We start from the raw sequence: 549,358 nt of genomic DNA, 5'->3' as shown, positions 1-549,358 counted from the left end.
TCGTGGAGCGTCTTGGAGTGCTTTTCCTTTTTGATGATCTCGATTGTTGTATCGAGCAGCATGCGTACCACCATGGAATGGCTTTCCAGCTTCATATACAGGAGGACGAGCTCCCGTAGGACAGTCAACGTCTCAATATGAGAGCAGCCAAAGGTTGCTTTCAGGGAATTAAAGCGTTCGAGAACCACTTTGATGGCCCGTTCAACGGTGGGTTTTGATACAGAACTGTGGTTGCAAACCTTCACGTACGCCCTTGTCAACAAAACCTTAACAGTCGTGATGGTCGTTTCAGATATCTGGGTCGTGGTTGTTTTCGTCGTGGTCAACACCTGACATAGTTAGCATAAGTAGAGATGAGGGCCACAAATACTACTTGCCTCTTCATATATCGACAAAGCTTCATGGACATGCTTCTCACTCTTCATGTAGATCTGAGCGAGTTCTATGGAGGCCTTGAGAGTGACCGTAGCGGAAGCGCCAAAGATCTTGATGCAAGCATTACGATATTCAACGGTCAAATCCCGGAGAACGGAAAATTCGCAGTGACTATGATGCTCCAGGACGTAGCGATAATGCAGATAAAGGACCTCGACGAATTCGACACTGAACTTTTTGTATCCTTGATGTAGGTCTTTCCAAGTCAGCCAGAGAGTCTTGCAGATCGCCTGTAGCTTGTGCCAATGACCACCCTCGTTATGGTATTTGAACATGAAGAACATGGCATCCAAAGCATCGTGGTGGCAGACCGCCGATCCATGGTTCAGCGTTGTGATGATCTCTTCGTAGTACTCGTGAGCGTGGTCATGTCCATGGTCAGCGCATAGGGAGCCCAGAATGTAGAGAATCTTGATAGTCAGGGTATGGGAAGTGCCTAGGAGCTTGCGGTACTCGACAAGAAGTTCATGATAAATTTCGATCATATTGTGCCAGTGACGGTGTCCTTCGTAGAACTTGATAAGCACAGTGTAGGATCTGGTCAAGCGCTCATCGTGAATGTGGCAGGAGTTGCGGCACGCGCGATAAATGCGAATATAGATCTCCTCGGCTTCATGAAAACGATGCGAGCGGTCATAGCAAACGGCAAGGCTTGTTGCAATGTCGATGGCCTCGGACCCGAAATCTTTAGGTAAAGCAATGGTCCCTCGCCCGGATATGATCGTCTTCCAGACAAGCAGTAGCGATCGTTTCGTCACTTCGATGCACTGGGACCATTGTTCCATCCTCATGTAGTAGGAGACGAGGCTCTTGCAGATTGCAAAGGTCTCGGATGTCACCGTACTGCGGGACATGGTCGATTCGAAAAGCTCTTTGATGACCGTCTCTGTAGTTGTCGGCGTTGTGCTAGTAATGGAGGCGGTCGTCGTAGATGTCGTCGAGATGATCTCTGTCATAGTCTCGGAAATCAAGACTTCGCAGGATTCGGTGTGCTCATGCTTGCCATGAGACTCGAACCATGCCGAGCATTTTTTGAACACGGAAATGGCTACGGACAGAAGGTTGATAGCACGCATGAGTTCTCCAACGACTTTGAGTCGCAGGAAAATCGTCTCAGATTCGAAATCGTACTCTTCGTACTCGGTCCAAACGCAAATGAGTACGTTGGAGGCTTCTTCATGCCGATGACGGCGTCTTAGAAACCGCACGTACTCTAAGACTACATCGATGGTGTGAATGTGGATTTCCACCCCATGATGATGGTGAGGATGATGACACTGCTCAGTAAGGCGTCTCCAGAGTGTTATGTAGAGTTCTTCGGCAAGGAAGTATTCACCGCGCGCTTCATAGGATACTGCCAACTCTATGGTCATTTGGATGCGGCGAATGTCCCAAACTTCCAAATCCATGGCGACATCGAAAATACCTTTCTCATACTCGACAACGTCTATCTTCTTGTCGCCTTTTTTGAGTATAATAGTAAGCTGTTCAGATATGCCTATTTCTTCCTACATGGTAGTATTAGCACGTGATCTGCAAGATTAGACAATTGACCAGGCAATGCGATGGACAAATGTACTCGAGGGTTTGCGTTGACTTACCTCTGAGCCCTTACCATACCGTGTAATCATGATCTCGCGAAGCTCGCGCCAAGTATTTTCAGCATGGTGCTCTTCGCGAATTTCAATGTACAGCTGCGCGAGCATCTTGTAATAGCAAATTACCAGGTCGTGCGTCTTTCCATGTTGATGCTTGTAGGCGTTGATGATATACTTCAGCATCCCCTCCTTGCATGTTGCCAGCTCCGTGCGTGTTGTTGTTTTGATAGTCTCGGTGATCGTCAGGAATGTCGTGGTGCATCCAATGGTAATTGTATGGTTTTCGCGCAGTATTTCTTGGCCAATGTGCGACGCACGGTAGAAGCACATGCTAGCCTCTGTCGTCTTCGACCATTTCTGGTACAGGCCTCCACAGATGATCAAGCTTTGGAGTACCGACTCATGCTTTTCAGTAAATACATCTGTACGTATGCGACGGGCAAGCTCATGTGTCTTGATAGAATCGACCAAGGGATCCCAGCAGGCCCACTCGAGCATTACAAGCTGTGTTGAGCTGGGAAAGATGGCCTTGAGATCAGCCGAGAGCTGGAATTTATCGGCGCTTGTGTACATCGAAGAAGCATGGAAGTGCAGAGTCCAGTATCGCACTGCGTATTCCAACAGTCGATGACTCTCAAAAAGCTGGTTGACCTCTGTCTCAGCCACCACTTCCAAGGCTGGATCTCGAGAGTTTGTAAGGTTGAACCGGCAATAAGCTAGGAGTCTCATGGCAAGATCGGTCTGCGCAGATTGATAGCTCAGAACTTTCTTGCCTTCTCTCTGGAGATTGAACACCTGAGCTCTAATTGCAGGATGTCGAACCCGGACAAATCCGTTGTCGATGATGACTAGAGCTCCCAACGAGGCCTTGATGTCCTCCCTGATGTCCGTCTTCTGGTCTACGGAATGCTTCTTTGGAGGTCAATCTGCAACAAATCTTTGACTTCGGTGATGATGAATGGCCGCTCAGCTACGAGCATCCAGGACAGCAAGTGATTGGTATTTGATGTAGAGAAGTCCAACGTATCTACTAGCTTTTTGATCAGCTCGTCAAGAGAGTTTGGTGTATCCCTGGCAGCTTTGACTGCTTTCATAAACCCTTCGTGGGATTTCTCCTGCCTCAGGAACTTGACAGTCAAGAGAAGGCCAAGAAAGCTGCCTTTTGCGGCATGACTTAGCTGTTCAACAACCGCTTCGCGAGCATGTTCGCTTTGTCCTTGGTAATGCACGTAGCCATGGAGTGCATGCCCAGCCACATGCCTAAGATCTTCGCGCGTATGATCATGGGTAATCTTGAATGTCTGAACCTTGCCCTCAGTTGGCATTGGGGCAGGGTCTCGGGATAGAATAATGATCTGAACGTTGGTATGCTTCGCGGCGAGCGCCCCCAACTGATGGGTGATTTGCTTTCTGCTTTGCTCGCCACCCTTCACTTCGTCAAGGCCATCAATGATGACAAAGAGAGAGTGTTGGGTGGCGAATCGACCCATCGCCTTCTCCAAAGATTTCCACAAAGAGTCCTCGAGATTGCTGGTATCTTTCGAAAATGACATGTCGTACGCCTGAGCCAAATCTTGGAACAGAAGCTCATCGCCTATGTTTTTTTCAAGGAGTTGTAGTAACAAATGCTTGGCTATCGCAACCGATGAAGTCTCGCTAGGAACGTCTGCTTCTGTTGGACACGTTAGTGAACGGGTGCCGAAGGTTCGGAATGACGGCTATAGCAGCGTAGATGTGAGTAAAAACTCAGCGGTGAAAAAGCAACAATTCCAATTCAATTGATGATGCTAGGAATGAGATGTAGGCTTGCTGTTGATAATGGGTGTTCGTGTCTGTGACTGGAATAGAGTGAGCCGCGCGGACGCGGATGACCTACCAACTGTGAAAAATAAAATGTCATAGGTTCTCTTGCCGAGCGGCCTCTGCAGCCTCTCAATGATCCAACGAGACAAGACACTCTTGCCGCAGCCTGCAGGTCCGACAATCGACAACGCATCATCCTTACTTCGTGAGAAGTCGAGGAGATGTCTTTGGAACCATTCGCAGGTGTACTCGTCTCGATGGCCTGGAGCGTGAAGACGACTCTTGGTCAAGGTCTCCAGGTTACGGTCGCGAGGACGGAGCCAGGGAAGAATAATCTCGAAATCCACAGACGCATCATCGCCGAGCTCAAATTGCCACATAGCGTCCGTAATTCGACCTATGCGTTTGTGAAAAGCCTCGATGTGACCACCAAATGTGCTGTTGAAATCAAGACTAACTTTTCCGGCAGAGACGGCGTTCACCTGAGCGTAGTAATAGATGCTTACGTCTCGAATTAGTGTCAATAAGTCATTGAAGGCCTGGCCTACTTCCACTCTAATGTGTTCATCGGCGTGGAGGAGGTTGTCGTGGCGCAGGAGAATCGAAAGGGAAAGTCCCGACCAGGAGACTTGCCTCGAGCAAGGCGCAAGCTGCAGCCCAAATCAACTGCGCCGCTTGACCACTGTCACGGACGAAGCCTTTAACAGCCTTGGAATATTCCGATATCTGGAGAGCGAAGAATTCCGCCCTGAATCGAGATTGTGAAGTCAGCGTTGCCTACTCCAGTGGGGATGTCCACCTTCGAAACATATCTGAACAGCATTCACCCCCAAGAAATGTCTCAGGACTCAAGCTGGGTTGACAAGAGGATATCTGAACTCGGAAGAAGCGTACCACTTGAGGACTTTGTCCCATCTCGAGCCTCGATGCGGCATGTGTGTGAGCCTCTGGCGCTCGATGAATTGGAGGAAGCCTTCAATGGTCAAGCTATGAATGTCGGTATCATCAGCCTGATCGAAATCTGCGACAAACTTTCGTCGGGTTTTGATGACCGTCTCTTGAAGGATTGTGACCTGCTGGTCTTTTGAGAACATGACACTGGAATCGCCCCAGCCTTTGGAGGTACGCGTATGGTTTTGAGAGCCTGTGAAGTAAAATCTTGGTCAGCGATAAGGATGAAGAGTTTTAAGAAGTGGACTGTCTTACGTTGGGTCATACTTTGGCTTGCATGGTTTGTAGTGCCGTTGCTCAAGCCATCCGGTTCCTTGCTTGGGCTGGACTCATAGACCATAGGCTTGGAGACCTTTGGCTCCTTGGCAATCACGGCTGGCTTGTCAACGTTGAGATTGTCGTGGCTCTGGCTGCCATTGACGGCGGGAGTGTCATCAGCCATGGCTTTTGAGCGTTTGCCCTCTTCAGTATCTTTGTTCAGAGGTATCGTTGTATTACTTGAGTTCGACGGTTTCCTAGCTGCGGTGATGGTCAGGTAAGCAATAGCAATGCACCGGGCCAAGGATGACCTACAGAGAGGATTACGATGAAGACCAAGCATGCTCGAACATATGACGAAAGGGTTACAACAGCAGCATCGGTTGAATCTGCATTGACGGGTAGAACGTAGACTTGGCATCAGGTATTTCAAAAAGAGAGAGAGTCTTAAGATATAGATTCTGACAGCCTGTGAGCTACGCACGGGGCATGCCTCGAACTTCCCTCAAGTTGCCCAAATAGGACGTAGTACCTGGCTGACCCGCGAGCGGTGACGCGCGGAGAGGGGTAAATGTCAGTCTAATGTTGACGTGTGGCACAACGATTAGCCATACTCGTTTCCACCCCCATTTGCACGTTACCCCCATTTGCACGCTCTTAAATCCGATAAATCCGACATAGATAGCTACCACTACCATGGCTACCACTACCACTCATTCAAATGGCCTACCACCATAGTCTATCATGATAGCCAATGCTACGGTACCATAGTCGCCATCTATAGGCCTGGCATAGTAGGTGTCACCTCGGACCAGCTATTTTTGAAGACACGAAGAGAGGTAGAAGTCCTATCAAGAAAAAGGCTACTATACCTCCCACACCAGGCCCACTAATGCCACTAAATCTCGCTCCACCACAGCAATAACAGCGAGATAGATAAGGAGCTGCTCCGCCATAGTAACGGGCTCCACCGACTTCACCGAAGACTTCATCAGAGGCTTTACCGCAGCAAGGTGGAAAAGATAGAAGAGGTAAAAGAGATAGAAAAGGTGGAAGAGGTGGAAGAGATAGAAAAGATGAAAGCGATAGAAGAGGTGGAAGAGGTAAGAAGGTAGTAGAAGAGGAGGTAGTAGAGAAGAAGTAGAAGAGGTAGAAGAAGAGATAGTGACGGTTTTTTTCAAGACATGGTAGGCCGATAAGGCCCAAAAAACGGTGATTTAGGTTCTCCGATCTTAAGTCTGGATAGAAATAAAAGACCATCATTATTATGCTAGTTTGCCATACAAATTTGATGAAAGGTAGGCATTTTGGTGTTACGTCGGATTTATCGGTTTTAAGAGCGTGCAAATGGGGGTGGAAACGAGTACGGGGAAGTTCCACATTCCAGAGCCACCCAAACCAGTCAAGAAGCCGATCAGGGGCGGCCTTCTGCATGTGGAAGAAGTCAACAGCAGACACTCAAACGGGGTCCATATGCAGTTTGCTGCACGCAGCATCGCCATGTCCGCACATGTTGTCAGCGAGCCTCAATTCTCTACAGGGGAGGAATGGGACAGAGTATATTTCTGAGGGGGGAGCAGGTTGATTACTCGGATCATTGACTTGATGAGGACTTGGATGAAGGACATTGGTAAAGTGAGTTTGGATTGAAGCGAGAGTCGGACGATCGTCAATGGAAATGCAGCTAAAAAGGTAGTATCAAGATCTGACATGCCTCAAATTCGGCCTTCTGCAGACGGGACTCTCCTCTGGGGTTCGACAAGCTTGGTCCTCGTGTCCGCTGCAATCCCGATGTCTTTGAAGGGATGATGGCGGCCGCGTGGCTGGCTGAAGTGGAGGTTCAGGCTGGCTAGGCCCCCTATCAATGTTGGCAACAGCATCTCGTGGCCTACGGGATGGTTATTCTAGGCTGATAATAAGAACAGGGGTTTGTGTATGGTAGTGTGTACTATGCCATGGGTAAAGAGAAGGGCCGAAAAGATGTATGCCCCCTGCGTCAGGATATCGTCTCTCATGGCGGGAGATGAGCGCAAGGGTGGTTTAGCTGAAAGCTAAAGTAAGATCTGTGGCTTGCAGAAGACATGATCGAATGCCTTAATCAGACTCATCCACTCGATGCGCCGCGTCATTTAGGGGCTAGAACAGCTGTCAGATTCTGAAAAAAGGGAGAACGTGGCTTATTGATCTGCGCCTAGTGGCCTAGTGGAAGAGAGGAAAGCTCGGCTCGCGTAGATTTAGCGCATTCAAAAACATCTGGAATGCTTGATACCGGAGATCTTTTATATCACACACCCAAATTCGTATTATAATATAGAAATCTCTTCGTAAAATTATTTAAATTAAGTAGCTATATCGTAAATAGTCGTATTTAATTAATTTTAAAGCTATATAAATCTTAGCTATATCTTCTAAACGTATTAATAATATAGTAACTATCGAATATTAGAAAGATAGATATATTCGTATATTAATTTAATAGTAAAACTAATTCTTAAAAAAGTAAAGAAAATTTAAAAGAAATTATTTATTTAAGTTTATTCGCTAAGACTTCGCTAAGCGTATATTAAATATATATAAATTAAGTAATTGAGAATTCTCTTATTTAAAATCTATAAGCTTCTTTTCTAATAATTATCTTCTCTCTTTAAAGATTTATTCTTAAATCTAAGTATAGAAAGAATATTTTATTATTATTAAAAACTTATTAAAACTCTTTAAACTTTATAAAAAAAAAAAAAAAAAAATTCTTATAATAATATAGTATAAATATAATATATTATAAATATATAATAAAAGTATATAACGTTAATAGATAATATTAGATATACTTTTATAAATTAAATATAATTATAATAATATATAAAGTAATTACTAATATTATAATTTAGATATATAATATATATAATTAATATATAACTATAATAATATTTACTTTTTCTTTAAAAAGGTTTTTATCTTATTAATACTTCTTTATTATTCTTAATAATTTACGCTATTTATAATAAATATATAATAAATATATATTTAATTAATATATTTTATAGATATTATAACTACTATAATAAGTTTTTTAAAGATTCTATAATTATATATATATTTCTTATATATTAATAGTTATAATTTATTATACTTACTCTCTATAATACTAGATATTTATTAATATTAAATAAGAATATCTATTATCGCTATACTCGATAAATCTTCAAATATACTTTCTATTTATATAATATTATATTTAATAATAATAATAATAATATAGATATTAAATGCTATTATTATACTTATTTTCGCGATAATTATATTATAATAAATTTTTATATAAATAACGCGTAATAGATATATTTATAATATCTACTAATTTACTTAAAAGATTTTAACGAATAAATATATTATTATTAACGTTAATATTATAATTTATATTTATTTCTAATATATTTACTTTATTCGTTATCTTCGTATTTTTAATATTTCTAATTTTATATCTATTATATAATTTAAAATCATTTATAAATACTTTAATATAATTTTAATAATAATCTAATATATTATAAATCGATTGAAAATAAAGAAGAAATTAAATAAAGCGAAGATTCTTTAAAAAATTCTAGATATTCTTATAAATATCTATAACGTTATACGCTTTATTATATATATCTATAATTTTTATATCTATTTCTTATCCCTTTTATTTATATTAAATATATTTTAAACTAATCTTTTATTAATAAATATATCTTTTTTATATTTTAAATTTAATTTAAATTTTAAAAATAATAATAATAAAAATAAGATAAATAATAGTAAAGATAAAGAGAAAGAGAAGAATAAAGAAGAAGAGAAGAATAAAGAGAAGAATAAAGAGAAAGAGATAGAGAATAATAAGATAGAGTTCGCTTATAAGAGCGATTTAAGAAATAATTTTAATAATAATAATATTAATAAAGATATCTTCGATAAAGACTTTAAGGGACTTAATTAATCTACTATTTTATATATATATATCTTATATTATAATATCTATTATTTCTAATAATATTATCTTTTTATTATCACCTTTAAATATTAATACTTTTCGTTAATTTTTTTAATATTATTTTTTATTATAATATTCGAGATTTAACTTTCTATAATTAAATTTTTTATCTTTAAATATTTTTTAAAATTATTAATCTTCGAGCTCTTTTTTAATATTTATATCTTACGCTTTTTATATTTATAAGCCTTACTTACTAAACTCGTTAATTAGATCTTATATATTCCTTATAACTTCTTTATTAAATTATTTATTATATATTTTATTATAATCTTTCTATCGAATAAAATATTTTATCTTATTTTTTCTTATATACTTTTTATATATAAATTCTATCGAATACTTTTTATTATCTTTTATTAGTTTAGAAATAAAATATTTAAAAATATTTAAATCTTCTAATCTTCGTTTATATAATTTTAATAATAATATATAAAAAATAGAATAAACTTAATAGATAAATAATAGTTATAGCTAGTATACTTATATTTTAATATACTTCTAAATATGAAATAAATAAATTAATTTATTAGAAAGCTTTTTACTTAATCTTTTTTATTTCAAATTCTTTATAAAAAGTATAATAAAATTATTATAATTAAATCTTTATAATTTATAATTCTTATTATAAGACTTTAACTATATTTTTTATATACTTTACTAATATCTTATAAGCTCTTATCGAATTATATTAATTTTTTGATAATATTCTTTCACTATAAATACTTCTCTCTTAATAATATTTTTCTAAATAATTAATTTAAATTTTAATTAATATTTATATATAGTAAAAAATAGATTATAATTAATTATTTTATACTCGCTTTAATAATATATAAATTCCGCGATTAATAGAAGCTTTATTTAATTATCTTATCGCTTTAAATAATATACTCTTAGATAATATTTTAAAATCTAATTTTATCGCTTTATTTATTTATTAATTTATAAATAAAAAATAATACTTAATTTATATTTTATCTATAATTAATAATAGATTTTTAATTAAAATATATTTATAAAGATAAATTCTCGATTTATAATAATATCTTCTAATACTTTATATTAAAAAATAATTTTCTTTATAAATAACTCTTCTAATTATATAATATTAATTATTTTATTAATAAATATATATCTTAATATTTTAATATATTAATTAATTATTATAAGAATTAAGTTATAAACGCGATCTTTATATTTATTAGAAAAAAGATTTATAATAAAGTTTATTATAATTTTCTTTTATAATTTTATTAATAAAGAAAGTATATTTAGTTTATTATAGAGATAATAGTATTTTATCTTTATACGCTAATAAATATTATATATATTAATATACTTCTTAATATTTACGCGAATACTATTTTAATAATATTAAAATATCTAATTATAAAATTATTATAATAGCGTTTTAATAGCTCTTCTCAAATTAAGTCTTCTTTAAAAATATATAATTTATTATTATATTTTAATAGTCTCTAGTTATTCTAAATTTAATTATTAATACTTTATATTTATTTATCTAATATCTTATTAACTTTATACTATTTAATAAGAGTATTCTCTTATTAAAATACCTTTATAAATTTATAAATAGACTTATTATATATATTATATATCGTTTTATTAATTATTAATACTTCGATAATTAAATATAAAATAAGTTATTTATAATTAATAGTTTTAATAATAGAGTTAAATCGCTTATTAACTACGTTATAAGTATATTAAATAAATATCTTATTTAAACTTTCTCTTATTAAAGATTAAAATTTTTTAAATCTTAAAAAATATATTATATTTAAGTAAGTTTCTTATATTACGATAGTTATTAAATTCTTAAATATTATCTTTTTTATAAATACTTCTTCTCGAGAATTAATATCTAAGAGATTCTTATTTATATTTAAGCTATTTAAATATAGACTATTTAAATATAGACTATTTAAATATAGACTATTTAATATAATAAAGTATTTATTATTAAAATTATATTTCTTATATATATAATCTACGCTATTTTTATAAGCTATCTTAATAATAATTAAAATAAAATTTAAAAAACTTTTAACTCTATTTAATTTCTATTATAATATAGAGAGAAATCTATTAATTAATTATTTTTCGCCTTTATAATTAAAGCGTTTTAAAAATATATTAATAACGTTTATCTTATTTAATTTATATAAAATTAAGAAATTATAGAAAGAGTATTTTATTATCTTATAAGCTTATTTACTATTTACTATTAATTATTCTATAAAATATTTTAAATTATTATAATTAATAAAAATTTTAATAAAGTAAATTTCTCTTTAAATAGTAGCGCTAATATTTAGATATTATAATAATTATAAAAAGTTCTTAATTATATATTATATAATTATACTCTATATTAATTATCTTTTTTAAATAAAAAGCGATTAGATATTATTATTTATTTATATATAGCTAAGTTAATATACTCGCTATAATAAATAATAAGATATTAATTTTAATTTAAATTAAAAGTTAAGGATTAAAATATTTAAAAAAAAGCGCGATTATAAAAGCGTGCTTTAACTTTTTAAATATATACTCTATAATATTAAGTTATAGAAATAATTCTAATTTAATATCTTTTTCGCTTCTCTTAAAAAGTTCTATTAAAGAACTTATAATTTAAGAATAATAATAAATAAATCTTTAATAGAAATTTATAAATTTTAAAAAGATTTATATATTATAATAATCTTTTAATTTTAATTACTTTTAAATTATAATTATTCTATATTTATCTATAATAATATTAATAATAGATATTATAAAATCGAGAAATTTTACTTTAATAATAAAAAATTTATATTTTTTTAGATTTATATAAAGACTATATTATTTAAATCGATTAAATACTTATTTTATATAATCTAGATACTTCTTTTTTATTTTAAAATATATAAAAATATTATTTAAATATATTATATAAAACTAGTTAATTAGTTTAATTAAAATCTTATTAATATAAATTTAAAAGGTTATTAAGACGTTAGTTAAATTAAATAATATTATTAAATACTTAAAGTATTTATAATATATATAAAACGCTATCTTTTATTTATTATCTTTATAAATTTATATATAATAATAAATATTCTTTAAATTAAATTTAATATATTACTTAAAACTATTTAAGTAATTAAGCGTCTCGCTAATTAAGAATAATAAATATTAGTTTTTAATAATTATTTTATTTAATCTACGATAATTAATATATAAATATAAATCTTTATTCTTTTTTAAAATAAATAGAATTAAAGCTTTTATTAAACTTATAAAGTATTTAATCTAATTTTTCGCTAGAGCTTTATTAAGATAAATTCTTAATATTATTAACTTTATATTAAATAAATTATATAGTAAATTAAATAATAATTTTATTATAGTTTTAATAATATAATTATAATTCTTATATAATAATAATTAACTTACTTCTTTTAATAAGAATATATTTTTATATTCTTTTAACTTATTAGAAAGTTTAGAAATAACCTCTACGCTATCTATATAAATACTCTATATTTTAATTATCTTAATTTTATATTTCTTATTTATAGTTATTATTTCGACTATAATTAATATATAAATAATCTTATATCTTTTTAAGATATTCGCGAATTATTATAACGCTAGAATCTCGAGTAATTACTTTTCAACGTCGAAATACTAGATTTAATCTTTTATATTTATCTTAATTCGTTTATTAATTAAAATCGAAAGACTTAAAATTATTAAGAGATCTTTTTTATTAATAATATAGAAAATATATTTATAGCGTTTAATATATTTTTAATTATTTTATAAGCGATAAATAGCTAAGTAAGTATTATAATAATAAGTTAGTTTTCTATTTATTTATATAGATTTTAGTAAAAAATTATTAATCTTTATTAAATTCTACTTAATCGTAAAATATTAAATTATTATATTTATCTCTATATTATTATTAAAATAAATTTCGATAGAAGTCTATAATTCGCTTTAATTATTTAAAAGTATTCTATTATAAAATAGAAAGTTCTCTTTTAATAAAACTGCGTAGTAGCTATATAATTATAAGATTTAGATATATAATTAATAGATAAATAAATTAGTAACTAGATAAATTAATAACTAAAAAAAGAAAAAGAAGAAAGAAGACTTATAAGTATTTAAGACTTTATTATATATATTAAATACTCGCTTTAACTACGTAATTTATAGTCTAATAAATAACGTAAGTAAGTTTATTAATTCGCTTTAAGTATTTTTATCTTTATAATTATATCTCTTCTTAGAAGATATAATCTCTAAATCTTATTATTATTACGTCTTATAATTAAATACTATAAACTTACTAATCTTTTATATATTATCTATTATTAGTTTAAATATAATTTAAATTAATATATATAAAAGAATAAGATAGAGCTAAGCTTGAAAATCTTAAATTTATATATATAATTAATTATATATTTTAAATTTATTACGCTCTTTAATTAGATCGACTAAGTTATCGCGGATAAGTAAATTAGCGTTTATAATTATTAAAATCTCGCCCTTCCGCGCCTCCCTTATTAAAAAAATAAATATATATTATTTATAATAGTAATAACTTTTTTATTTTCTATTAAAATTTAAAATTTTTTTATTCTAAATTTTAAAGCGCTATTTACGCTTTTCGAATCTTTAAGAATTTTAAAAATCTATCTTATAATCATTAAAGCGCAAGAAATTCAAATATCGCTTATCAAAGTTCGCTTATCAAAGTTCGCTCGATAGCCCTAATTAAAAAATAGATATACATTATTTGATTTTAAAATAACTTTTTTATTTTCTATTAAAATTTTAAGATTTTTCTTTTAAATTATAGAATATAATATAGGCTTTTAGATAAAAAAAGAATTACTAAATTTAGTCTTATAGATATTTAAATATAAGAAATTCAAATATCGCTCATTAAAGATCGCTTATCAAAGATCGCTTATTAAATTTACTCGATAGCCCTAATTAAAAAAAACGGTTATGAATTTAATTTATAGATCTTTACTCGTTAATATATATTATAATAGCGTATTTAAATTACTTATTTTAAGATCTTTTTAAATATATTAAATCGCGATAATATCGCTATACGTATTATTATCTTAATTAATAGAATATAGATATATTATTACTTTATTATAATATACTATTATTATTATTATTATTATTATTATATACTATTACTATTATTATTACTTTTATAATTATAGTAATTCTATTATTATAATTATAAAAGTCGCGCTAGTAGATATAAAAGCTTTATTTTTAATTTAACTTTTATTCTTCTTAGTAACAATATTAATATTTATATAAGTAAATACTTAATTCTTCTTTATATCTATTATCTTACTTTTATTTATTCTTATTATAATATCGCGATAGCGAATTATATATTATTATAATAGTATAATATACGAGTAAAGGCTTATGAATTAAATTTATAATCATTTTTTTAATTAGAGCTATCGAGTTCTTAGATAAGCGATCTTTAATAAGCGATATTTGAATTCCTTGCGCTTTAATAATTATAAGACTAAATTTAGAAATTTTTTTTCTTTAAAGGCCCACATTTTATTCTATAATTTAATAAAAAAAATCTTAAAATTATAATAGAAAACAAAAAAGTTATTCTAAAATCAAATAATTTATACCTATTTTTTAATCAGGGCTGTCCGGCTCGGCTGTCGAGCGAACTTTAGTGAGCGATATTTGAATTCCTTACGCTTTAATAATTATAAGACTAAATTTAGAGATTATTATTTTATCTGAAAGCCCACATTTTATTCTATAATTTAAAAAAAAAATCTTAAAAAGTTAGTAGAAAATAAAAAAGTTATCTTATATGTTAATAACGTATATCTAATTTTTTAATAGTTACGGACGCTAATTTATTTATTCGCGGTGTCTAACTAAAAAGCGTAGATCTATTAAATTTATAATTAATTATATATATAAACTCAAGGTTTTCTAACTTAGTTCTATCTTATTCTTTTATATATACTAATATATTAATTAAAATAATAATTAAGTAAGATTAAAATTATTTAAATTAACTTTATATATAATAAATATCTTAAAAAATACTTTATAATACTTTCTAGATAATATAAGAAGTATATTAATATATTAATAATAGTAAGTAATCTTTACTCTTATAGCTTTATAAATTATTAAGTTCTTATAATTATTATAGTTTTTATTACGCTTACTATAATTAATAGATATTTATATCTATTCTAAATATATACTTAATTAAAAAAACTTAATAGCTTCTCTTATTATTATTTTTATCTCTATTTATAAATAAAAGAGATATTAGATAATTAAGAGACTACGCTAATATATACTAAGACTTCTTTTACTTCTATTATATATATATACTTATATATAATTTTTATATAAATCATATCACATTTTTTATTAACTTATATTAATATAAATATAAGCGATACTTTTATAAGAGTTATATATATCGTCTAAATTCGATTTCCCTCTATTTTTAAACTACTATCTTTATTATAACTTACTTTAATAAAAATATTTATCTTATTCTTCGAGTATAAAATAATATAAATTTTAATTAATATATATTAGAGTATATAGCTAATAAAGATAATAATTTATTATATTAAAAAACTTCGATATAATATTATTAATTTCGCTCCCCCTTTAACTATTTCTTTTATTATCTTTTATATTAAATCTTCTTATTATTTAATAAGTCTTTTAAATAAAAAGTTATTTCTTAATATAAGAGAATAGATAAGCTAATATTAAATAGTAGTAGTTATATATATAATCTTAATAATTACTTTTCTTATTATATATAGCGCTTTAGCGCTTTAGAATAAATTTATAAATCTTTTAATTATATTCGCTAGATCTTTTAATTATAATTTTAATTATTTATTTAAACTCTTTATTTCTACTATTTTCTTAATCTATTCTACTTCTTAATTTCTCTTAATAATTATATCTTTAACTTTATCTTAAATACTAATTTATATAATTTCTTTATTTACTTAAAATCTTTAATTATACTTTTAATATTTTTAAGATACTCTATTAAAGTTTAATATAGCTTTATAAGATAAAAAGTCTTTTTAATTAATAAGATATTTAGTCTTATTTTTATAAACTCTTTTATCTAATATCTTACTAATTATATACTCTTCTTCTTTATTAATTAAAATTATTTCTAATCTTAAATTATTATTATATAAATATTATAATTCTAATAGCGATATATAAAATATAAGATAAGTTTTTTTATATTTATTTTCTCTAATACTTTAAAAGATTTAAATTATCTATAATTTAAATTCTTCTTTAATTATAAGATATATATATTTAAGCTTTATAATAATATATTATTCTTTTTTTTATAAATTATAGTCTTATAGTTACTATTATAATATTTTACTTATTACTTTAACGCTTACTCTTATAATTCTTTTAGATATAATCTTACTTTTTATAATTAATCTACTTACTCTATAGTAAATAATATTTTTTCTTTTAAGATTCTATTTTTAAAAGTATTTTCTAACTCTACTATATATTTTTTTAATAGCTTTTATAAGATCTTATTAATATTTATATATATACTATTATTATATATAAATATAGCTATTAATAAAATCTTAGACTAATTATTCTATTTATAATTATAATATAATTATAAATAATATTTAAAAAATTAGATTTATCTCTTAATCTAATTATTAATCTAAAAATAAAATATAATATTAAATTTACGCTTCGCACCTAAATATTAATATAATATTATTTAAAATTTACTTATAAATAGAAAGTTTTAATTTAAAATTAAGTTATATATTATATTATATAATAATATAATTTTCTTTTATAAGATATTAATAAAGCTATTAAGTTTTAAATTCTTTATAATTATAATATATATTATATACTTAATTAACTTATCTATTAAAATTAAAATAATATTATAAATTTTATTAATATATAAATTTCTTATAGATAATAAGTTTATAATAAAATCTATTATTATAATATAAAATAAATTTATACTATCTAGTAAGATTAATATTAAGTTACTATATAACTTATAATAATAAATTTATACTTTTTAATAATCGAGATAAATACGAATATACTCTATTATATTACTTATTATATTTATTTAATAATACTTAAATCTAATACTCTCTTTAATATATTTATAAATAAAGTATCTAATATTAAAGTTATTATAATTTATATAAAAAAAAAATTTCTTTATAGTAAAGTTATTAGATATATAGACTACGAGACTATAATATAGTAATTTATTCTTATTAACTCTTTATTTCGAAAATCTATTCTATTTAATAATATATTTTTAACGTTACTTCTTATTTATAATAAAAGTATTTTTATATTATAATTTAAATAGCTATACTATTATTAGTTTTTATAATTTTAAATAAAATCTCTTTAATTTTAAAATTTAATAAATTAAAAATTAAGATGATATTATAATATTTAGAATATATATTTATCTATTAAATACTCTTTTATTTAAATTAATAATTTAAATATCTATAATAGTAGTATTATTTAATTATTTTATTAACGCTATAAGTTTAATTATAATAAATATATTATTACGTTTTTATAGATTAAATTAATATTTTTAATTATAAAGCTTATTTCGTAAAGTAAAGAGAAAATTATTATTATTATTCTCGCTATTATTTAATTTAATAATATTAGATCTTCTTAATAATATATTTATAAAGTTAAATTTTCTCTTATAATATTTAATTATAGAATTAAACGTAGTTAATTTCTTAATCTAGCGAATTTACTTTATATTAAATTTTTTTATTATTATAAAATAACGTAAATTATTATAATCTAAAATTATATAAATAAGATATTTATTTACTCTATAAGTAATTTTTAAATTTTAAAGTTTAATATAATTATATAAAGCTTTTTATTATATATATTTTAATAAAACTTAATATCTTTAAATTTATAGCTAGAAAATATAATAAAATATTATTATCTATTCTCGCTTAATTAATTAAATATATTATTTATATTTATATTAAAAATATTAATCTTTATAATAAGCGATATTTTCTAATTATAATTTTCTTATATAAATATAATAATAAATACTCGCTTAAGTATTTTATTAAATAAAATAGGAGAGAATTATTATATAATAATAAAAAATAAAAAGAATAGAAGTATATTTAATATCTTCTTCTTTAGAATATTATTTATAAAGATTTTTATTTTTAATCTAAATATCTTAGTAATTAGATTAAGTCGATTAATAATTTATTTATTAAATAAAAGATTTTTAGTAATTTCGATTTATTTTAATTTATAAATAAAAGTCGTAAAGAGATTTAATTAATTAAATTTAATAAATAGAGTAATAATATTCTAATAGAATTATTTTATAAATTATAAATTTTCTTAATAAAAGAAAAAAAGAATAATATATTATTTATTAGCTTAATTATCTATAGTAGCTTTATTAATATAAATATTAATAATTATCTAATAGATATTAGCTCGAATAATTTTTTAATTTATCTTTAATTAATAGAGTTTATTATTTTCGATAGTTATATAGATATTATAGATAAAATATTATAGTAATCTATTATAATAAAGAAGATAATTAAATTTATTAAAATAATTCTATATTATATATCTATAAAAAGTTAATAATTAATAAAATAGAAGAAATAGATAATATAGATCTATAATATAAGATAAGCGTTACTCGTATAAAGTTATCTCGATTAATAATACTTTTAATTTATAAAATAATTTTATTATTTCTACTTTACTAGATAAAAAAACTTTTACTTAATATATTATTTATATAAAGTATATTATTATATTATAATTATTTATTAAATAAAAAGATAAGAGAATAGTATAGAGATATATAGATTAAATATTAATATAAAATACTAAATCTCTTATTACTTTAAGTCTCTATTAATATATCTCTAATTTTAAATATATTTAATAAATTATTAATATTACTCTTTTAGACGATAATAATTTCATTTAAAATAAAATAATTATAAATATATAAATTATAATATTATAGATTCTTATAGAATAACTTATAATCTTTTAGATATTAATTTAAAAATATTAATATAGAAATTAATACTTTTAAGAATTATAGCTATTTTATAATAAAGTATCTAATTAATATAGTTATAATAGCTATATCTAATAAAGTTAATATAGAAGATATAATTAAGAGAAAGTTATATTATATTATAGATTAATTTTAAATATTATTTATAATATAGATTTAGTTAAAGATCGATTTTTCGCTTTTTAGAGATATTAAGATAGATATATAAGTAGTAATTATTTTCTAGATTTTATATATATAGAGGGTGATTAAATAATTAATAGTAATTTATTATAAGATTATAGAGATTATATTATTATATTAAACGCTATAATAATAAATTTTTTTATAATTATTAATAAAATTTAAGATTTCTAATATTAAAGAATAGAGGATTTAATTAATAATATACTCGCTAAGATTAATTAAATTATTTATACTTATTTTAATATTTTTATAATTTTATTCTATATTATCTACTTTTTAATCGATATCTTTTTTAAATATATTAATTTTAATTTTTTCGCTATCGCAATATTATCTAATTATTTTATTTTTTTATAATATTATATTATAGCTATTATAAATCTAATTTATAGAATTTAAATTATATTATATAGATTTTATAATATATAGATAACGCGTAATATAATTAGCGAGCTTTATTAGAGATTAAGTAGAATTTAAATAAAGATTAAAAGATAAGTTAAAAGAATATAAATTAGAAGAATATAGATTATTAAAAGAGTTATTATTAAAGAAATTTATTAATAAATCTTATAATAGAGAATTTTTAATAGCGTCTTTCTCTTATTTAAAAGCTTCTTTTTAATAATATTTAGAATTTAATACGCGTTAAGAGATTTTAAAATAGAGTAATAAAGAATAAATAGAGAAGAAAGATATATTTTAAAAGATAGTATTATTAGATTAAAAGATATTATTATTAATTTAAAAGAAGTATATAAAGAAGAATATATTTATTTAAACTCTTTTTAAAAAAATTCTAGCGCGTTTATAAATAGTAATAGATAATTATTAAGCTCGCTTATAATCTCGATTATTAATAATAACGAATTTATTAAGAAATAATCTAAAGATATTAATAAGAGCTTTAAAAGATAGATAAAAGAGATATATATCTTAGATATTTAATAATATTTAAATAAGAGATATTAAAGACGAATTTATTTATAATTAATAAATTAATAAAATTATAAAAGAAGAATAATTATATAAATAGATAGAAGAATTATTATTCGATTCTAAACGCGTTTAATATAACTATTATAACTATTATATTTAAATATCTATTTAATCTATTAATAATAAACTAAATTTTATTATTTTTATAATATTAAAAAGTATATATTAAACTTTATAATTTATTAAAATATAAAGAAATAGTATTTATAGAAAGCTAATTATTTTAGAGTATAAAATTTCTATATATAAATTTTTAATTAGAAAGCTTAAAAGAACTAGCGAGCTAATTTAGTTAGTTTAGTTAAAAGATATAATAACCTTAAATTAATAATTAGCTATATATATAAATTTAAGATTCTCTAATTTAGCTCTATCTTATTCTTTTATATATACTAATTAAAATTTTAAGATTTTTTTTTTCAATTATAGCTCGAAACTTACGCTTTTTAATAATGAAAAAATTTTAAAATTTAGTCTTATAATTATTAAAGCGTAAGGAATTTAAATATCGCTTATTAAAGTTCGCTCGACAGCTCTAATTAAAAAATAGATATATATTATTTAATTTTAGAATAACTTTTTTATTTTCTATTAAAATCTTAGAATTTTTTATTTAAATTATAGAACGTAATGTGGGCTTTTAGATAAAAAAAGAATTACTAAATTTAGTCTTATAGATATTTATAGATAAGGAATTCAGATATCGCTCATCAAAGATCGCTCACCAAAATTTACTCGACAGCCCTGATTAAAAAAAATGGTTATGAATTTAATTTATAGGTCTTTACTCGTATATAATAATAAAATAGATAACTAATAAAATAAAGTAACTAAGAAATTTAAGAGTTAAAATTCTAATACGTCTCTATAGCTAAGTATATTAATTTATTAAAAAATATATAATTATATAGAAATCTTATTATTTCTAAAGCGTTATAGATTCTTTAGATCTTATATTATCTAGTATTTATAAGCTCTTTAAACTTTATATTATCTAATATTTATAAATTCTTTAAGCTCTATATTATCTAATATTTATAAACTCTTTAAATCTTATATTATTTAATATTTTAAATACTCTATTCTAAAGTAATACTTATTTCAAATAATACTTATTTTAAATAATATTTATTTTAGATAATATATATCTTAAGTTACTGGCCGGAAAGGTATGGTATATTCCATGGGATATTCCATATCAAGTGATACTATATCGTACCCGGGTATGGTATGGATAGGGTCGGATACCATACCATTTTTCTGGTATGGGTTCGGGATCTTGGCGGTATATCCCACGGTATGGTATATCTGTGGTATTATACCATGGAATGGTATATGTATGAGATATCCCCACTGAGATTTCTATATTTAGAAGTATAAGTAGCTATTCTGATCATCATTCTGGCCAACCATGGCTACCACTATCATCTACCATGACTGCCACTATTATGGCTGCCACTACCATGGCTACCACTACCATGGCTGCCCCTACCATGGCTACCACTACCAATGCCTGCCACTACCATGACTGCCCCTACCATGACTGCCCCTACCATGGCCACCCCTATCATGGCCACCCCTACCATGGGCTGCCACTGCCATAGCTACCACTACCATAACTACTACTACCATGGCTACCATATGATAGTAGGCTATTTCAATAATAAATAGTGGTAGCCATGATAGTGGTAGCCATGGTAGTGGTAGCTGTTAGAATGTCAGGTATGTGATGTGTAGAACGGACGGATCAATTCTCCAGAACCTCTCCGGGGCCAGGTTTTAAATATAGTACAAAATTAGGTAGCTGGAAAACATGGTGGCTGGGATGCGCGGGGGCCACATTTCGATGGTAGGCATGGTAGTGGCAGGCATGGTAGTGGCAGGCATGGTAGTGGCAGGCATGGTAGTGGCAGGCATGGTAGTGGCAGGCATGGTAGTGGCAGGCATGGTAGTGGCAGGCATGGTAGTGGCAGGCATTGGTAGTGGTAGCCATGGTAGGGGCAGCCATGGTAGGTAGCCATGGTAGTGGCAGCCATGGTAGTAGTAGCTATTATGTCGGATTTATCGAATAAATGTATCTAAATATAGAAATTCCAGTCGGGATATCCCATACATATACCATTCCATGGTATGATACCACAGATATCCGCCAAGATCCCATACCATACCAGAGTATGGTATGGCAGGTCAATATCCCATACCATACCATACCTTTCCGGCCAGTACTGAAGTTAAGTAATATCTTATTTTAAAATAATATCTTATTCTAAAATAATATTCTTTCTAAATAATATTTTATTTTAAGATAATAAATCTTTATATATAGAAATTATACGCTAATTATTACGAGCGTATTCTTAATATACCCCTTAGCCCTATGGCTAGCGGGCCTTAACGAAGATATTCTCTATTATATTATATCTTCTTTTCACCTATATAGTTTAATATCTTAGTTATCTTATTTAATATATCTATATTAATATTATATCTATATTAGTTTTAATACTATAATTAAGATTAATTTACTTATTTTATTTATATTAGAGAACGAATTTAAAGAAATACGCTAATAAAGGCTTTAGTAAGAAATTAAGTTAAGTTATTATATTTCTAAATAAATCTATTAGATAGATAAATTGATTTTAAAGAGCTTAAAAGAAATAGCGAAACGATCTTAATAAATAGTAATTAAGAGATAAAGAAGATATTAAACTATTTATATAGCTAGCGAATCGAAAGAAATAGTTAATATTATCTTATATTTTTATATTTAAAATATATATTAATAATATTAGTTATAACTTTATATATTATAATATTTAAAATTTTAATAAGATTTTAATTAAATAAGAAATAGCTAAATTATAGTCAATTAAAGATATTATTCTTCGAAACTTTCTTATATATAACTTTTTTATAAGATAAGAAATCCTCTAAGCGGAGTAAATATACTCGAAAAACTACTATTTAAAGTACTTATAATTTTCTTAACGTTTTAAACGATTAAAAAATAAATATATTAAATCTTTATAAAGAAATAATCTTATTTTAAACTTTATAGTAAAATTTTTTATTCTTAATATCAAATAATTTTTACGCGTTTTAAAGAGACTTTATTATTCTCTAGTATATCTAATATTCTTAATATCTATTCTTTCGAAGTATTTAAACTTCTCTTTACTTTATTTTAAATCTTTCTTTCTTCTTTCTTATAATAAAGTTTAATATTAAAAAAATAGATTAAATTAAAACCTTATTAGAGTAAACTAAGTTTTAACGAGTATTAATTCTATTAGATAATATCTCTAACGAGATAGATTTAATAAATATATCTTAAAATATCGCTAATAGTTTATAATTATAATATTAAATTAAGTATTAATCTAATAAATTTATAATTATATTAAATAAAATTTATTAAAAGCGAGATAATTTTCCAGAGATTATTACTCGATATTATATCGCTATAATAAAAAAGAATCTAATTATAAATAATTTATATTAGATTTATAGAATAATCGAGAAAATAAATTAACTAGCTTAAGATTTTTAGAAGAATATAACTTCTTTATAGCGAAAAGTTAATAGTCTTAATATATAATTAATAAAAGATTTATAGCTATTATCGATTAAGGAAAAATATATACCTAGATATTTAAAAGAGAAATTAATTAAAATCTTAAATTTATCTCTATTTATTAATAGTAATAACTCTATCTAAAATAATTAATTCTTTAAAATAAAATAAAAATTTAAGATTAATAGCGATTATTATTTTATTAAGAATTTTAAAATAGTTTGTATAATTTTATAATTTAATAATAAGATTATATAATATATAATATATAGAAAACTTTAAAACTTTATTAATTTATATTAATCTTTTACTAAAATTATAAATAAGTTAATTAATATTTATAAGAATTTAAATTAATATAATAATATATTACGTAATATATATACTCTATAATAAGAGATTTAAATCTTTATTAACTTCTATTTAGACTTTATTTAATTAGATACTATTTTTAATTATAATAAAATTCTTATATTAAAAAATTATCTTTTTAAAAAATTAAGAAAGAAATTAAAGAAGATATAATAGATTATAAGAGGTTTTACTATCTTAAAAGCTATAAAAGAATATCTTCGAAAGCTAAATAACTTATAACGTACTAATTATAAGAATTTTAAGTTTATAAAAACTATTATTAAGTTAATTATAATATAAATATTAATAATAATATCTACGATTAATATACGTCTTATATCTATTATTAAATCTAATTTAAGTATAATTATTACACCTCTAAACGTTATAATTAATTCGAAATCGAGGAAACTAATATACTATAATTATAATAAAAAAGATTACTATCGAAAGAATTATATAATAACTATTTAAATCGAGGTTAGTAAAAAGATTTTTAAGAAAATATAACTCTACGCGATAGAAATAAATAAAGAATTTAAAATTAATAACGTCGATACTATAAATAGCAACGGTTTTTCTTCAAATTTGAGAAATGAATAGCCTCTTTTAAAGTTATAATAAGAGGTACTTATAAAGTATATCTAATAGATACCCCTAATAACGCTCTAGTACGTTATTCTTTTCGTATATAAATTACGCTATCTTTATAAGAAAAGAAGTACTTATTTTAGAACTCTCTTATAAATAGTAAATATATTAATACTTATATAGTTATAAATAAATTCTTAATCTTAATAATATATAAGATCTTATATTTAAAATTACTCTTATTATTATAATTTAAACTATTAAGAGATTATAATAGTTAGATTATAAAACGATTAATTATATATTATTTACTCTTTATAATAATAGTAAAAGATTATTAAAAAGAAATATATCTAATATTAATTATATTATTAAAATATAATATAATAGTTAAAAAAATTTAGATAAATAAATATAAGATAATTCTTAATATATTATAGAATAAGATATTCTTTTTATTTAATTAATATAATTATAATAGTAATTAAATATTAATAATAAATAATCTCTTTTTTCTATTAACTTCGAATCTTTAATTATTTATATTACTTATCTTCTTATCTATTATATTAAAATAATAAAGCTCTTCTCTACTTATTTATAATAATAAAATTAATTTAAATATTTTTTTATTAAATAAAAATAAGAATAATAAGAAGTCTAAGTTTATTAATATCGCTAAGATTAATATAGTAATTTATTATTAACTAACTCGTAAAAAAGATAATAAATTATTTATATTAATAATAAATAAGATTTATAATATATCGTTTATATTATATATATCTCTTATTATACGAATATCTCGCGAAACTTATATATCGATTAATAAACTGTGTCTCTGCGACTTAGAAAAGAAATATAAGAAATATTATAATTCTAACTATCTTATTTAGATTAATAGTATTAATAAGATTAATTCTAAGAAGATAAAATATAAGCTATCTACGAAGTATTATAACTATCTTAATATTTTTAATAAAACTAAGACGAATATACTTTCTCTATATTATTCTTATAATTATAAGCTTAAATTTAATAATAGTTTTAATAAAATAAAATTTTCGAAAAGTAGAATTTATCTAATATTAGAATATAAATTAGAATAAATAAAGAAGTATCTAAACGAATATCTAAAGAAGAGATTTATAATATTAAGTCATATACTATTCGTCTTACTCATTTTATTCGCGGAAAAGTTGAATAGAGGATTACGTTTTTATATAGACTATTAAAAGCTAAACGCTATTATTAAAAGAAACTAATACTTAATTCTATTAATAGATAAGATTTTAATAAAAATTTAGAGATATAAATATCTTACTCGATTAGATATTATAGCCGCCTTTAATAAACTATATATATATTTCGATAGCGAGGATTTTACTACTTTTATTATCTCTCTTAAAGTATATAAGTATTAGATTCTCCCCTTCGATCTAATTAACGGCTCGACTATATATTAATAATATATAAATAATATTCTATCTAAATATCTAAATAACTTCTATTAAGTTTATCTCGATAATATATTTATTATAAAAGTGTAATTTACTAACGATTAGCTAGCGAATATAGACTATAAAAGATATAGAGTCGTTATAAAGTTTAATAGTATATTTAATAATAGAATTAATCTCTAAGAAATATTAAAACTTTAGAGTATATAAAGTAAATCTATATTCGCTAAGCCTCTAAGTATATAAGATATATTATTAAAATTAAATTCTAAAAGAAATTTTAATATAATATATATAATATTAATATTTTAGTATAAGTAGCGTTAAAGTCTATAATAGTATTAAGTTTAATAATTATCTCTTCTTTTAAACTTTAATTTTTAGATACCTAAGTAAAAATAGAATATTTATTAAAAAATCTTTAAACTCTAATAGAAAAATAAGGGAAAAGAGTTAATTTATTATAATATTATTTCGATAAAGTAATAAAACTAATTATTACGCGCTGTAAGCGTATTATTAATATATTATATAATAATATTAATACTATCTTCGAGAATAATATTACTTTTATAATATTAATTAATAATAATCTATAATAAGTCGACGCGCTTAATATAGGCGTTTTTATAGCGCTAATTAATAGTCTCTATAGCGAATAATATTAGATTTAAAAATTTATAATAAAATCTTAAAAATCTAATAAATAAAAGAAGGGAGAAGAGTTTCTCGATAAATAACGTTATTTCTATAATATATTATATTTATAGCGAAATAACGTAATAATAATCTTTATTATAGAAATTTAAAAGTAGTAATCGATAGAGCGACGCGTTCGCGATAATATTTTTAATTATTAATTAATAATAATAGTAGAAATAATAATAATAGTTAGGCGACGCGGCTTTATAAATAATAGCGAAATATTATTATATCGCTATTATCTATATTACTAAGTATTACTTATTAATAATAGCGCTATAATAAAGAATATAAAAATCTCTTTTAAATTATTTATTTTTATTCTTTATAACTTCTAATATTTTTCTTATAAGTATTTATTTTAGCGTTATAATATTAATATTAATATTAATATAAATATAGTATATCTTATTATATTAATAATCTACTTCTCTTTATTATAAGTATTTTATTATTATTAATTATATCGATATATAAACTAATAATTTTATAATATTCTTTTTTAATAATAATAATAATTTTAATAGTAAGTATATAGTTATTTTATAAACGCGATTATTAATTCTTAACTATTTCTATTATTATCGCTTTATATATATATCTACTAATAAATTTTAATATCTAATTTATTATATAAAACTTATTTTTATTAAAATAATAATTTATATATTTAAGATAAGTCTTCTTTTTATAATAATTATAAGATTAAAAGATATAATATTAATCGCTATATTAAAATCTCTTTATATCTTTAAATATAAATAAAAAAATTAATATAACGCTATTACCGCGTTAGATAATTTTAAAAATTATCTTATTAATAAGTTAAGCTTAATAAGAAGATTATTTAATAATATAAATTATAGAGATATATAATAATAATAATTTTAATCGTCTTTATTATAATTATAAATTTTTAAGATTAATTTATAATAATAAATAAGCGCGTAGCGAAGTTAAAGAAAATAAATAAATTATTAAAGAAGAAGCTTAAGAGTCTTTATTAATATATAGCGAATATTAATAGATATTAACTCGGCGATTATATTTTAATTACTTTTTTATTAAAATAATAAGTTAATAAACTCGATTTAGAATCTAATAATAAGATAATAAAGAATATTTAAATAATGATCTTTTTTTAATAGTAGCGCTAATATAGAGCTTCTAGATAATTCTTTAATAACTATTCTAGATAAAAATATATCTATATTAATAGTATATATTTTAATATAATATATTTTCTTTATAATAGAGTTTAATAGATAACTAAATAATATAATTATTTAATTAATTTATATTTTAATAATAGTAAGTATAGAGGAATACGCGCGTAGTATAAGTATTATCTAGAAATATATCTAATCTAATCGATATTTATATCTTATTTTATTATATTTATTTATTTATTATTAATTTATATAATTAAATAAACTCTTTAATAATAAAAGACTTATTATTATTTATTATTTAATATTTATACTTATTATTTATCTATTTATAAATTTAAATTAACTTATTAATATTAATAAGTTTATTATTTAATAATTATTAATTATACTCTTTATTCTAATTAGTCTATTTAATTTTATATTAAATATCTTTCTTATACTTAATCTTATTAATAATTTCTTTAATTTTCTAAAATTTATTATTATTAATAAGCTTAAGAATCTATATAAAGATATTCGCTATATTATTATAATCGCGATTATAATAAAATTTAAATAATAATATATAAAAGATATTATAAATTTTATATATTAAGAGTAAAAGTAGATAATATATCTACGCTTCTATCTTATTTATAATTTAAAATAATTTTATAAATTTATAAGATAACTTCTTATTTAGATATTTCTACTTTAAATTTTTAATTATTAATATTATTAAATTATTTATTTTATAATTTTAAGATTAATATATTTTATTATAGTACTTAAATTAAGTCGTAATAGCGCTATAAAGACGCTTTACTATCTTATTTCTTAATATTTATAATTTCTTTATTCTATTATTTATAGTAAATATCTTCTTCTTAATAAAGTTATTCTTAATCTCTTAATAAATTTTAGAATAATATTTATATATTAGAAAGAATAATATTATTTTAATAAAGAAATATTAATTATTTATATAAGCGAACTCTATTATTAATAATTATTTTATTTAAATATTTTACTTATCGTTAGTAAATATATATAAGAAGTATTTTAGTATCTAATTTTAACGTTTAATTTATTTATTAATTTATAAATAAAAGGCGATATTTAGATATCGCTTAATTTTAAAATAAAAGTAAATAACGAATTAGAAGCTATTAATAAATATAGAGTCTTTATTATTAATAATTAGTATATATAAAAGAATAAGATAGAGCTAAACTAGAAAAGCTTAAATTTATATATATAGCTAATTATAAATTTATTAGATCTACGCTTTTTAATTAGATATCGCGAGTAAATAAATTAGTATTCGTAATTATTAAAAATCTATATATAGAAGTCTTATACTCTAAAATAACTAGCTCTCTAAGAATATTATTACTTTATAATTTCGTAAATTATAGAGCTTAGTTTACGCTTTCTAACGCTATAAAAATTATAAAGTTTAATCTACTATTAATAGATTAAACTAATATTCAAATATCGTAGTTATATTAAATGCGTCCGGGATAAGATCGAATAATAATCCTTCCACCTATTTATATAATTATTATTCCTCTATTACTCTATTAATTCTATTAATTCCACTAATATAAATATATTCACCCTCTCTACCCCTCGCTCTCATATTATTAAATCTATAAAATACGTAAACTCCTTTTATTCGCCTTTTAAAGCCCTTATTAACGCCCTTAGACTATCTCTTAACGAATTCGTTATTACGAATAATCGAGGCCGTAAGCGAGCCTAATAATTATCTACTACTATTTATAAACGCGTTAAAAGACTAAAAAGAGCTCGAATAAATACGTTTTTCTCTATATACTCCTTTTAAGCTAGCGATAATATCTTTTAATCTAATAATACTATCTTCTAAGACGTATCTTCCTCTTCTACTCGTTCTTTATTATTCTATTTTAAAGTCTTTTAACGCGTATTAGATTTTAAATATTATTAAAAAGAAGCTTCTAAACGAGAGAAAGACGCTATTAAAAACTCTCTATTATGAGATCTACTATTAAACTTCTTTAATAATAATTTCGATAATCTATATTCTTTTAGTCTATCTTCTAGCCCTTATTTAAATTCTATTTAATCTTTAATAAGGCTTATTAGCTATACCGCGCGTTATTTATATATTATAAAGTCTATATAATATAATTTAAATCTTATAAATTAGATTTATAATAGCTGCGATATGACGTTATAGAAAGATAAGATAGTCGAATAATATTATAATAGCGGAAAGACTAAAGTCGATATATCTAAAATAAATATCGATTAAGAAGTAAATAATATAGAATAAGACTATAAAGGCGTTAAAACGAGTATAAATAATTCGATTAACTCTAGCGAGTATATTATTAATTAAATCCTTTATTCTTTAACGCTAGAAATCTTAAATTTTATTAATAATTATAAAGAATTTCGCCGCTATAGCGTTTAGTATAATAATATAATCTCTATAGTCTTATAGTAGATTACTATTAATTATTTAATTGTCTTCTATACATATAAAATTTAGAGAGTAATTACTACTTATATATTTATTCTAGCGTCTTTAAAGAGTAAAAAATCGGTCTTTAGCTAAATCTATATTATAAATAATACTTAAAATTAATCTATAACACGGTATAACTTTCTTCTAATCGCGTTTTTTATATTAACTTTACTAGATATAGCTATTATAATTATATTAATTAAACGCTTTATCGCAAAATAGCTATAATTCTTAAAAATATTAATCTCTATATTAATACTCTTAAATCGATATTTAAAAGATTAAAGATTAATTTAAATATAAGAGACTATAAGCTACTTTATAAGAATTTATAATATTATAATCTACGTATTTATAATTATTCTACTTTAGATAAAATCGCTATCGTCTAAGAGGGTGATATTAATAATTTACTAGATATATCTAAAACTAGAGATATATTAATAGAGGCCCGAAGTAATAAGAGATTTAGTATTTTATATTAATATTTAGTCTATATACCTTTACGCTATTCTCTTATCTTTTTATTTAACGAATAGTTATAATATAATAATATATTTTATATAGATAATATATTAAGTAGAAGTCTTCTTATTTAGCGAAGTAGAAATAACGAAGTTATCTTATAAATTAGAGAAACTATTAATCGAGGTAGCTCTATATAAGTAACGCTTATCTTATATTATAAATCTATATTATCTATTTCTTCTATTCTATTAATCGCTAATTTCTTATAAATATATAATATAAAATCGTTTTAATAAGTTTAATCGCCTTCTTTACTATAATAGACTATTATAATATTTTATCTACGATATCTATATAATTATTAAAAGTAATAAACTCTATTAATTAAAGGTAAATTAGAAGATTATTTAAGCTAATATCTACTAAGTAGTTATTAATACTTATATCGATAAAGTTATTATAAGCGATTAGACTAATAAATAACATATTATTCTCTCTTTCTTCTATTAAGAAAGCTTATAATTTATAAAATAACTCTACTAGAATATTATTACCCTATTTACTAAGTTCGATTAATTAAACCTCTTTATAACTTTCACCTATAACTTAAAATAAATTAAGATTATTAAAAATCTTCTATCTAATAAATAGACTACTAATTAACTTAATCTAATTACTAGGATATTTAGATTAAAGCTAAAGATTCTTATAAATAATATTCTAAAGAAGAAGATACTAGATATACTTTTATTCTTTTTACCCTCTATTATAATATAGTAGCTCTTCCCCTTTTTATTTAATAGAATAGTCTCTTAGACGATATATTAGTTAAGCGATTAATATAGATTATAGTTTCTAGAGATACTTCTAATATAGTTTAATTTATTATATATTATAATTTCTATTAATTAACTTTATAATATTATTTTTTTTTTTTTTACCTCTATAAGAGCGAAGTATAGTTAATTAAAATATTAATTAATCTTAACTCTAACTAACTTTACGAGTAATAAATCGAGTTCTCGCCTATATCTATATTATAGAATTTTAAAAATAAGGCCTATTATATATCTATATTCTTATTATATTATACTCTAAAGATTAATTCTTTAACGTCGCTAAGATAAATATCGCTATTAATACTAAGATCTCTAATTAAAATCTATTTTCTAATCTCTATACGATTATTATTAGATATATACTTTATAAAAACTATAGTTAATATACTATTAGTAGAATAGATACTATTTCGCCTTATTAAGACTTAGATAAAAACGTATATAATAAGCGATTTTCGAAGGACTTTAGCGACTATATCGTCTTTAAACTAGACTTCGAATATCTTATATATTATCGATATAAATCTACTAAAGTATTAGATAATAAATCTAAGTAGAATTACTAGATAATACTCTATAATCTTTATTTATTAGCTAAGTATAACGCTTATATTAATATAGAGATTTATATTAATATTAAAGTCTATAAATATATCTTTAAATATATTTATAAGAGTAGTAATTGAGTTAGTCTTTAGATAGAGTATAAAAATAATATAAATTAGAACGATATAGGCCTAGACTAGGTGAATAAGATTTAAGAGTATTAAGACGTATAATAGATAGGCTCTACGGAAGCCTATTAAAGGATTTTTAGCTTTAAATTATATAATCATAATTCTTCTATCAAACGATTATTTATTTATCTCTCGAATTAATATAACGTAATATTTAATAACGATAATAATTTAAATTAAATAATCGATATAATATATAAACGCTAGATTAAGCTAATAATCTTCTTTTAGCTAAATTAATAATATTAATAGCGAAAACGAATAAAAGATCTTTTCTATACTAATCTATCGAAGTAATATATCTAAAAAAAGAATAAACGAGATATATTCGAATAGAGTCTATATTAGAGGCGTAGGGGTATTATTATAAAAATATATTATATTAATCCGAACGCTAGAAAGCTCTTCTATCTATAATATCTCCTTTTAAATATATTAAATTCTATATTCTTCGAAGACTTACGCACGGTAAATAGTAATATTCTTCTTTTTTATTATAGTATCTATATAGTAAGAGGCTTACTTTATAATAACGTTAAATAAAATTAAATATTAAATAAAGTAGTAGTCTAATAGAGAGAACACGTTTTATAAGATCTCTTTATAATAATTCTATTATAATATAAGTCCGATAACCCTCTAAATCTATGAAATAATTATAAATTAAGATATGTAAGTAATTTCTTCTTTATTAGATAGAAATACTTTAAGTATAGTATAAATAGCTTACCGCGTTAACGGCGATATTGAAATATTACGACATTTTTTAATATAATATTTCTTTTTTTATATACTAAAACTTTTTGCGCTAGGTATATTTTTTTTTAATAATTTCTTTAATAAGTTAAAGTACTTTAAGTTATAGAAAGAGAAGATTACCGCGCTAATAATAATTTTAAAATATCGCGATATTTTTTAATATAATATTCTTTTTTTAGCTATTAAAACTTTTCGCGCTAGATATATTTTTTCTTTTTTTACTCGCAAATAATTTAATTCTTCTCTTACACTTTACGTATATTTCTTAATTAATATATATTATTCTTTATTTAAATTATCTAATAATCTTATTTATATCCTTTAAACTTAATATTATATTCTTTCTCTATTAAATAATATATAATATAAATAAATCGTTATTAAAGACTTCTATCTTTATTTAATTTAAATTCGCTTAAAGAAAAGTAATATTAGCTCTATAAAGAATATTAACCTTACTATTAATTTTAATCTACTCGCGATTTAGTAAAACTATAAATAGTATTATATTAATAATTAAAATTAATTCCTACGCGAAGAACGTAGTTATTAAATTAATATTTAAAAGTAGATATAGACGAGTTTTAATAATAATTAAATTGCTATAGCTAACGCTATTTAAAATATAATCTCTTATTCTAATAATTAACTCTACTTTTTTAATAACTATAAAGATATTAATAAGACTATACTTTAGAATATTATATTATAAAGAGTATAATATAACTCTAAGATAGCTATTACTATAGCTTTATCTAGTATTATCTTTATTCTTCTTTAAAATAATATTATTACTTATTCTTACTTTAAGATTTCTCTTAATATTATTACTTAATTTAATTATAATATATTAATAAGATCTAATTTAGCTTAGTTATTAAAGATAACCAAGCTTATTTTCTAAAATAAGATCTCTATATAAAATCGCTACGATATCGAGATCGTTAATTATATACTTTAAGATATTCGAAAGAATCTCGCTTCTTTTAATAACATAATTATATACTTTTATAATAACTTTTATTAAATTCTTCTAGTTATTAAAGATATTAAGTTAGATTATATCGCTTAAATTATATTAAAAACGTTTTATCTTTAAAACGATATTTAAATCTTTAGACTTATAGAAAATATAAGACTTCGAAACTCTAATTTAACTAATTAAGGTTAAACTAATATAAAGAAATTTACTCGGAGATTATTATATATAAATAATAATATCTTAATAAGCTTTAAAGAATAAGAGGCTATTAATTAATCTATCGAATAGCTATTAAACGACTTTATTATTAAACTAATTAATACTATTTATAATAATCTTAGCTTATATTAAATAGCTGATTTCTATATATCTAAGATAATCCTTTATACTCTTAATAAGAATATCGCTTAATTTAATAATTAAATTCTTAATAAATTCTTTAAAATTAAAATCGTTTATAATAATAGAGATTAAGTTATTAATAAGAAAGATAGCTTTCTTCTATCTACTAAAATAATAAATATTTTTAAATTAATCTCGCTTTCACTCTATTATTTAGAGTTAAAATAGAATTATATAATAATACTACTAAGGAATTTAGAGTAGCGTATAAATTTATATAATAAGATATATTTATAAATTAAGCATATTAAATCTAAAATACTCGATTATTATATTCTTAAGAGCGAATATAATAATAAATAATACTATATATTACACATCTCTCTAACTCCGCCTAATTTAAACGATCTATATACTCCCTTTCGATATATCTAATTTCTAATTTAACTAACCTTTAATATAACGATTAATAAATTCTAAAGCTAGTTATTATAGTAGATTAATCTATATCTATACCTCGAGATCTTTACTTATAATTAATTATATATAACTCTAAATCGAGTTACTAGTAAGACTAATCTATTAATTATAATCTTAGATAATCTATTAAAAAGATAATCTACTCGATCGACAAGATATATTAAGAATAAGATTATCAAGTAGATATTTCTTTCTCAGATAAAAATATAATTAATTAGCGATCTATAGTAATAGAAGTAAATTATTTATCATATAGAAAGTAAGTAAAATTTAATTTAACTTAGAGTTAAGGCTTTTATTTTCTTTATTAATTTCGTAGTAATAAAAATAAATTAAAAACGTATAGTAAGCAATTAGAGTTCGATTTAATTTAGAACTAAGACTAAATTTCTATTTAACTTAGAAAAATCCAACTTCATTTAACTTAGAAAAATCCAACTTCATAAATTTAATTTATGGGCCTTTCCTTATATTATTTAATATATTATAATAATATACTATTTTAAAATAAAATACTTTTATTAGTTAAATAATATTAATTATAATAGATTTAAGAATATATCTTATTATTTTTATAAATTAATTTATTATAATTAAAATAATATTATAAATAATACTCTTATATTTATTCGCTAATAAGTTAATAATAAAGTTTATAGAAATTTTCTTTTATAGTTTAATAGTAATAAAAAGTAAATTTAATTCGTTATAGAGGCGATATTATAAAGTCTTAATTCGCTAATAAATATTATATATCTTAATATAGTCGATAACTTATTTTAAGCTCTTATCTTAATAATATTTATAATTAAATAATTTATATATCTTTATAGTATTAAAGTATTCGAATAATAAATTATTATAGTATTTATTAATAAGCTTTTCTTTTAAAGTCTTATCTTTAGAGATATAAAAATAATTATTATATCTTAATAATTTCTCGAAATTTAAGATCTATATTTAATTACGCGCGTAACGCTTAATTATTAATTTATTAATATTAATTTAAAAAGAGTTTATCTAATTATTATAAGCTTATAAATTTTAAATTAATATTTTTATTAATCTTTAAAATATATTATAAGTAATCTCTTATACAACTTTAAGCTTTTTTTTAGAAATAATTATTTAAATATTAATAATATAAAATATAAGCGCTATCGTCGCTATAATCTTCTTATTTTTTTATAATTATTTATTATTAATTTAAAGTATAAATTTATTCTATAGTATTAATAATAGTTTAATATTTAATAGCGAAGTTCTTTTATAATTAGAGCGTTATAATAATAAATTAATAGAATTTAATTTATCTATTTAATAAAAAATCTTAAAGTTATAAATAGCTAACTTTAGCGTTTAATAAGCTTATTTAAAATTTAATTTCTTCTACTTTATAAAGTCTTTAAAATTATTATAATTTATTAGAATTTTAATATAAAATATATTATCTTCTAAATAGTAATATTATTATTTTATAAATATTATAATAGCGAGTAGCTCTTAATTATAGATCTTATAATTTTACTTTATAGAAATTATTTTTTTAAATTAAAATATTATTAATTATTAATAGCTATTTTTATTTAATTATAAAAGTATAATTTTTATATCGAAGTTAAAAGCGTTAATTTTAAGATATAATTTTAAATTTAAATTATAGTAATATAGAAATAGCGTAATTATAAAAGTATTTTAAAGCTATTAGAACGCTAGCTTAGTATTATCTATTTACTCTAGTAATTTAAATTTTTTATTATTCTTACTTTTTTTAAATAAGTTAATAAATAATATTATTATATTAAAATAGTTATAGATAAATTATTAATAAAAATTAATAAAGTTTAAAAAAATTTATATATCTCGATAATTTTTTAATTTTAATTACTTCTTAATAATAGTAATATATTTTTAATTTATTTAATATAGAATTAATATTTTTTAAAGTTAGTATATAATTAAAACTAGTATAAACGCTTAAGTACTTATTTAATATATTATTAATACTTCGCTAAATTAATATTATAAATTAGAATATTATCTAAATATATTATATATATTATATTTATTAAATCTATAAAAGCTTTATTAATATATATTTAAAAAGTTATTAATATATTAGCGAGTTTAAAAGATATAATTAAATATTTAAAATAATCGTAATAACTACGAAACGCTATTTTTCACTTATTACTTTTTTTAATTCGAATTTAATAATAGATATTCTTAAGATTTAGCTTTATAAAGACTTTAAATTTATATAAACGATTTAGAGTCTTAATAATTAGAGATAATAAGTATCGATTTTTAATAATTATTATATTTAGATCTTAATAATTAATATAAAGATAAAGCTTTTTATTTTTTTTAGAAATAAAAAGAATTAATATTTCGACTAAGAAAGTTAAATAATAAATTTAATCTTTTTAAAGAAAATTCTTTAAATAGCGTTATAGCTTCGCTAACTTTATTTAAAATAAATTATATAAAGAGCTATATAGCGATTTCTTATCGCTTTTAATCTTAATAATATAATTTCTCTATTTAAACGTAAGTAAGATCTCTACTTTTTTATTAAAAAAAATATTATTAAACTCTAATAACTTCTAAGAAAGCTTTAGACTATATTTATTTTTTAATTTATTTTATATTATTATAATATATATAATCGTAAATATATTTAGCTTCTATTTAATAATTCGAGTAAATTTAATTAATTCTTTAATTTATAATTTATTAGTGTTAATTTTAAATTACTATTACTTTATTATTAAATTTAATAATACTTATAATTAACTTAGCTTAAGTATATTTAATACGATATTAAAGTCTTTTTAATTAATAATATAGAAGAATATATTATACTTTTTACTCTAATTTTAATTATTTATTAATTAATAATTTAGCTAATATATATTATAATAATATATATTTTAATCGCTTAACGCTTTTAATTATAATAAAATAATATTATAAAATTTTAAGTTTTATTAAATTACGAACTTTTATAAAATTAAATTAATATATATTTTAATATCGAATAGAGTAATAAATTATCTCTATTCGCCTTAGAGCTTTATTTATTTCTTTATAAGAATAAAAGAAATTATCTCTATTAATTATTATTCTTATCTTACTTTTAAAATAATTATAAGAATTAATTTTTTTTTATTAATACTATATTAATATTAATAATAAATAATTTATTAAGATCTAGATATTTAGATATTTAATAACTCTATTTATTATAATAAAAATAATTATTTTTCTTATAATTAGAATTAAAGAATTTAACTTTATATTTTATATTATTCTCTTAAATATACGCTACTTTAGCGTTATTATTTAAAGTTAATTTAGACTTCGAAATTCGCTTCTTTAAGAGTTTATTCTTAATAAATTTTCTTAAAGACTTCGAATAGAAATTATTATTAAAATATATATATTTTAAAATCTTTTTCTATATAATAGTCTAAATAAGAATTTCTTTTTATTATCTCGATATATTATTAATATTTAAAATCTTATTTTTAAGCTCTAATCTAAATTTAGTTAAAAAAAATTAATTTAATATTTTTTTAGAAAATAAGAGTAAATAAACTTTTAGCTTCTTTAGATAGATGTTAAAAATAGATATCTTTTAATTAAAGCGATATTTAATCTCCTCTTATTTTTTATAAACGAGAAAACGATAATTTATTAAATTTATAACTAAATTAAATAAAAATTACTTAAAGAATTTAAAGATTATATTTCTTAAATCATAGATTTAATAGTATCTATATTATTAAATATTAAAATTATCTTCTAAAAATTATATATAATAAATAATCTTAACTTAATCGATAGTAAAATATTTAGAATTTATAAGAAATTTAATTTTAACTTCGCGGAATTAGCGTAGATACTCCCTCTTATTAATATTTTTATAAAAATATATTCTTTTAGAGCGAAATATTTTTATCTTAATTAATATATTTATTAAAAATATAATAGTAATTAATATAGATAGATTTTTGCTAGTTATAAATAATAAGCTAATATTATAAAGTTTATAATTATAAGCCTTTAATATAGCTAATTCTTATTCTTATTTTAAATAATAATTTTTAATTTTAATAATTATAAGATATTATTTTATAATAAAATTTTCTATTAATAAGAAATTTTTAAATTAATTATTAGTACTATAGCGATTATTAATATTATCTTCGTTATTTATTATATAATTTAAAAATAAATTTAATATTATAATAATAATAGATCTTTTTCTTTAAAAGATAGAGAGATTAAAATTATAAAAGTATAATTTATTAGCGATTAGCTAGCGAATATAGATTATAAAAAATATAAAATTATTATAAAATTTAATAATATATTTAATAGTAGAATTAATCTCTAAGAAATATTAAAACTTCGAGATATATAAAGTAGATCTATATTCGCTAAGTCTCTAAGTATATAAAATATATTATTAAAACTAAATCTTAAAAGGAATTCTAACGTAATATATGCGATATCGACGCCTTAACGTAAATAGCGTTAAGGCCTATAATAGTATTAGATCTAATACTTATTTATAATAAGATAAAAAAGGAATATATTTAATATATTAAATAAATTCTTTAGAAATTAAGAAATATTAGTCTTTAGATAAATATTCTTAAATACGAATTCTATGTCTAGGAAATTAAGTTTCTAAGCTTACTAATATCTATAGATGAGTTATAAATAAATCTTATTAAGATCTAAATTATTATTAAGTAAATTATATCTATTAATCTTAAAAAGATATAGGCCTTTATTAAATTTTATAATTTTTATCGATAATTTATTAGAGACTTTTTTTAAAATAGTTAAATTTATAATAAAATTTATAATAAAGAAGACTATATTTAATTAGTCCCCAGTATATTAAGAGATCTTTTACTTTCTTAAAGTTATCGTTATTAAAGCTTTAATTCTATATTATTTCGATAAAATAAAAAAGATCGTTTTAGAGACTAACTCTTTCGACTATATTAATAAAGATATTTTTTCTTAATATAATAATAAGAGAGTACTTTACTCGATAGCCTTCTATAGTAAAAATCTAATCTTAATTAAATATAATTATTAAATCTATAATAAGAAACTATTAATAATTATTCGCTATCTAGAATATTAGCGCCTTAAGCTAGAATATATAAATATCTTTATTAAGATCTTTATTAATTATAAAGAATTAATATATTTTATTAAAAAAAAGAATCTTAATTAACGCTAGATTTAATATTTAAATATATTATTAAAATTTAATATAAAAATTATTTATTAATTTAATTTTTAGAATATTAAGATAAATATATTTATATAAATAGCTAAATATAAACTAATCGATTTCGAAGATAAATAATTATACTAATAATATTAGATAATTCTTATCTCTAATCGATTAAAATTAAATAGCGAATATATCGATATATATATAATTAATAATCTTATCTACTATAAAGTAGTAGAGATTAATAAGAAAGATAAATATTATATAAAAATCTATAAGGCTATCGTCGAAAATAAGAATAAGTTTTAAGAAATTACTTTTAATAAATACTTTATATAAGATAGAGTGCTTTATTATAAGAATCGTTTATAAGTATTTAATAATATATATATCGATATTATTCGAGAGATATACGATTAATTATTCTATAATTATTCCGAAGTAGTATGTATCTATAAACTACTTAAAAGAGAATATTATTAGCGAGATATAAGAATTATTATAATTATCTATATTAAGAATTACTATATCTATTAAAAAACTAAAATATCTTATAATCGAGAGTATAATTTATTATAATCTCTATTAATCTTATAGAAATAATAATAAGATATATTAATCAACTTCGTTATAGGCTTATTTATATTTAATAACTATAACGCTATTTAAGTAGCGATCGATTGATTTATTAAGAAACGTTACTATGTAACCTATTCTAATATTAATAAAAACACTATCGCTAAGAAGATAATTAATTTATTACTTAAGAAAGTATTTTATTTATATAATCTATCGACTTTAATAATATTAAATTAAGATTCTTAATTTATAATTATTATATAAAAGTCTTTTTATAAGAGATTAGATATTATAGCTAAGCTATTAATAGTCTTTTATTCTAAAATCGATAAATAAATTAAATAAGCGAATTAGAATATAAAGCGTTATTTTTAAATATATTATAATTATATATAGAACGACTAAATAAAATAATTATTTATTATTAAGTTTATCGATAATAATACTATCTTATTAACTATTAATATTCTATCTTTCCTTATAAATAAGAGATTTTATTCTTAAATAACTTTTAGCTTAAATATTATCGACTATAAGATTATATATAAATATTTTAATACTATTTAAATAAAGAATATTATAAATTATATAAAATAAGTTTTTAAGTATATCTAAAGTAATATAAATCGCGTTTAGAAGATTATAATTATATAAATTAATAAGTATTAATAAAAGATTACTTTTTAAATAGATAATAAGGTCTTTCTAAATAATAAGAATATTACCTTTAATCGCCTTTCTTATAAATTAAATTATAAGAGACTTAATTTATTTAAGATTATAGATTTTATAAAAATTTTATATTATTTAAAAATTTTACTAATTATAAGAATTTACGACGTCTTCTATCTTAATCTCTTAAATTTTATAATAAATAACCTCTTATTAGAGTAGATAAATTCTTCGCCGAAATATATTATTATTAATAATCGAATTAAATAAATTATTAAAGAAATACTTAATTTTAAATTAATCTATAGTCGTTTTAAGTATAAAGTTAAGTAAAAAGATCTCGATAATAATTTTATTTAATATAATACGAATAACGATAAATTCGAAAATTGCTAGAATCTAATAGATAACTTCTATAAGCGATATTTTAAAAAGTCTTATCTATAAAGAAATTAGAGCGAGAGATCTTTAATAGCGATAGCGTTCTCGAACTAGAACTATCTCGAATATCTTATTTTTAATCGAATTAAAACCGTTCGATATTTTTATAATAATCTTATTTTTTTTAGGATTAAAAATTAATCTCTTAGATCTATATTAATTAGAGATTATTTTATATATAATCTTTCGTATAGACTCTTATTATTAATATAACTCTAAAGATCTTTTAAAGCTATATTAATATATATATAGATTATATTATTACTATTACGAAATATAATTAATATTAACTAAATAATATATTATAGAGAAGACTATATTAAAGTTATTTAATATTAAATTAGAGTTTTTAGTATTTATAGCTCGATTCGATTTAAGAGCTCTTAATTAATCATATCGTATTATTCTATTAATATTCTATTCGCTTAAATATAAATTCGAAAATTATTATTATTTACATCTACGTCTATAAATATAATTTTTATTATATTATATTAATTTTCTTTTAATTAGATTTTCTATATACGTTTATATCTTAGCTAATAATATCGCTATAGCGTAAATATAAAAAGCTACTATTATTCTTAATATCTCTTACGAAGAAAAATACGATACTAAGGTTTCCGAATATAATTATTTCTTTACTACTTTTACTATTTTTTAAACGTTAAGCGTATATATATACTTATTTTTCTATCTTTCTACTTATTAATTATAGAATATAATTTATTAAAGAAGGGAGATAGTATTATAAGCGTATTCTTAATATACTCCTTAGCTCTATAGCTAGCGAGCCTTAGCGAAGATATCCTCTATTATATTATACCTCCTTTTTATCTATATAGTTCGATATCTTAGTTATCTTATTTAATATATCTATATTAATATTACATCTATATCGATTCTAATATTAATCTCTTTTTATCTATAATTCTTTATAATATCTCGCTTAATCTCGCTAATCTTATTAAACTACTAAAAAACTCTATAGAAAAAATAAGAAGAGTATTAATAACATGTTATTCTTAATCTTTATTTATAATAATAATTTAATTTTACGACGATATACTTCGAAGCTATTTTATAATATTCTTTATATTTAAATTAATTATATATTAAAAACTAGATATCTTTAAAAAGTTTAATCTATAGAATACTTTATAAGTTAAGCTTATAATCTATTAAAATATTTAAATATAATATAAAATAGATAAACTAATTACTAAAACTCTCTTAGAGATTAAGATTTATATATAATAATAAAATAGATAGCTAATAAATAAGATAACTAAGAAGCTTAAGAATTAAAATTTTAATAGATTCTCTAATTATATCGATCTCTATTTTAAAATTTTAAAATTTATATATAAGATATCTTAAGAAGATAATATTTTTAAATAAGTATTATTATCTAAAATTATAATATAATCCTTATACTTAAAATATAAACGAGTTAAAATATTAATTCATATTTTTAATCTATCTATAATTAGATTATTTTAGAAAAATAGAGTATTATAATAATCGCGCGAATTAGTAATCGCGAAATTTATTAAATTAATAGAGATATTTTATTAGCGATATTAGATTATTAATAAGAAAATTCTATTTAGAATAAGTAATTTAAATAAATAATAATAACTCGAATTAAAGTCTATTATACGTTTCTATCGAGAAATATAATCTATTAAGATATATAATATTTAATAAATTCGAGATCTTATTAAAATATTTATAGGGTATTTAAAAATATATATAAATTAAATATTATAAAAAGATATAAAACTATTCTTAATTATTTATAAAACTTTTATATATAAAAAATATTATTTAAGATTTTAATAATCTCGATTTTTAACGATAAATATTTATAGCGTATTTTAAAATATATATAACTTCGATATCGCTTATAATCTAAATTCTTATTATATTATATTACGATATATTTCGAATAAAATATTTTTATAATTTAATCGCAATCTATTTTTTTTTAGTTTTAATAAGAGAAGAATTAATATAAAATAATTTATTAATTTATTAACGATATAATATATAAAATATCGCTTATATAATAATATATAATATAATAAAATAAAAGTATTAATATAGATATTCTTAAAACTTTTAAATTTAAAAATTTATTTATAAGATTCGAGATTTAGATTATAATCTATTAAAATATATTATATAAAAATTAAATTTTAAAAAAATTAATCGACTTTATATTTAAACTTTTTAATATAAATTTTATTAATATCGCGAAACTTTAAGAATTTTAATAAAGACTTTATTAAAGACTTTAAAATAAAATAAAAAATAAAGTAAGAGATAAAAATAAAGCGAAAAATAAAGATAAAATAAGAGAAAAAATAAAATAATTCGATTATATATAAAGAGTTAAAAAGATTATTAAATAGTTAAAAAAATATATAAAAAAGTTATTATAAAGAAATTATAAAAAAATTTATAAAAGAACTTATAAAAGAAGTTATAAAAGAAGTAAGAAAAGATAAATAAATAAAAAACGAATAAGAGAAGATTATTTATTTATCTAAATAATAAAATTATATATATAATTATTATAAACATTTATTTTTATTATAAAAGATAATCTTTTAATTTAATAAATATATTCTATAATTATTTAATTTATTATAAAGATCTTATAAGAAAAGCGCTATTATATACTCTTATAATAAAAACATTTATTTTTATTTTAAGAAATACTCTTTTATTATATTAAATTAAATTTATAATTATTTTATTTAATCTATTATATACTTTTATAATAAAAACGCTTATTTTCATTTTAAAAGATACTTTTTTATCTTATTAATTTTATTCTTTAATTAATTAATTTATTATAGAGATTTTATAAAAAAATTAACTTTTATATATTTTTATATTTTTATATTATTATAATTTTCATTTTAATAAAACGTCTTATTAAGCTTTTTAATTAATTAATATTTTAATATTTAAATTTAAACTTTATATAATATTAAAACGCTATAATGAATAATCTACGTTAAATATATAATATTATATTATTAAAAGACTTTAATTTTAAAAAGATTTAATAAGAATTTAAAAAAAAAACTTTAAACGTATTTTATCTTATTATAACTATTTGATATTATATACTTTAAATAAAAAAGAGATTATAAAATAAAGCGATTTAATTAATTCGAATACTCTCATTTTATAAGCGTTAAGTTTTAAATTAATATTAAAAATCTTTAATAATAATAATAAATATTTCTCTTTATATTTTATTATATATTTATTATTACTTTAAATTTTTAATAACGATAATAAGATTTATAAATAAAGCGTTATAATTTTAAAAAATATTTATAAATATATTAATAAAAAAATATACTTAATAAACGCTAAATAAGATAAATATTAAAAAATTATAATTTTAAAAATCGTTTTATTTATAATAAAAAAACGATCTTAACGTACTTATTTAGAAGATTTTAAATAAAATTATTTCGAATATTCTATAAATATATACTTTACTATAAATTAAAAATCTTTTATTATATATATTAATCGGTATATTATATAAAATATATAATAGTTATTATATATCTTATTTATCTAATTAATAATTAAAGTAATTAATATATAAATTATTAGATTAAAATTTCTCTCTTCTTTCTTATTTTAAATTTCTTATTAAATATTAAGTCGTAATATAGCGATATAATAAGTATAAAATACGTTTCTTTCTTATAATTATCGATATTTAATTCGAGAAGAATATAATAAGTAATAGATCTTAATATTATTTTTTTATTATAATTTTTTAAAGACTTTAACTTAGATTAGTGACCGGAAAGGTATAGTATTTGATATGGGATTTAGGTAATTTTCGAGATACCATTCTCGGTATTTTATACATAAATTACCGTATTTTAAAATCGTACCGTATAAAACAGACTAGCCTCATTATAGGGCTGAAAGAATTATAAGATTCTATAAATAGATTATAAAGATATAAATTTTCAAAAAAAGAGGTAAAAGTTAAAAAATTCTAAGTTCAAAAAATCTCATATCTTTCCGGCCAGTAACTTAGATAACGAAATTAACTTAATCTATAACTATTTATATATTAATAAAATTAATATCTTATTTATAATCAAGTTAGCTTCGAAGTAATCGATATCTATTAATATATTTTTAAAAATATAAATTTATTTCGCGGTGAATAAAGTAGTTAATATTTTAAATAAACGATATATAAATAAATTATTTAACGTGTTTACTAAGTATACTTTATCGTCTTCTTTTATATCTTTAAAAGAGATTATTTATTTCTTAAATCGAATTTATTCTCGATTTTAATATTATTAATATTAACGTTATCTTTATTATTAATAGTCTAAATCTTCGCTTTTAAAACGATATTCTTTTCTATAAAGATTTAAATTAAGTACTTATAATTACGTTAAATATATTTCTCTTTATCGTAATCGAAATAAATAAGAGTTTTATTAGAAAACTTCTTCTTTATATTCGCTATAATAATAATCTTATAATCGATATAACTCGCTTAGCGAGAATAATATAAAAAGAAAATCTTATTATAATCGCTATAATTATTAATTTAATTATTATCTTTTATAACGTTTACTTTATTTTCTTTATATAAAAAGTATTATTAAGAAGTATTAAATAATTCTTAATTTTTTTAAGATTATTATACGCTTAGTAATAAGATTCTTAAACTTTATTAGCGTATTTAAAAGTTACTTTCTTAATTAATAACTCTTATAAATCGTAATTTAACTTATTAAGTTCGTTATTAAGTCTTATAAGTTCGTTAAAGAATTTATAAAAAGTATTATTATCTATAATTAAAGTATCTAATTAAATATTTATTATTTAAGCGATATTTATCTTTTTAAATATACTATACAAATATTTTAAGATATTCTTTTAAGCGATATATAAATTTAAATTATCGAATAATTATCGAATCTTAATATATATACTAATCTTATCTTTTAGTTAATTAATAATATAATTAATTTTATTTTATTTTATTAAATAATAATTAATATTTACTTAAAGAGTAAAGTATTAAGAAAGATTTAATAGAGGCTTTAATATAATATATAGCTTATAAAAGTCTTAATAGCGTTAACGTATTATATCTAATATACTTATTTAAAAAAAAAAATTTTTAAGTTTTATATTTTAAGCTATAATATATCGCTATAGAGTTATTTATATATTTAAACTTTTTATAGAATATTATAACTTTAAAACTTTATTCTTATTTTTATAATCGTATATAAAAGTAATATATTAATTTTAAAGCTAGTTATAATTTAATATCGTTATAGCGAGAATCTTACTAAGATTTAAAGAGAGATTTTTAAAATTAAGTTATTATAATCGAATTAGTAATTAGAGTTATTATCTTTATTTTTAATTATAGAAATTTATAAATAGTCGAATAGCTTTAATATAGACTTTAAGAATAAAGAAAGAGAAGAAAGTTATTCGCTTTTTTAGTATATATAAGCTTTATAATATAAATATTAACGTTTAAATTAAACTCCTTAGAAAAATAATTTTTTATCTTATTATAAGACGAGAGTTTTTTTTAGCTAGTAAAGATATTAATAGAGAAGTATTATATAATTACTAAAATATTTAACTTATATAATAGAATATCTTTAGAGAATACTCGAGTTAATTTAAGAGAATTTTTAAGAGATTTATCTAAAGATAATTTTAAGAAGTAATTTATCGAAGAGAAATTAAGATTTAATAAGATAATTAAGTATTTAAAGTTTTAATTAAAATAATTAAGATTTAATAGCTAGAAGAAAAAGATATTAGATTTTTAATTAAATATATTCTTAAAGATTATAATAGAATAGATTAAGATATAAGGGCGAGGAATTAGAAATAGTAAGTATATGTTATAAGATAAAGAGTTAAGTAAGAGTAAGTAGAATTAAAAAAGTATTATTAAGAAAAGTAGAAATTTGAGATAAAAGAAGAAGAGAGAGAGCGAGTATAAAGAAGGAGTTAAGAATATATTATAAGATATAAAATAAAAGAAAACTATTTATAAAACTCTTAAAAGTCGTTATTACTTTTCTTTATAATCTTATTTTATAAATCTATTATAAAATCTTATATAATTTATATTTATTTATAAAATAAATAAGTTTAATATTAAATTTAAATTATTCTACTTTTTTTATTTAGTATTAAAATATTAGTAATATTAGTAATAAATTAATAAATAATATTACTAGATTAATTAAGAACTATACTTTAATATATATTATATATTTTATACTATAATAAATATATGAGATTTAAAGTTATATAATTTAAATAGATAACTTTTAATTATATAAATTATTAATTCTTTTTAATTACTAATCGCTTATAAACTCTTTATAATAGAATTTATTAGATATTACGAAGTAAGTAAAGATATTACTAATCGTAAGATTAAAAGAGCGTTAAGCATCTATCGAAGTAGAAGTTTATATCTAAATTACTATATATTCGTAATATTAGAGAATCGAATATAAATTAATAATAGTAATAGTATTTAAATTATAAAACTAAATAATAGCTATATAGAAAAAAGAGTATAAATATACTATAAGAAGTTATAGTAAAGTTCGCTAAGTCGCTAAGTTAAATAAGACTTAGCGCTTCTCTAAACTCGAAGTTCGAAGAAGAGCTATAGATTAAAACTATTAAAAATTATAATAAATAGCTCGATAATACTAGAACTTCATAAACGTATAAATATATATTCTACTTTCTTTTCTATAGTTAATTCTCAGTTCACTTAATAATAGATATATTATTTTATATTCTTAACTAAAACTATAATACTAGAAAAGAATAAATAATAGTAAATTTAATACTTTAATAGAGTAGTATAGATAAGAACTATTATTCGCTATATATATAATATATATAATACTAATATTTATCTACTTTAGCGTCTAGAATTTATAAGAAGACTTTTTTCTTCTACTTTAAGACTATTATAATTTTACATTATAACTACTACTTTTTTTTCTTTCTTTCTTATTTTCTACTGAAATACGATAGATCTTTTCTATTTTCTTTAAGAGCTTCGTATTAGTACTACTCTTAATTTCGCTAACTTCGATAAATCGCCTTAGCACGTATATTATCATTGTAATTACTTCTATATAGTTAAATTCTAGTTATATTTAAATTATTATTATTTTAATCTATTTAAGTTTCTAATAAAGACTTACTATAGATAATAAGATCTAATTCTCTTATTAATCTCTATCGTCTATACTATTAATAGTCTCTCTCTTCTTCTTCTCTTAAATATTCTTTTTATATTATTTATACTTATATACTTACGCTAGTTCTCTTACTTTCTATAGAATATTATTACGCTCTAGATATTAGATCTTAAATAGAGGTTTTCTAGATATAAAGTATAGAAATTTCTCGAAATCGAGCTTTTTAGTCTAGTAGTTAAGGCGCTTTAGAAGTCTAATAATATTAGAATTATAATTAAACTAAGTTAATAGTAGTATATAACGAAGATTTAATTAATAGAGAGTAAATCTATATATAGTAATAAAAGCTATTTATAAATCGTAGTAACTTTATTAAGATACGTTAAACTTAAATAGATCGCTAAGCGTATATTTACGATTATAGAAGTTATTATACTCGTAATAAATAGATATAGTTACTACTATTTATTATTTACTAACTATTAATTATACTCTATCTTATCTAAAACTTAAACTCTTTTTAAAATATAGCGATCGATAGAATAAAGATAGCGTCTACTAGTCGCTATAGAAATATTTTTCTAATTTTCTAATCTAGCGATAATCTTAGAGACTTAGTATTAAACTTGAACTCTACGTAATTATAGTTAATATTCTTATTCTATTATTAATTTAAGTAGTATCGTAATCGAGATCGAAGCTAATTTAAATTCTATCGATCTCGATTATTATAAAAGAAGTATAACACATTAATACTACTCGATTATTCAGGGAAATACATCATTCAGAGAAATGTACCACTCTCAAAATTCGATAAATTCGGGGGCAAGTTCTAGGGGTAATTACCTCGAAAATCACCTTAGATTCTATCTCGCAATTTCGATAAGTTCCTCTTTACGAATATACGCGGTGTTGGTCTATAAACTCGCTATTATAGAAATTAAACATTACATATAATATTCTTTTCAATTCTTTTCAATTCTTTCTAAAATAGTGTTGTCAAATAATGTGTGAAACTTTCGCGTTTGAGCAAGTTTAGGGACAATTTTTCGGGGTGATAGCCCCTAGAGGCACCCCCGGATCTAACGGATTTTAGGGTGGTGCATTTCCCTGAATAACCGAGTAATACGTTTCTCAGCCTTTGCTACAACCCTTACGCCGACGTCCCGAATGTTACGACATTACGCAATCTTGTGTCAGTCATAGATATATGTAGAATCCCTGTGTGATAGATATCATCCATGTTTCTTTTTTCATGGATAAGCATCATCTATACATAGAATGCAACCGTCATTGATCGACGCACCGTTTAATTTAAGTGAGTATAACAAGTGAGAGGATTCCGTCATCATCGCTGGGACAGACACATCGCGAGCCTCTGGGCTATGCCGAGACACGCTCTTGAGCAGACTTCGCGGAATAGTGAAAGATCTCAACCAAGGCATTGGACATGACAGCGCGAAGGCGGATTCATTCCCGATGACCCGTTTCATCTTAACCGAGATATGATATGGAAATCGCCAAGTATTGTGCAGGTCTCCAGAACTGAATTAATTCTGATCGTTGTTGCCAAGCCCTTGTACGATACACACATAGCCTGAGCGAAGACAAGTTTGAGATGTCCAGGCGACCAGGCAATAGACTCACGCCCTCATACTACTGAGACACAGTCTTGCAGATACCTCAAGTGTCTGCATGACGGTCTCCCTAAGACGGACTAAATCTGCTCCATTTCCGAATCTTCGCACCATATATGTAGAAGAGGAACGGGACGGGCACCATTGCGGTGCAAAGAAAGCCGAGTAACGACATAGCCCATGGCACCCCAAGATTGTCGAACTAGAATGTCAGCCTAGTAGTCCATAGAGCGATACCTTGGGTTTGATACCATGTAAGGAGCAAACATGGGGAAGCCAGCAGCCAGAACGCCGCGGAACATAGCGTTGATGGAAATGGCCGAATTGGCGTTCATCTTGTAAACGTCGATCAAGTAATTCAGTCCCTTTCAGGACAAAATGAGGTCAGCCTCTAGTGAGCAGTCTTTCGTGCGAGTAGTGTCTTTCAAGGAATCTCAAACGAGCGAAGAAGCATGTTGTGGATGAGCTGGGCAGGCGACCTACCTGCAAGAAGACTAGTATAATTCCACAACCGAGGAAGATGCCCGAAATCACTTGCGGTACCCAGGTGATGTCTGGATCAGATGTCCCTGAAGATAGCATCAACGTATGCTATAAGCTGAGAGACTAGATGCTTAAGCGTTGAGGACTCACATCCAAACCAAAACATTCCTATTGCTAGGAAGAGGCTACCGAGCATCATAGGTATCAAACGCTCCTCAGGTACTTCACCATGGATCTGCAGCCTCCGCTGCATGCGGGTCTTCGTATGGAAGATGATAATTGCAACACCCACGAGTACACCTGCGGTAACGGCAAGGAACGGAAGAGCGCCCACTCCGATGTTCCAGCCACGGTGCTGCTCAAATGCAATAGGATAAGCCTCAAAACACAGGTATAAAAAGGCAAAGACAAATCCCATGTGGAGGGTAATGAGGGCGAGTATAGGTTCTTGCGCAATCATAATCCACGGCTTTAGTATGTATTTTCGAGAAAGATCTCTCAAATTGATCGGCTTCCTGTTCGCCTCTGCCTGAATAGCCACATTCCGATTTTCAAGAAGGGTCTGCTTCGTACGTCGAGATAAGAGGACGGGGCTGTAGGTCTCAGGGACAGTGAAGAAGTATAGCAGCACAGAGGATATGCCCAATATCAGAAGAAGCCATTGTGTCCAACGCCAGCCCAGATGCGACATGGTGACAAAGCCGCCAACTGCATCACAGTCAGCTGCGCTGTGGCATTAGCTACCCCCTTCTTTATTGCGAATAGCTTACCAATAGGTCCGAGCACAGGACCCAGAAAAGTCGCGCTCGCGAATCCAGCGACCGCGATTCCTCGAGGGAGAGTATCATAAAGATCAGCGAGGCCGCCTCCTGCCTTGGATTTCTGGTCAACAAGCTCCACATTGACGCCTACTGTACAGCACTCACAATTGCTAGCGGTGCAGACGCAAAGACTCCGCTAATGAAGCGACAAGTGAAGATCGTTGCCGGGTTCTGTGCTCTAGCGACTGGAATCGTGAAGATAGCAAACATAAACATGCCAACACTGAGAGGATTTCTGCGACCGAGAACCTCAGACGCAGGTCCGAAGACCGTTGGGCCAAACGCAAAGCCTAGCACGTATAAAGCGGTCGCAAGAATAGAGACTTCGCTTGATATTCCAAACTCTGTGGACAAAACCTGGTTTGCAGGGCTGAGGATCGATGATGCAAATGTGGCGAGGAAGGTCAGCATCGCCAGGTTGCCGGTAATATACACCTTTCTCGTCGTAGAGAATTTTCTTGGGTTTCGCTGATGCAGTCAAAGGTTAGCACGCCGACGTGCAACATCGTAGGAGGAGTACAGAAACTTACCGAATCGTCAGGGCCATCCCATTCCATCGCATTCACATTCTTCTTCTTTTCCTTGTCCTCGCCTGGACCACATTTATCGTTTCCTGAATTAGATGACTGGCGTACTTGTTCTTCATTCACGAATATTTGGTCGTGGTTGCTGGTGTCTCCATCCTGGTTAGTGCTAGACATAGTATTTTCGCAGCTAGAGTGCTCAGAGGATGATTTGAGAGCTTGCTCAATTGATGGGATGCTCTTAACGCAGAGCGGATCGCATAAGAGTAGATTATGTTGATGGCGAAGGTACCAGGCCAATTCCCATGCGTGCAGCGAAGGAAGGACTTGGGAAGGGTACTGTTGTATTTGTACGGCTGCTCGGGCATGGATTTCTGTAGTATTTGTATTAGGTAGGTTTTGCAAAGATTCTGAAGACAAATTTGAAGGATTATTAAAGATTATTGAGATTAAGGCTAGCCGAAAAAGGCTAGCTTTCGCTTGAAGCGAGTCGAATAAGACTAACTTTCGCAATCACGTGACTCCGCATTTGCGCGCGAACGTCTACATATATACATTACTTTATTATATTAAAATATTATTTATTATTAATTATCTTATAGCTATTTTTCTAGAAGTACGCTGTAAAGAATAACGATAAGAATTTCTTCTTATACTCTATTACTATATATATTATAGCTCTATAGCGTCTACGTTAGATATATTAAATAGAGTTATTATAATTATATATTTTATCTTTATAATATTAAGCGTTTAACTAAGATCTAGATATTAAGAATAATCTATAATTTAAGAGAAATATTCGTCTTATAAAAGAGAAAGTTCGTCGTCTTACGTTACTTCTTAATATCGAATTAGTTTACTATCGCTATTATTTTTAATATCTTTTAGAAGTTACTCTTTATATCGTCTACTATAAACTCTTATAGTCTAATCGCTACTTTAATATAATATATAAATTCGATAGATTTATAATATAAATTAATATTATCTATAACGATATAATTATTTATTTTTCTTAACGATATCGATTTATACTTCGTTAATATCCCCTCTATATTAAAAAAAAAATAAAGTATTTTACGAAGATTTTAAATAAATATAGAGGCTATAAAGTTATATAAATATTTATAGATAAAATATTTCGAGACTTTTATTATTTAAAGTATATATAGTAGATAAATTATTCTAATTATAAAGAATTTAATCTTATTAACAGAGCGTAGTAAGTTTAGACGATATACTTTTTAGTCTTATTAATCTATATCTTAATTTTAATAATAATAATAAGTTACTTACTAAGTTAGATATTCTATAAAAGATTTAAAAGTTCTAATCTATAGAGAATAAAGAGTTATTTCTTTTTAATAATTAGATACATCTACAAATCTAAAAAATTAATTTTCGTACGATTTTCGCCGGGTCCGTATAATTAGCATGATTTAGCCTATTTAGTAGACTTTATCTATATCTAAATCCTTTTTACTAGTTCTATTAATTTAATAACTTTAAAAATTTTTAGTAACTTTAAAATTTTTACGTAATATACTTTAATATACTCTAAGTATTATTCTATATATATATAATATTAATATATATTATTATTAATATACGTATTATTATACGCTATATTAGAGTATTACTTACGCGATTAATTTTATTAAATCGTTTAATTTCGTAGTTAAATTTAAGTTAACGTTGATACTTATTATCGTAGAATCTTACCGTCGTAACGTCGATTATTAAAACTTTTCTTTTTTTATACGTATTATTATTAAATTAATAGAATTAACGAAAAAGATTAAAACAGTTACTGAATCGGTGAAATTTAGACGAATTCTAATCAGATTTACTAATTGGACGGATTTTATAATTTCCGCGATACACGCGCGATCAGCAATTTCAAATTTTATAGGAACTTTTCAGATTTGCAGATGTATATAAAGTTATAAAGAAAATTATAAATTTATTTAAAGATAATAAATAAACGATATTAGAGTCGAAAGTCTTCTTTAATAACGCTATTTCTAGTATTTAAATTAGTATCGAAATAATCTTTAAAAACGTATAGTAAATATAAATAATAAATATATTTAAGATATAGTTAAGAGTCGAAGCTTCGTTAATAACGATATACTATTTAATATCTATATTACTCGCTAATTATCTTATATATATTAAGGGAAATACTATAAGTAGTCGATTTCTAACGAGATTATTGACGCTAAAAGAGTATTTAAAAGTAATATTATAATTATAGATTTTAATTAAGTTAATAGTTATTTATTTACGCGATTAATTTATATAATATTCTTCTTCTATTCGCTTAAGATCTTCTATAAATAAATAGTATAATAAGTATAAAATTAGTAGTAATGAGAGAGTAATACTATTACGATTAAGTATTTATATAATATTTATATTTAAAGAAGATAAAGAAGCTAAAAAAGTTACGATTAGATAAACTTACTTAAAGCTACTATATTATCTAGATATATATATTCTATATATAAAAATATCTTTTAAAGCCTTAAAATATATATATATAATAACGCGTAAAGTTATTTTTAAATACTTAATATTTAATAATCTTTATATTAAATTACTTAATTAATAATCTTTTATATTACTCTTTTCTTTTTAATTAATCTTCTTAGTAACTATCTTCTTAGTAACTATCTTTTTAGTAATAACTATCTTTTTAGTAGTAACTATCTTCTCAGCAGCTAACTTCTTAGCAGCTATCTTCTTAGTAACTATCTTCTTAGTATTTATCTTCTTAATAATTATCTTCTTAAAAACTATCTTCTTAATCTTCTTATTATTAATTACTCTTAGAAATATAATTTTAAGTCTATTAAAGCGAGTATTAATAGTATTAAATAAGCTACTTTAAGATTAATTTATTATTAATATTTTAAAACGTTTCTTCTTAAGTCTCTTTTCTTTCGCTTTTTTACGAGCTTTCTTCTTTTTATTTAAAGCGAGTCTTTATTTAACTATATTCTTCGTATTCTTATTATAATATATTATTTAAATAGATATCGTAGCTATATTATTCTTACTATTCTTCGTTTATATAGCTCTATTATATCTAAACGTCTTATAATCGAGTTCTTTTTTCTCTTTTTTTAATCTTATTAAATATAATCTTATACTTCTTTATCTTCTCTTTTTTTTTACTTATTCTCTTAATTATTAAAATAACTTCTTTATTAAGCTTTATATTAATTATTAAAATTATTAATATAGATATAATAGACGTAAGATCTTAAGAGATAACTGTGAATTTAAAATAGACTAGCGTAGCGACTTACTAAGTACTTATTTCTTCTTCTTTATTAAATACTTATATAAAGAATATTAATTCTTATCTATAACTAAGTATAATTATTATATCATTTTTCTTCTTTTTCTATATCGCTTATTAATTATTATCTATTCTTAACTCTTATTAATAATTCTTATTCTTTAAATTATATATTATAATCTCTCTTATCTATTTATCTATAATAATAGTTTAATTATTCTCTTACTTAATATCTTCTATTATATCTTAATCTTCTATCTCTTTATCTCTCTTCTTAATAAGATTATATATCTTTTAATTTATATTCTTATATAAATATTCTCTTCTTACTTTTATCTAAAAATCGAGTTTAATCGTATTTTAAAAATTAATCGCTTTATTCTTAATATTATAACTATTCTTTTAATTAATATATTTATTAACTAATATTATATATTCCTTCTCTATAAGATTTAACCTTCGCGATATTATTTTCCTCTATTTTAATTAATTCTCTTAATCTTTTATCGAGTCTTATACTTTCGAGAGTATACGTAAGAGAGAATTACGTCGTTTTCGTTCTTTCTACTATAATAAAGATATATTACGCTCGCTTATAGTAATATTAAAAGAATATTTAATTAAAAGATAATATATCGATTTATCTTCTATACGTATAGAGAGTTCTTTATATTCTAACGAGAATATATTATTATAATTTTAGTTATTAGTAGAAAAGTTCTATAACTCTAAAGCGTATTGACTATCTCTTAATATAGATATAGATATTTAAAATTACTTAAGTAAAGTATTATTACGTAGATTAAGATTTAATTACTAACTCTTATAATAGTAAAGCGATTAAGACTACTATTAACTCTAAGATAGATTAATATAATAAATTTATCTTCGAGTTATTTAATAGACTTCTTAAGAGGCGATAAGAGAATATAAGAAGAAGACTATATAGCCGCGTAAGTAATATATACATCGCGATTATTTTAATGTTTTTTTCTAACTTTTTTTATATATATTTATTTTCGATATATTAACTACGCTAGTTTTTCTATAGAAACTACTATTAATTAATTAACTTCTTTAAAGTCTTTATATATATTTTAAAGACTTTAGAATATTTATAAAGCTATAGTTAAGTAAATAGTATAAGATATAATAATTACTTGATAGGGCTAGACTATATTCGAAATCTAGCCGTATATAGGCAAAATGTGATCTTTAGAATCTTTACAGACCCTATCTATTGCTAACTCGACTGCGCACCGCACTCAATCTTATGGTTTCGTGGGCAGTCTGTTGGAAAATGTGGCAAACAGCCCGGTGATACTAGTGGCTTGGCAAGCGCACAAACATGTATTCTACTTTCTCCTTCATAGTTGCTCTTTAGTCCACTTGATGATAGGTACATCATCCCATAATTCCAACACAGTCTATAGGAGATTTCTGTGAGGACAACAAAGGTTATATATAATAAGCAGAGATAAGATTTTGCTCAAACTATTGGATACTTATATAATTTGGTGGGGTAAAGGGGAAAAGGAAAGCCAGGATTCTGATGGCAGCAGACAAAGAGACCGCCTGCGGAGGGCGGCACCATAAGTGCTAGACAGCGTTTAAAAGTTCCAAACCTACCTAATCGCCACGTGTTACAGGCGGATCCGAGTAGATGATCCAGTAATACTGCCAATATAAGAGACTCTATGCTACATAGTGGTTTCGAACATTTAAAGGCTGTGCCTACTTTTACAGAAGATACTATCCCTTACTATGGAAGGTAGTATTAAATAATTCAAGCCCCGAAAAGTAAGCGGAGAGGGTGACTTTTTATTCACCAAGGTAGGTAGGGCTAGGGCTATATGTCGCCGAAAATTAAAGGGAGCGTGGCTACGCGCGGTTGCGGAAGTTTACGTAGATTATTCTCGATCATCATTTCGCAAAGCTAAAAGCCGCCCAAAACTTTGCGATGCTGATTTTTCAATCGAAACTCGTCATAGAGATAATGCATTGTCAATGTTTGCAGACGTGCAGTCTTGTTTCGGACGTTATGCCCCGGCCCCGCGCTTGGGAGTAGTAGACCGACTAATCAATACCGCTTTCCACCTCTCCGCGAAGGACAGACCTCACGTATAAATTAGAGATCGCGGACCCTTTTATTTCCCGGTCAAAATACCCCAGTCGCCCTCGGCCCAGACGAGATGAAGCTTCCAGTGCTTAATCTTCCACAGCCCGTCCTTGTCGTCCTCAAGCAGGTCGAGGGAGTACAAGCTCCCAGTCAGGAGACGCGGTGCGCCCGGCTCGGTACCTTGCTTGCTGCGGTAGTGCTGCGCCAGCGCGGAGGCGGTCATCGAGGCCGTGGGGGTGCCCGCCCCGACGTCGACGCGGACGTTGGACATGAAATGGGTGGTGTCGAGCTTGGAGATGGAGTCGTAGCAGCCGGTGGTGATGGCGTCGAGGCCGGACATGACGGTGCCGTTGAGGTCGAAGCTCGCGTCGTGGGTGAAGGCGGAATCGAAGAGGTGCTTGTTGGCGGTGTCGAGGCCGAGGACGCAGCGGTATAGGGCGTCGCTGATGGCCTCGCGGACTTGAAGGGAGGCGAGAGAGCTTGGGTATGCCATTTCTGATCGATGTAAGGCTGTTGGGGGGGTTTTTTTCCCCCTCTTAGTTGAATGATAGCCCGTGTTAAGAATGGTTGGATCCTTTTTATCTCCGTGTCTCTTGCAGATCTTTTTTGATTTCTCAGCGACGGAAGCACGGAAGTGATATCCGTTGCATAAAGGGATGTTGTGGCACTTACCGTAAAGGAGGGAATCCCGCACGGCCCCCTGGCTTTTCTTACGCCGGCTGTCAGAAAGCGGTGACGTTTAGAAGCTTCGCGATCGTTAAGATGAACTATTCTAGCGTCATAAATATAGCGTCGGAGAACACGATACCTGCGGCTTCTAGTATTCGGAGATTAGGAGAAAAGAAAAGGAAAATGAAACAGCGGTCAAGTCGCTTTGACGTGTCGTCACTCCTTCCTAAAAGAGTAATCGGAGCCAGAGACTGCAGATTGGACCCCACTTGTCCATTCTGCCTGGTTTCGCCTCCTTTGGCCGGACCCCCACTTGTCTTTCCCTTGCCCGATTCTCCGATGACTAGCTCTACGGATGATGATGATGATGATGATGATGATGATGGCTAAGAGTCTTACGTCATTCAAAGAATCACGGCCGAGAAAATATCATTGACAGGACAAGCAAGTAATAGACAGGGTCTCACGTAGACGTTTCTGGTGGCTGGTGTAAGATAGTGCTACTCTTCCATACCCCTCTTCTTGCAGCCTTTCTGCGTCGTCCTCGATTCTATTCATACACATCATCTTCGTCTCTCATCGTCCGCTCTGTCTTGTTTCAACATCAATCGGACCCATCCAACTGCTATTAGACGTGTTGCAGGGGCGCAGCAATGGCGGAGGCGGACATCAAGTGGGTGAAGCCGGTGGCGCTCGTAGGGGGATTCGCTGGTCTGGTGAGTCTGTCCGACTCCTTGCTGGGATATGCCATTGAGTGCAGGGCAAGTGGGTCGTCTACCTCGTGTCCAAGGCCATCGACGCCATTTATTTCAACGCTTTGCGTCACGTCCCGGGCCCCAAGCTGAATGCTCTCTCAATGATCCCGTATGCGAGACATCTGCTGGCCGGAACGACGGTCGAAAATACCGTGAAACTTCATGAGAAGTACGGCGAAATGGTTAGAATCTCGCCGAACGAGGTGTCTTTCATTTCTGCGGAGACAGCGTTTCCAGACATCTACGGTATGTTATCTGAAGCGAAAAAAGGGGGGAGGCGGCGGGAATGGAGTTTGGCCAGGACCGTACATGACCTTTGCAGGATTCCGCACTGGCAAGCTCAAGGGTCATTTGAATATGGCAAAGGTGAGCGCGGGATGTCATTACGGTTAAGCCATGATTGACGAGAATTGTTAGGACCCTGTGTGGTACGTCAAACCGGAGAATGGAGCTCCTGCCATCTTGCAAGCAAATGACGAAGATCACTCGAGAGGTGTGTTCTTGTGCAAGTATGTAGAGACAACAAGACGTTCCGTTTGACTTTTTCCGCCATTGGGAACAGGTCGTCGCGTACTTGCCCATGCGTTTAGTGAGAGAGCACTTATGGCACAAGAACCGCTTCTCCAACGCTATGTTGGTCAACTTGTCGACGGGTTGAAGGAGGTCACATCGGCAAGCAATGACGCGGTCGACATGGTCAGATGGTACAACTGGTAGGTTGTCTTATCCGCAATCTATGTGCCCGATCTGACAAATGAAAGGACAACCTTTGATGTGATAGCTGATTTGATGTTCGGTATATTTTAAACCTTCTGACGCTCTAAAATTGGGGGCTACTGGCTGATGGTAACCACTTCCCTAGGTGAATCTTTTGGATGCTTGCAGGATCTTTCAACACACAAATACGTCGCACTTCTTTTCGAGTCTCTCACGTCGTTGAGAATGATATATGTCCTCACATACTATCCTTGGCTGAAGTACTTTGGCAACTTTGTTATCGACAACAAAATCCTTCAGAAACGGAAGGATTATCTGGTACTTGTCGTTGGTCCCTGATGCATCCACGGCTAGATTTTTAACGAGCGCAGGCTTGGATTTCTAGCCAGGTGAAAAAACGAACCGAGCGCGACACCGTACGACCCGATTTCATGACTCATATCCTGGCGAACAACGGGAGTAAAGGGACCGCGCTGTCCCAGAAGGAGATTGACTCAAATGCGGGTCTAATGATTACTGCTGGTTCCGAAACGACCGCAACGGTACTCAGCGGCGCAACATGGTTACTGCTAACCAACCCAAACGTGATGCAGAAAGTCAAAGACGAGATTCGAAGCAAGTTCGAAAGCTATGATGATATCACGCTTAGTCGCGTCAACGAGATTCCATATACGATCGCCTTTCTGTCTGAAGCACTTAGACTCTTCCCTCCCATCCCGGTCGGATTCGCACGGAGGGTGGCCAAAGGCGACGCGTTTGTCAGTGGCTACTTCGTACCGGAGGGGACCCTGGTGTCTGTCAGTCACTTCGCCGCCTACCATTCCGCGCAGAACTTCAAGGACCCTGGAGCTGTCGTGCCAGAGAGATGGTGGGTCTGCCAAGTCCTCGCGTTCTCCGTGTGAAAGGCTGATGATAACTTAGGCTGGGTGATGAAATGTACGCCGCCGACAAGAAGAGCGCCTTCCAGCCTTTCAGCTTCGGTCCGCGCAGTTGCTTGGGCCGGAACCTGGCCTTGGCCGAAATGCGCCTCATCCTGGCCAAGATCGTCTGGTCCTTCGACCTCGAGCTGCAGCCCGGGAGCAGAGACTGGCTGCGGCGGTGCAGGGTGATGCGGCTCTGGCAGAAGCCCGAGTTGGCCGTGAGGGTCAAGGAGGTCGAGCGGAGTTAAGATGTCAGATGGCCATCACTTGACTATGGGTTCAGCGTGGGCGATTCCTGGATTCCTACGGAAGGGGAGAAACGGATATGGAGTCGTAGCTCCAGACAATTAGACATTAAAACCTGTCCCGTACACCCACAAAGATCTTGCAAGCTTTGTTATATCCACGGCATTCATCCTTCTCACTAGAATTAGACACGATAACTCATGGAATCTTCAAAAAGGGGGCATCTTCTTCTCGCGTGGACGATTGATCCCTAGATTCTCCCACGGGTCTTCAATTTCCAAAAAGAAAACCCCCCCTGGGGTGCACGAAAGCCAAGTTCAATTCTACATTTGCAGGTCACAGTAAACACCCCCCCCCACCCGGCTCGCACACCCTTTTTTCTTTCTTTTTTTTTTGGGACGCCGCTCGGCCGGTTATTTTTTCTCACTCTTCTGAGTCAGTCTCCAGCAAAATCGAGATCTGTTCGTTCTCAAGGCTATCGGTCAATGCCATTTGAAAAAAAAACCCCCCTTTGGCCCGCGGAGAAGACAGCGGGCCTAAAGGTCAAAGGGGGCACGTCGAAAAAGGGTATTTTATAGGTACGAAAAAATAATAATTTTTTTTTGGCCCCAAATAAGACGCCAGAGTTTTTTAGTCTTTTGGGTGGGGGGTGGGGGTTTTCTCTTTCTAGCAAAGAAGCCATACGTTTTGAATCGTTTGCTACTGAGTACACTACGAAGGCTCGTAAAACGTATCGCTCAGCTTCCCAGGCCGCGGCCCCCCTTCCTTCGATCTCCCACCCGCCCCGCGTTCTTCCCACCCAAGAAAAAAAGCCCGCAAGGTCCGCGAACCCGACTTATATCAACTTGGCTGGCTTTCCCGTTCCGTATCCGCCGGCAGCGAGTAGTCCCGATAGAACTTTTTGTAGATGTGCTGTGAGACGGTCTCGCCGCTGCGGTCGTGCGGATCCAGCGGGTTCGTGGCCTCGAGATCGCCGTGCCAGAACGCCGGCACTGCGAAGCGCTCACCGCCGGCCTTGTTGATGACCCGGTGAACCGTGCTCTTGTACTCGCCGCCGGTCCACTTCTGCACCATATCCCCCAGGTTGATGACGAACTTGTCCTCGACGGCGGGGATCAGGAGCCATTGCTTCGTCGCCGCGTGCCAGACCTCGAGGCCGTCTTTGCCGGGGTCTTGAAGGAGGACGGTGATGCCGCCGTAGTCGGTGTGTTGGCCGGAGCCGAACTGCCGTGGGTCGGTGAAAGTATGCTCCGGGTAGCGGAGGAGCTTGAGGAACCTGCCGCAGGGGGGTTCAGTCAGTCTATACTAAGGCGACGTCGGAGTGGTGCTCGTTACATGGCGACGTCGTTGGTGAACCTGTTCAGGATGGAGGCTTGGTGGCCTAGACTGACGACGAGCACCTCCCAGACCTTGCGCCCGAGATTCAAGATGTTGTCATAGTACTCCAGTACGGGTTCGCGGAACTCGCTGTCCGCGAGGTCTTTGGGCCAGACGTTGGGACCCTTGAGGAAGCCAACTTGATCCATGGGCAAATGTTTCCCCACGAAAAATCCCTTCATGGTGTCAGCGGGATTCACAAGAGGGTCGCCACGACAGTACTTCTTTCTGGTCCGGCAAGACATCCTCCCTTGGCCTCTGGGAGCCCGGCCCCTCATACCCACGGCGCCATGAGTTCTTGTAGAGTGAAAGCTCGGTTTTTGATTCGTTTGGCAGCTCGAAGAAGGTCCTGCAGGCGGCGAGCACGCGCCGTTGACTCGTCACTGGTACGCCATGCCCGACGATCTGGAGGAATCCATGCTCCAGACAAGCTGTCCTTACTTTCGCAACCAATTCATCTTTGCTGGTTGGAGTGGTGGGTTCAAAGTACTCGCGAAGATCGACGGTCGGGATGTAGGCTTCCGGGTTGGCCATGGTGGTTTTCACAGCAGATAGCTGGCTCTGAAGTTGGTCGACGAAGATGCGTCAATAGCTCAAGTATGAGTGAGCTGTTCGCAGTCAAAATACTCTTTACTTTATGAAAGTATATAATAGTAATGTTTAAATATTATCTCTTGAGACCTACCCGAAAGTTTAGTTATTCTATCAAGAATTGATTCCCGTTTTTTTTTTTCAGTCAAAATATCATAATCTTTTGCGGAGGATCTGCGCGAAAATTGGTTAGGCTAAGACTTTCGTATATTCTACGTATAGGTATATTCTTCTAGTAACTAAAGTCTTAGTATATTTAAGTATGTAGAAGTTGAAATATGGGGGGTGCGATTCAGTAAAAAGATTCTGCCGTACTCGTAATCCTTCCGTGTCTGTGGATCTCTATCGCACCAATCGTGGAGCGCGGATAGGTTGAGCGGCTCAAGCGGACCTGGTGGTGGTTTCTAGATCAATGCCCCCACGTATGCTCGAAGACAGAAGAGAAACCGTCCTCCTCACTTGACGTGTAGAAAGAAGATCGACAGCATGGAGAAGAAGGAAGCTACCATCCGGCCGATAGCGGAGTGAGCGATTCACAACCGAGTTGCGCCATTGGTGGTGAAGATATCGCGCTGGGTACAGACCGTGAGGTTGATTGCGCAGATTGCGCAGTGTAGGAGTCGTTGCTACACTCCCACGTTCAGCCTCGCCGGACTTGGTTATGTACTTTAGTCATGCCGATCGGGAATATGCAATGCAACCTCCGCGTCAGATTTCAACAGCCACCATAGCGAATGACCGTCGGCACATTGGACACATGCACATGGTAATGTTGAACAATCCGGCGAGTGCCGCATTGATGTGTTGGGCCAATTCGAGATCATGGATCAGAAGCCAACGGATACGCCATTCCATTGTTGACCGTTACACCCGAAGGATTGAGACTTGATGTCGGAGAATTCTAGTGCTAGGACAACTATGTAAGAAACTAGCTACATGAACGATCTGCATTGAGACAAAGATACGCAGTTGAAATGAAAAGTGGACCGTCGCCATATACGCAATTTTCGTTGCTGTGCATCGGATAGCACAGAATCTGAGAGCTAGGATGCTATCGCTGAGTAAGAGGCTCTTCGCACTCCGGCAAGCCATAGATACGGGACGCCTGGATCTCCGCCATCCCCGCGACTTTTGGCGTTCTATCCAGGCTCCAGCCGGCTCTCCGGACGCTGAACGCTTGGGTTTCTGCCGTCTCAGCTTATCTTTACGTCCTTGTCAATGCCACACCGAAATTTGCCCCCTGTCCTGTCTCTGTAGGGGGCGGTCAGGCAAAATGAGGTGGGTGGCACAATGGTCTTTCGCGGTCGGAAGCTTCCACCTAGACAATTGAAGGTCTCTTGCAAACCGATCTGGCAGGTAGATGCCGTTGGATAACGCATTTCATTGCCTTGCAAGATTGTTCATTGTTCGACCAGCAACTTTGAGCTCGGACGCCAGGAACCTCGTACTCCAGACTACTGTAGCCTAAGAATTACGGAACATTTATAATACATACTTTACTAGAAGCATTGTAACTCCTCAATGGCGAAGTCATTACCATTCACTTAATATACCATATACTTGACTCTAAAGTTAGAATCAGTACGTTGTATATCCAAACAAGAAGACAATATGCGCTATTCAAGTTCTATTGCTCTTCAAACGGGATAGACTAGCTTCCGCCCGGACGGCGCTTGCTCGCGGATGATGTTCACTCCATCTATCATCCCATTCCAGCCTCCCGTCATCACTTGAATAGGATGTGTATCAATCTTGCCCTGATCTAGAAGTGCCTGCACGTCGGCAGTCAATTTTGCTCCAAACTTCCGGTCCTCTGGATTTGCATCTCGCCCATACTCGCCGTCCAGGTTGACTTTGCGCCCGAAGACCGTCAGCGCTAACAGCCATGATGGTTCGACTGTCAATGGTCGCGCTGATGTGATGGCCTCGTGAAACGGTTCGACAGTGACATAGCGTCCGCCCGCCCGCCCAATGGCGCTGTAGCACAGCTGGGTGGTATCAGCAGCCGCTACGCAGTCCAACGCGTACGCCAAGGTGTTGCGCGTATAAGCACGGATGTCTGCAGAGCATTCTGGGCTGCTGTAATCGAAGACCTCTTCGGCGCCAAAGCGGCGGCAGAGCCCGAAGTTGGACCGCGAGCAGGTGGCGATGGGGCGAAGACCAGCGCTGAAGGGAGGGATGCTAATTAGTAACACGATACGAGGCCAGTGTTGAAAGGGCATACAGTTTGAGTAATTGAATGGCACGAGTGCCAGTAGCTGTGCTACCACCCGCAATAAGCACAAACTCAGATATGAAGGGATCTAATGTGCCAGGCGGATCCAGCGATGCCGGTACTTGAAGTTCTCGAAAGATCCCCAGTCCCGCGGTGAACAGGCCCAGGCCTATTGTCGACGCCTCTTCAAAGCTCAACCCGTCTGGGACCTTGAGCAGTAGGTCGGCAGAAGCAGCGACGTATTCGGCGAACGCGCCCACGTCAGGTAGCAATGGGTTCATGCCGTGGACGAAGCCTGCCACATGGTCTTCAACTTTCAGATGCGCAGGCGTATCTTTTCCCAGCGCTACGATAGTTCCGGCGAAGTCATAGCCGTGGATCGCTCCAGGCGCCGGACTGTAGTCGAGCATTTTGGCGTCGACCGGGTTGATGGCGACGGCGGCAGTCCTGATCATGGCTACGTCCGGGCCTAGGATTGGCACGGAGGCATCGCGGCGTACACTGAGCTTCCCGGCACCGTCAGCTACAACGGCCGTCTGCTTGGCAGGTAGGGAAAATTGGGCAGAAGGCATAACTATGTGAGTAAAAGAAAGGCCCAAAAAGAAGATGTCTCGGGCTTTGAGCGGCTTAGCATGCCTTGTATACTCATAGACAAGGCTAAAAGTAAATGACTTAGAGATAATGTATACTGCAGATCTTTCGCACACCGGTGTCAATGTTACATATACTTTTCCATCAACTTGTCGAGTGGTTCAAGCGCACATCTCGCTCGGCTCGACCGGGTGGGGGTGGCTTTGTCGTTCTGGAGGGCTCTTCGGACATCCAATTAGCGACTTTGCATGGGGCTTTTTGATGGTGTAAATATGGTTATTTTACAACATGCGTGGTTTTTTTTTCCAACGTTTCGACTCACCTTGTTTCGTAATACCTTCGTCGAGTCTTCATTATAACGTATCGCTGCGTTCGTAAAGGCTGCTCGAGAGAGTATCTTGCCGTAGCCCAGCGGAGTTCCGATATCGCTGTCTCATCTCAAGTGGATCTTGTCGCTATCTTGGCGGGTCGGCGAGGCTGTCGGATCCGAATACCATATCAGAATGAGCGGTGTGGCAATCGATAAATGCCATGCATGAGACGGCCGCAAAAAGCGACTAATCGGAATCATGACGCAGACACCCCCCTCATAGCCCGCCGACAACCATGGCAAGGTCGAGGTAGACTCTGGGGACCACGATGTCAGACTTTGCGTACTCCACCGCAATCTCACATACGCCGCCATATCGTGATACATGGTAAGGCCTTATCATTATGATTATTGCAAGCCTCAACCTCGATAAGAATCTACAAAAGCAGAAACTTTGGGTTACGTCGTAGAGCTAATTGAAGTGGGCAATAGCCGTTTACGCACCTCATTTTCTTCGAGCTACGCCATGCATGAACCCTACTTTTGATGTCGATGTAAGGCGCAAATTGAGTCCGCAGCCAAAATGATTGACGTAAACTTGACGGATGAAGAAGGGATGGGCTTTCGGCGATTCCCACGAATTCATGATACCGGTGGCGTTTTATTAAGGCGAAAATGTAAAGACGCAAGATAGAACATCTGGACTCATTTAATCAGACTCAAGTGATAGATTGCTTTTCTGATGTGCACCTTATACTGTTCCGCATTCACGACGTTCAGCAAATCGCTTCGATTAATTTTAAACCAAATTGAGTTTGAATTATGATATCCCAACAGCCTGAACCAACAGCTGTCGTGGGAAGCGGTTGCCGCTTCCCAGGCAGCTCAAGCTCCCCCTCATCGTTATGGGCGCTCTTGAAGAACCCCAGGGATGTATCGCGAGAGATACCCGATGACAGATTTGAATTGCAAGGCTACTACCATCCAGATGGCTCACACCATGGAACGACTAACGTACAGCGCTCATATACATTGGATGAGGACGTGCGTGTGTTTGACGCAACTTTCTTCAACATCAGCCCTAACGAAGCGGACTCGATCGATCCACAGCAGCGTTTGCTGATGGAAGTGGTGTATGAAGCTCTCGAAGCCGGCGGACATTCTATGGAAGGTCTCCGCGGCTCTGATACAGCCGTGTACGTCGGTACCATGTCCGTCGACTACAACGATATCCTCATCAGGGACATCGAAAGCATGCCTACTTACTTTTCTACGGGCACTTCACGCGCTATCCTCTCGAATCGAATCTCCTACTTCTTCGATTGGCATGGACCTTCCATGACAATCGACACAGCCTGCTCCTCGAGTATAGTTGCCTTGCATCAAGGCATTCGGTCATTGCGTACGGGCGAGTCGCGCGTAGCGATCGTCGGCGGCACAGAACTACTCTTAGGGCCAGGTTCGTTTCCAAGAGCTGATCACGCTCAATGGATACGTAACGATGTCCTAGCTAACTGGTGCAGAACAATTCGTGGGCGAAAGTAAGATGAATTTGCTCTCGCCCACTGGCCGTTCACGAATGTGGGATGCCGGAGCAGACGGATATGCGCGAGGCGACGGCATTGCAGCGCTTGTCTTGAAGAACTTGAGGGATGCCATTGCTGATGGTGACCACATCGAGTGCCTTATTCGTGAGACAGGAGTCAATCAAGACGGAAGATCCGCCGGCTTGACAGTCCCCAGCTCCGAAGCTCAGGCAAAACTTATAAGAGGAACTTACGCCAGAGCAGGTTTGGATATCTCCAGCCCCCAGGACTGGCCACAGTTCTTCGAGGCCCATGGTACAGGCACCAAGGTCGGTGATCCCCGTGAGGCTGCAGCTATCAACGAGTGCTTTGGTAGTCAGTCCGTAAACGGGAATCCTCTTTACGTTGGATCAATAAAGACTATTATCGGTCATACCGAGGGTACTGCCGGGCTAGCTGGCGTACTTAAGGCTTCACTGGCTATACAACACGGCATAATACCCCCAAACATGCTTCTTAATCGCCTAAACCCCGACATCGAGCAGTACTATGGCAATTTGCACGTTCCAACTGCCGCGACACAATGGCCCACATTACCAGAAGGAGTCCCACGACGAGTGAGTGTGAATAGCTTTGGTCCGTAAAGTTGCCCGACATCCGACGCGACCTGAGTCTGTGCTAACATATTGCTCTTATCAACAGGGTTCGGGGGCACCAATGGACACGCAATCCTCGAGAGTTACCAGCCTTCAACAATCACGCCCGAATGCAAGGTTACGCCATTTACTCCTTACGTTTTCTCCGCGGCCACAGGTGAGTCTCTGGTGGAGCTCTTGCAAATTTATCGGGACTTCTTGAAACTGAATAATGTCATCAACCTTGGTGACCTTGCCTGGACGCTCCAGTCGCGCAGATCCGCGCTCCCTTTTAAGACCGCCTTTTCAGCGTCCGATCCTGAAGAACTTGTCTCCAAGATTGAGGAAAAGCTTGAAAAAAACAAAGAATCTCCCGGAGATAGCATCGGCATTCGATCAGCTCCTGCTCAGCCTCGGTTACTGGGTATTTTTACCGGACAAGGTGCACAGTGGGTAACGATGGGCGCGCACCTGGTCCGGTCATCAGCCACTGTTCGTGAGAAACTTGAGCGACTCGATCACTCTTTAGCCACTCTACCTGAGCCAGACCGTCCATTATGGCGGATTGCAGACGAGCTTTCGGCAAGTACAAGTGTTAGTCGTCTCGGCGAGGCCGCAATATCGCAGCCACTTTGTACGGCCATTCAACTTCTTCTAGTCGATTTGTTGCGGAGTGCGGGTATAACGTTTGAGGCAGTTGTAGGGCATTCCTCCGGAGAGATTGCAGCGGCGTACGCTGCCGGTTTCATCTCTGCCCATGATGCCATTCGCATTGCTTATTACAGAGGTGTACGTGCTAAACTTGCCAAAGGCTCGAGGGGACAAAAGGGGGCCATGCTGGCCGTCGGGACCTCGTGGGAAGACGCCAACGATCTGATTAAGCTTCCAGCTTTCAAGGGTCGCGTGAAGATTGCTGCCCACAACTCTGCTGCTAGCTTAACGCTTTCTGGTGATGCTGACAGCCTTACTCACGCGAAAAGGATCTTCGACGAAGAAAAGAAGTTCGCCAGGATGCTTCAAGTAGACACTGCATATCACTCTCACCATATGACTCCTTGTAGTAAACCATACATCGAATCTCTACGAAATTGCAAGATCCAAGTCAAACGCGATGGCGACAGGTCTTGCTCCTGGTACTCAAGTGTCAAGCCTGGTATATTGATGGAGCCCGCCGATGAGCTTCGTGACGTGTACTGGAGAGACAATATGGTCAATACAGTTTTTTTCACCGACGCTGTGAAGAGCGCTGTAAGCGAGAAGCTTAACCTCGCCATGGAACTTGGTCCTCATCCAGCCCTCAAGGGTCCGGCATCGCAGATCATCTCGGATAGTCGATCCCCGCTTCCTTACACTGGTGTTTTGAACCGCGGCTGCAACGATGTTGAAGCATTCTCGGATGCACTTGGTTTTGTATGGACTCAGCTTGGCCCGAGTGCAGTTGACTTCCGATCATACAACAAATTAATGTCGCCTAGTCAGTCTCCTCAGCTAGCGGTTGGTCTTCCATCCTACCAATGGAGCCATAAAGGTGCCCAATGGCATGAATCGCGCCTCACAAAGAACATACGACTGAGGGGCACCGCGTTCCATGAGCTTTTAGGTGTACCGACTCCGAATAACACGGACCATAACCTTCGCTTCAGAAATTTTCTGAAAGTGAACGAGATCCCGTGGCTCGATGGACACCAGCTGCAAGGCCAAGTCGTCTTTCCCGCGGCAGGATACGTAGCTATGGCTTTGGCAGCGGGGAAGGAGGTCGCTGGTAGCAGAGACATCGAGATTCTTGAAGTACACGATCTGACCATCGATAAGGCCATTGCTTTTGACGGAGGTGCCAACTTCGCGGTCGAAACACTCACCACCTTGACGGGGATTACGCCAAGCCATCTAAACATGAAGACTCAAAGTGCCGACTTTGCTGTGTTTTCGTGTTGGAATAGTAGGTCTACAACTTTGGAACTAGTGTCGAAGGGAAAAATCACTATCGTTTACGGCACTCCGTCAGTCTCGGTACTATCATCCACGCCAGTCGACGATTTGGACATAATGGACATCGACAGTGATCGCTTCTACTCCTCACTTGACGAACTTGGATACGGGTATAGTGGCCCATTTAGGACTTTGTCTTCTACTAGGAGAAGACTGGACCAGGCATCGGCAATGGTGTCGACTTACGAATACCATGACGACGAAGAAATCTTAATTGTCCACCCAACGATGCTGGACGTTGCCTTCCAGGCTTCCCTCCTCGCGCGGTCGAGTCCTGGCGACGACCAGCTCTGGTCGCTGCATGTCCCCACTTCCATCAAACGCATCCGAGTTAACCCCGAGCTCTGTTCCTCTTTGTCAACATCACCGACCAGATTGCCCGTATCTGCTGTTCTACAGGAGCCGGCTTCTATCTCTATGAACAGTAACGTTGACGTATTCAGCGCAGATGGCCAAGAGACCGTCATCCAAGTCGAAGGCTTGGTCATGAAGCCACTGGCCCCTGCTCTCGCCACCGATGATCGCCCCATGTTCTCCACCACCCAATACGGTGTGACGTCGCCAGTAGGCAATACTGTCGTGGGTAACGACTACCCCTCCGCGGAACAAGCTGAGATCGCTATTCTTTGCGAGAGGTTGGCATGCTGCTATCTCAGACATTGGAGATCGAGGATCACGGAGGAGCATCGGGAGAATAGCAAGAGTCATCACCAGTCTCTGAGAGACTCCACCGACCGCCTACTAGCTGGCATCGATAGCGGGCACCATCCTTATGTACGAAGAGAGTGGGCTGGCGACGATCTTGACCAGATCAAAACCTTGATACGGAAGTATGCTTTAATTGACGTTCATTTTGGGGGCCATATTACTTATTAATTGCCAGATACCCTGAGAATATTGATCTCAAAGTCATCTCAGTCATTGGAGAGAATATTTCTGCCCTAGTACGAGGCCAATCCACTGTCTTGGAGCACATGCTGCAAGAAAACATGCTCGAGGATCTGTTCCATGACGGTCTTGGGTTCGCCCAATGTAATACTTTTTTGGGGCGAATGATGCAGCAAATTCAGCACCGCTACCCACATGCAAGAATCTTAGAAATAGGTAAGACCTGTCGCACAATTGTGGGCATCTCAATGGCGCTGATATACCATGACAAGGCGCTCGAACGGGCCATACTACGAAGGCAGTCTTGGAAGCCATAGGTACTACCTTCTCCTCGTACACTTACACAGACGTATCGGCGGATGTCTTCGAACAGGCCGCACAGCGATTCGAGGCACACAGTCAGAGGATGAATTACAAGATTTTCGACGTCGACCAGGCGCCATCATTCCAAGGTTTCGAAGAACATTCGTACGAGGTAGTCATTATATCTCCCACTTTGCATACGTCCTCATGGCTCCAGAAGACTCTAGGAAACGTTCGTCGCCTCCTGAAGCCAGGTGGCTATCTCTTAGTATCTGAAATCACTACCAAGAGGCCGGTCAGAATTCAAATAATGATGGGAGGACTGTCAGGACCGTGGACTGACGTCGACAACGGCCAGAACTATAGTCGCACAGAGCCACTTAAAACCTGGCACAATGTTCTGCGTAAAACGGGATTCTCGGGTGTGGACACAACTACATCGGAAGTCGACGGACTAGCATGGCCATTTTCTGTCATTGTCAGCCAAGCCGTCGACGAACGAATAGACTTCTTGCGAAAGCCACTCTCGTCTTCCTCATCTGTACGTTTGGACGAGTTGGTCATCCTTGGAAGCTGTTCACTAAAGACTTCTCGCCTTGCGGAAGAGATATGTGAGCTTGCCGGGAGATTTTGCGGCCGCGTCACTGTTCTCGAAGGTCTACCGACTGATGATGATGAGATTTCTCCAATGGCGACGTTCATCAACTTGGTTGACATTGACGAGCCCATCTTTAAAAACGTTACGGAGGAGAAGATGGAGGGCCTGAAGTGTCTTTTCGAGCTCTCAAAGAATATTCTTTGGGTCACTGAAGGCGCTAGGGGGTATCAGCCGTACCACAACGCTAGCATTGGCTTTGGTCGTTCCATTGCCTATGAAATTCCACACGTATCACTACAATTCCTCGACTTGACAGACGTTGGTCCTGATGCCTCTCGTCTCATAGCTGAGAGTGTCTTGCGTGTTCTTGCAATGGATGGATGGGACAACCAAAATACTGCGCTGGGTGGAATGATGTGGTCAAAAGAGCCAGAGCTCTATCTAGAAGATGGGCAACTCTTGGTGCCTCGAATAATTCCCAATGATGAACAGAATGCTAGAATCAACTCTTTGAGACGTTCAGTCACGCAAAATGTGAGCGCCCGAGGCACTACGGTTTTGATCTCCGAGGCTACGGAAACAACACCTGTCTTGCATGAAGAACCAGTACCACGGCGTCTTGGAGATAAGAGGAACTCGGTACAAGTCAACTACTCGATTCTATCCGCATTGAATGTCGCTCCGCTGACCTTTTTGTTCTTTGGTATTGGCACCGATGAGAAAACTGGCGATACTGTTGTCACTCTTTCCGACACCAATTCCTCAAAAGTTATCAGTTCAATATGTGTGTCCACAAATGTCCCCTCATGCCACGAATCTGCATTTCTCGCTGCAACTGCGAGTGAGTTCTTCGCGGGATCATTGATCTCTAAAATGCCGAAAAATTGCCATGTGCTTGTACACGAACCTGGTCAGGACGGGTTTCTCGCCTCGGCATTGACGAGGCTAGGCACTGCCAGGAATATACGCATCAAGTTCAGCACGTCAAAATCCGATACGGAGGACCCGGCGTGGATAAAGTTGAATCCTTGGGCTTCCGAGACAATTGTGAAAAACTCGATCCCACTGAATTTGACGCATTTTTTCGATCTCGCAGCCGATGATGAAGGGAAAGTTGCGAGTCTCAGAGTTCGAGAATGTCTGCCTTCCGGGTGTAGACTGATCGACGCCTCCGATCTGTACCGTTCCCAATCCTTGCCACCAATAAGCGACGACTGCGCTATCCTCAAAGCTCTCGAGTACGCTGTGAGTCATGCGACATCGGCTCCTTTCAACAAGAAGACAAGCGCTACAATCTGGGCCGGCCAGATCGCTGACGCACCTTTGAGAATGTACCCAACAAGTGTCATTGACTGGACATTGGATAAAACCCTCACGGTCCAGGTACATTCCATCAACCCCAATCGTCTGTTTTCCAAGGACAGGACTTATCTTCTGGTTGGTCTCTCTGGGCAGCTCGGCCGGTCCATTAGCGAATGGATGTCACGAAATGGAGCAGGATACATATGCTTGACAAGTCGAAATCCTGGATCGTACGAGAAATGGCAGACCTCGATGGAAAAAGCTGGCACGACGGTCAAGTTCTTTGCAATGTGAGAGACTGAGCGTGGTCCAGAGGACGTAAAATGCAACACTAACGGGATGCAGGGATATCACGAAGAACGATGAGCTGAGAAAAGTCGTAGACGAGATCAAGAACACAGGTCCGCCCATCGCCGGTGTCGCAAACGGCGCTGCGTTATTTGACGATTCACTCTTCTCGGAAATGTCGCTAGAAAAGATGGAGAAGGTCATAAAGCCCAAGATCGACGGAACGAATTATCTCAACGAGATCTTCAGCGACAATAAGCTGGATTTCTTCATCGTTTTCTCATCCCTTACGTCCGTCATAGGCAACAGTGGGCAGTCCAATTATACCGCAGCGAATGCCTACATGACCAGCCTTATGAAACAGCGAAGGAAACGTGGCTTGGCCGGCACGTCCCTTGAAATTGGCCGTATTGCCGGTATCGGATACATGGAGCGGGCAGGTGACTTGGCCAGGGAGCAATTGATCAGGTTTGGATTTATGACGATCTCTGAGACTGACTTCCATCACTTGATTGCTGAAGCGATTCGAGCTGGTTCCCCTGACTTGGGAGCTGTGCCGATCGTTACCGCCGGCTGCCGCAATACACAAGATAATGAAGAGTCCAAGGTCGCCTGGTTCGACGATCCTCGTTTCTCTCACAAAGTTCTTCAAGCACAGATGAATGAGTCCAAGAGCGATGGCATGAAGAACGTTCTGCCTGTTTGTGACCAGCTTGCTGATTCCACTACCATAGAGAAAGCTCTAGAGGTACTGAGAGGTACGATGATAGATGCACAAGTATCGAGAGGGAAGATGCTAATTGAGACTCAGATTGCTTCGCTGCCAAAGTGGCAGCGATTTTGCAACTTGTCAAAGAGCAAGTGGGCCACGAAATCCCACTTGTCGAGCTTGGCATCGATTCCTTGGCTGCCATCGAAGTCCGTAGCTGGTTTCTAAAAGAAATCAAAACGGATATACCAGTCCTTAAAATTCTCAGAGGTGGCACCGTGGCGGAGCTGTGTGAAGAAGCAATGGAGAAGTTGCCGGAAAGCCTGCTCCCAAACATAGGATCCCAAAAGTCTTCGAATCCAAAGACAGCGGTGCCACCACCAAAGCCGGCTCGCATGGCAGCCGCCCCGAGTGAAAGCTGCACTGTCCCACTTAGCATCACGTCGTCGGGGAGTCAATCCCTTGAGGATGCCCCTACAGCGGTACGCTCAACATCATCCTCGACAGTCAACCTTAAAGGAGCTGCTGAAAAGGCGTCAAAATGGACAGAGATTGATTACAAAACCCAGTCGGACTATGTCAAGAGCGAGCTCGTCTCTTTTGCCCAATCTCGCTTCTGGTTCTTGAGGCTTCTAGTTGAAGATCAAACAACATTTAATGTCTCATTCTATTACCGTATTACCGGCAACCTGCGCATTGCAGACTTGGAAAGAGCAGTTCGTCTCGTCACTACCAGGCACGAGTCGCTCCGGACTTGCTTTGTGGCCGACGAGAAGGAACCAGATTTAGCTCATCAGAAGATCTTGCCTAGCTCTCTCATACGACTGGAGCGAAAGAGCATCAGCAGCATTGAGGAACTTCACATAGAATATACGGCCATGAAAGCAATTCCGTTCGATATCGCAAGTGGCAAATTGATGCGCTTGAATCTGCTCACGCGTTCCCTATCTGAGCATTATCTCCTCTTCAACTATCACCATATTTTGATGGATGGTGTTAGCCTTCAGGTTTTTTTGACTGATCTAAGGAATGCTTATCAGCGACAGTCTCTCGGCGTTCCACCCTGCCAGCTCTCCGACGTTTCGAGGGACCAACGCGCAGCCGTCGAGAGTGGTAGTATGGACGATCAGATTGCATACTGGCGAAACGAATTCCCGGAAGGCCCTCCCGTATTACCGCTGCTTCCCATGGCAAAGGTCAGCTCTCGCATGCCAATGAAGGCCTTCAACGTCAACCAGGTTGAATGCAGAATTGACGCTGAACTGGCGGGACGAGTCAAGGCAATGTCCAATACCCATCGATCCACGACTTTCCATTTCTACCTGGCGGCTTTCAAAGCAATGCTTTTCCGCTTTACGGATGCCCAGGAATTGACGATCGGTATTGCTGATGCCAATAGAAACGACGGAGATGTCACGAGAACTGTCGGGCTTCTGCTCAACCTTCTCACATTGCGCTTCAAGTATAAAACGAGTCAACGATTTAGCGACTGTGTCGCTGAGGCTCGAACGAAAGTTTATGAAGCGCTCGACAACTCAAGGGTGCCTTTCGACGTCCTCCTCAAAGAACTTAATGTGCCTCGATCTTCTTCGTACAGTCCCTTTTTCCAGGCTTTCTTCGACTATCGTCAAGGCCAGCAGGAGAAGCTTCCGTTTGGCAACACTACATTTGAGTTTCTGGAACTTTATCCGGGGCGCACTGCGTACGATTTGACGCTCGATATAACAGACAGCCCCGATAGCGCTCTCATATTGTTCAGAACCCAGGCGAGTCTTTATGATATGGCAGCTACGCGATTGCTGCTTAATACATACGTTCATCTGCTCGAAGTCTTCACTAATGATACCTCTTTACTATTGCGGGAACCTCCGTTGTTCAGCCAAAAGCAACTCGAATGCTCTCTCGATATTGGCCGTGGTAAGACAAACGCGAGAGTACCGATGTTCTTCAGATAAACTGATTGATGGTGACTTCCAGGACCAGATCTTCAATCTTCCTGGCCTGAAACACTTCCTCATCGGATTGACATGATTGCTCAGGGGAACAAGGACAAAGTCGCTCTAAACGATGGCCATGGCAGATCCTTCACTTACGCGAGCATGACTGACCGGATCGAGGCTATCGCGGAGATAATGCAGAAGGCTGACATTTGTGAAGGTTCTCGAGTTCTTGTCTTCCAAGATGCAAGCGTAGACTGGCCTTGTTCGATGCTTGCAATTATGCGTCTCGGGGGAGTTTATATCCCACTAGACCTTCGAAATCCGTTGCCACGTCTAGCCGATATCGCTGCAAGCTGTCAGCCGGCGGTAATCCTAGTAGACAATAGCACTATCGATAATGCGCCCCAGGTAAACATCTCAGGCGCCGAAGTTATCAACGTATCCAGCGTTAGTTTCAAACCTTCCGCTCGTGTGCCCAATTCTGCGCGTGCAGGCTCCGTAGGTGCGATTTTATACACCAGTGGCTCGACGGGCAACCCCAAGGGCATCATTATCAGACATTCGGGACTCCGCAACGAAATTGAAGGCTACACGAAACAATGGGGGCTCAAAGCTGAGCGAGTGCTCCAGCAAAGCGCTTTCACTTTCAATCACTATTCTGATCAAATATATACTGGGTTAGTAAACGGCGGCTCTGTTTATATCGTTCCATGGAGTAAGCGCGGAGATCCCATTGAGGTCAGCAAAATCATACGGGAAGAAGGTATTACGTACACGAAAGCCACGCCGACAGAATACTCTCTATGGCTAGACTACGGACGCTCCAACCTTCAGAAGGCCTCCAAATGGCGCTTTGCCTTCGGAGGGGGCGAGCCACTCACAAGCACGCTAACGAAGAACCTCGCTACGCTAGATTTGCCGCTACTCCGCTTCTTCAACTCATACGGTCCAACCGAAATCTCCATTTCTTCGACCAAGATGGAAATTCCATACCGTGAAGAGCCTCAGGGTCGTATCCCCTGTGGATATTCCTTGCCCAATTATGTAGCGTATATCTTGGACGAGCAGCGAAAGCCAGTGCCTGTCGGAATGCCTGGCGAACTCTGGATCGGTGGCGCCGGCGTTTCTCTAGGCTACCTAGACAACAAGGAACTCACCGATTATCACTTTGTTCACAATCCGTATGCGACGCCTGAGTACACTGCGCAGGGATGGACTACCATGTACCGTACAAGCGATATAGCGCACCTGCAAGACGATGGAGCGATGGTGTTCCATAGCCGTGTAGAAGGTGACACCCAAGTCAAGATCCGAGGTTTACGAATCGAACTTGGCGATATTGAGAGTAGTATTATTAAAGCCTCTGATGGCGTTGTCAAACAGGCGGCGGTCACCCTACGCGACGGCGATCCCCAATTCCTGGTGGCGCACGTCGTACTTGCGCTGGAGCAGAGTATGACCAACGCCGACAATTTCCTAAGAAATCTTTTAAATCGTCTTCAGCTCCCACAGTATATGGTTCCTGTCTTAGCGATCTCGCTTGACCGTATGCCACTCAACAACCATTCCAAGGTGGATCGGAAAGCGCTCAAGGCTCTGCCTCTTCCACAGCTCACCGAGTCCGATGAGGAGAGCGGAGAGCTCTCGGAGACTATGCTACGCCTCATACAAACATGGGAAAGTGTTTTGAGCACCAAGGAATTAGGTCTCAGAATTACTCCCTCAACTGGCTTCTTCGCCATCGGCGGTAACTCTTTACTTGTCGTACGGCTGCAGTCTCGTATTCGCGAGATCTTCAATGTGACTGTGCGACTGGTCGACCTCCTCGAAGCCAAATCACTTGGCGAGATGGCTCGGCAGATCGAGGAGAGCACGAGTGTCAACCCAATCGATTGGGAGGAGGAAACTACCCTGCCCGATTTGAGCTTTTTAGGATCTATTCTTCGTCAACCGCTTAAGGTCACCGGGAAAATCGTCCTTGTCACCGGCGCGGGCGGGTTCCTAGGAAAGACCATCCTGGCGCAGCTTATCGAAAGTTCAGACATCGACAGAATCCACTGCGTCGGTCTACGAGACAAATCCGCAGAACCGCCTCGCAAGCTGGCTGTGTCATCGTCACCAAAGATCATTGTGCATAAGGGCGATCTCTCCGAACCCTGGCTTGGTCTTTCGGAGTCTGACTTCTGGGCGATTTCCAGCGAGGTGGATTCGATCCTACATATGGGCGCCATCCGTTCGTTCTGGGATAACTACCACCTTCTTCGCCCGAACAACGTCACACCGACCAAACAGCTAGTCAGGATGGCGGCTGCCCGTCGTATCCCAATCCATTACACGTCTACTGCCGGCGTAGTGCCGGGAGACAGCGCTGGCAGTGTGGCGGCTTCGGTTGCAGAGCATCGGCCTCCGACGGACGGCTTGAATGGGTACGTCGCGACTCGATGGGCTTCTGAGCAGGTGCTCGAGCGCGCTGCTTCGACGTTGGGAGTGCCTGTTTCGATTCATCGGTTCGTGTCGGCCAAGGAGCCGTTGGCAGGAGCGACGATACCGGCACTGGAGCATTTTGTAGGTTTCGTGGATCAGATGTCCACGATGCCCGAGTTCGACGGAACGAAGGGCCAATTCGAAATGATTCCCGTAGACGAGGCTGCCGGTAGGCTCGCCGAGGCGCTGATTGACGGACCGGCTGGCGAGAGTAAAGCGGCGCGTTTCTACCACCATCAGTGCGAAGTCCGCATCGACATCTCGGAAATGATGGCGTTTATAGAGAATAGGAGGGGGAATAAGGGCCTGGAGACGATGCCGGGGTTGAAGTTCATTGGCCGGATGAAGGCGCTCGGGCTGAGGTACTTCGTGACGTCGCAGGTGCTGGTGATGGAGAGCACGACGAACGAGGGTAAGACTGAGGTGTTGGAATCAAGGAGATGAAGGCTTGGGGATAGATCAAATAGGCGATATGCCATCCACGGCCATGAAACAAAGTAGTAAAGATAGTAGATTCACCGGTTTATTCGTGACGCTTATGCTCCCCCCCAGCCATACTACTATCGTCACTACCACCACTTATCCCGCCTTCCGAAAATTGGGATGTGCAAATTAAATAAGAATACTTGGCAAAAACCATCGAGCAACACCTCCGATTTTTTGTTAGCGCCTTTCATACAAATTTTGTAGAGAACGTACTTATCGGTTATTATAATATTATATCTCTTAAAGACCGTCTACTATTCTAATTAGACATTCATAATACTCAGACTAGTAGATATATACGCTTTTTCTAATATTTTATTACTAATTATAACGTGTAGTAGTTACTTCGCTATTCCTTACTCGCGACGTAATATTATTATTTAAAAAGAATTCCTCTATACGTGAGCGTATTTAACTTCTACTCGAATCTTATTAATAATCTAACGTAGTAGCTACGAATACTCGTTTTAGTATAATAATAGCGTATTAATAAGAGCGAAATCTTACTATTTATAACGATATTATAATCTCTTATTAGTTATATATTTATATATAAGAACGAAGTTATAGTCTCTTATCTACTATTAAAGAGATCTTACTTAAATAAAAAAGTTATTCTATATATCGATAATATATACCTATTATTTTTTAATTAGGACTATTCGACTATCGAGCGAACTTTAATAAGCGATATTTGAATTTCTTACGCTTTAATAATTATAGAACTAAATTTAGAAATTCTTTTTTTTATCTAAAAGCCTATATTTCGTTCTATAATTTAAAAAAAAAATCTTCAAAATTTAATAGAAAATAAAAAAGTTATTCTATATATTAATAATATATACCTATTTTTTTAATAAGAGAGCTTAAGAGAGCTGAAGATTTCGATGATTGCGGACGCTAATTTATTTACTCGCGGTGACTTAGCCGATCTAGCCAAAAGGCGTAATAACCTCGAATTTATAATTAACTACATATACAAATTCAAGATTTTCTAATTCAGCCCTACTTTATTCTTTTATATATACTGATATTAGCGTTAGAAATTATAACTTTATTAAGATAAGCTCGCTCGTTTTCTATAGAAAGTATAGAGAAAATAAACTATATATAGTTATAAATAATATATGTGTAATATAATATAAATTAATAAAAATCTATATAAAAAGAAATAATATATATAGAGCCCGCGTCGACTATAGGATTAATATTAAGTAAGAGTTTATGCTAAGATAAGAAGTTATAGTAGAAATCGTAATAGAAAGAATAAGATATTTAAATTTATCGATCGATTATATTAAGAATCTTAAAAATCGTTATAATTAGTTAAAAGAGTAATTAAAGAATAGACTTATAAAGTAAGAAACTCCGCGTTATATAATAGACGTTTACGAATTAAATTAAAACGAAGTAGTTAATCTTTATTAACGAGTTATTATTTAAGTTATAAACGATATAGCGATTTATAATATATACTCTTATCGATAATTTTACTCGATATTATAATAATATAAGAAGAGATAATACTTATAATATTTTATTCATATATATTATCGCTAACTATCTATTCTATATTTAAATTAAGAAGAATTATTATAGTAAGAAAGATATTCTTAATTAACTAATCGATTAACTATTATTACTTTATAACGAGTATTTCGAGAAGCGTAGTATTATTATTCTAAATAACGTTAGTATTTATATCGACTTACGTATTATTAAGACTATTTATATTAAAGATTATCTTATTAAATATTTATCTTCTTACTTATTTAATTATAATTTAATTAAACTAACGTTTAGTATTCTAAAGACGTAGATACGACGTTATTTCGAGATCTTTTAATATATCTTTTAAAACGATTTTAAAGGCTTTTTATAATATATAATCGAGATTAGCGACTATAATAGATTTATCGTAGAGTATTTTAGATATAATACTATAGACTATATATTTAAAGATAAAATAGAGATCTTTAAACGAGATTTAAAGCGATAAACTATAAAGATAATAAAGTAGATATTACGAAATATTATAAAATATTTATCAAAATTCTTTATCTTCTCTATAATCTCTCTAACGTTTCTTATTTAATTATTTTAAAATATAAATTAATTTATAGATATTTCTTTAAAGAACTTTAAACTTCTAAAGATTTACTTTTAAATCTCGAATAATATTATTAAATAGACTTAGCGAAGTAATAAGATATTCTTATTATCTTAATAAAAAAATATTATCTCGACTTTATTTTACTTCGTTAAAATCTTAACTTAAAGCGAGATAGTATTAGATATCTAAAACTTCACTTTATTTCGCTTCATTACGCAGCGTAATAATAATTTAACTTATATTTTTATATTACTTTTTTTATTAATTAATTTATAATTTATTTAACTTTAAAATAAATTGTTACGGATTTAGTGTGCTTTAGGGGATTCTTGCCGTTCAGGTAGGGGTCCACGCTCTTTTGGCGCTACGGTTAGCGATAAGGCACGTTTTCCGTGACAAATGGTAGCAACACCGGTTCGATTCCGGGTGTGACCCGGACAGTCTGAATAGGTCACTTGGCACTCGGGTTCGGTGAGGATTTGGTGGGGACTCATAATCCTCGTGCCTTTCCTTCCCTATAGTAATTACACCAGGCCTTCAAGTGGCTTACGGGGTCATACCCGGGGGGTTCCTAAATACGATATGCGTGTAGGCCAGCGCATGGGGACATGCGCCATTTTTCGAAGTGTGCAATTGTTACGGATTTAGTGTGCTTTAGGGGATTCTTACCGTTCAGATAGGGGTCCACGCTCTTTTGGCGCTACGGTTAGCGATAAGATACGTTTTCCGTAACATAAATAGTATATAAGTAAAATCTATATCTAGATTCTTAATTCTAAATCTTTAATAATTAAATACTAAACGCGTTTAAAATCTATATTACGTTTATATAATATTATTAAATTTAAACGAAGATCTATAGAATTATTTTAATCGTTAGATAATTCTTCTTAATCTTTTAATAGTTCTCTCTAATTATTCGATAATATTATCTAGCTATTTAATAATTCGCTTAGACTATTTAATAGTCTTATCTAGTTATTTAACGATTCGCTCTAACTATTCGATAATCTTATCTAGCTATTTAATAATTTACTTTAACTATTTAATAATCTTATCTAATTATTTAACGATTCGCTTTAACTATTTAATAATTTTATCTAATTATTAAATAATTTATATTTATTAAAATACTTCGATAGTTAACTTATATCTTTATACTCTTAAGTTTATATTAAAAATAAATCTTATTTTTTATAAAATTTCTTTATTATTTTAGAGAAAAACTTAAAAAGAGTAATTAAATTAGCTTTAAGATTAAGATCGATTATCTCTTTATAGTTTTTTAATATCTTATTTATCTCTCGATAATAATACTAAAGATAACGCTAAAGAAATTTATTATAATCGCTAGAATAGTTATTTTTACTATTTATCTTTTCGATATCGTTATTAAATCGTTTAAATAATATAAATACTTAAACGTTATTAAGCTCGATTTAAAATTAATAAATAATTCTCTAAATAAATAATATATTTATATATCTTTTATATATTACTTCTAATTTTCTTTCTATTATTAAATCTAGTATATCTTTAAAAATAATAAACTTCTCTTAAGCTTTATTTAATATTATAAGATTATTAATTTCTTAGCGTATAAATAGACTTTTAGAATTAATTTTACTACGCTCGATTTACTTTTTATCTTTATTTATTATTAATCTATTTATTTAAATAACTTATCTAAATATAGAGTTTATAGATTTATAGTATTTCGATATAAATAATTATATAATATTTCGAGAACGTCTTCTTAAATATCTCTTTTAAGCTATTAATAAGAATTCGAGTAATTTAACTTCGTTATTCTTCTAAAGTTATATTATTCTTAATAAACGAATTAAGAGAGATTTATAATATTAGCTTAAAAGATCTTAGCTTTTATCTTATAGAGATTTCTCTATTAAAACTATTATTAAAAGTATAATTAACTTCTTTATTTATCTATTAACTTCTTTTATTATTATTATTTAAATTTTCGTTAAGAGTTAAAGCGAAGATAGAGAGTAAATTTAAATATATAATAATTTAATTATTAAATAATATAGAGGAGCTTATAATCTTATAAGTCGACGTATATAATAGAATAATATAATATAATTATTATTATTTAATAATACTCTAATCTTATCTATATTTATATAATTTAATAAATTATTTTAAATATTTATAGAATATTTAGAAACTATTAAGATCGCTTTATTAAAAATATTTATATAATTAACTATTATTATTATAGATATCTTATATCTTAAAACTAGCTTTTTAATATAAATATTTATTTTTAACTATTTAATATTTAGTTATAAATTAATCTCTAAATTCTCTAAATAATAAATTCGCGAGGTTTATTAATATTGGCTTACGAGATTTATTAATATTAGCTTAAGATTAAAAATAGCGCTTTATCTCTAAAAAGTTTATTAAAACTATTTTAATATTAAGTTTTATTAATTAATTATACTTTCTCTTTTAAAAGAGAAATATTTAATATTAAATAAATAGAATATTAAAAAATTATAAATAATTTATAGAAGCGAAGTATTATTTTTATAATATTTATAAATATCGAAGATAATATAAAATTTATAATATTTATAAATATCGAAGATAATATAAAATTTAATATAATTTTAAGATTAATATCTTATTCTATCTTAATTCTCTAATATAAGATTCTAAATCTAATTCTAAGATTTTATATATCTCTCTATAATAGATTAATCGAAGATTAAAAAGAAAGAGATATAAGTTTAAAATAATATTAAAAAAAGAAATAATTAAAACGTTAACTTCGCTAAAGCGCTATAATCTTTTTAACTTATATTATAATATCTAATCTAAAAATATAATAAAGATATATAAATCTCTTTTAAATTAGATAGATTAATCGAAAATAATATTAAATATAATAAAAAGAGAGAGATCTATAATTTATCGAGCTACGTTTTAAAATATATTATAAATCTAGATTAAGCGAATATTAATAGAAGTTTATAATAAGATTTAATTTAAAAAATTAAATAACGTAAATAATTAGAAAATTAAAATAATTAATAATATTAATATAGATATAAAAAGTAATAAAAATAATAGTAATAAGAAAAGCTATAAATATAGCTTTATAGATAATAATAAAAATAAGTATGAAAGTATTAAATATTAGAATAGCGATAATAATATTAATATTAAAAAAAATAAAAATAATATTAGAATTCGAAGTAATCTCTATACTATTTATTATAATATAATAAAAATTATAAAATATTTATAATATTAAAGTATTTCTCTAATTTACTATTAAATATAAATTTTATAATAAATTATAATTATTTTATTTTATATTATTATATTTAAATATTTTAAAATATTATATTAATTATAATTATAAATTTTCTTTTATAAATTAAAAATAATTTAATAATAATAAAGTCTAATAATTAGAATAAGTTTTAATTTATTTTAAAAATTTATATGATATTAATAATATCTTTAAAAATTCTTTATTTTAATTTAATTATTTATAAATTTCTAATAATATGTAATTTTAAAAAATAAAAGAAAATTTTAATTATTTTATTAAGATTTAATAATAAATTTCTCTATTTTATTTATAATATATTAAAATTATAAATAATAATAATATTATTATAAGATATAAAGAGAAATTATATCTCGAAGTCTATTACGCTTTTTATATATATAATTATATTTATATTTATAAACTCTATCTTTAAATTTATAAATTAAAAAATCTAATTATAATTTATAAACTATTAGGTCTAATACTATTATAGGCCTTAACGCTACTTACGCTAAGGCGCCGATATCGTATATATTATATTAGGGTTTCTTTTAGAATCTAGTTTTAATAATATATCTTATATACTTAGAGACTTAGCGAATATAGATTTACTTTATATATCTTAAAGTTTTAATATTTTTTAGAGATTAATTCTATTATTAAATATATTATTAAACTTTATAATAACTCTATATCTTTTATAATCTATATTTACTAACTAATTACTAATAAATTATATCTTTATAATTCTAATCTCTCTATCTTTTAAAGAAATAGATTTATTATTATTATAATATTAAGTTTATCTCTAAATTATATAATAAATAATAAAGATAATATTAATAATCGCTATAGCGTTAATAACTAATTCGAAAATTTCTTATTAATAAAAAATCTTATTATAAAATAATATTTTATAATTATTAAAATTAAAAACTATTATTTAGAATAAGAATAAAAGTTAATTATATTAAAGGCTTATAATTATAAGCTTTATAATATTAGCTTATCGTTTATAATTAATAAGAGTTTATCTATATTAATTATTATCGCGTTTTTAATAAATATATTAATTAAGATAAAAATACTTCGCTTTAAAAGAATATATTTTTATAAAAATATTAATAAGAGAAAGTATCTACGCTAATTTCGCGAAGTCGAAATTAAGTTTCTTATAAATTCTAAATATTTTATTATTAATTAAATTAGAATTATTTATTATATATAGTTTTTAAAAGATAATCTTAATACTTAATAATATAAATATTATTAAATCTATAATCTAGAAAATATAATCTTTAAATTCTTTAAATAATTTCTATTTAATTTAATTATAAATTTAATAAATCGTTATCTTCTCGCTTATAAAAAATAAGAGAAGATTAAATATCGCTTTAATTAAAAGATATCTATTTTTAAAATCTATTTAAAAAAGCTAAAAGTTTATTTACTTTTATTTTCTAAAAAATATTAAATTAATTTCTTCTTAATTAAGCTTAAATTAAAGTTTAAAAATAAGATTTTAAATATTAATAATATATCGAGATAATAAAAAAAAATCTTATTTAGACTATTATATAGAAAAAGATTTTAGAATATATACGCTTTAATAACGATTTTTATTTAAAATTTTTAAAAAGATTTATTAAGAATAAGTCTTTAAAGAAGTAAATTTTAAAGTCTAAATTAATTTCGAATAATAATATTAAAGTAATATATATTTAAGAGAATAATATAAAATATAAAGTTAAATTCTTTAATTCTAATTATAAGAAGAATAATTATTTTTATTATAATAAATAAGGTTATTAAATATTTAAATATCTAGATCTTAATAAATCGTCTATTACTAATATTAATATTATATTAATAAAAAAAAATTAAATCTTATAATTATTTTAGAAGTAAGATAAGAATAATAATTAATAGAAATAATTTCTTCTATTCTTATAAAGAGATAAATAAAGCTCTAAAATAAATAGAGATAATTTATTACTTTACTTAACACTAGAATATATATTAATTTAATTTTATAAAAGTTTATAATTTAATAAAATTTGAAATTTTATAATATTATTTTATTATAATCGAAAGCGCTAAGTAATTAAAGTATATATTATTATAATATATATTAGCTAAATTATTAATTAGTAAATAATTAAAATTAAAATAAAAAGTATAATATACTCTTCTATATTATTAATTAAAAATTTTTTAATATTATATTAAATATATTTAAGTTAAATTAATTATAAATATTATTAAATTTAATAATAAAGTAATAATAATTTAAAATTAACGCTAATAAATTATAGATTAAAGAATTAATTAAATTTATTTAAACTATTAAATAAGAGTTAAATATATTTATAATTATATATATCGCGATAATATAAAGCGAATTAAAAAATAAATATAATCTAAAACTCTCTTAAAAGTTATTAAAATTTAATAATATTTTTTTTAATAAAAAAATAAAAATCTTATTTATATTTAAATAGAAGAATTATATTATTAAGATTAAAAGCGATAAGAAATCGCTATATAGTTTTTTATATAATTTATTTTAAATAAAGTTAATAAAGCTATAGCGTTATTTAAAGAATTTTCTTTAGAAAGATTAAATTCGCTATTTAACTTTTTTAATTAAAATATTAATTCTTTTTATTTCTAAAAAGAATAGAAAGCTTTATTTTTATATTAATTATTAAAATCTAAATATAATAATTATTAAAAATCGATACTTATTATTTTTAATTATTAAGATTTTAAATTACTTATATAAGTCTAAAATCTTTATAAAGCTAGATCTTAAAAATATCTATTATTAAATTTAAATTAAAAAAGATAATAAATAAAAAATAGTATTTCGTAATCGCTATAATTACTTTAAATATTTAATTATATCTTTTAAACTTGCTAATATATTAATAACTTTATATATTAATAGAGTCTTTATAAGTCTAATAAATATAATATATATAATATATTTAAATAATATTTTAATTTATAATATTAATTTAATAAAGTATTAATAATATATTAAGTAAATATTTAAGCATTTATACTAATTTTAATTATATATTAATCTTAAAAAGTATTAATTCTATATTAAACGAGTTAAGTTTTTAAAATTTATTATATTTATTAAAAATATTATATAAAATTAGAAATATATCGCTATTATTAAGAAATAGTTAAAATTAAAAAATTATTAAAATATATAAATCTTTTTAGACTTTATTAATTTCTATTAATAATTTATTTATAATTATTTTAATATAATAGCGCTATTTACTAACTTATTTAAAGAGAGTAAAAATAATAAAAAATTTAGATTATTAGAGTGAATAGATAGCGCTAAGCTAACGTTCTAGTAAGTTTAAAATACTTTTATAATTACGCTATTTCTATATTATTATAATTTAAATTTAAAATTATATTTTAAAATTAATACTTTTAACTTTAATATAAAGATTATACTTTTATAATTAAATAAAAATAATTACTAGCGATTAATAATATTTTAATTTAAAAAAATAAAATTTATAAAATAAAATTATAAGATTTATAATTAAAAGCTACTCGCTATTATAGTATTTATAAAATAATAATATTATTATTTAGAAGATAGTATATTTTATATTAAAATTCTAACGAATTATAATAATTTTAAAAACTTTATAAAATAGAAGAAATTAAATTTTAAATAAGCTCGTTAAACGTTAAAGTTAATTATTTATAACTTTAAAATTTTTTATTAAATAGATAAATTAAACTCTATTAACTTATTATCGCGACGCTTTAATTATAAAAAAACTTTATTATTAAATATTAAATTATTATTAATATTATAAAATAAATTTATACTTTAAATTAATAATAAGTAATTATAAAAAGATAAAAAGATTATAGTAGCGATAGCGTTTATATTTCGTATTATTAATATTTAAATAATTATTTCTAGAAGAAAGTCTAAAATTATATAAGAGATTACTTATAACGTATTTTAAAGATTAATAAAAATATTAATTTAAGATCTATAAGTCTATAATAATTAAATAAGCTTTTTTTAAATTAATATTAATAAACTAGCGATTAAGCGTTACGCGCGTAATTAAATATAGATTTTAAATTTTAAAAAATTATTAAAATATAATAATTATCTTTATATTTCTAAAAATAAGATTTTAAAAAAAAAGCTTATTAATAAATATTATAATAATTTATTATTTAAATACTTTAGCGCTATAAAGATATATAAACTATTTATTTATAAATATTATTAAAATAAAAGCTTAAAGTAAATTATTAATTATATTAAGATATATAACGTTTATTAGCGAATTAAGGCTTTATAATATCGCCTCTATAGCGAATTAAATTCGCTTTCTATTATTATTAAATTATAAAAAAAAATTTATAGATTTTATTATTAACTTACTAGCGAGTAAATATAAGAATATTATTTATAATACTATTCTAATTATAGTAAATCGATTTATAAAAATAATAAGATATATTTCTATATCTATTACAATTAATATCGCTTAATTAATAAAAGTATTTTATTCTAAAATAATATATTACTATAGTATATTAAATAATATTATTAGCGATAAAGATTCTATATTTATTAATAGTTTCTAATTCGCTATTTACTTTTATTTTAAAATTAAATAATATTTAAATATCGCTTTTTATTTATAAATTAATAAATAGATTAAGCGTTAAAATTAAGTGCTAGAATATTTTTTATATATATTTATTAATAATAAATAAAATATTTAAATAAAATAATTATTAATAATAGAGTTCGCTTATATAAATAATTAATATTTCTTTATTAAAACGATATTATTCTTTTTAATATATAAATATTATTCTAAAATTCGTTAAGAGATTAAAAATAACTTTATTAAAGAAGAGATATTTACTATAAATAATAGAATAAAGAAGTTATAAATATTAAGAAATAAGATTATAAAGCGCTTTTATAACGTTATTATAATTTAATTTAAATATTATAATAAAATATATTAATCTTAAAATTATAAGATAGATAATTTAATAATATTAGTAATTAAGAATCTAAAATAAAAATATTTAAATAAGAAGTTATCTTATAAATTTATAAAATTATTTTAAATTATAAATAAGATAGAAGTATAGATATATCGCTTACTTTTATCTTTAACTTATAAAATCTATAATATCTTTTATATATCGTTATTTAAATTTTATTATAATCGCGATTACGATAATATAGTAAATATCTTTATATAAATTTTTAAGCTTATTAATAATAATAAGCTTTAAAAGATTAAAGAAATCGTTAATAAAATAAATATAAAAAAGATATTTAATATAAAGTTAAATAAATTAATTAAAATAAAGAGTATAATTAATAACTATTAAATAATAAACTTATTAATATTAGCGAGTTAATTTAAATCTATAAATAGATAAATAATAAATATAAATATTAAATAATAAATAATAATAAGTCTCTTATTATTAAAGAGTTTATTTAATTATATAGATTAATAATAAGTAAGCAAATATAATAAAATAAGATATAAATATTAATTAGATTAAATATATTTCTAGATAATACTTATATTACGCGTATATTTCTCTATACTTATTACTATTAAAATATAAATTAATTAAATAATTATATTATTTAGTTATTTATTAAACTCTATTATAAAGAAAATATATTATATTAAAATATATACTATTAATATAAATATATTTTTATCTAAAGTAGTTATTAAAGAATTATCTAAAGATCTTATACTAGCGCTATTATTAAAAAAAAATCGCTATTTAAATATTCTTCGCTATCTTATTATTAAATTCTAAATTAAATTTATTAATCTATTACTTTAATAAGAAGATAATTAAAATATAATTATCGAGTTAATACTTATTAATATTTATTATATATTAACGAAGACTCTTAAGCTTCTTTTTTAATAATTTATTTATTTCTTTTAATTTCGCTATACGCTTATTTATCGCTATAAATTAATCTTAGAGATTTATAATTATAATAAAAACGATCGAAGTTATCGCTATTATATATCTCTATAATTTATATTATTAAATAATCTTTTTATTAAGCTTAATCTATTAATAAAATAGTTTTTAAGATTATTTAACGCGATAATAATATTATATTAATTTTCTTATTTATATTTAAAAATATAAAGAGATTTTAATATAACGATTAATATTATATCTTTTAATCTTATAATTATTATAAAAAGAAGATTTATTTTAAATATATAAATCGTTATTTTAATAAAAGTAAGTTCTATATAATAAATTAGATATTAGAATTTATTAATAAATATATATATAAAGCGATAATAGTAGAAATAGTTAAGAGTTAATAGTCGCGTCTATAAAGCGACTATATATTTACTATTAAAATTATTATTATTATTAAAAAAGAATATTATAAAATTATTAATCTACGTATTAACGCGATTAATAATAATAAGATATTTATAATAAAAAGAAGTAGATTATTAATATAATAAGATATATTATATTTATATTAATATTAATATTAATATTATAACGCTAGAGTAAATACTTATAAAAGAGATATTAAAAGTTATAAAGAATAAAAATAAATAATTTAAAAGAGATTTTTATATTCTTTATTATAGCGCTATTATTAATAAATAATAGCGACGTAATAATATTTCGCTATTATCTATAAAACCGCGTCGCCTAACTATTATTATTATTTTTATTATTATTATTAATTAATAATTAAAAATATTATTATAAATGCGTTACTTTATCGATTATTATTTTCGAATTCTTATAATAAAGATTATTATTATATTACTTCGCTATAAATATAATATATTATAAAAATAACGTTATTTATTAAGAAACTCTTCTTTCTTCTTTTATTTATTAAGTTTTTAAGATTTTATTATAAATTTCTAAATTTAATATTATTTATTATAAAGATTATTAATTAGCGCTATAGAAACGTCTATATTAAATGCGTTAGCTTATTATAAATTATTATTAATTAATATTATAAAAGTGATATTATTCTTAAAGATAGTATTAATATTATTATATAATATATTAATAACGCGCTTATAGCGCGTAATAATTAATTCTATTATTTTATTAAAACGATATTATAATAAATTAACTCTTTTCCCTTATTTCTCTATTAGAGTTTAAAGATTTTTTAATAAATATTCTATTTTTATTTAGATATCTAGAGATTAGAGTTTAGAAGAAAAGATAATTATTAGATCTAATATTATTATAGACCTTAACGCTATTTACGTTAAAATATTAATATTATATATATTATATTAGAGTTTCTTTTAAAATCTAATTTTAGTAATATGTTCTATATATTTAAAGGCTTAGCGAATATAGATTTACTTTATATATCTTAAAGTTTTAATATTTTTTAAAGATTAGTTCTATTATTAAATATACTATTAAATTCTATAACGACTCTATATCTTTTATAGTCTATGTTCGCTAGCTAATTATTAGTAAACTACGCCCTTATATAAACTTTATATTATAATTAAATATATTTTATAAATATATTTTAAATTTCTAAAAGAAAAAATTAAGAAAATTTAGAAAAATATTTATAAAAAAAAAATTTAATATTATAAAATTTATAATATAAATTAAATATTTTTTTAATTTAAAAAAATATATAATTTAATTTATTTAATTTTTAAAAATTTTTTAATTTTATTTAAGTTTAATTTTTTATTTAATTAATAATAAAAAATATATTTAGATAATTTAAAGAAATTATATTAAATATATTAATAGAGTTTATTAAATTATATATTTAAAAATTAATAATAAAATAATTTTTTATTTTTATTTTAAAAAGAATATATATAATATTATTAAATGCTAAAAACGATATATTAAATATTATATAAATTATATATATTAATAATTTATATCTAAAAATTAAGAGAAATTAATAAATTTTAAATTTTAAATAAATTAATAAATTAAAATTAATTTTTATAAATAAGAGATATAATTAATTTAAGCTAGTAAATTATATTACTATATTTATTTTATAATAAAAATTTATTATATTATTCTTATACTTAAATTTTTTATATATAATTTTTTTTTATAATATTAAAATAAAGAATAAATCTTTTAAATTTAAAAGTTTTTTAGAAATAATATTATTTAAAAATAATTAATTTTTTTTTTTTAAATAATATTTAATAGATAATTAATCTTTTTTTTAATAATAAAATATTTTAATATATTTATCTAATTACTCTAATAATCTATTAAATATAAATTTTATATTTATTATAAATCTTTATAAAGAGTATTTAAATTCTAAAGTATATTTAAATAAAAAAATCTTTTTTTATATTTAACTTTATTATTAAAAAAAAAGATTTTTTTAAAAATAAAATAATAAATATATTTAATAAGAAATAAGATAAAAAATATAAAAAGAATATTAATAATTAAAAAACTTCGCGAAGATTCTAAAAATTTACTTAATATTATAAATTTATAAAATAAATTTTATATTAATATTATATAATAATATCTAATTTTAAAATATTATAAAATAATTAAAGATTTTTTAAAGATTTTATTTTACGCTAATAAAAAGTAAGAATTATTAATATATTTATATTAAATTTATTATATATAATTAAAAACTATTAATTTAAATAATTAAATTATAAATTTAATAAATATAATAATAATAAAATATTTAAAATTAAGAATTTTAATAATATTAGAATAAAATATAAACTTTATAAGAATTTATATAAAACTTAAAAAAAATTTTATATAAATTTTAGATTTAATTTTAAAAAAAAATTATTAATAATAATATTTATATTATTAAGCGAGTTATATTATCTTTATAAAACTTTTTTAAAAAATATTAAAAAATATTAAATATTTTAAATCTTATATAAAAATTATTATAATACTTTTTAAGTTATATAATAGAAGTATATTATATAAAACTCTTTATTTATTCTTTATTAAATTTAATTATAATTAATAATTTCTTATAAAATAAAATATAGAAAATTATTATATTTAAATTAAAATATAGAATAAAAATTATTTTAAATCTAATTATAAATAATTATAAATTTATATTATATATTATTTATTAAATCTTATTAATATTAATATTAAAAAAATATTTATAAAAAATATTTTAAATATTAAAAAATTTAATTTAAAAATTTAATATTAATTTATATAATTAATATTTAGATTAAACTTTTAATTTTTTAAAATTAAAAAAAAAAAATTATTAATACTTTAGATAAGATAATATTAAAATATATTTTATAAATAATTAATATTATTAATAAAAAAAGATTACTTAATTAATAAATAATTAAAATTTAAAATAAATTATAAATTAAGATAAATATATTTTTAAAAAATATATCTTTATTAATTATAAAGAATAATAATTTTAATCTTTAATATTAATATATAAATATTTTTAAAAACTCTCGATAAATAATAAAGCTAAGACTTTTTATTTATTAATTAAATAATATTAAAAAATTAAAAAATAGATATATTATCTTATTTTTTATTTAGAGAATTATATTTGAAATCTTTTTTAATAATAATATTAGATTTAAAAATAGAGTAATTATTAAATATTATTAAATTAATAAATATTATTTTAAAATATAAATCTAAAAAAATTAAAATAAAAAAAGATTTTTTATTAAAAGATTTTATAAAATATATATATATAGAAGTTAAAAATACTCTAAAATTAAAAAATTATAATAATATAAAGTATTAATTATTTTTTAAATAAAATTTAAATATTTTAATTTATATAAATCTCGCTAATATTAATTTATTATTAAATTTATTAAATATTTTAAATTTTAAAAATAGAGAGAGAGAGTTTTAATTAAGCTTAATAGAGATAATTATAATATTATAAAAATTAATATTATTTAATTTTTATAATTTTTAAAAATATAATAATATTTTAATATTAAATATAGAGAAATTAAAGAGAGTCTTTACTTTATTTATAATAGATTAATTTAATAAGAGATTATTAATAATAAAAAGCTTAATATCGCTAAATTTCTTAATTGAAAATTATCTATTTATATTATTTAAAATATTTATATTAATTATAAATTTATATTAAAATATAAATTTTAAATTATTAATTTTATTATTAATACTCTTTTAACTATTTAATTATATATTATTTATATTAAATTTTTTTTTAATAATATTTTAAAACTTAATATTAAATAAGATTTTTATTTAAAATTATTATTTATATTTAATATAATATTAATATCTATAAATATTTATTATTTAAAGACTTTAATTATTATTAATAATCTCTTTAAATCTTTAAATACTTTTAAAAATTTAAATTATTTAACTTTATATCTTAATTTAATAAATTATTTAAAAGATAAATATAAAATTATAAATAATATAAATATTATATATTTAGAATTTAATATTAAATCTCTAATTATATTTAATTCTAAATCGCTAAATAAATTATTTAAATAATTTATAATAAAATCAAATATAAAATTAATAAATTCTATTTATAAATATATTTTTTTAATTTTAAAATTAAAGATTTTAGATATCTATATTTACTCTATTATAAAACTTTTTATAAAATATATTTATAAAATAATTATAAAGAGTTAGATATATATTTATATTTTTATTTTTTATTTTTTAAATCTAATTAAATATAAGATTATTAAAAAAAAATTAAAAAAAATATAATATAAATTTAGAAAGAGTTAATACTTGAAAAGTTTATATTAATATATATAAAAAAGATAATAAAAAAAAATTTAGAAATTTAATTAAAATATATATTTAATTACTCTACTCTAATTTTAAATTAAAATTTTATATTTTATATAATAAATAAAAAAATAATAAAAATCTTTTTAATAAGATATTAAGTAAAATTTTAATATTTTTAATTAATATTTTTATTAATAAAATTATATAATTATAATAAATAATTATTATATATAAACTTTACTATATACTTTTACTTTTTTATATTAATATATTAAAAAATTAATTTAATTTTTAATCTTTATTTAAATTTTTTATATAATTTATAAATTAAATAAATAAATAATAATTAATATATTATATTATATTATAATATTAATAATTAAATTTTAAAATTAAATTATAATTAGTTTAATAATCTAATTAAAAGTCTTATTTATTAATTCTTTTACTTAAATATAAATAATTTTTATTATTTAATTTTAATCTTTATAACGTTAATAATATAAAATCTTTATTATTAAATTTTAAAAAAGTATTAAAATATATTAATATTTATTTTCTTATATTAATTTTTATTTTTACGCTTTCTATTAAGCTTAAATCTCTTTATTCTCTTTATCTACTTCTCGATAATTATACTCTTATTTTATATATATTTATTTATATAAAATTTAATTTTAGATTATCTTATCTTCTCTAACTTTATATTTATTATATATATTTAAATATATTTAATTTTTTTACAGAGCTAAGATATTAGTAGTTTAAGTATTATCTTTCTATATTACTTTTATAAAGAAATCTTCTTAAGATGTCTCTTTTAATAAAGTTAATTTTTTTTAACTCTATTATTATAATTTCTTATAAATTCATTTCTCTTACTTCTAACTTATAAATAGCTTATCTTATTTTCTTTTTATTATATATTCTTTTATAAACTTATTTTTCTACTTAATCTTTTCTCTCTTTAATCTTCTTTTTTATTTATTTTATTATTAAACTCGATTTTTTAACTAATCGATATCTTTAATAAACTTTCTTCGTTATCTCTTAGATTTATCATAAATACTTATTATTCTTATTTATACATTTATTTAATATTTATTAACTCGCTTATCTTATATATTATAAAATTACTCTAAATAGATTTATTCTTCTATCTTTATTAATTTAACGCGTTAATATTTAAATTAAATCGCTATCTATATAGCTCTAATTTTTATATTTATATCTTAAGCGTATTCTCTTTCTATTTAAGCTATCGACGAATTTATTATTATTAATACTCTTACTCTTATAACGCGCTTATACTTAAAATAAATATATTTTATAATTACTCTTATTAATACTCTTACTCTTATAATACACTTATATTTAAGATAAGTTTATTTCATAATTACTCTTATTAATACTTTTATTCTTATAATATACTTATACTTAAAATAAATATAATTCGTAATTACTACTAGTCTTATATTATCTTCTAAAATAAACTAGATCTATAAATAAAATATTTTATAATCTACTTTATTTAATACTCTTATTCTTCTAAGAATAAGTCTAGCTATTATTTAAGTAATATTATTTCTTTAACTTTAATCTTATTTAAGTTCTCATTAGAAATAATAGTCTCTAAATTATATATTTAATAATTCTCTAATAAATCGAGTTTATTAACATTAGAAGCTAAAGATCTTAATAATTTTTTTACTATATTACTAAGTCGTTAATAATCGACATTAGCGATATTTCTATTACTAGTTAATTCTAAATATCATATATCGAAGAACTTTATATATATTAATCTAAATCGAAAGAAGAAAGTAATTCGCTTATCTTATTAATACGTATTATTATATAAGTAATATATAAATATATATTATCTATTAGCTTCGTAATCTTCGATACGTAATATATTATATCTATATCTTTCTTCTCTAAAATTATTTATAATAAGAAAACATCTATAATTCTCGATTATTACTATTAAATTATTAGATCTTAAATACTCTTTTAAAGTATTAATCTTTAAGAACTTAAAGCTTAATCGATTAATAAGATTAAATATCTATTCTAATTTAATTAAATTAACTCTTAATATTAATTTAGCTAATAAATCTTTATTAATAAATTTCTTTAGAATATTATAATAATAGCGTATAGCGAAGAAGTATAACTATCGATATTCTAGATTTAATTAATCTTACTAAGTTACTAATATAGTCTAAAAAATAATCTTACTTTTCTATACTAAAGTAAAATTAATACTTTAATCTCTATTTATATAAATTCTTTTTATAGCTATAAATATAATCTTGCTAGAATTTAAGATAAATAGCTATTTTAAATAATCTATTTAAATTTTAAGATACTTAAGATTCTTAAAGAATTCGAAGAGAGAAGAAATTACCTCTTTGAAATTTTATAATCTTATCTATATCTATTCGCGCTCTTATTAACTAAATAAATAAATAAATTTCTCTCTTAATATTTTATCGCGTAGAATCTTAAATATTTATTATTAATATTTATAATTTTTTAAGCTATAATTTTTTTACTATAACTTAATTTATTCGAGCTATTATCGTTTTATCTTATTAAAATAATTTAAATTAAAAATTCTTAATATAATAAAAATAATAAAGAATCTTCTAGCGATTTATAAGCGATTATTATATTTATAGAAAGAGAGATTATCTTATTATATCTTATTATAAATATCTTATATAAAATACTAATTTATATATCTATTAAAAGAGTTAATAGCTCTAGAAAAAATTCGAAGATAAAAGTATAATTATTATATGAAAGAAGTTATTTTAAATTTAATACTTTATATAACGATAATCGAGTTTATTATTATACTTTTAGACTCGTCTTCTTTTTATATTAATATCGATATATCTTTTAATATATCTTATTATTTAAAGACTTTTCTTTATTAATATATTCTTTAGTTAAAATTATTTCTAAATTACTACCTATATCTAAAGAGATTAAAATACCTTTTAGAATAAAGTAATAAGAGATAAAGTATCTATTATCTACTAAATAGAGATTTATTATTTATTACTTATTTAATAATACTAAAATTAACTTTACTATTTAAACTCTATATTATTTATATAGATATTTAAATTAATAATCTATTTAAAAGTCTAACTTTAAAAATTAATACTACGAACTTTAGAATAACTAAGTCTATAAAATCTTAAAAAGTTATAATATTAAATTAAGATTTTATTAATCGATAATAATATAAATATAATTATATATATTAAATTAACGATAATCTTCTTTAAAACTTAATTTTAATATCTAAATATATTTTATATCTAGTATATTATTCTAGAAAAATAATTAATAGAGCTATATATAAGCTATTCTCAAATACTTAATAACCTTCTTACTTTCGAATTATAAATCTCTTTTTATATTCGATATTATTTTAAATATTATTTTATATATACTATTAATAATAATAAATAGATATTTATTCTCTTAAGATTTATTTTATAGTCACTCTTAAGAATTTTATCTATATATATTAAAAGACTTTTAATCTTTTAGAAGTTATTTCTTCGTTAATTTAATTTAAATATTCTAAAACTATTTTAATTTATAAAATCTAAAAATAAATATAAAAAAAAGAGCTCTCTAAATTTCAAAAATTCGAAATTATTTTATTTTCGAATTTATAAGTCTCTATTATATAGTTTAAGATATAAATAAAATTATTATTTCTAGAAAAATCGAAAAGTAAGAATAATTCTATCTAGTCTTTTAATTAATTTTTTCTATCTAGGTATTTCGATAGTATTATTAAAATATATCTTATATTCTATATTTATATTTAAAAAGTAAAATCTATTAAAAAAAATTATATTCGTAGAATATATTCTTAATTATAATATTATTTTATTAATAATAACAATTATAATAATAAAAATTAAGAGAAATTTTCTTTATATATAAATATAGATAGAAAGATAGATAGAAAAACTATAAACTTAAATATAAAAGATATATAAATTATCGAGATTAATAATTAAATTAATAATTTCTATATATATATAATTATATACTTAAATATAAACTTCTTTTAACTCTTAATATAAGATTAATATCTTATCGCTAAAAAATAATATATTAATTTTAATAAAGTATATTTCTAAAAAATATAAAATATAAAATAAGTCGTTATAAATTATTATTAAAAATTCTAGATATAGAATATAAGAAAAATATTTTAATTATTCTATTAAGATAAGAAGTTTAGATAACTTACTTTTTAAATAGCTCGCCTTTTTAAATAGCTTATAATTTTATCTCTATTAAAATAAAATAACTTAAAAAAACTAAATTTCTTTAGACTATTCGAGCTCTTAGAAATATATATCTAATTTCAAATATTTTAGAAAAGTATATCTTTACTTTTTAATTTAATATAATTAATATAACGTAGAATAGAGAGAATATTAATATTCTAGAAGAGATTTTTTAAAAAATATATAAATTTTAATAATTCTTCTCTAAAGTTAAAGTTTATTTTTAAATATTAAATATTTTAGAAGAGTATATTAGAAAAGCTTTTAGAAGTATATTTCTACGAGAATATAAATCTATAAAGAAAAATAGCTATAAATTAAAAATAAAGTTAAAAAAATATTTTCTAGAATATATGATATCTAAAAATAAGCTAGATAAGTTTATATTTAAATCTTATTTAAAGATAACTTATTATATCTATTTTTTAAATCTAAGCTATAAGACTAATATTAATTAATTATATAAGCTAAGATAGTATTTAGCGCTTAAATAATTCTTATATTAAGTATATAGTCGAAGTAGCTATTCTCTTTACGACTAAGCTACTCTAAAAGATAAAAGTTATTATAATTATATTCAATATAAGATCTAGATAAAAATTTAATTTTATACTTTTAAAGATAATTTAGAAAATAATAAAATAATAGTAAATCTTATATACGAAGTTAAATTAGCTATATTAAATATATACTAACTAAAATATTAAAATAAGATTACGTTATAATTTATAAATTTTTATATAAAATTAATTACTTATAAGTATAGCGAAGCTAATATAAGATTAATTAAGATATTTATTAAAATTATAATATAATATCTAACGATTTTATTATATACTATTTTAGCTATCTAAAAGATTATTCTTAATTCTTATATTTACTTAATATTCGATCTTATATTTATTTAATATTTAATATTAAAGTATATTTAATAGTTAATATCTATAAGAAGATTTATATAATCTTAATCTTATTTTAATTTAAAGCCTCTCTTTTTTCTAAATATCTATCTTATAAAGTTTTAACGATTTTTAAATCTTTTAAATATAACGAAGTTTCTTAATAAATAGTTGACTCTCTATTTATTATATTAAATATCTCTTTATATATTTAATATATAGTTCTTAACCTCGAGTAATACTTCTTTATAATATTTTCTTTACTTTTTATAATCTATTTAAAGATTTTATCGTAAATAACTTTAAAATAAATATATATTTAGAAATAGATTATATAGATAGCGCTATATAATTTATATTAATAGATTAAATAATATATTCTTCTACTCGCGAGATAAAAAGAATTAATAAAGCTCTTAAATTAATAGAGATAAAGTAATTACTATTAGAAAATATTATAAAGCTTTAAAATAATAAGTAAGATTTTTAAAATATATAGATTAGTAATTTAATAGAGACGATATATATAATAATTTATTATATTAATCTAACTCTTTAAATAGATAAATTATATTTTTACTTATATTAAAAACTACTTCTTCTTTTATAAACTTAAATTATTACTTTAATATTCTAAAAGTAGAACTTTATAATATACTAAAAATAATACTAAAAAGCGAAAACTCTTTTCTAAATTCTTTTTAACGAATATACTATATAAATTATTCTTATTCTTATTTTTTAACTACGTTTAATTTAATATTCTAATATATAATTAAATAATACTTATAGAAGTACGCTATAATAAAATTATTAGAGTAAGAGATTAATATAATAAAAGATAAATCTAATATAATAGAAGATAGAAAAATAAAATATAGATAGATATTTTATATAATCCTTAATTTTAATAAATAATATATTTCGTTAATTTATTTATTCTCGATTAAGCTATTAACTACGAAAGAATTTAATTATTAACTTAATATTTAAAACTTATATAAGATATATAAATAATATCTCTATAGATCGAGATTTCGTAATTATATTTCAATTATTATAATTATAAATTTATTTTTAAATTTCTTACTTTTAAAGTAAATAAGCTTATCGATAGCGATATAGTATAGTATTTATCTTAGCTTTATTCTTTTAATTAATAGAAGATAACGCTTATAATAATCTTACTTTTCTATTCAATATAGAGCTTAAAATATTCTTATACTTTTTAGAATATAATTATTATATTAGATTTTTTAAAGAGCACCTTAAGCTTAATATAATTATTTTTAAACTTTTTTTATTTCAACTTTTTTTTAATTAGCGAGCGAGTTATTTCGATTTAAATATTTAAGAATATTATCTTTTCGAATATATAGATATAATTATATTATTAAATTATTACTTAATAAATAAACTCGCTTCGAAAAAATAAAAGTAAGAATCTACTTTTTTATTATTTAATTATTATTTTAAAATATTAATAATTTAGATATATTAGCTTATAATAATAACGCGTAAAAAAGAAAGATTTAAATCGAATTAATAAGATAGCTAATAGTAAAGAATAAGAATCTTACTTATTATAAATATAATTATTTTAAAATAATAATTTTAAGCGTATTATATAATATAGTAATCGATAGAGATATAATATAGTAAATCGATATCGCTATTTATTTAAATTAAGAATAAAATTATAATTATTATAAATAAAGCTATTTTTAATAAATATTTTTAAATTATAAATTAGCTAATAGATAAAGATTATATTATTTAATAACGTTATCGCTTTAAATTAATTTTCTAATAAAGATATAATATAGTAGCTTAATAATATCGCTAATTATAAAAATCGTAAATATTAAAAACTTCAATTTTAAGTTTAAATCTCGATCGAGAAGAAAAGTATATAGAAAATAAGATATATAGCGTAAAATCGAAGAAGAAAAAGAATAAGTAATATCTTACTATAGCACGAATATAAAGATAAAAAATAGCGAGAGATATCGAGGGGTTTAAATAAATTTCTTGATATTCCGTTAAATAACGCTTTATCCGATCGAGCGTTAGCGTTACCGCCCTACCAGATTCGATAGCTTACGAAGGTCGATCATTATTAAGCATTTCAGATGTTTTTGAATACGCTAAATCCGTACCTACTAGACTACAAGTAGGCCACTGCCAACTTGCCAAGTGGATGAGAACGTGTTCTTCACATCTTTGATCCTCACTCTATAGCTATCTGGTACATCTCTTTCATTCTCAAGTGTATAGCTCCGTTAGTGCGCAGTAGATCTTCAGTGATTCGATGATGGCTTCGAGAAGACTGAAGCCTTCAAGCCTAAGGTGTAGAGCCTTCTGGGACTCGCCTCCGAACTGCCTCAAGCTATCCCAAGCTATCTCTTTTGTTTTCCTCGACATCTCTCAATGCTTCGTCCCTGCTACGCTCTCATCTTCCCTTTTTGTTTCCTTGTTCGTGCCTCCTTAAAATGCATGTAAGGTCTCTTCACTTCGCATGCCTTCCGGGATCTATCTGGCCATAACGAGGGCGTTGGCGCAGTGAAGACTGTTTTAAGGATCTCTTTGCGGGTAAAAGATGAATCGGACCAGCGTCTTGTTTTCCTAAGCAGATTTTCTGTAGCTACGTCGCCGACGCACGATACGATGCTGAGCTGTTAGCTGATCTGCTGACTCTACGTAGACTGACTGAAACTGTGACGAGAGACGAGTGAAGATGTATGCAGGTACTGACGCAAGGTGTAAAGTGTTTATCGAAGCCAGCCTCTATATGCTGAGACTTACGTTGTGTCTCCAAATCGATTTCGCGTTGGGGGATGTCTAGTATCTTCCGCAAAGATGCAGTGAGGTAGCCTGGGAACAATCAAACTTTCGAAACGGTGTGGCTTTGTTCCTACGCAGTGGCTCCTTAACTCTGTGTGAAATAAAATCTAGAGCTCACAAGTAAGGTATCGTATCACAGTCGGTTGCTGTTCAGAGGACCCACTTGGAGCAATTTACCCGTCAGAAGAAAGTCCGAAACATCGCAAGATTCACTCTGACTAATAGTATAGAAGAAGAAAACTCCAACTGTCGGTTTTAGCATGGGTTGCTCACACTCTCGCCCTTCTCTCAAGAATGAGACAAGAAAGCCCCTACCAAGCAGGCCGAAACCTACTAACAGCCTTTACTATAAGTACCACCCACGTCCTCCATTGTCCCCAAGGCACCAATCCGCGTACGACAGCCTTACCGGGTCGAGCCGGAAGAACAAGGTGTCACGCAACAACGGGTGGAATAGCATCGAAAATTATCCGAAGACCTCGCAGAAGGTCCAGATGCGAGAGCGTCCTTGTCCGGCTCGGCTGCGCGTGATTAACGCTGGCTTTAAGGAGGACGGACCGGGTAGAACGGAGGAGGAGTGGAGTCTCGAGGAGCTCAGCGCCCTGTATAGAGGGTGGATGAGTATTGACTGGACGACTTAGGGTAATTGGTGGTTTTCGTTTGACAATTGAAGTTTTCAGAAAACAGCATCAAACGAAATACGAGCGAGACTGTGAAGCTACTAGCTCTTCCGTATGGTGCAGACCGGGATTCGGCCAAGGTCGTGTCTTGTTGCGGTCGTTCTGACTGTAAGATACCCGGCATATTTGCGTTATGGTCAGCAAAGGGATGCCCTTCCATGGCATTTGCCGAAGCATTTTCGTCGCCGACCCAACGCTTGTAACGGCGTTTTTGGAGTTAGTGTTCGGGGAGTCAGCGTTGACATGTGGCATGTTCACGAGCGCGGCCCGACCAGTCGCTGATGGTGCTCTGTGGGCTGTGGTGTGTTTTTTATGGTAAGTGATGGTAGAGAAAATTGGGTCTGGGCTGTGAGGGTAAATTTGAGTTGGAAGAGAAAGCAAGACGAGAGCGCAGAGGCCTTGCTTGTATGCTGTTCGGTTTTCAACTGTCGCTGCGCGATGTAGAAGACTGTTTTGCTGTTGTCTTCAGCCTTGTCAAGCAATCGGAGACGCATGCTGCTGGGACATTGGACGCTTGGGCAGGCGACGCCTCGCTTTAAAAGTGCATCAGTATTGAATTAGCATGTGCGAGGAGTTTTTGAATGTTGAATTCTCAAAATTCCCGATTTGAGTGGTCATCAAATTTCCGTTTCATATCTGTTGCAAAGGACGGGCGTCGTTTCAACTTCGCCCCCCAACCCTTGAATAGAAACACTGCCGGGAAAGGGGACAACTCGCCTCTCAACATATCATGGATCTCCACACTACCACTGTGCCAAGGTAATTTTGGTTGAGGCAGACTGTATGCAGTTGATTGGTCTCTAGTATCCGTGGGTGTGGCATGCATTGCTGGCCCGAACAAGCCATTGTTCGCCCAAACCCTGGGTCGAACTCGCCTCAGAATGTCTTGGTTTGTCGGGCTGCATCCGTCTCAAGATAGTTCCGCTTGGGCCCATCGTACGGGACTGATTGGTCCATGACTGCGGCATGCATTGCTGCCTTTTGAGGCGGCTTTCGGAGTCGGGATTGATCGGTCTCTATTGTCCCAGGCTGTGGAGCATTGCCGGCTTTTGTGAACGTCCCTGTGCCCTTCTCATCTCCCACGGTCAGGAGCTTCGCGCAATCTGACCCTTCACCACCTCTATCCTCAACCCACCTCCTACGGATACACCATACAAGAGAGAACACATGTATTAGTGATCATTCAACTCCCTCTTTTCCATCGTTGCAACTCTCAGAGCCATAACCTCAGCGGATTCGAGCAAATCCGATGACTCGGAGCGATCATGGAAATCGCCCGTGTTCAGAAAACGTCGCTTAGAAAGCTGGCTTGGCTGGGAGTACCATCCTCCCCAAACCCTCGTCTATGAGCAGGGAAACCGTCACCTAGCGGTCGAAGAGATCAGTTGGAATCAGCCAATAGGAGGCCAGCATTTCTACACACTACTAAGTTCAAAATAGGTGTTGTGACTACGCCTTATGGTGGCAAATAGTGTTGGTTTTGACGGCTTATGGCCATTAGCCACAATGTGGCTGGGGGTTATAGCCATATAGTCATAGGCAATATAATCATAGATAATATAGTCATTAGTAGCAGTTATATAGCTATAGATAATAGTTATATAGTTATAGCTATAGTGTATTAGAGTAATTAGTTTACTTAACGTATATATAAAACTAATACGTCTGAAAAGCTAAGATATAATCTCTAAAGTAATTTAATTTACTATAGACTATAAGTCGAAATTAAATAACTCGAAGAGATAAATCTCTAGTAATTTAGTAAGCGACTTTTTATATTTATATTAGATCTATATCTACTTATATAAAGTTCTTTTCTTATATTCTATCTATCTATATATATAATTTATTTATATAATATTTATATATAGCTCTAGCTCTAATTATATTAGATATAGCTTATTATATTACTAATAGATTATAAGCTTAATTAGTTATTAATTAAGATTTTAATCTTTTATTATATCTATTTATTATTGCTATAATCTCTCTAAATACTAAAGAATATAATTATTTTAAAAATCTTATTAAAGAATACTCGAGAATAAGACTATAGTAAGCTAGAGAATAAGATTATTTATTCGCTAAATAAATAGCGTTATTAACTAGAGGCCTTTTTTATTTAAAGAGAAAGAAGAAAGAAGAGAAAAAAGAGAATCTTTTATTCGATTTAAATAATTTACTAATAATTAATTTATTAAAAAAACTAAATAAGAGACTTATTAGTAAATTATATATTAAAATAAAAGTTTTAAAGAACTTAAACTACTATCTATAGATCTAGAACTATTAATAATTCCTCGAGAGATAAGATATCTTTAAAATAGTATTAGAGAAATTATTAATATTTATATAATTCGATAGAGAGCTAGTTAAATAATAAACTATTTTAAATAAATAAATCGCTATATTAATTAGAGATAACGTTAATCGAAATTAGAAGAGTTATATCGCTTATCTTATTACTTTTAAATCTATATAAAATAAGCTTTATCGAATTTATAAAATAAGTAATAAAGAACATCTTTCTATTATACTATAGAAGTTTCTCGAATATATTAAATTAATAGATTAAACGATCGATTAAATAATAGTAGATTTACGAAATTTATAAAACGAAGTTATAAATCTAAATCTAGTTTATATACTATACGATCTTATTATAGCGATAATAATTATAAACGCTTATTAGAGAAGTAAGTTCGATATAGTTAAATATAATTTAAGAATTAATAATAATCTTATTATTAAAATAGTTATAAAATATCTATAAACTATAAAGTAAGATAGATAGATTAAGAATAAAGATTTATTTATATATAATAAACGAAAGAACTAACTAAGTTAAAAGCTTTCTAAAGATATAAATAAGATAAAATACTATAGCTATAAGAAAATCGGGTATTATAAGAAAGAGTATTTAAATAAAAAAATGAAAAGAATAAGAACTATAAAGCGAAGGATTCGAATAAATAAAATTATGAATTAAAGAATTAACTAAAGGGTTTAAAGATATTTAAAGATAGTAGATAAGAATACTTAGATTATACTATTATAGTAGCGAATAAATTAAATAATAATAGTAATATTAGCGATATAAGCGATATATATAATCGAAAGAAAGACTTATAAATAATTAGAGAAAAGCTAGAGTCTATAAATAGTGTATTATTAATAAAGAATTTCTTTATAATAATAGATTTTTTAAAAGATAGTAGCTAACTAATAAACTTTAAAGCGATTCGCTATATAATATTAAATAAGAAACTATTTATCGACTTATAGCCTTATTAGAAAAAGATAAAATTCGATAATTAAAGTAAGTTAATAATAAGAGATAGAGGAATTATTTAAATTTATATAGATAGTTATATATAGATTATAAAGAATATTCTATATATTTTAAAAATAGATAATAATCTACTATCTATTATAGCACTAAATCGAAAGAGTTTTAAGATATAATTCGAAAGTCTATATATTAGAATTATTAATATATTTATAGATAAGATAATAATAAGAGGCTATATAAGAAATGGTTTATATTAATTAATTAAATCGATATCTAATAGAGTATTCGCTTTTAGAGAGTCTAGATCTCTTATTAAAAGTATATCTATATCTATAAAATAAGAATAAGTTAATTATTTTCGACTAATATATTAACGATTAAGTTATATTAAAGCGTATTATTTAAAGAATTTATATCTCTATATAAGAGGTATAGAGGAAATAAAACTATTAAAAGAATTTTAATATAATATATATAATTTTATAAAAATAATTTAATAGATTAATAAGAATTCTAGACTAAAGAAAATAGTATTAGAAGCTTAAATATATATTAACTTCTAGAAACTATATTCTATAGTTAATATTATAGAGAGTAGTAAGTAGTTTATATCTCTTATCGATAAGACTATTAATTAATTAAATCTCGAGTTTATTATATTAAAAAAATAGATCTATATCTTTATTTTTAGAAATATAATTATAATTAATAAAACGACTAGAGTAAGAGAAGTAATATTAATTAGAATTAATAATATAGAGAAGTATAAATTAGTTAAGAATATATTTAAAAAATAAGATATTACTATAAAATTTATAATTATCTATATCTTATATTAGAATAATATTATAGAACGATTTAATAGAATATTAATTAGATTTATAAGATTTATATTTAATTAGTTAAATCTATCTATAAGCTTCTAATTAGAGATCGCAGTTTATATAAATTATTTAAAAAATAGATTATTATATAATAGTAGAGAAAGTAAATTATTCTATAAACTATAATTTAATAAGAAATCGAATTTAAGTTATAAAAAAGTCTTTGATTATTTATATTTAATTTATCTATTAAAAGAGAAATAAGAAAGTAAGCTATATATTATAGTCTATTAGAGTATATATATTAATTATTATTTATCTACTTAATATCGAATTTATAACTCTCAAAATAATCAATTTAAATAATTTATAAATATTTATTTTTATAAGAATTATAAGAGAGTTTAATTAATAACTCTAACTTCGTTTCTAATAGCCTATAACTCTATATAAATAGATATTATCTTTACTCGCTAAAATGATAATAATTTTAATAATATCTTTATCTAGAGTAGTATTAAGATTATATCTAATAGTAATAATAATAAAAAGAATTATAAAAGGCTTATATTAGATATTACACTATCGCTATAAATTAAAGAAATTAAAGATATATAAAATTCTTAAATAGAGGGAGAAGTTTCTATTAACTTTCTAGAGAATATAAATAATAGTAAAGATTCGAGATTAAGTAATTTAAATATATATTAAATTAAATTAAAGTCTTCGCTAGGCCTTTACGAAGTTAAAGAGACTTTTAATATTTTAAGTAATAAGAAAATAATAAATTAAGAGATAGTATCTAAGATTAATATTTAATAATCTACTATATTTATACTTATCTCTAATCTTTCTAATTATATTAAGCGATATCTTATATCTTAAACTATTATTTTTATATAATAATCTTATATTAAAAAGCTAGATTATAATTTTTATAAATTCTATAATAACTTTAATATAAAGAATAAGACTAAGCTTATAAATATTATAATTAAATTTTTTATTTATTAGAAAGTTATTTATAAATTAAATATTCGCGAATAAAAATAAGCTACTATTAAGGAAATTATCGTTTTAATTATTAAAGGAATTTAAAAGCTTATTATTTTATCGACTAATAGACGCTTAGTTATTTATAAATAAGTTTTTAAGATTAAATATAATAGCGATAAAACTATTAATAAATTTAAGACTAAACTCGTTATTAGAGAGTTTACATAAATAGAAAATATCGACTTTTATAAGATCTTTATTCTCACTCTATAATTTAACTTTTTATATCTATTTTTATTATATATAATAATAATAATAAATCTTCTAATAGAATAAATAAATATTAATAATATTTATTTTAATAGCGATCTCTATAAGAAAATCTATATAACTTTATTATTAGATTACTTATTAGTAATTAATATTAAAAGTAAAATATTACTTCTTTAGAAAGAGTTATATAACTTTAAGTAATTAGCTTATATCTAAAATGAGAAATTTAAGTATATTATTAAGAAAATAAGATTTACAATTACTATAGTTAATAGTTATATCTTTATTTAAGTATTATTAAGAGAAATAGTTATTATAATACTTTATATAAACGATATTCTTATTAAAATTAAGCTATAAAGTACTATAGATTATATTAAATATTAAATCTATAAAGAATTTAAAGCTATCGAAGTAGGCTTAATTAATTATATTCTCGATATTTAAGTTTATTATAATTAAAAATCTTATATCTTAATTATTAAATAAGTATAATACGTTAAAAAGATATTTAAAGAATATTTAATAAATTAAATAATTTTTATTTATATCTCTATTAATAGATATAAATTAATCTAATTAGATCGATTAGAAAAAGAATATACGAATTAGTTATAATATTAAAAGCGAATAGAAAGCCTTATATTTCTTATAACTAATATATAAATTAATATAGCCTTCGTTATAGAAAAGCTTAATTAATTTAGCTATAATTCTATTATCCGCTATATAAATATCGTAAATCGAGTATTTAAGTATATACGAAGTATTATATCTCTAGATCTACGCTATTAAAAGATAAAAATATTAAAAGAATTCGCGAATTTCGTATATGATAATAATTAGAAAAACCGTAAGTTTATCTATAAATTCGCCTTATTATATAAATAAGTAGTATATATATAATATAGTCGAAAATAGTAAGAAGTAGTTATATCTACTATAGAAGCTAAATATATAATCTTAATAGAAAGAAATAAGATTATTATATAAATTATATAATAATTATAAAGAGTTCATTTTCGAGTATTAGATAAAGATTCTATAATATTACTTAATAATAATAAGAAGACTATTAGTCTTATAAAGAATCTCGAGTATTATTAAAGAATTAAATATATTAATATCTAGTATTATTATATTCGCTAATTAGTTAAGAATAAGATAATTATAATAGATTATATATTTATAATCTAAATAATAGTAAATATTCTTATTAAATCGCTTAATAAGAAGCTATTTAAATAATATAAAGAGCTATTTAGAATATATAGCTATTTAATTAATTAAAAGATCGCTATCGAGAAAATTCGATATTATATAAAACTCAAATTTACTTTCTCGAAATAATCTTATTATATATAAGAGTTATTATATATTCTAGAAGAATAAACTAAAGAGCCGTATTAAAAGTTTACGTTATTTTTCTACTTTCTCTACTTTCTTTATAAAGATCTTTTCGAAAAATAATATTAACTATTTACTCTACTATCTCTATCTTTCCAATAGCTAAATAAAAAAAGAGTATTAATTTTAACGGCTTATAATTATTAGTTATAATATAACTAAGAATTATAGCTATATAGCTATAGATAATATAATTATAAATAATATAATTATAAATAATATAATTATTAATAATAATTATATAGCTATAGATAATAATTATATAGCTATAACTATAATATATTAGAGTAATTAATTTACTTAGCGTATATATAGAATTAATATATTTAAAAGATTAAGATATAACTCTTAAAGTAATTCGATTTACTATAGATTATAAGCCGAAATCGAATAACTCGAAAAAACGAATCTCTAGTAATTTAATAAGCGACTTTTTATATTTATATTAAGCCTATATCTATCTATATAAAGTTCTTTCCTTATATTCTATCTATCTATATATGCGATTTATTTATATAGCATTCATATATAGCCCTAGCCCTAATTGTATTGGGCATAGCCTATCACATTGCCAACAAATAGTCTTAGTGTGGCTTCACACCATAGATAGGTAGTCACCTCCATCCTTCCTATATACTTCTTTATAGAATATGATAATGAACAACCATTCTACATGATATGAGACCATTGAGTGCACACCATTTCCAATGAGATCAATGAACTCAATAGTAACCTGTTTAAATATCCTCTCTCCACCTTCATCATGATCTTGTTGCACCACTAATTCTTCTCGACAGAAGAGTCCAACAGCTTTGAAATCCAGCGTCCGCGGTGGAGTAACCGGGTGCACGTGGACGCAGACATGGAAGAGCAGCGAGGCTACGCGGGTGACTCTGAGGCTGGATCGTCTCGGGTTGAAAAAGAATTGGCAACGACGCTTGGGCATGAACTACAAGGCGCTTCGTGTCAAAGGAATGGAGGCCGTGTGGCCTTACTAGAAGCCACCGCAACTGACCCACACACTTCCCCCGAATGGTATCTATCAAAGGGAGAGAGTGATACCTTATATACAAGTTTTCGTGTTCTTGAGACTTTGAGAGTTGGAGTTGCATCCGTTTCGAGATTCGCTGCGACATCATTGGAACATTATACGGATTCCAACCTTACCTTTTACGACATGTTTCTGCTTTTCGACTTTCCCTTGAGTGATGCCCGAAGTGCCATTACTTCTCTATGACTATCAACCTATGCTGCCTTCTTTCCGGCTCCAAGAACCCCCAACATCGCCTGGATTCCCCTTACCATGGCTTGGCGACTCTGCATGTAATTGTCGCAGAAGCGATGTTGCGTAGGTGCATTTGTAGAATAGACACTTACTTTAGCCTTTCTCCGCCACAAACTCTGAGTGTGGCGGGTGTGGCGGAAGTAGCCGTGAAGAGCTTTAAGTAAAAAACGATGACATGCGTTTAGGTCTTTGGATTTGTACAACCACTGCCATGCAATGTCATTCAACAATACTAATACCGACATCTTAATTGTAAGTTCCTTCTTCCAAACTTCTACAACTGAAATGCTCATTCACTTGAAAGGCTGGTGCATTTGCAGCATTTGCAGTCGACCTCTTGGTGTACCCTCTTGACACCATCAAGACTCGACTACAATCACCGAACTATAAGCGATTATACACCAACCCCTCGACCAGCGCTGTCAATCGCTCGCTCTTCCGTGGCTTGTACCAAGGCATAGGCAGCGTCATCTTGGCCACAATACCATCTTGTTAGTCTCTCCATTCAACCCAGTACTTACCAGGCACTGATCTCTCCAAGCAGGAGCCTTCTTCACCACCTACGAAGGCACGAAATCCATTCTAGGCCACACTTCCCTCCCAACCCCCATAACTCACTCGGTCGCTTCCTCAGCGGGAGAGCTAGTATCATGCTTCATCCTTACGCCCGCCGAAGTCCTCAAGCAAAATGCTCAGATGGTCTCCCATTCCCCACGCTCGCCATCATCCAACAAGATCTTCGACGGCAACGCCACTATACGTGCCTTGAGAAAATTCAATAGCCCGACTCAGCTATGGAGAGGTTACACAGCGCTCGCAGGCCGCAATCTACCCTTCACAGCTATGCAATTTCCCATGTTCGAACATCTTCGCACTTCTATACATGCCTACCGGAAGCGAAGAGGCGTAGCGACGGGTTCGATGTGGGAGACGGCCCTTGTGACAGCTATCTCGGCGGGCTCAGCAGGCTCGGTAGCTGCAGTAATAACCACGCCGATTGACGTTGTCAAAACGAGGATTATGCTCAGCGCTGCTGACAGCGACCAGCCAAGAGGTGAAGCGCAGCAAAAAATTGTGAAGGAGATTGAAGCGCAGGGAAGAGATGCAAAGGCGGAGATTGAAAAGGCACAGCAGGCTGCAAGAGGTGGGAGAGCGGGTGGACTGGCTGTGGGAAGGGAGATATTGAGGACGGAAGGCGTGAAGGGGCTGTTTAGAGGAGGTGCTCTGAGAGGTCTATGGACGGCCTTGGGATCTGGACTCTACCTGGGTGTATATGAGAGTGGCAGAAGATATCTCGAGGGACGAAGAGTTGAAGCCAGCTGAGCAGATGCGGAAAGGTGTATAAAATCTACGCTTGAGACCCATGGGATACTCGAACGAAATTCTTTAAAGACAGGGGCTGACGCGAAGTCTAGGCTTGAGACCTAGAAGAAGCTACAGTGAATACAAAACGCACGGTAAGATCTACGCTTGAGACCTATGGGATACTCGAAAATATCTAAACGATGCTGAGTAGATGCGGAAAGCGACATAAATCTTAGGCTTGAGACACGTATGATCCTCGAACGGTGTTTTAATCAAGACAGGAACTGACGCAAAATCTAGCCTCGAGACCCAGAAGAAGTTGCAGTCAAAACAAAATCCGCCGTCATTTCTAGGCTTGAACCCTACCAGGTACCAAAGACCCGAGTACCATGTTTCTCTCTTCAGTGACCTAGTCAGGTCGCACCAGCTTCTCTCCCTTGACGTGGAGCACTTTGTAACTATAGCCCAACCTGCGCTTGCAAATCTTGACGAACCCAAGCCGATCAGGTCGTAAGGTAAAGATGTATCCCATCTTCGCTTAGTCTTCGTAGATGTGAACCTGATTGCGCCATCTTGATAGCTGAATCTCAAGGCTATTTGTTGCCTCTATGGAAGACCATCACCAGTTTTGCATGCGTGCGGGAACTAATTACTATTATACTCGTTGACTTCTTCATCAGTCACTTCCTCGGGCTTCCAAGGGTCAAACACGAGTGCTTTGGGGGACTCAGGTTCCCAGCTGTTTGTGTTGCGCCTGATGATGGATCTTTTCTCTGAGAATCGGGTGTCGCGGGACTCGTCCATCGTCGTTGTCTTCAATTGCCGGGTTTGATGAACCATATGTCTGGTTCATTGAGATAGTGGAGATGTATATGTCTTTGCAGTTCATCGGACGAAACCAAGAGAAACAGATTGCCTAGTGATACGGAAGGCTTGTGGGGGAATGAGTACGCACAAAATCTGTCAGGAGCAAAGCCTTAGGTCAAGAGGAACCCGTGGATAGGCGCTCTCGTGTGAACGGGCGTGACGGGGCACTAGACCTGTCACGAACCGCTCCGTTCCATGACAATGCATTGTTAAGCGAGGCTGCGTGCGAAATATATGAACTTGGGATCGTTGTTCTTCCAATGTCACGGAATGGTATTGTGGAATGCCACGGAGTGGAAGTAACACGGGGTTGCTGACGTTGCGCTAGTAATCCACAAATCTCACCACAATCCGAGTCAAAGGAACTTAGCTGCGTCGTTCTCGCGCATCACCCACAGACATGGAGCACACATAGGATACGGATAAGTGGTTGGGCCGCCTCAACGCTGGGGCGAGCAGGGCTGAACAGCCACATATCGTACTTCGGCGTGACGAAAACTCCCATGCCTGTGCGGTATAGACCTGGAGTGAGATTACAGCTATGTACAGGCGTGGGCGGCCTGGGAAGAATGCAATGGCTCTGAACGTCGGGGCCGTGCTAGAGCTCGATAAGCGTTATGATGACGAAGAGATTGATACTAAGCTGAAATCTGTACAGGTAGCAGGTAAAGTAGGGGTATATATCCCGTAGTGGAAACGTGTCTGCCGCAGTAGAAACGGTGTGTGAGACAAGCTTCTTTGTCACGAGACCCACTGACTCCTAGTCCCACTGTGGCGAGTTCTCCGCGATCACACATGAAACGAAGATCTGCTCTCCACATGAAGCACAACACGGTCCGAACCTTCCTAGCATTTGCTGAATCGATACCCACGCACTGTTGAAACAAGGCAGCATCTGCCCAAGTGCTTGAGAAAGATTCGCAAGAAAGTTAATAAGGACTGTCATTTTTTTCTCGGCGCCGCGCAGGACTTGTACAGTTTCATTAAGAGTTTCTGCCCTCTATGCGTGACTTTTGCTACATTCTCTAATTATGACCACGCGAAATCTCCTTTTCTGTGGAGAGAAACTATTCTCCCAACATCAAACAGCTGGTGTTCTGAGCCCCTTGAGATCAACTGTCAACCCGATCTGGCCGTTATCAACAAACCTGTGCTGAAATGGAAAGGAGGAAGGCTTTAGGGTAGTTTATTCTCCCTACAACCACCCATTGGACTGAACAGCTATGAACTCTTCGGTTTCCACCGTAGTAGATCTTGGAATTTCTCGCATAATGCCCTCATCTGTGCATGACTTTTGCCCGGTCCTCTTACTGCCTGACTGTGGTTGCCGGCTGCGTGCCTAACGGATCTACAGGTTTCTTCCGCTGGGTCGTTCGTACCAAGCCCACTCCCAATCCCATTATCGATGTACTCTGACTGATATTTGATCAAGTCCGATATCACGGCTTTGAAGTATGTTGACTATCAAATAATCTCAAGAGCAAACAGTTCACAACGACCTGCGCTACTATCGTGTTAGGGTCAAAGTGCAAGCTCTCGTGGATACCTATGCATGTCCCAGGAACTTTTGCGGCCTAGCTTTTGATTCTTCGTGCGTTGGAGGAAAAGAGTGAAAGAGAGGGAAAGCAAGAGTTGCGTAAGTGACATCCGAGACTGAGGCCATGTTGCACTAGGTAGGTGGAACAGTGAGGCGTGAAACCCCATGGCACAGCGGCACCATCGTAGCCAGCTTCGTCGTTGCTGGCGTATCTTGGGTCGTGTTCGTTAGTTGGGAGGCGGTCTTGACCAGTGGTTTCGCGAAGATAACAACGCCGCCAATTTTGTCCACCAGACTTTTGACTCGTCGGGTCGTTGCGGGTGCACTCTGGCAGTACCTAGATTCTAACGCTGAGCGACCAATTTCAGATCCGGCTTCCTAACAGGCTTCCCTTCATGGTCACGATCATCAACCTTGACCAATGATCTCAAATAGTCAACGGCTTGTCGCCTGTAGATGCCGGCATTCGCATGCTCCCGCTACTCCTTGTCCCAGCTTGCGGTGCCGGTATTGCTGGTGCCGCCGCCAGTAAGAAGAATGTCTCTGGCATATCCTTGTATTGTCAAGCGCACTGCAAGTTCTGGGCCTTGGGTTAATGTCTTCACTGTCGAGCACAGAGGCAGTTCCTAGGGATCAGTATGGGGTTTGAGGCTAAGGCTGAGTAGTCTGATTATAAGGACGAGATTCGAAGTGGAAGATGGTACGTCTGTGAACAACCCTAGGACGACCGGTGCCGGCTACCCGCACTACTGCAATTAGAGTTCCTGTAAAGAAACATACGCACTCCTACATCGCTCAGCGTCTTGCTCAAGATACTTTACGTATAGCAACCCCTTTTCCCCCAAAATACCTCACGCGGCATTGCAAAAGGCGGTGTGGGCTGGGCGATGATGAGCTTGACTAGAAATTACAATGTCAAAAGAACGCCTACGCCTTCGGCTTGCTAGTCATCGTTAGCATCGTATCACCCTAGCTGATTTGCCACCACCTGTGGTAATGGTTGTAAAGGCGGGCCCTGGAATTGGGTGAGTGAATTTGAAGAGTCTCTCGTCACAAATAGCCACTTTTGGGGAAGAAGATCTTCGGGAACGCCGATTAAAGCCGATAGAGTTTTGGGAAACGCTGCCCATCGCGACAGGAACAACGTAGTTTCTAGGAGAAGATGTTTTGGATACTATGGAAGGTGAGAGGCTGTGCGTAGAGCTGCCTGCGGCATACATTGCACTTGAAAAAAGATCGCTCTCAGAACGCATTTTTATGCGGTAGGGGATCTCGTATAATACAAAGTCTCGGGTGATGGGGGATCTTATCTCTATACTCATTGTAGGGGAGGTTATGCCGCCCGGCACGGCGGAGGGGGTGGTAGGGGGTTCAGTAAAGTAGGGAATCTTATGCTGTGGATACCTTAGCGTGCGTCCAATTGGATGTTTGAAGAAGGATCTCGATTTTTGATGATGATGAGGACCACGGGTACATGCTTTGGGTAAATACGTGTCTACCGAGGCTAATTCCGACCCCGCCAAGGCTGTCAACATTCCGCCACAAACCGAGACGGTAGACCATTCAAATTCCTACGGTCTGAAATGTGATCGAAACGACGAGGATGAGAGGATGGTAACATTAACACAGTCACCAGTACTTACTGAAACTCAACGGTGGCGTATGAAGCGCAAGGGTTAACCAACCAAGCGCGAGGAGTTTCGTCAAGCGCCTGGAACGTCCGCTAGCTGCCAGGGTTTTGCTACAGTAAACCCTGCCAAGCTGAAGTGACGTACACTCCCAACCATCTTTGTCTTCCTGTCAACATCAACGGAGGCGCCAGGAGTTCCCCGCCGGACAGTGCGTTGTACAACTGTTTGCCTTCCCGCGCATAATTACATCCAGGGACTTCCTATCTTCGAATAGGAAACCAGGAAACCACTCAAGCGCCACTGCACCGACGATCACTCTATCTTTTTTCCCGTCTCTAAGCACTGTGCAGTTGAGGGACCCACATCACCATTCTTCTTCTTCTTCTTACTCTTCTTCTTACTTTTTCACATCGTCTCATCAATCCTTCACACCTCTACATCCCCTCGACTCATCCATTCAGCATTCACCCCTCTTTCGAGCCCCCTGACAAGGTTCAGGCTACGGAGCGCAACAAGCGAAATTATCCGGATCACGAAAACTATTAAGGACCTCACTCTACAATCTCATAAGATCTCTTCAAGATGTCCTCATATTACGATGATAGAGACGACAGGAGGTCTGACCGCCGTCGTGATAAAGACAGAGGAGGCGGAAGAGATCGGCGCGATCGCGATGACGGGTCTGTCTATGAAGAGGAAGAGATCATCGAAGCTCGCAGAAGACCAGCAAAAGGTGATCGAAGTGACGACAGAGGTGATCCTAGAGGTGCTCCCAGAGGTGGGGAGTTAGTCCGTCGACGTCGTGATGATTCTTCTTCCGCTGAAGAAGTTGAACGGGATTTTCCACCCGGAGGTGGAGCCTATGTTCGACGACGCAAAGAAAAGGATCGTGGCCCACCGCGGCGTGCCAAGTCACACGGCGGAGGTAGATATGACAATGATTCTTATGATGATCGTCCTCGAAAGCAGGATAAGAGACGTGGGTCGTCCTTCAAGATACATTTGGCCATTATTGACATGTAGCAGGAGATCGACGTAGGGACTATTCATCGTCCAGTTTCTCAAGCTCGCCTGAACCCCGACGAAAACCAGAACGCCGAAAATCTTTGGGAGAACAAGCGCTCGCAGCCCTCGGTATAGGCGCTGCCGCAGGCGCTGCCTCAGAAAAACATGGTCGAGATCGGGACCGAGACCGGAGTCGAAGTCGAGGTGGCCGTCGTCGCCGTGATGATTCCTATAGTTCAGACTCTCGCTCGCGTTCCCGCGGTGGTCGTAGCCGTGGCGGCGGAGATCAGAAAGAACAGCTGATGAAAGCCGCAAGAGCTGCATTGACCGCTGGTGCTGTAGAGGCTTTCCGCAGTCGCAAAGAGCCAGGAGGTTGGGCAGGGCCAAAGGGAAGACGTGTGTTGACTGCTGCTGTTGGTGCTGGAGGTATCGATGGACTGCTCAATAGCGGCAAGAAGGACGGACAAGGAGGTGGCGCTCTGGACGGTCTCCAGGCTGTCATAGGCGGTCTGGCCGGTAATAGGCTGATCAACGGTTCTCGTGACAAGGACGGGTCCCGATCTCGTTCTCGATCGCGCGGTGGGCGAGGTGATGACAGGGGAGGAGGAAGCGGCGGTCTTGCTGCGCTAGGTGCTGGAGGATTAGCTGCCGCAGCTGGGAAGATGTTCATGGACAGAAACAAATCGACTGATAGAGGAGGAGGAGGAGGTCGTCGATACAGCTCTGATGACGGTGATCGTCGTGGAGGTCGAGGAAAGCGTAGCAAAAGTGTAAGCGACTATGCGAGGCAAGGTATGGCAGCAATTGGGATAGGTGACAAAGGCGGAGATAGTCGTGGCTCTCGTCGTGGCTATGATGACGATTCCCCACCTCGGGGTTACCAATCACGACCTCGTGGCGGCGGTGGCGAGGGCGGTGACGGTATCAAGTCATCGCCAGAGAGCGAAAGCAGCTCCGAGGACGATTCATCGTCCTCAGAAGATGAGAAAGAACGAAAGAAGATGGGTCACAAGCAACTCATTACCGCCGGTCTAGCTTCTGTCGCTACCATTCATGCTGCCCAGAGCGTCTACAAGAGCATCGAAGGTCGCCAGGAGCGTCGGAAGGAAGTTGCTAAGGGAGAGATGTCGCCTCAAGAGGCTCGCAGGAGAAAGAACAAAGGGAGACTGCAGGATGCTGCAGCCATTGGCGTTGCAGCACTCGGTATTAAGGGCGCCTACAGTGAGTGGAAGGAAATGAAAGAGCAGAGAGATGAAGCGCATGAATTCGATTTGAAGAGGGCAGAGCGACATGCAAGGAGGGAGCAAAGGGCGTTGGATGACAAGAAATATGGAGTGACGCATGTGCACGGTCATCACGATGAATACAATACGTCGACGCCGAACCTACACTCGCAGGCGACTCCTGCCTATCCGCAGAGTCCATATTCACCTGGACCTGCGTCTGACTACGCCGCTGGAGCCGGGTATTACGGGGAGCCTAATGGACCGCATTATTCAGACGGGAATCCGTATGCGAGTGGGGCGCTACCTCCGCCACCTATGGGGCCGCAGCCGGGAGGCCGTTAGGTTATCGAGGGGTGGGTCTGGGATGAGATATGATGATGATTGATGTACCATGATGGAGTATGGCACGACGCATTCGACTTGGTATTCGTGGGTTGTAATGAACTCTTTCGGTCATTGAGCATGGAAGGTCGAGCATTCATTACTTATTTAGTGAACCTGCTTTCTCCTCCGATCGTCATCTATGAGTACAGTTGGCCGTCTACGACTTGACGATTTTCAATAGATATCATACTGAACTCAATTATGCCCTGTGCAGTCTTTCCCACTGCTCGGAGAATTGTTCCCCAGCCTTGTGAGGAACTCACAATCCAGGCCTAGTGTCAGATCTGCCGAGGAACACCCGCTATCAGGTCGCCAGGAATACATTACATGTAAAGTATGCTTGCTTTTCAACTGCTTCGAGCGTCTCGGTATCCTTCTTGTCTCCATGACCTCCATCATCAGCCCCTGATTACCCTGCAACTATAAATCAACATGGCGAACGAAATCCTAACCTCATTCCTGGGCGCCCTCCAAGCCTCTCTCAGTGTACTTCTAGTCATCTTATACGGAGTTCTCGCCGCCCAATTCGACATCCTCAAAGGAGACAGCACCAAGCAAATTAGCACCTTATGTGTGCGAATGTTCCTGCCCGCCCTCCTGATTACTAAGGTCGGAAGTCAATTGCACGCAGACACTGCCATTCGCTATGTGCCCATCCTGAGTAAATTTGAACCCTGCGCCTTCATTGCGTAGAACTAAGTGGGCTAATTCACGGTCTATAGTTTGGGGACTCTTCTACGCCCTCTCCTCCATGCTCCTCGGCTGGTTCGTGACCCGCTTCTTCAAACTTCCCTCCTGGGTCACACCCGCCATATCCTTCAACAATACCACCGCCCTGCCCCTCCTCCTCATCGAGTCTCTAGCCTCAACCGGCATCCTTGACGAATTACTGGCGTCAGACACCGACACTGTAGACGCTGCATTGATGCGTGCTCAATCTTACTTCCTCGTAAACGCCATTATTGGAGATGCGTTGACCTTTGCGATCGGACCAAAGTTATTGGACGGAGAACACGCCCCAGAAAAGAAGAAAGACGATGGTGATGAGGAGCAACGAAACCTTGTTGATAATGGTGCGCCTGAGGGTCCACTCTTTCCTCTCGCGCCGGAGCCGAGCAATGGCAATGGCACCTACGGAGCACGCCCTGGTGGCCAAGACAGCCGCCAAGGAAATAACGAAGAACCCCATGAGCAAACCTCCCTCTTGCCCAGCTTCGTCCGAAGTGGCGAGCTCGCAGCTGAACGCTACGGCTATGATAAAGGCGAGATAGCATGGGAGAAATTCCCTCCATGGATACGATCATTCCTCCACTTCTCGTACGCCTTTTTGCATGCACCTTTGATTGGTGCAATTACCGGCGCGATTCTCGGACTCGTTCCTCCATTCCACAAGGCTTTCTTCGGAAATCCGGAAAACGGAGGGATCTTTACAGCATGGCTGACTGATAGTGTCAAAAATATCGGCGGCCTCTTTGCTTCGCTACAGGTCGTTGTCGTGGGCGCGAAGTTGAGTAGTAGTATGAGGAAAATGAAGAGAGGGGAGGATAGTGGTACGGTACCATGGATCCCGCTAGTATTTGTGACGACCATGCGCTTTATTGTCTGGCCAGCCGTTTCGATCGCCTTCATATATCTCATCGCCTCTCACACCAACCTCCTGAATGAAGATCCTATGTTATGGTTTACAATGATGCTCATGCCTACGGGTCCGCCGGCAATGAAGCTTACTGCGCTGGCGGATGTGTCTGGCAGTAGTGAGGAGGAGAAGATGAGTATCGCTAAATTCCTGAGTGTGCGTGATTTCCTCCCAAAAATTCCTTATGTGATAAGAGCGCTTGGACCAAGACTGACTAGAATTGGAACAATAGATCATGTATGCCATTACTCCGTTGATATGCTTCACGGTCGTGGGGGCATTAAAAGCTTGCAAGGCAGTCATGGCTAGCGCATAATCAAATCACGGACTACTATTGTAATAATGCTCGCAACCTGGCAATTCCGGTCCTATAGCAATGCTCTCCCAGACAACATAGGGCCGTGAGAAATAACGTGCGTCTATCTGTGTCCATAATGCACTGCGAATCTTGATTTTCTAAACTCAAGGCAGCGGTTCAAGAGCAAGTTAAGGCCTGCGCTTATGGCTGTCAAATGTTCATAACCCGAATCAACCATCCTTGCGGTAGTCCTCCGAGGGTCTCTTATCAAATTCGTCGGACCTCTTCCTGTGAGTGGTTCCATACCCAACAGAGTTAGCAACACTCAATGTGCCTATTCCTTCACCTCTTGAGTATCCGTTCGCCCTTTGATCAAACATGTAGGTTCTTCCATCGGGGCTCAGGAACCTACGAAAGGCTTCCTCCCTCCCGTCATCCCGGACATCGACTCTCTGTCTCAAAAGCATCTACCCCACAGCTCGGCCAAGCTTGCCTGCCTTGCCCGCTGTCTGGCATCACTCTGCCTGACCTTCCTGCTCTGCAAACAGCGCATCCCGACGGATCTCACGAAGCTCAAGCTCGTCGTACTCCTGAAGCTCGAAAATCCCGAGGCGCTGTGTGTGTTCTCCCGGTGTTGGATGTTTGCACGATGGTCGCGCTCGAGCTGCAGTATGCGGCCGCGGTGGTGGTATTGGCCATTTTGGACGGCGGCCTCTTGGCCTCGCTCATCCGTCAACGTGCGGTGGCGGTGTTGTACTCGCCATATTGCAGGGCGGGCTAGTGGGCCTAGTTTCCAGTGAAAAAGCTCTCCTTCTCCGAGATAAGGGTTTCTTTCGTTCCGACATTTCAGATCGGAGACTTCGGGATGGCTATCTATGCGGTCAGCAAGAGACATACAGAGCTGCCAGGCTGTTATGGCCCAGTTGACTTATGTTAGTGGATGATGATAGATGACGGGCGATGGAAGCCTAGTACATGCTCCGGAGAACAAAAAAGACAGTCTTCGTCTCTAGCAACGCATGATTTCAGGGAAGCATGATACAGTCCCCAACATTTGACTTGCATTTTCTTTGCCATCCAAGACAAATACTTCAACATACCCCGATTTTGAATATTTGCTTGTTCTAAACTTTCCCAATATGCCTTTCCGACCATCGAGGCCAGGAATGTCATCACTGATCTAACGTAATGTTTCTTGCCCAACACCCACTATTTCCCAAGTTTGCTAAGCCACCTAATCACATCTCACAACGGCCCGGGCGCATGATCCCCAATCAATCTATCTATCTACCTATCTGTTCGGACGGCCCGGCCCAGCCCAGCCGTAGGTATCTTATCTAGCCTCGACGATGTTCTTCTGTATTCCAATTCCCCTCCTCTTCCTCCTCCTCCTCCTCCTCCGAGCGGCCCCTGAAAGCCGGTCTTTTTTGCTCCGCATCCATGTTTCTTTCTTTCTTTCATTTTTCCTCCACGTTTCTGCGAAAATAGCTGCGGCGCCTTTTTTGCTTGCGTCTTTCTCTCTCTCTGTCTGCCCAAGATCTCCAGCTTGTAGGAACGTTCGAGCGGTTGCATGAGGCTGCGGCGATTGTGTTTGCGGTTCTGGGATGAGTGGGGTCTAAGTGTCGGAGATGCGCTGGGGTTTGAAACCAAGCGAGGGAAAAGGGGGGGGATGATGGGGGAGAAGTCCATTGTCGAAGTAGGTAGCCTTGAGAGGAGGGCGGGGGCTTGGGGCATCCGGAGGCGCGAGTCGGTGTTGGGGAGGTTTGGGGGCCGTGCCGTGGGGTTGTTGGCTATGGAATGGGATGGCGGCATTGTGTTTCTAGCCGTGGATCTTGGTGCCGGGCGTCTGGGTTGGCCACTGGTGAAGTCGTTGGGATGGTCTGCTCTTGCGGATGCCATGGTGATTGAGGTGGTTGGAGGCTTGGTCTGTTGCGCCAGCAGATTATCTCACTAGCTTCCATCACCAAACGCTGCTTGGTCGTTACGTGGCCCCCAGGGACGCCTCGTACGGCTTGAAAGTGGTGGATGATACATTCTGAAGCCGAACCAAGCGGTAAGCGTACCCACTGCGGATCCGGCCAGTACGTCAAAGCCATGGTTCCTGAAGTCGAAATACCTGGTCCCGGCAACGAAAATGGCAAGACCAAGTGGGATATACGGCAATGGAAGCAGGAAAGCTGGTGAAGCCGCCGTATCCTTTGCGGACGAGTGGCGGTCCGCAGGTTGGGCAGATCTCTGAATTAATTGCTCGCCTGCCTCGTCGTTTTCCGGCGACCCGTTACGCGATGGGTGGTTCGCTATAGATAGGGGTACCACGCCAAATCGGGCGCTCAGGTATAGGGTAAGATACCATAGACCCGCAAACGCAACTACATATCAAAGTCAGTAGCTTGCGAGGTCCAGCTGCTCAACAGTCTCACTTGTTGCATAGCCACTAGGAAAGCTCCTGAATCCATCGTTCAACCACATTCTATCTGCTTCCTGGCAGATGCCTCCATCTACCATCACCCACGATTCAGAGACCGCCTGCCCATAGCCACCCACTCTGTGAGCGGCCACGTTTCCCACATCTGGCTTACAGCGTGCAAGGAAGTCTGGGCGAGGCTTTCCGGAGAGGTTTTTGACCCCCGTGAAGATGACCGTAGCTGTACCAAGACTTACGCCCAGTCCGAGCAAGCTGGCGTTCAATTCCCAGAGCTTCCGATGCCGGCGCTCACGGGTATTCGAGCTTGACAACGCGGATTTTGGGACGAAAAGGGAGACAGCTACGATGACTGCAACTGGCAGGATGACCGATAGAAGTGTGAATACTCCGAGGCTGAGTTTGGCTTTCTCCCGGTAAGGATACGAGATGCTCAAGTCGAGCAAGCTGAAATGGTGATAGTCTGGGTTTACTGTCGACAATGCGAGCGCCATGACTATCGCGATACTGTTGCTTCTTGAGCACCATGTAGTACGGATGATCACACCCTTACTTACACTATGATAAGCCACTCGCAGAAACATGAGACTACAGGACGCTTGAAAGCCATTGATGGATCGGGTGCCAGAGGAATGTGTGATATGGCTGCCAGTTCATCCCCAGAAGTACATTTGCGGCGGCCTCGGAGGCCTTCTTCACGATCTGTCTCTGATGCGCGTTCTTCGCTTTTTTGTTGTTTGGTAGTGGTTGAAGAAGGAGGTATAATGTGATCGATATTAACGACTGACGTGTAAAACTTGGTTTGTCAGACGTCCACTCAAGCAGTAAGTACTCTACCTTAGGGCTAGGGTTTCTTTATTTGTCTTTACCACCAACGCGGATTACTTAGTCAATCTCCAGAATCCGAGCAACCACTATCAAACTCACAAAGCCGGTAATCATTGCTAATCATTGCTAAGCATTTCGTCCGAAAATCACGTTCTTCTTATCATTTATGCGAACTGCGTGTGCTTTGTCGCTCGACTGCGTATCTCCTTACTCGCCATGCTTACTGCAGTCCCCAAATCCACAGCAGTACCATTCTACAAGCCAGCGAGATTGCGCGCGAACCAAGTGATTTGTTTTTGGATTGGACCAACGGCAGGAGCCCTCGAAAGTGGGATGATCAGATACTTCAGGATCACCTCAACAGGTCAGGCCTTAGGGACACTGCTGCGCAATGGCTTCTTTTGGCCGATGAGGTATATACATAATCAAGTCAAACAGGCCCAGCATGAGCGTAGGCAGAGATAACTCAACAAAACCTAACCCGTCACTTTAATTGGAGAAGAGTGAACAGAGTAAGATAGGGCTAGGAGCCGCTCTGCCTTTCAATTATATACTCGAGGGTGTGGTACTCTCCCTTCAAAGTTTTGCAAGTCTGTATGCAGGCGCATGTGTGACCAAAGATAAAGTCATCGCCGATCGTGTAGCATGATCGTTGACATTTTTACTCGTGCAAGCCGTCGAAACAGAAACGCCAAGGAATGCCGCATGCAAAACGCTTCAGTAGGGTATCGTACATAAAGTAGGGCCAATTGCCGCCCAAAAGTAATGCAGCAAAGACCGGTCGCTATCGTCCACAATGGGAAGATGAGGTCGGCGTCTATGCAACGCCATCCAACTCGTCCTCAATGCATGCAATATCATCTTGAATGGAAAATTTGGTCGTTGCCCGCGGAAAGTCTACTCTTCGGCTAATTATACCTTCTTTCACGATGTTGTCTCCTCTGGAAATCGCTTGCCGTCGTTCAGCCAAAACTCGAGCCTATTGCACTCGGAAGCATGGGATTCCTGGACGTGGCGTCGAAGTGCCTGCCGGTCTTCGTACCTCTTATCTCTGCCGTCAAGACAAGTAGGCACACAACAGGCGTATTCAACACCGTGACAGAACCTTTCCCATCGGTCTATATACTCCGGGCTGCTTCGAGCCTTTCGGACGTTGACCAGCTGCCTCGCAGAATGAGATATCTGCTGTTGGCCGTCTGGGGAATCAAGGTATTCCTGGGTCTTAGTCCGGATCAGCTCCAGAGTCTCGCACCCTTTTTTACCTTTCCATGCGTCGAGCTTCATTTTGCCGATGCCGTGTTCCACATTGAGACGGAAATACTCGGCAAAGGTCCTTGTGGCATCTAAGATTGTATGATGAGTTGCTTCAGACTGGGTGGCCCATTTGGCTGCTGTGTTAGCGTAGGCCATATAGAGCCTGTAACCAGCCGAAGGATTCGGGTCCGCCTCAAGATTCTTGCCCGTACCGATGCTGACCAGGATCTGTACCGTTCGCGGATTGTTGTTGCTCAATTGTTTCACCGACCTGTAGGCTTCTTCTGTAGGATTATTTGCCCCAAAACCACCTAGCAATCTGTGAGCCTGCGTCTCTGCCTCGACGCAACACTGGGAAACTTCATATTTTTGTAATAGGGGACAAATGTAACAACAACCTACCATCGACGTACTCAGATTTTTCGTCCTCCTCTTCCAACCTTACGGTCTTGAAGTAAAAAGGAGCAGCTGATGTTGCGCGGCCGACTTGCCAGATTTGATAGTTGTCTGGTCTTCCAGGATTCCGTTCTAATATATCGTCCGGGGTACTCTTCGGGTGGTGATATGAACGGAACAGGTGTGGTATGCGGGTACCAGTAACGTTCAGCTTCTGCCAGGCTATGACGATCCTAATCGAATATCATTACATTGAACTGAAGGAACCCGATGGCAAAGCAAAGATGATAGGTACACAATTTGGAAGCTCGGAACCAGAAAAAGCACGAAAGCTTCGTAAATAGGCATGGAACATTAGTGCAGAATTAAAAATAGGTTACTCACGTACGGCACATGTCCTCGTTAGGTTGGCGGAATTCGGTACTGTTATGGCCTTTTGGGCTGCGCTGTTTGACAATATCTTTGATGACCTTCTCAAGACGCAGGTGGTCGTACTTATCCTGGGGAATCCATGGAGGCTTCCGAATATGAAATTGTCGTGGATGGCCAAAAACGTGGTCTGCCAGGTTTTCATATGCATCGAGACACTCATCCACAGTCATGTGGAGACGACCGAGCATAATCGCAATGAGCCTTGGTTTTGTCAGCGGCGTAAGGGCTGGCAACCGACCAACTGGCTTACCCTCCGGTTGAAGTGCCTGCTATATAGTCAAAATAATGGGCTGGAAGGAAAAGAGACGAGGTATTTGCGGGTCCGAATACGGGGCCTTGCTTCTGCTCCGGGCTTTCGTCTTTTCTCAGTGTATCTGTCCGATTCTGCTGCATGCGAACAGGTCTGCGCAGTCGAGGCTGCAACGGATGTACGCTGTTGTGAGCTTGCGACTCGGCTTGTTCCAGAGTGGCTATTTCCATCATGAGGGCCCTCAGTATTAACAAGCTGGAAAAGCCTCTGACTCCCCCTCCATCTAATAATCCACTCAGTGAGTCATAAGTCCCCTCAATAGCCACAGTTCACGTACCAAGAGTCAGTAAGGTTTTCCTTAACCAGGGGCTCTCCCCACCAGATCCACTAGAGCTATGCGTAGCTGCCGTATGCTCTGAGTCCTGCCCTGCCTCACTTGTCACTACTGACGAGTTCGAGTTCGTGACAGAAGCAGGCCCTTGCGTTGTTGCCTTGCCTGCTTCGCGAGAAGGGCGTGGAGATTCGTTGCGGTGCTGAGGTTGCCGTCCACGAGAAGTGTGCCATCGCGTAGGTGTCAGTAGTCCAGGCGATTGCACGTTGTCAGATTCACTGGCAGGCCGTCTGTCTCCTGATGGTGCAGAACGTGACCGCTGAGAGGACGACATCTGGTACTAGGGCGACATGATCGATCAACATGGGTCGCGCAAACCAGGTGAGCTGTTTTCATTGGGAATTCCATCCCACACTGCATCCTAGACATGCCTAAAAATCCGAAGGAACGTCAGGCTATCAAAGCGTGGGCTTGTATCGTGAGTTCTTTGAGGTTCGCAGTGTGCATGCGTGCGGCTCAGCGGAAGGCCGCAGGCCCGGAACCTTGCAAAAAGATAAGGTCAACTCGTCGCACGGCATAGCAAAGGCGCAACAGGATCTGCCATTTTCCTTAATACTTCCATATGTGTTCTAGGATCAGACGATGGCTGGTGCCAAGCTCTTGAAGACATCTGTGCGACGACGGAATGAGTACTGATTCGTCTAAAGTGGCGCGCTGAGAGGATTGCAGCACGCCTGCGTACATGTGTGGTGGCACACGCGCAACATCAGTATCTCAGTCAGCCTTCCTAAAGGATCTGCGAGATTTTCGTAAAGAGTAGATGTTAGCGAAGTAAGGAAAGATGGTGTATTGGTATCAGCAGTTATTGGCACACCTTAAGCGAGTGGCTTACGAGAGGCGGAACTTGCGACTGTCACATGCGAAAAAGAAGCGGCTCCGCCCCCAGCTAGTGATGGCCGTCAATCCGTAACGAAGTACAATCAATGACAAGGACGACAATTCTTTGCCTCAGTCGGATGTTGGAGGCTCATGTTGCTTGATGTTGCACTAGGGGGAGGGTGTGAACCATCCTCCTCATTAGTAGGCGACCAATTGGCATGACCCTTAGACGCCCCAATCAGTTGCCTCGTGGGACTTCCCACACAACGAGTGAACCGAAATGGCACACATGGCTACTACATAGCACGTTATTTACGGCACGCTCAAGGCTGTGCTGATATTGGTCCTGTCCGCTGCATCATTTGTCTGCCCCTGATTCCGCTCCTTACGATTGCTCACATATATACAGTCATCGTGCCATTCCAGCCTCACTAGCAACCTCGGCCATCTGAAAGCCCTCAACATCAAATATCGTGCTGCAGGACTTGGGCTCCCTCGTTGCAAGGTCCAATGGGCTCGCCGAACCAAGAACATTTAGGACAGCGACTGTCAGCAGAGCACCGCACAAGTAACTGGGACCACAAGCCGCAGGCCATTGTGTATGACCCATCGCTGGACAAGTTCGAGACTGTCGAGCGTCAAAATCTAAACAGTGAGTGGTATACCCCAGCCTCAGGAAAGCTGCTAACTTTCTAGCCGATTGTAACAGTTTTCCAGTCCATCTTCCTTGGTGGCGCAACAAAGTTGATATATATCTGGACCCGGAGAACAGATCAGGATTCGTAGCGACGGTAAAACTGGATCGTCTTGGGGCTGCAAAAAATTGGCAGCGTCGGTTGCGCCATAACTATAAGGTCCTTCATGTCAAAGGCTTGAAGCCTGGAACAGCATCACGAGCATCCTCGAGCTCATCCACCTCAATACCTGTCGTGAAGCATGGTGACCACAGTGTCTGAAGTCGTTATACGCGTGGAACATCATGGGGGCCTCATAATCCGGAATATCTTCTCTGGGATCGCGTCGTTCCATAACCCTTTCTCTTCACATATGCCACAGACCGGTGGATTTGGTTGGACCGTTCGTATAGCATCCCTTTCGTGGCCTTGGATACACCCTCTTGACGGGGCCCGTTCTTGGACTTTCCTCCTGCTGCGGTCATTGTTTGTATGACACTCTGCGCTTATTTCATGCTACAACCCCTGTGGTTTCCCTGGTTCTCCTTGGGCACAAGATCAGGAATCCGGGATCCTGAAGACATGACTGTCACAAGTAGGGTGTTGTACATAAATGATAATACAAACACTGGCAGGCGTTACTACACCATCTGACCATCCATGACTAGAAACCCTTGATTGCTGTCAACTCTCAAGTGTCGCATTTGCAAGCGCATTAGACACAATCGCAGTATTCCATCCAGTGAAGCAAGTATGAATGACATAGAAAGGATAGAAAGTCATCACGCTCTAAGGTCAAATTTTGGAAGTTGAGATAGCAGACGCACAGCTAGATGGTTCCCAGTATGAGCGACGTGCCTTTGGACATGCTGCTCGTGAAAAGGCAGCTTAGGTGGGGGTCAGCGCGAAGTCTCATTTCTCGTTGCGTAACGGCAGAGTAAGCGGGCTCCCACGGAGCATGCTGCCTAGCTTCCACTCATAAGGCTGAGTGGAGGTGCACAAGGACGCAGGCTGACATTTGCAGAAAGACGGCTACGCATAGACGAACGATTTCGCAGCGGACACCTAAAGCCATGCATAGATGGGGATACTTTTTGAATTGCGATATTGGAAGAGAAGGGTTTGGACGAGCAGAGGTTGAAGAAGGGTTTTTACCAGAGGACGCTAGCAGCAGGCACCAGTTCGGGTGTGGAAATACCAAAGGTGTCCTGTCCTTGACCGAGTGTTTGGCGGAGATGTTTAGTTCGTGTTAGGTTCGATTCCTAATGGCGCTGGTACAATGCTGTTGCGGTGCTTTTTATTTTCTCCGAGGAGAAATAAGAGGAACCGTTGATGTAATGACTTGGCTATCTATGATTGGTGCAGAGCCTGATATCTACCATGGTTAAGCCCCACTAGTCTTGTTGGCTGGCAACCCCTATCAACTCGAGGTTGCGAGCAAAGATAGGTTGTATCTCCCTACAATTTGCGTCCGTCCGGAAATGGCTCTGGTAAACATACGCAGCGATTGTACAAACTTCATACGTCATAATGAATCCAACTCCACCTCTAGAATTGCGTCTTGAACGTGAGCGCGGCAGCCCGATGCAGACCTGGCCTCGGCGACTCGGATATGCACGCCCAATCTCGTTCAGCTCAGCCTCAGTCACGGATGATCTTGGCACAATGGGGATAGGCCCCAATGTAATTGGAGAGCGCAAGTATTCATCGAATGAGAAGGAGGTCCCTTCACTCGTAACAAAACAAGAAGTCTCTAAATACGAAACACCTATCCACCATAACTCCTAAACATCACATCAAGAGCCTATAAGGTCTACCACTGCCGACTCAGCCTCATTGGCTGAAGCTGCCTCCAGCCGCGCCTGCGTCAAACCATACTCGAGGCTGGGACTTCCTTTACAGTCATGTCAGACATCAAAGCGAAATCTGATGCATAAGTGGACGCCACCAAATCGGATTGGGTAGAATATAAGTACAGACCCTGATCCAAACTATTCGAGATCCGAATTATGGAAACTCATCCTATGAAGACTGAGGATGGCACATATGGCCCAGTAATCATCGAGTTCATACATACAACCCCCAAGGAAGCTCCGCCTTTGATAGGTATCTCGTGTACTTGGAAGAGTTCGATGCGGAACTACACGGTGTCGACTACCAATAAAGAGGTCCTTTATATAGTTAGAAGTGTCCGGGATATACTGCAACGTCTTGATCCCAAGGGATCGGATCAATCTACCTATATCTGGACCGATCAACTGTGCATTAATCAGGCTGACGAGGGAATAAGTGGCAGCAATTCCGGATCATGAGGAGTATCCGCGAGCATACCATGAGTACATTCGTCGTCCTTTGCATGGTGGGCGATGCTATTGACGAGCTTTTGTTCATGACTGGGCAACTTGGGATCACGCCGTTGCGCTCCATCATTGGGCCTTGGTCTGGAAATCGCCTGGTCTTTTCAGGGGCATCCTTACTCTCTTCATTAATCCGGATTTGCGGAAGTCGCTGGTGAGAGTAGTGAAGAACATGGTCTTCAGTAGAATTTGGGTATACCAAGGGATTTAGAATTCCAAGAGAGCAGCCTTGCTCGGCACTAAATATCTCATCAGCTGGGATAACTTCGCCACAGTCTTCATGCAATGCCTTCTATTAGAAGCACAAACGCCCGGGGATTCGTCCTCTGGGTTCAAGCAGCGTGGCAGGTCTGAATCTCATCACCAATGACGGAATAAGTCTCTAGGATGGAGAACATAAATACTGGGTGCTCTTACACACCGAAGCGCAGGGCCTTTTCCATTGTTCTGATTTTCGAGATATGGGTGTTGCGTTCAAGACTTTGGAGCTCCCAGAAATTTTTCATCTTGGCAGCGATATACGGGCATTGGTACCTTTCGAGATGGTTGATGGAACGCATACCATCATGGGTACCTGATTGGTCAAGGGCACGAGACAGCATCCCGTTGTACTGGCCAATGAGCGCACCAGCTCTTAATGCTGCCAAGGGCTACAATCATGAGCCTATGGAGGATGAGGAAAATTGGGGGCTCCGTGTCAGGGGTAAGCAAGTGGACATCGTGAGAACACTTGTTGACGACAGGTTCGAGGAATTGAGAGAGGCGACAACGCGCCCAAGCTATGATTGCAGCAATGACTGCGACGTACTCTTTATATTCCTCCTATACTACCGATATTATTGTCGGACCCCCACCAGACGCAATCTTCTACGATTCATTGATTTTCATGTTAACCCACTATAAGGAAATAATGGAAGACACTGAGCCCCTCTACCACCGTGGACTTCCTCACGCGTTGTTTTTCATGCCTCGCACATATGGCGGTTCGCAGGGTGCTATGTCAAAACTTCGGCAAGGGAGCAGCATCTGTGACGAAGGCACAGAGTTTTTGCCAAAGGTCAGGGTTTCGGACTTGCTCCTAAGCCAGCGAAGTGCGATGATGCGGTTTGTAAACTTTATGATTCCAAAGTTCCTGTTGTCACTCGGAGGCTCGGCCGCTGCTACCGCGTGGTGGGGCAGTGCTACTGGCATGTTTGGATGTATGGAGACAATGTAAGCTGGTTAGAAGGCGAAGGCAATGTATTCAAGCTTGTGTGAGGACACCCAATCGCTGGAGGAGGAATGCCACCATACGGGTTTTGCAAAACTCTTCCACACACCAAGCAGGTATTCAGATTGGCGAAGTCCATCAGTAGACATTGGTTCCACACATCTATTTCCTTGTATCAATTGGCATCTACGCCCTTTTATCAGAAGCTAAGTGTGATGAAAAGAACGTATTGGTACAGCCAGCCAAAGGAGGGAGACCACCATGTAAGAGGATGGATCAAGAGTCATGGCGCTGAACTTCATACCCTTAACGGTCGAGTGTGGGCTTCACCCTCAACCAAACAGGCTCTTGTTCACCAATAGAAACCACCACATTTGAAGCACTGGGTAGCAAAAACATATTCTGGTCGATGTGAGCTGTTCCACGTCTTACGGATTGATCCCGCTTCGACAGTCACTTTTTTCGGACATCTTGTCTGGCGGCAAGTTTTTCTCCGTGGGACTGGATTTTTAATGTTCGCTCTACCCATGACTTTTGACTCGTTCCTTTACGCTGATTCTCGGTATTGTTCAGGATAGGATTTTCTTACATGTCGGGAATTTTTTTGAGGTTTATCGTCCAACAGCGTGGTAGCACTCGTTAGTGCCTTTTGTGTTGATATCTTTAGGGACTCATACCGCTTCGACTGCCAAATTTTGGGCACCTAGGCTGGCCCGACAATGAATCGACCTTGCATCAGAAGCAACTGGCAAACCTATTTTGCAAAGTATGTTTAATGTTTGGTGTAGAGTGGTATCTGAGCGCAGTCGCTGAACTAAAGATGCAAAGCAATTATGCTACAGCCAGAGCAGGGAGATCATCACGCAAGAGCATAAGCAAGCGCTACGAAGCCTTCTCCTTCTCTCATCACCTTCCCTGCATCACTGCCCTCACACTCCCATGCACCTCCACATGGCCTGCGACCCCAAAGTCCGCAATGCCTGTCTGGCTTCCACTCTCCATCCATCGCTGCAGTAGTTCGTTACTCTCTTTCGGCTTGATGTCCTGATGTGCTGTCCCAACCGTAATATGTGCTATCGAGTTCGCGGTCTCCCAGCCCTCGTCCAGAAGCCTAACAACGATGCACATAACCCTTTCATCCCAGATGACACGTTCGAGGCGTACACGACATTTGCCGAGCAGCGGATCAGGAGTTTGAGCGGAAGGATTGTGGGATGCTTCAGATAATGCTTTGGCGTGTATATCAGAGAGGTGAGACCAAATCTCTGGATGGGATTTGACAGAAGCGCGATGTATAAGGGTGACGTGGAAGGCAGGCTGGAGACGGCGAGATTGCTGGAGTTGGCGGTACATCCTCGCAGTTTCAGGGGATTCTCGGCTGAAGAGTTTGTCGAGGGTAGACAGCACATCATTTGTAGGTAATTTGATGCAGAAGTACTCCAACTTAGAGGCCTTGGGTTGAGAGGGTTCGACTCCAATTCCATTGGTATTGCTGCCTCGGTCTCTTTTATTACTCTTGAAGCTGAGGTCGTGCTTAATATCAGGTTTGTAATCGCTGAGAGCCGCCTCTATTGCTTTGTCGAAATCCTCATCGGTCGGCATCTTCGGAACAAGCTTGGGATACATCTTATGTAGGGATGATACGACCGTCTCGAGGTTTTCGCGAGACGAGGCCGCAACATCCAAATCAATGATTTGGTCAAAGCCATCGTCAGGAGCTGCATAAGGGTTGACCGGCTCAAATCGACCAAGGAAGCCTTCCATGATACCAAGGATGTCCGATCGAGATTTCGTACCAGCTTGAATAGTCTGATGGTTGTCACCACGCGCGAATATTCTTTCTTGGGTGACTTGACGTATTTTGGGGAGCATCTGAGGCTTCGGGTCATGAATATAATGCAACGCAACAAATCGGGCTCCAGGGACAATTTGGAGCACATCGTCCATGACCTGCTTTCTTTCCCTCCGTTGATGATTGTTTCTGTCTGCAATCATAACAGGATGGTCAGCTAGTGTATTGGTTATGAGCGTGCAGAACTGTTTTGGTCTATTTTGTTTCCCGGTGATATTGTCGTTCTGGACATGGCCCCAGCCAAAGAGCTTTGTTAGAGCAATTGCGACAGTCGTCTTCCCACATCCTATGCTGGCAATGGGGAGGAGTATCAAATCTCTCGTAACCGCATCCGGCGAGCTATCCCCACCTGCTTCTTGATCCTCTTGTCGAGTTATGTCTGAACCCTTGAGACCCATTTGGTTGAGAAAGCCATTTCGCAACGCGATTATTCCGTGATTTTGTTTGTAAGCCTCGCCAATGGATGAATCTTTTGCGAGCTGGCGGCGGGCGTATTGTAAATACTGTTCCGTGATTTTTTGGTGCTTCTTGAACTTAGGAGGCTTGCCACTAATCACAGCCTTCGTCGCTTCGCGCCATTGCCGGTACATCAAGTATGGCTCCTCGAACTTGTACTTGAAGAACCAGTCTTGGTAGTTACCTCCTTCTCCGGAATGTCTCCTTCGACATCGTATCACAAAGCCTTCTGTGTCTCTGCCAGCGTACGAGCCGGTCTCAGCACAATCCGAAAGGAACTTCTTCATTGAGTCGATGTCGTCTTTGATAAGGTACTGTGCTTTCTTGAATCCCCATTCGTCAGCGAATTCGTGTACTAGCTCGCCAGGGTATGTTGCGAAATCTGGGAGATTCAGATTGATGCCATGTATGTAAAGACCCGCGTCTTTCGGCTCGTACGCTAGAACATGCTCTTCGAAAGAGTCATCACAGAGTTCCGCAACAGCAGTGACGTTCCGTTCTCTCAGCTCTCTTGCCAGATCCGCACTTTTCTTTCCGACAGTTTTCAAATGCTTGTCCACCCAGCGCTCTCCAGCAGCGGCATGGCTCAGATCGACGTTGTCTCGAGCTCCTGTTGAGTGCTTACTGCAAACCAGGAGTTTGTCACCTTCCAGACCCGATATGAAGATGATGCATCCATTCTCCTTGACACTAAGCTCGTAAGGTCCTTTAGTCATTGATACGACATTTTCCCAATTTGTCTCATGTACTTCGCCAACGTTGAAGAACTTGTCATATCCTCTCGTGGCAATCTCAGGAGTACCATCTTTCCGACGGTAGGTAAACAGACCCCGAGCATAGGTTGGAAGGTCACGACGCTTGTAATCCCAATCTCTAAACTGCCATGAGTCCACGGTGACACCACCGGTACCGGCAACGTCGAATGTATGTTTCTTGCATGTCAGGGAGTTCTTCCCGCCTCCATGCTTTTTTGTGCTGGCTTCAAGGCCTTTGACCAGGGCAGCAACCTCTTGGGCATCCTGAGCAGCATATGGAACACTGCTTTGAGGAGCCATGCTTTTAGTGTGTAGCTTGGAGGTAAGGCTGTTGACTGTGGTACTTAGCAAGAAAAGGTGTCGTATGGTCAGCTGAGGTCTGAGGATGGCAGGACATATAATATAGCCGCTCGTAAGCATCTCATTTCAGGTGTTGACGTTTCTGATTCAATCAAGTGACTCCCCAATGCGCCTCCCTGACTCGTACTTTTGAGTCACTCCAGAGTCAACAATGGCCGTTTCCACAAGGCTGAAATTTAGTGGCCGCAGATGATCGTCATCCCGCAGCTTTGCCGAGCTCTGACCTGAGAGGCTGAGACACTTTCGAAGAACTCTCTTGCAAACGAATAGCCAAAGTAAATGGATTGATCCGCATGGCGCCCAACACCTTCACCCTTGCTGCCGACAATAGCCCGCACCTCCTCCCTATCCTACGCGCAAATCCCTCCCTCGCGTCAGCACAGGACGACCATGGCTACTCTCTCGTTCACGCAGCTGCAAGCTACAATCACCTAGACCTACTACAGACTTTAGTACACGAGTTCCACGTTGACCCGAATATTAGAGATGAAGATGGCGAGACGGCTTTATTCGTGGTCGAGAGCGTAGAGCCTGCGCAGTGCCTCCTTGAGGAGTTAGGAGCGGATCTAACACTCAAGAATGAAGAGGGTATGACTGCCGAGGAGAAGATACGGGCTGAAGGAGAATATCCGACGATAGCGGACTTTCTGAGGGAGTCCAGAGTCATAGGAACTCCGGCCGTCGGGGATACTCAATCTACTCAGAACGGATCACATCCACCTCCTCTTCCGCCCAATGTAAAGGTACATTTGGGGACTATGGAAGACCCGCAAGCAATAGGAGAAGGCACAGAAGCGGACCCAGAGTTCAGACGGAGGATTGAAGAGCTTGCAGCTAGGGATGATTTCCAAGGAGAGGAAGGGCAGAAGCAGTTGAGAGATTTGATCAAGGATGCTATCAGGGGAGCTGGCAGGGAAGACGAACGACAGGTCAGGCCGAGGCTTGAGTAGGAGCACAGGAGTTATAAATTTAAGAATCTATGTATCCGATTCTGGATGCGAAAATGCCACCAATATGCAGACAGTATCCAGAAAGCCCCGAGGGTATTATGCATCGCCTCTCATTTTCTTGAAGAAATCCATCACCCCAGTGAAGACCACCAATAAGATGCCTCCGCCAGGACCTAATCGCAAAACTTTGGGCAAGAAACCCTTATACAATGCTGCAAAGCCCTCCTCCTTCATGACGGTCCCAAGTGCAGGCCAGGCCCAATTGTACTTGGGCACGGAGCCTTTGATCTTCGGCGAATTTTGTATCCTGGATTTGACGACATCCATCGGGGTGTTCAGGACGGTACCAATTGTCCCTCCAGCGGCACCAGCGACCAGATCGTTCCGTATCTGCTGGCCTTTGCCTTCGGCCTTGGGCAGCCATCCCTTGACTTGGAAGATGACGCCGAAGTATCCGGAGTTCCACAACATGTGTCGCCAAAGTGTGCTCTCAAGACCGTTGTACATAGCTAAGGGGCCTTCTTCTTTTACGATCTTGGCCACACAGTCAATCATGCCATTGTATTTCCCTGCTGAAGCCCGATCTTGCAGCCTTATCTTGACGAGTTCGAAAGGGACGACGACGAACGCCTCTGTAGCACCAGCTGAGGCACCGGTGAGGATGGAGAGTTGCTGGTTCATTTTGGACATGCCAAAAATGCCGCGATAGTATTTACCCCAGGCGTCGTTCGCTGCGAATTTAGTGGCTCTTCATGTAATTTCAGCTCATGCAGAGGATTCCTAGGGGAAGAAAGCTTCTACCTCTTCGGAGCTTCCATCAGTATGGGCGCTGTAATTCCTCGATACAGTCGCGAAAAGCCCTCGTTTCTTATAATCTTTTGAAAGCAATCAATCATTCCATTGTAGCCTTCCCCTCCAACACCTTTTCCTTGTTGCAATTGCCTGTGGTCGCGAATCAGCCCAGCCCATTGACTGTGAAGCTCGAAGGTACTGACACTCGGGTCTTGACGACATCCAGTGGGTACCTAGAGCCTTGTCAAATCACTGCTCCCGTTAGACGTAGTTGGTATAGTGTAGTACATCACTAGAATCTATGATTGTCAGCTTGATCGCCGTTGCTATCTGAAACCACACACCTCTGATACACCAGCTACTGCACCTGCAGCGAACTGGTAGATAAACGGCAATGGCTTATCTTGCGACATGATGGAGAGATTCAGCTAGCTAGGCCTTATAGATATCATGTATGGTTCCAAATCAAGGCAAGCGTAGGCCCTCAACACAGAGTAGGTGAGACTTGTGAAGTTGCTGGCGAAGGAGAGCTGGATTGCTTTTTTGGTCCTTTGATAGGGACTCGGAGAATAGAATTCCCGAGATCACGTGCGGCCCTCTCCTCGTGTCTCTGCGAGATATCATTCTGTCATAGTGGACGACCTCGGGGACGCTGCGCTCAACGAAGTCAAATAAAATCATTGCCATCGATCATCTAGTTGGATCTATCCAGTCCAGGCCCAGTCAATTTCCTGAACGAGCATAGAAGAATACACGGTTTCTGGCCCCCTTCAATGCTCATTTTCTTCCTGCCTTCCTTAGCTTGTTAGCCTCACATGAGCATTTTCTTGCGCGAACGTTTTGCGACATTTTCCTCCACGCAACGTGGGCCTGATAACCTTCTCCTCTCGTGCCGTCTTTGTTAGTGGTGTGGTCACGCCCTCTGGGCGCAGTTCTTGCACCAACCCAACTGCTATTGGTATTCATGGACGACCGGCTTACGCGGCTGCAGTACTAGACCAAGGAGACGGCCACCTTAGGCCTGTCAAAAAGCTCGGCGGCATAACACTAAGCTTGATTCAAAACCTTTTCCGCCGTCTCTTGTCTTTTCAGTATACCTAGGTAGAAGGCTGAAGTGGTCCGTTGTTTGCAAAATCACAGCCGACAAAAGAAGCTACTTGGAATGACTTCTTTGATGAATCTCCATGCAGTCGATGGGAAATTTATGAAGGAAAAGATGAACGATCATGTGCGGGAGCCTTCTGATGCAGACATTCCGAATCGAATTTGTATGCTATTTGTTCTTGCCGCACTGTTCCTGCATACAGTTTTGCCCTACATAGGCTGCATTCATGACCCTGCATTTCCACTTTGCATTGTATTGTTTGTGGACACTGACCCAGTAACACTATTAGCACAACCCATGTGCTGGGCAAGTAAGACCTGGGTATAGCCTAGTAGAAAATAGGCTGTGATCCCCATTGACAATCCCCGCAAGCTGTCTACAGCCTCCGTGCTAAGAGCAAGGTGGTGTAGCTTCAACACCTAGGCGTCTGGGTATTTTGGGCGGCTCAGATCCTCTGACCTCAAGTACAGTACTAATCTTAATCTCTTGCGTCGACTATCCTTGCTGCTTGCTCTATGCAAGTTTTGTTTCGGTGCACCTATGTTTTCAATCAAGCAAAGCATCTACCTTGGACTCTAGATCTCGGGCCATTTGTTGAGTGATGGCCCTCTATGTTATTTTATTGCTTCTAATTATCCAATGGAGTTTCTACGCTGCAGCTCAAGGTACGATCTTACTCTCTTCTCATCTTTGTATCAGGCTCCGTCTGTCTGTAGCCAAGGCGATGATTCACGGTTATTACTACGGTTGGCCTTGAGTGGAGAAGCTAGATGTGGTTTTATTCCCTTTCTCTCTCACCTTAGACCTTAATCCAATTTTGAGGCACTATATGAGTCACCGTGTTGACATGATCGTTATTGTTGCCTGGTTTTCACAAATAAAGGTCATGCTGAAAGCGAGATAGCCACCACCTACCTCAACCGGACGACGGCGAAATTGGGCATTAGCGACACGCCTATGTATAGCTTTCCTCTCGCAGAAGTGACAGCATTGGATGATCTTTATGGCGGAGTGTCGGATTCAAGTCTTCGCCTCTATTGCGAGTCCGCCCTTCTGGAAGCTGCAGCTCAATTCCAAGTTCCGGTCGCTACGTTCACGGCTACATCAACCATTGCTGGCTCTCATATAACATACACGTCCGTGTCTACGGACTATGTGGTCAGCGTAACAGCTAAGCCGCCCTGTTGTGCAGACCGTCCCATCGCTGGGAATCCTGCTCAACTGCGGTACTTTCCAAGTACTGAGTCTACGATATCGGGCGCGAGCGTAACAGTGTCAGATAACTTTACTTAGTGAGAGACCGTCTTCCCAACATTTTTTAAAACCAGCTAATGACTCTACACAGTACATCTCCATCCGTATACCTAGTTCTGTCGTCTGTGAGAGCGACCAACCTTTGCGGTACCGTCGGCACTGAATCTACGCAAATAGTCACATTGTCGTTTCCACCGAATTACCTGTACACTTACGTTGGGGAGGTGGGAAACTTAGGCATTCCAGGAAATCGGGTCTCTTCCGACTTTTTTAATCCCACTGACTTGGCAAATTGTACGACTTCGACCGTCTTCACCAATTTCGGAGCACATTTCGCCGACCCTTACAGTCTATTCATTGTTGCACCTACACAGCTATTGGACATTGACCCAGCGTTTAGTACATGCACGGTAGGCCCCCATCCATGTTCTGCCCTGAAATAAACTACGCCGTTGCAATCGACTGATTGGTGTACTTGTAGCTTGCAGCCCTCGGATTTCACGATCCACCCACAGCGCTCACTCCTGCCAAGTATCTCGCACCTCCTCCCACTCCTCCACCAGCGCCTGGTCCGACTCCAACTGCCAACGAACCCAAGGCTACGATTGGCGCCGGTCAACAAGCTTCGAATCTGCAGCCTAATCCGCCGGTCGGCAGTCCATCCGACCCTGCATCGGACAAACTTGCGCCGAACGATCCTTCGCCAGGTATCCCTTCACCAACTAGCTTCGCACTAAATCCTCTTTTGATCAACCCATCGCCAATTGAGAACCCTCAACAGGCACCAGGCAGCACTCCAGGAATTGTTGGCTCAAAGACTCAACCTCAGCAACTGCCACCCGCCGTTGATTCGAGCGATTCAGGCTCCAACGATCAGTCACAGCCGGCCGTGCCTGGCGCGGTCTCAATACCCATCCCAGAACCTTCCTTCAGTACAGGACAAGGCCAACACAAACCGTCGGTTATATCAGTGTTGGGCCAGGCATTTACTGCCAGCTCTGACTCTGTTTTCGTAGTTCCATCCGCAACACTTATACCCCGTGGTCCGCCCATCACAATCTCAAACACCCCTGTATCTCTTGCTCCGTCTGCAAACTCCGTCCTCGTCGGCCTTAACACGTATGTTGGAGGTACTGCGCCAACGTCGGCAGTAGCAGTATTTCCACTTGGAGACAAGTCTATAACTGCAAATACCGCCTCCCAATTTATCATAGGGTCTCAGACTCTGAACCCTGGCGGCGTCGTCATGGTTTGGGTACCCCCGCTCACTGCATTCTGGATCCTCATACGCCCTAGTGGGCTCATCCACAGTCTCATTAATCATTTCGCCCCCAACAGCCAATTCACCTGCCGCATTGGCGTTTGCGGGCCAAATCTACAAGGCAAACCCAACAGACGGGGCTTTCGTCGTTGGTAGTCGGACCGTTACCCCTGGCGGTGCCATCACTGTAGCTGGTACTCGAATTCCCCTGCGTTCTGGGTCCTCATTTGCCCTGGTGGGTCCGTCAACAATCTCGCTAATTCGTTATCCAAGTAGGACCAATTTCCAAGACGTCTTGACGTTCGTAGGTCAGACGTACACTGCAGACTCGCGGAATGGCGCCTTTGTCATTGGCGGCCAGACTGTCACACCTGGCGGCGCTATTACAGTTGCCGGAACGCGAATTGCTTTAGTTCCTACCGCTGCCTATGCAGTGGGAGGCACATCCACGATCCCACTGCAAGGCAACTTGCAAACTCTCATTACATTCGCTGGCTCAACGTACACAGCGACTCCAGGGAGCTTCATGATTGGCAGCCAAACATTGACACCCGGGGGTGCTATCACCGTCTCCGGGACTCGCATATCTTTATCTCCTGTTCCAGCCACTCCATACGCGGTGATCCGCTCATCAACGCTTCCGCTTGTGCCTGCCACCGTTGGGCCAGATTTTTCGACTTATGGTGGGCAGGTCTACATGGCAAACTTGCCAACCGACTTTGTCATTGCTTGGCAGACGTTGACGCCTGGTAGATTAATTACGGCGGATGGAACTCCGATATCACTCGCGCCAGCCGCAACGGATGCTGTGGTGGGAATGAGCACTATAGGTATTAGAGGTTATATCAAGAACGGGTTCAATGGCCGCGGAGAAAGTGGTGCTAGGGGCAATGAGAGTGTGGCGCAATTCTGAGAGGGGCAGGGAGGAAGCAATATGTTAAAACGAGCGCTGAGGCGAGTTTGGCTGTCGTTCGCGATGGGGTTGGGAGCGTTTGCAGTAATGGTATGGTGAAAACTTTGTGCCCTCTCTCTGGTGCGCGAGGCTTCTAATCGGATTCGGCGTCCCTAGATGTATTTTGGGCAAGGTGTTGTGGGGATAATGGCGCACTACCTAGGTAGCTCGATTAAAGCACCGTAACGCCTGCGCCCTTTCGTACTCAGGATGTTCGTCTGAAACATGAGTAAATCGACAGCGAGATTGTTGATATATTTGAACCACAGGAGTCGTAGCATGGCATCCGACCAAAGGACCACTGGCAGTGGACTTCGGAGAAAGGTGGAGCCGGAAAGTCACGTGCTGGCGTGGTCGCGTTTTCCAACGCGTCCTTCATTTTGAACAACAACAGATTAAAATGGTGGGGTCACGGGCCTCGGAAGCGTACCAATCAGAGCGTAACTTACGATAAACTGAAAGTTTTTCCGCCAACCATGGCGAGTCGCCAGAAGTCTTTCTTCGATCGGGATAAAAAGGTGTGTGTTTCGTGACAACTTCGGCAAGCCACAGGACTGACTACATGTACTTCAGCAGGCTCGCCCTTTCTTGCAGAAAGACTGGAAGCGTGAAAACGAGTCTCATGGCCCTCAACCTTCCTTGAAGCCATCCGCCCTCATGGCTCCCATAGCTGCCTCCTCACAATCCAAGTCGAAGCTAAAAGCCTTCCAATACGATGAGAGGAATGACTACACTGTCCCCAAGGCTGCGGTCACTGAGAAAGAGAATCACGATCCCGAGCTGGACGCGACGACCCTGAAGATGGACCCCCCTCCACAGCATCTCTCGCAAAGATCTGCAAAGGACGTACGAGATTGCCCCCAGACACCAGTCGGCAGACTGCCATTGACGGAGCTCCTCGCAAGTGGTGATGATACGTCTCGTCAGCATCTGAACTTGACACCCATTGAGCGAGTCTTATGGGACAACTCGCCTGTCAGCTCAGAGCCTGCAAAATCAAGGCAGAGGGGTAGAAAGAGAGCACATAGCTCATCTCCGGCGTCATCTTCCCAAAATGACACCTCTCGTCCCTTTGGGAGTACCAAGCCACAGGCAGACCTCCCGGCTTTGCAGAAAGCTTTGAAAACACCAAAGGCTGATCCCGCTGACGATCTGTGGAGTCGTTACTCACTCAACACAGGCACTACCGAAAGACAGTCCCCCACCGCGCCCGCTGGCTTGGCTTTCACCCAACTCATACATTCATCATCGCCTCAAACACCCGCTAGTCATGACAAAGAGGGGAGTGGCTTAAGAAGGGTCTTAAGTTGCATCGAATGGCCGACGTCAGCAGCGAAGAGGAGAAAGCTACAACAGAGCGGCACGTACAAGGACTCCAATGGTGGGCATGCTAGAATTGATGGAGGCCCCGATGATACGAACGAGAAGTCGAAGATGTCAAGGGTCAGCTTCCTGGTTGAGAAGATACATGACGGTCTCACCAAGCCGCGCGCCATTCAGGAGTACTCTTCGTCTGAGCCTGCCAGATCCTCACCTGTGGCGCGGAAGGTCAACGAATCACCCAAAGGACTCGACCTACCATCGCAAGAAGGCCAGACAGCAATCGACGACGTCGTCACTGTTCTGAGTCAAACCGCTGTAGCACCCAAAGAGCGCCCACTCCTGCCTCTGGTACTTTCTGCGGAGGAAATTGCGGATCTTGAGAAAGCTGATGGCTCCTCTGACTTTGGAGACGATGATCTCGATCTAGAGATGCTCGAGACGGTGGATGCGACTCTTCAGGCTTTCTCGACAACAAGAATGAAGGCCGCGAGCCCAAGACGCGGTAATAACAATCGACCCATTACCACAGTCGATCCAGAAGAGCACATACGAGGACCTACCCAAGCTGACTCTGCGGAGGCGACCTCTGGGGATACCGAGAGGCTGTCCCAAGTATCCTTCCCCTCTGAAATATCCTCTTCACCAGCACAGGTGGCGCCCTTGAATCACGATGAGTTTGGTGAAGATGAGGATGAGGTCTCTGCAGCCGACCTGGAGAATGTCTTCGCTCAGTACGATACCCAACCACAGCAACATGTTGCTAGAAAAGATCATCTTGCGAAGCATGCAGATTCAATGCGTCCAGAATCAGCAACTGACGTCCGGAAAGAATCCATATTCAGACCTAAATCCGCGATTCCTAGACCTGTGATTACCACTCACATCGAAGTGCTGTCTGATGACGAGGACTTCGGCGATGATTCGGATTTTGAGCAGATTGCTGCTGAGTGCGTCGAGGCAACCAGAAATCAGCAGGTATCACAGCCTCAGTCATCTGTACGTACTGTGAACTTTCGCTCATCTATATTTTAGTTAGCTAAATAACGAAAGCATGACAGAAAGATGCCGACCATACAGCGTTATATAATCAAGGCCGTAGTCGAAAGTGAATACCAAACAACTAGTGGACATATGCGACCAGAGAAGGTGCCCCATACTCATATCTCATGTGTGTCATTCCTATGGCTGACTTTGACAGGTACTCTCTGTGCAAAGTGAAGGGACAAAGTTCAGCAAAGCAATCATTCTACGACAAGCCTGGGTAGACACCCCCTGTCTCCCCGAGTCTTATGTCCATCTCATCGGAGATTTTGATCGTCTTGGTCAATGCGTCGTCGACAACACCCAGAACCTGCTTATCCTTCATCCTGATCATCTGATTTCATCTACTGTGGTTGGAGATTCGTTCACATGTACTCGCAAAGCTGTCCTAGAAGCTCGAGTCAAAGCCACCAGTGATGCCAACCAGGCCACTCTTTACGGGCATTTGCTGCATGAGATATTCCAGGAGGCGCTGAAAGCTAATAAATGGGATGATGGTTTCATGATTTCGCTCATTGAAACCATAGCGACGCGGAGCCTGGAGTCGCTCTTCGAGCTTCAGATTGAGGTTCCGATCGCCATCGAGCAGCTCAGAGCCAGGGCGGTCGATTTGCAGGCTTGGGCTGAGATTTATGTTGCCGCAAAACCGAAGGTCAGGCTCTTCTCGGTATAATTGAGCAGAAGCTGATTACTTGTTAAGTCGAACGCCGTTGTCAAAGATCGGAATGGAGCCCAATCCCTCATGTGTGTCAACAAGCTTCTCGAGATCGAAGAAAAGGTGTGGTCACCAATGTATGGGTTGAAGGGCAACATCGATGCCACAGTACAGGTGACGTTAAAGGACGGTGAGGATGAAAAAACATTAACAGTACCGTTCGAGTTGAAGACGGGTAAAAATGCCAACGCATCGCATAAAGCCCAAACATCGCTTTACACCCTTTTGCTTTCCAATCGATATGGCGAGTCACTCAGTGCACTAAGTGTTTGGTTACATTACTAACCCCTTACCGCGCGGCAGATGTCGAAATTGCTTGTGGTATGCTTTACTATATGCAGAGCTCCGAAATCTCTAATGTCCAAACTATACGCCACGAATTGGTACCCATGATCATGCAACGGAACGAGTTAGCAAGCTATGTTCGTCATCGTGCGGAACTACCCCCAATGATCAAGCGGCCATATACTTGTGGCAAATGCTTTGCCCAAACACCATGCTTTCTCTATCACAAATTGGTAGATGACGGTAATGGCGAGACAAGTGGCCTTGGAGAGAGGTTCGACGACTTCGTTAAGCACCTGAATCCTAACCACCAACTCTTCTTCAGCAAGTGGGACGCTTTGCTGACGAAAGAAGAGAAAGACTTTGTCAAATTTCGCAAAGAGTTGTGGACAATGCAAAGTTTCGAGCGCGAGAGGGTCGGACGATGCTTCGGCAACGTCATCATTGACCCAGGTTCCTTCCATAAAATCGAAGGCGCTCTAAAGATCAACCGCTATGGCTATACTTTTGTCAAGCAGAAGCCAACACCTAGCTTCTCTTTCATAGAATCCCAGATCACTCTTGGTGAACCTATTGTGATCTCGGACGAGAAGGGACACTTTGCTCTTGCGAATGGTTACGTGACCAGCGTACGGAAGCACAAAATCCAGGTCGCCATTGACCGCCGTCTGCATAATGCTCGAGCAAAAGGCAATGATTTTGACACTCTGCGAAACCAAACCTTTGCAGGTATCATGGAGGTGGTTGACAATGGTTTTGGACAATCAACCATGATACCCACGCAACCTGATGAAACTATAACGTACCGTCTCGACAAGGATGAGTTCAGCAACGGCATGGCAATGATTCGTACCAATCTCGTTCGCTTGATGGAGAAAGACGTTTTTGGTGTTCAAGCCCTTCGGAGATTGATCGTTGAGAATGTGGCTCCTACCTTCAAGCCCACAGCGTCAGCGTATACTCTTGCAGATACGGCGAGCCAAGCTAGCCTGAATGTTGACCAAAAGGCTGCAATTGAGAAGGTGATGATCGCCAAAGACTACGCCCTCGTCCTTGGGATGCCGGGAACTGGGAAGACGACTACCATTGCACATATTATTCGAGCTCTTGTAGCCCAAGGAAAGAGCGTTCTACTTACCTCATATACGCACACTGCTGTCGACAATATATTGCTCAAGCTACGCAACGACGGAGTTGGCATCTTTCGCCTCGGTGCCGTCGCAAAGATCCATCCAGAAATTCAAGAATTTGCAGATCTTGCGGGCAAACCGATCAAGACGATGGAAGATCTCAAGAGATGCTACACACAACCAATTGTCGCAACAACGTGCCTAGGGATTAACCACCCCATCTTCAATCAGCGTGTCTTTGACTACTGCATCGTCGACGAAGCGTCTCAAATCACACTTCCCGTGTGCATAGGTCCCATCCGAATGGCTAGGACATTTATCCTTGTCGGCGACCACTATCAATTGCCTCCTCTGGTCCAGAATAAAGAGGCTCAAGAAGGTGGCCTAGACATCAGTTTGTTCAAAACACTCTCCGACAACCATCCTTCTTCAGTCGTGAACCTCGAGCACCAATATCGTATGTGCGAAGAGATCATGACACTCAGCAATACCTTGATCTATGACGGCCGTCTCAAATGCGGCACACCAGCAGTCGCCACTCGCTCAATCGTTATTCCTAGCATAGACGCCCTCAGGCAACATCACCATAACCCTCGCAGTATCCTCTCTGCCGACCCAAAGAAAGTCTGCCCTGGCCCTACCCGAGGATCTTGCTGGCTCCGCGATCTCCTCGATCCTTCCGTCAAAGCCTGCTTCGTTAATACAGACCCTCTCTTGTCTCTTTCTCGTGAAGCCCTGGAAAGCGGGTTACGGATCACAAACCCCTGCGAAGCAAAATTGGCCACCCAAATCGTCGAATCTCTTATCACCACAGGAATTGCTCCTACAGACATTGGTGTCATTACTCTTTACCGTTCCCAGCTGGCACTGATCAAGCAATCTCTCCGCCACCGCTCGGGCGTCGAAATGCACACCGCGGATAAGTTCCAAGGCCGTGACAAAGAAGTGGTGGTACTCAGCCTCGTTCGTAGCAATGAAGACCAAAATGTCGGAGAGCTGCTGAAGGATTGGCGGAGAGTCAATGTTGCACTGACAAGAGCGCGAACCAAATTGCTTGTGTTGGGGAGTAAGAGTACGCTCGTGGGAAACGACTTGTTGAAGGACTTTATCGTATTGATGGAAAGAAAGGGGTGGTGGTTTGATCTACCGGCAGGAGCATGTGAAGGACATGTCTTCGAAGACGTACAGACGCAAATCTCTGGTAGGGGAAGCGCTGACACCAAGGCTGAAGTGGACTTTGGGAAGGCGAAGGTAAACATTGAGAGGCAAGCACTTGGAGAAGGCAAGGAGAACAAAAGGAGTAGGAGGGTCCCCGCGAAGCAGGGGAAGTTGGATGTCAGCGTCTTAATGGGCAAGAGGCCTGTTTTGAGAGACATCATTAACGATGCTTCTTGAGTAGAAATTGGTGGATGGCGAATGGCTATGAACTATTCAGGATAGCATGAGAATAGAGCAGACAATGATAGTGATTATGAGATAGAATCAACTGTTGCATGGAATCTATGTAATGGCAACGTCCATTCCAACCCCAGACCAGACAGCAATCTAATGCCATCGCTAATGCCAAACAACAATACCAATCCCTTCAGGCGTAAAAACAATCGACTAAAATGATCCACCCTCCAGCGAAGCTAGGAAGGCATCCATGTCGTCCAGGTTTCCAATGTCCAAATTGAACATGTCCTCATCGAATTCCTACAAAAAAAATGTCAATCGCGGTAATCTCTCTCCACCCTCTTCGCTCCCACGACGGAAGCTATCTTACCATCATTTCCGCTTCCTGTACTGGCTCCGCCGCCCTCTCACCAGCCGGCTCTTCCGCACTCACATCTTCCTGCAACGGACGTCAGTAAGCGCAAGGTACCAAATCCGCAACTCAGGAATCTTACATTCACCTCCCCTTCGTCCGACCCTTGGCCTTCCCTAGCCGCCCGCCCTTCCAAAGACAGCTGCTCCGTCGGCTTCCCGATCACCTGAAGCGTTCGTCTGTCAGTAACAATAACAATAACAATAACAATACCATCAGTAGTAGAAGGCCGATAACCATGCCTCATCACTTACAACTCCCTCCTTCTCACCCGACCGGCTTTCTCCTCCTCCTTCTTCTTCCTCTCCTTTAGCCCTGCCCTTGCACTTGACCGAAGGCCGGTTCCACGGCTCCGCCAACCGCGCTTCGGACCCGACGCCGCGGAGGCTGTTGCGGCCGTACATGGTGGTGTTGAAATGCTCCTCCGGCGCCACGGTCGCGTTGACCCAGCCGGTCGAGGGGGCTTCTTTGGGTGGGCGGCCGCGGGGTTTGGACGCGGTTTTGGCGGGGCGTTTGGTGATGCCGGTGGACGGTTTGCTGCCTTTGATGGGTGGCTTGGTGGCGGTGGGGGGAGTGGGGGGAGTGGGGATGGGAGATGGCGCTTGTTGCTGGGTGGAGAGGGTGGGGGGGTCTTGCTGTCGTTCCGGCGTGGGTGGGAAGGTGTGGTTGGCGGTTTGCTGGTGCGGTTGGATTGGTGGAGGGGCAGGAGGAGTTTTGGGGGGGGACTCCTTTGAAGGGCCGGCTGGGAGGCGCTGGCGGCTTTGAAGGAGGGGAGTTGGCCGTTGGAGGAGATGGTTGGGTCGGAGCTTTTGGGGCTCGACGTTTAGGGGGAAAGGAGCATGCTGGTGTTGGGTGATTGGGGAGGAAGAAGCCGAAGGTCGCTGGTGGGTGTATGGGCGAGGTTTCAAGTTAGGGTCCATGGAAGAGGGACCAAAGTCTTGTTGGTACATCCTGGTATGCAATATGCAACGAGCTGGAGGTTGCTCGTAGGTGTTGCGGATAGGTTCCATGCTTTGGCTCGCGGGAGCGGAAGCAGGCTCTTGTTGCTGGACGTTTGGTTGAGGTCTAGCCTCATGCTGCTGTTGCTGTTGCGGGTAGTGCAAGATCGGTTGGTTCGGAGGCGTAGATTCTCCACAAGTGAAGAGGCCAGTGTCCGTGTACTGGCTCCTAGGAGAGAGAGCAGGCCACTGTTGCTGCATCTCTGGACTGAGAAGAGGGGCTAAAGTTGGGCTTGAATCAGGGATCGCCGCTCTTTGACCTACCTGCTGGGTGGGTTGAAAGCTCATGGCGCTGCGCGGCTGTGGACGTTGATCATGCAAGTCTGTAGGGTATCTGAAGAAGCTGCAAGGAGCTTTGGGCTTTTCGACCCCAACCTCGTTTGCCAGGTCATTGTCAGTGGCCGCGTCGAAGTCGAAAAAAGAATCGGCGGCGGTGAATTCGGTCATGGTGGGTAAGGGATTGGATGGCTGTGAAGTGAGGGATGTATGTGATGGTACAGTAGAATCTGAGAAAAAAGAGGGTTTGTAAAGTGTTCAGGGTAATCAAATTCTGGGAGATATTTTGATGTGTGCTGAAAAAAGACAGGAGATGCAGAGCCTTCTGCGGTATATATTTATAAAGGGATATTGGAAAAGGGAATAAAATCTCTGCACGAAGAAAAAATCTTTTACTTTTTTTCCCCAAAGGAGTCGCGACAATGAGCTCAATTGAGAGAGGTGCTGCCTCTGCGAAAGAAAAGTCGACGCGGACTTCAGCTCAAGTATTAACCACAACTTTGTTCCCAGAGTACATACTTCCTTCCGCGCCTTTCGTAAACTCTGGAGTGCCCAGACTCTTTCGTCTTGCCCGCCACAGCGACGGCGCTTTGGCTATTCACAATCTCATCCGATACACACAAAATCGTATAGGCATCCTTCTGATCAGTCACAGCAGTCTTAAAGCTATAGGCACTCAAAGCAAAGAAGTCTTCGCTCGAAGCTCCTTCTCGAATTGTAGTCTTGGCACTATGAAATGTCAGAGACGCGTCTGCCAAGATGCCAAGAAATCGAGAACCGGGTGAAAAATGCTCACCTTGACAAACATATAAATAGATGCCTAGCCCATAAGGCCGGGATGAAGCCGGTCCATGTCAACGTGATCATATTGAGAACTTTTGCTGAGTCACCGTCTGGAATTTGGTAGCGACTGAGATAGGGATCAATAGTATCTTCTGAAAGGATGCGAGGACTTTCCATGGCGACGAGGCTGAGCCACTCATAGGTTTCGAGGGCCCAATCTTCGAAGTCGTCGTTGGAATCTGAATGAGGGGGAGGAATGAAGTTCGGTGCACTGACTCTCTCAGTGGTCTTCTGATGAGGTGAACAGTCTTTGGTCACCGGGTGGTGCTCGATAATCGGCGCGTCTGTCGCTGCTATACTGCACTCAGTGACACAATTGTCGTCGGGTTTTGCACTCGCAATAGCCTTACTGGGTTCAGAATTTGAATTGAGATCATGGAAAAGCCAAGTCACTGAATGGTTGAGAACATTCTTCAATGCCCATACGATCCTCTCGAAGCCTTTTTTCCCGTGCAGCATCGATGGTAATCGGAGATTTATATCGACTGCTATTGGTCCGAGATTATTAAGCCAAGACTTTACTTCACAGAGAGACGGTACCCACCATATCGAGTCTTGAGATGCTTTCGTCCCGCGTCTCGGACAGGCTGGCCAACTAGGCCGCATCGTTCGTACTTATCTTTTGCGAGCTCGAGACGAAGTACGCCTGATATGAGGATCAGCCAGCACTCAATGGCACAGCTCGGAGAACAGCTACGCTCGGGGACTAACTTGCCGTCTTTGAGGGAATAGCGATCATCTACACCAGGACGGCCTTCGGAGAGCATCAAGATATTGCCTGCAATGAAATGAGCGATTAGCAGGATGACAAAAACATGAGGCGCAATATATGTATGAGAGCACAGAAAATTGTCGCAAGTACCAATCTTGATGTATCTGTTGAAGAAGTCACCCTCGAGTAATCCAGACAGAGGCATGATAACCCGAGAATATTGAATGTTGCTGATCTTCGCTTCGACCTCTTTCCAGACAACATCATACAGCTCTTGAGGGAGAATTAATTGAACCTACAATCTCCATTCAGTCGCCTACCAGGCAAACGTCATCATAGCTTTCATACCGTGTGAGTGAATGGCTGGCCTAAGATGGTTGAAAATGGTTTCTTCGTGGATGGTGGTTGCTCAGGATCTACGAATGGAGGCAGGTTGCCGTGCGACACATACGCCTTTGAGGCTGAGGTTTTGGATTCAAGGAAGCTGAACATGGTGGGTGAGAGGTAGATATAAGGATACTTGGGGGTTTCTATTTTCGAAGTTCTTCTCGTGGTGCTGTTCTGCCAAAGGAGGACTAGTCCAGGAACAGGAATTTAGCGCCCGAGCTGCATGAACAAAGACAAGGATTGTGTGCATGTCAAGTCGACTATTATCGACGACCCGACGAGTCCCTCGCACCTCATAAATTCGCAAATCTGCTTCTATGTTGTGTAGTTATTGTTCTTTTCAGCCTTCCTAAAGGGAAATTTTTGAAGCTATCCAAACCCTTGGCATCCACCCATTGTCTCTCTTCGCCCTCACAATGGCCCCACCCCACCCTCGTCGCCCCATAGCCAAAGACCGTTTCGCCGCCCTCTTCCCAACCCTCAAAGTCCAAACATACCAAGACCCTACCTCTCGAGGCCCAGGCTCCCACACGTACGTACGTCCACCGCCCTCCCCCCTCGCCAACCCTCCTGACGCCCCGCCAGAATCCGCACCATCGCCTGGAACCCCACGGGCCACCTGATAGCTACCGGCTCCGCAGATCGCACGCTGCGGATATGGAATCCCGAGAAGCCGCAGGTGAAGAATAGTACGGAGTTGAGAGGGCACACGGGGGGGGTAGAGCGGGTTGCTTGGAATCCCACGAAGGAGGCGGAGTTGGCGTCCGTGAGCAGTGATGGCACGTGCAGGTTCTGGGATGTGAGGAGTAAGACGTGCACAGCGACTGTGCAGCTAGGAGGGGAAGGATTGACGATCGCATGGGCGGCGGATGGGAGCGTGGTTATGGTTGGGCGAAAGGTATGCTCCCCCTCTCCCTGTCCCTTTGTACGATCTACCCATCGTGTCCTCCAGCTAACGTGCAACCTACCCACCAGGACGATACCCTCATCCCCATCACCATCCACCCGGCCCCAACCGCCCAACCCTCTCACGCCCCAGCGCTCCAAACAAACCAATGCACCTTCAACCACACCTCCCCGCCAACCCACCTCCTCCTCACCCGCGGCGACGGCTCCGTAACCATATCCTCCTACCCCACCCTCCAAACCCTCCACACGTTGCACGCCCACACCTCCTCCTGCCTCTCCCTCGCCCTCTCCCCCACCTCCCGCTACTTGGCAATCGGCGGCTCGGACGCGCTGATATCCCTCTACGATACGACAGACTGGGTCTGCAAGCGCACGCTGACGAATCTGACCGGAGCGGTCAAGAGCGTGGGGTTTAGTTTCGATGGGAGTTTTGTGGTGGGAGGGAGTGATGAGGGGAATGTGCTCGAGGTGGCGCATACCGAGTCGGGCGAGTATGTGGGGAAGGTGGACATTGGGGCGAGCGGTGGGTGTGGGGTTGTGGCGTGGCATCCCGGGAGGTATTGGATCGCTTGGGCAGGGGAAGGGGGTGGGTTGAAGATTTTGGGGGCTGCTGGGGGACAGCTGTGATGAGTGGGGATTTTGCAGGTTTCCTGTTCCGTGTGGAGTGTGAAATGTTTGAGATAGCGAGCGGTCTTGATGCGATAGCGTTTAATTGAAGGCCGTTAAGCGAAAAGATGCAGAACCCTAGACAGCGTGAGGCATTTTCGAAGTTCAGCATGGAAAGCATTGATATGCTAATGAGCGGTAGAAGCTATTTTATTTGCAAGCAACTATGCACATTCAGTCCATGTCCAAGCGGGACCATCATCTATGGAAACGCAGCGCTCAGAGTAGCAAAGCCCCCGTGTTGCTAGAACCATCTGCATAAAGCCAAGCTGCATACCTAAGCTAGTTCTTTCTTTCTCTTCCCAGCTGTCAGTCCATGCCGTCAATTGCACCTGTTTTTCATCATTATCGCCATTGAAAGGAAAAAATTGTTCCATACGCCGACCTCTAGCGCCAGCTGAGCGTAGAATCCACTCATAATTGATGCCAGGACGCCTGCTGTTCAGTAGAGATGCTGGGAAAGGCGCAAAGAGACGATGGCATCGTGTGCTGGAGGCACCATTATCGCGTCTAATGTCATGTACAGGGGACTTCATCCAAATGTTAATCTCGCTGAAAGGAATGGTATTGGAGGTTTGGAGAGATGAAATGTTGGTGGCGATGGGGGCTTCGTGGCCTTGCGTTGCCAGCGGTCATGATTTGTATTGGAGGTTGCTAGTGCCGTTAGACAGTTAAATTGCTGCCAAAGTAGATTGGGTGGTACTTTTTAGCCCACTGCCTTGTCAAGATCGAAGCTGAGGTTCGTGTCAGTGACAGCCCGGAAGACCGAGTACGAAGACCTACCTTTCAAGAACTTCTTGCTTGCATATTTCTTGAAGAAGGCTTCATGCTGGACGGGTTTGTGAAGATAGTCAACCATGAGCCGGAAGACCGGCTTGATCTCATCCTCGGTGTATCCCGAGTAGTGAGCAAGAGTTGCATCCTAAGTTGGTCAATATTGTCACATCTTCACCAAGAGAGCTCATCGGATTAGCATACCCATTCGCCTCGTTCGAGGATCAGACGCGAAAGAAACATCGACGCAGCAGCGATGTGACTCGGGTGGAAGGCCATAAACCTATGATCAACCAAGCTAACCTCGAGCAGGTATTTCCCAAGAGTACGCGTCTGAATGTCATAGTTGTCGGCCTTTGAAATTCTTCGGAGGAAGTTCATCGGGTTGGGATAGCTCAGGTCATAATTGAGCGCGGCCAACACGAATCGCTCTGCCTTCAAGATTTCTTCTTCCGTGAAACCATCATCGGCGACATGCTTGAAGTTTTGCACATGGGGTGAGAGAACCTCCTCATACTTGGAAGCGATGAACATGGCCGTAATACCTACGAGTTGCAGCTTCTCCAATTCCACAACTCTAGCGGACAAGAATCGATCGATGATGTTGATGGCGAGGAACATTGTTTCAGGTAGCAGGTGGAAGCGAGTGTGAACTTCTATCAGCCAGTCGACAAGAACGCCGCGCAGGTGCCACTCCAGGTTGTCTTGGAAGTCCATATAGTCTGGGTTGGGCATTGTGGCTTCCTCGAGGACCTTGAGATACTCGAAGATCTCGCCAACATATTCTGCCACCATGAGAGGGTCATCATAATCTTCCGCGTCCAGATCTACGACGCCTTGTTCAAAGGCTGTCTTGACTTCTGCCTCTTCTTGTTTCAATTCATCTTCAAAGATCTGTTTCTTGGTCTCCACGACCCGCTCCACCTCAGTCACAACTATTTTCTTCCTTGGTGGCTCATTTTCGGAGTCTGCTTTCTCTTCTTTGATCGACTGTTGGCTGCCAGTTGAGCCTGTGTGCCTCTTCTTTGCGGCGGCACCCATCACACCAGATCCACTTGCAGGACGCTTCAGCTCAGTTGATGCCGCTCTCTTGTTGTTGTCCTTGGCTCCAAGTATAGAGCGATTTGAATTCGTACGCGAGATCTTCTGTACTCCAGCACTGGCTGCAGCCTTCGACACAAGTCCGGCCTTCCCACCCAGAGCCTTCTTCCCTTCCTTCGAATCAACCACCTCGTTCTTTGTAACGTTACTTACATCACCCAGTGCTGCTCGTTTCCGTTGCCCTGGTGCAGCGCTCGCGTTTGATATGTTTGTGGTGGACCTCTTGGTTCCCAAGGCTTTCTTGACCATTGCTGCACCATCTTCCGGCACGGTCAAAGCAGCGGCTTTAGCTCTGGTTAGACGTGTCGAACCACCGTTCTCATCGTTCTCGTTGGTGACAGCACGCCGTATCGATCGAGCCTGTTGCCGAGTCAGCCTTCAGGTTGATCCTGTCAACATCCAATACTGATCGAGCCCCAGCTGGAAGCAAACTGGGTTCGCGTCTGTTAGGCATGCAATGACTTACTGGAGGCATGTTGATCTTCTGCAACCACTGAGTATCGCGATTGACTTGGTAGGTCTGTAAAGTTGGCTGAAGAACTCCAACGTTGGCTACGGTTTCGCGGATCTTGTTCTGTGTGACAGCCTACGGGATCGAGGACATGTCAGCCTGAAGGGCATTCCAAAGCAACGATGTGTTCACTTAGTATATGCGGAGCGAGACAATATGGGGGACCGGATTGCTGCAGTTGGGGAAGACAGGGTAGTATTTCTCCGAATTTTGGCGCCTGGTACCATATGGCGGCAGCGGTTGCGATATCGAAGTATGGTCACGACAAAATTGAAGAAAGCTGACAGCTCAAGTCAAGAGGCCCGAAGTCTGCAACAACCTTCGAATGGAAGTGGTGTTGGAGACCACGGGTGTGGAAGGGTTGGTGGAGAGGGTGGGTGGTGATTTTGGAGACGGAGCGTAGAGGTAAACAGCACGTCGCCCTCTCTGCGCTAGCGGGCGATTGGCGTTTAGCAACAAACACCGAATGTAACCGAAGATGCAGAGTAAGTACAGGTCAATGCTGCGAGATTATGTTGTAGGAGGTGCCCACTGAGATGTAGAGTAGGATGTTGAGGGTCATGTACTTTGGAGAAAATATTTGCATTTCTCAAGCTTCTCCGTTGCTCTAAAGGTCTTGCATAGCAACCTCGCAGCAACGCGAGAATTCTTGCGCTATGCCATATCTAGATCATGACTAATCATGACAGGGATCTTGAGTATCCCACGCCGATTGTGGGCATTCAGAGCCTTCAGAATGCGCATTTCATCGTCGGATAGCCGAAGCTATTCCAAGTAGAGCTTAACTATCACGATGTTGCTGCTTCGGCTGCTTCGACAGCCAGTTCAACGCTGCCAAAGCCTCCACACATTCTCTCGCCGGCTGTACCCTACAGAGATTCTTCCACCTCCAGACCCATTGATTGCCAGAAATGAAACCCTAGGCGTCCAATCTCGGCCACAGTATACACCAGAAGAAAGGGGTGTCCCAATACTACGAACCTACAAGCCTCGCACGCCAGGTCTACGACATTTGAAGCGGCCCATCAATGACCATCTCTACAAAGGACGCCCCTACCTTCCATTGACCCATCCAAGAAGAGGTCAGCATATTGGAGGAAGAAACAGTCATACGGGCCAAATCACTGTTAGACATCGTGGCGGAGGTCACAAGAGGAGGATACGGACCGTTGACTTTCAACGACTAGAGCCGGGAAAACATCTAGTGGAGCGGATCGAGCATGACCCAGGGCGCAGTGCTCATATTGCGTTACTTACTCGGACTGTGGGTCAGACGAAAAGTTATTCATACATTGTTGCGCCACAAGGTATGAGGGCTGGGGAGGAAGTGGAAAGCTTCAGGCAGGGAATCCCTGAGAGGCTGATACGGGAGCTGGGGGGTGTTCACGATGCTGGCATGATAGCGGCAAAGACTGCATTCAGAGGGAACTGTATGCCACTCCATATGGTACCGCCTGGCAGCATTGTCTACAATGTCGGTCTCAGAAAAGGCGGGAAAGCACAGCTGTGTCGGAGTGCTGGGACTTATGCGCAAGTGATCAGTAAGAACGAGGGCGATCCAAAAAAAGCGTTATATGTGGATGTAAAATTGCAGAGTGGGGAGATCCGGAAAATTCATCGAGATTGCTGCGCGACCATCGGGACTGCCAGTAACGTCAACTTTCACCGGAGACAGCTTGGGAAAGCAGGTCGAAAACGATGGCTAGGTATTCGGCCCACAGTCCGGGGTGTCGCCATGAATGCGGCAGACCATCCTCACGGTGGAGGTCGAGGGAAGTCGAAGGGCAATGTGCACCCAGTCAGTATCTGGAATCAATTGGTACGTATAGCTGCAATCCAAGTTCGAGAGAGAAGCTAACAGTCTTGCAGACCAAGAGTGGCTACAAGACCAGGACGAAGTCGAATGTGAACAGGTTCGTCGTTTTACCTCGCCCGCGGTCGCAGGGAAAGAAAGCCAAGGCAAAGAAGAAGAAGAAGGCATCATGAGCATTTGGTACCTTAATGCAATGGGTCTCTGTGATCAGCAAAGTCACCTACGTCCATACTTTGACACTATTGGCTGGAGATCAAGGTGTAGATCATTGGCGGGATCCTATCACGACATACAGCTTCAGCAGACAGCTTGTGGAGTGGAGACAGACAGCTTGGGTGTCCATGCACCCTTTCTTCCGGGTTGCAGGAAGATGGCAAATGATTGAACCGGCAGACAAGGATGCTTGTTCTGTCCAGGCTCACGCAATGCGCTTCCGTCTTGCCAATGAGTCCCATTCGAGGTTGTCCCTCCCTCATCACAAATGGAACCGACGATGTGACATATCGAGGCAACCATGTACATAGTCAATACAGAGGACATGTCAAGCAGGCAAACTCCCTATCAGCGCATTATCGTTTAACAACCGGGTCAAGCAACTTGATACAGCACAAAGCACTCCCTCATCTTTTCCACATCTCGAAAAGTTGCTTAGTCTGGATTCACAGCCTAAGATCCCGAAAGATGCTCATCCTTTGATGTGCAATATGCAGCCTTTGGTCGTTTCTTCAGTACCGTTATCCCTGAAAATGATATTGATACTTGATAAGCCTGTCCCACCAGCATTGCAATGGTGCTAGATATGACACAGCCTCACCGAGACGCTACCTCATTGCAATAGATTGCTTCGGGCGCTACTCCATTCTTAGACCTCGTTCGCTGCGGGCCTCATGAGTCTTCGTTCCATCTGCCATCCCACCATATTCCTAGTATGAGGAGTCTGACCTCAAGTGCTTCATTGAGCCAAATCCTACACATGAGCATCGCAAAGCCATGTATATGAATCGAATACCACGACAACAAAGAGACCGAGCCCAGTCCTCGAGGTTTCTTCCTCTGAGAAATCTGCAATGACCGAGGATATTCATCTTGAGCGTGACGATGGATTCACCCGAATCCATTATCCAGATACTTCATGCATCAGTGAGGCAGATTGCAGAATGAGGAAAATGAAACAGTCCTCCGGCACCATGGGGGTGAAGCCTTGGAGTGTTGATAAACGCCAGTCTAGATTGGGCACGCAAGTCTTAGCTGATGCAGACTTCAAATCCTTCGACAACATGAAAACAACTTACTTCCCACCCCGAATCTTAAGCTTTCCTTCTCTTTCTTTTTCTCACTTGTCTTGTGTTGCGTTTTGGAAATTTAGCCAAAGGGGCGGCTACTGTTTATGGAATTATGGCGTCGCACATATTGAGCCTCCCTGTCTTTTTATCGCTACTGCAGCATGGAGCTGTCGCCCGAAACTCATTATGTACGCACTTGCAGCCCAACTGTTGCTTGTCATTAACAAAAGCAATGAAAGCCTCAGCAACGAGCGGTAACCTTTCGATTATCACTCCTACGATATCTACAGGCACATCACCAACCGTTACTGCCTCCCCCTCCCTGACTCGGGCTAGCAATCGATCGTCGAATTGTAATCCATGCCAAATCATCATCGCTTTTGACGGACACAATCGCAATTACTGGTTTACTTCTACTCTGGGCTTGACTTTAGATACGGCTTGGGAGATCATCACCAAATACAACAACACTGCAATCACCAACGCTACCACTAGCTATGGTATTATCAGTTCTGTGAAATTAAGCACAGTAACAGAAGCATCGGCAACAGTATTAAGGTAACTAGCACCAGACGTACGAACCCATCCATGCTTCGTGGGGACTTCCCTACCACAGAAGAACCATCTTTGACTCTCAGCACCGTAGCTACGTGTTCCATCGCCAGCGGAACCCCTTTTTGGCTAGCTAACAGCCTGGCGGTCTTGACAGTGTTCTTAATCTCTCTTCCATTCATGTCTATCTTGGCCAGAGCTTTCAGATCCTTCTCCTCAATGATGCTTGCGTATTGCGAAGCTTCACTTTGAGGCCGGACAAAAGTCCGCCACACAAGCATCTTGGCTCGAAAATCCAACTTCGGGTAATCGATCGTCAGATGGATTCGGGACTGGAAGGCTGTGTCGAAGGTGGATACCCGATTGGTTGTCAGAAACATGACGCCCTTGTAGTATTCAAGCAGACGAAGAAATACTGGACTCGAGCAATTAGCTCACTGGGCGGACCAAATTTCGTAAAGCCAATTGAATCCATCTCACCGGAGACGAGCTTGTTTCGCTCGAGGTCGGAAGTCGTGCGCCGTTCTAGGAAAACGTCGCATTCATCAATAAGTAGGATGGCTCCCCATTTGGTTGACAGTTCGAGCACCTTATGAAGCTGCTCCTCGACTTCATTAGCACTATGGCCAAGCTCTCCGGCGCTCATCGAGTATAAAGGTTTCCTCATTTCCTCGGCCACTGTCATTAATGAGCTAAAGTTTCTGAAGACCAAAACGGTAATGTGGCCTACCCGACTCCGCAGTGAGTGTCTTTCCAACTCCCGGCTCTCCGCTTAAGAGCATAATGATCCCCTGACCTTGTTTTCTACTGATGAAAATACCACAGCAGTCAAGAGTATTGAAACATACCTTTCCCTTCAACTACATCATCGAAACTATTTTCGTGAGATAATTGGCTCTCTACAAACGCCCAGATGATTTCCTTGTAGTCGTGTGGAAGGACGAGTCGCTGGAAGGCTTCCAGATTCCACCGAATCTCACGAACGCTGTCAACATAGAATTGCGCTTTGAAAGTGGATCAGTCATAAGCGGCAGTACTGCGGTGTGTTCAGCGACTTACCCCATTGTTTAGACGTCAAGCAATAACCTCTGACCATTGGCGTACACAGGACTGCTTGATCATCCGTAAGGCTAGTCGGGTCTTGGAATGAATCAGCATTTGGAAAGGTTCAACCAGGATGCTGACATACTTTTTGCTTGCACATCTTTAGGTCTACGCTTACCATTCATATATCTTTGTTCGTCGCGGCCCGTGGCTTCAACCGCGCGAACCGCAGGTGCATGAGGATGATTCTCATCAAACCCGAACTCACTGGAAGAGGAAGGCGGAAAATCATCCTCATTAGATTGCACACCAGAAGGTGGAGTGTCGACCGGCTCGAGGGTAAGAGTCTGTTGGGGGTTGTACGTGGACCACAACTTAGTGTCAATTATTATCCTGCCATCGTCGATCTGCGCACAGTCAGTCACTGATCGATGCAAACTTGAATTGATGTACATTTCGCTTGCCAGAACTGCCAAAGTGCCTTTCATTCATGGTACATAGTCCCGAATATGATCTATAGTGGAATCCATTCAGTTGTACGAAGGATTTTCCCCTCTTCTGTAATGCATCCCAGATTTCGCCAATCCGGGAATGCAGATGAATTGGCATGATGGAAAGCTCAGAAATGGGCTTAATGCCGTCGAAATTGCCAAGAGTAAGAGATGTTGTGACGTATCCAAATGCAGCCCCATCGCAGTCTATGTATCTGCATGTTAAGATGAGGAACACATCGTCCCCAAATCTACGGTAGCTGGAGTCGACAAGCTTATACAAGCGATCCTGACCATCAGATTGCCTGTAGATCACAGCATCGGGCTCGAACAGCGCCCAAAGGTAATCAAATGTGACCAAGCCATTATCGAGCAGCTCCTGTCTTTTCTCGAGGTGGGGTTGTATCTCGCCACTGATCACATTCTGCAGCAACATGATATGCTCCAAGACCAGATCGTCCGTCTCCTCTCTTATCTGCTGCTGAAAGCAATCCCAGCGATAGAAGAATTCATGAAATGGGGCATTGAACGTCAGATCTTTGAGCTTGGTGGTCATTCCTTTGTAACCATCAAAGACAACTCCTAACACCTTCCTGATCAATGGGCTTTGGACCGAAACCGAGTGTAAGACCAGACTCGAATTCTGTGCAACGCTCTTTTCACGACGCACGATGAGTGCGTATTTCTTTGCTTCCGGTGTTTCTTCGGGGTCCAAGTCAATGTCATCAGGACTCCAGTCATCCCATGGATATCTTTCGTCCTCTCTGTAGAGCTCCTTCGAACCAAGTGTCATTCCTGTGGGAACAGGCTGGTCTGCAGCGCCAGGTTTTCTGTCGACGAGGACCTCATCCCTCACATCTTGCGGCGGAGTTGGCATCTCCAAGTCAATCGACTGCATCTTTTCAATTAACGCTGAGTGCGACAAGGGAATTTGTTTGCTGGGAAGTGATGTCACATACCGATGGTTGACTGGCGATATCATCCGCAAGACTGATTTCAATGTCCATGGTGGAGATGGGTATTGTAGCTGCAAATTGATGATTTGGAAATCAAGTGGGTGCTCTTGGAAAGAAGAATAGAAATCCAGCCTTCTCTGCGGTTCATTTGCGAACTGTTTCAGCCGCCTTCTTTGGCCTCCTTTTGCCTCGTTGCCCTAATGTGCATTGTGCATGCATAAAGTATGCGGTAATTAATTTAGCATATTTAGCGTATCCAAAACCCTCTGGAATGCTTGGCACCGGAAATCTTTCACCCAAATTCGTACTGTAGCATAGAAATCTCTCCGCAAAATCATTCAATAACACTGCTATCGTTAGTATAGGTCCCAAAATGGAAAAATGAAGCTATACTGAAGTCTTGGCATGTTCCTCAGCCCCCCAATTGCCATGCCTCTTCCCCTTGGTACTTCTGCTCAGGCGAAGGCCGAGCATCTTCTTAATTGGTATTGAAGGCCTTCGCAAGTAGCCAAAGAGATCCGCTATTCTCTTAGTATTGTTTATAGCTAGGATCAGCGCCTGCAGATGTATCGCACTATAGGCCCTCTACCTCACGCCCTACCTGATGACCGCCCCCATCAAGGGGCGGCGACGGCGGCGGTTCGGTGGCTGCTGCGTTATTGGTGCGTTTGTAAGACATGGCTGAGGTTTGTATAGCTTCAAAATTGTCCAATGCGACTATTTGCGATATGGCTATTTGATTTGAATGATGAGATTTCTATGCTACAGTACGAATTTGGGTGTGTGGTGTGAAAGATCTCCGGTGCCAAGCATTCCAGACGGTTTTGAATACGCTACAGGGGAGGCGTGGACGTGAACTCCATGTGGTGTTCGCTATTAAGGAGTCTAACCCTCTCAAACGCAGGTTGGTCTGTTTTTAGAAACCCTGACGCACACTCATCCTACAGGAGCTCCTGCCAAGATCAGTGAGAGGCATTATCTATTTGAGCCTGGGAGGAGCCTTCGACATTGAAAGCCATCAACTCGACCGTGATCATCTCCTTGCGAGACAGGAGATTTGCTACCTGTTGAGATTTGATCCATTCTAAAGAACTTCATGCCACGGAAGGTGGGTCAATTCTGGGCACCGTCGCTCAGCCTTGTCTGCGCATTAAATGTCCTGACCTCTCGGCGCTGGCGAAGTAAGTCAACCAAATCTAAACAGCATTCTTCACGTATGCAATTCTACCACAATTCTACCTTCCATATCGTGCATGCCATATCCATGGTCCGCTAAATATCGCATTGGAATTGTCCGTTGCAGCCTCGCTATGAGAGACGATACCAGAGGCGATGAAGCCGGCTCCGGCGGCTTTGACTTCTCCTCGAACGTAGATGCAATTCTCCAACACCGGGTTCAAAGGAAGTCGGCTGCTCGATGGGCGAGAAATCTGAGATTCCTCACATTTGCTGGTGATGAGATTCACACAGACGCCAAAGTTTCAGAGGGATCCGACTCAACGAGAGAAGTGCACTGGGGCCGATGTACTCGCTGTGAACTGCGAACTCCGCCTGCGGCAGGACACATATGTGCTACCCATGCTCAATCCAATAACACCGACATAAAGACATACGAGAAGCGGGCCAAAGAGTATACTGATCCTTGCATACACGTGGAAGATGCGTCTTGTGAAGAGTGTATGCAGATACCCCTCTTTCCAAATCATGGTAAGGCGACGAATTTCCGCATCAGAAGGCTCAAACCAAAGGGCACGAGGCCGTCTGAATTAGGGATCTGCACTCACTTTGTGGCTGTCTCCTACTGTTGGTCCAGCGCAAGCGCTCGAAAGTCAAGTGAGCCTAGCACGGAGGGCAAACAGTATCAGGTCCTTGAGGAAAACATGAAAACAGTGCGTCCCATACGCGCTCCAAAAGATACCATTGATCGAGCAGTGAGCTTCGCCGCCCAGAATGGATATCGAATGATTTGGATCGACCAGGTAATTTACTCTTCTGGTTTATCATCCTAAACTTCACCAGCCCTAACTCAATGCAAAGGAATGCATCGAGCAGGACAACGAGAATGAGAAAGAGCTGGGTATCCAAGCGATGGACTTTGTGTATGTCAATGCGCAGATCTCCATTGGTTTGTTCCAAGCAACACTCGAACAACGCCATCTTGACGCTCTGCTACTATTTTTCGAATGGAAGATTGGGTCGGATATGCGACGTCGTGGACCTCGCCCACTCAAGCAGTGTCGAAGTCTCCGAATAAAGAACCTTGCTGAAGCTTTGAGCATGATTGCAATGGACAGATGGAATACGCGCGCATGGATTCTCCAAGAAGCCTTCGCGTCAGGTGGTAACATGATTCTTTTATTCCCTCGAGCAAAGGAGATGGCTGTCAGAGGCTGGAGTCTGATCTGCCACGATCTGTCTCTTACCGAAATTGGCATCAAGCTTGACATACTACAGAGGTGTATTAAGCAATCCGTTGGCCTCTTCACCCCAAAGCCTGACAGCAGTATCCCCATCAAGCTTCCGGAATGGATAGAGGCCTTGAAACGTCTCACGTGGTTCCAGCCCGAGACAAGCACTCGGCACATGTTCAATTTCTGGATCAATGATGCCAAACCTAGACGCACATGCAATGCCGCTGTGGCGATGTCCTTTTTGAAGCACCGAGACAATGATCGTGTAGCCGACAGACTGGCCATACTTGCAAACCTATGCGATTATAGTCTGCGGCTGAATACTGTGGAACTAGAGAAGTCTCAGGGTCGTCTAAGCGTCTGTGTTCTTGCACTGGCTATAGCAAACGGAGACTTTTCATTGCTCTCACCAGAGTCATACCATATTCCTCGTGGATTGGACGTCAGTATGCTTTTCCAAACAGTCCACACGACCAGAAACAAACATTTACTAACAGCGAATAGCCCGGAACAAAGGCGACAAGGAATTTACCTGGGTTCCTCCCAACGTGACGCAACTCCAGTATATCAGATCGAGGACTGCCGATCCTGGAGGGGCGACTCCCGGCCGAGTCTCCCCCGTCTCTTACCGGGTAACAAACGAAGGGCTCTCACTCCGGGGTTTCATGTGGAAGATCGATCGTTTTGTTGAACTGCCGTCTATTAAACACAAGTACAAAGAGTCCTGGGCCAGGCTGTGGCGCCCGAGTACAAGGCTCGAGGAGCAGTCCTTGGAGGTGATGGAAAAGCCCTACATCTTCCAGCAAGTGTCTAGGGCACACTGGCTGGCAGTCACGCATATTTTCTTTGAAGTGATTGAACTGCTTCGCGAGAAAAACCAGATAAGTGTAGCAGACGCCGTATGGCATTCTGTGACGAATGCCGATTGGAGAAAAGGGAGATTTCTGGAATCCGTCGCCGAGTTCCCGGAGCAACTGACAGTTGAGAAGCGTAAGGGTATGTTCCGTTTAGAACAAAGCACGGATGGATCTCTTGAGCACAAGTGGTTGATTGATAGGATCATGCTCCAAGGAGGCCTATGGATTCGCCGACGGGTGCGACTTTCTACCGATCATGAATTCAGTGATGGAACACCCTCTGGATATGGCGAGAGTGACGCCGTGTCTGGCGAGGATCAAGTCGGCTGTGCTACCCAGGATCAACGGCTGGAAGCCAAGTTCCGCTCTCCTGCTCGGGAGCATACAGCACCGAACATAGAGACGCCTAGAGCTGTATCAGCTTTTCAAGCTGATGACGTCGCCAGAGAATCAGGTCAGCCATCTCCTCTGGCGTCCGTTGATGGGTCTATGGTCCCAGCAACCCCGCACTCCGGAACCAAATTGTCTGACTCTCTTCGCAAACCAGAGAAAGCCCCTAAAACCCATTCTGACTATCAATCCACGCTTTCCATGATGATGAAAATGCACGATCATAAGGCAATTACGAAGGATGACAGTGAGGGAGAGGTCGATGACCCTACCGATCCCGATAAGGCCTTCAGGTTCTTACCGGAGAATATAGGAGATTTCGTTGCATTTATAAACAATATGGATGGTAGGAATTCTCAGACGTCTCTTCGGCAACAGCGCGCAGTCTTCGACATCGAGGGCGACACTTCAGGACAGGTTTTGGTACTGACCCCTTTCCAAAAGCGGTTGGAGACGCTACCTCGGCCTGAGACTCGGAGTATGAGCGTATCTTGGGTGGTGCAACCTGTTTCAAATCTTGCCGGATCCAAAGACAGTCGAAGATCAGAATTCTTTGGAAAGGTCGAAACGCTGAAAACCTCAGGGATGGTTCGTGGAATGTGGAAATATATGGTGCAACCTGAGGACAGATACAATCTAGTATAGGCTCGCAAGCTACACAAAGTAATCAAAGAAAAGCTTTACATGTTTAGGATAAGGCATTACCATGAGTAATGTTGTGACGCTTGAGAAGAGTCCGTCTTGTTGGCGTTACCTAGGAAACTGATTGAGATGCCATCCGCCAAGGCGTGCTTTGTAGGCGTACTACCAGATAGAGCACTATTTGCGTTTAGGTGTCTGATCGATATCTAATGACAGGGGTTGATAGGGCTCACAGCTCGGCAGGGGTGAAAAAAAGTTCGGCAGGGGTGAGTAGATGCTAAGTATATGCACCTCGTCCGGGGTGAAAGGGATACACTCAGCATATGCCAGCACCTCATCGGGGGTAAAGAAAATTAAATTCAGTCCAGCGACATTAGCTCGCGCGGGGTAACTCACCCATAAATTTGAAATTATCTCTTTTATCTATCGCAAATTTTTACTCTCACCACGCCGTGACATCTAATATGTCCACCTAACAAGTTCATCACGCTGCCGCGGCGGAAATCACTCAATAGTTTGACAAGGTTGAAGTACTTATACACAACACATGCATTACACATGCACCGCATATGTTAACGAGTGAAGTCTACAGCGAAAAGTAGATTATGGGTGAGGCATATGCATAGTATATGCCTGTATCCCCCTCTAAAGTGCCAACATTATTTTGGACCCGGCCCGAGTTCATCCGGGGTGAAACGGATACGTTCAGCATATGCTATGAGTTCATCCGGGGTGAAGCGAGCATATGCCGAAGCTTCACCCCTGCCGAACTTTTTTTCACCCCTGCCGAGCTGTAACCCGGGGTTGATACAGTCAGGTTTCGCTTAAGGAAGACAGCTCATTGAATCGCCGATGATTTGATTATTGACGTAAATCTCATACCTGCAGAATTTCTCCTCCAGTTCCTCCGCCCAAAATTCAGGGATATATCCCGGCCATACCCCCACCGCCCCCGACTGGGCGCCGCCCTACTAATATTCGAACTGGGTTGTTGCCGCCCCGATCAAGGGTGAGCTTGTGCGTATTCTACCGCTTATACGTTTTTCCGCTGCCGAACACCTGTTTGCAAATTTCCCTAGCGAAGTCAACGCCCTTTTGTGACTAGATCAGGATCCGAATCCTTACAATGGTGTTGGCAGCGGTGCAGATCGTTAAGCTGTCACCCTACAAATACGGAACATCGCGGCAATGATGTCAATCCTTCAATCTTCCATTCATTCAGCTGTACAAGAATAGACCAACGTTGTGCCATGGTCGCCTTTGGCGTTCCGCTGCGATAAAAGCTCGGGGATTTCTTTATATACTGATTCCTGACATGACTTGGTCTTGACCAGTTTTCTTTTCTTTCCTTGCTGTGTCTGCCTCTCAACTTCGCCCGCGGACCCTCCTCAACCCATGGCGGATGTTCAAGTCCGCACATCAGTCGAATTGTCCGAAATAGAGTCTCTCGCTACCACTGCTGCATCCATCGGAAGACCGCCGAGTCGACATCAACCAGCAAAATCTGCCGTCGACCGAGCCAGTCACTCGCTTGGGAAGCTAAGTCGAAAGAAGAATCTCAAGGTATTGGACCTTCTGGTCGTGCTGGTAACTTGGATATGCCTTGCCATCGCAGTCATCGCTATCACGCCTCGTTTGGATGTTGCTTGGACCCTTCGACTCCAGCATCAACTTCAAGTTATAGGCCTCATGCTCAGCATCATGAGTCAGTGCCTTCAAATTCTCGCTCCAAATTTATGGATCATGGTAGAGGCTTGGTGTAGCAAGCCCAAATTACAGAATTTTGATGCTATTTTTCGGAATTCGATCATGGTATCGAATGCTCACTTGATTTGGCGAGCTCTGTTGCTGGCATTCATCGTTTTGCCAATAGGCCTCAGTCTGGCGTATAAGGTCTTCGTGGGAGGACAGAGTACGCATGATTTCGGCAACCATACAAGTTGGTACGGTATGACAGGAGCCCCTGGGCTGACAAGAAACACTGTATTAAGATTTGGTCCTTCGTACATGACCAACGCAACACTACCTTTCATTGCGGCTTCGGCAGACTTCGAGACTCTGCCATCGTTTCCGCAGCCTTACGGATTCAACAATCTCGTCATCTCTAACACATCCTCCGCGTTTCTGGACGCCCCACTACCAAGTCAGGTTCCGCTACTTCAGCAGAGCTTGCACGAGGACACTACCAGTACCTTCACGCTCACCGCAGATGTGCACGCAACGGTCACAACATACAACCACTCCATCGAAACTAGTCGAGATGATGACGCTTTCTGGGACTTCTACCTCAACCAGATGGGCTTGAATAGCGCACCAGATTCTTTCTCACTCGGTATATCCTGGATCGACCTAAGCAGCGGCAAGACTCTGGGCATACTCACCGGCAACCAGACAGAAGATGCGTCCTGGATCATTTTATCATTTTTTCAACAAAGCGATCATTTGAATTCTTCAGATATCTGGATCCCTGCATTCCGAGCCAACGCATTCCTATTTAACACTCGTCGCGAAATCTGCAACGCCACATGGCATATCACGTACAACTCTATGCAGCTCACGGAAGGCAATTGCTCCGTATCATCGCCACTACCAAACCAAAACCCTCTCTTCACTACCAACCTCGCTTTCAGCACTTACTACATGCCCAGTCTGGCCGAATACCTAGCACCGCTCTCGACGCCAAGCAGTGCCGCCGCGACCGAGCAGAACGTATACGAATGGGGCAACCAATGGTTGATGTCAACATTCACAACTACCGTTGCAGGGATGTATTGGTCGCGGTTGACCGCCCTTCTTGGACCCGACAGCTACGTCAACGGCACGATTCCGGCGTACAATGACGAAGTCAACTACACAATTCCCGACACGCTGCTGTCGAACAGACAAACAATGAATCCTTCCTGGGCCCTTTACGTCGTGCTTGGCGTCCAGCCTGTCCTCATCAGTCTCATATTCATCGCTAGCTTCGTCCTCAGCTACTTCTCCGCCGTCGACGGCGCCAACTTCGGTATCATCGCCATCCTTGCCGGAGCGCGAACGGAGACTTTGAAGCTCTTCGATGGGGCATCGTTCTCAGGTACGCTCAAGAAGCCCGTGGGCGTACAGATCGACACCATCACGACGAGACACGAGAACGGACCACAGATAGAGTACGCTTTCTACGACGATGGCATCCCCCCGGAGCCGTCCGCCACAGCAACCTGGCGACACCACTTTATGCCGTCCCGCTTCGACACGAGGAAGAACACCGGGTACCACAAAGTTGATGTGTAGCCTAACGTCTTGAGTTTCTGGCTATATGTGGGTGATCTTGGCGTGGGGAAAAAACCCACCGCTTGGGTTACGTGTGCGATGTATCTACGGCATTCCACGGCTTTGTGGTAGCATTCTACGTTCTTCCTGATCGAAATGTTAGATAACTCGGTTTTCGCTCCAAGACATATTATTTTCTAATTGCCCTCATCATTTCTCCAGTACGCTAATCAAAAACCATCCTCCTTCATCGCGTTCTCTCGCCCTCAAGCCAACCGAATGAGAAATTTCATTTATTCTCAGGGAAAGGATTCTGCATCAATCATCTTCGTTTCCCCTGATCAGATGTTATACTACACAACACAAGATCACGTTGGCCACCGAATTGATGCCCCCGTCCCTTGCCCTAGCCTCCAGCCTATCCATTCGAACGATCAACAGGGGCGGATCAATTCGAGATCGGTGTTGCCGAACGAGTGATCCGTGGCTGCGGAAACGGAATCCTTCTGCGAAGACCGCGTTGTCAATGCTGCGCTACTGTAAGGCAAATGCAAGGGTATACCAGAAACTCCCATGAGCCCCCACAGAGTGGCCCGTCCACGTCACATACCTTGGCGAATCGATGCGGCCTTTTTTCAAACGGTAGATTTACGGTTCCTGTACGCTTTCTCAAAATCAACGTACTTCTAAGGGTCCTCCGCCTTTAGGCGATGAGGGTTTTCATACGTGTCTAGGAAATTACGGTTAAATCTCTAGAAACGTTTTTTTGAATCTAAACAAATCTTCCCCATTCGGACTCGCTTGCGAGCTGCAGCATACTCGACTTATCAACAACGCATTTGGAACTTTGGACCACATATTTACGGCGCTGACAGTAGAGTACGAAAGGCCTCAATCTCTCAACGACGAGCGTGAGAGGACGACTCCTTGGGCCTGGGACCGCTGGTATGCATAGAAGGGCCGGGGGGTGAAACAGGGTCATGTCCGGGTGGCTCGGCTTTGTGGGTATTCTTTAGCATGAGATCGGGAATCTTATTGCTGCGTAGACAAGAAAAGTGTTAAAGTTGACAGTTATTTAATGACAAATAAAGTGTAGCAGCTACAAGTACGGAAGACACGAAGGTCCCTAATGGCCCCCACCCGAGTCACCCGAAGCTGCCGCTTTTCGAATGAGTAAGGTACCTTACGGTAGCTTAGGGCTTGCAGCACTGGTACGATAGCCCACACTGGTGATGCATCCGGGTGATGCACTTCTTGGGGACTTCTTCTCATTCAGTGTCTGGGCTTAAGGAGATACCCTGCAAGTTTGCGACACGTATCAACCATACGCAACGGTAAGATGGGACTCCTGCATATTACGATCCGACCTTGCAGAAACAGAATCCTTCCGCCCTATGATTCAAGGGTGTGAGGCAGATTCCTTGCTGCACGTCAATAACACCATGTGCCCAAAGCCATTCTGCAACACTCGGATCCGACTGCCTAAAAGTGGTTTGGTGCAGGAACCGGATCCACCAGTCTGGGTACCTAAAGGTGGGAACAGTTTCCTTCAATCAATCGCCTCGGATGCATGTCAGACGTTCCGTTGCAAATCACGAGCACGAGCGAGTTATTATACCCTCACTTATGCCCTGAGTAGCCAACAGAGAGGGCAGAACGTTCGCATCGAACAGAATCATCGGTACTCTCCAAGAATCACACGATTGTATCCTCGGCATCCGTTTGGTCGCATAATCTGGGCTTGTTTATGAGTGCCTGTGCACTGATCGAGCTACTGCCCTCAAGGCAAATAGTCTTCGCTCATCTTTCCACTCATTGAAGTAGAGGTCTGCAGAGCGAGAAGACACTGGCGATCAACGCCTTATCGAGCACATCCACGGCACAGACTGGTCAAAGCATGCATGGTCAGCCAACTCTCAGTCCACTCTGCTAGTGCAGCCGAGAAGTGAATCTTCTTGGGGGTCCAGCACGAATATACCCACCGACTGGACTGTTCTAACTGTACATTGATGATACCATAACCGGCATCGATTGGTGGCTACTTCCGAGCCAAGAGGATGAATTTTCCGGCGGTAAGAGTACCTTGCAGAGGATCGCTCCGTGGTCTTCTACACCGCAACCATGAATCGAGTCTGGAACAGGGCAAGAGATGTGGTAGGGTTCTACGAGACTGTGGTCATGTGCATGATTAGCATTTCGCAGCCCTTTGATATCTGACATTTGGTAGCCGTGTTGCGGTATCAATGGTGCGGGGTATCGGAGTCTACTTGTGGTTGGAGGAATGACTTCCATCATACCAAACTTTCCGGTTTCTGGTACAGAAATGTTTTGGCGGAGGGGGAGGCTCATTGCTGAATCCCTGCCGATGGGAGCGTACCCAAACGTCTCCAAAGTCCTGGGTGGAAACGAAGACTATTCATTCCATCCCTCCTAGCAGCAGTGGTGGCAGTATCGAGATGATAAGAGAGATACAATACCACTGGAGCATGTCTTCATGTACGGAATACGCGCTCCAACCAAGACGGATTTGTAAAGAGTGCGGACAGTTGCAGCCGTTCCTCTCGCCTATTTATATCTGCTGAAAGAAGAAAGAGCAAAACGACAAGGCTGCTTCTTGAACTTCCATTCTATCGGTGTCCGACCTCTTTTTTCTTTAACCCCCCCTCCACTCCCCTCACACTTCCAAGCAGTCCACGAAGCCATAGGTACCGTCAAAGTCAGCAAAATGGAAGAAGATCGGGGCTCGATTCTGACTTCCAACGTGCTTGCGTTTGGCATCGCCACTTTCTGTTTTGTCACCCTCCGAATCAGCTTTCGTCTCTACACTAGGAAAACATCCACTTCAGACTGGGTTCTTGCAGTCGCACTAGTAAGTCGTGCTCTGCCACCTACCTCGCATGGCGGAAGATAATGCATGGATCCGTAGCCTCGGAATGTTGGCCGTCGAGGCTGATGATGTCGTGACAGGTTTCATCGCTCGCCCAGGATGCTTTCAATGCAGCCTGTGAGTTGTATCGCCTTTGCGACTATCTCCTTCAATGTGATCAATGCTGATGTTCATCTTCAGGCGTCACGCAATGGGGCTATGGCCATCACAACCGAGATCTCTCGGTGCGCATTCGCTCTTCGCCAGAGCCACTGAAAGTGAGCCGCTCGTTACGTGCAAAGCTTGTGCAAAGCTCTGAATTACTTCCAGCTTCTTTGGCTGAACCAGGTGTTCTTCAAATTGACCACAATGTCGACGAAACTCTCCATCTGCCTCATTTATTTCCACATTTTCAAGAAGGCCAACTCCCGCCTGATCCGAGCCACGCGCATGGTGACATATGGCACGACTCTCCTCATCGTCGGTTATTACGTACCGGCTTTCTTCGTCAGCATCTTCCAGTGCACTCCCGTATCCAAATCATGGCATCCCAAGCAGCCGGGAACCTGTATCGACCTCGACAACTTCCGTTTCTACACCGCGGCCGCCAACATCGTCACCAGCGTCCTGGTGATCGCGACCCCTCTGCCCGCGCTCGGCAAGATGCGGCGCACCCGGCCCGAAGTCACGGAACTCATGGGACTGATCCTTCTGGGCATGGTGTAAGTGGCGGTGTGCCCCCGAGACAACCGACCGGACAGCCCGCTGATCCCACCGCAGTCACACGGGTTGCACGATCGCCAGGCTGGTCCTCATGGTATACCCGGATCCCGCGACCGGGACCGACCCGCAGTGCAAGTTTCGCTCCCTTCCGCCGCATTCCCGCCCGGTGATTTTTTAACAATCTCCCAGGGGCCAATGTCAACCCGTTGACCATCGCCATCGTCGAGATGGACGTCGGCATCATCGCCGCGTGTCTCATCGTCATGCGTCCCTGCTTCGAGGCCATCCACAACGCCGTCCGGACGTCCTGTCGCTTCCCCGGCCTGTCCTCCGCGAGGAGCGATTCCGACACGATATCCTCCCGGGTCGCGAGCGCACCGCGGGATAAAGGCATCGTCCGGACCGTCGATTTGGAGCTGGAAAGTCATCCCGGCTCGACCCGTGTGGTCACGCCTAAAGACCTGCTGTGATGGACTCCCTTAACCCGGTCATCTGGCCTTGGGCTACCTTCTGTGAGTGCTGCAAACGGTCCGCGATCTTACATCGATAAAGGTGCCTATTGTCTATACGATGTCGGACTGGTCAAGCCTGTGTGGCTGCCATGGGCAGAAGTCCCTGAATGTGGGCTTGGGGCATTTCTCAACCGGGGGAAAAAAAGACGTATGACAGATGCTGGGATAGGTTATAGGAAACAGAGTGGCTTCCTGTAATAGGAGTCGAATTTAGATACTCGCTCTGTTTCCCCCTTGACGCAACACTGTCCCGCACCGGACGCAGAAGCCAATCCTAGTCGTACATCCTCTCTCCATTCATTAGCAACCCTCGTGACTACAGACATTGCCAGCTCGACAGCGATTTAGAATCCCCCCCTACGTAGGTGCTCCGTGACGGATACCTAGACCGTCATCAGCATCTCCCGTCGTACTAGTACATGTAATCCCAACAGCCTCACCTGCAATGCCGATGCCGAAAGTCCACCCCCAGTTCCACGCTGTCATTCACAAACTTAGTCCCCACGATATCGTCCACCGCGGTGCCATTCTCCACCCAGTGCACCAACGCCGCCAGCACGTTGTTGGCCCTCGCAAACGGCACGCCCGCCGCCGACGCCCCGCCGCCCTGGCCCATGACCCAGCCCCCCGGGCCCGAGTTGCAGTGGTACATGCCCGGGACGCGGAAGAAGCGGAAGAAGGCATCCAGCGCGTCGGAAGGTGCCGGCGTCCCGCGCGAGAGGCGGTCGTAGAAGCGCTCGGTGTCGAAGCTGGTGATCTGGTTGTCCTGACCGCCGTGGTAGAGGAGCATCTTGCCGCCCCGGTTGCGGAACCCGCAGAGGCGGTCGGGCCAGGTTCGGATGTCGGAGGGATTGAGGGTCTCGGCTTTGGCGGCGTCGTGGATGTCGAAGGTGGCCGCGTTCCAGGAGGGGTCGTAAACGACGTATTTGAACCAGCTCTGAAGGGGGGGAAGTGTTAGCGAGGGTGCCGGAGAACCTCTTTTGGGATGTTCGTTACCTCGGAGTAGCTGAATGGCTTTCCGGCGTACAAGTTCTCGGCGGCCAGGATTTCACTGCCAGGCTGCATCGCGGGGTAGATAAGGTTCCCATCCTCCCCGTAAAAGGGGCTGAATATCTTCCGGACCGTTTCCACCTGGGTTGACGTTAAACAGTTTGTAGAAGCGTTCTTTGCACACAGCAGTGCTTCGGGACGGAAGCTGCACAGGTTGGGATCCTCGATGATACCGTCCATGACGCCATCAAGGCCATCACACTGCTTTAGGACTTCGTCATGTATCAGAGTCGTCCAGGATGCCGTCGAAATAAAACCGGAAGAATTGGCGGAACCGGTGATGGGAAAGAAACTCGCTCTCCAGGATTGCAGATTGTTGAAGTCCAGGGCAGGAGAGCCTGCTACAATGCCATCGAAATCACCCGGAAACATGTCAGCGGCTTTTATACCTTGACGTCCTCCAAGGGAGCATCCGAGGTAATAGGACTTCTTATAAGCCTTGTCATAGAAGAGGTTGGTTAGTTTCTTGCCAGCGACAGTAATCGTGTGAAGGCTTCAAGATGGACAAGGTTAGCGACCCTCGGTGACGTGTACAAGGGAAGCGTAAGGCAACAAACGAGGACAACGCACGATCTCCAAGCAAAATCGGTAACAACATCCGGGTTATGGTACATTGTAATAGCAGTGGTGCCATTATGACCGTTATTCGAGCCAACAGAGGCAAAGTTGTTTTGCGTAGTGTACGCGAGATCCTCATATTTGATACCTATATTGACTCATCAGTGCTCTCACTCAAACAATAACATCATTACCGCACCACGCCCTGCAGTACGAAGAAAAGGAAAGGAAAAACTCACACCCGTCTATGCCTCCATTACCCGTGACTAGGAATCGGTGGCTCCAGTCTTCCGGAAGCCATAGTTCGAATGATATACTGGATCTGTTCGATGTTGGTATGGACAGTCCCACACGACAGATATCCACTGCAACTATTTGACTTGGTCGAGCACACGTAGGATCGTTATCCGGGAGAGTGAGATTCGTGCCCGCGGCAACATATGTAAGCAGGTGACGGGTACTGTTGTATATGTATGCTTCTGGCGTAAAAGATATACATCTGTCCTGGAAACTGAGTACCGCATGAACTGCCAAGGGAAGGCATAGCGTCAGAAACGCTACGAGGCTTATGCTGCGAGCCATGCTCTGCAAAACTGTCCCTGCGGCTTCAGTTACAGGATAGAAGAGCACCGTGTCCCACAGTGAATCAAGATCCGGCCCCTAAGCGCTCGCACTCGCTTAGTACTCTAATCCTTCACCCCCGACTGAGACGCACGAGTCTCCCTGGGGAACATGCAGACTGCTGACTAAGACTTGGCCAATTGAATTTCATCAGTGCAGGCACCATTAGCATCAATAGGTCGCCAAATGATTCTCGGCTCAGCTACTTAAGTACTCATATGCTACCAGAGGACTGCAAAAAGGTCGACGCAAGCTTCATGGCTGGCGCATGGGCATCGCCGCCTGCGCTCTCTTGGCTGCAGTGGTCCTGACTGCAAATACTGCCCTAACGGTTCGGGCCTCCATGAGGTACGGAATTCACGGAGGCGCTGGAACAAACCAGCATGGAAAGCGCAGAGGGACCAAGAATGTAAGTCCGTGGCTCCATCTGGTCATCAATGTCCAATCAACACACTTCTTCTGAGCGCCAGCAACTATGCAATCGAATGCCTCTCATCTCGGAAAGAAGTCGACAAAGCTCACAAGCGCGCTACATTTGGCTTGACATCGGCATTACAAGCGTAAGGGACCTAAGAAGTACCTTAGCGGAGGGCTATGAGTTCCGGTAAGCGTATCTAAACGGTATTGATGTGCGGGACCGCTTACTGGCGGTAAATAAGTATTAGCACCATACTACCGAAAGATTTATATTACGTTATATTCTTCGAACGATTGTATTTGGATTTCTATATTCAAACGTATCCATGTAGAATACGTTACTAAGAAAAAATCGAGTTATTAAAGAAATTTTATAAAGCTATTATAGTATCACTAAGCTAAGTACCCGAAAATACTATCCAGAGAAAATGATTAGCGCCCTTTAGAAATTTAACTTTGGAAATGATTGATTGAGGTGATTTTCTCGAGGTGACTTCGACGATACCTACCTAGCCCGCAGGGTATAAGGGCAATAAGGTCTATCGGGCCTAGGGACTAAAGGCTGGGGGCGTCAAATATGTTATTAGACCCTTATCGGATCTCGAACTTCACGCTAGTCGAAAATTTACAGGTAATATATCAAGGATGGGCGAAACATCTTGTAACTTTGCTACGACTCTCATACATGTCCATCAGAGATGCGCCACTGTTTCCGACCTCTAACCGCAGGCCCTTCGCCAAGCGTCACTGAGTAGAAGAATGTAGTAAAAATTCGTGCATAGAGGGCGCAAGCTCTTATGAATAATGGAATCGTAGAAATCCTACAGTTGCCCGAAGATAGTACCGATCTTCAAGAAGTTTTCCCAATAATCGTCGTTTGTTTGCGAGGGAGAAATTCAGGCGCAGTGCCAGCAAAAAGTGATAGTTTTCATACACATTCCTTTAAAGATCATGTCTATTTGAGATCCTTTGACAGAAGAGTCGATTTTTCTGATCGAAATCCGCAAAAATATGCGCAATTAATGACATTCTCTCATGCTCCTCTGTTCCTACAATCTCTTACATTCCTATAGACCTCTACCTCTTCTTCTACACGGCAGCGTGGTCGGTGGTCCTTCATCTGTCCGTGTATATCTTGGCTGACGAATGCTATCGTGTTGGCCAAAACGAAGGGCGTGTCTTGTAGGCGTGCTGCCAGAAAGAGTCTGTAGCGGCGGTAAGAGTCCTAAGCATTGTCTGAGTCGGGTCTGTATATCTAATGACAGTGGAGACTTTCGGCTCAATACCCATAGTATGTGGCGAGACCTAGACACTACAACAGTCGTAAGCGCTCGAGTCTGCCGCTTTTGCTGGCAGCTTGCGTTGTGGTTGCCCGTGATAGGGGACGATGGGGCCGTAAGGGGAAGGAGTTGGCAGAATGCCCACTTTCTAATCATGCCGTGGATCAAGAAAGCTTATGAGCGAAAGGGTGTTGACTCTTTGGCTAGATACGTAGACGCAGCGAAAATTATTTCAAGAAAGGAAAAATCTTCTTATAAACGACATTAGCTTCGCTTCATGCATATCAAACCGAATCATTCCAACCACCCTAAAAAATCACATTCACATCGCCCAATACCCCGTACCCCTCCCATCTCCCCACCAACAAGCCCCAACATCCACCACCAACCCTTCCCCCATCCAATGCCCCCACCATCCACCCCCCCCAACCCCAACCCAACCTGCCCCTTCTGCGCCATCGCCCTCGCCAACCCCCCCTCCCCCACCCGCCTCCTCCCCCCCACCTCGGCCGCCCCACCCCCCGCGACGCCCAACCCCACGACCGCGTCCCCCGACCCCACACCCCCGGCCGCCCACCTCATCCTCTCCACGCCCCACCTGATCGCGTTCCTGGACCACGCGCCGATATCGAGGGGGCACGTGCTGGTCGTCGTGCGGGCGCACCGGGAGAAACTGGGCGATGTGAGGGTGGAGGAGGGGGAGGCGGTGGGGCGGTGGTTGGGGGTCGTGAGCCGGGCGGTTGTGGGGGCTGTGAGGGAAGGTGAGGCTGGGGAGGGGGAAGATGCGGATCTGGACGTGGGGGATTGGAACGTCGTGCAGAATAATGGTGGGTGCCCAGAGGGTCAGAATGGGCACATGGGACTACGAGGGCTGACATTCATATTTTATAGGAGCACGCGCGGCCCGTACGTACATTTCGGAGCTGTGTTTTCCTGTTTGGTAATGAAGTTGTGTCGCCAGACATGTTTCGGGAGCAGGAAGACCTTTTCACTGCTCAGGCCTGTCTTGCAACTCCTTTTCCTAGCTCGAGTAATCAGTGCTGACTCCGAAATCTGCGTAGAGGTCGTGCCCCATGTCCATTTTCATATCATACCGCGCGTCGGCGATGTACCGGAGGTGAAGGCGAGGAGCTGGACGGTGTTTGGGAAGGGGCAGAGGGAGGAGTTGGATGAGGACGATGCGGTTGTTTTGGTCGGGAGGATGAGGGAGAGGGTACGGAAAGAGGTGGAGAGGGTTAGGTGGCGGGAGGGAGAGGAGGGGGTTAGGAGGTTACTTGGGGATGGGCAGGCAGTTGGTGGTGCGGGTGGGAGGGGGGATGAGGGTGGGTTGTGGAGGGGGACGGGAAGGAGGAGTAAGCTGTAAGAGTGTACAAGTAAGAGATTCCGTGGGTCATGGCAGGCTGTGAGAGTGTACGAGTTAAGAGCATGCATGGCCCGGGCAAAGTGTCTGACTATTTTTTCAAGCCTGTCTAGCTTTCGGAGCTCTGGTGGTATGACACCAGACCCTCTCGAATGGTCCCCAATACTTTCCTCTTGCTGGTGCTTTGTATTGTGGAGAACGAGGGGTGTAGTGGCTAACAAGGCAGGAGTCTCTGCTTTGGACCTTGGGCCGAAGGATGCCAGTTTTGAACAGCGGAGAGAAAATCGGGTCCAGCACCGTGTGCCCGTGGCGGGTCCAAGTCTTGCGAATCATGGACGAAGAACACTACGTGACTGAATCTACCCTTCAGAGAACCGTGCGCTGACCCGACGGGTGGCCCGTTCTGGTATGCCAACATCGTTTTCAGTGCTTTTCGGCTGTCATCCATGACTGTCGACCCGTCCCCAGCTCTTTCCTGAGCTCTTCGATTTCTGCATTCCGTTGTTTTTCTTTCTGGGCAAGGGCGGTCTCAAGATCACGCAACTCCTGATTCTTTTCCAGTGCGCGGTTCTTCAACTTTTCAAGTTCCTTCTTCTTAGCTAAGAGGCCATCTGGAACGAAAGTTCTTGCTGACTCTGGCGGACCTTCCACCTCACTGGCGGGCACCTCTTGAGGATTCTCACTTGCCCCTGAAGCTTTGAATCCTTCGAAATACTGACCAGATCAATCAGCACGTCACGGCCATTATATCTGAAGGAGGAGTACTTACTCGTTTCCTAAAAGAGTTCAAGTCATTAGCACTGCTTCCTTTTGCAGCTTCTCTTTGCCTCATGTTCAAGTCTCCTTTGATCTCAGAGTCTGGCAATCTTCTGTACGTCAAAAGCCTTCTAGACCCTATGTTCGAATTGTCAGAAGAGCCTGCAAGCTCTGAGATGGGGCACTCTACATACATTTGTTGAATGTCTGAACGCAAACGCTGACCAAGTCTAAGTATGGATGTGATGGTATCCCTAAGATTCCATCTTCATCGTTCGCGGTCGGCATCCAGAGAGAAAGCCTCCCATCGTCTACCAACGATAGTGCGGCGAAATCAAGCAGGTCGTCTAGCATAGCTTCGAAGCTGTACGGCTTCTTTGGCGGGATATATTTGTCTTGTCTGCCTGGATTAGCAATTGTATCTGTCGAGATGAAACAGCCTTACAAATGTGATGCCTCCCCGTTGATAAACACAGCTTCCTTTCCACGCCCATCCTTTGTCCCCAGAACTTTCAGACCCTCTCTAACACCATACGGTGGGTCACCAACGATACCGTCCAGCCATCTCCCTCTCCTAAGCGGGCTGTGCGTCAAGTCCGAGATAAAGCCATCAAGATACCTATCAAGCAATCCATACTGTCGAAAATTAGTCCTAATGTCTTTCCCGTTCTTTCCTCTCACCATTCGCCCGTCTATGTCAGATCCCATGGTCCTGGCACCGAAATGAGAGCAAGCGATCGGAAAGCTACCTGTGCCAACAAATGGGTCGTAGAATATCTTTCCTGGAGCGGCGAGTGTGAGATTCGCGGTTAATAGCGCGAGCTCCGAGTCCATAGATGTAGTGTTGATGTAGTCCCTGGTCTTCAAACTGTAGTCAACGATTGCGTGCCGTGAACTACTGCCTATAAAGCTTCCCAGATAGAGCCGTTTGGGTTTTTTCACACCATACTCGTACTCCTCGAAGATGGTGAAACTAAGCTCTGCACCTCGCATACGAATAGGGCCATTGAAACCCATATATTTGAAAGATTCGATGATAGCTTTTTGCTCCGGTAGCGTTCGGGAGCCGCAGAAGGTGTCGAATTCAAACCTGAAAGAGCAAGATTGATACTGCGGCCATTGACCTCTTGTGCGCATAATAATGTCTGCATGGAGCTCATCGTAGTCTGTTCCGCTTCCCCATAGCTCGTAGATCCCTTTGCTTGAGATGCTGCGGCTTAGGAGAGATTTTGCGGTTGCTTCATCCTTTAGGCGGACTACTGAGTATGGAGACTACACAGATCAGACATTGACTGTTCTCATCGTCTGATTTTATAGAGATGCGACAAAAGATTTCAGCCGGAAAAGTCAAAACATACACTTTCACTGTAGGATAGGAACTCGACATTGACATTTGCAAGCACGGCCAACGCCTCGATCTCAGGCTTACGAAAGGTCTCATGGATTTGTACGAAACGAATGAGGAAGTCCATTATTACAGACGATTGATGGGTTATCAGCCATGGACCTTTGTAGATCAGGGGGTTGCAATTGCTGAGTCACACATTTTTCCACAATTTGTGATTTGTGGAGTGGAAAGGATGAGAATATTCGATGGTCAACATCTTTAACAAGTTCACGGCATTCTGCCCTCTATTGTCAACATATTTTGGTTTTAAATGTGCCTACGTGGCAATAGTATTAGGTGGTCTGTGATGCATTGACTCCGATTGATCGCAGAAGAGCTGGCCTCTAACAAGTGCTGCCTTGCTAACGCATAACATATGATCAAGAGCTACCACGGCACTCGGCTTGCCTCCTTCTCATCGCCCTCCAGTTGTTAAGAGCCATTCTCGTACTTCCCCTCCTCGGCCAATACCAGCTCCACGACCACTCGCGCCCCGTCCAATGGATCCTTCGTACCCCTGAAACCGTTGAATGCAGTCTTGCAGTGGCCTGGAATAGCGGCGTAAAAGGCAATAGTAGGCTCTGCCTTCGCGTACTCGACCGTCAAAGCATTGAGAGCCGTCTTGCTGACCGAGTAGGAGATCACCGTAGATGGTGGGAGATTCCGGGTTGATGATAGATGAAGAGAGGCGCGAGCAGAAGAGATGTTGATGATTTGAGCGTCTGGAGAGCTCTCCTTCATGAGAGGTAGGAAGGTGGTCATCATGAGAGCAACGCCAGTAATGTTGGTGCTGAAGGTCTGAGCGTAGCTTTCTTGGATGTTCGAGCGTCTGGCCTTCCGAGGATCGCGATCCCAGCGTTGTTGACCAGAACATCTAGTCGTCCGTACCGCTTCCGAATCTTTCGCTCTGCCGCCTTGATGCTTGCCTCGTTTGCAACATCCAATTCCACGACGTCGATCTCAGCTTGCACGCCCGACTTTCGCAATTCCTGAATGGCCAATTCCCCGTTCGGCGTGCTGCGAGCGGCAAGAAGATAGTGATGGGATGGAGAGCGTGTGGCCAAGGCCTGAAGAATTGAGAAGCCTATGCCTCTGTTCGCTCTCGTGATGAGTATTATTCTTGGCGACATGGTGGGCCTTCATCGAGGTGACCTGTTGGGCTTGGAAGGCGTCAAATGTTTGGAGGATGATATCTGAGTACATGATGAATGTTTTATGGTATGAGGATAATAAATGCTGGTTATTAAGGTCAGCAATTAGGGAATACATGGCTTCTTTATAGATAAGTATTGGAGTAGGGTTCGGACTTTGAGATGGTCCATAAACTCCTCAGATCCGGCCATCGGGGCGGCTTTATCCCCAACATTTACCTTAGCAGCGATATTCGCGATAACCCAAACGCCGATTTTCGGGGAATAGCACCCGAGGTACCTTAAGTCCGCAATGATTCCGTTTGCAGCTAAAGCCATAGAATGATCAAGTTTGCTTGCAGGCTCCATTGTCCTTGTGGCTTCCAAACATTGGGCGCGTCGTAAGTAGTCTACGTAAGACGGTTCCTCCCACCTCAATGTCGAACGGAGAGAGCGTGGATTTGTGGCCTATGGTGAACGCCAGTGCTTCAAGGGTCCACATTTCTTGGCATATTAAACGCTAGTCTTAGCTCGGACTCATCGGCAATGGAATATCAATATCACCGCACAGAAAATACGCGCGACTCTTACTCCAAAGTTGAATTCCCACAGCCTTTGTGAGCACTTCTAACGGACAAGTGACCAATTCTCTCGTCAAACATGGCGGACACAATGTAGGAGCGAACCTGTCCCGTTTTGTCCATATAAATACTAACCTGTGGTAGAAAAGATGCTCCGCTGAAGGCGGTTCAATTGGAGGCATTGGTAGGGGTCTATCAAGTGCGCATGCAGCACCGTTAGCTGATTTTGTAATAGGTGGTCATGAAGATAATAAAACACTGCTCGCAGACTTTCCCTACAACCGCGACCGGTTTTCTGGTCGGCATGGACAAAGCAGCAAATCTCGAAATCACCAACTCTTTCCCCTTCCCAACCGTCGAAGTACCCCCAACAGATGGCCACCACGATAACAATGCGGCCTCAAATCTTGCTGCAGCCGCCCCTAGAGCCAAAGCAAATGCCTCATACCAGAACGAAATGATCAAGAAGCTAAGAGAAGTCAACGTGGATGCCAACAATACCGGCTGGTACACCAGCGCAAATCTGGGCAACTTCGTGAATCTTAACATGATCGAGAACCAACATTTTTATCAGAAGGAGTTGAATGAGCGGACAGTGGCCTTGATCCATGATGTCAGCAGAAGCTCTCAAGGAAGCCTTAGCCTACGAGCGTTTAGGTTATCGCCCTCGTTCATGATCGCCTATAAAGAAGCCAAATTCACCACCGAGAGGTATTGCCAGTTCTTTGTTCTCTATCATCGAGTACGTACTAACGTGTCCGCAACCCCAGCCTCCAAAAATCGAACCTCCGCTATCAAGATATCCTACTCGAACTTCCAGTCCAAATCCACAACTCTCACCTCCTAACCTCTTTCCTACACTCTATGCCTTCCCCGGTTCCCTCTGCAGAAGCGCAAGAGTCTCAGCCGCCCACAATCGCCTCACTCGCGAAAACACCAGATCCTCTTTCACCGAATTTTTCTTCGCTGAATCTTTCCATCGACCCATTCCTCACCCAGACGACCGACCTCCTCCTTGAAAGTATAGAGACGCACCACACCGAACTCAACAATTACCAATACTATCAACGTCAACTTGCACGTGAACAGACCAAAATTACCGCGTGGCAGGCGAAGCGAAAGTCGGAAAATGCGAGCAGGGCGTTGGCAAAGCAGACTCCATTACCGGAGGATGAATGGCAGAGATTGTTCAAGTTACCCCAGGAGCCAGGGAGACTAGATACTTTGTTGAACAGCAGGCAAGTCGAGCAGTATGCGAGGCAGGTAGACGGGTTCGCCGCAGGGGTTACAGGGAAGATGTTTGCTGTTAGGGGCAACCTTCTGCCCGGAGCTGGAGAACCATGAGGCACCAACGAGCTGGGTGAAGTTCTGGAACTACCGGATTCCAAATAGATGCATTCGTAGTACTGTAGCGTTAGAGACAGCGAACCCGGGCTACTAAATTACGTCTGAATGCTGGGAAAGATGGTATCGAGAAGCCTGAAGGGCAGTAAATGATTAACGCTGCGACAAGCCTGACCACATAATGAAATGAGAAGGCTTCACAATATCTCCATCAATGGACTAGAAGCATCAAACCCTGCAAGATGCAAGATGCAGATCGACGCTAAGCTGGAAAAAATCGAGCTCAGAACGAGTAAGCCCGCCGCAAGCCACCGGTCGATTTCAGCTCTCACCACACCACCAACACCCAGCCTCGCTCTCGAATTTCCTTCTATTCCTTCAATCCACTGAAGCTACCTACCTTCGATTTCCCCTCCAAGACATTCTACACACAGAACCTTCCACAATACCGCAAACATGAGTGGACCACCAGCATCTAAGTACAAGGTCGCCGACATTGTACGTATGACTTGCAAGGCCAATTGGAGCCTTCGTAAGGCATAGCACCTATGCTTATCTCATTCTAGTCACTGTCAGCCTTTGGCCGTCGCGAGATTGAGCTCGCCGAAAATGAGATGCCAGGTCTCATGGCCACGCGGATAAAGTACGCAGAAGATCAGCCACTGAAGGGCGCCCGTATCGCAGGATGTCTACACATGAGTAAGCGATACAAGGGAGGAAACATCTGGCAGTGCTGATTGATTGCAGCTATTCAGACCGCTGTTCTCATTGAAACCCTCACATCTCTCGGAGCCGAAGTCACTTGGTCGTACGTTTTCACTTCTTTACTTTGGTGAGTCAAAAAGGCTAAAGTTTGTGGGCTAGATCATGCAACATCTTCTCCACACAAGACCATGCTGCAGCTGCCATCGCTGCTGCAGGTACTCCAGTGTTCGCCTGGAAGGGTGAGACCGAGGAAGAATACAACTGGTGTTTGGAGCAACAGCTCGTAGCCTTCAACGATGGAAAGACCCTCAACTTGATCCTCGATGACGGTGGAGACCTGACAGCGCTGGTACACAACAAGCACCCTGAGATGCTCAAGGACTGCTACGGTGTTTCAGAAGAGACGACCACTGGTGTCCACCACCTGTACCGAATGCTCAAGGGGAAAGGTCTTCTGGTACCCGCTGTCAACGTGAACGACTCCGTTACGAAGTCCAAGTTCGATAACTTGTACGGTTGCAGAGAGTCTCTCATCGATGGTATCAAGCGTGCCACAGATGTCATGGTTGCTGGCAAAGTCGCCGTTGTCGCTGGATTCGGTGACGTCGGCAAAGGATGCGCTCAGGCTTTACACAGCATGGGTGCCCGTGTCATTGTCACCGAGATTGATCCTATCAACGCTCTGCAGGCGGCCGTTTCAGGCTACCAGGTCACTACCATGGAAGACGCTGCACCGGAAGGTCAGATCTTCGTCACTACGACTGGATGCAGAGATATCCTCCTCGGCAAGCACTTCGAGGTCATGAAGAATGATGCCATTGTGTGCAGTGAGTATTGAGCATTCCAAGCTGCAGATTAGGATTGGTGCTAAATTCATACCCAGACATCGGACATTTTGACATCGAGATCGACGTTGCCTGGTTGAAGAAGAATGCCAAATCTGTCCAAAACATCAAGCCCCAAGTCGACCGCTACCTCATGGAAAACGGCCATCACATCATACTCCTCGCCGAGGGCCGCCTTGTGAACCTTGGATGTGCTACCGGTCACTCTTCGTTCGTCATGTCATGCTCCTTCACCAACCAAGTGCTCGCGCAGATTATGTTGTTCAAGGCCGAGGATGAGGCGTTCGGTAAGCGCTACATCGAGTTTGGGAAGACTGGAAAGAAGGAAATCGGGGTCTATGTCCTGCCCAAGATTCTAGATGAGCAAGTCGCTCTGCTGCATCTGGATCACGTCAACGTCAAGCTGTCGAAGCTGTCGGAGACACAAGCTGAATACTTGGGTCTGCCTGCCGAGGGACCCTTCAAGAACGACATGTACGTTCAATTCATCCTTCGAAGGATTCCGATATTTCGTTCGATACATTTACTGACGTCCGTTTTACAGCTACCGCTACTAGATTTGCCCTCAACAGCCATCTACTAATCATTCAACACGATTTACGACGAGATGAACAAACAAAAGCATATGCCCTTCAACGGCTATATCCCCTTTGACTTTAGCGAGCGAGCCATCTCAACAAATGGTTTGAGTCTACCATAAATGGCGTTCGTGATTTGGCATTGTCAACCATTGTCACATAGAGTGCCTGTCAGCATTGACATCCGAGATCAAACTTGATAGATGAAACTGGTGGTCCAAGAATTCCTTTTCAACTGGATGTGATCTGCCATATCCTAATTTCCCCGTTCCTCGTCCCCTCGCTTCAACGAGTCGCAAATTCAAGGATTCTGTAGAGTATTGAGGTTTGCCCCCATCGGTTGCTGTTATTGCTTCCTACTGTTGCGAACCGATTGCCATATCGAGTAGCCCAAGTGACGAAGCCTAGCCATAACTGTATCTTCTGCACCTTCTCCTTCTCCTGGCTTGAGTTTTCGTGTGCCGAATGAAAGATCCTAATCAGACCTGAAAAGAAAGGTCCAATAGACGATCCTGCCCCTCTGACAGCCAACCAACAGCAGAACGTGACCTTTGCAGCTTTGATTTATGAAACGTTCATGGTACCAGTGAAACACTCTCGGATCTAGAACCAACGCCAACAAATCAGCAATCGTCATTGCAATTGCGAGGCAGGCAGTGAAGTGCAACCACGATTTATGATATCAGATCGAGTGTAATGTTCAATTTGTCGACATGCGATCCCCCATAAAAAGGGCCAATCCGAATTGCAGAATTCTTGAGTGCGTTCATCATATGGAATGGAGGAAGGAAGGAAGAAATGAAATGAATCGAAGCTACTTACGGAGCTAGGGTCAAGGAGTCCACTCCGCTTATTTGCGAGCTGATGGCGATAGGCTCGACCGATGTCCGTGTGATCAGAAGGACAGCCGAGAGCGTTGTGGTACCAGGTTCTGAATACTCTCCAACATTTCCGGTCTAATGCCTCTGGCTTTGGCTACCTCCCTACATGCTGTGATTTTGCGGCTTGATTGCCGATCCTTGTCGACGACCTGCCTCTCACGAGAGCTTCCACAGTATGCAGCAGCCCATGCCAGCTATGATCACGACTGTTTTTCACTCCGCCTCCGTTCGAATATGCTCTTGCTGTCATTACGCCCATCATTTCTTTTCCGCAGAAGCCTTCCCCGTAGACTTATCTCCCTGCGCATACTCGATCTTGGTAGCCTCCAGCCTTTTCAAAACGTCCCTCATCTCTTCGTTTGGTATCCTGGGGGAAGTTGAGAACGGCGACTCTTGCTGAGATTGGACCATGTCAATGGCTTCAGCGGTAGATGTGTCGGTTTTGGGGGAGGAGTGTTTAGTAGATAGGCTGGCATGAGCTTCTCGCAGCATCTGAGTGTAGGGTTTTCTGGCCTCGTAGTATTCGTTGACGAGCTCGACGAGGTTGGAGGCCATGACAGGCTGAGATTGCGTTGAATCAAACGTGAGTAGAGTTTGTTGTAGAGCAGTTCGTGAAAGGCCTTTGATAAGGAGACCCTAAATGTGGTTTTAATGGCTGTGTGGACATAGCGCCAACGACAAATGTTCAACCTGCCCCTCGTCCCTAGAATTGCGAATCATCTTTTGGCACCAATCCTCGCAATGGCAGACTCACCAGACATGTCGCCTCTCTCATCCCACGGCTCTAGTGAATTCGGCGACGAGGTCAAAGTCGAGGACCGAGAGCAGAGCACCGATACTCTTCCTTCCCATGATACACACCTCGTTCCACCAGCCAAGAGACGCCGTACTGGCCAGTACTCACATCAGTCAACCCCAGCTCCTCTCCATGAGATCCCAGAAGATCTAGGGGACATCTCATCCGACACCTCAGGAAGCGTACCCGTATCCCCAATGGGCGACAAAGTCATGGGCTTTCCGGAAGATGAGCCATACGCTTCGGTACCCTCGGAGCAGGTCACGACGTGCAAATGGCAGGATTGTCAGGCGGGTGATTTAGGCAATATGGACAACTTGGTGCAGCACTTACATGATGATCATATTGGCAAGAACAAGAAAAAGTATGCGTGTGAGTGGGATGGTTGCAATCGAAACAGTGCTCAGGCCAGTGGGTATGCCCTCAAAGCTCATATGCGGAGTCATACCAAGGAGAAGCCGTTTTACTGCCAATTGCCAGGTATGCTCTACAGGATCACCAAATAGTGCTCTGCTTACCCGGACTAGAATGCGACAAAGCCTTTACACGCTCTGATGCTCTAGCTAAGCATATGAGGACTGTACATGAGACCGAAGCACTACGGCCATCCGATCCAGTACCTAAGAACTACTCGTCAATACCGCCTAAGCCGCAAAGACTAAAACTCATCGTAAACTCAAAACCACGCGACGAAGGTAACGGAGATACTGAGATTGACGACGACGCAACCATCTACAGCAATACAGATGCAGAAAATGAAGGTCTATCTGCAGCACCCTTTGAATACCCAGCAGATGTTCAATTCACTGAAGAAGAATTGGAAATGCCTTCAGAGCGGCTGTTCAAACTCCTACGGCGGCAGATTCATTGGTCCGAGGAGGATGGGTCTGATTTGCAAGACGAAATACGATCACTGGAAGCCAAAAGGAAGCAGGAGTGGATAGCTAAAGAGTTGGTGCTTGCGAACGTTATGGAGGCTGAGATTGCGACGGCACATGACAAAGGGGAGCATCCTGAGACTGTTCAGAAGCTGGCAGAGGATCTGCCGTTGCCTATGCTGCCCATTTTGGGACCTTTGCCGTGGTATCGATATGCTGCAGGTCCACCGGAAATGCCACCAGAGATGAGATCGGCTTGAAGAGCTTCTGTGAGCCTGTTATGCAAGAGGTTGATACCCCAAATTCTCCTCTCCTCGATTATACAGAGCCATGGAAATCAGTCGGTCTTCGAGAGAATTCCACAAGTTCACAGTGAATATCGGAATTTAACCATGCTTCCATGCTCCTATCGTGGCACTTTCTCGGATCTATTTCTTCGCCTAATTCTGATGCCACGTGTAAATTGGGTCAGCAGCGAGGATCCCTCTCACGACTTCTGTGCCATCCTTGGGCTTTCTACCCAGCAGATGCTCCATCAAAGGGTCCACTGTCTTTCCGTCGCCCTTTGCAACCTTGTCATACCACGATAGTCTCTTCTCGAACCACCATTCCGACTTGCCACCTTCGTCATTTTCCGCGCTTTCCCTTGTGTACTTGTCAAACGGCACTTTTTCGACAGCAATCCCTCTGCCGGTGACATAGTTGATTATCTCCACCAAATCTGCCAAAGTGACGGCTTTCGCCCCTGTCAGCAAGACAATCTCTTTTTTGTGGCCACCTCTCATCATCAGATTTGCGGTAGCTTCTGCAAGTTCAGCGCAGGATGCATAACAACGGCACCATCGGCTGGCAGACGCAGGATCTGGGATGAAGGATAGTAATTCAAGAAAAGGGGGAAAGCTTCAGCATATATGCCCTCTCGAACAGACGTGTATGTGATCCCAGATCTAACAACTTTTAGCGGATCATGCTAACAGAAACAATCTCTCAGAGCTCACACACTCTTTCAGCATTGCTTCGCAGACGTAATGCGCTTGTTGCACGTCGATTTTCGAGTCGGAAGAATGGCCTCCCCAAGCGAGCGATGTGTAGAATACCTGTCATCGTCAGCCTAGCTTACAACTACCGCATTAGAGGATCACGAACATGACCAACGCCGGCGGACTTAGCCGCTTCAATCACGTTCCTGTGTTGCTGGTTCCTCGCCTCATTGTCATAGGTGTTTGCAGACACAAACAGCAGCTTCTCAACTCCAGCAAACCCCTTTTCCAGCGAAGCCCGGTCCTGGTAGTCGGCGTGGCGGAACTGGATGCCTGATCTCTCGAACTGCTCTGCAACCTCTGGGCGAGATGAGCTGGCTGCATAGTCTGATTTGGGCGCATGCTTCGCGATCTGTTGGAGGACGCCGCCACCGAGACCGCCGGTTGCGCCTGTGATTAAGTATTTGAGGGTCATTATGACTGGATTATCGGTCTATGAGGGGGCTGTTCGTAATGCAGATGTTTGATTGTCCTTTTTATGCCTCTCCCTTGGGAGGTTCGGCCTCTGAGCCGTTCAGCTTAGAAATCCATCGGAGCGTTGATCATGTAATTACGAGAATACTAGAGGATGCAAGTATAGTCCCGCAGATCAAATGCCAACAAAATGTAAAATTATAGCATCTCTTCAAAATGCTTTCTCTCCAGTTTTATCTCAGCTGCCAAGGCTTAGCGTTCGCTTCACTTGTACGCAACTCCACGCAAGATCAACACCTCCACTACAGCACCATGTAACCATCTCGACCATCGACAAGGATGCTGACACCTTACGAAGTACCACGATGACCAATACCGAGGCGGACTCAGACCCGCAAGACCGAAAGCCGAAGCTTTACCAGAGCAAGCTCACCTCGTCTTTCTTCAGGCCCAAACATGGCTCCGCAGAAGACACTACCACCTCTCCGTATCTCTCCAAACCGGTCCCTGAGGCCTCCAATTCTCAAGCAGACGCAGCAATTCCCGCCCAGCACGAACGCGACTCAGGGAAAATTCCGATTAATCTCCATCCTGAACGACGCTCCAACCTCGCCCGCCCACCGCCTAATCTCAAACCTACTCGCAGCGTTATGCTCGCCCATACAGCAGCTGAGACCAGGGCTCTCCTCCCGAACGTTCTGAAGACAACACCACGGGCTCCTGCAGAAGGCGTCCTCTGCCACCCGGGCAACCTTTTCCGCTTGGACTCTCGCTCTTGCCCGAGACTACCTCAGACCGCTATACGCGTTCTCAATGCCGATAGTATAGATGCTGCGATCGATCTCTCCACACCAACAGTCTCCCAGCTTCCGAAAAAGCCAGTCCTGGTCCTCAATATGGCGAACGCGTATCACAGTGGAGGAGGCTGGCTACGTGGTTCTCTGGCGCAGGAAGAAGCAATGTGCTACCGCTCCAGCCTCTTTTTCACTCTGAAGTACAAGTTCTATCCTATGCCTGAAGCAGGCGGTATCTACAGTCCAACAGTTGTGGTTATCCGCGCGAATAGGAGCTCGGGACATGGATTGATGGATCTGAGCAAGCCAGATGACTTGCCCGTTTTCAGCTGTGTAAGCGTCGCTGCTATCCAGGGGCCTGCGATCGAGAAAGATGCAGGTGGGAACGAGAGGTACAGGCGCGCAGGTGATAGGGAAATTATGAAAGAGAAGATGAGAGTGGTGTTGCGGATTGCGGCAGTCAAAGGGCATAGAGTGTTAGTGCTTGGGGCACTGGGATGTGGTGCTTTTGCGAATCCGAGGGGAGAGGTTGTGGAGTGTTGGAAAGAGGTCTTTTCGGAAAGTGAATTTCAAGGAGGATGGTGGGAGCAGATCGTCTTTGCGGTCATGGAGTCGGGCGGTACTAAAGAAGGAGATGATAATTTTGGCGTCTTTTATAAGGGGCTTGATGGCGTGATGGTCTAATGATTTATGAAGATTTGACGAGCGGATAGCGGGCCTTTTGGTAGGCTTACTGGTCGAGATACCCCGGACAGTTTTGATACAAATACTCTTCACAGTGTTGATGAAGACACCTCAAAGAGTGTTGAAAAAGATATTCTCAAACGTGTTGCCGAAGCTACTCGTAAAAGCATTGATGAAGATTCGTTGACAATTATTGATAAAAATGCAGTGTCAATAATGGCACCCTTTAAAGTGTTGATGATAGTATTCTCAAATGTGTTGAGAGGATAGTGTTGAAAGAGATGGAAGTATCGTTTTAGCTTGGTCATACAAATTCATTTTCACATTCACAAACCCCGTCTCTTCATCATCTTCTCCTTCTTCCTTCTCCGTTCCTCATCATTCCTAAACGGCCACCCTGACACCTTTCCTCTCCCATCACCTCCCCCAAACATCAAACACCACAGTCCGAAACAGCTCAGAATCCCACTCCCTGTCATCCCCAGCGCAAAACAAGCTGATCCAGTAGCCATATAATTCGTATACATGTATATGGTACTCGAGACGTGGAAGGTTGTTGTCAGGAAGATTGTAGGACCGGAGTACGGAGAGGGAGCGTGGGAGTTTTCGGATTCGGCGACAGGGGTGGAAAGGGGAAGGAGGCCGGCGAGCAGGATGGTGAGGAGACCTAGACACAGGAGGGTCATGGAGAGGGTGCGGGAGAGGTATATTTCGAGATCTGAGAGGGGGTTTAGTGGGGGTAATATGGTAGAGGGAGCAGGGGGTGAACCTGTGGGCCTCCTGGCATCGGGCGAAAGCATTGTGACTATCAATTTGGGAGATATGAGGAGAGGAATAGCTTGGAGGGAGAGCCATGCGGCTGTACTGGTGGCGTATGTACCGACGCTGTCCATGATTGCGAGAACTTTGGGAATGAGATGGTGAGGAAGAACGGCGTAAAGCGTGGAACGAGCACCACAGGAGACTTTGATAGAGAGGATGAGGTTTAGCTTTAGGGCTACGCTAAGCAAAGAACCGATCGTTATCTTTACAATCTACGACCTTCGACTTGGAGTCTTAGCGATACTTGACGACTATCTCCAGAGCGATGCTACATTGACGTCGAGCATCTGTACCCAAGAAAGCACCCCAGCTTGCATTCTGGGAATCCCTTCCTTTCGTAGAGTGACTGCCCTGGCTGCTAGAAATACTCTCCATCATTTTGCACTTGGGGGTCTGTGCGCTGAGGGTCTTCCCTACAAAGCCATGGATCCAGCCGCTCCATCTACTTGTTTTCCATTGCTTGATTTGCCGCGAGAAATTCGCGATTAGATCTTGGGGGAATTGTTCTTCCCAGGAGACAGACATCCAGAGAGCATTAGCCAAGATGGCTTGGGTCGTGCGCCAACTGCAGTATGACAGATCTGCCCGTACAAGAAGAAAAAAGACTCTAGTAATTTTTTTGTGATGTCTCTGTCATCCGTGCTTGCAAACAGCTTCAGGTGGGCTTCTAATACTGAGGTATTATGTCCACTCTCAACGGCTTAAAAATTATTAGCATGAAGCCGAGGAAGTCCTCTACGGTACATCCTCTTGGCAATTAATGTACGCTGACTGGGGGGACATGGGCAGCAAGAACCACTAGTTCTTTCAAATGTTGCCAAAGCGATTGCGAAGATTGATCCAAGGGGGGAACGGAAGTGCTACTCACTTGATTACTGGGCCAATATCTCTTTGTTTGGCTGGACCGTTTTCATGACTTTTCTGGCTCGTGAATGTCCTGGCTTGCAAAGTCTCAGATTCTGGGGACCAGGAGACCCAGAGGAAGCACCTGGATTTGTGAGAAGTTGCCTGAAAGACGCTCGATGGATTTAAGCAATCTTGCAGACTAAGACCTTGACGCTTTTTGAGATTCCGGTAATACGAGGAGGAACCCTTTATGAAAACTCCGAATCCAGTGAGGACTTCCTACCTTGGCTCAGAGATACCTTGACCGGACTCTCTAGGTCTACTCCTATAGGTGGCCATATACCAGCGAACAGCGTTCAAGGAACGGAAATAAAATGTATGCAGGGACCGATTACAGTCATACCCTCGGATGAGCCATTCCCATTCTTGACTCTAGATACAGATGTTCGAGAGATGATGCTCCGCGAGATACTCCTCCCAGCGGACAAACAACTTCATCCTTACATCATTTTGACGAGACGACCCAGAACGTGATTCCTCTGTTTCTGACATGCAAGCAAATCTATCATGAAGCAGAGCCTGTCTTGTACAACATCGGCCTATTCTCACTGACTATAGAAAATACAACTCCGCGCTGCTACGCTTCCTTATAGATCGCCTTTCCGAGCCCAAGTTTTCGAAGCCACAGTATCAAAATTTCTCGGAAAGAGCTCGAGCTACTATGTCCGACTCAAGTCTACTTGATTGATACCACCGATTGTTTGCGAACCTTGGCCTTGACTTTGTACAACAATACCAAAGCCTGTCATGCGTTGACTGGTTTCAATCCGGCATGCTTTCCATGGGATAGACTAGACGAGGGTTCCAATTCTCATACACCACCTTACGCGACCTGTTGTCTAGGTATTCTCGACGCGCCCCGCTAGCTCTGGATTCTTGGCGGAGCAACTGCGCTATGTGCGATTCATAGCCTCACACGGAAGAAGCAGCATTTTGCCTTTGTGACAAGACTCAGGGTGTGGGTGCGCATAAAAAGTTTCGCGGCTATCGTCCAAACATCGTCCAAACACGCACTTGTGCTTGCCGAAACACTGACAAATTTCAATCCTCCGAGGTAACGGTCTAGCTACCGCTCCATCAAAATATAAAAGTCGATCGAAGAACCATGCGTTCCGTGGGGTCTCAAGTCTCCAGTCTTGGTGGAGCTGTATTTCAATTGTATCTCCTTGATAGAACCCAAAGTCCGCCCATTTCCCACGATCATTCCTTGCCAAATATTTTGTTCGTTTCTTTTGCGACTTCTATAAACTTTGTTGCCTATCTGTTCATGGTAGAGGCATATTCGAGGGGTCCATCATGTTTTCCCGTGTAGCGTCAACAGCGATCTTTTTACTTCTGCCTTGCTCTATGGCACTACCGTCTATTTCTAGCTTGTCCAAAACACCAAAAACCAATCTTGGGAAGCGTTTGATACCCGTAAGACCAACTTCTGTTCGTTCGCCGTCTATGCGCTGACGTTTTTTTTAGGTGCTCGAATGCAATCCACGAGCTCAGATTCCCAATTATCCTGACCCCACCCCACCGGCTGAAGGCGATCCAGCGAAAGCCTTTCTCGCGCAGGTTGCTACGTTCAGATCAATGACCTCGCTATGCGGCCAATACCCAGGAGGAATGGGGTATTACTGCCCTCCCGCGGGTGGTGCATTGCTCGTCCAAAGGCCTGCGTCACAACTTTACGAGTTTTTGGGCCCACCTGACTCGCAATACCTCAAAGATGCATGTCTGGCCCACTGCTATTGTACACAGATCGCTCCAGGCGACCCCGATCCTTCTTCGTCAAACCCGGCGTCGGCACAATGTCTTGCTGATGTAGGTGAATCTGATTCCGATGACGAAGTCGACGCAGGGGGTTGTATGGACACGTATCACGACCCTGAAGCTGATGATGGCATTGACTGCGACGAAACCGGATACTTCTATGGACATCCTCTTAGCGCGGACTGTGAACTTGCTCAAGATGGCATTGGGGATGGTTTCGAGAGCATGACAGATAGCTGCGAATTTTTAGGAATTGGCGCTCAATCAGTGTACAACGGTTATGAAATTGCGCAGACACCTTACAACTGGACGAGTGGTAAGTAAGGCCGCTCGGGCCGTGCGTTTTAGCCAGCTGACACGCGTAGGAACATGTTACATTCAAGTCAGCATGCTGGACGGAGGAAATTACTATGCTTCCTCCAATATCGAGAATTGGGATTACATCTGGGGCCGGGCAGATGCCATCCGCCAAAAGTGCGTAGCTCGACTCGGCGTTGGCGGCTCAGCAAAGGCTGGTAAGAGAATGCATCATTCCAATAAACTTCGGCGACAGCCTGCTCACTCATCATAGGCGATGTGTCCGAAGGGATGGGCATACCCCAGAGCATCGGCATCTTCGTCTCCGGCGTCAATTCGAAAACGAAACAGATGCTCGACATGAAATTCGCCTGCATTACAGACGCCGACGGCAACTACTCTTGCGACGACGACTCAGCTCCTGCAGCCAAAAAGCAGAAGACTTCACCGCCGTCCTCCCCCGACAGCGCTGTTGCGCCTCCAGCCGGTAACAGACTCGGCAGTGGCGCGCAATCGGGATCCTGCGTCTCTCACACGGATTGCGATTACAACAACGGCTACACATGCGCCGCAACCAAAACGGCGGCGGACGACTTCCCAGTCGATTCCACTTGGGGCACATATACTTGCAAATTGGCTTCCAACGTGGCTTCCAACGCCATCGCGGCGGCCGCCGCATACGTGGCGCTTGGCAGCACCTGTCGCGGCCGCTGTGTCCTGGACACGAACGGCACGCTCGACGTCCTCGCCAACACCACGTCCGCCGGGCCTGAACCGGACTCCGTGATGCCTCCCATGCTGGTGGGTCCGTGTAATTGCACGTACGTCTCGGCGGCCTGCGTACTGTCTACGACGGGTATGGTGTATGAGGATCCGAGTGCGAAGATCGATACGGTCGTTGGAGCGCCGAATGGGACGGTGTGCTGTGATGCGACGACGGGGTTGTGGAGGAGTAGTACGGTGGTGAGAGATACCCCGGCCGCGAACCCGCTTTGTCCTGCGGCTGCGGCTGCGGCTGCGGCGGCGGGCGCTGGGGCAGTGCAGGTGGGGGCTAGTAATAGTGGGAGGGGGAGTGGGAGTGGGAGTGGAAGCGTTCCTGGCAGTAGTGGTGTCCGGGGCGGGAGTGTTGTTGTGTGAGGGGAAGAGATGACGGGAAAGTGTGTGTAATTGAGGATCTAAGGGAGGCTGAATGAGTATAAGCTGGGCTTCATACCATTATTCGATGCATTTAGCGGATACTCAGTGGCGCTTTTCATGAGAAGATGTATATTCGAATTCATTTATCGAACGCTTTGAGCATCACTGGCAGCTTCAGCTTGTTGCACGTTGGTGTCGTTAGATGTAGATAATCGAAAACAAACGCAAGATGCGGAAGCACTACGCCACCCCATTCTCCCCCTGCGTCTGCTTCCATTGGTGCGCCATCTGCAGCAGCTTCGACATCTTCGCCGCCGACTCGTCGTCTGCAGGGAAAACATAATCCATATACTCTTCGAAGCTGTCGTCGTCGAGCTTTCTCCTCTTCTTGACTTTGCGCGGCATTTGCTTGTCGACTTTTTCGATGTCTGAGGGTGCGCCGTGTGTGCCTTCGAAGGATTTCCAGGCGGTTAAGAGGGCGACGCGCTGGAGGATGTTAGCGGAAGTTTTCGGATCAAGGAATGCTATTGAGGGAGGGGAAGATGCGTTAGAAAGAGACATACCTCTTCTTTGAGCTCCTTTTCTCTCATGCTCTTGTACGCTCGCTCAAAGACCTCGCGAGCGCGTTGCTTAGCTTCTTCGCTGATTGGCCGGTCCTCCTGTTCTTCATCTTCCTCCTCGCCTTCTTCAGGTACGTTGATTTCGAAATGCGCGTAGCTAATCCAGACTTTGACGTGGTCTGTCTTGTCCAATAGTCGCTCATACAGCCTTCTCGTCCTGCCATACTCCCCTTCTTCCTCTTCAAAGTCAATATACGCTTTCCAAAGCAGCTCCGGCATGTCCAAGACAGGCTGGTCGACTGCAAGCTCGAAGAGACCACGCGTGCGGTCCAAGTCGTCCAGACCCCTTTCTAGCTCAGCAAATTTGATCCAGGCTTGACAATTGGCAGGGTTCCACGCAATGTACTTTTCATAAAGAGTCCGGCACCTGACGAACTCAAAGAGCTTCAGTTCAAGCTCGACGTATCCCTTGAACAGTTTGTCCTTGGGACACTGGCCTATAGCGTTGCCCATAGTCTTCCTTGCGGCTTGTAACTGCATTTGTCTGACCTCGAATTGCGCTTTCATGATCCAGATCTTGGCGAATGTGAATTTCTTGTGTGGTATTAGCTTTAGACACTCTGAGTATATTTGGCGAGCTCGCTCGATATCTCCATTGTCCATTTCCTCGTACAAAGCGTAGAACACCCACAAGTATATGTACCTTCGCCAATGTCGCTTCTCTTGCGTTGGTGGGATTTGTGCAATCGCTCTTTCGTAGACCTCTCGCACTCGCTCTGGGTCCTGTGACATCTCCTCTAACCTGGCGAAGTCGAACCAGACGTCGTAATTCTTGGGGTTCTCTTTGATCTGCTCCTCATATTGGACCCGTCGTTTGGAGAGTATGACATCTTCTACGCCTTCTCGATCACCAAATTGCTTCTCGAAGGTTGTATATGACTTGTGCAACGTCATGGCCTTTGACCTTGGCAGCCGGTCCAGGGCATATTTGTAGATTGCTCTGGCGCGCTCATATTCCTTAAGCTTTGCCTCGTAGCGAGCGTAGGCAATGAACAGCCGTTCATCCATGAAATGGTCTCCTAGCGTCTCGATAGCCATGCCGAACACTTCGCGGACGAGATCGCTCGTTCCATTCTCCTCCTCAAACCTTGCCCATTTGATCCAATTCCGGGGCTCTGGATGGACCACGGTAAAGCGCTCGAAAATAGCTCGTGCCCTAGAAAACTCATTGTATCTCTTCTCGAGCTTGATATACGCTGACCATGCGGCCTCATCTGGTTCCCATGACATCCACCGCTCGAAGACTTGTCGAGTGCCCGCCACGTTTCCCAGAGTCTCCTCCATGTACACATATTTGTACCACAGCTTATCCACTCGCGGCAGGATTGTCACAGCTCGGTCTAGTATGTTCCGCGCATGGTTGATGTTCCTTGTCTTCATCTCCGCCTCGACATAGCGGATCCATAGTATGACCGAGGTGGAATCCACATCCAAAGCCCGCTCAAAAATCGACCTTGCTCTGCGGAACTCCTTCTGCTCAAGTTCCCACTGTGCGTATCGCATCCAGTTGTTCATGTTTATCCTATTCCTTCGCACATAATCCTCGAACTCCTTCCGTTTCCTACCTTGGAATTCATGAAGCTCTTCGAGATCTGCGAATCGCTGCGTAGGCGCCTGTAGTCCTGGCTCTTGTCTGTCGACGGCCTCACGGAGCAGCTGTTCTGCGCTAATTTGCTGAGGAGCTTGGAAGATGTCAGCACGTACGCCTTCAACACTCTCAGGCGGGACGTACCTGGGGCCTTGTTCTTGACCCTGGGAGGGCCGCGTGAAGCCTCCATTTTCGTGGATCGAGCTCTATTCTCTGAATTACACACTGCCTATGAGCAAAGGCACTTGGTCGTAAACCTAACTTCTGCGGCACTAGACTCGAAGCCGCGTGACGGTATACACATGTATATCGTGGAGTCAGTCAGGCTATAGAGTTTGACACGGGCTGTATGTAATTTAAATCACTAGCGCGCTACCAATAACGACGTGCCGATGCTCTTCACCAAGCAAGTCTTCAACACCCAATGAATTTGATGGAGGCCACATTTAGGAGTGTGATAACATATAACATCTGGTGACCTCATCTCTGCTGAACCCATCCTCAGGTCCGATAGCATGGGTTCCATTTGTATTGAGCTCCGCCTGCGGCCATTTGACGCATGAAACCCAGAAACTTCTCGCCTTTCAGCACTGATCGATCTAAAGCTCGGAGTCTTCCTTCGCCGCCTTCCATCCTCTTCTAAATACCACTCGGCTTACAGAACTACCAAATAGCTTGTTCCAGTGAAAATAGCGACGATCTTCTAGCGCCAGTTGTCGAAAACCAGGACAAGGAGTCAGCACAAAGGTCTTCCATCATGCTCCCACTGGAGCTTTTAAGCTTAGTGTGTGGATTCCTACCCAAGCCAATCCTCAAACAAGTGCGCCAGGTCTCGAAGATATGGGAACGAGCTGCGGTCCCCTGGCTCTTCGACGAAATCTTCATTTCCCAGAACATGGCTGATCTCCGCATCGCTAAGCTTGTCATCTTCCATTTCAAGCAATACATCCGCACTTTGGTGTTTTCTACCGTCTACTACACAAAAACCTACCGGGAAAACTTTGACGAGGAGTTTCATCAGGAAATTGATTGGGAGTTCGTTGGGAAGTCCGACATCGACAGTGACAGTAACAATAGTCATTCCGACCATGCTTTCGCAATTTACTGCATTGCTCGCAAGAACCAGCAAGCAAATCTCATAGATGGTTCAGCTTCGGCATACCTGTCATTTGCCCTTACCAGCTCGGCGAATATTCGGAAGATAGTCCTCACAGACACCTCCAGCTCGCGGGTCATGTCCCGCCAGTCGTTGCAGGTCTACGAGCCGCGGAGCTCGAAAGCTTGCCCAATCAAGCAATGTGACCTTAATGACACCGATCACATCCCTCACGCAGTGCGCCAGTTCGGATTTTCCCAAAAAGGCTTTACCAATCCTTGGCGCTTAGTGCTACTCGCGTTATCCGCCACGAGTGCAAATGTCAAAGAGTTGACTATGGAGCCTCGCGACATGGAGTTGAGCACAAACACAGCTGCATTTTCGATGTCGCCCGAGAAGCTCAGTCAGGCTCAGCTCTGTTTTAACACCTTGACCAAGATTCGTTTCTCTCTCAACGTAGATACTGAGCGATTTTCTACGAAGGTCGAGACACGCCACGTCCATCGTAATGTCGCCAAGCTTTTAAGGAGTGCCATCAACCTTGAGAGTTTGTCGCTTAATTTGACAATCGAATCAGAGGTGGGAATGTCCGAATACTCTACGTTACAGAGTATACTAGGACGGTGCAGATTTCCCAAACTCCGATCGTTAACCTTGGTCTTACTTGCTTCCTCGGAGGCAGAATTGCTTCGGCTACTCAAACACTCCAGAAATCTTGAACAACTCACCATCCTCGGCCACGATTTGACTGAAGGTTTGTGGCTGCGGGTTGCGGCCTGGATTCGAGCTTCTTTGCCGCTGCTGAAGCACGCAGAGTTCAATTCGCTATTTGGTGGCTTCGAAGAGCCCTGGGCGGATACCGAATACGCGGACCACTACGGGCACGTTGGCGACTTTCTCTTCGGTCAAGGGGAAAATCCATTCACGACGAAAGCGCTAGACAAGTGCGATGCCGATATCAAAGCAAAACGGCAGATGGTCAACCCCGCTGGAGATGTTGACTTCGTAGCAGCCTGAAACAAATACCATTGAGGATGGCTCAAAGCCCCCAACATCGTCGAGCAGCTACTCGTTCGATACAACGGAGTTCAGCAGACAGCATTGGTTTTCTCGATCATCCTTGGGCATATTGTTTCCGCGTGAAATCTGCCTCCCGTACAATATCATTAGCAATCACCGCGGGATTGTCTCAAATGGGGCCAAGGTGTGTATTTGTCTGAGAACCCTCATAGCTTCAAGGGTTGTACCAAAATTATATCCCACAAAAATTTGATCGCCACATCTGCAAAGGATATCGAGCCATCGCTTCCATGGCCTCAATGCAATGAGATTATCAGTGATATTTCGCCAAGGAAACCTCTTTTGAAAATTTTGCACATTCGCATACTCCTAAAGCACTCGCCTACGCAACGACGTAGAAGTGTCTGTCATTTAGTTTGTATATCATGGAGGCCATTGTACACGCTAGCACTAACACTGCACTGTAACTCATTCAGTCACCTCACCCATGCCCTCCAGCCTTTGTCCCATACAACGTCCAGACTTCATCATACCCGCACCAAGACTGTCATTACTCAAGACCTAATTATACAAAGACCGCCAGGGGCTAGGCCTAGGTCGTGTACTCAGGTCCCAGATGCTAGCACTTTCTTGGCTTTCTCCTGATGATCATCATCCCTCGTTTCGCCATTCGGTGAGAAGTTCGTAGTACCAAGCCAAGATCGCGAGATAGGATCAGAAAAGAAAGCTTTGATTGCCTTATCATGCAACTTCCGCCAGAGTTCCTGGGATTCGTCTTAGGGTCTCTAGAAAGAATTGCTCTCTTCAATGTCCGGCTGGTCTGCAAGTCTTTTGAGCAGGCAGCTAACCCTCTCCTTTTCGACCAAGTGTACGTCTCTGATACCAGGGCCGACCTCAAAATCGCGAACCTGGCTGTCCTTTGCTTTGGTCGCTACATTCGCACTCTGGTATTCAGATCTCAGATCAACCTACATGGAGTACGCTTTGGACAACTTCCGAACTTCGGTACTTTCGAGATTTATCTTCGGAGTATTGAGCCCCCCGAATGCTTCAATCAGCACCTGGAACATACTTGGACCAGATACATCGCACAGCGCGTTGATTGGCAAGGTTTAAACGAAAACGGAGAATTAGTCGGACATCTCTGTTTCATTCTTGGCAACATTTCTAAGCTTCAAACGATCAAGATCACTGGTTGCCCAACCTTTCGATACACGTCTGGAGAGTCACTCACATTTGCCGAACCCGAATTTGCTTGTTCGGGACCTGTGTGCAAATTTGAGGAGTTCTTTGACATGGAACCGAGTTTTGGCTGCCTCACAGATGTTTGAGAGCATGGTGTTCTTTAATGCTTCCTCTTTCAATCACGAAGACTTGCGTTTAAAATATCATCTCGGACAATTCCCGCCATCAGCGCTGGCAATAGTCGATGTCTTGCAGTGCATTTGACATGTCGCAAGCACGAGCTCTTAATTTCGGAGAGAGCTTTAGGTTTTTGATCAGCCCACGAGTAATCTAACCAAGTAAGAGCACAAAACCAAGACCTCGGCACATGATGCGGATACCCAAGGACATGTGGCCAAGGCCCTGGTTGGTGCCATCAACCTTGAGCAGCTTCAGCTCTCTTTCGCAGAGAGGGAGTTGCCCCAATTTGAACAATTTGAGGCCATCTAAGGGGGCTGCAGGTTTTCAAAGCTCAAATCCCTTGGACTGTTATGCCTCCAGTCGACAGAAGATCAGCTGGTGGGCTTTCTCGGGTCCTCGCCAGGCCTCGAAACTCGGAAGCTGTGTAACCATGATCTGACGCTAGGATTATGGGAGCATGTGGCACACCGGAACAAACAATTCTTACAGCTACAGAGTGCCAGTCTACATATCTTCTTGGAGTGGGTTAGCCGAATCTTTTGGATGACCGAGATGTGGACGATTTCTTCGTGCGTAATGGCGGAAATTCCTTTACAAATTGGGCGTTTGAACGGAAGAAGGCAGAGTAACGACAGGCTCTTGCTGTGAGTATCCGACCCTTTAGTCTATCCTCAGAAACGTGTTACTCACAGTCTAAGCAGGCGCTCTAATAGATACCAAGCGTGTTCTCCGGTGTTCCTTCGACGCGTGATACATGTGGTTCTTAAAGGTGAGCTTGAGAAGCTTCTGCTATCGCAATGGGCCCAATCTTTGTACTGCGAGGGTTTTCAAGAGGCCTACTGGTTGGGATGATTTCTCATGGTACGGTGCGCTAGGGGATGCTTGGGATCATCTTAGAAGCCATGGAAAGGAGACACATAAAAATCTGCAAACAGACCTCGGACTAAGATGGGATTTTGAGTCCAAGGACAACCGGGTGTAAAAGCTAGGAAAAGGGTTTCCGCGGTATTGAATTAGCATATTGGTCTTGTGAGGAGCAGCTACACAGCAGACGCTAAGCATTCCCAACAACAACAATCGGATATTAAGTTTCTGCCTCTGGCTCTTTCTCGACACAGGACATCAAGAATCTTGGCCGAGATTTACATCTTCCCTAAAGGCGGACCATCAGACAATGTGCAGCAAGGTTGATAGCGTTTACTCCAAAACAAAGTAGCTTAGTCGTTGTTTGGTTGTCCGGACGAAGACATCTCACGTTTTTCTTGTGCACTCCTGTCACAACTCAAGAAGAACTGAACATGCTCCACCTTATACCAAATGGTCTTGACACATACACTATGTCCAGATAAACCCATCAGTTCCACTGGTATCTTCCGCTACGTCTTCCTACCGCTCGCTCTTCAACCTATCCCCTACTCCTCTCACTCAGGGCCTCTCTTTCGCACTCCTTGACCTGACACAATCTTTGCTATCACTACAGTTGATCTAATAGCCAGCAGTCCACAAGCCACATAATCTTCCAGCTGCACCCGACTTCGCTATCGCTTGCGGCTACATCAAAACAACACAACTTCAACCATCTGCCGCCGGACGCCTATCTAACGACATTCATTTCGACGCATACCAGGACCAACTAGTTGAGCTTCAGATCTCGCCGTTGGACAATCGATCAGCCTCGCTTCCTATCACACCACGATCACAAAACCTCTGACGGCGGACATCCAAGTCGTTTAGAATGGACTCCCCACCGGAGATACTGGGCCTTTTGCCCAAAAGCGATCTGAAGCAAGCTCGACTTGTTTCCAAGGCATTCGAACAAGCCGCGGTGCCACACCTCTCTTCAACGAAGTCTCCATCTCGACCAACGACGCAGACTTCCCGGTCGCGGTTCGTACCATAGAGCACTTTCCACGCTCCATCAAGACTCTGGTATTCTCACCCGTGCACTACGGGTCCGTGAGCTGGAGCACGTACAAGAAAGATTCAAGAGCCCAGCGCCGGGCGGGGGCGCGCCCATCTACCGGGACTGCCACGGCCGCGTGCGGGACTTCTTCGCCGCCGGCGACGACGACGACGACGACGGCGCCAACCCGTCCGCGCGATCGCCACGTCGGGGACCGCGCCGCCGGCGTCGGGGCGACGTGGGGTTGGGCCCGGACAGGCGCGCTATCGGCTCCACCGCGCCCTGTCGCTCGGCGATGGCGTCCGCCTAGGCCTTTTGTTCGCCGGATGGCCCTCGCAACGCGGTAGTCCTGCAAGGGCCATCCAGCTCGCCCGATCCCTTCCCGCACGCATTCGCGTCGTCCACGCCGGCGTGGCACCATCTCGAGGGCCGACGCCCTTTCGTCTCCCCTTTTTTGCAGACGGGTGCAGGGACGGCATGGCACACACTGCGGTCCTGTCCTCTGACCTACACATCCTGCAAGTTTCCGCGAAGTACGGTACGGTCGTGAGCGAGCACGGACGCGGCAAAAGCAGCAGCGGTGGGATCTTCCTTCCTTCCCTTTTTTCCCCTTCCCTTTTTTCCCTTCCCTTTTCCCCTTTTCTTTCCATCGGCTCTCATCTCGACCCAGGACGCGCTTCGGAAACCGCGTCGGCTGACTGACGATGGTCTCCTTTTGAATCCTGGCGTTGGCTCTCCAGCGGACGAAACCTCGATGGTAGCGGGTTTGATGCCGGGACTCTTTTCACAAACGGACGGTTGCATGGTGGTGTGGGAATGGCGAGGAAGCCTACTGGAAAAGGGATTCGGCAAGATGTTTGGTTTGGGGAGGGCCAATCGGATGCGTGCATAGAGCGGCGGGATGGTAGAATGGAAGGAGCACATTGATCGAATTAATGCGGCAGCTTTCAATATTCGAACCCCTAGTACTGACTATGTACATCATGAAGTGAAACGAGAGCCGACATCGACAGACTCGATGGAGAAAATCCATTGCTGGTGACGACAATGTAGCGTCTGTCTATAGCCTGTGTAAGGTAATCATTCATCGCCAACCTCCGTGATGCATCCGGCATTGATGAGCCCGCGGCAAGTAGCGCACCAAGAAATGAGCCGGAGATAACGGCCTCGTGATACATGAATGATAAGCTCGGAAAAGGTAGGATATGCAGATCATGGGTATTTCGTTTGCCTCCCATCCGTTTCCAGCCTGGGCGTCCCGTCCAACTCCATACATTGCGTTTCCCCTAGTCGAGGACGAAGGGGCTTTCCACCAAGCGACAGTGGCTCGGCCTACATCAAGCCAACTCACTGGCCGCGGTAGCCAGCGCATCCAAGCCGGGGCTCTCGCCCTCCCCGTCCGCATCCGCATCCTCATCCTTGTGCATCCCGTTCTCGCGATCCAACCCCTCCATAATTTCGCTCAGCTCGCTCCTCTGCATCTTCGGCCGAGCCACCCTCCCCGCCCGCGGCGGCTCCATGCCCATTCCACTGCCATCGGAGTCCACATCCATCGCATCGGCCCCCGCGCTCGAGCTCGCGCGACGGCTCCCTTTGGCGCTGCCGATGACAGGGGAGCCTGCAACGGAATCGTTCTTGCTGTTGGAGTGCCTGTGCGTGCGCTCGTGTTGTTTCATGTTGTCCTTCCTTGTAAATGCCTTTTTGCACGTAGGACACAGGATGTTTTTCTCGCCCGTGTGTTTTTTCCCGTGCCTAGCTGCGTGGCCTGATGTCGTGAATGTGTCGGTGCAGTTGTGGCGGACGGCGTGAGGGCAGGGGTATTTTTTCTTCGGGGGAGGGTTTTTGGTGGCGGAGGCGTTCTGACCGTTGGCGGTGGCGGTGGTGGAGGCGGTGAGGGAGGTTGTGATGGGGGTGTTGGGACCGGTTTTTATTGTTGCGGAGATCGGTGGTAGGGAGTGGGAGGGTGTGTTGGTTGAGGTTGCTGATGAGGGTGTCGGGAGGATTGGGGAGGTGTTCGTACTGTAAGGGTGTTGGAGCTGGGTTTGCAAAGGCTGCAGGGTACCGCGGTGGTGGAAGAGTCCGTCTGGGTAGCCGTTCAGGCTTGGGAGAGGCTGCTGGGAATCGAGATTGTAGTAGGGTTGTTGAGATGCTTCGTGTAGGGTCGGATAGCCATTGGGGTTGGAGCGCCCGAAGGCGGGGTTGGTGTAGTAGGGCAGGCTATTGCCATTGCCGTTGAGTAGATCGTTGTAATTTTTGTTTTTCGGATGCTGGCCATCCATGAGATCGAAGCCGTTGCTGGGTGTCATTGGCGATGGAGTTGACTGGGAGAGGGAGGATTGCGAGTCGAAGCGCACGAGCTGAGGTGTTGGCGGGGAGCGAGTGTGCCGCGGTGAACCGGAACTACTGGTCGAGGGTGAAGAGTTGTAGCCGTCGCGCGATGTGCAGGATGATACAGATGATATTGAGATGCGTGAACGGTTGGGGATTTTGGGTTGTGAGAAAGTGTTTTGGGTGGTGGTAGTAGTGTTGGAGGAAGAGTGATTGAGAAGCGACACTCGCCTCCCGCTGGAGTCCTCGCCGTACATGGCGGGAATTTATTTTAGACAGTGGACTGGCAGGTGGGGTTTTTGTCAACACCGTCGCCAGCGATCTGATTCCTATGCTTCCCAATATATTCGAATTGACATTTATGAGGGGTTTAGGTGCACTGTGAGCTATTCATTTCCCATGTTGCAGGTATCCGTTGGTCGGCGCACAGCTGGGATCGACTGAGGAGCAAATGAGCAGCAGGAAGACTTGAACGAGGAAGAGACCGACCAGCAGCAAATGAAGAAGAAGAAAAAGAAGAAGCCAGGCGGGGGGATGTTTGGACGGCGAGGACGGAAGTGGGACCCTGCGCCTTTTGATTGATTACAGCAGCAGCAGCTGGTGGGATGGAGAAAGGGTCCTCTGTGCAAAGAAGGGTCTTTTTTCATTCAGTCACCTTGTCCTTTTGGCATCTTTTTCTTTCCCCCTCTGCTTCTAGCTAGGGACTACTATGACAAGTAACTGGACTGGTACTACAGAGCGCCAAAAAAGCAACTCTTGACGGCTCATTGCTCCGGGTTACGTTTTACGGAATAGAGGCAGACAGCTTTTTTTTTTGATGGTAATCGGCCAATGGGCCAATGGACCAATCGCCGGGGTATGCAGGTGAATTTGTATGCAGGTGAGTCTGATGTGCACGGGCACGCCTCCGAGAGTCAGGGTTCATATGCAGATGGGGGCACCAGGGGGGCCATGCTTCCCGTCCACTTAATAGGACTCGAAGTCCTTTTGCCGGTACTCAGAATCAGATTGCCTGGAATGAATAAAAGGGTTTCGGGGCTAAAAACTAAAAAATCCAAAATCTCCAAAATCCAAAATCCAAGGTACATGTACTTTAACTTAAAAAACAAATGTCTGCTGCGGACCATTGTCTCCGCCGCCTATAGCCACAAATTAATTCATGCACTTCTTCCACCCGAGATCGAATTTCACCCGTCGCCAAGGAAGGGAAATGCGATAGACTCTAGCCCATCTTTTGCACGCTAATTATACTTTACCTCGTGACAGGGACTGATAAAGGACCCCGCCTACAAAATAATACCCTCGGAATTCCGAGCCGGAGAACCTATCGATGATGCAGCTGTCAGTGGGTTTTTTTATTCTCCTCCATACTCAAGCGGTCAATGTCTCATATTCAGCATGGCCCATATAGGTCCTCTTGACGACCATGTCCTTCTGCACATCTATCAGCCCCACCTGGAACAAGCTCCGTGTCTCAAGAATGTGGTGCATCTAATTCGAGAATAAGGAGAATCCTTCAATCTCATCGACGGTTTATGTGTGTGGAGAGACGGGGGAGTGGAGAGCCAAAGATCGTTGTACCAGGGTCCAAACGAGGGTTGCATCTGAGACCCGGGCTTCCTTAGAAAAGGACCCTGAAAGCTGCTTGATCGCTTTGTCGAACCACTCATCATGGAGAAGCGGAGCAGGGTCCGACGCCCAGCAAAACCCAAAATCAAGCCAAACGTTGTGAGAAACGGATCTGCCGGCCCAGCCAATCAGAAGCAAGCAAAATCCGCGAATCCCCTCAGCTTGTGCAACCAAGGCATGTCGATCTTCAGAGTCTAGACCTGACAAATGTAACAAATCAGTAACATCAACGCCACACCTAGAGGCTCAGATGAAGCTGTCATCAAAGCTTCTACTGGGGAGTGGAGGTGCGGACTGCACTCCGCGGAACCTTGAACCCCCAGCATATAAGGTCACAGCGGAAGGCTACCGCAGTGAGGTTGTTAGCCACTGGCGGCGCCCTTGTCCCTAACCAATCATAATTCCAGGATACGAGAATGAAAAAGACCCTTGACGCAGGGCTTTATCATTTACAAGGCTTGCCGAGGGAAAGTCACCGCATCCCTCAGGAGGTATTGCCGAGATGACAAACATGCCATTCACGCTTTGCCATGTTGGCAAAAGCGCATCCCTCGGGTGCTCGAGACAATTTGTAGTACACCTAGCGAACTACAACAAGATGCAACTCACCATCTCACCACAACGACACGAGCTACGAGAACTTATACTACGACGAAGTTGTAGCACTGGTGAAGCGCTACAAGCCTTGCACTGAAAGTATCATTGTAAACATGACGATTGGGATATTGAAGCAGCATACTTGTAAACTCTTTCGCATGAGCTTCGCTTATCCAGATACTAAGACCCGGCTTGAGTACCATATACGGTAGTAGATAAGATAATAATATAACCCCATCGTGCTTTGGGATTCCATAGAAAATAGCCCTGCCACTCCCTTTGCAGACCCTGCCTCCTACTGTCTCGTTGTCTGGACTATCCAAAGGCTGCTGATGCGCAAATTTGGGGTAGAGGCTTCGACAGCGGCTTCCAAGGCCTCCAGATGGCCGAAATGAGGTCGTGAGGTGCGTGCGCGTCGTGTGCTGATCCAATCTCTCGCGCTAGAAAAATCATGTATATCTAGGTCGGCCTGAATCGATAAATGGCATGCCATGCGCACGCATGTGCCATGTGAAGCCCGCAGCCCACTAAGCGCTCCAGGCATCTGCACTCGTTGCGGAAACGTGCTGTAGGAGGCAGTTAACTCATCTGTCCTATTGAGCTCCCAGACGAGTTACTGGTGACCACGTGAATGGGTTGCATCGGATAGAGCCCCAATTGTCAGCATCTTTCGATGGCAAGGCGGGATAAGAGATTGATGGCAGTAGAAGCGAAGACACAGCTGGTGTTGCCATGAGGGAAAGCTGGAGAGTTGCTTCCATTATATCTACGAGTATTCCCAGAGACGGTCTTCAGGGCAATCTTCTGGAGAAGTGGCCTAGAGACGGCCCAAGATCGAAGGACACGCTAACGAGCAGTGACTCCAATGACCTGACGCTTTCTCGTAAGTGGAGTAAACAGCTATGTTGGATTCAGGAGAGTGCCGAATATGAAAATGATGTCTTTGACGCAAGTATGCCATCACATCTGTACAGTCGACCACGCACCCTGCAATCCACACCGTATAACACGATCCTTCCAAACCTCTACGATCGATCACTCCTGTCGACTTCCATCCTCAGAAGATCTCAGAACACTTGGATGCCATCAAAGACGTTTTCTGTCCACGTTCCCGCCGCTGGCCTCGGCCACAGTGCGCTTTCTCCAGCTCCGCATACGATCTTCGAGTCGGCTCACAGCCATTCACATCGAGATGATCAATAACTGATGCCCTGTATCTTGTACAATGCTGAGCGTGCTCTTCGCGGGTATCGACTGGACCCGACCAAGCCCGTGTGAACAATTATCCACTCTTGGCTCGGAATGGTCGAATTTCAAGAGGTAGGTTCGTAGCTTCTCTTTGTAGGGAGGAGCGTTTCCAACACATTGGCGATAACTTTGCATTCCATTGTCAGCTGATCATGAAGGGCTGGGCCTGCAGTTGGTACTAGTACGTCTTGACCTGCTGATGAGCCTATTAGTGAAGGCTGGCTTCAAGGTCCGTTCCGTTTTTTGAGACTTTGATGTCAAGTGTTTTTTCAGGTCGAGCACCATCCTGCTCCTATTTTGCTTCGACTCGAGAATTGATAGGCAAAGGTGTTCATAGCTCTTGCATCGTTGTCCTTGGGAGAAAACTCTTTGATATCCTGTCACTGACCACAGTATACGACTGCTCATGCCTCAAAGATCTGCACACGCATATCATAAGGGTGAATGTGTTAGAAGAGACATGCTCGCGTCTTGGCCAACATTAGCACACTACAACACACAAGTTGTTTTCCATAAAAATATATAAAAGAGCCGCTGAGATCCCAAGGGTATTCCGAAAGCCTCGAACCATTTCTCCTTGCTGGCCTCGAGCGTTGGTTAGGGAGGGATTTGTCTTGCAGTGTAAGCAATAACAGCTTTCCTCTCAGATGAAATGCAGTCACAGACGTAGCTTTGCGTGATGTCTTTGGTGAATACTTCCTGGAGGACAAGGCATTGGCACATATTATAGTTGCAATTACGATGCAGCATGATCCAGAACTGTGATTAAGAACACTAAGCTGATGGTATACATCTCACAGTGACCGACTCGAAATGTCTTACCCGTCGTTACCGTCAATCTTTCCAATCTTGGACCATCTTCAGCAACAGCAAGAGAATTTCCGGCTCGAAAACAGACACGACATCATGACTCAAGTAATACCAACTTCTCCTCTACTAAAAAAGCCTCCTTTCCTTTCCAACTCTTGCAGTCCCCGTCTCCACTCCGCAAACCCTCCCTCTTCTTGCCACAAGTCTGTAGAGATTCTAGGATACACCTCCAGGCATTGCTCGCCATCTTCATCCCGACAATCCCAGATCCACCCCTCACTATGGAGCAAGATCAGTCGTTCAAATCCAACGATCATGGCTAATAAATCAATAACAAACAGACAAGCCTGGGTCTCGAGACCTTGTCGACCGAAATTTAGCTTATCATCGTGTGACATCCCTTCTTCGACCACGATGCTGTCGAGTTCGGCCCCGTCCAAAAGCACGACGGCGGTATGCACAGGAGGTCTTTGGGCACCACGAGAGTCTCGAAGCATTTCTCCACGCTGGCCTCGAGCGTTCTTTTCGGAGAAAATCTTTTTGCGATGTCCGAGTGTTCCGTACTCTAGCACCGTTATAGTTTATGGGTCTTCTTACTCTCACTGTGGTAATTTCATCTCAGAGATCCTCTTCGCGTGACTTCCTTTTAACAAATCGGTATCATAGTCCAACCCCCATGATGATTCCAAGACTACACGACCAGTTCTTTTCAAGCGCAATACCGGAGAAGACTGCTTCAAGATGATGCATCCCACAGGGTCTATCATTCGCCTGAACACGCTTTCCTTCCACATTCGCCTGAACACGCTTTCCTTCCCACACCAGCCCACATCATGTTCAAGCGCCTTTCCATCACCGCAAGCCGAGACTTTATGCAAAATTCCCACGACTACTCTTCCCTCCTCATACTCATCAGGATGCGCGGTCTACGATTGCTCCGCTCCATTTTGAAGGCAGAGGAACCCGGGCACGGATTGCGCTATTCCGACAATGAACGAGAAGGACCTGAGAGCAATGGCCGCCGGTTCATGGAACTTGTGCACGGCGAGTTCACTCACGTGAAGGAGGTCACGGTCGAAGGTTCTACGGCCGTCGATTACACTACGGGCGACGGTGTAGCTCTTCCGCGGGTGATGTCCGCACTGGGGGAGAGGATCAAGGGCTGGGAAGTGCCGAAATTGATGGTGCAGATATTTTGGGGGGGGGGGTTCACGGGGCGATACGGAAGGTTTTGAGACACTGGTGGGTTTTACTGGGCTTGCAGAGACTCCGTGGTGGGTCGCCGTGGAGGTGGTCGAGGAGTTAGCGATTGCAAGGTGCCGTGAATACAGAGGCGTTGGAGTTGCGTGGTGGGGCTGTGAAATCCAGGTATTGCCTTTTTTCGAAGATGTCTCTGCACTCTCTGACACGTGGACGTGGATTGATCATTGCTTCTTGATATGGCCCGCTGGCTGCTGCGTAGACGATACTGGCGTCCACCGGTGGTCGGCAGAGGTCGCCATTGATAAGTTACATAATTTCATACGCGGACTCTATGTACTCAAATCAGATTTCAATGAAGATTCCTGTGACTGTGATGACGGTGAGATTAGTTTCTCTGGGTCGAATCGACCCCGAAAAAGTCTCAAGCTCACTCGACCTGCAGTACCTGATGCTAAGGGACATAAAAACTCCCCGTGGCGCAACTTGAGGAATCACACGAACGAAGAATTGCAGTCGGTATCGTCAGTAGAATGTCTGGACCTGATTTCGCAAACGACACCGGGTAAAACCAATGTTGCGCAGGTTGATGATAACTCTCGGCTCAATCGTCACGATGCGGACTTTGATAGGGGCCTTCAAGGATCGCGCGAGATTCGGACAAGGTTTTCTGCGACTTGTCCAAAGGGAACTTGGCCACGTCCAGACCATCATCATCAACGACAGTCAAACAGTTGGTAACAATGCCGATTTCAGCTCCCGGATGACGTTCGAGTTAAGGAAGAGGAATAAGGCTTGGGTGCCACCGTCCTCGACCTGTGACAGCTTCCGCACGACTTCGAGCCCATTTCAGTACTTCGGCAGAGGGATCATGGCGAACGTGCTCGTAAAGGAGGACTGTCTTAGATGCTCGAGTTTTTGATGCCCGAGGCGGGTTGGAAGACAAATATCGTGTCTTCTAGGAACGGGCTTCTTGCGGACGAGTGCCCACGCTCGGGATCGACTTGACTTCCCCAGGTTGCGGAGATGGGGAAGCTTTGTCTACAAAGATAGTAGGGGTAGAATACTCGAACCACCGAGGCTTTCCTCTATGTGGAGGCCAAATATGGACTAGCGTCAGAGTTATGTATCTAAACACTCAGAGTGTTGTTGTTAAAGGTATTTAGTTCGTATTAGGTTCGATTCCTAATGGCGCTGGTACAATGGTGTTGCGGTGCTTCTTATTTTCTAGTGTAGTAGTCGCAACCCAGGAATCCTTCAACCATCAACTCTTTACGGTACACGACCAAGCCCCAATTTCTGTAGACGGATTCCTCAAATCGCGTATATGGGCTTAAAGATGACCACTGGCAGTAAATCAGTCTTTCGTGACGTTTAGCACTCACATTTGTGATCAAACTGACCTAACACAGCCAGCCAAGCTAGCTTTCGATGAAACCTACCTCACTTCAGTCTATCCTACCTTGATATCCATCAGATTGATACTTGCGACCTAGTGAGAGAGAACATTTGATCTACTAGCTCTACACTTTCATCTTCGCCTTTCCGACAGTTCAGGACGGAATTCACTTACGCCTCCAACCTCAAATCCTTAACACTCGGAACTTTCACTTTGACCCGACCACTTACATCACACACGCTCACCGAAACAGACTGAAGCAACGTTCAAAGCGAAACGTTAAAAGAGCTAGACAATATTCGAGCTGCAGCATTGGAGATACACAAGCGAACATTCATCATGGACCGAGGTAAGCCACTCAAGACTTCAATTGCATCGATGAACGGGCTTGAACTCACGCCTTTGCAGGAAAGCCTACGCTTGAGGGCATGCCTGTGGAGATCCAGATGGAGATAATGCGCCCCTTCTTGAGAGGCCCCTATGCTAACATGATTGTCTTATACCCGCTAGACTGCTACCGCTGGGACTTTGGCTTTGGCTCTTTGGGCATCTTGAGCGTCTCAAAGCATTTCTCTGCAATAGCACTGAGTGTGCTTTATGGGGAGAACGATTTCTATATCTGGGGTCTTGAACGAGAGCTGGAGGAATCTGACGAGTCGAAGGAGTGTGGCGATGAGGAAGGACTCGTCGGTTCTCCCGTTATACGTTTCAGCCACATCTGGAAAGGCTGACATGTTTCATCAGCTCACACACGAACGTCTCAAGTCTGTCCGTTGGAGCAACTTGAGAAACCTGCCAAAGGACCAGCTGACCACAATATCTGCTGTTGACTGCCTTGACTTGATCTCGCAAACCCAGCCCGGTCAGGAGCGACTCAAGAAACTCGGCATCAAATTAACTCACTACGTCTTGATGGTTTTTCTGGAAGGCTCATTGCTCCGAATCCTCAGGAGACTGCGTGGGCTACAATCCCTTCAACTTCAGTTTGACGAGGCATGGGGCGAGTTCATTCCTAACAAGTCCTTACGAATACCAGACTGGCCTGAGCGCTTTGGCCGCAGCTTCCTGCTTCTTATAAAGAACGAGCTCGGCCACATAAAGGCGATCACGCTACCCGCAAACCCCTGGCCTGCTGACGCAGCTCATATTTCTGGCTGGATCTCGCACGAGCTGGAAAAGAGGAATGAGGCGTGGGTGCCACCTGCGCCGGCGTATATGAATCTTCATAGGACACCCTCTAGTATTTTCGTCTTAGACCCGCAGATCATCAGGTTGCTTGCCAATGCAGAAATGTTTTACAGACGAAATAGAGACAAAAGCCGCATCCCGTGCCTCGAGGACGCCTATGGGGTATTTCCCTGACTTGCCTTCCTGTAGCTTGACCGGTACTTTTGGCCCTTTACAGAAGTCCAGTCTTCTACTCTCATTGACATGCCAAATAGTACGACATTGCTTGGTTTCCACTATGCGGGGCTCCTGCGACAGGGCAAGGACAACGACATGCTAGCAACGAGGCTTGGTCGCTCACGGGTCGTCTGACGGGGAGAAAGTTTGGCACTTGCAGAAGCTGAAGCTGCATTCGAGTTTCCCCGGCATTCATATTTCACAGCTTGCTCGACCACTGCTAGTCTTCGATAAGATATGTCCGATCGGGGCGCTCAGCAAGGTCTCTACATAGAAGGTCAAAAAACAAGCACGATCGCTGCAACACTCAAGCCTGCCCATTTGACATTCACCCCACAGTCACTACTGCTGCACCCCATAAGGTGTACCAGTCCGCACTGGCATTGTTCCCACTGATTTGGACTGTGAATGCGCATCGGAATTCTGCTGCAGATGCCTTCATCCTTACGATCCACATATGCTATCCCAAGGTAAGTCCCCATCTTCGATGACCGTTCCTTCTCGATAATCCTATCATTATATCCCCATCTGATGGAGAGATTGCAGTGGGCGCTGTGTCCACTCAATTTCACAAAATGATAGTGGACCACATCTAAAGTCACGGATCTCAATCAATCAATCAACCGAGGCCGAAACTTTGGGTCGCCGCAACTTGATAACTGTTGACATCTGTGACAGCGCAAGCATCTTCTCAACCAGCCTTCATAGCCACCATGACGATCGGGTTCCGTATCAGCAGAGCTTTCGGACCACCCCGGATACGAGTTGCACGGGAGGCAGGCTGAACTGACGTACTGGGGCAGGCAAAGAAAGACATCTTCTCGGCGCAATGCCCCCCCAAAAAGAAACAAGAGGCAATGCGGAACAGGGATTCAAGGGTGGTGGACACACGCATGGCCTGCGGGTCCTCGGCCTCGTCAGATATGCAAAGATGGTTGGTTGGTAAAGACGGAATACTCGATCTCTGCTCCGCTCTCCGGGCATCATGCTACCAGCATCGGCGCAACTGGAGATCCGCCCGAGCCGGACCTGGAAGCCGGGTGATGATGACCCATGGGATATATCCGGAGCAAGTGATCGGAGACCTGCCGACTCGTCCGCTTCGCCCAGCTGATCAACCCCACGGTCCCAAATTGCTCAGCGGAAGGACGAACCCCCACACGAGCAGTGTCTATCTAGCCGACTCCACCACACCGAAAGGAGGACCTGGGTAGATCCTCTCTGGTGGGATCGAATCCCGACACCAAAGACACTGTTCTTCAATTTTGTTACTACTGGGAGGATGTCGAATCGCTTCATGCGTTCGCGCTGGCCGGGTGGAACCGTGCCGTGAAGCGGTGTCCACACCTGGGTATCTTGCTCCTCCTCTCCTCCCTCAACCTACCCGTGCGATGAATGAGATCTCTACCCAAAGAGCATTCCCCCACAACCTTCTCATGCCATTGTCAAAGCGCGAACCCGTGTCCTCGTGCTGATACAAGATCGGTATACTCACAATGCAGTCAAACATTTTACGACGATACCGAGGTGTAGAAATGGACCAGCATACCTGTATGTTGCGCTCTGCTCGTTCAGTGAAAGTATCGTTGTTCATAGGTTTACGTGAAAGCTATTGTGTACACGGAGTATTTTGCTGTCAAACAATGACTGTTTCTCATTCATTCTTCTTTAAAAAAGATACGAACAGCCATACGCGTGGCCACAAGAGCCCCTGTTCCATAGCCTCAAAAAGTGTGCTTCGTTCACGGTATTTGCGAGTTGAATATGTATACACATTACCAACGCAACCAATTAATGACGTTCGCTCACGGCAGCCCTCTTCCCTCGTTGACTGCATTGGCGACCTGGCTGGTGTTTGGGCGATTTTCTACCGCCAATCATCAGCTTCGATGTCTTATCGGTGCAAGCCACAAAGACACTCACCGGCATATCGCTCATAGCTATCCATGTATAACTCATTGGTGCTGGTCGTTGCCTTGACACCCTCATTCTCCTCAATGGCTTTTACCCAGCTTGCCCATCGACTACCCGCTTCCGGTTCAGGCCAGCCGCGGTAAGGTGTTAGTACCTTTTTCAACCTCACGATCCAAGGCGCGAATTGGATGTCAACAAAGGAAATGTGAGGGCCGAAAAAGAAGGGACCGGACGGATCCGCAGCTTCGACGATCTTCTGGATTCCGTCCGTGAGCTGCCGTGCTTGTTCGACTTGCTGGCCACTGTCTTGAGATTGCAGTAAGCCGTAGAAGTGTGGCAAGATGTTGCGATTGATGTGGTCAGACCAAAGGCGGCAATGCGCTCGATCTTTTGCATTGGGTGGTAGTAGTGGAGCTCCTTCATTGAGGTCTTCCAGGTACTCCATTAATACTGAGCTTTCATAGCAGCCCCAGTTGTTGCCGTGTTGAAGGGCCGGAATGAGTCCGCGGGGATTGATCCGCATCAGCTCTTCGGGCTTCTCGTATGGATCGACCTCAATGTATTGATAATTGAGACTTTTGACCTCCAGTGAAATCCACACTCGTTGTACGAACGGACTGAAACGAGAGGTCAGTCGCAGCTAATAAATTGTACGCAAAAGCATCGAGGATTTACCAGAAGCAGCTGCCATATAGCTTCATATCATGGTCCTTGGAGTGCTTCTTCACTGTGGTTAGAGCAAGTCCAGTAGCTTTCTTGTGGTATGTTTTCTTGTCAGAGTTAGCATTGTCAGACATCATTCGGAAGGTGATTGATAAGTAGACAGGATGAAGGGCACGATTGAGAGTAGAGAGTCTGGATATCAAAGAAGCACTGGCAAGCATTGAAGAAGCTTGTGGTGGAAACGAAAGCAATTCGCATGGTTCGACTCCTATGACGTGTAGCCGACTTCGGATCGCCCCTATGCGGAAGCTCGACGCGGTGTCATGCCGCCTTGAGGTCTCGCTTTCCTGTGGTAAAAAGCCCCGGGAATTAAAAAAAATTGTTTGCTTACCATGGATTTCCTTCTTTCCTTTTCTTCTTTTAGAAAATGTCGATGAAGGCTACTTTTCTTGACTTTATCACTCTCCTCGATGGTGTGTTTATGCGCTCCAGCCGTTCCATCACCTTTACCATTGGCTCCGTTCCCATTGACTCGCTGTATTGTATAGAATCTTGCCCCATCATTGCCAGCTTCGGTAAGGGTCGGGAGCCCGTTGTTTGAACTTTGTGTAGTGGAAAGTGCTTGTCCAGGAGCGAAAGAGTTGTCATTGGCAGGGGTTTCAACCGGAAAATCCGTACCCATTAAGGCTCTTGCTCCCGGAAAGTACTCCGTGATCTTGATTTTGACGTCGCATAGATCGCGTTCCCTGGCTTGCCGCTTTCTCTTCTTCTTATTGGGGTCGTCTGACTTTGCCGTCCCGGGTGGTCGCCCTTTGAGTCTGCAATCCCAGTAGTGAGAGACGAAAGGCTTGCGCTTGTAGCGTTGAGTAGAGCGATGGGAGTAGATGTTGTCTACGTGTGGGAAGTACGTTTGGAATCTAGCCCAGAGAATTAGTCACATTGACGGCAATTGGCCCCTTCAATCCACCTACTGCTCCTCAGTCAAAGTGATAGCCTCGTCAACGTCAAACAGCCTTCTCCGCCATTGCTCCAAATTGGGAGGGTTCGGTACCATCTTCATGTTACTGAAATGCCCCTCGGTCGTTCCCCCACCCGTAACCGGGACTGGCCGTAGATCCAATTCATGTTGTAGACGCCCCAGCTGCTCATCATGAGTCAGGTGCGCAGCCAGTAGCTGGGATTGAGGATGCATAGTCGGTGCCAAGATGCCGAACTGGCCTCGACTGCCGTCGGTAGTCTGCTGGGGACGCGTTCGGGAGAGAAGACCAAATCCGCCTGCATTGGATGGGTCAAAGACATCATTTGGCTGGGAAGAGGATACAGGTGGGTTTGAGCGAATCTCCTGAAAGCGAGGTTGATTGGGTCTCGGACCATCAAATGAGCTTGATTCAAAGGCGTTCCCTCTTTGCGGGTGCTGTAATTGAGGCTCGTTTGCCAATTGAGGGTCGAATTGGAAGTCATCTAGCCCAATGTCTTGCTGTGAGGCGAGGTTAGTGTGAGGAGGGTACGGCGACGAATGGAATATGGTCCCGTCATGAAGTTGTCGAGCCGGGAAGTGATGAGGAAGAGATGCCTCCATTGCGACAACAAAGGTTCCCGGCACTCTGAATATGTAAAGGCGGCGACATGTTAGCTCTTCCCTGCATGCGTATCGGCCGAGGTCGAATGACATAAGCTAAACCTGAAGAGTTTTAGTTCAATATGAGCACCGATGTTCACCCGATGGTGAGGGTGGTCAGACTTCTGTCATTTTGATGTCTCGTTCTATTCCATCAACACCCCTTTTGATGATTCATTGAGGAGGGTAAGTGTGTCCTTACTCTAACAGTCATCATCAAAGCTACGAATGCTCCGCCGTCAAAATGGTAGCATCATCTTCTCACAACATTGAGAGAGGCCCTATTATCCGTACAGCCATGTCCAAAGGCGCTGGCATCCTGCGCTCGTATTTCGTCGTGATTGCTGATATATTTCCATTGCATCAGTCGCTATCAGTCATGAAGCTATTCACATCTGTCCGATAGTATTCATCGTTCATGCCACTTACTATTGCGTGCTTTGAGCTGATTCTCGCATTATTTCTATCGCGCCTTATCAGGGCCATATGGCGTAGGTACCCAGTTACCCATTGCACAATAAGCTCATTCCAAATTGGCAAATATTTCCTTGGGATTCTACGATTCTTTATGCACCTCGTTCCTCGTACTTCTCTGTCCCCCCGTCTTTACTTATCTCTTGCTCCTCAACCAGAACAACTCTGTTCTGGTGATTTGTCGTACCTTTACAAGATGTTGCAAGTAGCGTTACACTCCCCTTCAGAGCCATGGGCCATTGGGAATGATTCTCTCCCAAGAGCCCATTCAGATCGCCAAGACCCTGCATTGCCAACAGATGATCGTCAACAGGCCGATCTCGGAAGCCATCTTGTCGTCTCCCCATACACTACTTTACAGCATCTTCTTGACTTGAGAACACTCGAAGAGTCACAGAGACTTCTAGCCAGGGCACTGACAGTCCTCCAATCCGTCCGAGGAGACTACGCTACGGCCCCCTACCACCAATCATTCAATTGGGAGGCGGTGATTGACCGACTAAAGTCGTTACTCGAGCTCTCACAATACCAATGGAAGCGCCAACATTTCTACATAGTGGTCTTCAGATCCCAGGTTCCTCCAACTACTGACCGCACGCACCTCGGTGCGCTCGACCAGAAATCCCACATGGAAGCTACCAAAAGCGGTGGATTATTGAAGTATTGGTTCGGACTGCCCGACGAAAACGGGAGGAACCTGGCAACATGTACTCATTCTGCCGTTCCCAAGGGCCAGATCTCCAGACATTGACACTCTAGGCAGGCATATGGCGCAACTTCGCAGACGCGCGCCCGGCCAGTGTTGGTCCGGGACACAAAGAGGCCATGAGAGCAACCGTAAACATGTACACGGAGTGGAAACTGGAGCGGTTGAGGTTCGAGGTTGGCGATGGCGCTGGGGTATGGAGTATCACACCGTGGGAAGATTGACCTGCACCAACGCCCGGGTCTACGTACGCAGAGATGGGCATAGAAGAGCGTTGCATAGCGTGCGAATTTCCTTTCCATTGATGCTAATGACATAGATGAAATGGACGTAATCTCGGGGGTAAAACATGCTACCATTCCAGGCACCGGAGGCTACGCTGGTATTGCGCATTTCGCTAAAATCACATCTGAAGCAGTGCCTCCTACAAAATGAACCCATTAGAACCTTGATCTCCTCTTTCCTAGTCCACTAGCGCAAGGTCTTGGCCCACAAGATGTCCTCTCAGCGTGGTGTCTGCACCAGCAAGGACCCCCCGTCACCGGGGTCGCTTCTCTCAATCTTGGAATGATTACTCGTAACTTGTATTGTTAGGCAGTTCCAGATTTGATATGTAGGTAGAGTGGGAAGTTCCGGTGATAATTCCTCAATATGAAGCTATCCTGCTACCATGTATAGTACAGCTCTAAGTGAAGTATGTGCAGGCCTTTGATAAATGTTCATTAGCAGCGTGTAAGGACGATTCGAACAACGAACCAGCACCAGGTGATTAGCACGAGCCTTCCGACATCGATAATCAGCAGCCGTCTCCTTTCTAATGATATCTTCTCCCACTCTCCTTCACCCAGTCCTCCCCGTCTCCCACCCCATACTATCCATAAGCTTCTCCCAACCACCGTCCGACGTCATGCCCGTCAAACTTCCAGGAGTCATTCCCGAGCCGGGCGTCATTCCGGTCCCCATGTCCCAGCCCGCTGGAATCTTAAAAGGATCTTCTTGCTGTTGTGCTGGCGGGCTCATTGCGTGTTTGACACCCTCTCCGGTAAAGATGGTACTATGAGTGGGAGGTGCGAATCCCATCATGTAATTACCTCCTCCGCCAGTACTGGACGTAGTTTGGTCATCCTCATGTCCCTGCGATGGGGAGTATGATGTATTTGATGACGAGTGATTATAACTGCTGTTCGACTGCGGCGTTGGACCCCGGGAATTGGCGGACTGGTCGGCCATTTCGGTATCCAAGTGCCGATTGTTCGCATTAATGGCGTTGATCTTGTCGTTATCCGTAAATGAGTTACGGCCCGCCACCGTAGCGATGTTGCCTTGATTCCAGTCGTCGCTCGGAAAGATTTTCTCATATCGTTGAGAGTGGGCGTCGGGCTTGTTTTGAACTTCACCTGGAGGCCGATAGGAATGGGATTGCACATTTTCCGGAAAGAAGGGTCGAGGTGTGCCATGCATTCGGGAAATGACGTCGACGTTGCGGTAGGCATATGTTCGCTGGCGAGAATCTTCTGTCCGGACTGTTGGGCTTTCTTTCTTGGCGTCGTCTTTTGGCAATCGTGTGTCTTCAGAGGATCGATTATCGCCGGGAGACGGGCCATCTTCAGATTTTTCTGAGATGTGGAAGACAGGGGAGCAGTGAGTCTTGCTGCCAGCGTAATCGGCCGGCAGATTGCTCGAGTCCTGGCATTGAGTCAATACGTGTTGATTTGGCTAAAGCTTAATGCGATGAGTGTCAGTGAACAAGATAAGGCTGCTTACCATTCCTTCCACATATCGTGACGTGTAGTCCGGATTGTGCAAAAAGATGTCTAGACCGCTCCCCTCGATATCCATGTTCAATTGGACCAAGAATGATTCTGAAAGGGGGTTCTTCCTCTGTATCGCTCGCATGGCGGCTAGGAGGAATTCCAGGGACTGTCGAACTTCCTGGTCATTTGGCATCTTCTTGAGATACTGAACAAAGACACGAGCGGCAACATAGAGGCAGAAAGCCATGAAAGGGTTCATCTAGCTGTCGTGAGCAATGATGGCTTCATGTAGTTGGAGGGGGTTTAACTCACGCCTGCAACATCTATATGACTGGTCAAACGCATCACACCGGCTATTTCCGCTGCTGCCAAAATGCACCGAGTTCTGCTCTGCTCAGTTATGTTGTCTGGTAGTTGGTTCTTCTCTGCTTTGAATATCGCTGCTTGGTGGAGGCATATTGTGGAAGTGTGGAGGGCGAAGTTCAGGAATACAATGTTGGGATTTCTTATACCCGAGGGCAGCCGGAGATACGAAGGAAGCTGGAGAGCCGTTTTCAGCAGATCGTTATCCATAGTGCGATGCCGCTTCCAGAATGGTCCATTCATGTCGTGTTCTTGTTGGTTGGGTTCCGGGCGGTGAAGATGGGTGAGATTGAGTCCAAAAAAGTGGGTGACGAGCACGAGTCCGGCTAAAGATGAAAGCTGGGATGCTTGCTGAGGTCTCATGGCTTCCTCTAATGTTGGCGCTTTCTGGGCTGTACTGCTTTCATAGGCCTCCTCGCTGACTGGGAGGCAGGTCATGATCTGAAGTGATGTTAATGCCAGGTCTACTTTGGTACAATCCTCTCAAAGCGAAGACTTACATCTCTTTCATCAATCGCCATTGGCCAGCCTGTGCCGATACTAGCGTACCGATCTACACAGTAAGCCATCCAAAACGTCCTTCTCCGCTCCTCACGTTCTGTCCAATCTCTTGGCGGCGGGAGACATTGCTTCACGTCCAAGCCGACACCGTCTACTCGATTCAAGCCCATCATGAGAGCCATTCGTGCCGCGCGACCGACACTCATCCAAGCTCTTGGGAAGTACATCATCTTGAATTCGTACGCGCAAATGAGGGTCCAGGTCTGTGCGTGTGCAAGGGATACGAACGCTTCGCCTTGGCCTTTCATCTCATCAAGCTCGATGTACTTTCGTGCCCGTCTGTAGAATATATCCTGGTGGTGCATGTATTTGTCTGTAATGGAGGCTGCGTGACACCACATTATGTATCGTAGGCAGATTGGTGGGCGCCTGTCAGGAGCTAGATTCATGGAAGTATAATACCGGTATTTGTGAATCATTGGTAAAGAGGTATGTATCTTATCGAAAAAGACCTGTGTTCTGTGGTCTTGTCAGCATGCCCCGATATAGGGGCCAGAGATCATACAATTCATCGACTGCTTCCTGCGTGGGCATTGGTTCTTCCAGACCAAGACCTATCATCTCCCAAGAAAAGTTCTGATCGAGGTTGAGATCTATCTGTGGCACAAAGTCTGAGTCTGGCATCATCTCTGAAGCCAAATTCGTCATAGGTAGCATGATGGGGTCGTTGGTGGGCATGGAATCGTAAGATACACTGGGCATCGATTGCTGCAGTCCTGTTTGCATACCCATAGACTCCCCGATCTCGAAGACAGTTTCCGGGACTCCATGTTGCTCAGGTTCACTCGTGTTCTTAGATTTTTTATTATCTTGATTCTTCAGCTTTCCCTCGACTTGCGCTACGCATGATAGACAGCATCAGCCCAAAGATCCCAAGTTAAAGGCAGATAGTGTACCGACCTAAACGTGCTTCCAAATCTTTGACATACCCTCTCTTCGGTCCACTCTTTCGCCGTACTTCATCATATGCACAACTATGTCCAAGTCTGGCGCATGTCGCGCATTTTGGCTTGTTCCCATCGCACTTCAGCTTCCTCTTTCTGCATATCACGCACGCAATACGCTTTAGCTTCGCCGTTCCGTTTTCTTCTCCAGTAGCATCGATGCCATTCTGGTCGTGAGGACTGAACGAATCTTGCGATTCCAATTGCGGCTGCCTGGAGAGATCGTTAAAGTAGCCGTCGTCGTCGTTAACCGCGTTGAAGGTCATGGTCGGATATGAATGGAAGGGATGAGTAGCCTAGAAAACGAGACAGTGGCTCTTGACAATTGAGTAGGGAGAAGTGCAGGCAAAGGGAAGTATTAAATGTTTGTACTCGCTGGTTGTACATGATCAACCCCCGCCAAGCCAAGCCAAATCAGCCCTACTGGAATCGGCATGCCCGCCGCCGCATCAGGAAATGTAACCGAGCTGCAAGATTACAGATAATGCGAATACGAAAGTCACTCTACGATTGAAGACAATTGGTCGAGCTCGAGGCTGCCAATCCGTCAAAGTTCTTAACAGGTGAATTCGATGTTACTCTATCATTGCTAGATCTGTATCCATGACCTAGACGTTCCCGTCCACCTTTGCGAGTACGAGGCTGCAGCAGGAAACGGCAGGATTGCGCAGGGTTTCGTGATTAGCTGAACCCTCTGTGTTTCATCGGTCAACAGATGATATCTGTTGCTCAAACAGGCTTAGGCAATTCTGGTGAGGTAGATTTGTCCTCCATAGCTGCAGGTGTCCATCTTTTGATCTGTCACGAGCGTGGATGCTATGACTTGGTGCTTGTTGATTTTGCAAGCCGCTAGGTCAAGCTTCTCCATAGCAATCAAGGCTTGGAAAGGCCAGTGACCAAGTTCTCCTCGTGTTTCCGCTGCTCCTCTTCCACCTTATCATCAGGCTTCACCTGGTCCCTAATAACACCAGGGAACCTATCCCCTAATTTCTTCTCCTTTTTCGGCTTCTTTTTCACTTCTGGCGGAGGGTAAGCTTTCTGTTCTACCTCTTGCCATTCCTTGGACGCCTTAAATTCTGCTTGTATGGGTTCAAGGAGCGCATTGAGTGCGTCGGTCACGCCCGACTTCAGTAGCTGTGGTGTGAGCTATCAGATGGTCAGCTGAATTGTATCGGCGACACACAGGTACAGTTTCTAGTATTATTCACATGAAATTCTGGACTAAGGGGCCCAAAATCAGTGACTTACTGTATCAGCTGTGTAGTCATCCTTTAGCGTCTCGATGCTGTCATAGACCAGGGGTTCTCCTTCTCTCCGCTCCACCACGAATTTGCCTTTACCTTCGGTCTTCAAAGCGCTGACTGGCAACAAGACATACTCCACGAAACTGATCAGACCATTGTCCGTCACTTCTTTTGGCACAGCGTATGCTTTCTTTAGCTTTTTCTTGACAGCATCAGGTGTGTCCAGTATATCGATCTTTGATTCTGGATCAGATGCAGACATCTTCCCTCCCGCAAGACCAGGTACCTATTCTTATATGAGTCATCGCATACAGTCCAGAGGCTTGCATCGTACCATTGAATTCATGAGATGAGCTCGCTCTTTATAGTTGATCCGGGGAAGCTGCTCTGCGGCCAATGTGAAAATCTTCCGTTGATCCACTCCGCCAAATTGTGCATCCACGTCAAGGTACTGCTCATCCAGCGCCTGCATTAGAGGGTAAATGAGACCGCTCAGCGGAGCATTATCCATCTGCTTCACTACCTCGGCGCCTGCCTTTTTTGCGTCGTGTTCCGTGACTACCGAGCTTAATTTGAATAAGTCCATGGTGTAATTGCTCGAGGTTTGGTAGTCGCTGCCCATAACGAATTCCAGTTGATCTATGGGAACATTGATAGCCTTGAGGAGGGAGGTTATAACGAATCTGTAGTACTTCGCGCGTTCCTTGACCAGTTCAATTGGGGCTTTGAGAGCGTCAAGGAAGGCATGAATATCGGCGAGAAGTATCTTGACTTTGCAGCCGGCACGAAGGAAGTGAGCGAGTTTGACCTATTATCCATCATCAGTCAGAGACCTGTAGATTCTTTCTTGTGTGATGCTTACCATGGGCACAAAGTAGGCGCAGTGAGGTCTGTCATGTCAGAGATCGGAGTCTCGTGGGGTAATCCTGGTGTACCTACCGACCAGTGGTCGCAGTACCTATAAGAGTCAACGATTGCAGCAAATCCAATGGTCGAGCCTCGCCATACCCCAGTAGATCTTCAGAGGTCTATCTTCCTTGAGAACGACTTGTTCGATAATTTCAGGTTTCAGGACCTCTTGCAGATTCTGATAGATCAGCTTGAGCTTCTCCTCCCGACTCAACTGTTCCGCCATTTTAGAGGAAATCGACAGCTCGTTGGATGTGTTTCTGAGAAGGGCGCATCTGCAATGGACTTTGTGACTGTTTTGTCTGATCTCAGCTTCCGCCGAAGTTTGCCCGTTGAAGCTCGGGCATTCCCGTTAGTGGCCGTGCCAAGGCTTGTATCACACGGGAGTTTGAACGACGTCAAACTTGAAAAATTGTAGAGTAGAATCGAATCTTTTTCACCCACAAGAGTCATCTACCATGTCTACACTAGCTGACGAGCTGCTCAATGATTTTGAGGACTCAGGTTCTGAAGGTGAGGGTGAGCAGCAGAACGGATTCCTTCGAGATGACGCGACACCGCCCGCAACCAACGGCCGAGCTCAAGCTCCTGAAGGGTCTATGGTCTTAGATGGAGACGAAGAAGATGTGAGCGAGGACGAAGAAACAGCTCTCGGAGGTGTAAGAGCGACTGGCGCCGCTGCAAACGTCGAAGATGAGGAAGAAGCCAAGGCCAAGGTTGAGAAGATGCAACTTGGGGGAGTGAATGATGTGCGAAGTGTTGCAGGTCTGATGGAGACGCTGGAACCAGTATTACAGGTATGTGCTTGTCTCTTGCTCCTTCTTTTGCTCTACAATAAGACCAAAGTTTACATTTTCTGTGGACGTAGCCCTGACGTTTCCCGTCGCCTTCAGAAAATCTCCCATTACCAAAATCGTCCACCTGGGCAGCAGACCACTTTTGTTGGTTCGATCGAAGACAATCCGGAGTATCATCTTCTCACACAGTCCAATACGCTTTCCACGTCAATTGACAATGAGATAATCCTGGTGCACAAGTACATCCGCGACCACTACTCAATCCGCTTCCCGGAGCTGGAGACACTCGTTACAAACCCTCTCGACTACGCCAAGTCTGTCGCAATCATTGGCAATGGGCCCATGGATAACATCAAAGAACTTGCGCAGAAGACCGATAACATTGTCAGCGCATCGCTGAAGTCGATCTTAGACGGACCTTCGCTCATGGTTGTTACTGTCGAGGCTACCACGTCGAGAGGACGAGAAATGACAGAGGCAGAGCTGCAAAGAGTTTTGAGAGCTTGCGAGATGACCTTATCCTTAGATCGAGCGAAGAGAGTACTCACCGAATACGTTCAATCAAGGATGAATCTATTCGCACCGAATCTCACAGCGCTGATCGGGTCCCTCACTGCAGCGCAGCTGCTTAATTTTGCTGGAGGTTTGACCGGCCTTGCGAAGACCCCGGCGTGCAATCTACCTCCACTTGGATCGAAGAAGCAATCACAGACCGGCTTTGCCACTAATGTTGGTGTACGGCAGCAAGGCTTCCTCTATCATTCTCCCATAATCAAAGGCATACCCAATGACCTCAAGCGTCAAGCCATGCGTATAGTTGCTGCAAAAGTCGTCCTCGCAGCTCGCGTTGATCGTGTTCACAATAGCCCTGACGGCTCCAGCGGCGAACAGCTCAAATCGGACTGTTTAGACCGCCTCGAAAAACTCACAGAACCTCCCCCTAATAAAGGACCTCGAGCTTTGCCTGCTCCAGATGATAAGCCATCTAGAAAACGTGGTGGCCGACGTGCCCGCAAAGCCAAAGAAGCGACGGCAATGACTGACCTTCGCAAAGCGCAGAACAGGATGGCATTTGGTAAGGAGGAGAAAGAAGTCGGTTATGCAGAGACCACGAAAGGTCTCGGTATGATCGGCCAGGCGAATGAGGGCCGCATCCGCTCTCAGCAAATCGATCAGCGAACGAAAGCCAAGCTCAGCAAAAACAACAAGGGATGGGGCACTGCAACGCCTCTCGGTTCAGGTACCGCAACCTCCCTTCGCGGATTTGGACAGTCTGGTGGCAACACCTTCGCTCAGCATGGCTTACGAACAGCTGGCGTTGGGGCTGGCACGAGCGGGACTGCGAGTAGCATTGCTTTCACGCCCGTGCAAGGACTGGAGCTTGTGGATCCTAAGATGCAGGCTGAACGGAAAAGGAAGCTAGCTGAGGAGGATGATCGGTGGTTCAAGGGTGGTACTTTCACGCAGGTTGGGGGTGCTGCTGCGTCTAATGCAAATGGAGTTGTAACAGACAGTGGAGGGTTCAAAGTACCCGGGCTGCCAGTCAAAAAGATGGCGAAAAGGGAAGGTTGAAATCCCTTCTTCCTTGACGAAATCGTAGCATCTGGCGCTGGGAATGGTAGCATGGCGCAAGGAGAATCTGCTCTTCTGGCGAATGCAGTTCATTTTTACGGGTAATCGCCCATCGATTGTGTATCATTGGCTTCTTTGCTATCAAATCTTCCTACTTTCTCCAGCCTACAACCCCCTTCCCGCCGCCATGAAGTACACCGGAGTCCGGAGAACCTTTGAGAGTCGGTACCTTTAGTAGGGGAAGAAGCCCGAAAACATGCCAATGCAAAATCCTGGCCCAATCTAATCCCACAAGTCCTAGCGCGCGGTAACTCCGACCCCAGGAGGTTGAGTGGAGAGCTTGGGGGTGAAGTCTTTGAGGATTCCGCTGGGATTCCGCCGTTTGCGGTGACCGTTTGAGGGGCATCCGCTGGAGGGGTCGGTCGGGGTTTTTGCCCCCGTCAGTGGCATGTTCTACTGCCATCCCAGACCCGATTCTGTGGCCCCCGGAAGACTCTTTAGGAAGTCGTGGAGAATTTTTGAGATCTCTTGGGGGGTTTGAGCCGGTGTCGACTCTCCCAAGGAGGGAGATTGGGGACGAGCTTTTGAGGAGATCGCCCACTTTTTGCTACTTTTGGCGACATCTCGAGGGGGTTTAGTCGGAGGGGGAAAGGTTCCTGCCCCGTCGGTGGGGTATTCCACTGGCATCCGAGGAAACTTCGGCTGAAGGTAAGGGAGCTGTGGGTTAGAGGGTATGCTTCTCTGAGGGCGGGTTGTTGGAGTTTGAGATTCGAATGGTGGGATGCGGAGGGACTGAGATTTTTTTATACTGACTGGCGTAGAAGAAGCCAGAAACGCCCAGCATTTCCCCGCAAAAGAGCTTGGCAGATAAGGCGGAGCTGCTCGGGCCAAAGATCAACGCTCTCTGACGTCCTGGTACAAATCCTCAGCGAACGGGACGGTTGAGGAAGGTGTTAGCAATTGAAGCCGACGGAGAAGGCACGATAGCAATCCGAATCACACCGTAGGGACCGTGCGCCCGGAGATGGTGATCAAATCAAAGTGTTCTGATTCCCTCGGTGCGCGAATCCGAGCGAGACTGGCGGAGAAGGAAGGATGCAGCAGCTAATTTCTGTGTTGTATCTGAGCGGACCCGATCAACAACCGCATACATGAAATCAGGCATGTAACCCTAGGCGGAAGCAAGCATATATGATTTGCTAGAAATGCTCGCGGAAAGGAATGCAGGAGATGCAAGGACGCGTGTGCTTCCAGGGTTAGCAGGCAGCGGGATTGGAGGGCGAATGGGATTGGAGAACGCCTGATCACGAGGACGTCAATCACGGGTCGAGGACTTTGAGAAATACAAGTCACGCTGCGCCAATTGGCGGCGAGAGATTATGATTTGGGAGTGTCATACCTCTTTTGTGTTATTATGTATGTTGACTCCGCTAAACAATCTTGCTCAAACTAACAGTAAGGACAGTATTGCGTCCGATGGCTTTGCAGCACCAGCATTCTGTGCCCAACAGTAAGGACAGTGTTATATGTGATACCTTGCTAAACATGCATGCTTGACCCAACAGTAAGGACGGTATTACGAATGATGACTGCGCAAAACAAACGTGCTTCCCAAACAGTAAATACAGTATAGGGCGTCCACTACTCCCAGCTCTCCACCGTTGCGGATACCTCCCATCGTCGCGTGAAGTACTCTTTCATTGCTTCCTCGAAAACAGCCGCCACCTCGGCATCGACTCGCAAAATCTCCCTCAATGTAGTACCAGGATCGATGTCCTCGTAGAACCGTCGCCCATCTGGACCCTCAGTATTGGGAAACTTCAGAATAAACATGTCGCCCGAGAATATGTTCCCAGACCATGGGTTGGGAAGCAGTGTCTCTCCTTTTTGAAGGGTACAGAAGACGTGATACTTGGATAGACATATCACAGTACGTTTCGCCCAGGCATTCTCGCTCCAGTAATGTAGGCGAGTGTCGGGTAGAGGACCAACGTCTGAGTAATCGGCGTGCTCGGTACCGTGATAGAGATGAGAGGTGATTGTCGGGATCTGGGATTTGAGAAGTGCTCGAAGTTTAGGATCCAGATCAGTGGACGGGATCCGCTGTCTGTTAGGCGTGTCCACACTCTTGATGTATTCTGGATACTGGAGTCCTTTTTGAGTAAGAACGAGGACTTTGACGTGCGTGGGAGCCGTCATTTTGTGTCTAGTTCGAGGGTCTCTGAGGCGCCAAAGTTCAACAGTGAGTAAAATGTGCATCTGAGAGATCCACTACTTACATTAACTGGCTGAGATGTCTTTTAATGATGTGTTTGGTATCTTCTTGATGGTGTCTCCCACCATATGGTACTGTGGTGATGTGATCGCGAATGGGATGGGAATTGGGCCGTGAGGATGTACAAGGAGTTGTATGTTTTCAGAAACAAGAACGAGGGAGCACGACTGATCTTAAATAGAGAAAGAGAGGACTGCCCGAAAGGCAAGCAGAAAAACCGAGTCACAGTCTGAAACCTGGGCAAACATTCTCTAACCTATGCATTGGCGATACGTCTTGTCTTGGTCAAGTTTTGAGTTCGCAGGCAGTGGATCCGAGGCAGAAGTTGAAGAGAAGGGACTGCCCGGAAGACATTCGGTGAGGCTTCAGCGCTGCCTGAAACGACTTTCCAAACATATGTTTTAGCTCATTGTTTCGTTGATGGGTTGTCATGTCATAGGCAAAAGGTCTACAGGGGCCCAAGAGGGTAGAATGGTCAAGCAGTACAGCACGTGTCGGAGAGAGTCACTTTTGTGACAAGGGATACTGGACATGGTTGTAGTAAGAATCATACTGGGACGCCGTCTTGCTTATTGCTTTTCTTGAGCAAGAAAGCTCGTCTAACCCATCAGGAAGGACAGTGCTATTGTGACGATCTCGCAAGTTATGCATGCTTTACCCAACAGTAAGGACAGTATTGCTACGACAACTCCGTGAAGCGGACACGCCTAACAAACAGTAGAGACAGTATATGTAAGATGATTCCGAAAAAAAGGCATGCTAAACCCAGCAGTAAGGACAGTGTAGTAGCGCATCCAACATATCTAAGTCGCCAACATCGCCTAAGCTCCTCAATGCCGCTCAATCCTCCAAGTCTGCTGTGCCGATCTCGCAAGCAAGATCCTGAGCCACTCAAACCTGAAAGGAGGCAGTGACAAGCTGCAAAAGGGCCGACTCTAGCTCTGGCGTGGCCTCGGCCTTGGGGAAAATGTCCTTAAGTACCGGTGAACCCGTGGTGCCGAAAAAAACCAGGACAAAGACATCGCCGAAGAATATCCCCTTCGTCCACGGATTGGGATGCAACCCTTCCTCCAGAAGCGTGACTAAGAAGTGGAAGAAACCTCCTCCGAATACGCCTCGTTTTTCCCAGGCGTCCGCGGGCCAGTGTCCGTGACAAGGGTCAGGTAGCGTGAGTTGGGAGCTGGTCACCACGTGGTCATTCGCATTTGCTTGAGTTGTGTCGTCGCGTCCAGCGGGGCCCGAGGACGTTTCGCTAGACGGGTTGATGACAGGCCGGAACTCTGTAGGGGGGAACGAGTACACATTTGTAATCGTATCGATGGTTGGAAGGAACTCTGTACGGGGGGAGGTTCCATCGGCAGGGAGAACGAACACTTGGACACGGGAGGAAGCCGTTTCTTCAGGCTCTGTCTTTGGGTCATCGGAGCGCTGAAGTACAGTCATTAGTGTAGGATGCGAATGAGAGCTTGATAACTTACTGTCTTCAGCGTAGGACCGACATCACGATTTGGTTTTGGGGCGTCCATGACGATGTTGACGATGAGTTGGTTGACGCTGTGATGCGGCTGTCTGACAGGGAGCGATTTGAGACCGGAGAGAGGATGAAGGAAGAGTCTATGTGATGTCTGATGTCAAAAGCAATGGTGTGTTGCGGTTGTTCGGTGTGGAGCGAGATGAGAAGTGGAAAGAGGATAGAGGAAGATTTTGTGTGATGCGTGAAGCCAAAAGCAACGGGGAAAAAGCGGGCTTTTGTAGTGGAAGAGTACTGCCCGACAAAAGGCGAAGCGAAACTCATGCACTGCCTGGAACGTCTAGGCAGATGTCATGGCTTGTGCGTTTCGTATCAGATGGCACGAAGCACGTTAAAGGTTTGAAGATCGAAAGAGGCACGATGACTGGGCGTCCACGGATACCCTGAAGAGAGTCTTCAAACAAGGCATAATGCAACATCTCAGCGGTGGCAGATGATTGCATATGAGTTTCATGCTTCGGACATGTACCTTTAGAAGATGCCTTTCTTGTGAAACAGGCATGCCTACCCAACCAATATCAAAGATATACAATATGTTTCAGCTCTCCGAGACTTGACCGCCTTGCTGTGCTGCCCAATCCACTCTCACAACTCTCTGCGGGGACAAATACTGCCAAGCAAATCGAGCCATGTCTCCAGGAATATTAAATCCGCCATGATCTCGGGATACGATGACTGGGTGCTAGAGGAGCCGCCGAATAGAGTCATGATTGAAACGAGGGATACTACGACGTCTCAGCGCTGAAATATGACCATGGAGAGAACAGGTTGTAGGCTATTGTCGTAGAATTGCTTTGTAAAACCGGCATGCTTAATCCGACAGTAAGGACAGAGTAGTAGTGCGTCCATGATCCCCCAAGCTACTCAATGCTCCTCATCTGTATTCAAAACCGACCAATGCGAGGGTTTTCAGTATATGTCTTCCCCCCCTGGCTCGAAAACCCAATTCCGGAACTGATGTCCACATAGAACCGCCGCCAACCGCTATCGATGTCATCCGAAGCTTGTAGCAGGAACATATCGCCGGACACTTTACCAGCAACGTATGGATTCGGAGTCAGAGGCTCTCCTTTTGGAAGTGTAAGAACAACCCATCGATTTCGTCTCTCCTGTCGATGTAACTCAGGATATCTCCAGTTGCTGAATCGACCTCATTGGAGCGAGTGAGCGTTAAGATAGGCCCTTCGGTGGTTGAATTTCTTCCAAGTACGGGCGACTTCCGTCAGCAGGAATGATGTAAGCTTTAATAGATGTGGGGATCGTCACTGGATCCTTTGAGTCCTGAAGTTCGATTGTCAGTGTAAGATGCACCTGTGAAGTAAATGACTTACATCAGCCCGCATATGATGTCTCTGACGATGTTTCTTGATCTGCTTTGTGAACCAGGAATCATGATGCTCTTGATCATGTATGGTGATGCTGTGTTGTGATTACTCCACGAACAGCGGGGTGAGAAGAGAAGTGACGACGAGGGAAGAGATTTGTCTGTTGTATAAAGTCAATATTAATCAGGAAGTACCAGCTTCGTATAATGGAAAGGGTAGCCCGCCAGCGCTTCTAACACGCTTGAAACACTAAGCCTCCAAACATAACCCCTCAGTCTGTGAAACAGTCAGAGACTCATGTAACATAGACTCCGGTGACCATACCTCTCAGCCCTGTACCAGGCGAGATCACCCCAGGTGGCCCACCGCCTCTCTCACCCACCATAAACTTCCAAGCAATCGGTCTCACACTCCTCAGCGTCTCCAAACACTGATTTCCCAACGAGCAGTGCAGAATTTTCTGTGGCATGTTCTCATAATACCAATCGCCCTCGTCATTCTTCCCACTCGCCATCTTCAACACGAAAGCGTCACCAAATACACGATCTCTTGCCCATTTGTTAGGATGTAAGCCCATTCCTAGTGTTTGAGTGTACACGATGTGGTATTCGCCGGTCATCATCTCCAGGTCGGCATACTCGCGGGGGACGGCGTACAGTCGTTGGAAGGCACGGTGATTCCAGGCTTCTCCAGATCCCCAGAATGGATCGACGACATTTGGCTGAAGGCGTAGACTGGCGTGTGTGAAGGTCAAATGAGGTTCTTCTGTTTTCTCGGCGAGTGGGACGTCAAGAAACTTGTCAGTGCCTTTGACATATGAGTGGGCATGTAGACCGGGATGATTTTCAAGTTCTTCCAGGCTCCAGGTCGCTTTCTCGTACAAACTGTCTCTCGAGTCGTACAATTTATCGAGGTCGATCTGGGCATCATCGACCATTGGATTGAAAAACTTACAGGAGTGACGATTGATGTCCCGCATGTCATCGGCATTTGAGTGGCGCAACAGGTTGGAGTCGTAGAGACTATAGTGGTAGTTTGAGGTTGCCTTGACAAGTTGGAGGGTGATCAAGCAGGGTAGGGTGCCGTCGGCTGGGATGCGAATGGCGGTGATGGTAGGGAGTGCGGGTTCATCTGCCTCAGGGAGTGCAGCTTGCTCTTCCTTGGGGGGGAAAACGTCGTTGCTCGACCCTTCCGACCCGTAACTCGGCAGAGATGGCACACTTTTGGAGGAAGAGGCCATTTAGGTCTGTTCTGTTAGGGTGTTTGAATTCATGGTCAGCGATAATGAGGATCCAATAGGGTGAGTGTATTGTGACGTTAATACTCACTTCATTCTCTTCGGACCTCCTTGAAGTGTCAACACTTTGATTCCCTGCCTTAAAAGTGGGGGAAACAAGTAGAAGTGAAGGAGACGTTTCGTGTGTGTGTGGGAAAAGACGAAGGCGAAACGGAAGGAAATCATGGGACATGAGAGGCGGTGTAAGATTGCCTTCACAGTCACGAGGACCGAAGTTGAGCGGTCCGGGGACCGAAGGGCGTCTATGGACGGAGATTGCAACCCAATGGAATCGAACGGTGAATGCAGATGAGGGGGACAGTTCTCGTACCACACGAAACATTAGCAACCCTCGCGCAAGTCTCCCTTGGCGAATTTCTCCGCGATCAAGACACCATAGTGCGCATGCGGTAAGAAAACAAGTACTATGCTTCATTATTTGAAATGGTAGAAAAGGGGTATCAAAAAGCTCAAAGTGGGAAAAGCCACTTGCAGCAGTCACTAATACTTCAGAAAGAGCCAGATAGTGGATGATACCTCTCGTTGATCTGCCCTATGGTTGAGACCCTTCCACCACCGCTTGCACTACTACAAAACGCTTTCAAACCCTACACAAAGTCAGTCCGAGTCCCTGCAGGATCTTGGTCTCATTTCTCAAGCTGAGATCAGGAGATCAACGTCGAGGGCTTGGGTTCTTTCCTAGGACCAACGATAGGCAAAGCCTTCGATCCTGAATTTATACATTAGACTTGCCATAGAGATAGATGTTGATGACCTTACCGCCCTTCGCTTCATATCTCAGTGTTGGAAATACTTCATGTCTGCAAACGGTATTCCTTGCTCTTGCAGGGTCGCAGCTTCTACTGATGATGAGACAACTGAGGCTTGTGACCGTTTGGAGTAGAAGAAAGATAGAATAAATAAAAGCGGCGCTACATTTCCCTTTATCTCCTGGACAGCATAAGATGCATCATCTGAAGCTCCGTTACCAAACAGCTCGGTTAATCTGCTTCAGACTCACCCGAAAATAGACGCTGCCATCCCCCTCTTCCAAGCTCAGTGCCACCCCGTCATACCCTACTCCAAGCTTCCTATCTCCATCCATATGCTCTGCAACGCGCTTCACCAGAGTACTTACTGCCGAGGCATAGCCAGATCCACAGCCCAATGCCGCCCTAGAGCGGCAACATCACAAGCATAGCGGACGCCGCGAAGACGATGGCTAGTGCCACGCATCGTGTTCGATGATTAGTCAAGAATTCTTGAAGGAGATGAACAGAGACTTCAACGGAATCCACGCTTCAGGGACCGTTCTATAACAGCGGAGCATGGCGTCAAGGAGTTGCAGCCTTGAGCCTCTGTACACCCAGCTGGAGACGAGACAGTGAGGAGGTATTTGGGAGGAAGTGGACGCGTGGAGGATTTTCTTAAATCTCAACGAGGCAGCAGTCACGTCGAACACCTCCCCCCACAATCTGATCGAAACCGACCACCCAGAAAACCAAGAGCAGACGCCTATGCATCTGATCCATCCAGGACAACATTCCCACACGACTTCTCGCGCCGACGCCCTTGAATGTCAACGGGAAAGCTCGAAGACGAACCTCCTTCGCACCGACGGAACAGACCCGCAAGAGCGTACCGGCAGATAGACGGCACCGACGCGATGGCGTTATCACATCTAGAATCCCACCGGATGGTACATCAAGAAGCGCGTCCAGCGTTTGGAGATCTCGCCGGTCAGAGAAAAAGAAGAGTCTCCAGAGCGTGAGGTTGATAGGGCTGAGGCTTGCTGTAAGCGGTTAGCGCAGGATACCTTGGCCATGAGGGAAATTCAACGCAAACATTGCCAACAAAGTGTACAGTACCTTGCTATGCAATCACCTGCGACTGCTAGCAAGCACTCTTGAGCTTACTGCTTGCAGCTGATGCTGGATTTGGGATCGTCATGGGCAAGCGACGTAGATGTCAAGACTTTGATTCCTTCTTCATACGCATGCATGCAGCTAGGATACATCTCCTTTCCTTCCCTCTCATCTCCATCATCAGCCATGCATCATCCATCCCATCCAACAGCCTCAGCTAGTCCAACCCCTTTCATCCTCCCACTTTTCCGCATGCCTCCCAGAAGACAAAACCCTCATGGATAATAGTAGACCAGCATGCTGATTAAGCGTTACCTGCGTCGTCGGTATTGGTGTTGGTACATTGTACAGTGTGATTAATGATCGTAAGAATTGAATGCTCTAAAATCCTTCCCCTTTTCTTGTGTTGATTTGGTATTCGCCGATGGTGCTCCGATAACGCCTTGGTCCCATGCCCCCACTGTCATCCCCTTCAAATGCGTGCTGTTGATGCTCATTAACTCGCAAAACGAAGGTGATTGTTGCTCTGCTCGGCACTCGTGCCCAAGTTCAGCCAGCTCATGTCCTCTGTCTCCCTGCCTCCTCGTCCTCTGGGCCCCAGTTCCTCCTTCTTTCGGGGAAACGTCCGCACTTGAGCTGCGCCATACTCCGGCTGCCTGCTGGTACTTTCTTCAGGCACTGCACGCTCCCTCACCTGAGTCGCACTGTAACTAGCCACGGCGGCATTATGAGGAATCCGTCTCCCACTTGCTGTCCGAGCAAAGTCGCGAGACGCAACGTTTCTCAGACCTCTATTCGGATCATCAACGGGTGATGTGGGAGTGTTCACCCCTGACGGTCCCTGGCTATTGGGCACGGTCGGGAAGTTTGGTATTCGCACCCGCTCGCCAGGATGTGGATAAATCCTGCTGTTGACCCTGCTATCGACGGGGACTCTACTATCCGCGTTCATCCTGCTGTCGGCATAGTCGCTGATCGGTCGATCTTCTGTCCAGGAACTTCCTCGCTCGCCTGCGGAAGCTACTGGATCCCAAGATTCCTGTCCATCACTGTGAGAGTGACTTGCGTATTCATCTTCTTCGTCGATGTCAGAGACGAGGGTCGAAGGCGGGGATGGTTCATCTCTTGGGTCCGGTCTGGTACCGTGCGTGATAGGGACCCCTTGAACTGGGTGAGGGAAACCGGTGGGAGACAGGACGCGAGAGTCCGGCGGGTAAAGCGAAGGATTTTGAGAAGCGCGAATATTAAGAGGTTGGACTTCAGCCGACTCGTGGGGGTTGGATGAATCGTATTCCGATTCACCCTCACCCGAGAAATAGGTTTGCGGCCTTGTTTCTTGGTCATGCCCCAGCGGCATAGAATTGAGATCCTTGGAGTTATTGTTGATGAAATACCTGCTCCAGCCCGTGTCTGTTCGAGGGTCGGTCCTCGGATCCGGAGATGTCCTCAGAGTTTCCTCAATTGGAGGGCCCATGATGGGTGCAGATATCGTAGGCGGCGACTTTTCTGGAGATCTACGACTCCAAAACGAATGCGCACTCCCAGCACTGTCACCTTGGTGATGAAGTAGTGCACGTTTCGATTGGGAAGAAGCAGCGCCTCCTCGCTCTTGAGCTTTGACATTGGTGTTGGCGCTAGCCCCCAATTTGTCAGACTTATTCCTCCTGTGATCGGGTTCAACAAAGCTGCCTCCGGCCTCTTTCATAAAGGGTGCTCCGACATCACGAAAGTCCATCTCTGCTTTATCCTCGAGTGCGTAGCTGTTTGCTTGTTGCTCACGCTTCTTGCCTCTTCTCCTCCGACAGTACCGTAAGAGAAGTAGAAGGATTACTAGAAGAGCGGCAAGCCCAAACACGCCGCCTAGAACGGCCCCAAGAATAGTCAGGGACTTGTTCCGTACATTCGTGTTGGCTGCTTGTTGGCTTGGTGAAGCTGTACCGCTTGCACTAGTGCCTGTCGCAGCTGTGGTAGGAGTAGATGACGTTGAACTCGGGGCTGGTTCATCACCAAAGAACTGGTTGGGATCAACCCATTGGTTTCCTGTTTGATTAAATATCGCCAATGGATCTTGGCTGTTTCCACCTGATGCAACGATCAGGCCAGACTTTGGATCCTCCGCAAGTGAGTACCCTGTTCGAGTCTGCTGGGGTGCAAGAGTATTATTGTAGGCTGGTCTATCGGCTAATGTCGTATCCCGTTTCCGTCGTTTCGCAGGGTGGTGTGCGGATCTTGAGTATGACCTCTTAGTAGATGGTGGCGTGTTCGTCGCGTTTTGTAGAAGAAGCGTTGAGATCTGATTTGGCGATGTGCTAAAATCGAAGATTTCCAGTACTTTGCTCCCATCGCTTCCGTCTAATATCGTAGCCTGTACCATGGATGAATCCCTCAAAGGATTCTGCAAGCTGACATCCAGCTGCTGCCACCCTTCGACAGGGCCAAACGTGAAGAGTTTCGTGTTCGTCGGATCCCCTCCCAGCATCAATGCATGTGTAGTATTAAACGGTAGCACTAGCGGTGAGATGACTGGTGGCGCAATAGAGTTGAAGGCTTGAACGTTGTAAGGTGATGTTGTTTGGATGAGGAAAGTTTGTGATGAAGGCCCATAGTCATTGTTCTGAGTACCAGCGTACATGAGGATCGATGAGGATTGTTGTAGGTATGCAGTGCCATGGTCCACTCGATTCGCAGCGACGGCGTCCAGAGGGGACTGGGATGTCCATGTCTTGGTAGAGAATGAAAAGGATTGTATGCCTTGATAGTTTGAAGTCGAAGTGGAACCGCCTACAACAATAAGCGAGTTGTCATTGTTGTAAGTGCCTTCAACGCAGGTGGAGCCATTCGTGGGTACGCCCATGGGTAATTGTGTCCAGGTTGCGCCATCTTGGAGAGCCAGCGATTGGAAAGCGTTTGCTTGGTATGTGTAGAGAACGCCATTGTATATTATGGAGCAATGGTCGTTCAATGGTACCGGTGGCGCTGGAACGACCATTGTTGTGGGTTATTCCCGCCCAGGTTGCACAGGACCAAAGAATGGGTTAAGGCGATGGCGAGAGCAACCAGGCGCTTGCCAGTGGCGAATTGAGTATGTTCACGATGGAAAACAACTATCGTATCATGTCGATTATTGAATGGCGTAATGTTTGTCCCTGGGTCGCCTGTACAGTCTCGCAAGCCCCTTCCTTTCCTCGCTCCTCCAACCTTTTTGCCCTTGCCAGCCTTTCTCCCCGATGCGCATCAGCCTCCGTATATCATGGGATTCTGTGATGTCATGTATGTGTCTTAGAACAGGAGAGTGTCGAAAGGGAGGTGTTGTGGGAGGAGATGGTGATGTGGAGATGTTGAGGTTCCGCAAGGCAAGGCGGAAAGAGCGACCAAAGATGAAACACCTCGGTAGCGACCAATGCAAGGATGCCAAGCGCAGAAACTCGTGCCGATTCCTCCACAGTAGGGCTCAGCAAGGCTCAGTATGGCGTATGCTGAATCAACTGGTTGCATTATGAGGGATTGTCATACTGGCAGGTTGCATTCTGTGCATGTAAGAAAAATCCATCATTCAGGTAATGTTCCAAATGGCTGCCGGCCCGTAGCGATGCAGTGCGGATGCCCTGAGAGAGAGGAGCAAGCGAGAGGCGGATGATGGATTCGAGGGTTTGATGGCGTGCTGACTACATTATGATTGGGATAGAAACACTACGAAAACACATCATTATTGGACAATATTGTGGCCCCTAATTGCGTGGTTAAAAGGGGAGACCTTTCAAAGGCGGGAAGGATCAACAGCCACGAGGGATCAACCATTCCAAGTCCCAACCCTTGGTACGCCAAAATGCAAGTCAAACATTGAAACATGCGACCGTTATGACCAACTGACGATCTCTAATGATCGTGTGCAAGCAATAATACCTAGATTTTGAAATTATCATGCATCATCGCTGGCATTTCGCGGAATATGCTCTGCTATTTATGGCCTTGCTTGACCTCTGCGCCACGTGTGACAAGTTGGGAGGCATGGGCGTAGTCTGGGCAAGAACTTATCGCCATGACTTGCCAAATGCTATATATACATAAGTACAATAAGGATAGTAATCACTAATCAACATGCAACCATATCATCGGTCCTTTTTCGTCTCTCGCGACGATTTTGCTCCTTTTTACTCGGAAGGAGTCAGGCTCTCAGCGTTCATGTTGGACATCGCCGACAGTCAAAATACGGCCAACAAGAGAGACTTTCTCGGGCGAAGACGATCTCGAAAGTATCATCTCCATAGATAGCTCATGGCGCCCGCAAGCGCAGATTCTCATTTTGACCGTTGGACCATTACTACAGGCGCTGTTCGTGCCTGGCATGTGTTGAGTACTATCCGCAGTCTCATAAGTGTTTATTGAAACACTATTGGACGGGATTTCGAATATGGAAACCGTCTAGAAGGACCAGTAATGTTTCTACGGCCTGCTGGGAGCAAGATCCCATCTGGCGGAAGAACGATGTCGACTTGCGATTTGAGCGCCTCGGGTGGCGCCATCTTTTCTTCAGGGGTTGTCCTTGCAATGGCGTGGCACCTGCATACTTAGCCTGTCTCAAGTCGACAGGACCCGATGTCGGGATTTTCGGAAACATGACGCTGCTTTGAAGCTTTGGGGTCGCGATTCAAGCGCTTACAGCTTTACAACCTGGTCGTTGCCAAGCTCTGGGGTAATATGCGCCTGAGGCCACATGGTTTGTTCTCCAAAGCCTTCAGCATGTCGGACATTTTGACACGCACTTTTGACATCAGAAGACAAACGAAATCAGCTCTGTTCAAACGGACCTCGGATGTCAATTATGATGATGGCATCGTTCGGCGGCACAGTATCTGAAAATGCTACCCTCCATTATATAGATATAAACGTTTGCATGCAATCTGGGCCGTAAGAGGAAGTCGCCACCGCTTTTGACCAGCTAGTCCATCAAAGGATGAAGCACGTGGACTCTTCAAGCTTTCGGCGAAGCGTAAGCATGCCATCCTTGGTGTCTTTGCCACCCATTTCTGGACACCTCCAACATTTTGATGTAGGTAAGTTGGTCATCATTGGCATGACGGTGATTGGGTAAGACCCGATGCGCGTGGTCTTCAGCCTCGGATTTTCATGCATATGAAACAAACGATGGATGGAGTCTGTGCGTATAAATCATTCCGGATGACCACCATGATAAGTGGTGCTAGTGAACCCAACAGCACTAAGTCTCAAAGTAGAGACGACGCAACTTGGGCAGCAGAGTCTCAAGCTTTTAGACGACGTAAGATAGCATGCCATAAAGTAGAGAATGGTACTGGCCAAGGCGGTCTACGCCCTATTGCCTTGCTTGAATACTGGGGTTGAGCATGAAACGGACAAGAACGAGGAATCGCTTGGTAGCTGACGGATCGAGCACGGACACTCTTACAAAGTGGATCCAATACAACACAAGCGATCTTCGTGACAACTCACCCTGATGCAGAGCCTGCAAAGAAAACATGGAATGCAACGGTGCCACAGCAAATCTCCCTATCAACGGCACTAGTGTAATTTAAAGATACCTCGTAATTTATCGATAAGGCAACCAGATCAGAGCTCACCCACCCGTATACCCATTGAAGTCCAACCATGGCATCCTCAGCCCTGACCCCCCTCTCCAGCTACACCAACCCATCCTCCGCCCCACCCCCCCCGCCCAAACCCCCTCAATCCATACCCCCGACGCCCTCATACACACCATCCTACACCCCCACAACGACCGGTCCACCCCGTCCCCCCCAAACACCCTCCCACACCACCACCACCCCAGCACCCCCCCCGCAATCCTCCCAACCAACCAACCCTCCCCCGCCGAATCCATCCGAGCACTGGCTGCCAGACATCCTCCTCGACAAACCGTACGCCACCCCATCCCCATCCCCATCCCCAAAAACCGTCTCCTAACCCTGCCTGAACCGATCCAGATCCCAAACCCTCCACGCAGCCCTGCAAAACGAACCCCTCCTCCGCTCCCTCTCCCTCCTGCACCCATCCCTCACCCCGTCCCCCCTGCCCCCGCACCTGCAGCAGACGCAAAACCTCGCCCGACACCTCACGGCGCAGCGCGCGCACCTGCTCGCCCTGCGCCAGCGGACGCAGTCGCAGTTGCTGCGTCTGCACGCGCTGGAGCGGCAGTGGCGGGAGAAGCAGGCGCTTATGGATCGGGAGTTGGCGCCGTGGAGTGCCAAGGTGCTGTATCAGCGGCTGAGGGAGGGGGAGAGGGAGGGGGAGGAGTGGTGTGAGGGGTTGGAGGGGAGCTGGTTGGATGGGGAGGGGGAGGTGGGGGAGAGGGAGGTGGGGGAGTTTTTGAGGGGGTATAGGGAGGGGAGGGTGAAGGTTTGGAGGAGGAAGGAGGCGAGGGAGCGGTGGGATGAGGGGAGGGTTGGGGGCTGGCGGTAGCAAGATTTGTGTGTTATATCTCAATAGACGCATGCATCAAGCGCTGAAGCATGTGGGAGAAGCATGGTCATGATTCGCTAGCTATGGCTATAGAGACGCCGAAATGGACACGATTGACTGATTTTGCTCCTGCACAATCTCTAACGCACACCGCCACAATATGGAAAGGCTTTTTGCTTCTCGGCAGCTGCAAGAACGTCTGTTTCTCGCAATTAACAACCTGCAATCCATCAGCTTCTGCACAGAGGGAGAATCATGCGTAAGCGATTATGTTTTGGGATGTAGGTATCAGTTCTCCAAGGTGAAATATATGTTTCTTCAATGACGTGTCTCGGAAAGAACACAGCGAATATTTGGATTCATCAGGTAGTATGTAATGGAAGAGAAGGAAGGCCACTGATCTGAGTACGTACGAGGTGGTCAGCTGAATCTTGTTATCTGCGCCTACACTTCGTAGCCAACCAAGAGTCAGCCAAAGATCTATCAAATGAAGAGAATAGCAATTCAGTGGGATCGCAATCATCATCTGTGAATCAGGCTTAGCACCTTGTCAGCCATACTTCTGAAGACGAGTGGATGGGTCTCGTAACATACCTCATTAAATCAGAATTTTCAGTGTTTGTACGTTCATCACCGAAAGGTGCCCTCGTTACAAGGCGTTTCCCGGCTCAAACAGTGTGAATAGTGTTCATCATTTCAAGAGACAAATTGCATGCTTGGAAAGAGATAGCAGGCCAATCACCTACTTAAGAAGCTGTCAGTATGGTCTCCAAGCAAAGCGGTCGACCGGAAAGATAACGGGATGTGTAATGGCTCAGCTGACGAGTTCTCAACAAGTACATCATCTTCCTGACACCGGCTGAAGTTTGTACGCTCCAGCACAGATTGGTGCCAGCAGACGAGTACGCAATCTGTCCGCCCGTTCGTTCAAAGTTCTTCATGTAAAGGAATGGTATGTAGCCGCAAACGGAGGACAGCAAAGCGGATCATACCTGACGCAATGACACCACATTAGCCTTGATCACCCAAAAAATTGAGCATGTAACAAGTGGGTGAAAGATTGGGGGTCAGACAAGGCTGAAACTTTGTAGAGACAGAATCGACATTAATTGTTCGGATTGAGGAATGCCTTTCCGTGTCATATGGTCATCATCTAGAGGAGATTGATCAATGCAGGAGTAAAGGTCCTGTACCTTTGATAATGTCCGACGCGCGCAGGGAAACCGTCTAACACCTAGACAGCATCGAAGGAGTACTGCTGGTGGACTTGAAGCCCGATCAGGTCCGCCATCCCATCACAATCAGGCTCGGTCTGCTTGATATTCGGGTGCATGGATATTGTTCGCCTGCATGAAAGATCGAAAATGTCTTCACTGATGGTCTTGGCTGTTGGGAATCTCGAACTCGATATCGAGTTGGAGCATATCACTATTCTGTGAAGGGTCAGCAAGGTGTCTTCTAGATCGCAACTAGACACCAAGACGCAGTATAAAGTAAGGGTCAGAGTAATTCTAGAGTATAGTACTCCTGCATGATGCTATAGGATTTGGATTGTTCGTAAAAAGCTCATCATTTTGGGGGCACTGGGGGCAGGATTGCATTTGCTGGGAGGTGACTAACAATAAACGATCAGCCCGAGACGTGGGATGAGCCTCTGCAGATGCCACGCATCCTAAGTCCAAGCTGTACCGCGAACAGCGAGGTCGTTAGGGTGAGTGACATGGATGTAGAGGTTTGCCGAGCTTGCAGAGACTTGGAGACTTGTGCGGTGGTTTTACATACCGCACTAAGATATATTTCAGTAGGGCTGAGACGGCTTGGCACACTGTGAGCTCTTTTGCTGGCTAATCTTTTCTCAAGATGTGCGAGCCAATCATGTACCCTTAAATTCGCTGGTATCTACCGTCCTACGCCATAAGCCATGCATCAAAACCATATCTAAAGGCCTCGAATCCTGCCTCTACTCAGCAAGCACGTCATCAGCTCCATCCAAGCCCGCAACCTCCTCCTCGTCTTCTTCCATATCATCCTCGAGCTCCACATCTTCCTTGAAGCATTTCTCCATCCCGACATCCTTCAGCCTTTCTTGCATCTCTTCCCTCTTTCCTGACTGCCATCTCTCCAGCGCAGCAGCTGCATGCACTTTGAAACCAAAGATCCTAGGCTGGTACCTCTCAATGGTCTTCTCTGGGATTAGAGCAGGGTAGACCTGGAATAGGATATTCTGGAATGATGTACCAAAGTAAGCACCGTCTATATTGGCATGGCGAGATGATTTGGGGTTGTATAGGTCTTCGCATTTGCCGCAATAAAGCTTGACGGACTGGACATGAGCGAGATCTGCCATGCCGGTAGGGAGAAGAGGGTGTGCGTTGCACATGACTCGGGGGCATTTGCCAAAGTCGCCTTTCTTGTACTTCTCGAGCTATAGAGGTCAGCATGAATGATGGGTCCCGGACGAGCGTTCTGGCCTACCATCTTCGCAAGCCCCCTCGTAGTCGTGATGTATCGTGCATGGACTAAGCCGTACAGGTGCCTTGCAGATTTCTCGATCTGCTCTCTCATATCGTCGTCACAATCCAGGTCAAAGACGTCAGTGACGAGGTCCAGAGCGTATTGATAATACTGCACATCCGTGTTGAGCCCAGTAAGGTTGAAGCGGTCTGTGAGATAATCTTCGTCGATCTCGCAGAAGTATTCATTGCCTCGAGATGAGATGAACTGCACATAGACCTGTCAGCAAGTGTACGCCTCTGTTGGTGTTTGAATCAATAACACTGGAGCAAAAACATGGAGCTCGACATGAGAAAAAAGCCAGGAGCTATGATACGGCCAAGTCCAATCGAGACCTACGACACCAGCCCATGTAAGGTCCTCAGATATCGAATCTCGCCCAGAGAAGTATTCCATCAGCCGGACGAAACCTTTCTTTTCCACGTAGTCGCTCCAGTCAACCTTCCGAGTCATATCCGCCAGGAGCTCCGCTTCATCAGCATCCACCTTCTTCTCTGACAACCAAGCATGAATGTGGATAAAACTATCACGCACAAAATCCAATGGACCGTCGCCCTCATCAATCCTCTCGAGGTAACCCATGAATGCAACGCTGAGGAAATGTTGTGCAAATGATTGTCAAGAAGATCATTCGTCCATTCTGCTACTTGGCTTTCCAACAAGGCAAGGAAGGAGCGCCCCTGAAGACATGGGGCTAGCCCGTAATGTATCTGCCCTCTTGAAGCTTTGCTCCAGAAATCCCCAAATCGCTTTCGGTATCCACGATCGCGATGTGGAGAGCAGTCCAGCAGGAGCCACAGAGGCCTAGTAAGGCCTTTTACGTAGATCAAAGACAGAGCATGGCATCAAAAACGGGAATGGATCTCTAAAAAAGCCGAAAGAAACTTGTCAACTCACCCAATCTCTCCAGTAACTCGTATAATCACTATCCGTCTCACTGTTGAAATCCTCCATGCTGCCCGGAACCAAATTCGCTGCGCTCTTATCCCAAAGCTTCAGCCTCTTCCTCGGATGCTCTTCATCAGCATAGTAAACCATTAAAGGGGCTCATTCCGTCTGTTTGCATGAAGTGGTGGTGACAGGTCAAGTTGTTGATGCGGCGAGCCTAGAACCTGCTTAAAGTACCGGGAGCGAGCCGAGTGGGCGCAAGGAAGCCTTGGCGAGCAGGATATCGATAAGGCTGAGTTTTACTACGACGAAAGGCCTATCGGCCGAGCAGTGTCGGATATCACTACTCCCACGGCGGCACATGTCGCTTCGATTGGCCGTCCTTTCTCCCTGGCTTCAGGTGTGCAGCAGCCAACAGCGAATCTGGAACGCACCCCACTTCGACGAAAATGGCGTTTCCATCTCCTCGTTGTGGAGGCTCCACCTCGTACGCTACTGCGGGCGAGCATGTACAACAACAGCATACTTGTCCAAAGCTACAGTCTTTTACCCAAGCCTCCTCGATTTGACTTTTACGGCTGAACAGCATCAAATATTATTTACGACACAGGTAGTACAGCCTGCGGGAACCAGAGTTTCATAAGACGGGCCACACTGTTGGTTTCAGCCGCTCTTCATTTAACATCGCATCCTGCCTCAAGAATCGACCACGTTCGATCACTCCCAAGTGGCTTAATCGCTGTCCTCCACAACCCGTCGTCTCCCAAATCCCCACACGCCTGCCCACTCGACCGCCTCGACAGCAAGCCCACCATCTCCGCCGAAGTACCCTCGACCAAATCAATCCAACCCATCGCAGCAAGCAACCAAGCAACCAACCATGCACCTCTCCCACCTTCCCCAAACCCTCCTCATCCTCCTCCTCGCCCTCGCACCCACCGCCCTCACCCTCCCAGACCCTCTCCGCCCACAACGCCAAATCGTCCTCGACCCCCGCTCCCCCGAAGCCCGCCAACAGCGCCTCGAGGCATGGAAGGCGCAAAAACCGATGCACACCACCGCACTGCTCGCCGGCGCCGCCGCCACCGCCGTCCCGGAAGCGCAGGTCCGAAACGGGAGGAGGAGGGATCTGAGCGGTATCACGGGGGAGAAGGGGATGTGGATACCGGTTGGGATTTGGGACGGTGGGGATGAGGTGGATGGGGGACGGGGGCGCGAGATTGGCGACGTGAGGGGGGGGGAGGGGTTGGTGTTGGGGCTGGAGGATGGGGTTGAGGGTGTGGAGGGTGATGGGGGGGTGTTTGGGGTTGAGGGTGTGGAGGGTGATGGGGGGGTGTTTGGGGTGAGGGATGTGGTTGAGAGGGTTTGGAAGAGGTTGGAGAAGATTGGCTTGGTTGTGCAGAGGGGAAGGCATCGAGTGGACAAAGTCAAAGAGCTGGATGGTGGGCACGATGGAGATTTATAATCGACGGGTCATTTTATGAGGTTATGAGGATGAATTAATGGGTGGAGTTTATCAAGGCATTTGTCGTCGTGCACAAGCTTTGCTAAGCATTGCCAAGCGTTGGCGGTAGGGTTGTGAGGGATAATGGTAGCAGAAGGGGCCGAGAGACACCTATAATTGCCGAATCACTAAGCAAATGCCCACGCTATGCTCTCCGTGGTGAAAAGTAATCCTCACTATCTCCATCTTGCCCTGTCTCAATTCCCAGGCCCAAGCCCGCTGAGCTTTTGTCCCCATTACTCACAGGACTCGGCCTACCATTGGTCTGCCTCTGCGTCGAATACCGCTTCATGGCCGTATTTGGCCGAGGCGTCTTCAATTTCACGCTGTCATTCTCAGTGGCCGTTGGATTTAGATCCATCCGCTCTAATGCTGCTCTCAGAGTATCCCCACTCTCATCCAACGCCATTAAGAACCTGGCGAGTTCCTTGCACAAGTCCCAGTCTCCAGCTTCTTTGGCTTGCTGTAAGAGTCGGACGCACGACCCAGAGCTAGTTTCCATCTCTTCGAAAGTATGCAGCACGAGCAGATATCCACCTGCCGTTTTGAGCATGCCTTTCTGCAACGATGCTTCGAAAAGCTCCTGTGGGGGTGGCAGGTGCGAGAAGAGGGTTCGCCATGATCGAACCTCTGTTTTGCGGGTGCATTGAACGAGTATATCGAGGTAGTCAGGAAAAGAAGATAAGAATGAGAGAACAGCAGGTAGCTGAGCATGTTCAGGATCTGGTGGTTTATCGACTTCGTCGTCCAGAACAGTATGAAGAAGAATCTCGAGGGCATGTGAAAAGTAAGGGAGCGCCTGATATCGGTGGGCGAGATTTGAGGCAGCTGACGTGTCGAAGTGGGCGATGTGGCGCTGGATAATTTGTGGGAGGAACAATTGCGTCCGGATGGAGAAGCGGAAGAAGGCGAATTGCACGTCGCGCCGTTGCACTAGGTCGGCATCTATGCCTAGTAGGATGCCTTTTTTGAGGACGATGGAAGTAGGGTAGAAATCTGCAGATATGGAGACGCTAGGTGGTAACTCCCTGTCGTTGGATGTAGATGCTGCTTCGATGAGATCCTCGACGTCCATCCAGCACTGTATGTCGTTACCGTCAAAGTACCAGAGCGAGTCCCTAAGCCCGCGATCTGTGTAAAATGCGTCAAGTGCTCCCTCAGCAGCTGGCGATGGTGGCAGCGAGCGACTGGGCGATTCCAGCAACGGTGTTTGGTCTCTCATGAGGTCGAAGTATTCCACGTTATTAGCAATGACACGCATGTCGTACTTCAAGTCGCCGCCAACATTCGTGGAGGACTGCAGTAGCACAAGCTTAGCATCAACGAGGAAGATCACGGACGCGTGAGCAACATCTTGCGATGGGTCACCCTCCCCTAGGATTGATCAGTTCCACACCATGGAACCAAAGATATACGAGACTTACGCAATTGGTGGTCGGGAAGTATCCAGCTGACAGCCCTGACTCGCGCAGGTGCTCGTACGATGCCATTCAAGGCAATCTGCCCTACCTGAACAAGGGTCACAGCCTCGGAAGAGGCGTTGATTACGAAGTGGTAGAGTATGTTTTGATAAGTATACACGAGAAGCGAGTCTGACCCTGTAAGTGCGATGCAAACGACCGGTGAAGGAAGCTGTTCGAAGTAGAGAAGAGAGGAGTCGTCTAAACCACGTTCTCGTGAGTATAGACGTAGCTATCGCGTTATTAGCTCTAGTCAGGCGTAAAGCATTCTCGACTAACCTCGTGATGCTCATCGGTCTCCACAGCAGCAACCAGGATATGTTGATACCAGCACATACCGCCTCGAACCACAAAGGTGTTTTCAGCCTGCATATCATCGAAAGTTTTCCATCGCCCGCTAGTGACACTGTAATGTGCGAGTCCGCGTCTACCAGCAACCGCCACGTATCTGCCATCGGAAGAGATCACAGCGGACCGTATCGGGCGTTGGTTCGCTAGATATGTTGAGGGGATCTGCACATGATGCCACAAAGATGCATCGGCTGAGATTGTTGTGAGCACGGGTAGATCGTATCCTCGGTATACCATGAGCCCTGAGCTGGTCAATAACACTGTGCGAGACACATTGGCTGCACAGAAGCATCCAGTCACGGCACTCTTTGCCATCTCAAGGAGGAACAATCGGTCATCGTTCTGGCCTGTAAGCAATATTTCTGAGCCAGCGCTGAGCCAGGCTGCTTCATGTACGCCCTGCAGCCAACCTTCTCCATTGTTTTCTGATATCTTGCGGTCAGCCATGAAGCTGCTTCCTTGGAGTTTGCCATAAACACTCCAGATCGCCCAGCCTTTCTCGTACCCAGCAAATAGACAGTAGCCATCCGGGGAGTAGCTTAGCGTACTGATCTGTCCGGTAGAGACTATAGACGCCGGCTGTTCCAGCTTGTGCGATAGTGGAATGCTGCCAACATAGTCTCTTGCCGTATAAACGTGTATTTCAGCGTTGCCACAGCCTACAGCTAACAAAGAGAACCTCGCATTTATTGCCGCTCTGGTTGCCATGTCCTCCTCTCGTTCTGGCGTATGAAAGCCGTAGCCACGGAAGAGCCTTTTCGGCCCCTCCGACTCTTTTGGCTGCGGAGGCAGTCTTTGTACAGCGTAGGCATGACCTTCGCTTGTAATCCAGACTGCAAGGCTCATAGCCCTATCATAGACCATATCAGTCACGCACGACTTTTTCTGAATCCAGCTCATCCGGCTCAGCAGCTCTGTGCTCGTCTGTTTCCCCGCATCATCTGGCGCCCATCGAATACACTGCACAGCCGGCGGTCTCTCCGTAGCCACCACCAACTCATCATCAAGCGCAAGAACCTTCTTGAGCCCAGCGTCAACCTTGATGACCATGCGAAACCGAATGTTCACCTCCGGAAAACCTCTTCTCTCCTCTTCCACGGCCAAGCGGTCCGCGTTGCTCTGTCTTCGGCCGTGTCCATTATCGCGGATTTGTTGGTATACTCGAGCGGTCGGATCGGGGATGATTGAGTAAGTAACGAGAAAGCTGTTGGATGTCTGTACGACAGCTACTGAAGAGTCCGGTCGGAGAAGAACGCCCACGTTGTGGCCGTAATTGCTGAGGGATTGGATGGAGCGTGTTACGGAGGCTAGCACTACTACTGGCTATTGATCAGTCAGAATCAGTCAATACTCCGGCGGGGTCTACGTACCGATGTCTGCCAGACGGTCAAGGTGGTCTCTGTAATCGTGACCAAGACATGCCCATTACGGGCCACTCGCAGACCCAGGATGTTAGTAGCCTTCTCTCTGACAACTTCGCTGTCCTCTTCTTCGTGCTCTGGGGCTGGAAGTTTCTTTTTCCGTCTAGTCGCTGCATATACTCTGGGTGCACCTAATGGCCAATACATCGCTTGAGTCAAGGAAAGTTGAGGAGCTCGAGTCGGGAAACATCGAGTGCTATCCCTGTCGGCCGTAACCCTAACTTTGCAGACGCTAAATGTTACAATGTGTTCAAGGCATAGATCTCTGATATCTTTTCTTTGTACTTCTAAGATCGGTATTTACAGTACTTGGAAGTTCTCCAATTGCACTTCTTCACTCTGACAGCCCCTCCCCAGGCCAAGCCTTAAGCACCTCAAGAGCGGCCTCAGAACTCATGGACATTCCCACGAGATGACCATTATCTCTCCCACTCAGGGCTCATCGTGCACCATAACAGCATGCCTAGCCATGATTTCGTCAATCAATGCTAATCTTCCACAACCCATCCCCCAAAAAGTGTCCGGTATCCATGACAACCCCCTTCTTCTTGTCCCTTATCTCCTCCGTCCCCATTCTCAACTGCCCCACTAAACACGCCTCCTCTTTCCCCTCTGCCTCTATGACTGCCACATCCCCGTCCTTCAACTCCCCCTCCTTATCAGGTAATTTCCCTCCAGTACTCGTCAGTCCGGGCGCCATGAGTGTTGCGCCTGATAATACGAAACGAATTGCTCCTCTGTCGATGCCTATGCGGTTAAAACATTGAGGAAATTGGTGCACGACTCGAAGGTGGGGGATCAAGGGGTCGTCCATGTGTTGCCAGAAGAGGGGGGTGGAGTCGAGGGCGTAAAGGGAGACTCTATCAGGCCTGCAATGAAAACCCCATGGTCAGCAGTCGCAACGCATGAAAAGGTCTTGTCGTACGGACTTGGGGGATTTTACAGCTTTAGTAGATCTAGCTGTGACTTTTTGGGTATTATCTCGTCGATATGAGGCGCGAGAAGAGGGTATGTTTCGCAGACTTTGGTTCTGATGGCACGCTGGACGGAGGATTTGACTTTGGACTTTGCGCCTGCGGAGATGCTGGTATGTAATGTTAGCTAAGATATGCTCATCCTTTGAAGGAATCTTGGACTTGCTCTTTCTTGAACATGCTGAAATGAGTTTGTGTGATGGTAGTTAACAGACGACTTTTGGCAGTCCTATGCGGTTTTGGTGGGATGCCTTTGGTGGGGGGGCAACATACCCGGAGATTGCCCATAAGCTCCGTGGTTGGCTCAGCCAAGCCTAGAGGTTCTGTCTTGCCCAATAGACCGGAAAATATCAACGATTTGTGGACTAAGTTGTACTATAGCGTTCTCGGCACACGATAGAGGTAACGGAGTCACATATAATGGACGAAGGTGATCAGCTATGTCTTTTCCATGTTCATGGGCTCGAGTGAATATGCCACAGAGGGTAGCTATTGTACAGTGTAAAAATCACGCCAGGCAGGGGTATATCCTCATGAAAATGCTAGACATCAATTCATCGCAATCGTGATCGAGCCTCATTGTGATGCATCAAGTCCATCAAGTGCTTCGGTCCTAAACAACCTCACCGTGTACGCGCTTACGTCCTGCAGTTGCCTTCTCGTGTAAACGCATGTGACGATCCCTCGAGTCGGCTCGGCAGAACTGCTTCCCGCAGGTTGGGCAAGAATATAGAGGAGGCTCGTGGGCTGCATCGCCTGTCAATATGGCGGCTGCGGTGAGAAAAAGGACGGCACTTACATTTGCGGTGCTTCGTCATGTTGGACGAGTCCGAGCAGGTGTAAGAACACTTTCCACACTCCAGAGGTTTCTCCCCGGTGTGAATACGATTATGAGTTGCTGCAGGCATTGATCAGTAGGGTAGCAGTTCAAAGGCATACTTGAGCTTACCCAGTCCATCTCGGCTAGCAAAGGCCATCTCACACACATCGCACTTGTGAGGTTTCTCCTTCGTATGGGTGCGTTCGTGATCAGCAAGTTTGGTGTTATCCCGGAATCTCTTCCCACAGTGCCGGCAAGAGAACGAATAGTCTGTGAAGTATGAGCTATTTCGAAGATTCTCAAATGATGGAAGTCGACTTACACCCTGTGTGAGTGTAGATGTGCTTCTTCAGCTTATCTCTAGTTCCGCGTGTTTCGCCCTTCCGTGCGCACCCCATCCATTTACAAACCCAATGAGAGGCGGGCCTGCGCCTGCGATCGTCAGACAAAGGATAGTGGAATGATTCGACGTGAGCTTGTAGTTCATTCGGATTTTCGAAACGAGCTCCACAGAGTGATTCGGTTGCATCATCTGTGATCCACATACACTCATGATTTCCTTGGGTTGGAGGATGGTCCAAAACCAGCTGGGTGGAATGTTTCGAAAGAAGAGCCGTAGACGTCTGCATCAAGGGAGGATCGACCAAAGGATGGTGAGGCTCGTACGGACTGGTGGCGTATGAAGAAGGTGGCAGGGGTGAATAGGACAACAACGGAGTGGACTGCTCCGTGGACTGCGGAACGGATTGCTGTTGCCGATTCCATAGTACCGCATAGTGTACTTGGCAGGCCTGGGCGGACTTGTCTGGGAAATACTGCGAAGCTATTTGCTTGAAAGTAAGGTTTTGAGCACGTACGCGCATAAGCAGATCGTCGTTCTCTTGTGACCAGTAGAGGGGGTGCTTGGATGGTAGGGAAGTACGACGGTCCGATGGGCCCATTTCCAGGTTCGACGAAGAGAAAGCCGGTTGGATGTGGAGATGGAGATGCTCCCTGTTAACATGACTCTGCAGTTCAGCAGAGTTTGTGGTGATTGTGCCGCATCCTCCCCAACGGCAATCAATGCTCTCCATTTGGGTATGCGCGACTTCCATGTGCGTCTCCAGTTGCTCAGCATCCGAGAACATCTCCATACAGCCATCCCATAGGCAAACGTAGGAATCAGGGACGTGCTGTTCGGGATGGTGGCTGTTCCACAGATGGGTTGTAAGCTGTTGCGCGTCTATTTGCTCGTCACAGTCAGACCACCCGCACGCGAGGCTCGTCTCAGGCTGGATGTGGTCGTGGAAGACATGTTGGCTGAGAGCATCCTTGGTTGGCGCTGTGATGTCGCACTCTTGATCGGGAAGCAGCCAATGGCACTGCATTGGGTCGTGATTGGTATTGTCGAAGCCCGGTAGATTGTCATAGGCTGGGAATACCGCGCTACTGCTGGCAAACTGATGCTGAGACGAAGAAGCATATTGATCCTCTGCGCTAAAGTCGATGGACTCACGTCGAGTTGTCGGTACGGATTCATGGTCCAAGCACGCTGGTTCTCTGCAACACTCTTCGCTTGTGCATTGATCTGAATTGTTACACTGCGACAACGAACACGTCCCAGAGCCAACTACCGAGGGATTGCATCCAGATTCACAATTGGTAACGGAGCAAGTACCCTCACAGGGGGTCTGAAAATCGCTCAGCAAGCCCGGGGTTGGTGGAGGAGGCATGTCTCTAGCAGGTGCCTTCCCTTTGGTGAAGTCGACAACATTTGGCACTGTAGGATGAGAGAATCCGCTTGCCTCGGCAGGAAAATCCATGATGGTGGGGGCAGGCTGTGGATCGTAGGTTTGCAGGATTGACTGAATCGACCGCGCGTAGCTCAAGGGAGGGCCATGTAGCCGCTCGAAGTGTGGGTCTGGTGCGGGTCGCTTGGGACGCTGATTGGGATCCATGATGATCGCGCCAGAGCGAAAATGCGTGCCTTGCGAGTAGAAGTGCTGTTGCTGTCAGTGAGACTCAAAGGTTGACATCGTGAAAAATTTGTTGTGGGAGCTAAATACCTTAGCTCCATTGCCATCGAGCCGAGGCTAGCGCCCTCCATGACAGCAAAACTCCAATGCGAACCACTTCTTGCAGCTCCAGAAGACACCACTTTTATGTATATATTTTTTGAAGAAGAAGAAAAAGCAGTAGTCAGGATGGTGATATTTCGTTCATGGAGCTACGCGGCCCGTGCCGAGTAGCGCAATTCGGGAAACCTTCCATTCAAAGAACAGAGGGGAGATCGAGGGAGTTGTCTGTTGCCGGCCGGTGGACTCTCGAAACATCTACATTGCTTCACACTAACGGACATATACTGCTAATCCAACACAAGTTCTATGGCTATATGCCCCTCCAAATGCAAACTATCCACAACAAAGCCCAAGCCCGAGCATGATCCTTTTGCCGGCACATACATCTAGAATCCAGTCGTCCTTTGCCTCGGAAAACAATGGGCAACCTATGTGGTAAAGCCTCCAAAGAAAACGACCCCTTCTCCCAACCAGGCCGTACAGTCGGTTCCGCCCCTCCTCCACAATCAAACCCTCGGGCCTCGGTGCCCAAGATAGGTAGCCAGGGTCAGAAATTAGGCGGCTCATCTGGTGGAGAGAGCGGCGATGCTAAAAGCGCGGCAGCGAGGGCAGCAGAAGTACGTACACTCTTCTCTTTGGAATCCATTAAGATGCAAAAAAGGGACACTGGATGTCATGCTGACTAGGATCAAACCATAGGAGCGTGCGAAGGCGAATCAGCCGAAGGGCAAGCTAGGCAGGGATTTAGCGAAGGAGAGGGCGCAGACAAGGACTGGGACACTGGAGAATGTTAGCCAGGATGAGAGGAGGAGGAGAGAGGCGGACCAGAACAGTCAGGCCATCAATTACAATTGATGGGTGCGAGTGTGGGTCTACGATATGAGGAAATGACTACGATGCCTGACGATACAATTTTACATACGGTTTGGATGAGATTTGCATGGAGCATCGACGTTAGCAAATGATTTGTGGAGGCTGTGATATTAAGGAGTATGCAGAGTATGATTGTTTGAATATCGTCAGATATATTAGCAGCTTGTGTTCAGAACATCATGCATATAACAACTATAGCATTGTCTAAACAACGTTATAACGACCACTAGCAGGAGCCCTTGCATCGCTGTCAGCAGCAGCAATAGTACCCTCCTTGAGTAGCCGCATGAGCTCTCTCATAGCATTGGTGACCACCACTTCCGTATCTCCCTCCACCAGAATATACAGCTTTGGATTTTCGCCCGCTTGAGGTTCTTTACCTGCGGCATAGAAGCTTCCCTTTGTGGTGATAGATGTACCTGTGGCTTCCAGAATCTTGGCGACGTTCGTGCGGTTGGTGACGGCCCAACGAGCTTTTTCTTTTCCAGTGTCAGAAAGGACCATACGAAAAAAGCAGGAGAGTAAGACTTACGGGGAAAATCATTAATCTCCAACGTTGCATGAAACGCGCCAGCATCAGGGCCCTTGTTGTCAATAGGCACCCCAGTACGCATCTCGCGGTTCTTGCTGAGACGATCATGTATACCAGCGACCGCACGACTGACTTTGTCAAGAGGGTTCTTCGAGCCATCCGCCGGTGCTTCCGTCCTATGGACCGTGATCTTGCCGTCGAGATCGATGCCTTTGGGAACACCAAGAAGGGTAGGGGGTGGAGCGGTAGCCGACTGGACGCTTGAAGCAGCTTTGGCGATAATATCGTCGCCCTTATCGTCCTTGTCTTTGTCCTCCTTTTCGTCTTCGTCAGGTTCGTCGCCAGTCTTGTGTGTCTTTCGCTCTCGAGCACGAGCCGCGTCACGTTCTTGGTCCAGACGCTCGAGGCCTTTACCACCAAAGCCTGAGCCATTGACTTTTTCTTTGCCAGACTTGACTTTGTCAATGAATGCATCCACAAGCTTTTGGAGCTCTTCAGGCACTTCTTGGCCACTCTGTCTCAAGGCTTTGGCAATATCTAGCGAATACCGCTCCTGGTCCGGCGTGACAAAGGTCACAGCGGTGCCAGTGTTACCAGCACGACCAGTTCTCCCAGCACGATGAACGTAGTCCTCGAGATGGTTAGGTGCATCGTAGTTGACCACGAGTTTCAGCTGTTTGACATCTAAGCCACGAGCAGCAACAGAGGTAGCAGTCATGACGGGGATGACTCCAGATTTGAAGTCCTCGATTGTAGAGTCACGATCAATTTGGTCTTTGCCGCCGTGGATTGACATACAAGGGTAGCCTTTGCGCATCAGATCTTTCAATAAACCATCGGCCGATTCTTGTCTGTCCACAAAGATCAAGGCTCGGTCATCCTCATTCTTCTCTTCTTCATACAATTTGCCAAGGAGCTCCAGAAGACGGACAAATTTCGTCTCCTCGGTTCGCACCTCGACGATCTGGGTGATCTCTGGAGCAACGACGCTTCTCCCTCCCACGACGATCTCCACGGGCTTCGATAGCGTCTTGCGGGCCAAGGACTCCATCTGGCGGGGGAACGTGGCTGAGAATAGTACCGTCTGGCGATCCGGTCGAATATTGGCCAAGATCTTCATGACTTGCGGTTCAAAGCCCATGTCGAACATCCTGTCAGCTTCGTCCAGCACAACGTACGTGACTCGGCGAAGGTTCGTCACTCTACCCGAATTGGCAGCCAATAGATCAATCATGCGTCCAGGAGTGCATACAATGATCTCCGCGCCACGCTTCAGATCTGCAATCTGGTCTTTGATCGGAGCGCCCCCGTACGCACAAACCGCTCTGAGGTTTAAAGCCTTGAGGAAAGGCTTACACTCTTTGTGGATTTGAGTCGCCAACTCCCGGGTGGGCGTCATGACCAGGCCGACAGGACCGTCCAGGCTATCGAGAGGTCGCTGATCTTTGATATGTCGAAACATTGGCAACAAAAAGGCTATGGTTTTACCAGACCCAGTCTTGGCAACCCCAATAACGTCTCTCCCAGACATGATTGAGGGAATCGCTTGCGTTTGGATGGACGATGGCTTTTCGTATCCGAGCCTTTGGATTACCTCGAGTGACTGCACACCAAGACCGCATTGAGACCACTTTTGCACGGGCTTCGGAGCATCTATACCCCTGATCTTTATCCCATCAAGTTCTAGTCTCAGATCAGCGACTTCCTCCTCCGTCATCTCCGCCAGCTCCGATGGTTCATGGTAGAAGCTCTTTCGGAAAGGTTGATACGTCACCTTGGCGTGATTAACGGTCGGTAGATCCTTCTTCTTCTTCTTGGTCGCCATGGCTAGAATGTCATCTGTGTCTGCGGTTACCGTGTTCAGATCGACGTCGTCATCTCCAAACATGGCCTCGGGCCGCTGGACCTTGCTCTTTGTGATTTTGAAACCGTTGCTGATTTTTGGTGCTTTCATTGGGTCTCCCAAACCGGTCATGAAAGCATCCAGAGGATCGGCTTCCTCCTCTTCCTCTATTGCCTCGTCCGGCGTTGTATCGTTTGGAGCTTCTGTCATTAGCGCATCGCCATTGGTCTCTGCTTGTTCTGGAACAGCTGCAGCAGGATCTTCACCAGCTTGATAAGCTAAATTTTGGACTTGGAGGCGCTCTTCCCGCTTCTCCGCCGCAGCTCTTGCAGCAGCGGCTGCTTCTTCTTCCGTACCAGCGTCTTGCATGCCTTGGTCATCGTCAGAATCGTCTTCTTTATCACCGTTAGCCATAGCAGTATCGTCGTCCATAGCAATGTCCTCGGGTGGAGGGGTCGGCAGCTTCTCTAGTTTCTTCCGCCCTCCTTCCTCCTCACCAAAATTAAGACCGGGTTTGGCTGCTGGTTTCTCAGGTTCGGTCGTTGCTTTACTCGCAAGCCCGAAGCCACTGACGTTGCCACGAGCCTTTAACATAGCTGCAGGAGCGGCTGCATATACATTAGAAGAGGTTCGAGGCGGTGATTTAAACTTGCGAGGGACGTACCTGATGAGCCATTTGCTAGTGCTACTGTTTTGTCAGCCTTCAAACCAATTGCGGTGGGTTTTATGGTGGCGGACGCTTTGGCAATTTCCGGCAAGGCAATGTCCGTTCCGAGCTTGCTCGCGCTGGATGATGCAGATGCCTTCTTCTTGGACAGAGCTTTTGGATCGAACTTGCCGGCGTAAGGGACAGGGGAAGCATCTCCGTTGGTGGCGGCAGGCGTCGAAGGAGAGACAGGCGAAGCTGCGGCTGGCGACACTTGTGCTCTCTTGTCAATCTCGGCAAGGAGGTTTCTAGTTCCGCCCGAGGATTCTAATTCTTTCTGTTTGCGATCCTTTTCAGCGGCTTGTTTTTGCTTCCAAGCTTCCAATTTTGCAAGGCGCTCGGCTTTCTTCTCCTCGTCGGTCTGTGTAGGAGTCGGTGCTATCTGTGCGTCATGTTCAGCAATGCGCCTGCATGGAAAAACTGGAGGGCGAGTTCACCTCTTTCCCACCTGCCGACTTCTGATTTCTATCTCTGCTGTCGTCTCTTCTCCCTTTGCGCCTAGAGTCAGCAGATCCTTCTCTCCGCCTTCGAGCTCGGTCGCGGGAATCATCCCTGTACGCCCGAGGATCCCTCTCACGACTCCTCCTTCTGTAGTCCTTTACGGTATCTCGATCCCGAGATTTCCGTCGGTCTCGAGATTTATCCCTACGGCTCGAGCGGTACCCATCGTCGTCCCTATGCCTGTCCCTCGATCGATCTCTGTGATGACGAGAGTCCCGATCCCGATACCGCTTCTGTAACAAGCAGAGGTTAGACCTGGTATAGGAGTATGTCGTGTAACCTACCTCAGGGCTCCTTGTTCGACTTCTATGTCGATGACCCCGCCCATCCTCCCGTCGACTTCTCTCATAACGATCTCCATCTCGGTGATGCCTCTTTGACGCAGACGCAGAGTAGGAGCTGCCTACAGGCGATGGTGAGCGAGTATCCCCGTGGCGAGCCATAAGATCCCGCCTTTGACCTGTGAACTGTACTTCGGAGAGTGAGTTGCGTGAAAGGGGAAAGCTTCCAACCAAATTATATCGCTCCCACAACACTCCTTGTATCGCCAGGGGAGTGTTGGTGAGGAATGCTCGCAGAAGTGATCTTAAGCTACCTTGAAATTCTCCTTCGCGTGTCCAGCAGCCGAGCTCTTCTCTGGCTTGAAGATGGTATAGACGTCTATGAGTAGCAACCAGCTGGCTCGCACAGAAGATCTTTGCTTCTTGCAAATGGATAGCGAAAGTGTTACTCTCTCATCTCTGTGTCACTGGAGCCGTCCAGCGGGGGGAGAATATAGTCATTGTAAGGCTGAATTTAGCTCAGCCTTAGCGTTCCCTGGAACACCGCTAGCGTACCAGCCACCTCACGCGACGCAGATTTCTTGAACGAGACCTCCTTCTCGACCTTCATTCCTCGTTTGTTCTACCAATCGCAGCAACCCCACTCAGATACATATCAAGGAATCGCCATGATCTTTCAGGCCGGTCGGTCCGTCATACGACTGCCCCATTTAACGCTGCAACGTCTGGGCAATGGTCGCACGGGGCTCAGCTCCTCCTGGGTTGAACGCGTGCCCGCTCTCTACAATGTTGCCCAATCGCAACACTATCCCGATCTCATCCTCAAATCCAGGTTGAATGCACCGATAATTCGCCGAACTTACGCGCAAAGAGCTGTGTCACGGCCCAAAGCCCACACCGGCAGGACAACCACCGCAGCAAGAAAGGCCCCAACCACCTCGAAAACGAAAGCCGCCAAGAAGCCCGCACCCGAAAAGACAACACCGAAAGCGGTACCAAAGGCCAAGTCGAAGTCAAAGCCAAGAATCACACCCAAGCCAAAGCCCGCAAAGAAGAAGAAGGCGAAGGCGAAGGCGAAGCCCAAGCCCAAGCCCAAGCCCAAGCCCAAGCCCAAGCCCAAGCCCAAGCCTGAGAAGCCCAAGAAGGTGTTGACGGAGGCACAAGAATCTGCTTTGACTACAAAGCAGCTCAAGGCGACTACAAAGCAGCTCAAGGCGACAGCTCTCAAACGCCCCCATGAAACTCCTTCTAGTGCATGGAATGTGTATTTAGCAGAAAAGATGAGGGCAGGTCGCGGTGTAACAGGAAACAGCTTTGCAGCGTTGTCGAAAGAAGCGAGTTCGGAGTACAGACAGCTGACTCCAGAGAAAGTTGAGGTATGTTTTGACTTTCAAGAATTGACCCGTCTATCCAAACTAAAACCTGAAAGCACTACAATCACCTAGCAAATCAGAACAGAGCCGCGAATGCTGCGGCTCATCGTCAATGGATCGAATCCCACACTCCAATTATCATCTACGACGCCAATCTTGCGAGGCAGCAACTCAGAAGACTGGGGGTCACTGCAACCCCACTGCAAGACCACAGGCAGGTCACAGGCCTGCGTAAGCCATACAATTATTTCTACCAGGGTCGTTTGCAATCGGGTGACTTCAAGGGCCTGGGCGTGGTTGAGGCTGCAAAGCTGATAGGCAGAGAATGGAAGGGTCTTCCAGTTGGGGAGAAGAAGGTATGTCGCTGTAGATTCCAGGCTGGTTCGGGCGCTAATCTTCTCTACTAGCCTTTCGAAGATTTGGCCGCCCAAGACTTGGCAAGGTATGTGCAGGAGCGGAAGACCGTTCTGAACAAGGATGTCAAACAAATGGCAAGCTGGAAGCTTTAGATTCTACTCCGACTGTCTATATGACATCTCTCGTCGTGGGCGTCCTACAGATTGCGTGAGTGAGAAAAAGGCTGTTCCGCTGTATTCTCTTACGATGTATAACCACCTTGTAGTTTTTGATGGTTGCGTTGCAGATGGAAATACTCTAGAGGCTGTTTGTCAGTGGGAGATGTCAGAGCACGGGTTTTCACTCCACGCTATTCAAACAGATATATTGGATCAATCCTTCAATTTTGATAAGTCAACGAAGGCATCAAATTTGATTAGCTCTGTAATCACGAAGCCGTTATAGCTGATCAACCTCTTCACTATGCTACCCTCGTTTCCCTGCCCACATGTTTTGCTTTCAGATCCGAGTGACGAAATCCCCCCAACATACGACGTCCCTCCCACTTTTTCCCCAGAGGCGGATCTTGTCCCACTTGTAGCAGACATAGCGTTGCCCCCAACGTAATACCGCGAGCCGTTCGGATTGTCGTGATAATAACTCCCTTTTGACCCTCATCAGTTCGTACCAAAGATCATAAGACAGAACCTACATCAACTGTTCTCAAGAAACTCACCGTCCTCGTCAGAGGATTGGTAAGGATCTGGATTGACTTACCCTTTCTACCGGGAAGAGGAGGGGAGTCCACACTTTGGTAGTGATTGCCGTGAGAACGTTTGAGGACATCTACCTAAGGAGGGGCTGGGGCTGAGCTACCGTGCTGTTTCATGTCGCAGAAGCGCTACGCTTATTCCGTATAACGAAACCATGTCGGCTTTCAATCAAACATCTTGCCACATATTAGGGGACACCGAGCAGCAGTTCCTTTTGGATTGCATCTCTACGGAATCTACCTGACAGCAAGCATCTCTTCGGAGCTCATCTTTGGCAAATATCACGGAACAACCACCGCCTCTAACCCGGAAGATGACCATCTTTGTTCAGGCCAGGCCCATGTCTTGTCCATCGGGTCACTTCTTCCCTCCAGGAGCGGTATATTTCGACCCGCCATTGCCGTCGTTGTGGTAAGTGGATCCGTTCGAGTTGCTGTAATAGTAGCTTCCTGTCCTCTGTCTCAGACTCTCGCTACTTTTGGAATCTCTACATCACCACGCCGCACGGTTATGGAAAACTCCGACTTACCGTCGTTGTTGGAGTAATGATAGGTGTTATCGTTGGCTTGACTGCCTCCGGTGGAAGGGGTGTAGTCTCGGCTGTCGTAGCGGTTGCCCTGCCAAATAGGTTGGCAAGTGTCTCAGGGCAGGCTGGATGGGGAACATACCTGGCTGTTGGTGCCGGAGCTGGTCACGTCGTACCCCTTTCCGCCGGATCCGGATGATTGGGACATCTTGATTGAGATGAATCGACTTGAACGAGGTTGTTTTGTCACTTGGGGAGTTTGAAAAGTTGATGTTTCTGCTGTGTAGTTGACTTGAAAAGCACTTTGGTGAGAGGATGTCTTACGGCAGGGAGAAGGCCAGATTTATAACCCGGTAAGTTACATTTTACTAAGCCAAATATGGCTTAGCACGATCACATAGCTAGCATTCTCGTAGCAAGAAAATACGAACATCTTACACACCACGAATTCTATCATTTCAGTGTTCACACTGGACACATGCTGTTCCCCACCTGACCCCACACTTTGAGGGGTAATTGTTAGGTGATCCATGCAGGGCCGGTAGCGATCTGACCTCTTCTTCTTGGCATTCAAACCAAGTAAAATTCATGTCAATTGGGCGGAGTGTTCTAAATTTGCACGCCGTTCGCCATGTGATCTGGATTTCAATCAATGTCACATCTGGTTACAGTGTCTTGGAAACGTCTTATGGTGTTTGGCTGAAGTATCCCAATGAGGACCGATGCTCGTAAAAGGGGAAAAGCGACGGCCAGAAGCTTGACTATGCTTGCAGATTTGTATTGCTTGCGAGAGTACATGTACAGCCGCCCCCCTCCGAGTTTAATGGCACTCACTCGCTCAATTCCTCTACGAAGAAACATCCCGTCGTTCTCTGCAACCTAAGTTCAGTCTCCTACCACTCGTGTATCATCATGCTTCTCTCCTCTTTGCAAGTTGTGTTTCTCTTTGCAGGTCTTGTCCACTGTCAAGGACCATCCGAGCTTTCGGCGTTCGTACCCCTTCCCAAGATTGAGAAGAATTCTATGCTAATACCACGGTCTCCAGAGCCAGCCTCAGCTCCACGAACTATGCAGATCTATCACCGAGTGTTTCAGTGCCGAGCTCCGTCTCCAACGCAATTAGCTCCCTTGCCAGTAATCCCAGTGCTGTTGTAGCCACAGTCGCTTCTGGTCTGAGTGGTACGGCCCCATCACCCTTACTTCACAGTTGTCCAGCCTCGTACCTGTCTAAAACCGACTCGGCCGCGTATTCATCGAGCATGACGAGGGCGACTAGAATTAGCACAGCCTCGATTGCACGAGCTGATAATGACACGCTCGCAGACAGTACTAGCGGAGGACCATCCATGGGCTCACCAACGCCCGCCACTTCTGTCCCGTCGTCCTCGGTCATGGCGGGAGCATCAAGCTCATCAGCGTCATCAGCAACAGCCGGAATGGTCACTTCAACCAACATTGGTACAATGGGAACATCCGGATCCTTCTCCGGAACCGCTGCTTCAAGTACTGCCAATGTAAGAGAAGCAGCATTTCTCATGTCAGAAAGAGTATCCCACTAAACCCACCCTACCCAGCCTACTAATATTACGGCTGCCTCGGCTTCGCTTACCTCCGCCTCACCTACGAGCTCCAACAAGAACATCGCCGGTCAACCTCGTGGCTTCGCTGGTACTGCCGGGATCCTTTTCCTCATCGGGATGATCACTGAGCTGTACAACTGAAACAGCCCAATCTCAACCCTGTATTGCGGAGTGCGTTAGTCAGGTTTCTTTCCTACCTTTGTCGGCGAGCCAGATACCTTTGTTGTAATGAGTTTTTTTCGATACGCACTCCGAATTCTTTCATCCTTTTGCTTCGCTTGTAGCAAGCATAGTGTCAAATCTCACCACATGCTGTTCCCCACATGACCACAATCTTTCAGGCAACATAATCAGGTGACTCTTGCAGAGGCGGTGGCGGCAGCAAATATAAATGCAATCTTGAACTTTTCTCCTGGGATCTTGGCTTTCAAACGAAATGAAACGCATATCTTTTGCGTGAAGCATTCGAAATCCGCAAGCAAATCACAATGTGAAACAACGTTCAAGCTTCCTATTAATAGTCACGGTGTCACGGCAAGGTCTTGTGATGTGGGCGAAGCATCCCAAAGAGGAAAGGCGACGGCTAGGTGCTTGAGCTGTGAGTGATGGGAAATTAGTTTTATTTCGAAATTCGTTGTCTTGCATTTTGCATCATCACTCCTTCGAAGAAGCACACTTCTATCCTTCTAAAACCTAATTTGAAACACTCCAACCCTCGAGCGTCATCATGCATCTCTTCTCTGTGCCTACAGTTATCCTGTTCGCGAGTCTGGTGTTCGGTCAAGGGAACGTTGTCCCTACAGCGTTGGTGGACCTCTCCTTAACACAAAATCGATCAAGCTGACATGATGCCAAATTCAGAGTTGATACCAACACTCTCGGCGCTGCAGATGTCGCAGCTTCCATATTCAGCCTTTACCTCAGCGGAACACACCCTTCAGCCAGCCCCACTACGGGCTCGACCGCTGTCCCTGTCACCTTCCAGACTGGTACGGCTTTTCCTGATCAATCTACCGCTACTCCAGCGCAAAACCAATTCGCACTCGACTCCATCGGCCTTGGTTGAGCATGATGAGCGCGACTGCGAGCAGCGCAATCATAGCAGCAAGAGCTGACAATGGCACCTTTACAGGCAGCCCTACCCTCGTAATGGCAACCACCCCATCTGTGACGACGAGCCTTGAAGCAACGACATCTACGGCGGCCACCCCAGTGGCCGTTGTCAGTTCTGGCTCGTCGATGTCCGCCATGGCGAAATCATCTAGCCCAGCAGGGACATCAAGCAAGACAGCAAGTGGACTCGCCACCGGAACAGCTATTTCAAGTCCTACAAACGTGAGACGAGGAACATATGGATTGGCAGATAGCACGGCTTGCTGACTTAATCCAGGCCACAAAGACCACGGCTGCCTCCGCTTCGCCTACCAAGTCCAAGAAAAATAGCGCCGGTCAACTCCGTGGCTTCGCCGGTAGCGTTGGGATCCTCCTATTGGTCGGGGTATTTGCAGGGCTTTAGGAGTTCCGAAGTCTGGCATTGCCAGTGCTGAGTTGCAGGATGTGTCAGACAGGTTCCTTGCTTCTTTTGTCGGCATGCCAAATGCCTTTACTGTAATAAAAGTTTCTGCATGCACGGTCGTTGGTTTTTGGTCCTTCTAGAAGCCTAATTAGACAACCTTTGCCGATAGTTGGCTCTAGATGCTCACTTGATGCCTTTGGTATTGCTTCTCAAAGCGCATCTCAGACTACGCTGCCAATTATTCTGACATCCCTCATCTCATCATCCACCCAGCAGCTATGGACTCCTCCCGCTCCCTCCAGCCTCCTCTCTACTCCTCTAACTCCAAGCCGGTTCCTGAACTCGACCCCAGCGACCTCGCTCCTATCCATCGTACCTACATTGATAACATTTTGCGCAACCAATACCCGATCAGTCTTTTTCACACCCAGAAAGCACGAATATAAACACCGCGCCGGCCTCCTCCAAGTTGAACACAATATGCTGAGCTGATGTCATATTTACTGGATCGTTTCCAGGAATCGGTGTCCCGTCTTCCCCCTGTAATCTGCGCCTCGCCGATTTTTTTGCCATCCGACTCCCAAATCTGCTGCTTCGGGACAATATTACGGGAACGTGTGCATGAGATCTGTACCCTCCCGGTAATCTAGTGTAAAATTTGGACGATTCACGCTCCACTGGACCTCAGACTTTTAGGCTGGATCCTACAAAGGCGGCAAACAGCCGAGAATGAATAGGTTTAGGTCCCTCTGCTTGATCTCAAACAAACCTCCATCGCGACTTTTAGGTAGGTCAACATGTGTCGGAACGGGGGCTTGCTTGTTGGACAAATCTATCGCGATGTCTTGGTAATATCTCCGCCTGTTTGATCTCGAAAATGCATGGTGATTGAAGCCGAGCGACAAGCAATCCGGCTACTTGCATAAACACATCGGAGAAAGTCTCGGGTCGTGGTCTTTGTAGGAGTGCATCTACGGGTGGACTTTCTTGTGGTTTTTCATTGCCATATTATTCCCGTCGTTGGAAGATATATTCAGGACTTCCCTGCAACACATCCTTGGATCGTCATGCGCTGAAAACCAAAAAGAGAAAATGCATTCGTCCTGCCTGCAGATCGTTGCCCTGTCCGTGAGCCTCGTCCACGCCCAAGCCGGGGCTCAGCTGTTCGTAATCTTTTCTCTGTTAAGAACTTTCCCCAACTGATATCCACACTTTCAGGAACAATTCAAGCTCTCCCACCACATCCTCACTATTTCCAATGACCACGCAATCAGTCCATCCTATAACGCTTCCAGCGTCAGGTTCCATAGGAACTCCCATCTTTCATGTCGTCTCGTCCTCTCCAACGTCCTCGACCGCCACCCCAGCGACACTTGCGGCGGTGACAAGCATGGGTGTGGCGACAGGTTCGAAGAAGAGTCTCGCTGGTCATTCACATGTGCCGTTGGCGGCTGCTGTTGGTCTGGGGGCGGTTGCGGGCTTGGTCGCTGTGTTGTGACACGCGGTGTGCAAGGAGTAGGGCGGTTGAATGATTTTGGTGGAGATATGATAATGGGTTATGAGATGTGTGTGCTTTAGCTGTTCACTTTGTTCAAAAAGCCGAAAGTTGATGTGAATAGTACAATGTGCGCATCTATTGCAAGCTCATAGTGTATTGGAATACTGTGCACCTGATATGCAGCGGAACGAGCTTTTGCCATTGGTTTTGGAACCTACGGACTGATCTGTATCATTTCACAACATGGAGATATGGGCATACGGAAACGCCTTGCGCAGTCGCGTCACTGTCAAATCACCACCACAATCATTTGAATAACAATCATGGCTCGTATCCGCAGTGAGTCAACGTGCACTTGAGGAAAGGCCAGGTTTGGAAGGGCCGTCCCACCAGTTAGTGACCGGCTCCCCATACTCCGTCCGGCCCACAGCCGCCCAAAGATAGTCTTCACGGCGCTCGAGCTCCGCCTCCGCAGGACTGCCGGCTGGTGCTGCTCGTCCAGCTCTGTGAAGACTTTGGGCTAGAGCGTCTCCAACGTCGGGATCGCTGTTCCCAGGGTTCCAGTCTATGTCGCTAGGTGTGTGATTCCATACGTGGAGACTGTAGAAGGTGCTGCTTGGGGCTTTGACTAACGTCAGCAACACAGCGGAAGGTTTGGGGATATCATCTTACGGAGTGCGGGATCAGGGAAGATCTTGCTGTCGCTGTTGGTAATGGAGTCTATTGTGTTCTCCAACCCCTTCGTGACCATTCCTCCTTTGCCGCCGGCAACACAACGCGCAAGTACCCATGCTGCCATGGCTTTGATATCGTTTGGCACGATCCAGACGTGATCCAGACTTTGGGCGGACTGGCCAGATGTGTGAAATATGATATCGCACGTGCCTGACAAATTTCCGAATTAGGCGTTTCTATCATCTCGCTGGAAGGACCGGCTTCTTACCATGATGCACCTCGAGTGGGAGCACGTTTCTTTCCTCTCCAGCGGCAGGTTGAGTGTACCATGCAGTGGGCGCAGTACCACTCGGTAGATTTTTGAAAGCGATCTGGCAATCGGAGAGGAGAGGCGGAGAAGGGTTGCTGGAAACTCGAGTCAGCCTTCGTCCTTGTAAAATTAAACTAGACTGTTTTATGGAGTACAAATACAGCCAACAGTTATAGAACGGCTCATGAGTCCCACAGCATGCTTTATGACTCGGATTTTGACACAAGCATAAATGTAGGATTCCGATCTGTATACTTACGCGTAGTAGTCTTTACAATTGGAAACATCTGGAAGAGATAGCGGAGGATAAGCTACCTGGACCGCAGAGGCGTTCACAGCCAATTGAAAAAGAGACAGACTCATATTTTTGATAGGAATCCTAAGGTTGTATGTGCTGAAAATGTCTCGAGGCTAATCAGCAGCTCAAGAGCTGTACTTATTCCAGAAAACCCTGTGCGCCTCTATCGGCTATGACATGTCTTGCTTGGGCGGAAAACAGGGGGCTAATTACCGAATCATACCCCGAAACTATGAATCCTTACCGAATCATACCCCTAATTACTGAATCATACCCCTACACCAAAATTTGGGGTATGATTCGGTAAGGATTAATTGCTTGGGGTATGATTCGGTAATTTATCAAACTTGCTGTGTAGACTATTGGGAGTGAAGACTGTGTGTGAGAGTCACAGACTGGGTGTAGACAGGCTGGGGGGCTAAATTTAGCCCACTGTTAGCAGCAGCCCCCACGGGGGCCCTGCGACGGCCCTACGGGGGCCCTATTTAGGTCCAAATAGGGGTGTCTGGCTGTCAAGCGCAAAAAAAGCCTGGTCTCGGGGGTGTCTGCGCTTGACAGCCAGACACCCCTATTTGAACCTAAATATCCCGGGGGTGTTTGCGCTTGATAGCCAGACACCCCTATTTGGACCTAAATAGGGCCCCCGTAGGGCCGTCGTAGGGTGCCCGTGGGGGCTGCTGCTAACACCCACTCGGCTTTCGTCTGATGTATTTAAGCTGGTAGGTCACCCATTGAATACGGTCGGAGATATTTCCTCTTTTCTATGGTCGGATGGCCCAGGTCGCGAATTTTCTCCTTTGCGATTTTTATCATGAATGGCAAATTACCGAATCATACCCCAAGTAATGGCAAATTACTGAATCATACCCCTAGGGGTATGATTCAGTAATTAGGGGTATGATTCGGTAAGGATTCATAGTTTCGGGGTATGAATTAGTAATTAGCCCGGAAAACAGGAATACCCGTCGCAAGTTGAGATGGCGCGTGTATACCACTACTCATAGCCTCCTGTAGATATTGACATAGCCTGAGAAGTCATTGCGAAAAAGTTGCCGACGTTTCGCATCATTGAGGCAGTGGAGAAAGTCTCCCTTTGTTTCGAAATTGACCATAAGGTTTATACCAGGCTGAGTACAACAATTCTTAACATGTATCATGTGGTTTATCTCCCAATATTAAAAACGATCTGGCGCAATCAAAGCTCCTAAGTGAAGGAAGCAAGAGTGGCGACCCATCTCGAGGCTGTATGGTTCTTTGCTCGATACGAAACGTCGGAAGGTCAAGGAAAGAGATGACACGTCTCCCAAGTCTGCATCACAACCACTTACGCCAATGGCGCTTACAAGGTACAATATAATTATACGCGTTACCGCAGAAGCATAACGGAACCGGCGAACATAGCCCCGTAAGCGAGGCGATAATTCATTCGGGCGCAAGTGAGCCCATCCGCTGCATCCCGCGTGCATCTCGCCCGCTTAGAACAACCGTGCCCCAGTCGCTCGCCGTCACTGTCATCTTCAATTGGGAGAATTGATACGAAGAACAAAGTGTGTGTATAGAGATAGGAACTCAAATTTGACTAGTGCAGTGTACACTTAAGAGTACCACAAACGCTGGCCACTTCCTTCTGTCTTTTCAGTCTGGCTTTAATGCCACCTGCCCAGCAGTGGCCAAACTCCCCTACATCCATGGAAGATATATCAAAGTGTTTGAAGTGTGAACAAGAGATAGACTGCCCGTTTGACCCTCGTTAGCTCGATGTATGCGGGAATAGCGTTGCTTGCTGCATAGTCGCACAAGAAACGGTCTTTGTTGAGTGCGAAAACATTCCATGTGAACCAGCCTAGTACTTCGTGTGTTTTCGGAATGCGCCTTTTTTGTTGCGTGAAGAATGGTGGCGTTCATTTCCCGTGCTATCTTGAACTTAGAGACCCAAGAGTGTTATTGGTTGCAAGTCAGGTGTATCCTCGCGGATCAATTTTTTGCGTTTGTCACAAACACCGTGAAGGCTGCCAAAATAGACGAGGATCAAAATTGCTCTATAAAATAAGCAAGCAGATAGGCTGATGGGGAATAACCCCACCGAATGGCGACTCGAAATGTCGACTCGAAATGGCGATGAGGACCCTAGATATTTTCTTTCTTTTCCAGCATACACGGGATGGGTATCAGAGAAGTTGCGTATGAAATCTCCGGCAAATGACAATTTATAGTGGGGATGTGACGTAGGTTTTCTTCCATTGGATACCTCGAACACTCAATCAAATGACGGGAATTAAAGAACTTTCCTTCAGATAATAGCACCCTGCAAAGCTCGATGCTTTTATATTATGATGGGATACGTGGGGAAAATCCGGCAGAATGACGGTGATTTGTATGTAATTCTTGAGCTGCTTTATACTCGGAACTGATCGAATTTATGGGATCTTACCCCCAGATAATGACGAGTTCACGGTTGCTAACTTTCATAATGTCCGAAAAAATAGGATTCACGGGGATTCGGCCTTTACATCGCGGTAACTTTTTATTTCTCGAGCTCACTTAGTCGTCGTCAAGAATGTTCACCCATTTCCCGATTTCTTGAACTCAGGCTTTTGCCAGAAACGTTACACATATGAGACTTTTCTTGCAAAAGAGCCCCGATCTTCTGGCCCTCGAAGCTCGAGAATTTGGAAAAAGGGTAGATATATGAGACGATTCGGAAAGCAAGATTCCTCGAATCGACAGACTTGGTTTCTGGCTAGCATAGTAGCGTTCATTAATGGTTCGATTAGCTATTCGAAGCCCAATAGGACATGAGGCACTCTTACTCCGATCGTGTCGAAGTTGTAAAAAGCTCTATCCGCAGAGAGATGGTTGCAGAACTGCGAGGTACCATTAAAATAAATGCTATATAGAAAGGGAGCATCCTAGACCCTTATGCGATGACTTCTGATACCATCAACCATGACGGTAGTTGCAAGAGTTTTCGCCGGCCTTTAAAAACGCAGGCAGGTCTAGAGTCCTAGATGATGATAACCGTGTTGAAGAGCTACAAGCGAAGATCAAGCATCTTAGATCAGATCAAGGACTCAAACAGAAAGATTGGGTAAGCCACAAAGGGTGATTAGAAAAACATCCTACCATACGTTGGCCAACCAGTGTCTCAGAAAGACCAGTGCCACTTTAAGTTCCAAACGAAGGTGTGCCGAAGAGAAATCTCTAGTACCAATACAGAGGCAGTCTTGTCTTAGGCATAGCTCAGCTGATACTCTAAGTAAACAGAGATATAGGCTCAGAAAAGAAACAAGAGTAAGAGAAAAGAGAGGAATTGATAGAAGAAAGTGGAGAGATTGAGAGATTAGAGCTTAGTAAACCCGAGAGCTTAGTATCTTCAAAGCTAAGGTTATCGAAGCACTGAAAACAAATTGATATTTTCTCAGAGGTGTGAATAGCAGTATCAGATCTTATATCATATTCATCAGAAGGAAAATTATACTTCCGGGTTGATGAGGAGAGGGAGAGATCAAGTAATATCACCCAGCTTTTGAAAAGAGGTGAGATATAGTAATTATATATATGAGGTGAGGATTAAGAGAAAAGGAGATAAGAATACGTCAGGTTTATTCACGCATGACATTCATTGCCAATATATATTCATTTACAGATGAACGTGCTTTCATTCACGGAGTCGTGGAGAATCTGTGATGAATGAAAGCATTTACCGCTGTATACTATTCCCTTTCTTCAATTATTCTTTAACAGTGATTCCTTTTTTCCAATGATTCCCTTTTCCCGATCATTCCCTATCTCTATTCATTCCTTTATTCCAATCATTCATTTTTCCAATCAATCCATCTTTTCCAGTCATTCCCTTTTTCCAGTCATTCCTTTCTTCAGTCATTCCCTTTTTCCAGTTATTCCCTTTCATCAGTCATTCCCCTTCTCTAATCATTCCCTTATTCCGGTCATTCCTTTACTCCAGTCATTCCCTTTTTCCAGTCATTCCTTTCTTCAGTCATTCCCTTTTTCCAGTTATTCCCTTTTTCCGGTCATTCCCTTTCTTTCAGTCATTCCTATTTTCTAGTCATTCCCTTTCTCCATTCATCCTGGACAGAAAATATTCACCAGAGGCATTGCGTACTATTTAAACCCCCTCCCCTCCCAAAGGAACCATCTCTCCTACATTATCTTCCAATCTCTATATAGAAATACATACGCTTGACTCACGTGTCGGCTATATATATTCCACATCGCTTCTAGTCTTCGGTAAGTCATCATGCCCGATCATCTCCTCGCCAGGTTGCGAAGTGTGACTGATACTTTACAGCTTCTCCGCATCAAAGCCTCTTGCTGTTGCTTCTTTTCCCTTTCTTTCCTCAGGTGACTGGTTCTTGCTAGAGCGCACAGCTTACCGTATCTATCACGATCCAACTCTGCAGCCGGTATGACACTCGACTACCGCATCTGGGAGATCACCGACAGAGATAGGCGGATGGCCGAAGCGGACTACAGAGATACTCGAGAACGCTTGTCACCGGATGAGTTCCACGGGCAACTTGCCACCGGTGCAATCTCCATCGCCAGTTTCGACAACTCCAAAAAATACAGGGAGTGCATGGCAAACTACCAAGCCAAGCGCGGAAGGATCACTAGGGTAGAGAGAACGGCATTCGAGGACGAGAGCGACTCTATGGTCGAGCGAGTGCTGGCAGAGACTCATATCTTGTTCAGCATCGCAAGTAATTGCGGAGGGTCTCTGCTCGAAGGCTCCCGCTCCTTTGTGCCGACGGCCATCTTCTGCGATGAGACTGGCCACATATCCATTCCCAGTCTCTGCGTACCACTCACGACGTTCGAGAAGTGGGAGGGTCTCTTCTTGTTTGGTGACATCCAACAGCTCGAGCCCACGGCGCTGTCTGGGCAGTCCAATGAATTCTTCGCGAATGCCAAAGTGTCACCACTGGCTTTACTTGCTATGAAGGATTTCCCCAGCTACCTTCTGGACATGCAGTATCGTATGTGTCCAGCATGCTCCGCGTTTCCGCGGTGGCAGTTCTACGACAACCAAGGTCTAAAGGATTCCGCCGTGATGAAAGAGGACAACGATGTACGGAAAGCCATGCGCGAGATCACTCTTGGTATGGGGGTCAAAGGAGACAATGGCCAAGGGTCAGAGTACGTCGTTACCAACGTGGCAAATGGTTGTTCGCGGGTCGAGCTCAACGGGACGTCCCTTGTCAATTACGCCAATGCCGATGTTATAGTCGGGATGATTGACCGCTTCCTTATGAGCGGAACCATCAAGGCTAGCATGATCAAGATCCTCACCTACTACCAAGGACAGCGTCGCCTTCTTAGAAAAAAGATCAGCGACATGCGGTGGCCTAAGGCGATCAAGGACGCCATCGAGATCTCTACCGTCGATGCCTTCCAGGGTAGGGAGGCTCGCGTTGTTATCGTCGACGTCGTCGCTGCAAAGGACAAGTACAAAGATCCGACGACGAAGGAAGAGAGTGCAGCCGAGGATGAGGAAGACAGAGGAGGCGAAGACTACATCAAAGTGGGCACAGTCACTAGCCACGTGAGGAGTCCCAACCGTCTCAACGTCGCCCTCACTCGCGGTAAGGATGCTACCTTCGTCTTCTGCCAAGCGGCACTGCTTGTGTCGACCAATCGGAAGAATCGCGGTATACCGCACCCGCGGAGGACACACCACGCGGCCTATCGGTAATCCCGAGCTCACGGCAATTGCTGACGCTCACGATGCGGAGCAAGCGCGAATTGATCTTGCCACGGAAGTGTATGCGGCCTTACCTCGGTCCTAGCAAAACGATACCTTGGTATTTGGACTACTGGGATAACGGATACTACACTCAGCGCAGGCTGCGAACCCTCCGCAAATAATACAAGCCACTTGGATACCCTCTCTCCGTCTGATGAGGAAGCCTCCTTGGCTACCGAAGCGGTCGAAGCGAAGAACCAGCGAAACCTTAAACTAGCGGTCAATGCATCTTTGAACTCCTCGAAGTTCCTTTTCCTCCCTCCCGCCAAAACCGCGGACACCTCGGCGCAACCTTCCGCAACGGACACCAAGGCCGACGATAACGACCAGGATGATGCGCCCTCAGAAGGGAGCCGTGAGGTTCATACAGACCCAGAGGACGAAGAAGACGAAGAGGCTGGGAGTGTTGGGGTTGGGGAAGAGAATGAGATGACGGACGCAGGCACCGGAGATGATTACCTTAGTTTAGCTGAGAATTAGCGGGCGAGCATTGGCGGGAGAAGAGGTAACATATAGCGTGATATAGCAATTACATATACGTTATGTCTTCAGCAAATGTCTACTGTATTTCATTTTCGCAGTGTGTAGCAGAAAGTTAGTAGTAGGCGCTTGGCAAGCTGAAGTACGCTGAGGGGCTTAGTCTGGCAAGGCGCTAAATTGGTGTGTCTCCACTAGGGTCTTTGCTTCTAACCCTCTAGTCGCCACAGCTTGACTGGGGGCTAGTGAGGGAGAGGTACAGCACACACTTATGGCAGGATAGCCGAGATTGCCATGTTGGAAGAGCCTTGAATAGGCGATATCCCCCCCGTTTCTTACTCTTTATTCTTATTCCTCTCATCGCAAAAAGAGGTTTTTAGACTTTTCCCATTTCCTAATATTAAACGAAAGCAATTTTTCATTTAAAAAACACATTATTCTTCTACTTATATTATTGCTATTTAGTTACTATTAATAGTTCTTAAGCGTTCTCGCAAGCTTATCGTAAAGGCTATAGCTATATATTAGACTATCGTTACTAAATTACTACCTCTATAAAAATCGTCTATTAAATCTATAAGAGGGCTCTCTAATAAACTCTTACCCTCTTCTATTCTCGCTATATCTTCTATTTATTAGCTAGATTCTTTAATAAAACTATCTATCTTATTAAAGCTAATCTTTAATCTCTATATTATTTAGTTATAATTCGCTTATTAGAAACTCGAATAAGAATAGATTAATAAAAATAATATACTCTAAAATCGCGAAAAACTCGCCTATATATAAAGCGAGGTTAATAAGATCCGTACTCGTCGCTAATTAACTATCTCTATTATATATTAGCCTATATTCTATATCTCTATATTATCGACTTACTAGTTATTTCTATTCGCTCTATCTTTCTAGTTATTATTTATATCTCTTTAAATTTTATAATTAACTTTAATCTTATCGTAATAGAGAACGCTAATACTATCTAAAACGAAAGTAATACTATATTACTTCTTTTTATATTAAGATAATAACTTTATAATAGTCTCTCTTCTTTTTCGTTTTAAAGCGGTGAATCTAAAATATATTAAATAAATCTATTATAGAATATTCGATATTAAATATTTTAATAAACTATTTAATAGCTTTATTAACCGCCTCGCTGATAGTAATAAGAAAATTAAGAGACTTAAAGAGCTTCTTCGATACTTTGAGGTCTATAGCTAAATTATATATTTCTTTATCTATAAAATAATTACTTTATCCCTTTAAGAAGCTCTATTAAATTATTACTACTATATTTCTAATCTATTAATTATCTATACCTTTTAATTAATACGCTATTTTTATAAGATCTTTATTTATAATAGAATTTAGCTTTATTAAGACGATATCTATATATAGCGAATATTTAATAATTATTTAGAAAATTAAATTCTAAGATAGTAATCTTTATAGACTTAATTAAGAGTTTATCTATTATATAATTTACGCTTAAATTAGACTTTATCTTAGATATATCGTAGTATTACTTTTATATCTTTTTATTAGAATATCTAAAATTCTTAATTATTCTATTATAATTAATTTAATTATAATAAATTCTATAACGCTTAAGATTATCGCTATCTATATATATATAATATATATAATCTATTATATTTTATTATTAACTATAAGTAAAGGCCCATGAATTAAATTCATGGAGTTGGATTTTTCTAAGTCAAATCGAATTTTAGCCCTAGCCCTAAGTCAAATCGAACTCTGATCGCTTGATGTGCGTTTTTGACCTACTTCCACCACTATAAAATTGATTTACGCTATCTATGTGGTATATAGGCACATATGTGCGGAGAGAGGCGCGCTAAGGCCTAATTAGGAAGGTATATCGAGTGTGGAGGATTGATCCGTAATAATTGCCCACAAAAAACAGAGAAAGGCCATGTCCTTATGGCAAGAAGTATCGAAATATCGGAAAGAAATGGAGACAACGTGCCAATTAGTGGTGTGAATCCCACAATATCTCCTGCCGCAGTGAAATCTTTCGAATAATGAGATAGCTGTAGACATCGGACGGTTTCAATTCGTCCAAATATGTATCGTCCGATGTCCCTCCTGCAGAGGCCCAATTGACTGTGATCGTCGCAGTAGATCCTCCTCTTGTGACGTCATTGCAGTGATGTATCATATCAATGCAGTGGGGATGACAGGCCAAGTTGCAGTGGTGTTCTCCGCTTGCTGAGTGATGATTTGACGTGGGATCTTGGAGAGCTGAGCCGTGTTCTTGACGATGGTGGCCTTATTGCCGCTTGGTTTCTCCGTAGTATTCTCCGTAGTGTTCTCCGCAGTGTTCTCCGCATTAGCCTGTTGTAGTTCCTCCTCTTACTCCTTCTCTTGTAGAGTATCAGACTGAGTGGCTAGCTGAGTGGCTGACTGAGTGGATAACTAAGTGACTGGCTGACGACGCTTGCTGAGTGATAATTTGATGTGGAACCGTGGAGAGTATATAATGTGGGATCTTGGAGAGCTGAGCCGTGTTCTTGACGATGGTGGCCTTATTGCCGCTTGGTTTCTCCGCAGTGTTCTCCGCATTTACCTATTATAGTTCCTCCTCTTACTCCTCCTCTTGTAGAGTATCAGACTGAGTGGCTAGCTGAGTGGCTGACTAAGTGGATGACTGATATGACGTGGGATCTTGGAGAGCTAAGCCGTGTTCTTGACGATGGTGGCCTTGTTGCCGCTTGGTTTCTCCGCAGTGTTCTCCGCATTCGCCTGTTGTAGATCCTCCTCTTGTTTAACTGAGTGCGAGGGTACCGAGGGTAAACGTGTTCATATTGGTGGAATTGGTAGAATTGATAGAATGGTGGAAGAAGAATGGTTACACAAATATCCGATCCCGGACGCGTCTGGTGTGATTATCATATTTTCAGGAGCTTCTTCTTGACGATGTTCAGGATCTAACACGCGTTAAGAGGCTTTAAAATAGGGTGATGAAGAACGGGTAGGGGAGGAAGACGCGTCTTGGGAGGTAGCATCGCTGGGTTGGAAGGCATTATCGCTGGCTTGGGAGGAGTATGTAGGGGAGGACGATGGCTGTGAATCCGTTCGGGCTCTTTTCAAGGGCCTTCCAACGCGTTTATGAGTAGTAGTAGATAGTTGTTAGGCTGCGGCCTCGATTGCCAGTAGTAGCGGATTCGCGGAGGGGTGGCCTGGGGGCGTCAGTAGGGGCTCTAAGAGGCGGGCAAAAGGGGTGTACGTGCCTGAAACGTTGAGTAACCTTTGGGCGAGGGGTACCGAAGACGATTGTGTTCATATTGATGGAATTGGTAGAATTGGTAGAATGGTGGAAGAAGAATAGTTACACAAACAGGTGGAAGGATTATTATCCGATCCCGGACGCGTCTGGTGTGACTACGATATTTGAATATCCATTTAATCCACCAATAGTAGGCCAAACTTCATAATTTTTACAGCGTTAGAAAACGCAAAGCGAGCTCTACAATTTGAGGAATTATGAAGTAACTGTATGTATCGCAAGCTGAGTACTTCAAAGTGTAAAACTTCTACATACAAATTTTTGATGAGGGAGGCGCGGGAGGGCTACCGGGCTGACTCAGCCGGTCTAACCAAAAAGCGTACAGGACCCGAATTTATGATTGGCTGCACATACAAATTCAAGGTTTCCAAGCTCAGCCCTACCTTATTCTTTTATATATACTGATATTAACGAAGTCTTTACTAATACTACCTCGCTAGATATAAGATTTTTTTTTATCTCTTAATTATAATTAATATTAAGAGATCTTAAATCGATAGCTAAGTTATTTTTATATATACTTATCTCGCTAAGTAAGTCTCTACTAAAGAGATATAATTTATTAAAGAAAAACAACTAAAAGAAATAACTTAAAGATTATCTCGATTAGATATTCGCTAATATCTTACTTATAATTATCACCCGCGGTATTAAAATAGATTATTAAGATCTTAATTAGTTATTATTAAGTAAATTTCATCTTAATATCGCTATAGTACTCGAAATACTATTTAAAGACTTTTAAAAGTAGAAGAATAATAATTATCTAATAAGATTAGACGTAAAATCCTTAAAATACTTTATTTTATTTTTATTAGATTTTATTTCGAAGTATAACGATAGCTAAAGAAGAATTTATAATTTTTTCTTTTTATAACTATACTTCGTTAATTACTATATTTATAAGGCCTACGAAGTACTCGAGTATATTATATTAGATAATATTATTAATATCTTACTTACTTAGGGCTAGAATGCAATTATAATTAAATAAAATCTTATTAATATATTTAGATATATTTCTATAGTCGAGTTAGACTTTTAACTACTAGATTTCTTTTAAAACGACTTCTATTATATTAATAGATTCTTATTATTTAATCTACGTATTACATCTTTCATTTTCAATTTATTCGCTAAGGCCCTTTATTAGATATTTATTATTATCCTCTTCTAAAGTATTATATTTTATTATTTAAATAATTTCTTCGCTATTCTTTTATCTAATAACGATATAACTTAATTTAGCGAGAACTTTAATATCGTCTATAATAACTATAGTTTAAAGATAAATTATATTAAGAATAAGAAAGATATTTTTATCGAATTTTTAAAAATCTAATTCGATAGCGAGAAGATAGAGATTAGATTTTCTTTCGATAAGCTAAAATAAGTAAGAAAGTTAATAAAAGCCCTTCTAAATAAATAAAGTATCCCCTATAACGAGCTTAAGTCAGCGATAGATTTGCTATTCTTCTCCACCAAAGTAGTAATCCCTAATAAGGCTTTTCTAAGAAAACTCTACTTCGCACTATTTAAAAAATAAGAATATTATTATATTACCGCTATAATCGCAGCGGATCTACGCTAATAAAATATCTTTCTATTTAGATAAAATAAGATATATCTACTTCGTCGTATAGTTATATATTATTACTATTTTATATAAATAGACACTTCTAATAAGTACGAAATAGAAGGGTATATTCTCGAGGATATCGCTATTTATTCTAAATTAGACAATATATTTAATATATACTTCGCTACTCGCTATTATAAGAAGAATATTTAATTTAAAGAGATATTTATTATTCTTATAATTATTCGTAGATAGCTATCTCGCTTATATTAATTATATCTTACACTCTATTATAATAATAATGTTATTATTAAAAATATTTATAATAGTTCTATATATAGATTAACTATAGCACCGCTTAGGTAAATAATTATATTATTTACTTAATACGATATCGTTTATAATATAATTTAAATCTCTATTAAGTAAAATACTTTAGTCGACTTACTCTCTCGCTTTAAATTTAATAAAATTACTAATTTATATTTATAGCTAAGCGCTCTTAGCCTATATAGAAATTATTAAATCGCGATTTATCTAAGTTATAATATAAGAAAACTTCTCTAAATTATAATATTGCGAGATATCTCTAATAAGATCTAATTAATAAAATAAAAAGTAGCTATTAAACGACGAAGATCTTCTATATCGAATTTTATATTCTATTAAAAATTATTATATTTCTTATTACTATTTAATTATTTATCGACTAAATAGTATATCTAATCGACTATTATATTTAGATTAAATTTATTAAGATCTATTTTATAAATATTTAATTAGCTTATATAAATATAAGATTTAAAAATCTTAAGATCTTTTATTATCTACTATTATAGCGAATAATTATTAATATTCGTAGACTATATAGCGAGGTCGATATTAAAGAATATCGTCTAATTATACGAGATTTACTACTTTATATTCTTATCTAATTTAATAAGACTTTCTTAGAGAGAGTTATCTTATATACTTCCTTTTATCTTATATTTACTATATTTCTTTATATAAATAAATTTATATAATCTTAAGCTAAATTTAAGAATAGTAACTTCGAATAATAATATATTATAAGATATTTAATTACGCTCTATAGCTATTATATAAAGCTATCTCTATTAATCTTAAAAACGAATTTATTTAAAAGAGAAATTATCTTATTTATTATCGCTATAAATAATAACGCTTACTCTATTTATTCGCTATAAAACTTATTTACTCGCTTTTCTATTAGTAAATTATTATCGCTATTTAATTCGAATAAGGCCTTTATAAGATAATATATTATCGCTATACTACGTAGTATTCTATATATACTTAATTACCCGAGTTATTATTTAAAATACTCTTTTTATAAAGAAGTTATTATCTTCGCGAGAGATATCGATTTAATTAATAATAAGATTTAACTACTTAGTCGTTAGAAGTCTAATTTATATTATCTATATATTAAAATATATTTAATCTATATTCTTATTATATTATATCGCTTCTAATATTTTTATTTAATTTAAAGCTAATAATTCTTATTAGATATAAATCTATTTTAAAAGTTTTTCTAGAATTAAGCTATATAGTAGATCGCTATCTATATATAATTAAGCCTTAAAACTTAATTAATTATTATTTAAAACTTATTTATATATATAGTTTTTATAAGATATTATATAAGATAATATTAGTTATTATAGCTTAATTAAGAACTAGTAAGAAAGAGATATAATATATACTTATAATAGAATAGCTAAGATTATTATATTAAAAGAGCCTTAAATAGACGATATCCCTCTTATTTCTTACTCTTTATTTTTATTTCTCTTATCGCAAAAAGAGGTTTTTTAAACTTTTCCTATTTATCCGCGTCTTATTTTTTAGTATTTTCTTATATTTAGATTTTAGATCTTTTATTTTATATAGAGAGAGTTTTTCTAGAATTAAGCTATATAGTAAATCGCTGTTTATATGCGGCTGGGCCTTAGAACCCAGCCAATTATTATTTAGAACTCATTTATGCGTGTAGTTTTCATGGGACGTTACGCGAGACAGCACTAGGTACATTTTACGCGATATAAGCATCTTGACACCTGTGCACGAACACGATCTTTCTATGCCACATTTCCCGTGGAAAGGCCGACTGACTACCACTCTTCTCCTGCCCAAGGAGCAAGCAAACGCTTGAAGCTCCTAAGACTGCCGGCAGCCCTCCAAATGCCTCGAGCCCTCCATTACTCCCGATTCCCGAGTGTGGTTCCGGGCCCGTCGTACTTTCCTTGTGGTGTGAAAGATCGTACCCTTTTTGAACGATGCGTAGTGACGATGGTGGCAGCTCTGTAGAACACCCGCTTTGCACTTTTCGAAGAACCTTGCGCCCTTCCCTCAGCCAGCTTTTCTACCCCTCAAGAGAGATCTTTGTGCACCGGAAGCATTTGGAGCTTGCTGATCTTGTTGTTGAAGAGACTTGGATTTAGGGTTGTAAGGGATGGATGGCGACAATGGATCTCGAATCTGTCGGATACTTGCTGGTCAGCGTAAGGATTCTTTGATAGGCTCCATGCGAGAAGACTTACCTTGCGGACGGGAATCACAAGAATCAAAGCAGAAAAGCCCTTTCCACCTCAGAGAGGCGCGAGATCATCTAAGGTTCTTCTATCTTTCATCCTGAGCAATTCCTTTTTCAGCAGAAAACCGAAAGTTTCTCTCAGGAAGTTCCTGCGCTGCTTCGATTGTAGGTGCGCTGCACAATGGTGGACGATTCTCTAGATTAGTAAATAGCTTTTGTTCTGCTTCTACATTTCTAGCCGATTCTAATCATATTGGAACAGTGGCTCTAAGGCCTTTTCTCTGTTGCTTCAGCAGGTTAATCCACGAGCTCAACTAGTGCTTTGAGGTTTATGAATTGAGATATTGGAATAATATTGCCTAGTTTCATGGAGTGAAACTGTTAACTATGATGATCGGGAAGTTGTTGACTTGCCTCAAGAACTCATTTGCTCCTTTCTCATACCCGATTTTTCTCATATTCGAGGAGCACCTGAATGATCGCAGTCCTGATCTCGAAACTATGCTTGGTGGTTTTTACGCCTTTAAACTGCAACTGGCAGGTCAAGACACCCATCCTCGACGTGCTCGTATAAGATGTGGGCTATGATGGCTTGCAGTTTCAGAAAATCACCCCCAATGCCAACACATTTGATCCTGTCCTCGCTCATTTTCGGTGATTAAATATCACCACTGCAGATCGATCGTGATTGTAATGTGCATCAACATCTGTACTGTAGGAGGATATGCTAACGATGTCGGCTTCGGCGATGATTGGGAGGTTGAACCTTTGTATATGCGGAGGAGCCGTTGATATTCGTCTTCAGAAAGATCACTTTGACTCAGGGGCAGTAAGTCTCATAAGGTCTGCGGTTCTACTGCGTAGAGGAAGGCTGGTAATGTTGGCTGTCTTTGCACAATGCTTGCTTGTGCATGAAGTCGAATATACGGATACCCCCGTAAGCCCCAGACATCAGAGCTTAATTGTGTTGTAGTAAGACGCGTCGAGAAAGTCCGTCATCACGTGATGACGCTAGTGAGCCGCACAAACATCAGCACCTGCGTTCCAACTTTCTTTCCTCTTCAAGAAACTGATTGTTACTAGAGCAGCACCAACACTGTTGTTCATTACGCGATCACGATCTTCCTCTGCTTAGCAGAGGACCGGGTATTGAGGGAACGAGGCTCCGGCCTCTCTTTGGATCCTGCGTCCACACACCTCCGGGTGTGAGTGTGTGTGTGTGTGTTTGTGTGTTTCCACTGGGCGGTCCTGCCTCCAGCTGGAAAAAGAAGAAAAAATGTCCTCCTCGACGCAAACCCCTCAACAGCTCTATGAAGCTGAAAAGGCTCGAAGCAAGGTACTCGACAAGAAGATCGCTAGGTTGGAAGCCGACATCGAGAGAATCGATAGCTTAGAAGTGGAGCTTGAGCTCAAGGACGAGGAACTTCAAGCCAAGGATGCTACCATTCAAGAGCTTCAGACAGCCTTCGACGACGCTGACCGACCTAGAACCCATGGTGACGACAAGAATGTCGAAGAACTACAAGCGAGGATCAGGTCTCTTGAAGGTCAGATCATGGACCTGGACCAGAAGATCAAAGACGCGGTACGGGGTGACTGGGACAAGGTCAAGCCATACCTCGACGAGGCTCTCCAAAGCGGCATGGACGCTGCGGATGAACGAAGAAAGGCATGCCAGACAGAGCTCGCGAGCTCCAAAGAGGAACTCGGGGAGCTTCGAGAGTTCAACCAGGTGCTATTGAGAGAACTCGATTGTCTGTTAGCTGAAGCTGACAACCAGGCGGACATTCAGGCGTCGAGGAGTCGGAAATTCATTTCGTTGGGACAGCAAGTGCAAGAAACGAATCATGCGCTCATTTCGCTGGCAGAACGAGAGAAAACTGAGACCGACTCTCCTTCCAAGTTTACAAATGCCTCTCGTCTGATACGGAAAAGACTCGGCGCTGCCATAGACAAGGCGAAACCCTTCACCCAAGGCCTCAAACAAGGAGTCCACAAAGGACTTGCAGCCTCAAGCAATCCTTTCGCCGCGCTGGCTGACGATGAGGAGCGGACCCCTAAGTCCGCTGCCCAGGCAAAGAACTCTACGGACAATCGACAACCTTCTCCAAGCCGGCCGATCGCCAACGAAAATGCTGAGAAGCGGGACCAGAAAGCTGGCAGCGCAAGGCCAGTCCGAAAAGAGTTTAAATACTCAAGGGCAGTCAAGCCCCCAGCAGGTCGGACACAAAGACCTTCATCAAAGTCCGCGCCGCCTACAAAAAAAGAAGTCTTCCCGAACTTCCCGCTCAACCCAGCAGCCCCCTCCTTCGCACCAAAGTCCTCGAGAACGATGGCGCAAGTGGCAATCGACCCGCCGATGCTCGAGAAACCGGCGGCCACGAACCTTATAGAAGATTTCCTGAACGGGACGTTTTCGGATTCGGACGAGTCGTCGGATTCGGACGAGCCAAGACAAAAGTCGAGGATATCGGACAGGAAGAAGATGCAGGACGCTGCGGCAGGGAACGTCGTCGAACCTGGGAAGCGGAAACCCCGGGTTCCGGAGCCGAAGCCGGCCCCGCAAGTCATTGAGACTGGGAGGCCGAAAGCCATGGGTCCAAAGACGGAGTCGAGGCCGGCCCCGCAAATCGTTGAGACTGGGAGGCCGAAGCCCATGGGTCCAAAGACGGAGTCGAGGCCGGCCCCGCAAATCATTGAGACTGGGAGGCCGAAAGCCATGGGTACAAGACAGGCAGACCTTGGCTCCTGCTTGAGGACTGGAGCACCAATAGACTAGTTCTCTTTCCCAAATCCTGGACCATGTACTCACCTTATCATTCAGCACCTTGGTCCACGCCAATAGCCAGCTTCGATAAATATCACTTCAGATTCCAGGACTTGGCTGGCTGTCAACAACACTCAGGTGGGTTGCCAGGAACAAATACAGCGCCATCAAAAAATTCATGGATGTGGCTTCTGGTTGCAAGCAGCAAACGCTAAGTCTCTTCAGAACTCATTTCTACGATTATTAACGGCCGACTGACTGCTCTCTGACAGAATGAAGGGTTGAAAAGGGACTTTGAAAGCCTACGCTACGCTTAGCAACGGGTCAAAAGAGGGGGAGGTTGAAAATTTTCCCACGGCTTACGAAGCATTTTGAGCTCGGCGAACACCAGGAGCTCGGACAGACGAGTATGACACGGAACATGCTCAAGTCCATTGTTTCGGGCAGTTTTTGAGGGCATGACTACAGAGCTTCCACGTTTCACCTGAGCATCCACCCAGCCCTGAAGCAGAGATCAGCATGGAGGTATTCTTCAGGGCCCAAGTGACCTTTGAAAACAAGGACCTCACGTCTTCAAGGAGGGACGTAGGAGCTCGGAAAGGGGTTCTTTGGTAGCGACAGGGTTTCTACATAGGACCGGTACTGTGGGTAGCAGATGACTGGGGTAGTATCAAAGCCTTTCTATGGTTTTTATTTGCAAGCTTAGAGTAGGCATGGTGATGCAAATGAGCACGTTCGCCTATTGGTGGAATGAAAACAAATTCTCCCACTCGGGTGTGAATAGATGCGGTTGTATTTCTCTGAATGGTCTGTGTTCGGTTCAGCGACTGGGCCAAATGTAAGACGCTTTAGGGAGTGGGTGGTGGGAATTGGCGGAAAAGGTCTTCCGTGAGGACGTACGCTATTCAGCGTCACGCTTTTGAGCAAATCTCGTACCATAAATTAATATTTTACTCAAAAGTACTTGACATTTTTTTGTTTCGTGTTGGCCTGCCTTTCCTTCAAGTTTGTATCCCTGGGTCTTTGCATTCTTCGACCTCGACCTCAGTCAGGAACCGTAATATTTGGAATGCTCGCCTGCCTAATTCCCCCCTCTATGCATGACTTTTGCTCAATCCTCTTAAATTCCTCCGAACGCACGAGAGGCTTCTCTTTGACTCAACATGAGCCACGCCATTACTGCTACCGTCCGACGACTCCCCTTGCCCTCCAACTGCCTTCCGACTCAGATCCCTGCAGGTACAGAGCAAGAAGCGACGATCTCTCCTTTCTAAGACCCGGAACATCAAGTAGCAATGGCGATATCGTCGGGATCGGGCTGTGGGTCATGCCATTGTAGTTCTTCATTCTGCCGAAACGGAGTTAGTCCTCTACCAAGGCTTTGATGATTGTCACTCTAGGGGTACTTAGCTACTTGTCTCAGCGCCCCTGACTTGACCGCTTCATTTTGTAGTCTTCAAGCGTATCTGCCGCTCTGTGCCGCCGAGCGAGTAATCGGGCCACGACCTAAGTACATCATTCCGAGCGGCTCTGATGGCAGGGGTTCTGGGAGGTGGAAGAGGAGTCTTCAAACTACTTCAAGATCTTAGAGATTCCGTTCAAAGCTTTTTGTATCTGCCTCGGCTTCAGTTCTCGCTGATGCTTCATCTTCTCCGCCACCTGGATGATCTCGTCGCGCTCTTTGCATGCCTGGCGAAGATCACCGGCAAGCTCTCGGATCTTCTTGTTTTGATCGCGCATCAGGGCCTGTAGCGAGCAGATCTGGGTTTCGAGTTTCAGGTTTTCTGCTCGTAGCGCGTCTGCTTCTTCACGGGTAGGAGTTGGCTCTGTTTCCGTGGCTTCATGAGCCTGCTCAAGATCGGGCTTCCGCATTTGCTCCTCATTCAGAGGCTTGAAGACTTCTCCGCCGGTGAACATACGGCTGAAAGCCTTTTCATCCTCTCGAGAAGGTTGAGATGTCCCTGATGAAGACATTCTAAATTATAACAGCTGGGGGTCAATGCCCCAGTGGAGACGCACTCACACCCGGAGGTGTGTTCGGACACGAGTTCCGTAGGAGCCGGAGCTCCTTTCCCACAGTACCGCTGTCCTCTGCTTTGCAGAGGGGAGATCGTGATTAAAACGGCAAGCGTACGCTCTAGCAGTAATCGGTCACTTGAAGAAGAAAAGGGAAAAGAAGAAGCAGCAAGCAACTTTGTTCTGGTTCCTCGCTTAATTCCACGCTAGCACGAAAACGGGTGATGATCGGGACTCCATACTTCTTCCGCCAAGTACTAAAGTGTCCTAAAACTTTCCTACAATACTACGCGTGCAGTGGCATTGCTAAGTGGTGAGGAGATATATAGGAAAGTCGTGGTATGTTCCTACTGCTAAGAAGACCGAACTTAGTTGCTCAGACGCAGACATTGCAGTTTCAGGAATACCAGCATACGTTTAACAGCATGAAACCGCAAGCCCAGCAAGTATAACTTTGCCTCCCAGTACCTCACTCAAATCGCAGCTGTACTCTCTACAATAGTTTTCAAGCTCTCTGCTTCCTCCACCTATGCCTAATACGCAATCATACCTCCCCAGATCGCACCAGACCCACGTCTTTGGTAGATTCGAATTCTGTTCTGGATTTTTCGATGGCAAAAGTCTCAGGTGGGCCAGAAAGGAATGTGAGCAAGGAGGGATGTGTCCACGTTCTTTGTTGATTAGTAAGTTGTAAAGTGAGATAATGAGTTGATGAAGGGATTTGTTATCAGCAAGCCAACTCTGCTGCTGGAACAGATCGAGACAGGCTCCAAGTGGGAGAGAGCTGCGCCGCTGGAGTCTGGTCATGTCCAGCAATTAGGTTGCGAAGTTGCTGAAAGTTCTATTCGCTCAGGGAGGGATAGGGTACGGAAAAGCGAGCAACGCCGGGGTCGGTCCTACTTCTCTAAGGGACAAAGCCATTTTATTGAACAGATTGAAGGCTGATCGTTGACTGTGGTCACTTAGCTGGTTCAATGTGACGTTTCTACGCATGGTTTCCCTTGCTGCTTTCAGGGTTTGGACAAAGCTGATGAATGTGAATTCCTGGCCTACCTAGCCTCCAGTAAAATGGAAAAGATTAAACCGAAAATTATACATGAACGGATCGAACCCTCCTCGCCCTCCTGATGCAGAGAGCTCGGACAGATTCCACGGGATACCGACCTATCGACGGCTTAGGACCCATCCCACCACGGTCGATATCCTACGAAAACTCCAATGGAAAGGGGTTTAAACCACATCCCCAAGGGGCGAAGGACAACTTTCTATTTGATGTTTCGTATCTCAGTTTGATGTAACAGCTGCGACTTGAAAGCTCGCTGGATCATAGTTATAGATAAACACTTGGACACGTTGCATATGCTTAGTGATCATAAATCGATTTGCGTTCTCAGATTTTTCAAGCTCGCTAAAGCTCTTCAAATCACTGTTATGGACAAGGCTAATGAGATCCCCAAACAACTAATCTGATATCAAGCTTTACTCACTATGATGTCTTGATTCGAACACTGGAGCAGAACCGCCCATTATCCAACAGGTTCTTTTGAGATCCTACGAGCGCCAGTTTATACATACCCTATTACGACCCATGAGCCTTTCCAAGTTCTTCCACCCCCTTTTTCATCTTTTCACTGGTATGCCTTTCCTTCCCCGACTCGAGTTTGGACAAGACTGTTAGAATTTCAGGTATGTGGTGTGTAGAACGGACGGATTGATTTCTCCAAAACCTCTCCGGGGCCAGGTCCTAAATACAGTACAAAATCAGGTGGCTGGAAAACATGGTGGCTGGGATGCGCGGGGGCCACATTTCGACAAAGACGTTTGTCGAGGGGTGGTCGTGTCAAGATGCAGCTTTTGTGATGCGCAGGTTGCATAAATTGTCCTATCTCAGGAATCCCATGGGCCACATTTCATGCCCAGTACAGATCAGGTGGTGTTCCAAAACGTGGCTACTAGGAGGGTGTGAATAATGTTACGACAGGTCAAGTTCGAGACGGGAGGATATCAGGATGATGTTGATGCTCTGGTACTCTTGCAACACGTCAGTCAGCAAATATAAATTAGGGGATTGAGAATACTTAGCGTAAAGTTCGCAACATCAATTGATGCAGCACACGAATCTCCTCCATCTGTTCGACCTCTAGATTCACAGAGTTCACCCGAGAGTGACCATAATACGCTTCAGTCTCCTGATTCCAGCGCCTCAACCATCTTTTGACAGGCTGCATACGCCTTCCGAACCTTGTTCGTGAGCCAACCTTCCTGCTGAACCTTCGGCGCCCATCGTAGGAACTCAGCATACAACTTGCCCCGTTTTCGCTCCTGCTCGGCGTTGGCCATGTTCTTGTCTTCAATGACTCGTACTTGGAGCCGAAGCATCTCGACTTCTGCTTTGAGCTTCTCGACATCGTCGAGATTTCCCTCCTCTCCATTTCGACCCTGACTCAAGTCACTATCGACGTGAGCGCTCTCAAGCTCTTCGTCAGACAACCAGCCCTGACTTGGAATGTGGCTGAGTTCCGATCCATGATGGTCAGGTGAGCAGGGACCGAATTGAAGAGACTCGGGAGACTGTGGCTCTGGCGATGGTTGCTTGGAAGCTTCTTTATGAGACTTACTATACTAAAACTGCGAGCGTGAGCTCAAATCTTCTGATGGACGTGACGCCTCTAACGCGATGCCATACTAGTCTTGTGGAGTATTGTGAGTAAGCCAGTATGGGGTCGGGTCGTCGTTCGATTTTGGCTCTTTGGTGTCCTTGGTTGCTGCTGACTGCGGGCCATCATCTTCTGCAAAGGCGCACAACCTCCTCATGCCGTTGATCTCTTGGTCCTTGTTACTGATAATATGATAAGGATCTCGCTCATTTATCAATCGGTACATCTGTTCCCTCATGTATTTGTCCTTGAGATTACTGATAAGATTCTGAAGTCGCCGCTCCTCGTATTGCTTCGACTTCTCCAGGTCACTAAGTCTCTGGCGCCAGTAGTACAAACGCTCCAGGAGGAAGTCTTCCTGTCGACTTTGTTCTTGAACCTGCTCGTCTAATTCTTCAACGCGTGCTCCAAGGAGCTCGCACGCAGCTTCTGACTGCCGGACAAGAGCCAAGCTCTCTCGTTCCAATTTCTCGAGAAGGTGCTCGAGGACTTCGACGCGCGACCGATCATTTTTCCGTATGTTGCCGGAGTTGCTGGGCGCTGTTTGGTACCGAAGACGACGTTTCTCTTTATTAGCAGCTGGGGATAAATCCGCCCAGTGGAGACTCAGCAAGCACGAGAGCCCGAAGACCCTTTTTCCCTCAGAAGACCACTGTTCCTCTGGTTGGCCAGAGGCCAGAGGAGAAGATACTCATCAGAGATGTGACCAGTGTGACTGCTTTGGCAATGATCAGCGTTTTAAAGAAGGAAGGCGAGGGCCAAAAATTTATTGACCATCTAAGACGCGCTAAGTCTCCGTTCATTGCAAAATCACCAGCCAGCAATTTCTCGAAAGCACTCTTTGCTTTCGCAACGGCGTTTGCATCCTTTCCGTGCCATCGAAGCGCAATGAGATTCTGCGTGGGGTACACCACAGATATACTTTGACACTTTCTCTTGGTGGGCCATCAGGATTGTGGTCAGAGCTGTGGCTGTGTGGCTGCTTTCGAAATAAGCTTTCTAGTTGTCTTTGTGTTCTGCTCTCTTCTGGCCTTCTGCTATCATAGGCAATGTCGGATTTGTGTACTGAGGCTGCGACGCTGGCTCCAGGCTATTCAATGCCGTGGGAGGTGCGTGACATAGCAGAGCCAAGCGGGCGAAAGTCGCATCGTCAATCAGTGGCAACGGCGTCGACGTCGCCAGTAGAGCGGCATCATCCTCCACAGCCTTAGCCATGTTGAGGGCAAGGCGTCGACTCGCCTCGACATTAACGACATTGCGAGAGTGCCGTGGAATCCTCCTCGAGACGCTTACCCGCGGTCCCTGCCCTCAAGGGGATGCAGTGAGTCTTCTCCGTGAAGATGTCCACCTTCTGAATCATGGAGAGGGAAAGTAGTGCGGTGGTGAAGCAGACGGATGAAACTAGCCGAGAGGTTAGATCTCGGCAAAAAGATCTGGCATGGTACTTTAGACGAAAGCAGGTTGGTGATCAAGGGTCGGAGTTGGACTCTGTGTATGAGAGAAAGGGAGGGAGGTCAAGCGCTTGGCGTGGGGGGATGACAGGTGGGATGTACAAGGCCTTGCTGCGGCGTTGACGCGGCAGAAACCACTATCAAATGATCTTCGCAAGGGTTCTGCTTGGACTGCTGGTCGTCTTGGGAATTGATCCTCGTTCCGTGTAGCAGAGCAGCAATGATCATACTCGCGGAAGAGGTTCTCTAATCCACGTTGGATTTATCCGATGAAGAAGGTGGCAAACCAGATTGATTGTGTCACCCGGTCAGTTCTGCGACGTTAGACACAAGTCGTCTACAAGTCGTCTGTCCACGTATTCCAACCATCTTTAGCGCCCATTCCCCATTCTGGCTCACTTGGTCCTCTTGTAACTTCATCCTCTTTTCGTTGGCACTCGACGACGTTGGGGACCGACGTAATTAGAGAAATGATGTGATTGACTCAGAACCTGAGAGAGGAGTAGAGCTTTCGAACCAGCCTGCAAGTGGTAAGCGTATGTGAAACGATCGAATCTCGTGACGTAGCATAATTACCTTGCTGCCCATTGCTTTCACTCCGCTTGGCCAACAGAAGAGGCTTGTTTGGATGTTTCGCGACCGTATTTGTTTGGCGCTATCATGTCAACGACGGCTACACTGATTCAAATGCCTTGCGATCCCTCGTTCGCGTTCTTCTCCAAATCGGAGAAAGCTTTCCTGATCTTGTGTAGAGCCGTGCCATTACGTAGGACTTCTGGCGCTCTTTGCAAGAATGTTTCAAGGAGCTTGTGCTACTTTCGCTCGCGTTCTTCAGTGCGGCGATTCATTGCCATGAGATCCGGGTTCTGCTACCGAGGAGTGTTGCTCTACTGTCTCAGAGTCGTGTTCCCAAGCTGAGGTTTCCAAGTCCGGGTGATGCTGCTCCTCATTTTGGTTCTGCACAATGTTGGAGTTTGCTTGTGAGTGGGTGATTAAGCTTCGAGCTGCGGAGCAAGGAAAGACTTGTCGAGCCACGTCCTCTTCGAGAACCCAGATCTGTTGTCCGTTAGTTATATTTGGGAGACTTCTTCGTCAAATATTCCGGGAATAGACAGGAACTTCTCTTCTGTATGCTTGAGATCATCTTCGGGCTTTTTTATTCGCCCTGGTAGAGCTTCTCTTTTTTCTTCCTCTTGTCCTGACAGGTGCTATTGCGATTCCGACAGCCCGAACTCGAAAATGCATCACCAAAAACTCTCTTCAAGCCAACTCAGACGTCCTGCAGTTCCCCCACTTTGACGATCTATTGCAGATCAATGAATCCTTTCTTGCTCTGATTTTTGGAGGCATCCTTGCGTTGCACATCTGCTGCCCGCTGCATGAATTCCTCGAAAAGTTTGCACCATTTCTTGTCTTGTTCTTAGACTAGAAGTTCGTTTCTTCTTTGCTCAGCGTTCTCTGTTCTGAGATCGCCGAGCTGGCTTTCCAACGTGGCTTCTTTTCCACGCATCTGGTCCTTAGCCGAGTATTGCGCTTCGAGCTCGTCGATGTCCTCTCCTGGTACTTCCAGCTGATCCCCGAATGTTGAAGATGTCCAATCCTCTTGAACAGGGCCATCTACTAAAGAAGGCTGTGCTGCAGGATCTCCGACGTGCTCGTTTGCAAGCGCCATCTGAGTGTCATGCAACGGTGACTCTGAACCTCCCCAGAAACAAGCTTCTTATTGGAACTTACGGTACTCATCAGCAGCTGCTCCAGCTCTTCAATAGTCTGAAATTGCTCTTCAACAGCTTGAGGTAGTCGAGCTACTTCGGTAAGAGCATTCTCAAGCTCCTGTGCTTGGTCCTCGGCTTGGCTTTTTGGCTTGTGAATAGAGTACCCTGCTTTAATGGCCGAACGAGACCGCTCAAGGTCGACGAACTTTTGCCTGAGCTTGTTCACAGTTTGCTGCGATTCGGCAACCCGCAAGTTCGCGATGCGGTCTTGTTCTTCGAATTTCTTGCGAAACTCACTGCTCGAATCTTCAACATACAGTTTGTGCAAGGTGTCATATGCCGATGCGTTCTTAGCCGATTTCTTTGCTTTGTGCTGGTGGCTTGCTTTTGGGAGCCGTGATATGATTTTCCGGATCTTCAAAACGTTGTTGGATCTCAGTGTTCTACGCTCGAAGAGCAGATGTCGCAAAAATGCGGCGGAATCGTCCATGTAGCGCTTTTTTAGGTTGTAGTGAGTCATTTCCATGAGGCTGTCCAGAACCTCGACTAGCGCGCTGCGAATGGACTCTTTGCTATCAGCGGGCCTATAAGCGTGAGTCAATGCTTCCTCATATCTCGGGAAACGTACCCTTTGTTTGGATCTCGGTCAACTTGTCGAGAACGCAAAGCTTCCAGCGCTGCGTCTTCTTCCAAGGCCAACATCTTCGCTTGCAACTGCACAGTCTTCATCTTCGTCTTATCAATCTTGACGATTGGCAAGCCCACAGTCGGTTTCGCATTCTCGTCCGAGAATTTTACTTCCAGTACAAGATTCAGGGCCTCGTTGTCTGAACCTTGTATCACGTACCAAGTCCTCTTGATGAGAACCTGACTCACTCCGGTGACCTGTTGAGGTTGCCTTAGAATAGGGGTAGTTGGGCTCCAACGAACTTTTCCGAAGCGGTTTTCTTCCGACGGAACTGATCCAGTTCGACCCTGGCTTTTTTCGCTTCTCGTCATATGAGTTTGATGACGATACCTCGAGGCCTTCGATCTGTGTCAAGCACTTGACAGATGTGTGGCGGAACTCTAGGGTCTCCTGCCATCCGATAGGTAATGTATCGATGATTGGCGTCTTGAGGATGATGATAAGCGCGATCCAGTCAAGAAACCGTAGCAGAGTCTCCCGCGTCACATTTGTCAGGCTTTTAAAATTCGCAGCATTCATGGTCTTCGAACGTAGGTGAAGTATGTTCGAGAACTCCGCGCACATGGTGCTCTTCAGATTCTTCGTCTTGGCCGAGATTATCTGATCGGCCAAATAGTCAGATACCTCTTCTGAAAGTCGGCCTAGACTAGCCATATTGTTCTCGCAAACCGATAGGTTGGTGTGGCAAGAGGACACGGTGGCAGGAGAAAATGATCTCAGTGATCACGGTGGGATAGTTGTGTGGCATTTCTTGCTGAGAATGGAGACGAGTACTGAGTTGAGCTTACTAACGAAAGTTAGCTTGGGAGTTGCTCTAGTAGTGGTCAACAAGGTCTTCTACAAGCCGTTCAGTGGAGGCATGTAGAAGACCTTGTTTTTGTTTCTCGAGGTCGCAGAAGTAGACAGCGAAGGTGGGACTACAAAGACGCCAGCCATTAGCATGTAAAGGATGAGACCGAAATGGAAGACTTGGCCCAGACAGCGTAGTCGAACTATCTTTGAACCCTTGGGTTTTGTTCAGCTGAGCACTCGCATTTCCATTTTCACTCCAAAAGTTCCTCGTTCACGATTTCTGCTAATGCTGCAAGTAGCTGCTGCTCCTTGTGGGTAGAGTAGGTGAGACGCTTGATCTCGTCCCAGCGGTGCACAAAAGCCTCGCGTGTCCGTCGAGCTCTCTGTACTACCGCTTGTAGCTTCGCGATCTTAGGTTTCATGTCGTTACATGTAAGCTCGAGAGCTTTAGCCTTGGCTCGGAGCTTGTCGTTTCCAGGCTCGAACTTTAATTCCCTTCCCCGGTTCTCCGCCCTTCGGACGTGTTCGAGTCGCTTCCTCTGGATATCAGCCTGCTCGGCTGCTTTTCCCAATGCCGACACCCTCACTCGGAGCTGAACAAGCTCTTGCTGCTCCTTTTCCAGTTTTGCAACATTAGATGACTCTGAGTCTTCTTGCTTTTCCATGAGACCCTGTGTCAGCTTTTGTAGATCATCGTTCTTTCTATGGGCTTGGTCCAGATCCTTCATAAGCACGTCTCGCTGCTGGACCAGAACAACATTGGTCTCCCTTAGAACGTTATCCAGGTGCGGCTGCACAGCTGTCCAGTCCCTATTCACCGCGGCTGTGATTTGTGCGTCCCGGTCTCTGATTCTTCCTTCTAATGTGGGGGGGGGGGGGGGGGGGGTTTTTAAACTTTTTCCCCCTCTTCCTAAATTTTTTTTTTCCCCCCCCCTTTTTTTAATTTTTTTTTCCCCCCCCTTTTTTTTTTTTTTTCAACGGGTAACCTTTTTTGTCCGAGTGCTTCATTCTCCGCTTTGAGCTTTAGGTTGTCCTCATCTCGCTCTCGAGCGCGCGTCTTGAGCTCGGCATGACCTTGGGAGAACTGCTGCAATCCTCAGCCAGCGTACCAACAGATTGTGCTGTCATTGAAGACATCAGGGGAATGGTACCAGCCTGAGCCAAAGTGAGCTGCAGCGGTGAACCAGCGAGTCCAAAGGACCCTGATACCACGAGAGAGGAAAGTTTGATTTTCAACAGCTGGGGGTCAATCCGCCCAGTGGATACACACCCGAACCCGGAGGTCCGACTACCACAGATGTGGAAGATTTGTAAATTTTTAGCAACTGGGGCCAAAACCGCCCAGTGGAGACACACCCGGACCCGGAGGTCCGACTACCACAGATGTGGAAGATTTGTAGATATTTACCAGATGGGGGCAAAACCGCCCAGTGGAGACACACCCGAACCCAGAGGTCCGACTACCACAGATGTGGAAGATTTGTAAATTTTTGACAGCTGGGGGTCAATCCCCCAGTGTAGACACACCCGAACCCGGAGGTCCGACTTCCACAGATGTGGAAGATTTGTAAATTTTCAACAACTGGGGGCAAAACCGCCCAGTGAAGACGCACCGACGCACCAGAGCCCGGAGGCTCTTTTTCCCCTCGTAGACCGCAGTTCCCCTGGTGAGCCAAGGAAGAAGATTTAATCAAAGCTGAAAGCAGTGTGGCTGCTTTGGCCGTGGTCAGTGTCTTGAGGAAAGAAGGAAGAGAAGTGAGTGAGTGCGAAGGTCATTCGCATTAGCGGCGCGCTAGTGGATGGTCACGTGACCGCGAGGAGCGAATTTGCTTTTCAAGTAGCAGTTTTACTTGCTAAGGTCCTAGCTACGTTTCTAGATTATTTGATCATGAAGCGAAGTGAACACATGTGTCAAGCAAATCATGCTCCTCCACACAATGGATTGAACTGCCTGAAAGTAATTCCCAACCCCCCCGTACCTCTCTCTCCAAGCCCCTGCATGGGTCAGTCATGCTGGAGACTGACTCACCATAAAGCTTTATCTAAAGCCCCAAAGGCTTGCCTTCTTTTTTTGCCAGTCCTGTCCTGATATTCCATCTGCTGACTGTGGGGTATGCCAAGGTCCGATTCATCTTCCTCCTCAGCACACGTACTTCTTCTCTCAGTCCTTCACCGTGGGATACTAGCCATGTATGCTCCAACTCGAGAGTCAGAGACCCGGAGGAAACGGGAATAGAAATGGATGCTAGAACCAGCAAGGGAGATGCTCGCGCCTTCCCCAAGTCCCAGAAGCCCAAACTCCAAATCTACACACTCTCACGGTGATCAGCAGCCAGTGCAGTCACATAGGTCATGAAGTCAACAAATCATATATAAGTCACGATAGTACAATGTTCTTACCGGCAAATCTGAATCTCAACGTTTTTCAACCCAATAGCTTCATGTCCTACGGACGCGGACAATCCAGTCATCATGCTAGGGGATACAGAAACCCCCCTTCTTCCCCTGAAGATCGACAGCGAATCAAACACGAGGAGCGGACTTGTCAATAAAGCTGAGGAGCTGTATTTCCTACCAACGTTACAGAACCCGACATGACTTCTTTGAGTCATAGGCCTCTAGTGGATGCCGCAAACCAAGCTGAACCAGCAAACGATGGCGAATCTTACTGGGGGATTGCTACAGAAGAATCAAACCTAGGCGACGAGGATACGCACGTGCTTGAGAGGCTCTTACGCGTGTGTACCTTGCTACCAAGATACTAAGAAGTGGGAGGTGGAAGGGGACGAATATGTGGCCTCTAAGAGAACGAGCGTGGAGATGAAGCCGCATGATAGAGAGAATGCTGGGACTCAGCAGAGACTTACCAAGAACAGCAAAGGATGAATTGATGATCCCAAAGCGATACCTAGGAAGGATTGCAAGAGGGTTGTTGGCTGGAGCAATTGCCCGCTGCACAGGACTGCAGACCAAAAGAAGGAGGTATGTATGAGATTTGTATGAGAGATTTCAGTAGGAGGCTTTAGTGGGAGACTCATGTGAAAATTTTCAATCTATGGAAGAATGTGTACTTGATAAGTTTTTGTCTTCACCTCATTTGCTGGTATAGCTATGCACCGTCTCTCCTAGTTGCGCACTTGGGAATATCCGCACATCCTGAAGATCACTAAGAAGAAGCGTCGACGCGAAAGTGCGAGAACTTGAACGGCCCGCTAGTGCCGTCACAGCACGGTGATGACGAGGGCGTGTTGTCGCGATGGCGCCCTCCGAAGGAGCCCCTATGATCTACTTTGCAAACAAGATCGCATCTTTCCATGTCACATTCCATGCAGTCCATTTCTACTCGTTCTCTGAAACAATAACAGTCCCGTTTTCTGCACAGGCGGCTGAGCAATCACTCGATACAAACATCCAAAGGCACGTTTTCTTCTAATTCCGTGTGATGGCCTCCAGATCATTTTGGGAAGTATCTGATGCGCACACGGCTCTAAGAACACCCCATTTCCGAAGCCAATACTGAAAAATATGCTATTTTGGATAGAGCGGGTCATTAGGACAAGCGCAGAGGAAGTCAAAAGGTTCATCGATGCCGCCCAGACTGATCACGTTTTCCCTTGATGCCAGCCGAAATCCATGGGGTGAACCTATACGCTGCCTGCAGAACAAAAGGCGCTTGTCCCCGAAGCGGCCATCATAGGAAAAGTCTCCAAACGCCAAGATCCGGAGCTTCGATAAACCTCTGGAACCGAAAGCCCACCGGACGAAGTCGAACAGCTCAAAATTCGCGATGGCTTGCGCCGAGTGATTCTCCGGCCCCACGGGCTCAACAACCCCCTTCACGGTCCATTGAATCATGTCGTCTCGGAGCAATGGTTCAAAACCATACTTCGAACGTCTGATATGGAGAAGTTTCAAGCTCTGCGTAGAGGTGCAAGACTCCAGTATTTGTCGTAGCTGAGAGAGCGAGTCGCAGCATCCCAAGCTCTCAAGACCTGACTGTTGCATAAAACGGTGCATCGCCCCTGTCGAACCGTAGCCCAAATCTAGGGTTGCGAGAGTCAGATTTTTATCTTGAGTCGGGTATTCAGACTCCGGGTGATAGAAGGCCATTTCGTGGTACACTAGTCTCTTCATGGTCGACGCATGGCATAGTATCGACTCGAAATATTGTTCTGTCGTTATCTCCCCTGATGGCGTAATCGAGAGGTACAGTTGCTGGAGGCTGTTGAACGACTGTAGAAATGCTGTCAAGCCTGAACCTCCCCAATCCTGTTTGGTAGCGAAGTCCTCCATCATAAGGTCTAGGGATTCGAGCTTGAGGGACTGGGCAGCATGGACGATAGCTCGTAGTAGAAGGTGTGTGTCTTTGCACCTGTGGATTTTCAAAGCGCGTAGTCGGCCGAAGTCGAATGCCAAAACGGTCGCATCAAGGTTCAACGGCAGACAGACGGCCGAGAGCGAGAGAGTGGTAAGCGCGGGAAAGGAGTTGATGGATGGATCTGGCGAAAGAGGTAAGACGTGTGTAGTAAACACGCGGGGGTCGTCACTCGCCAGCCGTGTTTGACAGGCATGGTTCACTGAATTCCGATCAATGAAGTCCAATTCCAGCGTTTCGAGGATACTTCTGTTTGCCGCAAGAAAGACACGCAAGGACTCTAACTCTGATGCCAGTCTAGCACCTGTCCAGGAGAAGCTTCGAAGACGTCGAAAGCCATCAAGCATCAGAGGCGCTGGTGGTGGAATGGTGTAGTCTCCATCTTTAAACACAAAGTTTCTGTCGGTCGGAGCTCCTGTATTGAGGGATAGTGACTCGATCTCCGGCTGCTCTCGTTGTAGATGGCCATCAACTCCAAGTATTTCTTTGGGCATACAACACCCTAGATCCCAACTATTTGTGGTCAGCAAGAACTTGAATGTCCTCGAGGAGAAGCGTACCGAAAGCTACGGAGAGCCCTAGGTTTGAGCTGCGCTAGTAAGGGCAACATCTCGATTCTCAACGCGTCAACACCATCTTCTTCCCACTCATATTTGCCTCCTGGAAAAACGCCGTGAGGGCAACGATCTTCGAGTCTGCTATGGAAGACTGCATGTATCTTGAAATGCCTGACCAAATGGAGGCACTCGAACGTCGTTTCTTTCAAAGAGTCGTAAGGCCTCCAGTCTAGTTTTCCCATACGCCATTCATTTGTTTCGATGACCAAGGTCTCGAATAGAACGGGAGAAGTGACATCTCTCCAGTGTTTTGAGACGCCGCGTAGAGACGCAAGATCATTGCGCGATGTGACCTTTTTCGTCAGTACAAATCAATCACCCGGTTGACTGACTTACTTGTTTGGCAACGAGCGTGTGTACTTCCACAGGTAGCTTTTCCATGATGCTGAGTTCCGGAAGAAACGGTTAGGGTTTCAGTCGTGATCCAAATGTTCAACTGAGGTGCAAAGTGAGGTTTGGAATTTGAGGAAGCTCAGAAGTTGAAAGCTCCAAAGGTGCTGAGGGTAAGCGCGCTACGCGTCTAGGACGGCTACCTACTCTCCAAGCCATGGCCAATCACTTAGGTACTGTGTTTTTATGGTGATGTGCCCTACTTTAGACTTGCGCCGTTTAAGATATCAGCGAATCTTCTGAAATTACTTGAAGACAGAAGCTCATTCACGCGTTCTCTGTCCTACCGATACCCTGCCCATCTTAAATGGTCTTTATGACATGAGGCAGAAAGTAATACCCCAGTGTCTGCGATTACTGTCGCCGATTTGGCATAATCCCAAACGATGCACCACCCAGGCATCAGTGACAGTATTGGCATGTAAGGATTTTCATGTGCCGAAAACACTCTCTACGTCTGCAAGAAGCCTCGGGTATAGGGGTAACAAGGGTATCCTAGTCATTTTTATTGCCATTCACATGTTCACAAGAACAGAGGTTTAGAGTACTGTAGTGGCAGGAAGCCAGCAATGATGTATACGCATGGCTCCTTGTGTAGTCCGTTCTGTCTTCTCGAGACAAAGGTAGCGCAAACAGCAAGATAAATATCGCGGGCATCTTTCCAAGAAGCGTCCGATCTACCTGCTCGCCTTCTTCATTGCATCTGAGTTCTCGATCTCTGCTTCAAATATAAGCCTCACCACCCTGAGCTTGATCGGCTAGGAACAGCGACACTTGTTGGATGATTCATAACGACGTTCTCATGCATTGCACAAGTTCAACCTCTCAGCGATACTCCAAGCCAATCTTCGTCCCTCTTCATCCTCCAGACCGATATCGCTCGACATCTTCAAGCAATCTTTCACGACACCGCCGTAAATCGATCCACACTGGCCCCATAGATCAGGAACCAGCTTAGTGAGCACAAAGTGTCGAAAAGCATAGGCATCGTCCCACTGGCCATTCTCAAACGTCTGAAGACTCTGCCACAGTCCAATTTCCAAGAGCACCAGACCTAGTGAGTATATGTCGTAGCTGTGTCGGAAGCGACGGGCGGGGTTTGCCATTTTGTCCGGGTGTTGATAGATATTTAATTGAGGCTTTTCATCGGCGTCGGAGCCCCATTCATGAGACCTAGATGGGCGAACCAGAAGTTTATCATGATCGGCTGTTTTTCCTACCTCAACCCGTCTACTAATAAAGCCACCTGACCTTTGGACCTCAGGGCTCCTTGAGTAGTGCTGCGGCCCACGATCATCGTGTTCATTTGATTGGACAACGTCATCAGGCCTCGACAACCCATAGCCCATGATATAGGGACGGCCAAGGTCCTTTCGGCGGTTCTCAAAGCTCTTGTTGTCAGCTGGTCGAGCTGGGAAGAAAAAGATGTTGTTGGAGCGGATATTCTTATGCAACCAGCCGCAGGTGTGCAGCACAACGATACTGTACACGAGCTTCTTTGCTAGATCGAAGCGAAAGCCGAGGTCAAGTATAGCATCAACATTGTCCAGGAGATGGGTCAATGAACTTGGTTTGCAGACGTGCCCGAGGTTTTCAGGGCGAGTGCGGCGCGCGAGATCGCGCATATACGAGGGCAGGTGATACACCACACCGTATCGAGAATTTGGTTCATCCTTAAACAGTCCGATGCAGTCTAGTATACGGAAGTCATGTGGACGATCGGGGACACTGAGGAAGTCTCCAAGTTGCTGGATTTGTTCCTCGGCGAGCTTATTAGGTCGACCTGCATGACCAATATAGGATTGCCACTCAACAAACACTATTTGCTGATCCTGCCGAGAGATTGCAAGCGTCCGAGGACCAGATGTTTTCACAACATAGTCCCTTTTATCAAGAAGACGCCAACGGGCTCGGAACCGCTTAGAAACTTGAGCAGGTGTAACCACTTTCGCTTTGAACCTGGCCATTTCCGCAATCCTTTCACGACCATCGGCCATTGGTGAGGACTTGTCTTTAGCAGCATCCTGGGCGGAGTCGGCCATGAAATGCAGATCGAGGAAGTTTTTGCACTGTGGTAAGGCAAAGGTAGGTAAACCCCGATTTATTTGTGCTTGCGCCTCCCACGTGCAAAGACGAACAAGATCATCATTGTACTTTCTGAGATCCTTGAGGAGTGTTTCAACATGACCTTTGCCTTTCAAACTCCATCGACATTTCTGAAGAAGCGACATCTTGTTGTTGTAGTCATGGACTTTCCGATCCATTTCTCCGTTCTTTTCGTTTCGCTCTGCTGGTGATGGACTCCGTGACGGATCACGCCCCTCCAGTAGAGCTCGAACATTTCGAGGTATATGCGGACTCTATAATTCATGAGCCCTGCTGCTGTAATGCTACAGACTGCCCACTTACTCTATCACCTTTCGTATGATAATTGAAACAGATGCCGTATTTCTTGTCCAACCCCTTGATGTCCGTAAAGATCTCGGATATGGCGCAAAGGGCCTCAAAGCAACCATACAACATGGGTCCCCTCAGCAGATGGATTTTGAGCTTCTCGCTTCGCTGCTCTTTCGCTTGATGGATTTCAAAGTGCTCGCCCCAAACCTCTAGAGTACACCCTTCAATCAGCACATCTCGAGCTGCTTTCTGGGCATCCGCTGGTGCCTTGTAAGCGTCTGAAAAGATCTTATAGCCTTTTGCGCATGTGAAAAACATGCCGACTACTGCGAAGGAAAATGAGGCAGGATCCATGGTGGGATGGATTGATCAAGCCGTTGTTAGGTTTGAGATTGGCAAATGCAGCGCTTGAAGGTTGGACAGGGAGAGATGGATACCTGGTGGATAAAGAAAGCGAGCGAGTCATAGTCAGATGTCAATCCTTGCTCAGCCTCATGTTGGCAGCCGCCAATGTTCCTATGATATCATCCTGCATATTCAGAATGGCCGAGTCCGTCCGATACACCAGGCGTTACTTGACCGTTGCCAAAAGAATACGACTAACAGAGGCCGTTTTCTCATTCTCCACCTTCCCTCGACCCTCCCGACCCTCTTAGCCATACAACTCAATAGGGTGCAGTACGAGTACAGGCGGGCGCCGCTTCGAAGAAAGCTCTGTGAATACTGTAAGATTAACGAATCGACATTACAGTGTACGTGTGACAGCGTTATCTGTAGTTACTCTCATCAGATCTCTGAACAGATAATCGTCGTTACAATTAATAGGTCTCAGAAGAGGAATGCGATGCACGTGACCGCGCGTGATGCGCTTAGCAAACGCGAGTATTGCTCCACCGAGTCCAACCTTTCTACGCGTCAACCTTTACCTTGGCCGAATCCTCAGCTCAAAGCGTGCGCAATTGTCAACTATACGCCCTCGCATCCGCCTCCCTCCCTCCCTCACTCGCCCCATCCTCTAATCAAAGGCCACAGCATCCTCTATGCTGCCCCCTGGCCCGCTGCAGCGTCTCCCGCTCCGTCCAGACCCCCTCAAACTACGACTTTAATCTCATACGCCGCCTCGTCCGATGCGGAACATACATTGAGCCGATTGGACACCCGCCCCCACCGCTTTGAGCTCCTCAAAGGCTGCGTGTTCTACGAGATGCCAAGGGAGAAAAACATGGTGAAAGAATGGGGGAGGACCGTGCTCGCGTTGATCAGCATGACTCTACATGCGGGGCAAGAGCTGTGATGAATTGGGGCAACGGGAGATGTCGAGGAGAGTGCTGTTTCCGCAGGAGAAGTGTGGATCTGCAAGGGAGGTCGTGAACCAGATCAGGGCACCGTGCTCCATTATCTCTTACCCCTTTTGGCGACTTTGGGGTGGTCGAGAAAGCATGGACGGCTTACAAAAGCTTCAAGTTGTCTTCAAACATGCCTGAAAACCTTGAAAGGGAGGGGTGGGCTGCCCGAAGAACATGTAGAGAGAGCTTTAGTGAAGACTTTGGAGATGCGGACAGGAAGGAATTTGACCTGGGTTCAACGCTCGTTGGGAAGAACATTCCCAAAAAGATGTGTGGACCCGAGCGTGAGACTACGACGTGGCTATGTTTCGCGAAGATGGGTTGGATAAAGAGTCTGCGGATGACGAAGAAGGGGATGAAGATGAGGAGTGAGAGACGTAGGAGAGCTAGTGAGTATATTTAGGAATCGTACATATGACGTTGCGAACAATATGGTTCTGAATCTAGCATTTAGAATAGTCAAAGACACGCTTGACTATCATCTGACTGCCCCACTATGCAGGAACAGCCTCTGACACTCGCTCTTCACTCCGGTTCCTGCTCAACTCCGCAGCCAGCCCGTCCGTTGCCGAGCGAGTCACAATGGGCAACTCAACTTCCGACCCAATCGCGTACACATGATTCTTCTCCCGCTTTCTCTTGTAGCACGCTCGACAGGCGAATACATAAAGCACAAGATGCAGCAATCTAGATCAAGATTTGGCGTCCATCAGCCACTTATCACATCATGTGAAGGAGACCCTACTTACGCCATCAAGTACACAAAGACCAGGGCCAAAAACTTCAATCCTCGCAACGCCTTCATATGGGGTTCACACTGCACGGGTCCATCTTGATCTTCGCCAGGGATCGGGGGCCCGATTGTGATGCACTGTTCATTGAAAGTGACAGAATGTCTCAAACTGATCATGTCGTTCCACCAGAATGCTACTATACCGCATAAAAGGAGGAGGGTCGAGCAGAGGAGTTCCAGAACGATATGGTACCCATTACGAACCTGAGAGGCCGTGATTAGAGGCCGAAGAAAAACAACGAGGGTCCAGAAGAAGCAGGCAATGACCTGGGTGTGATACTTTGTCAGAACAGTGGTATTGGATAATTGGCGTACATCAGGGACCTACCAATGCGAGCATGACAGTGATGCTGATGTCGAAGCCTGAGGGTGGCTCCCACTCCCCATTTAAAAAATATGTACCCAAGCCCCGGGTGTTGGGTATCCATTTGCGGTAAAGTGCGAACAAAACGGCCCAAAGGATGATGCTGATGAGCTCCAGTAAGAGAAGTGGGATGCGGATGCCAAGGAGATTGCTTTGGCCATCGCTTCGGGAATTGAGGCGACGGGCGAGTGTCTTGATGAAAGTAGGTATCCATTGAGATATCCTTCTTCTCGCAGCCTCCGAGTAGCCACTGGTTCGCAAGGCAATCACAAAGAGGATGAAATGCAGGATTCTACTCGAGCATTAGCCAACGGTGTTAGGTCTCCCTGCCTAAAATAGATAGAGAGCTTACACTACCACGAAAGCAAACGCACAAGCTACATATCTCAGACTCTGTATCTTAGTGTATGCGCTCGTGCAGTCTGGTTGAGCAAAACCTTGTCCTTCGCACTTGAAGCCTGTGACATCCCATAAAGCATTCATATTGTCTAACGAGCTCGTGGTAGCACAGGCGAAGAGCGCAACCCAACATAGGAGTTCGCAGCAGACGTGATAGACGGGGTGGAGGCTCGAGGTAGTGAATGATGGCCGCAGGAGAACGTATAGCGTCCAGGGGAGTGAGAGCATGAGCTATACATAGAAGCATGTAAGCAGAGCATAGATCTAGGAGGGTGGGAAGTCTGGAAGACGGACAATAGCGATCAAAGCCGCAGTCGTTAAGTTGTCATGATATTGTACTTCGCCGTAAGTAGACACCCATCTTTGGACCAATTCAAAACGAACGCTGAAGCAGATGACGCTGACAAGGTCGAAGAGAAAAAGGAGAAGACGGATTGGTTGAGTGCTAGGGTAGCCGATGGCACACTTTTGAAGACATCTGATGAAAGACATCGTGTCTTCGAATCGCTGCAGTGGTTGAAATTGATGAATGAGGAAGGAAGGCCGCTGACGTACACATATACTTGTTCATACATCGATGTTCCATGCGACCCTCCGTACTCAAGTTGGTCATTCGCGTAGGTCGGCTGAGAGTTGTCGTTGAACATGAGATGCGGGGGGATTTCTGAATACGAACTCGATCGGCATTGTTGATGTGACGAAAATAGCTCCCAAGCGTCCCGCGATCGCGCACTAAAAGCGGTGAGTCACGCTGACGATTTTGGTACCCGTCGAGCTTTTACTTCGATAAGAAGGGTATAGGTTTCGAAGATTTGTTGGATAAACAGGATACTAGCTGATACTCTGGGATTAATTCTGCTGTTTGTCTATCTGGACTGCCAGACATGCTGCGAGAAAAGTTTGCAACTGCAACTTTGCAGTTGTTGCGGTACGGATCCCAAATACGTGGAAAATTTGGCACAACGCTCTGTCTAAGTTCATCTCTGTCATGACGGCGAAGACTTTCGGCTTCATGACCATAATTTGGGCGCTTGAGACTGCCACTTCTTCTGGTAACTCGCCTGCTGATTTTGGCGCTCATCGAGTGCATCACTACCCTTTCTCGTGTCAAAGCATTCGTGTGCGTCGTAGCTACCACAATATACGTAAGAAAGGGACAGCAGATGCTGGCAGTGAGACACGAGGCCTCGCCTAGCGCGGCTACGAGAGAAGCTTGGCAGAAGGGCGGCTACGGGCACTCTAATTCGCGTGCTTTCTCCAACGACTGTCCATCATTGCTACCATCGTCAATGTGAAGACTATATTATTGCCTTTTGTGTGCAAGACTCCCAAGAAAGAGATCGTTTCGTCGAGCGTTGTCATATCCAATAGAATTCCCATATCTTTGATTGTCGGCGCTCGGGATGTGTTTACGCCCTCTTAGCGTTTGCCCTGACCGTAGTTGCCACTACTGCCAGAGTTTTGGCATCCCTTAGCTCTGAACATGAGGCATTGATTTGTGATATTTGCGACGATGTTTGATTTGACTGTCGTGATGATGTTGGCCAGCACCATTGATGATATTCAGGTACTGGAGCATGGAAAGCGAGATTCGAGCCTCGGAAGTCATGCACGACACTGTGGCATTGAGAATTAAGAAACAACAATGCAGTATGGCCAGTATATGAATGTAACTGTAAGAAAGAGCTTGAAGCAGTGACCTGAACTGCCTGCCAGGAAAACATGCCGGGGTATCATTTGTTCGACTCGAACTGGCTTTGATGGCATAAGGGCTGTCAGAGCACAGACTCCACAAGTAAACTAAATACAGTTCGCCCAGGTAAGGTATCTGAATGCATGGGTGGAAAAGGGATAAGCAGCCGCAAATGCATATCAGACCTCGTGTGGTGTGGACGTCACGACGACTAAGCGAAGCAGGAAGATTGAATGGAAAGAAAAAGAAAATAAAACCAGCAGCATCATTCACACATCCTGCCTTCGAACCGATCAACTACCAACTATGAAAGAAGGCAAAACGAAAAACCAAACCTCTCTCAACTGACACATCACCTCACCATGTTCACGCCCAAGAACATGGGAACCTCCGTCAGATGGGAATCTAATGAAGTGCTTGGCTAGGGCAATCCATCCGGGCCAACAGATAAGCCGGCCTTCCCGCTTGTCCGCCCGAAGCGTACATCCTGTGACCCGGTCGAGGTGTAGAACCATCGAAATAGTGAGATGGAATCGAACCAACTCAGGAGCGCCCAACTCCACACAATGGTGTTGGGCTTGGACCAACTGCATCATCCTGGCAGGTGACAAGGCGATTCACTATTTCGAAATGTAGCATCGTTGCGCTAGCTCTGACAGCGATCTTCATCCGCCCGCACTTCTGTCCTGCTTAGTCTAGGCGCCTGATATCTATGAAGTACCCCCCTTTAATTTACCTACATCATATCCACTACCTCTGAACCACAACAACTATAATGAAGTGAAAACCCCCGGAACCTGCATGCACTCTCTCATCGACCTCCGCAATCACGACAATCCATCTACCACTTAAAATCGCCCCTTCAACCCCTGAGCTCCTCAAGCAAACATGTCTATCTTACGAACCTTACACAGCGCTTCCACAATTCTTGCTCCCAAGCCTCTGTGTCCTTCTCCCACCAGGCGATCTCCCCCGCCCATTCCACCCTCTACATCTGGAGATCTCCGACTCATCACCCATTCTTCCACGGCTTTACAAACTCATACCCCCCATCTTACAGTCGAAATGATCACGACAACCGGACCCATCATCGAACACCCGAGGGAAATTTACCAGAAAATCAAGACAGGTTTAGGGGAAGAGGCCGGAAGCGTGTATCCTACTGGCAGGAATGGGAAGGAATCGGTCGAGATGTGCACTTGCATGAAGCCGCCAAGTCATCCAAGTTGGTTTTGCCAAGGGCTATAGATGAGACCAGCCGCAAGACTGTGATGGTATATTGCATGCTACTTCTCCTTGGGCCAGCGTTCTTTTTGGCGTAGGAGACATGCCAGCCGGACGCGATTGGTATGCACATGATCTGTGTTGGTTCCGGGAACCAGATGGTATTTGTTGGAGAAAAGGGTTCTTTCCCTTCTGGGTGGTAGGTTCCTGTCGCATTCGAAGACTTGTCATTGAAGATGCTAAAGTAATGGTGCCAAGCTGCCAATTCTAAGTAAACGTTCGCAGTAGTATCCATGCCAAATGACGTTACTATGCAATACCTTAGAACCTCTAGTATCCTGTCAGCCACGTATGACAGCTGCTTCTGAAGCCTGGAACCAGCTAACCCAATCCTCCGGCGACATATCCCTGATATCCATCTCCACCAAAAGCTCTCTCAACTTCCTGAGACCAGGCATCTTTCTTGTCGAGCCAATGTCCGCCCAGGAACTGGCGAATGCAGGTATCATCTGGCTTTTTCTGTGGGGATTCAAGAGGGACGAGGCGGTAGAAATTCTCGTCGACTGGGGTTGGATCGCAGGAGCAGCGGTGGGAGGATTGTGGCGGGCAGTGCCTAGGGTGCATCACTGTCAGCTAGAGACATGGGCGGAAATGCAGAAGGCTTTGGCATGCAGAGGCTGACCTGTTGATGTCATGCTGGTACCCAATATCCCTAAAGAACCATATCTCGCTCTTCGGCACGAACATAGCCACACTCAAAGTATGTATAGGCGCATCTCCAAACCGCTCATAGTAGAAGCCTCCTCCTCTATCCAACCAGTCAAAGTATCTTTCATTCGCTTCGCCGCGGAAGAAGTTAAGGTCCCCAATCTCGAAATTGGAGAAGAATTGGCAATTGTTGTAGTCTCCGCTATTGTGGGAGTCAAGCAGCCAGTCCAAGTCGGCATCAGGGTGTATCAGCTCTGGATGGGCGTTGATGAACGAACGGGTGCGAGACCAGAGGGAAGGAAAGGATCGAGCGTCATCGAGGATGTTCATGTTGAAACCGTACTTCATGTTGTTATCGCGCATAAAGCGGAAGACGTCGTAGTCAATGTCGCAGAAGAAGTGGACCTAGCGGAGAGCATGTCAGTATGAACGGTCTTGATGGAAAGATTCTAGCATACATCCGGCTCAACCCGCCAATACCAGTCGAAATCCTTGAGCCGTGGATGCTTGTAGAAGAATCCACTATTCCAACGGCACATGTGTCTGTAGCTGATCATCCATCCTTTGCCCACACCGATAGCGCCCAGGTACTCCAAGCTGTTCATGAATCTTCCCTCGTCGATCCAGTCGGGCAGGGACCAGTGCTCTTTTGGCACAACTTCGTAGTAGCATTTGGCAGAAGTGAGGTTTTGCGTAGCGGCCTGTCTTCACATCAGCTTTGTTCTTTCGGAGGCGAATGCATTGACATACCTTGAACTCATCACTGAACGCCTCATCGTTGAAGAAGATCCACGGATAATTGTACTTCCGATTCCATTGAAATTCCAGCTGTCGCATACTCTGCATCAAACCAGGCAGCTCAGAGTTGCGCACCAAGCTGATGAGAGCAGCTCTCGGTTTGGCAGAGTGATGACCGAACGACGGCACCGACTTCAGCAAACCCAGTCCAGTGTTCTCCGCGTGCTTGTTATTCGAGTTCTGCTCTAGCCAGTGCATTGGATCAGGAGCATGTTTCCTCTTCGTAGGAATCGCCTCTGAGATGGGGCGTAAAACTTGGTATGGGTTCGCGACCTGTTGCTGTACCGTGATGTGGATCACTCGACGCCGCCATGTATGCGGTTGTGGTATGACCCAGATGAGGAGAGCCAGCAGCAAACAGACCACGACAGCAATTTGTCTCTTGGAGACCGTGTTGCGAACGCTCGAGGGTAAGTATCTTGGCCATCGCGATGGCGCTGGTGACGTCCAAAACGACGAGGATGAAGAGAATGAGCTGGCAGAAGACGATCGGGAAGGCTCATTGGAGGGCAAAGAGAACTTGGAGATCAAGGTCATGGAGGGTGTGGCGAGTAGCTTGGGCGATTTGTCCACGAACGGGTCTCTTCCTGGTGTGTTGAAGAGCTTCCATGCTGTGCGCTCCAGGAACCCCATCTCAGCAGGGTGGCACAGAGTCTGATTGATGATGCCAGCTCAAACGACTGAGATGGTGTACAAGTAGAGATCTCGCGTGGCGAGCTGTAAACACTTGGCTTGGCATTCGCAGCTGCAGGTGTTGAGGTAGTAGAACACGGCAACCGAGGCAGAATATGAGAGCTTCCAACTCACTCTTCCCAACGCAACGGCATGAATTCCATACTTCCTTCTTTAGCGCAGTCTCGAGGCAAGGAAGTAACACACAGTCATAGACGATGCTTTATTTGGCAGTTACGCAACGAGTAATTAGATTGATCACAAACCTCACAAGTACGAATTTGGCAGGAGCGACTCAGTTTGTCCTTAACCACTGTCCTCCATTGCCGACCTTTTCAAAATCGAGCCGTGGTGTGTTAGTATACAAGAAGACAAAATGCTCTATGCTCCTTCCTCGGTTCCCTGGATATCTCATAGCACCCGAACGCCCTGCTATGATGGTATCAATCTTCCAATCAAGAGATCATCGTGTCCCCTCCTTCCTCTTGTTCCTCCATAACTCCGAGAACCTTCGCATATGGTACAGTGATCCGTTGCAGATCGCGATTCTTGCCTGTGATGTGTTAGTACGGAGTGATAATCGTGAGGAAAGAGGCCCTACCTAAGATCAATATCACTCCCTTCAAGAGCTCTTGCCGCGGCCATCCACAGAGCATGTCAGTCTCATTGCCCCAGTGTCGATCCTCCGGATTCTTCGCTCGTGTTTTTGCTTTTCTGTCTCCTTCAACGTTCTCGTAGATCCCTCCAAGCAGGCCCCGTAGTAGCTCCTCAACTTTCATCTTCAGTCCTTCCACCCCGAGTCTCTTGGCATACATGTAGAGATACACCTGGAACTCATCCTTGGCACCCAGCATCATGGCAGCGGCAATTCTGTTTTCGAGATGTGCAATCGACACGCCTGACTCGAAACCTTCGAAGCCCTCCCGTGAGAGAAGCTGTTTCACAAGCCTATTGAGAAACTGCGCTCGTCCTCGAGCTAGCGTCTCGTTGGTGGTAGTTCGCTCGAGGAAGGGTATGACACCCGCCGAGACATTGGAGCTGGACATGTCGTTGCCGAGGGCAGAGGTGGATCGCAAGTTCCCGACAGAAGAGTCCGTCGAGTTCCAGTACTGACTGCCCACCATCCACCATAGCTCTGAAAGGCGCTGCCAAGCGAACATTGACGGCGAGTAAGCGTAACCTTCGCCGTTGGTGAGAGTGACGACGATGCGACCCTCTGAGTTTAGGCGTGCGCCAGTAATGGCCGGAGCCTTGGTCGGATGTTCTTGTAAGCTATGAGTTGCAATGTCGAGGATTGGAGCAAGCGACACAGGTGGGTGAGGGGACGAGAGATGAATCATGTCCCACACGTAACAGAGGCCACCAGCTGTGATGCACAATAACCACTGATTCTGGCACTCTAGAACGACCGGCTGGCTTTCCATGACCATAGCGTTGATCAGCCGCCTTCCTACAGGCGTCCAAGCGTAGACACTTCCGTCTTCGCAAGCGATCGACCAGAAGTCCTTGTTTCCTGTCACCAGTATAGCGCTTCTGGGTAGGTAGTCCTGAAATACTGGCTGGCCTCTTTTTGTGACGGTGACACGGCAAGGCTCTTGATCGTGTGCCTTTCCGGTAACGGAGAGCTGCGTCGGGTTTCGAGCTTCGATCATGACTTCTGTCTGTGTAGATTGGTCGGAACCATTCGCATTCCCTCCACTGGCTGCGACGCCAGATCCTCCTAAAGATTGCACGATGTGTGAACGAATCTTTGGGACTGCCAGTCTTACTTGGCTGACTGTCAAGCTAGGGTTAGTCACAGCGGGTCGTATGAAGTTCGGTGTGGGCTGCTGCCCTGCCGGTGCCACGGTGTTCTTTGCAGGTAAAAGTCCGTTGGTGGTATTCGACAATATGGGTACCGCCCCGTCCTGGCTTGCAATGGCGATTCTCTTCTCCACATGATCGTCTTCGACCCCTTCGACTGCTGCAAGTCGTCGCTTGTTGCCCAACAGAAGGCTTGCAAGGCCCCCTTTGGGTAAGCCATCGAACGGCTTGGACAAATCCAGTATGACTTGCGGTTGGTCATTCTGTGCACCCTGGTTGCTCGAAGAGGCCATAAGCTGCGTTCGAGGAAGTGAAGATTCATTCCCGGCGGATGACACGAGCAGTGGGGCTATGCGCTTCTTACCATCTTTCGTAATGGTAACGCGTGATTTGAGTCTCTCGAGCTTGGCTGCATTTGGGTCTTCCTTTGCCTTCAATGCTTGTCCATCAGGTTTGGCTGCATCTTGATCATGAGCTTGGCCATTGGTGAGAGCCGGAGTCGCGCTGGCTCCATTCGTGAGAAGTCCTTGAGATTGTACGGGCACGCCGTTGCCATTTGTAATGACCGCCGGACTCGGTCCAGCATCTCCCATCAAAGCGCCCATTCGACCTTCGACACCACGCATCTCGCCTTCCTTACTCTTCTCTTCAAGCAGCAACCCATCAGTTCCCTCAACGATACCAGCACCTCGTCGTCCAGCTCCGAATTTGGCTAGTGCCTTTTCGTTCTCGTCCAAGCTGACTTCATATCCGATTTCGGTTGTTTCAAATACCAGCGCAACTACGGTACCATCCAAACTGGTAACGATGAGCGTCTTGCCATCAGGGGTCCAAGCAAGGTCTGATATGGACTTGACAGCCAGCTCTTGCGTTATACATAATGGCCTTGGGTTGGTCGTGATCCAAACACTGAGAGCTTTGTCTTGACCGGCGCAGGCGATGACGGTGTGCACGGGGCTCGTTTTTGGATCGAAAGCTTTCTTGGCTGGATCATGTATTGTGAAGAGCCGGGGTGAGAACGCGCAAACCTCCACGGGCTGTTCGTGGCCGATCAAATTGATGTCTCCGTCCCATGCACCTCGATTGATAATGGCCACAGAGCTGACTGGTCCATTGACAGCATTCGCGGCTGCTATATGATTTCCATCTGGCGACCAAGAGCACCTCCGAAAGTATGTAGTAAGCGGAGAAGCGATGAAAGGCGCAGATATGGTCTTTTCGAGCTGAAAGTTATTCATCTGATCATGCGGGCCAGAATTTGGTCCAGGAGGTGTGAATCGCCAGATCTTGATCGTCCTGTCATCGCTTGCCGTTGCGAAGTACTTGTTGGCAGGGTCAAAAGTAAGGCCTTTGACATGGCTCTGATGGCTGACCAGCGTTTTGAGCTTCTCAAAAGTATAGCCCGACCAAACCACTACTTTGGAATCCAACCCAACAGTGACCAGTATCGAAGAGTCATACGACCAGCCCAGATCTTGAACATCATTGTCATGGCCGATCAACCTCCTACTTATCTTCCAATTCTCCACTGGCGGAGCTTCATTGCTTCCTGTTCCCATTGTCAGCCTTTCCCCCTCCCGCTCCAGCTAGACCAATCCAACGTACCGAATGTCGCAAACTCAGATGGCGGACTTGGGTCGATGTAGTAGATGCATACGATCCTATCATCTGACCCAGATGCCAAGTACTTCCCAGTCCCCGAGAACCGTACAGAGTGTATGGTGCCGGAGTGATTGCTCATCGAGCACAGCTGTTTGGGTTTGCTGTAGGAAGGGTCGGGGGCATTGAAGATGGCGTCCGTAGACCAGATGCGAACGAATCCATCTGGAGGGAGGAGTCAGCTGGATTGTTCCTGGTGATACTGACGGGGTTCCAGTCACCTCCGGCCGCTGTGACGAGCCTCTTTCCATCGGGCGAGACATGGCAGCTGTAGACCTCAAAGTCCTTCTTCTCCCCGCTATGCGTGAGCCATACGGGACGGATGTATTTCATGGCAATAGTCTAGGAGCTTCAGCTTGTGGCGCATGTCTCACGGAACGAGTATAGTATATGATTATGGAGGTTGACTATGAGATCAAAGTAGTTTGCGGAGATGTTGGACCAAAATCCGGTTGGGCTTGGCATTGCTTCCTCGCGCGGCGCGTGCTGATGTGCAAGGGAACTACTAAAGTATGCGTTAAAACGAACGAGCTAAGTGCTTCCCGGCCATAAAGCATTAGCAAGTACGTGGCACCTTTATTACTCGTAAAGCGTGTCGTGGCCCGTATCAAGTCGTGTCCAACAAGCCATGACTCGCCGCGGGCCCCTTATATTCAACTACTTTACCGTTATAGTAATAAGTCTGAGATACTCTCCTTATTAGTAGGTACCTATGCGCTGTGTCCTACTTTCTTAAAAATTACACCTACCAACCAGGCCATAACTTATCAAGTCGAACCCTCACAGAGCCACACACATACACATCTCCACCTGTGTCTATAGAATATATCCCGAGCTCGAGATCACCGGATTGCCGTTCCCATTCGTGAAAGGGAGCAAGGTCGCTTTGAGAGAGAGCATAAGTAAGCATCGAGCAAGCAGTAGAGAAGCACAAAGGAGCAACAGGGCAGCAATTATGAACCAATGAATCCGAATCTTCCATGTTCAGCTATTTGTGTGTACGGCTAGCGCTATCTCACTTCCATACAAGCTAGCATTACCGCTCGGATTCAACTGAAGCAAAGCTGCACGCTCGAGACACCTAAGACAGTACTCTTGTATCCTCATGCTGACTCTCCCGGTCAATCGCATCCGTTGGAGCCTAAGCCGACTGAGAGTATTTGGTTCTCTCAGACACGCTTCCACGTCATGCCCAGCCTCTGGAAGTAGGAAAACAATGACTTTTTGGGTACCACGCCCCTGTAAGTAGACTGCCACACAGCTGCCCAAGAACCTGTGTCAAGTATCAGTGTACCTTCGCCCATCGCAACCGACCGCAGGAAGCGCGACTTACCCTCAATCGGTCCCAATTCACCAAACCCTGCACAGAACCCTAACCACTCCACCACGTAAGGCACCAACACTACCAAGACGCCCAGAGCAATGACCGTACAGAAGACCTCCGTTGCCATAGGGTGATCGGCCGCAAATCCTTCCACCGTCTTGACAACTTCGCTAGCCTTATCAACCGCCTCTTGCATTGCCGCCTTCATCGGCTTTCCGGCCACGATGACTGCTTTCAACGCCGTGATGATCTTCTTAGCAAGAGTGTCGGACCATCCGCCAGCCTTGTGAACGAGGGACTGAATGGTGGCATCTAGAGAGGGACCACTTTTGTCGGCGTCCAACATGGCCGACACGATGGACGAGGCAGCCTCGTCGTTGCATAGTCTCGACTTTTGACCGTCACGTGGGGAAATTTGAAGAGCGGCCTTTTCGGAAAGGTCCTGGTATCTGGCTGTTCCCGCGGGAAGTTGGATGCCGCCCTCGACGATGCCGATTGGGAGGCATGGAAAGATCGCCTTGAGGAGGTTGGTGAGGCTGTCCATGTTGGAGGATTGCGGGGAGTTGTTGGAAAGAAGCACAAGTCTAATTGTTTGAGCTTGAGCTAGGGGGTGTTTGGACTCTGGTGGTGAAAGACTTGAAAGTGCTGTGTTCAGATGTTGTTGGTTTTAGAATGTGCAGAAATGTAGGAAGGTAGTAGTGATTAGCCAAGCTAAGCCCACTTAGGCCACTCAGCTGGTCAGAATGTTACCCCTCGTATCAGCACCCGGTATGTGTTTCCAAGAAATCACGACTGTCTTGAAATATAACAGACGGGAGTTTCTAGAGTTGTACATTTTCGGCTGCAGTCTACTCAGCAATACCTAGAGACTCTTACATCGTTGAAGACTACATTGAGTCAAAAACATCTCACGTTGGGCGTTTCCTCAATTGCACACAGTAGCCGTGTTTCGAAGCTCTCAACCCCGCCGCCCTTCGTTCTGGCTTCTGAAGTTCTTACTATTGATTCATGGCTTCGTCAATGCACAATCTTTGAAGAAGAACCTCGCAAGGGATCGAATTATTTTTGTCGGTAATCTAATTGATATTATACGGAGACACGCCCTCAGTATCTGCAAGCCTGAAGACATACTTTACAGCACTCGCTTTTCCATCCTTCAGGTTCTGCAGAGCCCCCTGAATACCTGCCAATCCTCCCGGCACCACTTCATACGGATGTCCCTTGAAGAAGCCCTTCTGCAAGCCCCTTGCGAAGTACCGGAAAAAGGCCATGGCAAACTCCTCATTGCCCGTCTGCATCCCCGTCTTCTTTTGCCAGGGATCCGAGTCCGTCCCGATCTGTGCGGCACCCACGGTTGTTGTTGACTTCTCAACCGTCTCAGGAATCTCCTTGTAATCTTTGCCGGGTAGCACTAAAGTGATCTTGCCACTCTTGTGGTCCAACACCTTGCAGATATTCTCATAGCTACCGTGGTCACTCACGGCGTCGAAAGCGTATTCAACTTGACCGCCAGCATTCTTCACGGCCGCCTTGAGGTTCTGAACAAGCTGTTCATCGCCATCTCGGTAGTCAAGAACGACATCTCCTTTGCTTGGGTCAATCAATCCCTCCACGTGTGGTATGCCCCTTCCGGCAACGCAGATCAGTGGGTGGACGTTGGACTGTCGGGCAAGCTGGATGGCGAAGGAACCGACCGCTGCCGCTGCACCGTAGATGATCACAGGGATTGGAGTGGTGGTAGGGCGCCACGGTGGAGGAAGGCCGAGGCGCTGGTAGAGACCAAATGCTGCCGTCATTGCAGCTAATGGGATTGTGGCGGCCTCTGAATGTACGAGTCAGCAAAGCAACGTAACGATCGTGACGGAGACAAGCTGACCCTCAAAGCCCGTCTTCTTTGGAATATGAAACGTTGCGTGATCCCAGCTAACAGCATATTCGGCATAGCTACCACCAGGCGCCATCATCTGGTGAAAAGCTGCCACGCGATCTCCTCGCTTGAATTCAACCACGTTCGAGCCAACACTGTGAACCACTCCCGCAATGTCGTCCCCTTGGTTCGAGCTTGTCCCTGTCCATTGCGGCCGTTTCCAGTCCTTGGGGTTGGAGCCAGAAACCACGACTTTCGTCACCACCTGATCGGGTTCCGGGATTGGTATGGGAGAGTCAACGATCTCGACCTTTGGGCCTGCAGAGACAATTGCTTCTTTCATCTTGTGTGAATAAGTTGGTGAGAAGAGTCTGGCTGTCGTTGTAGAGAGGGAGCGGCGTGTGAAAGCTTGCAGCAAGGACATTGGCAAAGAGTATCGAATTCGTAGTGTAAAGTCAACATTCTTCGCGGGGTTGCATCATCGACGGCTAATTGCCGTAATGTCCGGCGTTAGTGTTGGTGATGGAGAAGGGGTGCATTTAAAGAACGACAGCTACTCCAATCGAAGCTCTTGGAAAAAGAAATGGCTCCTGAGGTACATGGTGGTAGTGCTTCGAGTCTCGTCATTTCTGCCGTATTGGTTTCGCCTTGCGCTTTTTGAAAACTACCCCAGAATCTGGAGAGTTCTCTTCTTGCTTGAGGGACTCCGGAGGTGCATCAACAACAGCTGTCTGGGTCAGAATCGTATCTAGTACCTTACCGGGACCTGCAGATTCCTCTTTCTTGATTGCTGGTGAGTCCAGATCAGCCTGATCTTCCTTTGTTGCATCATGACTGTCTGCCTGCTGCGACCGGGACGATCGCCCAGATCCGAGGGGTTGCAAGCCTTCACCTTCGCTTATTACCCTTTTCGTACTTTTCAACAGCGTAGCCAGGTCATCCTCGTCAGCTCCCGCTCCAGGATACGTTCGTATTGTTGAACCCCACCCTCTCCTAATCACTGTTTCACCAGCCTCTTCCTCCTCTTCCTGCCCCTCAAACTTCCTCTTCCGTATCCCCACATTCAGCCCACCGAGTTTCACATCTTCACTCTCCTCTTCTTTCTTCAAAAAGTCATTGTCGTAGACCACCTTTTCAGAAGTAATCTGCCAATCTCCCGCCATCGCCATCTCTCTCCTGAAACCTTCCGGAACAGCGACACCCATCTCTGCTAGCTGTGTTAGCTGCCTTTTTCTGTCTGCCGGTGTTGCTTGCTGATTCCCGGCCACGGATGGAGGCAGGATAGCTGATCTTCTCTCCCATGGTGCGCCTCCACTTTGGGAGCCAGATGCTGAGACTACGCCATTCAGTCTGTCGACCTCATCTTTGGCTCTCTGCTTGTCTCGCTCATCCCGCTCGTGCCCTTTGTGAAGGTCCCGCAGGAATCGTTTGAGATTTCCCTGGTGCTTGGGTGTTGCTTCGTGATTGGTCTTTTCGAGCTTGGTATCGCGGACAAAGGTTTTGCAATGTTTACACCAGTATTTTGGCTATACAGAGACTGTCAGTAAAGGCACTTGTTTGGCGGGGTCCGTTTGTGCATACCGTTGACTTCCAGTACTCCGACATTGCGGGCGATTACAGGCGGCCCACACTCCACAGGACTAGGACAATAGAGCAGGTTCTACTTGAACTGTCCCCTGCAGAAAGTCTTGATATTGCCTTGTTGATCAGATCGTAAAGGAGTAGAAGATATTCAAGGCAGAAGAAAGGAACGTACGAAGCGTGGAGGCCTGAGTGAATCTCCACACTAGCGTCATAGGGCTGAGTCGAGCCAATGACTTTCGCCTTCAGCTTCAAAAAATCTACAAACGGTTTCGATCTTCTGTACGGATTACCGAATCCTCCTTGACTGGGGGCCCTAGCAACCCATCCACCTAAGCAATATGGCACTAAGGGAAGCATCTACGAGCAGCTTGACCAGAACAGCAACTGCTCTACTGCAGCCATCTCGACCACACTTCTACTCTAGGCTACCAACCACTGGATCAACATGCCTCAATAGTACCGTGTTCCCAAGCAGGCAAATCCTACAGCCGCTTTCAAGAAGGAGCGCCTCTACATCTCCCTTCTCCTACGCCTCCACCTCGGCTGCCCCGTCCTCCTACTTCCAACGGCCCTCCCTCCCTGCCAACACCATAATCCGCTTCGTGCCCCAACAAACTGCGTTCATAGTCGAGCGTATGGGGAAGTTCAAACGGATTCTTAACCCCGGCGTCGCCTTCCTCCTACCTATAGTCGACCGCATCGCCTACGTGAAATCTCTAAAAGAGTCTGCTATGGAAATACCGCAACAAAGTGCAATTACGGCGGACAATGTGACGCTAGAACTGGACGGGGTGCTGTACACGAGGGTAGTTGACGCATATAAGGCTAGTTACGGGGTGGAGGACGCTGATTATGCTATCAGCCAGTTGGCGCAGACTACGATGCGTAGCGAAATCGGTCGCCTCACCCTGGACCATGTCCTCCGCGAACGAGCTGCCCTGAACACCAATATCACGGAAGCAATCAATGAAGCGGCAAGGGATTGGGGCGTCGTCTGCCTGCGGTACGAAATTAGAGACATCCACGCCCCAGATCCAGTCGTGAAGGCCATGCACAGACAAGTCACTGCCGAACGAAGCAAGAGGGCGGAGATTCTGGAGAGTGAAGGACAGAGACAAAGCGCCATCAACATCGCCGAAGGAAGGAAACAGAGCGTCATTCTTGCCTCCGAGGCATTGAAGAGCGAACAGATCAACATGGCGACCGGAGAGGCAGAGGCCATACTAGTCAGAGCGAACGCTACAGCAAGAGGCATCGACGCCGTAGCCGGCAGTTTGAATCAAGGCCAAGAAGCCGCTCGCGGAGCAGTAAGTCTGAGCGTAGCGGAGAAATACGTCGAGGCTTTCGGGCGCCTAGCGAAAGAGGGCACGGCGGTCGTGGTGCCGGGCAATGTAGGGGACATGGGCGGCATGATAGCGAGTGCGATGGCTGTGTATGGGAAGATTAGCGAAGGGCAGGCGAAGAGTATGGCCAAGGGGATGATTCAGGCGCCTGAAAGTCCAGAATCTACAGCCAAAAGTGCAGCGGATGCGAGTGTGGATGCAGCGATGGGGAAGACGGATGAGGTGGCGAAGAGTGTGCTGCAGGGGTTTGAGGATACGAGGTGGAAGCGATAGGGAGTCAGTTTCACAGTGAGAGGCTTGCTCGGTCTTGTATGAATAGGGACAAAAACTTCTACTTAATCTTCGAAACAGGCGGGTATCAGAGCATCTCTTTGAAACAGTCGGGTATCAGAGCATCTCTCGAGTACAGCAAGATAACAAAAGTACAGCAAACCAAACAAACATGACGATTCCCAACAACTCCAGCAGACCGACCAACCTCACATGAGCCTATTCTTTCTCCTCTGCCTCTCCCTAGCCTCAACCTCCACTTTGTTAGCCAAAGCCTGCTGCCTCTCCGCATCAGCGATTTCTTTTACAGTCTTCGATTCATCCTTCGCTGCAGCCAGCTGTTCCCCCGGCTCCGTTTCTCGCATCAGGCTCTGTTGTGACTCCAAAGTCTTCTTATCAGCCAAGTCTCCTTTCTTCTTCGCTTCGGCTTCTTTCTTGGCGAGTCCGATTCTTCTCCTCTGTCTGAAGGCCGCCATAAGACCCCTCGGCTGGCTTCGGAGCCTCTTCACTGTTTCCGACGTCGGTCCTTTCGGGACCTTGTCGGTCAAAGACTCTGTGTGTTTAGGGTAGATTTCCGTGCTTTCGTCGACCGTCTTTGGCTGGTCTGACGTTAGCGGCGCCTGGGATGTGTTTTGAAGAAGCTTTGGCTCCTTCGGCGGACGTTCTGGGACGATGGCAAGCCCTGGAGTTGGTCGGCGAGTATGGGGAGCGAGGATCAATCGTTGGGCAGGCAGTGCACCTGGCGAGGAGGCCCGGCGTTTACCATTGAATGTGGGATCCTGTCGCTTTGGGCTTTCTGGCAGCTGCTCCCGTTCAATCACAGCTTCCTCGATAACTTTTTCGTCCTTTGGCCGCTGTTCTTCCATGCTACCGGCCGCCTTTATCCGCTTCTTTTTTGCGGGTTGTGCGTGTGCTAGAGCAACGGCCTCTGCCAGCTCTTCTCTGGCGACCCTCTGCTCTTCGCTTTGCGACATGGTAGTGAACGAGTTGATGTACATGGAGGTAGCTCCGTCTCTTGGGACTTTAAAGATGCGCCAATCCTGTAAGTTGAAGGAACGTTGCCATGTACTCATTTGGAAAAGCTTCTCGATGTAGCGCATGGATATCGTATTCCATATCCTCCTTTCCGGATCATTTTCTGTCCCTCGAAGAGGCCAGTCAGAGACACCGATGCCATGCGAACCGTCAACTCTGTTGTTTATAGGGGCAATGTGACAACCAAACATGGTCTCTTCCCAAGCTCTGCCGCATTCAGATTCTTGCCAGTCGAGCCAATAGACTTCTTTGTAGTAACGCGAGGTGTGCCAGTCCAACCACTGTTCTGCGCGATTCTTCATGTACATACCTTCGATGGAGTGAGCCTGCACAATGTTAGCATGTTCTCAGAAGAGAGGTCTCAAGATATGAGACAGGATGAAGACTTACCAATTCATGGATTATCAAGACCGCGAACAGGAAGTTAAACCGCAGCTTCTGCGAAACCTCTTGATACTTTAACTGGCTCAGCTTCTTCGCAATAATGTAATAATCAGCATGTATTCTGATGACTGAGCGCACGAGATCGCCTTTTAATCCGTGATAGTCTCTTTCAATCCCTTTATAGTCGCAAATTGGAATTGACGTCCCCCAGGCACCAAACTCCTCGTATGCGAATCCCTCCACCTTATGTTTGAATGTAAAATGAATCAGATTCGACTTTCCAATAGCGTTGATATGTTCGATGACGGTTCTGGCTCTTTCTTCAGTCAGTTCGACATGGTTATCAATCCGTTGGGAGAGCTTGCCATTTCTGGACGTCATTTCAGGATCGTCTCTTCGATTGCCCATTGCTAGAGTCACCCAGAACTGCATGCAGATCTTTTGCGTCAGAAACATGGTTGCCAACTGTAAGCCAGGTATGAGCTGGTCATATATAGCGTCTGGGGTATCATCGAAGTTTGATCTGTCAAAGATAGGATGAATGTCATTGGTGAGAGTTGACTGCTTGCATCCCTCAAGATGCACAGCGCCGTTCTGATTCACTTCTTGAGCCCGGAAGCCGTGTCGTTCTTTTCGCCACTGCTTCCTGGATTGTTTCGGCAAAACACCTTCTCTTTTCCGCTTCTTGACATGGTCCCTGACTTCGCCTCGCGTTTCATAGAACCTCGAGGGCTTGATTTCATTCTCGACAAGATAGCCTCTTGGCACCAATACTGATTGTGGGCTTTTCGTTGCCATATCTTTGATCACGACGCTTTCATTGATCCTCATCATCAAAGCTTCAACCTCTGGATCAAGTTGAGTAACGAACGAAGACTGTGGTAATCCATTTCCAGTCTCGTGCAACGCCTGATTCCGGTGTTCTTGGGCAAAACCTCGAGTAGCGGGAATGTCGTCCTCAGAATCACTAGACTCGGAGAACAAAGTCTGGGACTTCCCGCTCACCGAGGAGGCTGTCGATGTTGTAGATCGATACGCGCCAGCTTCGACCTGGAGCTTCAAGCTCATATCTATTCGCGTTTCTGTTCCTCTTTTTGGAGGGAGGCGAATCTCACGTGGTCGTAGACGGTCGAAAATGGTAATACGAGGGAAGGATAGAGTGTTGTTGTGAAGCGTGGGGATTGCAGGACTGCAAGAAATGCAAAGGCTCGCCATCCTTTATGTTTTGAGGACCTCTGTCCAAGGAACAAAGTATTGTGCTCGAGTCAGAGCCTTTGTGTCGTCGCTTTTGTGTTGTCGCGCTTTGACACAGGACATAATGCGACAACCGAAAAGGTAAAATCTCGCTGAGATGAGGAAAGTAGTATCAGGTGGCGAGAATCGTCACTTCACCACTCAATGGTGACTGAGGTAGCAAGGCGCTGTGATCCTGAAGGAGCGGCAATTTTACACCAAGAACGACCAGCCTCTACACATGAGATCCTTCAACACATGTCAAATAGCACGGCCTCGGCTGTTCAAAACTCAGAAGCTGCCAGAAGGGTTCAACACTTCGATAGCTCTCAAGTGGAGGTTTTGACAGGATTCTTGGAAGTGTAGGCCGCGATACTCAATCGTCTTCGTCGGAGCTATAGCCTGCCAGACCTAGACCTAGAGTACCTGGTGGCTTAGGACTCACGCTATTCTCTTGCTTAGGAGAAACCTTTGTAGTGATGGTTTCTGGTGGAGGAGGAGGTGGAGGTGATGCGGAGACTCCAAAACTGGCTTTCTCCGTCGACGCGGTCTCAGGAGCAGTACCCTGGGGCTCTACAGGTTCTCTATAGCCCGCTTCCGTCCTCGAAACGGCCAGAGTTTCGCCTGTGGATGAGGCTTTCCTCAGCCCAACAGGTGTCTCGCCCGTAGATGAGCTCTTCCGTAGCTTCAAGCCCTTCAACCCTGCCCTATCGTTCTCCTTTGTCCTCTTTCGTTTCCTCGCATTCACAGCCCACGCTGACTGTGATTCCCCGGCCGTAGGACTGCCAGCCTTTCCATCAACCTCCTCTCCGCCCTCTAGTAGTTCTCTATCTTTTTCCTCCTGCTGTCTCCTGAATAGGTCTAGCTGCTCGCTGGTCTCCTTCTTGACCTCCTCCTCTCTCTTCCTTGTAGACTCGAGCACTGAATCCAGAAACTCGACTTCGTCTTCATCCAAGTTGCGGAACTGGTTTCTGAGCTTGATGGACTCTTGGAAGGCTTCTTCTTTGGCGGCTAGAATGGACAAACAACACCTGACATGTCAGTCTAATCGTTCCACAAGGATGTGTATGGTTTGGGCTAGGATCAGTGATAGTCACCCTTATTCCCCTGCAACACGTCGTACAGAGTCTTCCCACCCTCGTGCCTGCTTTCTTCCTCTTTGCGACGACGGTTAGCTTCGATCTCTTGTTGAGCTTTTAGCCATTCATCGTCACGCTCTATGGGGGCGTCGGTGGTTCCGCTGGAAACGAAACCTGAGGACATTATAGGTGGAAGGTGAAGGGGGAATGAAGGGAAGAAGGAGTAAGGATTTAGTGCCTTGGTGATGCCTGGGTTCAGGCAATGTTTTGAAGGGAACTATTGCAATATTCTGTGGGTCAGAGAGATTGAACAAGCTTTTATTTAGTCTTGGCGCGGGACTGGGGGCTGCCCAAGGCTGCCGTCTATTGGGTACACTTCCACTCAAACTTGCCAAATCTTTGGGGACTTGTGCCCTAAACCCCACCTACGGTTTACCCTGGAATTCGGTTAATCAGCTTACGCCACAAGAATTGGTCTGACTGCGTGCAGTCTTTGCGCGCATAGGAAAAACAGCTTCATCAATCCAGCCAATACCCAGTGATAAAATCCACATCCTCCTTCAACCACTACTCCTCCATCGTTGCATCTCCATCGAACCCATAACCCAGGTCTCACATCCAACCTAATTCCACTCCCCGCAAGCTTCTTCTTCAGCGCTTCCACAAATCGCACACTCCCGATAACCGGCGTCACTGAATCCTCGCTCTCATGCACTATCATTACCGGCGGAAATGTCTTCACCAGTGCCACCATCTCTACAGGAAACAGTTCCTTACTCTCCCGGGGGAGCTCTACCATCCGCCCGTTCTGCACCATGGAACACGCAATGTCCAGTCCTGAAGGTAGATATGCACTCGTCACTATTCTACCGCCCCGGGAGCAACAGCCGCAACGTGCGCATCCACAATCTCAGTCGGCAGCATTGGCATCCCGAGCGATAATTTCACAAACTTGGCGTTGAAGTAACGATCGCGCATGTCCAGTTATTAGTAGAGTCCTACGACAGCTTTAATGCTGCCTGGGGGCTGCGTGAGGGCGGATTACATGGCTAGCCAGCCGCCGGAGCCATCGCCCACGACGAGAACGTGGGCGAGGTCAATTTGCGGTGCCGTCGGTGCCGTATGGGAGAGGACGGATTGTAGATCGCTGTGCAACCATCTCCACAAATCAAATATGTCGTTTAGGACGTCAATGCCAGTAGCTTCGGGGATGAAACGGTAATCTGCGGAGACGATGATAGCGTCGTTGAGGAGGGCGAGGTCGAGGATCTAGTTTGCGAAGAAAAGGAGGAGGAGTGAGGCGCCGGTTACCTGTTTTGGAAATGTAGGTGAAGCGACTAAGGGTTTTGTACTTGAAATGAGAATGATGAGATGGTTAGTTTGCTGCAGAGATTGCTGACCAAAAACCCGCCATGGAAGAGGACTACCAAGGAATGGTTTTTCGTTCCTGCCTTCAGGTCTTTGGGTACCAGGATGTCGAAGCCGATGGGGTACTCATTGACGGCTTTGTTATGTATTGTGCTGATGCAAGTCCATATCTAGTTTTGTGGAACATATTTGGTTATCTACGCCATGCATAAATTTGCCATGCAAGATCTTGAGACTTGCAGAACGTTTTGGAAGGTCAAGGCAAGGCGAATTGCGCGATTTCTGCCGACACGACCGTTCAAGCGCTAGCAGATCTCACGCTAGTCGAAGGCAGGATAGCTGGGGAAGCGTAGTATATATACCCCAAAGGGAAGCAGATGATCATTGTTGGATTGACTATGCACCACCAATAAGGTGAGTTCGTGCAGGCAACCCTCGGGTGAGATTCCCCCTGGGACCCTGCTGCCCTCCCCATCAGCCGCAGCCCATTTTCTTCATTCATGCCCCCCTTTTGATCCACTACTGTTGCTTTCCATCAGGTACTTATGTGCTGATGCAACAATCAGAGAATCCAAGCGGTAATCGATCAAGCAAAGTTGACCAAACGCCATTCTCAAGCCGTAACCATGGCACAGTTCCATGTGATCATCCTTGTACCTTTACTCATCTTCGCCACCGTACGTATCTATGAAACGTTGCGCGCTTACAAAGCCCGCTCATCGCTAGCTCAAAAGAATAACTGCAAGCCTCCCAAGAAGTATCCACACAAGGAACCCATACTAGGCCTGGATCTCTTTTACTTCATGGTCCAATCCGCGAAGAAGGGGCACTCTCTGAAATCTCTCGTACAGCTCCACGAAACATATGGACGAACTTTTCAAGCTACCTCTTTTGGAGAGACTATCATCAACACCACCGAGCCCAAGATCTTGACAACGGTGCTGGCAACGAAGAGCGAGAATTTTGGCGTTTGGTCTATCAGAGCCCCTCCGGCGACTCCTTTAGTTGCTGGAGGCGTCTTCACGACTGATGGTGCTGACTGGGCCCATTCACGGGGACTGATAAAGCCTTGCTTTGCTAGAGCTCAAGTCGCTGATCTGGTTTCGTTGAAGGTGCATGTCGACCGGCTGGTCGAGTTGATTCCCAAAGATGGATCAACGTTTGACTTGCAGACATTGTTCTCCCGCCTTGTGAGTTTTTGAATTCCTCTTTCAAACGGGACGGTTAAAGCGGATGGCCTAATCTACGGTAGTCTCTCGACAGTTCCACGGGATTCCTATTCGGCGAGTCACTAGACTCGCTGCTCGAGACAAATTCGATCGAAACAGAAAAATTCCTCACTTCTTTCAATACTGCTCAATACGGCGTAGGCGAAAGGGTCCGTTTAGGCAAACTACGTTTCCTGTACCGAGACAAAAGGTACACAGAAGCTTGCAAGTCTGTGCACAGTTTCATCGACAACTATGTTGTGAAGGCTGTGAATAATAAATCTGAAGAGGAAGAAAACAATTCGGAACCCACAAACCCCCAAAGGAAGCGTTATATCCTGCTAGACGAGATGGCCAAGGTCACGAAGGACACAACGGATCTGCGGTACCAAATCTTGAGCGTCTTTCTCGCAGGCCACGAAGCAACTGCGGTCGCTCTTGGTAGTATCTTTTTCCATTTAGCTCGCAACCGTGCGATCTGGGATAGGCTGCGATCTGAAGTAAAGGCTGTTGGTAATGCACCATTGACATTCGAGCTCTTAAAGAGTATGCAGTACCTACGCTACGTGATATCGGAGAGTAAACAGACAGCCTTCTCAATAGCCGGAAAGCCAACCAGCTGACCGCGCCCAGATCTCCGTCTAAACCCGGTCGCACCGTTGATGAGCCGCATGTGCTTGCGCGACACGGTCCTTCCCGCCGGCGGTGGCCCAGATGGTGGTGACCCACTCCTTGTCACCAGAGGTCAGACCATCGCTTGGAGTACGTACGCTTTGCACCGCGACTCCTCATTTTGGGGTGCTGATGTCGAATCCTTCCGGCCGGAGAGATGGGAAGATGTCCGTCCGAGGTGGGAGTACATACCGTTCGGTGGCGGAACGAGAATCTGTCCCGCTCAACAGCTCGCCTTGACGGAGATCGGTTACGTCGTCGTCCGGCTTGTGCAAACGTTCAAGACTCTGGAGAACAGGGATCCCGAACCATGGGAGGAGCTGCTGAAGATGACGCTCGTCAGCAAGAATGGGGTTCAAGTGGGGATGTTCCCGGAGTGAGTGGGCCTTGGAAGGCGTATCCCCTGCTTTTTATGCTTCGGGTCAAAGTGTATCTCTGTCTCTTTGGCTCTAGCCATACGAAAGTTTGCCTTGATGAGCCGATATAGAAAATAAGTATGTGAGATATTTCTACATCTGGATTACGAAGTTAGAGTTAGTCACTGAGATATATCCATCATTACTACTTGTGCTACAACCTATAAGTCAACCAAAAGCACTCTTTTGCAGCTCAGCCAAACAATATTCGTTCCCAAGCGAGTAGGTAGCGATTTTTGATGATTTGACCTGCTTGAAATAGTTCTCAAGACCCATGTTTTTCCTGTCAAGCTTCCATGAGCTCCAATCCCTTGGACGCTTTGGTCAGGTGGGATCTTCAGCCATGTAACAACGCTGCAGAGGCTCATCTAATACTATAGTCGAATTAAATAGTTACGTCCTATTGCAGAATTCTCCCTTAAACTCGTCTTAGATCTTTTGACAACAAGATTCCATAGAAACAATCTAGCATGAGCTTGGTGCTCTAGCCTTACCCTTTTCCTGGGCACCGACCGGCATCGGTAGAGCCATCTCGAATCGGCATCCCTGGCTGCCCTTCTGACGCTCTTCAGCCTTGCCTTTTCGAAATGGCGTGCCAACGTGGGTCACGCGGGTGCATAATGTAACGGGCTGCTGACCAAGACAAGGACCTGGCAGCGAATGAAGTAGTGGCGCTTACCATGCAGGAATCCTACGGAGGCAGCGCCGAAAGGCTGCCATCCCCACACTTCTGCACCTGCGGTTGAGGGATTTAACACACACCAATTGAATTTGAACAATTCTGGAGGTACCTCTGGCAAGACTTACAGTAGGTAGGTTTTCTTGGCTAAGCTTGACTTCACTGAGGGTGGCTGGGTATTCTACCGAGAGCGCGAATGATGAGCTGGACTCAAGGACTAGGTAGAACTGCTTGTCAGTCTAAAACGCATGTGAGCGATCTGAATGATTGAGTCGCCTCATATATGCGCCGTCATTCGATTGGACCAGTGTTTTGTAGGCAAAAACGTAATCCTTTCTTTATGCACCAATCGATTGAGTGACCCTGAGGCATCTCATGACGGGGTCAATCCAAATGTCTTAACCTCCATGTCGGCGGTGTGCATAATCATAGTCTACAACGACATTGACATTTCACAACTCGAGTCTAAAGCGTGCTTGAGCGCAGTCACCTGCAGAGCATCAAGGAAACTTTCGATCCCACGGTAATCTCCGAAAAGTGCCTACACACCTACCGGTAGTACGACGGACTGCATCGAGGCATATTAGGTAAACCTGAATAAACATCTGCCTAATACTATGCGAATCCTGGTCCAAGAATGTTTATCCATACGTGGGTCCCGATGTGAGATAGACCTTCTCTTGCCGCCTTAACGACGTGTTTGCGGTAGAGCTTGTCCCAGCAGAACTTTTGAATCGGTGCGAAAGGTGGGACGTTGATGAGATCCTTTCTTCCGGTGATCGTTGCAAGTTTGTGGTCTTCAATGCAAAAGCTCTTTCATGCGCCTGTGTGTCCAGTCATGTCAGAAGCAGACAAGAGAGAAAGTGCGAGCCCGCTACTGGGCGACGTAGAGTCCACGCCGAAGTGTAGTTTAGGACCGCTGCCTCAGTCGCCATCCGCGCAATCTTGGAGACACAACGTCTGCTCGCACAGCACGTTTCTCGCTTTCGCCTATGCGGTGCTCTGCTTCTTGTACCTTGGCCTCTTTTATGGCTGGATGCCGTCGAGCCACCACGCAAATAATGCCTGCGCAAATAGTCACGACCTCTTTCCATGTAAGCGTTGAATCACATCCAGCTTCAAGCTCAGGCGCCGAGCAAGCTAATTGTAGAGCGAAACAGCGATTGCGGATAGTGACGCCGTGCACTATGAGCGCAGGCCCTTCCCTGTTCGGATTCACGGCAACGCATTTGCAGGGGAGCCGCGTCCTGAGCTCGATGCTGCTTGGCATGAGCTGTTCGAAGGTATATATCACCCCAACCCCGTCGCTGTTTGCTCCCCATTTGGTCAGGAATACGGCTTGCTTGAAATGAACTAATACTGTATTCAGATATCAGGATCCGCGTGTCAGCTGCAGATCTTATGTATTTCAATTTGAGCTCGATACCATTAGCAAACGGGTCCGGGTTTGCAGCAGAGTTAGGCGTGCATCATGAACTTCACTGCTTGGTCCGTCATTCTCCACTGCCCCGTTTCCAGAGGTGGACCCGACATTGATCCAAGTGAACAGAAAAAAATCCGCCATTGGATCTACAGAGACTATTACCTTGCCGACGAGCCCGAGTCAGAGCTGGTGGAGTGGAGGGCCCACATACGTGCGTACCCAGATCCGATGCTCTGTCTTGCTCCGTGACTCCATAGACGGAGGAAGGAAGATGGAGCTGCCGCATCAGAAGCACACGTCTGACCTACAACCCTAGATCACTGCCTGGAAATGCTCCGCGAGTCCATCATGTGCCGCGGCGACACCTCGCTCACCACGTTCGAACACCTACCGACCACGCCACCGCGGCTGACGGCCGTCGCTCTCGGGCATCACCAGTGCGTAGACTGGGACCGCTTGATGCAGTGGGTGCGGGCGCGCGCGGTACCTATATTCGAGCCCGGGGTCCTGGCGGAGTGAGGAAGTGGTCGGACTGCTCGTTCAAGGACTCGAGGTGGTCATGTCTTTCGATTTCTTTATCCTGGCAGGGTTCGCGTTTCGGGGATCGGAGTTGCGGGGACCGTTCACGCGTCTGGAGTCCGAGTTCCGGGGTCGAGTCCCTGAACCCTAGGTGGGGTTTAGGGCATTAGTCCCCAAAGAAGGGCCTCAAATTCCCCGTTCATCAACTTGTTATAAGTCTATAGCGAATGAAATTACAAGAAACATTCAAACGGTACTTTTGTTATCTATCAAAGTATCCAGAAACTAAGAGGCAAGATTTGTGCGGTATATCTCGTTTTTAGAAACCTATCGCATTGCAAAGACAACCCAGCGCGCCAAAACATGGGATCATTTGGTATAAAACTCTCAAGCATCAGCTTCAGAACGCAACCCCTCATCCCAACTCCCCCACTCTTCCGCCCACTCCTTCACCGCGTCAAAGTCCCTACACGTGCGCCGAAAACTCCACCCCGTCACACCCCCCAACTCCATATCCACGGGCTCGAGATTCGTGTCCGCGGCGCACATGAGGGACTGACGCAGGTAATCGAAGCAGTGCCGCAGGTGGTGCGGATCCGGGCGCTTGTTGTGATCTTGCACGTGCTGCATCTCCGCAATGGTCCCGTCCAACGCCGCGTAATACCCGACGCGTAGCATATTCTGACGCCCCCGAGGATTCAGCCGAGCGGGCAGGCGGGCATCGGAGACGGGGCGGAGAGGGGACGTTCTTTAAAAGTGTGGGGGGGGATTAAACGTACCACGCAATGGAGCTCGTGGAAGACGGCGAGGCCGGAGAGGGCGGGCGCGATCGTGGGGTGTTTGACGAAACCGACGTCGCCTGCTCCACGGCGATCAGCGATTCTTTTCGTACCGAGAGCCTTTCAGGGGCGAAAGATGTCTGCGGGGGGGCACGGGCGCGTACTGGGGAACATGGAGTCCCAGGCGGCGTTGCTCTCTGCCGAGGGTGCCTGCGAGAAGGTCCGGTTGTAGACCATGGGGTAGTCCGTATGGCCGGATGGAACTACGAGGACTGGTTATCGGCGGTCGGACGGACAAGCTGGTCTGGAGACGTACCGAGCGGTCCGGAGTATCGGGGCTGGTGAGCGAGGTAGCCCACGGCAAGTCCAAGGGTTATGGAAAGCGCGCTCGAAAGGAGGAGGAGGAGGCGCACTTGGAAGGTGGACCAGGGAGTCGCGGGTTGAGATTCTGGCGAAGGACCGTTGGGTTCCTCTTTGCTGCCGTCGTCTGAGGTCTTGAGGAGAGCATACCGGCTTGTTCGAAAATGGTGCGAAAATGGTGCCATGGTCTCTGCGTGAGGACTGTTTGATGGTTTGTTTGAACAGCCCGAAGAAGGACGTGTACTGTTCTCAAGACTCGATATTGAGGATTTATCCCTAGCCAGCGAGCCTTGGAACGCATATGGCCAAGGAAGACTCGGAAGGTTGTAAAAGCGGCGGCGGGTTGACGTTTGCTATCGACAGATGTCAACCGACAAACTTCGAGGAGGGTTTCTGCAGCCTGGCTGACTACAGGAACCAGGAGGCCACGTCATTGGGGGGGGTTAAGAGGACCCCGCCAGCGTACATGAGCTTACCATGCATACTAATCGAGCTAGCTATTGGCCTCGACGATGTCACTCCCCACGGACCATACACGAAACATGTTTCGAGCATGCTTTGATCGACAAGCCACTCGCACTGGTTTCCGTTTACAGACCCGAGGGCCGTATGTATACTTTTCTCTTGGCGTGGGGCGGGGCCCCTCACTAGTGATGGCATCCTGAAAATGGTGGTGAGCAGCTGATCAACAGGACCATCGCCCTGGCGCCAGCACTTCGCTGAATCCTACACTAGCGGTTACTGCAGTAGGCCGGAGGGGAAGCAATGAGCGGTGGGGCTCCCTTCCACATGTCAGGTCTGGTTAGACGTCGTGGGCCTCTAATGAACTCACTCAGGCTCAGCCTTGCCTTGCATCAATAAGACATCCGACCGTCGTCTGAACATAAAGCTTTACGGTCACAATAATTCTCATCTTCCAGATCCAATTCCTACACCTACTCCCGATTCCGGACTCAACCATAAGACGACTTATTTCGCCATGAGATTCAACACGCTTGTTTGCGGCCTCGTTCTGGCTGCCGTCTCTGCCACTGCTCTTCCCGTGGAGAAAGGTGAGACACTTATGGTATATTCCGAGGATGATGGGGACTAATTAATCATTTCTCTTAGCAAAATCAATCCGTACAATGACCGAGATGGATGGAGATGATGCGGTAGTATACACATGGTCCCGCCCAGAGGAAAAGGCAAAGCGATCAGAGAAGGTGACGGATGGGGATGACCAAGTCGTGTACACATGGTCTCGCCCAGAGGAAAAGGCAAAGCGATCGGAGAAGGTGACGGATGGGGATGATCAAGTTGTTTACACGTGGTCGCGTCCCGAGTGAAATGCATCATGGTTGCAGGCGGAGGTAGGGGAGGATGATCAAAGAATTTGTTCATGGTTTGGAGTGTTGGGGAATATTGAATCTAGCTCTGTCGTGTTGGAGAGGGTTTGACAAGACCTTGACGTCCTGTCCAACTGCAGCATAGAGAAGAACTTCTCCAGTGTAGCACGCTCATCGTCTCTGCCGTTTTCTATCAAGCCTCTAGAGACAAGACCCACTGAAGAAAGTTACTCTGTGTGCAGGATTCAATTGATGTTGAGGCCTAGCTGTAGCCAGTTGTGGAAGGTCTTGGCTTTGCGCCGTAGCTCGACTAAGGCTTGTGCGAGGGGTACAAAAACAGTCGGGCAATGTTCATTCAAAGACACCAATTTTTCCGCCACGAGAGAAAGATAAAGGGGGATTTCTTTAGGATTGACCGTTAGCTGCGTTCCATTGTGGTGGACTGTTTTTTACTATCTGTAATCAGACGTGAAGCCCCGGTCATGATAGTTTCCAACGCAACATCTTAGATTATACGCTTAGGATTGGAAGAAGTTGCAATGATTACAGAAGCTCGTGGAAGTTATTTCCGCACCGGACCTCGACTTTGGAGTGCGTAGACCAAGATTCGGCTCGAGCTCAGGCAGAGACCTCGTGCTTATATTTAGTAAAAACTTACCAGGCCCAGTCCTCGCCTTCAATAGATGGGAAATGGCCAGAAGTCTTGTCTCTAGTGGCACCGTCAATCTGCAATTCACATCCATTAGCAATGCGGTTCCCAAGGCTGAGATATCAGACGAGATCCTGACCGTAGCGACCAGGAATTCAACACTCTTCTTCACTGGTACGGGCGCCTCTCCCATGCCGAAAGCACGAGCCGCTTCGTTGCCTGAGGCGGTCTGTACGAACCTAAAGCCAGACAACGTTAGATCTCCCCCCCCCATCATCTTTACAACACGGACTGTCAGGGATCTCACCCGGGATCAACAGCGAAAGCAATCAGTCCCTCATTCTCGAAATGGATCTTCCTCACGAGATAGTGAGCCGCGGTCTTGGAGACGCCATACGCACCCATCGGCACAGGTCGCTTCTCCATGCCACCGATGCTCCCAATAGGCGACCCCAACACGACAAACTTCGGCTGCGATGCTTTCTGGAGCAGCGGTAAAACGGCTTGGAAAAGCAGTAGCGACCCGATGGCGTTGATGGAGAGGTGCTCCTGCACCTGCGCCGGGTCGACATCGGCCAATGTGGCAAAGACTAGATTCTGCACCGCGGCGTTGGCGATGACCGTGTCGAGTTTCGAGATTTTGTGCTCGGACTGCAGGAAAGCGACCGCGGTTTTGGCGTCGGTGGCGGAGGTGTTGTCGATCTTGACAATGATGAGGGTGCTGCTAGGGTCTCTGTGGACGCCGGAGAGAGCTTTTGACGAAGGGGTTGAAGGGTCGCGGACTCCTGCGATGACGGTGGTATTGGGTCGTGAGAGATAGGTGGTGGTTAGACTTAGACCGATGCCTGAGACTCGAATTAATCGAATTAAGCATGGATGAGATACGACAGGAAGGATCTCTTGCCTCGATTGGCGCCCGTCACCAGGTAGGTGTGGCTGTTGGGTGAGGCCATTGGGGCTGATTGAACTTTGGTCAACAAGAGAATAGGCTCGAAATCAACTTGGCTACGATGAACTCTATGTAAGATGGTTTGGTGTGGAGTTGGGGTCAGGTGTTGTTGTGACTGGTAGAGAGAAGGCGCCGCGGTTGGGTGGGGTAAGAATGATGGAGGTCAAGTGGTTGATGCCTACTCTAAAAGGGAGACTGATCAGGCTGAACCAGTCCTCCGTGCTCCATTTCTATTTCCTGATACTAAATGCTGACATACATATTTGAAGCACTGCAATGGCAACAGTCCAAGTCTATTGTACTACTTTCTGTAAGCCCAATTTCGCTGCAACCTGAAATCTGCGACATGCGACATGCAAGGCAGTGCAATGCAATGCACATGTGAGTCTCAGCCAACCGAGTCCCCCTTTTGTTTGCCTCCCACCTTCACTCGAAAATTACGTCTCTACACTCTCATCCCTTCAAGATTATCTCTGCTGCCTGTTCCGCTACTGCATATAGTGTCGCCTGTGGATGCCCGCCAATTGCTACTGGAAACACGCTCGCGTCCGCAACCCTTAACCCCTCGACTCCATAGACTTTTAGATCAGGTCCCACGACCTTTCCCATCGCCGCTGTACCCGAGGCATGAGCATGCGTCACGCCAGCAGCCCTGATACGTTCGTCAATTTCCTTATCCCCGGACTGCAGATTTAATTCTGGCATCCCTGGTGGCGTCACTTCGCACGCGATGAACTCTTTGCCCCCTGCTGTGTCCAGCATTGCCTTCATGACTCGTCGGGCGCCGTATATAAGCGCCGCGTGATCAGCAGAGGTGGCGTAATAGTTTGGGTTGATGACAGGCGGGTCGAGAGCGGAGGTGGAGGCGAGAGAGATCGTCCCGCGTGAAGTAGGTAGGAGGAGCATCACGGAGCTTGCGACGTGAGTGCCATCCATCGGTAGGCTTAATCCAACATGATCAGCGCCAGCAGGAGCGTAGATGATCTGGGTCTCGAGATGGCAGCGTGTGGGGTGCAAGAGGGCCGCAGCGTCGACATCGGAGACGGAGTCAGCGCGTAAAGCAGTCGAGAGGAGGTCTGTGGGTACGGCTTCTTTCACCGCCCAGTCGCAGGGCATGCCTTTGTAGTAGGCAGGAGAGGTCCAATGTGGAGTACCCATTGCGAGGCCTCTTGAGGGATCAAGTAATTTCCAGAACTGAAAAAGGGCGAAGTGGTCGAACATATTTCGGCCGACTTGTGATGCGTCTGTCAGGAGAGGAATATTGTGTTTCAACAGCTCGTCTGCGGGCCCAATGCCGGATAGCATTAGCAGCTGTGGTGTTCGGTGTGCACCAGCCGATAGAATGACTTCCTTGCGTGCAGATATCCGACTACCATCCGCAAGCTCAACTCCCGATATTACGTGCTTGCCTTCGCTGTTGGTGGAAAATAGAACGCGATGGACCATTGTATCTGTGAGGACCTGCACCCCTTTGAGCCCGTACGCCTGATGAGACGGCTGCCGAAGCCCACTGCGCCAACTTTCTTCGATTTCTGAGATACCGGCCAAGCGGCCGCTGTTGGCGTCAGGGTTATGCTTTACTCCCAACTCCGTCCATGCAGCATGTACTGGCTTACGGAGAAGGTACTGTCGCTCTGGATCGCTGCCGGATACCGAGACGTAATGTATAGGCCCTTCGAAGCCATGCTGTTGCGGATCTGAGTTGGCATCAAAGTGATGCTCTGACTTCTTGAAATAAGGAAGCAAGCCTTTGTAGCTCCAGCGAGGGTCTTTCACAACGTTAGCCCATTCGTCATAATCACTAGCATCACCGCGAGTCCAGCCGCCGTAGTTCAGGGTGCTACCTCCTCCGAGGGTCTTGCCGGCAGCGTTGTAGTGAGCACGGTTCTTGGTATTTGACTGAGGGATAGTTTGATAGGCCCAGTCAAGTTCGGAGTGAGAGAGCGCGAAGCAACCCATGGGAGCCGTGGTGCGAGGATCGCCAGTGGCATCAACACCAGCTTCGATGAGGAGTATGTTGAGCGATGCATCGCCCTGTTTGAGACGAGATGCAAGTGCGCATCCAGTCAGGCCGCCACCGACGATGATGTAATCGGCCTCTGTTGGCGCCATGTTTTGCATGAACTTTTTTATATAGTACCAGGAAGGAGTGTGGTGAGAGGGCGGAGTGAAAAGGGGGGATGGTAAATATACAAACAGTCGAAGCTAAGGCAGCTCTTTCGCACATTCCCCCACCATCACTCGGATCGGAACTCGGAGCTTTTCACTGCCGAATGTACCTTACTTCACTACCAAGTTTGCATAGCCGTATGCAGCTCGCAGAATCCTAGTGGCCACCCTGGAGCTATCGCCAGTCACGTTGTTTTGTGCCAGTCACGCAGATACATCATGACACATCTATTATACAGGTGGCTACAAGAGAGACACAGCGTGCGGATTCGTACAAAGACTTAACGCCGTTACACCCGCGCTATGAGCAAGTATCCACCAAACGCTTTGTCCAGAACTCGATCTTTGATCCGATTGCAGCTTCGGAGACCCCGTCATGGACCGGTGTCCGACTGAATCCTGAAAGGTTGTGTTTCGTACCAAACCTCGTTCTGCATCTTGCCCTGCAACGTTGAACACTCCGTTCCCTTCGCGTCCGCAAGCCATGATTTGAAGGCGGCAGCATGGCGCGGGTCCCATTGAAAGGTACCTGTATAACGTGTCGAATGGAGAAAACATCTTTCAAAAGGCCATCATCAATATATTAGACATGCTCAATGTTCTGATGAACCATTATGACTCCCACTTCTGGCAATTCCGGATTTTCGGCATCAGGTCCCTTGATGTGGGTGTGCACAGCAGGCTCCAAAGCTTTGAGCACTGGAATCTCGTAGTCGTCACTTCTCGAAGCCGAGCGTCCGTAAGGATGTCTACCGTAGCGGAAGGAGCCAAAGGACTTGTATGCCGACACTCCACTTTCTTGCGAATTGGGTTTGGTCTTGTATCGCAGAAAGATAGGGCGAAGAGTTGGTAGACACGCACTGATGACGCCAAGAGCAAGTTCAATTACGCTCCAGATGAAGACCGGAGAGGTGTAATCTGAAAGACTTAGTGAGCGCTGATTTCGAACGACAAAGAGACTTACACGTTTCATCGTTGAAATGGACAGCTAGAATATTGCCCACTTGGACGTACACCACCAAGCGCGCAACGCTCGAAGCAGTGGCTCTGATGATGATCAGTAAGGCCATCCTCTGTGCACGACGAATGACTACAATATACTTACAATGCACCCAAAAGAAGCATACATATGACACCTATCTTCTGCTTTTGGGGAAGTTGTAATTTCAGGACCATCGGTATGGGCAAGGCGAGAATCAGGCAATCCAAAAGGATGTCCGTTGAGCTGCCAACATACCACAGCGGAATCGCGTTCACACATTTCTTACCGTAGAACGGCTCGATCAAGGGTGTTATTGGATAACATTGAAACAAACTTGCAAAAAAGAAGGAGATGGTCCATGCGGTGACAACCACCAAGAGAATTTTCGCTCGTATACGAAATGCTCGAACGTCAAAGATGCGCATATAGAGGACGAGAATCGAAGCTTTGGCGAGACCATAGCCGGAGTACGTGAGCATCTGTAACGCAAATTTGCACTGGTGATGGATCATGTTACTACATGAGCCTGAGCAGGGCAGTGTCCTCCTTACCGTCTCATAGCGCAAAAAGCGAGGGTCGTTCAGGATTGGCATGCCATTTGGCGCGTCCGTCTGATGCTGCCCGAGCTGTCCATCAATCGCAGCTATTCACCACGTGTTAGGAAACAGAGTCGACGTTTAGGCATAGAGTGTACACACCTATGAGTTGAACTACACAAGAACCTATCGTAGTCGCCTAGGGAGTCTTAGCAACTTGATCGCAAACGTAGAGTCGAAGCCTTACCAGAGCCAATATGATCAGGTAATCATCCCATCCAAAGCCTCGACGGCTCATGGTCTTTGCCCATATACGCAGACCCACAACAGACGTAGGTAATACCATAAATATGACGGCGATGGCGATGGTCTGCCCACGGGAGTAGCCCATGTCGAGTCGCAAATACCTCTCGTCGCTCTCTTCTTCACGGCTTCTCTTTGTACGCCTTTGGGAGGAGGATTAAGATTAGGGCTGACAAAGATGATTTGTGTGTGCAGGGGTGAGAGAAGACCTCTGGATTATTTGTAGTTTAAGGTAGCGAATTATGTAGAAACAGGGACTGTTCACGTATCAAATGGAGGTAGATTCAACAATGAAGGAATTATAACATCAAGGTAACTGAAAGAGAGTCTCAACCCATGTTACTCTGCGTGAGGCAAAGCCATTGACGCAGGACTATACCTTAATCTGAAATGACCGTGGAAGGATTTAGGAAGGTAGTAGGTAGAGACAACGTGCCGAGAATGATCCTCGGCATCTACCCATCTACCCATCTACCCATCTACCCCACACACACCTCCACACCTCCAAACCACTTTATCCGCTCCGGAATGCGCAAAAACAGATGGACAAGATAGATTGGTCAGAATGCTGCTTTCACGTCCGGGAAGCACCGGACCGCCGGCACATGGGCAGTGGGTGGCAGTGTTCTAGGTAACCTCTCAGAAGGCGAGCCTCGTGGTCCCCACACCGCCCATATACTTCTGCAGCTACACGGCCCCAACTTCCAATTTGCGAAGTGAAGCAGAGCCGACTGGTGTAGAGGTGGAGGGTGTGCGGATGGTTTGGCCAAGCCTTGCGGCTGAATTGCTTTTGCTCCACCAATCGCAAAATGATATGCATATGAAAAAGTGGAGAGGGGAGCGGATTCGCAAATCCTTACCTGATAACGCACACGCCTGCATATGAAGTTATGGCTACTGGCGCAGGGAAGTCTCCGAGTGGTCCTGCTGTCAGCAGTATTCTAATTTAATTCCAACGATACGCCCGATCATACTCTGCGGCGAACCGAATTGAATTGATTGCGTAGGACTTGTTTTGGCCGTTCTGACGCAAAGCTACGCTGCTCTCTTCTCTGATTCGCCATCGAGCTATAATAAACGTACAGTAGGTAGTAATGGGACACCCGCTGACAGGACCTTGCAGCGCAAATGGTGCTACATACTTTAGTTCCGGCATTTTCCATTTCTTCGCTTGCAGTTGCCATGTGGCATCCCGCTCTGACAGCCTTCGGGGTCCTACACTTCGCATCCTTTATTAATCTTTTCACTTCCAATGCATTGCGCGTTGCAAAAACAGTATTGATGCGGCACACTGTCGGCTTACGCAGTAAGCCTGAATGCCCACTGTCATTAGATTGTTCTCGCTGCTTTTACACAGCGGCTGTCAAGCGTGTCTTAATTTAATGCAAATATGTACGACTTGTTGTGCGAAAGGGGGACCCCAACTGACGCTCCAATTGATATTTTCCACACGCGTGGCAGACCTTTTCACCGCCTTGTCAGTGTTTCATTCCAAAAGAGCACCCCAGCTAGCTTCTGCCATGTCTCCAATGTTTTCTAACCGCGCGGTTTTTGTAGACGAAGAAAATTACCCAGACGTTCAGCCTCTTCTCGGAAAGCAGGAGGAAAAGGATACAAGCTCCAGCTGCGATTCAAATGCCATCTTGCAGGAAAGCGTGGGCCAAAAGAAAAGAGCCACAACCTTTACCAATGGCTTTACCATATCCTCACATTCGCCTACGTTCCCCTCCTTATCCTCTACCTTCTCCTGTATCTCAAAGCACCAGTGCGTAGCCAGTGTGTGAACAGCCGACTTGACAACCATCTTCCCCCGTAAGTAGCTTGCCACCCTCGCATCCTAGCTCTTCCACATCGGACCGTACCTGCTCGCTCACCACAAAAGCCCTCGCCCAAAGTAACGCTATCCAATACGAGCGCCGCAACCCAGCAGTCAAAGTGCACACCGGCCCCACGCGACCCACAGCTCGAGGCCGCCGGGCACACGCTTTTCGAAAGTGCGCCGGACAATCACGCTCGACTTGCTGATCTAGAACCACAGACACCGGGAATCCGAGTCCCGCGCGAAGGTCTCGAATACTACAACCTTACCTCTGTACCTGTGGCAGATGTGTTCGGGCCACGCGACAGAGCTGGGCGCGCACCATGGGTTGCACCGCATGGTGAGTCCCACTCAAGGATGATTCGAATAGCAATACGGTGCTGATGATGGCGGGTTAGAAATCGATCGGGCGATGAAATACAAAGACGACTATCTACTACACATCAGGGATTGGCGGAGATAATCAAAACAGTGCCGCAGGTGGTGCGGGTCCGGCCGTTTGTTGTGGTCGTGGACGTGTTGCATGTCCGCGAGGTTGCCGTTCAGGGCTGCGTAATAGCCCACCCGCAACATATTCTAAGGGGGGGGATAGCACGGTCAGTCTTTGGCCGCGGCGAGTTGCGATTGGGGTAGGGGTTGTATCGTTGTTGGTTGAAAGGCGGGGTTCGGGATCGCTTACCACGCAGTGGAGTTCGTGGAAGACTGCGAGACCGGAGAGGTTCGGCGACACCTCTGGGTGTTTTACAAAACCGACGCCCTCTGCTTCGAAGTCAGTATGGCTCACGGCCTGGGATCCGTCTCCGCTTACTCGGGAACATGGAGTCCCAGGCTGCGTCCGTCTCGGGGGAGGGTTCCTCCGTGTAGGTCGGGTTGTACACCATTGGATATCTGACGTTTCCCGGCGGTATCAAAAAGTCTGCCCCGGTCAGTATCCTTCACGCTGACTTTGTCGCCACGGATCGTAAAACCATCAACGTTGCCCTTTGAGGCGCTCCATCTGCGGTTTCCCAAGGCGAAACCAATGCCCCCGGAACCAATCATAGAGGTTGTAACGAGAAGGGTAACACATATGATATACCATTTAGACTTCTTCCCAGGCCTCAAGTCGGCTCCTACCTCTTCTTTATCTTTCTCAGATGTGCGTAGAGGTACATAGTCCTTCCCTCCGGACTTTGAAAGAAACGCTCCGAGAAAGCCCCGCTGCCAATCCACAGACAATTCGCAGAGTCCTGTATGCTGTGGACGAGGGTTCGGAGAGACAGGAATGGTATAGGTCTACGGTCGTATGGATGAGATGTGCGAGGGAAAAGGTGGGGGTTAGAGTTACTCTGATTCGACGTCTTTGGAACGATGTCAGATGACGAGCTTCAGAAGGGGCAACTAGTCCTGAACTTGCGAAATGGCCCGGATGGTCAACGACCAACGCGCGTTGGGCAATGCAAGGATGAGAAATCGATGGGAAGGGACTAAGGAAGCAAGAGAAAGACAAGCAATGCAAGTACCTATGAGCAATCGATGGAGAAGGGACTAAGAAAGCAAGAGAAAGACAACACAGGCTGCATGCAACGATGCACCTAAATCTAGAAGGTGACCCGCTCACAAACTCAGTTATAACAGGTGCCTTTCCACAATTCTAGCCATTCGAACCCGTCTCCAAACTCGTTCAACTTCCCAACACCAATAAGGGGGTCGAAAAGATTCATCTTTGCGAATTTCGAGACGATGAAAGCGACTATCTACATGTGGGGATGTCTCGCCCTCAGCCTTGCCTGCAACGCTCTTCCTGTTAGCCGCCGCGAAGGTATGGTAAACATCTGGCCACGCGGATCCAACCGTACGCTGACCACCGACAGGCCTGCTCCCACGAGCAGAGTCAGTAGACGGCGATGATCGAGTCGTCTACACGTGGTCTCTGCCGGACGAGAAGAGCAAGCGTGCCGAATCGGCGGACGGCGATGATCGAGTGGTCTACACCTGGTCTCTGCCGGACGAGAAATCGAAAGTCAAGGGTTAGAAACGAGGGGCAATTGTGGGAAGGAATGGAAAGTTGCGGTGACGGCAGTCGGGAGAGTGGGGCTGAGAGCGAGAGCGTAAGCATGTATCAGCTGAGGCTCGGAAGGACGACTTCATAGGGCCGTAAGATGATGATTCACGATCCATTTGCCTTGTTTTTGCCTCGTTCGATCCGTTATTCTCAACGGAGTAAGTAGTGCCGCGCCACTGATTACTGACCCCAAACCCCACCGCCACAACGTACATGTACTTTAGACAGAAGAAGCAACAAAAAGCGAAGATGTTTTGACCACGTTAGTAATCCGCAGATGGGATTGGATTTCCCTTGCTAGATATTGAGATTGTAAAATTATAATTATACGAGAATGATTTGGTCTGTGAATGGGAGCCCACCTACCTTAGTCTCACAGCTTTCCCGCTCCTGGGCCCTGCTTTCGGCGTCCCGGGCGTCTGTGTCTGGTGCAGCCGGGGAACACCACCCCCATTCCATTCTCCCGAGAGTAGCGTAAATAATACGTCAGGTCGGGTACAAAGCACCAAACATGCTGCCGACGAAAAAGGTCAAAGCTTCCTTCCACTGGCGTACCTACAATAATAAAGAAAGACCCGCGCAGATATTCGGCCGTGTTTAATACCAGTAGACGGTGGAGCTCATGCTACCATCACACATGAAGCTTTCCTACCTCACACTGGTGAGGCTAATTCCAAGAATGGCTGTGCCCTGGGATCGGCATCGCATCGGCAAGAGTTGTAAGACGCTCCTTCCTAAAGGGTGAGAATGGCGCACCAAGCGGGAGTTGGAGTTACATTCACCACGCGACCAGGCTGGCTTGAGACAACGACCTCCATCATCTTTCGCCTTTTAAACCTCATCACATCCTTTTCCTACTTCTTATCAGCTTCCAAGTTCCGGCATTGCGAGCAGACATGTGGCCGTTATCACCGTTATCATTGTACATCCTACCCTTCCTTCTGTCTCTTGTGTCTGCCGTCGTTCTACCCACAAGTCCCGCCAACTCCACTTGCAACCAGCAGTGCCAAATCGACAAGAATCTTGGCCCGGAGTTGTCGAGACACGCGTCGATCGTGCATACTACCTCCGCGATTCCAAGATGGAGCGATTTTGACGCGCCAAATCCCGGTACGGTTGTGAATGTGGCATCGGAACATGATGTGTTATTGACAGTGCGTTTCTCTTTTCCTTCTTCGTCGTTGACCCGACTTTCATGTTCATGAGAAGGCAGGTCAAATATTGTATTGCACACAATCTGCGCTTTCTGGCCCAGAATGGCGGAAATGCCTGGGGTACCACCTTCACCATAGGACAGAATGACGTGCTCATCAACCTGAGAGGCATTCGAAAAATCCGATTCAATGCCAATAAGACTCAGGTCACGTTCCAAGGAGGAGCTATTGTATCAGAGGTCGTGGATGCCGCCTACGGAAACGGAACGCAAGTATTGACAGGCAATTGCAACTGCATTGGGACACTTGGCGCAGCTCTTGGCGGCGGATATAGCCGTCTGATGGGTTTGTATGGATTCGGGGTTGACAATATCCTCTCCATGAATCTTGTGACACCGTCCGGTACCGCTATCGAGGTGGGGCCCAAGGATACAGACCTCTGGTGGGCTCTTCGAGGCGCCGGTCCCAATTTCGGCATTGTCACCTCCGCAACGATGAAGTCCTATCCTGTCCCAACTGCGCAGAACGGTGCCTGGCTTGGCCCACTCATCTTCACGGAAGACAAGATCGAAGCGCTTGTCCAAGCCATCAACGATCTGGACCTTTTACCTCCCATGGCCATTTTTCTGTACTTTGCAACCTTGCCACCGAACAATACGGCTACCGTCATCGCAATTCCATTCTACCTTGGCAATGAGACCCAGGGTAAAGCTGCCTTTGCTTCCATTTCCGCCGTTGGTCCAGTTGCGGATGAGACTGCCTGGATACCTTACAACCTTATCAATGCAGGAAGCGACACTTTCTGCGCGAAGGGTGGCCGAAAACCTTCATACGGTGCTGGCTTTGCGCAAATGGATCCTGCGACTTGGCGCTCAATTTGGAATGAATACAATACCTTCCTACAGAATCCAGGTACGCAGAACACAAGTGTCTTGGTGGAGTGCTACTCGTTATATAAAGCCACGTCGTTCGGCAACGCATCGTCCTCGTACGCATTCCGTTCATCAATCAAGTACAATGCCGTAGTCAATACCTGGTATGCGGATCCGGCTTTGGATTCCAGAGCGGAGGCATTCGGCTCTGCGGTCCGAGATCTATGGCGGTCCACTGATAATTTGCCTTCAAATGAGACGTGAGTGACTCGTTTTCTTCTTCGTGATGTTACCGGCATCATGCGAAAGCAGCATTCACTTACCCCTTTTATAGCTACATCAACTATGCCAATGGTGATGAGCCTTTGGAAACCGTCTATGGAGGGAACGTTGCAAGATTGCAGAAGATCAAGCGAGAACATGATCCGCGAGGACGGTTCAATCAATTCTTTCCCCTTACGTGAATGTATTGAGTTTTAAAAGGCGTTGCACAAGGATCATGGGAGCATATCTGACCATTTGCGTGGTCCAACTTCAGATAAGAACGTTCGTCCAATTAGTTGCATAAGGAATCATGTAGATAAGCCGCGTCCGGTGGTGACTAGTGCAGACAGAAATCGAAGGATTCGACCTGCAGCTTCGCACCTTTTATAGTGTTTTCCTCCGAAATAGTGCGAGCGCCAGCATCGTACCGCCACCACGGCGACGGGGAAACCCGAAAACATCTCAGGATCTGACCGGGTGCCTCATGTACCCCACCGCTCAGTGATCATCTCGTCCATCCTCCCCCCGTGTGCAGCACAGCAGCTGCCCCCCCCGGTAGAACAAACCCGCTGATGCTGTCCAGGTGCACCCGAAGCTGGGGCGTGCACGTGAAGTGCGGCCCGCACCACCGTTGGGATTGTTCACGTGAGCGCGGTGCAGGACGCCATCCGAGTCTGATTTGACGAAGCTTCTCCCCCACGATCCATCATTGGGATCCACTGTTTACTTACACGCAACTTTCGATCCCAGAAATGGAGAGCGGTACGGACAGGATCACCGAGCTCGCCGCCATCATCTCCCAGAACACGGAGCGCATCAGTACCTACTTGAACGGACACGACCTGCCGCCGTTATCTTTCGCAGCCGACGCGCCCCCGGGCTTACCGGAAGTGCTGGGCAGCGCACGCGCTGCCGTCGTGGAGGCTGCCGACGAGCTCAAGCTGCTCGTGCAAGGGCCGAAGGAGGCACTGCAATCCGAGGGGGTTCGCTTCCCTTTTTCCGCGATGGTGGCACGGAGTGCATCGAGATGTTGTACTCGAGGCTGACTTTTCGCCCACCGCTTTGCCGCGCTCCAGCAGCACGATCTCGTCAGCTTGCACGTCGTCGTGGACTACGGCATCGCCCGATCCTTCCCCGTCGGGCAGGAAGCGACGTTTGCGGACATCGGCGGGGCGTGCGGGCTCGGGGAGCGAGAGGTCCGTCGGGTGCTCCGCCATGCCATGACGAAGCGTGTGTTTCGGGAGTCGAGGAAGGGCGTCGTGGAGCATACCGCCGCGTCGAGGCTGTTGGCGCAGGATGAGGCGTTCGCCGATTGGGCAAATGTCAATCTCGGGGAGGCCTGGCCGGCGGCAGCTCAGGTGAGCGTGGACTGTGGTTTTCATGAACGGTGGGCGGCTTTTCCTGCTGACGGGACGGAATAGACGGTCAATGCGATGCGGAAGTGGCCTGGGTCGCAAAGAGCAGCTCAGAGTGTAGTTTGCCCCGAGCGATGTTATGGTGGTGCGGAAGGCTGAATGTGTGAGCTAGGGCTTTTCCTGCTCCACGGGTACGGACGACACGCTCTTTGATTACTTGGGCAAGCATCCGGAGCGAGCGACAAAGTTCGCCAGCGGCATGTCGGCCTTCAGCACAGGGCCTGGGTATAAATTGGACCACATCGTCGACGATCCGCTCTGGACCGACCTTGGAGAAGCCGTCGTTGTGGATCTCGGTGGTTCGACGGGGGAGGCGATGATTGCGCTCACGAGCAAATTCCCTCGACTCGCCGCCGTGGTGCAAGACTTGCCGAATCCTATCGCTAGGCATCTCGTGCCTCCGACTGCGATACAGGGACGAATTCGGTTCATGGCCCACGACTTCTTCAACGAGCAACCTGTCAAGGACGCCGATGTGTACTTCTTCCGCTTGGTGTTGCATAATTGGTCCGACGAAGATTGCTTCCGGATCCTCAGAGCGCTCGTGCCGGCGTTGAAACCTGGGGCCAGGATTATCGTCAACGAGTGGTGTCTACCGGACATACACACGATTCCCATCATGGAGGAACGAAGATTGAGGTCTGCACTCTTTCCGCACCAGATTTTGGTAGGTTACAGAGCTGACTGGGAGTCTTTGGTGTGTAGGGCGATGGATATGCATATGCTGTCGCTTCTGAACGCGCGAGAGAGGGATGGCGATGACTGGGCAGATTTGTTCAACCATGCCCACCCAAAGTTCCAACTGAAGAGTATCACAACACCTAGAGGATCAAACCTCTCAATCATAGAAGTCGTTTGGACGGGCTAATAAGCTGCTCCATTGAGTTTGAAATCAGAACCGGTATAGGGAATGTTTTCTGTTTATATAACCCATAGAAAATCCAGCACGCTGTTTATTATGGCCATGATTTCCTGGCTCCATGCTTCCTATCCCCTACTTCTTTATCGCCTTTTCCGGATTCTTCGCAAAAGCCTTACACCACTTATCCCATTCCTTCGACGCCTTTCCCAGAGTATTCTTCATATCCTCCTTTACCTCCTCAGTCTCCCATTGCTCATCTTCCCAGTTCTTCTCATTACCGCCAGTCTGACTCGGCGCCCATCCGATCGCTGCCAACACCTCCGACTCAGTAGGTGCCACCTCCACGCTCGGGAAATGTCTGTGGTCGTAGTCTCGACATCTAGCCATGAGGTAGTGGTTGAGCACTTCGAGACGTGGCGATTGGGTGAAGGTGAGGCGGAGCTTATCTCCTGCCATTTCTTGCTCTTCGGTTTGAGCGTGTGTGTTTCCAGATTGAGTTGAAGATGTCAAGCGCTTCGTCACGGATCTCGCGGTTTTAGCGCCTCGAATAGAAGAGTAAGCCCAGACACCGTCGACTTCCAATAGCCCACCAAATGGCCACACCACTGTTGCCAAAAGATCAATGGCGCCGGAGACAGGTAGGAGACCGGTGGCTATGATGGAGTCGCGCTGGGCTTTGGACTTGGTACGCATCATAGTGTTGATGAACTCCGCCTTGACCTGTTCCGGAGAAGCCGCATAAGACGATGGGTAAATCAGGACCATCTCTTCCAGACCAACGGTCTTGTGTGTGGTATCGCCTTCATTTACGCCGTCTTCAGTGTGCTTGTCATGTGAGTCTGATTTCGCTCCGGGGATGCGGTTCACGAAATCCAGATTTGAGCTCGTCGTTTTCCCAATGGCCCAGCTAATACCCTTGGTAGCCTTGCTCTTGACGCCTTTCCAACTTGCAGTCTTCGCATCACTGGTCTTGGCCGCCCGAACCTCATTTTGCCATTTGCGTTGCACCTTGTGAAACTTGTCCTCCTTCTCACCCTCAGCAGGTGCAGAAAGGGGAGGTGGTGGAGGCGTGTAGATGAGAAAGCGGTCTGGAATCGATGAAGGCTCGACACCCTTAATTACAGGCTTCGGGAAGGGTACTAGGTAGGCGACCAGCTTATGAGGATCGCGGGTGTAATGAATAGGACTAGAAGGGTCATCATCGCCGAAATTCATGCTTTGCGCGCTTGGTCTTCGAGGAGGTAGCGGCGGTTGGAATCCAGTGTTGAGGCTTTGACCGGAGAGTCCTACTCCAGCTGGAGCGTGAGATTGCTGAGGCGGTGGTGGGTAGTATTCTTGAGATGCTTGCCCAGGACCGCCAGAAGATGGCATCTGCTGCCCCTGAGGAGGTGGCGGTGGATAGTATTCCTGAGATTGTTGTCCGGGTATTCCAGAAGCTGGCATCTGGTGGGAAGGCGCTGGGTCTTGCCCAGGAGCCCCCGAAGTTGGCATGTGCTGACCCGGAGGAGGCGGCGGTGGGTAATACCCTTGAGACCCCTGTCCAGACATGCCAGAAGCATACATTTGCTGAGGCGGCGGTGTGTAATCCTGAGCCCCTTCTGCCGAAGAATGCTGTTGCTGCTGAGGTGGTGGAGCGTAACCGTAACCCTGAGCCCCTCCAGCAGAACTATGCTGTCCCTGCTGCACCCCCGGTGTCTGATCCGCACCCATATACTGCTGATTCACCGGCAAACCCGCGCCAATCTGATAGCCACCCTGCTGGTTTGCTTGTGGGGAGGGCGCATGTCCCTGCTGCGGATAGTCTGTAGCAGGACGTCCGTCAGCGGCACCGCGAGCGTCTTCTTCAGCCTGTAGCTGTTGCGCATAGCGAGCGTCTTGGTCGATGTAGTCGTGAGAGGACATGTTGGGCGGTCAATGTGATTGTGGATGGCGAGGGTATCGAGGAGGTGGACGGACCGGAGATAAGTACAAAGAATGGACCCCTCGGACCCTGAGCTTGGCAACGTCATTTGGCGGGGCGGAGTGTGGCTTGTGACTCAGCCTCAAGGCTGCCTGCGTAATGTAAACAACATTCCAACTTACGAACCAGCAAGCAGCAGCTTCACTATCTTCCATTTCAAAATAGAAAAGCACACATCACTCTCACCACACGTAACTCCTCGAGCCACCCACCATGCCACTCGTCGTCCCCGGCCTCATGAGCTCAGGCGGCTCCAACAATCAGCAAGAAGACTGGATGAATAAGCTCGTGGGGAAGAAGCTCAGCGACAGCACTTCTGATACGACGGTTCGCTCCACGCTGAGGGATTATGTGGTGGCTGAGTGAGCTGACGTGAACGTACATAGAGCTTCGCAAAGCAGGATCTGCCAAAGGAGCATCGAGTCATTGAGCATGGGAGTATGGTTACGCAGGACTTCAAACCGGATAGGTCACTTCCCTCTGGCCATTACTCTGAATGGAAGGGAGCTGACGACGAGAATAGGTTGAATGTGCATTTGGCAGAGGATGGTACGGTCAGGCAGGTTGACTTTAAGTGATTGTCTCCAAGCACGGGGTCAGGAGTGGGTTTGCGTCCAATTGCCACTTTCACTTCCTGTGTGTCGATGATTATAATGCTGTAGTAAAACGTCTAGTGGTATGCAAAGCAAAGGTGATTAGAATTCGTTGCAACATGATCAAGTCTATTCAAAGTCCAAAGTCATCTCCCACAGCGTCTAATACCTCCCTTAACGCGTTTGTCATTTCCTCGTCCCTCCAAGCAGCCTTTAATGCCTTTGTCACTAATGGATACAGTCTATGCAAGTGCTTCTTGCGCTCCGAAGTAATCCCAGGCGCAGCAGGTATGGCCTTCGGTTCCGAGTCCAAGTCAACTAATTTGCGCAGAACGTGCAGCATTTCTTTCTTTTGCGACCATGGTTGGGGCATACGCCCTCGCAGCGGATGATCCATGATATATGCTTTCAGTGTAAGGCCTGCACGCAAGATCAGGTAGGGAGCAGCTGCCTGTGCTAGCCGTACGCGCTCAAGCGAGCCATCATGAACAGCGACGAGACCGAAGAGCTCATCGAGGAGTATGTAGCTAAGCTTAGACCGAGGCGAAGGCGGGAGCTCTTGGACCCGGCCAATGTGTGTGCTTCGTAGGCCCTCAAGGAGCTCCTGATCCGGCCTGGCAAGGTCATCTGGATGGGGCTCATGTATCATCGAATGCGTGAAGATGGACTCCGCGTACTTTCGTCGTATGGCATCGGTTATCGATGACGACCCAAGAGCAGGTACGATGAGCTTCTGCAGCCTTGTGAAAGCATCAACATCAAAGACTTGATCTTTAGACATCTCTTGCCAGCGGGCGCATGCGTCGCAATCAGCCGCTAGAATGCCATCGCTAATTCTGACGACCACTTCCCAAAACGGCGAGTCGGATTGCTTGCCATCTTGAGAGGCATAATTGGTAGGCATGAACGCTTCCAGTATCGCGAGTGCCGTCGACGTAGCCTTTCGCCAGGGTGATGGCCCCTTGCCTTCGGTCTGCCACCTGTACTTGAGGTGTAATGGTATAGCAAGGGCAGAACAGGCCTTAGAGACCAGATCTGTGGCATTGACATCCGAACGTCTGGTTTGATTTGTAATGCATGAGTCAAGTAGATCCATCGCAGCTTTGGAGAGAGCAATATAAGTTTGAGCTTTTCCTGAAGGTTGGCCTTTCTGTTCATAAGCTAGGGTCACAAAGCCATCAATGGATCCGACGAGCTCTGGCACCAACTCTGGAGTATTGGTGGGTATAGAGTTCAGAATCTCCAATACCAAGCCCTGCACAGGCGTCACGCGATCAACATCTGTACTGTAGGCCGCGGCATTCGATTCCACTACGCAGGCTCTTAGTTGCAACATAATTATGTGCGCCTGGTCAAGTTGAAGGTCCTGCGATATCAGGCGCAAGAGCTGCCCCAAGCAGAGCATGTAGGCCATCAGGGCGTCTTGATTACCATTCTTCCTTTTGGAATCATCGACGTGAGAAGCGGGATTACCGTCCTTCCACAATTGCCACGCTTTGACCAATAGAGGTTTCCCTAAGCTTTCGAGGCTCTCGATCTCCGCAAGGATTTTGCTCATTCCAGTAAAGACAGCGTTGCTAACAGTCAATGACTGCCGTTTCAGGCAGCCGATCAGTTGCCCAAAGAATTCTTGGAACATCGGGGCGAGTGATTCGTTGCTCTTGTAAGTATCTAGCCATTGGGTAAACAAGCCCGATAAGCCTTCAATCTCAACAATTGCTGACTCATTCCAGCTGTCTGTCAATCCCTCATTGGAAACAGATTGCAGAGATATCTTCAAAGCTAGTCGTCGCAGCTCATTTGATTCAAGCAATTTTACTAAAATAACGTTGAAACAGATCCGTACTGCTGCGGCTGGCAATTGATCACTACACGCGTCGAAGATTCTGAAAAGTGTATGCAAGGCACCTGGGTATTTGTTATAGACTGGTAAACCAAGGCATCATCGTTGGTATACTTACTGTGGCGAACTTCAAGCCTGCTATCAGTGGACAACAGCGTCAAACGCAGCAATAGGTATAGCCACAAAGCTTGGGTCGATTTCTCGTCATATTGAGCTTTTGCCCACTGCTTCAGATCAGCTTCCGTCGGATGATGGGTATTCAAGAAGTTCAGTTCAATCCTTCCGCCGTCGCGCTGTAGAAAGTCTGAAACATTACGAAAGAACGTGGCTGTCTGTTGATGTCGTCAGTGGTAGGCCAGACTTAGACTTGCTCCCCAAGCACTCACAGTAAGGGAGATGTTCAAGTCCTGGTCTTGAGCGCTAAAAGAATGAAGGGTGTCTAATAAGGACAGAATATGCGAAGGAGGTACAGAGCTTAGAAAATCGGAACAAATGAGCTGTAACGATCCAAACGCAGGCGAGACGAGCTTTTGCGATCGACTACGAGGCGAGGTTGCATCAGTCGTATGGTCGCTTACTGGTGTAGCGAAAATGCTGTTGATGATTGTGAGAACGCTGGTCCATCCAATCTCGAGTGAATCACCACAATGCTCCAGGATTGATCGTAAAGCTTCCAATGAAAGTCGATGTATCTCAATCTCACAGCTTTGGGAGTTCCTCGTGCTCTGCGGTCCAGAAACGCTGAGGCATGAGACTTCGTTCGCCAAGGCTTCTAGGCTTCTGCCTCTGACAGCGTCACGCTCTTCCGAAGACATCTCCTCTTCAGAGACTGCCACAATCACAACCAAGTCGTCCAAAGCTCTCGCTGCTTTGATGCGAACGTCCGAGGGTAAGGGACCACTCCTTAAAACGCTGGTAAGCTTCTCTAAGAGGAAGTCCCAACCCGTCTCCGTCGTCTCTGGTTGAAGTAGTCGCCCAACATTACTTTGGATGGCGTCATCGATCTTGTCCAGCACGAATCCACTGCTGTGGCCTGCCACATCTGCGTCCATGGCAATGCCAGATACGCTGCGCACTCTCTGGTGCTTCCGTGCCGCAGGTTTCGCGTTGAGCATCCCATCGATCGGTGTTCCTCCAGACGAACCCTCACCGACCGGAAGTAGAGAGCAGATACATGTCAGAAAATCCATAAAAGCTTCGTTCGGTAGGTCGGCCGTACTCTCAAACAATCTAGATGCAGCAGTCTCGGCAGCCGTGATCTCTAGTCTCAAGTCATCGGCACCATCTCCAAGTTCCGCGGCGGAATCCTTTTCCAATCCACCTGTTGATCGTCTGCTCTGTTTTCGGCGACCTGGGGCAGCAAGAGAAATTATTAGATCTGCCTGCTGGAGAGTCTCGAGGATGATCGTCCATGACTGCTGCAACACCGGACCCAGAGCGATGCCCAGATTCAGGAGAGCTCTTAAGCAGAGAAGATGCCGGGTATTCAGTGTGGGCAACGATAAATCCATAGACTTTCGACTGTGGCGAGGTTTACTATTCCGCGCTGGGCTTGAATCACGGTCACTGTCCGTAAGCTCGCCTGCTAGAGATCCGAACTCTTGTCCGTTGGTCTGCGGAGATGCTACCGTGGTATTCATCAAGGGCACAGCACTTTTACCAAGGGTTGTCAGAAACGCATCTCGAGGAGTCGCCAGATCGAGAAGGCCAGCGATTTGAGTGAATTTTTGGAAAGATCGGATCAGTGCATGATAGTTGTCCGAGTCCAAGGTCGCGTTGAGATACGTAGAGGAGGCCGCAAGTAGCGCTGGCCAACAGTGCTCTACCATGTGGCCAGAGGTCGAGATCTGTGTGTACAGAACATGATCCTTGAGTGTGAGTGGATTTACAGGCATTCTGCGGCCCCCGAAAGACTGAGTCCTTTCGGCCTTCTTTTCTGCCCGGCTTTCTACAGCAACATCCTTCAAAGTAGGTTGTTTTCGTTTCGCCTTGTTGTCTGTAGGCACGGTAAACGGCAACAAAAATCTTGCGAGACCCTCGGAAAACGTGGTGATACAAGTCAAGGCAAGACTGTAAATGTACGTCGCAGGCAATGTTGGGGGCTCTGACTTATCGAGTTGATCAATGCACGGTATTCTGATAGCACTCCATTGAGAACTTATACCAGACTTGTTGGTATTATTTTCCATGGGAATGGCGCCAATGCCTATCAGACCACCAGCCTGGATAGCGGCTTGCTCGTCTGAAGTGTCATCTTGCGTAGTCGAGACAGGGACTGATGACTGCTGCCCTAGTCCAATGATTGCAGGCTTTTCCGAGGCCAGTCGTACAAGGCTTCCCAAGTGGTCACGAATGATGTTCCTTTGTTCCTCTGCTTCGTCAAAGTGAGCATATATGCTCCTGACCAGTGTAGGCTCGGAATGAATTCCACGAAGTACCTCAAGGCAAAGAGCACGCTTCCAAAGAGCGGCAGCGTCCGGGTCAAGCATGTGATTCAGTAGACTCAAGACCATCTCGCATTCAGGTGCAAGTGCAAACAGCAGGCGACTAACGATCAATCTGAGTAGTCTCATCGTGCGGACTGTGCTCGAAAAGCTTGATTTTTCCGACAAGATCTTGACGATCAACGGCATCAGCCGGAGACGTAATACATGGATCTGCTCCGGATGAGCCATGACAGTATCCGCGTGATTTGCAAGCATGGACTCCAGCAACTCCAGGCCGTAATTTTGAACAAGATTTACCGCAGGCAGAAACTTTGGCTTTTGTCCATCAGTCAAGAGACAAATGTCGTCCAGGAGCTGGAGAACGGCGTCAGAAGAAATTGCTCAAAGCATGCTATGAAAACGTACACGATACGCATCCAGTGATGTGCCGTATATTGATGTCGTGCCGTCTCCAATCGCAACCTCGACAGAGGGCTCATGCTCGAACTGTCCATCTGTGTTGCATGAGCGTGTATGGCATATGAGTACCAGAATATTAAAATACCATTCTCTATCGCAGCTTTCTCCAAGGTAGAGCTCACAAGCTGTTGTATAGCAGCCGCTGCGGTATTCGACACAACAGCAGTCCTGCTACTGTAGAGAAGAAAGCAAACTTGGAAAGCTGCCACCAGAAGCTGTCCACTCAAGCTGCTTGCATAGTTCTGTAGCAAGGATGGAAGCGCCTGCAACACCTTGAGCTGAATATCGAGAGCTGTGGAAGGTCAATGACTAATGGACGTGGAGTCAAAGCCGGAGAGCTTACCTAAAGTCGAGCATTCTCGAAAAGCTCCTAGGACCTCAGGTAGGGTTTCCTTGGGCAATGCATTGGCAACGACTATCCGCTGTAGGCAGACAGCAGCGGTACCTGCAAACTTTGGATTGCGAGTACTGCAGGCGAGCAAGAACGGCTTCACGAACACCGGTCGGCATTTCAAATCTCTTTCAAAGTCAGTCTTTTTTCGGCAGCTCCAGGATCCAGACAGACCTGCTGCTATTTGAGCTTCGGACGTCCTTGGGAGAGCCTTGAGATCGTTCAGTGACTTTTCAGCAGCCTGCACACCTTGTTAGAAACATGGCACCGCCACCAGTGAGATTACGAACGTGCCGCTCTTAATTCTGGGTTCTTCCTCTTGGACTCCTGTATAAGGGTTGACAGTTCGGAGGTGAGCAATTGGGCGGTCATGGCCAGTCCACACCCATTGAAGAGCAACAAGCGGCTACAACCTACATCTGTTAGAATCCATATATTTTACGTGAATGAAAAGTTCCACGACTAACAAGAGGAGGAAATGAAAAGCATTCAATGATGGAGAAGAGGCCAGCAAGTGGAACTCGATTGCCTAAATCCGAAAAATTACCGCTAGAAACCTGCGGGTATCGTAATCTAAAGTGGGCTTTTGGCAACCCACTCCACTCCTCGTGCAACATCAACATTTCCTCGACTCACATTTGCAGAATCATTATCTCCAAACCGTCAGGCGAACATACAAAGATTCAGCGGACATGGGAGCGAAGGTACCCAGGAACTTTCGTCTCCTGGAAGAGTTGGAGAAGGGCGAGAAGGGGCTTGGAGCAGGTACGCTTTGGGATTGAGGCGTCACACCAACTGGAACGGGACTGATGCTGCTGTGTAGAGGCTTGTTCCTACGGGCTGTCGGATGGAGATGACCTGTTGATGTCGAATTGGAATGGCACGATACTTGGACCCCCTCACGTACGCTGGACGTCTGACATGCTGCTATGAGACACGGAGGCTGATGTTACATGAAATAACAGAGTGCTCATGAGAATCGGATCTACAGCCTGAACATTCACTGTGGAGAAACCTACCCTGATACACCACCAACGGTCCAATTCGTCTCCAAAATCAATCTACCCTGCGTTGATCAGAGGACTGGAAAGGTGGGCTACATTCTCAAAAGTGTGAGCTGTGTTTAACAGATCCTAGGTGGACCCGCAACGATTGCCATGTCTGTATCAGTGGAAGAGGGAGAACACAATGGAAACCATCTTGATCGAGTTGAGGAGGTGAGATGCCTACCCTGACGACTTCATGCCCACATGGCTGACCGTGTGCCCCTAGATTCATGGCATTACCACAGCACAAGAAGCTTCCTCAGCCTCCCGAAGGCTCCACATTTTGATTACCGGAAGAGAGGAGTGATGGGAAAGAGGGAAACAACAGGTCACGAAGTTACGACAAGCGGGCACTGTTGGTTCCACATTTGCATGGCTGGAGTACGACAGCATTTTCCAGACGGTCCTTCTCGAGATAGATGGGCGTAGCAAACAAAGACATCTTACTCGTATATGTGACCTCTGCCAAAATTTTGCATCGTAATCCTGCCACGCATTCGCTCGTCCCACGATACCCCTATTTTCTTAATCATTGGGAAACTAGAATCGCGATTTTGGCACCCCCATCTAAAAACCAAAAAAGTGCTTTTCTTGAATAGCCTCACAACGATAACTTACAACGCTCTAAAAACTTTATAGATTTTAATAATTATACGAGAGATTATGATTATCAAATTATAGAAGATCTTAATTATTCTTTCTATTATAGAATAAAAATTTAATAAATTCTTAGATTTTCTCGAGATAATCTTGGCGGTAAAAAAATAGCCGAGGTAAATTTTTGAAGTTCGCGATATATTCTCGCTTTTTACATTTCACTTATAAGATTAGGATTAAAATCTTTCTAAATTTAAGAGTAGATTCCTTAATATAGTAAGTAGATTTTGTAAAGTTTTTTAGCCTGTAAAAATGAGTGGTGGTGAGGTTATATAGGAAATTCAAATTTTTGATATTTGATTATCGGGGGGTGCCAAAATCGCAGATTTTTTTTTTTTTAATTTCCCAATGATTAAGAAAACAGGGGTAAGGCTGCGTTGGCACGTGACCGCGGTTCAGAACTAGCGATCGCCTCGATTTCCATTTCCCTGCCCTTCTTCATGTCGCAATACTTCACGTCTATGGAACCTTGAATGCCGAGGTACCTGGTTCTCAGAAGATCAGGAGTGCATCGCGCTGCATGTAAGTAATAGTACATTGGACTGCTTGCTATCCCCTAACCATGCCCAGGCTTCGCGCTTTACCGTGCGATCCTCCGGCAGAAGCACAAACTACAATTGAATGAACACCACCAGCACCTCTTTCGCAAGCCAATACGGGCGGTTTTCAAGCGAAATTCGAAGCTCCAGAGCCCACCTCAGATCTCTACAGCTCTTCAATTGGGCTATGAGGTGAATCTCGAGAATTACGGAGACCGGTCCTGGTTGCTCTAACGTGAACGTAGACGCTTGACGGTCTTAACGATGGCGTAAGGCAACAACGTCTTTTGAATCGCATCTTGGAGCTCGCTTCTCCTGCAAGCACGAGCGCGCAGCCCGAAGATCTTCCCTCGTCACCTCAAACTAAGATTGCTCCAGCGCAAAAGACTCCGAGAAGACATGCAGCACGCTACCCTGGCGCCAGGCGTACCCTCGATCGTCCATTCTTTCACCTGTCCGGCCGCCGCCACGTTCCAAAGCTCATCAACGCCAATAGGGTGCCTTTCCTCCGGCTAAAGAAGCCCCAGCCTCCCTTCCTCAGCCGCGTCATTCGCGATACCGTCAAGACGCGCGAACACCGAATCTTGAGAGCCGCGAGGCTGACCAGCGAGCTTCCAACTGCTGCAGATGAAGACGAGTGGGATGAAATCCTTGACGAGCAATTTGAATCGGATTGCCGGGGCCCAGAGGTACATCCTTGGCAACATGAAGTCCAGCGAGCCCTGGACTCAAATCACAAATTGCAAGTTGAAGCTATACAAAAGCGAGCAGACATTTCTGCCAATATGTACACCATCCAGGAACAAGAGAAGGCGCTGGCAGAAGAGGAAAAGCTGAGGATCAGAGACGAGAAGCATAAAGCAACGAAGGCAAGACGGCTAGCTAGGAGAGGATTGACAGAATCAGAGGTTCAAGAGAGACTGTACCCACAAATCGAAGACAAGGAAGTGGCGAAGCAAGGACAGGAAGAAGCTCGACAGCCAAAGATGAAACAAGAATGGCGCCTAAGAGGTGGCAAGTACAAAACATCAGATGAGTTGAGGCGGATCAAGGAAGCTAGCCTCCGGCCAAAGACGGATGCAGAAATAGCCAAGATTAAAGAGGCAAGGGCCAGAAGAAAAGAAGAAGAATCCGAAAAGAAGGCTGAAAAACTGAACCGTAAACAAGAAAACGCTTCTTTCTGGGAGCAGAAGCTCAATAAAGCCAAGGATTCCACGAACAAGCGACTGGGCTCGGAGAAACAGGCAAAGCCTCCCAAGTCCGGAGTAGTCAGACGAAATGACTACGAAAGCATACAACCACAGCCTGAAATCCCACCGCTATTGGAGGAGTTGGTGGAGTCACGAAAAGCAGCGGTCTGGCATCAGGTGCATGGTTGAGCGCTGACAAGACTGGTGCTCAGAGGTTGGAAATGCTTCATTCGTCAGTGTTTAAAGAGAAAGCCAAGAGTCCCTAACAGAGGGACCGATCTTAATCCCATCAACCTCCCTCCTTCGCCCTTGCCTTCTCAACCAACACCCTAATTGCAACATTTACACACTTCCCCACCGCTACCCCGTCCCTCACAACCTGCGAATGCTTCCCCTCAACCTCCACCAATCTCACCACCTCCCCCTCCCCCTGCCTCTCCCTCTCAAGCACCCCAATCAACCTCTGCCCCTGCTCCCACTCCACCAACTCATCATCCCTACTATGCCCCACAACCACAGCCTCCACCCCATCTCTAACCCTCCTCTTACACCTCAACACGTCCCCCCTCTCCCATCCCCCCTCCTCCTCAGGCCCAAAAGCCCCCGTAGTGAAAGCATCATACATATCCCGCAACCGCGGATGTGCGTCCCGGCACGCGGTGAAGTCGTAAATACCTTCTAGAGACACAACAGCCTTCAACCCATCCATACCGCCTTCTTTCCCCCAAACACCCCTTTCCCACTCCTTCCCCTCCTTTCCTCCCCGCCCATCATCTCCCCGCCCTCCCGTCCCATCCATCCCAACCATCACAGCCATCGTGCCCCCCACACTGTGCCCGCACACAATCCACTCCCCCCTCCCCAACACCTCTTCTTCTTTCAACCAGCGTATCGCATCCCTCACGTCCTCAATCGCGTCCGGCCATTCCGCGTTCCGGGCCCCGTCGGACGGGTCGCTGGGATCCGTGGGATGGGTCGGGTGGGGCGAGAGGCGGTAGTTGAGGGAGGCGATACCGGCGATGTGGGGGTTTTGGAAGAGGGGGTACAGGGAGGGGGTGAGGGATAGGGAGCTCACGAGGGGGTCGCGGAAGGCGCCGCCGTGGATGTAGCTGGTGGGAAGGGGGAGTCAGTGCGATGTTGTATTGGGTTTGGGAGAGGTGAGAGGGGGCGTATTACACGAGCCAGTAGGATGGGCAGTGGGGTGAGTGGGTGGGTGAGTGGATGTCGAGGGTGTTGAGGGAGGATTTGGTGGAGTAGGGGAGGGAGAGGCGGGAGGTGTAGAGTGGGGTGGACATGGCGGGGATGGCAGGGGTGATGGAATAGGATGGTTGTTGACTGAATAATGCTTTGGATAGTTGAGTTTTGACCCTCTTTTTGTTCAGTCTTGAGATGGAATGGTGAACTATACGGTCAAGATGTTCTTCTATATTTTCTATCGTAGATCGCCTATGCGGTGTGCTATGGGGTGGTCCATGGCAGGTAGCGGTATGTACTCATCTACAAAGGACAGGACAGCTCATACAATTGCATTCCATGTCAATATCCATCCGCCATCGACGGTACCGGTTGGTGGTCCCGCTCGAAGGCATTTTTGTTTTTTATTCTATAACGCTTCCTGTCATCGCCACCATCGCTTTTTGTGTTTTCGAGGCATGTCTTCCTTGAGTCTCATCACAGCCTCTCGATGGCGTTCTCTCCCAGCCAAACTCCGTGGCAATTGCCCAAGAACATTCAGAGCAAGTGGATCGGCGCCTCCTCTAAGAAGGAGATCGACTGCCTTCAAATTATTGCCTTCCCTTTCCCTCGGTCGCTTTCCTATACTTCTTCCGAGCTCCTCGGCTCTGTGCTCAGTTTCGAGCGATTTTTTCCAGCTGCTCCGTCTCGTCTCGATTCCCCAGGGGTTGTGATCTTAAAGCTAATGGCTGTGCGTTTAAAGGAAACGACGTCGTCGGCAACTCCAGACTGTTTATTCTGTCCCTAACAACAGCGGGAGCTGCTTTTGCAAATCGTATGAGAAAACTGCGTACGATGCCACCATCATCATCATACTCCGAGTGTTTGACCATATCGGAATGGTTGCACCCGATAGGTTGCAGAAATAGATGGTTTTCCTCCCACAAGCGACCACCCCTAGCTGAGAATTTGTCCACCAGAACTGCATAGTCACCGCTCATGGACCATTTGCCCGTTACGTTGTTCCTGGCGGTTCGAGAAGCATGTGTCTCGTAGAGAGATATGATTGCTGAATCCGTGAACTTGAAGACTGTTCGAAATGCGCGAACAGGAAACCGGTGCAACATCAGATTTTTTGTGAGAGACTTCTAATTTCTGGCTGAGTCATTAGCATTCTATCCTGTGTTGCAACTTAGTGCTTGAACGGTATGATCTCCTGTGCTGAAAAACTGCCGTGTCATATTTGACGTTATTGATACAACGCCGATTCACAACATTCGAACATCAATGCCATTTGGACCGTTTATGTTGCTTGTGTTATTGAGCATTGACGTAGGCAGGCTCGGCTCTCTGCTCCAACCACTCACCACCGACCTCATTCTCAGCGTCCAATAACGTACAAGTCTGCTCTTGCCACCGGTTTTGTAGCCCTTTGACTCCGTAAGACCCTTCACTAGCAAAATAGGATGGTGTAGATGCAACGCGCCATGGTGTACAAAGCTGGAGATGGGAGCCATAGGAGTAAGCAGAATCCTCATATCACGATACCCTTTGCGAACAATCAGAAGAACAAAAAGTGGTGCGACACGCGTTGACCCAGCAAACATACCAACCGAAAACTGCGCATGGTTCCTTGACTTGTGTCGAATGATAAGGTAATATCAAGGGCCTTCGGGCGCAGACAATACGTTTATCACAGACGTAAGGCCACTAGTCTAAGTCGAGATTCTCGGCTAATTCCAACATTTCAGCCTCTCGAACTAGGATCTCGCTAGCTGCAGACGCCATAATCATGCACCATGGCCTTCGTTGATATCCTACAGATGCGGTCTCTTAACCAGGCATGGTAGACATTACAGAGTTCGCTATCCGACTACCCCAAGGGAAGGCTCACACTCGCAATTATGCCCTTCCTTTACCCGTCGTGCCGCCTCGCGTACCTCGAGACCAAGAAATAAGTAACAGCGTACTCGATAGCATATGGAGCAAGTTGCTCTATCGAAGACGACCTGTGGCCCCAGACGGCTTCGAGACCTTTTTGAGGGACCTGAAAGAGGTCACGTTAGCCGATATCTACCACACACTGAACGAGAAGCCTGCTGCATCTTTCGAAGGCCTAATCTGGTTCGCGGTATCGAGTCAAGGTTTGTTCGCCTTGTTGTTGCCTGGCCGCAAACAACTGATGGGAATGAAGATTCTTCGAATGTAACGTTCACCTCGTTCTTTCCAAACGAGAATGTCAGCAGCCTGTCAGTATATGAAGCATTCCATCAATTCCGAGCGGACTATGAGCAAGCTTCCCCAGGTACACTTCGATTATGGTATGTTTCTAAGCCCGCCCGGTTTGGTCGGTGCCATATAACATGTCACAGTTGCTTAACGAAGACTGCACCCGTAATCAAGCGGCTCTTTTCGTACTTCCGTCTGTTCACTCTCTCAGCTTACTCTGAGCCGCAATTCTGGGCCCGAACTCTCCTTGCATTTCTTCTCTGTTGGAGTGGTTACGCAAGCCAGGAGTTCGTCGATATCATATTGCAGAGCTCAGATAGCAAGAGCAACGCCGATAGGAATCGCGTCTTTCGCCTTCCTTCTCAAGGTATGTTTCTTTTGCATTTTCCGATTCATTATCTAGGAACTCACTAGTATGCAACAGTCGTGCCAGCCTCGTCCAGCCGGGGTTTTGAATACGTTTGGTCATCTAATGTGCCCGATTTTAGCGTATTTGATATCCATACAAGGCGGCCTTACAAAGCAAAGCCAACCATGGAGATCATTCAGCTGTTCAATCATTTCAAAGACGATGGCTCCTGTAACACGACGTTATCATTTGACTCCACTAGAGCTTTGGCGAGGTTCAGGATACTCCTCACGCACCCTGTACCTCAGGATGGCGGAGTAACCCAGCCTGAAAATTTAGTAGACGTGGTTCCTTTGAAATGTTTGTATGAGATCATTTTGATTATCCATGAACAAATAAACGAGGAATCGCTTGAGTTCATAGGGAAGGTTTTCGACCGAGCGACTGAGATAGTATACACTGTCTGCTACCACCAAATTGAGCTTTTACTTACGACCCATCAGGTTATACACAGCCGTGATCACCCTGGCAGGGCCGAGTATCTCTACCTACTAATGTTGCAAGATTCTATTACCTTGACACTTCACCATATTCAAGCTGCCAAAGAACAACTTTGCCGACAGCTTCCAAGTACAGCAGGGGAGGCATTAACGACTCGAAAGGACAATGTTTTGAAAGACACAGACTATCTCATCGAATCTTTAAACTTGACGATGGTGCATCTGGGCGAATGTCAACAACAGGTAAGGGTTGCAAGACCGCTGGGTCATCAAATTAACACATCTCACCAGGCAAAATCACTGGAAGAACTAAAGCACAATCAAATCGCTGGAATCATCGGTTTCCTTGTCGCCATTTACGTGCCAGTCGCCTTCGTGTCCTCATACTTTGGCATGAACACTGTCGAGATTCTGACCGGGAACCTACACAATTCGCTCTTCTGGCAGATCGCCATTCCCCTCATGGTCTTGACCATCATGCTCCCGCTCAGTCTGAGCATCATCGCCCGTGTCACTCGCGCCTTGAGCCTCTCCGCTGGCGCGTTCTCGTTGCGCCAATGGCCCATGATCGTCGATCTTTGTTTGACGTTTTTTTGCCTCAGCATCGCGACCGCGCACATTGTCCACTGGAGGCGTTCCCAACACCATCAGTTCCAAGAGCTCTTTCGTCGTATCTCGCCGCACGAAACAGTCATCGTTGACGGTATCTTTGCGTGCTTCGGCCTGCTGAAAGCCGTCGAGAATAGTGTTTTGCGCAATCGGCGGGGCCGGAAGTGGTGTTTTCTCTGGCTCGTCATGACTTTTGTCATAGCTCTCTGCGCCGGATTGAGCGTTCTTGATGACTCTTTTGCTACACTGTTGACGCCATTCGGATTCGTGTTTGTCACTTTGGCAGTTCGGCCATTGATTTTTTGAAGTTGAATTTTGTGCGGGCTCAGGCCATGCTGCCAGCAGCTTCTGTTCTGCGATTCGATTTGCTCGGGCCTGATGATCTTTCCTTCTGTATAGACTTGATGTTTCATGTAATACGAACTCGCTATTAGTAGACATATCGTACCGATGAGTCTTTACAGGTAGAAGTCAACAAGTAGGCGAATGACCGTGAGCGCTAGTCGATCAGCAAACGTCAATTGCAGATTCGGTTCAAGAAGATACCCCACTACATTGAACCGGCCCTTTGCTGTGGCTGAGACCTAAACGTCGTTTTGGCACCATCTCGATTGTTATGGAAATCGCATGGGCTTCTGACAATGCTGCTGGAGGCCAGCATAGGCGACTGTGTAGTCTCGAAGTCGGCTCGCGGTGTACCGAACGTTTTGAGGTTTCGAGGTTGTAGAACAGGAGGGATTTGTTGTGCCTCGTGTGGAAGTTTACAGGATACGCTGTGTATTGACGGTAGGTTTACGAGAGGCGCGGATGCGGCAGTGAGGGAAGCGATTGCTTTGGATAGCGACAGTCGTATTGATAGAATTGATGGGATGCTAAAACTGAAAGCGGCAGTATTCGGAGGAGCATTGTCCGTCTGAGCTGAGGACATACTTCTTTCGTCTTTTACAGTTAAGATATATAGAAATGATAGAGTACAAAATGACCAATCCGATCAATCATGCTCCCAGCCTCTGTACCGACAACGCCTTCATCGCTCCCACAGATGCAATTAATGGGTATAATGCAGGCAAACAACTCCACGCTATGCCTTAACAACCTTGAAAGAAAATCGAGAGTCGTAGCCCTCTTTCAGCTGCACGTCAACTTTCTCATCATGGGGGATCATCTCATGCTGCAGATCCCATCCAGCACGTCGACAGAGCTCGGTGACGACGGCATCACAATCACCCAGAAGGTCGATGTCAAAGTTGGCGTGATTGCATGGCTGAAAGTAGATGAGTATCGCTAGTACGAGGCGAAAATGACAGGTACTTACCTCTCTGGAAATATACAGCTGAGGCACATGATGCGGCAACACCCCAACAACCTCCGACACAGGCGCCACTTTCAGCGAAGTCCCAATAACGAGTACAAGATCTACGAGGTCCCTATCATGATCCATCAATCGATTGTGAAAGGTCGCTGGGAGATCCTCGCCGAAGAAGGTGATATCCGGCTTCATGACTCCTGCAGTTGCAATATCGTCATCCTCATCATCCGTACTATCCTCATAGCTTTGCCGTTTTTTCCTCGGACCAGACGACCCATTGGAGCTTCGTTTCCGCTTGAGACCCGGTTTCGCTTGTCTTATAGATTGAATACATCGATCGCAACGCGCTACCCTTCCGGCTTTCAATTCCTTGTATATCGCTTCGCATTTGACCCTATATGTACACTCAATGCACGTTGCAGTGGCGAAGGATCCATGACACTGAATTAGCTTCTCTGGCAGAATCCCCGCATGGCCCTCCAGATTGTCGATATTTTGCGTGAAGTTTGTTAAGAGCCTGTTCTTATCCTGCAGCAGTCGTATGAATGCGTGAGTCGGCGAAAATTTCTTGCTCGACGGCAGAATGTCTTTGGCAACGCTGTAGAAAATGCTGGGATCTTCACGGAAGAGGCTGATATCAAAGACCTCCTGCGGGTCACCGAGACCGAGATGCTGTAGCTGGGAGTACAGACCGGTTTCTTTGGATCGAAAGTCTGGGATACCGAGACTTGTTGATATCTATGCCGATCAGCCGTAATCCAACAATCTGCCATGATATCCTTACACCAGCTCCAGTGAGGACAATGATATTCCGTGACTTCTTCAACAACGATACCGCATCCTCAATGGTGTTATGTTGTGGCAGTTTGGCCCTTTTCGATAGCTCACGACACATTGCAAGGTCCAGTAGAGAGTAGTACGCCTCATCTGGTTCCCCGTCCAAGAAGAATGGTGGCCGGATGCCGAACGCCGTACACAGCTTCTTGGCCGTTATGTTGCCTGCTTCCACCGTCTCTGCAATAAACCTGTCACCTCCAATGAGTCTTAGTCGTTTGCGGAATGCCAAGGATTCTTCGAGAGTGCACGAGCCGTCACCTGCATATGTTAGCACTGCAAGCAACAGACCAGGGTGAGAATATTCGTACCAGAACGTACCACCATCTCATCTTCGTCTCCACCCAGCGCATCTTCGTAGAGAGACCATTGACTATCCTCATCGCTATCGCTTCCTTCCACTGACGCGTCGCGCGCCTTGACATCTTCACCGCTCACGAGGACCTCGCCCATTCCCGTCGATACATCTAGCGGGAGCGGATCGTCGAGCTCAATCACAGGAGCCTTGAGAGGTGCACGCCATTGTATATCGTCATCCGCCGTGCCCTTCGCTCTCAAGACTGTGCTGTACGCGTCGTGCTTTCCTGTGTGCTCGCTGGTTCTCGGCGGAGTGCAAGCGGATTCCGAGTCGGAGAGCAGGTCAACGACTTCGATGGCCGGTGCCTTGAGCGGTGGATGCCATCGGACTTTGTCGTGGGCGGCCATCGCTGAAGATCCTGTTGCGGTCAGGAGGCCCGAAGTTGATGTTCGAGTACAATGTCGGCAGTACGAAGTAATTCCCGACTGCCGATGTCATTACGGTTGGCCAGTTATACCATAATGAATTATCAATCATCAGTGACTACGATGTCAACTTGCAATAATCACTCTCACAAACACTACTGGTGCAGCAAGTCACTCGGTCTATATTTACACGTATAGATTCGACACCTCGCCAAGTGATAATACACCACCAATCCGTCTTTGTTTCCGGAAAGCGAAATCCGAAGGTTTTACCTCAACTGTAAAGGCCGAGGCACCCTCCCATCTCTTGATCCACAGCATTCGTTCGACATGTACGTCGAGTCACAACGACACTGATATGCCATTTCCCTCTCATTCACATACCCTGAAACACTTCTTCCATTTAGCGGGCTGCTAATAGGCGTCATAGCCAAAATCAGACAAACAGCAACCGGATCGACAATGTCCAAGCCAAGAGTCCTGGAGTCTGCAGGCGAAGGTATGGCACAGGAGCAGCTTTCCGTGACATCTGAGCTTCCACGTTGCAGTAGCTGCCGCAGACTGTCAGGTTTTTCGATCCCGCGGTCGTAGGCTTGACAATCATACCGCAGTGCAGAAGCCATACTTTCCAACAAGACTGTGGCCCGCGTCATCCCGGCAATGTCAAGCTTCTTCTTTCTTTGCTATCTAACATGTCATAGCACATCAGATGAGTGAGATCATCTTGGTCTCTTTTTCAGCGGCGTGATATATATTTAATGCCTTGAGCCCCAGGGCTGGGGTGTCAGACTGATAGACGTGTTGCGATAATGCAGCCTCAAGGCGAAGAGCAGACGTGAATGATGTCTTTCGAAGAAACTCGTAGTTCAAGGCGCTGTGTCCCGATCTCTTTTGCTGTCGACAGACATTCTTCGAAAGATAGAGACGTCTCGACAAGACTATTGATTCGGATGAGAAGAAGGGAAATGGACTCCGACGCCTGTACTGCCTTCTTCATGTGTGATATGGCACAATATGGACTCAAGTAGTAAGCGCTAACGCAGAGGCAAATGTACTGTACTCGATATATCTAAGAATTTATGGAGAACAGCATACCTTAGAAAAGCTCAGTCAAAAGCACGCTACTACAAATTAGGCCTGGACCAGTATCTCAGCACTAGTCCGAATTGAGCCTATTCATTAGCACTTTGCTAGCCCAATTATTCGTTGGTGCAGTCGTTCAGTCACAAATCTCAGCATCGTCACTTTCACAACCATTTCCAATCCTTTCACAGCAACCCCCAGCCATGTCCGACAAACCCCATCTACTGACACTCCCAATGGAGATACGATGCCACATCTACTCATTCATCTATCTTGAGGACCGTATCGTGGAATTCCTCCACCCAAAGTCTCACTACACCAAGACCGCTCTTTTCTTCTCCTGCCATCAGCTCTACCAAGAAACCTTGGAGTACTATTATGGCAGAAACACGTTCTCCCTTCCGCTTCGGAAACCGTTCGCCATGTCGGGCTGGCGCTTCCTTCCTCGGCACTTCAATCTGGTCAAAATGCTGCACCTGGAAGCGAACACATTTTTCTGGATATCCTCGAGCAACAGCGCAAAAGCCGCGGAGCATGAGAAACACTGCAAGCGACGACTAAAAAACTACCTCAGCGCCATACTCTGGGCAAACCCGGGGGTAGTGGCCCCAAGTCTGAAAACATTGATTTTTGCGGATAGTGTGCCACCAAGTCACGACCAAATGCACTGGCACCAGAGTACAGAAAGGTCCCAAGAGTTACTAGAGGGGTACATCCAAGTGTTTGAGGAATTGAACGTCCGGGTTGGGCAGGTGCTGTTCAAAATCGATCAAGACTCCAGATCATCCTGTTCTTCCTATGCAGAAACGTGATAATGAGTACACGGTGCCTGGTTGTTATGTCTGAGCTTCCGGCGGACAGCTTCTGGCCTAGTGTTCCGCTATTTGTCTGGGTCTCCGATTGGAAAGCCACAGGTGATCACTAATTTTTTTTTTTTTTGGGTTTTCCCTTGAGCTCAAGGAGGCGATAGCGGACACAGATCGACCAAGATCACATAGTGGTGTGTTGATTATCGTCATCAGCAACTTCCTTCGACCACTAGTTCAAATACAAGCTCTGCGGCGTTCCTCGTCTCCGGAAAACGACTCTCACGTAGTCCACAACTTCACGGCTGCAGGGATTTATGAAACCCTAACAATAGGGCAAAGCAGAGCTTTTTTTCTCGCTAGCAATTCCTATTATCTAACGCGTCATCGCATGCGAGACCTTGGGTGCAACGGCAAATTCTACTGCATACGGCGTCCCCTATTCTAACCCAGAGAGCTGCTAGCCTACATGTAGGCGCGTTGGGAGCAATGTTACCAACGATTGGGAGAAGTGTTTCTCATTTTACATGACACGTCTTCTACTGCATGAATACGAAAGAATGGGCAGTTCTCGGGATAGCGTGCACTGGCCACGAGGCCGGACACTGGGTCTGTTGAACTCTCCGAATCTACCAATCAGATTTCTCAAGCTTCGTCTGAGCTTCTCATGCTTCCGGGGGGCGGGCCGGCTCAAATCGCGATGGTGCGGAGGTGTAGAGGGGAAGCGTGGCACAGCTGGCTTCAAGAACCCTGACCCCAACCTTCTTTTTATTGAGTTCACCATATCCTAACCATATCAAGCCTGGCATCGCGTGATCTTGCACTCCATCCTTGAGCTTGACCCAGGAACCTCATACACCAGCCCAAGCGCGTTTCCTTGCATCCAACTTGGAATCGTAAGCGTCATTTCAGACTCAAAAAGACAGGATAGCTCTAGGCAACTTCGGCTCTAGCTTTGGCAATTGCAGCTTGTGGCGTGAGTTTCGACTAGGATATGACCTTTGCCAGACCTAACCAAGCTCGCAATACGTCGAATTTCGTGGCACATACATGCAACCAACAGCAATTATATCATTGATTAAGGTGACTGTTAATATGTTCCAGAGTCCAGACACACGGCGAGAACGAGGCATCTAGTTCTTAGACTACTGTAGCTCAAATGAAGATATTCCGCCACCTTTCTTGACGTTCATCTCTGCTACCTATTCGCATACCTTTCAGCATCATGGTGTCGACTTAGTATCTTATGGACAGGGCACGAGGTGTCGACATCGCGCATTGGCATCAATAGCATTCACACAGGTGCCATGGCGGACACACCTCCTCCTGGCATCGACTTGAACGCGGACCAAGGGCCAAGACTGGTTGGATCTATGATCACTCTCATAGTACTGCCAACATTGTTCGTCATCGCGCGCCTGGTATCGAGAAAGGTCGCTCGCGCCGGCTACTGGTGGGATGACTTCTTCGTGGTCCTTGCTTGTGTTGGTGACGCCCAAAGTTGGACAATATTGGGTGTGCGTCGCTGAAGGAAATGATCTAGGCTCTGTGTTATATCCAATGCATATGCGTCCTCATCTGTCAGTGCTCGGGCCCGACAAGATCTGGTGCATTGGGCTGACATTCTCCTAGCGGAGCGGCGCAATGACTTTGGCAAGCACATATATGGCCTCAAGGACCCCGCGGACAATACTGTGGAGTTCCTCAAGATCCTGTACATCTATCTCATTGGATACTTTTCTGCCACTTCCGTTGTAAAACTCGCTATGTAAGCCAATCTCCCCGCAAGAGAAGTTCAGAATGTCAATTAGCTGAACCATGGCGTCTTTCAGTCTTGCATTCTATAGACGCATTTTTCCCGTCCAACAGCTGAAGCTACTCCTGTTCATCGCAGTCGGCATCGTACTGTGCTATTTCCTGGGATCTCTATTGACGGCGATCTTCCAATGGTGAGCTCTAATTTGACAGGCAGGAAGGGGCACAAAGCTTATCATGCATGAAGTCAACCGATACATCACTTTTGGGAAAGGGCAGGACCGGGCAAGTGTGCCAATGGCGACCTGGTACAAATCGTTCCTGGAGCCATCAATTGCGTTATAGACTTCTTTATCATAATGCTCGTAAGTCACCCGGTTCACTCACGTGCGCAGTGCTAACAGCAATACAGCCGATACCTTTGCTTTGGCGGCTGCGGACAACGGCTTCGCAAAAAGGAGTGTTGACTGGGATATTCGTTTGCGCAGGATTGTAAGTCAAGCCCACGTTAAGCCCGCGGCCGAGAAAGGAAGCTGTCTCCGGCGTCGGTGTACCTTGATCTTTCGGACAACACTGGCTGGTAGCCGGAAAGACGCGTGCAACGTGTCTTTTCACGGTTCCTGTCCTCGAAATTTCAGTGTCGCCGACGTCCGCGACTGCCACTCCCTCTAACCGCACGCCTCACAAAAGTCACACACTTGCTAACCGTCATCGCAGCGTCTGCATCATCAGTATCATCCGCCTCGTCGTGCTATCCCGACTCGCCGCCGTCGACGTCACATGTACGTACCCAACCCCTTCCAACCCGCCCACCCGGGAGCCCCTCTAACAAGCAGCCCAACCAGGGAACTACGTCGACTCGGCCATCTGGTCCGCCGCCGAACCCTCCATGGGCGTCATCAGCGCCTGCATCCCCAGCCTCCGGCCCCTCATCTCGCTCCTCGCCCGCGGCACGACCCGCGGCGTCGGCGTCAGCAAGACGCCCAGGAGCAAACCCAGCGCCCAGGACACCACCAGCAGCGTGGCGTCGCGGATCGCCTGGCGCAGTCCGCGCGTCGGCCCCGAGGACTGCCGCGAGGGCTATTTCGAGCGGCTGGAGGACCCGTCGGAGGCGGTCAGTCCGGGGGGCGCGCGGCCGGGGTTTTTCCGCCACGAGGCCAACGTGCGCGGGGGGAAGGTGGTGGGGAGGGGGAGGGAGGATGAGATCAGTCTCGAGGAGATGAATGTGCCGGCTGGGGGCATCAGGGTCAAGGATGAGGTCGTCGTTACGAGTAGTGATTGGTTGGAGTATAAGGATAAGGTGTTTTGAGGGGGAGGGAGTATGTGCATCTGTTGTAATGATGGACTGAGGCGTTGGTTGAGCGAGGATTCGGGGAAGGGTGTCGTTTCTGTGTGTATATGAGTTCGAATGAGACTCTGGTCATATGAATCTCTACCGTGAAGGCACAACGTGCGCGCGAACTTTGTTAGGACCCTTGACCCGTTGGGATGATGGTTCGTAATAGCGGCTCAGACCTCCAATTCCATCAAAGACTACCAAAGGCTTGGCCGACGCAAATCCCCATGCAGAAAGAGAGTCGTACTTGCTAACTATCACAGATCGCTCAGCTGTCTCAATCTGCCGAGTTTCATCACCATGAGTACGTACCTCTTCTCCAGCCTCACAGCTCTCACACCATCAGATCGTATCTGTATTCGCCATCCCTATCGTCAGCCCCTTTCGAGCCGTAGGCTTGCAGCTGGACGATGCATGTAGCTGTCCGACATCAACGTTCACGTTGCCGCGCTTGCTCTGGATATATCCCGCCCCTGAAGCGAGACTCTCCTGCTTTCTGAACTTCGTGTGGCTGCACTTGGCTTGACATCCGGGGGTGTCTCCTGTTTCACGTACGTGAAGTTCACTGGTGTACATTGAGTGGTAGGCTTGTCAGAATGTGATAGACAGGAACCAGGTGCAGCAGACTATAGGTCCTCGATGGGACGTCTCTTGGGCCGACTGGTGCCGTTGGGGTTGACGATAGTCACGTCTTATGCATCAAGTGATTCAGCCGTGATATTCGGCATATAGATCGTGCCGTGTAGGAGACGTGAGACTCACCGTGGCCGTCTGTTTGGTCTACTAGACATCTCAAGGGTCGAGGAAAGCTTGGGGTAGATGATACGGGATGGAATGGATAAGCTTAAGGGGGGGCTCATAAGTGAAAAAGCCGTGGTTTGCGGGAACTGTTGCGCCAACGTGGGACATCTTTCCCGGCGTGATTGGATTTCAGTACCTAATCGTATCTCACATGTGCTCTGGGGGCGAGGTAAGTGCATGGCGCGATGAGACGCTCCTCAGCCAGCCTCGGCCATTCACCGACAAGCTGGAATTTGCAGATGACTTGCATTTTGGCTCGCGTGGTTGATGAGCGCACTGTGTAACAGTCGAACTCATTCTACTACAGATACTGACCTTTGTGTTGCTCAGAAACTGAATTGGCAGAAGTTCATAAAGGATGCGCAAAACATGAGCAGCTTGAGAAACACGGTGGTGAGGATAGACTAAAGTACGTGATGAGACTGATCTGGTTCTCTTGTCAAAAGCTCATCGTATAGACGTAGAACCAGACGCTCTAATTCGACTTTCGAAGATCGAGGTGGCACGGTGGGTATGACATATCTTTCGAATGCTTCAAGAAGTCGATCCGACTGCTGATCGGACAGCGCCCATTGTTTTAGTGGGGGTAGGTCCTCACCATCTTCAAATCGATGGATATTTCCGTGCATTTGGAGTGATAAAAAGCACCATTGAGCATACAGACTGAAACAATATCTGCAGAGTCGGGCGAGTCGCCCAAGTAGTACCGAATCAGTGTTGGAACAGACACACTGATGCGGAAATGAGCGTTGCAGTAACGCCCTAGCTTGATTTTTGAACTCGAAGAACCAATCGGAAGTACGTGAAGGTGACGCTCTTCGATTTCAAACTTTAGGTAATTCCACCTCTGCATGGAAAGCATGCCATTCGTGTCAGCCCCATGCTCGATGAAACAGTTGAAGGCTGTTCTCCAGGGCCTTTCCATAGCATGTGCAAGCTCATGGTCAATCCATCTTCGGTCGTCCTTCGCAAAGACCATCCGTGCCAGAAAATGACCCCAGACAGTGCTTTCACATACCGGCACGTTTGGGTTTGCACCGTGTCTCAAAAGCGCACAAACGAGGTCAAGGAATCTCGAAGTCTGCGAAGGGCCGATGTCGTCGAACGGAGAAGAAATTATTGTACATCGTAACAAGTAAGTTGCTGTAGATGATTGAAAGCCGGCTGGGAGTAACGTTATTTGCTGCTGCATGTACAACTTCAAACCATTGGACACTGCAAAGCCAAGGTAGTCGATTGGCCGATCTGACATTGCAAAGCCAAAGTGGTCGACTGGCCGATCTGACGCTGGCCTCGACGAGCCGTCTTCTTTAGCTTGATTGCTGGTATAGCGAAATTGATAGCTTAGGCTACGCTCCAAGTAACTATACCGTACTCCATAACTCCCACGCGAAGCCCACTTATTTATGCGTGTACACCAGTGCGACCCTGGTACAGGGACTCCTCTTTTCTGATCTAGGATTGTCACGGCGAGCTCTATATAGGCACAGATTGCCGTCTGAGCCACACCAGTTTTGTATTCGGCATCAGAGGCGGCTGTCATGATGTCTTCAATGGTTAAAGCTTCAATCAAATCTGTGTCCTGAGCAAACCCAAGCATTCGTACTTTAGCCACTAGCACTTTGGCCCATACTACATAAATGTTTCGATTTGGTGACGTGTTTGCACCTAGAAACTTTCTTCCTTGCTCGGATTCGTTTAGAAAATCTGCGACGGTGCGATGCAGGAATGAGACCACAAACTGGACTTCTGGGATCGTGTCTTCTGGATTGGTGTCTTCTGAATCGGTGTCTTCTGAATCGGTGTCTTCTAAATCGGTGTCTTCTGGATCGGTGTCTTCTGGATCGGTGTCTTCTGGATTGGCGCCTTCTGGATCGGTGTCTTCTGAATTGGTGTTTTCTGGGAAACTTTGCGCGGTGCTTCTGCCGAATGTTCGTTGGTGGACTTCAAGAAGGCCAGCGCAGGTCGTTGCGATCCTTCTTCTCGTCCACTGGCAATGATCCATCACATTTTGCGAAGGAAAATCCGCTGAAGACTCAAGATCACGGTCCAGGCATTTATAGACTGCAAGGGTGAAGTCGAGAAGATCGCTCGACCGGTGCGAACACTCGTCCGACTGCTGATGAAGTGCAATTTGCAGGAACCAAGCCGCTTCTTCCCGATGGACTTTGTCGATTTTACTGAGCATCTGTGCGTAGAGATCTTCAAGTCTTGTTGGTAAGAAGTCAAGCCTTTCTTTCAGTTGTTCTAGGCTGTCTTCATCGTTGATCCCTCGTATCAGGTCCTTGACAGCCAAGTCGACCCAAAGAAAGACACCGTCAGATTTCCAGACAACATCATTGATCAAACCATAAACGTCGTGCTCGAAGGCATTCTGAGGCTCTTGGGCTGCCATTGACTGAATTCTCGGATGAGCGAAGAACTTATCTAACACAAACTTCTTAATATCGGCTCTCGTCAAGTCTTGCAGTTTAAGCATAGCTCTGGAGCCAAATGCTCGATCGAATGTTGGGTACGGCCGACTAGACAGTACCACTTTGATTTTCTCATCCTGCACCAGCTCCTGAAACATCTCAATCAGTGCGTCGTGATCACCGCTGAACTCATCCAGTCCATCAATAAAGAAGCAAATGCGATATGAGCTCGATATATCACGAGTTAAGTTCTGAAAAATCTTTCGAAGCCGTTTCTCCGTCCAATCTGAGAGGGGTTCGTTTCTTGTCGGCGGTGGAACACTCTCAGGATACTCCTGAAATATCTGATAGAGAAGAGACCGAAGCAATCCCACGGAAGTCTTTTGCATCGGGCTGCCGGGACTCCAGAAGAAGAATTTTGGCGTAGCCACCATTGAAACCTTTGGTCCTGCCCAGGTCTTTAGCGACCTCATGGTCCGTGGATGCTCGCAGATATAGCTCATCAAAGTCGACTTCCCAGACCCAACTTTGCCGGAGATCCTAGTTCGTTTAGCTGATATTTGACGCGCGAAAGGAGGAACACTTGCCAGTATATACCCCGGCCTGTCTCGAGCCACTCCACAAAATTGGCCCAAGGGCGCACTGCATCGCCGGAGTCATCGAAAATCCACTGGAACGTCTCCTTGTGGGCATCGGCAATCTCTTCTTGACGAGACTGTATTGCGGGGAAGTGGAGGCTATGGAGAAACTTTTGGATATCTATATGAATACACGCTGTGTCAAATACTGACCACCATGAAGCCATTTCACAGACAAGCTTAGCTACCGACTACGTACATTCTTGTGCGTGTAAACCGTCGCAAGATTTATCGGTAGCAGTCTTCTTCTGCTTGGCGATAGCACGATCTGCCAGCGTTCCAATAGCACGTTTGATAGGCTCAAACTTGTTATCGTCATCCTCGAACTTACAGACCTCTGAATGATTTGAGTCGACAGTCAGAAGCCTTTCCCGAGTGCCTGGCAATCCCAAAGTCGCAGACCTCTCGTCGACAACGAGCTGTACTAATTGTCAGCTCAGTGTGCTAATGATAGTTCGGCAGACTGTAAAATCACCAAAGCCGTTGCCTTGCCAAGAAATCTGGTAAGCTTCGTTGGCTTGTCCTCGCAGACCGAGACTATCTGGTAGTCTTCCAGCTGATGCTTAAAGAATGCCGTCTGGCTTTCCTGAAAGAGAGAATTCGACTTCAGTGACTCTATGAGGTCGTTGTTCGCATCACCCGTCAGCGACAACACGATATTCTTTGCGATCGCGCCGAGACCAGCTCCATGGCCGCCTTGATGGGGTACAGCGAAGAAGACAAGGCCATAGGTTGCTTTTCTGAGATTAATGTATGTGTCATCAATCTTAGCAGTGACGAGTGCCTGTTTGACCACTAGGCCTCCGAGACTGTGTGCGACGAAGATGATGGGTACACTGTAGTTTTTCTGTGGCTATCTCATTAGCATGTCTTCTGTCGAACCACATATGTGGGCGCACACATCAGCAAGTCTGGACTCTCTAGCTCCGGAGAGCCGATCAAGCAGGTTATTGGCGTGTTTTTGAATCCCGTTCTTACTGGTGTCCCAGGCTACCTGTGAGTTGTAGGAGAAGACAAGGATGCGAGCTGATGGGACACGCTTCGGGAGCTGTTTGGTAGGCCAGAAATTCCCGTTCTCGTGGGTCCAGGTAGCATTGGCAAAATCGGCATTGCTGTGGGGGTTCAGCCCGTGTACGAATACGATGCTTGTTGAGTTAGCATGATGAAAAATCAGTCCCGTATGCGCAAGTACTCAATAAGATGCTGGGCCAGCTCTCCCTGCACGTCAGGCACATACAAAGTGCGAAGGTATTCTTCTTGGCGCTTGCCATGCTTCGATGTCGACATTGTGACGCCAAAATTTCACGCATTCAGAGATAATACTAGAGGAAGAGATGAAAGAGCAGAGACGGAGCGACGAGGCTGACGATGCGGGGCCATTTGAAAGGCTGCAATAGCTGCCTTTTCCGGATTAGCGTCAGCGCTCCGTGTGACATTCAGTGATAGCCTGATAGGTGAAATTGAATGAAGGTATTCCGCTTTGAACTCAGGATATGTCAGGCCTGACCTGACACCTAAGCACCTATTATAGGGTTCAATAGGGCGAATCGTGCATGAAGCGCGATACCCTCGCATTTTTGAGCCTACGGCCTAGTGGTTAACAGTGCTGACAGGATACCATCAGATCACGGGCTCGTTTGCCATATACCGTACAATACTCCAAAATTGGTATACTGTATCTTAACATCTTACAAATTTATTCTAAACACAGTTCACAGATGGAACGAAGATACGTAAGAATTGTAGATAATAAGATAGAACAAATCAATGAAAAGAGAAAACAAAGAGCCAACAGGAAGGCGAAAGCAAATCTGATCGTGCCACAAACTTAAGTACATTGCTAAATCGACTTTATAGAAGAAAAGTACGTGACACAAAGAGAGAAAGTAAGGTACCTTCAGGTACGCATTAGGCGCATTCAGCCCTACGAGGCGTTAGCGCGCTTGTGACTATCATATTCTGCCAAGAAAGGTAATAACGACAACAAATACATCTAATACATCTCTGCTAGTGTCCTGGCTATGGCCCGGGATAAGTTGGGAACCCTGAACCATGTCAAGGCAGACATAGCTAAGACGGTAAACCTTGTTGCCATCTGATTAACAAATGGCCGCAGGAACAGGCCCGAAGATCCATTTGAAGACACCAACAATCAAGTCAGAGATCAGAGATGTCGAGGCCGCTGAGGGACGTAAGCCGGCCCACCATGGCGAGAAAAATGCATCATCCGGACCACACTTGCTCTTGAGGAAACGGAACCCCAACAGTCTACACCTTACAGAAGAACCAAGCCCCCAACGCCGCTTGGCTGGTGCACACGATGTCATCCTTGGATCCTTTGCTCACACCTCTACAGCCCCTCGAGGCGCTTTAGACTCCAGGGCGCTGAAAACATCTCCAGTACCATCTCCTGGGGCAAGTACCAGTCATCTGCAGCTCGAGCATCTCCTCCAAGCTGTAGATGCAGATCTCGACGGGTACGGTCTTGAGGAATCGCGGGACGGATTCTTCGACGCTGCCTTTAATCGGCCGTTAAAACGCAATCATGAGGATCTGATGATGAAAGCAGCCGAGACTTTGCCAGATGCATTCCGGAAGAAGAATCATCCACTCTCGTTACGGCGATTCCTGCCTCAGCAATTTCGCGAAGCAAAGGCTTTTTTCCAGAGGATTAGTACGTCTAGGGCAGGTATCCGCCTTTTGAAGACATTTCTTGGGTTTATAATTACTTATATCATCTGTCTAATACCAGCTTCAAGGGACTGGCTTGGCGAATATAATTACATTATGGTTATTTCTGCAATCATCAATCACCCAGGAAGAGCGGTCGGTAGCCAGCTTGACGGTACTATTCTCACTATCCTCGGTACCGTCGCTGGCTTGGGCTGGGGGTCTCTAGCTCTTTACGTCTCCACATCTACGGCTACAGCCCAGTCCGGATACGGCGGTATATTGGCTACTTTCCTTATTATCTTCGCTGTACTCATCGGCTGGCTACGATGCGTCTTCATCAGGCTCTATCAAGCCGTACTCTGTGCTGGAATTGCCATCGTTTACACATGTCTAGCAGACACGTCCCAGAGTGTGGGCTGGAAAAAGGTCTTCGATTATGGCATACCGTGGGTACTAGGCCAGGCTGTTTGCCTTATCATCGCAGTCCTCGTTTTCCCAGATGCTGGTTCAAGGTCGCTTGCGTAAGGCACTATTCCTTTATACTTGGTCAGCATTACGGTATCTCACCCTTCTTTAGACTTGCTCTTCATGATTCATTGAACACAATACAAGCGGGACTTGTGTTACCATCCCCGGAGATGCCGTTTCTGAAACGCAAGCTTGCCTGGCAGTTCGTCAATATCTCTCAGGCTGTTCGAGACTTTACTCTCGAATTTACGTTTTCACGTTTCCTTCCCAACGATGTTGCACTGATACGCAACCTGATCCAAGGTGTCATACGATCTATCTTGGCAATCACCCCTGACCCAACTCTCTTTGCCGATTCCGATTCGCCCACTGAGCCAGCCTTCGAGCAGAGTACCGGTGGTGTGCAGCAGGGTCCCATACTCCACCATGATCGAGCCAAGCGGACAATTTGCCACACCCTCAAGGAGCCCACGAGAGTATTGATTGACGCCATGGTAGCCAATATCACGCGCGCAGACCAAACAATTTTATCTATTGGTGGGCAAAAAGCCGCAAAAGACGAACCATACATCCTTTCGCAAGCCCTGGACAATCTGCGAACCGCCAAGGAAGCGTTCGACTCAGCCGACGCTCTACTGGTCGCGCACCCCCATTTGCCGTCTGAATACGCCAAAAGTCCTGATGTGATACAGCTTTTCCTGTTCGTCCACCCTGTACGCCAGACAGCAGACAAAGTGGAGGCGCTTGTGGCCAAGGTCTTAGAAATGGACCAGGCAAAAAGAAAATGGAGAATTCGCGCACCGTCTTACCCATTCCATAAGGCAATCATGCGGACTAATTACCAGGTAAGACACGACCGTGGAGGGCTGACAGCGGGCTTCTACTTTCGTAGCAAGAAACAACTGGATAGAACAATGGCGGAACTTCAGAGCAGTGCCTACATTCCGGCGGCAAGACATGCAGCAGGAGGGCAGGGCTTGAAGGATGCGCCAGAACAGCCACCAGTGATCGGAGAGTACCAAAAAGAACAAGAGTATGACCATGGCAAGAGTTCGGGCAAAGCACCTTTTCGATATCGAGCGTGGGAGATGTTACACCGGTTACAAGGCTTCGAATCACGGTTTGCTTTCAAAGTCACCCTGGTCACTACGCTTCTCTCTGTCCCTGCTTGGCTTCCACAGAGTCGAGGATGGTGGAATGATAATGAAAGCTGGTGGACTGTAGTCACGGTTTGGGCCATGATGCATCCACGCGTTGGCGGGACCTTCCAGGACCTTGCTGTGCGGACCTTTTGCGCTGCCATCGGTGCGATCTGGGGTGGGCTCGCCTACGCAGCAGATAACGGAAATCCGTACGTGATGGCCGTATTTGCCGCCGTCTACATGATACCAATGCTTTACCGTTCCACGCAAAGCTCGCATCCTCGTTCAGGAGTAGTTGGATGCCTAAGCTTCACCGTGGTCTCATTGAGCGCATATACGGAAGGTGGCTACCCATCTGTCGTCACCATTGCCTGGACCAGAGGCCTTGCTTTTGTCGTGGGGTTGGTAGCCGCCTTGACCGTCAACTGGATCCTCTGGCCTTTCATCGCCCGCCACGAGCTCAGAAAATCTTTATCCAGCACGATGCTCCATTCAGCCATCCTTTACCGTGGTGTCGTAGCCAAATACATCTACTACACGAAAGGTGAAGAACCGGGTCCAAAAGACATAGTGAGATCGGAAATGCTCGAAGCTCGGTTAAGAGAAGGCTTTGTGCGAATGCGGCAGCTCATGGAGTTGACAAGGCACGAAATGCGCCTCAGAGCTCCCTTCAACCCGCTCCCCTACAGCGCCCTCATCGCAGCCTGCGAGTCTTTCTTCGAGCACCTTGTCCAAGTGCGCCAGTCGAGTCTTTATTTCCAACCCAACATGGCCGCTTCCGACCCTGCAGCCATCGCTTCACTGACTGTTCCCCGCCGTGACGCTGTCGCCGTCATCCTCATGAATCTTTACGTCCTCGCCTGCGCTCTCAGGGCAGATAAGCCCGTGCCGCGGTATCTGCCCAGCGCAGCGATTGCGAGGAGGAGATTGTTGGACTGTATGGCTGTCATGGAGGCGGAGCAAGTCCGGCGGTCGGAGGTGGATGGAAAGGGGAAGGGAGTTGAGGACGGGGGAAGGGAGAGGATGGGGCATGAAGAAGGCAAAGGCAGGAGGTGGGCGGATGTGTATCAGTATGCCTTTTCGGGCGCTTTGACGGATATCGTGGAGAATTTGCAGGAAATGCAGAGGTATACGAAGGAGGTTTGTGGGGAGGTCGGGTGGGAGAGTGACGAGTTGGTGGGATGATACCCTTGATCTGGTTTGTTTGCGATTGATATTATCTATGGTCGAAATGTCGCCGTCCATTATCGTGATCGTGTTATACATGTCGTTGTTCTTGACGTTGGTCTCCAGAGCCGAAATGGAGCAATCTCAGCCTTCATCCATCTCCTCATCTTCTTGCTCCTTCTCACTTTCCTCTCCAAAACCGTTCCACTCCTCCTCGCCCTCGTCTACTTCATCCTCTCCCCTTTCCCCAATAATGGCATCGAGTTCCTCAACCAACTCCATCGCATGGTCCTTCAATCTTTCATCCTCATATTCAACTAGTTCATAAAGCTTTAAACTTTGCCGTAACCATTCTCGACTCGAGACCATAGTTTGGGTAAGAAGATCTTCTTCGTCCTCGTCACATCCATTCGCATCCTCCATAGCATCCCCCTCGGCTGCGCCATTCCTTTCATCATGCTTCTTCCTCTGCTTCATTCCGAGCAGATATAAACACCAACCCCCCAAATACCACGCCTCCACACTCCCATCATCCTCCTGCACCAACCTCTCCACAACCCCCAACGCTTCCTCTTCCATCTCCACCTCCATCAACAATCTCGCCAAAGAAATCCGCGTGGGGAAATCCGGCACCGCAGCATCTTCGGGCTCCAAATCCCGCCATATCCCCATACTATCCCCCAACGCCTTCCTAGCCTCCGGTATCCGCGTCTGCGATATCCGTACCGAAGCCAGCGTCTGCAACGGCTCCGCACAGCGCGGCGCCACGAGCAGCGCCTCCGAAATCAAACTCTCGCATTTCGCCTCCGCCGAGGGCTCCCAGGACAGATCCGTCATGTACACTTCCACCATCCCACACAACGCCCCCGCCAGCTTCTTCCGCTTCTCTTCCCCGCCCTCGCCCTCTCCCTCCCCCAGCGCTCCAATCTCCCGCCGCAACACCGCCGCGCCCCGCTCGAACCACTCCACGCTATCCTGCCCGCCTTCCTCGCTCAGCTGCGCCAGCCAGAGGAACTTCTCCGCGCCCCCGCCGAGCGTCTCGGGAACCCGCCCTTCCGGGTCCAACGAAACGGCTTGCAGAAAGTATTCACGCGCGGCCGTCGCGTCGCCGAGCTCGAGGTATATCTCCGCGACCAGACCGAGCGCGGGCAGCGTCGTCGTAGCGGCATCATCCCGCCCCGCAGCTCGCCGCAGCGCTCGCAACGCAACCGGTAGTGCGTCCTCCGCCCTTCCTCTCCCCTCTCTCAACAACGATTCCGCTTCCGCGAGCATGTCCGTTGCCGCTGCTGTCGGAGAAGCCGGGTCTAATCCCGGTCCCGATCCGGGTCCCAGTTTCGGTCGAACGCGCCCGGGTTCGCCCGCTCGATCTGCTCCATCACGGCGCGCTCGTACGCTTCTTCGCGCCGCTGCTGCGCCTGCGCCCATTTCCGCTCGTTCGCTTCTCGGACGGCGGGCGGGTCGGGGAAGATGCTGACGGCGACGTTGATGATGAGGAAGCCGGCGGGGAGAAAGACGTAGGGTTTCGAGAGGAGGCGGAGCCAGCGGGGGGGCATGGTGGGGGTTGGTTTGTCGGTGGAATCTTTGGGAAGGTGGAGTGGAATTTTGGGGCGCTAAAGCGGGAGTGTTCAGCCCTATGGGTTTATGTGATTTCCGCGGGCATGGCGGGTTGGTGGGAGGGAGCGGGTTAGGATTTTGACGAGATGGAAAGATGGGTCGTGAGGAGCAGGTTGAGGAACGAGAAGTCCTTGATTCTATCTTTCCGGATGAGATTGCTGGTGGGTCTGCTTTCTTGGTCTGATGGAAGAGTGCTCACACCTTTTTACATCAGATATCTCAGAGACATCCTACCGCGTCTCGATAGCATTAGATATACCCGGTCAAGATGAAGATGCAGAAGTTCGTACGTGCCCCCCTCCATTTCCCTCCACATCCCGTCTTTCCCCACATACATATTCGGGCAAGAGACTGACTGACACATTCCACACCAGCAAACCTCGTCCTCACAGTCGCCTATCCCGAATCCTACCCCGACGTTGCCCCCAACCTCGACATCACCTTCCCCCAAAATGTTCCCCGATTGCCTCAGCTATCTCTACCAGAGGACAAACCACACTTGCTATCGTCCATCGACGAGACGATAACCGAGTCTATGGGTCAGGCGATGGTGTTTACGCTCATCAGCGCGCTGAAGGAGAGTGCGGAGCTGCTGATTGGCGAGAGGTTGAATGAAGTGCAGGCGGAGAAGGATAAAGAGGCGGCCAAGGCCGAAGAGGCGGAGAATGCCAAGTTTCACGGGGAGGCTGTGACGAGGGAGAGTTTTCTGGCCTGGAGGGCGGGATTCCGGGGTGAGGTGGAGAGGGAGGAGGAGGAGAGGAGGAAGGTGGAGGAGGAGGGGAAGTCGAGGAAGGTGAAGATTGAGGAGGGGAAGATGAGTGGGAGGGAGTTGTGGGAGAGGGGGCTGGTGGGGAAGGTGGACGAGGAGGAGGAGGGGGAGGAGGATGCTTTGAAGGGGGTGGAAGGGTTGAAGGTTGGGGATTGAGAGGGAACGATACGGAAATCTTGTGGATGGGGTTTTTGCTTCGAGAGAAGAGGTTGGAGCTAGGCGGTGAAGCCAAGTGTGAAGGAATGCGACCATAGAGGGACTCAGGACATTGTGCCAGACAAAGGATGAGTGTTCATCATCTCGAAGGCCATCAAACAATTCATGAATAGCTGTACTCTATTCCTTGCACAACGAGAGTAGCTCTGACCTCATATTGGCGCGTGAGAAATTCAGTCAGATTCGTAATGCATGTTCGGGAGATCAATAAAACTCTTCTCTACATCCTACTCCTCTTTTTCGCCTCCTATTGACTTCAATGAATTGTTGAACTTGACACTATTTCAGCTGTCGCATGTTGGAGTCCCTGCACACGCCACCAACTCCGAGGGTGCCCAGTGCCGCACTCCGATACGGAAGCAAAGTCAGTATCACCAGTATGAAGGCACAGTAAATTGATTCCATCCGTGAGTGTTTGACGGTTTCTTCGCCTCTATCCCATCATGCGACTTCCAGAAGGCTGTAGGCCCAGCCGGGCCATGCTCATCGAAGTCTTTGTCGAACCAGAAGCCCAAGACACCACGAGCTGACCGGACGCCTCCAATCTGAATGCCCTCGCTTCGCCATCTCTCCTCGCTGCACAATAGCAATTAGCCTCTGGATCACTTCCTTGGGGAGCGGGAAGCACTTACCCTTGAAAGACAGAAAAGGTTGTCCACCTGACCTCGCCTTGAGGCGTCAATCTCACGGTACCTGGTCGTGATTAGCCTAATCATCTCGGTAGGTGATGAGGTTATGTCTTACCTTTGATCTTGGAGTTCGCGTTGGGATCCCATGATGGCCGGATTGATGAGGACTTGCCCTGAAAATGGACAACCGGAAGTTGCTGGCCATCATCTTCACCAGGTGCTTGGATCTTAGTCACGTGAATCTTCATGGTGATCAAGCGAGTAGCCTCCTCGGTATCGATAGGCTCGCGTAGATGGTCACGTTCGGGCTGGTCATCACCAAAGTTGAAGTCATACAGTGCGGTATAATCCAGGAAACATACAACACGCATCCAGGTCCCCGTGACACTGTAAGGGTCTTGCGCTTCAAGTGGCAAAGGAGGCTCCATTGGCACAGACTGCGGAGGCGAGATGAAGCTATGAGGTGTTGCCCCAACCCATGGATTCTCTTGCAGCTCCAGCATACCCTCATACTGGCGATGGACCTCCGTTGAGCGCCTCAGGTTGTAGTCTAATATGATCATGATCGCTTCAAGCTTCTCCCAGTCCACAGTTCCTAAGCCATCATCAAGAAACGGACCCCAGAAAGTGCCGTTCTCTGTGTGCTGCCTAAGGTCGTAAACCCGGGAGCGAGCGTAAGGATGTATTTCCGCAGTGTCGTTGCGCAGAGAGTAACGCGGTGGGGAACTCTCGCAAGTCTTGCGGACAGTCCCAATTGAGACACCATATAAGCAATGGAGCTTTGCGCTGAGCTGCCTATCATATGATTGTGGTCTTTGTAGTGCGCTCGTTGGGCTGGCGGCATGCGCTTCTGCGGGCACTGGTACTGGGATAGAGCCTGTATCTCCAGTTCTGGAGACGTAAGCCAACAGGTCGCCCAACTCTGGCTGTTCCGGTATCGGGTCTGCAACTGTCTCCGAATCAAGAGAATTTAAGGTGGAATGGTTACGCAGAGATCGAGGGAACTTCTGTTCTGTGAGCATGGCTGCCAAGTCTCTCCGTTGCCTAGTTGTAGATAGATCACCCCATAACTCTGCTCTAGCCCATTCAAAGAGTGATGAGCTGCAGAGGAAGGTATTAACGTTTTGTCGTTGCTCGAAAAGGTTCGTAAGGAATGGAAGATTGAGGGAGGTACGTGGGTCCATGGGGGCGTTCGTCAAGAGATCTTGGATGGATACAGCTACTGTCTGCAATTGGGATAACTACTACAGCGTCAGTATCTTTCACGTTTGAGATGAGAGCGGGAACGCTACCTTAAGAGCATCGTCACTCGACTCGAGGATCTTCTGGACATTGACCAGCTTTCGCAGTTCGGGGCCCCAGACAGTGTTGTCCTTTTGGGATAATGAATCCTACACAAGGCACACCACTCAGTGTGAACACGGCGGATAGATTGGATCATGCCAATGCCATACAAAGGTCTTGAGGTACATCTCCTTGTGGAGCAGGTGATTGTTCTTGATGAAGTCATTGAGAGCTCGGCAGCAGCATAACGCTGCGAGGTCTTGCGGGTCTGTATTGGCTATGATACTATGCAAGACCTCGTGAGGTAGATGAAGGAGATTGTTGGCCATTGTCATTATCTGTTGTCGGTAAGGGGAAGATACATTGGAGTCAAAGTGAAAGGATGGAGTGAGGTTCAAGGGAGCTCTGTCTGGTAAGCCGAACGGCGATAGCTTAACTCCGATTTTGCTTAAAGCCGCGGACGGCTCCGGTGTCGCTGGCATGAGGCATCCTCTCTTAGCAGGAGGGCAGTGAATTCTATTACTTCACTTTTTTAGATTCTAAAAACTTTTTTTTTTTTTTTTTTTTTTTTTTTTTTTTTTTTTTTTTTGTGTGATTTTTTTTTTTTTTTTGGTATTTTTTTTTTTTTTTTTTTGGGTTTTTTTTTTTTTTTTAAAAATTTTTTTTTTTTTATTTTTTTTTTTTTTTTTAAAAAAAATTTTTTTTTTTTTTTTACTTTTTTTCTTTCTGTATGTCTCTATGCTGTATCTCTTCATCGCCATACGCAGCTCTTCTTCATGGGAGATATCGGTCCGTCAATGTATCTCTGTACAGCTATTCGATCGACTCCTGTAGAATATCCTCATCCTACACAAGCAGATTGCCTCCAATTCTCATAACTTTCTTGGATTGGCATCGAATATGCTTCTCCTTACCATTGATAAGCATTTGGATACTTACAGGTCATGTTATCGGAATCTCAAATAGCGCATGTTTCTTCTCTCCAGCATGCAGTTCGATCTAACAGCCTTTCTGAGAAAAGAGCTATCTGTTATTTTGTGCCTTCCACGCTATTGCCCTGCATGAGCAGTTTCTCTGGATGAAGATTCCGTAAGAGCGATATGCTTTACCTTGGCTTGCTCATTGATTTGTGCGCCAGCGCAGTCAACATCCGCCATGCGTAGGACTCGCGACTGCTAAAGGCGCCTATTTCCTTCATCATCTCTGGGGACCTTGTTTGGATCGAGCTGTACGCCTCTGCTCTTCTATCCCCTTCATCTCTCGTCTCAAATCTATAGCCTTGACTTGAATGCGTACAAATCTGCGTCGATTGAAGTGAGGGTGCAGCTGCGATGCTGCTCTTGGGCAAACCTCTCAATACAGCGTTACTCTTCCTGGTCCCAATTTCGGCAATACCATTGCCCTCTAGAGTTCTTAACCCGGCAGCCGTACCAAATGCAGACGTGTCTTCACCCCAGTTCAACTCGACAAATCCGGTCTCGAATCTGGATTCACCAGCATACCAAGTTCTATGCTTCGATATCAGAGCAAGTCTCGATCTTACCGCAGTAGCTCAAGATTGCACCACGGTCCTCAATGATGTCATTCTTCGCCTTGATGGACCATTTGAGAGGCGACCTTTCTCCGAGCAAATGTACATGGACTCGTATCGCGACTGGCTCCCCGCGCGATGGATCTTTGGTCAATGCAGTGTCTATGTCAACTCTGCACCGAGCGCCTCGATTGACCTGTTTACTCTTTTTGAGGTTGCACTGACGGCAAACAAAATCTTGTCAGATTGCGTGACGAGTCACAGGAAGGCCCAAGGGGGATCAATGCCCATCGGGTCGCGCGTAATGTCGTATTATGTTGGTTTGCAAGGATACCTACCAGATGTTAACGTCAACGCTGTCAATGACGCTGACATTTCGACCCTTCCTAATTCGGAAGTCTCCAAGCGAACTCCGAATGCCAACCTGGCAAATCGCGGTCCGGCAGGACTTCAACCGCGAATGTTGGGTTCAAACGGGGCGTTAGTATCTCTGAATGAGACACGATCTCAATCGAATTCTACGGGAGATCCGAAGGTACAGATCGGCCACGAAATCGACTGCTATCCAAGGGGATCTCGCCTACCTGGTGCCAATGCAAAAGACTGCAAGTTCATTATCAACACAATCATTCTTGGCATGAAGGATCCGCTTCGGGCACAGACTTGGGGTTACACGGATACTGTGGAAATCAATGTTTCACTGCCAGAAAACCGATGGATTTTCGGAAACTGCTTCATGCGTGTTCGAAACATAGATGAAAAGCAGGTCGATAGGTTCCGCCCAGTGGACGTTGCAGAAGTGGCACAGCGGATAGTTCAGAAATGTGTCGCCGACACTAAAGAACCATTGGGTGGAAATGCTGATATTGGTCGTTTGAAATTTCCACTGAGTTTCTATGTTGTTGTGTCGGGCATACAGACGCGAAGTGGAGAAAGCCTAGGGAGCGATACCACACTTTCTCTTCCGTCGGGTGGGCCTCGCATCCTCGAAAGCAGATCATCCCCGATTGTGCCAGAGCATAATTCGTTGTCAATGACTCTTACGGATGGGTTGAAAGCCCGCAAAAGGTATCCAGTGCACTGCTTCGACCCCGCCTCAGTCCACCGCTTGCTGCCTGCTATTGCCTCGGATTGTAATGTTATCATAAACGAAATAATCCTGAGGCTACCAAACCCGATGATGGAGCAGACCTTTGGCTACACAGACGCTGCGGACATCAATATCATGAAAACGGAATATAACAATTGGCACTACGGGCAATGCGTGGTTTTCATCAAGAACAATGATGAAAGCACGATTCAGGACCGGTTCCGGTTTCTTGACGTGGCTTCTACGGTCAACAGGATCTTGGACCGATGCTTGGACGGGTCCAAGTTTGCAATAGGTGGAATCGCCGATGTTGGGACAGCTGCAGATAAATTCTACGTAGGTGTCAGCGGCTTCGTCTCAGCACATCTTAGAAATGGCACAATTCTCGAGGTGCCATCCGGTACAGGAGTCTCGTCGCCGTCCAGTGCAATATCTGCATCGCCACCGAGAAACCGGACGGTATCAACACCTTCTTACGAATACAGTGGCACCGAGTCCGCCGACCTGGATAAGCGCTCGAGCAACACTACCAAGTATCCAGAAGCCAGCGGTAGATTCGCTCCATTGGTGAGGTGCCTTGGGTCCGGCATGCCCGCTGCTCAAAAGATAAATACACAAGATTGCACCGATGCCGTCATGGTACTTCTCAGCGATCCAAAGATCTTGGTCCCTCAACTCTTCACAACGGAACCGACGGGCGGTATCGAAATGCCATTCGTACAGCATAGTAAAAGCTGCCGTTTGATGATGGATACCAGTTTAGACCTGTCGATCTCGGATTACATCACGTTACTTAAGATGGTATACTGGGCATCCGAGATTATGCTGAGGTGCATCTGCGGGAGAGAGCAAGGATTTGGGGGTATCTCCACGCTTGATGCAGATAAAGGAATCTTCGTGAGTGTGACGGGTGTGGACTTGACAACTGTGAGAAATGGGCTAGCAAGCTTGTCAGATGAAAGTACTTCTGCCATCAGTTTGGAGAATACTTCCTTGCAGATAGTCGATCTAGGACAGAGTTGAGTGAGAATGAGGAGTTGGGGGTCAACTCTTACGCACTGAGGTGGAAGAGCTTGAGAAGTACACCGTCGGATGTACAGGATAAGAATACAAGCTTCATCACCTTTCCAGTATGGCAACTATAAAAGTCAACATTTTGAGGCGACTTGATACCCAAATTGTCGTAGCTTCATAAGGTTAGGAGATGCATAAACTCGGATAACAAGATAGGAGCGATAAACCGGTACCTCGATGGCCGTTCAGGCTTTGTGGCCTTGCACTGTGATGAGTATCGTGGCATTGAGTCAATAGTTGCTGGCTCTGCGGCTGGCTTCTGGGTAGCAAGCCTGCGAACCTGTGGCTATCGAGACTTGAAAATATTAGAGTCTGGTCAAGGAAGCTATGTTTCGAATATACCGACATGACTTTTTCACTTGTTATACGTTGGTCTTCAAGTCTTCTTGTCGGCGCAGCATCGTCATATGCGGTCGGCCAAACCTCGGGATCGTCAAAATGCAGGGTCCAAGTTTATACCAGCTTTTGCAGCGCTCTCACTGTGAACACCACACCTTTACCCACGACTCCAACAATCTACCAGCCTACTTAAATACCTCTTCAGACTCTGAGAAATCCATCAGACCTATTAAATCCCCTATATCCTCTCATCGCCATCATGGTAAGTTCCACCAAGCTTCGCAGTCCCACCAATGCTAACCCCCCCATAGGCGTCCACCCTCGACACCAAAAAGCGTCTCGCCCTTGCCATAATCGACTTCCTCTCCACCTCCCTCAAAGACGGCACCATAACGCCTGAAGACACCGAGAGCATAGAAATAGCCACCTCCTGCATCGCCGACACCTTCCACGTCGACCCCTCCAATAAATCGCACATGACAGACGCCATCGGCTCGCAATCACTCCTGAGCATCTACGGCGTTTACGAGAAACTCAAGGGCAAAGACACGACCGGAGCCAGTAGCAGCAGCAGCGGCGGCAACACGACCGGAGCCAGCGCACCCAAACCTGCAGAAGCCGTCTCCGCCCCGACCCCGGAATCCGAAGGCTTCAAATCCCAGGGCAACGCCGCCATGGCGCGCAAAGACCACCCGGCCGCCATCGACCTCTACTCCAAAGCCATCGCCATCGCCCCCATGAACCCCATCTACCTCTCCAACCGCGCCGCCGCCTACAGCGCCAGCCACAAGCACGCCGAGGCCTGCACCGACGCCGAAATGGCCGTCGCGGCCGACCCGAAGTACACCAAGGCGTGGTCGCGGCTCGGGCTGGCGCGGTTCGTGCTCGGGGACGCGAGGGGCAGCATGGAGGCTTATGGGCAGGGGATCGAGTATGAAGGGAATGGGGGAAGCGAGGCGATGAAGAAGGGGTTCAAGACGGCGAAGGAGAAGGTGGACGAGTTGGAGAGGGAGAGGGTGGCTGGTGGGTTGGAGGAGGATCTCGATGACGGGACTAGTGCGAGGGGCGCGAGTGGTGGGGGAGGTATGCCGGATCTTAGTGCCCTGGCGGGCATGATGGGCGGCGGCGGTGGGAGGGGTGGAGGAGGCATGCCGGATCTCGGTGGCCTGATGAGCAACCCCATGTTCGCGAATATGGCGCAGAACCTCATGAGCAATCCGGAGACACTGCAGGGCTTGATGAATAACCCGCAGTTGAGGGGCATGGCGGAGAGGTTTGGCCTCGGTGGTGGGGGCGCGGGAGGTGCTGGGACAGGAGGAGGAGGAGGAGGAGGCATGCCTGATCTGAGTGCGCTGGCGGGCATGCTGGGCGGCGGAGGACGGGGAGGAGCAGGCGAAGCAGGTGCTGGGAGAGGAGGAGGTGCCAGTGGGGGAGGGGGCATGCCGGATCTGGCCGCTATGATGAATGATCCGAATATCGCTGAGATGTGAGTTTAAACCCTCTGCGTTCTTTGGTGGCATGAGACGGGAATTGACAATCATCCAGGGCACGAAATATGATGGGTGGAGGCCGAGGCGCTGGTAGGGGATCATGAACTATGCATGTGGATGTCTTCAGGTGGACATGTGTCACTATAGAAGATTATGAATCCATTCCACACAAGAGCGTTGCTGATGTAGACTATCGGGCAAGGACGAAGGACCTGCGATCAAGCTATTGATAGAGCGGGGATATGACTGCCTCTGTCTAACATTCACAAGAACGATCATGTTGACCCCAGTCCCTCCCAAAACGAGTATGAACGGTGCTTGAAACCTCGCGCAAATGGGAAACCAGTCTCGGATTTCACCAGATTCCACTGCAGTAGATCCAGCTGCGACGAGCTTCCTCGGCGTCGGAACCGGAACACCTGATCAATTTTTCAAAATTCAAGGATTGTCCCTCTTCTCATTCGCAAACCCTACCAATGCCTCCCCCTGACCACCAATCCCATCCCCTCCCATGCCCCCATCAGCTCCGCAACCCTCTTCCGTTTCCACCCCTCTCGGACCGGAATGGTCTCGATGGCATGATGTCCGTCGAAATAATTGACGCATATATCCCAGGCCGATTGCGCGTCGACGCCTTGAGTGTTTAGAACGTACGCTGATAGGGCGGAGAGGTAGCGAGAGGGGAGGGCGGATGCGAGACGCGGGTTTGGGATTAGGGAGGGGGTGTGGGGCGTTGTGGGTTGGGGAATGGGGAGGGTGGTGTGGGTGCTTGAGGTGGGGGAGGGGGAAGCAGAGGATGTGTGGGGAGGGGGCACGCTTAGGTTTGTGCTGCTGGCGCTGGAGGTGTCGGTGTCGGTCTCGTCGGTGCTCTCGGTTTCTGAGAATTTCTTCTTGCGTGATGCGTTCATCACTGTCTCCTTGGCCACAGCTTCCTTAATATCGGCTGGTACTCGCACCCATGCAAATGTTCGGAGCTGAGTCACCCAGCCTCCACGCATCAGCCAGGCCAAGATATCCATGTAGGTTGGCTTGTGGTCTTTGCTGGGGATGAGAGCTGAGTATGGTCTCGGCGTGTGCGAGAGCATGTAGAGAATCTTGGGTAGTGGTGGAAGCGCAGGAAAGAGCTTGGCAAAGTTCTGAGATGCGGTTGCCAAATTCCGCATGTCGGCATTCGGTGATACTATGTAGACGTCGCGTTGGTGGAGTGGTGGGATTGCTCGGGCACGCCGCCAGTATATGAGGTGGGAGGCGAGGAATTGGATCTCGGTGAGGGGAATTCCTGAGGATTGGGAGATTTGCAGGAAGGATTCGTTGGATGTGGTGACCCGGAGGTAATGGGTCAAAGGTCCAGTGATGGGCGATGCGGTGGCATTGATATCTGCCATGATTGAATGAAGGTCTGATAGCAACAAAAGGGTGAAATGTGCGCCTAGTTGGGGCCCGTTGCCCTGGACGTCGTCGTCCGTTGGCATGGAATTGGCGGTCGTCAGCCAGAGGCCGGGCAGCTGGGGCGCGAGTGCGGTTGGGAGGATTGAGATGGAGGTGGGGAACGGGATCTGGAGAGATAGAGACAAGGCTGGACTCAAACTGATATGGGCGATTTGAGAAGCGGTGATGCTGTTGTAGAGGGTTGATATGGCTTTCGCGAGACTAGACCGCGAGATTATGTCGTGATACAAAGTTGCCAGGTTTTGCTTTTCGCCTGTACATATGAGCGATAGTCAAGACTGTTGCTGAACGCGTCTTACTGTTTGATTTGTCCATATGCTTTGTCAACGATGTGATCACAGCTGTTTCCCTCGCCACATAACCTGAACGAGTTTGCTCCCACTTCAAAGCCTTAGAAAGTTTCTTGGTGACATTGTCGTACATCTCTTTCACCCGTAGGTGATATTCAAGCGGTGGCGGCCGGAGCACGAAGACGACGTGAAACATTGCCAGAGGCTTCTGTTTTTCCTTGATTAATGGGAGCATATCTGACTTGCTAGTTCTATTACTCTTCGTGTCTGGTGTCTGTACAACAGGCTCTCCGTCCTCGATCGCATCTTCCTTCTTCAGTGTGTCTTCATCTCGATGGGAGTCCGACTGGCTCTCCAAGTGAGTGTCGACGCCTGATGTCCCACTGTCCTTGTTCGCATAATCAAACGTCTCTACTTTGGTGCCCTTGCCCTGCTCCCGAACATCCTTGACTTTCTCTGCAGTCACATCACTTTTGCTAGACGACCTTCTCGGTTTCCTTGGTTTCTTCCAGGTACCCTCCGGCCTCGCAAAAACCGGGCGGCCCAGAAATACCTTGTCGTTCAGGCCAACTTCGAACCTCTTCTTGTGACAGCTCACAGCAGGTAGTAGCACCTTGGACAGAACACTAGACTGGTAGCCGAATAGATCGTTCCATTGTAGCTTCGCCTTAACCCCTTTCAACCCATCGCTCTTCTCTGGTGACGCAGAGCCATATTCATCCACTTCGGGAGTACTTTTCCCCGTGCCATTCTCCCCCTTTGGCTCAATAGGTTTGGGAATCTCTGCTGAAGAGTCTTGGCTTTCGTCATCGCTTGATGAGCTGGATGAATCGTCGTCCGCAGGGCTCTCTTTAAACATGTCTGTGAAATGCGTATTGTCTTCACCCGGTTTTGGCGGGTAATGAAAGATGATGCGTGGCTCGGATGAGGTTTTCACTAGCAAGAGTATCGCAACGAGGCAAGGGTTGGGAGGTAGAGGATAGGATGCCATCTCGCTAACGGAGTATCTGTAGACGCCGAATGCTCCACCTGTAGTGTAGTGTCGAGGGAGAATGATACGTAGACGTTACAGGGGTCTCAACGATCAAGATATCTTCTTCCCATCATCCCTAACCTTATGTGCCGTGGCTCCACCAGCGTGATTTGGTATAGGTTCCGTCTTGTCGTCCTCTGCAAAACCAAGATTCTTCATTTCATCAGGCGCCATTAGATTGTTCTCCATACGACATTTGAGGTACTCCTTTGCCATCATTCGACATTCTTGGTCATTCGTTCCCTTGACTCTGCGCAAGCATCGGAGGTAGTCTGCTATGATAGGCTTGCACTCTCCGTCATGGTCGAGGGGGAAACTCCCACGCTCCGGCGGGATAGGTTTGGCGCTTTTCTGTCCTCCACCAGGTCCACCGAAACTCATCGCCCTGTATCAACGCTTCAACAGCCCTTGAATGCCAGGTATTCACGGTGTGAAGTGCAGTCCGCTACTGAGAGGGAGGTTTTCAGTTGAACATAACGACACTTCTTAGAGTTCCCTGGAGTAGTAAATCGGGTGGCTTGGCGGGCGGAAGTCGGAACTCACCCGGGCGTGGCCGCTTTAGCGAGTGAGCTAAGATTAGCTGCGACATTCGACCTTGCTGAACAGTGATGAACATTTATTCTCACGCTCATTCTTCCACTTACTTACCCCCAGATGTAGATTATCCAAAAGCGCCGTCTCTCGTACAGCCTAATTTGGGTGACCCGAAGTCCGAATAAGGCTACCACCGCGGGTATGAAAGAGAGCGGGCCTTAGCCCTCGCTCGCAGGAACGGTTACGATAACAGGGATCTGAATACGCAATGTAGCTTCTTCGAGCCTGTCTTACCCTCGCCTTATAAGACGAGGTAAAGTATTGTATTAATGGGTTTTTTGTTTATGCATGAAGCTCTTATCTGTTATTTATCTAACACCATCCCACACTCTTCTCTACCTAACACGTATATCCTAGGAGCCTACACGTGTACCCTCTCAAATCCTCTTCCCCTTCCCGTCCCCCCTCGCCTCTCCCCCATCCCAACGTCTAACAAGAACGCCATCCTAATAAGCGCGACACCCGCTGGATTCCCCAAACTCGTCCATTCCTCAACCTTCCAGTCTCTCCAATCCGTCCTCCCCTCGACACACAACACCCTCGTATATCCACCCAACATAGCAATATCCACCAGCACCGTTCTAGCCTTTAGCGCGCGCCAGACCGTTAGATCCGTAGGTTTTGCGCGCAATAGGGCAACTGCAGGAAGGCTAGGCCTGCGAGGAAGCCGGCCGTTGTATCGAGGAGTGGGATTGTTTCCGTGGTGGTCGGGGAGACGTAGGAGGAGGAGTAAGAATTCAGGATGGAGGTGGGCGCGAACAGGTTACCATAGACGCCGATGATGGATAAGAAGGGATCGACGACTGTGAACCAGATGCGGTAGAAGGAGGGGATCCGAGACGACGTATTTGACGGTTCCGAACCCTCATCCACCCACCATCCTCATTCCTTCCCCCAGAAGTTCCCCAAGCCAAGCTACTCCCACATCGGAGAGGAATTATCGAACTCTCGCTTAAGAAAGTCATCCCCTTGTTGCTTCGCTTTCATTTTCCACGCCGCAGACTTCATTTCAATAACAATGTTGTCGCCCTCCTCTTCTAATTTGTGCATAATCATATTAACCCATTCATCTGCACTGATCAGGCCGAATGATATATTATCGGTTGTTGGGCCAATGGATCGATCAGTCGCAATCCGTCCCAAATCCGGAAAAGCTTCTTCTTCTTGCCGCTGTAAATCCGCAATGAAATGTACGGCTGTTTTTAAAGAGACACGGATATATCTACGTCGTCGGCGATGTCAGCTTTTCCAAGTGGGAGTGAATGCGACCTGATGGTATCGAAAGTTATTGGCGCGCTGAGACCATTGTCGTCACCAGTCAAAACCATAACCACAGTCTGCCGTTGAACCGGCTCGTCTAACTTTATGCGTTCGTGCTGCTTGGTCACATTAGGTGGATCAAAATTATCGAGGACAACAAGTATCGCTCGATAAAGAGGAAGCAGTCTGCAATTTCGAGGGTCTGGCTAACTACCCAAACGGACTTCGCCGGCCTCTCCTCGTCGGATGATATTCAAAAGTGAGGCTGCCTAATCGCAGAGAGACTTGTGGGCTTCGAGGATACCGGCTATTGTTTCGGGACCGGTGGAGGAAATCCGGATGGGATTTGCAAATAATTGACCGAATTCGATGTTCGGATCGCGGTTGTGGGAACGGAACCATTGCTTGTAGATACAAGCGAATGTTAAGCGTGGACAGCATTCATTGATTTGAGCCGGACGCGCCCAGTACAATGCTGCTGGTTTGTTGCAGAACTTCTGCAGCGTCCAATCATCAAGTGGCGTTATTGGATTGTTGTGAATGGTCATGCCGGTATCTGGGCCGAGGTTGGATGCCCAGTGGGTTTTGGTTTCCAGGCCGTATACACTTTTCCTGAAAGAGTGATAAGATCTCGTAAGCTCCGATCTAATTTTGGTTTTTATTTCAGAAGTCAGTGGCTTGTCGACTGAAAATTGTGACCTTTCCAGCTTGTCTTTTGAAGGAGGGTTCCGCGACATCGTGTCCAAGTTCAAGCCTTGCAGTTTTAGTGTGTCAAGGACCTCAAAGATACGGAAGAGTGTCAAATCGTCGTGGGCTACAGGACTTTCTGTGTGTAATGGAGGTTCCTCTCAGGAGTCGGGAGCCGTTCTAGAACCCTCAGTGCGTCGAGATGTGAAGCCTGAATGGTTGTGCAAGTTTGTACTTTGAAAAAGGTAATGGTATGACTCAACCGAAGTATCCTACTCTATTCTGCTCTTCGAGAATCTGTGTGCCAAGCCACTTCACCAGAACGAGCTAGGTCGCACGTGACGCCGAATGAGACTTCAGTCCGGGGTCTCCTGGCAGGCGTTCTTGTACTGGTTGAATAGAGTATTGTCCGCAGCAAGAAGTGGATGGCAAGGGTTGCTAAGTCGAAATGACAGAGAATATCTGATATGTTTCGAGGACAGACGGTGAACGTGTTCACCAAGATGTTGTTTCTGGAACTGGCAAAAATATCGAGGACTGATACAGGCAGTTTCTTGGATCTTGATTGTTTTAGAGGGCTCTACTTGCAGCTCGGAACTCAGACCTATCGGCACCAGGGAGATGACAGCCTTGATCTGGCTCCGAGAGAACTTCATTGTCTTCTCCGAGGCTAAGTTGTCACATTAATGGTGATGAACGGCATGTTTTTGTATCGAAGAATTCTTCGCTGGATAGAGTTTCAATTTTGCGGTTGAAGTTTTCCTGGGGCCCTACTCGGTTACAGATCCCAGTTGAAGAGGAGTGCAAGCAGGGTCCTCTTTAGGTCTATGTCCCCTATCAATCCAGAGCATAGCCCCTCGAGAGGCGTATTCAGCGGACGGGGTCCATATTGGATATTGGCTTTCTTCTGTCAATGTCGCTATCATACTCGAGAACTTGTTTGATGATCCCCCTTCATCCGCCGTTCTCAAGGCCAGACTCAGTAGATCGTCTCCTTGAGAATGCACACTGTCCCGGCGGGCCAAGGTTTTTGTATCTGCCTTCGTATGCTTGAGTATGAGCATTGTCATGCCGATTCGCGGTCGTATTCCTTCAAACTCAGGGGCTACGCTGACTTCTTCATGACTCCATCGCTCATAATAGAGACGAAAATATCTTTTTGAGTCAACTTGGACCCGCGACCAGCGCCCGATGAACGCTTGGAATGGCGAAACCCCTTGGACATTGCACCAAGTCATACTGCACCCACGTTTGAGAAGACCAAGACATACGAGTTGTGTCAATGTATCAAAAGTGGGTGTACATGTATCACTTACCTACATCATTCAAGCCATTCCTTATATAGCATAAGATGGTGAGCTGGTGCATCCCAATGAAACTTCGTACGGAACTTTTACGACAATGCTCGAATATTTGTACAGAGGCGGCGCTGGACTTCGGTACCCACCTACCACGCGCACCCGAGGCGTGCGAATTTATTCTCTGACTGTCTGTCGGGTCGCTCTGATAAGAGAAACTACCACGACCAGGTAGAAGCTCATGGACCCTCGGCCGCGGGTCGTGCGAGGCTAAAGCGGCGCCGGCTTGGCGCGACGGCGGCAAAATCGTCGCGTGCTCCATTAAAAATAGCATTCGTCATTGTTGTAAGATAGTCTTTGTCTTGCCAGTGATGTCCTTCCCTCCTGTATTTAGTCCCTAGGACTTTCACCAATACCCACCGTCTCTGTCGATTCTAAAACGCAGCTATGGCATCACTCACTCATACACCGAAGCGACTGGCGCTTTCATACGTGGTCGACTGGATCGTCATCATGTTTGTTTCTCCTGGAATTCAACGCTCGGCTTCTTACTGACGAGCCTTTACAGTGGCATTGCAGCAGTTGGTGCAGGCTTCTGGAAGATAACACCGAACCACAGACCCTTCTCCCCAGTCGACCCTGACATATCCTTCCCATACGTCGAGCATGAAAAGATATCAACAGGCCTCCTTGTCACCATCGCATTGGTCATACCCGCTCTCGTCACGGCTTTTGTGACGCTGGTGTTCACGCCAGGACCTGGCGTGTCACGGGGAACACCAAAGTCACTCATGTGGAGGATGAAACTATGGGAGTGGAATACTGCTTGGATGGGACTTGCGCTTGCTCTAGCCACGACGTTCTTTTTCACGGAAGGGCTTAAAAACGTAATTGGCAGACCAAGGCCAGACCTACTATCAAGATGTAATCTAGATCCTGCGACTGTGCAGCAATACGCTCTAGGTGGCGAAGGGAGCCAGCTACCGCTATGGAACCTCTTGGTCTCTTCTACGGCTTGCCGACAGCCCAATGCTTCGAAGCTGAATGATGGATTCGCAAGCTTTCCTAGCGGCCATTCTTCTTGTAAGTCCGTACTCTGCCTTTTGTCCCTAGGCTGGCTAACAGTGCTCTGTCTAGTCTCCTGGGCTGGCATGTTCTACCTGACTCTCTTCCTCTGCTCCAAATTCTCCGTCACCATTCCATATTTACTCCCATACACCTTCGAATCTTCAACGCAAGATGCCAAAAGATATGATCAAGGCCTAATCGACGGTGACTCCGACAACTTCAAAAATGATGCTCCCGCATCCACCAAGAGCAGATCAGTACCTCTGCGCAAGCAAGCGGCGGCTCCTCCGACTTATCTTTTAATCCTACCACTCATCTGTATCTCGATCCCCGCTTATGTTGCATCAACGCGTTTTTCGGATTTCAGGCATCATGGATTTGACATTATTTTCGGCTCGTTGATGGGCACTGTCATCTCTTACATTGGCTTCAGGATGTATCATTTGCCTATCAGACGAGGCGCTGGCTGGAGTTGGGGGCCTAGAAGCGTGTCGAGAGCTTGGGGGATAGGCGTGGGTCCCCAAGGATACACAGATGGAAATGGAGCTATGACCAAGAAACGCGATCTGGAGGCCGCTAACGAACCAAGAAATTCCGCGTTGGTAAGCTCAGGTGAGGTTTGATCTCGAGTATTGACTGGGAATCAATTCGCCAGACCCCTAGGTCGAAGGGTCTGATACCATTCGAAGAAGCAATTTTGGCGGGCAAGAGCGACAGCATACAACAAGCTTTAAATAGAAGGTAAGAGTATGTAGCAGAAGTTATGCATATAGGGAAAATTTTGCGGGCGAAAACCTTAGGATTTCTAATTCCCACAGTGCACCGGCAAGCTTGCCTCAGTGGGACTTAGAAATTTTGAATACCCTGTATGCATGACTTCTGCTACATACTCTTACCGAAGTGTTACTAATTTTGGTGGCAAAGCCCCTAAAATACATATTCGTCCTTGCACTGTGACATAACGGATTGATAGCCTAGGGAAAGAGTCATCTGATTGGTGTCTTTCACCAGCGCTCGGAGCAGAGAAGGACGGCATTGGAACGGTCTAAAAGCCTAAGCTATTAGCCTACTATACTCCCCTTAGAAACGTCGTCCATACGAGACTTGGACCTTAGGAGGTGGCACCATGAGCTCTCAACCAAGCACCGGAGGGCTGTTCGGGCTGCGGCAGTCCTAGAGCAAATCTGTGCTCTATGCTCTACGCTACGAACAACGCAAACGACGTGTCATAAGCTCGAGAGGAAAGCAGCGATCCTTTCCATAGCCGGAAAAAGCGTGTCTCACTCTGCTCCGTACATGTTCGACATTGGGTGCTTCTTCCATGGGAAGCGGTCAAGTGGAGGTGAAAGAAATAGGGATAGCGAGAAGGCTAGAATCTAGCCCTGATTGACTAAGCTAAGACAAAGCCACAGAGGAAAATCTATGCCTGGCATTTGCTTCTCCTTCCTGTTCTGGATTAATGTCGAATGCACTTCCTTACCCCGAATGACACCGCCGATGTAGGCGAGGGCATGGCGATCCCATTTGTTCGATTATACTTAGTAAAATCATTGGAAGAAGTACGAGATGGATCGAAAGTACAAAGTTCAAAGCCTCTTGACGTTCGGTTTTACCGATTCAACCCGATCGAAAATGCTATCTGACTGGGGAGCAAGGACAACGCCACGGGACCGTGAACTACGTCCCAGGAGTTCGGGAACCCTTGGATCCTCGAACTTCCATCTCACTTATCGAGTGGGATCTCTTCCGGGGATGGCTCGTCGACCATCCTGTTGCCGTCATCGTTGTTGATTGGTTGAAATGTAAAGTATGGCTTTTGAACCACACATTCATCTGAGGAAAGCGCTGTCAAGGTCAACGATTCGTGTGCCAACAACGGAAGGGAAGGAATCCCTTTCGAAAAAGCGAGCTTCGATCATAAGAAGCATCGAGAACGTGAGTATTGTGTTTTGGAATTCGGTGGCCAGGTCCGGCAGAAAGGTCCGCTCGCTACTGGTCATCGGTCTTTTGGGCTGGTCGCAAAGACAGGAGCTTCTGTTCACAATTCCGAAATAAGTCTGTAAGGCATTTGTTGAGGGATTTGACTAAGACCGCGTGTCCATGGCCATTTTCGCAAGGCTGGATTCAAAGGTTCTGCTTCCAATCTACGCTGTCCTCGCGGGTAACAGAAGAGCCTCACACGAAGCAATCCTCCCGCCTTATCATTTGGAATAATTCTATCAATACCCTTTCTCAAGTTTCAACAGTTGCGGTAAAAATTACCCCTTCTGCTTGTTTTCCTATCTCACGGAGCGAGGGATTCGGGACGAGATCTTTCGTTGGCGAGTTGTAGTAGATTTACGGATTTTGCGCGTATGCAGGCTTTTCTGTCAATCCGTGAGGTTTGTCAAGGCGGCATGGGGTCGCTCTTGTTGAGATCAGGATTAAGCAGTAATCAGATCGCCCGAGCTGACGACCGGCAGTAGCACCGTCACGAGCTTGGGACACGATTTTTGATCTGGCCAAAGTGAGGCTATAGGATTATGCGGTTATCTACCTAGGGTCGCCACTTAGGCCACGAAACTTCCACATCCTCTCGCATACAAGGAATGAACTGAGTGTCTTTATGTGTGGGTGTTATTCAAACGAAAGATCGATAACGAAACTGAAGACAGAATGTGCACGAACGAAGGGAACGTCAAGCGGAAAGTTCTACCGAGTCAGCTGGAAGAGCGCCATGTGCTGTTTGAAACTGCCGGACGATTCATCAGAACGTAGCCTCGATCAAGTCTACCTTTGCAGGCGAAGAAACAACAGAGCGCATCCCGTCACGCTGGCGCGGGAGACGCGTCTGAAGTCCGGATTGATATTGCAGGTTACAGTATAGATAACCCGACGTCCGAACTTAGATCGCAAGCTCTAGCGTACTATAATGAGATGATTTCAACTCAGATCGATAGAAAGCATCTGGGTCTTTCAGACAACCTCTTTCCAAGACAGCCATTACACCCTCATGATCCTTCATATCTCCCACGTGCATAAACCGCTCACACTGTCCCAGCGCCCCTCTCCAAGCCGCGTGCAGCACATCCATACCTCCACTCCCACCGCGCTATAGGTTCTGCATCGAATATTTTCTTCGCCCTGCTCTCCTCTACCGTCACATTCTTCTGCTTCAACTGCGCCAACCTTTTCGGATCCGTCACCCCCCCCACCCCCTTTGACCCACTCAAAATACCTCCACACAGCCAATCTCAGCAGACGTGCGCGACCCTTCCTATTAGTGAGCCCGCATTCGAAATCGGAACTATGCACGGCATCGCGAACAACGGTGCGGTTCTCTCCCAATCGGGTCATCGGAGTGAGACGTGCCGGTCGGAAAGATGTCTGAGAGCGCGAGATGAGGACGTGCGAATGCGCGACCGGAGCTGATGGCGCTACGACCACTTCACCTTTTCGTAAAGATATGTGCTATAAAGAAGCAGACTCGAGAGGATGATGGGATTGTATGATAACGTGGATGGAGGCGCGGGAGAAGCACGCCCGATCCGTGCTGGGCGCGTTATGGGAGAGCGATGTGCTCGGAGGTAAGCGAACGATGGGGACTTACCAACTTTTCCCCCCGTCTGACCCAGAGAGCTGCGTTCGCCGTCTGGCTTTTTTCGAGCTCGATAGATGAGGCAGGGACATTTTTGTGAACGTCGAGACGGGCGCCGCGAACGGCTTTTCCCAATGCCGAAGAAACCGTCTGGGAGGAAGTGTCTCGGCAGCTGCGGTCCATCTTCGCGCTTGAGGTCGTACCGAGGTTCCCTTCTGCTTTCGTTCATGCGTGGTCTTGTGTCCTGGGCCTGACTTACGAGCCGCGAGGGTTTCCTGGATAGTTTGCCAAGATTTGGATCTATATGGAATGGGAGGCCTTTGAACGACTTGAGATTGGTGTAACGTAGACATAGCCTGCTAACAGGGTCGAGATATCGTGCTACTCTCGGGACGAGATCGATGGGGAGATTTTGGGGAGAGAGGCGAGGAGAGTATTCAGGTGGTAGTGAGAGTTGACCGTAGCCAGGAGGGCGTGGTGTAGATGCATCGTCCCCTTTCCTGGTGAACGAGGGGTTGGGGTTGGAGTCCTTGGAGTGGGGGATGGAGTGCCGTTGGCCCATTATGGTTGATTGGTGCCACGATAGGAGGTGGAAGAACCTCGAGCTTGAACACCTGTCTACCAACCTGTTATATTTTAAACGCCGAACGACACTTTCTTTCCAAGACGCCTGTCTAGTAGTCCCCACTTGATTCTAGGGACGGATCTATCTTTCAGATAGACTCCTTGATTAGGCACGACTCTACAGCAAAAGAGAGGAATGGTCCCATGCTGCTTTGATGATCTTGTACTGCCGTGGCATCCCTGGACACCTGTTGTAGGCGGTGGTTTGCGAGTAGAACTGAGAGAAGACAAGGTTTCAAAACACCGATATTGTTTTCATAGAGATGAGACTCGGGCGTTGAATTCATGTACAAGGAGGCCGTCAAAAGGGGCTAGAAATGACCTGCAGCCCACTTTTGCTTGAAAGTCGTATTGATTAATCCGACGCGGAGTTTGACGTACCGTATACCAGGATTCTCAAGGTGTTCGCTTTATCGTGAGCAACCTTCGTACCGGAAAGTTTGATTAGGAGATCGGACGTTGGTGTCTAGAAGAGGGTGAGAGAGAAGAGTTGGAGTGAGGAGAGTAGTTGGATTCTTAGTGGGGCTTGGGGCGTCTGACTGGTTGTTACCGGTGTATACGCCCGTCTGCTATCATGGGGGTTTCAGAGCGCGTTACTTAGACTGCTTGAAATAATTGTTTGCAGATAGAGTGAATGCCCGGTATATTCTATACCGCAGAAAAGTACCCGTGTGATTCGTCCGCTCGACACCAGCAGAAACCACGGAGATCTACCGAACGGTATCGCTATCTGCACCCTTCCCAGCCTCTTTTCCCCCGGCATCCTTTTCATGCTGACGATGATGGAACAACCCCGCCAAACTCCCCCTCTTCCCATCACCCCCAGCATGCTCCCCCTCCTCCTTCCCACGTTGACCAAAGATCCCCCTACGCTCCGTCTTCTCCCTCTCCTTCTGCTCCTTCTTCGCTTTCTCCGCGTCACTTCCCACATGGAACGCGGTTCCTTTCAAGCCCAACAGCTCATCGGGCGGCAACGGTGTGTCATCCCGGCGAGGCAGAAACACGGGACCCCCGGACACGGCGCCGGCGCCCATGGATATCTGGCCCATGGCGAAGGACCCGTCTTGGCCGGGGTTGTGCATTTGTTTTGCTTCGGCCCAGGCGCGGAGGTCGGGCGATGCGGATTGGAGCGCTTGGGCACGGTGGTTGGGGAGGGCCTGGTGAGATGAAGGCGGGTTGATTTTGCTGTCTTCGCCGTGGCGGGGAGCATTGGTGTCGGGGGATTGGGTGTAGTCGGACATGATGATACTGGGGTGGGTGGTATGATGCGAAATCTAATGTCTGGGGTAAGGATTCAGGAAGGGGAGCGGAGCCGGTATTTATTCTCAATATGGCCGCGTCGCTGCGGCTGAAGCATCTTTGAAGTAATTCAGTGCGGAGCAGATCAGACGGTATGAGGAGGCTGTGACGGGTGGAATGATAGGTTTGGTGTGTGAGTGGCGGAGATGGTTATGATTCTTGAGGTAGCTTGTGGTTCAAAAATTGAGGCAGTGCCAAGATATTATTGTACGAATAGATCTTTGTCATGATGGCACGTGCATTCGCTTTAACCTATTGGGGAAAAGATCGCCAAGGAACGGGCTATCATTTTGCTATTTTTATTATATCCATTATCCTTCCATACAACAAAGCTCAAACGCGCGAATTCTTCTCGTTACAATAATAGAGTATATACATCACCTGCGTTTATCACCACCCTCTGAGAGTAAGTGGCTGTTTCTCGACCTTTGATGCCGTAGGATGTCGCCGGCAAGGTATGGAAGGCACGTCTTTTAATGTCTTTCGGTGTGGGAGGCGTGTGGGTGATGGAGAGGGCGGTGAAAAGAGGTTTTTCGGCGTGGGAGATGTGTAAGTGGCGATGGCAGGAGGTGGAAAACAATGACTCTTCCCCCAAAATATCCACAAGAGACAGAGCATCTTTGCTGGAGACACTGTGTCTTTGCGTACAATCGTACCTTCTGCTTTACGACCGCCACGACCTACGTAGTCCCTTTCGCCAGCTGTGAGCACATTGCAAGAACAATCCCGCAGAACAAAATTTGCATCTCCAGCGTTGATGTCCAAGGTCCTGGTGACTGCTGGCCCTCCATTGCTGAATCTGCTAAGATTGGTCGCATATCTGACATTCGCTGAGCATGACTGGCGGGGCTGTATCAACGAGTGTTTGAAGGACTGGAGACAAAATTTCATGGACTAGGCTCGCACGGAATCGACATAGAATTCCAAGTCTACTCTCTGCCAATGCCAGATAGTCTGCTAGCACAACAACAAAGCGCCTGTAATGAATCAGTCTGGAGTCAAAGATCGAAGATGCTTGCGATAATCATGAATTGTATGTGACATTTGCACCCAGAACGACATTTTATCTGTCGACTACTTCTGGAACATCTCCCGGAGGTTTGTGAAGTGCCCTTTGGGATATGATTCTGCGTATGTAGCTCGGAGTCGCGGCCCAAGACGAATGTTGGCCTTGCCTAAGCACTCCATGACATGCTGGACATCGATGCCCGTGCCACCCTTCCAGAGCCCATATCTGAGGGGATACGCGCCAGATCGATGGGCTCGGAGAGGCCCAGAAAGGTGGATCCTGGCTTGGGTATGTCAATGAATGGTAATGGCTCGTAGAGGCTTAGAAAGAGTATTTCTGGCCCGCGTGTGTTCTTCGACAAGTCAAAATGGCCAATCTCCTTTCCTCCGTCGTGCACTTCGCCTCGGGAGTCAAGCGGCTTGCCACGGCAGGTAGATGCGTCGGAATCTTCAGTGAGCGATAGGACTAGTTTGCTATGTTGGTTGAGCTTGACTCCTTCAAGCGTTGATACGATGGATTATAATCGTTGGAAGTAAAAATTAAGAGAGCGAGTTTCTGACATCCTTGGTCTCGGTACATTGAGTGAGATTCGAATTTCGATAACTTCTATTCTCTACTGATGAAGTATTACTCTTTCTCAGCATCTAGTGAGTTCAACACTCCACTACATGCAAAGTAATCTGCTAAGCAGGTCCGAAAATTCTCGCGGCTAGAGTCGAGATCTTCTCGGCGAAGATTGGAAAGTCTCTGACGGGCGATTCGCAACTGATCAATCGAGAGCGGTCTGTCAGGGCATTGGATCTGAAACGAAAGTACTCGCACGATGGAAACTGTGTGCTCTCTTGAACTATCACATTAGTCTTCAGTGCTTATCGCATGACAGCAGCCTGACAGAACCAGCAGCGTCGGGAGACTCTTTCAAAAACCCCGTCTGATAGATATCTTATACTTCGTCCATCGCTTTAGAAAAAGAACACTAAGTCTCCACTCCATAACGAAACCCTAATATTCGAAACACGATAGAGAACGCTTTCGCTACTGCCGTCGCATCGGTGCGTTGTCAGCTCGAAGAATGAGGGAGGCAGGAATAAAGGGGAGAAAAGACTTAAACATTTCCTGTATATTGATTTTTGGAAAGCACTGAGTTGCGTTCACCTTTTACCGCACCGTCACATATAGTCGATCTATCTCACAATCCGGAAAGGACGGGGTGGGAAGGAATTATATCTTTTACTTGTATTAAGCATCGGAGTAATTGAAGACAGTACTGCCGCTAATGATACTTTCCGCCCTCGCAGCCACGCGGTGAATGAACAGGGACTGCTGAAAGGCTGAGCTGCGAGTCGAAACACCGTTATACATGGATACGTAAGCGGCCTTGACTCTTACGCATAGTAGGATAAGCCGGTGGAATGGAACGATACGGCTGGTCGGTCTTGAGTTTTGGTAGGTCTAGGAAGCGGTGTATAACTCCGAATCAAGCGATTCTGGAGCGTAGAAGACATCGAGGGCTTGGTGGAGAGGTTGCGGAGTCGCTGTCTGGGCTGCACTACCACTCGAATACGTTGACATGCTGAGTGCTAAAAGAAGTGACTGTGTATTATCGATATTTCGATAGTGCTGGGGTTGAGAGCGTGTAGACGGTAGAGGGTGATGAGTGAAAGCTGGGTAAGCTTGTTTAGTGAAGGTTTTGGAAGAAGTACAAGAGGAGTGTAAAGAAGGGAGATGATAGCGCAATGTGATGGGAAGTATTTATTGACTAGCTAATGGGAGGCAGAATCAAGTCTATTGGCTTCACCCTCGTAGAAGCCCTAGACTGACCCCGGACCCCTCACGCCACTCATTCCTCTTCCGCCTCGGCATCCTCTTGCTTGATGCCTCCTTCGTTGATCTCCTCATCTCTCTTCGTCTTTGTCGCCTCCGGCCTCTCTATTTCCCCCCCATCTTCCGTCTTCACTCTTGGCTCGGGGCGGACGTTCGCATTGTTGCTCTGCGGAACAGCGGCTTCGGTCTTCTTCTTAGACAGCCGAGCACGTTTCCTCTGCCTCTTGCTCAGCTTCCCAATCTTTGGAGACGTAGAACCATCACCAACGGGGCTAGGTGCTGGCTCCGTTTTGACTACGGGCATCTTGGAACCGTTCTCATCATCTTCATGCTCATCTTTGACGCCAACTTCTAACCTCATCTTCGCAGGCTCCTCGTGCACGATCGCATTAAGCTCCTCATCCTCTTCTTCCACCGTTCCCCTCTTCCTCTTTCTATTCTTGCCACGGCCACGCGTAACACGATCTCTAAGCCTGTCAGCCTGAACTAGACTGGGCTGCATTCCGTATGGCGAAGTCCACTGCTCTGGCTGAGGATGAAGATTGTATGCCGGCTGAATGAGTAGAGATGGCGCCTGGAAGGTGTGAGAGTGGTGAGGTGGCAGAGGCCCCGCGAGGTACGAGAAGGGCTGTTGTGGAGGAGGTGGGTACTGGAATGCGTAGGCATTTTGAGGAGGTGGAAGTGGTGCGGAGAGAGGCGGGGGGTGCTGGTAAGGAGGAGGCTGCACCGGATAATAATTGTATTGGTAATGGTTCTGATGCGGTGGAGGCTGCATTGGATACGCGTAGGAGTAGACGCCGTAAGGGGCAACACCGTATGGGAGAGCGGTATAAGGTACAGCGTCATAAGGTGCAGCGCCATAGGAAGTAAAGCCCTGCTGATAAATTTGATGCTGTGCTGGTAGATAAGCGTTCCCATAACCTGATGGCGGCACCATTGGCGGCATAGCCTGAACCGATCGATACCGCAGTTGCTGCAGTGACCATATCAATACCCTAGGACCGTTGCAAGCAGCATGTGTATGGTGTCTTCCTTGGCATCGCGAGCATAATGGAAAACAGATCTGATCTCGGCGGTGGCGGAGGTGGCAAGTGTCACAGAGGAAGCGTTGCTCGACACTTTGGGTCATTGTGATGGTGTTTCGAGATTCGTAAGCATATGTTGCTCTAGCAGCAAATGCTGTTCGGGGGGCACGAAGGCTTTTCAATTCAAGATCAGAAGTTGAAAGCGCTGTGAGTATTCACTTACACTTACATCCGGGTCGGCTCTTATGTCGGAGTCGTCTATATGTCGTCAATCTCTGGGTAATAGACTGATGTTAGATCGTCTGTCCACAAACACCTTTTGATGATAACGTGTTGTGATCGCGAGCTCGGAATTTCAGTTGTGGTCTTTCCGATTGAGAAAGGGTAGCGGCAAATTTGCCGCGCCCAAGCTCATGTCAACACTCTCTCACGATCCAACACAAATTATCATCTATCATATCATGTTCAAGTCGACAGACCGCGTTTTTCGTTGGCATTTTCTGGGAGCCCTTCCAGGAGTCTACTCGACAGAGGTCCGCTCGATACAGACTATATCTCTATTGACATTTGCAGACTCAAGATTCTGCGCTTCCAGATTCCAGAAGCGATCTGTCATCCAAGCGGCCTTGAAGACCAAGAGGAACGCACAAGTGGTGGTAAAGGTGAATAAAAGGTGGAGATTTATCTTCTGAGTATCGAAATCGTTAAGTCAACGATGTCGTCTTGGGGAAGGCTGGGTCGGCACCAAGCCAAAACTTCGGCCACCTCGACCGTGCATAAGTTACTAGCTCTGGCTTCCAGAATAGCAACACATTCAACAAGCATTGCTTCAATTTTACTTGAGTTGCAATATTTGGTAATTTCCCATGCCTTGCCTGTGATACGTTCAGGGTGCAACCTTTTCCCCCAACTCCAGCGCTGCTACTTTCAAACCACCGCCGCCCCTATCTTCGGCCTACAAAGTGAGCGGAGGCCGCACAGAATCGCTTGTGCTGTGGAAGCGTCACAGTGAGCTCACATCCAACGCGTTTGGCGGGTTTGGAGTGGAAAAGCGGCGTTCGGTGATGAACCCAACCTGGACAGACACACAAGTGCGTGGCATGGAGACCTGCGGGATAGAAGTTTGATTCGATCCGCTCGAATGTACTTTGTTTCTTCTCCTTAACTCTAAAAACGGTTGTCAATCGATTTTGGGCGTGCCCACGTAATGGCTTTGTGAGTTGTTCTGAAAACTTAGTCGTGTCGAGAGCGCATGTTTGAAGCGAACCATTCGATTCGAACTGTTTATCAAAGACTCTACACACCGTACAGGTAGTGGTATATGAGATCCGAGACATGGGTTCAGATCGGGACTGTTCGCTAGCCATACTATTCAAATTTCGAACATTATCCCTCAATTGGCAGACACTCCTCCGGTCCCCGGACGATCCCTGGAGGCTTGGCCGTTTTCCAGTTATGATGAACGGTTGCGCCATCATCAATGCTAGGACTAGAACTTTGGCCCCCAGTGTCTCTTAATTACCGGGGCCTATCAAGGGTCCCCTCAGCCGGAGCTGGAGTACCTCGCTCCAACGCCTCTGCCGGCCTTTCTGGTATGCACTGACTGTATTAGACCTCAGGGTTGCCTATAAGAAAGCGGCATCGGATAGGAGAGAGATCATTTCTTACCCGCACCAGTCCGTGAAGAATGAGGGGTTCTGTAAGAAGAAAAGAGGACGCAGAGAAGATTTGTCTGCTGGGAGGCGCAGGCTTGGCTGTGTGTGGGCTGACGAAGGATGCGCTAAGCAGGGATTTACAGACGCTCTAGTGAGATGAACAACCAAGCACAGTCAACGCCGACTGTGCAACATGGGCAATGCCATCTGCACATATAGCTTAAGGTCTTGCCGAAACGTGTTCTACTGGCCCAAGTGGCTTTATCGAGACAAGGCTTGGGATTTTGCGACTGGATACCACTTACCAAGCGAAACATAATACGAGTACAACTTTGAAGTTGGTGAGTCGCATCAATTCGCGATTCGTCGGTCTTTGACTCTTTTGGTGCCCGCGAATCTTATCCGAAGCTTCCGACGGCCCTCGTAGTAGAGAAATATTCCAACAGCATCCTACTATTACTGCGCCCTCCTGAATACGTTTCACAATCCTTCGCTAACTCGAAAACAAATGAACAGGCTTACTTTATGTGCCTCCGTTCCTTTAGTATTGCGGATAGGACCGCAGGTAATAAGCTTCATTTGCCTATGAATAGATCTCAATGACAGCCCCGGCCGTGGGATCCCGGATCCTTAAGACGGTATGCCCACGCCAGTTCCCTTTCCCAATTTCTACCTTTTCAACTTCTGCTCCCTTGCTACCTCAAGCATATTCGAATCTGCTTGCGTTGCAGTAGAATATATTGGAGTCGCATCTCTGTAGCGCATTTGTGTTACTACATCATTCATTTACAATGTCGTTAAACTTCACCGGAATAAACGTCACGGCAACAGTGGACCAAGCCGAAGACACTTGTACACTATCGGCCTTTTTCAGTATGTTCCAGCATGAGATCGAAAATGTGTGATTACTCATGGGGAGACTAGATAAGACTGAACCCTATGCAAGCGGGTACACCTACCATGGGATTCTCCTCATCGTCTCTGCTGTAACCACGACCCTGTGTCTCATATTCTCCGTTTCACTAGCGAGCGTACATCTATCCAACTGGGTCAAACCAAGGGAGCAGAAACAGTAAATACCTCCAGAAGCCTCCAAGCGATCCCGTCTAATTGTGTATCTTCGACAGGCTTGTCCGAATAATCATCTTCCCTCCAATATCCGGCATATTCAGTCTGTTTGCGCTCTGGTTCTACGACGCTTCATGGGTCTTGGAACCCTTCCCCGAGCTCTACGAATGCTTCGCTCTCGTCGCAATGTTCTATCTCCTCGTCCTCTACGTCGCCCCACATGAATCCCACCGGGACCACTTCTTCATGAACCTCCAACGCTTCGGCGTCGTCAAAAACAAGCCCAAGCTCAAGCACGACAGAGGCAGCTTGCGCTGGTTCAAAGTAAGCTTTTCTTAAATTACTACGAGCTTCCTCTCCCACCGCGTCGCTAACTCTGCGCAAAGATGATCTGGGTCATGGTCTTCCAAATCCTCCCCGTCAAACTCGTCCTGAACATTCTCGTCTGGGTCCTCAGCGGCGTCACCTGTCCCGTCAAATACAAACTCTCCAGCACCGGCACCGCCCTCAGCGTCATCGAGTCCATCGCCACCTCCATCTGCGTCCTCGGCATCGTCTGGTTCGCCCGCCGCATGGCCCCCGAGCTGAAACAGTACAAGGTCGTTTACAAACTCTTCTCCTTCAAGGGCATCGTCGGCGTCACTCTCACCCAGGGTCCCGTCTTCCAGCTCTTCGCCCAGTACCAATGGTTCAAGCGCACGCAGTATGTGTCGGTTCTGGACTTCGCGGTCGGCACGCCCGCGTTTATGACTTGCGTGGAGATGTTTATCGCCTCGGTTGTTTTTCTCTGGAGCTTCTCCGCGGAAGAGTATTTGGAGTTGTCGAGAGAGTTGCCGCGGACTAGGAGTCTGGGCGGCGCGCTGGTGGATGTGTTGGACGTACGGGATATTTTCCACGGCATCTGGTATATGTGTAAGATCTCGTTTTGTTGCGGGGGCCGATCGAGGGCCGTTGGTAAAGAGGTTGGTGGGACGGAGTCGGATCTGGAAAGCGATACGGTTGAAATGATCTGATGGATACGGTGACGACAGCGTGGAGTTTGGCGCGGGGGTCATGGTTGGATATAGTAGGGCGGAGAGTTCGCGGCGGCTCTGCAGATTGTGTCCTTTGAAGATATTGCTGGTGTTTAGCTGAGACATAAGGAACGAGATGACGACGAAGAGGCGGATCTTCTTGGATGACCCGGCTCGGAAGCTTACGCGTAAGCAGGAGGGGTGGGTCTCTTTGCGAATGGACGAGGAGACGTTATGATTTTGGGATGGTGCTCGAGGAGGTGTCGAGTGAACGTGAGAGGCGGGAGATCACTCCGTTCGCCAGGTGGTGCTTATAACGCTGTGCTGCGTCCGTGTGCTACGTGTTCACATTGCATTAAAACCATGGCGGGAACGATTCAAACACGCTGGATGGTCCCAAGATTTCCACTTTCTTTACACAAAGGGAGATCACAAGTTGACAAGTCTTTGAGAACCTTCATCAGCAGTGGTTACTTTCGACAGGCACTCAATCAATGTCATATCTTCTCCAGACTACAACTCTGAGCCCCCGCTCTAGCTTTCTTCCACCACTGAACTATCGCTTGAAAATGGTAGTCTTGATTGTGCTTCTCATCCAGCTCGTTCTCGGCATGGGGAGTAAGCCACTATCCCGCCTTTTCACTTGCTGGACTGCGGTCCTCTCCACCATCTCTCATCTAAACAGCAACAGTAAGATCCTCAAACACCTCTGGAATCAGAGCCCAGATCGCGCCATCTGTGTACCTTGATACCATGACTCGGCCAAGTGGCATACTCAGAGGCCACCATGTACGCGGGCTTTTGACCCCGGATTCGTACGTCCGGGGTCTTCTTTGGGCAAAGGTCTGTCCATCTCGTTTGTCACACTGAGATCACGGTACTCGCGCTAGCTATTTGCGGGCGCCGGCGTTTCGTGCGCTTGGAATTGGGGTTTCGGCGATTTAGGTCGTTGTTCGAGACTCTTGCTTTCGGCAGATGTGTTCTTCTGGGTGTTCTTTCACTGCGTCATTTCTTGGCCAGGCCTCGTTGCTGGATTTGGTAAAACTTATTTATTGCAATTCCCCGTTGTGTTTTTTTAGCATTTTCTGCTACCCAGGCAGTTACAAAGGTCAACGATGGCATGGTGTCACCGCACGGTAGACTGTTTTGTGCTTTCGAGCGAGGAAGTCTGCGTGTTGTTTGGTGCCTTGGGAACATACGAAAACGAACTCCTGGCTCTACGCGACCGGATTTCTTTGTCGAATCTTTCCGTAGTTCTTGATGCTCAATCTTCTTCGGTTCCTTGTCTGTTCACGCTCAAGGGATCACGCCTCACAATGTCCTTGGGAATCAGAGCATGTGCTAGGCTGTATGGACTTGCTCCACTCAAGTTTCTAGGAACTGCTGGGAATAGTTTTGCGAGAGACCTGAGATGGCGCACGAGACAGTTGGGGATGCTGCGCTCAAAGGGGCGAATAGCAGGCTTATATGCAGTATAGTGACAGGAGATTTGGAGACTTAGGGTAATAGAACATTGATGCCTGAAGATATGGTATCGCCATCATTCGATGTGTGGGCCCATCTTGCCTGAGATGGCAAGGAACAGACTTGACGAATGGCAACTTCCTACTTGATGCTCCTCAATCGAAGCTAGCTGCTCCGGCACTAGGTATCTTGCGGCTGACGCCCCACCAGGATCTCACCGTGAAGCAAGGCCATCGTCAATCAACAAGTCGTTTCTGTCATCCTGAGCCGTCTTCTACAAACTCCACAAACTATTGTTGAGGATTTTTTCTGAGGTATACTAGATGCAGCCATCTACTCTTGCATCTCATACTAGAAGCTATGAGGACCAGCGTCCCCAATGCTGGAAAGATGTCCAGGCTGAGACAGGCTACCAGTCTTACACGTCCTTTTTGGAAGCTTCGCCCGAAACAGAGCCGCGCTTCAAAGACTTATTGGGAGGCCTGAATCAACTGTATAGAAACAATCTTCATTGTGGCGACCAGGGTAGTTTTGGCAATATCTTCGTACTCAATATACTGAAGGATGCGCACACGTCGGTCAACGTGGAAGTGCAGACGAGGTTGGGCGGTGGTTCTAGATGGTGCACTCAGATACTTCAAAATCTGCGGTCGCGACTTGAGAATGTCCCGGCGAGAGTCGTATTGTGGTCGATCCCTTCGAGGTGTTGCCCTTACCCTGGCATCATCGACGCGCCCTGGCCTAAGCTTACAGATACATCGTTCTTTCTTTGAGACTCTGCTTTCGATGGGCGCAACTAGCTACGCCAGGACCCCATGTTACAATGACTCCTTGAGGCCTAATAGATCGGAGTATGTCAAAATCGGTAACAGCGTTGCTATCGTGGCACGAAACTATCAATTACAGGAAGGTGCTCCACCTAAAGAAGCGGAAGCTCGAGATCACATGCAACTTCACATTGGGAACTTGTCGATCTTAGAGTCGAGGAAATCCATCCAGCTCTGAGGACGGCAGATTGACGAAGCGAAACGAGGTAAGAAGTCTGAGCTACCGAGTTGTAAGATGGTTTGCTGATCAGATTAAAGTCAAGGTATGTTGAAACCCGATAAGTGTGATCTTATCACACCCGCTAACAGGTCTAAGCCACGATCTTGGCTTTTGTTTACGTCCCGATCAATCTTGCCACTTCCATATTTGGAATGAATCTTCAACAGCTGAGCCAGAGTGGTCAAAATGTTTGGGCTTTTCTTGTAATTGCAATCGCAGCTTTGTTGGTAACTGCCTACATGTGGTTCTGTCTTGAACTATACAACAACGTCATAGATTGGAAACGAAGAGAGGAAATCCAAAGGAATCCATTTCACCGCGGTCGCATGCCCAGACGCAGTATCGCGGTCAGGATAGCCTTTTTTCTTGGGTTCATGTATGACAACTGAGTTTTTGTATTTGGGTCATAAAAGGAAGTGTGTCAATCAGCAGTAAGCTGAGTATTCAGCGGCAGAATCTACTCGACCAATGGTTTTGTCAGAACGCCGAGCCTTGTCAGTCGGTTGTTCGAAGTTTCAGCGTCACAGGATGTCTGGGAAGAAGACATTATGTCATTTATTCACGTACAGAGATCTCATACAACAAAGCTGTGGACATGATTTCCTTCCCAGACGATATTGGCGCAGAAAATTCGATCGCTGCAAGAGGAGGAGTACGTTTGCTCTTTATTGACATAGCTTTTCAGACAAAGGCAAAAGCATCAAACACGCTGATACCGCTTTCTAGACACCTAAGCCTCTGTCAGGACAATAGTCGGGTTGCTTTCTCTTCAGAAGAACGACGTAAAGATGAAGACACTATGTAACTCAGCGCGGTCCGAGTTGCAACCCGACCTACGTGGACATCTGTTATAATGCGTATGGAAAGGGGAATATAGAGTCTATGGCCATTCACGAAAATGATGGGATGCTATCGGAAGAGGTATATGTCTAGCACTTACACGTTCACAAACCGGACAAATACCCTTTTTTTAAAACACGGTCGTCGTTCGCAAGTTAAAGGATCGGGTGGAATTAGAAAAAAAGCACAAGTTTCTATCAAGTATGCAGAGCGCCGCGTTTCCCACAAGAACAAACACAATCAGGCCTACTACTTACTGCCCTCCACCCCATGAGATATGTCCAGTGCTTTCCAGTACTTTCCGTGCAGCTCCCTCAATCCTTTATCCTTCAATCCTATATCTACCCATACATCCACTCCCTGTGAGCAATTGATCCCTCACAACCAACTCCCCCTCACCAACCCCAATTTCCCTCACCATGAGCATCCGCATCCTCGACCACAACGGCACCGCCCTTCAGCTCTCAGCACGCATGAGCGCCGACTTCGAAGCGGAATTGCGTCGCATCGGAGAAGCACCAGCCCCGCCCACCCTCAACCTCTGGGTTTCGAACCAGACACCCGACGAGCTACTCCAGATCCTGAAACGCATGCCGGGCCGTCCAGCTGATGAAAGCGCACGGGGTGGGGTTCAGGAGCTGCAGTCTGAGATTTCGGTTCCGGAAGATAGCGATAGGGATACTGCGGCAGGACACCAGGTCGGAGACCCGAAGTCGGATATTCAAGCGGTCGGACTGCCCAGTAAGCCTGATTATGCCGCCGGGACTGGTACGTTGTGGGCCAGCGGTGGTGTGTATAATAGTGTCTATCAGCGCGAAACTGGGCACATCATGGCTGACCCTGGCGGACTGGGTGAATTGGTGGTGAGGGATGGGAAGATGGTGAATTTGCGGGATGAGCAACGGGAGGAACTGGGAAAGGCAAAGGAGAGAGAGGATCTGGAGAGAGAGCGCCAGGAGAGAAAGGATGGAGAGAGTAGGTAGGAACGGCGGAAATGATGAGGGCAATGAGATGTGAATGAGGGATGTGGGTTCAGGCTTTTGTGGTTTAGCATGTTGGGATCGATGGGAGTTTGGAATATCTTAGAGACTCTCCTCGCTTGTGGCGCCCGCGGTAGTCATGAATATGCGTGGTCTTAGAAAGTCATATGCCCTGGCAGTACTTTGCACCTTTAACTTCACCATAGTAAACGACAGCAACTCCACTCCCCCTCTCGACGTCCCTAGACCCATTCATTGCCTTGATCCACAAGGCCGGAACTCCGCAACCAGAACCTCTTCAAAACAGGTCCCGGAGTCTTTCTTCTCCCACTTGGCTTCCCCAAGCGCCGTCCCAAGTCTCTCCTCGATCAATCGCACACAGTCAACCCTCTCCTCATCCGCGCGATCCTCATCGTGCGGCCTGATCCCTCCGTTATAGTGATCACTATAAGGCTTCAACCGTACCTCCACGCGCACGACGTCGAACCCGCGGAAACCGCCCGACACTTTCGCCATCCCTGCGGAGAGAGTCCACCCCTGCAGATCGAAATGACAGATCCGACGCCGAATGTCGGTGCCACCGAATTGGCTCAGCGACTCCGCAGTGCGGCGCGAGATTTCGTAGTTGGGGCTTTTGTGGTGCCCGAAATGTATGGGCGGCATGGCGATGTGGAGGTTTTGGATCAGAGAGGTCGGAGATGGTTTGGGGGGCGCGGGTAGGTGTTCTTTGCGGAGGGTCAGGGCGCGGAGGCGGTAGGTGCCGTGTTTGTAGAGGAGGGGTGTGCCCTCTTCGTTGAGTTGGCGGCAGGCGAGTAGGAAGGTGAAGCTGGGGGAATGGGCAAGATAGATGTAAACTTCGTCCCGGAGTTCGCGGGGGAGGGTGAAGAGGGTGGTTGGCATGGTTGGAGGAGGTGACACAAAGGTAGGTTTCTTCTTAGTCTGTGTTAGTCTGCCTAAGGGGATCTTTAGTTGATGATTTCTCTGTATGATGATTTGAAATCCTGGCTCAAAGTTTGGAATAATGCTCGTCGTATGAGAATGGTGAGAAGGAAAAAGGTATCGTAGAAATAGTAATGGCAATCGAAATCGAAGCGCTAATTTTAGGTTGTTGACATCTCTTTGCCCCTATTGGCTGATTTTGACGGTAACGTGCATGTAGGATCGCTGCTATCCCATTGGGGGACCTTGGTTCCTTCGCAATCATTGGATCCCGGCGATACTTTTCCAGACGTGTAGGTAACGACAGAAAATGTAAAAGGAAAGCGCTCTCCCAGAGACATCTTAGGCCATAGTTTCCTCCTGGCGGTAAGGTTCCAATACCTCCCGGTGCCTCCATTTTCTGCTTCCAAGAATATCCGAAATGATGTATGTATTGTATGTTTCCGCCGCTCAAGCAGAAAAGGCAGAGATCGAAGCTAAGACAGTCAGTCTAGCTACGTGCGTATCTGAGTGCTACGAAACACCTAGTAGCACAAACGGCTGCGTAAGAACTCTCCGGAAATGCGGTAATTAGAGAAGGCATCGTATCCGCAGTAATTCGTGCCCGATTGGCAACGTTGGCGAGAGAGAACTTGGGACACAGCCCACACCGAATGTATTGACCTCTGGACACACTCATCATCGTGCATACATTAGCGCGAGGCTGAGCTGGGCGAAGTGCGGGGGATTTTAATGTCTGCCTTCCCTTCGCACCTCTTTCTTGCTTTCTTCTTTCTCTCTTGACCATGATGAATATCCGTTTCACTTCTTGCAGTATCTGATCCCGATACTGAATATCTGTGGTGACAATCAGAAGAAACAAGACCAAAGCCCGTATCTTCTAGCGGCGCAAAGAATTATATTTTAGGGTCCTAGCCTTGTGATTTCAGGCAGCGAGATCTTTGCCGCGTCCTCAATGGAGCCTCTCTCGGTGGGCGCGAGTGTTATTGCCGTGGTTGGCGCTACTGCAAAGGTCATCAAAGGAATCCGCCGCCTCAAAGCATTACAAGACGCGCCACGGGAACTGGACGACCTACTCGCCGAGATATCTCAACTTGAGCTTGTTTTGCAAGCTGTCCAGAGAGCTCATGAGAATCCTGGGGTTGAGCTGGGAAGGCTGCTCGAGATGGCCCGCAGAATCCTAGTCGACTTTGAGTCGTTGATTGAATATAAATTGACAGAGGCGGGAACTAGTAATAAAGTCGACCGCTGGCAGTGGACACGCAGCTCAAAGGATGTGGAGCGACTGCGGGGACAACTGCGTGATGTCACAGCTAACCTAGTAGCACTTGTCGGCGTCAACACCAGGTATGTTCGGTCACCATTTTTCTGCACCTTCGTGAGGAAATGTCATAAATCGCTAAGTTCCCTCGAAAGTATAACCCTGGATCAGGTATCCCGGGTCACAAATCAAACGCTCTCCGAGCATCGACAACTCAGCAATCAGATACTCCCTATACTACCTGCTCTTGCCCACCTGGTACAGCTTTTGGAAGAATCGCCTTCTACTCAATCGGCTTTGGCTGGCTCGCTGGGTACGGTCCGACAGCTTACTCTCGAATCAGACCCTCAAGCAAACGATACCGTAGCGAAAGCTACCGAGACCGAAACGCTTCAAGCGGACCAGACTGTGTCCAAGCTCCATCCTCAAAGAATTCTTCGTGTCAGAAAAGTCCAGAGAGTCAGCATCTGTGCCATAGGTTGCGCCTGCAAGTGCCATGTTTCCAGACGATTCGGCGCCTCCGGGACTCTCTCGAAGATCTTTGGCCGTGGCTATATCCAGACAGCTGGTTCTTTCATACTCGGAATTCAGTGCGACACCGAGTCATGCGGAGCTCTTACTGCGCCACGCATATCAGTCCAATATTTGTTACCGCAATGGTTGGCATCTCGTATGATTTTCGTATGGCTTACATCATCTCCACCTTGCGGTCCGGAGCTTCTACTTAGAGTCCCCCGAGTAGTAAGCGATAGCAACGCAGCCTTTGAGGCCGTAGTAAACCTTGACTTCGAATCATTGAAGCTTGCTCTTACAAATGGAGACTGTACATCATATGATGTTGACCAATACGGGAATAATCTTCTTACTGTAAGAATAGCCATAGAGAATTCAGTTTTAGGAGATATTTTCTGATTTAAATCTTTCAGTGGGCCGCGCTTCAGTTTGATGCTGAGACAATGTTCTGTATTTCAAATTACAGCGACTTCTGCCACGATCCATGGTCTGTTACGGCCGAGGCCGAGAGCCTTGTATGGCGACTCTTCGTTCTTGTCGCCCGTTATCCGACGCGGAATTATGGTGATGGGCCGTACAGGTTGCTGACTGAAATTCTGCCTGCGGTGGAATGGGAATGCAACGTGGAGAGCCAAAAGTTTACTATGTTGCATCAGATCGTGTGTGGACTGAGCAACCTTTCCTTGAATGCTGAGCTGCGACGCTCAGCTGCTATTAACGAGTTGGACAGACATGGTCGGAGTGCATTATGGTATGCAGTAAACCATCGAAAACTCGACTATGTTAGAAGACTACTAGAGCGGGGAGCCGATCCGAATACTGGTGACCCGCCTATTTGGGCCGCTGTAGAGGGATACTCAGATTACGCAATTGTAGAATTGCTTCTCGATTCAGGTGCAACCCTCAGTCCCTCTGGCGATACTGGCTGGCTGCCATGGCCTTATTCCGGTTGGAGAAGTGACACTTTGGCGGTGGACGAGCTGCTCGTTAGACACGGCATTGACCTCGATCACCGTGCGGAATTTGATGGTGTCCAGGGTGTGACTATACTAATGCGCTTGACTTGCGACTATCTGCTTAGCGACGCAGCACCCCGTCTGAGACAGTTGATCAAATTCGGCGCTGACATTGAGATTGCTGACAAGAGAGGCAATACTGCAATAATGTATGCTGCTTGTGCTGCGTTCCCTGAGACCTTTGATATTCTCGCACGCGCTGGCGCACGCCTTGATGTGAAGACCGTCACAGGTAGCACGATTTTACATCTTGCCGTCACCCATACATCCGATGATAGGCGCAACTTTCATCGGCTCTGCGAGGTAATGCGCCATGCAGATATCACGAAGCTAGACTTAGAAGCACAAGATAAAGATGGAAATACGGCTTTCGACCTTTTACGGATGAAAAATGGACCCAACTGGGAGGCATACTGCCAAAGCAAGGGCCTTAATGTTCGGTTGATGGAATACTACGAAGATGAGCTGGAATTTGAGCTGGAAACCATCTCTGCTCTTGAAGAATTGCTGCGTCACATCCAAGAGGTCCAAGGCGTTCCGGAAGCAGACCGCTATCCACCTCTGGGTGAATACTGCGCGCGCGTTGTGGAAGACGAACCCGTCCCGGGGGCGTGGCCTGTGTACTGAGACCCAGAGCCAGACATTCGGTTCTCAGAAGTGGGAGTTGTCTGACTTTGCGCGGTGGGACTTGGGACCAAGGTCGTTGACGGAAGACACCATGTTTACCAAGATCTCCTTTCCAATAGATTCTAGCCCGAATTCGTCTGCCCCCCCAAGTTTTGTATAAGACACATGCCCGACCAAGTTCATTCGCTCCTAAATTCCTCCAAAACTCTGTTTCCGCTGGAAAAGCGGTTATCCTAAGGCATCGGAGCCGTTGAAGTCCCGCACACAATCTCATAGACTTGGAGACATGAGCGTTAGCCACTTGTACCACAAAGAATTCGACGACTCCGTTTCCAGTGAAATGCGCGGTAGAAAGCATAGCCATCCACATCTTGTAGTTCCATTCAACCCATTCACACCAATTGTACTCTACCTGACAAGGTCGACAATGCAGCGTGCTTGTTTTTCCCATGCCAAAGTTCAAACTGCGACCCATCTCGCTGTTCCGAGAACTTCAAGACTCTAAAGACTCTTCTGACCCTGTCGAAGCCGAGCAAAAACCAGGATTTCTTCTCTAAGGGGCAAGTACTCAAGTATGGGGCAGACGTTCTCCCTCTGTCACTCACGCTCGACACTCTTCTGCTTCAATATTCTCATTCTCGATCTACATATCTTATTGCGGATCTGATTAGAACTCACGACTAGCGCTCTCATTCTTGTCTTCAAGCCGAGAAAGGATGACATGATGGCATTGAAAGATCCGTCTAGTCTACCGAAACCACGAAGGACAAATGGTTGAAGTTGATTGGCCACGATCCAAATTTCCGACATTGCGGACGCCGTCAAACGGCACCGCGGCGAGCATTTATGTCCAAAGACCGAGACATATTGGTTTAAACTTCCTCTGTGACCGAATGCGTCGATGTACCTGTCATGATCAGACTGCGTTTGCGGACACAGAAATGCAGTGAGATCAAACAGGTACAACCAAAGACAGATCCTCCCCCCCCCCGATCGCTAGGACGAACATCTCCCCCCAGGGCTGAGGGGGGCCAACAGTGGGCGAAGCACGGGGCATGCATGCAGCATACTCCAGCGCCCAATCTTCCGCGTAGGACAACCATGTAAGGCTTAGAAGCTTGCATCTTCTTCTCAGACCTTGCGCGTTACATGCTCGCTGTGCAGTCGAATTCGGAAAGTCAAGTGCTGGCCCTTGAATCATGTTTATATGTGCGTTTGGTAACCTGCACGCAAATAATGATTGACTATCATGACAGAGTTTAGCTTGAGTATATACTGCGCCGGTGCTAAAGGAGAAAGAGGAGCAGCTAGGATCCAAATCTATCGAGGAGTAGCTAACGTCACAAATGAGCCCCGTTCGTTTTCATAAAACATCTTAATTATAGATCAATCAAAATCTACATTGTTGTATAGCTTGAAAGGGACACTGAGCTCGGACAGGAACTCGCACATATGTACCTGGTCCGCCCCCAGGTCCCCCAATCCTCGGGTTGAAAGGTGGATACATCTGCTCCTCGTCGGCTAAGAAACTCGAGCATGTGGACGTCATTCGACGTGATTGCAATGTATACTGGACTGAATAGGAGAGGATCCGACAATTGGATGGCTGCTCCCGCCTGGATCAGAGTTTCTCCAACCTCCTTGTCTCTAGCCCTGACAGCTCGGCCTAACGGAGGCACAAAACTTTTTCCCATCAAATTTGGGTTCAGCTCCTGCCTCGAGCAGCCTCATTACGACTTCCTTGCTTTGATTTTTCACGGCTAAAAATATGGCACTCGGTTCGCTTTTTTCAACAGGTTTGGATCTTGCCCCATGCGAAGCAGTGAATTCACCAACTCTATGTTCCTATGAGCGGCAGCCTTAGTTGATGATGGTTTCCTCTCTGCTCCGAAGACGGCCCCGAACTCAAGCAGCAACTTGAATTGTGGGTTATCGGTGTTTTCCACAGCAAGCACCAAGGCTGTTTTTCCACTCTGATCTCTAGCGTTTACATCCACTCCAAGCTCTAGCAAACGCCGTAGTGTTCCATCACTCGAGCCACGATAATATTTATGCGAGCGACGATAATATCCATGCGGGCGAAGATAAAGATGGAGAACAGTTTGTTCCCTATTGTCTTTTGCGTGGACGTCAACCCCAAGTCCAATGAGCATCTCCACTCCAGCTCGAGTGTCACGTCTTTTTCCGACGACTTTCAAAAACGCAGTTTGACCATTTGCGTCTCTAGCTTCTAAATTGACGCCGTATTCGACTAGAGCGTCAACACTGCTGTCCAATGCGTCAACAGTCAGGTCCAGAATGCTCTGTTGTCGATCGTTCCTAGCTTCCACATCGGCTCCATGTGATAGCAGGAGTCGTACATAAGCCTCTCCTAAGCCTACTCGCAACAGTGGGACTGTGGGTTAGTGGGTCCATTATGAGGCCATAGCGGTAGTGGCTGTTTGATCAGCCGTTCCATCATTATGCGATATGCATGCGATATGCGATATGCGATAGTACGGAGACAGGTGGACATGGCGAGTACTATTTGTATGGCCACTGCACCAGTAGTGGGCTCTTCATTCGAATTGTTCTCTTTCAGAGCCATATCATTGTTCTTTTATCAGTCATTGCGAAAGGATATTTCGGCTATTTCAGCCATTCCAGCTATTTGAGGCCACTGCAGTCACATGGATATTTCAGCCCTATTTCAGCCCTATTGCAGCCATGCGGCCATGAGGCTACTCAGCCATTTCCAGCCATATGGAATTGTCCAGCATACCAGCTATTTGAGGCTATTGCAGTCACATAGATATCTGCAGCTATTCACCGATTGGAGCCATGCCAGCCATTGGAGCCATTCCAGCCATTGGAGCCATTCCAGCCATTTGCAGCCGTACGGCCATGCGACCATGCCACTACCATTTGGATACACACTTCAGCCATTCCACCTATAACTATTCACCTCAGCTATCGCAGCTACATTGAAATTATTGAAAATGGTATGCACTCAATGGTCTCATATCATGAAGCATAGTTGTTCATTGTCATGTTCTATAAAGAAGTATATAGTAAGGATGGAGCTAATTATCTATCTATGGTGTGAAGTCACACTAAGGCTATTTACCACCATAAGACGTAATTATAATATCTATTTAGAACTTAGTAATATATAGAAATACTAGCCTCCTATTAGCTGATTCTAATACTTTTATATAATTTAAATAGTAACTAGAAATACTATTAGTTTCAACACTTTCATATAATTCGAATTTAGACTATTTCTTTTATTCGCTCTTTTTAAATTTAATTTAATATATAAATATAGCGAATTTATTATTAATAAGAGCTTTAATAAGTTTATTTATAGTTATATCGTTAATAGATATCTATTTAAATATAATTACTTCTATTTCTACTTAATTTTATATAAAATATTATTAGATATTAATATACTTAATATATAAGTGAAAGCGAGAGTTCTTAATTAATATAATAGTTCTTTAATTATTTACTTTAATTAGTATTAATCTATTAAATAATTTAAAATTAATATCTAATTTATTTAATTAATTAAATAGCTTTCTTTACTATCTAGATCTAAACTATATATTTAACTTTATAAGATAATAATATAATAAACTATTATCGTTTAAATATTTAATTAATAATTTTATTATAGAATAAGAATATATAGACTTTAAGAAATCGATAAGTCTCTTAATTTAAGATTTAATTAGTATTTATATAATCTTTTAATATATTAGTTATTTTATATATAATATTATAAATTAATATTTTCTTTAAATAACGAATAACTTATTTAATAACTATAATATATTTCGAATTTAAGTTATAATTATATCGTAAAAGAATTATAATAATAAAATAGATATTCGAGTAAGTTTAAATTATAAAGTATATTATTAATTTTATTATTAATTAATACTTCTAAATAACTTCTAATTTAATCTTATTAACTAGTTTCTCTTATAGTTAAATATCTATTATTATTAATATAGAGATAGATATATAATTAATTATATTAAATCGTAATAATATCTTTCTTAGATATATTATTTAAGTAACTTAAACGATTCTCTTCTTACGATTTCTCTAGATTTCTATATTTGAATAGTATAAGTATAGCTCGAGATTAGTTATAATAAATTATTTATATAAATCTCATTTAAATTTCGATATTTATTTTAATTCTTTTAAATTATAAATTTAAATATTATTTATATATACGCTAATAATAAGTTATATTTTTTTATTAATAAAGAGTAAGTAATCGAATTCGATTGATTTAAATTCTTTAAATATAAGAAAGTTTTATAGAGTAAAGTATTATTTTTATAGTAATTACTTTAAATTATATAGTACTCTAAGTAGTAGATATATCTTATTATCTTTCTTTTTATACTCTTTAAATTATTTTATATAAATAATTTTCTTTAATGGTATATTAAGAAATATAATAATAATATTTATTTACTTATAGTCTAGATCGTAATATATTATAATTATAAATAGTATCTTAAATAATATAAACTTAATAATTAAGACGAAGGTTTAATCGTAATTAACGCCGTAGATTTATTTAAAACCTCGAATTATTTAGCGTACTTTATAGAGAATAAAATTATTAAATTTCTTCTTTATCTTATAAACTTATCTATTAATAAGAATTAATATATCTTTTATCATCTATAAATCTAAAAAGTTCCTTTCCGTACGATTTCCGCCGAGTTTGTATTATAAGCACGATTTAGTCTATTTAGTAGACTTTATCTATATCTAACCCTTTCCGCCAATTCAATAACTATTTCAATTCTTTCCGCCAGTTCTATTAGTTTAACAACTTCAAAAATTTTTAATAACTTTAAAAATTTTGCGTAATATACTCTAATATACTCTAAGTACTATTCTATATATATATAGTATTAATATATATTATTATTAATATATATATTATTATACGCTATATTAGAGTATTATCTACGCGATTAATTTTATTAAATCGTTTAATTCTATAGCTAAATTTAAGTTAGCGTTAATACTCGTTATCGTAGAACCTTATTATCATAACGTCGATTATTAGAACTTTTCTTTTTTTATATATATTACTATTAAACTAATAGAACTAGCGAAAAAGATTAAGATAGTTATTAAATCGACGGAATTTAGACGAATTCTAATTAGATTTACTAAATTAATAGAATTTAGACGGATTCTAATTAGATTTACTAATTCGACGAATTTTATAATTTCCGCGATAAACGCGCGATCAGCAATTTCAAATTTTATAGAAACTTTTCAGATTTGCAGATGATTCTTAGAATAAACTTTTAAATATTTATTATAGTAAAGAAATTTATTTACTTATTTATAATCTTCTTTTATTATTTAATATAGAGATTAATTATTATTTAATTATAGATTAATAACTTAAAATCGTTAATCTTTATAATAACTTATTAATATCTTATATTAATTATTTACTAAATAATAATAGCGAGATTAAAAATAAAATCGAAGTTATAATAATCTAGATTCTTATAACTTAATATAACTTATCTATAATATAGATATTTTAATTTAAGAGTCTTATTATATTTAATATAAGTAATAATTCTCTAAATCTATTAGTATATATAAAAGAATAAGGTAGGGCTAAATTAGAAAACCTTGAATTTATATATATAGCCAATCATAAATTCGGGGTTATTACGCCTTTTGGCTAGACCGGCTGAGTCACCGCGGGTAAACAAATTAGCGTTCGCAATCATTAAAATCTCTTACTCTACTTTTAACCCTTTAATAACTTTACTATTTTCTATTAAAATTTTAATATTATTTTTTTCAATTATAGAGCGAATATTGCGCTTTTCAATAACGTAAAATTTTTAAAATTTAATCTTATAGTTATTAAAGGGTAAGGACCTCAAATATCGCTTATCAAAGTTCGACAGCCCTAATCAAAAAACAGGTACACATTATTTAATTTTAGAATAACATTTTTATTTTCTATTTAAATTTCGAGATTTTTCTTTTAAATTATAGAACGTAATGTGGGCTTTCAGATAAAAAAAGAATCTTAAACTTTGATCTTATAGTTCTTCAAAGGTAAGGAATTCAAATATCGCTTACTAAAGATCGCTTATCAAAGACCGCTCACCAAATTTACTCGACCACTCGGACAGCCCTGATCAAAAAAAACGGTTATGAATTTAATTCATTGGCCTTTACTCGTATCTTAATATTACTTTAATTATTATTAAAAAGAACTTTCTAAAAAGATATAGAAGTTCGTTTTAATTAAGAACTATATATTATATTAGAATATAGATTTAAATAAGTAATAAAGCTATCTCGAGATATCTCTTTAATATTATTATTATTAAATTCTTCTAAGCCTATATTACTATCTTCTATATCTTCAATTTCTCTAATTTCTTTAATATTTTTATTAAAAAGAATATTTCTAATTTTATTTATATTAATAAGACCTATATCGATATTAATAATAATCTTAAATATATATTAATATATTATAAAGTTATCTTCTATATTAAATATATTTATTATATTATTATTAATAGTCTTAACTAGCTAATAATCTATATCTAAGATTATAATAATTAATATTTATAATTTATTAAAATCGATATAAAAGAATTATTTTATTTATCGAGTAGCTAGATTTTATATTTAAAAGATATTTATACCTTCGTAATTAATTAGATAGTACTTCTTACTACGTTTATCGAGCTTCTTATACTTTTTCTTAAATATATATATCTAGATAACGTAATCGATAATCTTTATATAATCGAGATATAATTATTTATCTATCTATATCTTATATAATATTATATTTTAAAGATAAATAGTAAAACTTCTATTCTTTTAATATACTTTAATATAAAGTAGTTTTAACTTATAAATAGCGAGATAACTTCGAGTTAAAAAGTATAGCTTTTATCTTATTTATAATAATTTAATTTTATATCTTACTAAGTTTATTTTACTTAGACGTATAGAATATAATAAACTTTTATATAATTTTAAAGTCTTTAAAATATTCTTTAAACTTATTATTAATAAATTTAATATTATTATTTAAATAAACTATCTTAATCTTATAATCGAATTCGTTTTTTATCTAAGTTTTCTAATTACGAAATAACTTAAAGATCTTATTTTTATACTTATACGTAAAGTATTAAATTCGAAGAATTACTTAATTAATTAGAAGTATATAGTACTTAACTCTATTAATAAATAATATATTAAAAAATTCTTCCAAGTTTATATAAATCTTATTAAGTTTTTCGAGTATCTTATATTATACTCTTCTTAAAACCTTTCATATAAATTTAATTTTAAAATAGATCTTATATATTAATCTAATTCGAGGTTTCTAAATTAATATAATATTCTTACTTATATTAATTAGTCTCTTAAAATCTATCTTATTTAAATATCTTATTTAATAATATTATAGCTCGATAGCTTTCTTATTAAATATTAGACTTATTATTAAGACTCTTATATTCTTTTAAATAAATATTAAAATCTTAGTTATAAATTATAAGATATTAAGAATATAGATATTATTTATCTTCGAAGCGCTATTAATAAGCTTACTATCTTAAAAAATATAATAGTTATTATTAAGAAAGATAATTTTAAATTCTTTTTATATAATCTAATTAATCGAAAATAGTTTATATATAAGATTCGAAATATATAAGACTTTACTAACTTTTATAATATTACTAGATTTATCTTATAATAGCTATTTTATTTTAATTATATCGCAGCCCTACGTCTAAATAATAGTCTTATTAATTATTATAATTAGTATATATAATAGAATAAGATAGAGCTAAGCTTAAAAATCTTAAATTTATATATACAGCCAATTATAAATTTAGAGTCACTACGCTCTTTAATTAAATCGACTGAGTTATCGCGGGTAAATAAATTAGCGTTCGCAATTATCAAATATTCGCAATTATTAATAAAATAGATATACGTTATTAACATATAAAATAACTTTTTTATTTTCTATTAAATTTTTAAGGTTTTTTTTTTAAATTGTAAAGCGTAGATTACGCTTTTAAATACTTTAAAAATTTTAAAATTTAGTCTTATAATTATTAAAAGGCAAGGCACTCAAATATCGCTCATCAAAGATCGCTCATCAAAGATCGCTTTCTAAAGATCGCTTATTATTTTTACTCGATAGGCCTAATTAAAAAAATGATTATGAATTTAATTTATATATCTTTACTCGTATCTATATAATATAATTAATAGTCGATAAACTCGTTTTTATTAAAGAATATATAATTAGTATAGTCTAAGTTTATTATTTATTCGTATATAATAGTAGATTAACTATTTATATATACTATATAGAAGAGAAAGTAAATTAAGAATTTATATAATAATTCGTTAATTATTTTATTCTCTAGAGAATCTAGAGAATTAGATAAAGAGTTAAGAATATTTTTAATTTCTTAATTTATCTTATTACTTAATTTTAAGCTAACGTTAAGCTAAGATATTAATTAATTCTCTATACTCTTTTATAATTCTTACGATTTAGCTATTTTAATTAAGAGATAATTAAGAGACTTAATTTCGAGCTCTTTATTTATTATTTCTTTATCTAATTTAGATATTAAGCTATTAACTAGATAACTTTAATACTCTTTATCTCTTATAGTATTCTTATTATCGATTATAATATAAGCTATTACTAAAATATAAGTATAATTTTAATTTATAAAATCGTTCGACTTATTAATTATATTAGCTATATTCGCTTTAGACTTAAAATTCAAATTATTATTATTATTATTATTATTTCGAAATTAATTAGATATCTTTTCGTTATAAAGAATTTAGTAGCTAAATAACTAATATCTCTTCTTACTCTTATTTAATAGTAGTAAATACTTTAGATACTTAGATACGTTATCTAATTTCTTATAGTAGATACTATTCGAGTTATTTAATAGGGGATTAAAGTTGTAATTATTATTTTTATTATTATTTCTACCTTAATCTTATTCTAAAGTATTATCTCTATATTCTAAATTATTATTATCTCTAAAGATCTTCTTATCTTTCTATTTCTTATAATATTTCTTTATAATAACAACTATAGCTTATTTCTTATTATCTCGCTTAAGGAGACGATCTTCTTTATAAAAAAGTATAATAATTTTATTAAAGTCTAATATGTTATTAAGTTATATAATAAGACGATATATAAAGTTCTTATACTTTTTATTTAAATTATTTAATAATAGAATAATAAGAATCTATCTATCGATTAAAGCTCTTATACGCTTAAGGTTTTTAGATTTTATATATATATTAATAATATAGATCTTAATCGAGTTATTACTATTAGTTATAATAGTATTTTATAATTTCTATAACTTAGTAAAGCGAAGAATAAATTCGAAGTTTATATAATTTATTTAGATTTACTTTATCTAATTATAACTATCTTCTTATCTTCTATTACTTCGATTAGTTTATTCTTATATATCGAGTAGATAAATTTCGATATTTAATTATTAAGATTCTTTTAGACCTTTATCTTAATATTATAAATTAAAATTTACTAATTAATAGATCTTAATATAATAGTTTTTATATAATAGATTTTATTAGTTAATATATTTATAATAATAACTTTCTCTAATAAATTATTTAAAAATAGTATTAATTCTTATTTTACTACGTTCTATAAATCGTAATACTTTAAAATACTCTTTATCTTCTTTAATTAAAACTAATAATTTTTCTACTCTTTAAACTTTAATTTTTTTTAGATCTAAGTTAATATAGCTACGTATATATTAAACGCCTATATAATTATCTTATATAGTTATCTATTAAAGAAAAGATAAAAGAGTAAATAGAAAAATATATAATAAGAATATAAGAATATTCGTTTAACTTCTATAATACTAAATTATTAAATAAATAGATATTTCTAATTAATAATATAGAGACTACGATAGCGAAATTTCGAGCTTATAATCTATTAAAAATAATATATATTTAATAATCTTAAATTATATAGAATAATTATTTATTATTATATTCTATAAAGAAGTATATAGTAAAAATAGAGGTGATTATCTATCTATGATGTGAAGCTACACTAAGACTATTTGCTATCATAAGGCGTAGTTACAATACTTATTTAAAACTTAATAGTGTGTAGAAATGCTAGCCTCCTATTGACTGATTCCAACAGAAATTTCAGCCATTTCAGTCACTGAAGCCATACGGCTATAAGGATAGTCAGCTATTATAGCTATATGGTATGTAGTTATTTCAGCTAAGTCGGCTATCTCAGGCATCGCAGCTATTTGAGTATTTCAGTTATTTCAGCTATTTGAGCTATTGCAGTCATGTTGCTATTTCAGCTGTTTAAGCTATTGCAGCCATGTGGCTATTTCAGCTATTTGGGCTATTGCAGCCATGTGGATGTTTTCAATCATTGCAGCTATTTCAGCTATTTGAGCTATTGCAGCCATGTGGCTATTTCAGCTATTTGGGCTATTGCAGCCATGTGGATATTTCAGCTATTTCAGCTATTTGAGCTATTGCAGCCATGTGGCTATTTCAGCTATTTCAGCTATTTGAGCTATTGCAGCCATGCGGATAATTCAGCTATTTGGGCTACTGCAGCCGTGGAGATGTCTCAGCTATTCCAGCTATTTGGGCTACCGCAGCCTTGGAGATGTCTCAGCAATTCCAGCTATTCGGGCTATCGCAACCATAGAGATGTCTCAGTTATTTCAGCTATTCGGGCTACTATAACCATAGAAATATTCCAGCTATTTTAGCTATTCGGGCTACCACAATCATAGAGATGTTCTAATTATTTCAGCTATTCGGGCTACCGCAACTATAGAGATATCTCAGCTATTTTAACTATTCGAGCTATCGCAGCCTTAGAGATATCCCAGCTATTTCAGCTATTCGGGCTACCGCAGCCATGGAGATGTCTCAGTGATTTCAGCTATTCGGGCTATCGCAACCATGGAGATGTCCCAGCTATTTCAGCTAATCGGGCTACCGCAGACATGGGGATGTCCCAGTTATTTCAGCTACTTGGGCTACCGCAGCCATGGGGATATCTCAACTATTCCAACTAATTGAGCTATCGCAGCCATGGGACGTCTCAGTTATTTCAGACATTTGGGCTACCGCAGCCATGGGGATATTTCAACTATCCCAGCTATTTAGGCTACCGTAGCTATAGGGATATCTTAGTCTAACTATCACAGCCATATTCCAGGCTACCGCAGCCATTGGGATATCCTAGCTATTCCAGCCATTTGGGCTATTGCATCGGGCGATGACGTGTCAAAGCCTTACATCAGGTGGGAAGCCCCATCTAATGCCGGCCATTGATACATCAGGTGGGAAGCCCCACCTAATGTCAGTCATTGGTACATGATGCCAGCCATTGGTACATCAGGTGGGAAGCCCCACCTGATGTCAGTCATTGGTACATGATGTCAGTCATTGGTACATCAGGTGGGAAGCCCCATCTGATGCCAGCCATTGGTACATCAGGTGGGAAGCCCCACCTGATGTCAGTCATTGGTACATGATGTCAGTCATTGGTACATCAGGTGGGAAGCCCCACCTGATGTCAGTCATCGGTAGCCATTGGTAGCCATTGGTACATCAGGTGGGAAGCCCCACCTGATGTCAGTCATTGGTAGCCATTGGTACATCAGGTGGGAAGCCCCACCTGATGTCAGTCATCGGTATCCATTGGTACATCAGGTGGGAAGCCCCACCTGATGTCAGTCATTGGTACCAGTCCTTCCGCAGAGGGGCTGCAACTTGGTGTTGAGGGAGTCAGATTCCTACCGCCTTTTCGTCACTCACCTAGCCTACCTATCATTCACTACAACACCAGCACCTTCCAGCCCGTCCGCGCTAGTGCTGCCGGTCCCTACTGCTTGCTGCCATAAATACCGTTAAAAGTCCTTCTCGAGACCTTCGCCCTCTTGGAAGACGTCTTGGGTTTGGGAGTTTTTCTAGCGCTGGGGGGCCTTTTTCGGGGCTATTTGCATATCTAAATATCTAAAAAGGTCTCAGCTGCCCCAGTGTTGGATATGCCCAATCATATATCTACAGATCTACTTGTGCATGCGTGATTTCTGTATGGCCTCACTGTTTGCGAACACTAATGCCTTATGTAAGACCGTTTCCTTGCCCTCTTGCATGGCATTAGGATCTGCGCCATGGTCCAGGAGAAGCTCTATCATGTCAAGAGACGAACTTGAACGTGCATGATCTACACAAGTCCTGCGATGGTCAGGATTGCCCGACCCATTGTTCACGAGCGCCTCGTATAAAGGAGTCCTTCCGCGCTCATCTTTAGAAGATCGTGAATTGGCGTCTGCACCGAGATCCAAGAGTATCTTGACAAGATCTTGATTTCCTCTTTGACTAGCAATGTGCAGGGCATTGGTTGCATCAATTTCGGTCTTTTGCAAGTTCGCCCCACTTCGCAATAGACTTTGAATAACTCCTGAGTTGGCATCTTCCAAAGCGCGGGCCCTGATATGTGGGGTTGAGAAAACCGATGGATCTTCCTGCAGACAGAGTTGGAGGATCTGTTTCTCTGTTCGCCCATCTAGAAATATGTTCATCGCCGGCCAATCGTAGGCATCAGGATATCGATGAAAGTCAACTGCGGTTACCCTGGCACTACGTGTCAGTAGGTGCGGTGGCACTTGATCCCAGCACAAGGTCCTGTATTGTAGGTAGGGTCTCAGAGACCGGTGACCAGAAAGATCCCTGAGAAGAAGCAGGAGAGGAAGGTGGTTGTTCTCGAGGGCCCAAAGATACATTGTCAAGTGGGGCAGATTAGACGGTCCTTCTCGACTGTGCCATGGCTTGAAGTCAAATGGTAAGGCTTTGTAGAACACCATTTCTTCAAATTTGCTCCAAGACTCCAGGGTGTATGCATCAAATTATTTGGCATGCCAAATCCAATTCTCTATGACGTAGTCCAAAAGGCAGTATTTTCGGGTCAATGATTCCGGCAAAGGCCTTTTTCCATATCTTCTCATGATCTCAGCATATTTGACATCTGGAATTGACCGCCTGTTGTTCCAGTTATATAGCCCAAGTATGAAATCGTATACACCATTGCTGAAACCCAGAACCTGGGGGATAAGGGGAAAGCCCGCCTGTCTTGAAGATTGTGCACCAAAGAGGTCTTGGTTCTTTCTAAAAGGAATCACTTGGGTCTCGAAATCAGAGAAGCCCAAGTATGTCAAGCAAATCTTGCCGATTCTGACGTCGGTCTGTGAATGGTGACTCTTCTGTTCGTCAAGGAACTGCCCAACCGTGTGATGAGCAAGGCGGACTGTACTGTCTCTTTCGTGGAATACGACCAGATTTCCACACACATGAAGGAAACGTTTCCCCTCAGTCTCTGCCGAAAACTTTCTTCTGTCCCACGAGACGTCATCAAAGTCAACGGCAACGGCATCTTTGAGCTCGTCAAACCTCAGCGGGCGCCTGGCACAGACAACCCAATTAAGGATCCTTTCAGCGAGAGCTTTCTGACGTACGGAACGGCAGGCAATCTTTTGAGAAATTCTCTCGTAGGTTGCTGTCAGCCCTTCCGGTAGGTCTTGTAAGGCAGACTTGAAGCTTCGCTCAGAATGAGACGGTTCGCAAAGTTCCTCCATTTGAAGAGAGACCCAAAGAAACCTGCAAATTCAGCGGTGGAACTAAGCAAGAAGAACGGAAAGGAGGGACTCACAGTCCATGCGCTTTTGCTGTAAGCTCAAGAACCGCGTTTTCTTCTAGATAGGGGTGATTGAGCATGACCGGAAGACTGTGAAGCCTCTGTTGAACAGACACTTTGACATAATGGTCGATGTCCTCAGCGACGCGGCTTTCCGAAACATCGAAGCTCAGGCACGATGGGAAGTGGTCTGACATCAGAGTGATCTCACGAGTCGAAAAGTACAGCCTCAGAAGCGTACCGCAGGATGTCAAAAGCTTCGCAAAACTGCCGAACAGCTTCTCTTGCGTGTCTGGACTAGCTTCATCCACACCATCAAGGATGATATAAACACAATGGTGGTAATTGTGAATGATACCTTCCAGGATTTTGGTCAGGTCACAAGGTAGAGGTTTTCGCATTCCATCACCATACGCTTCTCGAATCTTTACCGCTGTTACTTCATCTATACTAGACCTGACGACCAGCAATTGCTGGATGATTGTGCCCAGTATAGCGGAAGCGTCAAGAGTCTCGTGATCAGCATAATCGCAATAGAAATAAGCCACAGCAGTATGTTGGCAGTCCACTTCTTGCGACAGAGCATTGATCACGCCAGCTCTGGACTATCGATCAGATCAGGATTCAGTGCCCACAGATCAAAAGCTTACGTGAGAATGGTTTTTCCAGAGCCGGCTGTTGGTAGGTGCTTTGTCAGTACAGATCCAGCAAAACGTAGTTATAGGGACTCGGGCTAGGTGCTCTCACGAATACCGTAGCACCAGAGACATCGTTGCTGAGGTGTTCCTGTAGCCGATCTCCACAGTCCAAATACCTCTTGAGTTACAATCCAGATTCCAGTACCTGGATGTCTCAAGTCAAGTATTCTAGAATGTTGCTGTTCCCAATGGACTGAAGAGAGCAATGACAGAAGCCTAATTCGTTCAACCTCTGCCAGGAGGATTAATGAAACATGGCTAATGCGGAAGCAGCACTACCTACCAGACTTCTGGATCTCTTGCTGCTGTAGGTTCGCTCGGCTTACTGCTCTCGCTTTCTCTGCCTCGACAAGATGTGCCAGCTCAGCTTCTTTCTCAACTGACTTTCTGTGCCGTCTAAAGTCTGTCATCAGCGTTCCAAATTGCTGCTCGACAGACCTCCAAGAAATCTTGAAGATTATCTTCGCGTTCACAACTACCAACAGCTAATCAGCAAAGAGTGTTCTTGTGAGATAGTTTAAGAGATCGAACCAGACTTCCTAGCCTTTTGAAAAGCGGCCTTGGCAGTTGTGCAGAATCTGGTTATGTCCAAGTAAGCATTGGACAGGGACTGTGTTAATCTCGGGTTGGATGAGAAGAATTTTTCGTATGCTTGGAATCTGGGTATGACATCTCCAATCTGCTAGAAACAAAGCGATCATGACTGTGAAGTATGCCTGGAATTGGAATGATAGCTCCATCGATCAAGGATTAGAGAGAATCATCCTCGTATACCGGTGCCAGGGAACTCACATGAATGATAACTCGCAAAGAACCCCATAACAGACTTGAGATTGTTGATGCTTGAGACAACACGTCCATAGCCTTGCCATATTGATCGATGCCGGCTAGGAGGGAATTCAATTTAGAGGCAAGATATCGTGTCCTGCTACCGTCTTGATGGGTCTTTTGAGCAGCGCTTGCGCTGTAGAATATGTTTTCCAGAGAAGCTTCTGCGAACATGAGTCGCTCCGGCTCCTCTTGCAACTCTCATTGCCTCTCATCACAAGTAGTCCTGTGAGGTTTACTCATGTCTTCGCGACTACATCATTCTGAATTGCGCAATAGACTATCTCCGAGGCTTGAACCTTTCATTCACATGCTCCGTCGTGCTTTACATATATTTCTCAAAGTCGGTAACTCAACACTCGCTTACGCTAGTACTCATTCGGCCTAGTCATTGGTATATGAAGGCCTTCCCTATACATAGATATCCTTCTTTCTTAGATATCATTAAGAATATTATATCTAGTGATAAGTCTTATTATAGTAGTAACTATATATCTAGATATTTATCAATACTGATTAATATACTTTAATAATAGTATACAGATTAGCTAGGTTATACTCTGAAGGAAGTCCATTCTAATATCGCCGTGATACTTCACACGGTTCTATGTTACTTAATCGATTCCGTTTATTATAACGATTCGATCGAATAGAATTATAATTTCTACTTCTATAATTTCTATAACTTCTATTTAGCAGAGAAAATACTTAGAAAATATTACTAAGCTTTATATTACATTAATACATAATATATATCTAAAATAAACTTTAAGGATAAGAAATCTAATTCTTTAAAGATATCGCCGGGCATTATAATTAAGCGTAAGTTAGAGGAATTATAAGAAGCTAAATTATCAGATATCTAAGAGAAACTCGAGAAATTCGTTTATTAAAGGGTATAATAATATATAATATATAAATTTAGAATACTCTCTAACGTCTTTACTAACGACTTTATTCAATACGTTAGAGAGAACTTCGAGGTTCTTAATAAGAACGTTATTATTAGTCTACGAGATTATCTACGGGTTAATAGAGCCTATATTAAGAAAGAAAGAGGACTCTCGATAGCCAAAGAATTAGCGAACGTAATTAAGAAAGAGATCCTATGGCCACCAGACGACGAAGACCGTCCCTTATTAAAATCATCTTATTACTATCCTCAGCAACAGCCAGTTCAATCACAGCAGCCCTACCAATCAATTATCGAGGATACCACTCCAGTCCACCCTCCCCCCACTTCAAGCGACGGCCCTCCACGTCAGCCTCAACAACAGCCAATGCAGTCAATTCAGCAACAACAGCCTGAGGATACCACTACGCTTCTTCCCCCTTTCACCACAAACTACGGCCCAGATTACCGAGTCCCACACCTACTACCCTCACTCTACCAAGTTATTCAAGACTTCGAGATCAAGGAACAGGCCGTTGCAGAGGATTCTTTGAAGAGCACTACGAAGAAGAGTATTACCAGTAGCAGCCCTATCAACACGAGCCAACTCTCTGCGGTTTTACGTCCGCGCACTATATCGACTCTTAGAGAGCCTACTTTCTTACTTAGCACCGCTCGAACTCAGCATACTTTAAATCTCGCTCCACTTTTCGCCTCCCAGCATGCTCATTTTCTCGCCTCTTGGCTCGCCTCTTAGCTCGCCTCTCCGCTCGGCTATATTCGTAATATAGAGAAGCGGAAGGTTATAGGTCAAGGATAGGTGTATAGAGTATATAAACGATATATTCTTGATGTAGCTATCCAGGAATTTGGTCATAAGGGTCCATCTTTCTCTCATTGCTACTAGAAATACGCTTATCATAACCGGATCTACGCCCACTACAGTAAGAGAAGTAATTGCAGCTATAGAGAGCATTGCGAAGAAGAATTGGATCATCTTTCTCTTATCGCTACTAGAAATACGCTTATCATAACCGGATCTACGCCCACTACAGTAAGAGAAGTAATTGCAGCTATAGAGAGCATTGCGGAGAAGGATTCGAAGAAGTAATATTTTGATAGTATGCGAATAGCCTCATCTTTTTCGGTTTTTGCTAGTATCGATAACTCAACACTCGCTTACGCTAGTACTCATTCGGCCTAGTCATTAGTATATGAAGGCCTTCCCTATACATAGATATCCTTCTTCCTTAGACATCATTAAGAATATCATATCTAGTGATAAGTCTCATTATAGCAGTAATTGCATACCCTAGTATTTACCAACTCTCAAACATAAGAATACGTTGAATATCATTCATGTATGTCTCCTCACCCTGACTTCCGGGAACCTCTCATCACCATTGTTTCCCAGCAGACTTCCCTTCTTCCCCGTCAGCACAAACTCGGCAAAAGCGCTCACATACTCCACCACAATTTCCAACCCCCTGATCCCATCCAGCTTGCCCAGAAGCTCCTTCCCGTCCTCGCCCAGCTTTTTCCGAACATCCAAGACCTCGGCGACGAGAGGCATATCGCTGAAAGTCGAGTGCGCGGCACCGTTCAATACGAGCTCCAGCTTCCAGCCTGACAGACGCGCCCATTCCTCATCCCAGCGCCAGTACGGATCCGCACTGGAGGCTTCGGATACGAATTGGAGGATCGGCTTGGAAATGGTGGTGTTTGGCTTCTCCATCGAACCGAACATGCGGCCATCGACGTTGATACCGCCTTTGATGCGGGTGTCATTCAGCGCTGCCTCTGCAATTGTACCGCCGCCGAGTGAGTGGCCGAACGCTACGACATCCGTCGTGTTGATTTGGATTTTGGCGGATGATGGAGATTGACGGCTCAGTTCATCAAGTACGAAGGATATGTCCTGCGCTCGTACCGTGATGAGCAATTCTACCTCGTCTCGGGTAAGGGACTTGTTGAGCCCTATGACGGCCTGTCCATCAGGGAATTCGACGACCAGGGCATCATGTGGGTGGTCGATGGCGGCGACTACGTAGCCTCTGCGTGCTAGATCTTCTAGGAATGTGGAGTAGAAGAAACGCGGCGCCCCGCCGCCTGGGGAGAAGATTAGGAGCGGGTGGGCCATGGAGTCATCTTGAAGCGGAGCATTTTGCTGGCAAAGGGTCGAGAGCTGCTCGAATGTGTTGGTGGGGAAACCGAATGGAGTGACGAGTTCGTCGTATAGAGCGGCGGTCGTTGGAGGCATGTAAGGGGTTATGTGGTGCCAGTCGTCGGCTTTCGGTCGCTGTTCGAGGAAGTTCGTAGGGGGACTTGGTTGAGCGGGGTAGTACAGCGATATCATGACTCGTCTTTGCTGGGTGTAATTGGTGAAAGGGTCCAGGCGATTAGGGTCAGTCATGGGGATGTATGTGACCCCAACGCCGGTGGAACTGTCGAGGCTTGGAAGGACTTTTGGTTCTTGTAAATGAAATGCAGCTGCAGTGCAAGATGATATGATAGTAAGTATAGCCAATGGCTTCAACATGATAGGCCTTGTCATGATGGAAATAATGAGCCAACCAATCGTGCTTGATCGCAGCGGTTCTGCAAATTGCGACGGGGTCCACAGTATGCTCTTCTGTCGTCCCCCTCCTCCCCTCCAACATTATATTGTATCTTCAGCGCTAGGGACGGCGCGGAACGACGGTCTCTACTACCTTGAACTTCAGCCCTATCACTTGGCGCCCGAAGAAGAAACAGTCAGGGACAACTTCATAATGTTTAAAATACTGAAGCACGGCGAATATGAGTGCCGAGACCACCGTAATGGGATAGCTTTGTGTCCCGTTGCTACCTACTCGCTTGCTGCACTGGAAATCCTCCTCATCTTCAATACCTTTATCAGTCACCAATCTATTAACATCAGCGTCAGAATCTGACAGCACCCCCGCCGACCGACACCGCCATCGAAAACTTACAGGAAGCTTGTTCCACGGGTGATTCCCACCGGCTCGAGACCCTTCTGTCAGATCCAACCTCCACCGAAACCGCGCTCGATCCGGAAGAACAGCCCCACAACAGCGCTCGCCCAAGGCGAGAGACTATAAGCCTACCGTCAGCCCATCTCCCCCGTGTCCAAGCCCTCCAGAACTTCGGCCGCGAGCACAACCTACCCGACAACACACCCCCCACGCGCTGGGAAGTCTCTCCCGCCCTCAAGAGCGGCGACGACGCGATTTTCAAAGACTCCGTCAAGACGTGGCCCGATGTCGTAAACCATGCTTGATTCGGGCCACGCCGGCCACCCCCTCATGCAGCCGCTCATCGAAGATCATCCCCACCTCTCGGCCTACCCACTCGGACACGGCAGCTTACGCAAATGCTATCTGCGGGCCGGACGAGGGGCCGGGAAGATCGATCCGGCTCGCGGCTCGAAAAGCTCCCGTTGAGATGTACCGCCCTGTTGCTGGAACACGGTGCGCTGGGTACGGATGGCGGCGGAGAATGGCCGGCTTGATGTGGATTTTGGTTTGGCTTTCGTTGGCTTTCGTTTGGCTCTGAGGAACGGGGAGGCGGGAGGGTGAGATAAGGAAGGGGCTGCGGGTTTGCTCTAGATACTCAAGACACTTATAATGTTGATCAGATACGCGTGGCGGATGCATTGAGAGTAAGAGGGTAGATAGATGATATAGTAGACATATGTACATTAATATATTGTAGAAGCGGGGATAAGCCTCGTGTCTGCCAAAGCATCCCCTTCCCTTCTAACCGTCTCACACCACCGAAGTGATCAGCCCTACAATCGCAAGCCACACCATCGCCGTAAGATTCCTCATCTTCAACTGCCCAGCAGCTGACCGATGCGACTCCTTCGCCGACGTGCCCGTCGCATCGGGCCCCACCCCACCCCCGGACGCACCCGCAACAGTGTCCAATCCCGACGCAAGCGCCGGCCCCAACCCGGTGACCGACGCGAACGGTACAGTGCTCGTCCCGACCACGAGGTCGGAGCTGCCGAGCGATATGGCCGTGCCGGAGACGGTGATGGCGGTGCTGCCTTGGAACACTTCGGTGCCGTCGATGGCCAGGCCGCCGGGGTAGGCGGTGAATGTTTCGCCGGCTATGGTGAAGGTTGACGGAGATGCTGGTATTATTGAGTGGCCGGAGATGGCGAAGGGGGGTGGTGGGGCGGAAGCCTGGTTGGTGGTTGTCACTGCTGCGGTTGGAGTGGGGGTTGCGAAGGGGGATGTGGATGAGTTGACGACGAGCCCGCTGGGGGCTAGAGAGAGTGTGGTGCCCTGGTTCGTCATGGCGGGCCCTGATATGGAAAGGGTGGTGCCTTCTACGGAGATCGCTGTGCTGCCAAGGGGTACGAACGTCTCGTTTGCTATGGTAAGAGCGCCGGAGGCAGCGAGGATGACGGTGGAGTTCCCCACGTTAAGAGTTGCGGACGGATCGAGGGAATCTGCAGTGCCGTCGACGGTGATTGCGGGAGTGCCAGGAAGCAGGGAGCCGCTACCGAGAATGAAGCCGCTACTTCCTGGGACGGCTGTCAAAGTTTGCGAGCCCAGTACGAGAATCGGGCTTCCTGGTGGCGAGGGAGGGATCTGAGACTGCATCGACACACGGCTCGAGCCACCAGGACTCGCAGGGTACGGAGAATTTGCAGCCATTGGTTCCGACTGCTCTAGGCGGGACGTCGTTCCACCCTCTACTAAAGGGTTGGCCGCTGGCTTTGCTGTCTCTGTTGCCGAGCCTGCAACATTCACGGGTGCTGGAGTCTGCCGTCCGGATTCAAGTTCTTCGCCTACTGGTCTGTACGTCAGGCCTCCTACGACAACAGGCGGTAAGCCTCCTTGCCCTTGCACAGACTTCAGATTTTCGTGGTCAAGCCCATTCGGCTCCGAGTCATGTTTTGCATAATACCCATGCCATTCTACAGTCTCAGAGTTTGCCAGGCTGGCCCGGGATTTTCCTTGCCAAATGCCAGCACTGCTGCGCGTGTGATGCGCATGGACTGGGGCATAGGTGATCCCTCCCACGATTATTGGTTGGAGCATGGAGCGCTTGACTGATTGACCAACTAGTTGCAGACCCGCTCCCTGGGGACTCGATGAAATGCTAGGCTCGGAAGAGCTTCTTGGCTTGGCTGGCGGCGAAGCGGTTGGCACTGTTGCTTGCTGGGCAATGGTAGCTAAAGGTGAACCATCGCGGGTTAGATTTTTCGCAGGTTCTCTAGCTCCCGCAGATGAATCACTGAGTAATGGCTGGGGTATGAGTTCAATCGTCTTGAGTACGGTGACCGGCCCGTTGACGTTGGTTGCCTTCGTGGAGCCATTGAAGGAGAAATAATTATGCGATGTGGAATTTGTCGATACGTTCGCAGTCCATGTCAAAGACGCCGCCGCTGATATCGTCGACGCGCCCAGTACTACGGTCGATGGATTTGGACCTGTCGAAGATACCGGAGTAACAGGCCACCCTCGCGCAGCCGGCAGCCCAAGCAGGCTAAGGATTGAAAGTGGCCATTGAAATTTCATGTTGGTCACTGGCAGTTACGGTGTGGAAAGCGGCAAGATCACAGGTGTTGGACATTTTGCGTTCGATGAAGGAAGCGCGCATGTAAACAGAGCGCAATCCACCAGACCATTATATCATACAGAAAACAGAGAAAGAGATGGCAGAGGATATCAATGTACCGCAACGTCAACAACATGAAGTCGAATTAAAATCTGTAACGTATGGCGCGGCGCGGAACAAGCGGGTGTTTCATCTTCGTGAACCTAGCAGCAAGTCCAGCGATCAACGCCTGGGAAGTTTACGTATATATTCCGGACTCGGCCGTGTGAAACGCTGGCGTATTTTGAAGTCCTGGGCGAAACGATCATCTCGCTGGTCTTACTGAATAAAGTAAGGGAGATTGAAGAAAATAAACATTGAGAGATACTAGCGTGCCAAGCCTCTTGGCGAAGACGCCAAGGAATGAGACTGACGGTGGGCTACTCAGAATTTGATGCTCGTGCATCTAAGAACCTTAGCTCAGATCCCCGTTCCTTCAATCATACTAGGTGGGCTTCGCACAAAGCCTTCAAGCGAATTTTCAACTAAGAGAAACATGATTGGCAGGCGTGGAATGTGATTTCAACGGTCATGAGCTTGCTGTGCTTCTTTAACGACGTTGAATAATTGCTTCACTACGTTGATCCAACCTTGACGCCTCTGACAATACGCGGAACTGGCACAGCGAAGAGTGTAGCCACGAAAAAAGCTAATCATGATAGGAGAGGCATTGAGTGGCGAAGGCCAAATGATCGGGATACAATTACACTACCTTCTCTTGCGGTGGGCTCTCGAATATCGTGAGTCATTACTGCATCTTCAACATGCCGCATATCTGGCCAAACACTACGACTTCGCCCTGCGCCAAGGCTTTGGTATGAGCGGAACCTTTGCCGGAAGAGCCGTCACACGTAGCCACCAGATCATGACAAGATATTTAGGTACAGAGGAGTGAAAGAACAGCTATCCAGCATTGAGTGCCGACAGTAATATCTGGACGCAGTCAGTCTTGCTTAAGAAAGCAACGTCGAGTGAAAAGATTGAGGAGCTTGTGCGTGGATGAATCTTATTGCTTAGCTTCGGCCGCTAAAATAGCTTGCCAAGACCTTCGGCTAACCTGCCACAGTATGGAGTCAAAATCAGACAATACCTGAAGGTATCTTCCTGTACGTTGATTCTCTATTTCTACCCCAACACAGTGGATTACAAGATGCCTCCAGAAATAAGATATGCCAAAGCTCAAGCATATATTCTTTCTGTCAGTGCATGCATTCATGCTAGTTCTAGTCACTACCTTATCGCTCTGTATATCAAGAACCATCCGGAAAGCGCATGTCAAGTCTTTGACACGATGACACCGTGCCGCCTCTTGTCTATTTCCATTTCGATACTATCGAAGGAGCAGTCATTAGGTATAAGACCCTATGATGAAAGCTTTCGTTGGAGATCCTTCCACTCAGTGCCACTGCAAGTCCGTATCTACTTCACTCCCTCCTTATTGTTCAGAAAAGGCCATGAGTGCAAGCGCAAGGATGACATAGCCAATGTCTTCTTGTGTACCTAGCATCTGGTCCCTCTGTGCTAAGTGATGGTTGGAGGAATACAATTAGAGCAATGTAGCCTTCTGCGATTGTTCGATGCAAAAAAAGCGTAAAGAAGCGGGAAGAAAGTCACTTGAGACCTAGGGAATCTTTCAAACAAACTACAGCAGTCTCGCTTTGCGCATGAGCTTATAGTTTTTGAGACTGAGAAGATCCCTGAGAGTCGGAATTTGAACTTGGGAGTGCACGACTGATCATTTTACTCTTCTGCTCGAAGGCTTATGTACTGTTTTGTGATGTTTCCAGGGTTTGACATTTCAACTGCTACATCTCAAAGCTCAAAATCATTCATGCAGATATAATTAAAAGGCACTGTCCGGAAAGATAGTTATTTGACAGCGAAGCGTATCAGCGGACAAGACGAGCAATCATTTGACTCTCGGCGGCAAAAAGCTGCCGGCACCAAACAAAACCAGTGTTACTCCAATCGCTGCATGCGGCACAGCAAGTGTCAAAGACAGACTGGCACTCCGTACAGTCAACTCGCCAAGCTGAACCCTAGCGGAACAAGGATCGCAAAGAGGGCGTCCAATAAGGACAGAAAACAGCGGAACGTTCACAGGAAGCGTATGAAGTAGTCAATTAGGCGCAGACAAGGTTCTCGTGATCAGGCCAAGAGATGACTTGATATCAAAAGATCATGAGTTGATGACAGCGAGAAAGTATTAGGTCACAACATGGTCCCCGCGAGGAATGGAGCAAGTGTTGGAGTGATATAATATTTATTGTTAAGGGATTTCCTACTCACTACTGCAAACACCTCGTTCGCCGATCTTTCTCTATTTCTGTCTCATCACTCATCTTCTTCATCTCCGCGCGGAATGTCATTGGAGAAACAGACAAGTGAAGTAGTCTAGCGCCCGTTTCCACTCCTATAAGAACTGTCAACTTCTGAGACACAATCTTTTTGATCTGTGAGAGACATTGCCAAGTCACAATGTCAGCCTTCTATATATACTATAATATGTTTTTTTTTGTTTGAAAAAGGAAACTGTCGTCTTCACCGTGCCAAATAGTGGAGTCAACTCCCAATTCAACATCAGCCTCTTCGGATTTGACCGCTGTCTCCTAATCTCGAGATGCTAGCCTTACATTACCTTCTATCACCTCCAGGTCTTCGAAACACCTGATCTTTTTCCTACATTGAAGATTAGGAGCGAGAGAGGGCTGAGTACTCTGAACGTTTCGAATCAGAATCCAAGCAGTTGCTAGCAGCGGCCCTATTCTCGAGGCGCTGGCGATGCACGACCCGGAGATCGAGCGGGAAGATCGCCTGAGAGCAAGCAGCGCCGGCATCCCCACGAGTGTCTACAAACACCACTTCACAAAGACGCGACAACCGCTTGCGGTCACGACTCTGTAGCCGGACGAAGCGCAGAAGGTGTAGCGCGCCGAACATGAGTTTCCAAGAGAGCGTTCTGTCAATCATGTAAGTGTTCTTTGACAATCCCTTCCATTACCTGTCTAACCGAGCGTTTAGGGGCTTCCTACTCTTCCTCCTGTCGTTTCTCGCTCCCGCATTCCCTGTCCTTAGCGACGAGCTGATCAACATGGCCGCCATGTACATGCTGACCCATTATGGTCATTAAGCGCTTGATCCTTGTGATCAGAACGTCTCGAGATGTCTTTCCTTCGAGGACACGAGAGCAGAACACAGCGGTGTGTTTCGAGGACGTCGTGATGAGATACGAGTACCCATGAGGGCTGACCCGATGCAGGTCCACGAGTTTTTCGGCTTAGACAATCGGAGCCCATCAAAACATTCCTCCCACGGCCACGATTTTCCCATAGGAGCACCGAGAGATCCTCATGAGTTCGGACTGGAGCTCCGCAACGCCGCTACGCCCGACTGGTAAAGCAACATTCGATTCCGCTTCGAGCATTGTTCCTGGATCTGTCTGTGTTCCCCTGATTGAGAATCCTGTGGTGTCCTTCAAGGAGCATGAGAAGTCGACTCAGTTTGCGGGCTCGATTTGTACCGGGAAGATACCCCCCAGCTGAAACTGAAGCCATACAGGCATATCATTCTAGACTGAAAGGTTTGCATCAGCCAAGCCATTGTTTTCTGTCGAGGTTGGCTTGCAAAATTGGGAAGCACGAAGAGATGTTGATATGATGGCGGGGCCGACTTCGCTGCAAGACGATGACACCAGCATGATGAACCAGTGGTCAGCGGGTGCCGGCCGGAGGCTACGACATAGAAGCAGTCTTGGCACGATGAAGCTAGGTTCCGCCGGCGCTAAGCCTTTTGTTGACATTGGGAAAAGATGATGCTGTGGACGAGATCCTTGACTGATAGACTCTGGAGTCTTTCTGTGGCATACTGGTCCTCTTGCTGAGGCTACTCGGTGGTTACTGCTGCTTATTGAGGTAAGGAAACGCGTAGTTACCCCTATATGCTTGTGGTCTCCCGAAAAGGAGAGAAAAGACTCGACACCATCTTCCTAACACAGCAACTCCAAACACATCAGAATTCTCAGGCTAGTGTCGACACAAACACAGCAACTCCAAACACATCAAGATTCTGAGGCTAGTGTCGACCCAAACACAGCAACTCCAAACACATCAAGATTCTCAGGCTAGTGTCGACACAAAGACCTCCAGGTCACATTCCCAGTATCAGAGCACTTCTTCCTTACAACTTCCCGTTCTCTTACCACCAGCCATTCATCACCGAATTTCTGCAGCATCCGTTCTCATATTGCTTCCACAAAGCACATAGCATTCGAACATTTTGCATGAGACTGATTGAGATACCTACAGATCTCGTTCACATCGCTCCCTCGCTATATTGTGGCAACACAGCTTCGCCAACTCCGTCACCAACCTTCAAACACCTTCAGGTACGTACACTATGACCAAGACGAGACTTGGGCACCTCTGTGGCCGGACCGCTTCCATTCTTCATATCAGGTCTTCCCCACGCATCAACATTAATCTTACCAAACACTTACCTAGGAACCCAATGACGTTAAGACATTGCTGACACTCTACCTTTAGTCAAGCTAAAGCGTGCTCTGCGAGTCTCAGCACTATGTCTGAATACTCCGAGCCAAGCCGTTTTTTGCAGCAGGGAGATTTTCAACTTGGCAATGGCCTTGATGATAGTGTCGACATCAATGGTTTCGACCCTGCCAACTTCAATCTTGAGTTTGACAATGCGAGCTATGGGCATCCACAGGCTGGTCTGTCATACGGGGAACACCAATCGCGGTATGAGCCGAACGAGATTGTGGAAGCCCAAGGAGAAGTTTCAAGTCTCCAAAACACCATCCCAGACAATGACTCTTCCAGCTACCGTCAACGGCAAGGTGGTCTGACGAGCGTGTCTCAGCATCATCTGTTCGAGCCCAACGAACTCAGGGAAGGTCAAGAAAAGATAACACAACTTCAAGACATGAATCCAGCAAGCGACACGTCCAACTTTGGCCAACAACAAGTCGGTCTGACAAGTGGGGATGATGAACAACAGTTCCAGTTCCAATCTGACGTGTTCTCTTCAGAAGAGTGGAAGAACTCCGAGGCTCATGCCGCCAACGGAGACTTTTCGGATTTTCCAGACACTGTGGCACAGGACGAACATCAGACAAAGAAAGATGATCACGAGCACGCCAGCCCCATCTACCACACGCCAATTCCACAGCGAGATTTCGACACATATGCGGCTAGTCCCCACTTAGTTTCTGTCGAGAATGGAGAAAGATCAGTAGTCAATACATCAGGCATTGACTCTGCTTATGGCACACTCAATCCTTCTCCACAATCTACATCTGGACTTTCCTTGGGAACACCTTACCAAACGGAAAGCACTGTGCAGCAATATGGTTCCGGCAACACCCATGGTCGTGAGGACTCCATGTACTCTAGCCAACAACCCAACACATACCATGAAGGCGCGGAGGAGGCCGATACGGAGGTGACAGAGAACGACCCGAAATTCAACCCTGCAGATGATCTAAACTACTACCGGATAGATCTTGACACGGGCGTAATAGAGAGTCGGCGTAGGCGAGGATGGGGTCGTACCGGGACGAGAAACGGTGCCGAAGTCTGGTTCAACCCGGAGACTGAGCAATGGCGTAAGTTATAATGCTTCTGCTCCATGTTTGAATGAACCATGCTGACGTGTACAGAGGAGTCCGCTTCACACCATAGCTATAGGGAGATTCTGATCGCGCGAGCCCAGGCTGAGCATCCGGATAAGGAATATCGTGAGTATAATTATCCGATCGTCAGGTGCCAAGACTGACTGGTAGTTACAGTGCATCCTGATCCCACCGATGGGTTGCCACATAGCGAGACGGCCTTCTTTCTCCCACATCAGAACTTGGGTCCGAACCGTGATGACTGCCCAGACGAATGTTTCGTTTGGCCCAAAGACAAGCCAGAGGGCGACCCAGATGATAAGGAGGCTGGGGACAAGGGCCAAGCGAAGAAGAAGCGCAAGCCTAACCCCCGGCCAAATCCCGGATTCTGGTTTGAGGACAACAAGATTCTGTTGGACCCTCACAACAATCCTGTCAAGAAGCACCTGGACATGCCACTCACGCTCTCGGCTGAGACAGAAGGGTACAAGTTGCAAGTGATGCGACTTAGAAACACGAGCATATCGCAGAAAGATGAGTGGGCCAGAATGCCAAGGTGGATCAGAAAGAAAAAGCCGAAGACGTATGATCTGATCACCAAATACATCGGAAGTCCTAACACGCACGTAAACATGCCTTCGCAGCGCTTCCGAGACGAGAAAGGCACAGTGGCAGGGAACATACGTCAAGGCACCGACAAGATTAGGAAAGGGCTGAAGGCATTTTTCGCTGAAAACGGATTTGATCCTTCCCTGACCGGCTCCACGAGAGGGTTCGCGAGGGACCTGTTCCCATGGGAGCAGGACTCAGTGAAGCTAGGAAACACTGGAAAGCACGGAATGAGGGCGGGGGAGTCGCGAGCACTGGATGAGGAGACTCGGAACAAGAACTTGCAAAAGACACTAAGGAAGATCGAGAAAGGCAAGGAGAAGGCTGAAGCAGATGCAGGGAAGGCCAGCAGTGCGTTCGGAAAGCGTCCTCGTGAGGACCAGGATGGTTATGATCAAGACTCGAATCCTGCTCAACGGAAGAGCAAGTCTGGAGGTCGCTCGCGAAATGGTCATAGAAAGCCGGCGTCTTCGCAACCACAGCGCTATGGCACGTTTGGTGCAGCACCGACGCCGTACCAGAACACGAGTACCTTGGAGGCTGGAGGTCGCTCGTACAGTGGCACATATGGTACAGCCCCGTCACCGTATCAAAACATCAACGTCTCCGCAGGAAACCAGCAGGCGCATTCTCTGGGCAACAATCATTTTGCGGAGAACCAAAGGGTACCATACTATCAGGGCATCGGGCTGGAGACTGATACCCGCTTGGACCAATTGCAGCAGGAATGCAGAGGGCAGATGTGGTCAGCACAAGGCTCTATCGGGCAAAACAACTACCGGGGGTTGCAGTATCAGCCACAGCATAATGCATCTCCTGACTATCCCTACAACATTCAAGACGGTCCACCTGTTCAGCACCAAGGGTTCATCAATGGCACGAATGGTGCTCCGAAGCATGAAGGAGACACTTTGGGTCAAGGCGGTCGCAGATTGTATCAAGCGCCCAAACAGATTCTGGGAAGACGTGGGCGCGAAGATTCAGACGAAGTTGACCAGAATATATATACGAGGAAAAAGGAGGCCGCAGGAGTGGGAAGATCAGCCCATAATGCCCAATACGGTTATGTCGAGTCTGGAAGTCCGGTGATCCAAAACCAGACTCAGGAGGAGCGAGGCGCGGAAATTTCACCGTCGGAACGGCAGCAGATTGGCCAACTACAGAATATGGGATACCAGGCCGGCCAATTTGAGTCCAGCGTCCAAGCGGATAGAGATTCAGAAAATGGCGCCCCGTCCAAGCGACAACGCAAAGACGAAAATCCTGGTATAGTCCCTGGGCCTCAGCGTCGTGCTCAGTATGAAAGGACTCCTCGACGACGGTATTATGACGCAGCAGGTGCCCCAGTTCCATTATTGTCGCTAGAGGAGCCTTTTGGGACCTCACAGCCTGTGTCCGATTTCAATGAGGACACAGAGGGCCCGTTGAAGTCACCAGAGGAGCTTTTTAGGACCATGCCGGACTTACTCGGATCATATGGGGATGCAGCGGGCCGAAATTTCAGTGGTACCGATCACGGCTTCTACGACAGACCAGCTGCGGATATTGGGCCCAGCAATCCACTAAACGGCGATGTGTACGGAGGCCCGATTCTTGTTGCTGCTTCGAACGAGGGTGTGGACCAAGGCATGACTGATGCACCCTCCCGTCATTCGGAGTACCTTGAACGTCTTTCCGAGGGACATTTGCCTGAGCAGATCCTCGGAAAGCACAGAAGGGGAGATCACGTGGGTGAATGGGAGCAGGACGCCTATGTCCCGGAGCAGGATATCGGGGAACAGGAGCCGCAAGAGCAAGAGAGTAACTGGGAGGAGCACACCAGTGAACCAAAGCCGAAGCGACGGGATATAACCGCCACCGAAAGCTACTACTCACCCCCGGCACAGAATCCAAAGGCTGCAACGGTGCAGAAAGAGCGCGAGGCAGAATGGGACGCGCGCCTACCTCCACCGCAACTACAAATCAATGAGAACATCCCGGATGTGTCCCAAGCTCCCGTGGAGGACGCGCACCTGACGCCGCCACAGCACATATATATAAACGGGACCGTTATAAACTTCGACGAAGCTCCCCAAGCGGCCGACGCACAGGGCCCAGATCCACCACAGGCGCCTCCGCCAGCCCAAACGGAGCCCGGAGCACCCTCCGACTTCCGTGATGTCCGGCCGGTGAACGGCTCGCAATCCCAGAGCCTCGACCGTGCCCTCAGATACACCCGAGAGGCCTACCGGGAGTGGACGGGTGAAGCGGCCCCGGTCACGAATCTGGAGGATACTTACAACGTGCAGTATCGAGAGATCCGGGCCGCCTTCCGGGTTTGGTGGAAGTCGGAGAGGAATCCGCAACGGTTGGAGCCGCTGCCGGAGCTGTTCCGGATGAAGGCGTGGGGTGGAGCGGTTGAGAAGTGGAGGGTCCCGGAGAATCGGAGCATTTCCGTGCGCCGATGAGGAGGGGGTGATGGGCGGCTCGCAACGGGGATGGGGCGTTGCAGCAGCCAGACTTTCGATGGGGTTATGAGGAGTATGAAGGATAGGATGCTAATGCCGAGGAACAGCTGTGAGCCATAGGCATCTGGCAGGGGGTTGAGCATCGGTATATAATCCGCGACAATAGTCGCAGCAACTATGGGGCCGGGAAGTTTCTTTGAGTCTTTGGAGGGAATTGTCGATATTCCGCTTTGTGATTCAATCAACTCTAAGCGCATTTTTACCAGGGTGATATGTCTTTCTATTAGCGTGGAAACTTCGAGAACACATCACTAGGGAAAGGGGTTTTTTCATAGAGTTACCCACCATCCAAACTCGGTTTCTGTACATAGGATTCTTCATCAATGTATATGTTTCAACTTACAAACATCCGGGTACCAAACGTGACCTCAAATCTTGTGGGGTGCAGAAATATGGGGTTAGTTGAAAGAAGTCCCATACAGAGGCCGAGCCGGAAGAGGCTTGGCACGTCGCTTTCTATAGCTTCTGTTGCTTGCCAGGTTTTCACTTTCTCGAGCAAAACTACCTCTATAGTTGGGTTTATAGCCTTTTTTGCCTGTTATATCACTACAATCTCGAGCGAAATTGCCTCTGTCATTGGGATTGTAGCCTCCGTTACTTGCCTTATTTTCACTTGCCCAAGCGGAATTGCCTCTGAAGTTTGGTATATTTCCTCTACTGCGCATAATATTGTCTCGGAGGCTGGGCTGTTACTTCTCGTTTCTATTACATTTTCCTCGGAGACCCTTGTATCTCTCTCAATCGGTGTCTTCTTGAGTGATATGGTGACCTCTTCTTTAGTGGCAATTCCCTTTGTATTAGCATTATCTATCGCATCAGAGCTCTCGTTGGCAACAATGGCACTCGCAAATTCCTGGAATAGCTGATGGAAAGGGGCTGGACCCTCGGAATCAAGGCGCTTCCGCGTTTCCCCATAGCCTTCACGCTGTTTTAAATCAGTCAGGCGTACTCCATCATTCGCAGGCGTGAGTTGTGTTGTTAGAGGATTTCGACATTGGCCTGTCTACCTAATGAGGGAGGAAGTAGTACCCTAACATTCGCTTCCGATTGTAAAAGCCCTCGCTGCCGTCCACCCTTCTTGCTTGTTCATGTCTCACTGGCCTTGCTGTTGGAACTTCTTGCCTTCGTTGCCTTCAGCAATCTCTGCCCAGCTTGAATAATTGCCTCTAATCTCCGCGGTATCCTCCCCGATGTTTTTTGCGTTGCTTCGGAAGGGAGGCTGCATGCTTCTGCTGTTGGTCATGTTTCCTCTAACATTGTTCGCATTGCCTCGGGTAATGGCCATGTTACGTCCACCGGCCGGTGTGCGCTCCTCCTCGAGTGTTGTCTGCTCGAGCATCGCTGTGACTTCTTCGACGGTATCAAGCCCTTTGAGAGCGCCAGCAGTGGCATTTGCCAGCTCCTCGAATAGCTTATGGAACGGGGCAGGACCCTCCGACACATGGTAATACTGCGACTCGCCATACTTTGGCCAGAAGCCTTTCGGATTGCCGATGCAGTAGAACCAATTCGAGAAGTTGCGGAAATCGTGGTTTATCCAGTGTCGTGCGCGGATAAAGGAACGCCAGTTTTGCCCATGGTCTCCGGGCGGGGTATGGGCAAAGTCGGCGACGCGCATCCATGCGAAGCCGTGCTCGCTCGTACGGTTGAGGACTTTGGGTTTGTAGTTAGGCGTCTCTACGCCTTCGGTGTCGTAGCTCAGCAGGATCAAATCCATGTTCATACCTTGGAGAGGCTTCTTCAACCAGTCTTCAGGCAGATCTTCCAGGCCTACGGAGTCCTTGTCGCCGGGTGTCCTTAGGCTCAGATCGAAGGTTTGATCGATAAGACACTCCAGAGCTGCGACGGCATCGTTGCCCGAGCAGTGGGCGCCCACAAAAACCCATTTGCCTGGCATTTTGGGGCAACCTACTTTTTTGAACTCGAGCTTGGCCAGTCCGTAGTGTGACATCAGATCGCTCAACCCTTTGCCCATGCTTGCACCTGTGTCCTCGACAACTACCTGGGTATCGACGCAACCCGAGTACTGGAAGTGTTTTTGGAGATCGATGCCGTCTTGTCTCATCTTCCGAAAATCGTCATGCATATCGTGACCGATGAGGAGGACCTTGGGGCGGGCTTCAGTGGTATCGGCTAAGGAAGAACTTTCGCCGGCGTTGGCCCTCACACCTAGGTGTTTCCGAACTTCTTCTATGAAGAGAACATGGCCATCCGGGCTCTCTCTCTGGGTCGCGCCTCTGACTGTCATACTGTGGTACACAAGGATAAGCTTTTGAGAAGAAACAACAGGAGTAGACCAGTTACTCGCCTTCCGACGTAATCGTATGTAGAGTTATTCGAACAATTGGGGCGGTGAATTCCAAAGAATGAAATTTCTCGATTCTTTTGCAGCAGCGATGGGAGACTGGGGATACGTAAAAGAGCTGGTCGAAGGTTGTATGGGTATATCGAGAGGAAATGACCAGGTGAGCAGTCCCAACGTGAGCTGACAAGTAGCCACATGACACTATACTCCGCATTGACTCGACCGATAGCTATATTTCCTGCACAAAGAAATTCCACGACACTTCTCATTGTACGGCCGAACCAGACATACAAAGGATAAAACTTTACACCCTGCAGCCGAATTAGCCTACAGACACTGACATCTCGGACGATCCGGCCGAACCAGACATACAAAGGGTGAAATCTTGCACAGTATGGCCGAGCCAGACATGCAAGCAAAGACAAGCCTGGGCGTCATTGTGCTTTAGCACCAGGCAACGAAGAAACCCGTCGCCTTCCGTCATCCAAAAGCTTTGGCAGGTCCATTATTCCGTTCAAAGATACTAGTATTGCTGTCAGCGATATCATCGTTCTCAAGTACCATACATACATACTGTATATAATAAACAAGCCCTATCATTTTGCGCATTCTTAAAGGGTTTGCTGCCAATAAGTCACAACTTATAAGTACCAGACCATCAAGATAATAGACCTATTCTCCGACATGACCCGCACGAAAACGCCACTAGGGTGAAGTGTTAAGCACGGTTGGACTAAAATCCCACAGACCTACCTACCTGTCAAACATTATCTGAGCGTATCTCATATATAGCATCCCAGTCTCCTGGGAGTGGAGAAAGAACTCAGGTTGATCTATATGCATCTGTAGGCCTATGCGTGAGGCTCAATGAGCACTTGAGCGGCGCTAAATTACTACTTCGAGTTAGATTCGCCCGATACTGTGCGGTCTCTGTTGTTATCGGAGGAAATAAGAAGGCGCGGCCATGGATGAGATGAATAGAAAGGCTCTGATGGTTTTGAGATTGGGGAAGGGAGAGACGAGGGGCTCTTTGTCAACGGAATGTATGGTGGCCATTCGGATCATTTTAACGATAGCTGCTGATGAGTCATCGGTCTGAGGTATACCAATTATACGCGAATTGAGGTTTCATTGTTCGCATTCCCTGGGCTTGCAGGTTGTTCTTCCAATAAACAAGTTTACGTGTCTCGAGGAGACGAATCAGAGGATTGTTAGCCCATCGGGCTAGCATATTGGAAAAAGTTGATCTAGTGAAGGGCATAGCAGGTCTCTCATATACTTAAGTAGTGTTAGAAGTGTTTGCTGAGCTTTGTTGGCAACAAACGATCATTGCGGAGACCTACAGAGCCCCGTCAGCCACGTAACGCATGATAATCATCAAGCCCGCACTAAATTTCACTGGAGGTTCAAACGAACCAAAATTTGTCATCTTGTCCTGATAACCTCATACTGCCCTAAATTAGCATAGCAGCATTTCAAGCCCCTTCTTACTCAGCTTCTTTATGGAATTCCCTCCAGCTGGCCCCATACTTCTTCCGCAAGTCCCTCCTCTCCGTCTGCTTCAACTGCATTTCCTTGCCCTCCTTCCTCACCACTTCCCCAAACAAAAACTCATGTGTCTCCTCCCACAGCTCATCCTGATGGATCGGACACGGTATGTCTCCCGCCCTGATGCGTAGCATCTCAGTCGGCAATTTCCCGAGCTCATTGCGCGCGTCTAGATCGCTGCCCGCCTCTACAAGAAGCTTGACTACCTCTAGATTACCGCTGTCGACGGCGTAGTGCAGGGGAGTCTCGCCGTAGGAGTCCCTGGCTCGCACATCAGCACCTTTGGAGAGGAGTAGCTCGACAATGCCGGTGCGACCGGATTGTGAGGCGTGGTGTAGAGCGGTCTTTTCGTGCGTGGGGTCGCGGTCTTCGATGTCGGCGCCCGGTTGGGAAAGTGCTGTCTGGAGGGTCGAGACGTTGCTGAGGACTGCAATGAGTGGTATCGTAGCGAATATGTTCATGGATTCGAGGCCTTCAATTAGTGGATCATCATTCTCTGGCAGCTTCTGCGATTTGTAGACTGAGTATCTGCCCGACTCTGGTGTCATATCGTCTGCACTTACGAGGCCGGCGCTTTGTAGGAGAAACCGAACGGCAGCACGATTACCGGTCCATGCGACCCAATCGAGGGGCGTGAGGACGAAATCTCGGTCGGCATCTATGAGGCTTTGGAGATCTGTTTGCTGCAGGAGTAGCTTGATGACTTGATCGCGTCCGAGCTCGGCGGCTGAGAGTAGAGAATTGTAGCCTTCCCCTTCTTCGTTATTTAAATCATAAACTTGCTCTTCTAGAAGGGTGTGGCATATATGACGGAGATCATAGTGCACAGCGACTGTCAACGGTCCCTTGATACGTGAGGTCCACCAGAGCTGTCGGAGAACTCCGAGGGCCATTTGACGGTTCATGTCATCGAGGATGAACTTCACGGCCAACGATTGCAAGTCTTTCTCAAGACGGTCTTTTAAGTGACGTGCCCAGTAGTGCGCTGCGTATTGATAGAGTGCTAGCGGTGTTCCACTCTGAGCATGGTAGAAGGAAGTCTTGTCGCCGTCTACTACATCCTTTGCTGTCTCACTTGCATTGGATATTTGCATGGCATAAGGACAACCCAAGAGCCCATCGACGTTGTCGCTGTAATATCCATCTCGGCCAAAGCGGTAGACGTAATGCCGGCCATTGCAGCAAAGTCGGTTGCCATCGTAAGTCAAATAAGTGAGACAGGTCGCTGCTAGTAAGCGACGCGCATCAACGAAATTCTGGTCGCGGATACTCTCAAGATAGTCCTGCGCGGTATAGTGAGCCAAACGCACGATCTTGCTACCTTCTTCAATGTAGATGAGCCCCGCACAAACAGATGGGAGATCTTCCTCGTCTGGCATGTTGGCTTCATCAAAGTGGTCTTCACCTGTTGTTACGGCAAGTGCATGTCGAAGCTCCATGATGTTCAGAGGCCGGAAAGCGTATGATACCCAAGATAATATACGCTCAGCGAGCTCTTTCTCATCCTCGTTCTGCTTATAGATCCGGCTCAATGCGTCATCGTAGGTGTCGAGGAGGGTCTTTGGTAGCTCTCCGACAGCTTTTTGCAGCGCCTTTCGCGTCATCTTGGTAACAAGAGAGTCCAGAAGAAGCTTCGCCATGAGGAACCTAAAAATACCCAAATCAGCATCCGCATCGAATCATGGCTCACAACCCGTTTGGGGAATCAGCGGCCGATTTACATGTTCTGTGCTGCCTCCATGACCTTTGTCTCAATCGTCGCTTGCAAGGTTGAGTCCGCAGCGATCCAGCGGCCAAGTCTAGGAGTTATGGACACTCTCTCTTGTACGTAACGTTTGATATCATCATCGCTTGCAACTATCTCAATATCAGTATCGACTCCCATATCGGCGCCGAAAGCATCATAGTAGCGGGAGGTAACCATTAGCTTCAGTTTCGGCTGGAGGACCTTCAACTCTGTGAGAAGCCGTAATTTGTACGCAGGCTCGCACTCGTCCAGAGCATCAATGACGACATAGACGCTGGCATGCCGGTCGACCTCGGCTTTGAGAATCTTGATAATTTGGTCAAGCCTTGGGCGAGTAGAAGATCCTTTGGTCACAGATGAGGCGTAAAGCTCTTCCACTTCAGGAGAAAGTCCTCCTTTCTGGCGTATCTGCATCCAGATGTTGGCCAGGAGGTTGGCTGGAGTCTGGACCATCTTGTCCTTGTAATTACAATAGATGCAGGCGACGGCAACAGATTGATCGTGTATGAGGGTTCGCTCGATGTGCTCGGTCACAATAGCGGCGATGGTGGTCTTGCCAGCTCCAGGGATTCCACTACACCACAAAGAGGCCTTGCCCGCGCTTGATAACCACGCGGAGGCTTCGTGTGTCTCAAGGAACCAACTCCCAGTTCCCTCACACCGACGGGAGAGGACATCATTGTGCCGGTCGCCGAAGCTTAGAGGGGAAAACCAGTCAACGACCTTCTGAACCGCTTCCACTTCTTGACGATCCTGTAGATACGCCACTCCGATTGACATATCCTGGACTCCGTTGATGAGAGCGGGTATGTGCATGGTGTCGGCTTTGATGGCCTTTGCTAGGCTGATTTGGTCCCCCTGCAGAGCGAAAATGATAGTCGACTTCTGCCTTTCAACCTGCCTCAGTAATTCCTCAACTTCCCTTCTGGTAAATGGCCATACAAGTGCTTTGCCGACCTTTTTAAACCTTGAGACCGGCTTGACTTTGTTCACAATCAGCTCCAGCGCGGTTTCTAGCTGTTCAACGGGGCCGAACTTGAAAGTAAGCGACTGGACACCTCTCAACCAGTCGTCATCTCCGCTGGCCTTTGCCTCATCCGCGCGATTCTCGAGTTCTATAAGTATCCCGTACAGGCTATTTAGCTCTTGAGCAAGGCGGAAACGCTCTCGTGGGGCATTTTTGATGTCGTTGAGGTACTTGATAGCTTTACCGGCTACGCCGATCAATTGGAGTACGCTGGCGCCTAGGCCGATGGCGGTGACCGGATCCATCCGGTAGATGGCCGTCGATCAATGCCACGGACTTTTGCTGGTGAGGTGCCTCAGATGTCTAGTGGGCCGCCTCAAATGCCCGAGCTACCGCCTGATGACAGGATTCTACTGAAAAGTGGCAGGTAGACCCGATGGCAAGGATGACAGAGCCTAGTCTCCTCAGCACCGCACGCCGTGGTGAACTTCCAAAAGATGCCAGCCAATCAGTCATCGAAGGATTTGGCAGGATGAGCTGCGAATCAATAGCGAGACACGAGTCCGCACAAACGCGCAAAGTCCGAAGGCTACCAGAAGCAATTCTTTGCTGGGGCAGTGTTTATGCGGTGCTGTATGGAATCTGTCTCTCGCGAGCAGTCACTCAAACAAAGGGGTATTTGTGGTGATCGGGAATCCTCGCTCTTTAGGTGCTGCGCAAAGACAGCCTGCAGGCATGCGGCACGGGGGCTGAGAAATGCCCTGCAGATGTTTCGTAAGCATGCAGGTAAGCCACAGCACCGCCACGAAGTCCAGTACACGTCCATTGTGTTTATACACATAGGGAGATCGACTTCTCGCAGAGCTGCTACAACTTTGTCGTAGCAAAAAGGAAACGTCTATTCATACAGGATTAATATGACGCCTGACTGAGGTCACTCACTCGTATGTCGGCTCAAACTAAGCTACATTGGGCTAGCAACAATCACTACTTGTATACGAGGTATCCCGAGAAAATTAAAAACCGCAACACCATTGTACCAGCGCCAATAAGAATCAAACCTATTAAGAATTCTATACCTCTAACCTTGCCGACCAACCTGCGTCCAGCTCAGTCCATTGCCCATGTTTGTTACCTTAGTTCCTCTCAAAGCCAAATTATCACCCAACATTAATCTACTCCCGTGAACGTTGCCGTCTTGCCTCCGCACCAAAGCCATACTATAGCTTTTTTCCTTCGCTCGACCATTCCGCTCGAGAGCTCTATTGTCATTAGGAGTCGGAACTTTATCCTCTTCGTTTGACAGATTCTCGTCGACGAAAGACACATTGCTGTTGTAGTCGGATATATTCCCCCTTTTATCTATTATATGTTCATTATCGTACGTAATATAACTTCTGAGGTTGGAGTTCTTACCTCTGTTGCTGATCGTTTTCTATAATTTCGAGCAGAGTTACCTGGGTAGTTGAGTTTGTTGCTTGCCATTTTTCTATGGACTCGAGCAAAATTGCCTCTGGAATTTGACAGATGTCTTCCTAGTACGCGCAGAGTTGCGTTGGAAGGCGGGGCCGTTGCCTCTTATATCCACCATATTTTCCTCCGAGATATGTCAAAATGTCGGTTTGTTTAGGGGTAAATAAAGACTTATTCTTGGAATCAGTATACGGCGACGCTGATGGGCCAAACTAACAAGACTGGGGTTCCTGCGCCTAGTGATCGAGTGTTGAGAAGAGTTGAATGTGAAATCAGGTAGCTGGAGCCGAGTTAATTGCTAGCCACAATCGTAGGTATCTCGCCCCCTGGAATTCACTATCAGACAGTCCCTGCTATGTCGAGGATTGTCGCTGGGGTGTATTGTCTAAGCACAGAGTAACAGCAGTCTCATGGTTTGGAGGTGGTTCGGCACCCACAGCAGGAATGGCGACACTACGAATAATTTGGACAAATAACAGATCATGGCCCCTTATGTTCCACTATAGTATATATCCACATCCCCAAACTCATACACTCCAAAATCATACATCCAAAATGCTATATGGCGTCCGCAGCCAGCGTATCAGCATCAGGAGCAACATACTTCGGTCCCTCATACTCCCGCTGCCGCCAAAACCAAAACAGCGCTACAAATATCGTCGTGCCGCCAGTCAAAAGGCTGGAGTAATTCATCGTGGGCGCCGAAACGGGCATGGAGAACGGAAAGCAGAATATCACGACAAAGACTATGATGTACATGCAAGCGACAGCGTTTACGATGAAGCCGATAGGCCCTCTCATCCAGAACCAGCCTGGCGCTACTTCGGACCGTCGGCTTAGCAGATGCGGGAGGATGGCTGCTAGGTAGGATATACTTGATAGCACGACGAAAGAATCTATAAAGGCGTTGAAAGCCGCTTGGGATCCGAGGTAGATGCAGGCTAGGATGGTGGAGATGACGGCGCAGAGGAGGATCGCGTTGAAAGGGTTGCGGTGCTTGTGGCTGACGCGGCTGAACAAGCCAGCAAAGGGAGTCGCGTTATCACGTGCTAAGGTCCAGAACACGCGGCTAGCGGTGAGGTAGCAGCCTAGTAGTGCTATCAGGTTGGGTAAGATGGCGATGATGAGCAGGCCGAGGGTTCCTCCGGCTGAGCCGGTCGCTTGTTGGTAAATGGAGGCGAGGGGGAAGAGGAAGGTGCTATCGAGGATTTTATTGAGATCGGATATGCTGTAGAAGATGGAGATGAGATAAGTGAAGCCTGTGATAAAGCCGATGACGAATTGGGCGAGGATGGCTTTGGGGATATTCTTGCTTGGCCTGGTGGTGGAGGATTAGTAAACGCTGTAGCCAACTTGACACCATTCAAGGGCTCTGACTTGGGAATCTCCTCCGCGAGATGAGTTACTACATCTGGAGTCCCCACAGAGTAGGCACCGTTTAACATGCCGAGTAAAAAAACGAATCCATTGCTCGAATACCCAGTCGTATTTGTCCATTCACTCCAGACGAACGCGTTGGTAGCGTGCATAGGCGGCATTGATGCGCATACAATTATTGTGATCAGAACGCCGGCCACGATGAGGAAAGCTCCTCCCTGTTCCAGTAATGGAAGGATCCAGTTGGCAAAAAGCACACAGAAACAAGCCAGCCAATTGACAATGATGTAAGCAACAAAGACGTGCCACCTCTGCGTCACGAATGCCGGATGGAAAGCCGCGTACATGGACACAGCTTGTGCCCCAATGATTTCTGTAGTAGCAGCAATCGCGAAGACCCAAGCGAGGAAGTTCCACCATCCCGCAAACCAGCCGCAAACGCGACCGTATTTCCCGGCCGTGATAGAAGCCCAGTGATAGACCCCACCAGAGGACGGCATGGCAGAAGCGAGCTCGGCGATTGAAGCTGCAACGAGCCAGTAGAAGACGGATACAACGATGAATTCATAGAGCACGCCTGGAGGACCGCCGTTATAGATTGCGACGGTCACGCTTCCTCCAAGTGCCACCCAGACATTGCCGCTTGTGACGGCGAGTCCGCAGATGGCGAGGAAGCTGAAATTGCGGTCGAGTTCTTGCTTATGCCCGGATGCGTTGATGGGGATCTCGATGACAGCGCCAGTGGTGGTTTCGGGGTCTTTCCGTTCAAGGGCCGTCTTATCGTCGAGGGAGTCCGCCATGTTCGATCGCCTTCCTCTCAGACGGCCAGATGTGGAGAGAAACTGAGTCTTTGTTACCACACAATAGTCGTGATAAAGGTGTAACGAGAGAAATGTTGCAAAAGGAAATAATGATTTCGAGGCTATCTTTATCTCATGTCCAGCGTCATTTCGTCCCATGCGCAGTGATTGGCCAGCAATTCCACATGTTGCATCGACGAGGTTTCCTCCTTCCTCATCGAGAGTAGTGATAAGATATAGCATGCAACTCAATCGTTGGCCGTTGGAACGGGTCTTTTGGTGGCAGGGGGAACTCGGGCCGACGGGAGCCTTCGTTTCAGCAGCAGTTAGTCATAAGTTGTATTGTTAATTTAGGATATGAAAACTTGTCGTCTTATCGTCACCTTTTTTTACATCGTAGTCTCTAGTCGACGTGCGATATTAAAATGATAATTGTACTCACAGTTTCGTACAAATACCTAGGTAGTGTGGCGGATTCAATCCCAGCTAAGCCAGATATGGCTAGCATGCTCAATAGCTTGGACAACTACATCAGACCAAAGCCCGTTCAATATATCCTTAACGCTTTTGTAGCACTGTGAATCAAAAGGTCATCTTTGGGGAATATCCAAGCATTTTTTGATGAGAACCTGAAAAGTAGCTCTGAACGTCAGGCAGGCTACTTGACCTCATTCTCCATTAGTAGCTTTACCTGCTCAAGTCTACTTCACTCACCACAGTGCTTCCGCATCTATGGATCAGTCATACACTGGCCTTCTTACAGCATAGTGTCGGCCACAGATGTCATCACCTACGTTGGTATTCCTCTCGCCGTCCTCGGCGTATCACCCGTTTTTTAAACTTTCACTTTGGCCCTCTATACCAGGCTGAAGCTACAGCGTGTTCTACGCAAAAACTATATTGAGCCTCGCATCAGAGCTAGAATGATGACAGGTGTCGTCGAAGTCGATTCGCCGGTCTTAGACCTATACTTTCCTCCTCGAAAAAAGCGGGGGTATTGGACGCCGTCAGCGTCGCCAAGAATGGTAAAGGGTGCCTCTTGGGGTACCCACAATTTTGAGAGAGAGAGGTTGATATCGTCACCCGTCGCCCCCAGAAATCCGATAGCATAACGCTTCCGGTGGCCAAGGTCAGCTTTAAGAAACTGCTTGAATTACGCCAAGACTTGGATTGTTACCCAGATCTCGTTGGCTTTCACACACTTCGAACCCAAGGTCACGATAATACAGCCGGAACCTCGCCAACGCGTGGTCGAGATCCACAGCAGCGGCCTTGATGGTACCATTCTAGAGGTTGCCAATGCTGGCGACGGTCACAGCCTGATATCATTGAGATTCATAAATATTCGGTGGTGCGGCCATAGCCGAATTCCCTGAGTTTTCACCTCTGTTTTGTATGACTGGTCCTCTGCTGGAATCGCAACACGAGGATACGTCGCTGATGACTGGTAACGTTGCTTCCACGGTGAAGACATTAGATGGAAGCACGGGATCCAGCGGCGCTAATGCTTCAAACGGAAAACGACGTTATTTCGTTATCAAGCAGGCAGAAGGAGTGAAAATGGGTGTGTCTATTCATGAAACGCCAGCACCCAGCAAAGGCATTCAGCTTTCATCCCATCACTTGGAGCTTCTAGAATCGGATCTGTTTTTGAAGAACAGCCTTTCTATATGTTTCTGCCAAATTAACAATTTTTTCATTGTGCGCAACTATACGACATCAATGGAGAGCGAGACGGACTACGGTCATATCGATATCTGGGACAAACCATGCGACGAGCGATCAGATTATGTCAATGACAGTGATCTCGGACATTTAGATGTCACCGACGGACCTGCAAAGGGACGCCATAGGACTTAGTCGACCAAGAATGAGCTGACGACCGTGGTCAAGAGAGCTAAACCAACACGGGGGATTGGCGTGATACATGGAATTGGTGACATTGGCGAGAAACACATAGCCATGCCAAATTCGATACAATTGTGTCCCCATTGGCTTACCTCTAACCTGATCAAATTCGAATCTCTATCGATAGGGTTATTCCCCAAAGAGCCTTGGGACCTTGACAAGATCACTTAGCATACCGGCGATGTCATCGTGCGCTTGATCATACTGGACGGTACTTTCGCTAGAAAGCTGAAGTTCCAGGTCGACAGGTCGATGGGTGGACCAGCCCACCGGATTGATCCGTCCGTACCGGGAAGTTCAGGAGCACTGAAGCTGTGGAACTGATCGAGTTAAGAATATTCTGGGCTCTTTCGTTGTGCCATGGTCCTGGTAGCCATAATAGGCCAAAGAGGTGCCTAGTTGCTTTCCGTTCAAAATGTCAAGCATTGCGAGAGTGAATGGAAGGATGTCCACCTTTCATGCTGGCGCGAACTTGCTCCGTACAATTCTCCAGCAAGGGCCTCTTCGTTTCATCTTGTTCTACAAGTTATCTCGATTGCAGAGCTGCAGGAGCTGTCTTAGTGTTCTCTTGATGGTCAACTGCCAAATAGTCGAGAGCACCTTGTCTTCTCGGTCTAATACTATGACACATTTGACTTCCCAATTCCACGTCACGCAAGCAAAAAAGCCGTGTTATGGCTTCGTCTGACGAGCCCTGAATCCAGAATATCCTTCTATCACAACATTGTCACACAAAGAGCCACGCCGATCAAGATGTCTCTACATGTACCCCGGCAGTGATCAACCGGCTTTCGCTTGTGGGTTTGACTGTTCTATTTGCCACAGTCCTGACCTCGGACTCTGGCTGATCAGTTTTCGGAACTATCACTATGTTCATCAACTCCAACAACTCCTGTGCCGCGATCGATCTAGCGAGTTGGTCTGGCGAGTTCTTCAATATCTGGTTCTTAGCGAATATTGAATCTTTGCCGTATACAACAATTTCTATGTTGCCATGCTTTCCTAAACCGCAAGTCAATTATCGGAAACTATGATGTCTGATATGGGTCATTGGTATGGAAAATATACCGTTCTTGGTGATCACGCCTCCTAATCCCCTCCCGCGAATGCACGTCCTGAGTATTGTCCGCGTCGCGCCTCTGAGATCATTCCAGGTGGCCTCATCGTTCGGGATGTTGATGAAGTCCGCCGCTAATAGCATTTGGATGCTGCATGTCTCTGCTGCGAGATTAGCACAACCAAAGATCCCTCTCACTCTGCTTGGTCTGTTGGAAAATCGCTTACGGTAACTCTCCTCATACGGCAGTTTGAAATTCGACATCGTGTGCGATACGTCCGCAGGTGCAACATAGAAATTGCGCAGGACTGGTTTGGACAGTGGGTCTTTGGGATAGAGATTTGAGAGGATGTAGTCGCAGTCGTCGTATGAGGGGTGTCCAAGGGTGACGCCCCATTGCTCGGTGGGGGGACACGTTGGTTCCTGTGGGGGACCGGGATTCGGAGAGATCAGGAGTGATGAGGTGTTGACTTGGACAGGTGAGAGGTTTGGTGATAGAGGAAACGCAGGTAAGGCGAGGATCACAGCGAACGAGGACGATAGTGCAACAGCCAGTACTACCAGTCGAAAAGAAGACGCACCAACATTTGTAACCATTGCTAGCGACACGCCACTATACATGCTTAGCAGATCGATGGTGAATAGCAAACGGATGCAATCTACGGAAGATTTTGAGATGCAAGTCGAAACCATAGTGCTGCTTATCCGCGCGGGAAACCGCTGAGTCCCACGCTTACAGAGGTATATTAGAACGTCTTACTAGACAATCTTTCCGCGAATGACCACAGAGTTTAGCAGCGCATCGTGCCGTCTTCTAGTGCGTGTCCTCAAAGATCATGCCCCCGAGCGAACTCCGCATTGGCTGGTGGGAAGAAATACCGCTCATTTGCGCGATAGCCTAGAGGCTACCTTCAAGATATAAAAGCACGCAAGCGAGACGGGATAAAGTAAAACGGGTCATGATTGGATAGACAATTCCTGCTCATTTGCGCGGCCATCTACTTTAAGCGCCTGGTTACACGTTCTTAGGAGAATGCGCATGCAAGCCAAAATCTTGTGCGTCATGATTGATTGGCGACTAGCGTTATGCGAGTCTTCGTCTTCACGAAGTTTGGACTCTATTCAGACCAGCCCAATCCACGACCACGTCAAGGCTTACAAGTCCTGAGAAGAAAGGCTAGGGTCTCATCTTCCGAGAACCGTTCTACGCGCGTATGACTGCATTGTCTCAGTGCGAAACGTCGCTTCTCCAAGAGCGAGAAAGGCGCAAGTCTCGAACAGGCGAGATGTACATCTGTTGCGCAAGAAACACGTGATCATGATTTTCTTCTTGACCGACATTCTTGGAACTCGCTACGCTTCCGCTACTTTACCCATAAGCCTAAGGTCATGCTCAGTGCATGTTCCGTAGCCATATGAACCTATGGTTCGCTTGAATGGATACTTCCAACTCTGCCAGTGCGCCTGACATTGAGGGGTTACTAACTTCCCCATTACCCCGCAAAAACTCATGGGGAAGCGGAGAAGCGTCCGAAGCAAATGACTTGTACATAGGTCCTTCCGCCGTGCTAGATTCATGCAACGCGATGCGAATCCAACGATCGAAGAGATGGATGAGGAAAGGGGACCACTCTCTTCTCACAGACCAAGGCTCTCTGGAATATAAGAGGCTCCTTATGGCTGCTTTTTCTTAGGATCAGAACCTGTCTCTGAGAAGATACTTCATTTTCGTGATTCGCCTCTACAGCCATGTACTTGCTTGCCGTCACTTCAATCTTGGTCGCCGCTGCTGGCCTCTGCCAAGCTCAAGCGGAAAATTCTACCGAAAATGCGGCTGACCACTGGTGTGGCAAGTGGGCCGGATCGCCCGAACCCGCCAACGTCCCCACCGCACAGCAACTGCCAACGTTTGATTACACGAGAAGGTTCTTTGTCGAACCCCAGTTGCAACGTACGCCATTTGCGCCCGTCGTTGCTACGGAACCTAAAGTTCAGGTTCCGAAGATCTGGGGAAACAGTACGTCCTATCTATCTATGGCGTCTCTGTGAACACAACCGTATCTGATCCACAATTCTCTAGATGAGTTCAGAGTTGCGTTGCTGAGCTATGCTGGACCTCAAAGAATCTATGCGAGCAGCAAGTCTCGCTGGACCGATTTCGGCGAAGCGCTTCAGCTCGTCATGAGGGACTGTGTGAGCCAGGGTACGGGCGGCGCTTATTTGGTTCCCCGTAAGCTACCATCGATCCTCGAAATAAACGCCTCGAGAAGGATTACTGATCAGTTCGACTAGCGTCTCCGGGCCTCACGCAGGCGACCCTCGTCATCTACGCCTACGCTATCGGTTCCTTCTTCGATTTCCAGATGAACTACTACATGTCGGCCCCCTATGGCATTGATCCAGCTTCGATCCAAGAGAGTTTTGCGGCTTCAAACTTCGCTGGGTCTTCGAACGTAGCCAAGGCGATTATATGATCGGTCATGCTGGGGACGAGTTATCGAGATGAGTCTATGCTTTCGAGTGCTAGCTGTGCGATGGCTCGGACGGTCAATGGTGCGGAGGTTAGCGACGGAAGTGGGAACTGCGGTGCTAAGATGTACCGAAAATAGGTACAAGGTGGTCCAAATTTTCGAGTTGTGTCAACGTTCAAGTTGCGATATTTATGCAGTAGTCTGATCTCATACTCGATCTGGAGTCCTCGTCTTGGTGTAGGTATGACACGAAGTTATGGTTGGGATAGAAACACTCGTCACAGAGACCACTTAGTATATGAAAGCCTTGCCTTGAGTATGATAGCCCTAGGCTAACCCACGACACGCTAATGGGTCAGACAGATGTGCGGCACAGTACAACACTAACGCTGCTACTGGTAATGACGAGGTAGAACAAGTAGCTCCTTGCCTGCTTGCTTGACATCTGTACTCTACATCCTCGTTTACGCAAATCGCAGTCAGTCAGCAGAAGCATCCGTGGTCCAGAATCACAATATCTGGAGTGATGCTTGGAAAACAACCTCATTCACTTGTGATAGCCAGAGTCGGCAAGCTTGAGACATCGCCGCATGTTGTTGATGAGGAAATTCACAAAGATGAAATGAAGAATCATTGATACTATGGGAAAACCTCGGGGAAACAGTGAGTGAATGAGATGATACAAACAAACAACACAATTCCTGAAGTGGAATAGCGTATTACTAAGGTTGAACGTCTACGGACTTCTCACCCGGACATCCATCCGTTCACACACGCTGACTTGTACACACTGGTCCACCCATTCCTCTATTGATCTAGAGCTTTAGCTTTATATTACGCGTTTGTTCATCTTCTACGCATTCAAGAAGACTTGAAGCGTCCCTCTTACCATGGCTGAACAATGGCCACATCAACAAGACGGGCGTGAACACTCTATGTCGGATGGTATTCACAGTGTCGATGTTCGCTCTTTGGATCCTGAGTATCTTTCTGCCTGCGTTCTTTTTGCTCAGAGCCATGGCATATACCCCTCGTCTTCAGCGCGTCACCCAGATAACGATATCGCGTCTAATAGTCTCAATGCTCTACCAGAAGGTGATTACCAGAGCACAGACCTTGCAGTGGATCATCAAGGCCCAAATCGTGGGCCATTTAGTACCCATGATCCCACGTTGTACACTAGCAACACGTTTGCGGACACCAGCTATCCTCAACATGATCGTTGCCAATACTCCAGTCCCTATACGGAGACAACAGCTGCCGATCCTATCTACAATCAGCGCAGTAGCAGCTTTCCCATTTCAAATCATGATGACATAAACCTCGACCCTAGCCTTCCTCACCAGCACAGCTACCACCCTCAGCATCAAGCCTCAAGCCCCTACGCAAATGACGCTACTGCTCCAGCTCAAGCTAGAAAACACCATTCCACCCCAGCGCCAACCAAGCTCCACAGGAAGATAACCCAACCACGTCTTCGATTCGTCACCAACGAAGTCGGCGACAACGGTTTCGCAACCCTCCACAACTATGACCCGCAATGGGTCCAGAGCACAGGTGCTGATCCGAACTCTGTGTTCGAATCCTACAGCAAGATGAAGTTCGAAAAACTCTTCCTCGCCGGAGTCATCCAGAAGGCTGACAGACTCGTCATCCGGTACACCGGCGCGTTTTCGAGCGTTGTCGACAACGGCGTTGCTACTCTGACGGTATGTGGTTCCGATCCTCGGCCGCCACCGCCTCACACCCATTCTTGAGCTAGCTCCCCCACTGACGGTTTATCGGTTCTGCGAACAGCACGTCGGCTTCTCCAGAGGCTCAAAGCGGAATATACTCTTCCCGGACCTGGCTCTGACTCTGAGCTCGCACCCCTCGTATCTGCGAACCATCTCCGCCTGCAGCGGGCCCGGTGCCATCATGACGCATTTCGCCCAGTGCAACATCACCGGGCCTGATATTGGTGCAAATTTGGCCAGGCACTTGCATGTGTGGCGTGGGTCTCAGGGTCTGGGGACGTTGAAGTATGTGCGGCAGGCTTACCACACGTGGAAGAAGGATATGGAAACCGACCGTGATGGAGCAGACGGGAATGGTGTGACAAAGGAGGGCGAGGGAATCTGAGTAAGGTTGTTGCTGTGAGAGCGAGGAAGGCGGGGCTTATGAAGGGTGAGCCTGGTGCGTCGGGACGAGTGCGGGTTCGAGGCGTTACTCGGAGCTGCAAAGTCGGTCTGACAGCAGGTCGTATCGACAACGATGAACAGGTTCTATGTTTGGCGGCAAGGAAGAACATTGAGGCGTTCTTTTCTTCTGAGGAAGCCGAGAAGTCGCGGGATAACCTCAGCTGTAGGGCCGAATTCCAATGCACTCACAACATACATCTTTCACCCTCGACCAAATATTCCTGTCGTGGAAAAAGACTAGGTTCATTGTTGAAGAATCTAGCCACGGAAAGCTTTTGTTTCTGGTTCGAAAAATAAAGCGGCTCGTACAACATGCTGACCGAACCGAGAACTCTCCACGATCAACCACGCTCCCCCCTTCCAACTACCCGAGACTCAGGAAAGTTGTGTTTAATAGATGCCCACGCAGTCGAGAGCTCGAGAATGATATCTGTTCGGTTGATTTCCAACGTAGGATTCTAACCCGCGGTGATCTTAAGATGCGAAGAGGCCCGCATCAGCAGAAAGTCCCCCCACATCACAGGCCCCACCACCCCAACAACCACTCGTCCAAACTCCACACTGTCCACCCCTCCCTTCCCACCTACTTCCACCCCAACCCCGTAAACGCGACCATCCTACACCCCACCCTTCCCCCCTCCGCCTCCGTCACCACCAACTCACTCCCCTCCCTAACCCCTCTCTCCAAAACCGTCCTGAACCCCTCCTCCATCTTATCCTTCTCCTCCTCACTCCAACCCCGCCCCACCATCATCCTCACCGTCGCCGTAAGCCAGTACGCCGCCTCCCCCACCCCACCCCACCACGCCACCCCCTCCACCTCCCCCTCTTCCACCCGCTCGAACCCCCCTTCCCGCAGCGTCGCCTCCAGCTTCCCCGCCACCGCCCACGGTTCCAGAAACGGCAGCCGCGTCTTCGCCTGCCCGGGCTGCAGCACTTCTTCTTCGACCGCGTGCAGCAGCGGCAGCCATCCGACGCCCTTCCACGTCGTCGCGGCCGTCACGCCCCCGGGTTTCAGCGTGCGGTACAGCTCCCGGGCGCCCCGGACGGGGTCCGGGAAGGCGAAGATGCCGAGGGAGGTGAAGCTGACGTCGAAGGTGTCGTCGGCGAAGCGCAGGTCCGTGCCGTCCATGACGGCGGTGTCGACTTTGGGGCCGAGGGTGCTCCGGGAGGATATGGCGGTGCGGTTGGCGGCGATGAAGTCGGCGCTGAGGTCGACGGCGGAGATGTGGACGGATGGGTAGGTTGCGATGGACGGGTCGAGCAGGCATTGGGTTGTGAGGACCATGGGGCCGCAGGCGTTGTCGAGGATTCGGAGGCTTGGAGTGGTGGTGGGAGGGGGGAGGGAGGGGGTGATGAGGGAGATGAGGTGGTCGGCGAGGACGATGTTGCAGCCGCCCGTGCGTTGGCTGTAGGTTTGGGCCATGTCGCCGGAGAAGGCGGTGCTGGGCACATGGGCGTGGTTGTGGTTGTTATTGTTGTTGTGAGTGCAGGGGCTTGGGGGGTCGAAAGATGTGTTTGGTGGGTGTTCGGAGCGTGGGTGGGGTTGAGACATGCTTGGTGTCTGTGCGAAGCAAGTTGTTCGGGTCACGGGAGTTGCGTGGTAGATTAGTTGTATGGGTCTGATTGCTTGTGAGATATGTCTTGTCAAGTGTTTCCTGATCATAGAATGATACTCCGGAGATTTGGGGGCTTCAGTCTTCTTATGTTGGGGGGATGGAGGATTGTCGGATGGTTATCGGATACTTTTCGGTATGTCTCCGAATTGTCACTTGTATGAGTAAGCGCCACCCAGCTGAGATCAGCACTGGAAAAGTCTGCGGCATTAGTCCCAAAGCAATGTGGAAGAGGTTGAAAACGTGTAGAACCTTTTGTGGCTCTGCGCACAACTCTTTCTGGATGCATCATCATCTGACTTGGACGCTAGCTCAAAGTTGGCGCCCTCAAAAGTCTCCGAAGACCGTTGCACGCCCACTTCATCCTCGAACATCCCCAGTCTACTCATCATCTCCATGAAATACCTTGATAGGCAACCACCCATCTCCACAAACCTTGAATCGATCCGTCAACCCGTCCAGCTGCTTCATCTCCGCACTTGACAAATCCCACCCATTCAGCTCGAAATTCTTCTCAATTCTGGCCTGGCTGACACTCTTAGGTATGACCGACCATTCACTGTAAGTGAGTTCTCCAATTCAGCATGGTCTCTTCGAGACAAGAAATCAAAAATAACAAGGCTTGCACCGAGGATGATACACGACAGGAACAAAGGAGTTCACGCCTAAACACGCTCCACAAGACAAAAAGCCGTCGATACTAGGAGTAGGAAGCGAAGAGTAGGCTTACTGCTGGAGCCCCCACATCAACAGCACCTGCTGCGCCGTCTTTCCCTTCTCTTCCGCCATCTTCAACAGCGTCGGATCTTTATATAACGGCGAGTTCGTACTCCCTAGACATGAGTACCCCGTGCAGTGAATGCCCTTTTCCTTGTTGAATGCCACCAACTTCGGACTCGGGTTGTTGGGGTGTAGTTCTATCTGGTTGACGGCAGGGACGATCTTGCAGGAGGGATCGCTGAGGAGTTTTTCGAGGTTTTTGATACCAAAATTAGACACACCAATGTTGCGGACTTTGCCGGTGGCGGGGAGTTTTTGCATCTCTTGCCTAGGGTATGGTTGGCATAGGGCAAGGGGAGGACCGAAGGGGAGTGGAGCAAAGGGACTTACCATGTCTTGATAAAGTTCCAGTCTGGGAGATGCTTCGATTTGTCCTTTGGGTCGGTTGAGGACGGCCAATGCTTCTTTAATCAGCGCAAGTCTACAAGGACCAACATGAAATCCCAACCATGAGGTACAGATCCACATAGTCCGTCCCCAAGCTCTTCAGACTACTCTCAATGCCCTCGCCGACAATATGATGCCATGTGTTATCCAGCTTGGTCGTCAACCATATCTCTTTCCTTGGAACCCCAGAATCTTTGATACCCTGCCCAACTTCATGCTCATTCCCATAAGCGAGCGCGGTATCGATATGACGGTAGCCTTTAGTCAGCGCAACTTTGACAGCATCACGCACTTCGTTGGGTTTGCTTTGCCAGGTGCCGAGGCCGATGGCTGGAATCTTGTCGCCAGTGTTGAGACTAAAAGTTTTGCTGTATTGATACAGATTTAGTCAGGGTTTTGAGCAGGTGAGGGTCTGGTTGAGGGAGGGGAACCTTACGAGGTCATCTCTGAGGTGGCCATGGTGATAGTTGAGCTGATGTATTTCAGGGCGTTCAAAATGTAATCCTGATTGTAAGAAAAAGTCTTTTGTTGAAGTTGAAGGTGAAGGTGTAGGTAAAGAAGAAAAAAAAGGGCAAAGAAAAGTGGGATGTTTTTCAGAAGCTGTGACGCACGCGGGGCGGTTGGATCTGCAGCTAAGATATTTATCCAGCTACCTGTACACTACATGTACCTATCCACCTTAACCTCCGGGTAAAATAGATATCGGCTGTGCATGCCTCTTCTGCAAGGTAAAAATGTACGTGTGTACGATAACAAGCAAGCAGGAGATTCATTCCATGTCTTCAAGAATGCCAAAAGCGACATGCTTTGCGTGGAAGCCACTAAGACGCATGCACGACCAGGATATCGTTGATGTAGAGCAAAAAACATTGATTGACAACGATTTGGGGTATCTTCGTCCAAAGAAACACCGAGGGATCCAAGCCCACCCTACGACATGAACGAAGAAAGAGTCCTAGGAGCCATATGTCCAACGGACTGCAGGCACCCAACCACCAGATCTGTTAAGGCCACACCATCTCACCACTTCTGATTCACATCCACAATTGCCCTCACCGCCCTCTTCATACTCTCAAGTCGATCCTTCTCCCTCACTACCATCCTCTCAGCCAAAGCCTTGATTGCTCGTCTCCCTAGCTTAGCATGCAGCTCTTGCCATCCAGCCAGCTCACCGGCAACAGTCTGCTGTGTATAGGTCAACTCGCAGCCCACACTCCTCATTTCTTCCCTGCTCTTCTCAGCCTTCTCTTGCGCATCAGCGTGTATGCCTTTGCGTGTTTCATCGAGTAGACCAAGCGGCCATCGGTCGGAGCGTCGTAGCGAAGAGTCGTGGCGATCAACAGTCTTTTGGATGTCAACAAGCGAATTGATCAAGGAATGAGGGCGAGCTAGAGATGAGAGAATGGCAAGGATGGTGGAGGAAATGGCTTGCAGATCTTGATGAAAGAATTTGTGAGGATCTGAGGGTAGAGCTTGAGCGCAGGTGGCGAAGCGGGAAAGGGCCACGACGTAAGAGGATGGAAGAAATGCTAGCGTTGAGAAATCCTTGGCACATAAGTCCAGGGCGATGGAGAAATCTAGGGAGCAGTCAGCTTGCTGCCGCCGAGAAGTTGGAGTATACATACTCGACGAGCCGACGCGGACGCTGGCGACCCTCCGTATCACGCTCTTGGTCGAATAATTGATGCCTCGAATCGACTCCCGGGCATGCTCAACAAATGTCGAAACATCCCTCACATCCTCGACTGGCTCGTAATCCTCCATGATATTCTCGCTCCGAAGCTCCGCTTTCTTCCGGCTCCGCTCTGCCATCATGTCTGGCTGTATCTCAGGGAAGAGGATAAACTCCCACAGCAGCTCGTGCGTCGAGAAGGTTGAGTGAGCAAGCATGATCTTTAAGAACTTGTCGAGACGCACTTGAATGTCTTGCAGTACTGCTCTTGAAGGTCGAGAAGCTATCTGAAAGGGCGAACGAAAGTTGAAGATTGACGGTAGCCATGAAGCAGGATGTTCCACGGAAAGCCATTTGGCCAGGTTCTCAAAATCTGTCAACGACCGCCTACAAGTGGTGACGCCGATCATTCCATTGTCATTGCGGACAGCAGACTTGATAATCAAGCGTATCGAGGCATCCTCCACAAAAAATGACCGAACAACGGCTGTCACTCTCCCGTCAGCAGCAGGCACATTGGAAACGAGCACCATGTCGTCGATGCGATTCCGAATCTCGTCGTCTTTAGCAAGCTCAACTGCAGTCATGCCTCTTGATTCTTTAGCTAACACGTCAACCCTCTGATCGCTGAATAAAGCTCTGACCATGTCCATTCGACCGTATTTGCTGGCCACCATTAAAGGAGTGAAACGCTTGTCATTGGTAGCGTTTGGATCGGAGTCGCAATGCCTCAGTATTCGTACAGCTAAAGTAGGATCATTGACCACATGAAGTAATGTATTGCCCTTCGCGTCAACATGATCGTCCAGATGAAGTGGCTGGCCGTCGCCTTGCTCATGCGTTGCGAATTGCAACGCTTCGTTGACCATCTCCGCATAGTTATTATGATCGTAGGATCTACACAAAGCGAGCAAAGGCGTCTGGCCGTTCTTGTCTTTCCTTCTCCATGGCAGGATCTCGGAGAACTGGGGAATCAGATATGGGGCGTTAAAAAGATAATGGGCAACCGTTCGACCATGACGATCTGCTCTGCCGAAGTAGTCGAGGATCTCCTCTGTGTCTCTCCTTTGAAAGATGCAGCGTAGTAATACATCAATGAGCTCGGTGTGAGCCAATTGGACTGCAGCACTCAGAAGCGTGGTGCCCTCCTTGTTGGAGTCTTCCAGCAAAAGCCTAGGGGAAAAGTATTCCTCCAAGGACAACAGATACTCAAGTGCTTCTGGCTGTCGTGCTTCCACGGCCATCATGAGTACCGAGTTGCCATCTATGTCTTGAGTCTGCGCAAGTGTTTCGATGGAGGTATCGCCTTCAACGTTGCTTGACTTTGAGTCCAGAGTAGTTGTTCGAGAAATGAACGAGTACTCCGAAGAATTTGAAAGGCTTCTCATATCCATGGAAACATGTTTACCTTTGCGGGAGGCTTGAAGAGCCTGGAAAGGAAAGACGTGTGCCAAGGTGGAGTTTTCCGAAGTGTTGCCGTCCTCGGTGGTTGCAGTGGATAAGCGACGTTCGAAGTGCTTGCTGTTCTCCTTGCCAACGAAGCGGCCTTTCTCCGAGTCATCGTCGGCATCGGTAATAGCATCCTCATCGGGCTCCTCGTGCAAGGCGGAACTTCTGTTTTTGTTGAGAACAGATTCCGGTTCAGGATCCATAATCGCCTTGATATCCTTGACATCGCCACTCCTAGCAGCCTGCCATAGTCGATTGTTCCCTCTGCTTGCTTTACGTAGGCCACCGGAGTCAGACGCCAGGTAGGAAAGCACTGCTTCGAATGTACTCAACGCGTATCCAACCTCACCACTTTCGACATCATCGACGAAGATGAAGTTCCGCATATAGGAAAATCGAGCGTGAAGATGCCGTACTTGGGAACGAATGACCACAACTAGCAGTAGGGAGACTAGAGTATCGGCATTCATGGTTATAGACGGAGGCGGCTTCCCCGATCCTTCCGGTCCTATACGGTCGTTCATTGCGGAATCAAGATTCTTAGCTATGGGCTGGTCACTCGTGACGACCTTCTGCGTCGCCAGAAGAATCTCCATCATCTGCTGAGGACTGCCAGCAACACCAAGCTTACGGAACTCTTCAACTCCCTTGGCGAGCCTGTCCATCATCTGTTCCTTGCCTTTCCGACCAACTTCTATCTCAATGCCAACTTGAGCAATATCGATGTGTTGCATCTGATGAATTCGAGACTCGAGCTCCAGATCTTCCAGCCGTCTGCTGTTCCGAAGCACTGGGAAGAGAGTGGAGTCGTGAACTTGCTCTGTGACATACCGCTCGATGATTCGCTCCACAGTAGGGCCCGTGAGGTCAGTTGTAGCTCCTAGCAAAGACAGTTGTTGCTTATCCACTTGCTGAAACAGATCGATCGCCGCAGTCACCGCAGTCTCCAACGTCTTCCGCATATGGTCTTCCTCCTCATCCACGCGTGTTGTTGCTATGGATGGCGCGGCTGTATGGCCGTTTGAGTATCTGCTGCGTATGGACCCCTTGGTCTTGGAATGTGAGGATGCTGTTGAAGATCTTCGAGAGGTGTTTGATGACTTGCGCGAAAGCGTAGAAGGTCGATCCTGCATTTCCTTGTTGAAGTCTTTAAACACCTTCTCTAACCCGGGCTGCATCTGCCGCGCGATCATTGGAAAGTTGTTGAGTAGTTCGTTGAACGACCGTACGTCTTTCTTGTTGACTGATGAGGAGGGCCCAGAGTCTCCTTGTCCGCCCAAGGGGTCTTTCAGGGTAATGGTAAGAGGTTTGAACCCTTTCAACAGGGTTGGAAGGATAGCTGGCGTGATATTGATTGGCTGGTAGGAGCCTACAAGAGGTCTCGAGATATAGTATATGAGCCATTGCTGCGCATCAAGATTGTCAGGATAGTATAGCTGGTCGCTGAGAAGCTGCGCCTGATTGAGGTTTCTAAAGCCTGGAGAAGTGTTACCCTAGGGAAGTCTTTATATGCCAATGATCTTGCCATACCTTTATTGCTGTAGACAAACGACTCTTTCACCACAATAGTCCGCCCATTGACTGTAATGAACTGCTTCGCTTTACCCCTGCTGTCTCGCACATTGTTGCTTCCAGGAGCTGCAGGGCCAGAGATTTTGAGGACATGGCTGCCCAGGAAATCCTCAGATCCAGCCAAGTCTGCAAATGTAGAATTGGTCTCTCGGTCCTTGCCGGTCAGGAGGCATTCGGTCGTTGGGACAAGGAGAATCTTCATCAACGTCAGCTCTTGCTTCGTGTAATTTCCCTGCGCCAGTCCGCCAGATCTCTCTGGTATGGTGGTATACTCACGTGGTTGTTGACCGGATTGCATTGGGCAGGTAACGCGCTCTTGAAGAAGGCCCGGAGATATGGATTAAGAGAGTGCATTCATTCGAGATACGAAAAGGCGTGACAGCGTACAGGCTCAAGCAAGCATCGGATGAGAGTGGGGCCAGTGGGCGGAGGGTGTTGGCTGGCTGTAGGCTTCGGTGGCATGTGCCGAAAAGGTAGAGGACGGCCGGTGCTCAACAAATTTATTGACAGCATATGAGGTTATCTAGGGCACGCCAACAAGAGCGCCGACAATACTACTTCATCCGAAACGCGCGGAGTATACATGGAGCTTGTTGCAGGGTTGGAGGATAAAGATCTGCCTGAAGCTTGATGCAATTACGGTGAGTTTTACGTGTCGGATGCGCAGTCTTTACGGCTGGCTAAAAGCTCTCCTAAGTCGCGGATTCAATCCCTCTACCATCTTGTCCTGCCAATGTACCCCGGATAGCTCATTGAAAGGGGTCTTCGTCTTTCAAAAATCAAAATGTACATAGAAATTTAGATTTTGCTTGAGAGTGGCGACCGAAATTCGACGTCCGATGACGCCTCGCTACCCCTGCTTCCAACTCGACAGACGAGATGCTTCGGATGATATTATACACTTGGATGAGCTCAGGACGCTTGCTTTTCCATGCGCGCTAAATGCAAGACAAGATACCGTTAGCACAGCTGAAATTGCTGTATCATATGTAATCCCTAGCACTCTTCTGCAGCTCGATCAATCGCCACCCCCTCGTATCCGGATTATTGACATCTTCCGGCGTCCTTGTTATCCCAAGGGCATAAGTGACAAGCTGCACCCTATCCTCCATACCAGCAGCTAGCTCGTTTGTCTTGGCATTTCGGTAAACATGAACTTCTTGCGTTTGGCACCGGATGATGAAGACCGGTATCTCTCCTGGTTCGAGCATGCGGGCAGACAGTATGTCGACATGCCGTATGTCTAGTATGCGTCCATCGGATTTCAGGCCGGCAGCAGTGTATTGCTGGGTCAGGGCGGCGTAGACCTGGTATTGCGCGGCCGAGAGCCAGAGCTTGAGGGTCTCGGTGTCCCCTTTCACGTAGGCGTCAAGAACTTCGGGGAGGATGTATTCGCGCATTTCGCGGAGGAAGGGTTCTACTTGGAATGATGGGTCCATTTCACGGAATTTTTTGATGACCCGAGCAGTTTCATTTTCGGCGAAAAAACCAGCGACGCGGTCCGTGATGCTGCGGGCTGTTGAGACGAGGGGGTTTTCGGATTCGTTGTAGCTCGACTTGAGGGAGAAGAGGGACTGCATGAGTCGGTTGGAGTCTCTGAAGTTGGTCCATGTTTGATGGAACTTGGAATCTTTATGCAGGGTGACGTTTGTGCCGGCACTACGATGAAATTAGCGACATTCATATTGGTTGCTTTCTCGTTCATGGAATTGTACTCTGGGTCTTCCTCCATCTTCTCCGCCCGCTTGCCTGGCAACCCTCCAGAGTCTTTCAATTCCCTCAGCTCGCGTTTTTTCCTTCTTTCCTCTTTTTCTACCCAGCCGCCATATCTTGAGCTGCTGCCATCATCGATGACATCTTTGACACTCTTATAGACCTTGGTCTCCCTTACAGGTTTTGTAGCTGCGTCAATCCCTCGACCGGTAGCGTTAACGCCAGACCGTACCCCTTTGACGACTGTTGAATCCCAAGTCCATGCAGCGCTTTGTCCTAATACCTTTCCCGTCCCTTTGAGCGCCGAGCCCGTTACTGATGTGGCCGCCCCATATGCACGGCTGGACGCTTCTCGAGCCTTTCTCACGGACTCATTCTCTGTAAATTGATGTGCTGAATGCGAAAGCGCTTTTGTAGACTCGTTCCATTCTTTGGAGGCCTGGAACTCAGATTGCAGTGTTTCTGTGAAGACCTGCCAGGGTGATTTGTTTCCATGTGGAGGTGGAGGTGGCGGCTCTTCTTTCTTTTTTTGCTTCTTTTCACCATTGCCTGTCTCGTCTTCTTTCTCGCTTTTGGTGGACTCATCTTTGGTACTTGAGTGACGACCCTCCCGCTCTTTCTCGCTGTCTTTTTGAGCCTCTCGATATGCCCGCTCTGCAGGACTCTCCGTTTCCTCCGATGCTGGCTCTTGCTTATGAGCTCCTTTATCTGCACCGGACTTTGCTTCTTGTCTTGGGGAGTCCTTTGGCTTGTCTTCTGATTTTAAGTCTCTGAAACTGATGGCGTTCGCGCGGGGCGTTGTAGAAAAGGCGCTCCTCGATAGCTGGTCAAGGAAGCTGTGAGGTCGCCGCGAGGAAAGGAAATATAATGTAGAGGCATTGTTATTGTGTAGGTCGCTTTGTAATAATCGGAAAGGTGCTGTCCGCCCACTGGGGCATATTGCAGCGGAAGTGAAGCATCTTGCTGCGAGACTACCTCGAGTTTGAATGTGCCGCAGCAAATGCAAGGGTGGTCTCATGCTAGTAGCCTCTACAAGTCAGCGGTCGATGAGGAGGCACCGCCCGACTTTGAAGTCAGAACGCGTAAAGATTCAGTTATTCAAACATCAAAGATGCTGGCGGCGGCGTAAAATGTACACAAGACAAGTACGATAGATCAGAGCGGGCAATATTCCGCTACGGTGGCCGACAAGACAGTCAAAGCATTTCCTGGACAGCCCCGTGAGCCCTCAGCCCAGCTCTGCTCTAACAGCTCGTTCAACGTAGAGACCAGCTACTATGAAGCGCTCACTATTCCAACTACCCTCATTAGGATCAGTATGTCTTCCTTGCCGCCAAAGGATAGCCCGAGCGCACGCTTTTCCTCCATTCCGGATCCCCCAAAAGCGCCTTTTGACCACCACCTCCCGTGACCTCGCCGACACAAATCCTGCGTCCTCCAACATCTCTGCTACCGGCAGTGTCGCGGATCTCTCTCAGTCCTTCACATCGCGATTCTCCGATCTCTCCAACGAGCCTATAATACCAGAGGGTCTTATGCGGAAAGCGAACCCCTCCCTCACAGATATGCCCTTCATCCGTCCCCACCACCTCCACATCTACGCTACCCGCCACAACTGCCATATCACCCTCACAGCCGGAAACCGCGACCCGATCATCTCCGTCTCCTCTGGGAACATTGGCTTTAAAAAAGCCCAGCGAGGCAGTTACGATGCGGCATACCAGTTGGGAGCGTATGTTATGGGTATGATCAAGAACCAAGCTATGCTGGACGAAAACTATCCGGGGAAGGGAGGACAGATTAGGCAGTTGGAGGTTGTTTTGAGGAATTTTGGGCCTGGAAGGGAGGCGGTTTCGAAGATTCTGCTGGGGAGTGAGGGGAGGGCACTGAGGACCAGGATTGTGAGGGTTATGGATGGGACAAGGTTGAAATTTGGGGGTACGAGGGGTAAAAAGCCTAGAAGATTGGGCTAGGCCAGGGCGGTGGTGTGTATACTATGTTGAATTCAGCAGATTGGAGCCACGGGCCTTGACTTTGAAGGACGATGATCTAAGACCAGCGTGTTCTGGCTACAGAACCTCCAACTCTCGCACTTGGGTGCCTCTTAACGCCCATCTTAGATCAAGCGACTGGCGGCGTCGAAATACTTTCTGCATCCAATACAACACCATCTGCTGACATGACGGTTTGTAGTATGAAATTCCAAACTGACACCACATTGCATACTTAAATTATCCTGGACGTATGGAGCTACGAGGTGAGAACCCACCTTTTTACTGTGGGGGCATCTTCGTACTTTACGTGCCCGATTTGACTTGTAGTAGGAGCAGGGAAAAAACACCCAAATAGGAGCCAATTCTTCGCCGCTTGGAAGTGATGCACCAAAGCGGATGTGGTATAAAGTCCCTTCTTTGGGGTTTGCTCGGGAGCAACCGCAGGAAGAGATCCTGAGCTTTTTGTCGAATCCAGCTGAGATTTGAGCTAAAGCTACGAATACCATGATCAACGCCCCTTTAGCGGCGGCGCTCTCTCGCTCGCAGGCATTATTCTATCATCCGTATCTCTTACAGCGCTCTTCCCCTTCCCACTTCCGCCTTTCCTTCGATCTCTATCGCTATCCCACTCCTCCTCCTCACTGCCCATCGTACTGGCAATCGCACTGCCAGCAGTACTGCCATTAAAACTAGATCCCCGATGATACTGTCGCCGTAACATCGAGGTCCGCTCATCTTCATCATCCTCTTCCAATAGCTCCCCATCAGCGGTATCATGATCCGGCGGAGCTATCCATTCTCGCGGCACGACGCAGGGAAGCGCAACGCCTATGCTGGCCGCTCTGTTCAACCACGCTGGGGCGGGTTTGTTAATCAGTTTTTCGCAGAGATGACTGGTGAAGTGATTGCAGTTATTGGATAGGAGGTTGTAGGACGTTCCTTGGAACTCTTGGGAGACTTTTTTGATCAAGTTCTCGATTTCATGCTCGGAGCGGAAGGTGAAGCCTTGTAGCAGTTCGCAACGGAATGTACCTCCAGGTGGCTCCGTGTGTGGCTTTGTCCAGTATACTCCCGACATCCCTGGCCGGTCATGGCCACCGAATGCGTATTCTCTATCCAAGCACTTTATGACGACACCAGTGTGGAGGAGGGAGCTGCCGATGAACCAGAGAGCGGATGCGATTGTGCCTGGCTTTGCTCCGTCGGATCAGCATGAGGAGGAGTGTAGGACTAGAGGACAGGCGTACGGGTAGAAGGTCGTAGACGTTAATGAGGATTTCTGTTTTCTGGATGGAGGCTGAAGAACGGTTGCTGCTATGAGCACGTTGGCTTCTGGAGGGCGTATGTGACCGCGACCGAGGGGCCTTTTGCTGGCTCTTTGGTGACATTTCGTATTGGGGGCGTGTAGGTAGAGCTGCGGAGTAGATGGAAGCGGCACTGGATAGCAGACACTGCTGCAGCGGTGATGAGGGTTGCGGAAAGCAGCAAGCGGTAAGGAGAGAGGTCTTAGGTACAAAGATAAGAACGACTAGGTCAGATGAGACGTGGAACGTGAGTGTTCAGCGAGGTTATCTTTGAGACACTGAGCTGACCTCTTACTTTACTTTAGAGTGTCATGCCTGGGCCCTGGAGGTTGGGGCGGCTGTTGATCCCTAGAGCGCGCGCCTCTAGGCGGCAGCGATACCGGCTGTGAGTCTAAAGCTCAGATTCTGCAACGCACAATTCTTGCTATACACGCATGACTTGATCGATTAAAGAGAGGGGCCATTGCTCTCTCCACCAACTTTCAGTACGACTACCTGTCTTCACCTACTGTCTCTCTTCACTTCGAGCCTTCGCACACTTTTCCCGAAAGCAGCAGGATCTGCATTTGAAATCCACCTCCAGCCAGCATCCGTGCTTTCGCGCAGAGTCTTTTTAACCAACCCTACAGTGCGAGCCTTCACAACTTCTTCAGCGAGACATCGAAGCAAGATGCCACCCAAGAAGAAGGAGGAAGAGAAGAAGGTGCTCCTGGGCCGGCCGGGCAACAGCTTGAAAAGTGGTATCGTACGTATGATACAGTCTCACAAATGTCCATCAGGCGTGCTGCTAATCTCGTGTCGTTCTACAGGTTGGCTTGGCCAACGTCGGCAAATCGACCCTCTTTCAAGCCATCACGAAATGCTCACTGGGCAACCCAGCTGTGAGTCAACCGTGAAGCATTGTACGAGACAAATGACTTATGCGCCTGGATGCAGAACTTTCCGTACGCTACAATCGAGCCCGAAGAAGCTCGTGTCATCGTACCTGATGATAGATACGATTGGCTTTGCGAGCAATACAAGCCGAAGTCAAAAGTACCTGCCAATTTGACCGTCTACGATATCGCTGGCCTGACTCGAGGAGCCTCCACTGGCGCTGGTCTTGGAAACGCTTTCTTGTCACACATCAGAGCGGTCGATGCAATCTTCCAAGTCGTCCGATGCTTCGATGATGCCGAGATCATACACGTGGAAGGCGACGTTGATCCAGTACGAGATCTTACAATTATCAGTGAAGAGCTGCGCATTAAGGATATCGAGTTCGTCGAAAAGGCTTTGGAGAACTTGAAGAAGCAGACGAGACGAGGCGGCCAGAGCTTAGAGATGAAGAAGCTGAAAGAGGAGGAAGCTACGGTGGAGAAGATCCTCGCATGGCTGAAGGATGGCAAGGATGTACGGAAAGAGAACTGGACACCCAAGGAAGTGAGTGCAACCCCATGCGCGGTGCCACCAACATGTTCTTGCATGATGAACAAGAGTTACAAAGCTCGATATAATCCCAGCTCGTTGAACGGCTCAATTAAATAACGCAGAGACCGTACTGAAATGAAATCCAACTCTGACACCAAGAACATACTCCTACACGATCTGATTGCCCATTTCTCTAAGGGCTACCGCTAATTCAAATGGTCGACTAGGTCGAAGTCATCAATCCCCTCTTCCTCCTCAGCGCTAAACCCGTCGTCTACCTCGTCAACCTTAGTGAGAAAGATTACATCCGACAAAAGAACAAGCATCTTCCTAAGATTGCCGAATGGGTCAAAGAACACGCGCCAGGCGATCCTATACTGCCTCTCTCTGTCGCCTTTGAAGAGCGCCTCACACGTTTCGAGACTGAGGCAGAGGCAGAGGAGGAATGTAAAAAGCTCGGTACAAAATCCGCGCTGCCCAAGATTATCACGACCATGAGGAAGATGCTTGACCTTGGCAGCTTCTTCACGACAGGAACGGATGAGGTGAGGCAGTGGACTATCAGAAATGGGACAAAGGCGCCGCAAGCTGCTGGGGTGATTCATGGAGGTAAGTTGAGAGGGACCTAGACTGGAGATGGGCTTACTGACCATGTATTTGCAGACTTTGAGAAGACGTTCATCCAATGTATCGTCTACAACTACGAGATGCTCAAAGAATACAAAGATGAGACTTCACTGAAAGGTGCTGGAAAGGTCATGACCAAGGGCAAAGATTATGGTGAGCATAACTCGATGAAATCCTGATCCTGCTTGATATGACTCAGGAATGTATGCTGACTTCCAGTGCTAGTGGTGGCCGACGGCGATATCATATTGAGTACGCATATTTCTAGAATGAAACATTTGTCACGATAGCTAACACGTTCACAGTCAAAGCTGGTGCCGCAAAGTCGTGATCGAGCCATACTTCACAGGGAAGAGCTAGCACCCGTCAGTGTCCGGGGAGTGCCGTGTGGGTTAGTGGCCTGGGAGCAGATGGTCCATTGCGGTAGATACCCTGAAGCTAGTATGGCATGATACGACCGTAGTCGTTTGCCCCCTTTCGTTCAGAGTGACTATGACTGCGACGAAGAGGGATACCATCTGTCTTCGGCCTCTCCGTTCGTTTTCTCCCCACACTCATCTTAGCTCATCAAGCGCAAACTATAGCACCCGTGGAGGTACACATCCTCAAGTCTTGCTAACCTTGACGCGAAGAATGATCTTCTTCTATTGCAAAACTCCGTTGGAGTGGGTTTCCCATATCGTTGATCGATTTCTTGGATTTGAATGCCAGAATATTACAGAGATCTAAGACCGATACGCACGAAGGCTGTGAGTGTTTCTGGTAGTGGGCCTGCTTATGCGATTCTCTTGGCTCCCTTCTGGAAAAGTGGAGACTGCATGAGCTTGTCCCATTGATGAACCATCTCAGTGTTCATCTTTGACAATCCGACCTCTTCTCCTCCCCTCGCGATCATCTCGTTCTCATAATCACAAATGGCATCTTTCAGCTTTTCTTGATCGAGTTTCATGGTTCGAAGGGCAGCGACATATTTTGCCACGTCTGCAATCGCATGGTTGAGACCTTGACCCCGGTTTGTAAGAGTCCGTGAGCTTCATAGTGCATGTTTGATTTGAGACCAACGTGTAGCTTACGAAAGGTCATTGGATGAGTAGCATCGCCTGCTAAAGACATCATTCCACCAAGGTTGTCCCAAGGGACGGGCTGCCAGTATGTCACTCTGTTGGTGTATACAGGGGTACCCTTGGGTATCCAAGCATTAGCGCTACGGAATGGATCTGCGAAGTCTTTGGTTCTCATCTTGACATCAGCCAACCCAACATCTGCAGTCTCAATCTTTTCGTCATCATCAGACTTGCGCCAGGATGTCATGAGCTGAAACTTCCATGTTTCAGGCGCCTTCACATTTGGAACATCAATAGCTGAAGTATCAAGTCAGCAAAACACCTCGCAGGTCTGGCCCACCGAGCCACCATATACCACTGATCCATGCAAACAGTCCATCCGGGTGGAAAGCCATCACATTGAGAGGATGGGCGCTTCTGACGTCAGAACTTCCTAGGTAGATCACTTAAACGGAAAATATGATGAACAGAAGAAATGGTAGAGGATTCTCAAAAGCAAGGGAGGCGTTCGATCCAATCATGTATTTCACTTTTTGCTTCTTTACAAATAATATGCATTCTACACGATTAATCAATAAGAGCCTAGACAGGGCGGTCTCCTCGGTGGGAGTCGTTGCGTCGTGTATGCAGTGGGCGTCATCAGTTGAGGTATACAGAGGGTTGAGCTTTCTTGCGCCCAACATAAGCCAGCCTCTACAATGAAACTTTCAGCGGCAAAACCATCAAATCTCTTAGAAAGCATGATTGCGAAATCGAAAGCTCCCTGTCATTGGATCGATCGAAGGGCCTTTTCGATGTCTGGTCGAACCCTCCGACTTGTGCACCCGTGGGATCCTCGTGCCTAGCCTGGCCAAAACCAGTCCCGTAGCTCGCTCGAGATTTCGAACTTAGCGTGGTCGGATGGTCGTCCGTAGCCTCGGATGAGATACAGTGGAAGCCTTTCGCAGGAGGCGCGACGAGCGGAACATGGTCTGGCGAAAGACGGTGCTCGGAAGGAAAGCATTTTGCGCCCATTTAATTACATCGCTACGGAATATGTAGGATGGCGCATTCGCGTCGTCGACTTCTTCTTCGAATGTATGGATGATGGGAAGGGTGAGGCGTGTTTGTAGAGCAGGGTAGAGGACAGTTGAGGATTCGGAAATTCTGCAGTTGAATATTTTGCTATATATATGTGTTTAAGACAAATATCTTTGCCCCCTCACGGGGGCATTTGGTCAATTTGAAACGATACAGGTTGGTTTACCCGTTCGCTGCAAAAAAAATTCGGCTACTGATTCCAAACTAGAGAAGATTAGCATGGCCCCTGCACTAAGGATGACACGCTGTACGTTCGCCCCCAGTTATGTTCTGTACTTCATAGATATGAATACTAATTCCGCAAAGCAATCAAAGAGAAGCTACCAATTTTTTTGTTTTTTGTTTCCTCAAGTCATGTAGCAATCTTTTGTTTGTGCAAATTTTCGTGACTTTTGATGTTTTTGCTTTGCGCGGATTTTTGTCCCGCTCGAACCATGCAGCTTTTTTCAGCCCCCCTTGGCATTGCCACTGGTTTTACGGTGGGCTGGTGGGCCCATGGTGCAGGTTGCCGGCCACGATTGAGAAATCTAAAAGCTGACATTGACTACTCTATCATCTATTACTTTATCATCTATCGGGTATTCTACAATTGCTGTACTGTCTAAGTAGCACACAAAGAAACAAGCTCCATGAACACCGCTTGCGCCTACTCCACATCCAATGACTCATGGTACTGAAAACTATCATCCTCCTCCTCCTCATCCAGCGCAAAGTCATTTTCGTCAATAGGCCGCATGTCAGTGTCGTAGCTCCGCCGCTGTTGCTGCTCGTACGCTTTGACCATACTCTCGTGCTCGTTACCCTGTCGCATCTCATCATGTCCCAATGCTCCATTCGCCAACGTCGCTGCTCCGTTTGCGACTGCAAAGGCTGTATTGCCGGCTTTGTGTACCAGCCATCCAGTGTTTGCAGCGAACCATTGATCGATCTGCTCCAGACTTTTACCGGCTGTCTCCACGACGAGGTAGTAGATGATGGGGACAAAGGAGGCGTTCAAGACTGCGTATAGCAGATACAGACCCCAGTGCAGATAGTGTATGCCAATCGGTGTGGTCTGCACAACCACGTAGTTGAACAGCCAATCGCAGGCGGTAGCAAGCGCAGCACCTTTGGTCCGCATGCTGAGCGAGTTGATCTCGGCGGGGTACAGCCACGGCACGGCGACCCATCCGAAGCCGAAAGCTAGGAAGTAGAAGGTGATGAACACTGTAGCCACGATACCAGGGATATGATGGCCATTGTCGTGGCTGATTTCCGTGCTGATGGCGATGCCGAGGAAGGAGATAGCCATGGCCGCAGCCATCGACATTAGCAGAGGGCGCCGACCTAGTCGTTCGATGAAGAAGAGCGAGGCTGCAGTGGCGAACATGTAAAGTACTGCAATGCCGGTAGATAGGATATGGGAGGCGAGTTCGGGGAGGCCGACACTTTTGTGAAGGACAAGAGGGAGGTAGTAGCAAAGGACGTTGATGCCGGTGAGCTGTTGGCTGTGGGGTTTTAGCTCAGTCTCGTGAAGAGGGACTTGCGCGATGAAGTTCCTTACCAAACTTGAAGTAGCATCCCTAACAAGAGTCTTCGGGTTGCTGGACCACCTCTGAAGATCTGCGACCAGGATGCTTGAACGGCCATTTCTTGGCGGACGGAGTCTCGAATTCCCTTGAAATCCCCCTCCACATCATGCTCGCTGAGACTGGCAAGGACGGTCTTTGCCTCAGCATCTCTCCCTCTCGCCAGCAGCCAGCGGGGAGACTCCGGTAGAATAGGTACGAGTACGAGAATGATGACGATGAAGATAAGTTGAATACCCAACGGAAAGCGCCATTGAGATTCTGTTGTAATCCTGCTAAAGGCGAGGGTGATTATGTTGGATATGACGAAGCCCATCACGTTGACCACCATCTCTTTGACGACAGCTTTGCCCTTGGCATCCTGATGGGACGTCTCAACGTGCCAGACAGGTGCTGTCGCAGTATTACCACCATTCCCTATCCCAGCGATAAACCTCCCCAAAAGCAGATGATTCATGGAATGCGCGCCTGTCTGCAGCATAATTCCACTCGTCATGATGATGGTGAAAATGATCAGCATGCGTTTTCTCCCCAGCCATTCTCCCACAACAAGTGTCAGTAAGGCGCCGGCAAAACATCCCAGATCGTAGACACTGGTGACAAAGCCCGTCAAGGATGGCGATGGATGATGGAAATACTCCTGAAACTCTTGGCCAACGATGATACCACCAAAGACTCCTTGCTCGTAGCCAAAAAGACACATGACAGTGCCCGCGGCGACGGAGATGAGAGAGTGCAGTCGAGGGGCGGTGAAGCCATACTTTGGTCGAGTCCTCGACCGTGAACCTTTGGTGGAATCAGAATCATCGAAGGAGTTTAAGCGGCGCGTGTCGTCGTCATGGTCGATGGGTTGGTAGGACATAATCGATGGACTTTACGGAGGTCGCGATAAAGAGATGTGTCTTGACGCGCGGCTTTCTCTCATGGCAGGAAAATTAGGAGGTCGACGAGAGATATATGTTTGTTTACTTGTTTACTTATTAACGCAAAGAGTGATACGGTTATAGCGAGATATAAGAGACTGGGCAGGGGTTTCGAGACGCAGGTTGATGCCAGTCTGCCAGATGCTCAGGGGACCGGGAAGACCAGGACCAAAATAGAAAGGTTCCTTGGCACGGATGATACACTAACCTAAAGTAGCAGGTCAGGTACCAAATTCTGCTAGGGCTGTCGATCTAGCTAGTCTATCTGGAGCCTAGCGTTACGCGATAAGCGATCTGTATCATGCCGACACCGCCGACTTACTTAAGGTAAGGTAACCTTCCTAAGATCCTGCTGAAATTTCTCACTGCCATACAACATAACAAGCCTCTGGACAGCATAGCTATAATCCACCACGTCCTGACCCAAAACAATGCATAAGGGACCCTTCGAAATGCCAGCTAAAATCGTTATTGTACAACGGCACAAGCTTCGGATACATTGAAGCTTCGAGCCCCAAAGAGTACACTTTCCGTGGCCGAATGCTGGATAAAGCTGGCTTTGTATCTCAGCGGCTAATATTGTCGGTAAGTAATCATACAGGAGGCTCACACTCAAGCCTGCTGCCTCCTCGACAGCTTGCTGTCTGCCTGGTAAATATCGATACTGCACGTAGAATTTTGATACCATCGTCCTTGACAAGCCGCTCTCCGTGTCTACAACACTCAGCAACGTGCTATTCCTTGCTCTGGACTTCTTCTAGCTTGTCAACCAGAAACAACACTTCACGCAACACGTTTGATCTGTGTACCACAACAGCTCACCTGCCGGACTCAACCTTCTTATTCTTGAAAAACTCGACCACCAAAAACTCGTGGTCGGAACACGCCGTCACGATGATAGGTCTGTCAATTTTCGGTCCACGAGATGACGGCTTGCCTCTTGCTCACACGTCTGCCACCTGAACTCCGTCTACAAATCTACAACTACGTCTTGATGGTCAATCCGAAAAGGTCCTGGCCGAATGTGCAACCAAGTGAAGAGTCTGGGAGAGCGATCCTTCAAACATCCCGCCAGATTTAACGACGAAGCATACCCAGTCTTGCTCTCCGCCAACACATGGGTAACCAGCCTCGCTAGAGAGGGTCATATGTGGCTGTTCGGATTAGGTCTGCAATCTCAGAATACATTGCGCAAGATCATCCTCGAGGCTGACTACGGAATCCACGCGTGGGGTTTCCAATTTGAGATCTTTAACACATTACCTAGCTGCACAGAGTTAATGCTCACTATCAGAGCGATGACTCCTATCCTTACGTTTCTCTACAGAAACGGTACGATGAAATAGATCCACGCTTTCGCCAAGGCCATTATGAATGACCCGTCTAATGAACCAAGGAATTTCGCCGCCACAGACACCTGCTGAGAAGGGTGCCGGCGCACTTGGTAGCACAGAGAGACCGGCTTTGGAAGGGACTCCTGGATCAACTCACATCGGCTTGCCCAAATAATTGCGGGATGCACTTGGGCAGGCCAGCAGCTTATACTCAGAGTACTGTACACTTGAGTCTTACCAGCGCTTGATTCCACTGCGAACATAGACTCAGCTAGAGAGGCAGCACGGTTCCCACCTCGCTGGTTGGCAAAAAAGCTAGCAAGAAGAGGGCACGGGGGAAATTTCGGATTCTTTGATTCTCAATGGGTGGGCCGGTCGAAAAGGTGGCATTTCTAAGAGCTCCCATCTTTCCGTTTTTGCCTACTTTTGTGAGTGCCAAGCCAAGGGGGGTGAGGGTTGCGGCAGGCCTGATGAAGCAATTTTTGGCGCTTGTTTGACAACGACCTATGGCCTTAGTTGAGTGTACAACCCTAACTAGATATCCACGAAACGGACAAAGAGATAGGCAACACGATGGTGTCTGTATGGATTGTTCGCGTCATTTCAGGAGCTGGCGGAATGATAGGGTCCACAAGTATGTACCTACTCAGTTCTGCCACCGTCATCCAAAGTTTCGATAGCTAAAGTAAGTAAAAAGACAATCGTGAGTGAATCGCCGGGCAGTCTTGACTAATAAAGAAGCGTTGCGATTGGCCACATCCAGACCTCAACGGCCCGAATAGATTTTGCAGCTTGTCACGCTAATGCAACTACGACATGCAGGTGTTCCTAGCGGCACCGGCGGCGCACAAGTCCTGGACACGGTCCACCCTCGAGGCCACCCTTCTACCTTTTGTCACTCTCATCTTCGCCCACTGTCAGCTTTGTAGGGGCCAGGCATGGATCTCGCATCGTCCCTTCAATTTGTCGCCGTCGCCCTCGTGTTTTACATCGTCTACGGCGCCGTCTACCGGCTGTACTTCAGCCCCATTGCATCGTTTCCCGGTCCAAAGCTTGCTGCGCTGACCTTCTGGTATGAATTCTATTACGACGTGGTCAGGCGTGGAAGATACACATGGAAGATCGCGGAGCTGCACAAGAAGTACGGACCGATTGTGCGCATCAATCCACGTGAGATCCACATCATCGACCCAGACTTCATCGATGAACTGTATGTTGGTGCGAGCAAACGGAAAACGGATTTGTGGTCCTGGACTGTAAGTTTCTTGGAGCTTCAGGCGTGATTTGCAGTGTCGCAGACTTTCCAGTCGATAGATGGGCTCATCGTCTTGGCAGGTACCTATGCTTGGAACACCAAACAGCATCCTAGCCACAGTCGACCACGATCTTCATCGTCGCCGCAGAAACGCGTACGCTACTTTCTTCTCTAAGCAATCGATCAGGAATTATAGTAGCGTCATACAGGCAGCAGTCGACAAATTATGCCTGAGACTGCGCGAGAGTTCGAAGTTCGGCAAGCCAGTGAACTTGTTGCATACATACTCCGCCATGACAGGTGACATCGTGACCGGATATTGCTTTCCTGAATCGTACGGCCTCCTCGACAAGCCAGACTATGGTGCCGAAATCTATGAGCTCTTCGCATCTACATTAGCAAACGTACACATCCTCAAGCATTTTCCATTGCTATTACCCCTCTTACTAGCCCTTCCAGAATGGCTTGTTCAATTTCTCGTGCCAGATTTTGCAACCACTTTCCGATGGCAGCGAGAATGGGTGAGGCAGATCAATGCAATCAAATCTGGAGCCGACGATGAAAAGGACAGAGCAGGGACGCCGAGCATTTTCCGGACACTCCTCGATGCAGATCTCCCTCCATATGACAAGTCGGCATCTCGTCTCATGGAAGATGCGCAGACACTGCTGGGGGGTGGCTCTGTGACGACCAGTATGGCACTTGCGCTTGCCACATACTATATTTTGTCAGATGACCATGTCTTGAGGACCCTCACAGATGAGCTGGCCACGGCCATACCCGATCCAGCCCATCCACTGCCCTTGGTGGAGTTGGAGAAGCTGGAATATCTGACTGCCACCACATTCGAGACGCTGCGCATCAGTCACGGCGTCAGTCATCGGCTGCAGCGAGTGTCGCCTGACCAGTCGCTGCGCTATCACGATTGGATCATACCCGCGGGAACCCCCGTTAGCATGACATCGGTCCATATACACAACAACGTGGATATCTTTCCCGAACCTCATCTCTTCAAGCCCGAACGTTGGCTTCCACTAGAGACGGAAGGACGTCGGCTGCAAAAATATCTCATCGCTTTCAGCAGGGGGTCGCGACAATGTTTAGGCATGAACTTGGGATCCGCTGAGCTGTACTTGGGCTTAGCTGGAGTGTTCCGAACTCTCGGACATAGTATGAGAGTTGTCGATACGGTAAAGGAGAGGGATGTGGACATCTGTCGTGACATTTTCACGCCTGCTATGAGGGAAGATACTACTGGGATTAAAGTTGTGATAGGGGAGTAGGGTTTTTGCAGATGCTGCTCAATGAAGTAGAACGATCCAAGCTTTCCAAATGAGAACTCACAGTCTCCAGACCATTGGCTCATGGATTGCCGTCATCTTCACAGATGTGGTGTTGGCTCAGCCAATCTCGCTACGTGATGTGAAAGAGATGACAGCACCGATAATATGCTAGTGGCGGTCTGTCCGAGAACCCTCCTCCCCTCCCTTTCAAATCGCAAAGTCGAAAATCATCGTCTCAGCGCATCATCAAGCCCGCCTCGTGCAGACTTCCAGAGATGCCTCGCTATGTCTGTGGTCCAAGTTTTCTTTCTGGTCACGATTCATCTTTGCGTTGCTTGGCTTTGCATAACATGTTGGCTGACAAGTATCGAGAAGGATGAGGACAAAATGAAGACACGAAACTCGACTAAACCTTTACCGACTTAGAGTCGCAGTTGGGAGACTCTAAAGACTCGACGTCGCAATTTTCATGATAGCCAAGACCTGACTCATAGATGTGGGGAACAGTTAGGTCAGTTGAGTGACTCAGCGGACACGGTAACAGCCTCTCACATCATTCCCGCGCTCCAAAGTTGCCAAAGTTGCCAAAGCTGATAAGCTGAGAACCTTTCCTTTACGGTCATCTGCCATCTTTTAACATTCACGAGATGAGGCATTTGTCAATGCCCCTTGCTGTTGTTCTTGAAACGGCGTTGGTGTTGTGGTACCCACCGTGGAGGTCTCAACAAGGCATTGGGAGGCGGTTGATGCACGCCAGCGAGCTGTTTGGAGAGATTTGCATCTTCTAATGAAAAGGGTTGCGCCAGCCACGGTGGGTTTGCAGAGAGATTCTCAACGCTCAAAGATTGGGTGAGGCTGTAAGTTAGGCGTGTGGTGAAGCCTAATCCTCCTAGAGGGAATTTGCTTCTCTAATCTTCTCAAGCAAGCCGTTGCAGCGGATACCCAGTCTTTCCCGCCTCGCGCCAGTCCAATGGGTATCGTCGGATCATTGGCTCGTCGCTACAGACAGTGTGGCTTGTCACTGGGAGGTTGTGGCAACAACAAGCGGGTTATAAGCTAAAGTCTATACATTCAGGTGCTTGCGGTCAAACTCCCTAACCAAGACACAAGTCAGTATTCTTCTCAAGTTAATGAAATCGGTGGAAGCCTTTGCTTCTCACTCTCTAACAATATCCAGTCGTCGTGGAGGAGTGGCTTTAGTACCCCACTCTTGTAGCTCCATCGTCTAGATTCTCGTCCCCGCAATGTCGCGATCAATCTGTAACTCAAATCACCGCAAGCTATAAGAGTGCCCTCCAGGTCCGTTTTAACAGCCAACCTCGTTCCTCAACAACGCTCGCTCTCTCAAGCCAAACAGCTTTTTGTTCAAGAAACACCCTCGTTCCTACTCGAAGCCCTTCTACCTCATACAAAACCACCAAAAACAATCTTCTTCGTCACAATGCAGTACACTCCTCTCTTCTTCGGCCTCGCCGCCGTCTTCGGCCTCGTGTCCGCCACTCCTCGCCCAGCCCCCGCCCGCTCCGTTGCCGGCGACACCGGCTGCGGCGTCTACGGCATCTTCTGCAACACCCCCGACACCTTCTCCCTCTGCGTCCCAACCTCCACCGGAACCGAGTACTTCTTCTTCGGCTCTGTCGCCCAAGGCACCTTCTGCGACACAAGCGAGAACCGCATCCGCGCCGACAACTTTGGCAACTGCTCCCCCGATGGCCAACTCTTCTGCGGGGCGAACGGCCTCACCTTCTTCATCTGTGACCAGGGAGGTCTGATCAGTTTCGGTCCTACCGCCGCTGGTACCGAGTGTGTCAATGGCGCGATTGTTGCTTGCGATGGCGTGTGCGGTGATGACACCGATTCGACTACCACTACCCCGGATAGCACTACGACTTCCGATACCATCTCCGATACATTCACCACACCCTCTACCACACCTACTACCACTACATCTTTCACCACCACTTCCGATACCTTCTTCAGTACATTCAGCACATCGAATACCACGTCGCCAAGCACCACCCCAGTGAGCACATCCACCGCTGTAACCACGACTCCATCGTTCAACTCCTCTTCGATTACCTCAATCACCATCCCATCCTCAACCCTCACATCTTCTAGCTCGAGCCTCTCAATCACCTCCCCATCCCTAACCCTCACATCTTCTAGTTCGACTAGCTCGTCAACCGACTCCTCGTCTTCCTCAAGCGACTCCTCGTCCTCCTCAAGCGACTCAAGCTCATCGTCCAGCTCTTCCAGCTCTTCCAGCACGAGCGTGACCGTAGTCACAAGCACCACCACTGCTACGGATGCCGGAACCACCTAGACGCAATTCTTATGGCACTGCTTGCTTTTGGCGTTGTTGAGAGAAAAGTGCTTTTTGATACGACTGGCGTCGGAGAGATGTTCGGGTTCGAGGGAGGGACACAATCAGTGGCAAGATGTATTTAATACCGGCTCAGCAGATTACATCCACTGCTCCTTGTTCTTCTCGATTGATAGGAAAGTCGACTTCTTTGCGAAACGGCTGTTTCTTCACTCGGGGTTGAACTGTCCTTTCATTTGGAGTACTGGTTTGGAATACTGGTTTGATGTGACAGTCTAGTTGTCCTTAATAGCCGTCTCAAAACTTCCTAGGGTACCAAGTTTCATTCTAAATGCTAGCCATTGCGTTTCGAAATTGACGCCTGACATTCTCCCAATTCACCCGTGATATAGGGCAATGCTCCCTTCCTACCTTCTGCTCCCAAGAGCTGCCACAGACACACCGACACAGCCCCGAGACTCACAACCCAATCCCAAACCCAATCCACCAAAACAACGCCATTCCCCAACTGCACCCTCCAACAACCCTCTCCCCTCAATAAAAGTCCACCGCAAGCACCTGATTATGACTCGCCACATCCGGCACCCCCGTCCCACCGGTGATATACGCCCTCTCCTGCCCCACCATCTTCCTCTCCCACTCAACCGCCGCCCCGTTCGGCCCCGCCATCCAGTTCCCCACCGTGCTCGCCAGCGCCACCTCCCCGCCCGGCTTCCGCGTCACGGCGGCGTGCGGCGCGTCGCGCAGGACGTCCTCGTGGAACCCGTTGCTGCGGTCGCTGCCGTCCGTCGAGGCGACCGTCGCCGCGCCGTCGCACCCTTGCTCCAGCGACACGTCCCCGTGCGCCGCCCGGTCGTTCGCGGCGCACAGTTGGAACTCCACCCACGTCGCCGGCAGGGCGGTGCCGCGCTGCACGCGGCCTTTGAAGGTCGAGGGCAGCGGGACGAAGGTGGTGGTGGCGGGGCGGACGGTGGTGGCTTTGGAGGGGTGGGTGAAGTTGCAGCCGGCGGTGCCGTTGCCGTTCCTGGGTGGGGGATATATGTCAGACTGGGGTCTTGGGAGGGACACGGTGGTGGTTTGAGGGAATTCGGTTGCTTACCAGAAGTTGTCGTAGAAGTAGTACGTGCAGGGTTTGTTGGACTTGTTGGTGAGGATTATACCGGGCCCGCCGTGGTTGTGCTCGCCGGTCGTGTGCTCGACGAGGCGCTTCTGCGTTGGGCGGTGCGCCATGTGGGCAGGGGGGCTTGGGGTCGCGTCGCCGTCGGCGTAGGTGATTAAGATGTCTTTGTCGCCGTGCGCAGCGGAGCTCTTTCGTCGCGTCAGTGCGGAAGCGCGAAGACATCGCTGGAGAGCTAGATTACCTGTGCATTGTCACTGCCAACGCCGGGACTGCCCCCCCAAGCGCCAACGCCGATGTATGTCTTGCCGTCCGCGAATCCGCGCACGAACCTCTCCAGCTGGGGGTAATCTTTGATGGCGGATATCCTCGCGACGTCGCCCTTTTCGTTCAGATGCACACACTCTTTCAGCGACGCTTTTGTACCGGCGCTCGCTCGGTGCCACGATGCGTTGAGCTGTTGCATGAAGACCGGGTCTCCTTTGCGAGTGGCGGGTTCCCCAACTTGTTGGACGGTGATGTTGCCGCCGGCGCCGACGATGTTGCTTACGTCGATAAAATCGTTGCCCATGAAACCATCCTTGGTAATCTCGGCTTGCTCACTTTCGAAACCATCGTGCACGGCGATGATTGCGCCTGAGGTTCTATCCGGAGCTGGGAAGACTGTCGTTGCTCCTGGCTTGACGTTGATGGTGTGGTTGTTGTTGAAGCCGTGGACCTCGAACATTTGGTCGTGGTCGGACTGATTGTGAACGTTGATATAATGCATGTTTTGGGATTTCGGGTACCTGAAGATCGGTGGAATAGGAGGAGTTGTTCTTGGGCGCTAACGTGTATGTTCTGCCGGCGAATGCAAGGAACAGGGAGCCTTATATCATGATCTCGATGGACAACGTGGCTTTGAGCGGATTTCGCCATCTCGTCTTCCTGATGATGATCGCACTTTAGAAACAACTGGAGTGAAAGGATTCGAGGAAGAGGCGGAGCCCTAAAGCTGAATTTCTAGGGCTGAAGACTCAGCTTACGGGGCTTCGTGTTCCGCTCAGCGGTAGCTGCAACATACATAAGCAAGTGCCCAAGCAAAGTTCAGCAGCGTAAAGAGCCTGTGAGCATGGAGAAACTCTTGCGCTGATGGGAACATGGTTTATGGAGACAAGTGCGAACGCGCAGGAGCAGCAGAATGTGACCTTTGACATGAAAACCAGAATATCAGGTTTTCCAACCCGATCTGAATAGTAAGACTCGGCTCGCGACATCTTCAAATCAATATACAAGAGACATTCGAGTCTTCCTGTGAAGATGTGGAAGATATTTTTGAATCGGAAGGATCCTGAAACGAACCAGCGGGGTAGGCGCAGCTAAAGGAATGGCCTTAAATCCTTCCATCCTCTCCTGCACAGCTCTTAGCCCACGTGGAAATGACAGATCTTGCTCCTTGTTTCATCCGAGCATGGGCAGAATTAGGCAGAATGAGGCTGATATGCTCATCCTAGCGAGCAAGTGGCACAGGTTTCGAGCAGAGCCCCAGCCATCTTCTCCATGCGATGCGCCTAGCACCGCCAGCAATTCTTTTATTAGTACAGACCGCGCGCAGAGTAGGAATACTTGAATGAACATGGAGGAGGAGGTCCTGAATGTCAGCGGAGTGAGCTGGTTTCCCATTCTCATGACGAACTCTCGTGGGGCCTTCGAAGCCTTGAGATCGGTTGCCACTCATCGAAAAGGATGAAGAAGTATCGTGATAATCTTCCATTGCAATGCGATCATGTAAGACCTGAGAACGGGGTTTTGAAAAGATGGCGGTGTATTTAGTAATGTCGCAAGTGTTTCTCAATCGTCCTCCGTCCAGTATCCTGGCAGAGGGATGCGTTGTCTCTTCTGACCGCAATCCTGATTCGAGGGACATTCTGAAGTCTCGTCCTGACCTCAGGCCACAGAGAAGGAACGAATCTATTCCTCAAGCACGACTGTAGATGTCAGCGTAGATATCACGCCTGATATCACGGATCCATTCCACAAAGATGGTAAGCGCAACGTAGCCTGAAGAAAATGAAGGAATCGGGCTGTAATCAGCTGATCCATAGCTTGCCTGAAGCTCGAGAATATAAGTATTCCGTCGCAATTGCTGAAAGCTTCTCATTGAAATTGCCAGCCACTTTCCCAGACTCCTCTTTTTGTTAGATCTCTTCGACATACACCAGATCCCAAGACATCCAATCAACTGCACATCAGTACCCCAGCCTATCGCACCGGTGAGCATCTTTCAGCTCAAATATCGCATCCGGATCCTCGCGCAAGATGGCTCAAAAAAGGTGCCTCCTCTGGGACTACACCAACACCAACAACTGCCCCGGCCAAATGGACCAAGTCAACTTCAACGGCCCCATGCACTCCGTCAGCAACTGGAATGCCTGGACGCCGCCCGAGCTCAAAGGCCGCGCGCCATTCCGCCCCATGATTCACGACGCCGGCAAGCTCTCCGGCACCGACTGGGCCATCATCCAAGCGACCCAAAACAGCATTATCCACTTCTTCAACGAGCCCGAGCGCAACGGCATCTCAACGCAGCAAGCCGCAGACGCCTGGAACAGCCAGCTTCTGCCGCTCAAGAACCAGAACAACAAGCTCGTCAGCCCCTCCTGCGCCGGCGACGACGCAGGCCATGCTTGGATCGCGGATTTCATGTCAAAGGTCGCCGCTAACCCGCCCGACTTCCTCGGCATCCACTACTACGGCGCTGATGGCAACGCTGCGATTCAAGAGATCCAGAACATGCACGCTTTGTACCCCAACCAACCCATCATCGTGTCCGAGATCGCTTCCACCGCGCAAGATCTACCATCCGTGGTTGGGTTCACGGTCCAGGTTGCGAATTTCATGGACAGCACTGACTATGTTTTCGAGTATGGCTTTTTTGGCTGCATGGAGCATCTTGCGGATAATTTTGTCAGCCCCGCGGCGCAGTTGATGAATCCGGATGGGTCGTTTACGGATTTGATGTTGAAATTGATGTGGGATCAGCCGATGCATACGTGAGGGAAGTATGCAGAAGGGGAGCTTGGTGGTTGAAGGAGCGGGCTCTTTGCTTCCTATATTCAGAAATTATTTAGCCTTTACTCATTTTTTGTATTTGTATGTATTCTTGGAATCCAGTGCCATGGAAGTGGAACCATTGTCCCGATGAGGAATATGGAACCTATGTGGCGGTATCAGCACACCTGAGCAAGCTTTGTGAAGAAGGGCAGGAATAGCGACACCTTGGGGCAAAGCGCTGAGTGGACGGGAGTTTGCTTTTTCTCTCCGAAGGCTTCGAATAGTCAGTGCAACAGGTTGAATATCACTCCCAAGCTTAGTGCCATTCGCTACGAACCCATCAGCTGCGGACCCAGCATCATTCACGGCTGTCGAATTGACCGAAACACGTACAAAAGTCCTCCATAGCATGCATGGTCTATCTATCTGCGTTGAATCTGAGCATGCTGAAAACGACGGAGCCCTTGCGAGATCATCACGGGATACAGGACGGTTTAGATTACCGAAGAGAAAGCTTGCTCGAAGCGACGCAAGCGACTATCTGGGTACTATACTCCGATATACTGTATTCGGTGTTGGCTGGAGTGGTGGATGGTGACTGCCTCGTTGGGAATTTCGTCGTAAATAAATTATTGAGAAGCGCACCCTGGTGTTCAGCCAACTTTCAAGCACTTGCTAGTGAAGTCGAATGAAGATAAAGACTTACTTCCTAGGCAAACTCACGCATATAAGTTGAAGTATATTCTCGACTGCTTACCTTTCCATTTCGTAATGTTCATAGGGCTTCTTGTGTTTACATTAATCCATAGTCTTAGCCCACCTCTGGCCCCAAAAACATCGTAGATTGGGCTCACTACGTTTCGCTGCCAAGAATCTGTCCCGCCTACGTTTGGCACCGGTATGTTGCTACCTAAAAAAAAGACTTCCTCCTACGAATCATCGTTGTAGCGGTAAGAGAAGGGATGATGCTGTCTCCGAAGTTTTGCCTCACAGGACGCTGGGCGATCTTCAGTATGAGCTACAAACCAGTGACCAGGACTGCCGAACTTTAATACATATTTCACACAAAGAAGGAAGCCCCTTGGCCATGGGTATAACATACCACGCATGCGTCCCATAGCCAGAAGCCAGGTAGAAATCGCTCGCAGTCGCCAAACCTTGTTTCTTGCGTGGATTGAAGCCTAGTCGGTCAGGGTCTCCTTGTTGGCCGCATCGAGCGTGTCCTAGTGCCTTTTAGCAAAGCGGAAGGGATGATATCCGTCGGGTGTGCGGTAGAAGCGATCATTGTGGTGTAAGTCGAAAGCATTGACGCTAATCCACGCGCCCATGGGGATATGATGTCCGCTTGGCAATGGGACTCCATCCTCCGGCATGACTTCGGGGTGGATGAAGTGTGGGAGCATGAGATTCCTACGGAGGCTCTCGCGGATGGTGCTGTCAGCAGGCGAGAGCTTAGGGAGGGTGGCGGGATCATTTCAATCATCGACTGTTTGGAAGACTCTGGCGGCCTCGTCCCGGGGCTGCTCCCAGAACCTGGCGTCGGGATTGGAGCTCACGAGGTCGAGCACTGTGTTGGTAGCCGAGAAGAAGGAAACAATGATACCAATGAACGGAGAGCAAGGGGATCAGCAGAAGTCGGAGGAGAAGGAAAGTTTTTTACAACTAAACGGAGAGCAAGGGGGAATGTGAGCGCTGTTGATTGGCTTTGTGATCGGAATTTGGATCAAACGTACTGCATGCTGGGGCTTCGTGCGTGTGGTTAGTGTTGCATAAAGTTGTGAGGTCCATCCAGATCACAACATTGCATGCTAGAGTATCGTAGCGTGACCTTGAATTAGGAATTCAACTTCTTGAATCACCTCTCAGCTCTTTCATCGTGATGATGGTCTGACATCCTAATTCGGGAGACTGCCCATGGCTACTAGTTTCATGCGCTGGCTGTATCTCCGACGGAGCTGACGTTTCTGATCTCCGATCTCAAGCTTCTTTGATACGCAGATTCTCCCTTATGATCGCTACGTCCTCGTTGCTGAAGCCGCATTGCGTCTTTAGATACCCTTCCGCACCGTCATGAGCGTCTCGTAAAACATCGAGCATTTCACTCAGTGCATCGAGCCTAAAACAAAACGGATGAGCTGCTCCTTTCATACAGCACGACTTGCTTGCAGTCTTTCCGCTCACCTCAGTCCTAGAAGACTTGTTACTTGCTGATCCGTCCACTCCGAGCCCGACTTCTCGGTCAGATAGCGAACGACGGATTCTTTCATGGGCTTCAACCCCTCTTCTGAAAGTCGGTACTCTTGTTGTATCGTCGAGGTCTCCACTCCTGCGGTGGCCAGGATTAGAGCGATAGCGACGCCTGTCCGGTCTTTACCCGCGGAGCAGTGGATGAGGCAATTTTGGTCGGAGTGGTCTCGTATGTGCGTGAAGATGGTTCCGAAGGCATCTTTTCCGTTGTCGAGATATTCCACATATGCCCCTCTTGAATCCTGTTGTTCTTGGGGTCAGCTTTAATGTAAGTCAATCCCATAACGACATCTTCGTAAGCTTACTTGACGGTTCGCCGATGTATAATTCTGAAGGTTCTCTACGCTCTGATGGGCGGGATATTCGCCGTGGACGTACACCGGCACGTGTACTCTCCTGATGCCCGGGATCTCGGCTGTCGGCGCGAAATCTTTGGTTCTTTCGATCTCGGTGGCGGAGCGCAGATCGAAGATGGTGGTGATGTCCAAGTCTCGGATTTGTTGCACTCCATTGGATGTTGCCCTGCCTGGGTTGGCGCATCGGAAGATGAAGCGGCGCCGGACTGAGTAGAGCGGGTCGAAAGCGATTGCGTAGCCGCCAGCATCACGGAAATTGAAGATGCCTTCGATATGGGTGAAAGGATTTTTGGAGAAATTCATTGTTCGACTTTTGTGAGGTGCTATTCCACAATAGAGATCTGGAGGGAGAGGCGACGCAATCAGTCAAGGATCAATGCTTGAAAAACGCGGAGTCTTCGATGCAGCTATCCTTTAGCTTTATTCTTCATCTTTCTTCGGTAGTTTGGCGCGGACCGGCACCTTCGAGCAACTCTGCATTGCCTCCACGTGTTGTATTTTCTTCTTCGCATTCGATCTAGCCAGGGTTTGCTCAATTTCACATCTCCAATTCCGCGCAATGCACGCTCGCTAGACGTAGTGTCTAATAGACTGAGAATCAAATGGTATTAACCCACAGAATACCCACAGGATTTCAAAAACATGAGCAGCAGCAAGGCAATTTGGAGCGACTTACTTGCTCCTTGATCACAAAGCCAGTGGTCGACTAGAAGCTTTGACGCTAAGGCCCTCTCCAGAGTCGAGGCAGTTGTCAGACTCCACACCGTCGGTACCTGGTAGAGTGCGAACTCGAAGAACTCCCTGCCAACGCAGATTGTTACAGATGGTGACGAACGGCTCGCTGGCTGCAAGTGATGTGGCGTAGTTACCCACAGACATCCGACGCTACTGCGCAGGCCGCCAGACACGCAGGGTAGAATGGATCTAATGCATGCCTTATCGTAGCAACTCTGGAGCCTGGCACCAGTAAAACGCTTGTTGTCGTACTGAATGATCTTTTCATGCGGCCTTGTAGGATTCAACATCCATCGTCTCGAGAGCCTGAGGGAACGGGATAATGCCAAGCCTTGAGCGTTGCCTATTTCAGTAGCGCGTCGGCTATTCTTCGGCCATCTCGCCCTATCAATCTTGCTTTGGAACATCCTTTGGATCCTGACTGTCGTGTTCAATCCTTCGAATCCTTCTTCTGACCATCAAGAACACTCAATCTAGCTCTGATCTACGCCCTATCATCGGTTAGAAACACTCTCACTTCAGCTAAGGCGATTTCTAAGCTTGGTCTTCCCAATGACAGATGTTAGAAATCCTTCGTCTCCAAGACTTAAGCTTAGTGCTGACTCTTGGTAGTCTTGACATATGCTTCATCTCAGAGACATAGGACAACCCTATTAATGCGTACCACCGGGATCTTTTCGTCTGTGACGGCCCTCGAAGGATCACTGGCCTCGCAACTTGTACTACCGTACGATGGTCTACGACGAGGTTAGTATTGGTAGCCACCTACCTCCACTGCTCAATCTAAAGCGCTCAGCGTATGATAAGTCAACAACTTTCAAGAACAAAGAGAATGTCACTCCCTGTATAGTGCGAGATACAAGCGGCATGAAGGGCGCTAAATGTAACACCCTGATGCAGCTGCTCCTCCAAACTGCATTCATGCAACGGCATGCCGAAATCATGAGCGGAGTAACAGGGACAGCTAGACCACCAGCATTGACTCTCGGCCTTATCAGCATAGTAGCTGCTTGGTAGCTCAAGTGCCTCGCTCCAATGACATGCAGGAAACGCTTGTCGTTCGGCTACTTGCAGTGCCCAGCTTGGGGCGCCCTGTCATTTCCGGTTTCTGCCATCCCTCTGGTTTTCGGCCGTAACCCTTTCTTATGAACAGGATTCGCGACTCAGGACTTCTTTCGGTTCTCATGAGCCTTGACATTTGCGCAACTTGAAGTCATCCTTAGCTGCCCTTGAGATTTCCTCCATATGTTGGGTAGTCCCAGCAGAGATTCGGTTTGGCGCGCTCCTGCTAGCCCCCTCTTATAACAGGTCACCTACTCCTCACATCCTACAAGTCCGGCCCGAAGACTACACGACAAATTGCAACGGCAACCTCTTTCAAAATTTTCTTACAGCTGCTCGGACATCATGAGCGGACGGCATCTTCATGGATCAACTGGCTTCAGGCCAACGCTGTTGCAAAACATACAGAGCAGCCTCGGGTTCGGATGGTACAGCATGGATAAGTCCAAGTCATCCCTCGCTCAAAGGTGGCTATCAAGTTCACATTCGCTCTCAGAAGACCTTCGCTAATCTCAACACGGTTCAGTAAACCCACATTATCCATAAAGCACCCGAACTTCTGTTCCTGACCCTGATGCAGTGCCAGTATCCTCAGACATCCCTACCATCTTTCCAGATTCTCCTCCGGAATCTCGGTCACACTCTCAATCCACTAAAGCCGCAGCAACATCCGTCTCCACCGTCCAGGGAAATCCGCTCTCATACTCACCGCCTCACCTGGATACATTCAAGTGGTTTGACAATGTCCTCTTCGAGCTGAACAGTGTCTTCCTGTCGTCTCCCGACGGTTCGGAGGTTGACAAGCGCACCAAGGGAATACGATACGATGTCATCACGTCTTTGGCTTGGTCCAAATTTGAAAAAGGCCTCATCGCCGTCGAAGAGTGCCAAGCGCAGATCTCTGCGAAGTTAGATTTATCGGAAGCCGAGGTTGCAGACGCAGTCGACTCAGCAATGTTATGGCGTATATCACCAGAGATGCTGGCTCTAGCAATGGAGCTTCGAAGCACGCACAGCATCTACGCCGTCGGGAATCTACCGCAGCCCGTTTTTGACAGACTCAAAACACTCCATGAACCTTTAGATCTTTTCAACGATATCTTCATTTCCAGCAATCTGAACGAACGTTTACCACATCCCGCGATACTGAAGAAAGCCCTGAATGCTGCTGATTTAGACCCCGAAAGGACTCTCTACATCGGCAGCCACATCGACAACGTGATCACTGCGCGTTCTTTCGGTTTCTACGGTATCACATGTGGCGACCCCCTCGAGTGCATCGCGCACGCTCTCCAACTTTGCCGTGAGCCCATCGCTAAAGCGAAAGCCTGGCTGAAGAGCGAGGCCGGCAAGCTCGATCTAGAAACAAGTCTCGGGATCACCGTCAAGGATGCCTATATGCAATATTGCATCTTGGACGCCACAGATGATAAGTCCCTCATCTACTACGATCCGGACCAACGTCTTTTTAGCTGGTACTATGGCCCTATACCCAGTGGTCTCAAGGAATTTCCGCCAGATGTCGACTGCAACTCTTTGGCCTACTCGGTCTTCGACCACCTTGATGATGGCGCAAGACAAGGTGTGATGGATCAAATGCTTCAATACGTGGACTCAGAAGGAATCTTGCAAGGCTACCTCTCCGACGACAAAGTCCGCGTCGATATTCTAATGTGCGTCAACGGTCTCGCACTCTTCAATGAATACGGTCGCGGTCACCAGCTTGCCGCAACTGAAGAGTGGATCTTCAAGGTGTTGGACACCCGCGCTTTCAGAGATGGAACGCACTACTACCCTTCCCCGGACGTCTTCCTCTACTACGTCTCGCGTCTACTACGAAAGGCTCCTAATCTCCGCCAGCGCTTTGGACATGTGCTGCGAGATTGTGTGCTAGAGAGGACGGAGGCCGGTGGCGATGCGCTGGCGCTTGCTTCTAGGCTGATTGCCGCGGCGAGATGCGGAGTGAGGAATGATCGCAATATGGAGAGGTTGCTTGCGCTGCAGAGAGAAGATGGGAGCTGGGAGGCTGGGGTTGTATACCAATTCACCCGGGTATCTGGCGTGGCGTGGCATCAGGGATTGACTGTTTCTCTGGCTGTTCTGGCGATTGAGGAGTGGGATTATCTGCGTCGGGGATGAGCTGATGCGAGTGGTAGGGGCCTAACAGGGATCTAGTTACGGTAGTGATCAGTCTCCTTAGCGTAGGGGTGGAAAGCCGATTCAAGACACCATCTTCCATGGGGTTCATGCCCTGAAAGGAGAGCACAACTGTAGTACGGTCAGTGGCTTTTGCTTTGAACATGGAATTGCGGATGGGTTTAATGCCTCAAGAACAATGTTAGACTCGGGTATTTACGGCCCTTTCAAATCAAACGTCCGGATCAAGAACCTTCTCGACTTGTCAAGCGCACCCTTATCTCCATTCAAATCGTTCTTGACTTCATGCTTAGGTCTCAAGCCAAAAGGGCCCCTTTTTCCCCAATCGAAACCAGAGGCATCGTGGCAATCGAAGGCGTTCCACCAATTCGACAGTCACTGTGTATGGTCAAGGAGCCCAAGTCCTGCTAAGCTGCTCGGGTCCCCTCTTACGGCTTTTCCCTTACATAAACCTTTTCTTCCCACTTTAGAGCCCGCAGCTTCGAATTGAGAGGCTCCAGATGAACGTGGGTTTGAGCTAGGCGGCGGCGTAGATCCAACCTTTAGTAATGTTGGATCATGTGGATCACGCATTGGAGAGAGAACCCTTGAAGAAGAGTAGATCGTTGTTCACTCCAACAATCTCAGGGACGTATGGTATAGAGATCCTTCAAGCAAACCCCTCGTCCATATCATCAAAGTAATACCTGATTGGTACGATGTTCTGACCACATGCCCTATCGACCTCCAATCGCACCATCACGTCAAGTCCTTTCCATCGTTCTATTTGATGCCGCTTTCGGGACCAGGCGCCATGAACAGGGCAAACACTCCGGGCTCCCATCCAGCGTCACCCGGCCTTACAAAAGATCGGGTTCTGCCATATCGAAATCGTGCGGCCAGGTAAGGATCTGTGGATTCTCTGAGACTTCGATCTCTTCTCGGACAGTTTTTAAGAGAAATGGGAAAATGGAAAGACATAAGCGTACCTTCGCGAGAGGAGACTCGGTCTTTTCCTCTCCGATCTCGGCGTATAGTTATTCTACGCAGCGAGCCACCCAATGTAAAGCAGCTTTGTCCAGAAGGGCAGTACGATTTGTTTGCCCCGCTGCAACAGTTGGGGGAAAACTGATGAAAACAGAATAAACAGCAAACGTGCAGCAGAGTTTGCGTACCTCATAAGTACTTATAGATTTTATAACTTGCTCGCTCACACTGGACTATTCCTCCTAAAAGCACTCTTCGCAAAATGCCTTCAACAGGCTTCCTCCGACTATTACCGGAGCTGCGCAACACGGTCTACCAGCACATCTATATCAGAGCAAGGCGCTACGTGTCTGGTCGAGACTGGTCTAGCGCCACCTACGGCAATGGGCTATTCTTCACATGTCGACAGATCTACCAGGAAACCATCCATCAGTACCATTCCTTCGACTTCGTCTTCCTGACCGGTTCCACAACGGACTACAGCTGGCTTGATAAGATAGGCTCGGAGGTCAGGAACAAGCTGTTAAATGCAGCGGTCGACACGGAGTCTTTTGGGGTTGAGCCAAGAATGTTTTTCTATATGTTGTCACGATGTGAACAGCTCTCGCGGAAGATAGGTATCCGCCTAAGCCGTCTCATTTCCATGTGGCAGAACGGTGCCTTTGAGTCCATGCATGGCTTTCATTGGGCTAGAGCTATTGCTTCACCCCCCGTCCGGGTGGAAGTACGTGTGGGAAGCACATGGGTGAATGGCATCTTGAGTTTCCGCTAGGTAGGCGTAGAGAAATCGAGAAAGAGCGAGCGGGCTATGATAGCGAGGTGGTAAAGTTGCTGCCGCATATGAGAGGCCAGTGTCCGATGAATTGCAGGTTGCATGTTGGGAGAGCAGGGAGATGCACGCAGGCTAGCGTTCATGTCATCTGTGATTCGAAATGTGCTTTTGGTATCTGATGGCCTTGATGCCAGATTCAAGGCGGTTCACCGGGCCCGAGCGTCGTTTATTGAGCTGAAATCAGGTTTTCAAAGTGGTATTAATAACGCAGCGCTTGAACTTGCAGACGTTTACGCTGCGACGCCGCTTTCACGTGTATTTATGATCCTATTAACCTCGGCGATCTTCATTTTGTACTATTCGCTGGATTTTCAGCCGCAGCGAGAGCAGATTTGACCTGATTGATGACAGCTCGAAAAAAGCTGGACTTGTCAGCTTCGTCGTAAATGATTTGCTGTAGCCTTGCCTGGGCCCGGAGTAAATATTGGGTAGTATCATTGCCATCGTGGAGACGGTCGAGCTTTTGTGTCAGATCTCTTGCTTCCATCAACCGTGTCCAGTAAGCATCGATGTTGGCTTGGTAACTCGTTTTCTCCAGCGGGATCTGAAGTTCATGCGGGGCCCGCTCTAATCTATCCAACCATCTCTGCACCGCCCCAAATTTGTGCTTCTTCAGGCCGCAGAAGTGAATCAACATGTCCCCATCCTGCACCCGAGGCAAATGGTTATGGGAGTATTCAATGCCGTTGAACCACTCAACCGGCTGGTATAAGACGTGCTCGCGGTAGCCGACTCGTTTGAACACCCACTTGAATGCTGTCTGTTCTGCGTTGTGATCAATTTCCACGTCCGTTCGTAGGTCTGGGAGCGCAGCGACCTCGGTCAGCATCTTTACGCTCCATTCATTTATGCGGACGAAGAAGACGCCGGCGTTGAAGCCGCTTCCGAATCCCCAGTCTCGGCCGCCGAGAAAATGGATGTCGGAGAAGTCGGATGGGGGCAGGAAGAGGGTCCAGGGGATGTTTGGGTTCAAAAGGATCGTGTCTGAATCGAAGAATCTAGCTGGCGAGTCAGCTTCAGGATTAAATCGAATGAGTCTCGAATTGATTCTTACACGAGCCATTCTGCGCGCTCATCCGTCGGCTTGGCCATCTCAGCAACTGCAAGGGATAGCATGTATAGCGGCTTGCTAAAGACCAACTCCATCCACTCTCCTTTTCCCCTCACGTCTTCACGCAGTACATGGGTTGGGTATCCCCATCTTTTGCCGTATTCGATATGAGTAGCCATGCACCGTTCGTCAAGGGCATCGTTTGTTTCATTTGTCGCGTTGTAGACGCGCATGCTGACCTGTCGAATCTTGGGTCGTAAGACATCTGGTAAGAGAGGGTCGATCGCAGATGTGTTTGTGTTCAAGGCACTCGGGGCACTCGGAGGCGTTTCTGAAGAGACATTTGCGAAAAATTGACTTTTGTGTGCTAAATAGAGGACTTGAGGTCGGAAAATGCAAAATTGAAAGAATGCGAGGAAGGACAGTGCAACGAGTGCTACATTTGGCGGTGGTGAGAACATTTTTCCGCGAGTAGGCACTTCAACCAGATTTGTACGAACGTGAAAGGAGCGCATGGAGATGGTGAAGATGTCATTTAGCTGCTGTGCTCCAATTCCGGCGGCGCTCAGCACTAGCGAGATTAACATTCCACCGTGTGGAATGCAGGTAGATCTCCGCCATTTGCGAGACACAGAAGTCCAACATGTCTATACCTTCCGTCTTGGACATGGCAATTCAAAGGTACCAGCTCTCGCTCAGCTCTCGCTCAAGGCCAGCAAACAGGCTAGGAAAGTGATGAGCTGTCAGCAGGGGAAACGGGCAGTCAGCATACAGACGAGGGCGATGACTATTGCATATTGTTGTATGGTGGCAAGGTAATACTTCCGGTTCCGTAACATAAAGGGTGATGCTGAGATTAGAAGGGAGCGGCTACTTCAGCCACTCAACCCTACAGCCTTAACGATCTTCACGAGGCTAGCATACACTGGGTTAGACTCTGTCTTAGCGTCATCCCAAGTCAAGGATTTTAGGTGTGCAAAGGTTCACAAACTCAACTGGATATAACGTCTTCAAACAATCAACTACAGATGAGACTTTGAAGATGGTGGAGAGTGATTCAACAGTCGCAAATTAGAAAACAATCGCCTCGATCGAGCATCGATGTGAAGACCGTGAAGGATCTATACGTTACAAGTACGAGCAGTCCTATCTAGCTATTAGCGGAGTCCAGTCCTTTTTCGGTACCTGCTGTATCGTATCAACACCTTCTCTTCTCTAGCATGCCTTCAAGCCTGTTATAACACAATGGATCGCGGTTGGGAGCAAATTACTAATTCATAGCCCGAAAGTACGAATCCCTACGGGTTCATACCCCTAATTGCCGAATCATACCTCATCTTTTGGTAGGATTTGGTGTAGGGGTATGATTCGGTGATTTGCCCGTTGGTGGCAGACGTCGTACGCACAGGTCGCATAGGGATTGTAAACCTTCCCAATGAGACCGTCTTCAATATCGCAGCAAGATGGAGAGACACGGAAGCTTCGCCTCAAGAATTACGTATAGAAGATCACTTGGTCGGAAATAGTTGTGCGTTTCTGGACAATGAGGAACATATCTATCAGCGCCTAGGCCACCATTCTGGCATTGTTAGGTGAATTGAAATCTCGAACGAAGGCATTGAAATCGCGTTGATGAGATAGTGATCGCTTCGTAGCTGCTTCGAAACACAGCAGCCCCCGTCCCGTCTTATTGCCGGATGGATCCTAAAGCTAGCGAGAACGATCGAATACATACACTCCAAAACAGTGATCATATCCGACATTGCTTCCGAAAACACCCTGCAAGATGACGATTTGGCTACTAAAATTTGCGACTTCAGTTATCCGGTCGCCATGCCTCTCGATGCTGATGTGAGCCAAGCCGAAGACCTCGGTCTACGTAGACATACCGACATCTTTCAATTTCGCTCACTCGCGGCTTCGGAGAGCAAGACTTCGTCTCTCGTCACCTTGTTGGTTGTTCTCTATAGAATTTCTGCTAGGACGGGAGTTTGGCTTTCTATGTGTTGTTTTGGTAGTTGCGTGAGTCTCGATATTACATGGTGAATAATGAAGGAACGAGATAAGTACACCAGGTCAAGAAATCGGAAGGGGCTGGAAGGAAGATGATGGCGGTGACGGGAAACTACAACATGGACAAGCCGCACCACAGGTTGATTGCTGCTGGCCTCGAGAAGCAGGAGCTCAGTTTCTGCTTGGTGCATCCCAAGAAGACTACTACTACCCAGAAGATATCGGGGTTCTCGAGTTTCGAGTCTCGACGATTGATATTGAACTGATGGCTCTTGACTATTATGGTATGAGAATATATGGCTACGTATCAAAGGCTTTTACATTATCATCACCTTTTCTGCTTTCAAAGGCTTTCCGTCGTCATTGTCAAAGAAGTTTGAAGCCACCTTTATGACTGAGGGGGCATTTCATTACATTCACTCGGTGTTGACCTCAGCTCATGCTACTACATCCCCTCATGCAGGACCAACCTGTTGCTCCCACTCCGGCCAATGCATCAGCACTGCCTCCGACCCCGTCAACGTCACCTGAGTGGCCGCATCCCCCTCATTGTTCAGCGCTAGTTGATAACTACCAGGATACAGCACCGCATCCCCATTATCGGCGTATCGCGCCATGCTGCCGATACTGACCGGAATAGTCAGCGTGCTGCTCGCACCCGGCGCGATGCTGGCTAGGCGCTCGAAGCCAACGACCCACTTGTTGGGATAGGGTGCCGGTCCTGCATTGGTGGTGTTGGCGAAGAGGATGGCGGAGTAGTCGGAGGCGACCGAGCCGGTGTTCGTGACGGTCACGGTGTAGTTGATGAAGGGCATGAGGTCCGTGTAGGCGTAGCCGGGATGCGCGGCCGAGGTCAGATCGGATGTGCTGAATGTTGTGGAGGCGTTGGAGGAGGAGGCGGAGATGCTGAAGTTGGTGTAGAAGAGTCCGGTGCCGAATTCGTAGACTGGTTCGCCTGTGTACCATTTGTAGGTCTGGCCTGGATTGCTACCATTCGGGCGCAGGTTCATGTCATCTTGGGAGAACTGAAGGGCATATTCAGCTGGGTATTGCGTGGTGATAAGGCGGCCGGCCGGTGCCCGAGCGCCGGTAAGAATGTCGAGAATGGCTTGACCGCCTGATTGGCCTGGGTAGCCGCCCCAGACGAGGGCGTTGACGTTGGGATTGCTCTTCAGGGATGAGGAGTCGATTTGACCACCACCCATTTGGAGGACTACGACAGGTTTGCCCATTGAGCTGAGCTGGGAGATGAGATCTAGTTGGTTGCCGGGCCAAGAGATGTTCATGCGATCTGAGCCTTCGGCTTCGACTGTGTTGTCGATACCGCCAGCGAAGATGATGACGTCGGACATCTTGGCTGCAGCCATGGCGCCGGCGAAGTATTCGGTTGAGTTCGACGAGATGTTGGTGCCAAAGGCGTAGTTGACTTTGAGACTGGACGCCTCAGCAGCGGCGAGAGGGCTGAGGAGGTAAGGCGGTGTGCCAAAGTAGTTGCCTTGCATTTGCACGGTTGCGTTAGCCCAGGGACCAATGAGAGCGATACTGCTCGTAGATTTGGATAATGGTAGGGTGCCATCGTTCTTGAGTAGGGTGATGCCTTCGACTGCAGCTTCGTAGGAGATGTTTTGCGCATCGGTGGACACAACGTCGTTCCAGGTGAGTTGACGGTACTCGCTGCCATTGCCGTCGAAGTACCCGAGACGAACAAGATTGGAGTACAGGCGTCTCACACCCAACTCAATTTCCTCACGAGTGATCTCTCCAGCAATGATGGATTCATTCAGATGATACTGGTAGGTTGTGCCACAGTCGATGTCGGCGCCAGCTCGGACGGAGTCAGCCGCAGCACTGGATGTGTTCAAAGCATACATGTGGGGATCATAAATGTTGTACGCAGCATCGCAGTCTGTGGAGACATAGCCGTCGGTAGTATCGAACGTCCAGGAATCGCGGAGAAGAGTCTGCAAGAAGAAAGAATTGGCGCAACTTGGGACGCCGTTGACTGCATTGTAGGAGCACATGACACTGTTGACTTTTGCATCCCTTGAGGCGGTCAGAAATTGTGGCGTCTGGAAACTCTGAGTCAGCAACGCACTCTCAAAGCAAAGCCCTGGGCCAACTGATAGAAATGTAACATGTCTTGCCACTTTCCCTTTTCAGGAGACATGTCTAAGAGAATCACTTACGTAGAATTCGGCAAGGTCTTGCTGAGTAATGATTGCATCATATCCAAGGCGGGATCGGTTGTCATAGTTCTCCAAGTCATAACCGGCAAAGTGTTTTGCTGTAGCAACGATCTTGAGGTGCTCTGGTTCAACACCGCCTTGCATCCCCGTGATGTACTCGTAGGCATACTGAGAGACTACGAAGAGATCTTCACCAGGTGTCTCTTGCCCACGGCCCCACAATGGGCTACGGAACGCGTTGATGTTGGGGGCATAACTGTCAAGACCGTATCTTCCCGCATTGCTGAAGGCACGAGCTTGCGTAGAGATCAAGGTCCCAATTTGATTGATCAGTGTGCGGTTCATGGATGCCATAGATAGGATTGGCATGGGGAAGGAGGTCGCCCATTCGTATTGGTCGCCGGTTTTGGCGAAGTTTGCACGGTCCAATCCATGAAGAGCTTCGTTCCAGACCTGGTAATTGGGAAGGCCAAGCCTAGGAACACCTGGGGCTGTATTGCCGGTCTGGTTAATCAGCTCCTCCAGGGTAAACAGGGAGATGAGGGAAGAAGCGCGGTCCATATAGCTGGCAGATAGGTTGCATATGGTGTAGGTGCTGAGAGGTCCGCTTGTGCAATCAGGGAAGGATAGATTGAGGGTCTCGACGGTCTGAGGTGTCAAGTCAGGCTGTGCCTGGGAGCTGTAGTTGCTTTCGCCATACGGAAGGTCCTGCGCGAAACTCGCCGACGCCAAGAAAGAGGTGATGAGGATGATTGAAATTGCAAGCATCTTGAGAGCTCGGATGAATTTACGGAAGGACGTGACGACGAAACCGACACATCAGTCGGCATTATGCTGGTCTTTATACTCCCTCGGTGAGGCTATGAGAAAAAGGAGGAAAGCCGTTGCTGCCCTGGTCGATTCCCTTGTAACCCCGCTTCCATGTCCGGCGACTGTACCATTGCTCAAAGCCACGGCTATGAGATGAAGAAAGGTTGTGAATGGTGCCAAGGCAAGCTCCGGGTAAACATGGGGAATTCCTTGGTATCCCCGCAAACAACCCCGCAAAAACACAATATATTCGTTCCTGGATATATGACGAAAGGAATACTTTTATGCTTTTATGCTTTTATGCTTTATTATAGACCCCCCCACCCAGGATCAACAAAACAGCCACCCCAGCCAAACCAATAGTACGAAGCAAACACCACACCCTAACCCCAAAACTCACACAAACCCTCAATAAGAAAACCATTTACAACCCCCCCCAACCCAAATCCCGTGAATATTTCAATAAAGGAACAAAAACATGAAAAAAGAAAGCCCCAACAAGCATGTGTAACTCTTCTTTCCAAAGGGGCTGTGTGGAACGATTTCAAAGAAAATACCTTATTATATAAAACTAAAAAAATGTAGGCGGTTATCTATAGATGCGGGGAAAGGGAAAGACCAATTGCCTAGCCTTGCGGGATCAGCCGTTTAGCCTGAATGCGTCTTGCCAATGACACTAAAGATATACTAAGGTACCTTGGTCCTGATTCTCGGCAGATGTAATTCATCAGCATCCGATCCGCTTCCATGTGCGCTATGACTTGCCTCCGATGCTTTACTACACGGCTCCCTTGACAATCAGCCTGTTCCTAGGCCTCACAAGCTCCATCTTAGAGTGCACAGCCGTAGAAAGGGTCTGGGATATATGTCATAGACTTACTCCTTACCACTTGCGAGTCTGCACTTAGTCAAGCTCTCGCCGACGAGATCACTGCCCACCTCCCAATTTTTCTTGGGACGAGGGCGGGCCAAGGCTTGAGGGGAAGCCGAAAAGCGTCTAGTGGGAGTCGAAGACGAAGTTACGCAAGTGCAAGTGGAATTGCTCATATGCTGAATGTCGAGATAATGCTTAATAAAGGTTAGCTCGCGAAGTTGCATCGTTTGCGACTGCCTGCAATATTGCGTTGCGCTCCAAACGCTAAGCATTGTACGCCAACTCCGGCCAGGCAAGCAGCGGATGGTCCTCCAAACTGGTCCAAAACTCCATGTCAAGATTGTTACTCAGCCACATTTGATCATCCAATGCCTCTTCCGTGAGCGTGTCCAAAGCAGCGGCGGGCTCGGCATCTTCAATTTCACCCTAGCTGTGTTCGGGCGATAGTACTGTACCCAGTATCGCTTGGAGCATCTCCATGGCTGGGTCGCAAATGACAAAGTTTCCATTGGTTGGGCGAACGATGAAATCAATGGACGAGATTGAATTGCTCAGGCTCTGGATGATTTTCGAGCGTGGAAAGTCAGGACTTGCCGGCAGCTTGCGGCGCGAGTGATGCAAAAGCTCGAGCGCAAGGACTCCTGCCGGTGGAAGTGCATGTAATGCGATCGATACAGCATAAGCCATCTCCTGACACCGATATTACCTCACGAGTAGTTACCAGCCAAGGCAAATCACTGGAGTACCATCCTTGACGGTGGCGATTGCCAGTCAATGTGAGTATGCTCGACAGTAGAGATCTTGAAATAGTGACAAGCTCAGCCGGTGGGACCCACGATCGTTTTATTAGTTTTCTTTGTAATAAAAACCGTCGTAGACAAAATCGAATTGTTTGGAGAGCTGGAAAAAGTTTTCAGATATTGGGCGCTCCAATACCCAGCGATCTGGTCGATCTCTGAGCGATCTCTGAGCTTCGAAGGTAGGAAGTGTCCCGCGCGTCGGAGACGTCCCTTGAGAGTTTTGAGCTGCAGATTATTCGCTGGTTCTGATGCTCTGTTTGGTGTGATACCGGGCTCCTCCATCCAGATTAGCTGTGTTTTGCGCCGAGAGAGAGTTCTAGTATCTCCTCTCGGAATTTGATGCGGATGACGGACACTCGGAGCCAAAATGCGTGACCCACAACGGAATTTAGATTCCAGCCTTCCTGGTCCGGATCACTCAAAGCACGGGCCTGAGCCTCACCATCCAGTGCTAGTTGACTGTTGACGGGCTTGGCTGCTGTCAATTGGTCATGGGCGCAGGGTGGTAGACACATCTTTCAGAGGCTCGCCGACGTTGACATCCATCACACACTGGCCTTATATGGTCGCATGGAAGCCTCGACCTCCTGCATGGTTCGCGAGAGAATTTCTTGCCGTTGCGTCGAAGAGCCACAGCCACCACGTCAGCAATTGAATCGGCCATCGAGTCTGTAGATTTGGTGGCATTAGTCGCTAAGGAATTGTATCGTTGGCAAGGCAGATGATCGAGGAGCAGACCCATGTGATTCATAGTACCTACCTGATTTTATAGATGGGAATGTCTCGAGGTCAACAGTCGCATGATCGACCAAGAGACACTGCGCTAGTCTAAAATAGTCTAGACTGCGTTGGCGATAGCGGCGCGTTAACAACTTTCGTGTCTCTTGGTCTCAACATAAAATCAACATCTGAACCTCGGAAATGTCTCGTCGTCCAGAAGACTATTGCGGACCGTGTAAGTTTCTCCCAGATTGTCAATATACCTTACTGCCTTGTGCCACCGTCAGAACGTCGCGGAATTGTATTTCTACTAAGCAGATGCTGGTCCGCCAATCTTACATACCGTAGTGGGCGTTGCAATGAAAACAACGCCTTGCATCCTGTAGCTGAGTGCGTTTTTGGATGAATTGGTTGCAAGGTTCTGCAACTACTGATCCCAAGGATCCCGATTGGCCTCTGCTCTTTGACAATCGGCGACCGTGGAGTGCAGCAGCCTGGTCGACGAGGCTGAGGGATGTTGGTCTTCAAGACCAGAGCTTGCTGATTTTTGCCTATCACTCTCTGCTGCCTTACTCAACAGCAACCCTTGATACAGATGGCGAGCCCCGTAAATTCCTCTTGTCGAGAATGGTCAAATTACAATGGCAATCTCTAGCAACGAAATCCTTTACGATAGCCTCACAGGTATGCCTTGTACTCAAGTCTGCAATGGCAGCCAATTGTCGTTTCAACCTCAAATTTTACTCTGCTTTCAGGTGCTAAGACCAGCTTTCCTACCAGGCCATGTCTTTCGCTCAAATCTGTGCTGCCGGCTTCCGTATCCTGAGTCCAGGAAACATAAGACCCGACCCGCTCGACCGAAATGTCTGCTCATATACTTAAGGAGATCTGATGGTGTTGTATCGTGGAGTTTCTACTCCTTCAGATTGCTCTGACATTGGGCCACTCCTTGCATACCGACCATGCTGTGCTGTCCTTTGATCTAGTGGGAAAATAAAAGTTTTAATGATCAGTTTTAATTCTTACGACTCCAAAAAAACAAGGTTTAGAACTTTCATCATCCAGACTCTCATTCTGAAAAGTTGAAGGCTAAAATCTCACCTCAGAACCTAAATCCTAGCTTGTCCGCAAAATTTTCTTCTCAACGAAGCGCAGTTTGAGTAGCACCAATCAGGATACGTGCGACTACGTCAGATCGTGGTTCTAGGCTGCGACAAGGGGTATCGTTGCAGAGGACATAAGCCAGCTTGGTACCTCCTACCCAGATCGTACCGATTGAGGACCACCGTTTGGCTTCTAGTCCTGAAGTCAGAAGCTCATATTCTCCCTGTATCCTTCAATGATTATATCACCCTCGCTACTTACTACTCGTGAATGCTGAGCGTGTCAGAAGTTATGGAGTCGACCCTAACCCTTCGCCTAGCTAACGAAGGTGACATCGACGCAATGACGACTATCACCACTACAGCATACCCGCTCGATGCCCAATGGCGCTATCGTTTTCCGAAGCTCAACGTCTACTCTGACGATCATCATGATTTCCTACGCAGCCGCCAAGCTGCTCACATAGCGAACGCTATGAGAGGAACGCAAGTAGTCATGCTTGCTGAAGCACCGAGTAATCAGAACCCAAGCGTGAAGAAGGTGGTGGCGCTTAGTGTTTGGCAGCTGCCCGGCACGTACATGAAAGAAGGCAATGGATCACCGAAGGGTTAGTAGGCAGGGACTCCGTGCTTAATGAGGCGGTGAATCTCAGCTCACTTATTGTGGGAGAGTCTTAGTCGAAACTTCTGCAGTCCAAAATCAGCGCCGCGATGCGGACATCCCACGTATGCAGGCATTCAAGAAGAGCCTGGGAGAAGCCAAAGAGATCCTTCTTGACAGAATATACGGAGAGAACCAACTGTTCTTGCTTTCGCTGGCTACACATCCAGATCATCATCGGCGTGGGGCTGGCACAATGCTCTGCAGGTGGGGCATGGCGAAAGCGAGGGAGGAGGGTTCGACCGTTACGCTGTTTGCAAGTGTGATCGGGAAGATGCTTTATGAAAAGCTGGGCTTCAAGCAGGTGGGAATGGCGCATGTGCAGGTCGACGGAGAGGAAGAAGGACTAGATATTCCGGCTATGGTCGCTGGTTCTTGGTGATGTCATGAATGTGGGGGACGGTTTCTCTAGCATGCGAGGGTTAGTACACCTAGGCGAAATCGGCTCGGGAAAGACAATCAACAGTGATATCTTAGGCCTGGTATCACACATTGAAAGCTAGTGGTCGCACAAGCGCTTCTTGCCGAGTCAAGCTTTGCGATCTTCACGCTGTCGCTACATGTTTCCGCTCAGCGAGGGTCTTGTAGTACCTTACGATTACAACGATCTTGCGATGATTTCCGAATCTAATCCAGACACCCGCACCACGCTCAGGGGATAGCACAGGACCAAGGCATTCTTTGCTAAGTCTCAATGTAGCCTCAACCAAGAGAGACCAAGAAAAAGCCTCTCTTGAGGAGCCTTGGTGCTGCATCTCGACGCTCACGGTGCACGTACTAACCGTCTTTTCGAGCGGGAGCTGATACGGATCATCGGGAGGACCGTTATGGAAGCTACCGACATTATCAAATCTCGGGAGCTGGTTGATAGCAGTGCGACAGTCTTTGAAGGCGGGGGTTTTGGTAAAGATGCTTGGTTTATCAACGCATTTGTAATCACCATCCGCAGTGAGCGATGTCAGATTGGATGTTCGAAGATTTTCGGTAAGAGCGTTGCATGGAAGGCAGATGATAAAGGTAAGACAGAGCTGGTAGGCGAGAATCATGGTAGGCTAATGAGGTCTGAGAGGTCGAGTCTCTTGGAACGCTGATTGAGAACTTCCGAATTAGAGATAGGTGCTTTCTGGTAAGCGGTCAACTACTGACCAGAAAGTAAAAGATAGTTGTGCTCTGGGTCTACATACTCATCAAGGTTCGCCCTCGAGGTAGACTCTCTTGCATACAAAGTTTCTTGTTTCTTACCATGTAAGAGTCAAATACTCTCTGACATCGCGGCAGGAGGCGCGACCCGCTCGAGCCGTTGGACTATCCGATCATGCAGGCTGCACCATGCAGAACTAGCCACAGAAGCGCGTCAATCAATCACTGAAGGGTAGCCGCAAGATGCTAGCATTCATAGCCACGGTTCAGATGTTCTGTGAAATTAGGCAGGAAAGAGCGCTAAACTTCTGACTGAGCATAATGATAAGAGCGAAGGTCATCTATCTGACTTGCTACCACGCCATTTCCTCAAGCAAAAGGATTACCTTCCGTGTTGGGGGCTGCCTTGATCTGAGCTTCGGCAGCGACACATGATCTGAGCAGGCCGGAGCGTCGGACGAACATCTCAATGGAAGGTGAGCAAGGTGAGGACGTACGTTGCGAGATTCAGCCCTTATATGAATCGTGTTTTAACATCCAAATCTAGATCTGATATCTGTGCATGCACGGTCCTCTCTGGAGATCCGGTACATGAGCGCTAAAGCTTGTGTTTGTTTGCGACAATGAATGACCCGTTTGTAGTGCTCGCCAATAACATCCGCAGCTTTCCGTGCTTTCTATCTCGCCAAAACGCTCTAGATCACACGGCTATTCTGTGTACAAGACACGCTCCGGGTTAGCTTTCACCACATGCTACGTGTGATCTCCAAATTTCTGATATGTGCAGTCTTCATCTACCATTTGTAGCTGCTGAGCGTTCACGGGCTTCCGCCTGGAGTCAAATCAACTTATGCGACGATTCATTTGAAAACGTTGTTTGGAAGTCGAGCATAATTGCCTAAAAATTCAGTCGCTGCAGTACGTTGAGCTTGCTTGAAGCTGGAAATTGCAGCTTTCCCAGACCACCTCACCATGTGAATTCACAAAAGCACATCATGTAGCCTTATCATACACTCATGGAGGGGTATTGACAACAATCCTCCCCTCGACTTCGTGCCTCGCAAGTCGCCGCAAGGCGTGATTCAGATCGTCGAACTCAATCACCTCCACCAACGGCAGAACTTTGCCCGCAACTGCTAGAGCCAGTAGCTCATCCATATGCTGAGGCGTTCCAACGGATGAACCTACAATGCATAGGCCTGATGCCCAGTCAGAATCAGCGCCTCGTGTCATGACAAGCTCACGTGAGGACGACGGGAGACAAGCTTTGCTGACCTTTGTTCAACATCTCGAAAGGACTAATCAGCAAATTCTCCGTAACCAATCCAACACATACGAGCGTACTTGTATCCCTTACCAGCCTCATTGCTTGTTTGTGTGCCGCCATTCCTGCCATACACACTACGGCATGTGCGCCGTAGCCATTGGTGAGAGCTCCCACAGACGCCTGAATGTCATCGCTATTAAAGTCTAGAAAGGCGGTGGTGCCGAGTCGGAGGCAGAGAGCGCGCATATATCTCCGTTATCTTGGCTTTCGACACCTCGCATTGCAGACATCGTACTTTTCCGGATGAGCCTCACAGCAAACGACCCTACAACTTCGTCAACGGTGACTTTGGTCTTTCCTCTCCCTCAAAAGCTCATAACTCCATTCGCGGGGTCTTCTTTGGGCTCTCAGGCAACACGGCTTCTGTGGAAGTCTCCCTGCCGTGGAGCTCTAAGCTGTCTTCTACAGACCCGTCAAGGCTAAAGCGCTTTTGGTTACTTCTTCTCGTATCTGCTGTCGAGCTAGGGCGACTCGGGTTGAGAGTCCGCGAGCCCAGATTCTGAACTGAGTGGATACATTATTGGAGGGTTGACGAGTTCTTGACGATGGCCGAGAAAGAAGGCATGCAAGCGCAGATCAGACCTATCTGTTGTTCGATGGTGCTCTGTGAAGTTAGCGGTTTCAGGAAGTAAGCTGAGGCGGTTCAATCCCTGTATGGGGCACGGACGTGACTAGACAAGTGCCTGCTAAAAGGTACGTGGCATCCACCTCCGTTTGATGAACTTGTAGTCGAAATATAAGGCCTACAAGACTCTTCGCGCAAGCTCTGAGTTGACGTTAGCGGAGTCACTTCTTCCTTGACGAAAAGACACAACATACATAGTTCCGATCATGAATACTAATATGATACCAAATTTCGCTTTGATAGAAAGCTGAAATTTTGAAACTGCTGCAATAGGAGCGCATAGTATATAAATGTCACTGAAAAGATTCACAGCCCCGAGAGCTTTGTTGGTGTCGACAACAGGTTTAACGTATAAGAAGATGTTAAGAAACATCAAAATGGTATATGCGAGAATACAAACGTCGTCTTTAAGTATGTTAGATATCTGGTGACTTTATCGGTAGCGAAGATGCGTACATATAGCAGCAGGAGTGACAGCCTGAGAAAGAGCATGGTAGGCGGTAAGACAATGTTGTTGTATCTCCCGAATTACATCGTGTAAGGTCATTGCGCAATGAGAAATCCTTTCTGTTCACTTACTCGGACTATGAAAGGGATTTCGGACCGCGGTACGTCCCATTGGTGCTTGCTAACCCCATGCAGTGACACTGATACGTAGTCAACAAAAGGATTGCCATACTTTGAAAGTTGTACTTACTCATGATCGCCATTCCGAAGCATGCAGTAAACCCCATCTATAATACCATATTGAGTCAAAAGTGTTGCGGTGTTGGGTTGAGCGAACCTACCGTCGCAACAATGCAGGCCACTAGACTAGTCAGCTAGCTAGCAATTAGCGAGAAGACGTTTGGTAGCTTACGATCGTCGAAGCCCGGCCTACGCTTGAACCAAACTTTGACATACATGCGAAGACAGACAAAAACATAGACTATTCCCAAAAAGGTAGCGCAAGGAATTTTGTAAATATTGGCGCGCTGATTGCGGGCCGCGAAGTTTGACACAATACCCGGTGGAAGGGGTAATGCGGGCGTAGTCTTGTACTTTTCGAGCTACCCCACAGAGAAAGAAGCTGGATTGACCGACATAACGGGGAATATCATCACTAGAAGAAATGATTTGTGAACATCAAGCGAGTAGATGCAGAAAGAGGTGCAAATTACGATGAGGCAACCGGAAGAAAGAGAGAAAAAAGAAGATCCATGGAGTCCCATGAAGCACGAAGCTCCACTGAAAGGGTTTTGGTGCATTGCTCATTATGAACTCAACTGACGGCGCCGGATCTTTGGGATCAGTACGTGGCGTAAATAAGATTTTGTATTCGGACCCACGCTTCCGGCGATTCTGGTTTTGATGTGAATGAAAATACGTCGAACTTCCCGTCGCTCCTGGTATGCCGCCTAGCAGTCGATCCTTGCCCACCAGTGGCAGTGGGGCTGGAGGGAACAACCGCAAGCCACAACAGCCGCAGTTACATCAGCAACTGATGCAGGTGACGCTCGAAAGTGGTATCATAGGGAAGTCCGGTCTGAAAGTGGAGTCCATGGATGTTACCAAAACAGCGATACTGCTGGCGGACGGAGAGGCAATTTCCACAGACGTGATCAATGCTGCAGACAGTCTCCACGTAAGTGATGCTGGTTCCGAGAGCCGACGACCTCGTTGCTGATGGATTAATTACTCCATAGTCGGTGGTCAGGTCTCACATCCTTGATAGCAAAAAATCCTTCCCACAGCGTTCAACTGGCCAGAGCGCGATTAGATTCATGCTGCCCGAAGCCGTTACGCAGAGGGACAGTATCCTGTCCACTGCTGTTAGCGATGATGTACTCATGCTCTCATGGAAAGGCAATGACAAACGCGTTCTCGTTCCAGTAGACTATGACAACTAGTTCAATGTCACGTGCACTTACCCGAGCAATGTTTTCAACCAGCAGACTTTCAGTAACAATTCTGCCGCTACTATTTGTACGATGACTCTTGATCTATTTAATGACTTTCCAAGGTTGACCCTTTTGCCATGCAGCATATAGTCAGAAGGTCTCTTACGACATCATTCTTGATATCTGTACTGATTTGATCCTATCACAAAACGACTCTTCTCACTGGCCGACCCGGATGGCTTCAGAGTATGGCAATTGAAGGATATGGACGACCACTCCAACTGGAGTCTCAATCATACCACTCTTCCGGGGGCGCTTGCCACCCTGTCTTGCCATTCGGGTTTCTTTCGGGTTCTCTGGCGCCTCAACGGCGATCGAAATGGGTTCACTCTCTCAACTCTGCTCTGCTACCGCTTGATGTGCAAGGAGGAGATACTGTTGGCCGTCTGAAGTTGTACGAGGAGATCCGGAGGCCACGCGTGGCAAAATTGCGAGAGTCATTTTTGATCATTGCGAAGGGGTCGGAGCACGGGAAATCCATACAGGATCCTAGAGTTTCTCTCTTCTCATATGCCGTAGAGCACACCAAGCATATTCTGTCTAGATATATTGGAATCAGCCAATAGGAGGCCAGCATTTCTACACACTACTAAGTTCCAAATAGGTGTTGTGACTACGCCTTATGGTGGCAAATAGCCTTAGCGTGGCTTCACACCATAGATAGGTAGTCACCTCCATCCTTCCTACATACTTCTTCATAGAACATGACAATAAACAACTATTCTTCATGATATGAGACCATTGAATGCACACCATTTCCAATAAGATACTTGGAGATAGGTTCAGGGAAAGATGCACCGTAGGCCTGATACCCGACATACTTTCAAAACATCACAATGATTGACGGGTAAAATTTGAAAGGAGCAGGATTGAAGCGATAAACTACACACGAAAGGTACGTGGAGAGTTTGACTCCCAGATTGCCTCTTGTCCTCATTTGCGATCTGGGACCTCCGCGTAATCTTGATTGTTTTGAAGGCTCACTATCGCTGGTCAATGAGCCGAACAACTCCCGGGCCATCGCGCATGTAACACAACGCTTTTTAACACCTTCATCGAGCAGTGCGTAAGATCTAGCTAGATTGGTACAGTTAATGTGTTAAAGAAACCTCCTCTGGGCCCAGGTTTTTATAATGTGTTAAACACCCCACTAGTTCGCTCTAGTGCCTTGGCACCGCCTATTTCAAGCAATCTTTGTATCACATAGCTAATGAACAATGAAAGAACCTTCATAATGTAACGAGATGGCCTTTGCAAATTCCAAGCAGTATGCGACTGATGCCGATGAGGAGATCATACCAACGACAACCATGATCAAGAACCTTCCCATCCACTGGAACACTGGTCATCTGCTACACCTCATGAGCCAAATGAAGCTCCCACCACCAAGGGCTTTGAACTATCTCTACGACGAATTCGATGACTTTCGTGGCATGGCATTTGCCACCTTTGCCACGTCGGAGGAGGCGCGGCAAGTGGTCCTGGAGCTCAATTACCATCAAGTGTTCGGACGAAAGCTGAATGTACAGTACAAGAGGAAACACCCTTGGGTCATAGCAAGAGAGGACTTCTCTTGGCGGAAACCTTTGCAGCCAACCCATAGTTCACACACAAATGATCGATACAAGTCGTACCTGCACCCCCAAGAGAAGGGTTGTCCAGTGCCAAGGCCCACAAGACAGCAGACGCCACCTTCGGAATCCTACAATTTGCTCATGGCCTACCAAACAGACCCTGTCGAGAAGGAGAAACTCAAAAGAATCCTTGTGCAAACAGGGGACTACCAAGAAGCTATCAATAAGTTCGCGAAAAACAGAGCGCTGGAGTCGCAAGAAGTGGAACATCCATGGAGTATGCAGAATCGGCCGATATTGGAGATGAGGCCGGCGACATTAGGGGACCTGCAGCAGATAGCTGCCATGGAGAGTCGATTTGGACTTGGTGGCGAAGCCTCTTTGAGTGGGTTGCTCTTCACCAACCACGAAGGGGACCGGGATGCCACGGATACGACGAAGGAAGGCTACTAAAAAGCGTTAACCTGACTTCACTGGAGAAAAACCATGAGATAACATCCGCAGAGCAGAGGCAGAGTTGGACAACGGGGGAGATCGAGACAGTGTTGAGTAGGCATGAGTTGGAGATGGGTTCATGGGGGTGAGAAGCAGGAAGGGACAGACACTGGAACCTACGAGAGGCGGTGATGAGTCTGACCGTAGAAGCTTGTTGCACGTGGGATGGGGGACTGGTTGTTTTGTTAGATGCTGGCAGGTCTTCTATTGCTCCTCCAGCTTGGACAGGGAAGGGTGAGGGAGAGCGTTGCGAGGTAGAGCATGATAGTCTCGTGGAAGAACAAGCTCATGGTTAATGTTCGTCTGAAGACAGGATGTAGACTGGTGGTGTATGAGGCTGTCTGATGCTGCAAAATGTTGCGTGTCGAGGAGCCCCTATTTGCGAGTATGTTGACCTTGTACTGTTGTAGATCCACCGAGTTTCGTAGCGAATACGGTGATGTCATGTGTGCCAAGAAAAACTGCCCCTGCAGATTGAGGCGTTTTTTGCTCGGCGCTTATCGGCGCTATCTCTGTTACTTGATCTTTACTCTACAACAATCGCTGGAGAACCCCCATCAGTCGGAAATCGAGACCTCAAGAATGGTTTGGAACGGGACAAGGAGGGAGAGCTCACAGCTGACTCGAGACTTCTTGGTCCATTTGGCAAATGCGCAGTCTAGGTAAGTGCATGCAAGAAGTGAACAGAGAGCGCCCAGCGATAAGCGCTCCATGCCTGTTAAGAAGAGTGTGTCACTGAATGCTGCCTAAGTTAGCCCGAGACATTTGGCATCATCTTCTCCACAAAGTACGAAAAGACACTGCCCGACAAGAACAAGCAGAACCCATTAGCCATGCTCAACAACCTTTGGCCTAGCTCCGCATCTTCATCCAAGTACACTCAGCTATCCGACCTCGAGCACTCGTCAGTGTCTCCTTCTTACGGTATTTTACTCCAGTTTCCCAAGCGTTGGCCCCCTGCCTTGATCATCTTGGTCTAAATGTGCTCTGGCCAAGACAACCAACGTTGACTCTACCTACCACAATCCCTAATCACAAAAGAGCCAGCCCACTTTCAATGCTTCAGTATTTCTTTTCCGCATAAGGGGATGGCTTTGCTCTCCTTCTGATACACTTATCCTAAGTTCGCTTCTGCTTCCTCGTTACCGTAGCATTGTAAGGTTCGTTGCTAAAACTGGTGCAAGGACTGTTGACGGGGTCTACCCTTCGAGGAGCCATAGCTGCGGTCTGCGGAACAGCTTTCCTTGTAGGTCTATCTTCCCATCCACTCTCATCTTTACTATATCAAGTGTGTTACCGTAGCGCCTACTTGAGTTATCTTGATCTTTGAAAGCTTAATGCGTACGTGACGTGTATGTCTTGGAAGTTTGACGGTCCACCTGAAGACTGACTCACATGCTACAAGCTTTTCGGCTACGACCAGGGTGTCCTCGGCGCTGTAATTGGCTTGCGCTCTTTTCGCGCCGATTTCGACAATCCAAGCGCCAAGCTCGAAGGCATCATCGCCGCTATCTATGACATTGGTTGTTTCATAGGCGCAATCGTGGCATTCCTGACTGCTGATCGTTATGGGCGGAAAGGTAGTATCAAGTGGGGATGCTGGATCATGGTAGTCGGAACCGTTTTGCAGACATCTGCAACGGAGAGCGTGCAGTTGATAATTGCCAGAACCTTGACCGGAGTTGGCAATGGGATCAACACAGTCAACGTGCCTGTCTGGCAAGCTGAGAGCTTCAAGAGCCATAATCGAGGGGTAAGTATATACAATTAGCCGATCATAGAAGCTCTCGCTGATGATGCGAACAGGCACTTCTCATCATTCAGAGTGCGTTGATCGCCTTTGGTCATCCACTCAGCACATTTATGGGCCTCGCCAGCAGCCAAGCCGAACCCTCCTCTTTCGCATGGAGGTGGCCAATCGCCTTCCAAGGAGTGTTTCTGGTTATCATTCTCATCGCTTTGCCGATCCTCCCAGAATCACCTCGCTGGCTCGCTCAACATGACAGGCTAGAAGAAGCTGTGGAGATCTTCGCTAGGCTAGAAGGCAGGGACGTAAGCATCGAGCACCCTAGTGTCGTTCGTCAGCGAGATGAAGTCAAGGCGTCTGTGCAACAGGAGCTTCTGCTAGGCTCGGCATCGTGGGGTGAGGTATTCACAGAGGGTAGAAATAGGAACATTAGTCGTGTGCTCCTAGGAGCTGGCCCGTATATGTACGTGCCTCCATCCTATCCATTCGCAAGACCGATGTTAACGTACTGGGGTCAGGATGAACCAGTGGTGTGGCATTAACTCACTGGCTTACTTTTTGCCCATTACTTTCGAGCGCAATATTGGGCTGTCCACGCAGCTTTCACTCATTATCTCCGGCGTGCTAGGATTCCAGTATTTCCTTATTTCTTGGCTGTTAGTCTACCCTCTCCACGAGCCTTCCTGAATTACCCCTGACGGAGTTATAGTCCATACTTTTTCATTGAGCACTTTGGCCGTCGCAAAATGTTGATGTCAAGCGCAGCCGCTTGTTGCTTCTGCATGATAATGATCTCTTCTATGCTGGCTTTGGATACTACTACAGTGGGTCCCTCAGTCTTCCCGTCTTAGGGGGACATCCAAGGCTGACAATCGTCTTCGCGACAGTCTCAATGGGCCTTCGTAGCCTTCACCTTCCTATTCTTCGACGCATTTTCCCTCGGGATTCTTCCAGTCTCGTGGATGTATGCTTCTGAAATCATGCCCCTTCGCACGCGCAACAAGGGCGTCGCTCTCGGTGCAGCCTCCCACTGGCTCTCTAACTTCGTCGTTGTCTACATCACCCCACAAGCTATTCAGGGGCTTGGGTATCGACTTTATCTAATCTGGGCTGCACTTAACGCAACTTTCGTGCCTATTACGTGGTTGTTCTATCCGGAGACGGCAAGACGAAGCCTTGAAGACATGGACGCCGTCTTTTTGAATGAGAGCTTTGGGGTCACGAAGACCAGAGAACCGGGCACCCGAACCCATGCTGAACCTCATGTGGCAACGGCGACAGATTAAGGGTGTAGGATAGCTCCGAAGAAATGCATGACGAGGAGCTGAGAGCCGAATACTCTTGGAAGAGTTATCAATATCAGCCCTGATTATACGCTGCGCAACGGGGCGGAGTGGGGCGGGGTTTTGGGTACCCAATACCACCCCGCTTCGGGTCGGGGTTTTGACGGGGTGGGGTAGGGTCGGGGTAATGTTTTCCTTCCGGGGTAATGGGGGTACCTCGTTATCCCGCCAAGTCTATCAATTAAATTAAAATTTATATATTATTTTTATATAAATATCTAATCGCGTATTAAATAATATTTTATTATTTAAGATTTTTAAATATATTTTTTTAAAAAAAAAAATTTTTTTTATAAAAATAAATATTTTTTTTTTTTTTTTTTTTTTTTTATAATTTTTTTTTTTTTTTTTTTTTTTTTTTTTTTTAAATAAAAAAAAAAAAAAAAAAAAAATTTTTTTTTTTTTTTTTTTTAAAAAAAAATTTTTATATTTTTTTTTATATAATTTTTTATAAAAAATTTTTTTTTTTTTAAAAAAATTTTTAATTTTTTAAAAATTTTAAAAAAATTTTTTATATATTAATTTAATATTAAAAAATTTAAAAGTTTTTTATTTTTTTCTACTTATCTTATTAAATATAGATATATATTATATTATATTATATTTTTTAAGTTATTATTTAATTAATTTTAATAATAATTTTTTAATTTTTTAATTTTTAAAAATTTATATTATACGAGTAAAGATCTATAAATTAAATCTATAATCTTTTTTTTAAATCGAGACTATCGAGTAAATTTCGATAAGCGAACTTTAATAAGTAATATTTAAATTTCTTATCTTTAAATATCTATAAGACTAAATTTAGTAATTCTTTTTTTATTTAAAAACTTATATTATATTCTATAATTTAAATAAAAAAATTTAAAATTTTAATAGAAAAGAAAAAAAAAGTTATTTTAAAAATAAATAATATATATCTATTTTTTTTTATTAAAGCTATTCGAAAGCTATCGACTATCGAGCGAACTCTAATAAGCGATATTTAAATTTCTTACGCTTTAATAATTATAAGATTAAATTTTAGAATTCTTAAAAATTCGAAAAGCGTAGACTACGCTTTAAAATTTAAAATTTAAAATCTTAAAAAGTTAATGAAAAATAAAAAAGTTATTCTATATATTAATAATATATATCTATTTTTTTAATAATTATAAATATTAATTTATTTACTTACGATATCTAATTAAAAGAGCGTAGATCTAATAAATTAATAATTAACTATATATATAAATTTAAGATTTTCTAATTTAGCTCTATCTTATTCTATTATATATATTAATATATTTTATATTTAAAATTATATATTTTATTTTAATAAAAAATATATATAAAAGAGAAAGATAATAAACTTTTTTAGATTTTATAATCTAAAATAATTTATTAATAAATTCGATATAAGTAAAATTAATATATAAATAATAAATTTATTTAAATATAAATTATAATATTAAAATTAAAATTAATATAAAAAAATTTTTATATTAATAAATATTATTTTAGCGATTTTTTTTAATTTTTTTTTTTAAATTATATAAAACTCTTATATAATTTTTTTTTTTTAAAAGTTTATTATATCTTTAAAAATTTCTAGATATTTAATTTTCTTTTTAATAGATTTAATTATAATTTATTATATATATTACTATAATTAAAAGTTTATAAATTAAATTTATAAAGTTAAATTTTTCTAAGTTAAATAAAATTTTAATCTTAGTTCTAAGTTAAATTAAACTCTAATCGCTTATTATATATTTTTAATTTACTTTTATTATTATAAAATTAATAAAGAAGATAAAAGCTCTAACTCTAAGTTAAATTAAATTTTATTTACTTTTTATATAATAAATAATTTATTTTTATTATTATAAATTATTAATTAATTATATCTTTATTTAAAAAAGAAGTATTTATTTAATAATTTTATTTTTAATATATCTTATTAATTAAGTAGATTATCTTCTTAATAAATTATTTAAAGTTATAATTAATAATTCTATTTTATTAATAATTTAATTTAAAATTATATATAATTAATTATAAATAAAAATCTTAAAATATAAATATAGATTAATTTATTATAATAATTAATTTTAAAATTTATTAATTATTATATTAAAAACTAATTAAATTAGAAATTAAATATATTAAAAAAAAGTATATAAATTATTTAAATTATACGAAGTTAGAGAGATATATAATATATAATATATAATATTATTATATTTATTTTTAAAAATATAATAATTAAATATTTTAAACTTAATATATTTAATTTATAAATATATTTTATTATATAGATTTATATTTTATTTTAAATTTCTTAATAATATTATTATAGAATTTTATTTTAACTTTAAATAATAGAGTAAAAGCGAGATTAATTTAAAAATATTTATTATTTTAGTAAATAAAAGAAAGCTATCTTTTTTATTAATAACTTAATTTTTATTATTATAAACGATTTTAGTCTTAGAGAACTTATTAAGAATTTAATTATTAAATTAAATAATATTCTTATTAAGAGTATAAAGAATTACTTTAAATATATAGAAATTAGCTATTTAATATAAATTAAGATTATTATAAATAATATTAATTAATTAAATAATAAAGTTATTTAATAATTATTTAATAGATTAATTAATAACTTTTTATTTTTCGAAGTTTATTAAAATATTATTATTTATATCTAATAATTTTTAAGCGAATATCTTTATATTAATTTAACTTTAATTAATTAAATTAAAATTTTAAAATTTTATATTTTTTATAAATTTAAGAATTTAAATATAATTTTAAAAATAGAATATCTTTAATATAATTTAAGCGATATAATTTAACTTAATATTCTTAATAATTAAAAAAATTTAATAAAAATTATTATAGAAATATATAATTATAGTATTAAAAGAAGTAAAGTTCTTTTAAATATTTTAGAATATATAATTAATAATCTTAATATTATAGCGATTTTATATAAAAATCTTATTTTAGAAAATAAATTTAATTATTTTTAATAATTAAGTTAAATTAAATTTTATTAATATATTATAATTAAATTAAATAATAATATTAAAAATAAATTTAAAGTAAAAATAAATAATAACGTTAACTTAAAGAAGAATAAAGATAATATTAAATAAAATTATAATAATAACTATTTTAGAGTTATATTATACTCTTTATAATATAATATTCTAAAGTATAATTTTATTAATATTTTTATAATTATCTAGAAAGAAAAGTTAGTTATTAAAATAAGAGATTATATTTTAAATAATATTAATTATAATAATTTAATTATTATTAAAATTTATTTATATCTACTTTTAGATATTAATTTAATAATTATATTTTTTACGTAAAAGTTAATTTTAATTATTAATATAATATTATTTATAATTTTATTAGATCGCTAATAAATTAAAGTTAATAATAAAATTAATATTCTTTATAAAAATAGTATTATTCTTTTTTAAGCGAATTTAAATTAAATAAAGATAGAAGTCTTTAATAATAGTTTATTTATATTATATATTATTTAATAGAGAAAAATAATAATATTTAATTTAAAGAATATAAATATAATTATTAAATAATTTAAATAAAGAATAATATATATTAATTAAAAAATATATATAAAATATAAAAAAAGAATTAAATTATTTATAAATTAAAAAGAGAAAAATACGTCTAATATAAAGAATTTTAATAATTAAAAAAAAAATTATATTAAGAAAAGTTATAATATTTTAAAATTATTATTAATATAATAATTTTCTTATTCTATAGCTTAAAGTATTTTAATTTATTAAAGAAATTATTAAGAAAAAATATATCTAATATAAAAAGTTTTAATATATAAAAAAAGAAATATTATATTATAAAAAGTTATAATATTTTAATATTATTATTAACGCGATAAGCTATTTATATTATATTTAAAGTTTTTCTATTTAATAATAAAAAAATTATTTATATATCTTAATTTATAATTATTTTATAAATTTAGAGAATTATTAAGCTTATATTATAGTAGAATTATTATAAAAAAACTTTATAAAATATATCTTCTCTATTAAATCGCTATTTTATTTAATATTTAATTTTATTTAATATTATTATAAAGTATATCTTTTATTATATAAATATTATAAAAAAAATTATCTATTATATAAAAGTCTTTAAAAAATATAAGATTTAATATATTTAGAAGAAAATATTATAGATAGAAAAGCTTTTTAGCGTTTAAATTAATATAATATATTCTTTTAATAATATCTCTACGCCTCTAATATAAACTTTATTTAAATATATATATATATATATATATTTAAATATATTACTTCGATAGATTAATATAAAAGAGATTTTTTATTTATTTTTATTATTAATATTATTAATTTAACTAGAAGAAAGCTATTAGCTTAATCTAATATTTATATATTATATTAACTATTTAAAATAAATTATTATTATTATTAAATACTATATTATATAAGTAAAGATCTATAAATTAAATTTATAATTATTTCTTTTAATTAGAGCTGTCGAGCGAACTTTAATAAGCGATATTTTAAATTCTCTATCTTTAAATATTTATAAGACTAAATTTAATAATTCTTTTTTTATTTAAAAGCCCATATTACGTTCTATAATTTAAAAAAGAAATTAAAAAATTCTAATAGAAAATAAAAAATTTATTCTAAAATTAAATAATGTACCCCTGTTTTTTAATTAGGGCTGTCGAGCGAACTTTAATAAGCGATATTTAAATTCTTTGCCCTTTAATAATTATAAGACTAAATTTAAAAATTCTTTTTTTCTCTAAAAGCTTATATTTTATTCTATAATTTAAAGAAAAAATCTTAAAATTTTAATAGAAAAAAAAGTTATTCTAAAATTAAATAATATATATCTATTTTTTAATTAGGGCTGTGAAGCGAACTTTAATAAGCGATATTTGAATTCCTTACGCTTTAATAATTATAAGACTAAATTTAGAAATTCTTTTTTTATTTAAAAGCGTAAGTTACGAGTTATAATTTAAAAAAAAAATCTTAAAACTTTAATAGAAAATAGAAAAGTTATTAAAGAGTTAAAAGTAGAGAGAGAGATTTTTAATAGTTATAGACGTTAATTTATTTATTTACGATAAGTTAATTAATCTAACTAAGAAGCGTAGTAAATCTAAATTTATAATTAGCTATATATATAAATTTAAGATTTTTAAGCTTAATTCTATCTTATTCTTTTATATATATTAATTAATTTAAAAGATAAATAAATAAATATTTAATAGAAGAATTATATTTATATAATTTAAAGCTAAAAATCTTTTAATAGACTTTTATAGAGCTTACTTATTATATATTTTATTACTTTTAAATTTTATTTATCTAATTTAAATTTATATTATTTAAATCTATATTATTTTTATACTTTATTTAAAAATTAACTTAATTATTATTCTTATAAATATATTTAAAATATATTTATAGACTTTAATATTAATATAAATTTTTATATTGATATAAGCGTTATATTTAATTAATAAATAGAGATTATAAAATATTATCTAATAATTCTACTTAGATTTATTATCTAATATCTTAATAAATCTATATTAATAATATATAAAATATTTAAAATCTAATTTAAAGATAATAAAATTGCTAAAGTTCTTTAGAAATCGCTTATTATATATATTTTTATCTAAGTTTTAATAAAATAAAATAATATCTATTTTATTAATAGTATATTAATTATAGTTTTTATAAAGTATATATTTAATAACGATTATATAGAGATTAGAAAATAAATTTTAATTAGAAATCTTAATATTAATAGCGATATTAATCTTAGCGATATTAAAGAATTAATCTTTAAAGTATAATATAATAAAAATATAAGTATATAATAAATATTATTTTTAAAATTTAATAATATAAGGTGCACAAGTGCTACGTTTTACAAACATTGTCTGTTTACAGAATCCTGTACTATTCGTCAGGGGCGATTATCCACTACAAGCAAGATACACCATCCTCAAATTTTCACTGCATCTTTGTATTCCTTCCCACTACACTACCAACATCCACAAACGACTGGCTGCAATCGCTTCAACCCTATCAGTATCATGAACCTTACGGCGCTCTTTAGCCCGGCCACCCTAGCTAGAGGCTTTAACTATGAAGTCCTCTCCTTTTGCCTTGCTGCTGTTGCTACCTTTTGCATTCTCCTTGTATATGGTGCCAATATTGATCTTCCCGGCTTCGTCTTTTTCAACTAATGCCACCGAAACTCATAGGGTACCGCCCAATGTACGCTTTGAGATCGATGACGTGGAGGCAAATTGGACATATCATCAGACATTCGACTACATCCACTGCCGCTTCATGGGCAGTGCTATTCGCAACTGGCCTCGTTTGGTCCGTCAATGCTTTGAGTAGGTCACTCTATCGCCCACTCCCTAAGGAATTTCTCAGAACATCAAGGGCAACTAAAGCAATGAAGTTTCTCGGGGTGTCCGTTCCAAGCCAGGAACACGAACGAAATGAAAATCCATTCATTAACATTCAAATAGGCATACCAAACCAGGCGGCTGGGTCGAATGCATCGATCTCGACCTGGAATGGAACTCTCCAGACGGTTCTCTCACCCCCGACCTCGCTTCTAAACACTTCAATACCACCTTCCTTGCGGCTTCACGAGAAGGCGGCATGGAGCCTTGCCCTGGACCTCTTCTCGAAGGCTGGTTGAGAGACGCTGGTTTCAAGGATGTTGCGGCTGAGAGGCATGTTTGGCCTGTGGGAACCTGGCCTGCTGACAGATATCTGGTACCAACAATACCTAAACGTCTCGATATCTATGCACTACTGATCCAACATTGCAGAAAGAAGTTGGCGCCTGGAACTACCTCCAGATCATGGAAGGTCTCGAAGCTTTCACTTACGCTCTTTTCACGCGTGTTCTGGGCTACTCGCAGCAAGAGGTCGATGTTGTATGTGCGAAGATCAGGAAAGAAATGAAAAATCCTAAGATGCACGCATACTTCTATCTGTAAGGCTACTCGTCCCTACTCATGAATGAGGTTTGACTCCCTTCATAGACACGTCGCCTATGGCAAGAAGCCCGAGGACAAGTAAAGGAGACGGGTACAAGCCAGCACACAGTCCGTCACGGCAGCCGGGTTCAATTGGCGAGGGCAGCATCACGGCGGATGGTATCCTTTCCCAGCTTTTCCTTAGCGACTCTCTGTAGTATTCACAAGAGCATTTCCACGGGAGACAGTCTAGCATGCAATCATGGTTTGGGCAATATTACTTCAACGCCTATACCATGCAATCCTTCAACTCCTATGGAAGCACCTGCAGTTCGTCACGCCTCCAGCATCTGTCTGTCCATGCCTTGCAGCCGTCCGTATGTCCAAGGCGTACCGTCAAGCAAAATGCTTCGCTATGCATGCTTACGCGTGAATGCAACCACTTCTAGCCTTCCATTCCATCAGCTGCGACATCTAAGGACCACCGTCATTACCCTCCTTGCCCTCGGTCGACTTGGCCGCCTCGGATTTCTTGGAAGCTTCCATCTTCGCGAAGAGGGATTGCGGCTTCGCTCTGCATCGGCACCACAATCAGACCATTGATCGTTGACGCTTGCCTGATGGAGTTGGGTCGGGGTTGAGGGGAGAGGAAACACTCACTTCCCAAACTGCTTGCTCTTGTACGCCGACAGCTTGGCCGTGCAGGGGCTCATGATCGTGTCCGAGGGTGAGACGTAGACTTGCTTCGCCCTGTAGTCCAAAAACGCTCGTTAGCCGTCGTCCCTCCCTCTTTGATTCAAACCCAACCCATCCCCATCCCCATCCCTCACCACTCGCCTCGCCTCCCCCCCCGTGTTCTGAAAACGATACGGGAAGCTGGCCCGACTTACTTGTCCTCCTCCAACCGACTCTGCAGTACCTGCCGGTGATACTCCATGCTCTGCGGCTTGCTGACGCTCTCTTTCCCCACCGTGTTGGACACCTGGTCGGCCTTGGGCTTCGTGGGTGAGGGGCCCGAGGTGTTGATGTCGCGGGAGGCGAGGGGTTTGGTGGGAGAGGAGGACATTTTGTGTGTGTGAGGTCTGGTGGTGGTTCGCTGGTGGATGAAGGGGGATTTTTGGGGGAGAGGGGGGGTTTGGTGGAAGAGGAGGGTGTTTGTGGGTGTGGAGGAGGTTCTGTGAAGGCTTGTGGGGGGTGTGGAGTGTGTGGGATTGGGGTTGAGTTGGTGGACAAGGGCTGCTGGTTTTGACTATTTACATAGGGCTGTTGTGAGGGGCAACCATTGCGAAGGCAATCGTAAAAGGCCCCGCTGACTCGCTGGTAGCTTGAATGCTGCAGGATATTAGTACCAAGGTCGGTGAATAAGATGAACCGGTACTTTCTCTACATGCTATACATCATAATATCATGGCGCCTTTTCCCGGACCCAAATCCACATCTACAACTTCGACTTCTGCTGCACCCCACTCTCCCTCAACAACCTCTCCCCCATTTGCTTCTGCCTATCCAACTTCTCCCTAACCTCCGCGCCCCTCTTATTCTCATTCTTCCCCATCTGCTGTAGATGCACCTCATCAGGGCCATCCGCAATCCTTAATGTCCTAATCTGCGCCCACATATTTGCTAGCGGCGTATCCTGACACACACCCGCCCCTCCATAACTCTGGACAGCCCGATCGATGACCGTCAATGCCATTTGGGGCACCATGACCTTCGCCTCCGCGATCTCTTTGAGAGCACTCTTCGCGTCTTTTTCATCAATCTTCATAGCGGCGTTGAGCACAATCAGGCGGGCGGCGTCGATTTCAAGGCGGGACTTTGCAATCCATTCGAGTATGACGCCGTGCTCAGCGAGCAATTTGCCAAACGGCTTCTTGGTAGGGTCGTTCACGCGGGCAATCATCCAATCCAAGGCTTTTTCTGCGGCGCCGATAGAGCGCATAGCGTGGTGAATGCGTCCCGGGCCAAGACGGCCTTGGATGATTTCGAAGCCGCGGCCTTCGCCGAGGACCATATTTGAGGCAGGTACGCGGACGTTCTCGAAGGTGATGTGGGCGTGGCCGTGAGGAGCGTCGTCGTAGCCGTAGACGGATAGGACTCGCTTGACAGTTACACCTTTGGTGCCTGCTGGGACAAGAATGACGGATTGTTGCTTGTATACGTTTGAGTTGTTGGGATCGCTTTTGCCCATGACTATGTAGATCTTGCATCGTGGGTCGCCGGCGCCACTGCTCCACCATTTCTGTGACGTCGGTAAGTAAAGGCCAGCAGCTTCTGGGAAAGCTAACACTGTACCGAGCCATTCAATATGTAGTCATTGCCTTGTTTTGTCATAGATAATGTGATGTTTGTAGCATCGCTAGACGCAACATCTGGTTCAGTCATGAGGAAAGCGGATCTGATGTCGCCGTTCAAGAGTGGAGTGAGCCATTGCTTCTTTTGAGCCTCGTTGCCGTATTTCGCCAAAACCTCCATGTTACCAGTATCTGGTGCTGCACAGTTGGTGCCCTATATTATTCTTCAATATCAAAGAGTCTGTAACCTTTTGAAAGCGGTCTCGTACCTCAGAAGCTGTCCTGCATTTCCCCATATACTCTGCCATCAACCCATACTCCAAATTCGAGAAGCCTGCCCCCTCCTTGAAGTGATTCTTGGGTAGAAACATATTCCAAAGTCCCAGCTGTTTAGCCCTGGCTTTCAATTCATCGATTACGGGTGGGTATGTGCTCCATCTTTTCTCGCCCTCCCCCACCTGTGCGTGGAAGAGTACGTCTGCGGGAACGCATTCTTCCTCGACGAACTTTTCTACCTGTGTTGCGACAATTAGTAATTGACTGAAACGCAATTGAGATTGTCGAGAAGTACCAAGTTCAGAGTCTCTTTTGCTCGATCACTGACAGCACCCCGAGCAATGATGGGGATCTTCTCGGCAGCCGTCTGAGGCTTGCGGCTGCTGGCGAGCAGATTCTGGCTGAAGTCACTCTTGGACATAATTGCTTACAAGAAGTGTAGTTGACAGATGAACATGAGGAGCATCGTGCATGAAAGAAACAGCCTGCGTTCCAGTACGAAATACCCTTGCCATGCTGCGGCCGGAATTACAGCTCTACGGTCTACCCCACAAACCGTACACTCACTTGCCTCGGCACTGATGACTCCGCCAAGACGGAAATCCACCCCAACCTCACCCTCAGAAAACTTGTCGAAATTCATTAAGATATTGAGGAAGTGTTTCCCGAAGGTTGCGTCGTCCAGCCTGGCAGATAGATTATCGGATGAACGGGCAAAGGAACCTTCGAACTTGGCTTCGAGCGTAAAAGATGCCATCGAGATGTACGAATCTCAAGGTCAAAAGTACCTAAACGAGTAGCTGACGCCAGGACTAGGTTTGTCTGGATGTCGAAATGGATCAACCACCGTTTTGGTACGTCCAGGACATTAGGATCTAGACCATCAGGCACAGTTCTCAATCTCGACTATCTGACTGAGAAAAAGATTCTGCATCTCGAGGTACTGAAGACAAGACGGAAGAGATATTGAGCCACTGAAATCATCTCCGGACCACGCAAGTCTCTTGTTGATAGCGTGTCCAGCTCACAGCCCCAAAGCTATGTAGTAACACCACAGTCGTTTTTCCTTTCTCGTTTCGTAGCGTTAGCCATTATGCGATGACGAGCTCAAGTTCACTTGATAAACAACGGCCAAATCTCAATAAGGTCATGTCCAGATGAGTCAAAGTCATTGATCATGGATTGGGTCACAAGCAATCAAGGGTAATGCAAGGACAGTTAAGCGCACTGGGCAGAATGATCACAAACGCGTTTCCCACTTTTGATATATTCACATGTAGCTCAATGGTAAGGTCGCTATACAGAGGTATTTATGCGGCAATGAATTGGATTTTCTAGGAAACTGATTTGTAGATATATATAATATTTGTCACAGCTAAATGTCTGGTCAATGGGCCGCTGGCGCAACGGTTTGTTCTCCCGACCTCAGTATGTCTGACATTCTCCTAATCCTGGTTTAGGTAGCGCGTTCGACTCCAGATCGAAAGGTTATCTGTTCAAATCAGGTGTGGCTCAAATTTTGGACATCTTGATTATTGTTTTTGTCTTTTTTCTATCCTATCATGGCAGCCATCTCCGAGCCAATTCGACGGAGCTGGGCAGACGAACATGAGGTGGGGAATGGGCGGGTGGTATGCCGAAGATACTCGACTAGACTGCTGATCATCCTGGTGGGGTGTGTTGTGTCACCCTTGCTTACCCAGCGTGAAAGCGGCAGCGAGAGCAGCCAACTGGTGGGCGCAGAATTGTGTCTTCTTTCCGTGCCAAGACTCGGCCTTAAGAGGTCGAAATTACAACGATTCGAAATTAGGACACTTCGGGCGTTTAGAGGCTTCGGAACATTCCTTGTCTATCTGAGGGTATCTGGAGAACAAACGTCTATGAAAACCTTGAACGCCAGCCGCTGCTATGCAGCCAAGATGGACAGTGTAGCTCACGCCTTTTCAGCTCGCGACGCCTTGTGTTTCCTCTTCCCTCCGTTGCCATGCTTCTTGGAATTCAGCAGCTTCAATTCTCCAGGATCAATGTCTTTTTCCAATGCCGTCATTGTCTGCAGCTTCCTACCCGTCAGCTGCCTTTTCCCCTGCTCACTGTACTGGTGATTAAAAGGCATAATCAAATGTCCGGCACTGCCTTGCCCAGGTCCGAAGAACCTCTTATCAAGCCCGTTTGACTTCTCTCCTTGTAGAGGCACTGCAGGAAGCGACTCCGTATCATCCATCAATGAAGGATTCTCCGAGCCGGATATCGAAGCTTCTACCTGTGCTGCTAACATGGCCCGCCGCTTCTGCGGAAGATGCTCGACATCGTAAAGATCTCGATTGAACTCTCGTGGATCAACCGGAGGATCACTGGGAGGTGGGTGACAGAACAGTAGTTTGCCACTCACGTAGTCCTTGAGCACGTAACGCGCAGCTCTCGATTCATCCGGTTGTCCTTGTCCTGTCTTTGCGAATCCTCGAGCAACAGCGTAAGCGATCAAGATCTCCTCGGCCGTTGGTGTTCCGGTGCCGCCTTCTTCCAGGGGTCGAATCTGCACTTTGACGCCGTAAAGAGCCTCATAGAATGATTGGGGGATGCGCTGGGCAACGAGCCCTGCAGGTCCCGTAAACTCTCGAAGCTGGTCAATTGGTAAGATTCCATTGCAGACAAGCTCTGCTTTCGTAGTGGCAAAATTGGGGAAGACAAGTCCAGGGCAATCGCAAAGTATGACTTCCGAGCTGAGATGTATGGTTTGGAAATGCTTCGTCTTGCCCGGCGTTGATGAGACAGAGACCTTCTTCGCTCCGATAAGTGCGTTAATGGTAGAAGATTTACCAACATTGGGGTAGCCCACGAGACCAATTGTCGTCTTCCGTGGATGTTCCGGGTCTGTGTTCTCGACGTCTGGAGCATTCTCTAGAAATAAAGCCTCAAGTTCATCTACAGTCAAGATCCTCGTCCGCTGATCCATTTCTTCATCAAGATCCTCCTCACTTGCCCACTGCTCTTCGTCCTCCTCTGCATCTTGTACATCCAACTTCTCGGCCTCATTAGCGAGCTTGTCACCCGCACCATCTACTACTTCCTCGATAGCTTTGTCTGGCACCGCCGAAGCATTCTCGGTAGGCTCTGCATCTATGTCCATTGCCTCATTCATCTCCTTCGCCAGCGAAGCCGAGAAGAACTTGTAGTTGATCCCTACTCTTTGGAAATAGTTTGCCCAAGCTTCTCTTTGCGGCAAAGTCATCATGTCCGCCTTGTTGACCAATAGTAGATTATTCTTCTTGGGATCGACCTCCTTCACATATTTTTCAAGATCTTCTGACCGGAAGAGCAATGGGTTTCTGGCATCCACAATCTGCACCACAAGATCTGACCTCTCGATGACCCTCCATAACTGCCTCCATACTTCCAAATTCCTCTCGAAGGGCGTCATCAAGAGGTCGTCATTTTCTTGTAACTCAGCTAAGCCTCTTCTCCAATCGAGCAGACTCGCTCTCTCTTTCTGATCCAACGCTTGCGGTGTAGTGGTCTCGTCCCAAGGTGGCCGCCTTGGTACAGTCAAACGATTCTTGTTCGCGTTTTGCTTCCTGATAGCTGATCTTTCCTCGGCTGCTGACAAGAGGTATGGATTGCGTTGATCGGTATGTATGATCTTCACATTGTTCATTTTCTCCGCGGTAAAGTCTGTCCCAGCAAGCTCTGCGGTGCTGAGAAACTCATCAAGAGCACCTTGCTCTGTTACACTTCGCATTTTTACCCATGATGCTTCTTTGGGGGCATTTGTGACATAGGTCTGTCCCTCTTGATCTGTTCTGTGTATTCCTGCCGAGACCTTCTTGCGGTCGTTGCCTTTGCCTCTGCCGAAACGGTCATTCATGAGGCTGTTTCCCAGCCCCACTGCATTTTTGGATTTGGCGAGCACCATTCTTACTGCGATAACAGTATATGATTGCCGGGCGAGTGTGTGGGTGGTACTGCGTAAATAAAGCAGTCAAGAAAAGGCGGGCAAGACAGCTCGGAGCGCCAAGATATTACAAAGCCGCCTCGGGTACTACAAGGTACTAGTACGCCACCAGCCTTTCTGCCCCCAGGTTCCTGGTCGGCCTCCAGTGTGAATGGACCTATAGAAGACAATACCTAGCACATACTCGTAAAGTGAATTGGTAAAGAGGTAAACGAGCTGGTCTTGGCAAGACTTGAAATTCTAGAACCATCTTTGTAGCCTATAGTTATGTAATGTAAGGTATCTAGCCAATGTAATCGGTACTAGTACAGAGCCGAAGCACACAGGCAGAAAGATCTATCTTGACGTTGCCTTCCGGCTTCAATTTCATCTCTTCCACGACCCTCATCATTCTCTTTTTGTCTCTCTTCTCTCGGCTGATGACCCGTGAACAGGACTAGTGTCCCAACACCATAAGCCGCGCACATCGACCCCGAAAGCACAAATGTCACCCAAAACATACGCGATTCACCTAATGCTCCAGTAACAATAGGTCCAATGCTCTGGCTATATGTCCTCGCAACATTAGTAATTCCCATGAAAGCGGTACGTTCTGCTGGGGGGGAACATAGACGCCACAAAGGCAGTGCGAAGTCCAATGACGCGGGTACATGACTGCAGGATTAGAAAAACTATGGCTAGGGTGGCGGATGGTGAGATTGGTATCAAAGCACTTGTCACTCCGCGCAGGAGGCTCGCAATTGTCATTGCCTGGAGAGAAAATGTCAGCACGGCATATTGCCTGCTGGAATACGAGGGTCACCTTTGCGCTTAGATATTGTCGATGCTCCGTGGTTGGACAATGCTTGGGGTATATATACGATGAAGAGAAGGGTGTAGATGGTTTTCTCTCGCATGACAAACTTCTGATTGAAGAAACATGTAAGCCAAGACCTGCTCCTGTGATCAGCTTCAGAGCATTCACACTCTCCAAAAGTCTAAAAGATCTCACGTAACAAGCAGCCCCGAACCAACGGCTTCTAGTGCCAGGAGGAAAGTGCTGCCAAAGACTCCTTGCTTGTTGAAGATGCAACCTGCCAGCCCCTTCTTCCTTTGTCTTTCTTACCGTCATCCGGCAATAAGCGTAAGTTTTCAGATGGTGGCACTGAAGCATTTTCCCGATGCGCAAGATTCACCGACTTGATATCAATCTCGCAAGCCTGACTGAGCATCAAACACAGTACAGTTTTGACTATTCCGAGAACCCCGTAACCGAAGAAGATGATATGATACGCGCGGGCCGTCGTCCAGCCGTCTCTCGATTCGAGGGCCTCGATCACCGAGCCAGACACAATGGTACCAAGGGCCTGTCCAATCATGCCAATAAGACTATACCAGGAAAAAACCTCGCTACGCGCCTACACTGGGGTAAGCTGAGCGAGTGCGGATACCTCAATGGCACAAAAGGGCCCAATCTCATTCGCACTAAGATGAACTATTGATAGCTGTCCCAGACATGATCATCTCCGATGTACCTTTGGTGAAATCATACCTGGGACTTATGACCCCAACAGTCGCCGCGGCGAGCAGCACCCAGAAGTTATTGCTCAGTCCAAAAACAGCGCCACTCATCGTAATTGCGAGAGCACCTAGACATAGCACATTGCGCCTTCCCAATCGATTGGCCGTGAAGGTAAGAAGGACACTGAAAAGGATATCACCGAGCAGCGTCAGGGTCATGAACAGCCCGATCTTTGTGTCTGAAAGCCCAAGATCTGCTAGAAACAGCGTCAGGATCAGGGTTGTGCCACTGTAGGCGAAGAGACGGCTGAATCGCTGGAGGCAGAGAACTTTGAAGTCGCGGGTGGATTGGTACAAAGTTATGACTCCTACTTCGCTGCTGAGTCGTGTGCAAGAGCGCGCTACCACATTTCTGGCCGTTCTGAATAGCCTCTCGGTAGCTTTGAAGCAGACTCCAAGCGTTTGCCTGAAAACCTTCAATGCTCTGCCCGTCCAGAGTGGATGTTTGCGAGGAGCCTGAGCGTTTTAATTCCGTCATTCTACCTGAGTTCCCCCACTCAGCCCTCCTGCCACATTCGTTTGGGTACTTAGTAGATCATCCAATTGCGTGTACCAGGTATGCGTGGTTGATTGTGTGTGTGTGTTCGTATAGCCGCCCCTCTAGCCATAGTGCAAATGTTTGGGGCCCCAACTGCAACCAGATACCAGTACACTCTGCAGTCCACATCTCTTCACCCTCGAGCTTCCGTCTAACCGAATCCTAGTCTGAATAATCCACTACATACACACTGACGTCTAGATCCTCATTGTATACCCAACGTGAGAGAGAGAGCAGTGAGGATTGCCGAATCCAAATGATAAGGCTTATCGACTATTTAAACTCTAGCCTCCAGGGAACCCTCTACAGGATCAACACCAGCGACTGCGTATTACGCGCATTAAATTCAGGGCGAAAAATGATTGCGGGGTGCATGCTTAGCGCCTTGGGGTTATGTGCATGCCTATGGCTTTACCCATAGAGGGTATGTCTTCGGGATACGTCGCGATAAAGTTGGGTCTGCTCCAGCAGCTCCCAGTGCTAGGCGCAGGGCACTTTAAGTTTTAGCACATTGGATAGCTTTCTTGTCTGGTCCACCTTCTGCAGAGAGCTTCATACGCACGACTTCGACCGAAGGTCGAGTAGTTCGTATCTACACGTGGGTTACCGATCGACGAGGGTAGCAAGATATTCGACGACTGTGAGAGGGGTGATGCTCGCTATCGCTGTCATTGATAACGATCGTTGAGAAAGTGTGATCGCCGTATCCTGCCGATTCTCTTTTGTCTGATGGTGACACAAACGGGATGCTTATACACTTGATGAAACGAGCAAACAGCGCCCACAGAGGCACGTACAGAAGCTAGCAAGTGCCGCCCAAATATCATTTGCCGGACGGGCCCTCCTTCAGGATAAAATCGATTCTTGTCCAGAATGAACAACGAAGCCCAAATTCGCCGATCGACCAAGTCAGTGGTCCTAGGGAAGGCGAAGGTGATGAGCTATGAGGACCTCAGCGAGGCACGAGTGAAGCGTGCTGCGAAAGATAAAGCTAGCGAGGGCAAGGGAAAACGCGGTCGTAAGCGCAAGAGTCCTGCACCAGAGCCAAAGACCAAAGTGGCGCGGATGAGCGAAGTGCCAGAGCCATGGAGGGCCCCGGTGGCGCGGATGGTCGTGGAAGATTGGATTGCCGCATAAGGGATGGAGAATCTTTGCTCTGTTCTTCAGCCTGGATCCTTTTGAGGCAGGCTCGCGCAGGCCGCGACCTGTTGCTGTACAGTAGAGAGTGGGCCTTTGGGTCGCACCTTTGGCGCAATGGAAGAGGAATTACAATGACCTCCTAATAGTGGACACGTGTATTCCTCTCCATTTTTGAGCAGCCACAGGCAAAGATTGCTTTCACAATTGCCGCTTGTGTTGGTGAATGTAGATGAACTCAGTCAGCCGCTCTTCTCCAAAAGTCACTATCATTGTCAAAATCATAATTATCGTCATCATCATCATGACCACTCCTATGATAGCCATAATCATCATTTCCAAAGTCACTGAAATTCCTGTCGGAGTCCTCTTCCACATATTCTGCAATACTGATTGTCCATCCGTGACTCTCCATTTTCCTTCGTATATGATCACTCGGGCCGTCTTCATACACCTCAACGATGATCTCTTGTAGGGACGAAATGGCTCTGAAGTGAGTATTGACCAGCTTTAAAGCCTCAATAACGACCTTGGGGTTGTCTAGTGCGTCGAGCCTAAGCTCCATGGCATTTGTGCTATATAGGGACGTCGTGAGCGTGCTCAAATTGGCGCAGCGGCTCTGTATGTTCGCGAGGATGCTAACGCTATCGTCCTCGAGGGTGACAACGCTATCGTCCTCGAGGGTGACATCACCGGGGTCTAGATAGAGGAATTTCGGAAAGTCGACACAGATATGTCGGATATAGTCTGCGTTGTTTCGGCCGATTTGCCCGAGGAACGAGGCTACGTCCTCAGGGGTGCGCGTGGTAAAATCGAAGCGATTCTGGGCGTAGAATAGCGAGCTGGCTTCGCGGTGGATAGTCTTGTTCACGTGTAGGAGCTCAGGGGTCAGCTTCCGTGGTGAATGGTAATCATCAACCCAGGGATCAATAAGTTCTTGGTGCAATAAGACCAGCTCATAGATCTGATCGCGAAGTTCGCGGGAGAGGCTGAAGAAGTTGGACGACATGTCGATGTTCGTGAGGCTGTTGATGCTTCGTTCGCTGTGAGAATCAGTCAATGCCTCTTAATTAATTTGAGGGTTGCTATTGAAAGGGATGGCCGACAGTGTGGTGGAACCAATGTATAGTTGATTAGTTATCTAACAGTGAAAAGAACAAGGATGACCAGGCTCGTGTGGGTAGAAGAAGGATGTAGAATCTATGGAAGCCTACGGCAGCAGGATATTTATCCCACCAGGCCAAGCTATACTACATATGGACTAGCTGCAAAAGCCTGCAAAGAAGCACCTTCCGACTACTCGTGTGGCCGAGAAGTCTATCATCTTGGCAGTCCGGCGCGGGAGTACCCACCAATCAGACTACCTCGTTTCTCCGCAGTTTGACACTGAATTATGCCTATGATCTACTGTGCTAACATATCTAGGCTAGTCTGCCAAGATGATAGACTTCTCGGCCACACGAGTAGTGAGGCCTGCAACCCAGAGTTTTCACCTCCTGGCCACACTAATCCCAAATATATGCTGGGGCGCGGGGCTACCCAGTAGTGGAAAGCTTGTCGATACCGTGGCACCGTGGGAAGACCACTCAACACTGCCTTACATATGATTCATCACTAAATCATTCTAATTATTCGGGGACTCTCTGAGAGCTCTCCGAGAACTACTGTCGAACGGGCTGCCGAAGCAAGCTCGAAGTGTCATTAAAATTAGAATGATTTGAAATACGTAGCAGTATTCTTAGGGGAGACCCCCTAAACCCCCCTCCCTGGCTCTTCTCGCAAGCTCGACAATTCACATAAATCTTAGTCTTTAGTATATCTTTACGAATACTTTAACAAATTCTATATACGCTATATTGTTTGAAAGCGCATGATTGACTCTATAATTCTATAAACTTACTTTATTATTATATCTTTAATATAAGAAAAGGAATCAAAAAAGGTAGATTTGAAGATTTTGAAGTTCTTTTCGAGCTTTCTCTTGTGGACATACCCGCGTTTAGATTGAAAATGAAGAAATAAGGTGTGTTTTAGACTAGAAATAATGGAATCTACTTGGTCACTAGTCTCTTAGCGTAGAAGCCATTTGGGATCTCAAGTCTTGAGCAGTGAGAAAGTAAGTTCTCCAATCAGACTTAGCCTCTAATTGGAAAGCTTGCTTTCTCAATGCTCAAGACTTGAAAACGAGAATGGGTGCTACGCTAAGAGGCTAGTGACCAATCAGATCATCGAATTCCACCATTTCTAGTCTAAAACATACCTTATTTCTTCATTTTCGATCTAAACACGGGTACATCCAAAAGAGAAAGCACCATAAGGCTGAACCTCGAACATCAACTTTATTAATTTATTCTATTTGATTCCTTTTACGTTACGTAATAAATAATAATAAAGTAAATCTATAGAGTTATAGATTTAACTATACGCTTTCAAATAATGTAGAGAAGACGAAATTTGATAAAGTATTCGTAAAGATATACTAAAAACTAAGATTTATCGAGCTCGCGAGAAGAGCCCCTCCGGCAGGAGCCCTCGGAGGGTTAGGGGGGTTTTCAGGGGGTCTCCCCCTGAGTATATCAAATAAATTACAACGTCTCTCTCGATTCTCAGTGAACTATAACGTCTCTCTCTAACGTCTCTCTCGATTCTCAGGGTTAGATCCTTTAAAATCCCTTAAACCCTTCGGAGCTCTTTAAGGGCTCTCCGAGAGCTTCTGTGGAGGGGCTGTCAAAGCAAGCTTGAAATCAATCAAATATTATTAAAATAATTAAATTTCGAGCTTGCTTTGACAGCCCCTCCATAGAAGCTCTCGGAGAGCCCTTAAAGAGCCTTCGAAGGATCCGAGGGGTTTTAGGGGATCTCCCTGAGAATCAAAAATAGTTAAAAACCAGTACTTGGCAAGCTTTTCACTACTGGGAAGGACACGCCCCAGCACATATTAAGCGAGCCGATCAGGGTTCCCCGGACCCATGAAATAACTAACTCCACATTATTACATGGCTTCAGGCGAGTCACCACCATATTTTTCAACGATTGCAGACATTGTATCCGGATGATATCTGATATCTCGTCGAAAACTATCAGCAGCACTATTGGCAGCTTTTTTTTACTTTGATGCTATGTGGATGTTGTAGACACCTGGCGCAAGGGATTCTTGGGAGCTTATCACCACGGGACCGAAGCCTGCATTATCAGCTGGCTTTGGGTCATTGGACAACAGTGTAGAGTAGCTGTTACACGACATAGCTGCCCCGCCTACCATTCATTCCAATTGAACTGTCGACTCACCAGTTCCAGCCGATCATGGTCTCCCATTATCATTACTCCCTGCTTATTCTGAAAATTTACACTGGTATGAAACTCCTGACATTATGAGCTGCCGTTGTGTTCTCTGCGATCGAACTTTCGACAGCGACAAGGCTCTGCAGCAGCACAAACGAGACGCACCTGCGCATGCCTTCGACTGTACAACATGCGACCGTCATCTCGGCAGCGAAGAGGCTCTTGACCAGCACCTACGAGACTCGCCCGCGCATGCTCCGTCCTTCAACTGTGAGAGTTGTAATCAATTCTTCGGCAGCGATGAGGCTCTGGAGCAGCACCTGCAGAACTCTCGCATTCATCAGCAGGATCCGGATACCCCTTTAGATCTCTTTTTCCGCTCTTTCCCAATCTTTGATTAAGACCCTTCTCTCTCACCAGCTGCGTCGTATGCCAACTTGCGAGAACATGAAGGGTGGCGGCGTGGCGATGCTGCGTCAGACGATGCATGGAACATATATCAAGATGCATTAGAAAGCGAATTGCGCATGTGGTATGGTGCAGAGAACGATTTGGCTACGTGGCATGCCCTTTGTCGTGCCATTCGTGTCAAGCCGCTTCCGCAAACGTGTGAGCAATGCGAGGAAGTATAAGCGCGTTCCACGAAACTCTAAACATTCATGCTAATCCGGATCATAGGTTGTACGAAGGACACATGTTAACATTGTTGATTTGATTGAGTGGGGACGAGGACGTAAAAACACCGAATAAAGAGTCCAGACCTTTCGCAATGTGGCAGAGCTGCGAGCCTACACCAAGAGCACGGGTAAGATATTTCGTAATACGTTCGATCAGGAAGACGGCAACGTTGTTCTAAGACAATTACTCCGTAAGATCTTTCGTGAGAGTTTGCAGAAAAGTGAAGGTTCGTATGCGTGTGTACTAAGGGCTAGATTTTAGTCCCCCGATCTACTCCAAAAATCAATATCACTGTTAATGTTATAATCGTCATGCCAAGTATTATTATAGCCATAATCATCATTCTTAACGTCGCCCAAAGATCTTTCAAACAGATTAGAGACACGGCAGCCGAGATCGACGTGGTGGAGGTTCTTGACGAGATGTACCGTATTCACATCGCTCTTTTGACGGCGAATGGCCATGTCGGTCAAACCGTCTTGATGTATATTCTTTTTCCCGCATTGTATAGGTCGCTTTGCTGCATAGAGCACCCGCTCGTCGCGCGGCATCAAATAGGAACGCAGCTACGCGACCTGCGTTCCTTCCGCTTGCCGGCATCGTGAGGCCTTTTGCATTTCCATTTGCTTCAGTGTGCCCCTGCCGGTTATCACCTTACCGGTGTTATCTTTAAAACTGTAGTTCCAGACTTGCTTGTTAGGATCCTCCCACGGACGAAAATCTGGTGCCGCCTGAGGTGGCAGATAAGGATCGGTGGTATACCGCCACTCTATCTCGATCGCACGGCGTGCGGCAGGTGTCGTGGCTACGGTCCCATGTGCCTCTCGCTCCTGCAAATGAACGAGAAAGTTGCTTCGCATTTTCCAGGATTTGCCGTAGTTAGGACACGAAGGAAGTCATGTGTCTGCGTTGCACTGAATCGAGGCGATTATAGAAGCAATGGAGGGTGGTTGTGGATGGGGTGAACGGACCTCAATAGATGAATGAGAAGCGAGTGTTCTGGACTATGCTGCCTTCTGATCTTAGAAAGAGTGCGAGAGAGTTGGACGATGGCGACGGAGGATAGGCAATCGGGTGCTGAGAGGATACTTAGCAATGCATATGTCAGCTACTGTGTATGAAACCGTTCTCCACAAGGATGCATCTTCATTTTGCCGGATAGCGGTAACGGCGTGGATTGCGAAGGGTCACTAGCAT

At 44.7% G+C, this 549,358-nt stretch overlaps 164 protein-coding genes across 164 annotated transcripts in view; 68 read left to right on the top strand and 96 right to left on the bottom strand.

Moving 5' to 3' along the window:
• Positions 1–5,229, bottom strand: part of HO133_002603 (uncharacterized protein) — a gene marked incomplete at both ends in the record, with an annotated part of 6,961 nt that extends 1,732 nt beyond the window's left edge. The window contains 8 exons of the mRNA XM_037293529.1: positions 1–329; positions 408–1,943; positions 2,037–2,945; positions 3,065–3,705; positions 3,910–4,337; positions 4,504–4,584; positions 4,731–4,980; positions 5,043–5,229. The exon at positions 1–329 is cut by the window's left edge and continues 1,732 nt beyond it. Coding sequence (XP_037150358.1) covers positions 1–329; positions 408–1,943; positions 2,037–2,945; positions 3,065–3,705; positions 3,910–4,337; positions 4,504–4,584; positions 4,731–4,980; positions 5,043–5,229 — 4,361 coding nt within the window. The remainder of the gene's footprint in view (positions 330–407; positions 1,944–2,036; positions 2,946–3,064; positions 3,706–3,909; positions 4,338–4,503; positions 4,585–4,730; positions 4,981–5,042) is intronic.
• Positions 5,230–51,523: 46,294 nt separating this feature from the next.
• Positions 51,524–53,313, bottom strand: HO133_002602 (uncharacterized protein; the record flags this gene model as incomplete). The annotated part of the gene is made up of 6 exons (XM_037293528.1): positions 51,524–51,673; positions 51,852–51,877; positions 51,942–52,514; positions 52,562–52,673; positions 52,718–53,080; positions 53,143–53,313. 6 exons carry the CDS (start codon positions 53,311–53,313, stop codon positions 51,524–51,526), a joined length of 1,395 nt encoding a protein of 464 aa, XP_037150357.1.
• A 5,280-nt stretch (positions 53,314–58,593) lies between these two features.
• On the bottom strand, positions 58,594–59,058 carry HO133_002601 (uncharacterized protein; the record flags this gene model as incomplete). The annotated part of the gene is made up of 1 exon (XM_037293527.1): positions 58,594–59,058. One exon carries the CDS (start codon positions 59,056–59,058, stop codon positions 58,594–58,596), a length of 465 nt encoding a protein of 154 aa, XP_037150356.1.
• An 829-nt stretch (positions 59,059–59,887) lies between these two features.
• HO133_002600 (uncharacterized protein) lies at positions 59,888–61,874 on the top strand (the record flags this gene model as incomplete). The annotated part of the gene is made up of 9 exons (XM_037293526.1): positions 59,888–59,950; positions 59,995–60,235; positions 60,312–60,355; positions 60,407–60,482; positions 60,552–60,702; positions 60,751–60,785; positions 60,852–61,024; positions 61,078–61,574; positions 61,628–61,874. The coding sequence occupies 9 exons, from the start codon at positions 59,888–59,890 to the stop codon at positions 61,872–61,874; spliced, it is 1,527 nt and encodes a 508-aa protein (XP_037150355.1).
• An 838-nt stretch (positions 61,875–62,712) lies between these two features.
• HO133_002599 (uncharacterized protein) lies at positions 62,713–63,783 on the bottom strand (the record flags this gene model as incomplete). Its single annotated transcript, XM_037293525.1, has 3 exons — positions 62,713–63,148; positions 63,208–63,425; positions 63,472–63,783. The coding sequence occupies 3 exons, from the start codon at positions 63,781–63,783 to the stop codon at positions 62,713–62,715; spliced, it is 966 nt and encodes a 321-aa protein (XP_037150354.1).
• A 1,694-nt stretch (positions 63,784–65,477) lies between these two features.
• Positions 65,478–66,627, bottom strand: HO133_002598 (uncharacterized protein; the record flags this gene model as incomplete). The annotated part of the gene is made up of 2 exons (XM_037293524.1): positions 65,478–66,006; positions 66,065–66,627. The coding sequence occupies 2 exons, from the start codon at positions 66,625–66,627 to the stop codon at positions 65,478–65,480; spliced, it is 1,092 nt and encodes a 363-aa protein (XP_037150353.1).
• A 1,151-nt stretch (positions 66,628–67,778) lies between these two features.
• On the top strand, positions 67,779–80,062 carry HO133_002597 (uncharacterized protein; the record flags this gene model as incomplete). The annotated part of the gene is made up of 8 exons (XM_037293523.1): positions 67,779–68,415; positions 68,480–69,118; positions 69,185–71,936; positions 71,990–72,138; positions 72,267–74,487; positions 74,543–75,243; positions 75,297–77,111; positions 77,172–80,062. 8 exons carry the CDS (start codon positions 67,779–67,781, stop codon positions 80,060–80,062), a joined length of 11,805 nt encoding a protein of 3,934 aa, XP_037150352.1.
• Positions 80,063–113,416: 33,354 nt separating this feature from the next.
• HO133_002596 (uncharacterized protein) lies at positions 113,417–114,523 on the top strand (the record flags this gene model as incomplete). The annotated part of the gene is made up of 3 exons (XM_037293522.1): positions 113,417–113,452; positions 113,505–113,691; positions 113,742–114,523. The coding sequence occupies 3 exons, from the start codon at positions 113,417–113,419 to the stop codon at positions 114,521–114,523; spliced, it is 1,005 nt and encodes a 334-aa protein (XP_037150351.1).
• Positions 114,524–119,122: 4,599 nt separating this feature from the next.
• HO133_002595 (uncharacterized protein) lies at positions 119,123–121,113 on the top strand (the record flags this gene model as incomplete). Its single annotated transcript, XM_037293521.1, has 2 exons — positions 119,123–119,519; positions 119,567–121,113. The coding sequence occupies 2 exons, from the start codon at positions 119,123–119,125 to the stop codon at positions 121,111–121,113; spliced, it is 1,944 nt and encodes a 647-aa protein (XP_037150350.1).
• A 474-nt stretch (positions 121,114–121,587) lies between these two features.
• On the top strand, positions 121,588–123,313 carry HO133_002594 (uncharacterized protein; the record flags this gene model as incomplete). The annotated part of the gene is made up of 5 exons (XM_037293520.1): positions 121,588–121,816; positions 121,878–122,947; positions 123,024–123,043; positions 123,189–123,204; positions 123,263–123,313. 5 exons carry the CDS (start codon positions 121,588–121,590, stop codon positions 123,311–123,313), a joined length of 1,386 nt encoding a protein of 461 aa, XP_037150349.1.
• Positions 123,314–124,376: 1,063 nt separating this feature from the next.
• On the bottom strand, positions 124,377–124,988 carry HO133_002593 (uncharacterized protein; the record flags this gene model as incomplete). Its single annotated transcript, XM_037293519.1, has 1 exon — positions 124,377–124,988. One exon carries the CDS (start codon positions 124,986–124,988, stop codon positions 124,377–124,379), a length of 612 nt encoding a protein of 203 aa, XP_037150348.1.
• Positions 124,989–125,039: 51 nt separating this feature from the next.
• On the bottom strand, positions 125,040–126,005 carry HO133_002592 (uncharacterized protein; the record flags this gene model as incomplete). Its single annotated transcript, XM_037293518.1, has 2 exons — positions 125,040–125,458; positions 125,510–126,005. The coding sequence occupies 2 exons, from the start codon at positions 126,003–126,005 to the stop codon at positions 125,040–125,042; spliced, it is 915 nt and encodes a 304-aa protein (XP_037150347.1).
• Positions 126,006–127,263: 1,258 nt separating this feature from the next.
• Positions 127,264–129,336, bottom strand: HO133_002591 (uncharacterized protein; the record flags this gene model as incomplete). Its single annotated transcript, XM_037293517.1, has 5 exons — positions 127,264–127,904; positions 127,996–128,222; positions 128,374–128,622; positions 128,672–128,954; positions 129,009–129,336. 5 exons carry the CDS (start codon positions 129,334–129,336, stop codon positions 127,264–127,266), a joined length of 1,728 nt encoding a protein of 575 aa, XP_037150346.1.
• A 5,692-nt stretch (positions 129,337–135,028) lies between these two features.
• HO133_002590 (uncharacterized protein) lies at positions 135,029–137,485 on the bottom strand (the record flags this gene model as incomplete). Its single annotated transcript, XM_037293516.1, has 1 exon — positions 135,029–137,485. One exon carries the CDS (start codon positions 137,483–137,485, stop codon positions 135,029–135,031), a length of 2,457 nt encoding a protein of 818 aa, XP_037150345.1.
• Positions 137,486–137,838: 353 nt separating this feature from the next.
• On the top strand, positions 137,839–138,495 carry HO133_002589 (uncharacterized protein; the record flags this gene model as incomplete). The annotated part of the gene is made up of 1 exon (XM_037293515.1): positions 137,839–138,495. The coding sequence occupies one exon, from the start codon at positions 137,839–137,841 to the stop codon at positions 138,493–138,495; it is 657 nt and encodes a 218-aa protein (XP_037150344.1).
• A 96-nt stretch (positions 138,496–138,591) lies between these two features.
• Positions 138,592–139,700, bottom strand: HO133_002588 (uncharacterized protein; the record flags this gene model as incomplete). Its single annotated transcript, XM_037293514.1, has 5 exons — positions 138,592–139,243; positions 139,297–139,437; positions 139,491–139,520; positions 139,576–139,586; positions 139,632–139,700. 5 exons carry the CDS (start codon positions 139,698–139,700, stop codon positions 138,592–138,594), a joined length of 903 nt encoding a protein of 300 aa, XP_037150343.1.
• A 989-nt stretch (positions 139,701–140,689) lies between these two features.
• On the top strand, positions 140,690–143,820 carry HO133_002587 (uncharacterized protein; the record flags this gene model as incomplete). Its single annotated transcript, XM_037293513.1, has 5 exons — positions 140,690–140,702; positions 141,276–141,666; positions 141,738–142,056; positions 142,128–142,941; positions 142,985–143,820. The coding sequence occupies 5 exons, from the start codon at positions 140,690–140,692 to the stop codon at positions 143,818–143,820; spliced, it is 2,373 nt and encodes a 790-aa protein (XP_037150342.1).
• Positions 143,821–144,335: 515 nt separating this feature from the next.
• On the top strand, positions 144,336–149,748 carry HO133_002586 (uncharacterized protein; the record flags this gene model as incomplete). Its single annotated transcript, XM_037293512.1, has 5 exons — positions 144,336–144,377; positions 144,433–146,178; positions 146,381–146,875; positions 146,924–147,205; positions 147,280–149,748. The coding sequence occupies 5 exons, from the start codon at positions 144,336–144,338 to the stop codon at positions 149,746–149,748; spliced, it is 5,034 nt and encodes a 1,677-aa protein (XP_037150341.1).
• Positions 149,749–149,958: 210 nt separating this feature from the next.
• HO133_002585 (uncharacterized protein) lies at positions 149,959–151,605 on the bottom strand (the record flags this gene model as incomplete). The annotated part of the gene is made up of 4 exons (XM_037293511.1): positions 149,959–150,048; positions 150,119–150,187; positions 150,243–150,326; positions 150,415–151,605. The coding sequence occupies 4 exons, from the start codon at positions 151,603–151,605 to the stop codon at positions 149,959–149,961; spliced, it is 1,434 nt and encodes a 477-aa protein (XP_037150340.1).
• Positions 151,606–151,922: 317 nt separating this feature from the next.
• HO133_002584 (uncharacterized protein) lies at positions 151,923–153,481 on the bottom strand (the record flags this gene model as incomplete). Its single annotated transcript, XM_037293510.1, has 6 exons — positions 151,923–152,163; positions 152,231–152,765; positions 152,822–152,923; positions 152,975–153,055; positions 153,140–153,284; positions 153,338–153,481. 6 exons carry the CDS (start codon positions 153,479–153,481, stop codon positions 151,923–151,925), a joined length of 1,248 nt encoding a protein of 415 aa, XP_037150339.1.
• Positions 153,482–153,792: 311 nt separating this feature from the next.
• On the top strand, positions 153,793–154,912 carry HO133_002583 (uncharacterized protein; the record flags this gene model as incomplete). The annotated part of the gene is made up of 3 exons (XM_037293509.1): positions 153,793–153,908; positions 153,962–154,274; positions 154,352–154,912. The coding sequence occupies 3 exons, from the start codon at positions 153,793–153,795 to the stop codon at positions 154,910–154,912; spliced, it is 990 nt and encodes a 329-aa protein (XP_037150338.1).
• Positions 154,913–155,583: 671 nt separating this feature from the next.
• HO133_002582 (uncharacterized protein) lies at positions 155,584–157,564 on the bottom strand (the record flags this gene model as incomplete). The annotated part of the gene is made up of 6 exons (XM_037293508.1): positions 155,584–155,605; positions 155,655–155,685; positions 155,735–155,873; positions 155,930–157,186; positions 157,293–157,412; positions 157,562–157,564. The coding sequence occupies 6 exons, from the start codon at positions 157,562–157,564 to the stop codon at positions 155,584–155,586; spliced, it is 1,572 nt and encodes a 523-aa protein (XP_037150337.1).
• A 566-nt stretch (positions 157,565–158,130) lies between these two features.
• On the top strand, positions 158,131–159,323 carry HO133_002581 (uncharacterized protein; the record flags this gene model as incomplete). Its single annotated transcript, XM_037293507.1, has 2 exons — positions 158,131–159,156; positions 159,207–159,323. The coding sequence occupies 2 exons, from the start codon at positions 158,131–158,133 to the stop codon at positions 159,321–159,323; spliced, it is 1,143 nt and encodes a 380-aa protein (XP_037150336.1).
• Positions 159,324–160,939: 1,616 nt separating this feature from the next.
• On the bottom strand, positions 160,940–163,527 carry HO133_002580 (uncharacterized protein; the record flags this gene model as incomplete). Its single annotated transcript, XM_037293506.1, has 7 exons — positions 160,940–160,945; positions 161,012–161,400; positions 161,424–161,663; positions 161,834–161,989; positions 162,175–162,436; positions 162,483–163,412; positions 163,480–163,527. 7 exons carry the CDS (start codon positions 163,525–163,527, stop codon positions 160,940–160,942), a joined length of 2,031 nt encoding a protein of 676 aa, XP_037150335.1.
• A 336-nt stretch (positions 163,528–163,863) lies between these two features.
• HO133_002579 (uncharacterized protein) lies at positions 163,864–164,155 on the bottom strand (the record flags this gene model as incomplete). The annotated part of the gene is made up of 2 exons (XM_037293505.1): positions 163,864–164,034; positions 164,078–164,155. 2 exons carry the CDS (start codon positions 164,153–164,155, stop codon positions 163,864–163,866), a joined length of 249 nt encoding a protein of 82 aa, XP_037150334.1.
• Positions 164,156–164,786: 631 nt separating this feature from the next.
• Positions 164,787–167,779, top strand: HO133_002578 (uncharacterized protein; the record flags this gene model as incomplete). The annotated part of the gene is made up of 3 exons (XM_037293504.1): positions 164,787–165,455; positions 165,514–166,333; positions 166,392–167,779. 3 exons carry the CDS (start codon positions 164,787–164,789, stop codon positions 167,777–167,779), a joined length of 2,877 nt encoding a protein of 958 aa, XP_037150333.1.
• A 1,392-nt stretch (positions 167,780–169,171) lies between these two features.
• Positions 169,172–171,049, top strand: HO133_002577 (uncharacterized protein; the record flags this gene model as incomplete). The annotated part of the gene is made up of 1 exon (XM_037293503.1): positions 169,172–171,049. The coding sequence occupies one exon, from the start codon at positions 169,172–169,174 to the stop codon at positions 171,047–171,049; it is 1,878 nt and encodes a 625-aa protein (XP_037150332.1).
• Positions 171,050–173,753: 2,704 nt separating this feature from the next.
• HO133_002576 (uncharacterized protein) lies at positions 173,754–175,087 on the top strand (the record flags this gene model as incomplete). Its single annotated transcript, XM_037293502.1, has 4 exons — positions 173,754–173,897; positions 173,996–174,032; positions 174,096–174,752; positions 174,807–175,087. 4 exons carry the CDS (start codon positions 173,754–173,756, stop codon positions 175,085–175,087), a joined length of 1,119 nt encoding a protein of 372 aa, XP_037150331.1.
• A 478-nt stretch (positions 175,088–175,565) lies between these two features.
• Positions 175,566–177,319, bottom strand: HO133_002575 (uncharacterized protein; the record flags this gene model as incomplete). Its single annotated transcript, XM_037293501.1, has 5 exons — positions 175,566–176,066; positions 176,126–176,672; positions 176,750–176,885; positions 176,977–177,236; positions 177,294–177,319. The coding sequence occupies 5 exons, from the start codon at positions 177,317–177,319 to the stop codon at positions 175,566–175,568; spliced, it is 1,470 nt and encodes a 489-aa protein (XP_037150330.1).
• Positions 177,320–179,458: 2,139 nt separating this feature from the next.
• Positions 179,459–180,418, top strand: HO133_002574 (uncharacterized protein; the record flags this gene model as incomplete). The annotated part of the gene is made up of 2 exons (XM_037293500.1): positions 179,459–179,882; positions 180,117–180,418. The coding sequence occupies 2 exons, from the start codon at positions 179,459–179,461 to the stop codon at positions 180,416–180,418; spliced, it is 726 nt and encodes a 241-aa protein (XP_037150329.1).
• Positions 180,419–180,838: 420 nt separating this feature from the next.
• HO133_002573 (uncharacterized protein) lies at positions 180,839–182,643 on the bottom strand (the record flags this gene model as incomplete). Its single annotated transcript, XM_037293499.1, has 5 exons — positions 180,839–181,129; positions 181,185–181,309; positions 181,366–181,571; positions 181,617–182,443; positions 182,530–182,643. 5 exons carry the CDS (start codon positions 182,641–182,643, stop codon positions 180,839–180,841), a joined length of 1,563 nt encoding a protein of 520 aa, XP_037150328.1.
• A 347-nt stretch (positions 182,644–182,990) lies between these two features.
• Positions 182,991–183,688, bottom strand: HO133_002572 (uncharacterized protein; the record flags this gene model as incomplete). The annotated part of the gene is given in 2 exon segments (XM_037293498.1): positions 182,991–183,432; positions 183,447–183,688. 2 exon segments carry the CDS (start codon positions 183,686–183,688, stop codon positions 182,991–182,993), a joined length of 684 nt encoding a protein of 227 aa, XP_037150327.1.
• A 660-nt stretch (positions 183,689–184,348) lies between these two features.
• On the top strand, positions 184,349–185,613 carry HO133_002571 (uncharacterized protein; the record flags this gene model as incomplete). The annotated part of the gene is made up of 4 exons (XM_037293497.1): positions 184,349–184,362; positions 184,414–184,453; positions 184,505–184,980; positions 185,040–185,613. 4 exons carry the CDS (start codon positions 184,349–184,351, stop codon positions 185,611–185,613), a joined length of 1,104 nt encoding a protein of 367 aa, XP_037150326.1.
• A 456-nt stretch (positions 185,614–186,069) lies between these two features.
• On the top strand, positions 186,070–187,720 carry HO133_002570 (uncharacterized protein; the record flags this gene model as incomplete). The annotated part of the gene is made up of 6 exons (XM_037293496.1): positions 186,070–186,111; positions 186,180–186,312; positions 186,361–186,421; positions 186,478–187,145; positions 187,202–187,637; positions 187,708–187,720. 6 exons carry the CDS (start codon positions 186,070–186,072, stop codon positions 187,718–187,720), a joined length of 1,353 nt encoding a protein of 450 aa, XP_037150325.1.
• A 1,160-nt stretch (positions 187,721–188,880) lies between these two features.
• On the bottom strand, positions 188,881–189,342 carry HO133_002569 (uncharacterized protein; the record flags this gene model as incomplete). The annotated part of the gene is made up of 2 exons (XM_037293495.1): positions 188,881–189,258; positions 189,313–189,342. 2 exons carry the CDS (start codon positions 189,340–189,342, stop codon positions 188,881–188,883), a joined length of 408 nt encoding a protein of 135 aa, XP_037150324.1.
• Positions 189,343–189,363: 21 nt separating this feature from the next.
• On the top strand, positions 189,364–190,556 carry HO133_002568 (uncharacterized protein; the record flags this gene model as incomplete). The annotated part of the gene is made up of 2 exons (XM_037293494.1): positions 189,364–189,898; positions 189,946–190,556. The coding sequence occupies 2 exons, from the start codon at positions 189,364–189,366 to the stop codon at positions 190,554–190,556; spliced, it is 1,146 nt and encodes a 381-aa protein (XP_037150323.1).
• Positions 190,557–190,736: 180 nt separating this feature from the next.
• HO133_002567 (uncharacterized protein) lies at positions 190,737–191,751 on the bottom strand (the record flags this gene model as incomplete). Its single annotated transcript, XM_037293493.1, has 4 exons — positions 190,737–191,101; positions 191,137–191,243; positions 191,299–191,393; positions 191,443–191,751. The coding sequence occupies 4 exons, from the start codon at positions 191,749–191,751 to the stop codon at positions 190,737–190,739; spliced, it is 876 nt and encodes a 291-aa protein (XP_037150322.1).
• Positions 191,752–192,115: 364 nt separating this feature from the next.
• On the top strand, positions 192,116–193,228 carry HO133_002566 (uncharacterized protein; the record flags this gene model as incomplete). Its single annotated transcript, XM_037293492.1, has 1 exon — positions 192,116–193,228. The coding sequence occupies one exon, from the start codon at positions 192,116–192,118 to the stop codon at positions 193,226–193,228; it is 1,113 nt and encodes a 370-aa protein (XP_037150321.1).
• Positions 193,229–193,554: 326 nt separating this feature from the next.
• On the bottom strand, positions 193,555–194,121 carry HO133_002565 (uncharacterized protein; the record flags this gene model as incomplete). Its single annotated transcript, XM_037293491.1, has 2 exons — positions 193,555–193,946; positions 193,998–194,121. The coding sequence occupies 2 exons, from the start codon at positions 194,119–194,121 to the stop codon at positions 193,555–193,557; spliced, it is 516 nt and encodes a 171-aa protein (XP_037150320.1).
• A 2,182-nt stretch (positions 194,122–196,303) lies between these two features.
• Positions 196,304–198,148, top strand: HO133_002564 (uncharacterized protein; the record flags this gene model as incomplete). The annotated part of the gene is made up of 4 exons (XM_037293490.1): positions 196,304–196,372; positions 196,424–197,030; positions 197,080–197,229; positions 197,286–198,148. The coding sequence occupies 4 exons, from the start codon at positions 196,304–196,306 to the stop codon at positions 198,146–198,148; spliced, it is 1,689 nt and encodes a 562-aa protein (XP_037150319.1).
• A 240-nt stretch (positions 198,149–198,388) lies between these two features.
• Positions 198,389–200,546, bottom strand: HO133_002563 (uncharacterized protein; the record flags this gene model as incomplete). Its single annotated transcript, XM_037293489.1, has 3 exons — positions 198,389–198,634; positions 198,712–200,450; positions 200,501–200,546. The coding sequence occupies 3 exons, from the start codon at positions 200,544–200,546 to the stop codon at positions 198,389–198,391; spliced, it is 2,031 nt and encodes a 676-aa protein (XP_037150318.1).
• Positions 200,547–201,113: 567 nt separating this feature from the next.
• On the top strand, positions 201,114–202,469 carry HO133_002562 (uncharacterized protein; the record flags this gene model as incomplete). The annotated part of the gene is made up of 1 exon (XM_037293488.1): positions 201,114–202,469. One exon carries the CDS (start codon positions 201,114–201,116, stop codon positions 202,467–202,469), a length of 1,356 nt encoding a protein of 451 aa, XP_037150317.1.
• A 4,608-nt stretch (positions 202,470–207,077) lies between these two features.
• On the bottom strand, positions 207,078–208,325 carry HO133_002561 (uncharacterized protein; the record flags this gene model as incomplete). Its single annotated transcript, XM_037293487.1, has 1 exon — positions 207,078–208,325. One exon carries the CDS (start codon positions 208,323–208,325, stop codon positions 207,078–207,080), a length of 1,248 nt encoding a protein of 415 aa, XP_037150316.1.
• Positions 208,326–213,185: 4,860 nt separating this feature from the next.
• HO133_002560 (uncharacterized protein) lies at positions 213,186–213,587 on the top strand (the record flags this gene model as incomplete). The annotated part of the gene is made up of 1 exon (XM_037293486.1): positions 213,186–213,587. One exon carries the CDS (start codon positions 213,186–213,188, stop codon positions 213,585–213,587), a length of 402 nt encoding a protein of 133 aa, XP_037150315.1.
• A 1,703-nt stretch (positions 213,588–215,290) lies between these two features.
• Positions 215,291–216,313, top strand: HO133_002559 (uncharacterized protein; the record flags this gene model as incomplete). Its single annotated transcript, XM_037293485.1, has 3 exons — positions 215,291–215,300; positions 215,360–215,637; positions 215,696–216,313. 3 exons carry the CDS (start codon positions 215,291–215,293, stop codon positions 216,311–216,313), a joined length of 906 nt encoding a protein of 301 aa, XP_037150314.1.
• Positions 216,314–218,160: 1,847 nt separating this feature from the next.
• HO133_002558 (uncharacterized protein) lies at positions 218,161–220,511 on the bottom strand (the record flags this gene model as incomplete). The annotated part of the gene is made up of 5 exons (XM_037293484.1): positions 218,161–218,222; positions 218,279–218,886; positions 218,945–219,039; positions 219,324–219,849; positions 219,904–220,511. The coding sequence occupies 5 exons, from the start codon at positions 220,509–220,511 to the stop codon at positions 218,161–218,163; spliced, it is 1,899 nt and encodes a 632-aa protein (XP_037150313.1).
• Positions 220,512–221,220: 709 nt separating this feature from the next.
• On the top strand, positions 221,221–222,165 carry HO133_002557 (uncharacterized protein; the record flags this gene model as incomplete). The annotated part of the gene is made up of 3 exons (XM_037293483.1): positions 221,221–221,731; positions 221,788–221,924; positions 222,013–222,165. 3 exons carry the CDS (start codon positions 221,221–221,223, stop codon positions 222,163–222,165), a joined length of 801 nt encoding a protein of 266 aa, XP_037150312.1.
• A 405-nt stretch (positions 222,166–222,570) lies between these two features.
• On the bottom strand, positions 222,571–225,618 carry HO133_002556 (uncharacterized protein; the record flags this gene model as incomplete). The annotated part of the gene is made up of 6 exons (XM_037293482.1): positions 222,571–223,416; positions 223,495–223,743; positions 223,797–224,288; positions 224,348–224,687; positions 224,914–225,247; positions 225,309–225,618. The coding sequence occupies 6 exons, from the start codon at positions 225,616–225,618 to the stop codon at positions 222,571–222,573; spliced, it is 2,571 nt and encodes an 856-aa protein (XP_037150311.1).
• Positions 225,619–226,225: 607 nt separating this feature from the next.
• HO133_002555 (uncharacterized protein) lies at positions 226,226–227,731 on the bottom strand (the record flags this gene model as incomplete). Its single annotated transcript, XM_037293481.1, has 6 exons — positions 226,226–226,498; positions 226,601–226,882; positions 226,931–227,404; positions 227,459–227,486; positions 227,536–227,554; positions 227,605–227,731. 6 exons carry the CDS (start codon positions 227,729–227,731, stop codon positions 226,226–226,228), a joined length of 1,203 nt encoding a protein of 400 aa, XP_037150310.1.
• Positions 227,732–227,963: 232 nt separating this feature from the next.
• On the top strand, positions 227,964–229,874 carry HO133_002554 (uncharacterized protein; the record flags this gene model as incomplete). The annotated part of the gene is made up of 2 exons (XM_037293480.1): positions 227,964–228,302; positions 228,399–229,874. 2 exons carry the CDS (start codon positions 227,964–227,966, stop codon positions 229,872–229,874), a joined length of 1,815 nt encoding a protein of 604 aa, XP_037150309.1.
• A 1,641-nt stretch (positions 229,875–231,515) lies between these two features.
• HO133_002553 (uncharacterized protein) lies at positions 231,516–232,073 on the bottom strand (the record flags this gene model as incomplete). The annotated part of the gene is made up of 1 exon (XM_037293479.1): positions 231,516–232,073. The coding sequence occupies one exon, from the start codon at positions 232,071–232,073 to the stop codon at positions 231,516–231,518; it is 558 nt and encodes a 185-aa protein (XP_037150308.1).
• A 967-nt stretch (positions 232,074–233,040) lies between these two features.
• On the bottom strand, positions 233,041–233,675 carry HO133_002552 (uncharacterized protein; the record flags this gene model as incomplete). Its single annotated transcript, XM_037293478.1, has 2 exons — positions 233,041–233,577; positions 233,628–233,675. 2 exons carry the CDS (start codon positions 233,673–233,675, stop codon positions 233,041–233,043), a joined length of 585 nt encoding a protein of 194 aa, XP_037150307.1.
• A 1,601-nt stretch (positions 233,676–235,276) lies between these two features.
• On the bottom strand, positions 235,277–236,245 carry HO133_002551 (uncharacterized protein; the record flags this gene model as incomplete). The annotated part of the gene is made up of 2 exons (XM_037293477.1): positions 235,277–235,281; positions 235,330–236,245. 2 exons carry the CDS (start codon positions 236,243–236,245, stop codon positions 235,277–235,279), a joined length of 921 nt encoding a protein of 306 aa, XP_037150306.1.
• Positions 236,246–238,642: 2,397 nt separating this feature from the next.
• On the bottom strand, positions 238,643–241,135 carry HO133_002550 (uncharacterized protein; the record flags this gene model as incomplete). Its single annotated transcript, XM_037293476.1, has 1 exon — positions 238,643–241,135. The coding sequence occupies one exon, from the start codon at positions 241,133–241,135 to the stop codon at positions 238,643–238,645; it is 2,493 nt and encodes an 830-aa protein (XP_037150305.1).
• A 2,636-nt stretch (positions 241,136–243,771) lies between these two features.
• Positions 243,772–244,581, top strand: HO133_002549 (uncharacterized protein; the record flags this gene model as incomplete). Its single annotated transcript, XM_037293475.1, has 2 exons — positions 243,772–244,040; positions 244,107–244,581. The coding sequence occupies 2 exons, from the start codon at positions 243,772–243,774 to the stop codon at positions 244,579–244,581; spliced, it is 744 nt and encodes a 247-aa protein (XP_037150304.1).
• Positions 244,582–246,541: 1,960 nt separating this feature from the next.
• HO133_002548 (uncharacterized protein) lies at positions 246,542–248,133 on the bottom strand (the record flags this gene model as incomplete). The annotated part of the gene is made up of 3 exons (XM_037293474.1): positions 246,542–247,006; positions 247,057–247,302; positions 247,993–248,133. 3 exons carry the CDS (start codon positions 248,131–248,133, stop codon positions 246,542–246,544), a joined length of 852 nt encoding a protein of 283 aa, XP_037150303.1.
• A 730-nt stretch (positions 248,134–248,863) lies between these two features.
• Positions 248,864–249,448, top strand: HO133_002547 (uncharacterized protein; the record flags this gene model as incomplete). Its single annotated transcript, XM_037293473.1, is given in 2 exon segments — positions 248,864–249,073; positions 249,089–249,448. 2 exon segments carry the CDS (start codon positions 248,864–248,866, stop codon positions 249,446–249,448), a joined length of 570 nt encoding a protein of 189 aa, XP_037150302.1.
• A 184-nt stretch (positions 249,449–249,632) lies between these two features.
• HO133_002546 (uncharacterized protein) lies at positions 249,633–252,866 on the bottom strand (the record flags this gene model as incomplete). Its single annotated transcript, XM_037293472.1, has 4 exons — positions 249,633–250,861; positions 250,912–251,179; positions 251,227–252,621; positions 252,669–252,866. 4 exons carry the CDS (start codon positions 252,864–252,866, stop codon positions 249,633–249,635), a joined length of 3,090 nt encoding a protein of 1,029 aa, XP_037150301.1.
• Positions 252,867–253,197: 331 nt separating this feature from the next.
• HO133_002545 (uncharacterized protein) lies at positions 253,198–256,450 on the bottom strand (the record flags this gene model as incomplete). The annotated part of the gene is made up of 4 exons (XM_037293471.1): positions 253,198–253,588; positions 253,663–253,803; positions 254,633–254,783; positions 255,184–256,450. The coding sequence occupies 4 exons, from the start codon at positions 256,448–256,450 to the stop codon at positions 253,198–253,200; spliced, it is 1,950 nt and encodes a 649-aa protein (XP_037150300.1).
• Positions 256,451–256,989: 539 nt separating this feature from the next.
• HO133_002544 (uncharacterized protein) lies at positions 256,990–257,425 on the top strand (the record flags this gene model as incomplete). Its single annotated transcript, XM_037293470.1, has 2 exons — positions 256,990–257,187; positions 257,270–257,425. 2 exons carry the CDS (start codon positions 256,990–256,992, stop codon positions 257,423–257,425), a joined length of 354 nt encoding a protein of 117 aa, XP_037150299.1.
• A 222-nt stretch (positions 257,426–257,647) lies between these two features.
• Positions 257,648–261,386, bottom strand: HO133_002543 (uncharacterized protein; the record flags this gene model as incomplete). The annotated part of the gene is made up of 6 exons (XM_037293469.1): positions 257,648–257,922; positions 257,976–260,426; positions 260,483–260,906; positions 260,962–261,120; positions 261,174–261,258; positions 261,310–261,386. 6 exons carry the CDS (start codon positions 261,384–261,386, stop codon positions 257,648–257,650), a joined length of 3,471 nt encoding a protein of 1,156 aa, XP_037150298.1.
• A 588-nt stretch (positions 261,387–261,974) lies between these two features.
• On the top strand, positions 261,975–263,188 carry HO133_002542 (uncharacterized protein; the record flags this gene model as incomplete). Its single annotated transcript, XM_037293468.1, has 3 exons — positions 261,975–262,682; positions 262,736–263,035; positions 263,087–263,188. The coding sequence occupies 3 exons, from the start codon at positions 261,975–261,977 to the stop codon at positions 263,186–263,188; spliced, it is 1,110 nt and encodes a 369-aa protein (XP_037150297.1).
• A 957-nt stretch (positions 263,189–264,145) lies between these two features.
• Positions 264,146–264,522, bottom strand: HO133_002541 (uncharacterized protein; the record flags this gene model as incomplete). The annotated part of the gene is made up of 3 exons (XM_037293467.1): positions 264,146–264,237; positions 264,318–264,405; positions 264,457–264,522. 3 exons carry the CDS (start codon positions 264,520–264,522, stop codon positions 264,146–264,148), a joined length of 246 nt encoding a protein of 81 aa, XP_037150296.1.
• Positions 264,523–265,515: 993 nt separating this feature from the next.
• On the bottom strand, positions 265,516–265,851 carry HO133_002540 (uncharacterized protein; the record flags this gene model as incomplete). The annotated part of the gene is made up of 2 exons (XM_037293466.1): positions 265,516–265,586; positions 265,671–265,851. The coding sequence occupies 2 exons, from the start codon at positions 265,849–265,851 to the stop codon at positions 265,516–265,518; spliced, it is 252 nt and encodes an 83-aa protein (XP_037150295.1).
• A 1,192-nt stretch (positions 265,852–267,043) lies between these two features.
• On the top strand, positions 267,044–267,410 carry HO133_002539 (uncharacterized protein; the record flags this gene model as incomplete). The annotated part of the gene is made up of 2 exons (XM_037293465.1): positions 267,044–267,229; positions 267,285–267,410. 2 exons carry the CDS (start codon positions 267,044–267,046, stop codon positions 267,408–267,410), a joined length of 312 nt encoding a protein of 103 aa, XP_037150294.1.
• A 1,842-nt stretch (positions 267,411–269,252) lies between these two features.
• HO133_002538 (uncharacterized protein) lies at positions 269,253–269,707 on the bottom strand (the record flags this gene model as incomplete). Its single annotated transcript, XM_037293464.1, has 2 exons — positions 269,253–269,530; positions 269,581–269,707. 2 exons carry the CDS (start codon positions 269,705–269,707, stop codon positions 269,253–269,255), a joined length of 405 nt encoding a protein of 134 aa, XP_037150293.1.
• Positions 269,708–269,822: 115 nt separating this feature from the next.
• HO133_002537 (uncharacterized protein) lies at positions 269,823–270,256 on the bottom strand (the record flags this gene model as incomplete). Its single annotated transcript, XM_037293463.1, has 2 exons — positions 269,823–269,988; positions 270,153–270,256. The coding sequence occupies 2 exons, from the start codon at positions 270,254–270,256 to the stop codon at positions 269,823–269,825; spliced, it is 270 nt and encodes an 89-aa protein (XP_037150292.1).
• A 4,361-nt stretch (positions 270,257–274,617) lies between these two features.
• On the top strand, positions 274,618–276,435 carry HO133_002536 (uncharacterized protein; the record flags this gene model as incomplete). Its single annotated transcript, XM_037293462.1, has 3 exons — positions 274,618–275,900; positions 275,945–275,973; positions 276,056–276,435. The coding sequence occupies 3 exons, from the start codon at positions 274,618–274,620 to the stop codon at positions 276,433–276,435; spliced, it is 1,692 nt and encodes a 563-aa protein (XP_037150291.1).
• Positions 276,436–285,157: 8,722 nt separating this feature from the next.
• On the top strand, positions 285,158–286,660 carry HO133_002535 (uncharacterized protein; the record flags this gene model as incomplete). The annotated part of the gene is made up of 1 exon (XM_037293461.1): positions 285,158–286,660. The coding sequence occupies one exon, from the start codon at positions 285,158–285,160 to the stop codon at positions 286,658–286,660; it is 1,503 nt and encodes a 500-aa protein (XP_037150290.1).
• A 1,273-nt stretch (positions 286,661–287,933) lies between these two features.
• HO133_002534 (uncharacterized protein) lies at positions 287,934–288,622 on the bottom strand (the record flags this gene model as incomplete). The annotated part of the gene is made up of 2 exons (XM_037293460.1): positions 287,934–288,018; positions 288,225–288,622. The coding sequence occupies 2 exons, from the start codon at positions 288,620–288,622 to the stop codon at positions 287,934–287,936; spliced, it is 483 nt and encodes a 160-aa protein (XP_037150289.1).
• Positions 288,623–290,845: 2,223 nt separating this feature from the next.
• HO133_002533 (uncharacterized protein) lies at positions 290,846–292,269 on the bottom strand (the record flags this gene model as incomplete). The annotated part of the gene is given in 5 exon segments (XM_037293459.1): positions 290,846–291,256; positions 291,283–291,292; positions 291,351–291,900; positions 292,136–292,217; positions 292,231–292,269. 5 exon segments carry the CDS (start codon positions 292,267–292,269, stop codon positions 290,846–290,848), a joined length of 1,092 nt encoding a protein of 363 aa, XP_037150288.1.
• A 51-nt stretch (positions 292,270–292,320) lies between these two features.
• On the bottom strand, positions 292,321–292,536 carry HO133_002532 (uncharacterized protein; the record flags this gene model as incomplete). The annotated part of the gene is made up of 1 exon (XM_037293458.1): positions 292,321–292,536. One exon carries the CDS (start codon positions 292,534–292,536, stop codon positions 292,321–292,323), a length of 216 nt encoding a protein of 71 aa, XP_037150287.1.
• Positions 292,537–294,192: 1,656 nt separating this feature from the next.
• HO133_002531 (uncharacterized protein) lies at positions 294,193–295,829 on the bottom strand (the record flags this gene model as incomplete). Its single annotated transcript, XM_037293457.1, has 4 exons — positions 294,193–294,444; positions 294,507–295,071; positions 295,116–295,314; positions 295,364–295,829. 4 exons carry the CDS (start codon positions 295,827–295,829, stop codon positions 294,193–294,195), a joined length of 1,482 nt encoding a protein of 493 aa, XP_037150286.1.
• A 389-nt stretch (positions 295,830–296,218) lies between these two features.
• Positions 296,219–297,095, bottom strand: HO133_002530 (uncharacterized protein; the record flags this gene model as incomplete). Its single annotated transcript, XM_037293456.1, has 3 exons — positions 296,219–296,813; positions 296,954–297,041; positions 297,077–297,095. The coding sequence occupies 3 exons, from the start codon at positions 297,093–297,095 to the stop codon at positions 296,219–296,221; spliced, it is 702 nt and encodes a 233-aa protein (XP_037150285.1).
• Positions 297,096–298,561: 1,466 nt separating this feature from the next.
• HO133_002529 (uncharacterized protein) lies at positions 298,562–298,853 on the top strand (the record flags this gene model as incomplete). The annotated part of the gene is made up of 2 exons (XM_037293455.1): positions 298,562–298,705; positions 298,734–298,853. 2 exons carry the CDS (start codon positions 298,562–298,564, stop codon positions 298,851–298,853), a joined length of 264 nt encoding a protein of 87 aa, XP_037150284.1.
• A 642-nt stretch (positions 298,854–299,495) lies between these two features.
• Positions 299,496–301,340, bottom strand: HO133_002528 (uncharacterized protein; the record flags this gene model as incomplete). Its single annotated transcript, XM_037293454.1, has 3 exons — positions 299,496–300,855; positions 300,903–301,252; positions 301,296–301,340. The coding sequence occupies 3 exons, from the start codon at positions 301,338–301,340 to the stop codon at positions 299,496–299,498; spliced, it is 1,755 nt and encodes a 584-aa protein (XP_037150283.1).
• Positions 301,341–302,149: 809 nt separating this feature from the next.
• Positions 302,150–304,100, bottom strand: HO133_002527 (uncharacterized protein; the record flags this gene model as incomplete). Its single annotated transcript, XM_037293453.1, has 2 exons — positions 302,150–303,709; positions 303,759–304,100. The coding sequence occupies 2 exons, from the start codon at positions 304,098–304,100 to the stop codon at positions 302,150–302,152; spliced, it is 1,902 nt and encodes a 633-aa protein (XP_037150282.1).
• A 1,122-nt stretch (positions 304,101–305,222) lies between these two features.
• On the top strand, positions 305,223–305,464 carry HO133_002526 (uncharacterized protein; the record flags this gene model as incomplete). The annotated part of the gene is made up of 2 exons (XM_037293452.1): positions 305,223–305,376; positions 305,409–305,464. The coding sequence occupies 2 exons, from the start codon at positions 305,223–305,225 to the stop codon at positions 305,462–305,464; spliced, it is 210 nt and encodes a 69-aa protein (XP_037150281.1).
• A 122-nt stretch (positions 305,465–305,586) lies between these two features.
• Positions 305,587–306,732, bottom strand: HO133_002525 (uncharacterized protein; the record flags this gene model as incomplete). The annotated part of the gene is made up of 4 exons (XM_037293451.1): positions 305,587–305,779; positions 305,842–306,152; positions 306,214–306,499; positions 306,701–306,732. 4 exons carry the CDS (start codon positions 306,730–306,732, stop codon positions 305,587–305,589), a joined length of 822 nt encoding a protein of 273 aa, XP_037150280.1.
• A 3,214-nt stretch (positions 306,733–309,946) lies between these two features.
• On the bottom strand, positions 309,947–311,704 carry HO133_002524 (uncharacterized protein; the record flags this gene model as incomplete). Its single annotated transcript, XM_037293450.1, has 4 exons — positions 309,947–310,178; positions 310,248–310,678; positions 310,732–310,974; positions 311,024–311,704. The coding sequence occupies 4 exons, from the start codon at positions 311,702–311,704 to the stop codon at positions 309,947–309,949; spliced, it is 1,587 nt and encodes a 528-aa protein (XP_037150279.1).
• Positions 311,705–312,198: 494 nt separating this feature from the next.
• HO133_002523 (uncharacterized protein) lies at positions 312,199–315,538 on the bottom strand (the record flags this gene model as incomplete). Its single annotated transcript, XM_037293449.1, has 4 exons — positions 312,199–312,296; positions 312,345–315,095; positions 315,152–315,370; positions 315,427–315,538. The coding sequence occupies 4 exons, from the start codon at positions 315,536–315,538 to the stop codon at positions 312,199–312,201; spliced, it is 3,180 nt and encodes a 1,059-aa protein (XP_037150278.1).
• Positions 315,539–316,374: 836 nt separating this feature from the next.
• Positions 316,375–317,073, bottom strand: HO133_002522 (uncharacterized protein; the record flags this gene model as incomplete). Its single annotated transcript, XM_037293448.1, has 2 exons — positions 316,375–316,478; positions 316,539–317,073. 2 exons carry the CDS (start codon positions 317,071–317,073, stop codon positions 316,375–316,377), a joined length of 639 nt encoding a protein of 212 aa, XP_037150277.1.
• A 532-nt stretch (positions 317,074–317,605) lies between these two features.
• HO133_002521 (uncharacterized protein) lies at positions 317,606–318,739 on the bottom strand (the record flags this gene model as incomplete). Its single annotated transcript, XM_037293447.1, has 2 exons — positions 317,606–318,351; positions 318,406–318,739. 2 exons carry the CDS (start codon positions 318,737–318,739, stop codon positions 317,606–317,608), a joined length of 1,080 nt encoding a protein of 359 aa, XP_037150276.1.
• Positions 318,740–319,019: 280 nt separating this feature from the next.
• HO133_002520 (uncharacterized protein) lies at positions 319,020–320,001 on the bottom strand (the record flags this gene model as incomplete). The annotated part of the gene is made up of 2 exons (XM_037293446.1): positions 319,020–319,922; positions 319,978–320,001. The coding sequence occupies 2 exons, from the start codon at positions 319,999–320,001 to the stop codon at positions 319,020–319,022; spliced, it is 927 nt and encodes a 308-aa protein (XP_037150275.1).
• Positions 320,002–320,318: 317 nt separating this feature from the next.
• Positions 320,319–321,596, top strand: HO133_002519 (uncharacterized protein; the record flags this gene model as incomplete). Its single annotated transcript, XM_037293445.1, has 1 exon — positions 320,319–321,596. One exon carries the CDS (start codon positions 320,319–320,321, stop codon positions 321,594–321,596), a length of 1,278 nt encoding a protein of 425 aa, XP_037150274.1.
• A 206-nt stretch (positions 321,597–321,802) lies between these two features.
• Positions 321,803–324,080, bottom strand: HO133_002518 (uncharacterized protein; the record flags this gene model as incomplete). The annotated part of the gene is made up of 2 exons (XM_037293444.1): positions 321,803–322,954; positions 323,019–324,080. 2 exons carry the CDS (start codon positions 324,078–324,080, stop codon positions 321,803–321,805), a joined length of 2,214 nt encoding a protein of 737 aa, XP_037150273.1.
• Positions 324,081–324,621: 541 nt separating this feature from the next.
• Positions 324,622–325,508, bottom strand: HO133_002517 (uncharacterized protein; the record flags this gene model as incomplete). Its single annotated transcript, XM_037293443.1, has 2 exons — positions 324,622–325,256; positions 325,343–325,508. 2 exons carry the CDS (start codon positions 325,506–325,508, stop codon positions 324,622–324,624), a joined length of 801 nt encoding a protein of 266 aa, XP_037150272.1.
• A 1,810-nt stretch (positions 325,509–327,318) lies between these two features.
• On the top strand, positions 327,319–328,952 carry HO133_002516 (uncharacterized protein; the record flags this gene model as incomplete). Its single annotated transcript, XM_037293442.1, has 3 exons — positions 327,319–327,882; positions 327,945–328,479; positions 328,534–328,952. The coding sequence occupies 3 exons, from the start codon at positions 327,319–327,321 to the stop codon at positions 328,950–328,952; spliced, it is 1,518 nt and encodes a 505-aa protein (XP_037150271.1).
• Positions 328,953–331,138: 2,186 nt separating this feature from the next.
• Positions 331,139–331,406, top strand: HO133_002515 (uncharacterized protein; the record flags this gene model as incomplete). The annotated part of the gene is made up of 2 exons (XM_037293441.1): positions 331,139–331,301; positions 331,348–331,406. 2 exons carry the CDS (start codon positions 331,139–331,141, stop codon positions 331,404–331,406), a joined length of 222 nt encoding a protein of 73 aa, XP_037150270.1.
• Positions 331,407–331,996: 590 nt separating this feature from the next.
• On the bottom strand, positions 331,997–332,933 carry HO133_002514 (uncharacterized protein; the record flags this gene model as incomplete). The annotated part of the gene is made up of 4 exons (XM_037293440.1): positions 331,997–332,290; positions 332,389–332,468; positions 332,553–332,651; positions 332,705–332,933. 4 exons carry the CDS (start codon positions 332,931–332,933, stop codon positions 331,997–331,999), a joined length of 702 nt encoding a protein of 233 aa, XP_037150269.1.
• A 794-nt stretch (positions 332,934–333,727) lies between these two features.
• Positions 333,728–334,076, top strand: HO133_002513 (uncharacterized protein; the record flags this gene model as incomplete). Its single annotated transcript, XM_037293439.1, has 2 exons — positions 333,728–333,800; positions 333,859–334,076. 2 exons carry the CDS (start codon positions 333,728–333,730, stop codon positions 334,074–334,076), a joined length of 291 nt encoding a protein of 96 aa, XP_037150268.1.
• A 654-nt stretch (positions 334,077–334,730) lies between these two features.
• Positions 334,731–335,678, bottom strand: HO133_002512 (uncharacterized protein; the record flags this gene model as incomplete). Its single annotated transcript, XM_037293438.1, has 4 exons — positions 334,731–334,802; positions 334,865–334,964; positions 335,033–335,557; positions 335,611–335,678. 4 exons carry the CDS (start codon positions 335,676–335,678, stop codon positions 334,731–334,733), a joined length of 765 nt encoding a protein of 254 aa, XP_037150267.1.
• Positions 335,679–336,127: 449 nt separating this feature from the next.
• Positions 336,128–337,786, bottom strand: HO133_002511 (uncharacterized protein; the record flags this gene model as incomplete). Its single annotated transcript, XM_037293437.1, has 1 exon — positions 336,128–337,786. One exon carries the CDS (start codon positions 337,784–337,786, stop codon positions 336,128–336,130), a length of 1,659 nt encoding a protein of 552 aa, XP_037150266.1.
• Positions 337,787–338,426: 640 nt separating this feature from the next.
• HO133_002510 (uncharacterized protein) lies at positions 338,427–339,752 on the bottom strand (the record flags this gene model as incomplete). The annotated part of the gene is made up of 6 exons (XM_037293436.1): positions 338,427–338,761; positions 338,808–338,890; positions 338,949–339,322; positions 339,377–339,468; positions 339,524–339,560; positions 339,609–339,752. 6 exons carry the CDS (start codon positions 339,750–339,752, stop codon positions 338,427–338,429), a joined length of 1,065 nt encoding a protein of 354 aa, XP_037150265.1.
• A 1,094-nt stretch (positions 339,753–340,846) lies between these two features.
• HO133_002509 (uncharacterized protein) lies at positions 340,847–341,946 on the top strand (the record flags this gene model as incomplete). Its single annotated transcript, XM_037293435.1, has 5 exons — positions 340,847–340,970; positions 341,453–341,476; positions 341,547–341,599; positions 341,703–341,823; positions 341,882–341,946. The coding sequence occupies 5 exons, from the start codon at positions 340,847–340,849 to the stop codon at positions 341,944–341,946; spliced, it is 387 nt and encodes a 128-aa protein (XP_037150264.1).
• Positions 341,947–343,205: 1,259 nt separating this feature from the next.
• On the top strand, positions 343,206–343,497 carry HO133_002508 (uncharacterized protein; the record flags this gene model as incomplete). Its single annotated transcript, XM_037293434.1, has 2 exons — positions 343,206–343,284; positions 343,337–343,497. 2 exons carry the CDS (start codon positions 343,206–343,208, stop codon positions 343,495–343,497), a joined length of 240 nt encoding a protein of 79 aa, XP_037150263.1.
• Positions 343,498–344,423: 926 nt separating this feature from the next.
• Positions 344,424–346,017, top strand: HO133_002507 (uncharacterized protein; the record flags this gene model as incomplete). The annotated part of the gene is made up of 3 exons (XM_037293433.1): positions 344,424–344,681; positions 344,741–345,813; positions 345,888–346,017. 3 exons carry the CDS (start codon positions 344,424–344,426, stop codon positions 346,015–346,017), a joined length of 1,461 nt encoding a protein of 486 aa, XP_037150262.1.
• A 552-nt stretch (positions 346,018–346,569) lies between these two features.
• HO133_002506 (uncharacterized protein) lies at positions 346,570–348,100 on the top strand (the record flags this gene model as incomplete). Its single annotated transcript, XM_037293432.1, has 5 exons — positions 346,570–346,800; positions 346,894–347,175; positions 347,239–347,289; positions 347,345–347,871; positions 347,938–348,100. The coding sequence occupies 5 exons, from the start codon at positions 346,570–346,572 to the stop codon at positions 348,098–348,100; spliced, it is 1,254 nt and encodes a 417-aa protein (XP_037150261.1).
• A 126-nt stretch (positions 348,101–348,226) lies between these two features.
• HO133_002505 (uncharacterized protein) lies at positions 348,227–349,996 on the bottom strand (the record flags this gene model as incomplete). The annotated part of the gene is made up of 1 exon (XM_037293431.1): positions 348,227–349,996. The coding sequence occupies one exon, from the start codon at positions 349,994–349,996 to the stop codon at positions 348,227–348,229; it is 1,770 nt and encodes a 589-aa protein (XP_037150260.1).
• A 271-nt stretch (positions 349,997–350,267) lies between these two features.
• On the top strand, positions 350,268–350,632 carry HO133_002504 (uncharacterized protein; the record flags this gene model as incomplete). Its single annotated transcript, XM_037293430.1, has 3 exons — positions 350,268–350,381; positions 350,441–350,523; positions 350,578–350,632. 3 exons carry the CDS (start codon positions 350,268–350,270, stop codon positions 350,630–350,632), a joined length of 252 nt encoding a protein of 83 aa, XP_037150259.1.
• A 148-nt stretch (positions 350,633–350,780) lies between these two features.
• Positions 350,781–356,276, bottom strand: HO133_002503 (uncharacterized protein; the record flags this gene model as incomplete). Its single annotated transcript, XM_037293429.1, has 9 exons — positions 350,781–352,555; positions 352,609–352,822; positions 352,877–355,291; positions 355,343–355,431; positions 355,482–355,688; positions 355,740–355,913; positions 355,962–356,028; positions 356,082–356,200; positions 356,255–356,276. The coding sequence occupies 9 exons, from the start codon at positions 356,274–356,276 to the stop codon at positions 350,781–350,783; spliced, it is 5,082 nt and encodes a 1,693-aa protein (XP_037150258.1).
• Positions 356,277–356,479: 203 nt separating this feature from the next.
• HO133_002502 (uncharacterized protein) lies at positions 356,480–357,120 on the top strand (the record flags this gene model as incomplete). The annotated part of the gene is made up of 5 exons (XM_037293428.1): positions 356,480–356,552; positions 356,611–356,690; positions 356,753–356,878; positions 356,925–357,004; positions 357,060–357,120. 5 exons carry the CDS (start codon positions 356,480–356,482, stop codon positions 357,118–357,120), a joined length of 420 nt encoding a protein of 139 aa, XP_037150257.1.
• An 843-nt stretch (positions 357,121–357,963) lies between these two features.
• Positions 357,964–359,408, top strand: HO133_002501 (uncharacterized protein; the record flags this gene model as incomplete). The annotated part of the gene is made up of 3 exons (XM_037293427.1): positions 357,964–358,012; positions 358,061–358,221; positions 358,275–359,408. The coding sequence occupies 3 exons, from the start codon at positions 357,964–357,966 to the stop codon at positions 359,406–359,408; spliced, it is 1,344 nt and encodes a 447-aa protein (XP_037150256.1).
• A 100-nt stretch (positions 359,409–359,508) lies between these two features.
• Positions 359,509–360,514, bottom strand: HO133_002500 (uncharacterized protein; the record flags this gene model as incomplete). The annotated part of the gene is made up of 2 exons (XM_037293426.1): positions 359,509–360,328; positions 360,396–360,514. The coding sequence occupies 2 exons, from the start codon at positions 360,512–360,514 to the stop codon at positions 359,509–359,511; spliced, it is 939 nt and encodes a 312-aa protein (XP_037150255.1).
• A 3,379-nt stretch (positions 360,515–363,893) lies between these two features.
• On the bottom strand, positions 363,894–364,520 carry HO133_002499 (uncharacterized protein; the record flags this gene model as incomplete). The annotated part of the gene is made up of 1 exon (XM_037293425.1): positions 363,894–364,520. The coding sequence occupies one exon, from the start codon at positions 364,518–364,520 to the stop codon at positions 363,894–363,896; it is 627 nt and encodes a 208-aa protein (XP_037150254.1).
• Positions 364,521–365,160: 640 nt separating this feature from the next.
• HO133_002498 (uncharacterized protein) lies at positions 365,161–366,927 on the bottom strand (the record flags this gene model as incomplete). Its single annotated transcript, XM_037293424.1, has 4 exons — positions 365,161–365,343; positions 365,395–366,126; positions 366,173–366,483; positions 366,534–366,927. 4 exons carry the CDS (start codon positions 366,925–366,927, stop codon positions 365,161–365,163), a joined length of 1,620 nt encoding a protein of 539 aa, XP_037150253.1.
• A 3,214-nt stretch (positions 366,928–370,141) lies between these two features.
• HO133_002497 (uncharacterized protein) lies at positions 370,142–371,898 on the top strand (the record flags this gene model as incomplete). Its single annotated transcript, XM_037293423.1, has 8 exons — positions 370,142–370,318; positions 370,378–370,414; positions 370,467–370,602; positions 370,667–370,783; positions 370,837–370,954; positions 371,002–371,081; positions 371,307–371,371; positions 371,426–371,898. The coding sequence occupies 8 exons, from the start codon at positions 370,142–370,144 to the stop codon at positions 371,896–371,898; spliced, it is 1,203 nt and encodes a 400-aa protein (XP_037150252.1).
• A 1,232-nt stretch (positions 371,899–373,130) lies between these two features.
• On the bottom strand, positions 373,131–377,065 carry HO133_002496 (uncharacterized protein; the record flags this gene model as incomplete). The annotated part of the gene is made up of 7 exons (XM_037293422.1): positions 373,131–373,277; positions 373,325–375,588; positions 375,654–375,899; positions 375,978–376,197; positions 376,254–376,625; positions 376,773–376,890; positions 376,971–377,065. 7 exons carry the CDS (start codon positions 377,063–377,065, stop codon positions 373,131–373,133), a joined length of 3,462 nt encoding a protein of 1,153 aa, XP_037150251.1.
• Positions 377,066–377,884: 819 nt separating this feature from the next.
• Positions 377,885–381,246, top strand: HO133_002495 (uncharacterized protein; the record flags this gene model as incomplete). The annotated part of the gene is made up of 2 exons (XM_037293421.1): positions 377,885–378,972; positions 379,029–381,246. The coding sequence occupies 2 exons, from the start codon at positions 377,885–377,887 to the stop codon at positions 381,244–381,246; spliced, it is 3,306 nt and encodes a 1,101-aa protein (XP_037150250.1).
• A 126-nt stretch (positions 381,247–381,372) lies between these two features.
• HO133_002494 (uncharacterized protein) lies at positions 381,373–382,500 on the bottom strand (the record flags this gene model as incomplete). Its single annotated transcript, XM_037293420.1, has 1 exon — positions 381,373–382,500. The coding sequence occupies one exon, from the start codon at positions 382,498–382,500 to the stop codon at positions 381,373–381,375; it is 1,128 nt and encodes a 375-aa protein (XP_037150249.1).
• Positions 382,501–382,532: 32 nt separating this feature from the next.
• On the bottom strand, positions 382,533–382,781 carry HO133_002493 (uncharacterized protein; the record flags this gene model as incomplete). The annotated part of the gene is made up of 1 exon (XM_037293419.1): positions 382,533–382,781. One exon carries the CDS (start codon positions 382,779–382,781, stop codon positions 382,533–382,535), a length of 249 nt encoding a protein of 82 aa, XP_037150248.1.
• A 155-nt stretch (positions 382,782–382,936) lies between these two features.
• HO133_002492 (uncharacterized protein) lies at positions 382,937–383,767 on the top strand (the record flags this gene model as incomplete). The annotated part of the gene is made up of 3 exons (XM_037293418.1): positions 382,937–383,003; positions 383,057–383,128; positions 383,217–383,767. 3 exons carry the CDS (start codon positions 382,937–382,939, stop codon positions 383,765–383,767), a joined length of 690 nt encoding a protein of 229 aa, XP_037150247.1.
• A 431-nt stretch (positions 383,768–384,198) lies between these two features.
• On the bottom strand, positions 384,199–386,069 carry HO133_002491 (uncharacterized protein; the record flags this gene model as incomplete). The annotated part of the gene is made up of 5 exons (XM_037293417.1): positions 384,199–384,403; positions 384,460–384,520; positions 384,572–385,697; positions 385,749–385,847; positions 385,911–386,069. The coding sequence occupies 5 exons, from the start codon at positions 386,067–386,069 to the stop codon at positions 384,199–384,201; spliced, it is 1,650 nt and encodes a 549-aa protein (XP_037150246.1).
• Positions 386,070–387,071: 1,002 nt separating this feature from the next.
• HO133_002490 (uncharacterized protein) lies at positions 387,072–389,384 on the top strand (the record flags this gene model as incomplete). Its single annotated transcript, XM_037293416.1, has 1 exon — positions 387,072–389,384. The coding sequence occupies one exon, from the start codon at positions 387,072–387,074 to the stop codon at positions 389,382–389,384; it is 2,313 nt and encodes a 770-aa protein (XP_037150245.1).
• Positions 389,385–390,033: 649 nt separating this feature from the next.
• HO133_002489 (uncharacterized protein) lies at positions 390,034–391,368 on the top strand (the record flags this gene model as incomplete). The annotated part of the gene is made up of 3 exons (XM_037293415.1): positions 390,034–390,036; positions 390,086–391,260; positions 391,320–391,368. 3 exons carry the CDS (start codon positions 390,034–390,036, stop codon positions 391,366–391,368), a joined length of 1,227 nt encoding a protein of 408 aa, XP_037150244.1.
• A 366-nt stretch (positions 391,369–391,734) lies between these two features.
• Positions 391,735–394,417, bottom strand: HO133_002488 (uncharacterized protein; the record flags this gene model as incomplete). The annotated part of the gene is made up of 3 exons (XM_037293414.1): positions 391,735–392,966; positions 393,013–393,922; positions 394,118–394,417. The coding sequence occupies 3 exons, from the start codon at positions 394,415–394,417 to the stop codon at positions 391,735–391,737; spliced, it is 2,442 nt and encodes an 813-aa protein (XP_037150243.1).
• A 1,128-nt stretch (positions 394,418–395,545) lies between these two features.
• On the bottom strand, positions 395,546–396,627 carry HO133_002487 (uncharacterized protein; the record flags this gene model as incomplete). Its single annotated transcript, XM_037293413.1, has 3 exons — positions 395,546–395,800; positions 395,857–396,056; positions 396,195–396,627. The coding sequence occupies 3 exons, from the start codon at positions 396,625–396,627 to the stop codon at positions 395,546–395,548; spliced, it is 888 nt and encodes a 295-aa protein (XP_037150242.1).
• A 1,695-nt stretch (positions 396,628–398,322) lies between these two features.
• Positions 398,323–399,566, top strand: HO133_002486 (uncharacterized protein; the record flags this gene model as incomplete). Its single annotated transcript, XM_037293412.1, has 2 exons — positions 398,323–398,390; positions 398,444–399,566. The coding sequence occupies 2 exons, from the start codon at positions 398,323–398,325 to the stop codon at positions 399,564–399,566; spliced, it is 1,191 nt and encodes a 396-aa protein (XP_037150241.1).
• A 4,288-nt stretch (positions 399,567–403,854) lies between these two features.
• HO133_002485 (uncharacterized protein) lies at positions 403,855–404,385 on the bottom strand (the record flags this gene model as incomplete). The annotated part of the gene is made up of 1 exon (XM_037293411.1): positions 403,855–404,385. The coding sequence occupies one exon, from the start codon at positions 404,383–404,385 to the stop codon at positions 403,855–403,857; it is 531 nt and encodes a 176-aa protein (XP_037150240.1).
• Positions 404,386–407,292: 2,907 nt separating this feature from the next.
• On the bottom strand, positions 407,293–408,222 carry HO133_002484 (uncharacterized protein; the record flags this gene model as incomplete). Its single annotated transcript, XM_037293410.1, has 1 exon — positions 407,293–408,222. One exon carries the CDS (start codon positions 408,220–408,222, stop codon positions 407,293–407,295), a length of 930 nt encoding a protein of 309 aa, XP_037150239.1.
• A 2,525-nt stretch (positions 408,223–410,747) lies between these two features.
• On the top strand, positions 410,748–412,037 carry HO133_002483 (uncharacterized protein; the record flags this gene model as incomplete). The annotated part of the gene is made up of 4 exons (XM_037293409.1): positions 410,748–410,829; positions 410,881–411,028; positions 411,084–411,348; positions 411,411–412,037. 4 exons carry the CDS (start codon positions 410,748–410,750, stop codon positions 412,035–412,037), a joined length of 1,122 nt encoding a protein of 373 aa, XP_037150238.1.
• Positions 412,038–415,807: 3,770 nt separating this feature from the next.
• On the top strand, positions 415,808–416,371 carry HO133_002482 (uncharacterized protein; the record flags this gene model as incomplete). Its single annotated transcript, XM_037293408.1, has 1 exon — positions 415,808–416,371. The coding sequence occupies one exon, from the start codon at positions 415,808–415,810 to the stop codon at positions 416,369–416,371; it is 564 nt and encodes a 187-aa protein (XP_037150237.1).
• Positions 416,372–416,620: 249 nt separating this feature from the next.
• On the bottom strand, positions 416,621–417,268 carry HO133_002481 (uncharacterized protein; the record flags this gene model as incomplete). The annotated part of the gene is made up of 1 exon (XM_037293407.1): positions 416,621–417,268. One exon carries the CDS (start codon positions 417,266–417,268, stop codon positions 416,621–416,623), a length of 648 nt encoding a protein of 215 aa, XP_037150236.1.
• Positions 417,269–418,262: 994 nt separating this feature from the next.
• HO133_002480 (uncharacterized protein) lies at positions 418,263–420,724 on the top strand (the record flags this gene model as incomplete). The annotated part of the gene is made up of 3 exons (XM_037293406.1): positions 418,263–418,654; positions 418,712–419,027; positions 419,495–420,724. 3 exons carry the CDS (start codon positions 418,263–418,265, stop codon positions 420,722–420,724), a joined length of 1,938 nt encoding a protein of 645 aa, XP_037150235.1.
• Positions 420,725–422,484: 1,760 nt separating this feature from the next.
• HO133_002479 (uncharacterized protein) lies at positions 422,485–423,582 on the bottom strand (the record flags this gene model as incomplete). Its single annotated transcript, XM_037293405.1, has 2 exons — positions 422,485–423,101; positions 423,534–423,582. 2 exons carry the CDS (start codon positions 423,580–423,582, stop codon positions 422,485–422,487), a joined length of 666 nt encoding a protein of 221 aa, XP_037150234.1.
• A 9,318-nt stretch (positions 423,583–432,900) lies between these two features.
• Positions 432,901–435,633, bottom strand: HO133_002478 (uncharacterized protein; the record flags this gene model as incomplete). Its single annotated transcript, XM_037293404.1, has 6 exons — positions 432,901–433,457; positions 433,917–434,488; positions 434,541–435,125; positions 435,176–435,200; positions 435,273–435,455; positions 435,507–435,633. The coding sequence occupies 6 exons, from the start codon at positions 435,631–435,633 to the stop codon at positions 432,901–432,903; spliced, it is 2,049 nt and encodes a 682-aa protein (XP_037150233.1).
• Positions 435,634–438,300: 2,667 nt separating this feature from the next.
• Positions 438,301–439,497, bottom strand: HO133_002477 (uncharacterized protein; the record flags this gene model as incomplete). The annotated part of the gene is made up of 1 exon (XM_037293403.1): positions 438,301–439,497. The coding sequence occupies one exon, from the start codon at positions 439,495–439,497 to the stop codon at positions 438,301–438,303; it is 1,197 nt and encodes a 398-aa protein (XP_037150232.1).
• A 1,213-nt stretch (positions 439,498–440,710) lies between these two features.
• HO133_002476 (uncharacterized protein) lies at positions 440,711–442,477 on the bottom strand (the record flags this gene model as incomplete). Its single annotated transcript, XM_037293402.1, has 1 exon — positions 440,711–442,477. One exon carries the CDS (start codon positions 442,475–442,477, stop codon positions 440,711–440,713), a length of 1,767 nt encoding a protein of 588 aa, XP_037150231.1.
• Positions 442,478–447,131: 4,654 nt separating this feature from the next.
• Positions 447,132–451,238, top strand: HO133_002475 (uncharacterized protein; the record flags this gene model as incomplete). Its single annotated transcript, XM_037293401.1, has 3 exons — positions 447,132–448,176; positions 448,231–448,308; positions 448,360–451,238. The coding sequence occupies 3 exons, from the start codon at positions 447,132–447,134 to the stop codon at positions 451,236–451,238; spliced, it is 4,002 nt and encodes a 1,333-aa protein (XP_037150230.1).
• Positions 451,239–452,391: 1,153 nt separating this feature from the next.
• Positions 452,392–453,546, bottom strand: HO133_002474 (uncharacterized protein; the record flags this gene model as incomplete). The annotated part of the gene is made up of 1 exon (XM_037293400.1): positions 452,392–453,546. One exon carries the CDS (start codon positions 453,544–453,546, stop codon positions 452,392–452,394), a length of 1,155 nt encoding a protein of 384 aa, XP_037150229.1.
• A 1,544-nt stretch (positions 453,547–455,090) lies between these two features.
• Positions 455,091–458,170, bottom strand: HO133_002473 (uncharacterized protein; the record flags this gene model as incomplete). Its single annotated transcript, XM_037293399.1, has 3 exons — positions 455,091–455,657; positions 455,715–456,798; positions 456,873–458,170. 3 exons carry the CDS (start codon positions 458,168–458,170, stop codon positions 455,091–455,093), a joined length of 2,949 nt encoding a protein of 982 aa, XP_037150228.1.
• A 1,726-nt stretch (positions 458,171–459,896) lies between these two features.
• Positions 459,897–461,515, bottom strand: HO133_002472 (uncharacterized protein; the record flags this gene model as incomplete). The annotated part of the gene is made up of 2 exons (XM_037293398.1): positions 459,897–460,656; positions 460,716–461,515. 2 exons carry the CDS (start codon positions 461,513–461,515, stop codon positions 459,897–459,899), a joined length of 1,560 nt encoding a protein of 519 aa, XP_037150227.1.
• Positions 461,516–464,171: 2,656 nt separating this feature from the next.
• Positions 464,172–465,067, bottom strand: HO133_002471 (uncharacterized protein; the record flags this gene model as incomplete). Its single annotated transcript, XM_037293397.1, has 4 exons — positions 464,172–464,425; positions 464,492–464,641; positions 464,708–464,903; positions 465,062–465,067. The coding sequence occupies 4 exons, from the start codon at positions 465,065–465,067 to the stop codon at positions 464,172–464,174; spliced, it is 606 nt and encodes a 201-aa protein (XP_037150226.1).
• A 1,162-nt stretch (positions 465,068–466,229) lies between these two features.
• Positions 466,230–466,954, top strand: HO133_002470 (uncharacterized protein; the record flags this gene model as incomplete). Its single annotated transcript, XM_037293396.1, has 3 exons — positions 466,230–466,497; positions 466,561–466,683; positions 466,773–466,954. The coding sequence occupies 3 exons, from the start codon at positions 466,230–466,232 to the stop codon at positions 466,952–466,954; spliced, it is 573 nt and encodes a 190-aa protein (XP_037150225.1).
• An 887-nt stretch (positions 466,955–467,841) lies between these two features.
• On the top strand, positions 467,842–469,072 carry HO133_002469 (uncharacterized protein; the record flags this gene model as incomplete). Its single annotated transcript, XM_037293395.1, has 2 exons — positions 467,842–468,660; positions 468,749–469,072. 2 exons carry the CDS (start codon positions 467,842–467,844, stop codon positions 469,070–469,072), a joined length of 1,143 nt encoding a protein of 380 aa, XP_037150224.1.
• A 642-nt stretch (positions 469,073–469,714) lies between these two features.
• On the bottom strand, positions 469,715–470,686 carry HO133_002468 (uncharacterized protein; the record flags this gene model as incomplete). Its single annotated transcript, XM_037293394.1, has 1 exon — positions 469,715–470,686. The coding sequence occupies one exon, from the start codon at positions 470,684–470,686 to the stop codon at positions 469,715–469,717; it is 972 nt and encodes a 323-aa protein (XP_037150223.1).
• A 442-nt stretch (positions 470,687–471,128) lies between these two features.
• Positions 471,129–472,373, bottom strand: HO133_002467 (uncharacterized protein; the record flags this gene model as incomplete). The annotated part of the gene is made up of 5 exons (XM_037293393.1): positions 471,129–471,306; positions 471,478–471,795; positions 471,858–471,928; positions 471,976–472,282; positions 472,351–472,373. 5 exons carry the CDS (start codon positions 472,371–472,373, stop codon positions 471,129–471,131), a joined length of 897 nt encoding a protein of 298 aa, XP_037150222.1.
• A 561-nt stretch (positions 472,374–472,934) lies between these two features.
• HO133_002466 (uncharacterized protein) lies at positions 472,935–476,961 on the bottom strand (the record flags this gene model as incomplete). The annotated part of the gene is made up of 4 exons (XM_037293392.1): positions 472,935–473,491; positions 473,540–476,512; positions 476,566–476,803; positions 476,884–476,961. 4 exons carry the CDS (start codon positions 476,959–476,961, stop codon positions 472,935–472,937), a joined length of 3,846 nt encoding a protein of 1,281 aa, XP_037150221.1.
• Positions 476,962–477,590: 629 nt separating this feature from the next.
• HO133_002465 (uncharacterized protein) lies at positions 477,591–479,338 on the bottom strand (the record flags this gene model as incomplete). The annotated part of the gene is made up of 2 exons (XM_037293391.1): positions 477,591–478,266; positions 478,323–479,338. 2 exons carry the CDS (start codon positions 479,336–479,338, stop codon positions 477,591–477,593), a joined length of 1,692 nt encoding a protein of 563 aa, XP_037150220.1.
• A 259-nt stretch (positions 479,339–479,597) lies between these two features.
• HO133_002464 (uncharacterized protein) lies at positions 479,598–480,293 on the top strand (the record flags this gene model as incomplete). Its single annotated transcript, XM_037293390.1, has 1 exon — positions 479,598–480,293. One exon carries the CDS (start codon positions 479,598–479,600, stop codon positions 480,291–480,293), a length of 696 nt encoding a protein of 231 aa, XP_037150219.1.
• A 529-nt stretch (positions 480,294–480,822) lies between these two features.
• HO133_002463 (uncharacterized protein) lies at positions 480,823–481,702 on the bottom strand (the record flags this gene model as incomplete). Its single annotated transcript, XM_037293389.1, has 2 exons — positions 480,823–481,506; positions 481,562–481,702. 2 exons carry the CDS (start codon positions 481,700–481,702, stop codon positions 480,823–480,825), a joined length of 825 nt encoding a protein of 274 aa, XP_037150218.1.
• Positions 481,703–482,288: 586 nt separating this feature from the next.
• On the top strand, positions 482,289–483,986 carry HO133_002462 (uncharacterized protein; the record flags this gene model as incomplete). The annotated part of the gene is made up of 7 exons (XM_037293388.1): positions 482,289–482,363; positions 482,428–482,499; positions 482,555–483,040; positions 483,256–483,637; positions 483,692–483,808; positions 483,881–483,907; positions 483,961–483,986. 7 exons carry the CDS (start codon positions 482,289–482,291, stop codon positions 483,984–483,986), a joined length of 1,185 nt encoding a protein of 394 aa, XP_037150217.1.
• A 444-nt stretch (positions 483,987–484,430) lies between these two features.
• Positions 484,431–485,114, bottom strand: HO133_002461 (uncharacterized protein; the record flags this gene model as incomplete). The annotated part of the gene is made up of 3 exons (XM_037293387.1): positions 484,431–484,657; positions 484,729–485,016; positions 485,042–485,114. The coding sequence occupies 3 exons, from the start codon at positions 485,112–485,114 to the stop codon at positions 484,431–484,433; spliced, it is 588 nt and encodes a 195-aa protein (XP_037150216.1).
• Positions 485,115–486,445: 1,331 nt separating this feature from the next.
• HO133_002460 (uncharacterized protein) lies at positions 486,446–488,229 on the bottom strand (the record flags this gene model as incomplete). Its single annotated transcript, XM_037293386.1, has 2 exons — positions 486,446–487,286; positions 487,343–488,229. The coding sequence occupies 2 exons, from the start codon at positions 488,227–488,229 to the stop codon at positions 486,446–486,448; spliced, it is 1,728 nt and encodes a 575-aa protein (XP_037150215.1).
• A 2,333-nt stretch (positions 488,230–490,562) lies between these two features.
• On the top strand, positions 490,563–492,162 carry HO133_002459 (uncharacterized protein; the record flags this gene model as incomplete). Its single annotated transcript, XM_037293385.1, has 2 exons — positions 490,563–490,880; positions 490,960–492,162. 2 exons carry the CDS (start codon positions 490,563–490,565, stop codon positions 492,160–492,162), a joined length of 1,521 nt encoding a protein of 506 aa, XP_037150214.1.
• Positions 492,163–493,561: 1,399 nt separating this feature from the next.
• HO133_002458 (uncharacterized protein) lies at positions 493,562–496,371 on the bottom strand (the record flags this gene model as incomplete). The annotated part of the gene is made up of 5 exons (XM_037293384.1): positions 493,562–493,930; positions 493,951–494,481; positions 495,044–495,509; positions 495,585–495,793; positions 495,847–496,371. 5 exons carry the CDS (start codon positions 496,369–496,371, stop codon positions 493,562–493,564), a joined length of 2,100 nt encoding a protein of 699 aa, XP_037150213.1.
• A 1,529-nt stretch (positions 496,372–497,900) lies between these two features.
• Positions 497,901–498,638, top strand: HO133_002457 (uncharacterized protein; the record flags this gene model as incomplete). The annotated part of the gene is made up of 1 exon (XM_037293383.1): positions 497,901–498,638. The coding sequence occupies one exon, from the start codon at positions 497,901–497,903 to the stop codon at positions 498,636–498,638; it is 738 nt and encodes a 245-aa protein (XP_037150212.1).
• Positions 498,639–500,612: 1,974 nt separating this feature from the next.
• Positions 500,613–501,541, bottom strand: HO133_002456 (uncharacterized protein; the record flags this gene model as incomplete). The annotated part of the gene is made up of 3 exons (XM_037293382.1): positions 500,613–500,751; positions 500,817–501,124; positions 501,188–501,541. 3 exons carry the CDS (start codon positions 501,539–501,541, stop codon positions 500,613–500,615), a joined length of 801 nt encoding a protein of 266 aa, XP_037150211.1.
• A 1,839-nt stretch (positions 501,542–503,380) lies between these two features.
• Positions 503,381–505,174, top strand: HO133_002455 (uncharacterized protein; the record flags this gene model as incomplete). The annotated part of the gene is made up of 2 exons (XM_037293381.1): positions 503,381–503,502; positions 503,584–505,174. The coding sequence occupies 2 exons, from the start codon at positions 503,381–503,383 to the stop codon at positions 505,172–505,174; spliced, it is 1,713 nt and encodes a 570-aa protein (XP_037150210.1).
• Positions 505,175–506,420: 1,246 nt separating this feature from the next.
• On the top strand, positions 506,421–506,930 carry HO133_002454 (uncharacterized protein; the record flags this gene model as incomplete). The annotated part of the gene is made up of 1 exon (XM_037293380.1): positions 506,421–506,930. The coding sequence occupies one exon, from the start codon at positions 506,421–506,423 to the stop codon at positions 506,928–506,930; it is 510 nt and encodes a 169-aa protein (XP_037150209.1).
• Positions 506,931–507,276: 346 nt separating this feature from the next.
• Positions 507,277–508,556, bottom strand: HO133_002453 (uncharacterized protein; the record flags this gene model as incomplete). The annotated part of the gene is made up of 2 exons (XM_037293379.1): positions 507,277–507,988; positions 508,045–508,556. The coding sequence occupies 2 exons, from the start codon at positions 508,554–508,556 to the stop codon at positions 507,277–507,279; spliced, it is 1,224 nt and encodes a 407-aa protein (XP_037150208.1).
• Positions 508,557–510,509: 1,953 nt separating this feature from the next.
• HO133_002452 (uncharacterized protein) lies at positions 510,510–513,008 on the bottom strand (the record flags this gene model as incomplete). The annotated part of the gene is made up of 2 exons (XM_037293378.1): positions 510,510–512,123; positions 512,241–513,008. 2 exons carry the CDS (start codon positions 513,006–513,008, stop codon positions 510,510–510,512), a joined length of 2,382 nt encoding a protein of 793 aa, XP_037150207.1.
• Positions 513,009–516,839: 3,831 nt separating this feature from the next.
• Positions 516,840–517,590, top strand: HO133_002451 (uncharacterized protein; the record flags this gene model as incomplete). Its single annotated transcript, XM_037293377.1, has 2 exons — positions 516,840–517,155; positions 517,241–517,590. 2 exons carry the CDS (start codon positions 516,840–516,842, stop codon positions 517,588–517,590), a joined length of 666 nt encoding a protein of 221 aa, XP_037150206.1.
• Positions 517,591–519,362: 1,772 nt separating this feature from the next.
• On the bottom strand, positions 519,363–521,010 carry HO133_002450 (uncharacterized protein; the record flags this gene model as incomplete). Its single annotated transcript, XM_037293376.1, has 8 exons — positions 519,363–519,547; positions 519,624–519,636; positions 519,706–519,795; positions 520,384–520,441; positions 520,495–520,705; positions 520,757–520,778; positions 520,880–520,947; positions 520,998–521,010. 8 exons carry the CDS (start codon positions 521,008–521,010, stop codon positions 519,363–519,365), a joined length of 660 nt encoding a protein of 219 aa, XP_037150205.1.
• A 680-nt stretch (positions 521,011–521,690) lies between these two features.
• Positions 521,691–522,189, top strand: HO133_002449 (uncharacterized protein; the record flags this gene model as incomplete). The annotated part of the gene is made up of 2 exons (XM_037293375.1): positions 521,691–521,924; positions 521,986–522,189. 2 exons carry the CDS (start codon positions 521,691–521,693, stop codon positions 522,187–522,189), a joined length of 438 nt encoding a protein of 145 aa, XP_037150204.1.
• Positions 522,190–523,484: 1,295 nt separating this feature from the next.
• Positions 523,485–524,267, top strand: HO133_002448 (uncharacterized protein; the record flags this gene model as incomplete). Its single annotated transcript, XM_037293374.1, has 1 exon — positions 523,485–524,267. The coding sequence occupies one exon, from the start codon at positions 523,485–523,487 to the stop codon at positions 524,265–524,267; it is 783 nt and encodes a 260-aa protein (XP_037150203.1).
• Positions 524,268–525,142: 875 nt separating this feature from the next.
• Positions 525,143–527,342, top strand: HO133_002447 (uncharacterized protein; the record flags this gene model as incomplete). The annotated part of the gene is made up of 7 exons (XM_037293373.1): positions 525,143–525,233; positions 525,494–525,555; positions 525,715–526,062; positions 526,116–526,519; positions 526,575–526,712; positions 526,766–526,880; positions 526,944–527,342. 7 exons carry the CDS (start codon positions 525,143–525,145, stop codon positions 527,340–527,342), a joined length of 1,557 nt encoding a protein of 518 aa, XP_037150202.1.
• Positions 527,343–533,593: 6,251 nt separating this feature from the next.
• On the top strand, positions 533,594–534,550 carry HO133_002446 (uncharacterized protein; the record flags this gene model as incomplete). Its single annotated transcript, XM_037293372.1, has 4 exons — positions 533,594–533,850; positions 533,989–534,241; positions 534,298–534,464; positions 534,514–534,550. The coding sequence occupies 4 exons, from the start codon at positions 533,594–533,596 to the stop codon at positions 534,548–534,550; spliced, it is 714 nt and encodes a 237-aa protein (XP_037150201.1).
• Positions 534,551–534,921: 371 nt separating this feature from the next.
• Positions 534,922–535,513, bottom strand: HO133_002445 (uncharacterized protein; the record flags this gene model as incomplete). The annotated part of the gene is made up of 3 exons (XM_037293371.1): positions 534,922–535,021; positions 535,108–535,197; positions 535,338–535,513. 3 exons carry the CDS (start codon positions 535,511–535,513, stop codon positions 534,922–534,924), a joined length of 366 nt encoding a protein of 121 aa, XP_037150200.1.
• Positions 535,514–535,885: 372 nt separating this feature from the next.
• On the bottom strand, positions 535,886–537,438 carry HO133_002444 (uncharacterized protein; the record flags this gene model as incomplete). The annotated part of the gene is made up of 4 exons (XM_037293370.1): positions 535,886–536,689; positions 536,743–536,955; positions 537,011–537,256; positions 537,313–537,438. The coding sequence occupies 4 exons, from the start codon at positions 537,436–537,438 to the stop codon at positions 535,886–535,888; spliced, it is 1,389 nt and encodes a 462-aa protein (XP_037150199.1).
• A 1,512-nt stretch (positions 537,439–538,950) lies between these two features.
• HO133_002443 (uncharacterized protein) lies at positions 538,951–540,927 on the bottom strand (the record flags this gene model as incomplete). Its single annotated transcript, XM_037293369.1, has 1 exon — positions 538,951–540,927. The coding sequence occupies one exon, from the start codon at positions 540,925–540,927 to the stop codon at positions 538,951–538,953; it is 1,977 nt and encodes a 658-aa protein (XP_037150198.1).
• A 1,058-nt stretch (positions 540,928–541,985) lies between these two features.
• On the bottom strand, positions 541,986–542,577 carry HO133_002442 (uncharacterized protein; the record flags this gene model as incomplete). Its single annotated transcript, XM_037293368.1, has 2 exons — positions 541,986–542,334; positions 542,498–542,577. 2 exons carry the CDS (start codon positions 542,575–542,577, stop codon positions 541,986–541,988), a joined length of 429 nt encoding a protein of 142 aa, XP_037150197.1.
• An 892-nt stretch (positions 542,578–543,469) lies between these two features.
• HO133_002441 (uncharacterized protein) lies at positions 543,470–544,201 on the top strand (the record flags this gene model as incomplete). The annotated part of the gene is made up of 3 exons (XM_037293367.1): positions 543,470–543,488; positions 543,572–543,683; positions 543,937–544,201. The coding sequence occupies 3 exons, from the start codon at positions 543,470–543,472 to the stop codon at positions 544,199–544,201; spliced, it is 396 nt and encodes a 131-aa protein (XP_037150196.1).
• Positions 544,202–544,402: 201 nt separating this feature from the next.
• Positions 544,403–545,210, bottom strand: HO133_002440 (uncharacterized protein; the record flags this gene model as incomplete). The annotated part of the gene is made up of 2 exons (XM_037293366.1): positions 544,403–544,467; positions 544,511–545,210. The coding sequence occupies 2 exons, from the start codon at positions 545,208–545,210 to the stop codon at positions 544,403–544,405; spliced, it is 765 nt and encodes a 254-aa protein (XP_037150195.1).
• Between the last annotated feature and the right edge of the window lie 4,148 nt (positions 545,211–549,358).

This window comes from Letharia lupina (assembly GCF_014066315.1).
Source record: "Letharia lupina isolate WasteWater1 chromosome Unknown contig_15, whole genome shotgun sequence".
Taxonomy (NCBI): Eukaryota; Fungi; Ascomycota; class Lecanoromycetes; order Lecanorales; family Parmeliaceae; genus Letharia; species Letharia lupina.
The sequence above is the reverse complement of the archived record's forward strand: the minus strand, read 5'-3'. Positions and strand labels throughout refer to the sequence as shown.